This window comes from Hoplias malabaricus, chromosome 9 (assembly GCF_029633855.1).
Source record: "Hoplias malabaricus isolate fHopMal1 chromosome 9, fHopMal1.hap1, whole genome shotgun sequence".
In the NCBI taxonomy this organism is placed as follows: domain Eukaryota; kingdom Metazoa; phylum Chordata; class Actinopteri; order Characiformes; family Erythrinidae; genus Hoplias; species Hoplias malabaricus.
The window spans coordinates 14,501,253-15,077,968 of NC_089808.1; the positions used below are offsets into that span (position 1 = coordinate 14,501,253).

Here is a 576,716-nt window from a genome sequence, read left to right on the forward strand (position 1 = left end):
TTTCAAAAGTGCATTCCTAGATCAATGAGAGTCCAAGTGGTGCCAAGAAAAATGTGTTCCTCTGTCAACTTTGTGACTTTGAAGAGCCATGCACAGAGAGAGATTTTTTTTTACGTACACACATTCGGATGCGTCAAAAAGTCCAGTGCCAAACAGGAATTTTAATTTTGAGACCAGTGTCTATACTACTTTTAATGCTCATAAAAGCAGGCGCCATGATGGCAAAGACATGCACAGCAATTTTCAGCTTAAACCAGGAATCTTAACACGTACTGAAAAAGTGGCAGAAGTGGTTCAAATTGAAAATGAAAGAGACACAGAAGACACAGATGATTTAAAAGATGCTTGCAGTGCCAGGTTGTGCATAATTTGGCAGCCCTTCTACTTAGGATGCAGACAATAATTAACATATCTGAGAGGGCACCTCAAGATGTATTACAACAAATTTACCTTATAATGGAGCTATCAAAACTGTTGTTATTTTCTGCTGTTCAGACAGAACTCCTGAACCACTGTCCTGATGCTGACATGTCTGTAGGAAAAGAAATTGTGCATGCAGTCTCAGAGAGCAATATAATTGCAAAACACACCCAGAAAAGAGGTTCCGTCTCCACTTCTTAAGAGCCACTTACCATTTAAATGAATTTAAAAGCGTGGAACCTGTTGAGTTCATTACAGATGAGAAGCAGTTGGTTGTCTACATGTCTGTCCTTTAAATGCTCCAGGTTTTGTTAACTATGAACCCTATGTATATAGCTATTAAAGATAAACATACACAATAAATAATTATTTAAGCTTTTTAGTTTATATTTGTTGATCTAATGCATTATTATTTTATGTGAAACCTATAAAAACCTTGAAAAACTATAAATCAATAATAGGAATATGTTTTTGCTGATGACTCATATTTTTCCGCCCAGAGACAGCGTGAGATGACGTCATGTGAGTCAAAACGAAACTGAAAGTAAACACCGTCTTTCGTGTTCATTTGCAGCGTCTTCTTTTCTGATTATAGCGAATATGATTAGAATATTTCATGACGAACATGACACACAAATTTTCAAGGTGCACCTTGATTTTTAGGTGGTTTTTCACACTGGATTACTCCCAGAGGCTTCACAGCACCGCGATAAAAGCGCTATTTTTAGAAGCGGTAGGATCTACGCTTTCTAACCGTATACGGAGCTCACACACGCATTCAGACATTCAAGACTTACAAAGCTGATTATATAAGTTGTGTTTCTACCCCGCAAAATGCGGGGTTAGGGTTGTGGTTAAAGTCTCTCAGTTTTGACAGTAATGATTTGCAAGGGTACTGTAATTTTAGGGAAAATACCATACTTACGGAGGAAATTTTCAGTATTTCTTTGTGTCTCTACACTGATGATTTTGAGGTCGCAAACCCTCTGGGACCTCGAAAAAGAACTTGGGAACTTGGAAATATTCCCCTCAAATTGTGATCTTCACTTACCTCAATACAGTTAGCACTTCTTTGTAAGGTAAATACAGTCAAACAATGTGGGTACTCTCAAGTCCTTCATCCACTGCTTCAGGATCTCAGAAGCATGGTTTATATGTGGAAAAATTGGGATTGGGTGTAAAGGGAACTGTACTGTATATAGCAGCAGACAATTTAGCTGCTCATTCATTGGCAGGATTTCATGAAAATTTTGTATCTGATAAGATTTGCTTCTTTTGCATGGCACACAAAAGGAAATACAAGATAATGATGTTACACTGTAAAAAATGGGAAAACTGTAAACTCTAAAAAGGTTGATAACAGTTTCGGTAACAGTGAAATACTGTTAATACTTTTATCAGCCAAAATACAAATTTTTACATCTCTTTACTGTAAAAAATACATTATTTCACTGTTAAACACACTAACCATTAGGGGGCAGTACAATTGTGCAAGTACTGGGAGGAACTGAGACTTATTAAGGAGCTCCCAGCATGCCTTGCTTCTCTATATTTTCTGTGATTTTCAGAATTTCTTTGTTTTTTTCTGTCTTTGAGACATTTTTGATTTTGGGTTGCATTGGGGTGATTATTTTGTGTATGTGTATGTATGTGTGTCTGTATCTGTGCATGTTATGATGAGATATGTGTGTGTTGGTCAGGACAGTTCACCATCAGCCTATGTTCCAAGTGCTGGATTGTGGCACGCAGATACCATACATTTCTATGTTTTTTTGGCACTATATCCTTTTAAGGGGTGAATATAAGATGCGGTTTGGCTATATCTAAATATGGCTATATCTCAGTCTCCATTCTCTCATTTGTCACACAATTTACATGTTAATTTTATGGAAAAACAATGTTTCTTTGTTATTTTTATGTATTATGTATTTTTATATTTTTTTATGATGTATATCTGTTTTAACAGAAAAGACCCGCAAACAAAACAGTTCTTAAATGTAAATTTTATGATTGCCAGAAATGTGATTTTACAATTTTTTTTTTTTTACAGTGGAGGTCTGGTTACATTTGCTTAAGAAGAAAACAAGACCATTACAGGCAAGTTCAGGAATTTCAGCAGAATACTCACATGCCAAAACAATATAGTGTGAAAGGGAACTGTTCTCTGGGTGATAGCTTCCCCCTGACATTCTCCATGATTTACTTTAAGGTGTCATTTCATCTGCCAGGTCTTTTAAGAAAACAGCAGGTATGGTAACAATGTAGTGGAGTATGGACCGAAGATAGCTATGGACAGAATATAAATGAAGAAATGAAAAGTTTTAATTAAAACTTTTCCATTCTGAAGAGGACTCTTCATCTGGTCCCGAAGTCAGCATTCCACGAACCACAGGGAGCAAAGGCCTTGCAGCCCCCACACACACGCACCCACCTAAGAACACTTTCAAGTGACACATGGCCAGGAACTGTCGAGATAACCAATTTTTATAATGCTCTTAAGAGACAGGAACCTCAAACAAAAGGAAGGGTTATAATCCCGTTTATGACGAAGTGGCACCTCAATGTCTCTCGTTATCTCCCACGGGAATCAGCAGATGTTCAGAAGGGGTGACCTCGAGTTGAACCCCATTGACTCATCTAAACGACAACCTACACATGGACCAACAGCGACCCCAAATGGACACTGGCGAAACTACGCCTCGCTCGGGGTCGCCTAAAACAATAGCGGAAAATAGTCAAACTCTGATTATTTGTGTATAAACAAATGTATTAATGTCACTTTCTGTACCCTCAGATGAATGCCTACCTCCTAATGAAATGCTGTATATTGTTGATTGTTTCTATCATGAAAAGAAGTTCTACCTCTGAATAAGAGAAAACGGATTAATATTTTTTTTCCAGCGTATCATCATGAATTGGACGTAAAACAACGTACTAAAGATGAAACCTTATGTAACTGTTTGATATTAATAACCCAGTATACTCATTGTTGTATGTTACTAATACGAATAGGAAATTTCGATACGGGAAATGTCTATCTTATTACTTATTGTTTAAAAGATCTTTGATCCAGCCTTCCCTCTTTTCTGTCTCATAAAGTCAGTCACGTGAGCCTGAACTTGTGCCAATCAGGAAAGGACGCCTCCCATTAGGGCGTGATCGCGCTGACTTTGAAAAACAGCAGCTCGACTGCTCAGTAAGAACAGAAGTAAGCAGTTAGCAGAGAAGAAGAATCACGAGAGCTCGACAGAACAGAAGAAACAGTTCACAGAGAAGAAAAGACAACAATAACAGCGAGAAAATCCGAGAAATTTTGAAACAACAAAGAGACGCTTTCTTCTCCACGCCGACAACGAAACAAAGAAAAATCTCAGACTTCAGAAAAAGCTCACAAGAGACGTCTTGAATTAGCTGATCGTATGAAGTTTTAATAATGCGTCGAGTGTTTTGAATATCTCCTTTTCTTTTAATCTTGTTTATGTTTTATTACCTATCGAAGTGTGATCTCACGAGTGATCAAAGTAGGCGAAACTTATTCGTGGCCAGAATAAGATATCAACCTTTTGATTAGTCGATAGCAGATATATTAACGTTATAAGCTGATTTCTGAAGACATTACTCCTGGAAAACTGGACAACGAGACGAGCTAATACTCTGAAAAAGCCGCTCCACTCCGGTGGAAAACTAGCCACGCCTGTGAAAATCCAAAGAGGGGAAATCTCGATCGACGCGGCTCAGCCTTAAGCCGAGAGTTTTCAACTCAACCGGAAAGAGATCTCCTCCATAAGTGGGCCAGTCTCTCACCACGTGGAAACGACGAGAAACACCCCAGAATACGGAGATTAAACAGCAGGACGCGACGGCTCGGTGAAACGGCAAACGAGTAAGCTAGCGTATTTCACACTTTTCCAGGAGCTGATGTCTAAGTAAATCCCTTTATAATTTACCATTTATTAAACCTTAGTTAGCAACAATTTAATCACAAGCCAGCATCGCCTAGCCCACCTTAAGGTCAAAATCGGTTTTCCCTGCGGTGATACCGTGAGATTACAAGGCTACGCTATGTTAATTAAATATCTTCTCTTTATTAATAAAACTCTCATTATTTGAAATCACAGTGTTTGCAATTTGTTCATTATTTTCCTGAAAATCCTGACGTACTCATTTAGCATGATTATTATTCATTCTCAAACTAATTATTAATGTTTTAATTGCCTAAGCCAATTATAAATTTTAATTAATATCATTAAGTCAAATATCAGAGATTGGAGGAGTTTGAATAAGGTCAACGCTATAAAAACAAATTATAAATATATATATATATATATATATATATATATATATATATATATATATATATATATATATATATATATATATATATATATGTATGTTACACTACAACAAATATATGTAATTTATGTAAAATAAAACATGCAATCATTTTACCATGAACATATTATTTCTCCCAGAATATATGCATTTTAATTTATATCATCTGTTAATGTGGTACAAATCGAATTATGGCTCTCTGTGTGTTGTGTTGTTCCTAAAGATTTTGGCTGAGTTCACAAGGGGGCAAGTAAAGGTCTTGAATAAGACTTTTTGGAGGCCCTGGGCCGTCACAGCCCATGGTTCCATGGTTCCTTTTTTACATTTTTGGAAAGTTACTTTTATAAGAATGATCCAGTCACTTCTTTAATGGAACACTATGTAGTTTTGCCCGTATAATTACAGCTTCAATATCATTGTGATGATCCTCTGACCTTTCCTAGTGTTTCTTAAACATAAAGCAAATGTTTTTCTGAAAATATATATAAATATTTTAATTTAAAGGAACTCTAGATAGTATGTTTTTACCTTAAAATTGCAGCTTCAAAATCATTGTGATGCTCCACTGATTCCACCTAGTGTTCCTTTTAGGTTGGATAGTTTTCCTGTAGCCTTGTCATTATCAGCAAATTCCAAACATGAGAACCATGGAGCCATGGAGCTACACCATGGAGCTACACCATTTCTCAAATACTATTAAAGATAAATGGGTTATTTTTGTGCTGTGTTTTGCCTTTTTAATAGTCTTTGTAAAACCAGCAACTACTGCACCATTTAAGGTGGAACAGAAAATCCGAATAAGAAACTGGCGAATAAGTAGCCAACATCAACATTGTAAAGACAGACAAGCTGACCAAAACAAAACAAATACCCAATAATATTTTTTAACAGATGAATTCAGTTTTAATGGAATGGTAACATAAAAAATAAAGAACACCAAAACCAATGTAATTTAACTTATAATTTATCACTCTTTTTAATACTTCTCTTTGGTGTGATTTTTCTTCATTTATAGACCCGTTATATTATAGCAATGCAGACTCCTGTCCTTCCAAGTTTTTCTTGGAGATAATGTGAGTTTCAAAGTCTGTTTTGTAAGTATGACATCAAATTGTATAATTAAGATTTACTCAGTGAAGACATGAAAGCTTTGCAAGGATAGGTTTTTTTTCCTTATTTATTACCTTTTTCTGCAGGACTGAGGTAAAATCACAAATTTCACTCAGGTTCCTGTTGGGATATTGACTGTTATACCTGAAGACAGCCAGCAGCCAGGTCCAAATGCCCTACACCTTGAGCCATCCAGCTCTCATCATCATCTTCTATTCCGCTTATCCATTTCAGGGTCGCGGTGGCAACAGGGTGAGCAAAGAAACCCAGACGTCTCTGTCCCTCACAACATCCACCAATTCCTCCTGGGGGATCCCAAGGCGTTCCCAGGCCAGCTGGGAGATATAATCCCTCCAGCATGTCCTGGGTCTATCCCGGGGCCTCCTTCCAGTTGGACGTGCCTGGTATACCTCCAGTGGGAGGAGTCCAGGAGGCATCCTGATCAGATGCCCAAACCACCTCAAATGACTTCTCTCAACGCGAAGGAGCAGCGACTCTACTCCGAGCTCCTCCCTAGTCACTGAGCTCCTCACCCGATCACGGAGAGTACACCCAGCGACCCGTCGGAGAAAGCTCATTTCAGCCGCTTGTATCCGCGATCTTGTTCTTTCGGTCATTACCCAGAGCTCATGACCATAGGTGAGAGTGGGGACATAGACTGACCGGTAAATTGAGAGCTTTGCTTTATGGCTTAGCTCTCACTTCTCCACAACGGTGCGATACAATAACCGCATTACTGCAGACACTGCACCTCCAGCTTTGATATCTTACTGGAAGGCAACTTTCTTATGGAGAACATTGAAAACCGTCCAGCTTGCCTGATATTTGGACTAATATACAACCTTCATTTGGACTATCCCAAAAAACTGAAGAACACCTTTGACTTCATTCAGAAGATGATGCTGAAACTGGCAGTAGGTAACCTGTGCCCAAAAATGCAGTAGGTGTTTGCAGCAGGCATTTTCAGATACTGTTTTATGTTTCACTTTGAAATATATCTCAATGATAAGGGTTGAGGCCATCTAACATTTTTTACAACATTTTTTTTTTCATTTTAAAACTTCATATTTTGTTGTAATACATTATCAGACTTTTGAAAACAGAGCAACTCTTATTAGTCAGGGAAGTTGCTTAATTTTTTATTTTTCTATCTGTTTTCAGCTGTTTCTATATGTGACAAATGATGGTTGAACAAATATTTCCTTATTGAGGTTAGACTCTGGTGTAGTTGGATTGCACTTGCAAAATTTTCATGTTTTGTTCATAATGTGTCAAAGCACTTAAAATTATCGTGCAAAACTTTAGCTTGGTTAAGTACATTATACATTATTTAATTTTTGTTTATTACACACTGTGCCATTTGAGTCATACATAATCAAGAACAAAGATTACTGGAGGTTTTATTTTAAAAATATAATTTTTTATTTATTTATTGGGTATATTGTTTATGTATTTAAATGCATTTAGGTGCTCTTAATTGTATTTGGTTAAAATAAACCAACAGTACAAATGACTAGTAATTCATTGTTGTGCTTACTTTATTTTTCTAAGGCAATCAGTTTCCTAAATTCTACTAAATAAACAAGACTCTTTTGTGAAATTATGTTAACTTGGGTAATATTAGTTGGCAATACTTAAAAATGACAACTTACATGTATGTGTTACTTAAAATCAGAACAACTCGAATCAATTGAGTAAATACAGTTGTTTTAAGTACACTTAAATAATAGACATTAAGTAAACATAACTTGAAAATAATAGCTATATTTACTTAACTATTTCCAGGCAACTGGTTTCCTAAATTCCTTTAAGTATGATCAACTTATCAGGTTTTACAATGAATAAATAGACTTTCTAAACATTCATCCAAAGCTGGATTTTTCGTTTTGTTATTTTTTATTTTTTATTTTTTTTTGTCTTTTTTTACATTATGCTATATAGATTGGCTGATACATTTTCTCCACATTTGGGTTTTTTTTTTCATTTATTAAATAAAAAACATTTTATTTAACACTTAATTGCAAGTCATTAAGTACAAGTTCTTATTTACAATGGCAGACTAGCATGCAACTTCTTTCAATTAGTGTTAAAACAGTTGCAAGAATCAATGCAAATCTCCGTAAAGTGATTCTTAAAATTAGAAACTGAAATAAGCGATACCAGTTTTAATGTTTTTTGAAGTGTGTTCCAGCTATGAGCAGCTTCAGATTGAAATGAAGAGGAGCCGTAGGAAATGTATGTTTTTCACTGATTCACTGCTGCTTCAAGCTAAGCTAAATAAGCTAAATACTACTTTTCCAGAACTCATCAGAAGCTGAAATTTTGTTATTTGTTAGATCGTAATTTTTACAATATTTTTTTTATTTTGTCTCATTGCTTGTCCAGTTTTTTGGAGTAGATAGAGCATGTTAAACTCATAAGTGTTTGCCGCATAAATACACTGCTCAAAAAAATAACGGGAACAATTAAACAACACAATGTAACGCCGAGTCATTCACACTTCTGTGAAATCAACCCTCAGTCCATTCAGTTAAGAAGCAACACTGATTGTGAATCAATTTCACCTGCTGTTTTGCAAATGGAACAGACAACAGGTAGAAATGAGAGGCAATTAGCAAGACAACCCCTATAAAGGAGTATTTCTGCAAGTGCTGACCATGGACCATTTCTCTGTTTTCATCCTTTCTGGCTGATGTTTTGGTCACTTTTGCATTTTGTCAGTGCTCTCACCCATAGAGGTAGCATGAGGCAGTGTCTACATTTTGCCAGTACACCAGGAGAGGTAGAGGGGGCCATAGGAGGGAAACAACCCAGCAGCAGGACTGCTACCTCCTCCTTTGTGCAAGGAGGAACGGGAGTAGCAGTGCCAGAGCCCTGCAAAATGAAAGGGTAGTTAATAGTCCACTAAAGGGCTGCAAGGAGGATGGGGTGTTCTCAGGTTCTGAAAATATCAGCCTTTAATGTTGTTAATATAGTCAGGACAGTGGTGCAGCAGGTAGCGTCTCTGTCACACAGCTTCAAGTCCCGCTCTGGGTGACTGTGACTTTGGTGTGTTCTCCCTGTGTCCGCGTGGGTTTCCTCCGGGTGTTCCGGTTTCCTCCCACGGTCCAAAAACATACTTGGTAGGTGGATTGACAACTCAAAAAGTATCCATAGGTATGTGCATGTCTCACCATGTGAAGAACTACTTTCTTCTTAGAGAGCAGCACTGGCCCTTGTTCTGCCAAGCATCTGAGCTCAGAGGGAATTAGGACCCTAACCTATTTGTACTAGCTAGGATACACATTCTGTCTGATTCACTTTTGTGAATCATTCTGTGAAGCGTCTGCTAAATGCTGTAAATGAAGGAATGACACCCCGGCCAAGGTGTGTCCCTGCTTTGTGCTCAGAGATTTTGGGTAGGCACCAGACCCACTGAGACCCTGATTTGGATAAGCGGTTGTAGACAATGTATGAATCAATGAATATTATTTCTACAAATAATAATTAACAACTAAAAAAGTGACAAAATTGCTTACACTGTAGGTTTCTTTAGCTATATTTCGGAAAAGTAACTGCTAACATTTGCACTAGGATATCTCGGACAAAAATGATAGTATGAAACTTTTGATAATAAAACCAGGCTGTAGTAGACAGTAGAAGCATTTAAAGGCTGTTTACCTAAAATTTCAAACATGAAATTATATTTATCCACCTTTCACCACTACACTTATCAAATACTGTGGTGATTTAAGGTATTTCAATTTCTGTTTTACTTGGCTAAAGGTATTCTGTTCAGATTTCAGGTGGCTGCTGGGAGAGACATCTGTTACCAAGAGCTGTAAAATAGCATTCCATTCCAGTGTGCATCCAAACACATCACATGTACAAGTTGGACAGTGCTGTGTATGAATGATTTGATGAGACACTAATAAACTGTATAATACTACTGCTTTTACACACTGTCAATGTGTTCCAGGCAAAGTCGGGTTTGCTGAAGCTCTCATAACGTTCTGAGTAAGAAATCTGACTTGTGAGTGCACTCCAGATGAAATTTCTTATTTGGGACTCAAAAATCCTGGCATCCATGTTTAAATGGACAGCAGCAATACTCCAAAGCACAGCGCACTTAAATAGCCGTAAAAGCAGAATTGACCTCTTAGAAAATGTTTGACAAAACAAGCCACTTCAGTATCTAAATGATTGTGGTTCCACAGTAGCTTATGATAAATAACCTATATCATTTGTGTAATATGGCCATATTGTTTTTAATGATGGTATTACACCACCACATCCACTGGCTGTATTCATGAACTTGTTAGTTCTACAATTAAAGACTGTAGTCCTTCTTCAATAGTCAGGACACCCACAAGATCACCACAGAGCAGATTTTAGTGTTTGTTAGGTGGACTATAGCCAAGCTGACTCAATGACTCTGAGAGGTTAAAAAACTCCAGCAGCACTGCTGTGTCTGATCCACTTGTACCAGCACAACACACACTAACACAACACCACCGCTGCAGCGCTGGGGACGATCCATCACCAAAATCACACCTGTTTTGGTGGTCCTGTGGGGTCCTGACCTTTGAAGCACATGGTTAAAGGGGGCGAGCCACAACATATCAAAACATGGATTACAGTGTGCTCCGGTTGGGTCAGTGGAGATAATAAGATGGACAATGAGTTAAGAGACAAGTAGGTGATAGTAATGTTACGGCTGAACACCGGGACGTGTCCATTCTATGGTCCATTCGTGAGTCCGAACTAAGAGCCAATCGCAGCGTTGGAGGCGAGGTCTGCCCGAAGACGGGTGGGTTATAAACACACTGTAGCTCCGGCGCGCGGAGGCAACGGCAAGTGGGCGGCGCTTCACGCGCTCACCGTGTACGTGAAGGCGTGTTTTAAGAGTCGTGGAGTCCTCAGCGGACGCGCGCGACGTGGGTGAGGGCGAAACCCGTCCGTGGATGCGTTTCTCTCACTCTCTCACTGTTTTCAAGGAGGGGAGCGCGAGGGAGAGATGGGCGTAACGGCTCCCCGGAGAGAAACGATGCCTCTTACCGTCGGGCTAATGTTAACGGTAACGTTTGCTCGTCGTAGCTCGGAGACAGAGTGATGATGATGATGCTCGTGTCGCGGCGATGCGAACCGCACGACGACCAGCCGTCCAGATCCGCGATGATTCAGCAACACGACGCCAGGTTTTAACACCATTCGGGGACAGACGAGTCTTCTTCAAGGCGGATACCACAAATCATCATCGGGTGGGTGGTTGTGTGTTTAGGCGATTTTTTTATTTTTATCTCGTTTATGGGACCTGGTATTAGCCGCATTATTGCCATCAGCTTTTTTTTCGGTAGGAAACGCCGGTGTCCGTTTTGTGTTCTATAGTAGATCGTCGTCTGTGTTTATTATGAACCTGTGCACCTCCCTTTACTCTCTGTAAATCGCCGTGGGATGTCAAGAGCCCCAGTTTCTCAGTCGTACAGAACTGTCCTAACGGTTTACTCCTCTATCGTAGTGGTTTCTAGAAACATAAGCCTGAAGTTGGTTTCCAGGTCCTCAGCCTCCTGTTCGAATATTCCCGTTCCACCTTAAACAGTGCATCACTTCAAAGTAGCCGCTGCATCATTTAAGGTGGAACTGGAAAATTTGAATAAAAAGATAACTTAAACAAGTCTGTAAACACAACATCGAGGCTAGTGAGACTTGTGGTTGACGATATTGGAAAATATAATTGTGCTATATCACAATACTTAAAGATACTGTCACGATACACGATATAATTCACAATATTTTTTACTCAAACAGAATGAACAAAATCACTAGTATTGTCAGTTTAAAAACAGCTGTCAAAAAGCAAAACATTATGATTACTTTAATAATTATTTATCATCTGGTGCTGTATTAGATAAACAGGCCCTGTTTGCTTCTCTTTAATGAATACATGGTTTTGATGACTTTTATAAGTAGGCTACTGGCTATATCTCTAAAAAATGTTTGTTGAGTATTGGTTGTATTTTCTGAAATATGTGTTACAGTATATATCATAGTTTTGATGTCATAGTTGTTTGAATGTTGTCACATTTCCCATTCCTCTTATAAATTCTCCTATGTTGTTTTCCCCCCACAATCAACAGTGTCTGTCTCCTATTTGCTTTGCTGTACTGTGCTGTACTGAGAAGCTCTGTAGACGCAATGCCCTGCAATCTGTCGTTTCTGAAGCGCACAGCCTTCTGGCAATGCAATCCAAAGAGCACAGTCGTAATGCCATTACATAATGATGATCATAACCCTCGGTTCATATTTAGACCCCTATTTCAGTTGAAAATCCACTGATGATGAAAGATGCTTCATGAGGCCTGTTTGGGAATGCTCTCTGTGCATTAAATAAATGTAGCAACAACTACAAGATGGCCAGTATGAGATGTTGCATGTTGCTTTTGCTGTAAAGCTGTGAAATGTTGCACTGCACCTCCTAGCAAATGATAATTTCCCAACTATATGACCAATAATAAATCATAATTAATTATTAGCTGATACTTTATTGTACAAAATTCACAAGTGTTTTTATCAATATCAGATGCTGAGCACATGGTTAGAATGAAGTAAAAAAAAAAAAAAAAAAGAAAAGAATATCAGAGCAGGCAAACAAGACATTTTCATGGACACTGAAAATATGGATGTATGTATGTTAGCCTCGGTGACTCAGCACCGTCACTCGTTTAATGAGTTTGTGGGCCTCTCGCTCGCTGGCTGGCTGTGCTTTGGGGTTTGAGCGTGTGGGTTTGGATGGAGGTGGTAAAGCGACCTGTGACATAGAGGAAGAATTACTCATGTGGCCTGGTTGTAGGCTGTAGTGTTACAGATGCTGTAGACAAGCTCTGACACTCAGTCTTTTAAGACCTGCGTTGCTGATTTGATATTTCATCATAATCTTCTTTAGCAGATCACGAAAGGGATTTGAACCTACAGCCTTGTGGTTATGAGGCAATTTGCCTTTAATTTACCAGCTGCTTCTCACCAGATTTCCTTTAATACGATTTGTGGATGCAAAAGAACATTCTGGAAGGCGAGTGTGAACTCTTACCCTTTGTCCCAGTTTTTGCCCTAAGTCCTAATTCCTTCCTGAGAGTTTGCACTTTGATAGTGTTTGTCAGAATAAAAGGGCCTGAGGTTTCTAGTGTTCGAGGGGTCGGAGCATTAATTACAGAATGGGACACTCATGCCCTTCACGTGTTTACATCACTACAGCTTAAACGAGCAACACTGCAGCTTGCAGCCAAACTGGCCTTAACTTTACAGTTTGATATTAGATGCTAAACCATAAATATGCTTTAAGTGTTGGAGATAATGTACTATAATATCTTAAAATGCGACACGGTGGCGCAGCAGGTAGTATAGCTGTCAGACAGCTCCAGGGACCTAGAGGTTGTGGGTTAAAGTCCCACTCCGGGTGACTTTCTGTGAGGAGATTGGTGTGTTCTCCTTGTGTCCGTGTGGGTTTCCTCCCACAGTCAAAAACACACTCTGGTAGGTGGATTGGTGACTCAAAAGTGTCCAGAAGGTAGGTGTGTGTGTGTATGTGTGTGTGTGTGTGTGTGTGTGTGTGTGTGTGTGTGTGTGTGTGAAGTTCTGTCACCCTGTGAACCGTCACCCTGAATTAGATAAGCGGTTACAGACAATAAATGAATGATTGAATGAATATCTGAGCTTTTACCTTTCCCCTCTTTTACAAAACAGAAAAACATATTGTCTCTCCCAATAATCCTTACCCACACACTGAACACACCTGTTAATGCCTTTCTGATGAGTTCAGCACAGATGTTCTATATAATTTTCATGACAATATCCATGTTATTAAAGCCACCACACCACATGTTGCGTGGATCAGTACAATTTTAATTAATTGATTCATTGTCTGTAATCACGGTAACATTCGTTGTCTGGGTCTTGAGCCTTCCTGGAATCACTGGGTGGGAACACCCTGGAGGCGACACACACTCACACACACACATATGGACACTTTTGAGTCGCCAATCCACCTACCAACGTGTTTTTGGACGGTGGAAGGAAACTGGAGCACTCGCAGGAAACCCCCACAGACACAGGGAGAACACACTAAACTTTTCACAGACAGTCCTGGAGCGGTGTGACTACGTCACTACCTACTGCCCGATCAGTACATTTAATAAACAAACATGTGACCTTCATAGAGCACCATTTATCGATCAGATTTTGTCATAGAAATGTAAATATTTTTGCATAAATGACTGGTTGCCAGCAGTGTTCTGTTTCTTTATCAAATGTATATTACTCCTAGTTGATAAAATGTAATGGAGCTTGCGTTTCTCCATTTGCTGAGGTGTCTTGTTATTGGTTTCAGCAATGAACGTTACAGGCTTGCAATGCATCTTGGGTAATTCCCTTCCTGAATGTGTCGTCTGATGTAGACCTATGAGTGGGAGGTACATTAAGTGTGCATAGGGAGGGTGGAGGAAAATAAAAGAACTGCAACACCCTAAATCCTTCCACATTTAGGTGGGCACACACAAACAAGGGGCGTGTGCCAATTAACAGAAGCTTTTTGGTCAAATTTGCTACCTGTAGAGTAGAGTATTTGGGTATGTCTGATTACAAAAAGGACATGTTAACTCTGTAAAAGCCTGAGCGGTACATTAAATATGGTTATCTACAGCTTAATGTGAAGGTTCAATTATCACAGAACAGACACAAATTGAATGTACACTTATGTACCTAAATTTATGGTTTTGGTGTTGTTTTGTTTGTGTTGTTGCTGGATTTGACCAGAGTGAGGTCAGGCTATAAAATTAAAGTAATCATTATTCATATAGCACTAGGGCTGTGCCATAATCATACAATTTGCAATAATATAGTCATAATTTTTAATTGGATACAAAATATCTGATGTACAATAAACCATGGTGTTATGTTACAAATGAAAGAAGCCTTTAATATAATCACTATATATTAAATATGTTTAATTTAATATAATTAATATTAATATAACAATATATTTTGTTTCAATGGTCAATTCATGAATTTCATAAAAAAAATTTTCAGCATTTTGTCATATTTCCAAAAATATTGTAATCACCAAAATACCCTGAAATATACTCATTCATGTACAGTCCCTTTAATATCACACTAACACGCTGTAGTCAGGTGACTCTACCCCATCCAATCTGCCACAAGGAGAACCTAAACATGGAGGGTGACTGAGTGACTCTAGCAGCTCGTACAAAAGAAAAACAACAACAAAATAAAACTTAATTAATCCAAACTGAGGTAAAATGTTCAATTAATCGTGATATTGATTTGCACTCATATCGCCCAGCACTAGTAGGAATGATATCTGCCTGCAGCACTAATAATGTTCAAATAGTAAGCCTCAACAGTCAAGCTTCTAAAAAACCTTGTCTATGATAGGTGTAATAAATGTAATATCAATATAATATACATAACACTCAACCTGTTTAACATTTCTATTATGTGGAACTACTGGGGTACACACACCGTACAAAAAAAACATGTTGGTAGGTGGATTGGCTATGCAAAATTGCATAAAGCAAAAGTGTAAATGTGAGTGTATAATACCCTGTGATGGTGCCCTCTGAGGTGTGTTTCTACCTTGAGTTTAATGATTCTTAGTAGGAATTAGGAACAGGAATTAATGACCTTTCTTTAACTAGTGATAACCAGGTACAGGTCTATCTGTGATCAAATATTGGTTTGAAATATTGGTTAAACTGAATCATTCTCTTATACGCCAAGACCAATATGAGTCCAACATCACTGTTTGTCCCTAATTTTAATGCTTGTTAAAATGAATTTATGGGAAACATTAATGGCAATGTTGTATGCATGGTCACCAGAATATCATAGGTCGGTTAGATGGCCAGCACATAAAGCAGTGTGTGTGTGTGTGCTGTGTAATGTATATCCCTTATCTAAGTCTTCTTATGGCCATTGTTGTATTACAGAAATGTAACATTCCTCTATGTGTGAGAGTATTGGTGGGTGATTATGGCATTGGTGTAACACCATGTTACTTGAAGTCATTTTTTGCTTTGATTTGTTTTTTGTTTGTTTTCTGAGGTTTTCTAATGAGTTTATATGGACAGTTTGTAGAAACCTCTTATAATGAGTGATTTCTACTACTTTAAGCTGTACCATTTGCAGACAGCCATATTCAACTCTACACAGACAGCTTGTATGATTTCCAGAGAAAAGCATTCCCTATATAATAGGATGCTGTGGGGCAGATGTTAGCTAAAGGGATATAAAGCTGTGAGCCACGGGCAGTGGTGCAGTGGAACTATGTTCTGTGGCATGATGGGTCTGTATCCAATACCTTTCAAATGTCTTAGAGTGGCACTTATGGTGGAGAAATTACCATTCAGCATCAGTACATGACCTCACTGATGTTTGTATTTGAATGGGTTCAAATCATTATAACAATGCCAGTACTGAATCTAAAGTGTTACTGCAACAAAGGGCTTACTGCCTATTAATGCCCTTAATTTCAGAAAAAACAGTATGTTAGCAGGTATCTAGACACTTGTGGTTGTATAGTACACTTATGAAAATGTAGTTTTTAGTTGTTGTGTTTTCTGTAATAGATTTAAATCTGCCTCAATGTGAAGATTAAGGAAAAATGTTTCCTCCTATTGTGAGGTTATTTATTAATATTCAGCTGCATCAGATTGTCCACCCTAATGAGCTGTACCTATTCTTTCTTTGTCTCACTTTATCTGTGATGGTGGCACCAAATAAAGGATACCTTCCATCCAGACAGGAGCAGTGAGGTCAGACAGCAGTGTAAGGACAAATACTCAATCATCAGAGCACCCAGAATACTCTGCAAACCATCTTCAAATGGAGCAAAAGACATCATTACAGCATTTAAACAAACTACTGCTTTTTTACCAACACCTAGCACATCAGTATTGCTTGTACAATATATCATATATAATATGTCATCTTTGGAATACTGGCCTTTGCCAAAGAGTACAGAACACTGCAATATGCAAATTAGCCCCTTAACCAGTTTCCAACTAAACAGTTTTCCTGTGTGTTGTAAGCACCCTAGCCATCCAGACAAGCAATGTCTGTGTATTTCTCTTCCTTCTGTCCAACCCCACCCCCACCCTGAGGAAATTACAGGCTGAATTATGTAATGTTATCCACCTCCATTCCCTGGTCATTTTTTATCCTGTCCAGAAACACACCTCTGTGCTTTCTCCAGGCAGGTCAGATACAGATTGTTCACCAGTGCATCCTGCCAGGTTTAGTTTCCCAAATTAGGTATCAGAGAATCTCCCCAAATCAATAAAAACACTCTGATTTTCAAAACAAATGAACATAGATAACATTTTACAGACCTCGTCATATTGAACTAAACTGAACAGTCATTATACTGAAACCTAGTGAAGGAGGTATTAGAGATTCCGTATTAAACTAGTTTTAAACATGGCCACCCCATGTGGATGACCCACTGCACAGAGAACACTCTGGTTCATTCAGGGAATACAAAGCCACTTGAGGCTTCAGATTCTGTTAGATGTGTTTTATGAAAACAAAGTAAAAATAAAAAAGAAACACTTTCCCCACAGTTCCAGAGTCTTGGGGTCCTGGGTTCTGTCCCTGCCTCGGGTCACTATTGGTGCTTTTCCACTGCATGGTATCTACTTGGCTTTGCTTTTTTATGATTGCTTTACCACTAGGCAAATCATATGAGGAGTTTGGTGTGTTCTTGCTGTGTCTGTGTGGGTTACCTCCAGGGTGCTCCAGTTGGTAGGTGGATTGGGTGAAACTGTCCACAGGTGTGAGAGTGTGAGTGACTGGGTGAGTGTACAAAATTGTTCATAGGTGTGTATGAGTGAGTGACTGGGTGATTTCAGGTAGCCCCTAGACACACCAAAAAACCCTGATCAGAATAACGTGGATACAGAATTTAAATTAATACATAAATGAATGAATGAATAAATTCCATAAACACGGTTTGGTGCTTTTGCCTGTAGTTTACAATATGGAGCAACAAGGCAGAAGTGTTTTTCCCCCTTTGCTAAGGCTGAACAGACACGTTCCAGGCATTCAAACACTGTAAATACAGTGACATTTCCCAGACATGGACTGTATAAACACAGCTCCACAAGCACCACTATTAGGAACACTTCACAAACACCCTGAGCAAACGTCTTTCAGACTCTGTTATGTGCATAGCATTACCATTCCAAATAGTGGACTATTGTAAGTGTAATGTGAGGTGTAATTTAGATAAGGCAAACATGGCTGAAGATAATGATAAGGTTTGAGTCACAACACCTCCGTTAAGGGCCATCATGCTGCTGGGGCTGTGGTAGCTGTGTTCAAAGCATGAAATCTGCAGTACACAGACAAGCGTGAGCTCTGCTGGACTAATGGTCTGCTGAGGACAGCATACAGATTATGAAGAATTAAGTTTGGTTGAGATCAGACTGGAGTAGGCTTCATAAGTTATTCTTGAGATCATTTCCGTGTATGTGTATATTTAGCACCCCCTTCATCTGTTTCTTGATAAATGAGGCAGATTCTCTCTCTCTCTTGCTCGTTCTCGCTCCCACACATCCACACACACACACAATCACTCACCACACTGCAGAGGCAGCAGAGAGGATTGTGGGAGTGAGTTGAGATAGAAAGGAATGGGATGGGCTTTTTGGTGGAGAGCAGTTAACAGAGAAGAGATATAAATGGAGAACATGGAAGAGGAAGAAAAGATGAGAAAAAGGTGGGGAAATTGGTGTAGAGAAGACTAGATCAGTGGAGAGAGAGGAAGGAGAATGGAGGACAGATGGTGTCTAGGCTGAGGGGGTTGTTGTTGTTAAGAAAGGCAAAAGAAGCCAAAGCGTTATTGATAATGTGCCCAGTAATGTGCAGAGCCCTGGTTCAGTGCTGTTCCTCTCAGTTCCAACCGTCGTCCTGCTGCTGCTGGTCCTCCTAATGTCTTCCTCTGTTCTTCCCTCACTGCTCCTTCTGTGTTCCTCTCATCACCTCCTCACATTACTCACCTTTATTTATTCTCTACAGCCTTTAACATTCATCTCTCTCTCTTGCTCTTTCTCTCGCTCTCTCTCTGTCTCTCTCTCTCTCTCTGTTCAATTCAGTTCAGATTGGATTTAATTGTATGACATTTCAGTAACAATATTGCCAAACCACATAAACATTAAAAGTGAACATGTTTGTGTGTGTGTATGTGTTGAGGGAGGAGAAATAAATAATAATATTAATTATAATAAATAAATAAATAGCAGTCAATACTGATTAATCTTTCTGTTTTTCTGTTAGTAGTTGCTTGCTTTATTTTGCTCTCCATTTTTTATCTTCTTTGTCTCTTCCCTCCCTGTTTTCTTTTTCTTTTTCTAAAGTCTCTTTTTATGTATTATGTCTCTGTCTCTAATTTTCTCATACTGTCTCCTTTGTCTCATTGTCTTTCTCTCTCTCTCTCTCTCTCTCTCTCTCTCTCTCTCTCTCTCTCTCTCTCAAACATACACACTCTCTCTCCTCCCCCAGGTTGTGACAGTGGGTTGATTAGAAACTGCATGGCACAGAGCAGGCAATCCATCACCCTGCCAGACCCTGCGCAGGCGTACATACAACCTCCACACACGTACACACACACACACACACACACAGTATATTTCAGCTTGTGTCTTGATGTAGCCTTCAGCACTCTGCTGTGCAGAGTGTTTTCATTTCACCTTTACATGCCTTTCTCTCCATCCCTGCCTCTGTCCTCCATCCCTCCGTCACCTGCACCAACATGCTACTGCTATTTTTATCTCTCTCTCTCTCTCTCTCTCTGGCCCCTCCCCTCTCCTCTGTCCACTGATCCCTCCCCTCACAGCCACACACCCCGAGTACAGAACAGCACTGGGTTTATCCGTGCTGTTCATCATCTCGAAGCCTGGGAATTGTCCTTGGAGCAGGACACATGAAGCCATCATATTTTCAAGTGGATGCTTGTTATATGTTGCATATATTTGAATCGTCATATATTACTGTGAATTATTACTGTGAAGTATTTTAGATGTCATATAGGAGTAAAACCATACGGCTGCATATGAGCATGTAATGAAGGCTTATTTTAATGTCAGTTTGGATGATTAAAAATACAGTGCCTCATCAGGACATTATTTTTAAGTTCTGCTGTCCTCATCCAGGAGATCCAAGGATGTGTAAGAGCCCTGAGATGTAGGACATCATGACTTGCAAGTGGACGTTGACTAGGACTATGAAATTATAGTCACTGTAGAATATAATATAGTTGCCGTCAAAACAAAGCAAAATGGACACAGCTGAATCACTCTCAATTTTAACATTTTGAATGGTTTCTGTTGGTAAAAACACTTATTTTAACACAGTGTAAACAGAAACCAGTGTATTCCATATTCCATGTGATGTAGAGAAATGAAAATTGGGGGAAAATGGAGATGAGTTAGTATTGGACAAAATATAATATCCATTCAAACAGAGCACATTTTCACTGAGTCACAATTGCATCTCAATATCATGATGCCATGACGTACTGTTACGTGCCTAGTATATGTTTGATAAGTCAAGTACATTATGAAACATAGGGTTCCTGTTGCTCTTTAATGTATGGGATTATGGGACTGTGAAGATGATGTTCTCTGGTTAATTTGACAGTGTGTGTTGAGGCTTGGAAATGGCATTTATTTGAACCATTTATTTGAAATGAGAGTCTGCCCCGGCGGTGGAGAGTGTTGGACAGGTAGGTTGTTGCTATCTTAGGATTCGTCAAGTCTCCTGCTCCAGACAGATTGTCAATTGAGGGTTTAGCTGGTTATTAGCTTCAAAGCATTGCAGAAATCCAGTTTCAAGAAATTACATGTTACAGTTGGTCTGTGATACCACTGTTATCTTCTCTCATAATCCAGAAAGCAGGCAGCAAACATGCGCTGTCTCTCTTTAAAACCTACCATGCAATCCTATGCAAATGCAAATGTGTTGTCATGATTGGCTTAACTAATGTAACACTTTCTCTCTTGCTCTATCTCTTACATTCTCAGCTGTGAGCACGGTTCGTGGTTGTTGGACATGGTTTTAGAAGGGAGCTCCGAAGCCCTGTGTCCCCCGCCCTCCCTGGAGCTGCGTCCATCATGCAACAAGAACCAGCCGTCCCCTCCTCTAGGCTCGAGCTCTCAGCCTCATGATGCCCTCTTCCCTGGGGATAAAGAGCCCATCAAATATGGAGAATTGATCGTGCTGGGGTAAGAGCTGGCTTATAAAACAGCAGTGGTATTTGCTCTATTGTTATAAAGAATTACAAATGCTAGACTCGCTTAAAATGACCAGACATTGTTTTTATCAGCTAAAGTAACATAAATGTTTATGAAAGTGATTATTATTATGAAGCAGTTAGGAAGCCCTTTATGTTTCACAGAGGTGGCCATGTTAAATGGTCGTACAGAATCTCTGGTACATCTGGGCCACTATAAGTGAAGAATAAGCCATAAAGTGAAGAATAAATGGAGGAAATGTCTGGCTGCTCCTTTAGTTAAGCCAGTCAGTCCAAACGTTTAGATTTTATTTTACCTGGTAAGCGCTGCACTGCATTTATTTAAGCAGTAGAACCCAAGAGGGATTGTGTTGTTATGAGCTGAAGTAGAGTAGATCATCTGTGTCATGATGTTACTCATAGAAACACACAACCTCAAATATTCCATTAACAACAGCAAATACAACATAAAGAAAATGTAAGCAATTCAAACACTGAATGTTGTATTATACATACTTTCATAGCAACAGTTCTTGTTTGATTCGTGCTGTTCTGTCCATTTTTGTTTCGTTTTAAGAATCTGACCAAATGAGCTGCAAGTCAAATATTAGAATTTGTAAATATATTTAGTTTCTGTATTTGTATGTATTAAAATAGAAAAATAATATCTATAATCTGCAGTGTATAGTCAGCTTTTTCAAACCATTCAGAGGTTATTCTGATCAAATGCTCTGCCAATAACAGTTGTGTGTGTTCTGTAAATCCTAATTGCATTTTTCAAACTTAGTGTGACAAATCATTTCCTTACAGATGCAACAAAAACAAACACCCTTAAAAATAAAGATGATGCCATAGAACAGGAAAAACCCTATTTAAGGAGATCTACATTGTTGCAGGATTTAGCTTCAACCACATAATTCCACTCCTGAGCCAGCTAAATATATCCTTGATTTGCTGAATCAGGAATAATTTTAGAAAAGCGAGAAGTAGCATTTTAAAAATGAGTAACAATTCAACTAGCTTTAAAAAAGTACATCTCCAGGAAATTTTGATTACTGCCGTTTGCTACAAACGCTATAGACGGATCTTAAAGGACCACAATGGTTTTTATTTGATAAGGCAAGAATGCAGCCAATGAAGCCAAAGCCAAAGTTATATTATAGGACTACTGTCAGTTCAACTCTACCCAGAGTAGATTAGCATTCAGTCTGAAGCACTAGATTTCAAAGGCGTACTGTTCATTTAGTTAAAACCCCGTATCTCTGTAACACCACGCCCACACTGCCAAGGATTCTGGTGAAGGAACGAGTTGAGAAGGAGTTCAAGGGTAAAATTGCCCTCAAATAAATATGACTCCAGTGATGATCCTTTCTTTTGGATGAATGAACGCGACATCATTCAGGTCGCTTGGCTCCACTGGTGCCACACAGATACAGCTGGTGCTTTGACTTATCTTTAGATTTCAGCTGTGGATGTAAAACACCTCGTTTGACTGCCGACAAAGACGTCATTCAAATCCCCACAGCCGCCAAGCTGAGCATGGTAATGAACGGCTCTCAGAGAGAGACGAGACAGAGAGGCATTTTTACCACTGACAGATAGTAAAGGAAAGGGAGGAAGGGAGGGAAGGAGAAAGAGAGGGACCTTTTAACCCTTTTCCCATCAATATGAGGAGAGAGAGAGAGTAGAGGCAGAAAGAGACAGAGCTCATTTACTGAACGAGCTATTGACCTGTACATTGACAGTTTCTAAGACTGGCTCCGTCTTCAAAGAGAGCCTTTTAAAGCATCTCATCAGCCATTTTATTAACTCTACATGACTCTTACTCGTGTATTGACAAAAGCAGAATGATATCCTAGTGTTTAATTACTTTGTAGTGATTAGTTCATACAATGTATTGAACCTCTACCTTAAGGATTGTTTTCTAATCATGGTAATGCCAGCCTATGGTAAGCAGAAACATGTAAAGATGGTTAGCTAATCCTACACTATTCACCACCATGTAGATCTTATGAGCTAGCAGTGTATAGCTCACTGCTGCGGTCTTGTTGTACACAGGCATAATGGGTCGCTAGCTAGCGGGGATAAAGGACGCAGAAGGAGTCGGCTAGCACTTTACAAGAGACCCAAAGCCAATGGCGTCAAACCCGATGTCATCCATAATGTCTCAACACCTCTGGTGTCAAAGGTGAGCACTACGACCTAGAGAACATCAATAAAAAACCTAGTGTCTCACCAATGCTGCTGTTTGCCTGCTATAGTATTCTGCAATCCCTAATTTTCATGTGATGTCATGTTTTAATAGGATCGCCCCAGGAAAATTCTAGAACCAAATGTCATGTAAGATGACAGTCATTTGAGGAATGTCAAATGTGGATTAAACAGAGTCAGATGATATACATTGTATATGCCAAATGTTTGTGGACATCTGCTCATTCAATATTTCTTGTAAAATCAGGGGGATTTCAGTGCACTTTTTGGCTCAAGTCAGCAAAGCTGTACACTTTGCTCTTTCACAGTATTTCTGATGTGCAGGGTTCCTGTACTGTACTGAATGATGAGCTTGCCTCGCATTTCATAATCAGAGTGAGCACACACAACATGTCATGTCATTCAGGCTGATTACTTTCATGCAGAGTGAGCAGATGATTCAGCTTTTGCTGTACACGACCGACCATTCAAATATACAGTTAGAGCGGTCATCCAAGCATATGATTTCAGAAACATTAGTTTATGCCTTGCTTAAAGGGAGGGATTGTACAGATTATATAGGGATATCACCAAATTGGAGCTGTGGCAGGGAGTCTATCTAAAATTAAAATGTGGTGTTAGTGGTTGTGCAGTATTCTACTGTGCTAAACCATATACAACCAGCTTCATCCGTTTGACAGAATATACAATCTGATATTATTTTATTGCTTTTGTTCAGCCGTTATTTGTTCAAATGCACCATACAGCCACTGGAAATTCCAGTGGTGTCAACCAGTCCTTAACACTTTGTAGACATGGCTCCATAGGCTACAACTAGGTATTTATTTTCTTAGACTTTAATCTTTGTGACACTGCTGTACTGTGCCAGTAGGCATTTTTACAACCATTGTAGTACGTTTTTTTTTTTTTTGTTTGTTTGTTTTAATTTGGCTGAAGTGCCTCTTTAAAATTATGCAGAGATATAAGGTCTCTATAGGATAGCAATGTTATAGTGTTACAAACCAGAAACAAACACTTTTTCTTGAAACAATTTGGTAGTTTGAAATCCAGGATTCCAAACTGGCTCACACGAGACCTTCACTTTATTTTTTTATTATTATTATTTTATTTAGTAACAGCCAGCTTCAGAACTTGTAACCTGCTGTTCCCTGCAGCCCAGTGGATCTGCCCTCTTGACTCGCCTACTAAATGCTACGAGTGGAGAGCCATTACATAACATTGCAGTGCACATTGCATAAGATTAGGGATCTTGAAAAACACCTCCATCTTCCACGTGCTGGTGTAAGGGGAATAAAATAGCTAACAAAGAATGAAAGTCTGACTGAGTAATGTTTGTGTGTGTGCGTTTCTACACATGTGTTTCCAGGCCCTGAGCAACAAGAGCCAGCACAGCATCTCCTACACACTGTCAAGGAGTCATTCTGTTATAGTGGAGTACACACATGACCCAAACACAGACATGTTCCAGGTGAATGATATTTTCTTCAGAAAGCAGTACAGCTCATAAATATCTAACTTTAGAACAATTTAGGAATGTTTCATTTTTAAGAGTGCATATACTACACAACTGCGACCCTGAAATGGAGAAGCGGAAAAGAAAATTTATGTATGTCTGTATATACTACACATTCACTGAGGTGTAAAAGTCAAAGATACAGGCAAATAAAAACTGCCGTTTTCCCCTCAAAGAGATATCTACAATAATTTGTTTGTGAGGGGAAACAAGAGCTTAAAACAGAATTTCCAAAACGGGAGTTGATAACAGAACAATAACTATGAAAGGTATAAAGACCTGATATACCACAAACATTTTCTTGATCAGAGGACTTTTATCTTTGAGATAAATAATACTTTCCAACCTTTCACTGTGAGCAGACAACACTTTAGGTCTGAAAGGGTATGGATTCATCAAGAAGCTGTTATAAAGGGACAGAAAAAAAAAAAATAAATATATATATATATATATATATATATATATATATATATATATATATATATATATATATATATATATATATACTGACCACATTAGAGCCCAGAGCTCAACACCACTGAATGTGTTTGGGATGTCTCAGTTTTGAAAAGCAGAAAATCCAACCAATGTGTGGAAAATGTAAATTGTGGAGAGACTCAATACTGGAAAATATAAAATTATTTTTGAGGCTTCTTTGTTAGTTTCTGTTAAGTAAGTCTTCTGTTGTTTTTGCTGATGCAGAAAAATGAATAATTTATTCCCTGATGTCTGACTGGGAAATGAAACAAATGAAAGATGGTTACCGGCTTAATCACATTACTGTATAGGGTTTTACCTCTTTGTGTTTGACATCACAGATTGGCCGTTCCACAGAGAGCATGATTGACTTTGTGGTCACGGACACAGCAGGCAGTGGTGGTGGTGGTAGCAGCGGTGGAGGACAAGGACAGGGTCAGGGTGGTGCAGGAGGAGACGGGGGTCAGTCAGCTCAGAGCACAATTTCCCGCTATGCCTGCCGCATCATGTGTGAGCGCAGTGCCCCCTACACGGCCCGGATCTATGCTGCCGGCTTTGACTCCTCCAAAAACATCTTCCTTGGGGTGAGTCACTGCACTTATGCTGACGTAGCCTACATGGAGTAGAAATATGAAGCAATAATATCAGCTGTGTTTACCTTTGAATAATAGGGCTTGGTCTGCAGTTTGCCAGTTTGATCTGCTGTTTTTTTAAACAGTGATTCATTGGAATTGTTGACAATGGAGCAGTTGTGGAGTTTTGAACAGCTCCCAACCACTCAGCCAACAAAAGCAGTTTTTCGGAGAGTTTGGCTCTGCGCTTTGGATTCGAGTTTATTTCTGTTCACTGCTATCCATGGCTCTCTTTAGATTGATTAGATCTTGCAAAAAAATATTTGGCAAATTTAAAGAAATACTATCAAATTTACCTCCAATTTACAGCTTTAAAATAATTGTGATGCTTCACTGACCTGCAATAGGGAAAAGAGAGCTTCTGTTGCTGCTACTCTGGGCTCAGCACTGCAGAAACTGCACTATGTAAGGTAGGCAGGAAACAGCCCACTTTCTCATTCCTCTTAATTTTAGTAGAGTGCTGTAAAAGTGGGTCTCAATCCCTAACTGTAAGGTGAGCCCAAAAGCAAAGATACCAAATCCTATCTAGCGTTCTTTTAATTTCCGGGATAGTAATTTGACTAGGGGTACTCAAATTTTGTAAATGCCTCTGTAGTCCCTAGTAACAATAGATATATTTAAGAAACTATTTCATAAACAAATAACTCACTAAAAATATTAACATAAATGATAACACTACAGGGGCGGCATGGTGCCTCAGCAGGTAGTGTCACAGTCACACAGCTCCAGGGACCTGGAGGTTGTGGGTTCTAGTCCCACTCCGGGTGACTGTCCCACTCCGGGTGAGAGTTTGGTGTGTTCTCCCTGAATCCGTGTGGGTTTCCTCTGAGTGCTCTGGTTTCCTCCCACGGTCCAAAAACACACGTTAGTAGGTGGATTGGCGACTTAAAAGTGTCTGTAGGTGTGAGTGTGTGTCGCCCTTTGAAGGACTGGCGCCCCCTCCAGGGTGTATTCCTGCCTGGCGCCCAATGATTCTGGGTAGGCTCCAGACCCACCGCAACCCTGAACTCGATGACCAATTACAGACAACGAATGAATGATTCTGAGACAGAGAAAACATCAGTATGACGTGTATGAGTTTATATGCTTGACAACTTTGAGATCACGTGTTCAGAAATGAGTTTTTAGTGTTAGCTCACACATCTAGCCTACTTTCGTGCATTGGTGGCATTTGATAACATGCAGTATTTCACACAACTTAAGGAAGCCATATGTTAAGACTGCTATTTAGCTAGAAACTTACACAAGAAGACAAGAGGGAGTACTTTAAATAAATCTCAAGTGTGAAATTAATGGCATACAGTACAGAATATACAGGATGACAGTAAGAACCACACAGAGGGCATGAGTAGGGTGTGTATTTTGTAGTGAACAGTCATATGTGTACACAAAACACAAAGACAGCATTATTTAGTCTTAATCTATGCTTCTTCACTGAGGAATGGGGATGTGTTTATCTTCGTGTTGTTAACACCACTGTGAAGTACCTTATGCACTCGCTAAACTGGTTTGAGTTTCCTGGTGCAAGAAATATGAATAATTCTATAGCGACCAAACTGGTTTCCCTTCGTAGCTCTATGAAGCTAAACTACAGTGACATTTCTCACTGCAGACAGACTCTTCAGGCCAGGTCTGAGACTCAGCACAGGGAGCTGAAATGGTGCTTACTCCTAGAATAACAAACGTTGCTGGCAGAGGACATGGTTATGAGGGATAGAGAACATAGGCTGGTTGATGTAGTGTAGTAGTTAACACTTCTGCATACAAAGGCATAAAGATAAGTACCACACTAAACAAATAGGAGAAAGGCCCACACCTGTAACATAATTAAAACTCTAAGTTTCTGTGGATAAGGGGCCCTTAAAACTACTTTAAATGTAAATGTTACAGAAAGGAGCTTTTGGAGCTGAGACACAGAGGAGTAGTAGAAGTAGTGTAGCCCTCCTTTCGCAAAGACAGCATTTCAGGCCTGGAGCGCAGTCTGAGAGCAGCAGAGTTAAAGCACTGATCGATCAACACATTCATTTCTACCGGAGGTTATTTGAGTTGATTGTTGAGAAGGATCTGTTAAAAGTCAAGACAAAGCAACATTGTGTTTTCAATTTGTTTCAATACGATTTGTTTGTGATCAGTCTTAACACAACATGACAGAGCTCTGTTTTCCTAGGCTTCTTAGATCAGATATTGAGTCAATTACTCCAGATCAGACTATCAAAGCCAGGTGAATGTGCAGAAGGCCCGATGAAGGATGGTAAGAGTTTTGTAGCAATCAGTGAAGCATGTTATGACTTACCACAGCACGAGTCCTGACACACTCTAATGTCCTTGGCACGCGGCGGACTCCCTCTGCCCACTGCCATTCTGTGGAGGTGGGGTGAGAGTGAGAGAATCACAGAGAAGGAAAGAAAAGATAAGGATACTGTACATCACTAAGCATATAAATATTCAGAATAAAAGCATGTATGCTGTATTGCTCCAAGTGGTAGGTGGTAGGTGTTATAGAGCCAGTATCTTAAAATGGAATGACTGTAAAACCTGGCTGTGAATGTTAATCATTTAATTTGTGGTATTCATTGTGTAATGCAGTACTACAGTAATGTACAGTGAAATGACTACACATGTTCAGACCCCATCATTTCATAGTCTGGATTTAATTACTTTGTAATAAATGGCAACAAAGGGACCTTGAAATAATGTTAACATTAAGAAACATGAAACAGTTTTTAAAAACCATCATGTTTGAAACCTTGAGCTTGAAGTGTTTCTGTGTGGTGTATGGTGTAACTGCTGACGCTAATCTTGGATTCGTGTCCTAGGAGCGGGCAGCCAAATGGCGGACATCAGACGGCCTGATGGACGGGCTGACCACCAACGGGGTGTTAGTGATGCACCCTGCGGGCGAGTTTGTGTCCGAGCCGGCTCCGGGGGTGTGGAGGGAGATCTCGGTTTGTGGAAATGTCTTTGCCCTTCGAGAGACACGCTCGGCTCAACAGAGAGGCAAACTGGTGAGGTTTATTATTACATTTGTTTTACAGGCGTCAGCCATTGTACAGCCATCAGCCTTAGCACCTTCTCACATCAAAAAGAATAATAGTAATAAAAAAAGAAGAAATAAGTTCATGGTGTTCCTCTTGCTTTAGTGAGTGTGGAAGAATATAACAAGCAGCCAGTACCATTATTTCAGCCAAAAAAATCCAATGCACCAAGTTTCCAATGCTTCCTCTTTCTTCAAATGTAACACACTGGAGCTTGAAATCTGCTAATGAGTAATTTAGCTTTTAAAATTAAGATATTCATTTAAAGAAAAATCAAGCACTGCTTTTTTCAGCTTTGTTAAATTTTATAGACATCAGAGTCAGAAAACACATGCAACACAAATCTGACAGCGCACTTTTATTTACTTTCCAGTCGAAATGGTCGATAAACTCGTTTTCAGAAGCATAATGAGTCACGTCAGAGCAAACTGACGTGTAGCTTTTGTTCTTGTAGGGAACATTTCTTTCTGCCTTCCTTTTTCTCCAAATTTCAGTCTTAAAAATTGGTTTAATTTTCTGCCACTCATTATCCAACTAATCTGAATTACACATTGAAGGCTTCATATCTTGAAGAAATTAACAGTTGGATATCAATGACGCCTTTGGGAACACAACTGTAAAACAACAAGAGAAATACTCAGAAACCTGAAAGAAACGCTTTTCCACTTCTTTCTTTTCTCCCTTCCTCTCTCTTTCCATTCGTGTCCTAATAGCTTTTAATAAATCTGGTCCAGGTCAGTTAAGAAGCTCATAATCTTGCAGCGTTTTTCCCTTAGTTTGGTTTGTTTTCACACACTGAAATATCTGTGTTTAAGTGCCAGTATTGGGTGTCGGTGTCTGTACAACACTAGTTTGTATATTTACCTCACAAACTATTCTCCAGACAACTGTATCTAATGCTGGTTTTCCCACTCCCGCAGGTGGAGAACGAGTCCAACATGCTGCAGGATGGCTCTCTGATTGACCTGTGCGGGGCCACGCTGCTGTGGAGGACCCCGGCAGGCCTGCGCCGGACCCCCACTCTGAAGCAGCTAGAGTCTCTGAGGCAGGAGCTGAACGCGGCTCGTCCTCAGTGCCCAGTGGGCTTCAACACTCTGGCGTTCCCCAGCCTGGCCCAGCGTGCCACCGTGGACAAGAAGCAGCCTTGGGTCTACATGAACTGTGGCCACGTCCACGGCTACCACAACTGGGGTTTCCGCAAGGAGAAAGGGGCGGGATCTTCAGCAATCGCAGGCGGGGCCGGAGCGGGAGGCACAGCCCCTGCCAGCACGGGGGACAGAGAGTGCCCCATGTGCCGCAGGGTGGGCCCCTATGTGCCCTTGTGGCTGGGCTGTGAAGGTGGTCTTTACCTGGATGCTGGGCCACCAACCCACGCTTTCTGCCCTTGTGGTCACGTGTGCTCAGAAAAGACAGTTCAGGGGTGGAGCCAGATCCCACTGCCACACGGAACACACGCCTTCCACGCCGCCTGCCCTTTCTGCGGCACATGGCTGACTGGAGAACACGGCCACGTCAAACTGATCTTCCAGGGGCCAGTTGACTGAGAGAGAGTCCGCTGCACGCTCCAGAGAATGACTGTGCCACTGAGTGAGAGAGAGAGAGAGGGACTTCCAGACTGAGTTCTCCCTAAATGGAAGAGACTGGTTCCTAATCTCAGTATCAGAGAACCCACACTCTGCACATTTTGATTCACCCTCTACCCAAACAGATGTAACTTATTGAATTCATGGTATTAACATTCTTTTGCTACATTATCAAAGTCTAATTACATATTTATTTAAAGTGTGTAATTGTTCAACTTTACATTAAACTACATTCCATTGGACAGATTTGAAGGAACACTAGGTAAGAGTTAGTATTGTTGCTCCTAGGTTCCCCCTACAGTTGCAGAGTGAAATTCACTTTTACAGCACTGTCCTGAAATCAGGCAGGAAGGGAAGGGAGGAGGGTTGTTTTCTAGCCTACCACCAAAAGATACATAGTGCAGTTTCTGCAGTGCTGAGCCTGGAGTAGAAACAGCAGATAATCCGTTCTTACATCTTAGTGAACCTTCACAATGTTTTTGAAACTGTAATTTTATGGTAGCAATACTAGGTAATATTCCTTTAAGTCTGCAATTTTTTTCCACTTCCTACAAAACCAAAGGTGGTTACTGATCAAACATCTAACAGAACTCCAATTCTTTCTTTCAGTGAGCTACAGGTGAGAAATAATTCATATTGAATTACACCGTGCTTTTTCTATCATGGACTAGAACAGATTTCTAAGTTTACAAGCCCCCGTACGCTGGGTTTCTAAAAAGGGAAATCTAAAAAAAAAAGTGCTGAGTGTGGGTTCCTCAGGATGAAGATTGTGAACTACTGAGACAAAAAGGACAGAAATGTATTGCACTGCACCGTGAGAACCGTGCTAAAAAAACTGAAAAAAAAAAGGACAGAAAAACCGAATGTGCGCTGTGTGTTCAGGATTATGTAAATAAAGATGATGAAATAAAAAGATGAAATGAAGCTGTTTTATTTGAGTTCAGTGCAGACAAACCGTTTACAGTAGTAGTTTCCAACCCTGCTCCTGAAGTAGTGTGCCCTGCGTGTTTATGCGTTTTCCCTGATAGAACACTGTTAATGTATCTCCTTTGTTTTTCTACTGATTCTTTAATTCTGGTAGGGCTTGTAATTTTCACTGTTTTCTGGCAAAATTATGATTGGTTCAGCTGCTAAAATCAGAGATGAGGTTTTTCTTCCTAATTTGATGGCTGTGGACATAGCAAGAGTAATCTCTTCACGTGAACAGCTGTGTGGCAGGATGCAGATACACGCAAATCTGCTGTAAACAAACAGTGAAATTAATATTTTTCAGCGCACTGCACATTTTAGACCAATGTCTGGTGTTGGATATGAAGGTGACCTTGATGTATAATTTTTCTACATGTGTTCATCATGCATCAGCACAATGCTTCTGAACAGATTTATGGTAAACATGCTGCCAATTATTCCATATTGCATCTTCAGTATCTGTTTTAGTGCGTCTGATGACCTGGCAGACGGGGTAAGAGTAAAGCATCATCCGCCTCTGCCCCTCCCTTCAACAAATCGCTCTCTTTCTCTGGGGAGTCTGACTAAAGCAGTACGGATCTGCCTGCAGACTGCAGCTCCTCTCACTGGCTATAAATAACTCAAGGTCATCATAGCCTCAACGCCACTACATACACCCCTCTGTGTGTGTGTTTGTGAGGAAAAGAAGCACATACAGTAGGAAGGCCATCGACAGGTCAAAATGAAGTTGCAGCAAACTGCATGTACTTACATGAAATAAATCTGTAGGTCCAGCTCCTCCAACGTAACTGCTGCAAATGTGCATTAGACCATGGTGTCTCACCGGGATACATTTTTAAATACAGTAAGAATAATGAGTGGCATTATACGCGTGTCATGTCCATACAATACTGTGCAAATATCAGGTGCACGTTATATATTTTATACATTTTTCTGAGATTAAAAGATAAAATGAGATCCACAGGAATCAGGTCGGCCAACAAAATTCCTGTGGGTCTGAAAGGATGTGGAACTGTCAAGAAGTTGTTGCTTAGAAACTCAGACTGTCTGCCCAAGGGCCCAGACCACCATCACATCTCTTGACTTAATATGATTACTGACTACATGGAGTGTGGTGTGTAAAGTAGAAGCTCCCTCACTGATTTTGTGGTCACTGCTGGCCTGATTTTGAGTGCTGTATGATTCTTAACATAACAGTATAAATTTGACAGAGTAGTGTGTAGTAAAGTCATTGCCACTGAGAGCAGTGTAAACCTCCTAAAACTCCCAGCCCAGAGGCACTCTGCAGTTAGAAACTCAGCCTTAATAAAGCGAAAAATTGGCTACTGTCCAACTACACCAGCAATGTGGAGCTGGAGGGTAAACTACTAATAGAATGACTAGCATTTACACATTGTACAGATGTTGGTTTAAATTCCAGTGTTGCATGTTACTTCTGTAGCATTTATGGTGGAACCAAAAATTCAAAGAAACCTTGTATTAAACCCTGTCTTGTACTGATTTCACTGTATTTTAATCTAAAAACTCACAATCTCACCTGTAACAGTTATTTAAATTCAATTTTATAGTACAATTGAGCAACAGTTGCATCCTGGGTCCTGTAAAAGTTTATGTAGCCTCGAACACATTGCATGAAATGTACATTTAAACTTTAAAATAGATAATTCTTGTCTTACAAAATTAACCTGCAACATAATTGCCAAAGGGCCACTTTTATCTTGGGTTTTTTTCTCCCCCAACTGAAAAATGTTGACTTGGCATTATAGAAACCCAAATATAACATTCATTATCATAGCCATTCAAGTGGAGTTAACTTTTATAAAAAAAATAAATAAATAAATAAAAAAAAAAAGGTTGAGCACACAGGGCTTTAAATGATGGAATTTGATTATACGAACAAGTGAAGAAGAAAAAAATAAAAAATAAAAAAAAAAGAAGCTCCATACTTAAGACAGACATTGATCATTTTTATTATATATATATATTTATAATATGTACAGAAAGAAGAGGGGGGAGATTGGAATAAGAGGGGGGGAGGAAAAAAAAATAAATAAATAAAAAAAAACACAACATGATCAAACTGAGCTGAGCTATGAAAGTGAGCACCAGAGTGAGCAAGCAGAGGGAGAAGGGAAGAACTATCAGCCTGGTGCTCGCTATTAACCATTGCCCATGCCTTCATCCTGCCTTACCCAAAGCAACATAGAGATGTGCAAATGACAGAGATAGGGGGGAAAAAAACAAGTTAAAAAGTAAAAGAGAGAAAAGGGAGGGGAAAGGGAAGAAAAAAAAAAAGCACGCTGCAAGGTCATCACATTCAAAAGTAGCCCTCCCCACTTCTATTCATGTCCCACCCCTCTACAATATTGCCCCTAGCCCCAAATCCGTTAATCAGACACACAGTATCACAACATAATAGTTCAATTCAAAGATTAAAATCAGTAGAACAGCAAAAGCCTTTTGGAAAAATGAAAGCGTATTCGGAACAGTATGCACTCGGTTTTAGTGTGAGATGGTATGCAGGTATGAAGTGAGCCGTTTCTCTAACAACCATTTCCTTGATTGCAGACTGAACGTGAAATTGTGATCAAAACAGTTTGCTTTTGAGATGGAAGGAATGTTCCTGAAACACAGTAACCCCAACCTTTCCCATCGCACCCGACCTCCTACTGCTCCCTCCAACCCCACACCAACAAATCTCACTCTCACTAAATAGTAAGACGTTTATAAAAAAAATAATAATAAAAAAAAGAAAGAAAAAAGGGCAATATTCTGAGGTTAAGGACTTGCTGAAGTGATGTTAAAACTAGTTTTAAATGGCTCATTTATTAGTATTCTAACAATACGTTACAACAGACATTGGTGCAACTATGTAACTGAGACAGGTCAACACTTCTCAACAGTGAATTCTACAAACATCATCTATGTTCTAGACCCTAAATATTGAAACTGGTACAAGGAAAACACTGTCTTCAGTCCACCAGGGAGCAGCAGGACTTTGTCTGAGGTTACGCAACTGCTGGAGGGCTCTGAAGTTAAAACTGCTTCCAGCAAAAAGGTAGAATTGAGCTCCTCTAGAGTTTGAACCGCATGGAAATGGGGCAGAGGAGCTTTAATCTGATCTCCATGAGTTACATAAAACCCTCATACTGTCAAAGGCAACATTCAGACGATTTCAACTTGTCTGGAGTGCTCACAAGACCAAGTAAAAGTTCCCGGACGAAATGAAAGCTCCTGTGGATTTCTGAAACGTCTGCTTTGAATAAGAAGCCAGAGTGGGGAATTAACTGTCAGTGTTGCATTACTTTTCAGAGGATATGGGAAGTCATATCCGGTCTCTCAGCCTAGACCAGTCAGTCCCAACATCCCCCACAGCATTCTCTAACAAGCCACAAACTGATCCACCTCTTAACTACTACAACACATCCTCATGGGCACATATGTTAAATCCCTCTGCACATTTGTTTAAATCTTATTATGTTTACATACAAAGATAATTCTAAATTGCACTTTTTTTGTGATGCATAATGGACCTTTCTAAAAGAGAGCAAGTAAACAGAAGTTAGGCAAGGCAACTACACAGATTCTATGGAAGTCCAACTCAGCAGAATGATGCCACTGCACATGCTGGACCTTGACAACAAGAAAACCAAATGCTACAGTAATATTGACAAAACTAGACAGCATGGGGCTTACATTAAGTATAGTCTTGAGGCCACTAAAGCTTCAGTAACCAGAAGCTCTGAAAAGGTTCATTACATATCCAAGCCTGCAATCACCATCTTCCGGCAGCAATATTTCTTTATAGCCCAGTGACAAAGACCACCAGCTTTGACTTTCCACATACAAGAGAACTCAAACATGGCAAGTTAAAAATACAGAGGTTGTTTTTAATTTTCCACTTTGGACATGGTGACATTTGCCCTGCTGCTGAATGCACTGGACATATAAAGTGGAAGGGGCTTAATGAGGTAACGGAGGGAACAGTAGCTTTAAACAACCAAACTAAACCCATCCCTCACAAAGTCTTTATAATAATCAAACACATGCTGCTCCTTCCCACCAAACAGCTTAATTTGACAGCAGTAACCAGTAAGCCTTTGTACAAGCATTCATTATAAGAAAAAAATATATATATGTTGGAAAAAAAATCTTAAAATAAAATAATAATAATTATTATTATTATTAGAACAATAGTCAGCTGTATGAAATATAGAATATTGCCAATGTAACCCTGGAGTAGGACTCATCCATGCCTTTAACCTCTGTACAACCAAAACAACCATCCAAGAGTGCAAGCATTTGAGTAATGGATCTGAGAATGCAGACTGGGGAGAAGTGCTGAATTCATGACAAACGAATGTCTCATGTAACTTCCCTCCTTTACTACACCTCTCAGTTTGACAGCCTTCATATGGATAACTGTGCGTCATCCAAAAGCAATTCATTTTCTATTCTGCCTTGTCACAGGACAAGTGGCTTCCTAAGGACCAAGCAAATGCTGCATCCTGGCCAATGAGATTGTGGGGTTAGGGTTGTGGAAGGATATCAAGTGTGGAAAAACTAATGTAGAAAACAGAGCTAGGTTAGAAGAAAAGGGTGTGGAGAGAGAGGGTGGTGGGTGTCTAGGAGTATAGACCAAGGAGATGAGTGGGACGTCAAAAGGAAGCTACTTAACTTTTTTACATTAAGCCAAAATAAGTTAAAACTCAAGCTTTGCCTCCAAAAGCAGTGGTTACTTCCATAAGAACGTTAGAACGTCACCATCTTCTGCCTTATGCTCCTAGATGTGTGTGTGTGGGGGGGGGGGGGGGGGGGGGGGGGGGGCTGACAGGGCTCTTTTGTGTGTGCATGAGTGTGTTAGGAGTGAGACCCTTCAACAGCAGCCACCACCGGACTGTCGGACCGGAGTGCTTTCAATCTTCAGGTTAGGCTTGTCACCTCCAGCTGTGGCTCCAGGGCCCATGCGCTTCTTGATCTCAGCTGCCATGGTCATAAAGGCTTGCTCCACATTGGTGGCATTCTTTGCACTTGTCTCAAGGAAGGGTATGGCAAGAGAATCAGCAAATTCCTACAAGAACAAAAAATGTTGGCTGTTAAAGCATGTCAACCACTCAACATGTGAAGAAAGCAATACTGGAGCAATACAGGGAAAGATTTTATAAAAGATTTTAATTATTATTATTATTATTATTAATAATTATCACCCAACAGCGAGAGGATTCCAGAAAACAATGATTCTGTTGGATTTTTGTTTATTAATAAAAAATAAATAAATAAATAAAAGTCAGTATTCTGTGCTTTAGCGCACAATTAATCTTAGATCTGTCTGAGGCCTGGCCCTAACTGGACCAACACACGCCTGCAATAAATACACAGTCTCAAAATTTTAGTACTGCCCGCTCCTCATCTTGGCATCACCAATCACAGCACTGAAGCCAAATTTATGTGAAGGCACAAAGACATGGTTAAACACGGTCATGGTTAGCTTTAATTAAAATATATAAATAAAGCTGGCATTTAAAATTACAATGACCATGTCTATCCATGAAATAAGATGTCAGACTGACAAGCTACCAGAATTAAACTGCTACATTTAGGGATGCAATACCTGAATCCAGGATGCAACTGCTGCATGAATTAGAGTGGAACAGAAAATGAATATGAAGCTGTTGAACTTTTTAAATTTCCTCAATTTATTTTCTGATGTCTATACTTCTACTTCCCAGTCTTGGTTTTACTCAGGTATCTTAGCTTATAGATGTAGACTATTCTACTCTATTCTGATGAGGTGGCAAGAGTAATTTATCCCAAACCGTTATTTCCCTGATTTATCCCAGAACATTTGGAATGTTTCATTATTCAAGCCAACAATATGCAAAAAGCCAACCCTGCTCACATTAATGTACTAAATCATTCAAAACAGTATTAAATTAAAAATTAATTGAACCAAAATTAGACGCTGTTATAGAACCTCTATGAAACAAAAGTCAGCACACCAGCAATAATTTTCATAATGGCCTAATGTATGGCCCTGTTAAACTTGTCACAAAGAGGGAAAGAGATACAAACTTTGGTAAAAATTTCAATACAAGTCAAAACAAAAGATGCAGCAGTGATTAAAAGTATTGAAAGTGCCACCAGCACCAGTACACAAAACCTAAAAACAATTTACACAGGGCAGTGCAGCATAACATTCATCTTAAGCCCTCTCAGTGAGTGGCTAGAGATTGTGTGTGGCACTCAAAAGGTTTACAAAAAAGCATCAAAGTCATAATGTTCAGGATGTCTGCCTAGGATATGGTCAAGACTTCATTATTCCAATTAAACAAAACACCTTTTGAGAATCTTAAAGCTAAATGAATAGAAACACATCCTGTTCCAGGAAAAAGAGCTGAAAAGAATAATGTGGAAAAAGATCACCAAGAAGGAGCCTGCAGCAGTCATAATATAGATTAACATAAGAAACTGAATAATAAAAATCTCACTAATCAAGGTTGTACTGACTTCATTTGAAGTTCCTTTTAATATATAAACATAATTACAATTTAGCCAAACAGTGTCATGCTTACATTGACATTGTAATTACTTGTAATTTATAAATGTAATATGAGTAGTACTCTCTTTTTGTATATATTAAGCTCAAAGATTAAAATAGTTTAAAATATGTTTCAGCATATTTAGCACTCCAACTCCATACCTTAGCTGTTGTATAATCCACTACTTTCTTTGTTGTGAGATCACACTTGTTCCCAACCAAAAGCTTGTTGACATTCTCACTGGCATAACGGTCAATCTCCTGCAGCCACTGCTTCACATTATTGTAAGACTCCTGCAGAGAAAGTAAATGAGGAAAGAAAAAAAATGATGCACAAAGAAATACAGCACAGTTCCATCCAAACACTATTAGACCCCATAAATAACTAAATGACATGCAGAAAATAAATGTATATTCTGAACTGGTCCCCCCAAATGAGAACACACAGAGAAAAAAAGAAAGCGAGAGAGAGAACAGAGATTATACTGTCCAGAAACAGTGTTCTTTTAGCTCATGTGCTTAAATTAAATCCATCTGTGCATTAACCTTCAAATCCAGTGTACTGTTGTATAATGGCGGTATAAGACTGTGTTTTTTTTGTTTTTTTTTGGATACCCAGATCTGATGCTCATCACAAATCAAATGACAAACGAGTTTTGGGCTTTTGGTTTGATTAAATTAAACAAAATTTAAAAATACATTTCCAAATAATACAAATGCAAAGGAACTGTTAAAAATAAAATAAAAAAGCCAATGGAAAATTGTCTGGGTTTTAAAAGAATTGGGTAAAATAATGTCACAGTCATTGTAAGAACACATCATCTTTGCGCTGTCCTCAGTACCTTTTATCTCTATACCAACAGATGGCACAGCACACCTGTCTCACTGAATCTTTGTATTTATGCTGCACAACAGCAAGCAGCAAGTTTTAAAGTTCACAATCAAATATGGATAAATCTAAACATTGACAGCATATGAAAGAGATTTTTACGTAAAGGGTTCACAAAGTTACTGCTGTGAAGATGTGGGCAAACAGAGGGCCCAAATGTTGCAAAGTAATGAGAATTTTTTGGGCTGTTATTTGCCAATTAGTAAGATTAACATTTTCATATTAGAATATGGCAAATCCAGTCTGAACATTAGACAACTATAGCAGCAAAGCTTTTACTTATAAGCTGATAAATCACATTAAAACTATTTACCTGTCACATTTAAATGTCAGTATAAAAAAATTAGAACATTTCATATATAGAGCAAAACTGCATACTTCTTCTGAATTATACCTAACATGACTAAATGACTCCTGTGAGTTAATTTTACATATAAAAAAAGTTAGAATGAGTTAACAAAATTGTAGATGATGGCAATAATAGATTGAAGGAAGTCAGCAAAACACAAGGAATACAGTACAACATGTTGAGCATCTGGTGAGACTACTGTCATTTTCCAATATTCAAGAGAATGATTAAATTTAGAATTAACCTCTGTTGTATGCACCTCTTTACATTTCTATTAAACATGTGTGAATGTGTGTTCATCACCTGATCTGTGACGTCATACACTACAATGATGCCATGCGCTCCCCTGTAGTAACTGGAGGTAATTGTGCGAAACCTTTCTTGTCCCGCAGTATCCCACTGAGAGAGAAAGAGAGAGAAAGAAAGCAAGAAATGAATAAAAGCTATTCCTTAGATCTATGTTGGTGAGAACACAAGAGTATAAATACATTTTCTCTACCCTCCCATGACAGAATCACATAACTACACTAGACATGACTGTAGCGAGAATATTTTAACCACTAAATAAGCCTTCCTTTCATCCAACTGTAAAAAAAAGTCAACTCAACAAACACACTATTCATTCCCCCATCATCCTTAGCAGCACACCAAAAAACTACTATAAAAACAGAAGCAGTAACAGTAGTAACTTTGATGAAAGGAGTTATTCATGCTTCAGTCTAAGCTAGCATCTGAGGTATCTCCAAACCAAGCCTGCACAACTCAAACCCTAAAATAAACTAGAAATTCAACTACATATTTTCAAGCTGCTGCACCATGCTGAATACAACCGAATACGCAGGAGAAATACAATAAAAGAAAAAGTAATACACAACTCACAATTTGAAGCTTAATGGTCTTGCCATCCAGTTCAATGGTACGGATCTTGAAGTCCACCCCAATGGTGCTGATGTAGCTCTCTGTGTATGTGTCATCCTAGGGAAACCCATGCATTTAAAGTTGCAGTTTAAACACAATACACTGTACTAGAAAAATTTTTATTGCTTGAAAGCAATAAAATATTTAAAATGTAGATTCCTTAGCAGCCAAACTGAATTTCATATTCCAAATCTTATATAATAAATGTTACCTGGCTCATAACTACATACAATGACAAAGGGCATCAGCACATAACTGAAAACAACCTCACCACTTGAATAGTATTTCAACTAACATAATGATGATATACTTTTTTATTTCAGAACAGCAGATGGTTTAAGCAACTGTGCCAAAATGTTACAATTTTATTCATTTTATGACATTTTAACCCCTCTATAATTTGCCTCTTACACTAGGCCAAGTAGCTCCATATTTCTAAAATGTACAAATGTTTGTATAGCTCCATTGGCAGTACAACAATAAAAAAATTCTCTATATCCCCTGCCAATGCAGATATTTAAATAATCTGGTCAGGGATGCACTAGTGAAGGTATTCGGAACCAATAGCCAATATCATTGTTATCTTTTCCACTTAATTCATTTTAGGGTCACAGAATAGCCAATATTTGTTTCTCAATTAATGTTTATTGCTGCATATTTCTAATTATGTTTGTCTCATTAGAAATGTTTTATAAGTAGTGAAAATATTCCCTAGCTTCCACTGCATAAAAAAAAACTCTAGGCCTGCCATAATAACTGGAGTAATATTATGAAATGTTCAACAACATGCATTGCTTAGGTTTGCACCTATAGTTTGTGAGCATACTGGGTAATAAATCCTAAGAAAACCAACAGTGGAGTAAAGCGAAAGCGTCACATACAGGACTCAAAATATGCATCACATATTGTGATTGAATAATTCCACACTAGACTACCCTTGAAACTTTATTTAAAACACATATTTGTACTTCAAATATTAAAATTCAAATTTATTTGTATAGCGCCTTTTACAACTGACGTTGTCACAAAGCAGCTTCATAGTTTTAGAACAGAACATTTAAATCAAAGCCCAATGCGAGCAAGTCGAAGGCGACAGTGGCAAGGAAAAACTCCCTCGAGGCTGGAGGAAGAAACCTTGGGAGGAACCAAGACTCACAAAAGGGACCCATCCTCCTATGATCAAACTTAATTGATTACTCAAATAAGACAAATAGTTTCGTAAAATAAAATAATGTAAAAATATGTTTCGTAATAGACTGCCCTTGAGATCTTTATTTAAAAGCAATTACTCAATTTGTACTTAATAGGTTACTCAAATAAGACAAATAGTTTCTTAATAATAATTAGCAAGATTATTATTAGAAAAGCACCAGTCTTTCTACACAATAATAAAAACAATTGAAAATTATGAGGTGACACTTTGTTTAGCTACCTGTGTGGAAAACTCTGAATGTAATCACTAAATGCACCAGTGAAACATATCTGCTAAACATTAATTTAGAATTGTAAATGAGAACAGAAAGGAGATGACTTTAGTCACATGATAAGGCTCAACAAGTTAAATACTTACTGCAAATCTCAACAGAAGGCATGATTTCCCCACTCCAGAGTCGCCAATGAGGAGCAATTTGAACAGGTAATCACTGAAAAAGCAAATTCAAATTTAATATAACACAGGCTAAACAATAAATTAGAGTGTAAAATCAAAGCCAGCACTGTGAATTTAAGGAAGGATTTGATTAGAGTTTAGCACGTTTGCACACATGTATAAAATGATGGTTGGTGCAGCTACTATAAAAGGAGAATCTTCTGTGCAGAAATTGAAATCTATGTTAAAATCACTTCCCATCACCAGGTCTGTTTCTAAATTCAAAGATGGTGTAAAGTTATGGTGGACATGTAGACTGGATAAAGTGACAAACAAAAAAAAAACTGTGCCCCCTATCTAGTAAACAACAAGTGTTTATGGATGTACTGGAAATTTCGCAATCCAGGAGCTGTCCTGCTGTCTTTAATACTGAGGGCATGGTGCTTGCCAGCGACTAACATTAGACATGTTGCATCACACGTGTGTTGTGGAGCAATCAGAACTCTGCACATACAGCTTGACGTGTCTGTGTCAAAGGACTGCAGGCAATAAACCATTATTCTGGTACACAGAGGCGCAAACGTTGTCTCACACGTGAGGGAAGGTGGGCCAATGGCAGGAAGGTGTAACTAACATATAGCAATTTCATGAGTGTAAAAGTGGGGAAAATGTGTTGTAAAAACACCACCTTCACAATTTAAATAAGTAACTTGCCTACCTCACTTGAATTTGCGTTTTGTTACTTTAGATTTAGATTAGTGCTTTAGCAGCCTCTGAGTATTACAGTAAAGCTGGAAGAAAACAAGCTCAGCTAACCAGACTCAGGACTTTAGGGCCTAATGCACCTGCGCACAAAGACTACAACCCACAGACACATTTAATTGCTCTTAAGTCTGGAAGAATGTACCCGTAGTGAACGGGAGCGACATTATTATCCGTGACTAAACATTAACGTCGCCACTTTCGAAATGACTAACGTTAGCGCTCCGATAGCAAACGCCGTTATTAAGAACACAGTTTATTAAAACCGCCTAGAAACAGCGGTGCGCAACACACACTACTGATTTAGAGTCTGAGAGCAGCAGTTAAAGACAGTTAGTAAAAGTGACTGCGGCAAACCTTAGGTAACTACTCCACAGAGCAAATATTAGTTTAGCTAGCTCCGGCTAAGCCGAGCTTACAGCTAAAGCTAGAGCTGAGAGTCGATTCAAAAAGACCGGGGATTGAGAATCGACTCCAAAACTCTACACTCGTTTTGTCTTTATAGCATTATATGTTAAAGTCCTGTCTAATAATCACTGCAACAAGCGTTTAAAGACAGACATTCTTATATGTGGCTCCTTTAGTGCATTAATTTTGCGTCAGAATACAGTGACATATTGTATATATTTAATTATATATTTTAACGTTGTAAATATCGCTTAATGTTGCTCATACCTATACCACTGACATAAACATCAATTAAAGATGCTAAGAAAAATTAAGTACGCTGTAGTTTGCTATGTGTTCCCTTCCAAATTTCCCTGCCAATGTCAAATAATATTGATACTTTATTCATTTGTGCACAGACGTTTCGATACCTTCTGTCAAAATTCTTTTTTGTAGGAGTTCTGCTCTTATTAATGCACAATAATTCGATTTATAGATTTCATTCTAATGGAAATATGAAAATAATTATATATATATATTTATTTATTATTATTATTATTATTATTTTTACACATTGTTAACATGTCCATGTCGTGTTTTTGCTGAAAGACCCATAATGTTTGAAATAAGCTGTTAACCCCATGGCTGCGTGATTGGAAGCTGCTTTGTAACTGCCATGACTTAAATTCAGATAAACAAGGTTTCTTACGTCATAAACTTAGCCTGACAACTTGTAGGGTTTTGGCACAGAATTGTACAAAAATATGGCATATTTAATACTTTGTAATCAAATGTTGTAAAAACTTAACAATAAACAATCAAGAACGATATAAACGACAAGGAATGTACCATTTTTCTAACAAATTTAGGTATGACATTCCAGGGGTGGGTGGACGGTAATCAACACCTCAGTGAACAGAAAGTCAAAAACATGAAAATATCATCAAAAGTACAACCTCTTCTATAGTGTTAAGAGTACAGCAATGCGATTTTGAACGGAGTTCCATTTTCGCTTCTAAAGCAGTGCAGTGTAGCTGTGTATAGTGCAGAATCGACTCAATCAATACGAGTCATTGAGAATCGACTCCAAACTCGAACCCTAGCTAGCTTTCAGGAGGGTTTATCGCTTCTTATTCGCGTTTCATCCGGTTAACCCTAAACGGGGCAGCAGTTACAGTACAATAGAATCATTTAAGGTAGAATGTAGAAATGTGAATGAGAAGCGATAACTTCAGCTTTCCCGTTGCTAACGTTAACATTAGCTTAGCCAGCTGACAAATCTGAACCACTGGCGACGCCGAGGTCCGTTAAGGGTCGAAATGCGACGGGTTTTGAAGCGAAAAAATAGAGTCGCTACTCACTATTCCGGATTCATGATGAGTGTGTGAAGGCCTGGGTGTCTCTATAGTATATCTGTAGGCTGTATTTGGTGTCAGCTCTGTTCCTTCCTCTTGTTTCTCTGCTCTGTGTAAGAGAGACGGTGATGATGACTCGCAGGTCTGGAATCCAGAGGCACTAAGGAGTGGGGTTTTTTCTCTTAATACTTTTCTCTCCCGCCGCCGCCCTAAACACCAAGAGTAGTCTTCTGTTTTCTCGTAGCTTCGTTCACTTCACTGACATCCCTTTACCGAGTTCTGAAGGCGGATATTTTTGGCTTCTTTTCGCCTTTCTTCTTTTCTTCCTCTCTGCCCCTCTCTGCGCACTGGTACAAGATGGCTGCGCAGGTGCGGCAGTGACATCAGATGACGTGGCGCTTAGAGACCGAAGACTTTTTTTCTTTAAACGAAAGTTAAGCAACACATCACCAGTCTTCCTATAGAGTTTCTGGGTGTTACTGTCTCATGCTCAACATGAACATATCCACTAATGTACATATTGATTAATTATTGAAAGCAATTTTATTCAATTAGGCAATTCAGTGCTGACTATCTTTTCTCAGGTAACGTTAGGCTCCATGTAAAGTATTTATGATGTATATCGTCCTCTTGAGGCTTTGACGTTTAATTTAAGTTATTTTTAATGAGTGGTCATGAATAAATATTTTGAGGCCACAAGTTATCTAATTTTCTTAAGGTCACACAATAATATGGTAGCCATGATCTGCCGGTGGTTAGTGGTTAGGTGTAGGAACAATGGGTGATTAGATTTTTCGTGGCTGCAGGTAGGAAGAGAATGGATTTGTTAATTCATTTTCTGTAACCGCTTATACGTTTCAGGGTCGCAGTGGGTATCCGAGCCTACCCGGAATCATTGGGCACAAGGCGGGAACACACCCTGGAGGGGGCGCCAGTCCTTCACAGGGCGACACACACACACATACACACGCGCACACACACACTTTTTGGGAATCACCAATCCACCTACCAACGTCAGTTTTTGGACTGTGGGAGGAAGACGGAGCACCCAGAGGAAACCCACAAAGACACGGGGAGAACACACCAAACTTCTCACAGTCACCTGGAGCAGGACTTGGTCCCTCGAGCTGTGTGACTGTGAAACTACCTGCTGCGCCATCATTCCACCTGAATATGGATTTAGACTACCCTAATTTGTTTTTTTGTTATGTCATTATTTTCAGATATGCTTTGTGTTTTCTCAGGCTCTCTCTTTATACAGTACTTCATACTTCAGTATACATTAAAAAAGGAAAAACAGTGTGTGTGTGTGTGTGTGTTTGGGGGGGGGTCATAAAAGATCTCAGAACAACAAGGAGCATGTTTTGAAACAGGAACATACTCAACTGCATAAATTAACACATGATTAATATTTTTTAAACACCCAATTTATTGCTGGTGATTTCATCTCTTATTTGTGCAATTTGCAAATGGTCAAGATTATCACAAAATTCAGTACTAATCTTTCATTAGTTAGGGAAATTAAATAAAATGAATATCAAAAATACAAGCATTTCTAATAAACCTTGCATTAACAAACAAACACCAAACACAAATTCATACACACAGACACAGCCAGCATTCATGTTTTAGATTAATTGTTATAGAACATTTACAGAGTTATAGAACACCTCTGTGACAAAAGTAGTTCACTAAACACTTAGTAGTTCACTAAATCTTTTAACATAATCAATTTTTTTTTCACTTTTTAAAGCTGAATACATATTAGTATATAAGTCAGCATGTAGAGTACTGCATGTTATGTGCCTCCTTTTTTGCAGGTTATTTTCTGATTATGTTGCAGACCAGATATCCATTTTCGTCTTCTTTTTGTTGTGCCTCTTCCTTCTGTTTTGGGGCACAGTTCACAGGAGCAGGCAGGTAAACGTTCCCTACAGCACCCTCAGGTTCAGGGGCTGAAACAATTGTCTCATTTGAGTAGGCTGCCTCCAGGCCTTGGTTGATGTAGTGAGCTTCCATACTGGCCTCCAGCAGTGGGAGCTCAGACAGAAGAGCTTTGAGTCTCTGAGTCAGCTCTGTAAAACAGGGCCTCTGAGAGGGATTTCTGTGCCAGCAGCTCAGCATCACCTCATACCTACGAGAGAGATACATAGAAAGTACAAGCCAACAGAAAGCACCCCCAAGTTGTTAAACACAAGTGAGTGAATGAATGAATTAATGAGTGACTTAATAAGTAATTGAATGGAGTTTTACAAGCCAACTGATGTGCTCCGCATTAAATAACGTTTCTAGCATTTGAGACAACTAAAATCAATTAGCAGCTTGTGTTAAGTGGAAAGACAAAGGTAAATCCTGCTGTTATCAGCTACAATAACATAAGTAAAACAATGTTTCAACCAGTCAAAGAGAAAGAATGAAGATTACTCACAATTTGTTGTCACACTCGCCCTGTTTGAGACGATGGCCACCATCCAGCATTTCCAGTAGTTCATGGTTGGAAATGCCAGGATAGGGAGTTTTACCCCGGGACATAATTTCCCACATGGTCACTCCAAATGACCACTATAGCACAGACAGTTAACATTAATACGATTAATAGTATTTTTCTGCATCTCAGTTTTTGTTCATTAGCTTAATAAAAACAGATGTAGCACTGGTGTAGACAGACTAACCACATCACTCTTGCTGGTGTAGATGGACTCTGAAAGACTCTCAATGGCCATCCACTTTATTGGCATTCGTATAGCAACCCTTTGTCTGTAGTAGTCACTGCTGATGATTTGCTTGGACAGGCCAAAGTCAGCAACTCGTACACGTAGATCATCTCCCAACCTGTTTGTGTGTGTGTGTGTGTGTGTGTGTGTGTGTGTGTGTGTGTCATTAAACCGTGGGAGAAAAAGAAAACAAATCAGTATTAACGGGACAATTAGAAACTGTGCTAAGTCAGCTCCTAAAATGCAAATATAGTAGCAAATATTTGTGAAAATAATTGTTATGTTTTACTGTAATGTGTACATTCATTCATTATCTGTAACCCTTATCCAGTTCAGGGTCACGGTGGGTCCAGAGCCTACCTGGAATCATTGGGTGCAAGGCGGGAATACACCCTGGAGGGGGTGCCATTCCGTTACAGGGCAACACACACTCACACATTCACACCTACGGACACTTTTTGAGTCGCCAATCAACCTACCAACGTGTGTTTTTGGACTGTGGGAGGAAACCGGTGCACACGGAGGAAACCCACGCGGACACAGAGAGAACACACCAAACTCCTCACAGACAGTCACCCAGAGCAGGACTTGAACCCACAACCTCCAGGTCAACTGGACCCGATGTCAGCTTTAATTAGTATTAATGGTACATTATAAACCACATTTATATTTGTATACTGTATTAATAACTGTGCCTCCTCAATTTCATATTTTGTATGTCTATATCAACACTATATATAATAAAGAGTCTAGACAATAAATCATTTTGGACACCTGCTGATCAAACACTTCTAATGAAATTAGGTATATTAATGCACAGTTTGCCGCTTTGCTGCTTTAACAGCTTCTGCTCTTCTAGAAAAGCTTTAACCAAATATAAAAGATTCTAGTTTAAATCCCTCCACCACAGACTCACATGCAGTTGCGTGCTGCCAGGTCTCTGTGCAGGAAGCCCTTAGAGCTGAGATATTCCATGCCTGTGGCAATATCTATCATGAAGCGCAGCAGGCTCTGATGAGGCACAAACTGAAACAGAGCAGAAAGCTTTGTTAGCTTTTATTAAAGTCAAGTTCAAGCGGTCTTTACTATCATTTCTTAATATAACCTGTGCACACTAAAGTAAAATGTGGTTGTTCAGGCCCATGTAGCCCAAATACAGAACACCACATTACACAGAACAACATAAATTACAGTTACAATTTAACCTGTGGTGCTATAAAAGAGTAGATACCATTAGTTTTCCACATAGATCTGGTGAGTTGTTTGGTACATGGAAATATTGTGTTAATCACATAATTTCAATCAATGACTTATTAACACTACAACATGGGGTTTTAATGCTGTATGCATTTTTGGACTTTCATCTACAAAAGAAAAAGGTTCTATGACCAAAGACAAACTCTAACTAAGTTTTTTAAAGCTTTAGTGTAAAGTGAGTATGTGCGATTTATTTCTATCTTTCTGTTAATGAGTGATTTTTATTTATTTATTTTGAACTATTGATAGCAGTGCTAAATTCAATTCAATTAGATTCAATTCAATTAAATAATTGATATACCTGAGAAAAACACTTCAGTTTTTAGAATGAGATGGGGCAAGTGAGAGAGGAACAGAGACATGATATTTGTTAGTTAATAGACTTTTGCCTGACCGCTATCACGTTATAAAACCACACGAGGTTTTAGAGGGAAGCAGGCTAAACACAACACACTATAAGCCATATTTATTTTTGTTCCATATTACGCACCCCCTTTATTCTGCATGTGTGTGTGTGTGTGTGTGTGTGTGCTTGTGATGATAACCATAGGGATATCCCCGTAGCGGGTGGCTATAAGAAACCTCCGAAGATCTCCATGTTTGAGGAAGGGGAGAATAACAAGAGGAACTGGGACGGAGGAGCCATCTTCTCTCTCCAGAGCGACACCTGGTGGAAACAAAGCACCGACACACTCAGCATTACAGCACTGTATCAGCACACGCTTGCTGTTGCAAAGTACATTGGCTGCTATAACATTCCAGATTACTAAACATCAAATAGTACAAAATGAGATATCTATGATGCAAACGGTAACTTGTCATTAGTCTTTGTTTAGGACATTATAAACATTTTCTTTTATCTTATTTTATGTGACATTTTTTGGCATAATTTAAAAAATACAACATATTTACGCTTTGTTAAAAGTTCGGGGCCAACAGTTCTATAGAAACACATTGAAATGTCAAAACAAAATCATGTTACATGTTCTTCCATTTGATGTATTAAATAATGTTTTATCCTTGTCGGAAATTTTTATCAGAAATTATAGATACCAGAAGATTAAAGTAGAGGGAGTCAGTGACTTCACAGAATATAGAATTATTCACTGAATGTTTCCTCATTCCATTATATAAGTTAAGGTCGTGATTAAGAGAATATGTTAAATATCATAAAAGGGAAGTTAAGGAGGCCCTCTCAACACCTTCAGTATCTTTTTTCACTTTTCTTCTAGAGAGTAGAAACGTGAGAACAACTGGAAATATGGTGGAGACTTTATCTGAAATAAGGTGCTGCTCAGATATTTCTCCTAAGAGAGATCTCAGGAATCTCATAAGTGTCTCAGTTCTACTGCTGTAAATAACTATTCACAGATTCATCCAAAACAGAAATGTCTCATGCTTCCTTTTTTATATGTATAATGCTATTTCTTGTGTGAAATTTTCCTCTTGGAAATGTTTACTGAAGTAGTATTGTACCTAGAAGCTTCACCACATTAATATGGTCAAAGTGCTGCATGATCTCAGCTTCCTTCAGAAATGACTGCAGGTCATCATGGCTGTATATTCCAACTATAAAAGACATTGGCAAATAACATATACATTAAATAATGAAACACTGTAATGCATAATGGAGCCTGTTTAGACTAATAGATCAAATGGCTTGCACATAGGGGTTTTGCCTATGATACTACACTTATTTTGTAATAATATTAATTAATGTAATACGTCCTCTTTATGACCACCAGAGTGCAATTCTATACATTTTATATCAAATAATCATTATAAATAAATAAAACTATTTCTTCAACATTGTAATATTTTATCATATTTTATTCTTCCACCATTTCATGCAATCAGTAAATTACTCAACACTGGGTTTCACTGTGATTTTATCAAGAATAAAGCAATGTCCTGATGCAATCACTGTTTTAAAGGTTGTTTCCTCTTTGCATATTCACCTCTCATGGTCTTCACTGCCACTTTAATACTTTCTTCTTCTTGAGGAGAAAATATGCCCTCATAGACTGCCCCAAATTCTCCTGATCAAACAGACAGCACAATCACAATTTACACAAAGTTAAACCTGTCCAGGGCACAAATCACAGAAATCCCACTTAGTGTATGAGGGATATCTGAAGATCAATGTCATTTAATGACCTTTGCAGAAATCACCCTTCAATTTTAAGAACCCTAAATAATTTTTGACAATTATCTGGAGGAACATCTTCACAGATTTTTTATTTTAAAACGCATTAAAGGGTTAAATACTTTTTCAGTCTTCAGTACTCTATAGATGTTTGCTTACCTTTCCCCAGCTCTTTGCCTAGTGTCAGTTTGCTTCGATCCACCAGCACATCCCTGATCCCACACAGCAATCTCTCACTCACATTGTCCAATACCTGAACTGAACCTAGAGGGAGAGAGGGAGAGAGAGAGAGAGAGAGAGAGAGAGAGAGAGAGAGAGGAGTAATATTGCTATGTGGAGTTTGGTCTGACTGCATTTAAAACAATACTTCAAGTTCCATCCATCCATCCATCCATTATCTGTAACCGCTTATCCAATTTAGGGTCGCGGGGATACTTCAAGTTGTTCCTTGTAATTTGAATTAGCTTTGAAACACCTAAAACCAAAGGCCAATGGTTTAATTCTGTTTAATTAAATAAATGAACGTTTAAGTGGGGAAATTAATAATAAAAATGATGAATGATTTATCTCATTAATGTGTGGATCTGATGCTCCTAGCACCTCTCAGACTGTAAAATAGTACAACCCAGTCAGTTTTTATGGTCTAAGTTTGAACACATGGGATAAAATGACTTATTCTGATTTCATGTTACATCCTGCGTGGAGTGCAGAGACTTTAGAATAGAAAAAAGCTACACACCATCTACTGATATTGCAGCGTCTGGTTCCACAGGACGGCTGTATGATATGACAGTGGTCTGCAGAGGCAGTAGCTCCATATCGTGATCACCATCTCCACTAAACACAACAGCACAGGGTCTAACTCAGTAAACACATAGCAATTGCACATCAGGAAATATAGCTAATATGCCATGAGTTATGAGTGAGTGTTGAGCAGATCTTGAGTAATCTCAGAAAGGTTTAATTTCAAAGATTTATAACAAGCTTCTCTCTAATTGCAAATGTTCATATGTTGCCTTGAAAATCACTTGGGAAAAAGATGTGGGCTTTATATTGGTAAAATATGTGATGGCGTATATCTCAGATACCTCTGTAGGGATTCATTCATTCATTCATTATCTGTAACCATTATTCAGTTCAGGGTCGCGGTGGGTCCAGAGCCTACCTGGAATCATTGGGCGCAAGGCGGGAACACACCCCGGAGGGGGCGCCAGTCCCTCACAGGGCCACACAGACACACATTCACTCACACCTACGGACACTTTGGAGTCGCCAATCAACCTACCAACGTGTGTTTTTGGACTGTGGGGAGAACACACCAACTCCTCACAGACAGTCACCTGGAGCGGGAATCGAACCCACAACCTCCAGGCCCCTGGAGCTGTGTGACTGCGACACTACCTGCTGCGCCAGGGATGCAATAACGTTATTTTACATTTCTTAAAAGAATATGTTTTACTCCTGTATGACTACACAAATTTTATCAAGAGCTCCAAGATCTCTGTCTCAAATATACATTGGGAAAAAAAACATACACACACGTCTTCTGGCAATGTCATCCGTATATTGCATGAATTTGGAAATTTATACATTGATAGGAGCAATGTTTAAAAAAACACTTACGCTTACTTATTCACCTATTTACCTGAGTTTGCTATAACCGCAGCGTACAGCACATACAACCGCTGCTATGAGAACTGTCAGTAGCACGGCTCCACACAGCACTCCTACAACCATGGGAAGTATTGGTGTCCATTTCTGCTCACTCAGCTGTTGCTGTGCCGTTGGTTTAGCAGTGGAAGGGGTTATTATTACTGGGGTCTTCCCTGTGATGTAGACAAAATGAATTTTAAACATACCATAATGTCACATCATGATTTCACGCTCACCTGTTTTTTTTCCATTAGGCAAACATTTACAAACCCCAGTTCCAAAAATGTTGAGATGCTGAGTAAAATGTAAAAAAAACAAAATGCAATGATGTACAAGTCATTTAAACCCTATGGTTAACTGAGAATAGCACAGAGAAAACATTTCAAAAGTTGAAACTCATTACCTGTAACTGCTTATCCAGTTCAGGGTCGCGACAGGAACACACCCTGGAGGGGACGCCAGTCCTTAACAGGGCCACACACACACACATTCACTCACACCTATGCACAATTTTGAGTCGCCAATCCATCTACCAGCATGTGTTTTTGGACCGTGGGAGGAAACCAGAGCACCTGGAGGAAACCCACACAGACACAGGGGGAACACACCAAACTTTTCACAGACAGTCACTCGGAGTGGGACTCAAACCCACAACCTCCAGGTCCCTGGAGCTGTGTGACTGTGACACTACCTGCTGCACCACAGTGCAACCCAAATGTTGAAACTAAGAAATTATATTGTTTAACTGATGCCAGCATAAATAATTATTACAATACAATTATTACAAAATGTAACAAAAATCTAAATCCATATATATAGTAAACGTTTTTCACATAATTGCATTCTGTTTTATTTACATTTTGCACAGTGTCTCAACTTTTCTGGAAATGGGTTTGGTAAAAAGTAACTGGACAGAAATGTGTAAACTCTGATTCATCCAACATTTGTTCTGAAATGAAAAGTGGTTTTCTCTCACTTTTCAGCATTAACAGTCTCTACACTTCTCGGAAGGCTTTACCAGATGCTGGAACATAGTTCTAAGAATTTGATGACATTCAGCCATGAGAACATTAGTGAGATCGCGTCCTGATGCTGAATGATTTTTTTCTGGAACACAAACACCATCTCATCTCAAAGATACTAGACAGAGCTCCATCACTCCAGAGAATGTATCTCTGCTGCTCTACAGTTATAAAGAGTGGCTTTGTACCACACAGCTAAGGCTTAGCATTGGGTTTGGTAGCTTTAGATTCACGTGAGGCTGGCCCAATGTATATCATTTTATTAAAAAAAGATTATAAAGGCTGTGTATACAGCTAAATGATTTTGTCCACAATGGGTGCACCTTAAAGTAACAGAGTTCACAAAATATAAGGAGTGTCTACACATGTTTAAGCATAGTTTATATTGGGTCAAAGTTTACATGATTTAAATGATTGAATGTGTCGTGCTTATTTGGTATCCAATAATTATTCGGTTCTCTGTCTTTGTTTCAACAGAAATTAGATTTAATTACTCACACACAGTAATGGACTGTACAGACCCAGAATCCTCCAGTCCTGCAGATATTCTGTTGTGTGCTCTGACAGAAATCTGGTAGCTGAAATATGGATGCAGTCCTGTGAGGTTGGCCGTTGTCTCTATCAGTCCTGTGGAGTGTGGAAGGATAGATGTAGAATTCGCACATGGAATCCATGGATCCTGAGTAGGTCCTGTGGTCTGTCTGCATGCCACATCATACATTACTTCCTCTCTTCCTCCTAAGTCTGCGGGAGCTGCCCATTTCACCATCAGAGCTGTGTCGCTTAAATGATGGATGCTTAAGTTCAGTGGAGCTGATGGGGGTCCTGAAGGATGACAGAAGTAGATGGAAGATTCTGTTAGCAACATGCATATTGTAATACACTGAAAATTAGAATACAGCAATTGACTTTCTATCTAGGATATGACCATATACACATCACAGGACTATTTTCACTGCAGCTGAGTATAAAACATTCATAGAAAAATTGATAGAAATAGGAAGTATAATAAGATTCAAATTCATGACATTGTCCGTCAGTCTTATTTGATATCAGGTAGCCAAAATTTGGACTGGTACATGGTATTGATATCTGTGCTTCTTACATTCTGGGCAGAGGTACCTTATAACTTGTACCATGTAATGCATCTTTTTGTTATTATAAAATATATTTTAGAAGTGCAAATATGCAAAAGGTATCAGATTAAGAAATCAATATAAAAATCAATGTATTTGTACATTGGTACTGGTATATATTTTTAAAGATGATACTCTGTCCTAATTATCTTGTTCCTGTTCAAATTTATATTCAACCAATGCTCCATACAATTAAAACCTGAAGTCTTAGCCAATATTGGCTGGAATATTTGAGCCTTTAAACATAAAATAACTCTACATGGTTTTAAATTACATCCTACAACACCTGATATTATGTTTATAACAACAAAACAGACATGCTCTAAATACAACAGGGTCTCATTTCTCTTGATTACATTCTTAGACAAACTAAAATCTATGAATGAATTAATACATTATTATCATGTTGTATTAATAACAAACACACTGATAAACAGCTGAATGAGGTATTTAATTAATCCATAAGTTACATACGCACTTGTACAGCCTAAGTGCGGTGGGTCATCCTGTAAACGTTTATATCCCACTTCACAAACGCATTCCGACGCTGCCTCTGTGAGCGTTCTGCTGTTGGATGGACAAGGCCGGCATTCGCCACTGTCATTTATGGGTTTGTAGTTACCCAACTTACAAGCTGTGAAAGTAGATCATGAAAATGTAGATTACTTTCATGTTCAAAGGAATACCAATATTTTTTCATTAAAATACAGCAAGTATTGTCTACACACTGATACAAACAAGTCTTAGTCCTGCTCTACTTGCAAATTTGTTTTTCTGAAAGTGTCAGAAAACTTAGATAGCAGTGATATCTGCATATTAATATATGAGCATGTGCCATCACTAATTCCTTGCAATTAAAAGCACACTTGGCCAAAAAATTATATTCTTAATCTGACAAGTACTGTGATGATGAGGTGGGAGACTGTTTTGTCACAAAAACAGTTCTCACTCTCTCACTAGTCTTTTCATGCAGCCATGTGCAAATGTGGGCATTTTTGCCTTGTGCAAGAAGCTGCAGATTTGAAGTATAGATCATTTCCCTTCAGAGGAAACATGTGCAGGGCAGACCTCACTGAGGTCTAGTAGAAGATGGTCTAACAATTATTTGAGCCATGTATCTATGCCCAATTATTTCTCCATTATACACCAGTAAAATTATGGTTATGATTATCAAAATGGGTTGGTATTGAGCTATGTGTAATACTACTGCTCTCCATACAACAGGGTTTAGGGTTCAATTCTCAGCTCTGGCAGGGTCCTCATACTTTATCAGTCTGAGTTCTTAGACAAGCCTAACACTGCTCTGGATGAGAGCAACCACCAAGTGCTGTAAATAAGATATAAGAATGTGTGACAGAATAATCTGGGCTTGATAATTTGTATTATCTAGTCAGAAAATAACACAAAACAAATTACACATTTAATAAAGGTGTCATCAGCTGTGTTTTTGAGGGATGCCATAGCAGAATAACTTTTTCCTGTAAAGAACCTTTAAATGAATTATTATTTAAAGAGCCTTTCCCAAATGACAAGTGTGAGTGTAAAAGAAAAACAAGAGCAAAGAGAAACTAGGAAAGCCATTAGCCATATAGCCATTACCACAGAGGTTTTTCTGGCATTTCAAAAACAGGAAAGCCCAAAATACATACTCTTGTCAAAGGAAGGTCTGGAGAAGATATGGTGCTTCATATCTTTGTTTACATGTGGTTTTTATTATGTGATTGAGTTGTACAGAAAATATGGAGGGCAGAACTAATAAATGCAGAAATTAAAAAAGGGGCACAAAGTTTTGTTCATAATATATAACACCAGTGTTATAAACCATCAGTGTTTTTCTTGCTCATTTTATTTAATAAATACTAAATTTGTTTTTAGTATTCGTATTTAATATTTATTTAATACATTTTATTAAATAAATACTAAATGATCTACCATCAAAGAACAAACAAGACCAAGAACATTTTGTTGAGTTCAAGAATTGCAATTACTTATTTTTTCATTGTAATGAGTTAGAGTAAATCACATGAAGTTTAATGTGGCTGTGTGCAGGTATATGGAGTTTTATAAACACACTAACACCACAAAATGTCTCCCCACCACTTCTCTTTACAGGCAAATACACACGCTCACGTGAAATAAGACAAATTCAGCAGTCCTCCTCTCTCTGTGAGATATAATAACTGTGTAAATGTTGCCAAGCTCCGAGCATTCCTGCTGAGCTTGTGAACAGCAGAGTAACCTAATTAACACAGAGTCAAACACAAACCCAGAAGCACACAAACAGACTATGTTCCTGTTTTATTTCCTATTATTATATAAAACATTATAAATGACCCTATCCCACTCCACTGGGCGATAACGCTGTGTTTGAGACTCTGAGCTCTTTCTTTAGTTACTGAACCTCAACACACCCACAGACGAAGCTATGGTTCGCACTGAAGAACTTAACACTACTGTTCTTTGGTTCCAGTTGGGGATTAACATTTATTTGATTCGTGAACCAGTTTATGTTGGTGGAAATGCGTTGAATGTTTCCAAATTTAGTTCACGAACTGGAGCCATTCTGTTTCCTTGTTGGTGGAAAAGCGCTATGTGAAATATGGCTGAACTAATAACAGGCGGTTTAATGTGAAATAATGCTCCTACTCGCACATGCGTATTTCAACATTAGAAGTCAGTCAGTCAGTAAGCAAAAATGCCTCTTCTAGGCCGGCAGGATAGGTGGTCCAGCAAAAAAAAAATAATAATTTAAAAAATCACTTTAATATCAGGCTTTGATTTTCCTTTTAAAGTAAGTTTTGGAGGTCTGGACACAACATGTCCAAAAAAGAGGTCCATTTCAAGTGACATTTGCCAAATCAAAAATACACTATAATGTCAAAGGTTTGTAGACACCCATTCACTCAGGATTTTTCTGCAAATAGGATTATGAGTATTATTGGATGGTTTGTTTTGGATCACAAATGATGTGGGCTTTTAAAATCAGTGCAAACCCATGAGTGATGTCTGGTTGTTTCTGACAGGTCATCATTCTGACAACCTCAGCCAGTTAGAACAAGTTCCTCTAAAATGCTGTCTAGCAAATCGTCAGGGAGATGACTAATACCAAAACTGAAGAAATTTGGGGCTTTTTTTTTGTATTTCTGTAATGTTTTGTAAAGATTTTGTTGAAAATGTTCTTGATGTCATCTCAGTTATGAGGGTCATTTTTATTCAAATTACATTGAGAATGTTCCCAGACTAGCCTGTGATCTTGTTCAGAGTTTGGCATAAATGCATGTCCATGTGCCCAGAGATACCAAGCTATTCTGGCCCGGGTCCAGCACACATCATCATTTTAACTGGTTCATGTGACACTTGCATTAATGGCACTTTGGGAAACCAGACCCGCTTGACACCAGGGCCATATAAACAGCAATTTAGAGCCACATTTTTGTCAGAGGTAACTTTGTGGACCACATATGACTCACATACTTCTTGCCACTGGAAGCAGAGCTATATCTTTCTCAGAAGTGGACCAGTTCCATTATGTGTAATGTGGGCCAAATGGGCATTTTTTAATATGTGGGCCACTTCTGGTTAAGTATTTTGCAATACCAGCAGTGCTACATCTTTTCCAGAAGTGGCCCATAACTGCATGCTCTCTGGGGTATTCTTAATAAAATATGTGTAATCTAAATTACTACATATAATTATAGCAATGAGTTGTTGTAACCAGGGTATGACTGGATGCCTTTGACAATTTCTGATCAGGTAATCAACAACGAATGCATGTATAAAAGCAACCCAAAGGTAATCCAGATGACAAACAATGCTAATTTGCAAATGTTAAAAAAACTAATGAAATTGGAATAAACATATTTTATCCCTAAAATATAAAGTTTGGATTACTCAACATAAGTGTAGAATAAGACTTCTAGAGCATCTACTGTTTCAATCCTATACAGAACTCCTTATATTGTTGAAAACAAATCTGAAAGTGCTGTCTAACCTGTACATATGTCCCCTTCAGCCTGATGACCGGTGCTGCAGACACACAACCCTTGCGGCACTCCCCATGTCCCATTTGATCGACACTCCATTTTTGGAGTGGAAACCTCTTCTGCATTGTCCACACAGCGTCCCCTGCTCTGTCCTGATCCCGCTGATACCTCTCCAAAAATCATCTTGTCTCCATTAAAGCCTGGACACTTCATATAGAAGAGCTGTACAGAGGAAATGAACATGCACGATCCACTGTAGGAGAAGCCCACATAGAAGCCCTTTCGGGTGATCTTCCCCAAGTTCAATTCCTGTTTGTACAAATGTTTAGCCACATCTTGAAGACTAGATCCTGGGTGAAAGGCACTTGGAGCTACAACATTCTGCCTATGCTCTCCCAAGCCAGGATTATCCACAGGTTGTTCAGCATCCAGTAAGTGGACACTGACAGGTGTTTGGTCTTCTTGAGCAAACTGCAAGTTCAATAAGAGCTCATGGGCATCCTTTCTTGGAAACCATTTAGTCCATAACATTTTTGGCTGGCCTTGAAATTTAATATCACAACCTTGATAGACAGGGTGTCCTGAATCCTGTTGTAGTTTCATCGGTATTTCATTCCACTGGTAAAAAAAACAAAAACAAACAAAAAACATGTATGTGTACAACTAATTCTGTCAAACATGATGTATGACTGCACATACATACTTTATGGACACAGACACACACACACTATGTACTGATACAAACTACCAATAGTTTGGAATCATTTGCCTTATTACTTGAATATCATATTATCATTCTAATTAACTAATTGGTAAAGTGGTGGTAAATATTTTTTTCTTATTATTATTAATTATTATGTATATCCAAAATATCACATATAGTGCAGAATGGAATAAAATATTCTATATTTCCAGTAAACAATTTGACATATGAAATACTTTAGTAGAATTAAGATTCTACTTTCTCACTAATTACAGAATCTCATTATTCAGTACACATCAAACATTTAATCTGTTTTAACTGTTTTATACTAAGATGTTTGAGAGATGTAGAATAATTTTTTTTTACTTTTCTTTATTATTGAAATCTATTGTTTTCATTGATTACATTTTTTATCAAATATCACAGTTGAGAAATATAAATAAAAACACAAATGATATAAATAAAAAGTACTTACAGCTTGCTTTGGTGTGGAAATCCATTTTAGTCTTGTCTCTGAGACAGAGTTAAATATCTCCTCTGAAACGGAATAAAATATGTTACGCTTTGTTTTCATCACAACTTCAATTTGAACCGTCAGAATTACGACTTGTCTTTAGTTTATCAGCTTTATATAAATGATAAACAGATGAGCTTTTCTGGTTGATAAATATTCTACACTACGTGTTCACAGAAATTAGAAAATAGAAACTAAATGAACGTAACGAAACTCCAGATATATTTTCTCAGCTGTTGAATCGCATAAACAGAGGCTTCTTACCTTTAATCGGAGTCAGCTGCGCAGACGTTGCCAAAAATGTGACAGAAATTACATGCATTATTCCTAACCACATAAAAACCGCCATATCAGTGAACCTGGTGGATAACTGCCATAAAATCTTTGGCGACACCTTTTCAGAGTGGAGGCTAAAATAAGGGGAAAAGCTCACGTTTAAATTAAATATATAAAATCATGGTCAATTCAGTGCATCGTGTCTTCAGGGCTTAAACTCAGTTTTACTGTGTGATTTCACCACGAAGGGCTCTAATATTTTAAAGGAAATGGTTTCCTCCCACACACAAAGCCTGCGGTTCTATAGGGTATTTACTTCTCAGCACATTACTGGGGTTAAAATTTATGAAAAAAATTAATCAGCCTACAAATGACTCATCGTTTATATTGTTGAAAAATGTTGAAAAGCTGAGACTTAAATGTTGAAAAGTTAAATGACTAAGTTGATTGAATAATTTAAAAAGTAATTAAAGTTAGGTATCCGTGGAATAAAATACACTAAACGGTACGTTTCTTTTTTTACTAAATACGGATAATGTACAGGAAATGTCAAACAAGTTTTGGTACATATGACAGTTGAAGTTAAACTGTGGTAAATAATTTAGAGTAATTGATTTAAAGTTGACATTTGTTAAAGCTGAGCGGGAAAAAACGGTTTTCCCTTAAGATTGAATGCGAACTTAGAATTTTCAGATAGTTTGAACTCCACAACACACATTCTGTGCCTCTGTGCTTCACCCTAATATGAGATATAAACAGAGGCCTCATGATATATACATCATTTAAATGAACAAGACCTGGAATTGTATAAAGATATTTTGCTTTTTGTGCTCAGATAATTATCTCTGCAGAGGTATGAACTCCACTAAACAGTTTAATGTTTCCTTTTGTATCTGGCACCTGTTTGCAGCGGTGCATCCATGGATTGAACTTTTTTCTAGCACATCTCACAGATTTTTTTTATCATTTTGGAACGTTGGAGTCAAGGTGATCTGGGAATTTCAATGCCAATTCAACATCTTGAAATTTTGTCATGTTCGCCTAAATATTCTTTAGTTATTACTTAATGGTAGGGTGTGTAATTCTGCTTAAAGGGGCCACTGTCCTTAGGGATGAAGGGGTGTGCTTGGTCTGTAATAATGTTTAAATGAGAAACAAAATGAAGTGAATGCCAGGACCCAGAGTTTTTGTGCATCACACTGATCTACAATTCTGCTCTCGTTTTGTAGTGCATCCTGGCGCCATCTTTTCTTCAGGTCAGCAGAGTCATGCAAATGGCCGTCCATATGATCTAAAAGAAGTTCATCAGACTGGGACTCCTTCTTCCACTGCTCCATGGTCCAGTTTTAATTGTCATGTGTCCAGTGTCCACTGTATGGGCTTTCTCATTGGGCTGTGTTTATGCAGCTTCACAGGCAGCATTCTGTGTTCTGACACCTTCCTGCCATAGCCAGTATTACATTTTAGCAGTTTGTGCTGCAGTAGGTCTTTTGTGGGATCCGTTCAGATGGTCAAGCCTTCACTGCACACATGTATCACTGAGTCTTGGGCTGATGACCCTGTGTAGAAGTTCCAAAATTTAACTGAACGAATGCCCAAATATAGGAACATGCCACATTTAACCATTTACAGTGTTTTCATTATGCTATGTTCAGCAAATCATAGATGTGTCACAGATTGCAAAACATATTAAGTGCCCAAACGTTCACACAGATGACTTGATTTAATTCCAGTAATCAATTTGTAATGAAGTACATTCGCATCCTGGATATTGGCATTTGCATTTCGGTGAAAAAATAGTTGACCACACCAAAAGCCTTTTTTTTCCATTATTAGTTCACTTGCCTTTCACTTCTTGTTTTTCAACTTCCTAACTCTCTTAGTCACAAGACAAATACTTCCACTTTTTTCCAAACAATATTTAAAAAACTAATCCAGAGGATAAATGATTTGAAATTATATTCACACACAAACACTTTAGAAAGAGGATATCAAATACTGCAAACAGTTCCTTTTCAAAGCATCTTCTTTTGTTGTTGTTTCAAACAGGCAAATACAATTATTTTAAAGTTTGAAATATGTAGCATTTCAATTTTTCTAGAAAGTTTTATTTTCATAAATAGTTGTATTATTTTCTCTTTTAAAAATAACTTCATATAATTTCTTCCTATTGCTCATGTTGTGTGATCTGTTTAATGTTCTATTGTAGTGTAAATGTCTGCATATTCACTGCACCACTTTTTCACCCGGGTCCACTGATTTTGTTCTCTGCTGGAAACTATTAAGGAGTTTGTTTTATTCTCTTTCCTATGAGTAATTTTGTTGTTAAATATTGTCCCTCTATGATAACTAAAGTGTGATCCTCACAAGAGCTTTAATTCTAACTCCAATGTCAGCTACAGATTCTGGATGCCTCTATATGAAGTGCTGGCTGAAGGAAAGGATGCAACTTTACCGGCAGTTCTCCTTCTGTGCATAATGTTTAAGATATTACCATTTTGCACTTTGCTCACACCAGGAAGACTTCAGATGAGTGCATATGTTTTGCATGTTTAATGGTTTTAGTAAAGAAAAAAACATTTGTAGAAGCAAGCAACTATGAGTGTTTCCTGTGGTACACAACAATCTTTTCATTGATATACACAGGCAGCAAGGTAATCACAGGGGATTGGTTCGAGGACACCACAGTCTGCAGATATGCAAGAAACCTGACAAAGAAATACACATTAAACAGAATTTTCCATTTTAGTAGTCTGACTGTGGCAGATTTAAGATAATTTATTTCAGTATCTTAAAACATTTTACAGTATATTGTGTTAAAACCCATGGGGAAAAAAATCAGTCATGCTGCCAATGTGTCATTTGTTTGCTGAATCAGTACATTCTCCTACCATGGGGGTTAAAGACTGCTGGTTTCCTGGGTGATTTAGAATGCATTCAACAGTTTTTTTATTATTGTCCTCAGTTATAATATTTTAAACTTCTTCCTCTGAGGCACTTCAGCTTTCCAAAGCTCACAGCCAGTTAAATGTCTGAATAAAAAAAACATGAAATATGCTGAATGAGAAAGTTTCACATAAGAGGAAACAGCTTGTATTTTTACACATGAAATCAACTCAGAGTTCATGAAATGACAAAGTTTCATTTTGCTGATCCTCTTCTTTAAAAAAAAAAAAAACAAGATGTTGTGGTAACTCAAAATAACCCGTTTTAAACTGGATAAAACAAAAAACATATTTCACCCTCTGGCACTTTGTAACAATACCTATTGGATTTAAAAGTTGTGCAAATCAAATACCAAGTACTTGCTAGTTTGTCTTTGCTTTAAGTGTAAATGATCAGCAGTTGGACATGAACTTGAATTCACCATGCCCAATGGAGCAGTGGAACTGTGTTCTCTGGAGCGATGAAGTACAATCCCGAATTACTGAAGTGAGTTTTCAATAGCTTTGTGAAGTAAAACTAAACATCCAATATCTAGTTGATTTCATTAATGCTTTCATAGCTAAATTCCATCAAATTCTCACAGCAATATTACATTTAGTTTAAAGAAGTAGTAACTGCAGCAAACAGGAAAAGAGTCCCTATAAATACCTTTGATTTCAGATGGGCGACTGCAGTAGGCTTTGCATCAAAATCAGATAAAGACAACATTTTCACAGATAAGGCTTAGACAGACTGGAAATATATATTTTATTTTCCAATGCAGATTTTTGAATAGTGCAATTCTAACAGTGCAGTATGTCAGTGAACAAGACGTAAATTTCTTATTTAACAAGAGGCATAAAAGATGACAGTGCAGAGTCCCCTCTCAAAAAAAAAAAAAGAAAAGAAAATGATATTTAAAGAACAAACACACCTTTAAAGAAAATAATTAGAATCACCCACACATTCACACGACTGCCAGTAACGATGATGTCAAAATAATACTGTTAACTCTGGACGTCTCAGGAAATTCCCATTCCTGCTCATGATATGATTCACCAATATTCGTCCAGTTGTCATATCACGTCTGTTGTTATTTAAAGCTACTTTTTCTCTGAATTAGATATATTGTCACTAATCATGTGGGACATATTAAACCCATTTTTACATTCACTCATCCTAACAATCCATACATTTTAAAATAGCATTAAAATAAATACTTTACATACAGTATGTTTTCTACAGTGGAAACAAAGGCAGACCTGCTAAGACCAGTGGTAGAGTTCATAAGGCACATATCTGATGTATTTAGAGATATCAAATCAAATCAAATCAAATTTATTTATATAGCGCTTTTCACAACTGATGTTAATAAAAGCTGTTATGCCTCTCATTTGTTCAGTAACTTCTTACTTGAAGACCAATTAGTAAACAGATTCAAATTTAGAAATCCAAATTTTAGACACCATACTAGGCCATACAGTCCAAAAACACACGTTGCAGGTGGATTGGCGACTCGAAAGTGTCCGTAGGTGTGAGTGAATGTGTGTGTGTCTGTGTTGCCCTGTGAAGGACTGGCGTCCCCTTCAGGGTGTATTCCCGCCTTGCGCCCGATGATTCCAGGTAGGCTCTGGACCCCCCGCGACCCTAAATTGGATAAGCGGTTACAGATAATGGATGGATGGACTAGGCCATACACTTAAAAGCTTTTGTCCAAAAACAGAAAGTGTGATTTATAAAATTCAAAAAACAGCTAATTTATTTCATTCAAATTGTTCTCAATAAACACAATAAATCCAATAGATCATTGTTTTCTTTGTGTTTTTTGATAACTGTGTGCAGGAAGCCAGTGAACATGTATAAACACCACTGCAAGACCCTGCTTTATATGGCGGTGAGTGAAATGTAGCGATATATAAACTGCAAAATACAAAGTAGCATATTCCACATTAAAAAACTTGAAACTGAACTTTTACAAGTAACATTTTCACCCTCACTCACAAAAAAAATCTCTGCAAATACAAATGGTTAAAAACAGAGCTATTAAAAAAGTTTCATTCTGCCCTCCACCCTGAACAAAATAATCTGCCCTGAATGTTTCCAGTTTGGCAGTCTTTCTTTCTGAATCATTTCCCTCTGTAAGTTATAAGAGGGAAAGGCAATATCCAACTTTTTCCCCTTCATCATTTTCTTGACATGCAAAACATGACACATAGCTCAGAGCCAACTTTTAACATCACTCTCACCCATCTTACTTTTATCCACATTTCTTTTTCCATATGTTACTCCTTGTATCCCTCACTGTAATATACACTTCTCTTTCCGACTGCCATACTTTCTGCGCCTCAGCTCCAGACCTCTTTCCAACCTCTCGTCTTCTTCTAGTGCTCTACACAGGATTTAAAATAAGGTTAAAGATGATGATGATTAAGTATAAAAAAGTAAAATGTGAAACATCAGAATACTATCGATATTGTGACTGTATATTTCATAACACAGCTTCAAGCTACATATATTCAGCATATTTTTTCTTGTAGAAAATGCTTTGTGTAAACAGTAACAAAATATTTTGAATTACTGTTACTAGAAAAATAAATCCAGTTTGTTTCTGTGGGAGAAAATTCATAGGCAATTGTTTCAAATAATTTGTAGGAAGATAATTTAAATGTTGAATGAGACTGTGAAGGTTCTTAAAATTATCAACCAAACTATATAACATCAAACATTCAGAATGGGGATCAAATCTCATGGCAGAATATTCATAAGCAAACTACTATAAATAGACAATTTTAAGAGCTGATATCTATAAATGTATTTTTGCTTCTAATACTGTAATATTTCAGTGAATACACTGCAAGAAGTATTCATATGATAACAGTTTGGAAATTTCTGAATTGTACAGCACTTAACTGTAGATGACATGAAATAGTTTGCCTCCTACACAAGCACTGCGTAGTGTCTTATTTTAACTAATAAATAATGTCAAATGAAAATGACACATTACTCACCCTCTCTCTTTGGCATCCATGTCATGGACTAGTTCATCTCTCTGATTTACAAGTGACACCAACTCCTGAAGCAGCAAATGCTCTCTGGTTTTATGTGCCTGTGTTTTCTGCCACTCTACAGAACAAAGTAACCAAAAATACACTGATTTCTATGTATTCATAAGCATTCATTATTGTATATTTCCAGAGAAATTTCTAGGTTGCAGACTTTTTATTAACAGCTAATTCACACAAAGTTACCTTAATGCAAATGTGTATTTATGTAGGTATAATTTATCTGAAGCAGAAGAATAAATATGCTACAATTACTGTGACATGTATATGCCTACCACAACACAGAAACCTTTTATGTCTTTGCTTAACATGACATAGAATGTATGCTTGTGCTGTGTTGTCTTACCTTCTACAGCCATGAGGTCTCTAAGCTCTCTCTTTAACAGATCAAACCTCCTCTCCAAATCCTGCTCTTCTTGCCTGTTAGATACAAAACCAAATAAGAGTCAGACTTAAACCTGTGTTATGTTATACAGTTACACCATCATTCAGAAGTCTTGGATCACCTGTCATATTTGACAGGAGTTTTCCTTATACTATATACATCAAACTATACAATTTGTTTTGATGGTGAAATACAGAATGAATGATTATGCAATTTCTCACAGCAACTGAAGATGATCCTGTCTCCTGATTAGCGCATTCTTCTTATTAACCAGTGTGAACCACTCCTGAATTAATTTCTCCTCCTCCTCACGATCACTGCCTACAATAAATAGAACTTAATCACTGATAAACAACATTCAGATTTGCTGAACTCCAGCTGTTGGGTCAGGGTGATAAAAAAAAGATTAATATGAACATGATATTTGTCTAATATAAAAATAATAATAATAATAAAAAAAACAATTAGTAAATTCAATCTTTATTTAGTGTCTGTGAAGACCATACATCATTTGTCTGGCTAGTACCCATCTATATTGTAAACACCATTACTGCACAAAAGTAGAAAAAAAAATTAATGACATTTCCAGTGAACAACAAAGAAATATTTGAAAGAAAGCATTGAGTATAAAATCAAATCTAATTTTGTAAAATTCAAATATTTATATTTGTGCAGGTAATGCTGCTTTACTCTCTTGATTTTAAACCTTAAGTTTGTGTCCTCAAAACAACCAAAAAAAATACTCCCAAAGTTCTCACTGACATCATGTTTCACTTTAAGGAGACATTAAAGTTCACACAAGCAACTATCCACATACACTTATTGGGGACACTTCCTATCCATTGAATTCAAGAGTTTTTCAGTTTCATTGCCACAGGTGTATAAAATGAAGCACGTAGCCATGCAGTGTACATGTACTCAGTAAAATGCCACCATTGCAACAAATCAGTTTGACTGCGTCCCAATTATGTACAACACCCTAATACCCAAAATTATACTATGTTTTAATATTAAATGTGTGTGTTTGGCAGGCGAGTTTACAAAACATTAACATACTAAATTTAAAACATATTAAAGTTTCTTACTAATAGGACATGATGAACTGTTACTATGGCAACACATATAACAAGCTGCAACAGCAACGCTGTCTGCCATTTTTCAAAGGCTGAAACTCAAATAGCTTCCTCCTTACTGTGTAATGTGCAATGTAGGTCAGAAAAATAATGATTTCTGCACTAAAATAGTGCACTGAATGTCAGATAATTAAACAAATTATATTCAATCCCTCTGACTACCATTTAGTGCCCTATCATGGTGTAGTAGTATTAGTTTAATTAGTGTGATGTGCACTATATAAGGAGAATTTTTTTGAGACAAAACTTTCCAGAAGTGAGAAGCTCCTCGCTTTCCGCTTCCCATTAGATTGTAGGAGAATAGTGTCCATTATTACCGTACTCAAAAATCCACTGCTGCTAAATATGCACTGTGGATTTTTAGTATACTTTAGACACTTCTACTTCTACTAACTATCTTACATACACAAACACTAGTTAGAACTAGTATTAAGTGTGCAATTGGGACACAGCCTTTGTGACATTTCATTCATCTTAGATATTCATAGATATAATCAGCATTAGAAAGAAAACTCTTTTTTTATCTTTCCACTTATGTTTTCTCACTTGGATATGTATGCATTTGACTTACTGGACTCCATAAGTCTTCGTAGTTTTCTCTCCACAGTGCCAGCTCTGCTATCTATTTGCTTCTGCTCTGTTTCTAGAGCCTGCATCTCACTCAGGACATATTGACTGACATCCTTTACACATAACAAAGGATAAAATGTGCCAATAAATATTAGTCAAAGAGAGCCACTGTTTTATAATGTCTAGTGAAAGTGTTCATAATGGTAAAAAGCTAGTTTTAATAACAGTCACCTATTGTCCCTTTCATTGTTTTAGGTTACATATTTCATATCCTTGATAATGCTAGTGTAATTTCTCTGGGTGTGTGTAATGTTTATCTGTATAGTACCATAGAAAAATTAAATCAATGTCTTCACACTTTTGACAGGCCATGTTATTTTGTTAATTATTTTACTTTTAATGAGTATGTCTCTATGAAATATGTCACGTGTCATATTACAAAAAATATAGAGCAACTGACCTGTTTCTCTACAGCAGTTGCGTCTTTGCTTCCTTCACTACCTTCTACATTTTCAGCTAGAAACAACAAAGAAAAACAAAGACACACTATGATAAAACTAATGATAAAGTACAGCTTATAATAAATTTAACTTCATTACAGGAGTAAATTCCTAAAAAATACTTCTTAATAGTGGAAGGCTGCCTCACAACAGTGAGGAACACAGAAAAGACCCAAAGCTTAATCACAAGAACTTGTATACAAAAATGTACACAATGTCCAATTATGTAATGACATTAGTTTTATGTGTCTGTATCAGTGGTGTATATTATTTATGAGCCATTTATTAAATATAAAGTAGAAATTCTATAAAAAATAATATTGTTGCCATGCAATAACAAATATCCATTTTGTTTAAATTTAGATCTGATCTGTATCGATACCTTACAGTATCTTAGGGTACAAGATTAACCATGTAACCTAAATATGAGCTTACGGGATCCTGTTCGTTCTCTTGGTGCTCCACCCTCAGCTTGACTTGGTGCACTCTGTGTGAAAACAACAAATTTGTATACTGGAAAGCTTTCAAAAAGTGCCCAATGTATCATTAATCATGAACATGTTTAACATTTGGAAGAAAACACTTTTTTTGCACACACTGACAACTGTATTCCATAATACAGTTTTTTATTAATTCTGTTTTTTCCTAAACAATTCAATTGACTCAGCACAAAAAGAGAATCTCTCATTTCTGAATTCCTTAATCAGTTAGAGAGAGATCTTACTAGAGACAAACTTTCTTCAAATGTCCTTAACATTGATGAATATGAGAAGCTTGAACTAAGGGGAAAAATGATGTTTGAGGCTATTTTTGCTGTTGTAGTGTCTATTGTGTCTATGGAGAATACTGAGGACACATTAATGTCCACAATATCTTGCTTTAAAACAGAGGTCTTCATAACTGGATCTTTGATCTAGGTTCTAGGCTGGGATTTTACAACGGCTGGCCAGTATGACAGTATACCCGGCCTGGCTGGTGCGTTAGCAGTTACAGCTATAGTGACATAACAGCTGGCCATTTTAAAATCCCTGCATGGAACCTGGATCAATGCACTGGATTTGTTGATGTATGTTGATATTTTTAAGTTTTATCTGCCAATAGCAATAGGAGTTCAATATTATATTGGATCTGTGCATATTTAAATACCAGTGGGATCTTAAGTGTTCAGTTCTGTTGTTATTAATTGTAATTCAAATTTTTATCTTATATCCATCCATCCATTATCCACCGCTTATCCGGGTCGCGGGGGAATCAGTCGGAGCAAAGAAACCCAGACCTCCCTCTCCCCAGCCACCGCCTCCAGGGGTATACCGAGGTGTTCCCAGGCCAGTCGAGACATGTAGTCTCTCCTGCATGTTCTTGGTCTGCCCCGGGGCCTCCTCCCCGTTGGACATGCCCAGAACACTTCACCAGGAAGGCATCCAGGAGGCATCCGAACCAGATGCCCGAACCACCTCAACTGGCTCCTCTCGACTTGGAGCAGCAGCGGCTCCACTCCGAGTCTCTCCCGGATGTCCGAGCTCCTAACCCAGTCTGTAAGGGAGAGTCCAGACACCCTGCGGAGAAAACTCATTTCACCCGCTTGTACCCGCAATCTCGTTCTTTCGGTCACTACCCAAAGCATGTGACCATAGGTGAGGGTTGGGATGTAGATTGAACGGTAAATCGAGAGTTTTGCTTTTCTGCTCAGCTCTCTCTTCACCACAACGGACCGGTACAGAGCCCACATTACTGCTGACGCTGCACCAATTCGCCTGTCAATCTTCTGCTCCATCTTTCCCTCACTCGTGAACAAGACCCCGAGGTATTTACCGCATCAAATTTAAATCACTAATGATGGCCTTCAGAGTATTCACTGGTTCTGCTCCCATCTACCTCAATAGACTCTTAAAACCATACGTTAGCGCCCGCCCTCGCCGTTCCTCAAAGGAGCGCCAACTAACACGACCAACCCCCCGTACAGGTCAGTTGAGGCTATTCTCATCTCTGGTACCACGCTGGTGGAACGAGCTTCCAAGCACTATCAGAGCAACAGAAACCCTCTCTGCATTCAAGAAATCATTGAAAACCCAGCTCTTCCGAGAGTATCTTTTGCACTGAATGTCTTTCTTTAATGCACTTATTACTTCCTGGCATATTGCACTTAATGTAAGGTATTTTGTATAATTTGTGCTGTAGTTCGAATCTTAGATCCTCTTTTGTAAGTCGCTTTGGATAAAAGCGTCTGCCAAATGCATAAATGTAAATGTAAATGTAAATTTAAACTCCTCCACTTGAGGCAGGATCTCACTTCCAACCTGGAAAGAGCATTCCACCCTTTTCCGACTGAGTACCATGGACTCGGACTTGGAGGTGCTGATTCTCATCCCTACTGCTTCACACTCGGCTGCAAACTGGTCCAGCAAGAGGAGGTCCCGGCTCGATGAAGCCAACAAGACCACATCATCCGCAAAAAGCAGACATGGAATCTTGAGACCACCAAACCGGACACCTTCCGCCACTTGGCTACGCGAGAAATTCTGTCCATAAAAGTTATGAAGTCCAACTCCGACTGGAAAACAGTCGGACTTACTGCCAGCCATACGAACCAGACTCCTGCTCTGTTTATACAGGGACTGGATGGCTCGTAGCAAAGAGCCCAGTACCCCATACTCCCCAAGCACCCCCCACAGAATACCCCGAGGGACACGGTCGAATGCCTTCTCCACAATTCACCAGACCCGGATTACTACCTCTCCCACAGGTGGTGGGCCCATGGGAGAGTGGACACATGTTACTCCTTCGGGCTGAGCCCGGCTGGACCCCATGAGTGAAAGTCTGACCACCAGGCGCTCGCCAAGAAGCCCCTCCTCCAGGCCTGGCTCCAGGGTGAGGCCCCGGTAATGCTAATCCAGGCAAGGGAGGCTGTGTCCATCACCTAGGACCAATTTGCCTTGGGAGACCCTGCCAGGGGCTATTGCCCCCGACAACATAGCTCCTAGGCTCATGCAGGCACGCAAACTCCTCCACCACGATAAAGTGGTGATCCAGGGAGGGGCTTTTTTTTTTAATAAGAATTTTGTTCTTATAATTATTCTATTTTTCCCATTTATTATACTCCAGTTAATATACATCCCTAATATCTTTCATCATGTCCATCCTTCACAACATAAACAAAAAATCCTCCACTGAAGCAATCTCAGTGTCTTCATCTTGAGGTCACATATTAGGAATATCCAAAAATACAGGTACGCTTGTAAAAATACTCTACCTCTGCTGCTGTTTGCTTCTCTACGAGATCAGCTTCCTCAAAAGACTCTCCTCTCAGCTGGGATCGGCGCTTCTTCACCAGATCTGCATCCCTAACATGAGCGAATCCCTTGGTGGAGGAGGAGGTGTGAGCCCTTGGTGAAGCCACTGGCGCTTGGGCTCCTCCGGAACCTCCAGCTTGACTTACCCCTTGAGTCCGCTTAGCTCGAGGAGGTGGTACAATAGTCTTAACAGTCTCTGAATCCCCCTTTACACCCTTGTCTGTAACATTTCCATTGGGCTCTTGGGAAAGGTAGCTGCTCTGCAGCCTCTCAGCACAATAGCGAGCCGCAGCATCAGGGTCTGCGTCCTGTATCTTCTCCCCAACAACATAACTGGACTCACTGCTGTTCTGTCCAATCTGCACCACACTGAGCTCCTGGCCAGTGAAGTGTGTTCGTATTTGGCTGAGGTAAGTCATAACAATAAGACGGTCAGGCACAGCCAGCATCACCATGTCAGAGGGCTCCATCAGTCTGGAGATGCCAAGCTCAGCAAAACCATCAAATGCCTGTGAGGAATCAGTGAAGCAAAGTGATTCTTCAGGATTAATCAATAAAATAAGACAATTTTTTAAATATAGCTTTGTACTACTGAAAATTTGTAGAGAGCATGATGAAAGTGAAGCTGACTGAAATATCAGAAAATGATGTTTTGTTTAAAAATTTTGTCAAATTCTTGCTATATACAGGAGTTGGACAATGAAAATGAAACACCTGGTTTTAGACCACAGTAATTTATTAGTATGCTGTAGGGCCCCCTTTTGCAGCCACTACAGCGTCAGTTCGTCTTGGGAATGACATATACAAGTCCTGCACAGTGGTCAGAGGAATTTTAAGCCATTCTTCTTGCAGGATAGTGGCCAGGTCACTATGTGATGCTGGTGGAGGAAAACGTTTCCTAACTCACTCCTCCAAAACACCCCAAAGTGGCTCAATAATATTTAGATCTGGTGACTGTACAGGCCATGGGAGATGTTCAACCTCACTTTCATGTTCATCAAACCAATCTTTCACCAGTCTTGCTGTGTGTATTGGTGCATTGTCATCCTGATACACGGCACCGCCTTCAGGATACTATGTTTGAACCATTGGATGTACATGGTACTCCAGAATGGTTCCGGAGTCCTTGGCAGTGGCGCACCCATCTAGAACAAGTATTGGACCAAGGGAATGCCATGATATGGCAGCCCAAACCATCACTGATCCACCCCCATGCTTCACTCTGGGCATGCAACAGTCTCGGTGGTACGCTTCTTTGGGGCTTCTCCACACCGTAACTCTCCCAGATGTGGGGAAAACAATAAATGTGGACTCATCAGAGAACAATACATGTTTCACATTGTCCACAGCCCAAGATTTGCGCTCCTTGCACCATTGAAACCGACGTTTGGCATTGGCATGAGTGATCAAAGGTTTGGCTATAGCAGTACAGCCGTGTATATTGACCCTGTGGAACTCCTAATGGACAGTTCTGGTGGAGACAGGAGAGCTGAGGTGCACATTTAATTCTGACGTGATTTGGGCAGCCGTGGTTTTATGTTTTTTGGATATAATCCGGGTTAGCACCCGAACATCCCTTTCAGACAACTTCTTCTTGCGTCCACAGTTAATCCTGTTGGATGTGTTTCATCCTTCTTGGTGGTATGCTGACATTACCCTGGATACCATGGCTCTTGATACATCACAAAGACTTGCTGTCTTGGTCACAGATGCGCCAGCAAGACGTGCACCAACAATTTGTCCTCTTTTGAACTCTGGTATGTCACCCATAATGCTGTGCATCAATATTTTGAGCAAAACTGTGCTCTTACCCTCTGCTAATTAACCCTTCACACTCTGCTCTTACTGGTGCAATGTGCAATTAATGAAGACTGGCCACCAGGCTGGTCTAATTTAGCCATGAAACCTCCCACACTAAAATGACAGGTGTTTCAGTTTCATTGTCCAACCCCTGTATCTTGCAATTATATTACCTGCAAAACATTGGAACTATTTGTGTCAACATACTAAAATCTTTCCATATTTTTAGGGTTTATTACAAGTAGCTGTTTTTCAGAATCCTAAAATGTAATAGACTGAAATAACATCCCTGTCACCAATACATGAAAATAATGTAGTGATCATCCCTGAGCTTAATGATCTAATATAGTAATTATCACTGATTAGCTAAGTGTCATCGGCCTTCATTTAATTTGTTTTAACTTTGTGTGTAGGTATTTGCAAAAAGGACAGATTATCAACTGAATATGCAGTAATGATTTTGTTTCTTTTTTTCAGAAGCTGTGATGGAGAATGTATAATTAACGAAGGATTGAAATATGTAAGATGGCAAAAATCACCGTTTTGTTATTCCGTTTGATGTCATAAGGATCCAACATTTCATAATTCCTGGAAAAAAAGGAAAGACAATGTATATATTTGTTTGAGCAGTAAGATGATTTAACAATCAGTCCTTAGTATCTTAGTCCTTTAGTCTCACTAAATATGGTTATTTCTCAGCTACAAAAAGACCTACACATTATTAGGATGGAAATGATGTAAGATGGCACAGAAAGCAAGCCCATTTCGCCATGATGTGCTGAAGTTTGTGATCTTCACCCCTTTATAACCCTCTGTGACCTTTTTACACCACTCTAGAAGAGACTGGCTAGAATCCACTAGGGCTACTGTCTGTAATTATAGAAGACAAAATATAAACAGTCATTTTTCACACAAGATATTAATAAACGGCAAAGTTGTACTGAAGATATACCTCTGTTTCACTGGCTGATGCAGTATTATCTGGAGAGCTTCCAGTGGCACTTAGACTTTTCCTCACACGAGGCATCGGAACAGGTTGACTTGAATCCTCTGTAGCTTCTTGTCTAAAAATATAAACAGTAACCCAATATAGAAGCCTGTGTTATATGGAAAAATATGACACCAAATTATTTTCCAATGCTTGTTGTTGCATCAGCTTTGGGAATAGAAAATTTGCAAGTGAAAAAAAATTACAAACATATATTACACCTCTTCAAACAAAGGTCCAAAAAAAAAAAAAAAAACCAACCCCAGCAAAAAAATGTGCAGTAGACAAACATTTAGATCAACTTCTAATACTCTTCCCCCAAACCAGTGTCTACAAAACACTTGTACAACTCACCTTATTAAATCTAAAGCAATGGCAGTGTCATCTAAAGAAACAAAAGGACTCTTTTTGCCTCCAATTTCCTTCTCCTTTATTTCTATATCATGATTTTTCTGACTTGATCTGGAACTTTTGTCTTTCACATCATCAGTACTTTGAGATAAGGTGTAAGTCACTTCCAAAGTTTCATCTTGGGCAGCCTCTTCAGCTGTGTGCTCACTGGCCTCTTCAAACAGCTGTCTGCTGTCCTCCAGAGTAGTGGAGGGAAGCTCTGGGTGCACCATAACCTCTTTCTCAGTCTTTAATGCACTGCTAAAATATTCTTTATGGTTTTTATCCAGCCTCTGGATACTGCCTTCTGAGAACACTTGTGAATCATGTAATAAAGGCTGGTTTGCTGAGGGCAGAAAAGCTTTGCATTCAGTTGGTTCTATGAAAAAGGTAAACTGGGTGTCCACAGTAGGACTATCACCTGAGAAAGTAGCACTGAGGCGCTTCTTTGAACGAGGTATTGGAGCTGGAAGGCCTATCTCTTTTTCCCCTTTATCGACAAATATGGATTCTTGATCAGAAATAGGAATTTCCTCTGTGAAAGACCCACTAAGACGCTTCTTCACACGTGGAAGTGGTACAGGTAAACTCAAGGCGTGTAGACTTTCGTCAGGGACCACTTTATTAGCTGTATCTGTTTGACTGGGAGAGGTGGCTGGTATAGTTGAAATGTCAGCATTAAAACAACTAATGATTTGTTTCCTCATACGTGGTATTGGTACTAGAAGGTCTGTCGGCTGGACTTGGCTTGATCTCTCTTCAGCAGCTTTGATTTCACAGATAGTTTCCTCTGTCTGTCTTTTGTCTTTCTGCTCCATGACAGCAGAGGGGTCAGTATCTATTTTTGTGACACTCTCAGAGTCTAATTTATCTCTGTTGAAAGTGGGGGAATTCTTCTCCATTTCAGTTTCTTTTGCACTCTCACAGGTTTTATCAACGTTGCTCAATTTGGTTTGTATTGTCTTCTCATATTCTGGAGCAACATGTGTTTTAGCTGCTGAAAACTCATCAGTAAAGTCATCACATGTTTGTGAGGAAATTCCATTGGAAAGCAATGCAGGAATGTTTTCTTTTCTTTTTCTAGGTTGTGGCATCAGTTCCACAGGGGGCACAGACACATGTTCTGGCTCTTTCTTACTAGTAGATGCTTGAATCCCATCAATGGATATTTTTGCCTCAACTTCCATAAAAACCACAGAATAATTTTCAGGGAAAGAACCACTAAGGCGCTTCTTCACCCGAGGCATTGGAACTGGTAAGTCAACAGGACCAGGATTTTTAGCTTCAGAGTTCTCCTCTGTAATTCTTGAGCTTTTTTCTGATGGTGTATGCATGATATCTGTGCAGCCATCTCTGTCTACCAGCTTATCCACTATTACAGCTTCAGTAGTACCTGCCTCCTTATTCTGTATAACATCTGATACAACAGACACATTTTTCAAAGATTCTGTGTTTTGGCTTCTGTCTGATTTGATGAAAGTAGGAGAGACAAGTGATGGAATGGAGTGAGAAGTGCTGAGTTGTTCTGGTGGGTCACCAGTGACTACTGGTTGAGAAAATTCTGAAAAGCTGTCTTTCTTCCTACTGCGCTGTGGTCGTACTGGCTGATTAGATGTTAAACCAGCTCTCACTTCAGTACCAACTTCTGAAACACTTTGGAGGGATGACAGAGAGGTCTCCCCAAATGACTTGCTTCTTGCAGGTTGGAGGAACTCTGACACTTCTCGAGCATTGCGTTTCTCTGTCCTTAAGAATATGAAATACAGAATCACTATTTTTGACTATTTATAACTAAAACCGCAGACGTACATCAATTCTTGCAAGCCACACAGGTTATTAAAAAAAAAAAAAACTCAAATGAATGCATCATGCAAAGACAATTATGCAGTCAATTGTCTGTATATTAATCCACCTCCAAGTCAACAGATAGATTGAACTTTTATTTTCTCAAACAAAGATGTAAGGTTTCTTCAGTACTGAACATGCTGACAATTAATAAATCAACAAGCAACAATCCATGCTGCCACTCAAAAACCTTGGGTTGGATTTCAAAAACACTCACCACTCCTCTGTCAAAAATGATGCTGAAATTGTTGCACCAAACTCGTCCTTTAGTGGCTTATTTAAAAGCTCCTGTTTTCCATTCTTGCTGTGATCATAAAATAGTCCTTTGAGGCTTGCTTTGCTGTCTTGAGTTTTAATATCCATGACTCTGCTGTCCTGGTCTTCTTTAGTGATCTCATGTAGGTCAGCCTCTGTTAGCGGAGGCCACTTCTTCATCAGGCAATATTCTCCTTCTTCAGTGAACCAACTTTCAGCATCTTTAGAGCACAAGGATGATTCAGACCGACGCTCAAATAAGCGCATGTATGGCTCAGCACTTGCTGAAAAATGAGGCTGAGATGATGACGCAGGTAAATTCTTCTTCAACAGTGGCTCATCAGCTGATTCACAAAGAGGTTCCCTTGGCTTGACAGCAATGCTGTTTTCGGATTGCCACAAACAAGTGGGTTCATCACTTGCTTCAGAAGCAGATGGCTGCAACATGGCTGCTACTGTTTCATAACTAAGTAAAATAAATACAATTTATAGAGGTATAAACAAACAAATTAAAATTAAATAAACATACATATATAAAAATGTGCTTTTTCTCAATGTCATTCTAGAGTCTTGCTTACCCTTTATGAAATACACCAACTATGGTCTGAACAAGCCCTGAAGACCCTTCTTTGTCTGAAGAAGGATCTTCTGCCTCAAGTACCTCCCATCCAGAGGTTATATCAGTCTCTGAGAGATCTGTAGTGTCATGGACTTTGCTTAGAGATGACTGCTCAACAAATTCATATTCTTTCAGGGACTGTTCTTCTTGCTGTGAGCTTTCACTGAGGGTTGAATAACTTATTATATTTTAATACAGTACCTAACACACATACCAGTGGTTATGTCAAGGGCTTTTCTCTCTCCATAACACATGCTTACCATTCTCATCAAACCATGCACAAGTCTTTGTTTCAGATATAAAACAAAAACACATATTTTGAAAGTTATCAGTGGTGTGTAAGAAATAAGCCAAGACTTTTGTGTAAACTCCAAAACATGCCAACAACAAAGGCTTCCTAATATTAAATATTTCTGCATGACTACCAGTAGATCACTAGGGTAAGCTGTAATAGCAATTATTAAGGGCTGAGTAAGAGCAAATCATGAAAAACACTGGGTCCCAGAAATGGGAATGACCACTAGGTTTGAACACTATGCCCTTTTATTCCTCGCTCAAACACAAAGGCTACTGGCAGGTTAGTAGCTTGCTTGGAGTGAGTTCTAAACCAGGTCTCCATGTTTCATGTTTAAAAACAAAACCATTCATGCATATTTGAAATATCTATGTGCATGGATGAATTGATAAGTTGATGAACAGATGGTTGGATCTACTTTACTTGTAATCCACAAATAGAAATTTATTCATAAATGTAAAATTAAAGTAAATTCTGGTTGCCACAAAAACTCTCGAAAAATATGCTTGTTGCAACTGTATCACAGCCACACAGACCACAGGCACAAATAAACTCACCCTGCATATGGGGGTATTTCTTTTGTCTTTTCAGATTCTATGGATTTATCTTTAAAAACACAGAACAATACGTTACAATGGGCCATCTTAAATTATTTCTGTTTTCAGCACACCATACGCAAAAGGTATGCTTACCAGTTCCTTTGATATCCACTGACAGATCCCATTCTACCATCATATTAGTTTCTGAGTCAGTTTCTGGGTCTGTTTGCATCTGGGTTGGACTGGAAGTTGATGCTTTCAGATTGAGTTGAATTAAGTCATGATTAAACACAGATAGTGATGGGAATCCAGAACATTTCGGTTTGCTTGGGCAACAAGGAGCCAAAGCTGACATGTTTGCTTTGTCATGGGTTGTGGTGAAGGTAGTGAAAATAATCTCTGTGCCTAGAGGCTTTTCCCAAAAAGGTGCTAAATAAGGCATCCCTTCAACTGTTGGAGCAATTTGCCTTCTAGATGGCATTCCATGAATAACTGATAAACCTGGGCAAGAAGGTAAAAGGGCAGTCATCATGTGTTCCACCTTTTTGAACTCGTTGGCAGATGGAAATCCACAAATCCTAGCTCTTTTAGGGCAGGTTGGTAAAAGAAGCAACATTTTTTGGTATATTTCCCAGTCTTGTATTGTGCTGGTAGTTAAAATTGATAACTCTTTCTCTAGTTTAACCAAAAATGGATTCACTTGAACAAACCATGATGGTTCCATTGAGATCAAAGGATATACAGAAGGGAAACCAGCAGCAAGAGCAATCCTTGGGCATGAATGCAATATATTTTTTATATCTGGTTCTTTCCGTAAAAAGAATTGTTCCACTTTTACTTGAGGTATAGAAGGAAAACCAGGAATGTGAGCTACCTTTGGACATGTGGGTGCCAGAGCAAACATTCTCATCATAGTACAATTATCCATTTCTTGTTGTACCTGATCTGAGGAAAATGGTACAGGTTCTGATCTTATTTTTAATGGTTTTTCCCATGATTTATTTTCAGAAATCCAAACTCCTGGTTGCATTTTATCTCTTGAAGGAAATCCAGTGATTCTTGAACTCTTTGGAATACATGGTTCAAGATTCACCATGCTGGAAACAACTTCTAGCTTTGGTGCAGATGGGAATCCTAATATTGTTGCCTGTGTTGGACAGGTTGGAGCTAAGGCAAACATGTTTTTCAGTGAATCTTTGTTTTCACATATATTGTCTTTGATAAATACTATCTGGTGTCCTGTCTTACAAAACAACTGTTGTCTGTTAACTGACCAATCTGCAGTATTTACTTTAGATGGGAATCCTGCAATGCTTGATCTTTTAGGGCAAGATGGCATTATTTTATGCATTTTTGGCTCTGGTACAGATGGAAAACCAGGAATACAGGTTATTGTGGGGCAGCATGGCAACAAAGCAACCATTCTTTCAAGATTTGTTTTGTGCTCCTTAGCAATATTTGTAATAATAGAAGGGTTTTTGGTTTGCCTTTGGTTTACCTTTTGGTTCACAATCTTTTGGTTGGTTGGCCAATCAGTCGAAACTGGAATCAGTATGCTCTGACACCCAGCTATATGGGACAGCATTGGGCAGAAAGAACGAATGGTATGCATGCCTGGCTTGCTCTGATCATTTGATCTTTGTGTAGATGGAAAACCAGGGATCTGTGCTGCAAATGGGCAAGTTGGTAATAAAGCCATACTGTTTTTTAAATCATCTATACTCTTTTTAGGTTCAGTTATTTTAAATGCTTTTTCTATCAACAACTTCCTTAAATTCGGTGTCTGATTACTGATCCATTCCAAATTCTTGGATATATGCCTAGAGGGATAACCAGGAATTCTAGAGATTGTTGGGCAAGAGGGAAGAATATCTGACATATTTGGCACCATTTGAATTTGTAGTGATGACATCCCAAGGTCCTTAAAACTGCCAGGATCTGAACAAGTTGAATAAGGAATATCCAGAGTTGGCACAAACTGCTGCCCTTTTGGCATTGTCTTCAAGCTTAGTTGCTCTTTAGACACCCCAAAAGTTTCCACACTTGGATCACTCCATACCTGGACAACCCTGTCTTTTACATATGGTGCAGACGGAAAGCCAGGAATAATTGCTGCCTCAGGACAAGTCTGAAAAATAGTTACCATGTTTACTGAAATCTCAGTATATGGAATTGGTAAATTTGATATACAGAACAGTTTCTCTTTTGACTGCTTCGCCCACATAAATCTTTTTAAATTCAACCATTCTACATTAGACCTGTCCTCTTGAACTGGATTTCGTGAAGGTATACCTATTATTCTGGGTATCTCAGGGAAATATGTACTTATAGATGATGTGTCTAAAACGTTCATCCTTTTGGAGGATGGAAATCCTGGAATTCTTGTTTGACTTGGGCACGAGTAAGCTAGAGATGCCATATTTTGATTCATTTCTGTATTATACTCAGATCTTCCCATATACGGTGTAGGCATAATGGCTTCTATTGTTCTGGGTCTTGGTGGATGCCTCCATAACAAACTGGCATTTGTGGGCCATTCAATTACCAAATGAGTTCCAGAGGAAACTACAGATGGAAATCCAGGAATACTGGAAAATGCTGTACAGGCTGGGAAGTGATCCACCATGTTTGGTATCCACTCTCTCTGTGATCCTTTGAACTGATCCTCAGTGGAAGAGATGAGATTGTCTGTGACCTCCACTGTACCTGTTTCATATTTAGGTCTGTATATAAGCCAGTCTTGTCTTTGTTTCAGGTCTTCAAACGTACATTCATCAATACCAAAAGATTCTTTGGAAACATCTGGGCAACCCTCTGTATTTGGGATTTCATCATATGTACTTTCGATTCTAAAGGAAGTAAAAGATTGTGGTGAGGGGATGCGGCACCTGTAGCTTCACTTTAACTCATACATGTATGTTTAAATAATCTAAAAATAAATTCAAAAGTAAATAAAATATTATATACTATTTAAAGGTATCCATTTCAAAGAGAGGCAAATCAATGTAACAACATAACATTTTAATTATCAAATAAAAATAAAAAACACAGCGATAAGGTCAATGAAAATGTTTCTCTAATCATTTCTATATCAATTTATCAAGTTCTGGTTCTTTGGGTTAACACGTAGACATGATAAGTGAATCTTTGCACTTTGTCACTTCCATGAAGTACTATAATGCCAAGAAAAGGAGAGATAAAAATGCATTTGTTAGGGTAAGGTAAGTTAGCATAGCACTGGCTCAGGATACAAGCCCAAGCACAACTCACCTCTCCCCAGCAGTCAGTAACAGTGGCATGTCTGGAGGTTGGGTGTGCCACATTCGGCAATGTATTTTCCTAAACACAGGGTTTAGGAGAAATTATTTCAGGCACTGTCTACTGGCTGCAGGGAGAGAATTTTCAAGTTTCTGCATTACTATCCTGAACTTACCCATTCTCCAAGATTCCCCTTTCTCCTTCCTCACTTCTTTTCCAAAAGCCCAAATCCTCTTTGGTCTCTTCCAGCACATTAATCAACTGACTTGCATCATCTTGAGTCTTTTCATTCACTATCAGTCTATCAGTTGAAAACACTCTGTTTGTCTTTGATTGTCTAGGTGCAGTGGGGAAACCAGGCATTGCAGCTTTTCTTGGGCAAGATGGCATTAATAAAGCCATTGTCTTCATACTGCATTCATCATCTCTAAGTTCATATTGAGGTGGATGTGAAAGGCTGGAACAGACCTGCTGATTCCTCATTTCTTTGACGCAAAATGGTTCAGTATGCATTGGCCATTCATCTATAGAAGCAATGTTGAATACAGATGGCATTCCAAGGATATAAGAAATCTTTGGACAAAAAGGCAGAAGCCTTATCATATTGTGTGTGCTCTCTTTATTTTGTACTGGTGCAGATGGGAAGCCAGGGATTTGTGTTTTTTTGGGACATGTTGGCACTAAAGACATCATAGACCATGTAAAATGAACATCCATTATCTGAGGTGATATAATAAACATGCTTGGCTTTTTCTTCTTTGGCATTGACATTTGGCTTTTGTTGGTTATCCATTGTTTAATCATATCTTGCTTTGTCCTCTCAACCAATATGGATGGAATTCCTGTAATTCTGGAATTGTTTGGGCATGACGGTAGCATTTTTACCATGCTGGGATATTTCTGAAGTCTAAGCTTTGGGCTTCCATTATCATCAGACCTGTTCTTATCTTCTGAACATAGATTGGAAATCTCTGTTATGGGACATGTTTGATAAAGTTCAGTCATATTTGGGGCAGAGGGAAAACCAGGAACAGATGTTGCTCTTGGGCATGTATGTCTTAGTGAAACTATATTTTCTAATAATTTTATGTTATTGTATAACTTTCCTGCGTCATCGATAAGCTTTGTTGGATTATCCTTCCTTAGGATAATAAATAATGCCACCTTGCATAAGTGCCACTGTTGGATGTTTTGATCACAACTGAGCAACATTGTGGAAGGGAGCCCTGCAACACTAGAAATCCTCGGGCAAGATGGTAACATATTCAGTATACTTGAATATTCTTCTAGTTTATACCTTGAAACAGATGGAAATCCAGGGATTCTAGAAGCTGCTGAGCAAGATGGTCTCATAAGTATCATTGACTCAGACATTTCTTTCTCCTCTGTTATTGTTAGCTGATGTTTCACTTCACAGATCTTCAGTTTTCTTTCCCATAAAAGCATGTTAGTCTTGGGCCAGCCTTCATCCTCTAACATATTGACTTGAAGCCGTGAAGGCAAGCCAGGAACCTTTGAGGATTTAGGACAAGTTGGTAGGAGACTGGGCATATTCAGTACATCCTCTGTATAAAATGGCACAGATGGAAGGCCAGGTATACTAATAGATCTTGGACAAGTTGGCCTCAGTAAAATCATTTTTGTCAATATGCTGCTGTCATTGTACCTAATTTCCAGATCATGAATAAACATAACTCGTTTCTCTTTAAGTGGTGTAATACACACTGACCCTTCAAGCAATGGCCATTCCATAGTATGTTCTGATAAAATTAAAGATGGTAAGCCAGGTATAAGTGCAGATCTTGGACAAGATGGAAGAATGTTGATCATGCATGGTGCTGTATATATCTGGGAATGTTCAAACTTTGGCATCTGAGATGACGGGAAGTCTGTAACAGTGCAGCTAGTCAGAGGTATACGTGTATGCTCCATGAAGCTTCTTTCTGGATATTCCCTATCCTGAGGTTCCATATGAGTATTTTGTTGTTCCTTGGCCTTCTCCTGTGAGAGGCTATACACAATATTTGTCACAGACACAATTTCTTTCTCTTTATTTGATTGATGGCTATCCTTGAGGGGAAAACCGACCTCCTCATTTTTCTTATTTGGACTGGCCGCTGGCAAAATGTCTTGGTTTTCTGTTGTATCATGTGCAGGAGACCAAGGAGAATTGGGCACTCTTGGGCAATAGGGCAGAAAAGCAGACATGCTTTTGGCTCTGAGGGACAGGGAGACCAGAACTCAGGTCAAAGGGAGGAATGTCAGATGGAATGTAAGTAAAATGGGAAAATATGCACACTATACAGATCAAAGATATGCATGCTATGACTGAATGAGTGCATCTATGTTACACAGCTTTGCTACTCTATATAAACAGAAGAGCTTACTCAAGTCATGCCATGCCAAACTACACTTACCCCTGCTTATTTTCAGCATTTTCTGTGCTATTGGCCAGTTCTGTCTCAAGTAGCAAGGTCATTTCTTGCTCTTTCACATCTGTTTGTATATTATAAATCATTGTGGGCTCTTTTTGGAGCGTAGGGATCTCCTCGTTATCAGGGGAAAAAGGGATGATTTTATCTTGTTTTATCTGAAGTGTGACTGAATGTGGATCTGTTGACTCTCTTGATTTGCTGCACTTGACATCAGCACTGGACTTAGTGGCTATGACAGGTCCTTGCATACTTTGAGAGACAGTGATGGAAGGTGTCATCTCAGCAATACCCTTCTTTGGCTTAGGTAACTCAAAATATTTGACCCCTATGACACTGGAATCTTTGGGATTAGAGGACAGTAGAGAGGTCATGCTCTCAGGTCTGGGAAGGAAAAATATTAGGATGAGTGTTGATCAGACACAACAACAAAATTTCCCTTTTGCTACCAACAGAATTCTAATTATTTTAATTCAGTTCACCTATGTTCATTTGCTACAATATTTAAAATGGGCAAAATCAATATGAAATGCTTCCAAAAAGCATACAATACCTTACGTGTTCATGAAATATAGTACATATGTATAATACCCAAACACCAAAATAAATACAAGGTATTCTGTCTATTCATTTTGATCTCATTATCCAAAAGCAACACAAGCACTTGCATTAAATCAAACTAAAATATAAAGAACAATATCAGAACAATACCATATAGACAGTGGTTTTAATATAAATAATTAATAAATAACAAATAAAAAAATACATGGTATGTTATGCAATACTTGACACTTCCCACTGGGTTCTGGGTTCAGAAACATTCATTAATTTGAGGAAAAAATAAAGATGCTATATATATAACAAATTAAATTATTACACACCCTATTCAATTAAATTAGTTGCTTTAATAACATAATGACAGCTGCAATTTGTTTTATACAAATCTCATTTTAAATTTTGGGTGCTGGGCAGAATACAATGATAGAATGCAAAGAATAAGTGAATAATTAAAAACAGTACAAAGAAAACATTTCAAGCTGAAGCTGAGAAATGTTTTTTTGAAAAATATACCCATTTTAAACTTGATGCTAGGAACACGTTTGAGAAACAGCTGTGTAATGCTACAAAAAAATTAATTACGTTAACAGGCAACAGTTCAGCGCCCTCCGGGCTAAAGCTGACAGGGGCCATTTGGTCTGTTATAAGCACAGTGTGATGTTTAAAATGAAGTAATGCCTCTTTCTTCCTCCTATAGATGATATGATAAACATAAGCAAGATTCTAGTGGTTATTTATGCTTAAATCTGAATTACTTAGCACATCTAATGTTAAATTAAAATGGAAAAAGACTTGGAGTGCTCAGTTGAGGACAATGTTTGAGAGAAAATCTTTGAAGATATACTAACATTCTCCTTTAATAGTAGACATGAGCTAATTTGGTTTAATATCATTCATCGGATATATTTCAATCCTGACAGGCTATATCATATGAATAACGACTGCTCATTGAATTAGCTACTTCAGTTCTATGCTCTGTGTCTTTTAATGTGTAAGTGGCTGATGTTTGAATTACCACAGAAACTTATTTGTAATAGGAGTTGTTTAGTTTTGTAGCACTTTCAGTAATTCAGTTAGCCATTTCACCTTAAGTGATTAGAAACAGCAAAAAGAAGTCAATATTACCCACCACGGAGCAGGAATAGAGCAATCTTCATCTTGGTTAGTGCTATTCAAAATTTGGAGTTCTATTTGTTGTCTAAAAATACTCCAGATGCCTCTGCTACAAGCAGAAAGAGAGAGAGAGAGGAAGAGAGAAAGCCTAGCATACCGGACCAGAACAGTTTGACACTGGGGCTTCGTAAACACATTAGACCGGTTTCCAGTACACAAACAGACTGGAGAGGAATGGTAGGGAAATATCTTCTTAATTTTATAAAAAGACTTGATTACAATCATGAACTTCGCCTTTAAATGCCACATGAAATGTTGTCTTTGTATTATTTTTAACAAGCTATAGGGTTGAAATTATTTAAATATTATTGAATTCTGGTTTTAATGACATTTTGCAATGTGCCAACTTTCTGGAAATGCATTTTATACCTTTAATGCTATGGTTTTGTAGTCTGAGCACTATAATAATAATAATAATAATAAAACACTATTAACACTTTGTATGTTTTATGCATCTACTAATATTTATTTTTGTTTACATCATACACATACAAATGACTGAACAACAAATCCAAGATATCAATGACATGGGTGAAGTATGTTTGTTTATATCCATTAAAATATACAAAAATGTGCTGCAGCAACTGAAACCATTTTTATCTTTAGCCAGATAAAGCCCCAATATAACAATGACTGAGAATTTCCAATTGTCTCTGAAAGTACCATTAATGAGAAACCATCTGACCATCTCCAATTTCATATAATGTGCTTTTGAACACTATATTTGATTTGTAGGAATTCACCTAAAAAGCAGTTTATTAGAATTATTAATGACCAGTTACTCACCCTGGTGCTGGCTTCACAAAGTTCAGTCCGAACACAGGGCCTCCTCCTTCCTGTTTCCTGAAACCAAGGGGGACCGGCGGATGCTTGTCATTGGAGTGGTCTGATCTCTGATTGGCTATGCTGATGACTCCTGTTTTGCCGGGTGAGGATCTCAAGTCATTTGTTCTTTGAGCATTTGATGTTGTGGTGTCTACATTGTCCTCACCTACACATAATGGCAGAAAAGTCCTAGTTAGGCCAATATTTGAATTACAGTGCCTGCAAAAGTATTGGCTTTTTATTTTTACTTTTGTTACATTACAACTGGTATTTAAATACAGGTTTACATTTTTATATCTGAATTTTATGTGATGCAAGTTGTTGAAGTGAAACAAGAAAAAAAAAAAAAAAAATATATATATATATATATATATATATATATATATAATATATAAAAATAATTTGGAAATAAAAAACTGAAAACTGGCATGTGCATATGTATACACCCCCTTTGCTATGAAGCCCTTAAAATGTTTTTGTGTAACCAATTACCTTCAGAAGTCACATGTTTAGTGAAATGAAGTCCACCTGTGTGCAAACTAAGTGCACAACTTTTTTTTCTGAAAAGTCCCAAAGGCTGCAACACCATTAAGCACCACTAACCAAACAACACCATGAAGACCAAGGAAATCTCCAAGCAAAGTCAGGGACAAAGTTCTTGAGAAGTACAAGTCAGGGTTGGGTTACAAAAAAATGTCCAAATCTCTGATGATTCCCCAGAGCACCATAAAGCTCATTACCATCAAGTGGAAAAAAGTGCAAAGGGAGGGCCGCCTACCAAAACTTTCAGTCCGGGCAAGGAGGGCATTAATCAGAGAGGTAACTCAGAGACCAAAGTTACCCAGAAGGTGCTGCAGAGTCCCCAAGCAGAGAATGTCCATACAACCACAATAAGCCATGTACTCCATAGAGCTGGAAAAAAAAACCTTTACTTACAGACAAAAATAGCTCATTTTGAGTTTGACAAAATGCATGTGGGAGGCTCCCCAAAAGTATGGAGGAAGGTGCTCTGGTCAGATGAGACCAAAACTGAACTTTTTGGCCACCAAGGAAAACGCTATGTCTTGCACAAAACCAACACATCTCATCACCCCCAAGAATACCATTCACAACACAAGGAAACATGGTGGTGGCAGCATCATGAGGTGGGGATGTTTTTCAGCAGCAGGGACTGGGAAACTGGTCAGAGTCGAGAGGAAGATGCATGATGCTAAATACAGGGATATTCTTGAGCAATACCTATTCCGGTCTTCCAGTCAGTGAATGGAACAGAGGTTCACCTTCCAACAGGACAATGACCCAAAGCATACTGCTAAAGCAACACTTGTGGTTTAAGGAGAAATGTATAAATGTACAGGAATGGCTTAGGAATGGAGCAGTTTTGCCTTGAGGAATGGGCAAAACTCCCAGAGGCAAGATGTGGCAAGTTCATGGAGACATATCCAAAGTGACTTCCAGCTGTAACTGCTGCAACAGGCGGCTCTACAAAGCACTTATTTGAGGGGGTGAATAGTTATGCACACTAAAGTTTTCTTTTCTTTTATTTGTTTGCTTCACAATAAAAAAGAAAATCAAATGTTTAAAGTTAAATTTTTTAGTCATTCAGAAGAATACTTACCAGGATTCCCTGCACTGGTATATTCCTCCTCTGTCAATATGCTTAAATGTCGATGCAGTTCTGAAAAATACCAAAATATAAAAACAAATAATTTTGGAACCTTGAAATATCTGTAGAATGTAGAATAATTTGTCAAACATATATGAACGTCTACAGAAATATAGCCCAAAACATATCAGCGCTCGCTGAAGATTAAAGTTTAATAATTGCAATGCCAGTGCAACAAATGCAAATATAGGCCATGTTTCTGAGACCAAGCAATCAACAAATAGTAAAGCAATTACACTCTTATTCCGGCATTGGACACTGCATGGATAGCTTGAATAATCAGATCGTAAAAATAATATGCCAATATCTGTGTAAAACAGAAGCTGTCACTGCTGCAAATAAAGCAAACAATCTCCAAAATAAAATTAACTTTAATTTCAGAATAAATTTTGAGAACCTGATGGCCATGAAACTTTGGCCATAAAATATATATGTGATATATTACACTGATATACACTGCATCCACCAAATATCATGCCAAAATTACAATTATTTCATGCTGTATTTCTACGTTCTAAAGTTAAATCAAATATAAAGAAGAACTGAATTAACATTTTTAAATAGAGGGCAGCAGAGGATTTCCTTTTCAACAAAATTTACACACATGCTGTGATTACTGAATTAAAAAATATGCAATTGCAAAACCTTTTTTGCACACAAGATTTTACTTGATTTTACTCATACACCCTCCAGAGGGGGCCATTGCCAAAGCAATCAAACTAACAATGACAGGTAAACATCTCCAATAGCAAGAGTTGCAGCATGCACACTCATTCAAATGCTGAGATTGGAGTTCATTTGAAGCTTCAGGTCACCAGTGTGTACCTTTACGTGTTTCAGGAGGAGGTACAGGAGCGTGTCCACTAAGAGGGGGAGCGGTAGCAGTTTGGGGAACAAATTGGGAGACAGGGAGCACAAGAGGAGGAGGAAGTGAAGAAGGGGAGAGGGACAAAGGAGAGGTAGGGGGAGTCAAATTAAGCGGGGCTGTAGGTCTGCGTACGTTAGGTCTAACCACGATCGGGACAACCTGGTGCTTCCATTCCGACGTCTGGACCCCATGAAAAGGGTCTGAGACACATGATGCAAAAGATGTAAAATAGGAAAGGAGAAGGAGAGAGATGTTAACAGAGTAGAAAAAAGTTATGACCAAGGTGTTTAGCAAAATGTTTTAGAATCATGGACCGTTCTGAAAATGAAGGTTACGCAGAGGTCACAAAATCCATGCTATTAAATAGATACTCCAGTGTTATTCAATCTGTGCTCTATTTGCCATGTCTGCATTTCACCATTCATTGCCACGCAATGTGCTGATGAACAATCAACAATTAAATAGGTTTCACTATGTATCTAAAATTTGACTACATGTCTTAAATCTAATATTTTACAAATAATATTAAATGTAATAATTGAAATAAATATAAAAATACAAATAAATGAAATAATAATTGTGAACTGTGACTGAAAATGCTCTTTGTTTGCTTTGCATTTCTGTGCCATCTGTGCTAACAGATATGTTCAAACAGTTGGAGCAGCAGCAGAGCAACAGCTAAAACTATTTTGAGGTTTTTTCTAAAAAACCTGCAGAAGCAGAAAATGAAAGCCCCTTGCACACTAATGCTACTTGTTGCCACAAGAAAGTGGAAAGTACAGTTGAACTAAAGAAATATTAGAAGTGAACATCTAACTGTGTTAAAAAATACACAGTATAATTATGTATACTGTGTTTATATATTGTGAGCTTTTTTGGATCTGCTCATCATGTCTTACATTTCAGTTTCAGCAAGGAATTGCTATTTCAGTGGATCACTAATCAGAAATTAATCAACATTACACAGCTGATGTGGCAGATAGAGATTAGATTGAAAAATGTAGATGTGTCCTTTGAAATCTTAAAGCTCAAACTACCACAGCCCTCCAATAAATCAGATGCAGTTTTGCATGTTAAATCAAACAATATGCTAACTGTGAACTGTGTCATTTATTTAGCATTAATAATTTAGCATTTATTTAGCATTAACACCTTTGAAAAAGCTGCTCTCAGATTCCCCTATACCTGTTTGAGAGTCATCAGATGGAGTGACCGCAGGACCCACCACAGTAGCTGAGAAGGCAGCAGCAGAGCCAGAAATATGGGCAGAAGATGCAACAGCAGTAACAGGGGAGTGAGGAGTGGGTGGGATGCTAGATATCACAGCAGAAGTGAGGTAGGGAGAGGGCAGTAATGAAGCACCAATAGCAGGAGGAGGGATGGTAGCAGGGAAAGCATGGACAGGTGGCTGGTTTTCAGAAGGTGCCGGAGGACAAGGAGGAAAAGGAGCAGAAACAGAAGCCACATCAGATGGATGTGGCAGAGATGTCAGGGGTGTGGGAGGAACTATAGTAGAGGGCACTGCTTCCATTTGTGGGAAAGAGCCTTTGGATGTGGGAGAATTCACTTGGGGAAAAGAGCAATGAGGATGGGGAGTGTATAGAGAGGGTGGAGGGTTCATATGAGGAATAGATTTTTTGAGGGGAGGGTCTAAATCAGGGGCAGATGAAACGGTGGCTGGCCTGCGAAGTGTCTGGCTGCTTTGTACAGGCATATGATGGACAGGTTCTGATATATTGACAGGAACAGGACACAAGCTGGGCTTCACTTCAGGAGACTTCCATTCTCTCTGCCAAGATGCTAACATGGGGGTGGAACGTAATGAAGAAACAGTGATGGTATGGGTCGATGAGTCAGGTAGAAAGAAGAAGGGAGAAGGAGGTAGAACAGAAAAAGAATATCATAGTGATTTTAGGAGCATATAAATAATAGCATTGTCTTAATTATGCAAGTCATTATTTGTCCAAAAGCATTACAATTTTATTAGTTGCAATTATTAATATTTTCTATAGGGGTATCACAACCCAGTACCAAACTTATGTCCAAACACTATTATTTTACCAACATCAGCAAGCTGTTATTATTAGCAATTTAAATGGATATTAAGGGCGGCACGGTGGCGCAGCAGGTAGTGTCGCAGTCACACAGGTCCAGGGGCCTGGAGGTGGTGGGTTCGATTCCCGCTCCGGGTGACTGTCTGTGAGGAGTTGGTGTGCTCTCCCCGTGTCCGGGGAGCTCCGGTTTCCTCCCACAGTCCAAAAAACACACGTTGGTAGGTGGACTGGTGACTCAAAAGTGTGAATGTGTGTCTGTGAAGGACTGGTGCCCCATATATATATATATATGTATGTACAGTTGTGTAAAAAAAAAGTGTTTGCCCCCTTCATGATTTCCTATTTTGTCACTCTTTAAATATTTCAGATCAAACAAATTTAAATATTAGTCAGAAACAACACAAGTAAACACAAAATGCAGTTTTTAAATTAAGTGGCCCTGTGTGAAAGTGTTTGCCCCCCAAACCTAATAACTGGTTGGGTTACCCTTAGCAGCAACAACTGCAATCAAGCATTTGCGGTAACATGCAATGAGTCTTTCACAGCGCTGTGGATGAATTTTGGCCCACTCATCTTTGCAGAATTGTTGTAATTCAGCCACATTGCAGGGTTTTCGAGCATGACCTGCCTTTTTAAGGTCATTCCACAGCATCTCAATAGGATTCAGGTCAGGAATTTGACTAGGCCACTCCAAAGTCTTCACTTTGTTTTTCTTCAGCCATTCAGAGGTGGACTTGCTGGTGTGTTTTGGATCATTGTCCTTCTACAGAACCCAAGTTTGTTTCAGCTTGAGGTCACGAACATGGCCGGACATTCTCCTTTGGGATTTTTTGGTAGACAGTGGAATTCATGGTTCCATTTATCACAGCAAGTCTTCCAGGTCCTGAAGCAGCAAAACAGCCCCAGAACATCACACTACCCCCATATATTACTGTAAGTATGAAGTTCTTTTTCTGAAATCCGGTGTTACTTTTACACCAGATGTAATGGGACACACACCTTCCAAAAAGTTCCACTTTTGTCTCGTCAGTCCCCAGAGTATTTTCCTAAAAGTCTTGGGGATCATCAAGATGTTTTCTGCCAAAATTGAGACGAGCCTTAATGTTCTTTTGTTAGTTCTTAGTGTTTTCTGTCTTGGCGCTCTGCCATGCAGGCCATTTTTGCCCGGTCTCTTTTTATGGGGTCATGAACGCTGACCTTAACTGAGGCGAGTGAGGCCTGCAGTTCTTTGGATGTTGTTGTGGGGACTTTTGTGACCTCTTGGATGAGTCATCGCTGCCCTCTTGGGGTAAATTTGGTTGGCCAGACACTCCTGGGAAGCTTCATCACCATTCCACATTTTCGTCCATCCATCCATCCATTATCTACCGCTTATCCGGGTCTGGGTCGCGGGGGAAGCAGTCGGAGCAAAGAAACCCAGACCTCCCTCTCCCCGGCCACTGCCTCCAGCTCCTCTGGGGGTATACTGAAGCGTTCCCAGACCAGTCGAGACATGTAGTCTCTCCAGCGTGTTCTTGGTCTGCCCCGGGGCCTCCTCCCCGTTGGACATGCCCGGAACACCTCAACTGGCTCCTCTCGACGTGGAGGAGCAGCGCCTCCACTCCAAGTCTCTCCAGGATGTCCGAGCTCCTAACCCTGTCGCTAAGGGAGATTCCAGACACCCTCCACTTGAGGCAGGATCTCACTTCCAACCTGGAGAGAGCACGTTTTCGTATTTGTGGATAATGGCTCTCACTGTGGTTTGCTTTAGTCCCAAAAGAAATTGAACTCAGGTGTGATTAACCACAGTTATGTTTTACCTGGGGGGGCAAACCCTTTTTCACACAGGGCCATGAAGGTTTTTTTCTACCTTAATAATAATAATCCATCCATCCATCCATCCATTATCTGTAACCGCTTATCCAATTTAGGGTCGCGGGGGGTCCAGAGCCTACCTGGAATCATCGGGCGCAAGGCAGGAATACACCCTGGAGGGGACGCCAGTCCTTCACAGGGCAACACAGACACACACGGACACTTTCGAGTCGCCAATCCACCTGCAACGTGTGATTTTGGACTGTGGGAGGAAACCGGAGCACCCGGAGGAAACCCACGCGGACACGGGGAGAACACACCAACTCCTCACAGACAGTCACCTGGAGTGGGAATCGAACCCACAACCTCCAGGCCCCTGGAGCTGTGTGACTGCGACACTACCTGCTGCGCCACCGTGCCACCCCTAATAATAATAATAATAATAATAATAATAATAATAATAATAATAATAATAATAATAATAATAATAATAATAATAATAATAATAATAATAATAATAATAATAATAATAATAATAATAATCCTTCATTTAAAAACTGCATTTTGTGTTTACTTGTGTTGTCTTTGACTAATATTTAAATTTGTTTGATGATCTGAAACATTTAAGAGTGAAAAACATGCAAAGAAATTAAATAAATAAATCATGAAGGGGCAAACACATTTTCACACCACTGTATATATGTCCTCATTTTAAACATGTTAAGAATTTGTTCTTGATAATGTAGGCTATAAATAAAATTTCAGCATTTGCAGTTTTTACAGTGCACTCTTTCAAATTGCAATTTTGGTAGAAATCTATTCATTTTTGAGGTTTCATCTAAATTTAAAATTGTGTGAGATTTCTCAGATAAATTCTCTAACAAGGCACCAATTTTTAAGTTAAAATTACCTGTCCCAGTGGCAGAGGGCATACTGCTGGGCCTGGTGAGGGAAGAACCAGGCTCAGCCAACGATGCACGATACAACTTTAAGGAGCTTGGCACAGGGGGAGGTATAGAGCCAGTAGGACAGGAGTCAAGACTAGGAGAAGCAGAACTGGTGACAGAAGAAGAAGGACGTGAAGAAGGGAAACTGAGAGGTCTCCAAAGTCCTGGGGCAGAGAGGGTGGCTGAGAAGAAGGAAAACAGGAAAAAGGTAAACAAAAGGTGAGAAGAAGCAGTTAAGAAGCAGTAGGGAAACACAGGTTGACAGCAAAAGTGTAAATTAAGCTTGAGAAAAACTCAAATGTAAGTGGCAAGTGACAAAATATCTGAAACATTATGAATAAAGAACAAACTATAAATAATGATACTCAACACCCATTACCTGTCTGAGGTAGAGGAGTAGTGGAGGAGGAGGAGGGGAAGACGGAAGAGACAGAGAAAGAAGGAATGCTGGGAAGTGTGGAGGAGCGAATTTGTGGGTGTGAAACTACAGTGCCTTCGGCAGAACTGATCTCCATCATATTAGAGTCAGCCTGGCCTCCAGAGGGCCTCCGTGGAAGAGATACAGGCACTTAAAGAGAGCAGAAGTTAAAGCAGAGTAGAAAAAGACAATTATTAAAAGTGTTAAAAGTAATTATAGGGAAGGAGAAGCCTATTTTTGAGATTATGAATTTTATAACACTTATTTTAAAATTCTTTTTAATGATTTTCACTGTGGTTTATTACATAAAAGAGGATGCACAAAGGATGCACAAAGACATCAGAAGGAAACTGATACTAGTAGATAATCACTTTAAAAAGATACTATAGAAGAGATAATAGACTGGTCAATCTCTCAAACCAACAACTAATCAAGTATTTACAGTTCAACAGTGGCACAGGGCTACTGTGCTAAATCTGTACAACTTCTATAACCCTAAAAATATAAATGTTTAATTTCTCTAGTTTAATTTCAAATTTTGCATCAGTCAATATTCCACATCAGTAACTCCAAAATGAATCTATTTTAAGTATTTATTCATATTTATATATAAATAATAAGGTATTTATATTTCTACGAGCAAATTCACAGAGAGCTGCATGGGGTTACCATGGGTTTCAGGTAAATGCCTTTAAACAGATGAGCTATAAAATTTGGCTATTGAAAATCCCACCTGAATGAAATGGGCAGTTTAAGGGATTCTCTATTTACAAAAGAAAATGTCCCACAGTATATTTAGGCATGGTGTGTTTTAAACACGCACACAATACACTGAGGCCCCAACTTAGATCTTGATAAAATTTCTTGAGTCTGGTATCACAGTAAAAAGAGAAGCAGATGACTGTTTACAACAGGAATGTTTTCTAGGACGTTTTCCAGAAAACAAGTAAATCAAAATCCATGACACTAAGAAAGAATTCCAGTTTTGCATCATATGCTTCAAGTAAAAATCAGGCCACCTTCAGTATATCGTCGCTGTTCAACTAAAAGCGTGTATCTGCCAAAATAGTAATTTTACAGGAGAAGCAATGAACCTTCTGAATTTTCACTGAAAGTCAATGTAAAAAGATTTTATTCCAAGTATTTTTTTCTATTTGTCCATTTCTATTGGTCCATTCATACTGAAATTTTCACACTGTGTGAATGATAGCTGCTGTGTTCAAATGATATTGTAAACCTAAAATCAACAAAAATGGAGTTTTTAAGTGGACAGCAACATTATACAATGCAATTATTATTAATACACCTCATGGTTTTGGGTATTGTTTTCTAGGTATATATTTTTGATGTTTTATTTCAATCTTTTTTCAAACTGCTCTGACACTGCTTCTGCTCTTTGAGCATGCACGCGTATACCTGAGCCTGATGCTGGCTGGAAGATTTTGGGCAGGGCAGGAGGATGGGCGCGGATGAATGCTGGCACAGCAAAGACATAGGGGGATGGGCGTTTGTGCTGAGCAGAGCCAGCAGGGTGGGGTGGGTTGATGTGGTGAGGTGGAACCAGTGGAAGAAATGGATTCAGAGAGGTTGGAGGAGGAAGGTTAGGAGCAGGGACTGATGAACCCGTCCATTCCCTTTCAGAATTAACTAAAAGATGAAAATGAGGTAAGCAGTGAAACAGAGAGAAAAAAGGAATTTGGAGAAATGAAGGATTTGTTTGAGAGGAAAAAAAGGGAAATGAAATAAAGAAGAAACGGTTTTAAAAAACCAAAGGTGAGAGACCTCAGATAGTCATGTAAATTCATTCACTTATGTTTTGTGCTCATGGTAATATCAGAATGTTTTACATAATGAATATGTCATGTTTTAACGATTTACATATTATATTCATATAAAAGATGTCACAGAAAAGCAATACTCCAGAAAAGACATGCAGATGAAACTACTCACATCTCAACTGGATTACAAAGTAGCTGGTAATTCGATTTTAAAAACCACCCAGAACTATTAAACATAAAATTTCAAACTTAATCCACTGTGCAGTGATTGCCTTTTGCACCCTGCATGAATCTGATTACATTTAAGCATTCGAGTCCTGTATGAAAATTAAATTTTATATGCCATCAATATACTCCAAAATACTATATTCTGAATGATACTGCAGTTAATTTGTGTATGATACAAAGCATTAATTTAAACAACAAAACAAAGTTCTCAAATGTATGTTTCTCAAAGGTATGTTTCTCATTTCTTTACATACATTTGTCAGAGAAATAAATATATTGCCTCAAAAAATGAAAAATAGTGGATTGTTTTTTTAGTTATGTTATGCTTCTCTTTACAATGGTGAAAAGACTATAAAGATAATTATATATACATTGCCTCATCACCAGCATGTCGACTATAAAAGAGCAGCATAATTTGGGCATAAAAATATGGTTATTACAGATGGATAACACAGTTTCAAATAAATTTGAACCTGAATGTCATGATGGGAGACTGAAATGAGCAATGACATGAAGCAGATGAAGTTATGAGCATTATTTCAGAAAAGAAAGAGGAAAGTCCAGAAAGCTACCTGTTACAAATGGTTTTGTGTCTGCAGCAGGCCTCCATGCCTGATCATGATCTCTTCTAACAGAAGAAGGAGGAGCTGAGCATTAAAGTAAAAACATAAGACAGAAAGATCTCATTTGGGAAATCTTCCTGTGTAAGTATAGCTAAAACAGCTAAAAATGTATCAAATGCAGCATATTTTCTTTGACACATTCATCACAAATGATATCTTTTACAGAGGTTATTATTTGTTTTTGCTATTGAATAAATCTCTGATGAAAATCTTTGAAAGGAAGACCATAAATGATGATACTGGAAAAACTAAAGTATATAGAATATAGAGAATATTATGTAAGCACCAAGACAAAGGTTAAGGTCAAATGAAGCTTAAGCTCAGAAAATGCTTAAGAAAGTAACAGTTTACAGAAAGAACACCTCATCACATTTTTCTGTTTGCAGAAAATATTTCTGTGTCAGTGAATGCCTGTGTCTGCATATGTATGTGTGTGAGAACAATGTTCCAACCTGTTACTGCTATGCTGATGTTTGCTCCTGTGCTTGTCCTCCTGTCCTCCTCATCACTGTCATTAAAGTCTTCCAGGTTCCCAATGTCTGACTGCTTAAGGCTCATTAGACTGGCTAAGCTCTCCATGTCCTCGTCACTGCAGGAAGAAGTAATATATATTGGCTGCCCACCTAAAGCCTTATAATAAACAGAAATGAGCAGGCCAAGTGCTACCAAATATTTAACCCATAAAGTAGAAAATCTTCCCAGATGAGACAGTATATAAAAGAGCTACTCAGAAAACTCCATTCATTCTCTTTTTTACCGCTTTGATCACATGCTAGTACTACTGGCAGAACACATCAAAATCCATATATTTCTTTATTAACATGTCCCCATATGGTGGTTATATGGTGATTACTCACGTGGCTTTGCCCTCCTTGAGGAAAATGCATGTCAGTGTGAACTTCATTATGGCATCCACAACTTTCACAGACAGAGGCTTCAGACTGAGCGTCAGATCAAACTGTGCTGAAGTAGCACTGACATATTTTTTCATGTTTACATCCACCGAGGCTAGGACTTTCCGATGGCCCTTTGTCTCCTGTATGATTTTAGAAAATTACACCATAAAAAATATCTCCAATAATATAGACATTTACTACTATAATTAACTAAAGAAATATCCATGACTGATGCACAAATACTATGAAGTATTCTTGTGAAATATAGATTATATTTCATATGTACAATCAGACTTGCATTTTCTATGATGAATGTCCAGTCTTTGTCTTCATATTCATCAGCATTTGGATCCTATGGAAGAGTTTAAGGAACATAATTTTATTAGTTTTATGCACTCGGCAAAAACTGCAAATTATCATTTGTCTTGCAGTAGCTGTTCTGTCTTTCATAAAAAATATAAATATTGTGAATTTACAGTGTTAACCCTGTAGTACTACGCAAATATAGTAATGAAATGTACTAAAATAAATTATTGCAATTGTATAATACAGTATACACATTGTAAATAATCTGGGAGTTACTCTAGAAATAACTGCCAGTACATACTGACACATCATTTTTTCTAGTAGAGTGAAACTTTGTGGTGTAGGCTTAGTGCACCTTGAAAAGTGTGACAGTAATCTCCAAATTTTCAGGCACCTGCCACACCACCGTCCCTCTGTATGGGTTCTTGATACCTGGTTGCCAGCCATGAAGCTGAAAATACAAATTATATGTGAGCACCTAAAACACACCAGGGGACAATTTTAGATCACAGAGTACTTAGATTTTCAGGTTTCAGAGTTGCCTGAAAAATCCTGTAGCCTGAACACAAAGACAAGTGTCGTTGATGCAAAGCAACGATAAGCATATTCACTCATGAAATTAACTAAACAAGTTCAGTTCCTTTGTTCTACAGATCTATAAATCTATGCTAAATCCACTGGTATTTCCATGACCTATTTCTGTCATGACGGTTTAACATACTCAAATAAAGTGTGGGATCACAGGTTAACAGGGATGTACAAAATACATCAGTTAACAGCTCACAGCTGTAATGGGTAAAACTGAAACAGCAATGCACTACAATCCACATCCTCTCCTCACTCCTCACCTTAGTACAGATGCGTCTGTTCCGCCTCGACAAAACCACCCTGAGTTTATCTGGCTGCCTGCAGACAGAGAGAGTGTAAAAGTACACACGGTTAAACCCTCAGTTATTTTGTTATACAAAGTCCTAAGATAGAATTATATTTTATAAACTTTTGTATTTCTAGATCATGATATTTATTAACACATTTACAACAATATACTCTTGCTAGCTACTCATAATATTTCTGGCTAAAAGATATGATCGGCATTTTTTAAATAAAAGGCATTCGGTTGATATCATTTCTTGCTCTTTCACAATTATTGTAGAATGATTTACAGCTCATTTAGCAATAACAGACACTTTTAAAATCAGATGGAGCCATTTTTACAACTTCAAAGAAATTAAAATCTCCCTGGCAAATACCCCCAGCTCCTCCTTGGGGAAAATAAAATCAATTATTCAGTTATTTATATACCATTTGATAGTGGAACTGAACAAAAGAAAACAGAAGTACATCTCAGGCTTAATGTTTCATTCAAACCATTAAATCTATGGTGCTTAGGCATTTAGTATTCAAAATGAACAACATTTAAATACAAAACAATTTCATAGCTGTTTTTCATTAGACTAAAGTGTATCCTTGAGTAAATGTGTCATAGAAGGGGAAGTCAGTCCTCAGTTAAGTGATAGATGAGGAAGGATATCACATTTCAGTTAGTATGTTACTTTACTTATCTGTCCCACTTCCACCACAACATTCGTCTAGGAAAACCCCTTTGATTCTCACTGCTCATAAAGCAGTGAGACATATATACATACATATATATACACACATATATATATATATATATATATATATATATATATATATATATATATATATATATGTGTGTGTGTGTGTATGTGTGTGTGTGTGTGTGTTTGTGTGTGTGTGTGTGTGTGTGCACACGCATACACACATACTGATTCAGAACCAGGTGTCAGAACTTGTCTTACATCCTGAATAAATAGACAGAAAGAAAAACTGATCCTGGAACAGCAGCCTTATTTTTATAGATTTTCTACATGTTTTTAAATGAAGTTCTGTCATGCTGTACCTATGACTTGTGATAATCATAATCAGTTGATCCTGTATCAGTTCAATTATTAGGCTTTTAAAAATGACAAAATTACCAGTTACAGAAGTACAATTATATAGTCACGCAATACAGACTTGTCAAAACTAGAAATGATCTTATTTCATTTATCTCTGAACAATAACATGTGCGACTTGAGTGTTTATAAAAAAGCCGCTGGTTACTAGGAAGCAGCCTGGAGCAAAAAGAAGGGAATAGCAAATTTCAGTTAGGACTTGCTCTTCTTTATACGTCTGTGTTTTATAAGTCTCTCTGAGTGGAGGGTGTGGTTCTTCCTTACTCAAACAGAAGGTAAACGTACTGGCAACCTTTCACCACTCTCTTATCAAGCTGATCAGACTCATTGAGTCCAGACAAACACAAAAAATATATCAATATTTGTAATGTTTTTTCAAGTCATTTTTAGAGATACACCATACCACTTACACTTCCCAGATTACAATACCAATGTAAGATACCATACTTATGTAAGATTGTCACATGTTCAAATGTCACATGTCTTCCTCCAGGAATAAATGCATAGCCAACAACATTGCAGCTTCCACAAACAAAACAAATATATTACTTACAATGACAATGGGCTAAACTACTTCCATTCAGCTCATTCAGCTACAATAACAGTCCCACGTGTGTTTTGCTCAGTAATAGCTAACAGGTGTTATTTTATTATATACATCACATGCTCATTACTGTTATCACGATTCATATTTCATTGGTTGTTATTTTCCACAACAGACAACTGTGCAATACTTCAGAATAGATTTCAGAATAGATTTGCCACAGAATCATATTAGATAATGTCTTTTTCCCTGCACATGAGTACTTTCTGCTAATATTGGCACCGATATTGATCTGATATTTAATTTTGTAATAAATCCACAGTACATCCAAAATCTTTCTGAATTGTAATACACTACCTCCCTTCGCATTAATCAGTCACTAAGACTCTAAGAAAAATGCTGATGAGTCGATCTAGTAGGACACACACTGCATACAGAGAGTAATTTCCTTTGAGCACAGATGTAGAACGAACACACAGAAGCAGGAGGCCCCAGAGATGGGCTCGGACTAAAGCGAAACTGCAGGGTGAGATCAGCCCTTGCCTTCTGGTCTCACATTGCAGGTCACTGTGAACAGCAGCTGTATAAAAGCATGACGAGCCACAGTGACAGCTGACAGAATCATGAGGCAAACAAAAATAGCTTGAGAAAAAGGCAGACTGGTGGGCTTTAGAAACCTTATTAAGCTCTATAAAATGTTTGCAAAGCACATGACAAGGCTATGTCACTTAACAGGGATTTGTATCATTAGAAATGTATCTATATGAATTTATATTTATAGCTGTGTAGGGTGACATAACAAAATTCTTTTGCATTCTTGTGTGCTTATATTTGTTGCAGGAATTGAATGTGATTGTCTACCTGCTACTTAAAGAGATGTACATTATTAAACAATATTACGTATGCGTCACGTGTGTAAAATTGCTTGACATTAGTGATTAGGGCTAAAAACATCACTGAAGCACCTCACACTCTAAGCCTCAGTATGACTGCACCATTTTTACTGGTCACATTTAACACCACTAACCTGGTGATTCGTAAAAGCAGAAATTAACTATTTAAACCAATTCAATTTTAAATTGCCAAATGTCAATTTTAAATATTTAATCGGTTAATTTTTTTTAATATATATATTTAAATTCATGTTCAAATAATGTTACAAATATACACAAGCAAAAATATTCTATGGTTCGTAATTTTCTGATGACAGTGACAATATGCAAAGTATAACTTGTTTGGCCTAATCTTTATAGCTGAGTCACAGTGGGCTTTACAGTTATTCTAGGGATGGCTATGCATGAATGCATGTCATGAGATACCGTGTTGTACAGTCTCATCTCTCATTCCAGGCATGGTGTCTAGTTTGCATAAAGCTGAGAAACACTGTTCTTTAAACAGTCAATCCTGACTTTCAACATTCTACACATTCAACGGTTAGGCCTGTAGTATTCTTCCATGTGCCTGTATGAATTTGCTACAGCTGTCCCCTACACACTGACTAATAAGCAAATAAGCTGAAACATTGCATGGTCTGCAAAAAAAAAAATTCTGTTAATTGTTTAATTGTGTAGTTTATCATGTAAATAATGATTCTATTAAATCTGCAGATGTTTAAGCAATGTCCAACGGGTCTCCAAGTAAGTTACAGGATTGTGCTATCATGCAAAATATATAGTTTGCATGTAAGCACTGAGTACTTAAAATACATAAAGATGAAAAAATCCTGTTTTGATGCAATTTAAAATCTGAAAGTTATGAGATCTGCAAGCTCTTTAATCACAGTGAACTTTGTGCATGATACACACCTATGGAGGGGGGAGGTTAGATGATTTTCAGTAAATGCTCTAAGCATTGCCCTCATGACTACATTTGACAAAAATCTGACTGCAGCATCCTTTCATGTGTTTCACTGAGCTATTAGGAAGAGCTATGAGGAAGGGTAATCTGATGAGTATCCTTCCCAATGAATGGAAATTATCTGACAGGCCTTGACACTGTATAGTGTGAACATCTACAGTCACTGCTTAAAATGCATAATATTTTGAAATTTTTATTTATTTTATTATTTTTTATAAGTCGGTAAACACCAACAGGGTTTTATAATAAGTAGACAGTCCACGTTGGAAAAAATTAACACTCTTAGTCAGCAATTCATATAAGCACCTCATGTTTACTGAGCATTTGAGGAGGAGACAGCCTTAATTTGAGGCATCTAATTCAGGCAGAGTATCACATTCGTCATATCCAGGGACTGTAGCCCAGAGGGAAAGAATAACACTAAGGGATCACACTGCAATATGATTATAGAGTAACTGCAGAATGGCATTCATTAGTGAAATTGAATTTCAAGCTTCATCACGTCAGTAATCAGAGTGAAGGTTTATTTACACTGATCTGCACAACATACGTGGCTGTATGTGGGTGTAATAAAGGTGTTCCCTCTGTCATCCAATTGAAATCACGCCCATTTTGAACACAGAAAGGCTGCTTCACTCACTGCACTGTGTACTTGTCTCTCAAGCAAAAGCGGTCTTTGATTGGATAGACACACTGCATTGGCTGGATTGATCTGCATTTAGCTCTTCTAAACTTTTTTGCTGCACCAGACCCAATGGCTCCCATTGAAAATAAATGGGGTCCCTTGAGGTGCGATGCAACATCAGACCAGTGTAAATGCATTGTGAGCACTCACTAACACTGCAGGGAAATTAAGTGTTCAAGACTGAACATTAATTCAAATATTAAACGCAGTTTCTTTTCTAGGGAAATTACATTGTTGTGTCTAAGTTCCATGTATTTCAATAATTCAATGTGGTGCTTTTAAATTTGTTTGTAACAAATACTGTTCTTCTAGATGTAATGATATAACACAAATGTGGCCTTTCTTATACATTACCATAAATGACCAGTGGACAGCTAGCATGGCCGCCTAATGTGACAGATCTGGGAAGTTTGCGTTGTTCTCCAGCATTTTAAGCTGTTCAGTGTCACTGCATTATTGAGATGATGGGCTTGCCTCACTTCTTAGGAAGCATATGTTCACCTCAATGAGCATATACCATATAATGTTATATCTGGAGTAAAATGCTTTATTGTTTTATTTTGCCACACACTGTATCTACATTTACATGACTATGCTCTTGTCTTGATTGACAGCGTGATGAGCACCATTACATATACCACAGTGATGATTTGGAGTGTCTACTTTGATCATCAGTACTTGACCACATTAATGCTTTCTTTGGTGAATTCCATCTAAATCTTCACAGATCATCTTCACACCCTGATGAACACATGCTGATTTTGCATCAAATGTGACAAAATACCTATTCATTACCTTAATTTCAGAGAAATACTAGCTAAGCAAGTGTCCTCATACTTCTGGCCATATCTAGGTTTAAAAACTTAATGTCTAAACAAGATCTGGGGAAGTTAATCCACGCTTTTATCTCCAGTCAAACAAACATACAAAGAGAACCTAGGACATGACCCCAGGGTTAAGATCCTCACACTGGCTGCCAGTAAGTTACAGAATGGACATTTAAATATTGATACTTCTCTAAAAATCTGCACAGTCGATAAGGACATAAATACATCTACAGGAAGATAACTGGAAGATTACAAACTGAACAGGCCTCTTAGATCCCTCAGAACCCATCAACTACTGGTTCATCTATTTATATTGTCCAAAGCTTGAATCTCAGATATGTCCTAAATAAGGCCACCTTTAAGATCAAAAGACTTTCCTTTTTTTCCTCAGGCCTTTGACACTTCAGCACTTTTTAGTCTTTACTTACATTTCCTTTTAAAAGTTTGTTTTTACTTCCTTAAAAATTGCATTTTGTATGTCTTTGCATGTTATGATTATATTCCTTCGCCTTTCTTATTTTATGACATCTACATGTGTTTTATACACTTTGACATTGATTTATTTCTGATTTTATTTATTTATTGTATTTGTGTAAAATATCTTGAATAACCATAATGTACAAATTCATTCATTCATTATCTGTAACCATGTTTCCAGTTCAGGGTAGTGGTGGGTCCGGAGCCTATCCGAAATCACTGGGCGCAAGGCGGGAACACACCCTTGAGTGGGCACCAGCCCCTCTCAGGGACACGCACTCACTCACACCTATGGACACTTTTGAGTCTGCACTCCAACCAACCAGCATGTGTTTTTGGATGGTGGGAGGAAACCGGAGACCTGGAGGAAACCCACACAGACACTGGAAGAACACACCAAACTCTTCACAGACAGTCACCTGGAGCAGGGCTCAAACCCACAACCTCCAGGTCCCTGGAGCTGTGTGACAGCAACACTACCTGCTGTGCCACCCCAGTGTACAAATTGTACTACATTAATATAATTGCTTTCATTTGCTTTTGATTTTACTTGCTTTTGACCCTTGCTCATATTAGCACCATACATCATATATAAAGAAAGCCCATGCTGTACTGTGTCATTACTTATAAACACCAACTTGGCACATGCTTTATGTGAAGGTAAGGATCAATGACAACATGCAGAGGGAGATCATTTACAAAGCTGGAAACATCAGATAACTTACTCCACACTCTAGTGAGTGTTTAAACAAGTGTGTGCTGGTGGAAAAACAAGGAGACTGCTGGCACCTTCAACACAGTCATTTCTGTCTGGTCACTGAAATGTCTCCTTTTGACCGAGCTCCAATTAGGACAAGCGCGCGTGTGTGTGTGTGTGCGTGTGCGTGTGCTTGCTGGAAGGTCTTAGCCACTTAGCTAGAGTTTGTGTCCTACAAAAACCAGGAGTAAGAAAAAAAATATGATATGTTATATTTGGTGCATATTAAAACCTCGGTGTAGATAATGTCTACATAATCCTTTAATTTAAGAATTTTAATTATTAGAAAATGTAATTTATTTTTTTCCCATATAATTAATGAATAATAGGCTTAAGCCTTGGGATTTAACAAAACTAAACATGAGTTTCAGAAACACTGACTATTGATGACATAGAGATACAACAAAATTTAAAAAGTAGAAATAATATAGTTAAAATAATTTTGACAATTATGGTAGGGGTGGCACGGTAAAGCAGCAGGTAGTGTCACAGTCACACAGCTCCAAGGACCTGGAGGTTGTGGGTTCGAGTCCCACTCCAGGTGACTGTCTGTGAGGAGTTTGGTGTGTTCTCCCTGTGTCCGTGTGGGTTTCCTCCGGTTGCTCCGGTTTCCTCCCATGGTCCAAAAAACATGTTGGTAGGTGGATTGGTGACTCAAAAGTGTCCGTAGGTGTGAGTGAATGTGTGTGTCGCCCTGTGAAGGGCTGGCGCCCCCTCCAGGGTGAGATCCTGAGTTCCAATGATTTCGGGTAGGCTCCGGACCCACCGCGACCCTGAATTGGAAAAGCGGTTACTGATAATGAATGAATGAATGAATAGAAATATTTGTGTTGTAGACACTGTAACCCCTGACATCTAACATGACTGTAAACCTTTTAATAAGTGAATGTTTTGATTCATTGTTTACAATGCAGCTTTTGACAGCAAACAACATTGAAATATACTGTTCTTGGTCATTGAAATCTCAAATCTGTTCATCTAAATGACATATTTATAGTATAGTTACTAGAAAATAATTCCCTATATCCCTAAATGAATATGCTACGAGTCCACTCATCCCTGGCAAATTGAACACAAGACCCTGCTAGCTGACAGGACTGAATCTGTAGGTTTATGACGTATAAAACCCTTTCTTTTCTTTAGTCTGATTTTTGAAAACGATTTGGAGATACTGCAGTTTCAAAAAGGAAATGCTCAACCATGGAACTGACAGTTAATTTCACTCACGCTTTATCTACTAGCGTATTAACATCATGAACATGAATATATAACATGAACTTGATTTTCACTGGAGGGATTCTGTAATAAAGGACTATGAATTTGAGGTGATAAGTTTCAAAGGACGTGATATTTACCTCAATTCTCAAATTACAACTGAACTGACTTGCTTCAAATATCAGTTACACCTGAAAGAAATATATTACACAAATTATAACTAATTAGTGCCCAAAAGGAAAGTGAAAGACAAGGCTGATGCGATGTTTTACACATACGGCCGTTTTGTACACATGTTAAAGCCGTGTTTTCCGTGTAGAAAACGAGAATGGTGAGGAATCTGAGAGAAATGAGAGTCCAAAGCCCTGAATGGTGGGTTGTTCTGCTCATCAGCTCTGAACAGAAACTCCTCATGACAGTAATTATGGTAAACACAGCAACAACACGGAAGTGAGCTGATACGCACTTTGCAGATGACAACAGCATTTTCTCAGCAAAACATTATCCCACAACATAAAATATGGACTATAATACACCCTGGTGTGTAATAAATAAATGTCTTATTGACGACACTCATTTTCTGAAACTGTGTTCACGTGTTTAGACCGAGACTAAACCGCTCCCTCAATAAAACCTCATCCAGAACATTTCGTTTAGAGGTGATATTAGAAGCTACGTTAACTCGGGGTGGGGGTGGGTACTCACCACTTGTTGTTGCACTCCACGGTGAGCTCGGAGAAAGAGACCACGAACTGGAACTTGCACGCCCTCTTTCCCAAGCGTTGGAACCGCTTCCACACCGAGGTCATGACTACGCTTTGAGTTTCCTCGCGAAATGTTATTTAAACAGAAAAAAGACCCTCCATTCTGTGATTATTCTGCGTTAGGCGCGTCCCTCAGCCGTTGCTCTGTGACAGGGCTGCGCTCCTTCACATGGCGCGAGCGTGCAGGCGGGAGCGCGCACAGCTCCCCTCTCACTCACTCTGTTCAGCCTCTCTCTTTCTTTCACACACACACGCGCACACATCCAGCTTAAGGTACACATCAGGAACAACACAGAAGTCAAAGCCCTGAAATACGAGAGCACCGTGAATATTCCGGCCTTTCGTATCGCTATAAATAACCCAATGAGTAACTGCATGGCCTTCTCCAGAAACTCCCCAGAGCTGAATTAAACCCCACATTGTTGAATCACCCCCATAATAAATAACATTAAACCACAGACAGTGGTGCATTTACACAGCATTTATGTTTAACATCCAGTTAAGCCAGTTTTGAACAAATTTTATGTTTAACCATGTTTCAACAAACATTCAATAAATGATCAAATAGCAATCTATCTAAACTATTAATATAGCTTCTTTCAGTAAACAATTTGTTAATCCTTTCCCCTAAACTAAGCCAGTATTCTCACTCCTTGTATTCTTATTTATTTATTTATTTACTTACTTACTTATCACTTTATCAATAACATGTCACACATGAGGGCAGTGTTTAATAGAGAGATACTCACCTATAGATTCTTATTAAATTGCCACAATAAGATAATTTCAAGACTCAAGATTCTTTATTTGTCACATATAATTTGTAACAGGTACAAATATACAGTGAAATGAGAAGTGACTGTTCCTTAGACTATGCAAGTACTTAAGACAAAACTACAATTTACCATTAACTGATAAATGCTACCAAATATAAAGCTAGTATTAACAAAAAAGTATAGAATTACTATATACATGTAAAGAATAAACGCAAATAGTGCATGTTATCAATACATATATGTATACACATATATACATGCATACATACACATACTTATACACACACACACACACATTATATATATATATATATATATATATATATACACACACACACACACACACACACACACACATACACTTTGAATCGTGCAAAGAAAGAGCTCAAGTCTTCCACCAGTGAGGGGTCCTTGTCAGTTGGTGAAAGTTTGTTTATGAAAGTCCGTGATAGTCCCATTTCTGTTGTGTGATCTGACTAGATTTTTAATCTCCTCAAACAGATTTTAAATTCACAGAGACTTTTATTCTGGAAAATAAACTAATACAATTTAACCACAATAGTGAGGGATACATTTAGTAATCCTGATATAAAACAATTACACTGAAAATATTTAGCCTGATCTTGATTAACATAAAATAGAAATTTACTAATCTAATTTACAAAGAATTCCAATAGGAAATAATGAAGAAAAATTTAAAGTCCTCGCTAAAAACGCAGTGAAAATGCCAGTGGACCTCCGTGAGAATTTGTGTTATGTTAGCTTATAGCTAACAATGTACACTTCCCAAACTTGTCATTAATGCATATGAAGCTATTTAAATATTTATATTGTGATGTCGCAGTTTTTACAGTGAATCAGATTATTAAAGCTAACCCCAGAATACTTGAACTTGTAGATGTCAGAAGCTTACTCTGCCTGGTATTTTGTTGGACCTAGTTGAAATATTGACATTCACTGGGAATTTTACTGTGTGTTTAAAATCACTGTTTAAAAATAATTGTTTATTATGCCCCATGTAGCCTTATGTGGTCATGCTAAATTGGATAAGCGGTTACAGATAATGACAGATAATAATATTTATGTGGTTCAAGAGGTTAGCTACAGTATCCCTAACATTGCTTACAACCTTTATTTGTGCTTTTTTTCCAATTATTTTATCAAACAGATGTGTCCATACAAGCATCCAAACTGTATATAAAATGTCAAGTGGATATATGTTTGAATCTATCTTCTCCTTTAATCACTAATGAACCTAATTAAATTAAGATTTAAATACATTGACTACTATAATATTACAGTTAGATCTAAGGGGTATATCACATTCTGTAGGATGTCTCAGTTTATTGAGATCACTTAAATCCAAAGACAAGCCTGTCTGACAGGAACAGAGCTGTGAACATACCTGCTGCATGTTAGGCCAAGTTTGCCACTAACTGAGAAACCCTGCTTTGTACCTACATTTTCCATACAGTTTCTCCTAAATGTTGACATAAAACCGTGCACCATAACTTATTAACCTTTTAATTTCTAGTAAAAGCATCCAAGAATACAATTTAAAAGAATTATGGTATGTTACTTGAAAAGTACTATAATAATTATATGGGGAAAATCCACAAAAAAATCATACAAAAATCCACATATTCCTCTCAGCCTGTTTATTTATTTTGAGGAGCTAAATGAAGACAGGCCTCCAGGCATGCTTTAAATGGGTCAAATGATGACGTGTCTGCTCTGGGTCAGAAAACAATTCCCAGTGCCAAAAAGGAACAAAAAATGTTTTAGTCATAAATATGGACGGATTCAATCATTGTTTGACTTTTAATCATTGTGTAACTACTGTACATGGTCTAAATCCCCAAACCCAAGCCAAGCCAAGTGGTGGAGAGAGAGAGAGAGAGAAATGATGAAGGAGAAAGTTTGCTTTTTGTTGGAGGTCCTGTGATACAAGTGTGTAGTTCTTATAGGACCTCCTGTTTCTCCTAGAGGTAACACTTACTTAAGTAACAGAAGCAGGAAACACACTAACAGGAGAGACCACTGACCTGATCAGTGCTGATAGAGGGCCCAAACTGAAAATACCATTATTTTAACATTAGGTTTTTTTATGCATCCTAAATAAATAGCAATAAGGAGATTCTGAGGCTTGAATCAGTAGCACAAGCAGAAAAAGTAAGATTGTGAGCGAGTTAATGGGGATGTAATAATGCAATGTGTTATTTTGCATTAGAGTGGATGTAGGACTGATTGACTTACGCCCATCTGATATTTTCCTGACATATATTTCAATTGTGATTGAAATTCCAGGGCCTTTTTAATTTTATAAATTAGGCTCCTTGAGGAACATCGTACACACAGAAACATAACACACTTACAATGGTAAATATTTAATACAATTTTATTGCAAAAACTTGTATAGTTTTACATTTTATTGCAGCATTCAGGCACGGTGTCACAGCAGGTAGTGTCGCAGTCGCACAGCTCCAGGAACCTGGAGGTTGTGGGTTCGATTCCCGCTCCGGGTGACTGTCTGTGAGGAGTTGGTGTGTTCTCCCTGTGTCTGTGTGGGTTTCCTCCGGGTGCTCCGGTTTCCTCCCACAGTCCAAAAACACATGTTGGTAGGTGGATTGGCGACTCCAAAGTGTCCGTAGGTGCGAGTGTGTGAGTGAATGTGTGTTTGTGTTGCCCTGTGGAGGACTGGCACCTCCTCCAGGGTGTATTCCCGCCTTGCGCCCAATGATTCCAGGTAGGCTCTGGACCCACCGTGACCCTGACTTGGATAAACGGTTACAGATAATGAATTGCAGCATTCAAGGGTGGCATTTGGGCACAGCAGGTAATGTCGCAGTCGCGCAGCTCCAGGGACCTGGAGGTTCAAGTCCCGCTCCGGGTGACTGTCTGTGAGGAGTTTGGTGTGTTCTCCCCGTGTCCGCGTGGGTTTCCTCCGAGTGCTCTGGTTTACTCCCACTGTCCAAAAACACATGTTGGTAGGTGGATTGGCGACTCAAAAGTGTCCGTAGGTGTGAGTGTGTGTTGCCCTGAGAAGGAATTGCACCTCCTCCAGGGTGTGTTCCCACCTTACGCCTAATCATTCTGGGTAGGCTCCGGACCCACCGCGACCCTGAACTGGATAAGTAGTTACAGACAATGAATGAATGAATGAACGCAGCATACAAATAGTCAACATTGAATCATTGTATCCTGACTTGCATAAATCATTAGGACACTGGGAAAATGTATTCCAATATTTTTCTTATTCAAGGTAAATATTTACAAATTATTTAACTTGACACAGTCATAATAGAGATGTCAAAATATACAAAGTAAACATAATACTTTTAACATGCAGATGAAATCGGTCCAAGACTAAAATGATTTTCATAGGAATATCACAACTTCACCAGGTTTCTTTTATACAAATCATTAACTGAGCCAAGGAGAAGTCCTACCATAGCAATTATTTAAACGTGTTCAGTATCTTTAAAAGTTCTATTTAAATTGGGTTGTCTAGAAGTCCATGTCAGTCTATATCCAGAAGTGGAAAAGTACTCCTAGCAGTGGGCTGCTATTGCACCATCCTAAAAGATCACAGCTAGTGTTTAGGCTGATAAATATAGAAGGGCATTTCTGTGGCACCTGCTAACAGTCTGTCAAAATGACAGGAGGGTGTCGATGGTGCAAAAGTACAAAGTAACTTGGCAAGAAGGTCAGCTGAATCTACTGTATGACAGGCTATCAAAAAATATGTATGTTATGTATAAAATATAAAGGTAAGACGAATCCCTACTTAGGCAAAAGTGTGGCCTGTAATCGAGCCGGAAAACCCCTTTAGGCCACAAAGACGGTGGAGAGATGGTTCTTCCGGTCAAGGACTTTCCCTGGTGACACTTTCTCAAACAAAACATGATCATGAGGGCAGCAATATCCCAGCTATTACACATCTGGAACACAGCCCAACATCCCACAATATCGAGTTTAAAGCAGGAAGGCCAAGGACAGAAAGTGTTTAAGCTTTTAAGAGAGGAACTGAGAGAAATGCTTCACATTAATCATTTTATCAACCTCGAGGCCAGTAATGTCTCGTCCAACCTACTGTAGGGTTTACAAAAACCATTCCCTTTCTCACTACAGAAGTAGTGTCTGTTAGGAGTGTTACATATTAAATTATTGCTTTTCATAATGTAACAATGCCTTCATATTTAAAACAAACTACATTCAAAAGAGAATGAAAAACTTCTTTTGGGATGGTGCCTTCAAGTACGTATCTTCAATATATTCAGCTGTGTAACAGATCTTCCAGATCAGGGTCACGGTGGATCTGGGACACACACCCTCAGTCACTCACACACATATATGGACAGTTTTGCAGTCAGTCCACCTACCAGCATGTGAATTTGGAATGTGACATAAAAGAGGAGCGCACACAGTCAGAACACACCAAACTTCTCACAGACAGCACCCCAAAGTGAGGATCAAACCAAGAAACCCGAGGTACCAGAGTGACCAGGCAGTAGTATTACTTGCAATACCACTGTGTTGCCCAATTCCAGTCACCAATTCCAGTGACTGCTTCATTCTTCAAGAAATGTTCAAATAATGCAAAAGACAACTGGTGTGTTCAAGATGTTTATTAATTTTGTTTTTATTATACATTTACCTATATAAACAGACAAATATTAATGTTAAATACAGAAATTGCATTTTGCTTGTGTATTCATGTGATTTCATGTATTAGTGCTGTTACATTGCCTTTTGAGAGCACCACTAAACTGCTTTATATTAAATGTGAACTAAACTTAAAACACAGTCAAGAGGATACAGGTTTGCATAAATTCAATTTAAAAAACTACAAAAACTAAAGGTATTAATAAAGAGTTTATCTGACTTTTCAGCCGTTACAGCTCCTACACTTTTCTGAAGGCTTTAGTCCAGTTGTTGGGAGATTTCTTTGAGGACTAGTAGCATTCCATCATGGGAACATTCGTGAGGCCATGTGCAGGTGATGTATGACTATTTCTGGATCACTAATGCCACTCCAAAACATCTCAAAACTATTGTATAACATTACATCATTATGGACAACCCTGGGTTTTATACCCCTCTAGTCAATGCTTGGCATTGAACACGTATAGCTTAAGCTCATGTGCAGCTGCTCTAGAGTACCCCATTTCAATACATTTCCCTATAACAATTATACTCACTAATTATGAGGAGTGTCTACAAAATTGTGGCCGTGTTTTGTAGATTGTATATTGATATCATCAGGGAAAAAAAAGGCAAACCAGGTGCAAAAAGCCTTATATGACGTTCTGCACAATATGCACACAGAATGAAGCGAATTATCTGGCGCTCTCCATTCACTGGTTGAATACAATGTGCAGCAGGAGAATGGCCTAAATGGCACAGTGCCATAATTGAAGTGTATGAGCTCATGTGTGTGTTAGAGGCACATGAGTGTTTCTGTGTGCAGTGGGTGAGAAAAGGCAGAGCCACAAGTGCTGGGCACAGTCTGAGTCACTGTACCTCTTTTACATACACACACACACACACACGGCCCTACTGTGCATTGTGTCACTCAATGGCTAGACGACCAGACAAAACATGATTTGAAATAAAGCCCAGCTACAGTGTAAAGAAAACAATACAAGGATGTGAAACATATTCAGCATATTGTAGGGCTCCAAAAGGAATGGTTATAGTCTTAATATATATTGTTGTTTATTTAAATCTATGAGGTAAATCATATTCAGTTTTTTTTTTGTTTTTTTTTTCTTCTTCATTTTCTTCTGATTTGTATGAATAATTATTCACTCATTTTTCATTACATGTAGTCTGTTTGAGGACACCTTAACCTTTTCCCACTGCTAAAAGAAATGCTGTGAAAAGACTGCCCTCTAAAGGCTGAGAACCTCAAGTTTGAATTACACTATATCAGCCATAACATAATGATCAGCTCCTTGTATCTACACTTACGGTCCATTCTATCAGCTCCACTGACCACAGGAGCACTTTGTAGTTCTATAATTACATAATTTAGTACATTTGTTGATCTGTAAACTTTGCTCACTTTGACCCTGCATTTAAATTCAGGACTTCCACAGGACCTCCATAGGGCAAGTACCATCTTTGGTGGATCATACACAGCGCTGCAACGACACTGATACGGTGGTGGTGTTAGTGCTTGTTGTGCTGGTATGGATCAAGCACAACAAAAATAACTGCTGGAGTTGTTTAAGCTCATACTGTCACTACTCGGTGTCAGTGACAAGCAGGTGTGTCTAACAGAGTGGGCAGTGAGTGGTGAACTAAAAAAGTGCAGTGGAGCTAAGAGAATAAACATTAGGTGTAGAATCTATGAAGTTTCCATAATGTTACGGCTGATTGGGGCATGTCCAAATCTGTGTAGACACCCCTTTTCCAAAGAAATGGAAATATGGTGCATATTTCAAATAGGGGTTAACAGCATCATAGCTGAGAGGATGAGCACTTTTCTTCCATCTGCGCCGCACAAGACATTACTCTGTTCATTTTAAAGTTTTTTGTAAAATTATTTGTATAATTTCATGAAAACACAGCTGTCTTAGAGGAGGAATTTCCATCAACTTTTCAAAATCTGTCTATGTTTCTCGAAAGTGTTAAAGGTCTATTCATGATTGATTAGTATAATGTAAGGAATATTTGTCAGCTGCTCCCATGAGGGGTCGGCAGAGAAGATCAATAAATCCACACAGTCAGCATGGCTTAGGATTTACACCAGAACAAGTTGACCAGCACAACCCTCCTCACCTGGGCAGGGGTCACAGGAAGAACAAAGCAAACACCATGCAGACAGTGACCTGAAACGAGGACCAAACCCAAGACCCCCACAGCCCTGGAGCTGTGCATTACAGACATCACCATTGCACCACAGAGCTGACCACAATTTAAGGCAAAATTAACAGAAAATTAAAATTGCAATTATTTTACCTTTATCAACATCACACATAAAAACTGAGTTCGATATTGTGACCACCACCACGATAAATGCTGTATTTCACATCAAAGCACAAATGATAGACATCTTAAACACAAACAACTCAACTAAACTCCCTCAGCTTATCTGTTAACACACTACTGGAGTGGAAAGTGTGTTCTATGACTTTCTGAAGGACAAATGCTAACAAGGTTTTATTTTCATTTCTGACAGTAGTTTTAACACGGACTTTTTAAGTCGTTTTAAATCCATGAATATGCTATGAACAGAATATGGGGGCAGTATTACATAAAATAAATACCCAGGCCAAAAAGAATACTCATGCTCATCCACTCAAAATTGTATCAATATTTTTAGTAAAACACATGTGAATAATGAAACTTAACTAAACACTTAAAGGTATTAAAAGGTGCACTTGCATACAAATATTATTAGTCCATTTTAGACTGAAACATGCACAGTAAATTCACCAGTGTTAAATCAACACTATTAGTGTTAACACTGAGTGTGTTAAATTATTACACTAACAGTGTTAATTTAACACTAATAGTTTTGATTTAACACTGGTGAATTTACTGTGTGCATGCCTAACCAAGCAAGCCACATATTCTAGTCTTTTTAAAGAAAAATTGCTCCCATTCATTGTGTGTTTTTGTGGTCAGGAGGCTCTGAGACAGTGTCGGGGTGAGCTGTAAGGGAAGCAGTCTTCTCATAGTTAGCTGCTTTTGGTGTCAATGTCTCATTGGCAGCAGGAGAGGAGGTTGTACCAGTGATGGGGTGTGAGATGGTGGAGATATGGGGTATGTACTGGGGCTCTTCTGAGCTCACCTGAGCACCTGAATCTCCACTGAGCCCCAGCTGATCAAGGCCATCTCCCATCAGTTCACTGACCCGGGGCCCAGTGAAAAGACGCACGAAAGCCTGCACCTGTTGGAGCTGCCAGAAACTCTCCACCACCACCAGCAGGACTACAAGCCCCAGCACAAGGTAACCTGAGGAATACATTTGACATTTACTACAACATGTGCACAACTGACTATTGACCATCTTATGACTGACATGCCTTTCGACCAATCACAACCATCACTAAACCACTCGTGTTGAACTTTTAAAATGAATAAATGCTTCAGACGTTTGGTTCCTATTAGTACTGCTGTGAATTATGGACTAAATTTGACTCTGTAAAGCTCCCCAGAATGGCATGATGTTTACAAAACCCTCTTAATGACTTAGCTTACATCTAATTGATTGAATTATGAAAATTTACATTTTTCATTTAAAGCAACCCTAGGTAAGATGTGGGGAGGGTTTTTGTTGTTGTTTTTTTTTTTTTTGCTCCTGCACATCCCTTACAGTGGAAGAGTGTCATTAACTTGAACAACACTGTCCAAGGTGGAGTGGAGCTGGTTTCCAGTCCTCTTCCAGAAGTTATATAGTGCAGTTTCTGCAGTGCTAATTCAGGAGTAGCAACAACAGTGTCACTATTTTCCCTGATACAGGTCTGTGGAGCATAACAGTGATCAAATGAATCTGTAATTTTAAGGTAACAATACTACCTAGTGTTGCTTTAAGGTTAAAGTGTATAAAATAAGATAAAATCTAAAAAAAAAAAAATCATGTGTTTTAGTTTTATTTAACACAGTTCTTTGGTCTTGGCATGAATCCATATGAGCTATTTTATATTTTTGATACCTTGTAAATATGTGTAAGCAATGAATGAATGAATGAATAACTCAACAACAAAAAAGGGTTGGTCAGGTGATGGACTCTTTGGAACAAAATATTACTTTACCAGAAAAGGACCATACACTCGATTCACATAAGCTGAATTATAATGATAACCGCATAGAGAGGAAAAGTACTCACAGGAAGTGGCAAACTCCAGCCCCTGTCTCGCTGCTCGGCTGTGCGTCCTGCCAGGGAGATAGTCCCCCAGCCCGATGGTGCTGAGAGAAATAAAGCAGTAATACAGGGACTCCAGAAAACTCCAGTCATTCTCCAGCAGGCAGAGGGCAACAGCAGGGAGTAGAAAGAACAATGTTGCCGTACTCACTGCTATCATTCCACAGTGCAGCAGTGATGCAGTGTTATGTGACAGACCCCAGTTGTGCTGCAGGTGGCGAATGGGTGCATGGGTCACTCTGGGCAGTAAAGAATGTGTCAAGCAGGAGAGCAGCAGCAGAGTGAGGGGAATGCCCACCAAACAATACAGGATGCAAAACACACGTCCCTCATCCGACAGAGGAATGGTGGTGCCATAACCTGTAGACCCACAGCAGAGCAGTTAGAAAACCCAGCTCTTACTTACTGTCTAGATGGTAGGCAGTGACCAAACATTTTTTTTTTAATCCCGCAGCTTCACACTTGTGGATTAAATAACAACATCAAACAGCATATTTATAATACAGGCTTGTGGGTTCAAACCCCGTCTGGGTCCCTGTCTGTGAGGTGTTTGGTGTGTTCTCCATGTATCTGTGTGAGTTTCTTACCATTTTCTTCATTGGTAGTTGGATTGGCTGCTCAAAATTTTCCATAGGTGTGAGTGTGTCTAGGGTGTGTTCCCACCTTCTACCCATTGACACCAGGTAGGCTGCCTTAACACCCCCCACCCCACCCAGGTCCCCAGTGACCCAGAACTAGATAAACAGTTACAGACAATGAATTAATTAATTAATAGGTGTGAGTGTGTGAGTAATTGCATGAATGTATGATGCCCTGTGATGGAGTGGCACCCTGTCCAGGGTGTGTTTCTGCCTTGTGCCCAGGGAATTTTAGGTACACTCTGGAAACCATGACCCTGAACCTGACACAACACAAGCCAGCCTGCACAGGGGAATGAAGGATTAAAAACACAGCATTAGCATTAGTACATATAAGTATTAACAGGAAGGAAATGAAACAGGATGGGCTCAAATACCACACCCACACCAAGTACAAAACATATGACTTGACTTCCACTGAACACTCAGGCATTTAAGGAGATTAACATTTGATAAAAAAGGACAAAGCTCAAGTTTACACTTCTCACAACTGTGGCCTGCTAACGACGCCACTTCTCCCAACAAATATAAATCAGAAGAACTCCTGTCCTGTCATGTAATTTAAATAAATTAGTACTCATTATTGATTTAGGGTATAATTTTACTGGCAGCTCAGACTGCGCCATTTTGATTAGGATCATTGGGGGGGGGGGGGGGTGATCCAATTTTAATAAATTTTGCTCTTCCTTTACATCTTATGGCTAAAATTCGATCACCATTTTATATAAGTGTTTTCTTTTGTTTCTGTCTCCTTACCTTTGGGACACCCTGTATTACATACGGACTAATGCATAGTCAGTAAACTCTATACAGTTCAAACATGAAAGTTTTACATAATTTCAGGCAGCATTTAGCTGTTTAGTCTGAACCATTAGAGCAGAATTTGCTGTGTTTCAGCCTGGACATTTGGTTGAAGATAATTATTAATTCAATGACTTATTCACAGCTCAAATTCAGTATTACACTGAAAGTTAAGGTTATCCTGTCCAAATAAAATGAGGCCGTGAATAAAGTTGAAGGTGAACTGTGTGCTTAATTTTCCTCGTGTTAGGGTCTTGACCGACCCGTTTTTAGGTTTTAAATGCATACAAGTACAAGTCAACTTTATTTTTCATTGACTTTGTCAGGAATTTCTATTTAAACAAAATAATATTTTTTATATAAATTCTAAATTGATCTTGTTAAAATTATGGCTTTTCTGTATATGTTATTATTTTAAATCAGAAAACAAAAACAAGTGCCAAATCTAGAATCATAAGCACACTATACACCAACAGCCTACAACTAGCTCTTCCTAGAACCACTTGAGCTTCAGTTAGGGGTTTCTATCTTTACCTGTGTCACAAAACAAGGAAACACAGATGAGTCCAGACTTGTCCAGACATGTAAGGCCAAGTCAGTTTAGAGTTTGTGTTTTGTAGAATATCTCCAGTTTACAGTATGCCACAATGAAAAATTCAAACCAATCCTTTCATGGATAAGGAAGCCTAACAAGGTAGACAAGAGGTAAGAAACAAATTGGTTGATAATTGTTTTAGGGTGTTTTATGGGTCAAACCGACCAATTAACATAAGAGATAGTAACAGAAAGCTAACACAGCTAACACAGGAGGAAGATTAACCTGTCGTGGTGAGAAAAGTAGTGACGAAGAATAGTGAAGATGTGAAGTCGAAGTTGTATTCATCTCCATTGTCCCCAGAGACGCCTCTTTTTCCCGCAGAAAGAACGCTCCTCAGTAACTCGTCCAGACCACGCTCCTGCACACACGGGTGGGCTTTCAGAAAATTATCTCGCAGTCCACGGACCTGAAAAACCAGAGAGCTCTCCTCGGGCTGTTCCAACACCATAAACACAGCTCCACCGATCAGGAGGAAGAGCATATAAATGATAATCAGAAAAGTGAAAGCGTGGCTACGACAAAACGCCAGCATTGAATCTCCATTCTGAGCCATAATTCAGGCCCGAGAACAAACTACAACACAGAATTCACTGGCTCTGTGTAACTAAATCCTCAGAGGAACGTGGAGCATTCATGAGGGAGTTAAACTTTAATGAAGTGAACAGCCCTCACGGATTACCTCGCAAGTGTACCTCAAATGTGCTTTCAACTAGAACAGAAGCCAGACTCACATATTTATATAGCGGTAATTTGCAGGTCCAATTAAGTGATATCAATGAGGCCTAAAGTGAAAAACGAGATACTTTTTGCATTTGCAATTAGAAATTAAATAAGTAATCAATAATTTGTCATAAGTCCTTCATTTTTAAAGCTTCTGTATCATTGGCTTTCTATAACTGTATACGTTGATATAAGCTGCGTTGACCTTGAACAAGTCAAAATGCAGCTTCTTGTAATTATAAAGTTGTTCAGCTCAATGTCCTGACATATTTGTCAGGATATAGAAAAATATTTTTTCATAATTATACATTTATCTAATACACACAGGTAGCAGGATGGCACATATTCAACACTCAATATTTACTTGTACGCCAATGTTAAGTATGGGAAAGTATAGTACTCTCAACTGTACCAAGTGTTTACAGGAGGATTTTCCCATTTTGCCTTAACCTATTAAACCACCTTGATTTTCCCTCCTCTCTGGTTTTCTTTCTCTTGTATCCCCCTCATGAATCAAGAAGTCCTGTTCCTAATGCTCTCCATAAAGCTATGCTGATCTAGCCCCCACCCCCATGCATCCTGTTGGAAATCTTGGCCTTGTGTCACCTACATCATGTGTTCTTGCAAGGAACTGTTTTAGCCCAAAAGGATTTTGCACTAGATTTTACTCTGTCACAGAATCAGTGACCACCTCCTGCTTCCTCATACATCTCATATTTTACCTTCACAATACCTATAACTCATTCTCTCCCTCAGTTCTATTTGCTGCTGTTTTATATAATTGAGCATGTTTGTTTTGCTCTCCAGTGTAGACCAGAGTAGGATGGGTTACTCCTTATGAGTATTGGTTCCTCTGAAGGGTACTTCTTTATGTGCTGAGGGAGTTTTTCTTTGCCATTCTTATTTTGTGATGAGTTTCGGTCATGAAAATTGCTATATAAAATCAGACTGACTGATTTATCACAACTCTAACAAACAGAAATGCACATTATCGCAGAAAACACATCTTTCAGAAACCTTTTTAAATCCTCCTGCATCGTTATAATCCAAATAGAGCATTCCTAATGTTTGGTGCACAACAGGTAGTGTCCAATTTGACGTAGTTTTTATTTACAGTATTTTGCATTACATTAGTACAAAAATAATATCTTGAAAGAAAAGCTACAAAACAAAAAATAACATCCTTTACCTAACTGAAAAAACTGAACTACTGATTTAAACATCACCGTGCATCCAAGTGCTGCCGTTAGTTTAAATGGTCTTTGTTAAATCAAACGTTGGCCATGCATCTCAGTGGGCAGCCTAGCTCTTTTCACTCTAGTTCAATAAAGAGCTCAGACTGGGCAGAGTCTATAGTAGATGCAGCTGGATCAACAAATGACTTCTGTCTGTGGGTGTTCTAAAGAGGCAGGTACAGTGAGTAATGGGAACATGTCCAACGTCTCACTGGCTTGCTCACTCTCCCTATAACAGGAAGTTTGTGGGCATAGGCTCGAGGAGGGAGGGAAGAGAGGGATGGATTCGGGGTGAAGCTTGTCTGAAAGCGTCGTCCCTGGCAACGCCGGCCCATCTGCCGCCCACCAATTAGAAAGGAGAAGGCAGGGGGGCCAGCCTGGGGGGGTGGGAAGCGAGCTTTTGGGAAAATGTCTCGTGACTGGCTGGCCGAACGTCCTGGACGGGATGAAGAGGACCTGGAGCGAGGGACTGAGGAGGAGGAGGAAGAGCGAGCCAGAGACCTGCATAAACCAGAAAAACCATGAAAAAGAGTCAACATCATGTGTTAGCATTCAGGTTTGATGCCTTTAAATTTCAGATCATTCAATTATTTCTTTTTTCTAATTTGAACCAATTATTATTTTGCATAATATCATTAAAAACAAATGTAACATCCAAAAAATCTCAGCATCTCAGGATCTTGACCTGTACCTACCTCCCCGATGCTGTAGCCGCCAGACTTGGTGGTGCTGGCTCAGTGCGTGGGCTTCCATCCTGCCTGGGGCTGATGTTCATGTTGGCAGTGAGCTGGGGCATCTTTCGTGTGCTCTCCAGGTTGGCTGTGCCACTGCTTGGTTCTTTCCTAGAATCTGAAGACTGAATAGGGGCTGCAGATGGGGCACCACCTAATGCAGGACCAGTGCTAAATCGCACAGCCAGGCTGTCCCCAAAGAAGGAGTAGAGCTCACCGTACATGTCAGGGAGAGACACAGGGGTCCACTCCTCCCACTGGCATCCTGCCCCACCTGCCTGCAAGTGGCTGGCAATGCCCAATGGAGGTTCAGAGAGAGGTTCCGGAGGTGGGCTGAGGCCTGGTGAACTTTCTCTGAAGCCCATCACCCCTCCAGCAGAACCTTGAAGAGCAGTGGTACAACCTTCGGCAGATCCAGTCAGACTCACAGCCTTCATCTTTAGCAAGCGCTCCACTGCCACCTGGTGGAGAAGGATAGCGCTATATGATTACACAAACTGCAAAAGGGTATGTTGAGAAAATGTTATCATTCACTTTTAAAGGAACACTAAGGTTTGAATTTGTTTGCTCCCGGGACTCCTTCTAGTGTATTTAATTTAATTCAGTACAGCACTGTACTGAAATTGATGTGGGATTTCCTACCTTGCTTCAAATGTTACATAATGCAATTTCTCCAGTGCTGAGCCCAGATTAGCAATGACAGAGGCTCTGTTCTTTCTATTACAAGCTAGTAAAGCATTACATTAATTTTGAAGCTGTAATTTTAAGGTAAAAATATTACACAGTGTTCCTTTAAGGATGTTCAGATCAGAATAGGTGAGGGTTCACTTAACACTAGAGTGGCAATTATCAAGAGATATTGGCACTCCTGGAATTTATCTCACCAAATTATATTTTGAGTTTGGTATGACATTTATCTATATTTGGGTTTGCTTAATTATCTATTTTATTTTACATTTTTAGAATTATATTAAATTTGTTAATAGTAAGATTAGAAGTTATAAGTAGTGATAAGGTAAGGTTAATAGTACTGATAGCTGGTAAATTCTGACAAAAATATGTAACCAGTAGCTGGATCATTAACTACAATAAGATATCCCATAGCTGACTGAAATTCTAAGCTGTAAGTAACTGCTAATAATATCATTTTCACAAGTGGCAAGAATGTGTGACCTGTTAGCCACTAACCAACTAACCATTGGCAGCCACTATTGACTGGTAGCAGCTAAGGCACTTTTCCAATGACTATGTTACATTGAAAATATGAAATCAAATATATCAAACACTGTACAGGTCTATCTACTAATTGCTCAAACTGTTTGCCAACAGAATGAGCCCATCCTAACAAGTACACTAATTTAAACTTACTATGAATTCAATTTTGAAGTCAAAACTTTGAACTTACAAGAATGGCTCCATAGACTTTGTGTCCATCTGCTTTCACCTGTGCGTTGGACACAGAATAATCATCGAGCACAGCCTGTAGGTTTGCCCAGTAGGCTGGTAAGTGGGGATACAACACACGCTCAACAGCCTGTCACAAACACAAACACACTGACATCAGAAGAGCATTTAAGAGGAGAAATATACGCATGTCTCAATTTGAATGTGTAGATCACCTTCCACCCGAGAGCATGCAATCCAACCACAGCTCCGTAGTGAGAGCAGAGAGGCCGGACAGGGTCTGAGAGAACCTTCTGCAGAGACAGCAGGATTTGATGATACAGTCCACTCACCAGATCACCGTGAGTCCTATCCCAAGGAACATACAATATCTTTACTGATATAATCAACACCACATCATTTATAATGAAAACAAGATTCAAAGCAGTACAGAGTTGTTATAATTGTGTATGTTTTTAGGGATGCACTGATTTTTAAAAATTTTTGGGGCCGATACGATAACCGATTCCCAATCACTTGGAGTAGCCTATACCGATATTATTAACCGAGTTTTATATTCATGTAATTAAAGCAAAACCAATTATTTGTTATCATGGGTTGTCACAGGACAAGCCTTTTTGTCAGTATTTGTATATTTCTGTACATTTTAATTTTATGTTCTAAGTTTTTTAGTTGTTGTTCATTTATATTTTACAAAGATTTACTGCTGGTTCAACATGTATGGTTTCTAGAGGGGCGATAATTTGTGCAGCACCGGGTTTGATTTGGAGAGAGATTATGTATTAGCAAGTTAGTGTAATTGTATATATTTGTCTTTCAGTAATAAATTCAGATATTGAATGACTCTATATCTATTTTCATGTGTTTTATATATGAGGAGCTCCTGCGCTGTGGGGGTTGATAGTATCTTTCTGTCATTTAACCTGCTGTGTGTGTGTGTGTGTGTGTGTGTGTGTGTGTTGCTGATATTTCAATTTAGTTTTGACCACAGAGAAATATAATCCTAGAAACTGTTCTCTGTAAAAACTGTGAAAAACTTCCACACGTCCAGCATAGTTGTGTATTTACAGGCATCAGTGCATATGTGCAAACATAAAAAAGGCACCAAGTTATCGGTGTAACATCAGCTAAAATTCCAATATCGGACCGATAACATTAACTAAAAAAATCCACACATCAGCAATATATCGGCCTCTGATATATCGTGCACCACTAATTGTTTTTGCATTTAATTAATGGATTGTTGGATGAGATTTGCAAAGGTATTGCAAAGATATTAATGTAATTTTATGAATTAAGAGCTGCTATAAATACTTACAGAATGTCCTTTATAAATAGGCATTGAAATTATGTATTGACAGGTATATTCATGGTTGTGTCTAAAAGTTTACTAAGTCATTCCATTCATTCCAAAAGTGTGAGCTGTCCGGTTTGATTTGGCAGCAGTTTTTTGAACTATGCTATATATCTTTATATATTAATGTCATATGCACAGGCTCGGAAAGAAATCTGGGCTCCATTGGTCGGTTATCTGAGTAAAGTTTGTGGGTGCTTGGCTCACAGAACTGAATCATATAGCAGTGAAAGTCAGTTAATGAAAGGAAAGAGAGAGATACCCCTGAATATAGAATGATATGAATCTGTATGAAAGCAGAGGGCTTGCAAGAAAGACGCAGAAAGATTTCTCTTTGAATATTCGTTCAACTTGAATGTGCTTGCAATCAGATAAATGTGCTAGGGGAAATGGAATGTAGCACAACCCACGCTACAAAACATTATTTACATGTTTAGTGCAATTACATATTGCCACCAGTAAGGTTGCAAAAATCCCAAATTTGCCAAACTAGTGCAGCTTTCAAAATACAAACATTTATTTGTGCACACATCTGTATATGTCTGTTTATAAATGTAAAAATGAGTGATATACCAAAAGATGTGACTTAGAAGCAGAGCAGCATAGTCCCTCAGGGTCCAGTGGTCATTGAGTGGATTAATGGACGCAGCAAGTGGTTCCAAAATGCAGTACATTACACTGGAGACAAGACTCCGGACGTATGATCCCAGATAGAGATACGGGTTCTGAACTAGACTTTTCACCATATGCAGCAGCCTGTTCAGCTGGTCCAAGTCATGGCTTACTGATTTCACCTAAAGGGGGTTAAAATATAGTTGTAATCTTAAAACAAAATTAAGCATACCAATGGAGGGAATATAGTTTTCACAGGAGAATCTCCACTTACAATAATTTAACCAAAATTTATAACTGGACAGAAGTTGAAAACCTCACATTTTTATATGAAATTGACTTACCCCACTGATGACATAAACAAAATAAGGCAGAAGTGCAGCTATCTTGGAATTCGACTGAAGATCCAGCAAAGCAACCTGGTTTAATAGAAAAGTATAATAATAATTATATATATATATTTTTTTTTTTTTATGTTATTAGTCAGCTAACATGTCAAACCTTCATTAGATGTGGATCCTCTCCTAAAATGGCTCTGGTAATCTGTTGATAATACTTCAGTAGGTCATCCGACAGTGACTGTACCGCATTTGGAACTGGAGGGGGGGGGGGGAATGCTTATCACCTCATATAATATGCACATTTTTTTAATTTATTTTAAGGGGTTGATTGTAGGCATAGGAACTGACCCTTAGCAAACTGTGGCCCTTGCCCTGAGTCTCCTTAAGACAACATATTTTTTTTGTTTTACCTGTGCCCTGAGGCTCCAGATTTCCTTTTCCATCAAGGTATGACACATGAACTGTAAAAGAAACAGAAAAAACAGTAAAATAAACCTATATATAAAATTCTCCACCATGCCTGGAGAGAGAAAAACAATTGGAAGTGTCCTACCTCGCACCATAGTCTCTGCACAACCTTTGGGAATGTTTGTGGCAAGAGCTAACTCTACCAGGTTCACCTCTCGATCCTCCACAAAGAATAGCTCTCCTTCCTTAAGTGGGCGAAATGGTAAAGCATCTTGGGCACCATAGCCACAGATGGTCTAAGTAAGACACAGAAGAAGAAATGTAAAGCAGGCAGCAAAATATAAGCTTCATTGTTCCCAGGTTAAATGTAGCCAAAGCAGCATGGCTGAAGTTTTAGCTTTGACATTGTCCACAGTCTACTGTCTTTTGTTTGAGAATTATACAGTTTTAATTTATACTCTGTGTAATTCCTCATTTCACTGGGCATCTGTAGTAAGGAGTGACAAATCTGCCTATATTTAATCTAATCTTTAATATAAAACAAATTTCAGGATGTAAAAACATGCAATTTGACATATGGAACAAAGCCTGACTTTTAACTGATCCGTTATAATATTTTATAGTGGAAAATATACATTAGCATGTAAATTTTCAGCTCTTACAGGTCCACATTTATTTCAGTTGCTGTTTAATTTTAGCATGTTTTACGTTACCTTAATAAATTAATTTTAAAATTATCAAATGACAAAAGCTATTCATATCATATACATTACTTCAGTATTGCTCCAGCGAAGTGCCCTGTTGAAGTCCTCTACGGTCAGTTTTCTTCTCTTTGCATGCCTCATAAACTGTGAGCTATTCTGTGGAGGTTGCATAAGCAAAATGTTTGTTAAAGGGCCTGAATATTTTACTTACACTTAATAAGAGTCTGACAAAGTAGGTAAACTTTGTTAAAGGTCTGAAATAAACACAAATCTACACAGTGGAAATGCTCATTCTGCATCCATTGTGTCTGAAGTCAGTAAAACCAAACAGATATAGATATAGCCTATCACCTATTCAGTCCCTGCACACTGATGTTATATGAAGTGTTTCAGCTCTGATTCTAGTTTGGAAAATAGACATGAAATTAGGATTGTGATTGTTACTGGTAGATAAAACCTAACTAGCGTAATTAGTGGACCTTTGTGGATATGAGTGCTTTAAGCCACTTAAGACAATTGCAGAATCCCACAAAGACCTTTCAGATGTCAGTGTAAAGAAAACATTTAGAGGCTTGTAAAAACATTGAGTTTATTATTCAATTCCTTCGTACCATAATTTGTACTCTAATTAATCAAATGGAACAAAGGATTAATCTGGGACCACTTGAACTAGAGGGACAATGTTTTAGATATCTAGACATTATTTATCCTACCATATCATCTCAGGGGTTTTACAGAATGCTTTCAAAGAGGACTGAATTAAAAATAAACCGTTCACTTGAAATCTTCGTAAATGAAAGAAGTGGAATGATACCTGTGTGGCTTCTCTGAGGCGGTAGCACACATCTTCCGCGAGCATCGCTGCAACGTCGTCCCCGAGCTCGATCCCCGCGCTCTCGGCCATGAGTCTTATAGACTCCCGGGGAACCTCCGCGAACCGCCGCTCCTCTCTCGCCTCGGTCATCTCGGAAATACTGTCTACATACGAACGAACCCGTGGTTACGCTAACCGTTACTCAGAACGATCCATTCCACCTTAAACGATACAGCATTCGTGCAGTTTAAGCTGGACAAAAGTAGCATAAGAAGCCAACTCCAGCCTCATTCTCCACACGACTTGTGTAATTTTCATGTTCGAATGTTCCGTTCCACTTTAGTACAGCAGTTGTGGATGACCGGGACTATTTAAGGTGGAATAGAAAGTTAGCTAAAGGACGAGCTGAGGAATAAGGAGCTCTACGCGGTTATGCAAGAAAGACTTAGTTTTCATATTGTTAGTTTTTGTTCTACCTTAAAACTAGTTATAGTCAGGCTCTGTTAATGTATAATAAGAAAAAAAAAATAAAAAAACACACAGGGCTACTACAACTCCGTATCAAGTGGCTAATTATGCATCTTCACCACTGTTTTGACATCATACCAAGCTTCTAAGTGAGAAATAAAATAAACCGTTACCTTTGGCGTAAGTTCTTTGCACCGCAGGAAACGCGAGCTAGAAATATCGCACACTTATCCAACACATTTAGAAACGTCTGACAAGCTAACGTTAGCTCTTAATACGCTCCATATTATTCCAAAATAAAAGCCTGAGGTAGTGTGCGCATGCGTTAAAAGCTTGCGCTAGACATACTCCTTGTTCACGCCATAGTTTATGAAACGTTGGCTCTTTCACTTAACCCGAATGCTCTACATTCAGTACACCATGTGGACACAATGTATTGCGTGGACTTCTGGGCGTCCTTGTTTGACCTACGAAAGGTGTTTATTTGAAGCTCTGCCCAGGCAAAATCTTCAACGCCCCCAGTCCCAAACTCATCATACAACACACAAGGTTTCAGTTAGAGGTTTTATTAAAATAGGAGGCGAAAATGCATCCAGCTGCAAATAATTTAGTGGGAAAACTTAAGTTAAAATCCATAAATAAAAACACTCATAGCATGCACTGAATGCTCAATATGTACAACAGGTTAAAAGGTCAAGTTTACAAAACAGGTTAGTCTGCCAAGTTCTACAAAAGGGACAGACTGGACAAGATGCTAACCACTAAACACCCACCCAAAAAAAGAATTAAAAAATAGTTAAGGTCATTTAAAGCTAGTACAAAATATGACCGGGGGGGGGGTGTTATGCACAAACAGGCTGTTAAATATTGAGCAGTGCTCAGTCCAGAATATTCTATGGATTCAGGGTAGAAGCCTGTTCAAGCTGCTGGAGTCGGATGGCCAGCGGCAACAGCAGGTCATTGAGGTGCTGACTGCTGAAGGTGAAGGCATTATTGGCTATGGCATCTCCAGAGGGTGGTGTGACAGGACCAGCATCAGGGAACACTGGGGAGTCCAGCATAGACTGTGGTGAGGAAGATGCGGAGGAAGAGGATGGTGGGGATGAAGAACACATGTCTGAGGCTGGGGAAAGGGCTCTTCCAGGCATCTGTGGTGACCAGGGTGTCTGGTTCAAGTCAAGGACCTTGATAGCATTAGGCAACCCATGCTGGAAGCGACAGCGAGTTCCAAATAGACAGAAACCAAAAGAGCTAAAGGTACGACAGAGGGCACCACGAGGCTTCCATTCACTGGAGCGAGGCGGCGGCTGCCAGGTTTTCTCAGCACCATCGCTTGATTCGGAGCCACCTTCAATGTGTAGGAAATGGCAGCGGGCACCAAATGGGCAAACCCCAAAGGCACGGTACGTACGACAGGGCACGTTCCTGCGTCTGTGCCGAACAGGCCTCTGCTCCTTCAGGCTATGTACAAAGAGGCAGCGAGTACCATACATGCAGTAGCCAGCCGTGTGGAAGGTGCGGCACAACTCCGTCTTGTACTTGGGGTGGCGGGAAGGCACGTGGAGGTCATGCAGGCCATGGGCAAACTGGCAGCGCTCAGCATACTTGCAAGTCCCCATCTCAGCATACCGGCTGCACAGCTCAGTTTTGTAACGGGTGGAGCAGAGCCAGGGATTGAGTGGGGGAGATGGAGACTCCACCAGTGGAAGCAGAGCCTCAGCCAAGGACTGACACCCATTAGCCAAGCTCTCCCCTGGGAAAAAGGCTTCATCTCCACCATCAGAGGGAAATAGCAGCAAATCATCTTGGCTAATCTGAAGAAGAGAGTTCCATTAGACACCCAAGCATGAAGGCATGGCAGTCCCATGAAAAATAGCTTTTGCCTCTATTTTCCATATTAGATTTAATCTTTTTACTCATAGTAACCTGTAGCGCTAAGGAATATTATAGTTTATATACAGAACAAAAAGCACCCCCTTCCTGCTAAACCAAGGTATCCAAACTCATTTAAAGAAGGTCAATATTAATGATGCTTTTGTTTCCAAATAAGCTGGAAACAGTTGAAGTCATTTGCTTTATCAAGAGTTTCTAGCTCTTTAAACCTGATCTGGGCAACAAGATTTTAGTTAGCCAGACAACTTAAGCCCAAAACAGAGGATTATCCCAAAGGAATGTCATTCAGCTTGATGTCAGGCTTAAGTTATTTAATAGAACTAAGAAACTGTTCTTTGTGGAATGTCCCCCAGGTATACTACCTTAGTTATGGATAAAAAGCAACAGCAGCAATAGCCTTAAACAACACCTCTGACATAAAAATAATGTAGAACACTCATTTTTAACCTAGACATGTAATAGTGAACCAGAATACTGCAAGGGTTTAGAGTAAAGAACAAGTCTACCTCAAACATGATTGTAGTGTCCTGGTGAACGCAGCAGCGTCTCAATGTGACGGTCCCTCTTCGACCAGAAGCTGTAGTTGGTGACAGAAGAGGTTTTCAGTGGTCCTCAAGAAGAAGAGCCGCGCTGTAAGGACGAGGACTAAACCCACTAAACTCAGTGAATCACACGCACTAAACCCAGATCTGCTCCCTTGTTTTAAAGTTGCTCCAAATCACCCCATTTCCCGCGCCTCCTTTTAAAATTGGGATCAGCTGCGGAGCCCGGATTTCGAACGGACCAATCATAAACCACGGTGCCCCGCCTGTTAAACTATGCAAATGAGATGCACTGGTCTCTCTGGTCCTGACAGGATTCCGTGGCCGCATCCCAAATGGCTACGTAGTGCACATTATAGTTAATAAAATAACGGCCTCTACGCCACAACAGCGTAAAAACGTATACAAGGGAATACAATGTATGACTCATTCACTAGCTGACATTTTCACAGTTAAAAAAGTGAATGAGAAAGTCAATTAAACTGAACAGTTTAGAGCTATGGGTTGCACGTCTCGCTGGAACATAGATAAGTCAATTACCCCAGTTCTATGGCAGAGTGAGTTAACTATACAGGGCACACCGGGCCATTTGAGATTCAGCCAAAGTTTACTCAGTTTGTTTGCGACCGCGGCGCAATAAGCATCGTTTATAGTAGCCTAATGTTCCACTTCAAATGGCGGGCACTCAAAAACACACACTAGCACAGTTATCCTGTGATAATGACGGTGTCACACCCGTTTCGCTAATTTAATGACCATCTGTGAAGCCCGTCTGATTTAATTGTGTGAATCGGTGATAACACTTTCTGCGTTGTTTGAACAACGAGAGAAAACATGACACAGAGAAGTTTTTAAATATTGAGAAGAATATTGAGAATTATGAGAAGTTTTTAAATACACTGAGGTTCGAGAGATTGCAAATTTCCTGCTTAAAATTGCTTTAAAATGTATAAAGGGGCATGGAAGATTTTTTTTAAAGGCTACAGCTTAACTCTATTACTGTTTTAACACAGTAATAGAGTCTGGAAGGGAATATTTGTGGAATTATGCCAAATTAAAGTTATTTAACTTTGATAATATCCAAATATGGACTTTTATATAATCTGAAGTGGTTTAGGATACTCAAATGAATGGAATTATATATTCTCATTTTTAATATAAGCTGACAGTTCAACTGAAATAACCTGCAGAAGTAAATGAACAACAGAACAAAGTTTATGCAAGATTAAGATTTGTTCCACATGTCCGAAGTTGATAAAAAAAAAATAAATCCACACATGACAAAATTGGAAGGTGTATGACCACAAAGAATAATCTTTATTTTTTCCTTATCAAGATGCATTTAAGGATACAGAGACATTGGAATAAAAAACAGTTGAGAAAAAAAGTCACTGACATACAAAATTGAACCTACCTTAATGAACTGATCTACCCACCCTTCCCACTGACCCAACCCCAAATGGAGAACAATACAGACATGTAATTTCAGCCCTCAGCTAAAGGTAGCAGAAACACAAGCTACCACTTTTTATATAAAACCGGTGACAATTGTTGGGGGGGGGGTTGTTTATTTAAGTTTTAATGTGCTGTGCACAGTCATTTTAAGAAACCTTACAAAACCCCTAAACTGGGGGGGGGGGGGGGGGGGGGGGCATTTTTTTTTTTACAAGGGAATACAATGCAGGACTCATTCACTGGTTGACATATTTCACAGTGAAATAAGTGAATGAGAAAGTCCAATTGTTTACATGTCAAGAATAAAGCACAAATAAAACCAATAATGAGCATGATTCAAATCAGCCTGGCCCACAACCTATTGGAGATGTTACTTATTATTTATAAAAAAAAATTCCAGAGAACATCATTTTCCCCTTTCCCTTACTTCACAACTACTATTACATTATCTACAATCCCTACATTATTTTAGATGCAGCTCCATTTGGAAAAGTAGCTGCTGGGTTATCAGATACGCAATTAATGTTTTGAGTCTCTTGACATATATCAGAGATCAAATTTAAATGGCTTTATTTATTTTATACAAAAAAGGGCAAGCTGGAAGAAAATGAGGCAGCATCTTTCTGATTGTGAAAGTCCAAACTTTTACCATTTAATTAAAAACATACCACTTAGAAGCCAGTGTTCTCTGACGTGTGTTTGTCCTTCCATCCTACAAACACATTTTCACCTTGCTCTTATCTGAGAATGTAGTTAGGAGCCATCAACATTGTCATCCTAGCACTGAGAAAAGGTTTTAAACACAACCCAGTCCCTGAGCCAAAGAGAAAATCAATTGTTGTCACCGTCAATCTCCAAAACAATTTTTGTTCCATCAAATATTGCTAAATTATTACTGAAAAAAAAGAAAAAGACATTGTTGGGAGCTTAAAAAAAAAAAAAAAAAAAAAAAAAAAAAAAGTTCTAAACTTGAGTCCACTGATCCATGACATGTAGAGCTCTGGGGGACAACGCCGCAGTCCAGGGCTCTGTTGTCCATTGGAGCTATTGTAAAAAAATTAATCAAGTAAGATGTTCAGCTTGGATTAGACAGTTGAGTACCACTCAAAATGTTTTAAACAATGCACATTAACGTTTCCAGACAGGAAATTGACTACATTATGGACATCTTGATTTTTCTTTTTGAACAAAGGAAAAGAGAAAGATGCAAGGATTTATTTCACCCCCCCCCTTCGAAACCCAGCATTAAAGATTCCACCCCGAAACCTGTTAATATTTACACAAATAAAGATCAACCTGGAGGAAAAATAAAGTGTGCTTCATTACCATTGTTTCATGTTGAGAATCGTCTGAATTAAATTACAGTTAAAAATATTTGTATTTAAAAAAAGGGGAAGAGGGAAAAATAAACAATAACACTGGAATAAAACACTGAAGTCCACACCCAAAGCCTGCTGCCTGATGTGCGGGGCTTATGCTGGTCTGTGTCAATGTGTGTTTCTGACAGTAATCGCGCAATAAAGAGAGTGAGAAACAGCACCAGAGAACAGAAGAAATGGACAGAAACAGATGAACAAAGTGATAGATATATAGATAAAGCAAAACAGATGTATTCTGATGCATGTGTATTTGTGAAATATGGTTTGGTAGGTCATAACAGAGGAAAAAGGAGAAAAACGTCTAAACATGGTGAAATCTGACATGTGATGGTGGAGGGTTGTGGCCTAACAGCAAAGTACTTTAGTCCTCCAGCACAATTGGTTCGTTGGTACTGGAGGGCAGGATGGGTACAGGAAGCGGCCTTGGTGGCAGAGGAATTTTCACCCTGACAGGGATGTTTGGTTTCCTAGCTGCCCTTCTCATCTCTGCTTGAGACAGGTGTTTTCTCAAGGCTCTGAAGAAAGCAGACAAACACACATTAATCATAAAATAGAAAGGCAAACTTGACGCAGTGGTCAAACGTCGCATGCATAGTTACTATAACGCACCTGGTTTCTTTAGTAGCCACAAACACTACGGGATTGGGGGCATCTCCTTGGCTGACTCTCTGACGCTTTATTACTGACTGAGAAGTTGTCCTCATGCTGGACATAAACAGCCTCCCGTTAGTGGAAAAGGGGTGCCCTCCCACCTGTGGCCAATAGAAAATGAGTTTGGTAAAAGGATAAAAAGGGACACCTTTGGGTTTAACGCCTCTGAAAGCTACCACACTCAATTTCATCTGAAGGGCTGAATTACTTACATTTTGCAAATGTCACTAATACCCCTTTTACCATTGCTGTTCAGCAGCTAACAGTTTAACGTTCATTCCCTGTCTACACTGGTGTAACACTGTCCTAACTACATTTGCGCCAATAAAGCAGTTCCTAATTTGAGGGAGGGTGGGAGGGGAAGAGAAGAAAATAAACATACAAAAACAACTTACTGAGCTTCCACTATCACAGAGCCTCTTTCCAAGCAGAGCAGGGGCACTGCGGGGTTGGCTTGCCTGATTACGGTTGATTGGGGTGGGAGCACCACGAGGAGCTTTTAGTTTTAGAGGTGCCTGAACAGCTGAGGGACAAAAGAGACGTAACTCAATACACCCATACAAACCATAGAAATCAAGAAACCTTTCGAATTTTGCCCAGGAAAATTCTCACCAAGTTCTTTCACTATATTCACAAGAGATGGTCGTGGAATAGGTCGATTCTTCATAGCATTCTTAGATGCTTTAGGAAGTCTTATCATACCTGAATGAATAAAAAAAAAAAGAAAAAAGTTTATCATCTTATGGCATTAAATATTTGAAAATATTTGGAATTAGGAGTTCTGTACATATCCGTTTCTTAAAACAATTTTAGTGCTGCTTAGGACAGCATTTCCCCAATCCAGGTCCTGGGGGCACACTCTTCAGCATATTTTAGTGTTTTCACTGATCCACACTTGAACTAGTTTATAAGCTCATTAATAACTCATTTTAAATATCAGATTTAAAATGGGAGTCTTCATGGAAAACTGCAATTCAACGTGTGTACAGGACCAGAGGTGAGAAATACTGGTGTATGAAACATACTCTTACAAAAACTCTGATACTGACAACAGCATCTCTACAAATTGTTTTCTTTTTTATTCGTATTCCCTTACATGTTTCAGACAGACGTAATAGCAGTTCACTCACACTCTGCTTTGACAGCATTGGCATTGATGGAGGCGTAGGGCCTGCGGGCAGCGCGGCGGGACTGCAGGATGTCCTGGCAGACACGGCGGGCAATGCGGGTCAGCTTGGTTGTCTGCAGAATAAATGTCTGCCGGTTTTTAGCCAACAACTTGGCTCTCCCAGCGCTGCTGGTGAACGGGGACATGCCCTGCACTTCCTGACGTGTCATGTGTCCGCGTGGCGCTGCATCCTAAAAAAACGGGAACACAAAGATCAGTCAAGGAGGTGGACTGATCTTGAAATCTGCTGTCTAATACTAAAATGAGCATGAAAATGAAACGGCTTTGAGGTATACCGAGCCTGTTCTTGTAGCACCCTCTAATTGTGTGGGGGTCTTCAAGCCACCATACTTCTTCCAGTAAATCCAGCAGGAGGCGCAGAGTCGACACTGCATGTTCGGAGGCCCCCATGCATACCACTGAGGCGATTGGGCAGCTGGAGGTGCATAAAGGACATTTCAGTGTGAAAGGAATGACACTAATATCTCTTAGATTAAGTAGTGTTCAACCATGTCCAGTGATGATATAATGTCCTAGCGTCAGTAGGTAAGTCAGAGAAAGTTCTGAGTGAAATGCTGTAAATGTGGAGTAAGCATTACTGTAATATTATGGTACTCACTGTGGCAGCTCTCGCAGCACAGTCCTTTCTGGAAGCCTGCAGCTCCATTCATTCCAGGCTTGTTACCAGGGGCCATGATCTGGTTAGGGTTGGGTTTGGTGCTGATGTAAAAAAAAAAAATAAAAATAAATAAAAGATATAAATCATCATTTGTTAGTAAAATATTTAAGACTGAAAACATCAAACAACATCAAATTATAAAGCATAGTTCAAGAAAATGAGAACAAAAAACAGCTGAATGTTAAAGCAATTGATATTACTAGTGCTGTTCTGAATGTAATTTTTAGAGCTTTGAAGCTGTATCCAGAGTAACCAGAAAATATTAGAATATTTGAGTGATGGTAGGTGTTTATTTTTTATAGTTTTTTTTTTCTTTTGTGTGTTTGGTTTTGTTCAGAAAATTGAAGACTTACACCTGATTTATAATCCCAAACTCCATGCTGGACCGCAGCACAACTCCTTGCTAGCCTTGCTCACTAAACCCTGCATACACTCTGCCACTAAAGGCACAGCATATACATGAATTAATCAGAGCTTTGTGGAGGTGGTCTAATTTCATAATTTCAGGTACAAAGCTGACAAAATGAACTGGGACTTCTCTACGTTTTGTTGTGTTTGCTGTTTACTGTTTAAAGCTGTTTTAGGCTTTATTTCATACAAGTACTTTAATGTTGAAGAGTCTGAATATGGGTGAGGTGTGGTTTTCAAATGAGCATATTGCTTAAAAAAATAAATAAATAAATAAAAAGAGAGAAGAGAGCCTGAATATGGGTGGGGTGGAGTGTTGTCTTTTATCGATAACTTTCATTTAGGCAAAAAACAATTTGAATCTCAAAATTTAAAACAGAATATCTACCCAACAAACAAATTTCCAAATGTGTGTCACCAGCCCTAGAGATTACAAATGTAACGCTTCCTTGCCATTATTATAGCCAACTAATCTAGAACCCACTTACACAGTTGTTATTACAGTAAATACTCACTAGGTGGGGATGTAAACCTGTTTCAATTTACTGTCAGCCTCTGCTGCCTTTAGCCTTTTCTGAAAGCAAATAACAAAAGCATAACTCCTCAGCACACAGATAAATGAGAATTTGAATGTAAGCAATTAGGGCCCTATTTACACTTGGCCTTAAATGTGTGTCTATATGGACATTGTCTGTTTACATATTAAAAAGGGAAAGAGTAATTGTGCTTATGACAGAATTTCCTCAGATCTATTGTGCACACTGCTCTGCAATGCCAAAAGGTTTCAAAAACCACTACAGCATTATAAACAAAATGAAATACAATACGGCATTTATAAATGCCACCTACTCTGCCCCACATCACATTAGCATGCAAAAATTTAAAATGTACATGGCAAAATGAGATTTGATCACTGTATACTGGAAATAAATTACTATGATTAGAGGTTAACATCCAAGTTTAAACCGGGCCCAAATACAAAAAAACAAAATTAGACTGAAAAATTATCAAGTATGGTTACCTGCTGGATGTAACGGTCTGTGGTCTTCCACATATAGTAGAACTGAACCACACTGGCTAATGACTTCCAGGGCAACTGGACAACATAAAAAAAGCAATTAAAAATGCGAGGTGAGTGTTACATAGAACAAACATGGACCATTTTACAGTCCATAAAATAAGATACATGCGAAATGTGAGGAAGTAGTAAGAGTTCATGAACTCACAAAATCCTGCCGAATATCATTAAAGTCTTTCCCATATTTCTCCAGGGCTTCTTCAAACAACATGGCCTCTGAGGCACTCCACTCCTCCATCTCGTCCCGGCATAGAACAGGCCCACCCTGTGGCACCAACGTCGACATGGCCTTGGCCAAGTCATAGCCATTCTTCTGCAAGGTGTCCATTGCATGAAACTGGGGAAAGAAAGAAAGCACAATAGAAAAAAGGTTGCAATAGCACATTTTAAGTTTATCTTGTATTCTAAAAATAAATACTATTTTTATCAAATAAAACAAAAAAGCTACATTTAAGTTTGTTCATGTAGAGGATGTGTTATTTTCACCTGAATAAATCTAATACATTTCATTTTGAACAGAATACACTTCTAAAAAGAGTAAACAATGAACAACTAAAGGATGTAAATTCTAATAATAATTTTTTCTCCATTTCTTTTGTCCTGCCTTACCAATTTTACATTTTACATTTACAAATTTACATTTTACTTGCAGTGAGTAGGGGGAGAGACAGCAAGCAATTCCCTTAACATTCTTAACGGTAACAGGATCACAAATATATTTGGCAGAACAATGCATTTCAGCATTAAAAGGCAGTAAAGACAGGACAATGACATTATAACACACAGTTCATGAATAATTAAATACAAGAAACATCTTCACATAGTGCAATAAAGTATGATGCATAATTATATGACTAAGTGTGTCTATGCATTTGTCTCTTCCCACCAGTGTTATGTCTCTGGACGCGGCTGCTGCGCTCATGTGGAGGCTCGGCTGGCGAATGGAGCTGCTGCAGTCTAATGCACGGGCGAACGTCCCCACAGCCCTGTAACACAGTTATCATGAATGCTATAAATACACCTCATGCGTATCTCAGTATTGAGCAATGTATAATTCACTTCCAGTGAGCCAAACATTTCTTCAATCCTGGCAAAGATATTCATTAAAATTTAAAATGTAATGACAATTGTGTACTTATGTATGCAGAATAGATTTTGTGCCCTGATTAACAACTGGCTTCACAGCACACAATATATCAGAATAATATATTTGATAGGAACAATATCACATACAGAAAATCTTACTGAAGGCTTACTTCTGTGACAAATCAACCATATTTACTTGTCCTATAGATGGCAACACTAAACACAAAAACAACTGCATAATCCTAGCTATGTGAAAGAATACTCAATCCTACTTTAGCATTAAAATGTTACCATTATGTATTGGTATAAAGGATTAATTAAAAAAAATTGTGTTCACAAAGTTTCCACAAAATATTCAGTTTTCTTTTCAAATAAATAAAATTCATTTTTAAAAGCCATCTTATCAATGGAATCCCCTTAGCCAAATTACTGACTTATTCCAAAACACATTACCCAGGGACATTCTTCACCAAGCAGACACTAAACTGAAAGTTACAGCTTTTATTATGAGGTACACAAGCTATACAACACAGTGTTAAGTATTGATGTTAATACGTTTTCAGTGGAAAAATAGTTCTGCTCCCACTATCATTTCCATGCAAGTTATCCATGATAACTCAGATAACACATAACATTGCAGTGTTTCTTTGTAATGAAGCACTTCACTAAATCCATACACATCTCTACTCATTGCAACATAAAGATAAAGATGACATAAAAAACATAAAAAATGTTCTGTATGTCAATCAGTTGTGATTCTGGAACTTGTGGAGTTAGTATGAGCCATAAGTATGGTTCCCATAGCGACAGGAGCAAGTTGTGATCCAATGGTGAATCTGACTCACCGAGCCACCACCAGAAACTGATCTATTTGAGAGTCCTTCAGTTGGTTATCTGGATCCCACACCTTCGTTTCCAGTTTCTCCTGTACTCGATTGTCTGTTTCACCTACAGTAAGACAAGTACAAAATTGTGTTGGTCTATATGCAAACTTCAAGACAATTTAACTTTGAGAACCTACAAGATAAAATTCAATCTAATGCCTTCAAGCAGACAACTAAGAGAAGCAATTATATATCCAATTTTTTGTTCACACTACCTTCTGAGAGTTTATCAGGGACCTCAGCCTGGTATTTGGAGCCCACCCTGATCTCGCCTTGATCAGCAAGCAGGGTCTTCTGAACTGGGTCAAACACCAATGAGTAAAAGAAACAGTCCTGTAGAGAACAAACCCAAAAATACTCCATTACACTGACTGCAAGAAAAACTACTGCAATATTTCCCTTGTAGTAATAGGCCTATGATTGGAGTTTGTCCTCAGGCTTACAGGATTCACTCAACTCTAACAATTTCATGTTTTACTGAAACATAATCTAAAATGAGTTTGGTCTTACCTCCCGTTCTAGGTAGCTTGTTAAAACATCAGTCTCATTCAGAAGTGTGACATTACATTTTCCTCTGTGAACAAACAAACATTGAGCTATAAAACCTTGTCTTTTTGAAACAATAACTTCAGGTAACTGTCAGTGTAAGTTAATATAAGCTATGAGAGAATACTTATTAATAAAATTAATGTGTTTTACAGAATCTTCTGATGCACTCATGATTTTATTAGCATACTACATAATTTCTTTTTTAAAATATGGATTAATCAAAGAATGTATGTAATAAACTAGACGCTGCAGAGAGAAAAAAATCCCTTCTGTGTGCGTTTTTGTGTGAGAGAGAATGATTTACCGTATGTGTGTGGCAGGAAGAGACTCAAATTGCCGGGACAGGAACAGTTCTCTGTGTTTAAGCTGGTGTTTCTGTTGCTCAGTGATTGGTGGCTGCTTGGACTCCTCCTCAAAGTCTCCTGCAAGAACCCGCACATGCATCAGTTCTCATTGCTCTTAAAAAGAAATAGTTTTCTTTAAATAAAAAAAATATATATATATTAGATGCGAGACCCCCCCACCGTCAGGGCACCGTTCCATACCCTTGGAATGAGTTGGAGTAGCTCTTTGGCTACATTAGATATAAGAAGTCAGCCCAAATACGTTTATTAGTTTTCTTATACATTTCAGTAATTAATTATCCTGGCCCAGCATGGAATGAGTAGTATTACAATAGAAAAAATTGCTATTATTATTATTAGAACGTTTTCATTTAGTCACACATTTTGACTAATATAAATTACTTGACTGAACGAAATCTTTGTCATTTAGAGAAAACAAACAGTGAAGAACACATAGGAAAGAGGACTTGATCTGGTAAATATTTTTTCAAACTAATCTAGGGCAAACTTGTTTTACAGGTAAATGCACAAAAATCTTTACAGCATTGCTCTAACTTCTGGTGTCCATCTTCCCAGAAGAGAAGAGGCTATTGCTGCAGCAGAGAAGACAGACTTAGTAATTCCCTTAATACCCTTGATATAAAAAGAGCAGGTATCAACATAAATGCGAAAAATACTCTTATTTATTGAACCATAAGAAATATTTCACAATAAGCATTCAAAATTCCGCATTCCTCATCTCTTAAATGAGTGCTTGTAAGAGGGGAGACCTGATGGGACTATCAGATGATCAGGGTGGACTCCACCCCTGTGCTCAGCCAGAGGAAACCCCGTCAGCGAGTGGGCGGGGTCTTTGACCACACCCCTCTCCATTAACCCCTCCTGCCACTCCAGATCCCCCCCCACCTCGGCCAGCCTGTCCCTGCCAGATTTACTAGGAAACCCTGTACACAAACCTGAGGCACCCATCCCCCACTGAGTAACAACCCCGCCCCCAACACACACACACACACACAAGTCAGTCTCACAGGCTAGCAAACACACACTCCTTGACAAAGACACCAGCGAGTTGGTGTTAACTCTTTCTGTGCCAGGAGAGACCCAAGAAGGCTCTTTTGTTCAAAGACGGCAGAGCTAAAACTGTGGGCTAAGGGCCAACAGAGGACAAGCTCACAGAAGCCCAGACAGGGTGTTTGGGGGGGGGGGGGGGTGTAGTCTGGAGTATAAGGAGAATAAGAAAGTGAGACGAGGAAAGGTGTAACCTCAGTGGGTGGAACACAAGCCTAGGTCATCCTTCTGTAACAGCAGCATGTTAAATAACCATGCAAGAATAGCCCAACACCATAAAGAGCTGCACAGCAGGGTACACAAAGCTTGAGCAGTGCAGAAGTAGTGGAATCATAGAGCAGTGCTCTAAATCCCATAAATAAGCCAAACAGACTTTGCCCCGCTTTGAGATGGTGGTCTGCCTCGGTTGGGACATTGTTTCCATTCCCTCCCTTCAAACTTTAGTAAATAAACATTTGGGTCTAACACACTTCTCATTAAGAGTGAAACTAAATTGCTGGTGGGCCAACCCATGAGGCAATTGAAAGCACTGTTGAGGGACCAGCTTATGGAAAATGTGCTTGTTTTCAATTTGCCACCAAACAAAGTTTAACAGCTTCTAGCCACTCATTCCTTGATCTGAAAAAATATAGGATTACAATAGTCTTTCACATTATACAATGTTTCCTGATTTTTTTCTTTCTGTCTGGAAGTTGGAAAACTGCATCCATCAGTCGAAGGCACAATGATAAAGCTCTATGGTAGTGATACATTTAAAATGCTATAAAACAAAAAAATATATATATCCGTCTATCTGGTAAATCAACTACACTGTCTACACTGTAGCCCACAGTGGCCAAATAAGGCACCTGACAAAATTTGTTTGTTCGCACAAGGTATTCTGGTGGCCAGTTGATTGATGTCAATTGAGGGCAGAAGAATAGTTTTTATTATTTTGACTTCTTATTCTTCATTTGAAGTATTTGCAAGAAAGACACCCAGGATTACTCAATGTGCTACCCACAAAATCCAACACAATTATTTTACTCTGTAATTATAAATTTGCCCCCCAAAAAATAAATAAATAAATCACGCATTATTAAAATGTTTAGTGTGAATATAAAACCCTAACAGACTAGGAGGAGCATGTTGCAGTACTTACTGGCATTGCTGTCAGCCAGAGTATTCAGATTGCCTGATATATCTCTTCTTCTGAAGAGGCACACCACCTTGGCTTCTACATTTCCATTAGCCGTCTGCAAGGGGCAATTGACAGGAGAGAAAGATTTACAATAAAGAGCTTACTAAGCTATATATAAAAAATAAAAATAAAACAAAAAGCTGAATTTAACTGAAACAACAAAAAAAAAAAATCTAAATCATTTAGATCACTGCATTAAACCAGTCACAATTCCAAATTTGTACGCCAATAAAAATGCAAAAAATTTAACACTTAGGAAACTTTCTTAACTCTTATCCATTTAACAAAATGTCAAATTCACTCTACCTTGAACTGAGTTGTAAATAATCATTGTATATAAATGAGCAAATCCCAGTTATGGACACTCCATTCTAATGTCCACAATGAACTTTTCCAAGTGTTAGGGGACATTTGAAACATATATAAACGTGTAAATTACAATTCATTTAACATTTATCAAAATACCTTAAGTTTAGTTTACGCTAATTGAGCAAAACAGCAGGGATCTTTCACTGACAAAAACATGCATAACATGGGCTCTCTGGCACAAACTTCATCTGATTTCTTATGCTGTGCTCCACAGCAGTGTGAGCAGGTTACATAAATGCATTTAATCCCTGCTTTGAGAGACAGCCTAATGTCATTCTCTACATTATATAATAGCCTCTAATGGCAGGATCTAAACTCTTAAAGTCTGCCCCCCACTCATATCTATTAATCAAAATTACATATTTACCGGTTATTTCCAATAAAATGTTTAATATCTAGAAGTGGCCAAGATATAACTTTGGACAGTTGTATTGAACCTGCCTTTAAGTAAGAGAACTTAAAAAAAAAATGTCCACAAGTTTCACAAAAATATAGTATTTTTACACCCTTAGTAATCTTTAGAATAGAGATACAAGCTAAAAAATATATATATATCAGCATGCTCAATTTATGGTTTTCCCAAACCCACCTTGTTGAGTTCTTCTATTCTGCGGATCAGGTAGGGGTTGCTTGATGAGTTTTCAAAATACACATAATCTAAAGAAAGTGAAGGGCAAGAAAAAAAGCAATTAGTTACATGATTGATTTGTAGAGTATTTTGGCTAAAAGAAATCACACCGTACATTCTAAACAGGTTTTAAACACAATGTTCTTAAAAAAAACAAAATTTTTCTCTAAATGTAATAAAAAGCGTATTAATCCACTTAAACAACTGTTTATAAATAATAGATTTCTCTTGAATCTAAGTGTCTTCTATCATACAGCTACTACTGTAGAACAGTAAGACAGTATTCAATCCAATATAATTTCTATAAAATACATGCATGCACACTAAAGGTGAAAGAATTCACATATTTATAGTTAGAAAAATATTGAAACATGTTACAAGAAAATAAAATGATACACAGATTAGACTGAATCCAATTAATTTCACATGCATAAATTTGTCACCAGCTGCAATGGCAGCTTTATAACAAGAGAACAATAAAATCTCAATTAAATGCCAAATATCACAAACCAATAATTATTTTATAAACTTATTCATCTGAATAAGTTTGAGAGCCATAAATGCAACTTCTCCCAAGTAATTCAAATAGAATGCTGACATTTAGACATAAGAAAAAAATATGAACAATGTGGAACTCAGGGTGTCAGAGATACCATTTATATTTCATCAAGTGGTTTCAAATTCATTTTTGCAATACATACAAAAACATTATATCCTTAATATGAATGTGTTCAGAGAAAAAAAATGCTAGAGCATACCTTTAATGTAATAACTACTTAAATCCTATTTAACAAACACCACATCTTAAAATATAATCTTTTCTGACTTCTACTATAATTGATGAAATACCTCAGAGTTAAAATAATAATAATAATAATAATAATAAATTATCTAAAAACTCCCACGCAGTAAACTTCTGATAACATTCCAGGAGAAACAAGCACAGCACAAGAATTCCCATATATGATCAACATTGCCTTATTCTAATATATTAATATATGTAACACATCTTATTAAAATCAGTAATGAGAATATATGCTAAAGTAGGCCAAACAATGTGTAAGCAATCCACTTCTGTTTCATGTAGAATATGTAACAATTTTGATAACAACCATGGTCATCTAAAAGCTTTCTTCTCTTCATTCAGCCATGTTGTTAGCCTCTTCCCACAGGGACAAATTAAAATGGAGGTCTCTTCAGGTTCATACGCTTTATCACAGTGAATGGTGGAATGAAAAGATAGGGCCGTGGATCAATACATTCCCCTCAAAAAGAGAATGCACCTCTGTAAGTGATGCAGATACTGATTTTGAGAGGATTTAAAAACAGTCTGCAACATAATAGGATATAATTTGCTGTAGATTATGCAGTACAATTGTTTATATTAAACCATGCTTTGATGCCCAATATGATTATCAGATCAAAACTGTTCCACTTCATAAAATCAAAAAGTAGAAACTTGCAAAGTTCATAAATACAGTAAAAATGTAACACACTGAAATAAACTTGGTTATTTTTTTATCTTTTTTTCCTATAGAAATTTGCTTGTTAGAATTTGTTATTATCATTCCAAAGGCCAAGTATAGATGTCTATTACTCGACCAGCGTCTACTGGGAGATGACAAAATATCAGCCTGCTTGTTTGGTTTCCAATTAGTGATTTTCATGTAGACTTTTGTGCATTCTTGTTCTCTTCTACAGTCCATAGTCTATAGCTATGCTCAAAGCTACAGTATGTGATTTCAAATATAGCACCACATCTGAAGTCAGTAATATCTTTAAACTTTAACTGGTGGTCCTTAGGTCAGCATACAACTTAGCTGTAATTTCAGTGCTGAAGCTTCAATAAAGATAAAACTTAAACAGCACAGGACAGATGCAATACACTGTCACTACTGTGCATGAAATATGTACTTAAACAGACATAACTATCACCACCAAAACTAAAATGTAATAGTACAAGTTTCAATGTTTGCTTGAAACCTATACTACATGTAAAAGTCAAGCATCTAACTAAATTTTTTGAACTGTTTATATAAACTATACATGTAAAATTGACTTGCTGTCAGTTATGTATTCTGGCCTTAAAGCAAGAAAATGTGAAACATACTTCCTGTGAAAACAGGAACTATTTAATAATCATTCCAATCTCTCTCTGCTCTTGATGTATGCAAATAAATCTATATACATATAGAGATGTCACAATAATGAAATTTTACCTTGCGATTAATTGTCATACAAGTAATTGCAAATAAAAGTTTGTCTGTTTTTTAATGCCCCCAATATATTAATAGGCCTATATTAATGATAGCATAATAATGTATACACACTATTATGATAAAAGACACATCCATTTATTGAACAGCTTATTCATAAAGATATGTAAAGATATTTGTCTTTAAAGTAAATTTGTTTGTTTTAAAACAATAGTTGCTAAATCTCAAATCAAATGTACTATGGCTTAAACATCTGGCTTGGCATATTCTGGGCAAGGAATACTAAGAATACATTCACACAGCTGGTAAAGAGGCCCAAATCTGATGTCATATGTGACATGAATGTGTCATTCATGTGGCTGTGTGAACAGCGTAAAACGCACTGAATCTGACTTTTTCATATCAGATTTGGGCCATTTTCATATGTGGTATTGAAATCCGATCCATGTCCATTCTGTGGAAATTCGACTCTGTCTGAATGGCCAGGTCGGAAATCATGTGACTTTTTTACGTCACACTAGCTACTTTAAGGTGTTTAGGAGGTGGAAACGGCCAGGTCAAAGAATTTTCACAGGTTTTTCATTTCCTAATTTTTTTTTACAAAATGAAACTCCTGAAACCAGGTTCCTATCTCTTAATTTTAAGAAAATAAAACTTGTAGAAATTTGTATTAAGATTTTTTTTATAAAACAATAGAGAGCTTTGTTTTTAGGAGTTTTATATTAGGTTTGTTGTTCATGTCAGTATGAAGCTGTATAAATGTGGCTCATGGAAATAATAAACCCATTGTTGTCTATTTCTCTTTGGAGGTCTAGTGTTCATGAGAGACTCTGGAAATTTGTGCTTAGAGTGAATGAAAAATCTGTTCATGTTTTAATATTCTTTAGTCTCTAATTAATACCCTGTTTTTAATATAGAACTCATTTGGAATAAAGAAAAGGGAGGTTTTGTGAAATATCACTGCAGTAAAACACCAGTCCGGTCCCATTTCTTCATTTAAAAAAATTAAAGTGCTGTATGAAACAGTGAGGTCAGCACCTGAAGCATCATTCTTTGAGCATGCAGGTCAGTTAAGGAGCTTGTTCTGTTCAGACTTATGTCAGATACAAGTCATGTTATATAGACAGCGTGAACAGCAGGGGAAAAAATAAATAAATAAAAACCCACACAGATTTGGTCAACTTTTACCTGCTGTGAACGCAGCCTAAAATACTCACCCGAGAGCCTCTGGAAGAATCTGTTAATGCCATTGTCTCCCCAAGTTCACCGAACTGGGGTGGTGGATCTGTAGATGATTTCTCAGGTTTGTTGCATTGGCACCTTTTACTGCCACCGTTTTATTGCAAAGCTGACTGTTCTGATGAGTTGTGCTACCTTGTTGAAATGTGCCACAGTGTACTTGAATAATTACAGTTGCTTAAATAAATATGAATAAGCAGAAGATATGCATAGCCTAAATCTCCTTAATCATTTGTCTCACCTTATTTGTTTTAAAAAAAATACATGTAACTGATATTCTGTACATTAGGTTTAAAATAATATATAAAATGGCCACAGTCACAGCAAATCATTGCAGTTTAGAGCAAATAATCACGATCATGCGATTATGTAAGAATCGTGACAGGTCTATATACTTACGTATATTATTTATAGATAGAGCTGGACAATAATTCAATATCAATATATAATCGCAATATAAAATGTATCAGTAATAATATGATTTTTAAACACATTTTACATATTTCAGAAGGCATACATCATTTACAGCATCTGTCACTGACTGATGGTCATTACAGGGCACAGCCCAGTTCATTGCCCTCAATTTTAAAGTTAAAAATAAGCTTAATAATATTAATATTGACAAAGCCAAGAGGTTCATGCTCGAAGGTGATGTCATGTTTCTTGTTTGTTCTTGACAGTTTTTCTGTGGCTTTTGTGTGTCTGAACTATATTTATCGACTGAAATTTAGAAAGATATCGTAATATAAATATTGGCCATATTGTCCTGCCCCATTATAGATAGCTTTTTTAAAACCCTTAAATATGACTATGAACGCTACGGACAGATAAGCAGTTTAACAATAATTTTGAGCACTGTTTATTATTGCTGTACACAATTATAACAAAAAAAAAAAAAAAACCAAAAAAAAACATATCCATAGTAGGTGACACGAGTTGAAATTAATACTGATAAGGCAGACAATTTAAAGTCTTTAATTACGTAAATCCGGACCTAGCTGGCTCTAGTCGCATTTTAAATTATTTCACCTTGAATTTTTTACCTTGAAAACCACAAGTTAGTGAAGAGACATTTGTCTCAAACTTGATGACTTGGTTACTTTTGCTATTAATATGTAGATCATGCTTTATGACACTGCATTACTGACTTGACTGAAAATCACAAATCAAACAGTTTCTGCATGCTTGGATATACTTGATTCGATTTCATGACACTTGACTGTGTATGTAAAATATAGGACTGGCCCCAAATATTCGGATATTCTTTTGCTGGGTAGGCATTCTGTATTTAATTTTGAGATTTGGATATTAAGCTATAGATAAAGGCAACGCTTGTATAGTGTGCAAACCCAACTGACGTTGCAGAAAGTTGCAATATGCAAAAGCTGTTATTAAACTATACATGCAAAATTGTATATTGCTTTAATAATTTATTTATTCTTTGCTTCAATCCAACTTTAAATTTTTACTTATGTGGGGGACAAAATAGCAAGCACAGAATTTCTAGAAGAACATACAAATTTTTCTATGTGGTAAGGAAGAGAAAAGAATTGGTTGAAGGCGCAATTTAACTACTGACCGTTTCATGTAAATGCAAGAGCGAGAATGTTACAACAAATATAATCTCATCTGGGACTAGGTCTTGGGCATGAGCTGACAGAGCAGTCCTCAGCCCTGCGCCAAACTCTGGTCTATTACACTCATGGAGAGGGAACCAGAGAAGAACAGGTCAGACAAGTGTCAGACACCTTCTGCCAAAAGTGCAGGACAGCACACAAAAACTATGACTGGTGGGCTGTCTCTGGTGCTTCGGGATGGCCCAAAAGGGGCCCCAAATGGTTAGTGTCTTGTTGTTGAACTTGCTTAAATCCATGTTCATCACAACTGGCTTTGCTGTCTAGTTTGGAAAATGGCTTGGTTTCTCTTCCCTGTCCATCTACAGCAGCACTAGCCAACTCTTGGTGCCTGCCAACATTCATACAAAGGGTTGGATGGTTTCTGGACTGACTGACGAACAACTAACACAGGGGAGATAATTAGCTCTGTATCACCTAATTTTTCTTCTCTTCAAATATCTGTCTGGTTAAACGGTCAAAACTAAAGATAGCTTTTAACATACTTTTGATATTTTCAAACGTATCTACAGATCATATTGTATGATTCAGATATCACTTTGCATCCTATTCTTCATAACTAATAAGTTTAATCACAAAAGATGACCAAGGTATTAGTCTTCCAGCAGTCATCTGCATACAGTAAAAATTATAGTCTGAAATGAGGGATCGGAATTAGTGGTAAATCACAAAAGGCCAATCAATGAACTGCCAGTAGTTTAAGCCCCAAATAAATACTTGCGTTTCCCATTAACGTTATCAGGTTTTATGCATTAAATTTTTCCAAAGTCACCAAACCAAAAATGTAATTTTAAAAAATGGCTTTACTCTTCAGAACTAGTTGATAAAGTATCTTAAAATGGCAATACCTGCTAAGACACAATAAAAAAAAAGAAAGCTGTGTAAAAACAGTACAAAAATATCCTTGTTTCCACTACAGGAATACGCCAAAAACCAAAATAAAACCAACTTTATACATCACACTTTGGAACAAGCTATTCATGTCTAAACTACCTCAAAATGGCATAAAATAAATATATAAAACACAAAATTGAATAAATGTAAGTTATGTGAGTGTAAAAAAAACCCGGAAGAACCCATTAAAATGCAGATCAGCACAATGTCTCATTTCGTGGGCAGAAAAAAGTATGCACCTCTGATTTAACTTATTAGCAATTCATCTCTTATTTCTAAGTTAATAATTTAATTCTACATTTTACACAGTGCAGACTCTGAGATGGGTATTTAGAAAACCATTTAAAAAAAATTCACAATAACTAAATAAAAATAAAACTAAATATTAACTACTTCACCCAACCAGTCTGTATTTAACAATAAACACATAATTGATTGTACCACACACGAGGGCAGCAGTCCTGACTTCTAGCAGGCTGTCACCATCTGGAATTGTGAGCTTCATTCACAGCCAGAGGCAGCATGGTAGCATGCAGAAAGTCAAGTTCAATTACATTAAGGCACTGTACCCATTCCATATAAAACTAAACCTTTATAACTAATGCACAATTATCTTAAGTCAACGATAGAACAGAGAATCGTTACATGTGTTCATTATCAATATCAGCTTCAACAACAGTACCAAAAATATCTACTAGAACAAATATCTACTAAACAAATTACTCAGTACCTTTTTTCTATTCAAAATTAAATGTATTCAGAACTCTTTATCTACAGTAAAAATACCCAGGTTTACAAAAAAGACTTTCCCGGACTTTTGATAATACTTAGTTTTCTGACTTGCCCGATGAGGTGAAAATGCCAGTTATGAAAATATAGTACTGAATGAATTTTCTGATACACTGTAGTACCAGAGTAATAGAGCATTATAAAACTACTTTTGTCATTATTGCTAGAGAAATCTTGAGGTTTAGCCTGTACCAATATAATATTATACAAAAATCTAAGGCAGAATTTTTAGACAATACAAATACATATCAATACCTATACACTAACATTAAAGCCATCTTAGTTTCTGCATTCACTATCCATTTCATCAGTTGCAATTAACATAAGTGCACTTTATTTTTATTTTTATTTTTTTAGATATAATTTTATTACACTGAAATCCATCTGTTGCTGTGCGTACTTAGACCCAATTGAACCTGTTTAGCAGTCAGTACTGTTCTTACCATAGTACAAGATTTATTAAAAAAAACAAAATAAAAAAAAAACCCACCCAAGGTATGAACAGCTACTGATGGACTATAGTAATTAAGCAAATGTGTGGAAAATCTAGCTGATAAAATGGACACTTAGTATACAAACAAGGAAGCAACTTTAATGTTATCATCAGTCAGCATATGCCACCTATATTTTGCACCATAACTTAACTGATTTTTATGCAATACTTCTAAAATGTTGCATTCAGGCTCTGATCAGCGGGCTGAATTAGGTGAGGTTGGGTCAAGTCTGGTGGCAGAATTTGGTGCTCAGGGCTGTGTTAAACTAGGTTCTCACAGAAAGTTAGCAGGCCATATTCAGCTTCGGAACAAAATTTCATGGGTCAATAAATGCTTAAATGCCATTACATTTAATAAGATATATTTGTGCTAAAAAAAAAAGAAAATAAGGAGAACAGGAAGCGAGTAACCACTGACTGATTTCAAGACTGAGATAGTGTTACAGGCATGCATCAGTGGGAACATTGTCACTCGAGGGACCAGAATGTTAGTTTGTTTCAATACACATAAAAATGAGAAACACCATTCTCGCAATTCACTAAGGATCTATCAAAATACATTTTCCATTTTGATTTTCAATATATTAAGATGATAAGGCTGGACGCTCAAAAGGTACAGTTGTAAAGATCTTTGGTATGAGCAATCATTAATCCTCAGTATTCAGCAGTGAACTAAAATTGTTACACTGTTATAACTGACATTTGTTATGAAAGGTAAGAGATAATATATTCACTGGAGAGACCTACTGAGTGAATAAAAGGTGTTGTGCACTTAATGATGATCCACATTAACACAAGCTGGATGGAGTCTGGTTGGGTAGTAAGAGGCAAGGAGAGTCAATTAATGGGGAAAAAACCTACAGCATTTTTATCACATCAGACTGACCTATTTATAGTTGCTCTTACGGCTCAACATTCACATATAAAAACACAAAGGGCTGTGACCATTTAAGACAGAAACATATCAGGCTTTAAGCTTTACATGCAAGCATTGTTCAACACTGGTTGTCGTCAAATATTTAGCAAATTAAGATATAAATACGATCTATAAAAAAGTAGCCACAATCACATGTTGCAAGACACAAAGGTTTTGGGGGCAGGCAGCATCAATTTTACTAACAGTTAGCTTACTACTAGCTTGTAGCTAACATCAGTTACTAGCTAATTACAAGTATTGAAAGCTGCCAGATTATGTGGAGTTGAGTTTGGTAGCTGCTCTGAGCTCAGTCTGTCCTTAGGTTGCCCTAAATCCTGCTTGTCTTCTTTTTGGCAAAGTTTGGCTACAACTCCCAATGATAATAAAGCACTAAGCATTAAAACCTCGTGGGATACAGCCCCCAGATCACAGACTCACAGGTGAAAAACTGAAGGCACAGGAGCTGGAGATATTATTTTAGAACATACGATGCTGTACATTGCTTCATCTGGACCACACTTCCTTGCACAACTGTACAAATGCACTCAAAGCTGCTTTCTATGTGAGTCTGGGAGAGGTTGACGGAGTCTGAGTCAGGCTGAGTGTGAGGCTGGATAAGTCAGAGTGAGGCTGGGTTTGAGGCAGGAAGTGTCAGTGTGAGGCTCAGTATAAGTCTGGAAGGGTCAGAATAAGGCAGCTTGTGAGGCTGGAAGAGTCTGTGTGAGACCGGACGAGTCAGTTTGAGGCTTAATGTGATCCTGGAAGAGTCAGTGTGAGCCTGGAAGAGTCCGTGTGAGGCTCCGTGTGAGCATTGAAGAGTCAGTGTGAGGTTGGAAGAGTCCGTGTGAGGCTCAGTGTGATACTGGAAGAGTCGGTGTAAGGTTGGAAGAGTTTGTATGAGGCTGGACGTGTCAGAGTGAGGAGGAGTGGAGGTCGTTACCTCGCTCCTAAAGCCGGCCTTTGCAAAGAAGGCGGAAATAAAGAGAGAAAACGCCACCAGATGAGAGAATAGGCGCTAGCGTGCTAGTTAGCATGTATGCTAACTAGAAGACTAGCGTTAGTGTTAATCAGCGCTAGCCGCGCGGCTAAAGAAAGAGCATACTGACCGTTACAGCGCCGGGGTTTATCTTTAAATAACAACAACAAACACTCACCTCCGACTCGGTACATGTTGGCCGCCATTCTCCCTTCTCTCCCCCTCTCTGCGGATTAAACCGGAGCCGAGACTCCGCTCTGGGGCGAATAGAAGCGCGGCGGCGGCTCTCCCCTACGACTCGAAGCACGGAGCTGAACAAAAGCCCGAGAGCGGCGCCGGCACCGAGCGAACGGAGCCCGAGCGGCGGAAGAAAAAGTTCAAACTTTCCGTTGCGGCGACTCTCTGCAGGTCTAAGCGCGCTCTTTGTTCCCGTTCCCGGTAAACTGCGCGGTAACAAACCAGTCTCTCTCTTTCCGTGGCTCCCGGCTCCTTACACCTTCAGCCCCGCACACACGCACTCTCAGCCATCCGTTAGTCTCTCTCACACATACACACTCGCTAGCTCGCTCTCACTCCACTCTTCCTCTCATCCTCCGCGCTCCCCGCTTCATCCTCCTCTTCTTCACCTCCGCTCGGCTCTCACCCCTCCTCCCCGTTTCTCCTCAACGTCATCTTCGGAAGCTCTAGACGTCATTGTAGATCTCCCCGAGTCCCGCCGAACTCAAGCCTTTGACACATTTGTTACACTACATGATTTTGAACGCTATTTAGTATATGAGACATTTATAGACAGATTTGGTGTTCGAGCCAAAGATTATTTATTTAAGCACTATCACTCATTTACCATTAATAACACTTTACATTAAAAACAAACAAACAAAAATATGAATAGGTTAATTTGTAGTTTTTGGTTAAATAAAATTGCTGTATGTACTCTGAGACTGAGTTGTTTATGTGCTACAGCTAAGCCTGAGCATTTCTGCTTTGTAGCTGCTGCGTTAGGAAACAGTCCCAAAAAGAGAGATGCAGACATCCAGGGGTTCTTAAGTCACAAATCTAAGAAAATATTCCTTCCAGATTACAGGGCGGATCTATCCAGCTTCAGGTGAACAACCAGTGTGTATATACTATATATAAAACTATATAATAAATTTATCATATCAATAGTATCCATAGTGTCCAAATAGTTATAATCTATTGGTGTCTGAAGGCCATAAAAAGAGAAAAAAAAAAAAATTCTGTAGGAATACATTAATGTTCTTCTTGCTCCCCCTGTGGGTTAAATGGACATATTGAGGTCTGATTTAATTTCGCTTTAGTCCTGTAGGGGGCACGCATATCAAGGCAATTAAATTCTTCCCCTTTATTTGCTGGGGTTTGTCATAAACCATGTTATACTGATGGCACATATGCATTCATTCTTTCAAAATGTGTGCAGCGCTTGTTTAACTGCCACAATTCAAATATGTGTGTGTACAGTACAGTAGCTAAAATCCTATTTCATTAACGTCTAGTAGAGTATCAAGATTCTGACAAAGGATATGGGTTTAATAGTGTGATGACACACATACATTTAATAAAATCAGAACCACACAGTGCACAGTAATTTGACAAGCAATTCACATCTACAAACAAGCAAAAGGTCAGTAACGTAAACATTTATGGTATAAGTATGATAAATGAGAGACTTGCTTCTGTAGGACTTTCTCTGAAGATGATTTTCTCTAAAGGCACATACAGACCTTGTGCATTCCAGATTCATCATCAACAAAACAATGTAATGTTAATGACGAGAATTATGAAACAGTAAACTTCACATAAACATAAGTTCTTTGGTCCTGTATTTTAGAGAACTTGAGTAATATAAAACGTAAACCTGATATAGTGAATATCAATGCACCATTTATTGCCTTGACATTGAGGGGCCAAGAACACCGTAACATTGCATACTCTCAGCACAGTCTTGCTAATGCTGATTTATAACTAGGCTGTGCAATATTATATTCTGTTTTCTCTCTTTCTGTCTTCAACTTTTGCCATCTGGTCATTCCAGTTCTTTCATCCTCTTTTCATTCCAGCTGTTTCTCTCTCACTCGACCTCTTTCTCTGCTCATTCCAGCCCCTTTTCTCTCTGGGATCCAGGATCTGAGGAGTTAGTGGAAGTAGAAGAAGCAAAGGAGGGGTTTGGGTGTTCCTTGTCGTCCACTGCTCCGCTCCTCTTAACCCTCCACTGGAGGATGCATGTGTCCTTTCCACCTAGTGACAGCAAGTTGCTGTCCTTGTAGGTGAAGCGGACATTGGTCACATGACTTCCATGACCCTCATATCTGTGACTAGGTGCCTGAAAATTAGTGGGGAAAAAAACATAAGGAGAAATTTTTACCAATCAAAGATTTCCTGAGTGGTGTTATAATTATTAGGTGTATGGAAATGAATTATCTGGGATGTCATGTTTTAATGCTAGATGTATATGCACAACAGTAAAACAGGCTTGCTCACCACTAACGTGACATGTCTTTAACCATATTTAAAGGTAAATATATTCAAGGTCACATAAAATAAGAGATCATTTTAGTTTTCACTTCACTTTTTTCTTGCTGCTTGTTACACAATGTATAGCTCATTTATATTTGGGCATTAGACCTAATATTACAGAATTACTTACATTGTGCAATTACTGAATAATTATTTAGTAACAACTAGGAACATATATATTATAATATAATGTGTAAAATCCCATTTGTTACCAAATTATTACCTTCTGATTACAATTCTGTAAAGTATTTGTATTTACATCTTTGTGATGTTTCTATCAGTTTTTATATATAAACTGAAAAATGGCAGCACAAAATAGACACAAATGTAAACAGAAATCATTAAATAAATACAGTTTTTTGATTACATATATGTAGGTAACGTAAAGTATATAAAAATGACAAGAATTTAATGAAACACAAAATATTATTAAAGAAAAACCCTTTAATTTCTCCTTCCCATTCCCAGTTACCCACACCTATCATGAGAGAAAACACTCAGTGACTTTTAAGACTCTCCCTTATACAGAGTTTTCCTTGGCAATACACTGAATGGCCAAGTGTTTGTGAACACCTGCTCACTCATCAACTTACAAAGTTCATCTCAAATGATGGGTATTGAGAAATAACTGATCCCCCTTGGTTGCTTTAATAATCATTAGTGTTCTGAGAAGGATCCAAATTAGAGATTGGAACATTTCTGTGGCAGTTACATGGATGCACACTGGGAGCACCAACAATTCAAAAAATGTGGCTTCATGGCTCAACAGCCCAGTGCTCAGGGGCACTATATGCCTCTATCCCTGAATTAGTATTGAGTATGGAGATATTAAACCTGTGCTGCCTGAACTGACCTTTGGTTTAGGGCATGGATACTGGAACAAATGAACTTTACAGAAGTCATCAGCCACTGCAACCATCCTCTCACTGTGAGAGCGACACAGAGCATTGATGTCTGTCCCATCTGAGCCCTCCAACCACACACCTGCATTATACAAATCATCATAAACACTTTACACAGATTAACACAACAGATACACTAACAGGATTCAACTGTGCCTGCAGAAAACCCTGAGGCATGTGTTATAAACCAGAAAGTCACACTGAATACGAAGAACTGCATCATTTATAAAACTGAAAACTGCAGGACAACGACTTATTAATAAATAGCAGTTTAGTTGAAATAGGTTCTGTTTAATTTTTGTGTAAACATACTTTTGTGCAACATGCCTGCTCAAATTCCAATGCATTTACTCCATGATAAATTACAATTAACCATTAAATGAAAAAATGATATTGCTACATTTCCTTAAATTACTGACCACACACAAAATACAACAGAATGCAAGAAAATATTAAACCACAAAAGCTTCTAACATTATATCAGATGTGCATTATTATTGTATTTAGTGTATTTAGCCATGCCTCTAATATTGCCTGATCCACATTCCTGACCAAGCACGTCACAGCAGTTACGTGCAAGACCAGAATAAGCTAAATGTCATTTTTTCCCAGTTTTCTTTGTTGTTATTTCTTTCTTACCCATGACATGGAAGCCCAGCACACACGTATAGGAGGCCCATTCACGATCCTTGCTCTCGTAACGATTTCGCAACAATTTACAACCTCCAGCCACATCCCCTGCATTACAAAAGCACAGCAATATTGTATTAACCTGGCATGAGACCTGGTTCAGGACAGCTAATACCTAAACATGTGTATTTGCAAACATCTTCCCACACAATGGACACACTCTAGACATAAACACTTACAGTAAAGGATTTCATAATCCCCAGAATTGGACATAATGTACTTTCCATCTTTGGACCAATCTAGGTGAGTGATAAAACTGGAATGGCCCTGAAATGGAAAAGAACAGAGCATAACACAGTGGGCCTGTTAGGATGTAATAGCTTTAGATCTGTCTTTAAGAGGCACAGCATGGAACTGGCTTATAATTCATTCACCCACTCAGTCACTCAGGCACTCAATCACTCATAGACTTAAACTCTGTCACTCACTCACTCAGACTCAAACTCTCACTCACAGCAACTCAATGTCTCGCTCATAGACACTAAATCAATTGACAGATACTCACTCATTAACTATTTGTCCAAATGCTCCAACTGAAATGCTTTGTATTAAAGTCTCCATGAGCCCTTGCTTTTTCCCTCCCCAATAACTACTTTCCACCCAGCTATTATTTACAGTGTGTGAAAATGTCATTCTAGTGTCAATTATTGAATGGAATGATGAAAATATTTTTTTATATAAAACGTAATATTATAAATAGTACAATTATCTCATTACACTAACACACATTAAGAACATAACATTTTCAAGGTTCTATGCTGATACAACGGATGCATTTTTTTTACATAAACTCCTCTGGAATATTACACTCAGTGGCACACATCATAAATATATCATTACAGACCTAACTCAATACAGTTCTCCAGATTCTGGCACATCTGTTTTAGCATGCTTCGCTTACCGTGCACTTTCCAAAGCGCGTGTAGCGCCGGCCTCCCTCTGTCACGTTGTAAATGTAAATGAAGTTGTCATGGGAACCAACAGCCAAAAAGCTGCCATCTGTGGAGGAAAACCAATAAAGGAATGCAGTCAGAGAGGAAACCACACAAATAAACATTTCCACGTCACCTTTAAGACCCAGGTGTAGTAATGAAATGGTATCATCTTGTAGTTAAGATGTGTGTTTTAATGACTATGGTACCACAGAGAAAATGGCAGTGAGTTAGTAATAATAGCATGCTCCTGTAGTATGAGGCACTGAGCCTGCGCCTGAGCCATGCGTTTTGACCTGGTGAGTATCTGATGACAGACAACTGCTCATTGCCATCGACTAAGTCGGACATCACCTCTCGGGTTTGTAGGTCCAACACCAGCCACCTGCAACACAACCACAGAATGGGGGGAGAGAGAGGAGAGCGATGATGATGATAATGACGACAATATTGAATGATGTTTGCAGTTGCATGTACAGAGACCATTTCCAACTTATTTTTTTTATCCCTTAAAGCTAAACAGGAATGTAACTGCACCTTTCAGGATAATGTATTTTCATGTCCCAAAAAATAAATAAATAAATATATACACACACACACAGAGGGGTTGGACAATGAAACTGAAACACCTGTCATTTTAGTGTGGGAGGTTTCATGACTAAATTGGACTAGCCTGGTGGCCAATCTTCATTAATTGCACATTGCACCAGTAAGAGCAGAGTGGTTCAATTAGCAGAGGGTAAGAGCACAGTTTTGCTCAAAATATTGCAATGCACACAACATTACGCGTGACATACCAGAGTTTAAAAGAGGACAGATTGTTGGTGCACGTCTTGCTGGCGCATCTGTGACCAAGACAGTAAGTCTTTGTGTTGTATCAAGAGCCACAGTATCCAGGGTAATGTCAGCATACCACCAAGAAGGACGAAACACATCCAACAGGATTCACTGTGGACGCAAGAGGAAGCTGTCTGAAAGGGATGTTCGGGTGCTGACTCGGATTGTATCCAAAAAACATAAAACCACAGCTGCCCAAATCATGGCAGAATTAAATGTGCACCTCAACTCTCCTGTTTCCACCAGAACTGTCCGTCGGGGAGCTCCACAGGGTCAATATACACGGCTGGGCTGCTGTAGCCAAACCTTTGGTCACTCATGCCAATACCAAACGTCGGTTTCAATGGTGCAAGGAGTGCAAATCTTGGGCTGTGGACAACGTGAAACATGTATTGTTCTCTGATGAGTCCACCTTTAATGTTTTCCCCACATCTGGAAGATTTACGGTGTGGAGAAGCCCCAAAGAAGCGTACCACCCAGACTGTTGCATGCCCAGAGTGAAGCATGGGGGTGGATGAGTGATGGTTTGGGCTGCCATATCATGGCATTCCCTTGGCCCAATACTTGTGCTAGATGACTGCCAAGGACAACCGAACCATTCTGGAGGACCATGTGCATCCAATGGTTCAAACATTGTGTCCTGAAAGCGGCGCAGTGTATCAGGATGACAATGCACCAATACACACAGAAGACTGGTGAAAGATTGGTTTGATGAACATGAAAGTGAAGTTGAACATCTCCCATGGCCTGCACAGTCACCAGATCTAAATATTAATGAGCCACTTTGGGGTGTTTCTGGAGGAGCGAGTCAGGAAACGTTTTCCTCCACCAGCATCACGTAGTGACCTGGCCACTATCCTGCAAGAAGAATGGCTTAAAATCCCTCTGTGCAGGACTTGTATATGTCATTCCCAAGACGAACTGACGCTGTATTGGCCGCAAAAAGAGGCCCTACACCATACTAATACATTATTGTGGTCTAAAACCAAGTGCTTCAGTTTCATTGTCAAACTGATGTATATATATATATATATTTTACATGAGAATGAAACATTTAAATGGAAGTCAATGTAAAACATTTTATTCCAAGTTATTTTGGAGCATTTCTATTGGTCCATTCTCTCATGAACTTTTCACAAAATCTGTTCAAATAATGTAGTAAACAAAAAATAGCCAAAATGGATCTAAAAACAAGTGCATCTGTAATGTATTCATGATTACTCAGTTAATAAAATCTGATGTCTTCTTTCTTGTCCTTTTACCTGTTGAATTAAAATACATTTATAGCAAAACCCATTGGGCAGTCATTTCTGCACCTATTCACAGGCTTCAATATTAAGCTGGATTCAGCAGTTGTTTTTTTTTACTCAAATTACTGTCAAAATATTTCCCAGATGGCATTTCAGCTTGAGAGAAATCCAGACTCCCTCCTATATTTACAAGAAAATGTACCTAACCACATAACCTTTGTTTTGCATTCTCTACATATATAAATGTAACAGTGCCAGGCAAGAGCTGATTACCTTCCAGTGCTTAATCCAACAGAAACAACAGCTCCATTGGGACTGAAATCAGCACACACACCAGACTCCTGAAACAAAGCAGAGGTGAAAATTGATACACTTCCAAACAACCCGTCTTTGTTGTGAGCTGGCTTTGTGTGAGGTGCTGTGCGAGGGCTGCCTGACCTCCAGTGTTGTGCACCAGCCCAGACTATGCTCTTCAGCGTTCCACAAACACACCTGCCGATCATTCCCACAGGTCAGGAAGACGTTCTGGAAGGGATGTGTGGCCAGACCCCACATCTCATCTACATGACCCTGACAAACAAGATAATGTTGTTAGTTTGAATTTGCTAAAGATGGCAGTTACGGTGAATGTGTACATTCATTTTAGTTCAGGCAAAGTTTGCAGTTTTCAGGGCCACTCCGAAACATCCCAAAGGGATTGAATGATGCCCGATCACTGCAAAGAACCTAATTCCACTATGCTACAGTTTAATGCCAGGGGGCTTTATAGCCCTCTAGTCAATGGTTGGCGAAGTGTGTGGTGATGTAATGTCATGTACATCTGCTCCAGAGTGTCCCATTTCATTTCATGCTTTTCCACAGACATTATACAAACTATGTACACAATTTGTGTCCACAATGGTTGCACTGTAAAACAGCTGAATTTTATTAATTATAAGGGGAGTCTACACATTTGTTGCCTACTACATTCGCACTGCAGCTCTGTCTGACTGTTTCTGAGATAAAGGGTGCAACTGTCCCTTTAAGATCTTTTTACATTGGATTAAGGTCTGTAGCACAGTAGAATGTGCAGAATGTTGAAAGGCTGGATGGACTGACTGGAGGATACTCTTATTTATTCTTACAGACAACATGATGGCATTGTAACAAAAAGAAAATTCTATTAAATCATATTTTAAACGCTGGCAAAAATGTCATAATAAAATAAACCTTTTCAGAATACTGAAAATATTACTAATGAAATTCAAAAAGCCTTTAAAAGCTGCTGCATCACAAGGTCACATACCTGCACTATGGCTACAAATCCATCTGAAAATGTGCCTCGGAGAATGGCGTTTCGGGTCGTCCCGACCAGCAACTCTTCACCATCCACATCTGCAATGGTACGAACAGCTCCAAATTTCTCTGGAATCTACAGAGATAACAAGGACAGTTTTACATCTCCCCCTCTCTCTTCCTTGCTGTTGCTCCCACAACGTTCTCTCACTCCCTTATGTCTTTTCTCTCTCCTTTTTCCCCCCTTGTCTTGCTCTCTCACTCCCTCTTTCACACTCCATCTCCCACTCATTTCCTTTCTTTCAGTTCATCTCTCTCTCTTTCTCTCTCTCTCATAATAAACTAACAAAAAACACACCTCACACTCCCTCTCAGGGGCCAGGTCAGCACTCCAGCGAATGATTCTGCGGTCTTTTCCACCACCGCTGAGCAGAGCGCCACCCTGCAGGACACACAGAGTAAACACACTGCCCTCATGTGCGCGCGTCTGCTTCATGATCTGAAATGTCTCTGTGAGATGACAGAGTAGAGAAATGTAAAAACATTGGAGAGAGGGCAGATGAAAGAGAAGGGAGGACAATGGACAGAGAAAACAGGGTTAAACAATTACCATAGCCTTTTACAACTGATTTCATCAACATATGATTATATTAGTGGTAATCAATAGTTACAGCTCTAAATACCATCCAATCAGTCAGTCAAGCTTTATTTTCACTCAGAAGTACATTGAGGGAAACATTCATTTACAATGTAGCCGAGCATTACAATCTAACACAAAGGGACTGAAAAAAGAAAGAAAAAAAAACCCTGTCTTTTCCTGATGGTTCTCAGTTTCTTTCAGTACTAAGAGTGAGCAACAGCTGTTTCACGACTGAAACAACCATGAAAAGGCTTTTTTTTTCTTTTTTCTTTCCCGAGGCCCTTTAATTATACTAGTGTTTCACTGTCACATGGACCAACATCACGTCTCACATGAATTCATTTGATGCATGATCTAACGACACTTACAAGAGCAATCTTTGTTAAAAAAAAATCAAAGAATATATTTGAAAGAGTTATTTATTAATTTTATATTATTTTGAAACTGACAAAATGAAGAATCACAATCATTAGTAGTCCCAAAATGAATCAGTTTTTGCTCCACAGAGCAGGTCATGTTTTAAAGATTTCATACAGAATCTCTGGTACCTCCAGGCAGCTAGGGGTCAGTTATATGAAGAATAATAATCGCAAATGTTTGCAAATTGTTATATTTAAATGGCCTTGTTCAGATTTAAAGCAACCTATTAGTTGACAGGTACACAACAAACTGTTAATTCAGACTGAAATCCTCAGGAATGTTAGGGAATAAATGAAGAAACATTTGGGAAGCTTAAGTTATTTGGAAGGATAAGGCATTTTCTTCCTAGTCATTGAATGGTAATAAGGGGTATAGCAGCCCTCTTTATCACTTGCGTTTGAAAAGGGCTGGCTAAATTACTTTAGGCTGTATAGGCAGTCAGTGGGGCAGCACAACCATGATGACTACAATTTAGTTTTTACATATGGATGGTATTGAAAGGAATGTGAACAATACAATTTTAGTCAAGATATATTATTAATAACTATTATTTACCTTTTGCTCCTTTGCCTAATGTCTTGATGTCTGCTGCTGATTTGCCCCATGTTAGGATGTTTCCTTCAGAATCCCCCGTGAGCACATCCCCCGTTAAACTGAACACAAAACACATGATGAACTTTGGCTTCTTATATTTCTGCAAGAAAAAGAACAAAATCACAAATCAATACGACATCACAGAACTCTTGTCAAATATATTATTTATTCTGGTTTATTCATAAGGAAACACTTGCTTCTACATGTCATTTAACACCACTCACCCCAAAGATGCCTTGCTTCTTGGTCAGTGTCCCAGAACTTAGGGTCCAGAAGTAAACGTGAGATTTCCCACATGTAATGATGTTATTAGTGTCTGAAGGGTTGAACTCCACAGCGAACACTGCCTCATTAGTGCTCTAGAACACACAAACATGCCACATACATATCGTCAAATACTTGGTATCTCCAGTGTTTTTATTTTTAACTTGATCTGAATTTATCAGTGCCTCTTTACACTCCACTTTTCCATGAAACTGATTTTTAAAATGTTACTACTGAGTGAAATGGGGTGAAACATAATTTTAATGGGAGAAAATATTTGCAATTTATTACACTGTAATTATGAATAATTATTACAGATCTGACATGTAATATGACATCTGGCTGTACTGCCCACATTTCCTGCTGAACCGTCATTGTATAGTAACGCTTGCCTCAAAATCTTCCCTGACATTGCCCTCATATGACCTCACCCTGTGGTCCATCTTTTTCCAGTTTTTTTTTATTTCCAGCACATGTATCCTACACAACATACTATAGAGCTGAGTTCCCACCCATGGATTAAACACATACTTGGTCATGTCTCAGAGCCAATTTGTCCCTGAGAATCTCTTTTTATTCCAGCACTAGAACTCATCTGTTTGCAGAAAGCAAGCCCAACTGTAAGGGGTAAATCACCACTAGCAGCTTGTGTCTCTCAACACTCAACAGCTACATAATCATGCCAATGATTGAGACACATATTTTCAACTTTAAGTTGAATCAGCTTTCCACTTTGTTAGCAGTGTGTTGGTGCTGATGCCTTCAATAGTGTTCATTAAGCATGCATCTAGGGGGAAACTGCAGATTCATTTAGTGAGCAAACAGAGACGTCATTAAAAATGGCCTCTCTGCACCAAGAACTCCAACAGTAATAACCCCACTACTAGAATGAAAACAAAGGAGAAAAATGACCTCATACAAACACTCACACCATACAGAAGCCCCCACCAAACGAAAACTACACCAAACAAAAAGCAAGCTAAAATATTTACAATGTTCCCACAGCAACCGTGCTCAAACTGCGCATTTGGACGTTAAAATCTTTGGGATGTATGCTGACCTTTGGCCAGAAAGACGAGGCATTGCGGGTTTCCCTCTGTATGTATGCCAACAATATGGACAGAAACGGAACCAGAAGCTTCCCACATTTTCAATGTACTTTCACTGTATTACAGAATGAGGGCTGTTGAAGCATTTGAGGAAAAAATACTCCTTTAACTGCATCAGAGATTATGTAATATTGATGATTCTAACAGAATGGAGGAGAACACTGGTTTCTCTGAAGGGGAGTGCTGTATGACTCAAAATGACTGGAAGGCTCAAGTATTTAAGCAGTTTCCAAGGGTTTTTTAAAAATCAGTACTGAATTTGATAACTGCATTATAGACTAAAATTTACATTTCTGTAAATGTACTGATATTTGGCCAAAAATGCTGTTTTCATGTCTTCTAGTTGGTTTATATAATGTAAAAAAATGACTTCCAAAAACTTTTATCTTATAATCTTAACATTTGTCAGCTCTCAAAGATGCATATCTGTTTCATTTCTGAATGAACAATGTTTTTAAATAGTTCCTTTTTCTTACTAAAATTTTCAGGTGTTAGAGATGTTAGCAGTTAGCCTGGAGAAACACAACAACAGTAACTGATGAGGTTAAAATAAATAGTCATTTTAAGTTCGATACTGACAGCCCTGATATTTTTCTTGTTTCATACAGGGAGTGTGTGTGCACACACATATATATACACATACCTTTACTTCAACAACCTTGGTGTTTTTATTCCAGTCCCAGATAGACAGCATATGCTCATTGGAGTCATCAATCACACACAGAAATGCCCCTGCGTCCTGAAAAACATGTTCAGAGTTTATAATGGCAACAAACGATCACAATTCATTTAATTTAATTTCTATATTGGGTTACTGCTGTTTTACATTTGAACTTTTTATATTATGTATTTAAAATATATCAAGTAGAACAATCCTATTATATTGGCAGATAAATTTCAAGCTTTTTAAGAATTTTGGTATAAAATTATCTGCCAGTGTAGGGAGATAATTTACTTACAAAAGCAAAAAATCTCTAGAAATAACTTTAAACAATCTTATGATCTTCTTACAACCATTTACAAATGAGACATCTGTAAACTCCTAGACTTCATTTAAGATTTCTTTGGTTGTGAACAATGACTGGCAGGCAGTACATACTGCATATGAAAAGGCCACAGATCCGACACCACGCTCAAACGTGCCCATGCCAATCTGCTGCAGGGTCGCCAGTGTAGTAGAGTCCCAGATGTGGACAAATGGCTGTAAAGGCTGGTTTATAAAGATACAGACACCGATAAGACATATGTATTTGAAAGCTTTAATAACAAAAGGTAAGAAACTGTGAATTTTTATATAATTTGATTTTAATGACCTTCATTCAATCTCACCTTGCCATCCTTATCCACACCTGCTGTTTGGCCAGATGCTATGAGTACCTTGCCTGGATGGATAGCTAAACTGCAGACAGAAAACACATGCCACAGAAATAGAAATATACTTAAAAAATACAAGTTTACATTTAGAAAAGCCCGTTTTGGTTTGGATTTTATTTTTCACCCGAGGGTACTGTGTGGATTTATGTGCCAAAAACAATAATTCGACCATAATTCAATTATCCAAACTTACTTTATTGCTCAGAAAAAAACAGGCTGATATTATTACTGTACTATTAAGATGAATAAAAAATGCTCTCTGTCCTTATTGACTGCCCTACTTTGGCCCCTTATTTAAACAAGAGTTCAGATTGAAACAGTCTTGCAGTCAGGACAACCTTAGGCTGAATAGGAGGCTATTTGTAAATATACTGGTTTATGTGAGATTAAATATGAAAACATTTGAAAACATTCTGGCTTTGCAGCTATGCTTTCATCTAATGGCTTTAATACATTTCTAAAGTTATTAGTATGTTGTCAATCTATGTGTCTGCATACAGTTTATCATTTAAATAGGACTACTACACGATCTGTTCATTTCAGAACAAAATGCAGCTGTCAAAACGAAACCTTGTTATTAGCTGTCACTGTCAAACCAAAACCCTTTCTCTGAAACTGCAACTTTCAATTTAACAGAAAGAAAAATGTTTAATGTTCATTAATACCAATACTATTCTAATGTATATTATTCTAAATACAGTCAATTATGTACTTTCATAAGACAGCAAATAAAAATAAAATGTATTTGTAGCAACTTTAAAATATTACCACTCGTAGTTGTATGCAAAAGTGTGGCCACGCCTAAAGCACACCACAGTAACAGCTGTGGATAAACATTTGTAAAAAAAGTGCCACAATAGCTCACTTTCCCAAATCAACAAGACCTGTATTGTGGCCAGCAGTACTCAAATCATCAGATGTAACTGTTTGTATAATCTATATAAGTGGTGTGTCTGGTTTGAACTCACCATCTTACACAGTCGGTGTGTTTGCGATAATGGCGTTGTGTTTGTTTGGTGACGTGGTAAAGGACTACCACACAGGCTAAAAAATACACTGCTTCTCCTGAGGGCAGCATGTACAAGTTCCCCCTGCAGTCACGCCCTCTGTAACCATAGCTACAACCAGGGTCAAGGAATATATCTGGATTATCATGTAATGTTGCTGTTTCTGTAACACTTTCTGTAAAAGTCTCTTATGTTCAATGTCTGTGTCTGAGACATTCACAGAGGCATTATATTTTAATCAGACTAGAACAATACACTCTAATTAGTCCAACTAAATTAAACGGAAATTCAACATGAAAAAGGATGTAGTTTATTTCTTTCTGCAATTAAATGGTTAATTACCAACATCCATCCATCCATCCATTATCTGTAACCGCTTATCCAATTTAAGGTCGCGGGGGGTCCAGAGCCTACCTGGAATCATCGGGCGCAAGGCGGGAATACACCCCGGAGGGGACGCCAGTCCTTCACAGGGCAACACACACACACACATTCACTCACACACACGGACACTTTCGAGTCGCCAATCCACCTGCAACGTGTGTTTTTGGACTGTGGGAGGAAACCGGAGCACCCGGAGGAAACCCACGCGGACACGGGGAGAACACACCAACTCCTCACAGACAGTCACCCGGAGCTGGAATCGAACCCACAACCTCCAGGCCCCTGGAGTTGTGTGACTGCGACACTACCTGCTGCGCCACCGTGCCGCCCTAATCACCAAGATATTATTAGGTATAAAAGACTAAGTGTCTTTTTTTAGAACACCAAGATTTATCTAAACAGGACTTGAATCTGGGCTTACCATCATTTACTTGGTTCCTCAGCCTACTGTAGACACTACAGTCAAACTAATGCAAACCTAATTACAATATTTCTTACTTGCATATAGTATGTGTGATTCTAACAGAATCACTGGGAGTTGTGAAATTAAATTTACTGCAGTTACCTAACATTTAAATTAAACATTGACAAATTTATGAGGGATATGCACAAGGTAATAGTGAAGGACATATTATGTGTTTGATCTTTTTACCTTCCTTTTTACCCATTAAACACATAACATTCCAGTGAAACTTAGTGAATGCTGATACTTAGCACTCTTAGCACAAATATTTACACTTTACTCCTTTCTCTGAGCGTTTAGGACCTTGATTCCTGTTTGAACAAGTCAACTGAATAAAGACTGACAGTGGATACACCCAATCCAGTTCCAGTTTCTCTGAGGGAAGGTCCATCTTTAGGTCATCGTAGTTCTGAATGTTTGAAGGAATGTACATTGTGATAGGCCGCCCACGGATAAACATTTTGATTGACTGACCTATAAAGAAATAAAATGTATATGTGCATTATTTTTTCACTCATACTTGTAAGTAAACCATGCCTTCTTTTGAAATGTTATCATTTAAATTGTTTCCTTGTTTACATTTGTATTTTACATATTTTTCAACTAAATTGTCCACTGAAATTCTCATTCTGTAAACAACAGTGCAATAAAATATACCCTGTGTGCCTCTTCTGGATCCCTGTGTTCCTGCAGAAAAGAAGAAAGATAGAGATAAACAGCTTAAACTGGTTTACAGTAAATTGCAGTAAATCATACAGCCAAAGGCCCTACATCCTGGTCCTAAGCCAAGTAGCCCAGAGCATCTGTCAAAAAAACTGCCCCGGTCTCTATCTGCTTTAAGGAGTCAGATTTTGACTACTGTGATTTAGGGCCTGCTGAATATGTCAGAACAGAAAAAAACATCCATGGCAATGATGGCAATGGTATGACAATAAAATATGAGAAAAAGGGGAAAAAAATTCTTGCACTTGGCTGAGGAGGTCATAGGTTTCCATCAAAACAGTGATGTGATCTGTCTGGATGTATTGCATAATGAGTGTTTTACAATCAGGGGATTTTTATGTAGAAAAATCTATTCTGTGAATTCTTCCAAAAGAAGACTTTTTTCTTTTTGTATTCTGTTAATTACTTATTCATAACCCAACCAGAAATAAAAATGGATTTTGGTCCCTACATAAAAAGTAGTTCAGTCCAAGACTGGGCTTGCTGCCCGTCTTTAAAAAAAAAAAAAAAAAAAAAAACCCAGGCCAGTTTGAATGCTGGGCCAAAGACAAACAGTTGCAGAAGAAATCTGAACTTGACGTCTCATAAACCTTTTAGCGTCACTTCTGAGGAATTCCACACACTTCCAGGGCCATCCACTCTTAAGTCATTTTAGGCAAAGGCATATATTTCCTTTTCCCACCATTTCAGGACACAGATGACACAGATGATTTTACATGTGCAGAAATGATCGGGCACAGACAGCGCTGGGAAAACTCCTGCCTTAAATCTCTGGCTCTTGTGGCCAAAGAAGGAGCCATCCATCACTTCTGTCAAATAGCTAGGAGTAGTGTGGTAACACACAACTAACCACAGCTAGTGAATTTCCAGCAGGAGCCTGGAGTAACAAGCTCTCCTGTGTTTACTGCTGCAGTGAGCAGTTTGTGCGCACGCGTGTATGTGTGTAGTGGTCTGTTTTTTGTTTGTTTGTTTTTAAATATGTCTCACATCTGGCAAGAAAAGCCTTTTGAACAATATGGTACTAGAGATCTATTTAAACTATCATCTAGACAATAGATCATATGTCTTGAGTGGAGTGGGGAAGTGTTTGTTTGACCAAGAAAATTTATTTTAAAAACATGAAAATAGAGAAGTTTTAAAAAATGTACAACATGCTGCATTCTTTCTTTTTTACCAAAATATTTGTTAAAAAATCTATATTAATTTAAATAGATAAGCTATGAATACAAGTCTGTTCATGAGGGACTGTGCTTATGATCCATTCCTGGCAGGACCATCAAACATATCCAATGTCTCATTATGTCCTGAGGGCCACTCATTATGTATTATGTTTATTGTAATTTTGAATCTAAACACACTGACATTTCTAAAACCTAGTAATATCCTAATGTGCTTATTTTTAATTCTTGTCCAGGCCGGTGTCTATTCAGTTACTTATAATATCAAACTTCCAGGCTTTTAAAGCTTTTCTTGAATTGTAACATGCCAAGGAAAACTCCCTGGCAATTTCATTTGGGGCTGATATGTCAATCAGGCAAGAATTTCTACTGACTGAACAGTGATTGGGGTTGAAATGGATTGTCCCAGGTTTACAGCAATATTTCAGCAACTGAATATGCCCAGAGGTGGATGAGTATGGAATTGGTATTTTTCCTGGAGCCAAGATCCTGTGTGTGCACATGATATACGTTAAAAAGAATAAGAAGAATGTGAAGTAATTTCCAGATGAGCAGCTGTGTACTATTGAAGACCAGGAAACTAGCACTAGGTCAGGAGTCAAACGGGCAGTAAATCAGCATGTGTTGCACTATATAGTTGAGGCACGTGAGAGAAGGAAGAAGTTTGTTTTTATTACCTGTGTTTGAGAGAAGCTCTTTAGCCCGGCTATTAGAACAAACAAAATCATGAGACAGAGAGAGACACAGACACAGTGGTTAATAGTTCATAATACTAGCTGAGGACAACAATGAAACAAAACATACAAAATGAAAAACAATAATTCTGACTTTTAATCTAAACACATGTATACAATCTTTTCTTCCCCAGAAGCAATAATAGGTACTGGAAGATGCAAGTCTATTAGTAGGAGGTTTTTAATGAGGCGTTTCATTTACAATCATTTGTTTGAACAGTGCACTGTTATTTGTGCTCAACACACTTGGAAGAAAAAACTAATTGTTCAACTTTACACACTGCCTTACAGACACTTTGGATTCCAATGTGCCTAATGATTTGGGAGGAGGGCCTCCCAACACACTCTCAGAGAGCAAAGCTAATTATGTTTTCTTGTTCAGGCCTCAGATGGCTGAGGCACAATGGGGGATCTCATAACGTCCTGAAGAAAGGTTCAACATTAAGACTGTTTCCCATGACATGCCTACTCTCCCAAGACAGATCCAACTGCCATGAATAGGTAAATAAATATCAGCAAATTCTGTAAACATTACACTTGAAGCAAGTACACTTCAATGGACTTTTCTGAAGGGTGTGTTTTATCAGATATTTCAAGTGCATCCAAAGCACCTGACTTACATTTGAGAAGAAAAAATTAATTGCCAGCAATAGTAGACAGTTGTGAATTGACTCACCCCTCTAGGCTCGGGGACCGAGTGAGCAGATTGGTTGAGGATGCAGCTTTCTTAGGCATCCTCTGTTTGGCCTTGTCTTGAGTGTCCTTGCTCAGTTTCTCACTGTTTCTCCGCACCCTAAACCAAAGAGCCAACCATCAGTCTCTAAATGTTATATGACGCAAAGGGAAATTCTACACCTTTTCCTTCAGCATTTATGAACAATTAAATGGTTAAAATGGAAACAATGTCATGCAGTGTGGTTTGATGTGAAACCATCCTACAGAAGCTTACTGAGTCAGAATTGTTCACAGTGGAGGTGACAGGATCCAGGTGTCTGAAGGATTTAAAGCCACTAAAAACTCCTTTGCAGAAAATGGGTAAATAATTTCAAATACACTGCCTGATAACTTATATTAAAAGATATTGTTTTACACAATATTTGTTTCACACACAGACACACACACACACAAACTCAGTGTTTGTGTGAGCTTCTATTACTTCCACTACATTAGCCTTAAGCTCCAAGGCCAAAATATAGAAGCAAACTTCAAACACCAGACAGTCTGGGACAGCCAGAGTCTACTATTACTTTAACTTTAAAGGTGCTTTCAAATAAAAATGTATTATTATTACTATTATTATAACTAATTTATGTACTAATAGCAGGGAGCTTGGCACATCAAACAATCAAAATGAGCAGATCAACATAATATTAATCAGTACAACATCATCAACTCAAAGCAAGTATTAGTTAACTTGCTTACTAATTAGTTAGTATCCCCAACCCCAATAAGAGGAGTTTTACAGAATTATGTCTTCAGCTAAGGGGAATGGCAGCACAGAATGGCTGTATCTAAATGCTCAATATGCAGTGTGTGTGGGCGTGTGAGTGTTTGTGAGCTCAAGGGTTGTTTCCTCTGAAACACACCCCACTTCCTGTTCCTCTAAAAGCTCCATAAGTTCTCCAATAAAAGAAACACGGGACCGGAAATGACAGTGGTCACCATTGACGCTAGTAGCTATGGACATAGAAGTGAAACTCAGTTGATGGGGCATTGCTTCCTGTCAATTATAGTGTAGAGCATCACAAAGAAAAGACTTTACACAGATTTATGAAAGTGTATTGTCATTTGAATTCTGCCTGGCATGTTTTTTAAAAACATGAATCAGGTAAATGGATTTATGTACAAAGTATGCTGCATGACTGCATTTTCCTTGGCATTGCAATATGAATGTTTGCAATTCTTTATTAATTATAAAATTAATATAAAATAATTACCAAAGCAGCACAGGAATGACATAATGAGGTGAATTAGAAATGAGCAGAGCCAGCAACTAAACTGGTCCTCTATAAAGCAGTTAATATTAATAAGTATACATATGCTCACAGATGGATATTACTCTAGCATTAAACAACATACCTGTAATTATACACTAAACATGTTGATTACTCACACACCGAGTGCCTTTTGAAGCAGTCATGCTTACTGTTACAACAAACCTGCAGCACCATTAGGAGTCTTACACTTTTATATCTATATGGAAGGTTATTATTTTAACACATTTGGTTTGCGCTTAACCGGGAATGGTGATTTTTTGTCCGCTGTGGCATAAAGAGAGTTATCTCTGGAAATTATTTGTTTACACAGCAAAAAAACAGGTATGTACTTGTTATACACCCGTGCATGATGATGCAACAATATTAACTGTTTTGGTTGAATTCAGCTAAAGGGAATTCATATTGAAAATAGGTTAAATAAATCAATATCTTAAAAGATCAATAAATCAAGAGGTTTGGAATCTGAAGTTTGCTTTTTCAGTTTTGCACAGGAGCTAAAGTGGGAATATAGTTAATGTGAAATAGACATTTCTAACAGCTTAGCACTGTGCACACTGCCACTGTAAACTACATCCTAGACTCAAAGGGCACACATTTTTCACACAGACAAAACATTGCAAAATTGTGGTTAGTTAGGTAATCAATAAATTCAAGGTATTCATAAAATAAATCTTCATGCAGAAAGAGCAGATCATGAAAATCAAACTAAATCCATAATCAAAGAATCATTGATTAATTCAGATGTGCAGAGATTAATCATTTGGTTAGATTAAGTATGATTTTATTGGGTTAGTGTGATTTCAAATCAAATCTAAAACCCCCATTGCCCAGCAGTGATAAAGCTTTAGGTATATGTCTGCGCCAATTCCACACACAAGCATCCACCCTCTTCTCTGACTCTTAGGAAATAAAAACGCAGGAAAACATTTTTAGTAAACTAGGCTCAATGACAATGTAAGCAATTACTACCATCACTTTACTTGTATTTATGCTTGAGTGATGATTTCATCTGCTCCATATAGTTTTCATATCACATGTACTTTTGATTGTGAATGTTCCCTGAGGTCTTAAGGCCTAACCCTGCACTAATTTCACATATTTACACTACACTGATCTCAAACGGTCCCTTCATCACAAGTTCCATTGAGTCTAACTATTCACACCAACATCTCTCAACGCTGCACTGCAGCCAAGTTCTACGTCAGTCATCCTTGCATTCTTTATCTTAAACTGTTTTCAAATTCACACTTAACTTTGGCATCGTCCCTAAAATAACTCATTGCCAAGCACTTATCTGTGAAAATTCTTCTGTAATACACTGACCTGCTTTGAAGTTTCTCAGTACACTTACAGGAATCTTAAGAAATAAAATTATAAAGTGACTTTATTTTAGACTAGGCCTAAAGTGACTTTAAGTTTAGACTGTATTTGATAAATTTACACCCTGTACTTAGTGAAAGGCGATTTATATAGCCCTGTTTAAAGCTGACCCAGCATACCCAGCAACTTGCAATTAGGCTTTCAAATGTCTACATAAAGGCTAGATCAGGCTTTTAATATCTGATTAAACCTGGTTAAATCTCAGAGGATACAGACACAGACTAAATCAAATCAAATCAAATTTATTTATATAGCGCTTTTCACAACTGATGTTGTCACAAAGCAGCTTCACAGAATTCCAGTAAGACAAAGATTTGACATGAAATGTAAAAACAAATGTAAAACCCTCAAGTGAGCAAGCCAGGGGCGACAGTGGCAAGGAAAAACTCCCCCAGCTGAGGAAGAAACCTTGGGAGGAACCAAGGCTCACAAGGGGTGACCCATCCTCCTCTGGTCAATCTACTGGTGATGATAGTTAGTAGTCCATGAGACTAAGCCTTAGAACTGCAGATTCACTCACATGATGTAATGATTTATAACCTCAAACCTATGAAAGAGAATTCATTTTCTACCCTATGCTTATTAATAATAACTACTATTATTGTAACTATTACTATAAATTCTAGAAGTTTTCACATGACAACAGCAACAGCCTTCTTATTTAAAGAAATACTCTTACTCTTTTGTTGGTTGAAGAAATAATGTTGGATACAACACATTTCTCTGCTACTGAAATGAGAGTGATGAGAGCAAGAAAAAGAAGTCTAAACCCACAGACAGACCCTGAGAGTTTAAGGGGTAAAATTATATTATGTGAAAAAAGCAGTATCTTGTAAGTTGCATTATTCATTACTGAAGTAGCATAAGTAACAGGGTTATCGAATTAGAATGAAGCCCAAAAGCAGTTAGGCCATGCAGGGAAGAGCAATTTCAGTTGGAACGACGGTTTGAACGCACAGTGTCTTCTCGCCCTCCATGATGGGGGACAGAGGTCCTGTGTGAGGACAGGTGGAAGACTCTTTAGGGGGCGCTGGAGAGCTGGAGGTTGGTGTTTGTGGGGCTGAGCCCTGGCTTTCTTCACTGCTTTTGCTCTGCTGATGCTGGAGGGTTTTAATGTTGGTGGGCTGAATAGGCTCCTCCACCAAAGAGCGCCAGCTTCTGTCCTTCTCTCGCTCCTCTACACAGTTCTCTACCTCCTGTGTGTCCTGGTGTAGTTTGTTCAACGCATCCTCCATGAGGGAAACTCCCTCTGGAAGTGCGTCCTCCAAACAGAGGCTCTTGGAGGTGGCCAGTGGAGTCCTTGCAGGCTCAGGGGTCCAGGGATCAGTTTGGGTTGAACTTTCAATAGTGTTTGGTTTTAGACTGGGCACAGAGTGGGTCCTACTGCCCTCTCTGTTTTCTGTTGAGTTTGTTACATGGCTGAAGGCAAACAATCATAAAACCCATCAATTTAACATGAAATAGATAGATAGAGAGATAGAGATAGAGAGAGAGAAATACAGTTTAGCTACTACAATGTTAGCTAGCTAGCTAAATGTACCTATTGCTATTCTAATGGAATTCCTAAGTGCTCTTATATGTAAACAGGCAATGTATTCATGTCTTAGACTTATCAATAGGGGCAACAACTAAACCACTGTCTAATAATTGTTGGAGCTCTAAATTGCACTTCCATGTTTTCAAATAACTGTGCTGTAAACTGTGAGCTGTCTCAAAAATGCCCACAGACTTTAAACGGGCACAAGAGTTGAGCTCAAGTCCCAGACTGATCATAATAAATAAGCAAATGGGCAAAAAAGAGCAAGTCACCTAATCAAGAATTAGAGTTTGAGGGAAGTCCACTTCAACAAAAAAAAAAAACTTTCTAAAAATATCATGCATTGGTTGACATATGTTTATGAGATTTCCTTTTGAGGGCAAGATTGACAATTGAACTACAGCTAAAAATAACAGCTAATCAACTGAAATGCTGTCCTGTGTTTAACAAATGTAAACATTTCAATCAGTTAAAAGACTTAAAAGTCTTGAGGTGGCAGTGCGTATACAGAACATGGTAATATGTCTAATACATTTGACAGCAGGAAAAAATCAAGCATCTGTAGCCTAGAGAATAGGGTTACTTTTTTCTGGCTCACAGAAGCACTGCACAAATTTTACATTTAGAACTCCACATATATTTAAACATAAGCATTAGTTGTTATTATTTTTTGGATATTTTCATTTCGTTATTTCATTCGGAAATATCCAGTAAGATCGCATTGAAGTGGCTTTGAAAACATTTGCCTAAATGTATGTCTGCCTCCTCTGTCTCTTTCAATAATAGCAACATTGAATACTGCCCACAAAAGTACAGAGCTTTCTTCCAAACCAAGCAAGCCAGAAACACCACTAACTGAGAACTTTCGTGAAACTGAAGTCACATGGTACATGAGTTTTCTCTCACTCTCCTCCTCCTGCTGGAAGTTATTCAGTTGTCCCAGGCTCAGAGTGTGCCAAGGAATGTTGTGTCGTTTCTTTGTTGTACTAAATGTGTGGGCTGGCGCCTTGAAAATGTGCTTGATGTCTACTTGAGCAACTCGTATCTCCAGGGAAGTGTTGCAGAAAGAAACTTTTGTTAGGCTATGGCTGTTGATCAGTAGTTTTGACTTCAGATAAAATAATTTAAAGAAGCAATAAGTCTTTTTTTTTTTTTTTTAGCTCTATTAAGTAGTACACAATATGTAGGAAAGTGATTATATTTCTACTTTTACATTTGGTCTATAAAATCCAGCTCTTATGAGATGAAGAGCCACATTTCTTTGTATGCCCTGATTGAACTGTTGTGATCCAGAGAACTGTTCCCCCACATGGGGGCGACCATGATTTTAACAGGTTTAGTACAGAATCTTGAACACATACAGGCCACTAGCTGCTTCATAACATGTAGAAAAATTACTGAAGAGAGTGACTTACTGTACTTTTAATATATAAACTTAATGTTTGTTCATTTGAAGCCAGATTTAGGGGGCTCACAAAACTCTATAATTACATGGTAACTCCTCTTTCTGTGCAAATGAATGTTATAAAATTAGCTACAGGGGTCACAGGCTTATGTGTTGATACCTGCTAACTGGCTGGTGAAGACCATCCAGAGAGCTAGCCGAGAGTCTGCAGGGTTTGGAGTATCCATCAATGCAAAACGACTGATTCAACACTCGAGCTGCGCCTGGGTTCACTGGGGTCACACAAACAAACAGACCATGTTACTGACTTGTATAGCATTTATAATCAACAAAACAGTAAACTACTAACAAAATCAGTGATGGACAATATTAAATCACATTGATACCGTTTCTGTACTTAATTACTTTATAATTGTAATTAAATCATAATGCGCTTGATTGTTTCCTAAAGAGAACTGCCATGCAATCAAACAAAAATCGTATTAATTTAGTTTGTATTTTTATTGTATTCAAAGGTCCAGTCCCTTTATAGCTTTTTAGAGCTATTAACAAAAATTAAATCAAATCTAACATTTATGATCATTTGAAGATAAAATAACAATACGTAATACATAACATTTTTGAAAACAAAACAAATGTCACTCATTTCTTTAATGTTTAAGTTTTTAGTCAGATTAGCATGATCATATTATAGTTGTCAGCCCCTTGGGTGAAACAAAACTGAGTTTTTATGCTAGGCCCCACTTACCTGTAATGTATTTCGTGGTCCATACAGGAAATTTCTTTAAATATTTATGTACACCATTGTCAGAAATCAGTTGTGCTTAGATTAGGACAGGCCTCAGACCTCTCCTTATTGTTATTGTCTGGTCTATTTATGTATATTCTGCACTCGCACTATCACATATCTGCAATATTCCTATGTACCATGGGTTGCACAGTTTCTTTCAATGTATGCAAGTTATATTAACCAATGAGATTAAAGACCACATGACTTGTCACTAAAAAAAAACAACATTTCTTACCAGAAATTAGCTGTTGCTTAAGTAGTGGGATCTGCTGGTCATGGAGGCGCAGCTTGCGTAATGCATCAGCCAACGACGACTTTAGCAATGTGATCTCGTCTTCTTGCGCCTGTAGCCGCACCTCGAGGAGAGCTAGTCTGTCTGGAAACTCCACACTGCTTCCAGCAGACACATCATCTGCACATAGACGCATAACCAGTTAAAACCTGGCTTCCAAACCAGTGTTAGGAAGGTTATATCAGCACATGGTCAGAGAGATGCTCTTAGAGTGATTCACTGCTCTGTGATGAGGTCTGCAACCAAGCCCATAACATTTAACAACTACCATAAAACACAGCCAAAATAGTCACTGCAAATACCATCAAACCAGATACAGAACCAAGAGAAGCAACATAACACCTGAAGAGAGTCAGGACCTATTATAATCACAACAAATATGAAGACCTGAACTGCATTCATTTTACTCATTAACTATTCTACACAGGGGCAGTTTCCCCATACAGAGATTAAGCTTAGTCCTGAATATATCCTCCTTGTAATGGAGAAAAAATATCACAATTCAAAATGCTGTTTAGTCCAGTACTAGTCTTAATCCCTGTCTGGGAAACCACCCCATACTATTTGCTTTATGGTAAACTGGAAAATGGCCAATACAATTCCCAACAAATCTGTAATCAATCAGCATCTTACACAGCATTTAGCACATGGTCTTTGTTTTAAGAAAGCATATTTACACCAGACATTTACAGCACACACTGCATCTGCAAAGCCTCCAGCATTTTGGATGACACCACACACCCCTCACACAAACTCTCCTCTCTTCTGCTATTTGGAAAAAATGCAATCAGACTCAAATTTCAGGCTCGGAACAAACTTACACTCCATACTCAGTCTCAGTCTCTCTCACACACTCAATAATCAACTTACACCATCTTAATTTTTGTACTCAAGCAAAATTACTTACTACCACAGTTACTGCTGTGGTCATATTATGTTACATCTCCATTCACAACCTCACTTTATATAGAACTGTGTATTAGCCAGTGGTCTATGTTGTCTTTTGTCCACTTGTGTAAAGTGTATGTATTAATTTTATTGCATTCTATTGCTGCACATGTATTTTTACATTGTTACCTTGGTCCTTAAGAAATGTTGTTTCATTTCAGTATTTGTATATAGCTGAAATAATAACAAAATACACTTGAACTTGATCCTGATATATCCAAAACAATAACTTTACAAAAACAAGCTCATAAATTAACCTCTGTTACTGTGCTAGACTGTGCTTGGAAAAACTTGCTGTTCAGTATTTATATTGGGTCACTCATCCTGACGAATGATAATGTCAAGGACATGAAGATTTGTGAGGTTTGTTTACAATTGCAGTGAAATGTAAAGTAAACAGGAGCATTATGGGTGTTGTTTTTACTACACCTTTTAATCTTAATGTTTCTCACTTATCAAGATACCACACTTAAAATGAGTTGAAAACTATATTATAAATTAATTATATAATGTACATTATATATATATATATATATACATAATAATGTATATTATAATGAGTATAATAATAATAATACAGTTTTATATTATTAAACAAATCATTTTTTAATTGTAATATCAATTAACTTGCCTTATGACCTATACAATATTATTGTTATATGTTTGAACACAAACAAATGAAAACTCAAGGCAGATCTACTTTCATGCTGCTGAGAATCACTAATGTACAGTAATGCTTAAGCTATTAGACCTGGATGATATGGCCAAAATTTATATCACAATATATTTCTTAATGTCGGTCGATACGATATAATTATGATATCAATATGAATGATAAAAAAGCCACAGAAAAACTGTCATCAACAGAAAGCTACATGACATCATCATAAAACAACAATGTATTGGCTTTGTCAACATTAATATTTTTAAACTAACTTTAAAATTGAGTGCAATGAACTGATGGCAGATCCCTGTAATGACCATCAATCAGTTAGAGATGCTGTAAATAATGTAGATTGAAATACTGAAAATGTGTTTAAAAATCATACCATTGTTATTGAAATATTTTATATTGCTATATATATATATATATACTTCCATATCTTCTGTGTTACCTTTTTCGTTTTTTTGGCTACAGCGCAAATCCAACAAAGCAAACTTTCTTCTCTGATACATATAAGGAAGGATGACCTTATTCTTATTTAAGTTTTGTGTTTTTGTCAAGTGTAACCGAGTCAGTGAAGGATTAGATCAAGAGGAAGCCTGTCAATTTGCTGGATTTGCGTTCAAACAAAGCGCACAGACTATGGAAAGGTAAAATCAAAGGAGCAGTCAGGGTTGGGTCAAGCAGAGGAGCTTCACAAGTGAAACAAAGCTATGCTAGTTTGGTCGGTTTTTGCAAGTAACAACACCACACCTTAGTATTTGTAGTTATGAAGCAGATAGAGCTTTTCTTTGGATTGTGTTGCTGCATCTGTTCTCCCAGGAGTCTCAGAGACCTCCTGCTGTGTTATGTTTTAACTGTGTGTTATGTTTTTATTTCCTGGGTGATACGTATATTAGCACATGAATTTTTGTTTGTTTTGTTTTGTTTTGTCAAAATATGTTCCAGATATATGACAGCTTAATGGGATTAGAAAATGGCTAAGTTTGTATTAATACAGCTGTGATCTCCTGTTAATGACAACCAGATGTAGGGTCGTTTATTTTGATTGGACCACTGTTATTTCTTTTTCTTATAAAATGTAAACATGCACTGTTAACATTAGGCCCTATGATGGACTAGTGCCCTGTTCAGTGTGTGTTCCTGCCTTGCTCTCTGTGATTCTGGGTAGGCTCCAGACTCACCATGACCCCGATCAGGATTATGTGGTTATGGAAGATGAATAAATAAATGTTACCATTAGTTAGCGAGAAACTTGAATTCCAGAAAGTGAATGTACTATTACTAAATGTACTACTACTACTCAATGTACTAATGTACTTTTGAAAATTAAAACAGAAGTTTAAACTGAAACAATTAAGATTTTTTTAAAGGCCTCCCAATTAAAGGCCTCCTCAAACAGAAATCTTATATGCAGATGTTTATCATTGTCATCAGCAGAAGTAAAACTTCAGTGGAGTGAAAATAGACCTCCTTCTGCTCTGCGGTAGGTTTAGATATAGGTGAAGAAACACAGGAAAGTACAGAGGAAGCAGACTAAAACTTTTCCTCTAAAGTTTGTAATACCATGTTGCCTTTATATTCTGTTTTACATTAAGTAGCGACCACTAAGGGCCATAAATTTGGCAAAGCTCTTGCTTGCCCCTTTTGATGGCGAAAAACGTTTCAATAGATGAACAAGTAGGTCTCTGAATGTTTTAAAATCACTCAGGCTTCAAACTAGGGCTGATCAAAAATTCAATATAAATATATATATATATATATATATATATATATATATATATATAATTGGTATACCATGTAGATTTAGTGTAGTTTAGACATTTTAGGTTTAAACCAGCACACACCTGCTTCAAACTGCAATTTCTAATTCCTTGTTTGTTAATAGTAACATCAGCTATGCATGTTGCCTGTATACATATGTAAGTGATGAAAACATGCAGTAAAAATGAGACAGTTAGCTATAGTACTGATAATTTTTTCCTTTCCAGATTGTATTTGGTAATATACTAATTATTCTGGATATTCTATTAGCACATTGAAATTTCCAAGAAACACATTCATTCATACCTTAACACCTTCATTATTTTTTAGGATGTTTATATGATATTAAGAATTTATATTCACACATTAGCAAGGTCAAGCCCTGCTGAAAACTACAGAGATCCTCAGAAGTGCCCTTAAGCAACCATAGCATAACAATGCTGCAATTTATGGAAGAAAATGTAGGAGCTGTGAGTAAAGCATTTCCGTAAATGGCAGGTAAACAGTGTTTAGCCGCGACAAACTTAACACCTGAGATACTTCACTAATTGTATGGTAATACAGGACATGTTTATAAACAGAAGATTGTCTGAGCTTTTGGAGCTAAAGTGGGAAGTGCAAAGCACCAAAATATCCAGCCATAATCAACCACAGTATGGGGCTGTTTTCATTCCTTCAGACAAATCTGTTTACGAAATGAAAATGAGGCACACACACACACACACACACACACACACACACACACACACACACACACACAGAGAGAGAGACAGAGAGAGAGACAAAGAATTTGCTGAACTGGAATAATGGTTCGTCCCTCTGAATCTCAGTGCTGGCATTTAGCATTTGACACCAGTACACTCTGTGGACTTTGGAGCAGGACAGAAACATGGCTCCTTTCCTCTCACAAAAGGGTCTTTGAAACTGCATTTTCCCAGCCATCTGATCAAGCTAATAGTCCAGAACTCAGGGACCAAAGTGCTCTAAACCCATCAACTAGTTACCCTTCCATTTTATGGCTTTATTTATTGCCACAACATGTTGGATGTTGTTCAGAACTGAAGCTCTTGAAGAGGTTTTAGTAATTTCCATTTGGCATGGACAAATGAACATCATGTATTTGGACTTGTCATAATCTAGTTTAAGGCTATGTTGTCAAAAGTGTCTCTTCTTTATACTGTATCACAGCACACTGCAATGTAAAAATTAGTGTATACAAAAGAGATGTTTTTGGTGTATAAAATAAGCATCTTGAACAACGGGTGAATTTCTGGGTGTTTCTTTAAACTGAATGCATGAATCTGCATCAGCAAACTATTGTAAAATAAAGGTTAAAAGAACACACTGTTTTACCTAAAAATTACAGCCTCAAAAAGAGAGGCACCTCCAACATGTACAGTGCTACTCTCACTGTTCCTGGATCTTGTCCTCAGAAAAACGTGGCTATGCACATTCAGAAATGAGCCAGGGTTTGCGCCTGCTAGCTTTAGCTGGATTATCTCACTTTTTAGCATGGGACAAGTGCTATTCTGTTGGTCGCTGTGGTTATTAAAATGGCAAGAGTACCACCAAAGTTACACCTTATGTTTGTAAATAAGATGGTCCAGTGTATATTATGAGCAATATATGAGTTTAATCATGTAGTCAACATAACTTAATTCGATTACACACATTCGGCAGGCTTAACATTGAGGTAGTGTGTGTGCATAAGCCCCAATTGTGTTTATCAGTTGAATCCCAGACAGCCGTTCGTAAACAGTGAGAATATTCCTCGGCTCAGTGTGTGTGTGTGTGTGTGTTTGTGGGGGACATTCAAAGAACTACAAAAAAAATAAAATAAAAAATACACTGACAAAATATTTACTATATTTGCAATATGTAATATCGATAATATATTCACATGTGCTGACAGACTATGGGTAACTCTGTGTAATGAAAACCTTACATGGAAAAAAAATGCTGTCAAAAACATCCGAGGTGATATCCAACTCTATGCCGTACCTTAACTAAAGGAAAGATTATTTCATATTGTACACATAAACCTAAAAATGATATATATATATATATATATATATATATATATATATATATATATATATATATATATATATTTTAATATCAACAGATCTCGATTTTAAGCTACAACCAGTATTATAACTAGCCCGAATGAGGTATGACATAATACTGGTCACAGCATAAAATCAAGATAAAATTACATTAACAAAGAAACATTTTTAGTAACAAAGTTGATTGCAAAACCTAACTGCAGAAAGTTCATTTGTGAGGTTTTGCAATCAACTTTATTTGACACTTTATATTTATATATAAAGTATATTACTTTATAAAATATACTTTTAAGTATATTATATATATTTATATTACCAGGAACTAGGGCTATAACTGTCTTATTTGCACTGTTATGCTGACAACACACTATGTGAGCATCAAAATTACCTCCACTCTGCCACCCACTGCCCATGCATTTGTGAGCATCGACACTGGACATCCACTAACTTTCTAAAACTCCACACAGACAAACTGAGGTCTTTCTCATTGAAGCAATGTCTACAGTATCAATATTCTCAGGTATTACCCTTAACTTTGAAGGTAAGACTGTATAATCTTCTACACTGGTTTGCAATCTGTGTGTACTTTTAGACCTCTCCTATCAGTTGAGCCTTTTACTAGGGCTGTCATTAAAATATAATTTTTTCCACCTTCGTAATATCTCTCACATTCACACTATGATCTTGTTTAAAGATTCCACTTCACACATTCATCTTGTTACATTTTATCCACTTCAGCTCCCTTTTCATTAGCCTTCCTAACAAAACCATACTGGTCCTTCAGTACAATCAGAATTCTGATTGTTAGAGTTAGAATTTGCCGTTATTCTCAAAATCGGTTCATATCAGCAGCACTGGCTACCTTCAGTTTAATGTTCTCCTGCTCTACATGGTCTGGAACCAGTCTATCTTTCTGAAATTCTACCTCACTGCTATCCTGCAAATCTGGAAGATTGGTCTTCTGATAGTAGTCTTCTGTCTGTGCCTACATTCAGATTAGTCACTGCTGGTGGTAGATCATTCAGCATTCGGGCACCAAGGCTATGGAAACTTTCACCACAGTCTTCACTTCTGCTCACCATTTTATTCTTGTAAAACTCAGCTAAAAACCTACCACTTCTCTCAGTACATACTTTCTCATCCACTACCCTAAGCATTTATTTTTTAAATACAATCAATGTAAAGCATGATTCATACTTATTTAATACAAGTATTATTTATAAAATGTATTTAATAATAATGTGTAGGATGAAAATATTGACCATAAACTTTATAAATATCTACACAGAGTGGTTTGGTTCAGAAAAATAATGAGAAAAAAATATTTTGCAAAATTGTCAACTGAGCTGTAACAAAACCAGAAAGAATGAACCTGGCATCTATGCGATCAAATTGTTGCAGACATCATATCACAGAAGTATTTAACTCCCATTTACAAAGATTTCGACAAAACTGTGCACTGTCGGATTAGAAGACAACATATCAGATGATTCTGGCTCACTATATCTTTAGACTCTGGTGAATTTGCAGTCACAGGGTCTGGTAGATATTTATCGCATCTTTCCCCAAGAATAATCACTTTCCTTCAACTCTCTGGAGATAAAAAAAAAGTACTCTGCCTACAGCAGAAAAGGCATCCATGCTGCCAACATGATATCATGCCTCATGTAGATTGGTTGCATCATAACCAACAGACTGAAAGAGAACAAGCAAATGCATGCCCAAGAGAAATCAACAGCATTCAGCGGGCCACAAGGAGACCTTTCCCCTCCACTGAAACAGCAGAGAAATGCTGATGTTGTTTAAACCCGGTTCAGCAGGCAGTGAGCCTTGTAATAAGAGATTTCTGCTCAATCTGTGGAGAGCCTCTGCAAACCAAAAGCAGAGAAGCTTGGTGAATCACAGGAGAAGTGTACTGAAATACAATCTGCTCCAACTGGTTGGCATTTAAAGGGGAACAATCAAAAGCCAAGAACAGAGACCTGCTCTATTTTGGCCCATTAGATCCTTCTTCTTTCTTAGAAACAAAAGTGAAGTTGATTCAAACAAGTGTGGGCAATGGATCATAAGCCTTGTGGTCAAAATAAGAAAAGAAACCAAACTTAAATACACACACAAATACGGTTTATAAAACATGTTGGCCCATGAAAAAGGCATTTAAAATACTGGCGTTATCCAAGCTTTCAACAGGGAAATATATTTCTGTAATGAGATGTCCAGAGTCTGCAACTACCTAGCTCGTCAGTCTGTGCTGTGCAGTTTCTCATGACCCTCTCATTGCTCTGTTCCATTTTGAGACAACACATGGATATGATCTGATACATAATCTTTTACATTAATTTAGTGTTAATCCAGATCCCTCTTGTTACAGTTTCCAAATTTCCTGATGTGTATATATTGACATCTACACTGACCACTATATAATTGAAATATCCTGGATATCAAACTCAGCCCAGATTTCCAAAGTCGGATAATCCCATACTAACAAATCTAGAAGATTTGTGTCACAAATAATATGCTTTCAACCCCCCACTCGAACAAACATAGCCACTGAATACTGTAATTTCTCCACTGCCTCTGGTATGTCCAACACAGAGATGTCACAGATAAACAGATGGATGGAACAGAATTAGACAGCAACGCAACGTCATAAAGTCAATTTAAACTTCTGTGTCAGTGACTGACAATTTGTTGCTAAATAAAACAGGCATTCTGTGTGTGAACTGAACAATATTCTGCTCTCACTAGAGTAACTTGGAGCTAAACAAAAAGGCTATACACAGAGACAGTCTCCGAGTTCATAGACTGTAATATCAAATAGATCCAAATGTCTGAGTTTAATCTGGAGAGCTTCTAAAATGTCAGCATTCACCACTCCTGGCTTGATGCTAATGTAACAGGCAAATCAGTATTACCAGGCTATTGGCAAGTAGCCTTCTATTATCTTAGCCCTGCTTGCTAAACAAATTAAAGTAATGCTACATTTAAATACTGCACTTAAAAATGTAAACCAATGCTAGATCCATAAAGCGTCTGTGTTTGACACTGCTGTGAACTGACTTTGTGACTGTACCTGGTCTTTAAGTCTACCATCTAGGTTCTATATCCCTATCATGTAAAGCCTCTCAATATACTCTGCTATGTTGTAGTTATTGTTGAGATCTCCAATGTGACATAATAATTGCCCCCTTAATCCAACTCCTCCACCGAGACCTTAGGTCATTAACATAAAAAAATCAAAACCAAGAATTATTGGTTCTTCTTAACAAATATCACAGATAACTATTTTATATTGAAAAAAAAAAAAAAATAAAAACTGTATTGGTACTGGGATGGCACAGTGCTGCAGCAGGGACCTGGAGGCTGTGGGTTCAAGTCCTGCTCCATTTGACTGTCTGTGAGGAGTTTGGTGTGTTCTCCCTGTGTCCGCGATTTCCTCCCACAGTCCAAAACACACGTTGGTAGGTGGATTGGTGACTCAAAAGTGTCCGTAGGTGTGAGTGTGTGAGTAAATGTGTGTGTGTCTGTGTTGCCCTGTGAAGGACTGGCACCCCCTCCAGGGTGTATTCCTGCCTTGCGCCCAATGATTCCAGGTAGGCTCTGGACCCACCACGACCCTGAATTGGATAAGCGGTTACAGATAATGAATGAATGAATGAATGTATTGGTACTGGGGTGGCACAGTGGTGCAGCAGGTAGTCACACAGCTCCAGGGACCTGGAGGTTGTGGTTTCAAGTCCTGCTCCATTTGACTGTCTGTGAGGAGTTTGGTATGTTCTCCCTGTGTCCACGATTTCCTCCCACAGTCCAAAAACACGCGTTGGTAGGTGGGTTGGCAAAAGTGTCTGTGAGTGTGTGAGTGAACGTGTGAGTGTGTGTCACCCTGTAAGGGACTGGCACCACCTCTAGGGTGTGTTCCCGCCTTGCACCCAGTGATTCTGGGTAGGTGCTGGACCCACTGCGACCCTGAACTGGATATGCGGTTATAAACAATGAATGAAAGAATGTATTGGTACTTTGGGCTATCTCCATTTATCTATATATTTAATACAGGAATACAATAATCAGTCCAATAAATCAACACTGCAGATTAGTCCAGTAGGGTGAATCTGACTCTGAACGCTTGCTAATTCTGCCTAAAATGGTCTTTATAGTTAAGAATCACATGTTAAAAATCCTGGAATGCTTCTTCAAGTGGCGTTCTGAAGAGGAGCCAACCGCACATCAGGAACCAATTAGTAATTTGTCTTCATCTGGCTCCTCTACTCTTTCTGGACATGTTCTTACTACATGTGTATGATGAAAGAACAAGTCTTGTGCATGAAAGAACACGTAACAGCATTCCCTCTTTCTGTTTCTCTCAATATAACATTCCAGTCTGTTACCTGTGCTCTGTGCAAACACACATGAATGGGTGCCAAAGGATGAACTTTGATGAGTTATACACAACGTGTGTGAGTGTGTGTATGTGGGGGGGTGCATGTGCGTCTGTGTGTGTACATGTATCATACATTCGTAGAACAAAACCTTATTATGCAGGATTACCAGAGGAAAAGAGACAACCATAATTGTCTCTATAACATAGAATAGAAATGCAAAATAAAATCTGAATCATATATGTATCAGCAAATTGTTCCTCATAAAAGTTAATATATCAATGGAAGTCAACCGGTGGGAGGTTAATTTATCATCTCCAGAGGAAGAGGAGAATATTTGTAAAATTTCATTATAAAGCTGTTTAAAATTAAAGAACATAATATACGTTCTTAAAATTACAATTATATAATATATCAACTTTGAAAAATGCCTATTATGACAGGCATTGAGATACATGTTGTTAGAGAGTTATTACATAAAGATGATTACATCTTCATAACATATATGGGACATCTCACCACTTCCTGACATTCTATAAAACATACCTCTGTGTGTGTGTGTGTCTGTCTGTTTGTTTGTTTGAGTTTAGCCAATAAGCATAGCATTTTTATTTTTTTCTTGGCTTTTGATACACATGGGCCATTGAGAATTCATCTGGAGGCTTGTGTAAAGCTAGCAATGGAAAATCACAGTAAAAGTGTTTCCAACAACTAGATTTATTCCATTTACCTCTAGGGTAAACTGAATGTATTTCATTACGTTTATGCAGAGGATACTTCACTTCCTTTCATCAGTCAAACACAATTTTCACAGACTAATTTAAATATCCAGACAATCCACTTATGAAACTCTATACTACAAACCAACAACTACTTAATAATAACAATATAAAAATAAACATGTTATAGCACACATTGTTTTGACTGAAATTAAGGTGGATTTTATGGCACAAATGCTGCATTAGGAGATTTGATATTTTACATGACATGTAACAGGGGTGTCAAAATACACATAGTAATATTAATTATTTTCGATACGGGGGTTTCGATACGATACAAGTTGTGAATCGAATACATTAAGATTTTATTTTGAAAACTATTCTGAGCCGCGTTAATGAGTTGCAGCCACCTTTTTACGTTTTGATTAGAAAGGGAATGCGTTTTGTTCTGTATTTTTGAGGTGACAGTGTTACAGTGCTATGGTTTGAGACAGAAACACGCAGGTCTCTTTCAGCCGGAGCTAGGGGCAGATACTCCACGGCAAAAAGAACGCATTTCTCATTGGCCGTCACAATTATTTAGCCAATCAGCAGCCAATGGAGTCACAGTCCCTCCTACAAGGGGTTGTTTTGCTACAGCGCTGAGCAGCGGGACAGTACTGAAAAACTAGGAACTTAATCTCTGAATTTAGATAGAACATATGTTAGTACCATGTCCCCCTTTTTATGAAAATTTCTCGTACCAGTCATCATTTCCAAATATACTATTGTGTTTGTATTGGCCTAATTGACCTCTACATCAAAACATAAGGGAAATTATATATGTATGAATATAATTGTGTATTTCAATTCATAATTTCATGATACCTACTAGACTAATTACTAAACATGAGGGGTCTAACAGATTCAATAATCATTGTCATCTATGAAAAGCTAGCTTCAACATTTACTAGTGTCTGTACCATATGTGGTGTGGAGCCCACAAAGTAATGCTTGATTAGTCTATGATGAAATTCACAAGATATTATTTGGGGTTTTGGTGGGATTTCCAATGCTATGAATGGATGCATGACAGTTTGGAGTTGACTAAGGCAAAATATACTGGGGACACACAAGAGCGATGAAGCTTGTGGACTCACCTCCTCGTGTACTAGGCCAAGGTGAATTGAGTGAGCCTCACAGAAAAAGACTCTGAAATACAGTTTCTATACAATACCACAGCATATATAATACAATTGTGAAGTATTTGTGGGATAAGTTATACCAAATGTCTCTGAATAGAATGCAATTCCACAGGAATCATGCTCTGGTTGTGTGATTCACAAATGAAGGTAAATCAAGTCATGCTGATTACTTGATAAGGGGAGGATGTGAGACTCAATCACAATCCTCCTGAATGTCTCTTCATCAAGGCTTCTCCAAGCTGGTCACTTAAGGTCTATTCCAGCCCCAGTGGATTTGCACTGGACGTTCACATGAAATCCTGTTTATGCAGATTGCAGACAGTTTGGGAATGATATTTAGAGTTAGTCCCCTGGGTGGTCAGTTTTTACATTGCTCTAAACCCCAAAGACACAGAGGAAACTGCACAGAAGCTAATTCATAGGTTGTTCTAAGCTGCTGAGATGGTGGAACTATTGTTACATTTTCTTCGGCTAGAAGCTCTATTTTTCTAGAGCGATGACGTCTATATTGTTAATCAATGTTTATTTTATTTACAGTTTTTTAAATGTATTCCCTGCAGATCTTGGTCATTTCAACAAATCAGGACATGCTAACGATTCAGCCCACAATCTAACACAGGCTATATAATTTATATAATCACATCCCCAAATGTAATCAATCCACCAAAACCTTTAGAATTGCTTGCGTCTTTAGCTTTGCAGAGAAGCTACTACGCTAATATATATAACACTGAAATTAAATTTTAAAAATCCATGCAAGTAATGTTTTGATGGTGTATCTTGTCCTTTTCAAATCATCTGCACCTACTCATCTACCTAAATATGACACCTCTTACATAGTAAATCTGGCTTAAAGCACAGTGACAGTATATTTATATTTCAGCCATATTCTTCCACCCCTTCTGCACAGGTCTGAAGAAGGCAGCTGTGAGAACTGAAAGCATCAGTACAGTTGTAGATTGCTGTTTTCTGCGTCAGGACGCCCACCCTCTGCTGCTGTCTTTCCTGTCAGTGTGGCAGCATGACGGCTCTAGAGCCCTATGGCCCGACAGCAGCACATCCTGTCCGCCCCTGCACCTTCACACTCACACACGTACACACGCATACTCTCTTTCTCTGCAAAACCTCAATGAGGTGCACACCATTTCTCACATCTCACAAAGTGAAAGCAGTACATAAAGAAATAACACAAATACTCATGTTAGTTCCCAGGCTGATTATGGACTGGACAATTCAGTCTTCATATTTAACTTCTTTAATTCTATTCTTCTATTCAGGTGGTGCAATCAGAGCTCTGGTCAAACAAAGCAGATTTTCAATGAGCTGAGATTAATATATCCAAGCTGGCTGATGTTCATTTTTGTCAGCTTCCTTTTAGCTACTATTGTTATTAACAGTGATAAGCTATTTATTTATTTATTTACAAACCCATTTACAATGGAATGTGGCACAATTATGTCATCAACTGGAAGCTTCAAGAAAAAAAAAAAAAAAAAATGTAGAGCTTTTCCTGTATTAACACACACATTTCAAGCCAGTAAAAAGTTGGACTAAACTTGAACTAAAGCCAGCTTTAAACCAGACATTTCACATTCTCCTCAAGCTTCTTTTGCAGACCATCCTGTAAGTCTGGAACACAGATATGTATCTTAAATTCTGACATTTCAGTTTATAAGCTTGTGCTAACTACTAAACCAGAGAGGTGTAACAGCTTCAAAATCTACTCCAGTTTGAGAAAAAAAACAACAACTTGGTTTATTGTTAAGTTTAATCTTTATTTATGTTTAAGTTTTGGTTTTGGTTTATTAAGTTATTAGTGATCTTTACACATGTGGCATGGTGGCTACATTCATATCAGATTAAAGTCATGAGATATTATCGTTTAGTTTTTTTGTTTTTTGTTGTGAAATTTCCAGTGGTGTGCATGAATGCACGACAGTCTGGAGTTAACTAAAGCAAAACATAATGGGGATACACAATGTGTGAGCGATGAAGCTTGTGGACTCATATCGGATCAGCACAATGACCTGCAAAATTCAGAGCTCTCTCTGTATTAACACATTTCAAGCCAGTAAGGACTTATTAATAAACTGATGACAGCTGGATCAAGTGGGTTGAGAGCATGAAATCGCTAAAATGTGCAGACTAAAATGCATCCAGGACCAGAGTTGGTCCTGTATCTCCATTTTGTAGATTCTTTGTTTATTAGGCTACATCATTTAAACACACCAGCTGTCCTTCACACTGTGTGAAAACAGACAAATAGAAACACTCCAAATGAAGTTAAGGTTTTTTTCCTTCTCCAATAAAGTTGCTATTTTGGAGATACATTTTTGTTTCTTTGGACAGCAATGAAATACAATATATTTATCATAAACATGGTTCTACAAGTCTGCCCACACATTTACAATTTTAGGCACAACAGTTATTAAGTTCATGGCCAAAGTGGGCAGTGAAAAGATATAGTACTAACTATCCCTCAGTATCACAGTCGAAATTCAAGCATCATTACAATCCATTCATAGATTTAATCTATTTAATCCACACATTTTTCCACATTATTTGTGTACAAAGAGAAGGGCTGTGCATCAGTTGTTTATTAAGAGTTTAGAGATAGGAAACTGTGTCTGCACAATTAAAAAAATTCCTTAAATGAAAACAGCAGATAAGAGTGTTATCTTATATTAAATTCTGAAAAATCTGTTTATCTAAAATATTTTTTAAATATATGTTATATTTCAGGAACTAGTCACAGAAGAATATTTATAAGGTTCCTCATTTTTGCCTGTTTAATATGTAAATGATTAATCATATAAGCCTAAAAGGAAATATCAGTATAATAAAAAGTCAGTGGAAACAAATTTGCAAAATGAGTCATGTTTTGTTTGCTTTATACAAACTACAGCTTACAAATGATCTGATAAGACAAAGTAAACTTTGGTGGTAAACTCCCTCTTCAGATTCTTCCTGTTTAATGTTCTATCCTTCTTTAATCAACAAGTCAGTAGTTTAATTGGGCACCATTCACAACTAAAAGCGTCAAACCATCCAATTTGAACCAATATATCCAAAATGAGCCATTTCATAGCGCACCCAATTCAGAAACAAGTGTGGTGCAGTGCATACAGTTATTATAATCTCCAAAGAAGAGCTTGTCTAATGATAACACGCCAATTGCTAAACGGCTAGAGGGCTATACACCAATGCAATATAACATTAATACCAGCTTGTTTCTACACTCACTATCCATTCTTTCAGCTCCACTGACAATAGAGAAGCATTTTATAGTTCTACAATTACAGATTGTGGTCCATCTGCATCTCTGCATATTTGTTAGACCCCTTGCACCCTGTTCCTCGATGATGGTGGTGTACTTGTGTGTGTTTTTAAACCCCTCTATCCTGACCATTAATGAACAGGGTAAAAGGGGCCTGATAATAAATGCAGAGCAACAGACAGACTACAATCTGTAATTGCAGAACTACAAAGTTCTCCTCTAGGGTCAGTGGAGATGGAAGAACGGACAGTGAGTGTAGAAACAATGAGCTGGTCCTAACATTATGGCTGATCAGCAGTGGAACTGTGTTTTCTGGAGAGATGGCGCTCTATTCACTACCTCTGGGACAAGCTAGAATGCCATCTGTGATCCAGACATGAGCATCCAACAACAGTGCCTAACCTCACTAGTGCTCTTATGGCTGAATGCAATCAAATCCTCACAGCAACATCTCCATGCAAATACCTATCATTTCACAAGAAATGATAGGTATTTGCGGCTACAAACTTCTGGTGGCTACAAACTTCTGGATATTTTAACGTATTCGCTCTTCATTCACTTCAACAGTGTCCTCCTGTTGACTCACTTTCTCCGCAATAAGAACTTCAGCAAAGCTCTCTGGAGACAAACTGAGCATAAAACTGGATCATAGTGAGAATTAAGAGGCTTTATGACACCGCAGTGATGATTCTGACAATAGACTCTTTTGACACAGTCCAGACAATGGCAGCGTTAGACCATCAGCAAGTCGCAAGCACGAAAGCTGGGATGCATTAGCACTTCATTGAGAATGCACAGCGGACGTTCAGCTTGCCAGTGGATGCCTGAGGGCTTCCTCCATGTGATAATTACTGTTCCCCAAAGCCAGAGTGCTCCAGCAGTTTATAAGGTGGTAAACAAAACAAAAGCCAGTGTGGCAGCACCCCACAATGGTTTCAGTGTGCTGTACAGTAGTGCACAAACACCAATAAAGACTTACGTAACAGGAAATACAATCATCTGTGACTCTAAAAAGCACAGTGGGTGGTAGTGCTGGGAATTGCAGAGTAGATTCAATGATAAGCTTACACACCCAAAAAAAAAAAAATTATATATATATATATATATAAACAAATAAAAAATAAAAATTCACGCAGGAGGTTTCCAGGTAGGAGTTTTATATCTTATGGATAAAAGTGGTATGTCATTCGATTGTTGTAAAAGGCCTTTGGACATGTTTCATTACTACTGTTTCACTGTACTGTTTCATTATTAGCTAAATTTTTGCTACCGTGTGATACCGTGCGTTATATACAGTCTCTGGAGCAGACACACATAAGCATAAGGTTACATTATACTATTCCAAGCATTGCCACCAAGGTGGAAACATCCAAATCTGAAGCTACTTCTCTTGGGAGGCACCAATATGGAATTTATGGGCCAGTTTTAAACATTACCTATACATATCCAAATGCATGGATCCATTGCTGACAGAGGGGCTGAACTCTATTCACACACAATGAGGACCATGTCCTCCCAGGTGGAAACATCAAAGTCTGGGGCTCTTTATCTTAGATATGTGCCAAACTGGAACATGGAAATATATGAATAAGAAATTGTGTTCTTGCATAGATCTGCTGATTCTGATGCAAAAATACATTTATAAATAAATAAATATAGACAAGGTCAGACAAGATTAGTGTTACAGAAGAATGTAACATGTGGAAACCTGTGGACATATGCAAAGGCACCAATCAAGCAAAAGCGACCTGGAAAGAAAACAATAACATTGTAACAAAGTTATCATTTTAAAATGACTTTTTTCCCCTTTGCTCAACTAATTATATATATATATACACACACACGCACACTGTAGGCCCAAGAGCACATAACGCAATCAGTCATTCACTGCTTCTTTAAACCTGACACAGTGACCAGACAAAACATGAAAACATTCACCAGGCATGCTCACAAGGCAAACATCTGATAAACAAGCCACAATAATAACGACAGCTAGAGCCACAGTATTTCCTTTTCATGCTGAAATTGAGATTTCAGAACTGTCAATAACTACATGGTGATCAAGAGGTCATTAGAAACACAGACAGCCGATAAATAAAATCATATTTGATGATAAATTCAGCAGTAAGAATGTTGTAAATTATAAAACAACCTGGCTCTATTTAGCTTAATACACCAAACAAGCATCTCCAACTTGAAGACAAAGTGTTTAAGACTGCAAGGTGTTCAAGCCATCATCAGAAAAACAAGTTTGTAAGGGGAAAAAATACAATTTCACCAACAGTCTGAAAAAAAGAAATTTATAAATAATAATAAGGAAATTTGAATTACTTGAAACAAATAACTACCTAAATCTGAAAATGAAGTGTTAAAACGGGTAGCCACTTCTTGCTGTCATTACAAACATCAGGAAGAAAAGAGACTCAAATTCCAAGGCAGGGTAGGAAGTAAACAACAGTAGAAAAGCCTATATTAAAAAGTAGACTTTTGAGTCGAATAAGCCAAATAATCTTCTTTACGTTTGGACACAAACTGTCAAATCTGTCCAGAACGACATGGTGTTTAAACAGAAAGGATGAAAACAGTGTTCAACAGAGGCTGCACACAGTCACGTAAAAACTTAAATTCACAACCAAGCCTGCAGTAAACTGTATGGTTTAAGCGTTGTAAAAGGACAGTACTGAGATGATGTCTGAGCCCAGCAGCCGTCTACAGTTTGAATACAAACTGGTCACAACCGCATGGTCCTCAAGCTGTCATTAGAACACAAAGTCTGACATGAGGGGAAAAAACGGGTTCAAGTTTTCTCAGCTGTGATTTTACACCAACACAGAGCTCTGTTTCTCCCGGGGGCTGCAGAGGGGGCTGGCGTAGTAGAAACGAACAACTTTGAGGGAGGAAATAAAGCACAGAAACAAAAGTTACATGAACATTAACGTTAAAACTCACCAAGACTGTTCGTAGACCCATCCATTTTGGAGTGTTGTTCTCTTCACAAGTTTAGGAAGAAGTTCATACTGAGGGCTGAAGAGTCCATTCTGGTCTAGGCAGCTCTTCTGAGCCCTGGTAAGCAGCTCTATGGTCAGACAGAGGGGAAAACACAGAGCGGAGGAGCACACATGTGGACGAGAAGAAGAGTCCTCTCCAAACTCCTCTCCCCAACTACTCAACCCAGGAAATGATCTGCGCAGCTGCAGAGAGAAAGAAAGAGAAAGAGAGAGAGAGAGAGAGAGAGAGAGAGAGAGAGAGAGAGAGAGAGAGAGAGATGGTTATCACAATTACTTCTTGTTCCCTATATAGTGCACTGCGTATGTAAAAGACACTGGCTGAATAAAGGGTCAAAGAGCTTGTGACTGAGCAGAACCTAATAAAGGAAAAATATGTTAATCATCGCTGGTGATTAAACAGAATTTTAGACAAAATGCCACATTTGAGCACTTTTCTATTTACAGTCCAATTTACATTTTTTCCTTCATTTGGTTCTTTTGTTATCCTTTATAAATAAGATTAGTAAATCATTTTAATCCAGCAGAGTGTCAACATTTTTAGCATAATCATTTTATATCAGGCTTATACTCATTATTATATCTCTCATAGTTGTTGGTAATATTTGTATTAGTGTGTTTTCCAGAATAAACGTCTTTGTGAATTTAAAATCTGTTTGAGGAGATTATAAATGAGTTATTTCCTGTACTCAGGACTGTAATCTGAGTGGTCCGATGTTGGACCTACAGTGGTCTACAGTCAGTGGCGTGCCAGCCTTTTTATGCCAGTGGACCGATATATGCTCGCTGTCTGGGAACCTACATTTGCACTACTTAGGGAATACAGAGCCAATTGAGATGCACCCAGTGAGTGCGTGAAATTAAGAGGCTTTACCCCAAGAGCTCCGAGCAAAAGCACCCTTTTTTGCACTTATAAAAGTGTTGCTGTATAAAAGTGGCGCCAAAACGTTGCAGTCCAAAACATAAAACAAGATAACTTGACAACAATGAAACCTAAAGAAAAGCGGCGTCTTTGCGCCCTCTCGCGGAGAGTTACAATTTAAGTTACGCTTAAAATATGTTCACTGTTGTTCTACAATTACAAAAGCAATCCATCTGTTGCTCAACTCTTCAATGATCATGACCCCCACAGGAACACCAGAGCATGTTTTATTCGGGTGTCAAACAATTCTCAGCATTACAATAACACTGGACTGAGCAAAAATGAGCTGAGGGTGTAGAAACAAGGAGATAGCTTTCATGTTATGACTGAATTAGGTTAAAACAAATAAAACTTAGCATAATATGCTCTTATATAAAATACAGAATCTACTGTAAGTCTGCTTAAAGTGGTGCTGGTGGTAAGCTGTATTGGGCAGCACAAATGAGTCCTTTAGTCCTTAGTCACTTTAGTGCCTTGCGGAAGTATTCGGCCCCCTTGAACTTTTCAACCTTTTGCCACATTTCAGGCTTCAAACAAAGATATACAATTTAAATTTTTTGTGAAGAATCAATAACAAGTGGGACACAATCGTGAAGTGGAATGAAATTTATTGGATGTGTCAAACTTTAACAAATAAAAAAAACCTCAAAAGTGGGGTGTGCAATATTATTCGGCCCCCTTGCGTTAATACTTTGTAGCGCCACCTTTTGCTGCAATTACAGCTACAAGATGCTTGGGGTATGTCTATCAGTTTTGCACATCGAGAGACTGAAATTCTTGCCCATTCCTTGCAAAACAACTCGAGCTCAGTGAGGTTGGATGGAGAGCATTTGTGAACAGCAGTCTTCAGCTCTTTCCACAGATTCTTGATTGGATTCAGGTCTGGACTTTGACAACACCTGGATACATTTATATGTGAACCATTCCGTTGTAGATTTGGCTTTATATTTTGGATCATTGTCTTGTTGGAAGATATATCTCCGCCCCAGTCTCAGGTCTCTTGCAGACTCCAACAGGTTTTCTTCCAGAATGGTCCGGTATTTGGCCCCATCCACCTTCCCATCAATTTTGACCATCTTCCCTGTCCCTGCTGACGAAAAAAGCAGGCCCAAACCATGATGCTGCCACCACCATGTTTGACAGTGGGGATGGTGTGTTCAGGGTGATGAGCTATGTTGCTTTTACGCCAAACATATCGTTTTGCATTGTGGCCAAACAGTTCGATTTTGGTTTCATCTGACCAGAGCACCTTCTTCCACATGTTTGGTGTGTCTCCCAGGTGGCTTGTGGCAAACTTTAAATGAGACTTTTTATGGATATCTTTGAGAAATGGCTTTTTTCTTGCCGCTCTTCCATAAAGGCCAGATTTGTGCAGCGTACGACTGATTGTTGTCCTATGGACAGACTCTCCCACCTCAGCTGTAGATCTCTGCAGTTCATCCAGAGTGATCATTGGCCTCTTGGCTGCATCTGACAGCCAGGTTTTGGTAGATTTGCAGTGGTCTGATACTTCTTCCATTTCAGTATGATTGCTTGCACAGTGCTCCTTGGGATGTTTAAAGCTTGGGAAATCTTTTTGTATACAAATCCAGATTTAAACTTCTCCACAACAGTATCTCAGACCTGCCTGGTGTGTTCCTTGGTCTTCATGATACTCTCTGCACTTTGAACAGAACCCTGAGACTATCACAGAGCAGGTGCATTTATACGGAGACTTGATTACACACAGGTGGATTCTATTTATCATCATCAGTCATTTGGGACAACATTGGATCATTCAGAGATCCTCACTGATCTTATGGAGTGAGTTTGCTGCACTGAAAGTAAAGGGGCAGAATAATATTGCACGGCCCACTTTTCAGTTTTTTATTTGTTAAAAAGTTTTGACACATCCAATAAATTTCATTCCACTTCACGACTGTGTCCCATTTGTTGTTGATTCTTCACAAAAAAGTTTAATTTTGGATCTTTATGTTTGAAGCCTGAAATATGGCAAATGTTTGAAAAGTTCAAGGGGGCTGAATATTTCACAAGGCACTGTATCTGCAGTTTCAAGATGGATTCAAAAAAAGCATTTGATTGTAGAATGATTGACAATATCCCACCTGCACATTTAATCTGATGCATCTCTCTTTCTTTATGTTTATATTTTCTTATGACATTTGTATAGTATTTGTTTTCTTTTTTAACCATTTCACTGTGATTCTGTACCTGCAAAAATATTTTGATTAATATGTGATTCTTTCAATATACAACTGTTGATAATAATGGAAAAAAGAAACTCGTGGTACATGTGAAGAAGTAGGATCTTATAATGCTGCCAACCAAAACAGCAGGCAGCTAGGCATAGTACTTGGGGGTTTTGTGCTTTGCTCAAGGGCACTTCATTCATTCATTGTCTGTAACTGCAGGTCAGGGTCACGGTGGGTCCGGAGCCTACCCGGAATCATTGGGTGCAAGGCAGGAACACACCCTGGGGGGTCGTCAGTCATCCACCTACCAACGTGTGTTTTTGGACCGTAGAAGGAAACCATCGCAGCCGGATGAAACCCACAGGGAGAACACACAATTCAACAGTCACCTGAGTGGGACTTGAACCCACAACCTCCAGGTCCCTGGAGCTGTGTGACTGCGACACTACCTGCTGCACCACCATGGCCGCACCAAGGGTACTTCAGCTGTGGATAATTTTTTCCTGGCAATTTGGGAAATTATACCTGTGAACCCCAAGTGTCAAGCTTACCTGTCTAACCTAAATTGCACTGCTGTATCTTGCATGAAATAAGCAATGCAATGTGAAGGCTGAGCATTTCTGCTTTGAAACTAGTGTTCCAGACAGTCATAAACAGACAGATTCAAACAGCCAAGGCATAAAAATAAAGGACCAATACCCACAACTTACAGGGCAGGGTTTTCAATTTGCCAAGCGGTGAATGATAAATTAAATTTAGAATTATATTTAAGCCACTTTCAGCCACTTTTTTTCTTGGCCTGAATGCGTCATTCTATTAACAGGTAGAATTTTAGAAGCTCAAGCTGTGATTAGGGGGGATGGGGGGGGGGGCTGTTTCTTTCTTGTGACTTGTCCCCCACCACGGCGGAACTATAAACTGAGAGTAAAGGTTTCTGCTCGGGCTGGACGTAGGGAGACCGGTGTCTGTAAGAGGAGGGGTTGGATACTAAATTAGATTTTATTCCCTACATAGTGCACATCATAGATAGTAAAACTATGGCTTTTAAAACCACAAATTGTGCATTGTTTTACAGATAAAATCGGTGAAGTTGTCGAATGAAAATAAGTGTGTTTTTATTTAACATATAATGCATTATTTGGACATTTACGACCATCAATTTGCACTATATATGGTATAGTCAGCGAATTGGGCGCGACCTCAGAGGCTCTATGAGAAGGAGGAGGGAGTTATGGCAGCGTGTTTTTGTTGAAGGAGAATTGAAGTTGAAGCGTTAGACCACATTGGTTTATTATTAAAGATCCGCTATTTTCCAGTGAACCTCAGAGAAAAGACCTCAGGCTGCAGCAGGACATGCTTTAATCCGGAGTGACCATGGTAAAGAAAGAAACAGAGTCATAGCTTTACCGATTCTGTAACTCAGAATGAACTTAACCACAGTTTACCATCTAATTATGCAAGTGTATTGAATGTTTGTTATATTAAGTATGTGTTAATTAGTTATATACTGTTATACATCTATCAGCCATATCATTATAATTTCCCACCTTGTTTCTATACACATTTTTCATATACATACCTGTACGGGAAGCTCCTCTGACCATACTGGAGCGCTATGTAGATCTACAATTACAGTCTGCAATCCATTTGTTGCTCTGCATGTAATGTTTACCCCTTTTCATCCTGTTCTTCAATGATCAGGATAACCACAGAGCAGATATGATTTGGGTGGTGGATCATTTTTCAGTGACACTGACGAGGTGGAGATGTGTTAGTGTTTTGTCGTAGTATGAGTGGACCAGACACAGCAGTGATGCTTGAGTTTTAGACACTGTGTCCACTCACAGTCTTGTAGATATAAGTTCAGAGACAGTAAGTCATCTGTTGCTGCAGTTTTTGTTACTTGTCCTCTAGCCCTCCCTCAGTGGTCAATGGACACCCACCAATGATCCACCACCCAAATCACACCTTAATGTGGAGGTTGTGACCATTGAAGAGTGAAATTGGGCTTACAGTAAATGCAGAGCAACAGATGGCACATAATATATATTTGTAGAAATGCAAAATGCACCTGTATGGTTAGTGGATCTGAGAAATGGATGAGGAGTGCATAAATAAGCAGGCCATGTTTATTTTATTGCTGATTAGTGTATCTAGATAACGTATGACTACAACTGAATGTTACATGAGTTAACTAGTTATGTCTGTGTAATATAGCTGTATATTAGCTCTAAGTACTCTGTAATTTGTAAATGTAATTCCATTTCTGTATTCATGAACCTGTGTCATGATTTGTCCCAGAAAACGTGTATTATTTTGTTAATAGTTGTCTAATGCCATTATGCTGTTAATGGTATGTGTAGTTTGGATTACTTTTCTCCACAGAAAGGATGATATCTCACCATGAAGGTCATCAGTCTTCTTCTACGAACTCCGAACATTGGGTGGATTGTTCCTTTCTTCAAGACACCCATCAAAACCAGTTGTGTTTATGCAGCTTTCCTACAGTCACCGGTGCCTGCACTCTGCTGTGGTCAGGTGAGGATTGACCTAACTGTTCGTGCTGGGTGTTTAAATGTGTGATGTAAAACCTCCAGCACAGTGAAGGTTCTGATCCAGCTCGTAGAAAGAACTATGAAGCCAAATCCTAAATTAGTTATCTGGTTAAATTGAAAGATCCCAGCACTACAAAATGAAAAGAAGTCTAGTCTCTATTGTATTTTAACCTATCATTCCAAAATTGCCTTAGACTCCATAAACTTACATATCTCATAGACATCTGCATTAGCTAACATAATGAAGAGTGTTGGGAGGGAGGGCCAACTTACTCATCCAGACAGAGCAAGGCCAAATTTGTTCTCTTGGTCTACGGACCTTGGATGTCGGTTGCTTTGTATTTACAGCCAGATATTAGTGAAATCAGGTTTGTTTTTGTTTTTTTGTTCAGGTCATTTAATTTTGAAACTGTAGGCGCCTGTCTTTTTTGACACATCTTGTTTAACCAAATAACTTTAAACTGCCATATAGTGCATATAAAAATTTCTGTAATTTTGTGATTGGTTAAGGGCCCGCGGTGGATATATTGCGGTTCATCACTTTACAAGGACAAGCGAGACAGTGCAGAACTCAGGAAAATATTTGAGAATGAAATAGAGAAAAAGGACAAATCTTTGGTCACCCACGATAACCTGTTTGAGCAGATGGCTAAAGACGCAAAGACCAAAGCCAGCTTCAAAAGGGTGGTGGATGTCTTCAACAAGAAGGACATCAGGCGGCGGGGACATGTGGAGTTTATATACGCTGCTCTGAAGAAGATGCCAGAATTTGGTGTCGAACGGGACATTGTTGTCTACAACAAACTCTTGGATGTGTTTCCTAAGGAGGTTTTTGTTCCACGGAACTTTGTTCAGAGGATGTTCAATCACTATCCCAGGCAGCAGGAGTGTGGCGTACAGCTGCTGGAGCAGATGGAAAATTATGGTATGTGCCTTTCTCTGGTCACAATCTCCACAGGCCATAGCAATTACATCTCATTTAGCTCAACTGAAAATGTCTTTTTGTTTGATTAATGGAGTGCCATAATTCTGTTGAAACAAATTTGAATGAAGTAGAGTTGACCAGTTAGTTTACATAGTGGGCAGTTTTGTAAGTCGTACTGTGCCTCAATGTCTTGCAGTATACTTAAATAGAACTATATATATTAGAGAATGCAGTCTTTAAAGCTATACAGTGTTATTTTGTGTAAATAAATCTTTACAGGAAAAGATTCTTAATCTTTTTGGAACATATGAAATATAAAAGCCTTTGATGTGATGCCAATGATAAACGGTGAATTACTGATTTATATCAATAAACTCATGTCTTATAAATCATTTGTAAGATGCCACATTGTTGTTTGATATCTGCATGTTTGTGTGTTTGCAGGAATTATGCCTAATGTAGAAACAAAGGTCCTGCTGGTTCAGATCTTTGGAGAAAAAAGTCACCCCATGAGGAAGTACCAGCGTATGATGTACTGGTTTCCCAAATTCAAGAACGCAAACCCGTTTCCAGTGCCCTACGAGCTCCCGCAAGACCCCGTTGACCTTGCACGCTTCAGTCTGACCCGCATCGCTAATGACTTGGATGCTAAAATCACAGTCTATCAGGTAGCTACTCTCCATGTCCATGTCATTTAGTTTTTCAGTCAATTAGTAGGGTGTATGTCTAATAACCAAGCTAAACCTGGTTTTAAATTGTATAAGATGAGAGTTGTGAAGACTGCAGTGTTGCTCACCCTTTGCCATCCATGTAGATATCTTTGCTGTCCAGTGAAAAACATGGAACTTTGTGCAACTGCACAAAGATGGAAAACGTTTTTTAACTTTCCTAGGACATCAGTGTACAAAGATTTTATCCCAAGTCATTTTGGAGTTTTAGTCGTTATCTGTGCCAATTCCACCATTTGGCTAACCTCCTCCAGTCACAAAACCTACCAAGCTGAGAGGGTGAAAGCAAGCTCACACTTCCACCAGGACATCTGAAGCCAATATCCACTTTGTTTTTAAACTGTTAATACTACACCACCATGGTACAACTCGGCACAGTAACTGCCAGTGAGTGAATGGGAATAGATGGGACCATCGTGGCCATCCTACACACTCTCAGACATCTGACCCCTGATGGCTGTCATTGGGATTTGATCTTGTGATCACCTGGTGATAGAACCACCACTCAGACAGCTGCATTACACAAAGGAAACACTGTAAATGAGCTTTGAAATGACATATTACAGACACAGGGACCTTACCTTTGCACATTTATAAAACCATTGGTAGGCTTTTCAGAACTGTGACCTGTTAATTCTGTCTGTGTTTTCAGCTTCCAATAAGCGACATCACAGAGACAGGAGAGGAGCTCACACTACCACATATTGTTGGTATGTTTAAGCTTCATTCTTTTTCAGTTCCATGAATGTGCGCTCTGGTCTCTTTTAAAGCAGCTCTAGGTTAATAATAGGTGGTACATAAAATAACAAAATCTGTAGATACCTTATCTACACTTAAGTGTGAAACCTGGGCTTAATTCACTCTCATTTATTCTAGCTGTGGAAATCTGAAACTCAGGGAAGTGGGCTTGGTATGAGATGGTTTAGAAAGAATGAAATAAAGCTTTTATTTAAGAGTTCTCTCTCTTCCTCCATAACAGGAATCCAAAGCCCTGAACAGCGCTCTTTGCTTGCCAAGCATAACCCAAACAAACCTGTGTTTGTGGAGGGCCCCTTTCCTCTGTGGCTCCGGAAGACGTGTGTTCATTATTACCTGCTCAGAGCTGACCCTGTACCTCCTGAGGAGAAGGTACTACATGACGTTTTTCTTTATTTTAGGACTGGTATTACACTCCTTATAATCGCAGTGGGTCTGGAGCCTACCTGGAATCATTCGGAGCAAGGCAGGTACATACTCCGGAGGGGGCGCCAGTCCTTCACAGAGCTGATCAGTGATTTCTGCTACTTCCTATTAGTGTTCCTATTGTGGATGCAGCTGTTCAGCAGTGCACACACATCTTGTATAATCTACATAGAAAAGCATGATTTGCCATGATTTGCAAGATCTGCTAAACAAGTCCACGGTCACCATGCCCAAGTGTAGACAACAGAGGTATAACTCCCACCAGCACTGGGCTGTGGCGTAATAGAACTGAGACTTCTAGAGTGCAACATCTTAAAAATGTGAGGTGACTGTCTACCTTTGTCCACATCAAGTGGGTAGATTTTGTTTGACACGTGCCACAAATTAGATAATTTAATCTCTCATTTCTTACCTTAATTTCATATACATAAATAAAGTATTTTCTCATTAGGAATCTGCCCCATTTCAAAATATAACTTAAAATATATAATTTTATATAATGGGTGTTAATATTTAACATGTATTTAAATAGGCGCAGCAGGTAGTGTCACAGTCACACAGCTCCAGGGACCTGGAGATTGTGGGTTCAATTCCCGCTCCGGGTGACTGTCTGTGATGAGTTTGGTGTTCGCCCAGTGTCTGTGTGGGATTCCTCGGTGTGCTCTTGTTTCCTCCCACTGTCCAAAAACACGTTGGTAGGTGGATTGGTGAATCCAAAGTGTTCATAGGTTTGAGTGTGTGAGTGAATGTGTCCCCTGCGAAGGAATGCCACTCCCTCCAGGGTGTGTTCCTGCCTTGTGCCCAATAATTCCGGGTAGGCTCCAGACCCACCACAACCCTGAACTGGATAAGCGATTACAGATAATGAATTAATGAATGTATTTAAATTTATATTTAGAATAAAAAATGAGGATACTTCAAGTGCTACAAATGGTTCACTGTAAATTTAAATAGCATGGTGCGTAATTGTTTTCACTTATCCTATTGTTTTTTTAGATAGTGGAGGAACCTGATCCTGAACTGATTGGTCCAGAACAGAGCTGCTTCTACCCTCAGCATCTAGACCTTGACCTTAACAGAGACCTGGGTGATGATGACAGCTTTGATGTAGATGATGGTGAGCTCAACCTATAGTTTTAATGCATAGGTTTAATAAGGGACAGTAGTGTCCTAATGGTTAAAGAAGCTGGTGTTGGAGTGAAGGAAAAGAGCTGTGACCTACCTTTAAAAACAAAAACCCTTGGGCAAGGCACAATAACCCCAACTGCTCCCTGAGCACTGGGGATGGCCGACCTAATGACAGTGTGTATATATAAACTGGACCCAGCGATCCCGATAGGGAAACCTGTGGTCAATTGTGTAATTTCATGACTTTCTAATCGACTTCTTGGGCGGTGAACACCAGGAAAGTGTAATATCCGTAATATCTGTAGCAGCTGCACTGGGAAGAAGTAGGAGGAAAAAAAACACTGAGAAGGATCTTGCCCAGAATGTAAACGTTTTTGCATTGTTGCACTGGCACAGACTAAAATAGGTGCGAGTCTTCCGTGCTCAGTTTGGCTTTTTTTTAAATCACCAATATTTGCTAGAGAATATTTCTGTTATATTCATAAACTCTATATAATATGCATTTTGAAACTCTATATAATAACTATATTCTGTGTGATAATATAAGATATAGATTTAATAATAAATTATTATAATTCTCCACATATATTCTGGCTTATTCTCCCAATGGCATTTTCTTCATTAACTAAATGACAATATTATTTAAAATGATATATATACACACACACACAAAAAACCTGGTGTTCATCACTTGTTAAGAGATGATTACAGGTCATTCAAAGATTATGGAAAATAACGACTTACAATAATTCATAAAATGAACAGCAGCAGACATCTGCCACAATAAATTATGACTTACCTTAAGAACAGCTATTTTACACATGTGTGATATAAATACACATCATGATTAACAAAAGATTATACTTTTCTTTGACACAAGCCTGTCAAAGCATTTTGAGACACACTGGGCAAAGCCTGCTTCTGGATTATTCTGAGCTGCTTTATCATGTCACCTTTAGCATTTTTGTGGAAAAATGTTTATTTTTAAACTTTGAAGAGATTTTCACATTTTGCGTTTGGCCAATCGCAGATTAGAACAAGTTGTCTATTTTTTGCACCAGCCCAATCTGTTCAGAGTCCCCAATGTGCATCAGAACGTGAGGTGTAGGAGATGTTCTCAGTTTGAACTACTGTTGGTTAGAGATTTTAAAGTGCATTTTGAATATTGTGGTGCTTGTTTCTGTTTAAAAAAACCTTTCTGTTAGTTCATTAAGCTTTTGTTAATGTCTCTGGTTAAGCGTTCTCTTCTTTGAGTTAAAACACAGTAAGAGGAGTTTAACAATGTACATTACAACACTTGTAACAACAAACTTCTTGTAAAGAGAACTCCACTCTCCTTAAACCTTAATTTTCATCTGTAGATTCATAATTACATGGACTTTCATGAGCTGGACAACAACCCATAGGTGGCGAAATTAGACACTGCCATACTGACATTTTTGCGCTTTAATTTATGCCCTAAGGGCTTGGTGAACAAGAACAAGCTGAAATTATCCCAAAAACAACATTAAACCCCTAAAAGAAACAAAAGTAAACTTAGAACTATTCTGTTTTTCCATTCCTTCTGAGATTTTCACACAATATAATCCCACCAATGGCATTTTCAAATTGGGTTATAAAATAACAATTGAGACACGATTTTCTTATTATGCCAATCTGAATTACTGGCTGACACACACTATATGACACTAACTAATATCTGGTCTTTTTGGACCTTCTTTTGTCCAGTGGAGGAAGCTCCAGTCTATGCCATGTGTATGGCAGGTCAAAGTGACCAGGCTACCCTTGCCAGATGGATCAGCAGCCTGCAGGAGACCAACCCCATCTTGGGTCAGATTCCCACCATTTTCCGTCTGGAGTCTGGGAGCAGAGAGCTCCAGACAGCTGCAGAAATGCAGCATGGACCAGAGCAAAGTGCAGCACCAGGAGAAGAACCGGAGAACTTCACCATAGAAGAAGAATCACTGCGCTCTAAGAGGATGAAACGATGAGTGGACTGTAATTAGACACTTTTCCCATGGGAAGTGATATGGATATAGGGCACTGGGCAAATATCATTCATTTCATTAATATGCAAAATGTCCATGGATTTCATATTATTTATTTTATTCAGGAGATATTTCTGTCATGCATAAGGAAGGGAAAGTCAAAGAACATAAAAAATACAAATTCTGGAAGATGACACACTGTCTTCGTCAGATGAACAATACAACGCTATGGGTCTGTAGCTGATAGACCATTAATTAGTACAGGAAATAAGGCAAAATAAGATTTATTTGAAAATGAGGAAAAAAATGAATTTTAATAAAGGTAAAATATAAAAAATATTGTAAGAAAATACCTGGTGGTTAGGCATCTGTAACTGTTATATGTTTAACATGTATTTAAACATGGCATATTGACAAATATGTACAAATAAATTAACTACTGTCTTTGACTTTGACAGAATTGATTGTCTCTGGGTGTGAACAAAAACACACAAAAAAAAACAACTATAGCTAGTAAAACTAGTGAGCAATAAAAACAGACTTACACCTAAGCAGCAAGGTGTATTCAAATTGGGGACTAGTATCTATGTTAGAAGAAATCTTTAAAACAATCTTTACTCTTTTCCCACGCAGATGTTGTATGGGTAAATTAACACTAAATTCATTCATTCATTATCTGTAACCGCTTATCCAGTTCAGGGTCGCAGTGGGTCCAGAGCCTACCTGGAATCATTGGGCGCAAGGTGGGAATACACCCTGGAGGGGACACCAGTCCTTCCCAGGGCTAACACTAAATTAATGTGTGCAATTAGGTACTCTTTGGAAACAGTCCTGAAAACCTGAAATATCATTTATTGTCTGTAACCGCTTATCCAGTCCAGGGTCACTGTGGGTCTGGAGCCTACCTGGAATCAGGAACAAGAACAGTAAGGGAGGAACACACCCTGGAGGGGGCACCAGTCCATCACAGGGTGACACACACACATATGGACATTCGAGTCCCCAGTCCACCTACCTGAAATATCAGTGCAATAAAACAATATCTTTGTACATGGAATGTACCATCCGATTTAGTTTTAATTTTATTGAATGAAGTTATTTCAGAGTAAAATGAAATTGACATTATGTTACAAAAATTTTATTAGAAGAATATATAAAAAGGTAATAAGTAGAAAAATTCATATTACAAGAATATAAAATAAAATTTCAACTGTTTTACCAGCGGTCATTCTTCCAAAACAAATTCATTGAAAAATATTAGATGTAATGGTTCAACAGTGTAGATCATTTAGGTTTTGACTGATTCAGCCATATTTAACAGTACATAAAATGGCTGTTAAAAATTGTTACATGTTACATAAAATTGCTGTTACATAATTTATTCTCTATATTTAAGATTTTATATGCCACTCATATATTGTGGCAACACAAAAAGTTGTATAGCGAATAGGCTGTTGTACCTTGACTAATGTAAATCTTACTTTTTACATCCCTGAATCATACCACAGAAGCTTAAATTACTTTTCGTTCCATTCTCTCACTGATCTACAGTATCTCACATGATTGTAAATATGTTATTATATCCTTTCACTGGGACAACACTGAAGATATGATACTTTAAAACAATGTAGTCAGTCTACAGCTTGTATAACAATGCAAGTTAGCTGTGCCCTCAAAATAACTCGGCCATTAATGTCTAAAAAATGTGAGTACACCCCTAAGTGAAAATGGTAAAATTAGTCATTCTCTTTCCCTGGTATCTTGTGACTAGTTAGTGTGTCAGGTGTGAATGAGGAGCAGGTGTCTTAAATTTGCTGTTATCACTCTAACACTGGTCACTGCAAGTTCATCATGGCACCTCATGGCAAAGAAGTCTCTGAGGAGCTTTAAAAAAAATGTGTTGCTCTACATAAAGATAGCCTAGGCTATAAGAAGATTGGCAACATGTGTAACCTTTGCAGCATTGGGGGGTTAGCCTGTGTGTGCTCAAACCATACTCCGTGCATTGTATAAAATCGGTCAGCATGGCTGTCATCCCAGAAGGAAGCCTCTTCTAATGTTGATGCACAAGAAAGCCCGCACCGTGGTCTGATGAGACCAAAATAAACCTATTTGGTTCAGATGGTTACAATCACGTGTGTGGTGGCATCCTGGTGAGGAGTACAAAGACAAATTTGTCTTGCCTACAGTCAAGGATGGTGGTGGGAGTGTCATGGTTTGGGGCTGCATGAGTGCTGTGGAGAGCTACAGTTCATTGAGTTCATGAATGCCAACATCTATTGTGACATACTGAATCGGAGCATGATCCCCTCCCTTCAGAAACTGGGCCACGGCAGTATTTTAACATGATAACGACCCCAGACACACCTCAAAGATGGCCACTGCCTTGCTAAAGAAACAGGGTAAAGGTGCTGGACTGGCCAAGCATGTCTCCAGAGAGGCATTCTTCAACGGAAGGTGGAGGAGCGCAAGGTCTCCAACATCCACCAGCTAGGAGTGTACTCGCTTTTGTTGCTAGCAGTTTAGACATTAATGGCTTTGTGTTGAGTTATTTTGAGGGCACAGCAACTTTACACTGTTGTACAATCTATAGACTGACTACATTGTATCAAAGTGTCATATCTTCAGTGTTGTCCCATGAAAAGATATAAAATATTTACAAGAATGTGAGGGGTGTTCTCACTTTTGATAGATACTGTGCTTTTGCAAGCAAACCCTACGACCCATTTTTTCCAGAAAGTTTGCATTTTAATTTAAGTTTGAATGAATAAATTCAAATAAAAGATTTACAGTATACTTAACATGCAAAATCCATATGAAAAATTAAATCTATGTATAAATACGAGGCACAGTATTTTCCAAGAAAAACACGAAGTGTAATGAAACTGTACAATATAAATACAGCAAACCTGATCTTATCTATTATTTAAATTAGCAACTGTTAAGTGTTAACTGTAACATTTCAGGGGTAAATTCAAAATGAAATCATAACAGCTAAAAATAAACCATTTAAGAATTGTTAAAAATGGAGGAAGCCACTTGAGAGATTTACAGTCTTCTTAATATAACAACTCAGCTTAAAAAAAAAAAAAAAGAACAAACACCCTCAACAGGCCAATATGTGGACTCCTAAATTTAAAGTTAGTTTAAAATGTATAAACCTCAGCAAATTACATACATTACTCACATACACTGTCATTTTCTCCTCTCTCAAGAGAGTAAGATATAAAATATAGAAAAGGCATGGCAGATGTATTAGGTCTCTCCTTTAAAGTCAGCTTAAAGAGGAAAGCATGTTTAAGGCAGTTCAGACGTACAGCGTGCTCTCCCACAAGTCTATTAGGCGCCAATGTGCTTTTGTGTTTTATTTAACAAATCAGGTTCTTACCCCCATCTTTTCCTGTTCTTATCCTTCTGCTACACAAGGCAACATCCTCTGTTATCATAGTAAAGCAGAATTGTTGTCTGGGTGTGTTTCACAGGGTGAAGGTCACTCTGAAGGTGTTCATGAATGGGTTTGCTTCATGGTGTCTGCATCCAGAATCACTTCAACCTCAGCCGTGTGGGTCATGCTTTCCTCTGAAAAGAAGATAGCGAGTATATGACTTTTGCAAAAAAAACTTGACTGCAAAGCAGAAAACTGTATTGATGTATCAGTGACCCAAACAACCACCACCATCAGTGGTTGTTTATTCACAGCACTGCAGTGACACTGATGTGGTGGTGGTGTTAGTGTGTGTTGTGCTTTTAAGAGTGGATTAGACACAGCAGTGAAACTGGGGTTTTTAATTACTGTGTCCACTCTATTAGACACACGTACTGTCATGTTAGGATGCAGTCAAAATTTGGACACCCTTTAAATATTCTGTATTTAATTAACCCTTTAAAGCTTGACACAGGAAACAATAATACAATAAAACTGATTTTTTTGAAAATCATGTATTATGTGGCCCTTCTTAATCTAAATGATTTGTTTTAATCATATAATTTCTGAATGCATCATATTTTGGCATTCAAAAATATTTATTTTTCTGTAATTCGCCTTTCATTATGTTCACTGCATCAGTTAAAACAGTTCTTCAGACTTTTTTTTATTACAATTTTTCCTTCATTTTGATTGATTTCAATTAAATAATATATAGCAAATATATATTTCTCTGTTCTTCAGAACTTCTCAGGAAAACATAACATTGAGCTGTTAAGGAACACTGCTCCAGAGGTCCTTGACCCATGTGTAATGTTCTTCATTCCTACCATTTTACATTTCATATACTGGTGGTAATAAAACACCAAAACCAAAAAGGCTTTTTTTGTTGATTTGCACAACCGTATTTCCATATTTAGAGGAACTACAGTTGTTTCTGTTACTGTCTGAACCTTGGCTTGAGGTATGAGGTCAATCAACAGACCTCCCACACTCCTCTGTATCATCATCATCTTCCCCTGAGTCTGTCTCACAAATTCTATGTTGGCAACTGAGCCAACAAACTTTGCACACAAAATTATTATTAATTAGCATTTGACAGGTAGAATACACTACATCATACCTGGAAATACTTCAGTTTAGCAAAAAGTAGTTTTGGAATATTCCCCTCTGTTTTCATGAAAATAGCAACAAGAAATGTTCACAATCATGTCTAAACCTGTTTTTATGCATCTCTGGATAAGAAAGCAATTTTTAATTGCGGGTATGGAACAAAAATTAACCTTGTTTTAGTCATTAAACAAAATAAATTAACAAAAATCTGTATTTTAACTGAAGAAAAATTTAGGACACATTACCCCTAAAAGCTAGTGTTACCCTCTTTGGCTGAAATAACTTTAGTGAGGCACCTCTTGTAGCCATCTACAAGTTTTCCACATCGGTCTGAAGAATGTTTGCCCCACTCCTCAATGCAGAATTCTTTGAGCTGTGAAACTTGAGGGGTTTCTTGCATGCACAGCCCATTTCAAGTCACCCCACAGCAACTCAAGGGGATTAAGATCTAGACTTTGATTTAGTCATTCCAGAGCCTCCCTTTTCTTAGTTTTTAGTCAGTCCTTGTGGATTTACTAGTATGTATTGGGTTATTTTCATGTTGCAAATTCTATTCTATTTTACAGATGGTCCCACACGTTCCTTAAGCACCCCTGATACATGGTAGGATTCATTGTGGATTTTAGGACAATTAGCTAGCCAGGTCTTGCTGCAGCAAACATAGATATTTCCATCTCCATGTTTTACAGCTGGTATGAAGTTCTTTTCCTACAATGCTGTATTAAGTTTACTCCAAACATGCCTTCTGTTATGGTATCCAAATAATTTAATCATAGACTCACCTAGCCAAAGAACATTATTCCTGGCCTTTATCTATGTTCTCTTAGGCAAACTTTACTTGGGCGTCCAAGTTTCTCTTAGAGAGCATATTTTTCACTCTTTAGTCTTCAGATAACATTTAATTTTAAAACCCCAGAGCCGTGGGTTAATACTGTGGTTGTAAAAAAATGTCCTGCCTTTCCCTTTTGGCAATGTGTTGCCCCATTGCCCTAATGAACAGACTGCCCAGGCCTACAACAGACAGCCTGATTTACTTAAAAGACAGAAAAGAATCAGGACAAACGGGCCAAGAAAACAAGTATGCTACCCTGCAATACACACTATATATTTAAAACTTACCCAGACACCACCCACCATGACCCTAAACAGGATGAAGCATTTGGAGAAAATAAATTAATGTATATATGTGTTTACAAATACAGCTCCTTCAGGTAAACTCCAAAACATCTCTGGATTACTGTGCATGTGTGAAAGGGACTTAAGATACAAAGGTAGCAGACATATGTTGAAACAGCAGAGCTTTTGTTTGTACAGTATTTCTTTTTCCTTAAAATTTTGCTCCTAGAAAGAATTTCAACCAGTTTATCTACAGATTATCAAGGGCTTAATGAACCAGATCATGAATGCTTGGACGGAGAGTAGTTAAATGTTGGCAAGGCAGATGGTCAAAAGTAGCAGAATAAAGACACACTTCTTTAATATGTTCCTTTACCTTTAGGGGGACCATTATGCTGCCAAAGCTGGGTGGAGAAGAAGCGTTCTCTTACTGCTACTTGTTCGTCCCAAGCCTGTAGGATGCTTTGGCGTTCTGTCTCTCCCAAGGACAAAGTGCCTGGATGGGCTTCCTCTATATGAGCTTTTACTCCTTCAACACTGAGGCAGTACTGTTGCTCCCCACACACCATGCAGACCAACAGCTGGTTGACGGGTTCGTAATCCATAAGGTAAATGCTCCTCCACTTGGCCTCTGACAAGAGTTCATCTGAGCAATCATCAGCAGAAACAAAACACAATTCCGCTTCATCTGCAAAGAAATCCCATCATAAGATTAGGTGAGTTAAGTGACTATGCTTCTAGGATTAGACCTTTTGATCCATTTAACTGTACATTGAGTTTAAGGTCATATACATGTTTATGAAATCATATTTAAAAATATTTGATTGTTATGATGCCTTTTGAATATATATGATTCGTTAATTTCTAAAATGTCAAAATGAAAACGGAGATGAAAGACAGAGCTAACAAATTAAATGATTTAAAAATAAATAAATAAAAATAAAAAAATAAAAATAAAAAAACATCTTATGCTGTACCTTTATAAGACGTAGACTGGCACTGTTCGGGGATGTAGTCCAATCTCTCAGGTGGTGTACTGCAATGGCATTCAGAAACAAAACAAAACAAAAAAAAAGCTACAAACTTCTACAACTGAGTGTTGAAACATATGCCTGGATATTTCTTAGTATCCCATAAAGTATGCAAGTATCCCATAAAGAATGCTAGCAAAAATAAAGACAAAATATTGACAACTTATGAAAAAAAAAGACCTCATATTTAGTTGTTGAATGTTTTGTGAAACGTTCTGCTTTTTTGCATAGTACTGATAGTGAAGTCTCAGACTTTTGCACACGTCTGCATATCTTGCTCAGTGTATCTATGTAGACTAGGTGTATAGTCTCAGAAAGCTAAGTATTTTGTTGTGTGAGACTACTCCTGTTTCTTGGGTACCAACACCGTTACCTAAGCACTGCTTCTGTAAACACCAGAAGGCTGCAGGAATAAACAGGTAGTGGTAACTTTTAGGCTCCACATTCTCCCTGTCTGTTTCCACTTGCCAGACCATTTCGTGGCATTTGAAAGCAACTTTCCTGTAGACGTCTATTTTATTTTATACATACTGTAAGTGATCTGTCCTAAATTAGCTTCTAGACAGATCAGCGTTCATAGCCAGGTTCCCCTTGTTTACTTTAATCTTCTTACTGGTGTTTATACGTTATGAGTCAGTGAACTGTTTGATTAAAATTTTTTTTTTTAATGTTATATCCCACCAGGATTAAAAATTGGGAAGTGCCATTAGTAGGTCTTTCTTACCTTTCAACAATCGCTGTAATTGTGGAGCAGTTTAGTTCCGTGTGGATTAAATTGTCCTGATAACTCAGCTGTCTTTCACGTGCTGCTTTCTTTGCTCTTTGTTCTTGCTTCTTTATTCTCCATTGCAACCTCTTCCTCTTTAAAACCTCTTCTGGGTCTATTCCTTGTTTGGCAGCTGCCTTCAAGTGGCTTAGGTTATTTTTTAAATTGGTCATGTAGTGCCTTTTAATTTGCATTTGAGGACCAGGATGCTTTACATGACTCATTGGTGTGGATGTCACAGTTTCTGGTCTGGTGGATGAGGTGGGAGCACATGCTTGTAGCTGCCTTTTCTTCACCTGAGAAGTCTCTGAAAATTTAGCCTTCCTCCCGTTTGATGACTGTTGGCATGATTGTTGGTTTGATGCAGTTGGGCTCAGCACAAGCCGAGTGGGATGTAATGGCATAGCAGGTAGGACCATGTGATTGTCGAGGTTTGTTTGACACACTGGCTTTGCCACAGGCTGGCGGTGGACTTGAGAACTGTTACATTTGCTCTGCAGTGGCTAACAGATAAAAGAAAGACCTCAATAAAGAAAATTTCAACTGCTCAAGGTATCACACATTAAATGTATAGGAAATTTCTAAATTACATATAAGTCAGTCAGGTAAGGTTAATTACACGGGTGTCCAGTCTTGATCTTAAGACATATACCACTCAGTACCAGATCAGTACCACCAGCATCAGGCTTCAGTCAATTACAGATACCGATCATAACCAAATCTAACCCACCTACCATTTTACATTTAAAACCTACTATACTTGAATGGAGGACAAAAAAGGCAAAAGTATATATATTTATTAAATATATGTATTGTATACATATATTTGTGTCATGAAAAAGTATCTAAAATTGATGATTGCATTTCCACATTTCAACATTTATTTACTTTGTCTATATGTTAATTGGATGGCGGTTCTATCCTCACTCAGCAGGATTGGTCAGCGTAGCACACCAGTCAATGGCCCAGTGGCTCACACCTGAACATTAACACTGACAGAACGGGCCATCACAGCATAGACATGAGCACCGGGACGTACATGATTCCGGTTCCCGCTTCCCACTCCAGCACCACATTAAATCAAACAAAAGTGTAACAGCATAATGTATAAGATTGGGTTCAGTTAATTAAATGTAAAATTGTCCATTATCGTCTCACTTCACATACTCCGCCAAACCTTGGCAAATGTGCAACACGTTTTCAGTGTAGTACTAGAGTGGGAATCGGGAGCAGGACTCATGGATGTGCTGAGGTTTGGTCTGATAAATGTAAACATCTAAATGCATGGACAGATACATTACCTTATTTAATACACTATGCTGCTGAGATGGAACAGAAAGTTTTGCTTTTTGTCAAATTACAAAAATTACTTCTGTAATTCTGTCAGTTTTACTGTCCGGACACAAAAGCCACTGCCAAGCTGACCAATCCTGCCTAGGAGCGAGGTTAGGACCACCTATCCATTTAACATATAGATGCAGTGAAAATACAGGAATAAATAAATATAGAAATACAAAGCTGCAAATGCACAAATAAATCAAAGTGGAAATGCATAAACTTGTAGGGTGGATGACCATGACTTGGCACATCTATATGACTCAATTATGGAAATAACACTCATTACAGATAACATGCAAAAAACATGTAATACCTGTGACAGCAGTTTATTTGGCACAGCATATTTGCTTCTCTCCTTTTCTTCAGCCTTATTGGCCCTCTGTCTTCTTTTCGTTATTCTCCAGTACTCTCTCTTCTTCTGAAGCTTACTGTGCTCATTCAGCTGATGACCTACACAGGCTGAAGGAGGGCAACACTGCTGAGGTCCCGCTGTCTTGCCACCATATCCTTGGGTATTGCTCTGTACAGTTGTCTCACCTACAGTCAATGAATGATCGTGTGTTCTGTCCTTGGGGCCTAGACTGTAGCCTGAGTTTCCAGTAGTGATAATAGGAGGGAGCTGAATTGAAGAACCTTGGCATGAAAGCAAAGTATCTTCAGCAGAAAAAACAGGGGTCTGTGTTGGAGAATGGCACAGAGAGGGACTCAGTTTTACCTCTATGGAGGGATTAGTGTATACAGAGAATTTACAATCCACTGCTCCATGATCAGTAGCAAGGTCTGGTTCTATGTTTGCTTCTGTCTCCTGCGGAGGGCAATGATCTTCAGATTTAATGGGCATCAGTGCATCCTGATTCGTAGTAGAGGTGCAAGTGTCAGTCATGGAGCTGAGGGAGTCTTCCAGGAGCTTCTTCATAGAGGCCACCACTAAGAGAGTGGTGGCCTGACTGTCACAAACTGAAGCAGCTTCTTTTTCAACCTTGGCCTCAGGAGGAGGGGAAGGTACTGATTTGACATTTTTGAGATCCTCACTATGACTCTGTCCTGTAATGGAATATACAGATTCTATTTTTGGTTCTGTTTTAACAGTATCATGGGACATTTCCTCAGTCATGCCTTCGAGAACATCTGGATCTGCTTTATTGTTAGTTAGTTTGGATTTGATGGAAGGATCAACAGCTGAAAAGTTCTGATCAGAGGACCTTTCGTGAATATTCAGTGACGAGTTAGTGTGTTTCGGAGTCTCATGTACAGCAGACCTATTTCTGAGAGAAACTAAATTCTGTGATGGTGAGGTTGATGGAACTGCTGGGTAAGTTGAGTTTACAGCATTTAAATTGCGACTTGGTCCTGGTGGACATATCTCAGCTGAAGTCTTTAAGAGCGACACTGTGCCGTCCTCTTTGATAAAGCCACCGATAGGTCCTGAATCATTGGTGAGCATGACTTTGTTCATTTGTGGCACTCTCCGGAAGACTGCTTGAGTCTTTCTCATTTGCTCCAGGTTCCTCTGAAAGCGCACTGCACAACGCTTAAGTGTGTCCCACTCCTTCAAACGGGCTTTCACCTCCAAAGAGAGCCTTGCCCTCTGCAGCCGTTTTTTGATCCGCCAGTACTCCCTCCGTTTGGCATGTTGTTCCTCGGCCGTCTCCACCCTCTCATTCTGTTGTGTCAAGTGCTGTGGTAAGCGTTTCCTCTTTAGAGTATTTAACATCTTCTGCTGTTGGATTTTGTATTGGCTGGTTGTCTGGGTCACACCTGAAAACTGTAGAGAACCCCCTGAGGTTGCAAACAAATTATTTGGTTTTGAGGCCTGCAGATGATTTGTCCTATTGGCTGAAACTGAATACTGATTTTTGGCCATTGACCCTTGAGCTCCATATATATTTGTTGAATTATATTTCAGGGGGTTTTGCCTATGAGGTGGTGATAAAATGTCATTTCTCATTTTGACTGTAACAGGAACAGCTTTCCTATTACTCGGAACTATCTCAGCAGGCTGCACATATTTAGGCTTGGCTTCTCTCAATGCCATTGTGTTCACCAAAGGTAATGCACAGGAAAGCTTCCCTGTTTCCTGCTGTCCTTTTTCAAAACACTGAGTCCTTTCTTTGTCTTTCTTTAGCTTTTCAGCTTGTTTTGCTCTCTGCTCTCGTTTTTTAATACGCCAGATCTCCCTTTTTTTAGCAGCCTTTTCCTCTTCAGTCATGGGCACCACATCTGTGGTTCTGTGCTGAGCTGTGCTGCATTCTGACTTATAGGTGTAGGCTTTTCTATTGGCAGCTCTTTCCCCAAGAATGAGGATGTCTTTGTTGACTTTATGCTCTATAAAGGTAGAGGATCTGGGTTGAAGACAGTGATTTGTTTGAAGATTCTTTACTTTTTTGTACACTGGTGTAAACCTAGCTACATTCCTTTGCTGAGAAACGTCTAAGAGGGTGCTATTAATAGTTGACATTCTGTTTTGCATCCCTTGAGTTTCTGTGATGTTAGGGTGTACTTTTATGCATGCTGTAGACACAGGTAAACCCTTGGCACATGATGCCCCATTGTGTTTAGCCATGGAAGCACCTATGTTCAGTTCTTGAGAAGTCAAGCTTTTCGTGTCCTTTTTTTTGTTCCCCATACACTTCCTAGCATTTGAGCTGCTTTCTGGGCATGGGGGTACAATTCTGTTCAGTTTATTCTTCTCATGCCATGTTCCCTTTTGGTTTATTTGTGTCTGGAAATATATTTCTGGTGTCAAATGATATGAGTTTGTTTTGTTTTGTGTCACATCATTCTGGAATGATCCAGCGCCACCGAGCATGGTAGAACTGAGCAGAGAATGAGGTAAAGCCGGCACATGTTTATTTGTCTGAGACGATGCTGTAAATACAGGTTTACATATTCCTGTGTTTGGACTTGTAGACAGCTTCTTGTTCAGGGACTGCTTTGCTCTCTGCTCCCTTTTCCTAGTCCTCCAGTATTCCCTTTTACTAGCAAGGGTGACTTCATCAAATTCCGAGGCAGGCCGGTAGCGCTGCTTATTCTGGGTCTTTATCTTAGACATACCTGCTATTCGTTTACTCCAGTCTCACCACAGTAGCTTTCTGTTAAGCCACATTTTGTTTTATATGTGGCTGTTTTCCACTCCCTACTCCACTTAAAGATGCACATGCAACTATGAATGATGCGTAGTTTCTGATTATGAATCAGCAGCCAACTCTGTTACCTGTGGTTAAACAAAAAGGATAATTTTTTTTCCAGTTTCATTTTTGCAACAATCTACAATTACACTACACAATATACCTCTTCGAACACTAATTACTGACATTACTTCAGGAGATTTACTGGAAAAAAAATTCAATATCAATCACTGCACTCATTTTAGTGCATTTCTGTTTTTTTTTTGTTCCAACTTATCAACCCGCAAAGACCAACATTTTAGTTCTCATTTAGGAGACATCTCTTAATATTTTCTGATTTTTATAAATCTGTTAAATCTATGGAGTCGTACCTTTTTTATTATTACAAATTAGGCTCCTTCTACACATATGGAAAATGGAAAACAATTTTAGGGTAGTGTCTCTAAAATTATTTCGTTAGTAGTACAATTTTTATGTTTACAGTACATTCCATTCATCACATACTTCTAAAAAAAATTCTGAAAAGCAATGTTCAGTTTAGATCCAGGTGCACACATTTGGAAGGAAAGAAGGTATGAAAAAAAGCAAAGAATAAAAAAAGCAAGCCAAAAGGAAACAGAAAGCAAGAAACAGACCTGTGAGAGCAGCAGAGGTGTGATTTTTTGAAGCTAAATCTAGTTGATCTTAAAAGATGAACAGGACGAAGCCATGTCTGTTTCTGTCTCTTTACACCGTGTCCTTCGATCAACGTTATCGTTCGTTTCGAGTCCTTTATCTCGACTTTGACGATATTATATCGCCTTTGAAGGACAGGGCCTTTTAATAAACAAAAGAAAACGCACCATTAGAGCAGTGTTTGTAGTCCTTGCTTGAGACGCACTGCTCCTTCTTCCTCCTCAGAGCTGCGCATGCGCGCCGAAGCCGCAGTCATCTTCAGGCGAGCGTCTGAACAATAAACACAATAAACAGCGTTCAGTTTGTCTTCTCTTCCGCTCACTTCCAAAAGCTTCAAACTCTTCTTTAGCGCCTTTTCTCAAAAAAGTTGTTGCCAAGACACTTAACAGAACAGAGTTCCTTGGGCGTGTGTGTATGTAATGTATGCGTGCATGCTTTGCGTGTGTATGTGTGTGTACTGCGTAACGCATGGAGACATAGCACTCTTAAAGCAGCAGGACCCACTCGATGCTGACCGCTTAATAGCCTCTCTAAGCATCAAAACGTGACATATTCAGGGCCTGCAAGTAAAAATCCTCCCCTGAAGTTTCATCTGCCTGAGTCTGATTTCAGGGTCGTGGGCCCCCAAGGCTCACTTTTGGGCGAGGAGACCTCAGGTTAGCTCATCCGTTTAGATGTCACAGAAGAATCTCTGTAGCACAAACCACAAAATACTTAGCGCTGGCTCTGAAAGAAAGTTGTTAGAACACACAATGCATTACAGCATGCTGTGTAGAGGGTTGTGTCCCATGCTGACCCTTCTTCATTTTGCATATTATACACACACATGCTCCAAAAAATTTGAATATCATGGAAAACTTTATTATAATTCCATTCAAAAAGTTAAACGTTCATAGATTATAGATTCAGGGCCCAGAATTTAAACAATTTCAATTATTTATTTGTTTATTTTCATATAATTTGGGCTTCCAACTCATAAAACCCACGAAAAACAGGATTTCAAAAATTTAGAATACTGTGGAGATATCAGCCCAAACTACTTCTCAGTTTTTGAAGGAAAAAAAAAAGAAATTAGGATCACTTCAAAATCAATCAAAATATGGTACTTTCAAAATTATATGTCAATCTTCAATACTTGGTTGGGAATCCCTTTGCTTTCAATCACTGCCTCGATGTGACGTGGCATTGAGGCAATCAGCCTGTGGCACTGCCTGGGAGTTATGGAAGCCCAGATGTCCTTGATGCTTGCTGTCAGCTCTTCTTTGTTGTTGGGTCTGATGGCCCTCATTTTCCTCATGAGAATACCCCATAAATTCGCAATGGGGTTTAGGTCTGGCGAGTTGGCTGGCCAGTCAAGCACTGTGATGGCATGGGCATCATACCAGGCTTTGGTGCTTCTGGCAGCATGGGCAGGGGCCAAGTCCTGCTGAAAGATGAAATCTGCATCTCCATACAGATCCGCAGGAGAAGGAATCAAGTCCTATTCTGGTAGACTGTTGCAGTGACCTTGGATTTAAGAGAGCAGAGTTTACCAACACCTGCACCAGACATTGCACTACAAATCATGACTGACTGTGGATATTTTACACTGGACCTCAAGCAGTTTGAGTTCTGTTCCTCACCCGTCTTCCTCCAAATCCTTGGACCTTGATTCCCAAATGAAAGGCACAGTAGAGCCTACATTGGCTTGAGTTCAGAAATGGCTTGCCCCGAGGAAACCGACAGTTGTAGCTAATCTCCCGGATGCATCTGAATGTGGTGGTTTTTGAAGCTGTGACTCCTGCATCATTCCACTCTTTCTGGATCTCTGCCAGACTCTGGAATCTTCTCTTTTTGTTAATCCGCTGAAGCCCACGGTCATCTCTTTTGCTGGTGCATCTTCTCCTGCCTTCTCCTGTTCTCCTGTGAACAGCCAGCCTACTTAGCTATGAATTTCGGTGGCTTACTCATCCTATGGAGGGTATCAATGATGGTCTTCTGGCCGGTTGTTACGTCTGCAGTCTTCCCCATATTGAAATGAATTGAGACAATTGAACCAAACTGAAGCAATTTAATGACACCTGGGGGAAACCTGTGTAGGTGCTTTGAGTTTAGTAGATGATTAGTGTGTTTAAAACACAGTTTAAAACATTCATTTCCTGCAAAATTTGGTCTGATTTCTCCACAGTATTCTAATTTTTTGAAATCCTGTTTAATAACCTAGAAGCCCAAATTATGTGAAAATAAACAAATAAACACTTGAAACCATTTAAATTGTGGGCCCTGAATCTATAATCTATGAAACTTTATCTTTTTTAATTGAATTATAGAAATTAATAAACTTTTCCATGATATTCTAATTTTTTGGAATGGGTCTGTATATATATATACACACTCATACATATATACGTGTGTGTGTGTGTGTGTGTGTGTGTGTATTCAAATACCTCAACTGACATCAATTTGTAGCATTTATGTAGATGCTGATTAGGAGCAAACTCGTGCCAGGACTTTCACCACACAACAACAGGATGTAAGTGAATGCCAGATTGTTTTGAGGATGGGGATTAGGCCTGAAGTGAAAACAGTGACAAGTTTAGCAAGACATCATGTTTACACGCCTATTCTAGGAAGCACAGAGCCATCTGAGACACAGCCTGCGCATTGCTACCAGTGCTGTGTGATGGCGACAGCATTAAGTGCATGTGTACAGTATAAGACCCATGAAATCCAATCAGAAAAAATTTGATCTGTGTCACATTAAGGCAGAATATCAGATTTTACTAATAAAATGCCTTAAAAAGTATTTAACTGCCTTAAATTCAGATTGTATGGGTCTAAATGTTTTTAATTCACATAATTTTCATTTTCACATTCACAGAATTTCAGTAGTATGCAAGACCAAAGGAGAAACATTATTACTTCTGGTAGACACAGCATTGTTAATCTAGGCATTGCAAGCCAAGATTCATTCATTGTTATTTTAATAAATGAGAGATTTGTAATGTATTTTAAATGATAGCTTACTCTGTGTGTTACATTACTGGGACACTAATTTAAGATGCAATACTATTCTAATTAATTACCTTTTACAATGTCCATCCATTTTGTGTTTGAAGTAGGGTTTTAGATCACTCTTATCTTGCATTAAATATTTCTATCCACCTATCTGTGATCTATTTATCTGCAGTTGGATTTAATGCAGTGTAGTATGAAATATAAATAGGAAAATATTTAGGGATAGCATTTTTATGAATATTTTGAGTAGCTTTATGAAAGTATCAATGCACCAGCACAAGTGCATGCTATGCGTAATGGAACAGGTTTAAATAATGGCAGCTTTGATCGGAATGGAAATGTTTTTGTTTTTGTGTTTGTCCACTGGAGGTCACCTTGACTAATGCGCTTGTGTACTGGCCAGGTTTAAGAAGAGTGTCCTCTGGTAGCTAGGTAGGTGAACTACAAAAACACAGACCTTTAAATGCACCTTTAATTTACATTACTACACACGGAATAAATTTATAGAAAAATGCCATGTGTAAGTATGTGTTCTCTGTAAGGAATATGTCGTCACAAATATACAACACATGGTATTTGTCCAGGGATCCCTCAGTGTTTTCATATGACCCTAAAATAATATTTAATAACAGTATTAATAACTTATACTGCCACTGTTGTTGTGTACTAAACTGTATCCGTATTGCTACTCATCATCAACAAAGACTTTGGTGAACAAGGGCCTTTTTGTAATTTTGCCAAATTATAATAAGTGTTAGTTAACTCCTGTATATTGTTATAATTATTATCTACATGAAGAAAGGTACATGTTTTGTGTGTATGTGTGTGTTAGAGAAACGCTCAGCTAAATGTAAAGTGTGTATCAAACACATGATCTGAGTGTTGTGGATTGGCCCCATATTTATTATCTTCATAAGGAAGGGTAACCATGTGTGCGTGTGTGTGTGTGAGAGAGAGACACACACACACGCGCACACTGTGAGACACATGATCAGAGGGTTGAGGACTGGCCCCATACGGAGCCGCTACTGTCTCTTTAAATTTACCCAGGAGCCCCTTAAGGAGCCCCAGGGGCCCCAAGCTCGGCTCCCCACCCTCAAGACAAGCGGAGTCTCGAGCCCCCCTAACCGGAGACTGCGTGCACCTCTCCGGCAGCTCGCGGAGAGGATTCTCGGAGAAGAAAAAGCTCGAGCACCGCGGGGGAGACTCTCAAACTCGCGGCGACGCGTAAAAGTTGGCTGAAGTTGTTTAGGCCGCCACCGCGGTGAGGACAGGGAGAGAGGACTCAGACTCGGGAGACACTAACGTTACACACATACACTGACTATAATGTACTATGGGTGAAGACGGCTTCCTTGTGTTTTCTCTGCCGCGCTTCAGCGGGAGAGTGAGCACCTCGGTGGCCGGGCAGCAGCGGCTCTGAGGCGGCCATGGAGGAGGAGAGAGAGCCCGACACCGTGCTGGAGCCCCGGCGCTCTCAGACACTCTCATTAATAATAAGCGCCGCGGAAGGGGAGGCGACACCGGGAGAGCCCTCAGCAGGTAAAACATAGCCGTGCTCAATTAATATCACAGATACTGATACTACACATATATAGATAAATTCATGTGTGCCTACTGTATAAAGCTTGGGGGTCCGCGGGAGCTCCGTTTCCGCCGCTAATCCGGTGTGAGGAACAATAGCAGCGGGCAGCAACATTGGTTATGGCCCCTCGCTTCACGGGCTCCACTATAAACAAAGGCGAAGTGCCATGCTGCTGCTCCGCGGCCCGCAGCGCCCCCCAGCGGTTCTCCTCACACAGCGGGGCCCTGATACAAAAACAAAGCACACCGGGGCCCAACCCCACTCCTGGACTGCAGATGTTCACTTGATGTCTAAATGTCTTCAGACACCATATAATTATTGTTTCAGCTACTTTACAAAGTGGGTGAAGCCATTGTTATCACAGCTTCCACAGATATGAGATATGAACATAGCAAATTCACCAGTGTTAAATCAACACTTAATTTAACACTCTCAGTGTTAACACTTACAGTGTTGATTTAAAACTGGAGAATTTGCCATGAAGGGTGTATTCTCTGGAGCGATGGACATCTATACACAGACCTATCCCAAAATCTTGTCTAAAGCATTGTAAGTACAAACCGGATTCCAAAAAATATGGGAATCGAATATTTTATTCAGAATAGAACACAAATCACAGATCAAAAGTTTAAACTGAGAGAATGTATCATTTTAAAGGAAAAATATGTTGTTTCAAAATTTCATGGTGTTAACAAATCCCAAAAAGTTGGGACAAGGCCATTTTTTACCACTGTGTGGCATCCCCCCATCGTACAACACTCAACAGACGTCTGGCGACAGAGGAGACCAGTTTCTTAAGTTTAGAAATAGGAATGCTCTCCCATTCATGTCTAATACAGGCCTCTAACTGTTCAATCGTCTTGGGCCTTCTTTGTCGCACCTTCCTCTTTATGATGCGCCAAATGTTCTCTATAGGTGAAAGATCTGGACTGCAGGCTGGCCATTTCAGTACCCGGATCCTTTTCCTACGTAGCCATGATGTTGTGATTGCTGCAGAATGTGGTCTGGCATTATCTTGTTGAAAAATGCAGGGTCTTCCCTGAAAGAGTTGACGTCTAGATGGGAGCATATGTTGTTCTAGAACCTGAACATAGTTCTCTACATTAATGGTGCCTTTCCAGACATGCAAGCTGCCCATGCCACAAGCACTCATGCAACCCCATACCATCAGTGATGCAGGCTTCTGAACGGAGCGTTGATAACAACTTGGGTTATCCTTGTCCTCTCTGGTCCGGATGACATGGCGTCCCAGTGTTCCATAAAGAACTTCAAATCGTGACTCATCTGACCACAGAACAGTCTTCCATTTTGCCACACTCCATTTTAAAAGACCCCTGGCACAGTGCAAACGTCTGAGCTTGTGGAGCTTGCTTAGAAATGGCTTCCTCTTTGCACTGTAGAGTTTCAGCTGGCAACAGCGGATGGCACGGTGGATTGTGTTCACTGACAATGCTTTCTGGAAGTATTCCTGGGCCCATTCTGTTATTTCCTTGACAGTGGCATTCCTGTTTGAGGTGCAGCGACGTTTAAGGGCCCGGAGATCACGAGCATCCAGTAGAGTTTTACGGCCTTGACCCTTACGCACAGCAATTGTTCCAGATTCTCTGAACTTTTGATGATGTTATGCACGGTTGATGATGATAACTTAAAAGTCTTTGCTATTTTACGCTGGGTAACACCATTCTGGTATTGCTGCACAATCTTGCTGCTCAACAATGGTGGAATTGGTGATCCTCTTACCATCTTGGCTTTAGAGAGACACTAATACTCTGAGAAGCTCTTTTTATACCCAATCATGTTGTCACTTAATTGTTAGTGTTAATTGGTCTTCCAGCTGTTCGTTATATGTTCAATTTTCTTTTTCCAGCCACTTATTGCTACTTGTCTCAACTTTTTTGGGATTTGTTGACACTGTAAAATTTTGAATCAACATATTTTTCCTTTAAAATGTTACATTTACTCAGATTAAACTTTTGATCTGTCATCTATGTTCTATTATGAATAAAATATTGACATTTGCCATCTCATTGCATTCAGTTTTTATTCACAATTTGTTTAGTGTCCCAACTTTTTTGTAGATTATAATAGCAAAGGGGGCAAGCTATAAATAGCCTTAATTTTTATGCCCAATTTAGCCAATATTGTGCTGTTAGCTGGACAGTTTGATCCTAAAGCCCAAACTTAAAAGCTATGACTAACTGAGAAAGCTGTTTGGAGATTAAAAGTATTCTCCACTGCTATGGTCCCTCTTATATGATAATTATATTACTGTCATAGGTCATGGGTCTACAGCTATTGCAGTATCTATATGAGGGGCCTAAAATGATTCTAGGAGGCCTACTTCATATTGGGTCCCAGTATAATTATCCCCCTGGCCCCTCAGTATTTACATCAGCTGTAGAATACTGTAGAGCTCAGCAGTTAGATTTCAACAGTTTCTCTGTGAAACATTCGCCAGAAAAAAGAAAAAAAAAAGAAAAATCTGGACTTTAATCTCAACTGCAAAGCCATAGGAAAGATTTACAAAATTAAAAATTTTGTTAAAACAGATAGAAATGCTGGGACATTTTGAAAAAAGTAATATAATCAACAATATGTGATCTGTGTGTTCTCTTGAACCTATATTTAACTGTCAAAAGCACAAAGATTTACTATGTTTTCCTTGACCAACTTTGTGTTTTTTAAATAGAAATAAAAAATGAAATTGATGCCTGAAACGCATTAAAAAAAAAGTGATCTTTGCAAGCAAAAATAGGTTGTTGCTCATCACTATATGCCAAACGCCATGAGAGAATTGTCAAATAGTTCAAACTATGCAATTGTAGGTGAATAACTGACATAAATAAATATTGCCAACTGAATTTTGAATATTTTAATTAAATGTACCCTAATTTTATATATTTTAATTTTACAGCTTCTTTTATAATACTGAGTAAACCCCCGAATCTCTGGTGTTGTGGTTTTAATAATCTGCACCTGTTTTGGTGTAAAGTTAAAGTTTAACATTTAGGCTGTGCATTAGAAATGGTCAGAAGATACCAACAGCCAGATATGTCCAGTTAAATGCTGCTGTTTACTTCTCGTAAAATTCCCAGATGGTTGACCTCTGGCCTAGATTTGTATTATGAGATCAGAATTTTGTAAGATATGAAAATATGGATATGTAATTTAAATTAAAAATAATTTACCACATCACAAGATCAAAATTCTCAAGAAAGCATTAAATTACAGCAATAAATATGATTGATATAAATAGAGCCACATGGACTTGGGAGAACTTAAAAAATACATACATTTCTTCACTGCTTCAACTAATGCAACCTGAAAATGTATTATGCAAAAATAAAGCCGCACATAAATTCTGTGGAAAGGTTAACGAGTTCTGTGGGCCCAAGCTCATCTCATTTGATTTAAAAGACAGTATCATGGTTTGCTGGGGTCAGAGAAATCATTGATTCAGCTTGTTTTCATGAAATGAATGTTTTCTACGCTATTGTTGAAAGGGACCATTCGGATGATTATCAGTGATATTTGCAAAAGACAACATCTTTCATTTTATGGGGAGTGCATCCATGGCCAAAGCATTTGTGAGAATTTTTCATTGATGTGGAGGCAAGCACAGTTTTTAGAGAGACATTTGCTGCCATCAAGAACTCTTTTCCTGGGAAGTCCATAAGTCCTTAGGTCCATAGTCCTTGGGCATTAAGAAAATGCCAGGCCTCATTTTGTATGTGTTACAACAGCATGGTTTATAGACACAGAGACTTTGTTCCTATTTGGCCTGTCTTTAGTTATGAAGAAGTGGACTGTTGAGCAGCTGAAGTCTCAAAAGTCCACTTTTTGCCAGATTGGGCTAAAATTCTATTTCCAAAGCTTTAACAGATAACAGCCTCAGTTTTGAAATGACTAAACAGTAATTAAAATGATAAAATAATATTAATGTAAGACTGTGTTAAATGGTTTTGGCAGGCATCACATTCTAAATGTAAATTCTGCTTACAAAACGCTTTATTATTATTCAGTTATTCAGTTATTCAGTGAAAACGCTGGAACTATTTTCTTTGTTGGTTAAATTAATGTTCAAGACATTTAACAAATCAAAGATTCTTGTTTTTAGTGCATTTTACAAAAAATTCTGGAAATAGTATATATGTACAAATTATTCATAAAGTGCTCATCAGGTGTAAAACAGTTAAATAAGGGGATATACAATAGTAATAAAACATTGTATAGTGGCATTGCGGTGGAATTGCTTTCCTCCTCCTTTTCTCCTACAAAAGTTGATTTTTTGTATAAAAATGATGAATTATTCTGCTTTAGAATTGGGTGAGTTAGAGCAGAACATGCTATACTGCTAATGTAGGAGCTTTCTAGGACCAGGAACTATAGTCTATGGACTTACAGCGGGGGTCATCACTTCGAGTGTTGGAGGGTCAGAGTCCAGGAGAGTTAGGTGGTTTCCCTGCACACACTAAACCTAGTAATTGTCTGTTGTCGTTAAGCAGGGAAATCTAAACAGTGGTGGACTCCAATCCCGCAGGAACTGATGACCCATGGCCCACTGTTCCTCTGACGTAAATCCAGCTTCCCTGAAGAAGTATCGCAACCCAGGCCACAGACCCATATGGAAATCTTGTTTTATTCTGGTTGTAACCATAGCAAGTTCTAGTGGTGTTCTAGTATTGTGAATAATAAGAGAATGAATATGAGAGGATTCCTGGAGCTATGGGTTCTCAGTATTTGGCAGATAAGTTTCACCAGTGGAGACTGTTAGCTAATTCCTGCCAAGTTTACTTCTGTAATGAGATAGAAATGTCAGTGTGCAAAGCAAATAATGGATTGGTCCCTGTCAGTCACATACAGTCATATATAAAATGTTTTGCTGAAGTGAAAATGTATATTTCTAATTTCTCTACAGAATAAGATCTTCTGCACATTTTAATGAATGTTTACTGTTTATTGAATTGAGCATATTGGTAAGAATACATAACACTCTAAAAAGCTAATAAAACAACTGTGCTTTGATATTTGTAGAAGTTTGTTGTAAATATTCCCAAATATCCCTTCTAAAATATTTGTTGTATTTGTTGTTATCCTGATTTTGGTTATTAATTGCCCCTAAAAAACAACAAAAAAAATAAGGCTTGAGAGATTTACAGATGTTTTTTTGTTTCATTTCAGTTGAAGATGACATGACCAATGGACACATTGGCAATGATGGTCGGGTTGCTTCTGTGCGTTCTCCAGGTACGAGCTATTGGAGCATCTCCGAAAGCCCAAACTCCCCCTTCATTCTCTGCCCTGTCCCGGGTCCATCGGAACAGAAACCCTCCCCAGCTAAACCTGAGCGGGCTTCTCGTCCCGGCCTCAGCCGCATCCCTGGCCGAGACCACCGCCGCTACTACCACGAGTACTGGCGCAGCGAATATCTTATGGACTTTGATCCAAGAAGGCATGGTATGATCTGCATGGTGTGTGGCAGCTCACTGGCCACGCTGAAACTGAGCACCATTAAGAGACACATTAGACAGAAGCATCCCGACTCACTGCTCTGGAGCGCCTCGGATAAGGAGGTGATCCGTTCAGGCTGGGAAAGCCACCTGAACCTGGAGAACAGCCAGAAACCATTCTGCTCAGATCTAGCCATCACTACCGAGCCAGAGGAGACACTCGACTGCGCTAAGCGCTCTACAGGTGTGTAGGAGCGGTAGTGTATTAGTAGTTATCATAACTGGTGATCTTGGAGAAAGTTTCAGCAGATGAGCTTCTCTGACACAATACAGTTTTTTTTTATTGTTGTCACTCTGCTGTGTCTCATTCACCTAGATAAATTCAACAAGCACCAACATGCCTCCGACCATGTCAGGGTCACTGCAGAGATAAGAATGATCCACCACCTACATAATACCATTTAGTAATAACATTTTAGAGGTCCTGTTTGGGTCCTTACCTTTAAATTACAGGGTGAAAATGGTCTACAATGTGTAATTGTAGAAATAGAAAGTGAACCTGGTTAGTGATAAAATGGACAGTGAGTGTAGAACCAAGCAGGCCATACTGTTTTGACTAATTTGCTCATAAGACATGACAATTTTTAATCAAATAGTGTCTGTAGTTCAAATGTAGTTGCAGTTGGAACCATATGGTATTTTGCAATCCAGAAGCTTTGTAGGCTTTTGGATTGCCCACTTTGCATTAAAAGAATATGAATCAGAATCAGCTTTATTTGGCCAAGTATGTTCCACACACAAGGAATTTGGTTCAGGTTGATGGTGTCTCTCTAGTACAGATATACATTCATTCATTCATTATCTGTAACCGCTACATTACAGTTACATATAATATAAAGACACATTATACAAAAAAAAAAGTGTTGTGTACATTGTAATACAACAACAATAATGTGCAACATTTAGGCAATGATGTATGTATGTACAGCTTAATGTTATTGATATCACAATATGAAATGTTTCAATAACAATAATATGATTTTTAAACACATTTTCAATATAACTTATTTACAGCATCTGTCCCTGACTGACAGTCATTAGAGGACACTTTCGTCAGTTCAGCACTCAATTTAAAATTATTTTTAAAATATTAATATTGATAAAGCCAATATGTTTATGTTTGATGCTGACATCATGTTTCTGATTTGGTTTTTGAAGTTTTTCAGTGGATTTTATACGGTTCATACTGATATCGGAATTATATCATATAGACCAAAATTATGAAACATATTGTGATAGAAATTTTGTCTGTATCGTCCAGCCCTGCACTGGGTTTTAATTCACTGGGTCTCAAGTGTGGTACTGGAGTACACTCGGTTGATCCAGTGCCTCTGTTAACCATGCCTTACGGTGTTGAACTGTGTTAGAGTAGGGCAGAGGTACTTCATGACAGTGGTAGACAATATTTTTTATATTAAAGGCCAATTTTTACCTCATGTCATATTTCATAAGGAAATATTTTTGCTATACCTTCATTATTGACATTTTGTAGCATTATAGAGTTCTCATTAGCGAGGTATATATTCATTTCTTGTATTAAGTTTAAATAGTTGGAGAGTTTGCACATGACATTTGTTCTTTCGCTCTGTTTAGGACAGCATTCCCAGGCATTTTGATCAAATATTTTTCCTGTTTCAGTAATAAAATTTGCTTCTGTTTTGCTGAAAAATCCGTTGAATTTCAAAATATTGTTTGCTCTAAAAGCCACAGGTAACTATGGTGTTTGAAAAGTCTCTGTAAGTAGCCTAAAACACATCACAGTATTACATATCAGGGATCTTTTTAAGCAGTCAATGTGTGGTTTTAGTCCTTGTTCATTTCTGATATTTTTCCATGACCAAATTTGAAAGTGCCAGCATGTTCTCTACACAGTTCACTGTAGAGTTGTCATGTGTTCCTGATCTCTTCTTTCTCTCCTCACCCACAGGCAAGCCTGGCAGTGCTGTGACAAGTAAGCGCCAGCCTCAGCCTAGAGTCAACAAAATGACCTCTCCCTCAGCCTCATCGGTCCAGGAGCCTGAGGGTCCGTCGGCACAGATGCTGGAGCGCTATCTGAATGACTCTCTGCATGCCTGGTTCCGGCAGGAGTTCCTAATGGAGTACCAGGCGGAGGCTGGACGTCTGGTCTGCATGGTTTGCGGCTGCCCGCTGCCCTCGCTGCACCTGGACCACATCAAGAGCCACGTACTTGACCTGCACCCAGATTCGCTGGTGTACAGTGCAGAGGAAAAACACTGCATCCTGCAGACCTGGGCCCAAACTCATGGTGAGCAAGCAACGAAGAGCTATATTGAAGGAAGAACATAAAATGATGGACAGAGAAGTATTTATATGTCACAGTAAGCCAAAAAATACAGTTAGAATATAGGGTGGAAGTGAGTAGTGCTTAGATATGGAAAATATGGCAAGAATTAGTATAAAAAATAAGAAGGAACATATACAGTACAGGTAAAATTATTTTTAAAAGTACTTATCTGTGTAGTATACATTTCATTCAGTTGGAAAATGCAAATATTAGAAGGAAGACAAACATGCATTAATAGATCAATTGGACAGTTGTATAAGTACAATAATTAAATAATGGATGAAGAATTTTAACAAATGAAAGTGGTGTATCAAGAACTAAAACTGTGTTCTTAACATATCTAATCATATTAATAATTATGCAATGTTTCCAAATGTTTTATTATATTTATTCTATGTTAATAGTTCTGTATTATAATCTAATGATTTATATTGTAATATTTCTCCTTTCTAGTTGTATTGTGTTTATACAGGCAAAATAACTTTATTAAATTGAAAGGTAGTGTTAATCTATTTTATTGGCTGGTCTAAGACTTCACAGGACTACATGAAAAACTAAACTAAATTACCATACAGAACATGAAGGAGAGACATGTAAACTGAAATTAACCTGTATACATTATGCATGATTTTTAACACGTCTCCTTTTTATTTGTATTCTCCATGTATTCTATATCATAGAAACAGACTCTTCCAGAGACTATTTCAAATCGGAACCAGACACCAAAGATCTGACAATAGACAGCTCAGTCCAGTTCTTCCCCTCAGTCCCACTTCAGGAAAGCTCACTGCCGCATGTGGTGGGAGAAGGGGAAGCACCAGCAGCTCCTCAGAAGACAAAAGCCCTGCCCCACCAGTTCCCCAGCAGGAGGTTGAAGAACGGCTGCCCCTGGCGTCTACGTTTGGATTATTTAGTTGCACTTGGGCCGCAGAGCAGTCCGGGCTGTTATTGTATGGTGTGCTCTGAGCAGCTGCCTGTAGCGCGAGTCACCAGCTTCCGCAAACATATCCAGGAGCGCCACCCAGAGACAGTCAATCTCAGTCGGAAGGAGAGAGAAGATATAGCCAGCGCCTGGACAGGAGAAGGAGACACAGAACAGCCCGCCATGCAGACAGAACAAGGTAGCTACACAAACTTAAACACACCAGAGATGCCAAACCAGAGATTCAGCTCCTCACAGTAAATATCTATCCCAGAATTTAATTTCAACTGCCCTGACACATCTGAGGCTGATGTGAGGTTCTTAGAGAAGGCAAGCTGTTCGAATGAAAGCCAGGAGAAACATTTTTGATATACATAGTAAACAGTTGAAGGAAGAGGGAGGACACTATTTTACTCAAATGCATATAATAGTCAAGCCACATAAGATATGTCTGAAACGTCTAACATTTGCTTCTTTTTCTTCTTGTTGCACTGGTGTTATTAGCTAATGTAGCTAACAAATAATAGGACATGTGCAAAATGCCCAAACCATCACACACACGTCCTTCAGTCTCATAATTTTTAATAGTATATATATCTGATAAAATATCAAAACTACAAAAAAAATCTACCATAATTTGTTTTTGTTATATCACCTTCCGCTAATCAAAATTTCCTCTACCTTCATGGTCTTTTAGAAAAAGCCATCCATGTTGATGCCACTGCTAAACCCATGTCTGCAGCCACACGGTTGTCACTGAAATCCATGAAGCAGAGCAACATCAAGGCCGAAGACAGAGAGAGGAAGGTGACAGTGTCGGCTCCACACAGACACACACACTACCCCGGCAAGGACCAGCGACGCAACTACCAGGTGCGCTGGCGCATGGAGTATCTTATGGACTATGACTGCAGGAGACATGGACTCATCTGCATGGTCTGCGGGGCTACGCTAGCCACACTAAAGGTTAGCACAATCAAGAGACATATCCAGCAGGTACACCCTCGCTCGCTGGACTACAGCCCTGAGGAGAAGCAGCAGGCCCTGCAGAGCTACAACCAGACTGCCCTGCACTTCGTCCACTCCGACGACTGTTTCTCAGCCTCCGACCATGGCCACGGCGCACTCAGCATAGCTAAAGCTAAGGTTGAACAGACAGGCTGTTACAGCACTTAACCAAACTGTAGTAGGGTGTGGCATGTTTTCTTTCGCTCAGGAAGTTGATTAATGGAACAAGCCAAAAATTGTCTCCACAGCTTTTTATTATTTGGGGTGTAGGTTTAAAAAACTTACTTTGCACTTTTTTCACTCAAATGAGTTCTTTTTGAAAGAGGTGCAGGTAGTGGCCACATGTTAAAACATTAATTTCACCTTCAAAATGGAGAATTTTCAATGTGCTTCCTATAGAGGAGTAGCATCAATGGACTGATTTAAATCAAGTTTTTTTTTCTAAGCACCTTTTGTATGCATCCTCATTTGTACAGCGCAGTCTTTGGCCAGACTGTTATTGCTGCAGATTACAGGGGTTAATGAGCTAGAGGGATTGTTTTGCATGGGGTCAGAATTGCCATGGGTCGCACATTCTGCACTTAAGAAAACACTGGGTTTGGGTGCCAGGGAGACTGTTATGAAGCATGTACATTTAGCGTGGTACCCAATTTTCCTAATCATTTCTGGTCATAGTATTCATAACCATTTCCAGCTCATGATTTTAATCATCACACAGGTGACAGATGAGGTAATTCATGTTTAAATACTACCTTTCAAAGCTGCACTATGTAAATTCTGGGGAGTTAAACTTAAAGAAATGGGATTACTGAATCAGGAAGGGGAAATCTAAAATGTGCTTCAATGAGTGTCTGTGTTCATGTGTGTTTTTGGATTTTCTGGGTGATTTTTGGACCGTTCCATACATTTACCAATTAATGCCAACAGCTCAAGAAGATGATCTTATTTGTAAGCTGTGTTCCTGAGGAGCTTCCAGTGCAAAGTTAATATTATATTGATGAAGAAATAATGAGATTAGTAGGCATTCATCCTCAAAAGACATTTACTTCAACAGGTTCTCTTCAGAAAACTGGGCCAAAGCACAGCCCACATTACAAAATGTTCTTCTGCATGTTTCAGGCAATTACACTTCTCCACCAGAGAGGTTTCTAAACATAGTGCAGTTTTAATTAAGGTATTAGTTCTGCACAATACAAATGCAATACAGGAAGTGGGATTGTATTGCTTCATAATTCAATGGCCATATGCATTTCATATATTAAAAATATTTCACGAATGAGTAATTTGATATGGTCACATATTCCTGAATTTTGTTTGATTACATGAATAATTCTTTTAAAACAACAACAAAGCAACAAAAATAGCAGAAAAAAGCAAAACAACAGAAACATACATCCCGAGCTGTTGTCCTGATGCTCACAGCACTAGGCCTGGGTGATATCTAAAAATAATGAGGGGCTAGAGTCCATGACTCAGGGAGTGTGTTCTCTATATGGATTTGTCTTTCTCATAGTTCGCAGAAATTAGATTGAATTGGATTGGTTGCTGATTGAGTCCTCAACAATCAGAAAACATGGAGAATTTATTGCCTCAGGTGTGCAATGGTTAAGAGAGGGTTTAGCACTTTTCTGGTACTGACTGATTTCTTCACTATTACTGAGACTTAAATAAGTTTGAAATGCCTAAGCACACAGTCATGGCATCTGGCAATAAGCATGGTTGACTACACATTTGGTTGGCAGTATATATTATTCTGCATGTTTTTATTATATCAGAACTTTATCTAAAATCCATTGCTGTCAATAAATCCAGTGGCACTCAATTGTACTTGGATTTAAAATTACCATTGGTAATTCTAATAAGTATTATTTAGGTTACTACATTGCTGCAGACATAAGTCACACTCCAACACATGACTTCCTTGCTAAAGCAAATTTCTGTTTTATATAAACGTTACTTGGTTTTATATTGTGTACTAATGTGAGACATATATATTTAAAATTTGTTAGATGCAAAGCACCTTCTGCAACTGGCTTGTCACTCACCCAGATATAGGAACTGCCCCACAATGACACACCATGTTAAATATGGAAATAATGTCCAAATAATTTCGGTGGCCACTGTATTTTGTTCTAGCATTTCACACTTAGTGTAGTTGGCATAGTCCAGACCTTTTTTAAAACAAGTTGTCAGGTAGTGTTCAGGCAAGTCTCAAATTCCAAAGTGTTTGTATGATACACAGCCCTAATAGACATTATGAAAACACATGAACACTTGTTAATTAATTTGGACAAAGGCAAAAGAGTCTTTAACATTTTTATTAATTCCACTTTGACATCATTACTGGGACCACATTTTTTTCCTCTCTCCTTCCACATTTATTCTCCCCAAAGCTCCTAGATTAACTTAATTCAAAACTAACAAACTGAACACAGATATTATTTAACACTTCTACTCAACAATAATCCAAAGCAAAAAACATAAAAGAAAAGAAACCAGACATTTGCAATGTCCTCCCCAAGAGAGAAACTTAAACAGGTGATGCACAGAGCCAACATGCTTTTAAATTACAGAAGTTAAAATTCTGCAGGGTTTTTTATGGAAACACTAAAAGGAGAAGCCATCTACACAGAGGTTTGCATGTATATTTAAAAAAAAAAAAAAAAAAAAAAAGGAATTATTATTTCTTGAACTTAACATTGGAAAAACAGGAAGAATAAATGTTCAAACTAGCTGCTGGAGCATGTCCAACTTCTTCAAACACCACCACACTTACAACCCACGAGTAAACATAATGCATGTTAGTTCAGCAACACAAGGACACGGTGGTACAAAGAAAGGATATTTTCGGATGTTGGTGAGTGTGCCTGAATGTGCTTTAGCGTGCATGCATAAAAAGAAAACAAACATCCAAATAATATATCCAAAATTAAATCCTAAACTTCCAGGATCCAAGACTATAGCTCAGCTTTAAAATCCCTGGCAATTCGGTTTTGGCCATGTTTGGAGCACACCACATCACTCCATAAAACACTCTAAGTGAGGCAAGTTCGGATGAAATGAGTTCCATCGTGAACACAACAGATTGCATGCATTAGCTGGAATGCTCTATAAATATTAATGTAACATTCAGCAGTTGACAGACGAAGTAGCATTAGCAGTAGTTATTGTTTTATTCTGGTACTCTGTATATCAATAAATAAATCTTATACCGAAGCCTATGCACGCAAAAGCTTCTGGATACTTACAAGAGCAAGGACAGGAGGAATTCAGTGCCGAATATAGACCAGGTGGTAATGTAAGTGCATACATTTTGATTCCTCACATTTAAATCCCTTTCACTGTTTGCTTATAAACATAAATGTATGCACACGTTAACATGAACAAACTGCAGGTGATTACAATTAGGAAAGCACTCTCCAGCCTTTTGCTTTGAATCCTTAAAAGTATGAACAATACCTTCTAAAATACCAATTCATAACACTTATCACATGAAATCACCCCAAGTGTTAGTAGCATTTTTCCTAATGTTGATCAAGGACCAGGTTTGAATTCAGAGAAGTTTGCTTACAGTTTTAATACTGGTCCAAGATCAGCAAAGGAGAACTTTTTCCCACCAGCCTCAACTCCAACCACATATCTCATCACACTCTGTCTCTTCATACCAGCAACATCATCTTCCTCAATGTCTCCACCACTCACCTTTGAAGGTACCATACAGATAACTTAAGCTTAAGATTATTAACAGTTACTTAAGATGTCAATGCCAAACTGTGGTGTCAAAGAGCGGCTATCTCCTATGTGTGACTTAATAATCATAATATGAACAGTAATAATCAGAATAACACACATTTTACATGTGAACTCAGGAGACAGTCTCAGACAGATACAAGAGACAAATAAGAGGCATAAGAGGACTTTTTTTTCCCCAAATATAAAAAGCAAGGCTAACTACTTCACAGCAAAGAGCCTGTAGTAATCTTAATATATATACAGACAATTAAAAATTAAAATGGCAAGAAAAGTGAGGCAGAACTGTGAACTAGACCAAATCACAGCTGGTGCAGTGTCCCCAACCAAATAATCAATAAATCAGTGTGCATGTGTTGGACTAATAACAATCAGTGCACTGCAGTTTCATAATACAATAACCAGTGTTTGTAGGCATTTAGATTTAAACAGCAGGGGGGGGGGGGGCACACACAACTTTACTCTTATTAATAGCATGTGGACACACCAGGTCAACAGGGTCTAGTTCGCACACCCTGCACAAAGATGGGTGCCTTAAATGGGCATCCAGTCGCAGAATTACATCACTTCCTGTGTTTGAGTCACCAGCCTCTGAAGCCCAATGCATCTTGCTTAATGCTCATAGTTAAGCTGCAGAGTTAACGCCGAATATTAAGAAGCGGCTGAGATGTTAGAGACTAGCTGGTTCAGTGCAGATGTTTGGTGAGATGTATTTAGAAATGGGGGAAAGAGTGAGGTTAACTTGAAGAATAGGAGAAGAAAGGGAAACAGAAAATTCAAGGATGGGTGCAGACCAAGAGAGTGTGAGAAAGAGTCTCCGAAGGTGGTCATGAAGGAATCGGAGAGGTGGATCATTCTGTTTTACTGCGCTTCACGGCTCCAGGGAGCTTCTCTTGTAGCCTGATATAGGGTAAAACAAAAAAATTAAAAATAAAAATAAAAATAGAAGGACTTTATATAACTGCCCATTAGGTCGGGTGCTTTACAAGTTATGTTACATTTAGAATGTTCAGTTACAGGAAGATTGAAAAACCTAAACACAGTCTCAAGTACAATTATTGTACATTTGGCGAAATCTTTACTAAAATGAAACATTACTTTCTCAAAAACTTGAGCAGAAATACAGCAGGGTTCCCACTCCTTTCAGAAAATCATGTTCCAGGACACACTCCAGAACAAACTCTAAGATTTACATACACCACAGCTATCGCTTACAAAATGTTATCTCAAGAATGTGACATCTTAAAGTGAACAATATATCATTAAATGACCCCTATTGACACACACTCTCTCTCTCTCTTAAAAAAAAACAAAACCCATTTGATCATAAGTTCTACTTAAAAAGAACACTGGGTAAGAATTAGGGTTTTTGTTCCTTAGGCTCCCCCTAGTGTAAATAATTTTTACAGTACTGTACTGAAATCAATTGTTGCCCCCTCTAGGTCTTCCAGTGCTTAGCAGCAACAGAGGCTTTTTGCCCTATTACTTCAGCAATGCATCACAGTGATTTTAAAACTGTCATTTTAAGGTAAATTATTATGTAATATTCCTTTAAATATAAGAGTACTTTTTAACAGTTTAACATGTAGATGTTTCAATTAATAGTCTGATTGACCACTTCTATAGTAACTCAGCTTCTACTCACTAAATTACAGATCCATCAAAAATACTTTCAAAATGTGTCACAAAATATAAATCACTACGTGTGTACATTTAATAGATCTGTATTTGCACTCATCTGATCTGTACTTTTTATATACACCAAATATTTAAATAATGAGGAAGATATGACTTACTTGGCAACTGTTGTATTAATTTGGGTACGTGCAATGTCAATGTAGTGATCTATCTGGGTCTGTGGAGAGAAAACATATTTTAGTAGTCTTACAAAACCACTACTAAAACAGCTGATTTGTCACAAGTCTGAAGTCAGTTAAATTGTTGCAGGCCTATTTCAGTTCACTATGGGGACGCTGAAAAGTGGGTTATTATAGTTATGCTGTGGCCTCAAAACCATCTGCTGGATGGTTATTAAAGTGACAGCTATACAACATACAATGTATTCTGGTTCATTCCTGTACACATGAAGGATGCAATATGTTTACTAACCTAAAGTTGCTGTAGATGAGTGGTTCTCTGTCCTGGTGGGCCATTGCCCTGCAGGTTGTAGTTTTCCCCTCACCCTGTCCCACCCACTTTGCCTTTGGAAGGGGTTTTTAATTAGCTCATTTGCTGCATTGGGTGTGTTGGGAGCAGAGGAATCTATAAAATGTGCAAGGCATTGGCCCACCAGGACCAGGACTGACAGCCACTTATAGAAATTGCATGTGACATTTATAAACCAAACAAACTTCCTATCTAGTATTTAAAAAAAAGGTCACATTGATTTAAAACAGTCACTAACTCACCTTGTTCTTCTCATACAAAGGTGGTACACTGAACATAAGGATATCAGCTGCATAAGAGAAAAATAATATATCACTACTGAGCACTGCGGCAAAGATCTCACAGATATATTTGTGACCTGAAAAGGACAGTGCTAAACATCAGTGATTTTTGAAGAGTAGGTTTAGGCTGTCGGTGCTTACCAAGAATGAGGATAGTAATGCCATTGAAGACAGCACCCACATATGTGAGCAACCACATGACCACTGCCAGCTGAAATTAAATACATGACACACAAAAGTTAGTAATTACTTCCCCATGTGAAAGTCCACTTTCCTGTACAAAAAACAGGTGCACTGTTTATTCCATATTTATTTTATGTTTAATTCCCTAAATGCTTTCACATGCTGTTTTGTTCATCTTCTTACAAAACTGATATATGTCAGTGACCTACAATGGTCCTTCTAGCTGGGAGAAAAAACATTAAATATGTTACAAAATACCTTTACTGAGTAACAAAATTCCAGCTAGTTCAGAGTCTTTGAACCATGCCTTTGTGTGTGGAGGTCAGTATGTTCTGGGTCAGTCCTCCAACTCTAAAGTCTCTGAACTGTTTCCTCTGAATGCCTTTAGCTCCCACACTCATTCACACGAGAAAGGCTTAACAATGCATCTAACACGTGTGTGTGTGTATGTGTGTGTGAAAAACAAGGATGCAAAAATGAACAGGTTCTCAGCTGACTTTAATAACCAAGACCTTAATGCAGCCAATATCATTAGTTAATATCATTATTGTAAACACTTCACTATTTTGTGATTATTATGCATTATTTTACAGATGGTACAAAATGAAATGGTTTCCGAATCCAAATCAACAAATTTGTCTTTTACATTTATCTTGTTTAATAAAGAAGACAAACAAACTCAGTTTACAAGCTAAAAAAGTCACATCAGACATGATGTGTGGTCTAGGCCTCAGTACAATAATGGCAAAATTTTTAGATTGTTTATAAAATTATTTGAATTATTTTAAACACTGACAAAAATAGTGGTATTTCTGCTTGTGCTGAGAAGAAAACCTTACATTTTCTGCATGTTGACAATGGTGTTATATATTATATTACATGCTGAGTGAGTTGAAAGGAACGGAAACACTTACCACTAGAGGTCATATGCACAAGCCATATGGGTTGTAATTATCGTCCATCAGAATAATATCAACTTAATTACAATTAAATATTCCATTTTATTGGTGAATACTAGGTCAGCTGCAAATTTACCCTTCATTACAGATTACTAATGATAGAAGCAGCTGAACGCATGTGTGTGAGCCACTGACTGCAGGCAGCGAATGAAAGCAGAGATCCACTTTACTCAGTTTCACTTTCTCCAGGAAACACACATCCAAAATCCAAGAGGGGTCATAACTTTAAGCTAATGGATAATGGACCAACCTTGAGGGAATCCACCAAGTCCTCCACCAAGAAAAGACGGCACATCTGCTTGAGTGCGCAGTTGATGTAGGTCAGAAACGTGTCCACGTGCCGGCGGAATATCTCAGGAGGAACGCTGACATCCTTCTCCATCAGAGTCCTGCCACAAGCATGGGTCAACCCAATTAGCCCAGCAGTTATATCCCTACACACTAATGGAGGCAGACACACCCACCCATCTCATCATCCTTTAAAAGGGGCAGTACATCGTAAACATAAAGGGTTTACTATTCTCATCTGAAGAGCATTATATCAAATCAGGCAAAATGACCATATTCAGTGGTAAATACTGTATAATGCTGCCCACATGGGTATTAAAAGAGCTCTATAAATCTGCTTTGTTTTAAGTATAGTTCTATCTGAATAGTGCCCTACTTAAAATCCTTTCAACATTGGCTAATTCTGAACCAATATGTCAAATTTAAAAAGTGCTTTTCTGATTTGAAAAGCAAAGATTTTACTCAAGCTTCCCCACAGGATTGAACACAAAACTCAGACTGTGATGGTACCTATTTCAGGAAAGATTTTTTTAGGATTCAGTCTTTGTCTTACTTGAAGGGGTGTCCCTCGTTGGATTTCTGCACAGCCTGGATGACAGACTTGTAGATACGAAAGGTGATGGTTACACAGAGCAGGGCCAGGAGCAGGTAGGAGATTATGCTGATCACGCTGAAAGCTGCCAGAGACAACAGCAGCAGCAGTGAGGTGCCAAAAACCACACCTGACTTCTTTGGGTCCCGCCAGTGGACCAGCTCAGATACTGCAAAAGAGAATGTGTGATGTGTAGTGAGGAGGTGTACGGTGTATGTGAGAGGGAGAAAGTGAGATAAGAGATAATATAATTAGAATAAGAATCATTATATTGATTCACCTTTCATCCTCCATCCCGAGGAGGCACATACACTCACTGAAGGAAACATTTATGCATGATTATAGCAGTCTCCTCATTGAGCTGGCTCAATATTTCAGACTTTCCTTGTAATGCTGCAATCCAGAAGAGATTTTCTACCAGGAAAATAAGATGGCTGGAACCAGCTCTCAGTGATAAAATACTACCATAGTGCTTTCTGTTCTAGAAACCTCCTAGATAGCCATGTGAGGGGATGGGCACTACAGCATGAGAACTCGTGCAAGCATGCCAACTGTGATCAGGTTTGCTTCCTCCTCCCTGTCTCTTTATATACAGAATAATAAGTTAAAGGCACAGAGAGCAACGCTACACTTAAGTCCTGTAGAACCAATTCAAGAATTCACAGCAAGAACAGTAAAAACACACAAGCACCAATTACATAACGCCTTATGTTTACAGGATGATGTAATGCATTTAACTGTAACTTATGACCATGCAAACTGCATTTTAGTATAACTAATTCCCCATCTACATGCACCCAGAGGAAAAATGTAAGAAATACAAATGAAATATCTAAGTGAGTTGGGCTTTACATGTAGGCTTATGTACTACATTAAGTAATTTATTCTATTCTCTTTGAACCAGAATTACAGGTTCTGTAGTTTAAGTGCAGTTATTTTTTATTCACAATCTGTGCTACACTAAAGAAGTCTCTTTTTATTTAAAATTGTATTTTGGTATTCTGTGTTCTTTGTGGATTTCATTGGTACTCAGAAAGACATTGTATGACACAGTGTTTTAAATGACCATACAATTTAAATATTGTTGTATTGTCCACCAGTTAAACAATAAGAAACTAAACTGTGGATAAGTCCAAACAGCAAGTCTTGTCCGTGCCTGTTTACAAAAAAACAATATCCTTCACTAATAAGAGTACTTTTGTTAAAGGAGGGTGTTTCCCTGCAGTTAGAATAGTGCATAACAGGAAAACAGAGCATCCCTGTATTTACACAGATCAATATTTCAGAATAAACTTTCCACAGAGTGGGAAAAAATGTTTACAAAAACCACTCATGACATAACTGCAGCACAAATAGTGCAAAGCCAACAATTCAGAGACTCAGAAAACACACCATTGTTTTCAGATGCTTTGGGGCTAACGATTAGTGCAGGCATGGGGTTTCCTGCTCACTCACTGCAGGGGTCTGAGTCCCTCCCAGCATGCTTTGCCAGTGCCCAGAGGGAGGCAGCCTGGAATGAGTGCTCGTTCATTATCGCTCCCTCCCTCCCTCGCCTTAGCGGCCCCAGATACAGCAGCAGGTCCCAGCGGTAGCAGAGCCGCAGTGGCCTCTTTTTCAGTACTGGCGCTACTCTGCTCTTAAAGGCACAGGTACCATTTTCTGTTTGTGTAGAAGTGCATGCAAAGGAATGGCCATGTGCCTTTGCAATATTTAAAAGGCATTAACATCTCCAAGCTGCTGAAACAGCATGTGATTTAAAAAAAAAATGCTTGCTGTGTTACTGGATGCAGGTTAGGGTGTGAGCAAAGAAACAGCATAAACAGGTCATGCTCCCCCCAACACTTATTGGCAAACAAGGAAAGCCTTCTGAAAAATACACGCCTAATCCTTACAGTATAAAAACCTGACAATCAGCTTTATCTTTTCTGCTTTGACTGAAATCACAGTGACTGATATGATAATCCTACCCTACACACCAGTGGCGATTGCTCTAAGACTGCAAGGGAAGCTCAGCTTCCCCTAAAATGTCAAAAAATAAGTGATCAAATATATACTGTTGGGTGTACATGTCATTGAATAAATATGCACAAAGACGCGGCTTTCCTCTCAATCATTCTAGCAGCCTCACAGTGCTTTAAACAGTGTGGGTTTGTGTTTGGAGACTGACTTCTATCGCAGTTTCTGTCCAGCGGGTGCTGCTGAGCCCCTCCACCGTCATAAAGCACTCACAGGCGGACACACTTCACATGGGCCAAGGTTGTTTAAGCAGCCTAGCTCTGCTGGCCTTTGAGAGGACACTAGTCAAGTCCCTGGAAAAGACGCCTTGTTGGTACGACAGGGTCACAGATCATTTTCTTTAAAAGGAACGGAGGGTAGAATTTACGTATAAATAAACCGACATTTTATGATGTAGGCCGAAATTGAGCTTCCCCTCCTTGAAAGACCAGCATCCGCCACTGCTACACTCCCATTAAAACAAACACTCAACAGTAGACAGTTGTTCTTTGGCAATCAACTGTACTTGTGATTGAAAGATAGTGAGCGGTTACAAGGTTGAATATGCTTATGTGAACTACACTGTGAAAAATCAACCACTTGCATGGTATGGGCATCAAGTTTTATCAACCTTATTCTTACAATTAAAGCGCTGTTATAATTTTTATATAATTATAATTGTTTATGAGGTCAAGATTCAACTTGAATTTGTATATTTATGTTACCAAGTATTTATTCTATACATAAAAATCACACAAAAGCAATACCTAGTGGACCATTTCCCTATCAGGCAAAGGTAATATTTTAATAACCCTGGAAAAAATAAGTCCCAACTATGACAACATAGATAAAATTCAGGGGAAAAAAGACGACGACATCAACTCGGGTAACACATTTTCTTACAGTTCATACTTGGTACTTATCATTCGACATTGTTGAGTTTCATGCTATAAGTCAGCATCCTCCTGTATACCAACACCCAAGATCTTATCAGTATAACTGTTGCAAATAGACTAATGAAATCTGCTCCAAAATCAAAACATTTTCATTTTGTCTGTTTTTAAAATTATTTGGGACATTACATTCACTCCTGTGCAACATACTTTAACATAGTTAATGTCACTCCAAATCATTATCATCTTACATCCTCAAGCTCTGCTCAAAGATGGCAATAAAAACAGTCAAGGAAAAGTGTATATGCTTTCTTTAAAATATATTAATCAGGATTTCATTTCCAGTGCCCTCACCTTTAAAAGGCAGAGGGCAAAAGAAATCTGCACCAAGCTGCAGAAATCCAACACTTGAGAAAGACTTTACTGCCAACCCTCAAGGGTTGTACAAACTAATATCTAGTAGACATGTTTAAAAGACAAACCCCACTCAAATTATGTCTTCTAGGACATGGAAAGAAGTCAAAAATGTAAATGGTGGGCTTGTTGTGTTGGAGCACTCAACAGTGCTGATTTACCTCCTTCTGGCAAGACCTTCTGTCACTAGGCTAAGAATAAATTAAAGTGGAAAATTATTTAGTGAAAAATGTTCTTTCATTAACTTCTATGAATTTTAAATGTGTCTTTCTATGGTCCTATAAAACAGAAGTTCTATGGGCTAGACAGGTTTTTAATTTTTTAAAATACATGCAATGAAGAATTTTAGTGTTATGGGAAACCAAACTGGATATAGTGAGTCTAGTGCCTGGAATTTCTTTGCGTGCAAGATTAGCAGGCTGTTAGCCCAAAGGAAAGTTACCTGACAGGTGTGTTAGTATTGCAGCCAATACATGCTCTGCGAGGTGGTAGGCTTCTGCCACCCAAATGTCGATTGCGTCTACCTCTCTGGCTAATGAAGCTTCGGGTTGATACTCATTTGGAAGCTGTTGAGGAGTGGAAATTGGGGCAGCAGGAGACTCAACCTTAGACCGAGGTTCTGAGGCGTCCTTTGAAGAAACCGAGGTTACTTTGATTGAAACGTTTATTTCATCCTCCTCCTCCTCCTCCTCCTCTTGGCTGCTCCCAATCTCCTTGAGTGCAGAGATAGTAAGACGTTCCTGCTCCAAGTCCATAATCATAGTAGGGGAGGATGGGGCAACAGACATAAGATACTTGTCGATGTGTCCTATACCAAGATTCTCTGGCTGCTCAACCTGCTGTGATTTCAAGCATTCTCTCATGAACTCCACAAAGCTATCTGTTGCTGCTGTCTCAGAGCACTCTGGTTCTATGCTCTCAGGTTTGCTTGTGGTTTCTGGTAACATCTGTAGGTCAGGAACATCATGCTGGACTGGATCACCATGTCCAGAATTAGTCATCACTAATCCAGTCACATCGCTGGACACAAATTCATATATGACCTCGCTGATTTTGCCTGACTCATCATTATGGAAAGACGGGAAGGGAGCAGGAGTGTTCTCTTGAACAGAAGGCAGTTCCTCTGTGTTTTGAATGATGTAATTATTCTCCTCCATCAGAGAATAGTTTCCTGGTGCAGTTATTCTCTTCTGCTCTTCTAGATGTACACCTGTATCCTCAAGATCAGGACTTGGCTTTTCATCTTTAGGGGGCAGAGGTTCAACATAGGTATCTGTAGAAATACCAGCCAGTGAAGATTCACAACCTACATCATCATTCTCTAGTTTGTTTTCATCAACTGTCTCATATGTTTCATCTACAGCTTCTTCTCCAATTGACTGCTGGTCAAACAAGGTGTTATGCTTGTTATGTTCAAGAGAGACAGATTTTTGTAAGCCATGTGATTCCCCATCATTCTCACTAAAAACCCCCGAATTTAGCTGGTCTTTTAAAGCCAATTCCTGACTGGTATAATGGTCCAAGTATGTATCAATATCACTGCATTCAATTTCATTTGAGAGGCCCTCATAAGTAGGAAGCAGGTCTAGTGCGTTTTCTGCAGTTTGATCAAGTTTCACACTGTTAATGTAGGACTCTTTTTGATGATCCATATTCTGCAATATGGTCAAATCCTCAAAATTGGGATCCTTCAATTCAACACACGTTTGGTTGAACGTGTCTTCACTGTCCACATCCTTGATAATCTCACACTTTGGTGAATATTCTGAAACATTTGTTTGGATGGAAATTTCTTCTCCTTTCAGAGGAAAATCTTCAGATTTTGCATCTTCAGAATGTTCATCAGATGACTTTGGTAACTCTCTGACAGACTCTTGCATTACCTGATATTTGACACCATCTTCCTCCTCTTCCTCTAACTCCATTTCGTCATCGCTGATATTTTGCTCCTCTGTCTCAATGACATTAATGATGGGCACCTGAATGCTCTGTTTCCCTTGTTCATCTTTAAGTGACATTTCTACACAGGGTCCAAATTCCAGATCATCAGTAATTGCACACTGACCGGCACCACTCGCATCCTCAATAACCGTATCATCGGATTCACCCGAGCTGTCAATTTCATGGATCTCTGGAGGTGCAGAGCCACCACTGAGTAAGGTAGACTTCTGCTTTGCACTCAAGTCCACCTGTGGCACAGGAGCTGGAGAAGGCATAGAAGAAGATTCAAACCCATCAGGAGGGGCGGGTGATACAGGTATCTCAGAGTCCTGAGTTTCAGAGAGGCATGATGCGTCTTGTGCATCATTATCAGATTTCTCTTGTTTGTTCCACATATAGGCGGTGGGTAAAAATCTGAGATCAAATTCAGACTCATCTTCAACAATCTTTTGCTTGGACTGTTTACTGTCATACTTTTGTTTACCCACTTCTGCAGGAGTGTCCATAAATTCATCAGGAACCCCTACAAACGATTCAGAAACATCCAGTGCCTTGGCACAACTGGCCTTTACCTGTTTGGATGGGCTCTCCTGCATGATAACAGACTCTTTGATTTCATTAAAGTCAGATTCTTCAGTGCTAAAGTCAGGGGCTGGGGGCAAGTGAGCTCTCATCCAGTCCGCAGTATCCTCAAAGTCGCTTCCACATCTGGCATCACCAAGTACTTCAAAGGGTGATTCAGGAGAATCTTGTTCAGTAGATGCTGCCCTTTTCTTAAATGATGAACTGGATGAGACTCCATGTGTATCTGTAGGGGACTTTTCATAGTGCCGTTCTCGGAAATGAGGAAATCCTCCATCACTCCAATCAGAATCATTGTGTTTTGCAGCCAGAGCTTCCAAAGCTTTTATTCGCTCAGACACAGGAGATACCTTTATAGGGGAGTCATCCTGCTTTTGGGATCCACCTGACTCAAAAATCTCCCGTTTGTCTTGGAAACTACTATCTGTTTGTCCAGCAGGTGGTCCAGAGGATTCATTTCCATAGGTCACAGGAGGAAATGAGCTGGGCTGAGAGGAAAAGCAAAGTGAGGTGGCCACAATTTCTGAAGGCTTGTCAGAGCCCAATACTACCTTTTTGTCTGTGTCCATTAAGCAAGGAGAGCAAAGGGAAAAAAGGTAGGAAGGAAACAAAATCAAGGAACACTCTATATTGATATAAATATGCTAAAGTGAAGGGCCATACATGCAGCTTTGGTAAATGGGCATTATTGACCTCAAAAGGCATATCTGTTGAATTTAGCCACTAAAGTTTCCAGGAACAATATTTCAAAGTCAAAGACAGGCCCAACAAACTTTAGCAATACGCAATTACAATAGTACTTTAAATAGCATTCCAAGGATGTTTGGTAGCATCCATTCTGTCAGCTGAAGCAATCATGCATTGCATGGTTAATGGATGACATGCCAGTCAGACAATGTGTTAAGGGGAAACAGCCTCTTATAAAAAGTGAAAGTAAATTATGACCTTGATCTTACTCATGTTATTTACTTCCTTAGTGAATGAATTCCAATAATGCTGCATCTTTAACTGTATCATAAGTGAAAGTAAAATGATAACTTAGTTAAAAATTCTAGCCCACATTCCATGTTGTCTTCAGATAATGGACAAGCCTAATATTGATGTTCCTTCTTAAATGTGTGGAAAAGAAACCAAAAGACCTTCTAGAAGGAAAGTGAAATGCCCAAAATCATCACAAAGGAACATCAAGTACATATGACCTATAAACCAAAATAAAATAAAAAGAAAAGGCATGAGCCTTCTGCTGGAAAATAAATTCTCCAAGAAAACTGCTGTTTGGCATATACCAGAAAATCAGGATGTCAAAATAATCTTTTTAAAAAAGTAATCAGTCTACATTATTACATTTTTTAAAGCATGAAACTATGGTATTCACCTAACACAGGATAATGAAATATAGGACTAAGAAAACCTGCACAATGTTTAACACTATAAGTAATCACATAGTTCCAGACATCTGTTATCGAATCCTGTGCAATAACTGCAGTGGTCTCAATTAAAAATGTTTACTCTGTATTACTCGCTTCTTGATCTAGAAACAACTGCATTTTCTGATGGACTATTCCCCAAGCCATGTCACACAAGGATTTGTTATACCCTGAACCCAGTGAAGAATATTCTGCTCTGATAAAACCAGGTGAAACTGAGTTCAACTTAGCAGTACAAACAAATTCTCACCTCAGATTCCCATAAATAATGTCTTACATTTCTAACCACTTATACATGTTGCAATGAGAGAAATCATTCAACAAACACATTTCCAATATTTAAACAACACTGAGCCTAAATAGATGCAGCATTTCTGTAATAAACCAATTACAGGGGCATAGGACACTTTTTTCAAATACATGCTTAAGGATATACTGCTGCTTCTTGAGCAAATGAACCACTCATAGTTCTGACTTGAACTACTCTGCCAATGGAAAGGTAGACAGAAAAAAAAAGTGAAATTATTAAAAACAAAATGAGAAAACACTTGATAAATCCCTTACTCTTTGGTAAGAGACTACATGCAGATGTTTTAAGGCACAAGCAGAAGTGAAGAGCCAGCAGCCATAGCCATGGGGGTTATAACCCAGAGCAGGCATCCTCATGGTCGATCCCTCCCAAGTACCTCTCTACTTTCAGTACAAGTGAAGGCTGGGGGAGTCACCTCCAAACACAGCCAGTGGTGGAGGAAGAGGGACATGAAGGACATGATTCCTTGGGGATACCAACCTGAAACATTCTTGGGATTCTGCTGTTACACAACATGAACTTTAACTTCATCATCTTAAAATAAGGTAGCAATATTGGGATTGTCATGGACCAACAGTAACGTTGACCTAAATAACATTTGCAGCTGAGAGAGTAATTATCTTCCAACTAGCAACTTGTAACAAGTTGTGTCAGATGCAAAAGGCTGATGACCAGCTAAAATATTAAGTTATGGCAGAGTTACAGCTTATCTCAAGGAGCTAAATGTATGGCCAAGACACAGTGGAGGATTATAATCATGAGATTTTGCTGCAAGCAGGTGGGACCTTGTTGACCTGTAAGGATTCCAGCGATAATAGCTATTACAGAGTAGCCACAGAAACTGGGAGAGTCGTATTACAGGGCCTCTGATACAGGGGACAGAAAGGGAACGTCTGGGCTCTAGCATGAGACAATATGACATGCCGGGTTAAATTAAATATCCATGTTCATGTACAGTGTGGTATAATACTAATATACACTGTTAGATTCAGAAGAGAAGTAAATGAACAGGAACCAAGATATATTTTGGCTAAAGCAGGAATTTCTTCCAACTCTCATGAAAGGATAACTGGTTTCTTCTGTGACATTCAGGTATTCTGTTTCATTTTCTTGTTTTTAAAGAGGTGGAGCTTCAGTATATCCAAAACAATTCCCCTTTGAGTAACTAATTTCAGGTATAAGGAGGAGAGGGGCACTAGAGAGAGGGATTGAGAGGACCACAGCAGCAGCTGAGCAAGAGATGGCATACTATGTAGAAAAGATGGGACAGAAGGAAAAGATAGAGGAGAAAGAGTATAAAGGGTAGAAAAGCAGGCGAGCAGCATAAGAACTATACACTTGCCTTGAGGAGACTGAATGAGAGATACAGGCGAAGAGGAAAAAAAGGAATCTAAAAAAAATAATCAAAAAAAAAAAAAAAAAAAAAAAAGACAGAAGAATGAGAAATAAATAGTCTCAATATCCTTATACTCTACAAAGGGGGAATAATGCAAAATATCAAAGCAGCATCCACCAGGAAATCCTCTTACCTGTCTCTTGTGATGACATAGAAAGCATCAGTTAGTTTCTAGATATTTACTCATGGATCAATAACAATGATTATATCATTTCATTCAAGCTTAACTGCTGCAACTACAAGAAAGTAAACTTAACCTACGACACATTAGTTCAACAAACCTAAAAAGTATATCCTTCCTGTTTCCATTTAAGTGTCTCAAGAAAAAAAAATGCTCCACACATTATTATCCATTGTATATAAATTGTAAATGTACTCTTCAAATTTTTCTTCCCACTGTTTCCAAGTTCTGACCCCAAACAAGCCCCCTCATGATGCACAGTGGACAGGAGTTATTCCATTTATTTAGAGAATCTATTTTCAAACCAAATTTTAATAAACCTAAGCTTTAACAATGAGGCCGCATTGAATAGTTTTGCCACACACAGAAAACCAAAGAAGCACTAGACCACAAAATGTTCGATCTTCCTCAGCAACCCCAAACAGAACAATGCATACCAGGTGTAAATTGCTGTGGTTGAAACACTTAAAAGGAGCAGGTTGGTCAGGAAATGGAGGAGTCATTTGGAATGAGCTAGTTTTGCATCAACAGTGCATTCTTACTACAGAGTAGCTCTTGATCACTTCAGCCTTAACTAGGGAGTTTAAAGAGAGCAAACCAGCCACACAACATTCCTACCTACCTTCTTTGTGAGACACACCTTGGACCACCCTTTTCATCAACCAGTTCCACTTGCACACATCTAATGAACCATATGAAGCCTGTTATATAATCTCACTTATCTGACACACAAGACAATTATTATTCCTGAAGAACCCAAATACAACATCAACATAGTTACTCTGCAGAAGCTGTTCAATTTAAATTACAGCAGCAGCAACAAAAAAGATTGTGAGTCCTAAAAACTCCAAAGGGCCTTTAGATAGAAAAAACAGATTTACTCCAACACAGATCTACCACTGTACTTCAGAGATTAAAGTTCATTACAGTTAATTTTATCTAAAACAGGAGTGCCCTCTAAATGAAATTGTCTACTGTTGAATATGAAGCTATTAAAAACTAATAATAATAAATAAAAACAAAAATAAAAAATTAACCCCCCTTCCATTTCTAATAAACGTTTCTTCTTATACTAATGACATGATTTGATCTCATGCATATTACATTCCCATGACCTCACCCTAGTAAAGCATGTGGTTATAGATGATTCAGATAATGAATAAACACACCGTTATTCATTAAAATTAACAACATAGTGATTGAAATAAGGTTTTGCTTATAATTCCACATGGAAGGGTACGTTCTGTTACATTTCTTTGAATAAATACCTTAAATATAATAACAATGTTTTTTTGTTTGTTTTGGCCCATGAATGCCAATAATTTTATTTAGCCTAAGCCATTCTGATGCCAACAACAAACAATGATTGATTTACAGGTTAGCTAGTGATGAGTGAGCAAATTTACATGTGTAAGCCAATGTATTCCAGGTCCAAATATATTCCAGGTCCTCTCTTTCAGGACATGCCAGTCAGTGACCAAAACACTACAACAGCATGATAATAGCTAGTTGCAGTAATATTGCCCTGGTTGCACGTAGCTTTAGAAAAGCTTTCCTATTCAACTCACTTTTCTGATTTGTTTTTGCAGAGTAATCTGTGGAAGATGGTTCATTTGGTTCTATTGCACATTGTGCAAACAATTAGCCTCAACGCTTTGGGAACATTATATTGTATATCTTCAGCTGTCATCAGCGTTATTACATATTGAAATGTTCAATGATTCTGCAGCATGATCAATGAACAAACATATTAAAAGTCTAACTCCAAATGCATAACACTCTATGCAAGTTAGCAGTGTATATCCATATTTTAAATACTAAACCAAAAGACAGAACTCTTCCTAAGCCTTTCATCTTCAGATCATACAAAATGGTTACCCAATGAAATCCAGACTGTAGGGTACAAATACTTCCTGATGAAACAGTACACTAGTAAGTCATGGCATTTTGGTCAGAGGTTAAACGTAGCAAGAAAACTCATGTTACAGACATCACAAGGTAGTGACCCAGGATCAGCCTTAGCTGTGAACATGGAGAGACTACTGCGTCTGGCATCTGTGTTATGCCAGCAACTTCAATTCTACCCATGAAGACCAAATAACACAACCCAGATCTCTGTAGGGCGCTAGAGCTGCCTCTGTCAGATATACTGATGTTAGTGAGTACATCTACCCAGAACTACTATGAGACAGGGAGCAAAAATATGTACTAAAGGTACAAAGGATCTATAAGGAAATAGTAGTTTCAGAGACCGTGTGACTGTGAAATGTATTTATTGTACAGCATTTTTAGTCTAATCTCTGCAAAGACATCAACTGTCTGTCAACATGATGTAATGTAGATTAAAAAAATCTAGACTTTTAAAATAATAGAATGAATATTTCAGTGAAATAAATATGAATATTAGACAAGCGCTTAAAGAAATAATTCTATTAATAAATTCTATTCAAATTCAAGTCTGCATTTCCCCTGAAACTGATCATCTAGTTTAGTGTTAACTCAATGACACTGTAGTACAACCACAGCAGCATATTTTTATTTATTTATTTTTTATGTAGAAAGGATCAACTGTCATGAACATTTAGTCAGTGAATTGGTATTTCTGATTTATTCCTATTCTAACTAGAGAGAGATGGTTGTGATATGTTACAAATATCTTTCATTTACAGAAAACCCAGGAATTTAAGGTTTATTACAACAAATTTGCTTTTAAAAACCGATGGAATTCCCCTTTAAACCTCTTTACATTCCTTTGGAGTTCTTTAAAACGAGGCCACAAGTGCTCTCTATATAATGGTGAATTAACCAGTCTACAGTGGCACTGAACCAGAATCTTCTCGTAGTCGATGACGTGCTCCACTGTTTTCATATAATGCTAGAAACTGAAGAGTATAGGTAATAATATTATATATATTAGTTAACATAATTAGTTAATAAACAGGGGCGTGCTGTTCAGTTTGATGCGTTAACATGTCTGTTTACCATTTCTACAGCGTTAGGCCAAAATATAAAAACAGAGCCAGCGCCTTTAAGAGCAATTCAGTTATATTGATTTAGCACTGCACTGCAGATCAGAGTGGAGCCGCAACAGTTCGGCCATTTCCACACGCCCCCAGAGGGAAAATGCTACAGAAAATGTCTCTCCACTGTTCTCCGAGGCTTGGTCCTAAAATTAAAAGTTAGGTCACAAATATGAAGGAAGTCAACCTTCAGAAACGTTTAGTGGGTCGCGCTGGTCGAGCGGGCGCAGGCTAAATGGGCTATGCACCACTACGCAGCAGCACAGTCCAGCACGCTTGGCGAAAATAAAACCTTCATATATAGCAAACAGGGCAATCTGTGGTTTTGGAAGTAAACTCATATACACAAAATATATTACAGTCTTTGGGAATAAAAGGAGTCAGTTACACTTAAATAAACACAGCACACAAGAAACGTCGATAGTTGCAGTAAGTCACAGTCATCATGTTCTCGTCGCTTCAGTTTAGCCGTTGGGGGGAAAAAAAACAAACAAAAAAAAACCCAAGTTTTCTCCCAACGGTCTTGTCTCGTGCTCAAACTTGCATATGGGTGTAGCTCGCTTCGTGTAACTTATCTTACCAGAAAACTTTGAGTCTTTGGCCGTTGCAGAATGTCCATCCTTTAGTCCTTGCGACGACGATATCTGAGAAGACTGTGTCATTGGATCTGCCATTTTTCTCTCGTTAATTTACAAGACTGCGATTCAGGGTGCAGCTACAGCTCGGAAGTACTGTACGTCTTTAGTCTGAAATGTCCGGTTTCACCAGAATATTTCCCCTCGTCTGAACAGAGACACACCGACCCAGAGCAGTGCACAGGTGGAGGATCTTGAACGTGGTGTGGAGGATGGGAGGAGGTGGTGGAAGTGAAATAGGGCGGGTACATCTACATACAGAACCAGCTCGGTTTATTAGGGTGAGAGGTCACTGCTGTGCTTAAAGGGATAGTATTAGTACAGACAACTTCTGGATCACTGTATACAACGCCTTGTTCCTTTTTGAAAATAAACGAGGTTCGCTACAAAATTCTCAATATCTCATTCGAGTACATTCTTAATATTAACATGTAACATGCGTTTGACCGTAAATGTTTTTTTTTTCAGTTTTACATGCTTCTTCAGTAAGGCATTAGGTAAACTTAAAATCAAAGGCTTTTTATCTTTACTTGATGTTAAATACCAATCCTTCAAAAGCCTCCCCAGCTGTTTCCATAGAATTAATTTAAGAGCATTATACAAAGCTGTTTTAGATTTATAAATTGCAGAAGAATTTTTTTATTATTAATTAATGTATTGGATTTGTTTAATATTATCATTTCGTCACATAATATGTTACCTGACTCGTTTAATTTATTTCTTTGGTTTATCTGCTGAGGTGAGTGCCGAGATTTTTATTTATTTTTTTTATTTGTAATCATAGATTAATCAATGTAATCAATAGATTGGGGGAAATGCTCTAACTTTAAACTCCAATTTTGTCTTTATTCAGCTAAATGTAAATTTTTTTATTACAGTTCAGAGTTTAGACAACAAGTTTTCTATGAAAAAAGATCATTCTGACCACACCATACTTTGTGAATTATACTGCAGTAAGATTGTATGCATGTACAAAAACAAGGGATTTGTTATACGTCATACTCTGGTCTGATTATGTAATACTGTATTTTCTGCATGAACACTATTGAGCTGTTATTTATTATGTACGCAACAGCGCAGTCTGCTGGGAATCTGCAAAAACAACGTTTTATTGGACCTGTCGTATAAGACAACACTCACCATCTTAGGTCCTCCTACTTGTATACACTGTACATTTAATTAGCTACACTTACCATACAGGAGCATTATGTAGTCCTATAAATACACAATGTAGTCCATCTGTCTCTCTGCTTACTTTACCCGTTTTCACTCTGTTCTTCAGTAGTAAGTGTCAGGACCTCCAAAGACCAGGTATGATTTAAGAGGTGTATCAGAGCTGCTGTGACACTGGTCATAGCGTGGTACACTACACAATACACAATTATCATTGAACAATCAAAGACACAGCATATATATATATATATATATATATATATATATATATATATATATAATCTCAAGGAACTATATTAAATTAGTGCATACATTTTCTTAATTTGCGGCCAAAACTTCTTAATTTAACCCCTATTTACAATAAGGGTTGTAATCTTGCTTATTTATTTATGTAATTAATTAATTATTTATGTATTAATTGTTTTGTTTGTTTTTTCTTTAAAGTACATGCATTTGTATTTATTATGCATACACATTTCGTAATTTCTGCTCATGTATAGAAAAAAATTGTCGATTGTCGAAAAACAATGAATGAATACATTTACGTAAAAATGAAGGAAATATCTGCTGTATGAGTGAACAAGTTGTAAACTGAAGGAAACCTTTAAGAAACTGTGGCTAAAAATTACAAACGTGAATGAAGGATTTAAAGAAAAATATATTGTGGATTGTACAATTATCTCTGAGAGAAGTGCACCAGAAAAACATACAAACTCTTCTTGTCACCTTAAACATCATGTCATCATGGACAAACACAGCGCAGCCAATACGGTCCACAATGATGGAAACGCCCACGGTCACGGAATACTACATTTCCCAGAGTGCACTGTTCACACATTTGTACTTCCCAAGGCGGTTGAGTTCCGCTGATACGTAGAAGCTATGGATGTACTGATTTTTGTTGGTTGAAGGGGAGTGTGTGGTTAGAAGGATGTTTATAGACTTAATGTTTGTCTTTCGGTAGAGTCCCTACACTGCGCGGCAAAAGCGAGGAGCAAAACAAAAGCATGTGGACATAATTTCTCAACAAAGGTGCGTGTTACACTCAATCAAGAACGGAATATGTCACAAAACCAAAGAGTGATAAGGTGTTAAACCTCGTGATAGTTGACTAATACATCAGAAATGTGTTAGTTTATTTTGAATGGCTGCCGTTGCTAATGCATGTGCACTGAACATACGGTAACGTTAGCTAATGTGGTTAGCCCTAAGTCAGTGTACCAGTTTCTAGACTGATCTCTTTCGCAGATAGTCTAAAGTTAAGATTAACATTTTTTTCTAAGCAGATAAATGTACTTTCTGTGAAAGTGTTGTTAATTTTGCCGTTTGGCTGAAATTTGTACGAGCAAAAATAAAACGTCAGACTATTTTACTCGGCAGACAGGTAATTCAACGTCAAGGCCTAAAAGAGGCATTTTAAACATTTTACTGTATTACTTCTGGTATATTCCGTGGAGTCTGCCCTTTCCAGGTATTTGTACTTACTCTTCTGAATCTTCTTGCTCTTGTATTTGCTCTTCTGAATCTATTTTTAACATTTGTTTTCAATGAAATATAATAAATAGAATTTTATCTAACCTGATTTGTGACAGAAATAGAAATAGAGCACGAATATTGCAACTTGTGGTATCCTTACTGGTCTAAGTTGTTTATGCTGGTTAATGCTGTTTATTTTATAGATTATACTCAGCTTTCTAAATGTAAAGCACTTCATGGAATGGCTGTATTAATATTTTTGTTTGTGTGTTGAGGGGCCTGAAAATGTGTATGTGTAACAATAAATGTGTAACATTTAATTAAGAATTGCTATTTTATACCCTCCTTATTGTGTTATGTTATGTTATGATGGATGTTAGATATTGTGTTGGCTTACTGAGATGATGTGAATGTAACATAATATTGTATTTATATATAAAAGCTGTTTAATTATGAACTACTCTTATGTTCAATGTACATTTCTATGACTAGAAATTCCAAGAATATTCTTGCCTTTAATTTTCTAATAAAATACCTCCTCTGTCTCTTTTTCTGTCTGATTAAGATTTTACAAAGGAATCGATTCTTCCTGAATTTCAGCACCCACCTAAACATGGGGCTCCGGTCAGCTCAGAAGAAGTTCTTCCCATTGCGAGGCATTGATGGAGTTGTGCAACTCTTTGAGGCTGAGCTGGCGAACCCTGAGCCAGATCTGGCCCTGTTATCTCTGGTCCTGGGCTTTGTGGAGCACTTTCTGGCTGTAAACAGAGTGGTGCCCATCAATGTGCCTGGAGTACGCTTTGAGCCCCTGAAAGGAGACAGCCTCAACTCTTGCTTTCCCACTGTAGAGCTCAGATTAATATCTGCATTGCATGAACGGTTCACAGCACAGATCCGGGGCGCAGTGGACCTGTCGCTGTACCGCAAACCTGCTGGGGGTTCAAGCCGAGAACTGGTGAAGAAGGTATCAGATGTGATCTGGAACAGCCTGAGCCGATCATACTTTAAAGACAGAGCTCACATTCAGTCTCTCTTCAGTCTTATCACAGGTAGGGATGGTGGAGATCAGAGAGAATGCTCTATGCCAGTTTTGAATTTGCGATCAATTAATCACCATTAAGTTCATAAAAGATGGTTCCTTGCAGTTTTATGTTACAGCAATATAGATTTTCAACATACAAAAGATGTAGTTCACTAAGAGTAGTCACTCTTATGTTCTTTGACAAAGAGTTGTTGTTTTATATTTTATAATGCACTTTTTCTTTCACACCTGTGTCAATTCCTTGTCTCCTGTATAATTGTCTGTGTTGTAATTTACTCCAGTGTATCTTCACTTTGCTCAGGCACAAAGTTGGACAGCTCTGGTGTGGCATTTGCAGTTGTAGCTGCGTGTCAGGTTTTGGGGCTAAAAGACGTTCACTTGGCACTATCCGAGGACCACGCCTGGGTAATCTTTGGCAAAGGTGGTGAGGAGACTGCTGAGGTCACTTGGCATGGCAAGGGCAATGAGGACAGGAGGGGCCAGACTGTCACAGCTGGAGTCAGTGAGAGGGTGAGAGGGGTTTTCTTATTCTTGTGTGTGCTTGGAGGTATTTGTTTAGAAAGTTTAGAATTAAAATATTATATATTTGTTTTGTAATTAAGAGTTATGTAACATGGCTTGCTTGGAGTTTACAGCACGTAATTATATGTTTCATAGCAATCAAGCTAAAACCTTGCAGCGTAAATTTGACTAAGACAAGCCTGAGTTACATTTCTTTAAAAAGAGCTATTTATTGCTGCATGTTTTGTTTTAAAATAAAAGCAAATTAATTAGATCTTAACTATCTCCATTTTTCCAGAGCTGGTTGTATTTAAAAGGCTCCTACATGAAGTGTAACCGTAATATGGAGGTGGCATTTATGGTTTGTGCCATCAACCCATCTTTAGATTTGCACACGGACAGCAGTGAGCTGCTGCAGCTTCAGCAGGTGACCTGTTATTAAATCCTTGCTAAAGGACAACAAATGCTATTTATAAAGCCTAGCCTGAAAGTAGGGTTTATCTTTTTATATTTTTGACCTTCTTTTTCAGAGGCTGCTTTGGTTGCTGTATGAGAGAGGAGATTTGGAGAGGTGAGGAAAGGGTTTTTATGCAAATGAAACTCTTGTTTTGGCCAAAGGAATTAGTCCAAGCTGAATTTTCAAAGCATAGTAGTCCTGCTGATTTTGTGCCCTTCTACTGTTTGTTCTCAAGATATCCTATGTCAATGGGCACCCTTGCTGACCTTGAAGATCAAGAACCTATTTCTGGCAAGGGAGACCCCCTTTCAATTCATCTCAAGGTACCATTTCTAGTGATGCTATTACTCATGTTGCTAGTATGGAAAATTTGCCACCAACTGTTCGGAACAACTACGAGGGAAACACAGAGACAGTAGAATTTATAGTTTCTTGATCTCCTGCATTTATCTTCAACATCTGCATTGTGTTCAGTGATTTACTTTATAAATTCAGCATTTACTCTGGAAATCTGAAACTGTGATATTGTAAATGTAATAGAAATGTAATAGTATTTATGTAGCAGTTACTCTGAGATCAGTTGGCACAATTTGAGGATAAAACTTTTTTTCAGACACTTTAAATGCATCTTTGTTTCTTTGTGTATAAAGGCTGTGGAGTCTGCTAAAAAGTACTACAACAACGAGCACATTTATCCTTTTATGTACCTGGCTGGTTACCACTACAGACACAGGAATGTGAAGGAGGCTTTGGGGGCCTGGGCAGAGGCTGCTTCAGTCATGCAAGAGTAAGTCCAACTCTTTTTTTTTTTTTAGGGGGGGGGTATTCTTTGACATTCATATTTTTCAACAGAAGAGGGCAGTGTTGGCTCATTGTGATGCATATGGGCAGTATTGTATTATAGCAAATATGACAATTTATTATTAAATATTTCTCTATAAATGAGTATATATATATATAATTTCACACTCTGTGTAGCATTTCAACCTCAGTGCTTACATTTTAAAAATAATTTGTAATTTTATATATATATATATATATATATATATATATATATATATATATATATATATATATATATATATATATACACCCTAAACAAGAAATAAAAAGAGAAATAAATACAAATACAAATAAGTAGGTAAAAAAAGGGGGGAAAGGAAAAACAAAAAGACAGAAAAAGAGAGAGGAAAAAAATCAAAGGCCCCTAAGAGACAATAAAAAGAAGAAAGAGATTCTGGGAAATCGTATCACTGATATTATTACTATTAATAATAAGATAAATAAGTGAAAAAAAGGAGGGAATAAGCAGTTGGCATAGTTTGAAGTGAATTGAAATATGGAAAAAAAGGAATTCCATTTTGCGTAAAACGCAGCGGTGTTACCTTTCAAAGTTAGTCTGATTTTTTTCCAATTTAAGGAAATGCATCATGTCACTGAACCACATGGCAATCGAAGGGGACCTTGAAGACTTCTATACAAACAATATTCTGCGTCTTGCTACTAAAGATGTGAATGACAGTATATCTAATTTAATATTAGTGAGTGTTTATAGGGAAACCAAATATTGCAATGGAAGGACACATTTCTATCTTACTCCCCAAGATATTTGATATAGTTTCAAAGTAATTAACCCAAAATCTTTATAGAGCTGAACAATAAAAATACATGTGACTAAGGTCACAAGGTGAAAATCCACATTTATCACAAACATCACTGACAGTGTTCGAGTAGAATCTAGAAAGTTGAGATTTTGATCGATGTACTCGCAATATCTTAAATTGTATCAGCTGTAGCCTAGCACAGGGTACACATCATAGTGCTCTATTGATTACCATATCCCACCACTGTAGGGCTGCAACAACTAATCGATTAAATCGATTAAAATCGATTGTTAAAATAGTTGGCAACTAATTTAATAATCAATTAGTTGGGTCTAAGTTATACACATAGGTACAGTTGCTACACATGACGAACTCTGGAAGAAGGGTTTGAAAAATGGCGGAGGCGGTCACAGCAGAGGATAATGTTAGCACAAGCAGAGAGAAAAATGTACGACCCAAGTCATCAAAAGTATGGGAACACTTTATATTAACGCCTTCAAGGAACAGCGTTAGGTGCAAAATGTGCACAGCTGATCACTGCATGAGCACCTGAAAATGAAGCCTGTTGGAGCTATGTGTGAAAGAGATTAAGTATAGTTAGTTAATTCTACTTTTTCTCTCACTAAAATGTTACTAGAGCCTGCTAGAGTAGTTAAACAACATTTGTTTTTCTTAGTACATTAATATTACACTCGCGTTTAGCGAACAACCTTAGCATCCCCCCGAGTTTTCTCTTCCACCTTAAATGTGTCAGCTCGACCAGCAGTTCCAAAACAGGCCGTAGTTTTAGTCAAGCTAACGTTAGCGACGTTAGTTTTTCCTGTCACTCAATGTCACTAGAGCCTGCTAGAGTAGTTAAACAAGATGTCTCATTTTTAGTAAACTTATATCACTCTTGTATTTAGCGAGTTTTCCATTCCACTTTAAATGTGGCGGCAGTTACATTCAGAGTTTAAAAAAAAACAATCCAAACATTTTTTTAAATAATATATTTAAAGCCTTTTTCAAGGTCTTTTCTGACTGGCATTGTGTGTTAGTGTTTGAGTATCACAGCCAAGTGTATATTACATTATAAGTGTATATTACATTACTTATACTGTTAAATATTGATAAATATAAAATTAATGTAACGGTTGGGTTAATTCTTCATTTAAACACTAATTTTTAATAATGGTAGGTTGTGTGTTACTTATACAATTACAACATTAGTTCTCTAAAATCTTAAATATCTTAACCATATCTGATCATATGTGTTAGTTGAATTTCCCTTTTAATTCTCAGCACATGGCAGCATCACCCAATATCCATTTATGTAATTTCAATTTGCCTGCATTGTTGTCTGCATTTTAGATCAGTAGTTACACCTTTTTTAAGTTAATATGTTCATATCTACACTTTCTCTCTCACCTCAGATAAAAACAGCCCAGCACTGCTGACTATGTTTTGAAGATCAGCACACTACAGCAAGCAGCTATTTTCACTGATGGTATCCTGAATATACTAGTAACAGACAGGAAACCAAATTTGGCTTGTATTCCTTTTTATAATAATCGATTTATGGAAAAAAAAAAATAATCGATAGATTAATCGATTATCAAAATAATCATTAGTTGCAGCCCTACACCACTGGTCTGTGAAGGTTGTAGCCAATTTACATTCCCAATTTAGTCTGGATTTATCAAAGATTTGTGTGTCTAATTCCATTAGTTTACAATAAACCTTGGATATCAGAGATTTTTCAAAGGGATCCAAATGCAGAATATCGTCCCAAGGGGGTCCATCGGATAGACGAATATAATTAGGAAAAAGGGAGGAAATACAATGTCTAAGTTGAAAATATCTAAACAAATTGGAGGGAGGTGGATTAAAGTCTGAGGACAATTGGGAAAAGGAACAAAAAATTTGATCTTAAAGATCACGAAAGCACTTTATGCCCTTATCGTGCCAAGGTGCGAAAAACAAAGTCATTTAATGCCGGAGGAAATAAGTGATTGTGTAATATGGGAAATGACAGGGATGGTGACAGATATTTTATATTTTAAGTGAAAAATAAATGCTACTTCTTTTACAGTAGCCGTTCAGATAAGTAGGACTGTTAAATCCAGTAGAAAATGTCTTCACCATTAGTAAGGTCCAATCCACCCTGGGGTAAATAACCTGCACCTTCTACTAATGTACAGACAGGAGATCTTAAAATAGTTGTTCTTGTGTCCATATGTCCTGAAGGATATCTGTACCGGACACACCCATAACCGCCTGCTCCCTCCCAAACTCTTCCCTTTCCTTCTCTTCCTGTTTCCTGTTCCTTCTGGACACAATCAGCTAGAACTTACACTATCATGCTCTACAAATCTTATCCTGTTTTTATATGGGTTTTTTTTTTTCAACATATAACAATTTTTATTCACATGTCTATTGTTTTAACCACTTAGCTTACAGCAGGACATTATAACCGGGGAGACACCACATGAATAAAGGTTAACCTTGACTGACATATTTTTAAAAATATGAAGAAAAATAATGATGCAGGGAGAAAGGGCTGCTGAGCAAACTGGAGCTTTTATTTTCTCAGTGAAGCCACGTCCCCCACTGGAAAATGGAGAATTACACAGGGTGAAATTAAGCAGGAATAATACACAACTATATACTAAATTTTTCTAGTTATGAAACGTAAAAATGAAGAGGATGCCAAACAAAGTGATTCTTTATCCCAGACTCGTAACCTTATACTCCATGTTTGTAGAAAGTATTTTCAAAGTTCAAAATGAGTTTGTGCAGCAGGTAGTGTTGCAGTCACATAGCTCCAGGGACCTGGAGGTTGTGGGTTCGGTTCCCGCTCCGGGTGACTGTCTGTGAGGAGTTGGTGTGTTCTCCCCGTGTCCGCGTGGGTTTCCTCCGTGTGCTCCGGTTTCCTCCCACAGTCCAAAAACACACATTGGTAGGTGGATTGGTGACTCCAAAGTGTGTGTGTGTTGCCCTGTGAAGGACTGGCGCCCCCTCCAGGGTGTATTCCCCGCCTTGCGCCCAATGATTCCAGGTAGGCTCTGGACCCACCGCGACCCTGAATTGGAGGGTTACAGATAATGAATGAAAATGACTTTGTCATTTTTACAGTAAGGAACAGGTTTGCGTGTAAAATGAAATTCTTTCTTTGCTACTCACCAAGAATGCCAAATGGAAGAGGAAATACAATTAATAACTAAATAACCAGTAAAATGTAAAGTTCAATGAGACATATACATAAGTGAACGGTAAAGGAAACGTGTGCTATAATCACAAGCAGCAATGACTTCAAACAAACATTTATATGACAGTGGCACCAGCTGTGTGGTTTTCAATATCCATGTGAAGTCCTCACTGATGTGGACGCCCAGGTATTTAAAGCTGCTCACCCTCCCCACTTCAATCTTTCGAATGAACAGTGGTCTTTTCTTTTTCCTCATATCCACTATCAACTCTTTCGTCTTGTCCGTGTTGAGGGTTAGGTTGTTGTCCTCACACCATGCTACCAGCCTGATTACCTCCCTCCTGTAGGCCGCTTCATCTCCATCAGTGATGCGTCCTATCACTGCAGTGGTTTTCTGAACCAACACACCTGGTATACTAAAGTAATTAAATAGAATAGACCTTATTTGGGCACCCAGGACAGAGGTTAAAAACACTATCAATCTGTAATCAAGGACTTTTTAATGGAGATTCTGAGTTCATCCTCAGTGATTAATCAGCTATCTATGGCTAGAGGTCCATATGAAAACAACTGTCCTTGCTCGGTCTGAAAAGGTAGGATGTAGGTCTGTGGCATATCATATTGTTCATAATATTGATAAATCAGTTTCATGGTAGTAGTGATATTCCTGCATGTAACAGCAGAACAGGGAAACAAAACTAATGTTTCACCACCTCAAGCAGAAGCACCCAGTTGAGGATGAGTAAAATCAGAAATGCCATGAAAATATTTCAACAGATAATGAGCTCTAACCCAAGAAGATAAACTACACTGATTTGACACAGCAACTATTCTGTGTTTGTTTTGTTATTTAATGTCAAGCTTTAAGGTAACATTTTTGTATAATTGAGTGCATTTATTATTTATATGCACACATTCAATTTCTGCAATTTGGTTGAGTGGTAGATTTTATTCCAAGTCATTTTGGAGCATTCAACATGAAATCTTCACATAATGCAACAAAGGACAACTGCTGTGTTCAAAGGATGTAAAAACAAAATAATAATAAAAAAAATGATATGCATTTTGTGTTTAGACAGTGACAGTATGCTACAGTAAGATCTGTATTTTAGAGGTATTGACCCTACAAATTTGATAATAGAAATATGTAGATGTTTGGAGCTGCCAGTGAGTTCTGGCTTTTGTAAAGTGTTATTCAATGTTTTTAGAAAGCTGAACATTAACATTTTAGAATGTGACATAATTTATTGCAGTCCTTGCAGTATGTCATTTCAGTGAAGGTTTCAATAATTTAAAGGTTGCTGTTCTAGAACTTGACATTAAAAACCCTCTGTTTGCTCTTCATCTCCTGTTTGATCTCAGTTACAACTACTGCCGTGAGGATGAGGAGATTTATAAGGAGTTTTTTGACATTGCTAATGATGTCATTCCCACCCTGCTGAAAGAGACTGCTGTTGAGAGTGGAGAGGGCACTGAAGGGACAGAGAAGGTAATCCCTTAAAAATTAAAGACAGAAATGTACTTTATTGTCTCTTTTAAAATATTCATCTGTTTCCATTTGCCACCTTCCTGAAGGACCAACCGAGACAGGCAGCTGCTGCTGTCACTGCTCTACAGGACCCAGAATGTTTTGCATACTTACTGCGTTTCTATGATGGAATCTGTAAGTGGGAAGAGGGAAGTCCAACTCCTGTACTTCATGTAGGCTGGGCCACCTACCTCGTTCAGTCCCTCAGTCGATTTGAGGCACAGGTAAACCTACTGTAGACTTCAGAGCCTCTGAATGAGCTCTGAAGTATAGAGTCCACAAATAACTTCTATTGCAACTGTTTAAAAAGACATGTACGTGTTGAGTAAATATTGTTATCACTAATGGTGCTTTTTCATGGCATGGGTCATCGGTGTGGCACGGCTTAACTCTCTTTCAGCTGGCTGCTTTTCCACTAACACAGCTCCCCAATGAAGGGGAACTGGTGACATCTCAAGATCATGTCTCTTAAAGAAAAACTACAGCAACTCCAGCAGGAACGTTAGCTGCTGTTTGCTCATTGTGTCTTAGCGTGTGTTGTTTGTTAAACCTCTTAAAAACAGCATGGGTTAATGTTACGAGCTGCCATTGTGTGTTAGATAAAAACAAACATAACTAGTGCTGTAATTTAAGAGATTTTACAAGAAGCTAGATTGTGCTGGAGCTCTGCATTTTATGGTGATTGACAGGTCTCTCTGGCTTTACTGGCTTAGCTTTACATTACAGGTTTACGTTTTTATTATTTATTTTGTTTTAATCTCATACATATAGGCATATATTTGACCTGTAAATGTTTAACTAACTTTTTAATTGTCATTTTATAATATTATTTATTTTTAAAATTTTCAGTGATAAGAATATTACATATGTTTAATGCAGTAATGAGATGCTAGGCATATTATTGACATAAGCTACATGACATGGCTTACCTTGGGCATGGGTATTCTCGACATTCTCCGCATTCTCAGTGTGTCCAATCAGTATATTCACCAGTCTTCCACTTCGCAAGATATGACACATTCCTTTGAGGCGATATCTGTGTCTCTGTTGATCAGGAATGCTTGTGATTTGCACAGGCGTCTTTTTGTATTTGGATGACTCCTATAAATTAGGCGCACGTGACATCATTGCTGTACGTCGGGTTTACATTCAAGCCTCGCACTTGGGCAGTGCATTTATCCTGGCATGTAATGTGTTTTATAGATGCACTGTGCTTTTTCAGTGTTTCAATTCAAAATGTATTAGAACCAGTCACAAATGCACTATTGCCGGACATGGTGTTTCCAAACTTTGTGCTGTAAATGCAGTGCATTATATTACTGGCTTTTCTCTATCTTAGCCAGGGAAACTGGTCAAGCCATTCTCTTCGAAATGTATACACTTTCCCCCTTTTTAATTGGGCTCTCATCATCCGCAGCTACATTCACACTGTTTAACTGACAGGCCTAGGCTACTCCCCTCTCTCTGTCTGACTGCAGCACATGCATTTTCAAGCATACACACACGTACAGGAATATCTGGACCATGCCCAATCAGAGGGAGGGTTCCCCCCCGTCCTTCAGGCCTTCACTATCTCTCATTGATTTAGGACACAATATGAGCCTAATGTGTGTCTGTTGTTGAAGCTTAAAAAGTACCTGGTTTCAGGGACCACGTAACAGATTTATTTAGTGAAAGGGCAAAAGAGCTGATCCGAGTTGAGCTGAGCCGTGTAGTTTCCATGCGGTGGAAAAGAGCCATAACCTGTACAGTTTTATTTTTGGACTATTGCAGATTTGTGCAGTATGAAGGAAGCAGTAAAAAGACTGGAAAGGACTAGACACAAATAATTCTGCATTCAGGACAAATAGAAATAGACAAATAAACCAGAGATTGGTAACCTTAATTACTCATTTAAACATTTATCACTGTTGGCAGATCACCTTCAGCTGCAGATGCCTATTAATTATCCTTAAATGCTGTCCATGCTTAAATACATTCCATACATCATTTTCAAAACTCTTTAGTGGGTATAAATATGTAGTATTTGAAAATATTAATGCTGTTATCGAGTGTTTCTGTATAACATCTGTATAAGTAAATCTGCTGCTTTTTATCTTTTTGCCCAGGTAAGACAGAAAGTGACTATTATCACCAAAGAGGCAGAGCCGCAGGATGATGATGATCAGTCTAGTGATGACCCCCGTGAGGGACGCAGGAGAGGCCCAAGACGCGAGTCCAAACCTGAGGAACAAGCAGGGTCTTCTCCGCCTTCTGCTGCTGTACCTGCTGCTCCACCTGCTCAGCCAGCCCTGCCCAAAAAAGTGGGAGGAGAGGGAGGCCGTCGGCGATCTTCAGCAGGAGTCCGAGGGAAAGAGACTGAAGGAAAGAATGAACCAGCTTCCCCCAGTCCCACACCCTCCCCTACTCAGCCAGTGGCAACAGCTGGTGGGCCAGTGGTGACCTTCCACAGTGAGAAGATGAAGGGCATGAAGGAGCTGCTCTCTGCAGCCAAGATCAACTCCAGCGCCATCAAACTTCAGCTCACTGCCCAGTCCCAGGTTCAGATGAAGAGGCAGAAGCCCACGCCCTCTGGTGATTACACCATGTCCTTCATGAAGCGCCCCCGCAAGACTCTCTAGATCATTCTCTAACACTTTACTGTAGGTTTTCATTCATAAGGCTATATAAGTGACATACGCCTTTCATGAGAACTGACATAAAGCAAGCAACAGTTGTCATAAGGGCTGCTTTAATCAGTTTTTTTAACTGATGTTTGAAATAACCCTGTGTAGATGTTTATGTAAGTCATGGAAGGCTTCTTTAGGTGTCAGGTACCCTTACGAGCGATGACCTATAATAAAGTTTTACATCTTCTCTTTTTTAAACTGATCTCGTCCTGCTTAGTTTCATCTTGAAGGAACATCTTTTATTTGCCTGCGTTCATGCAGTAGGAAACACATTTTGAAACTGAAGGTGGAAATTGTAGGCAGTTCACTGAGTTGTCAATCAGGTATCAGCACTGATTATATAGATATGATTAATTGCTGTAAAGCAGGGTTCACAAGTAACAGTCCCAAAGGGCCACAGCACTATTCAAATCTGTAATTCAAAGCTTTCACATCTGTTAGTTAGTAGGTAATTCATGTGGTATCTTTGGAAAGGCACTTCACACTCTTGTGACCCTTCAGGACTGGAATTGGAAATGTCTGCTGTATGGTAAGAGATTTATTATGTTGCCTTACTTTTTATATGATTCATTTTATGATACTTATGTAACACAAATTTAAAGTTACAAACACGCCAAAGTTTGTTGTGTTTTACGTGCTGTAAACACTTCTTTTGAAAGAATGAAGTTTTTCCAATTGCTTGCTTTCATAAAGCTTAAAGTAGAATTTAGACTTCTCTACATGCCTTTTTTCACCCCAGTCATATTTGAACTCTTAGGAAGTTTGTATTGGCATGTATGGATAAGTAACACATGCTAGTCCCTTCTGTTCTTGCTTTCATTCCCTTCTATTTGTTGCCATATTAGTGCGAAGCTTCTTGGCTTCATAGGTGGCCTTTTGTATGTCATGGCAAGTGTTCTTTTTTGAGGGACAGTAAGCTTATAGAATACTTTTTACAACTCTGCTGACCACTGTTAAGCTGTCTTTGTTTTTATAATAAAGAGGTTCTGAAAATAATCTTGTTTTATGTAATATATTTCCAGTCTGTTAAAGTTATTCTATGTGTTACAGTGAGTGATGATATACACTGAGATTTATGTAATATGGTTGTGAATTGGACTAAAAGGATTGATTAATTCAACCAATTCAAGCCATTTTTCTTCATTAATTCAGATTTTGTTCACTGTATGCATTTGATTTCGGACCTAACTGGAAAGAAGAATTCTGCCACTGTCTATATGGACTATACACTATATGGATGAAACATTTTGGGGCATACCAATCATTTAATTATAATAATTTAATAATGTCTCCTTGTTACAGATGTGTTAGTTTAAGCACCTAGCTTTGCAGTCTGCCTTTACAAACAATTGTGAAAAAATGCATAGCCATTAGAGATCACTGAATTCGACTGTGAAACTGTAATAGAATGCTATTATTGCAACAAGTCAGTATATTGCCAAAAGTATTCACTCACCCATCCAAATAATTCAATTTGGGTGTTCCAATCACTTCCATGGCCACAGATGTATAAAACCAAGCACCTAGGCATGCAGACTGCTTCTCAGTACTAAATATTACACAGTCAATTGTCAGTGGTATTATAAGAAAGTGGTAGGCCACGTAAAATCACACATCTCTGTCTGGCAATCCAAAGGACAAGTCTGGGTTTGGTAGTTGCCAGAACTGTACTTGTCTGAATACATTGTGGCAAGTGTAAAGTTTGGTGGAGGGGGGATTATATTGTGGGGTTGTTTTTCAGGATTTGGGCTCTGTTCCAGTGAAAGGAACCTTTAATGCTTCAACATACCAAAAGATTTTGGACAATTTCATGCTACCAATTTTGGGAATGGCCACTTCCTGTTCCAACACTAACTGCACGCTAGTATCAAATCAAATCAAATTTATTTATATAACGCTTTTCACAACTGATGTTGTCACAAAGCGGCTTCACAGAATTCCAGTAAGACAAGATTTGACATGAAATGTAAAAACAAAATGTAAAACCCTCAAGTGAGCAAGCCAGGGGCGACATTGGCAAGGAAAAACTCCCCCAGCTGAGGAAGAAACCTTGGGAGGAACCAAGGCTCACAAGGGGTGACCCATCCTCCTCTGGTCAATCTACTGGTGATAATAGTTAGTAGTCCGTGAGAACTTCAGTGTAGAGGCAGCTTCAAGGTGGTTGCAGGAGCGTGGGCAGCTGATCTGAAGTGTAGAGGAGGATCTCGACAGTCATCCATCAGTGTCCAGACAGACAGGTGGGCAGTCGTTTACTCGGAAAGATGTAAAGGGATGGAATTAGTTTTGAACTGTTTTGTGTTTGTAAAGTAGAAAATATGAAAATTTCCAGAGTGTGGCTAATGACTCCGGCAGATCTGACTATGACAGCTTTAACTAAAAGGAGAGAACCAGAAGGACACACAGACACGGGAGCATCCTGAAACACTGGCATCCCTCCGCTCCACCGTCAACAAACCTGAGTGATCGCGAGAAGCGGCGGGACGACAGCACCTGCGTCTCAGTTTACTATAATTCCCTGTGTCCATGCACCCCCCGGATCTGCCGCCTTTATCTATGGGGGAGCATTAGCTATCAAATGATAAACTAAACAAATGAGTTTTTAGCCTACATTTGAAGATTGCGACTGTGTCTGAGTCCCGAACATTTTCTGGAAGATCATTCCAGAGTTTGGGGGCTTTATAAGAAAAGGCTCTTCCCCCAGCTGAGGCCTTCTGAATTCTGGGAACAATTAAAAATCCATTAGTCTGTGATCTGAGTGAACGTGGAGGCTCATAATAGGAAATTGTATCTTGAAGGTATTCAGGAGCAAGCCCATGTAGAGCTTTATACATTAATAACAAAATTTTGTAGTCAATGCGGAATTTAACAGGCAGCCAATGAAGAGATGATAGAACTGAGCTAATATGTTCAAATTTTCTAGTTTTAGTGAGGACCCTGGCTGCAGCATTTTGAACTAGTTGAAGTTTTCTTAAATTGCTGCTGGTGCATCCTGACAGTAGTGCGTTACAGTAGTCAAGCCTTGAAGTAATAAAGTGTTTCTGCATCCTGAAGGGTTAAGACATTTCTAATCTTAGCAATATTGCGCAGATGTAAAAAAGCTGTCCTAGTGATACTGCCTATGTGTTGATCAAATGATAAATCCGGGTCAATTATGACACCAAGATTTTTTGCTGCTGAACCAGGTTTAACTGGAAAGTCAGTGAGATTTAAAATTAAATTGATAATTTATTTCTTGCCACTTTTGGACCCAAAAGCAGGACCTCTGTTTTATTGCTGTTTAGAAGGAGGAAGTTACGCAACATCCAGCCTTTCACGTCTTTTACACAGTACTCTATTTTCTTTAATCTGTGTTTGTCGTCGGGCTTGGCTGAAATATACAATTGCGTGTCGTCTGCATAACAGTGAAAGTTAATGTCATGGTTTCTTATAACTGTGCCTAGCGGTAACATGTATAATGTAAACAACAATGGTCCTAAAATAGAGCCTTGTGGAATTCCAAATCTTACTTTAGAATAATTTGAATTTAGATTGTTTACTTTTACGAGTTGGTAACGTTCCGTTAAGTAAGATTTGAACCATAATAGGGCTGTCCCTGTTTCCAACCATGTTTTCTAACCTTTCTAGGAGAATATTGTGGTCTATTGTAACGAAGGCTGCGCTTAGGTCAAGAAGCACCAACAGGGATACATGGCCTTGATCAGAGGCAAGAAGAAGATCATTTGTTATCTTGACTAGAGCTGTCTCTGTACTATGATGTTGCCTGAATCCAGATTGGAATTTTTCATATATATGATTCTTATGTAGATATGAACTAAGTTGTTGGGCCACGGCTTTTTCTAAGATCTTGGACAGAAATGGCAAATTTGAAATAGGCCTGTAATTAGACAGTGTACTAGCATCAAGATTTGGTTTCTTGATCATAGGTTTAATAACTGCTAGTTTAAAAGCTTTGGGTACATGGCCCAGGCTAAGGGATGAGTTTACTATAGTTAAAAAAGGATCGATAATAGCTGGTAGTACTTCTTTGAGCAATTTTGTGGGAATTGCATCCAGTGTGCAGGTTGTACAGTTTGCGGAAGTGATAATCTTCTCTAGTTCTAATTGTGGGAGTGGGTAAAGGTTTCAAATCTTTCTTTTACAGTTACATTATATTTTATATCATTTACATCGGGTGGCAGCCAGGATGGATTTAATCCTGTGGCTTGAGTTTGTTGTCTAATATTCTCAATTTTATTATTAAAAAAGTCCATAAAATCTTTACTGGTGAGAGTTGCTGGAATTAGTTGTTCGGAACCTGCTTGATTTTTTGTAATTCTAGAAAACACACTAAACAGTGCTCTCGGATTATTTTTATTATTGGAGATCAGCGAGGCCAGATATGCTGAGCGAGCTTTAGTGAGGGCATTTCTATACTCTATAAGGCTGCCCTTCCAGGCACAGTGGAACACTTCAAGCTTGGTTGATCGCCATTTCCGCTCTAGTTTTCATAATGTTTGTTTTAAAGTACGGGTCTTATCATTATACCATGGTGCTTTTTCTGTCTTATACTTTTATGTTTAAGTGGTGCTACCTTTTCTAAAGTAGATCGACAAGTATTTTCTAGGTAATCAGTTAGTACATCTAGGTCCATTGGGTCTGATGGAGTTGGAACTGGGGTTGATAGTTCTGGGAGATTTTCTATAAATTGTAGGGCGGTAGATGGTTTTATTATACGCCTTGTAGAATAACGAGGGTTCTTACATATATTATGGCTAAGACGTAGCTCATATGAAATTAAGTAATGGTCGGAGATTGCTGAGGATTGCGGTAAGATATTAATTTTGACAATGTTAAGACCTAGTGTCAGAACTAAGTCTAAAGTGTGACTGCAGTAGTGTGTAGGCCCTGTTACATTTTGAATAATACCAATAGAGTCTAAGATTGAGGTAAATGCCTTTTTTAGTGGGTCACTTTCCTTCTCAAAATGGATATTGAAATCTCCTACAGTTATAACTTTATGATTGCACACCGCTAGGTTTGTAGCAAAATCGCTGAATTCTTTCAGAAATTCTAAGTAAGGCCCTGGTTGTCTGTAAATGTTGCATAATAAAAATGCGTCCTTTTTTGTGACCGGATTTGTAATAATAGTGGAGAGAACCTCAAAAAAGAGAAGGTGTCACATTGTTTAAGACTAATTTCTAGGGTATTTTGGTAAATTACACATACTCCACCTCCTTTGCCTGATATTCTTGGGCTATGTGCATAATTATAGCCTAGGTGGTGGCTTCGTTTAGTGCTGAATATTCATTTGGTCTAACCCACGTTTCCATGAGACAGAAAACATTGAATTTATGATCACTTATAATATCATTTACGATGAGTGCTTTTGAGTTTAGTGATCTTATGTTGAGTAACCCAAATTTTAGTTCTGAGGTGTTGCTGCTAGGTGTTGAGTATGATTCAATATTGATTGGGTTGCTGAAACAGGCTGATTTTGTTTTTCTACTTTTATATTTAGTTCGGGGGAAAGACAGTCTCAATACAGTTGAACCTGGGTGACGCCTCAAGACAGTTTGCAGATGGTCGGTTTAGCCTGTCTGTCTGCGGCCTGGTCCCGGATCTGGATTGTCAGCAGCTGTCTACACTACTCTGCTGACTAATTAAAAGACTATGTGCTATGCAAGAAAGTAAGGCAGCACCCTCCCGCGTGGGGTGGATACCATCCCTACCTATAAGACCAGGCTTGCCCTCGAAACCTAACCAATTGTCTATAAAGCCCACTTGATTTTTGGAACACCACTTGGACATCTAGCAGTTTAACGCCCAAAGTCTGCTGTAAGCTTCGTCGCCACGCCACATTGGTATGGGACCAGAGCAGATTACGGCATCGGACATAGTCTGGGCCAGTTTAATCACCTCTGTAATATTACCCTTAGTTACCTCAGACTGCCACAGACGAATATCATTGGCCCCTACATGAATGACTACCCTCGAATATCTCCTATTAGCTAACAGTCTAAGGTTGCCACTAATATCCAGCGCTCTGGCTCCCGATAAACAGCTAACTGTTACTGCCGGCGCCCCTAAAGGAGTAGCTAATTTCACGTGTCGAACAATAGAGTCTCCTATAACCAGAGGACTCTTAACAGGCTCCTCAGCGGGTGCTTCGCTGAGCGGGGCAAACCTGTTCGACACGCAAATCGGAGGAGCGTGGTGTCCCGGTGGGCTAGCTTTGGCCTCAGCGTTAGCATCAGCCTTAGCTTTCCGGCTATGACGCCGAGACGTCACCCATTCACCCCGCTGTGAGGGCTCTAACGCCGGAGTCGTGGGTGTGCTAACTCTCCCTAAGGCACCCGGAGTTGCTAACACTGAATCTCGCTGTTTATCCCTTGACAATAATAAGCTCCGGATGCGCACTTCTAGCTGGTACACTTTATCCACCAGAGAGCTAACTAGCTGACACTTAGTACAAACACAACCACTATCTTTGTCGCTAGAGGTGGAAAAGGGTTAACCCCCTGTGTCTGACTGTGTCTCATGCCACACTCTGAGCAGGCAAAACAGCCAGCAGTAGCCATGGAATTACAGGTACTTACCGCTTTTAGTTGATTTTAGTAACTTACACCAAGAACGTTACTCCAGGGTCCGGAGGCAGTTTTAGTGCCTCTTTAATAAATATTCCTGCGGAGACAATCTAAAAGATAGATCTATGGATGGTTAGTAGGTTATAAAAACAGATATAAATACAGAAATAACAGTAGAAACGAGTAAACAGGAAAACCCGAGCGATCAAGACAGCTTCTTCTAAACAGGTACAGGAACAGCTAAACGGGTTGCCAGATCACAAAGCAAGGTCCATAAAGACATTGATGAGCAAGTTCGGTGTGGAAAAACCTGACTGGCTTATACAAAGTCAAGACCTCAACGTGAAAGAACAACTTTGATCCCAAAGATTTACAGCAGAGATTGTGAGCCAGGTGTTCTTGTCCATCAGTGTAAACATAAACACACTCCTAAACTTTGTGCAAAGCCTTCCCAGATGAGTTAAAGCTGTAAAGGGTTGGCTGACATCATATTAAACCCTTTGATTTAAGAATGGGATATCATTCAATTTCATATGTGTGTGAAAGCAGATGAGTAAATTCTTTGGTAATATATTGTATCTTCTCTCCTAGATATTTAATGATCAACTCTGAGTGGTATTAATGAAAAGTGGAAGCATTTAGGTGGGGGTGGTAAGTTGTTGACCTCGACTGGTGACGTCATTAGGTGGTGGAATGAATACTTTAGGTAGTAGGAAAACTCTGGTGGTAGGGCCCCGGGGGTGGATAAGGTTCGCCCCAGGTTCCTCAAGGCTCTGGATGTTGTGGGGCTGTCCTGGCTGACACGTCTTTGCAACATTGTGTGGACACCGGGAGCAGTGCCTCTCGACTGGCAGACTGGGGTGGTGGTTCACCCTTTTAAGAAGGGGGATCGGACGGTGTGTTCCAACTCTAGGGGGATCACACTCCTCAGCCTCCCTGGTAAGGTCTATGCGGGGGTACTGGAGAAGTACTCCATCAGGGCTGCCTGTTGTCACCGGTTCTGTTCATAATTTTTATGGACAGAATTTCTTGGCATAGCCAAGTGGCGGAAGGTGTCTGGTTTGTTGGTCTTAGGATTACATGTCTGGACTTTTGCAGGTCAAATCAAATCAGATCAAATTTATTTGTATTGTGCCTTTTACAACTGACATTGTCACAAAGCAGCTTCACAGTTTCAGAACAGAACATTTAAATCAAAGCCCAATGCGAGCAAACTGAAGGCGACAGTGGCAAGGAAAAACTTGGCTGGAGGCTGGAGGAAGAAAACTTGGGAGGAACCAAGACTCACAAAGGGGACCCATCCTCCTCTGATCAAACTATAGATTGAATTTTAAATTATCACCAATGAAGTGCTGTATCAACAGATGATGTGGTCTTGTTGGCTTCATCGAGCCGGGACCTCCAGCTCTTGCTGGACCAGTTTGCAGCTGAGCGTGAAGCAGTAGGGATGAGAATCAGCACCTCCAAATATGTACCTATGTAATAGGTCGGAAAAGGGTGGAGTGCTCTCTCCAGGTTGGAAGTGAAGTCCTGTGTCAAGTGGAGGAGTTCAAATACCTTGGGGTCTTGTACATGAGTGAGGGAAAGATGGATCAGGAGATTGACAGGCGGATCAGTACAGCGTCAGCAGTAATGCGGACTCTGTACTGGTCCGTTGTGGAGACAGCTGAGCAGAACAGCAAAGCTCTCGATTTACTGTTCAATCTACGTCCCAACCCTCACCTATGGTCATGAGATTGCGGGTACAAGCGGCTGAAATGAGTTTTTTCTGCAGGGTGTCTGGACTCTCCCTTAGAGACAGGTTTAGGAGCTCCAGGACATCCAGGAGAGACTCGGAGTGGAGCCACTGCTCCTCCACATTGAGAGGAACCAGTTGAAGTGGTTTGGGCATCTGGTCCGGATGCCTCCTGGACGCCTTCCTGGTGAGGTGTTCCGGGCATGTCCAACTGGGAGGAGGCCCGGGGAAGACCAAGAACACGCTGGAGAGACTACATGTCTCGACTGGTCTGGAAACTCCTCAGTATACCCCCGGAGGAGCTGGAAGCAGTGGCTGGGCAGAGGGAGGTCTGGGTTTCTTTACCTGGACTCGGATAAGCGGTGGATAATGGATGGATAGATGGAAGCATTTAAGAACCACAGCAACTCAGGGTCACTGAGTGCTTAGGTACATATTGCATAAAAGTCTACAGCAGTATGTTAAATTGCAAGGTCATGGCTATACCTTAAGTCATGGCTATACCTTAAAATACGAGTTTTACGACGGGGTTTTAGGGCCATAGCGTTGAAAAAAAAAAAAAAAGATTCCGAGACAGAATTCCGAGAATTAAAACTCGGAATAATTCTGAGAAAAAATCTCGGAATAATTCTGAGAAAAAAACTTGGAATAATCCTGAGAAAAGATCTCGGAATAATTCTGGGAAAAGATCTCGGAATAATTTGCTGCGTATAATGGAGCAGACACAGTGTAACTGTGGAATGCAGTATGTTGCTTTTTTTTTCTCAGAATCATTCCGAGATTTTTTTCTCCGAATTATTCCGAGATTTCTTCTCAGAATTATTCAGAGTTTTCTTCTCGGAATTCTGTCTCGGAATCTTGTTTTTTTTTCAACGCTATGGCCCTAAAACCCCGTCGTAAAACTCCGTCGTATTTTAAGGTATAGCCATGACTTAATTAATGACTTATTGTTCCTCTTCTTTCTACATATACTACATATACTTTTTATTTAATGGAATTGCTTCTGAGTGGAAGCCATTAGTGAATCTGCGTAATAGACTTTCGTTCCATTGAAAATTAAGTGTAGAGCTACCGCTAAATTAAGGAATATGGGGATTTTTTTATAAAAATGTACATATTTACTTTTGATGAACATAGATCAGTTTTGAGCTTAAGCAATGATATGGGGCGTTTTAATTTAGTAAAATGTACTCGATTCCGTTGGAATGTGTGAATCATTTAAACCAGTTTATTGTAAAGAATCGGTTCAAAAGAGCCGGATCTTTATAGAGACGGATCTCGCTGTGTCCCTTCAGTGTATCAGCCAGCGCAGTTGAGTTTGCTATAAAGCTGATAGAGATTATTGAGAGGAAAATTCGCTTCATCTCAGTGAGAGATGGTTTTCTCGTTCGGGTTTTGTCTACTCTCACTTGGACTTTGTGTTTAACTCTTCAGCAGTGGATTAGTTGAACTGTTCGGATGAATTTGACTGAGTCGTCGCGGGGATGATTACTTACTGAGGAGCACAGCGCAGTGTCTCGGAGCTGATATGAACACTATCGGGGTGTCTTTCCTCGACCCGCTGGACCACTACGAAATTATTCAGAGGATTGGCTGCGGAACATACGGCGATGTTTTTAAGGTGAGGGGAGCCTATATCTAGGTTTGAGACGTGAACCTGTTCAAAGAGGGGATGGGGAATCTCAGGAGATATAAAACAAACTAAAGCAGACAGGCAGGACAAAACCACTTGTATTAATCCAGAAATTACAAAAGTGTTTTGTTTGTATTAAGCCACTGAGCTTTCAAAGCACCGAAAATCTTTATACATTTAAAACATTCCTTAAATTTTATAAATTGTTCTCTAAGGTTAATCATTTGTTCCAGAATAATGCCTAGTTCCATTTGACTTAAATGAACCTATAAATGGAGATAATACATAGTTAAAATGAGGCATTTATTTATTAAAATTAGATTTTGTGTTTGAAGTATTTTTTCTTCATTGTTGACATTGTTTGGGATCCGTTAATTAATACTTTACTTTGTCTTTATCCCCAAAATGTTGGAGTAGGCAGTCATTTTTATGTTTGAAGTATTTTTTCTATTCGGACATTGTTTGGGATCCGTTAATTAATACTTTACTTTGTCTTTATCCCCAAAATGTTGGAGTAGGCAGTCATTTTTATGGCTGGAAAAGGTCGTATTTGTAAATTCAAGAGAGATGATGTGTTCCATATACAAGCAGTCATTTAAGTCTGCTCTTAGATTATGTCATATTTCTTTTTTAGGACCTAAAATCCAGCCAAGTAAACACAGAGCTCCTCCTCTGAGGACTCAGACTTCACTCTGATCACATTCCACACTCACTGCCTTTCCTTCAGCTCCGTGTAAAACGCAGGCATATTATTCCAGAGTAGTAGTTTTGTGTTTCATACTTGCTCCCTCAACCTGGATGTGTGCTCTCCAACTCCACTGTCTAGATCAGGGCTTCACAAACAATATACTATGTTCTTTAGGCTGTATTATAAATCTGACCGGTAGGACAGTTTTAAACATGTATTACTATCATCATAAACTGACAATCATTGCTAATTTTTATTTAAAAGATACAATTTAACCAGGGATTTTTTTAAAGATGCTTTCTGTAATTTTGGGAAATTTGGTGAATTTCGTGCCTCTCTGGTTACAATATGTAATTGTATGAAATGGGAGGAAAAATATGTAATAATGCATGCCATTTTGCAGATCAGATTTAAGTTGGAAGAATTTTCAAAGAGAACGAGATTGGAGCCTCAACATGGGGAAATAGTTAGTCCTCTGTTTTTCTATCTCATGATTAGAAACGCAAAATCAAATAAGGAAAGGTAGAGTGAACTTTTCCAAACAAGCTTCTTTTTTGCATACTTGCGAGCTCCCCCTGCCCAGCCAGCTCACTTCAGTCATAACAATTCATACTCAGTAATATCAGAATCTGAATCTGATAAACGGACTTTGGTTTTGATTCCAGTGGCTCCCATTGCACATCAATTGACACAAACATTCCCCAGTAGTACAAAGATCCACAACACATCCGACCACACACACACACACACACCAGTAAACATACCTGTAAATGGTTGTGCAGAAAAGTATTTTAAATTAAATGCTGAGTGTAGCAGTTAGATGTTGTGGCAAATGCAGGTGAGTGATGTATTAGAAGAGGCACTAGTCTGAGATGTTAAGTACAAAGTTTGGAGTGTTGTGTGTAAAATAATATACACATAGAAAAATACAACATGCAATACAACAGTCCAGAAAATGGAGTGTTATGTATATAGCAGTGTTTAGCTGTTCAGCAGTGTGATGTCATGCAGGAAGAATATACCTCTCTATATATCTAAATTCAGCACTGTACAGATCAGCACTGTGTGCCATGCCTTAGCTACCTTTACTTGATATGAGATGTGATAACTCAAAGTTGAATGCAATCCAGTAGCTCTGACTTTTGAATGAATTGTTCAGGTTCAGCCTTAATTAAATTCATGGTGATAGCCCTGTGCCTAATCAGTTTATTTAGATAACAACAGAATGTATGAAAGCATCACTGTAAGGTCTGTTCATAGGGAAGTAGCTTGTAGCTTTGTTAAAATTTGTTTAATTGCATGTAGTTAAGAAAAGTTCTAATGGAGTTGTTTCCTATTTCCAAATAATAATTCAAATGAAAAGAATGAATCTACTAGTTACTCAGTGAGACCTTAGTCAGTCATTTAGTTACAGTTCAAAGTTTGATTTCCCAAAGACTTCATGTTATTACGACTATTATTAAATGGAAGAGTGAGCATTACATTAAGCATTAGTTTAGATGATTTATAAACTAGGAAGCTACAGGAATCTGAAGATTAGTAAGTGTGAAATTTAGGATTAGGTGAATAGTTTTTTGTTTGGTCCCACCCTGACCTCTGAGGGTTAGAATTTTGGATAAAATGCTAGATAAAAATTATCCAAAAAATGACTGGGGAAGTGTGTGATGCACTGCATTGCTCTGAAGCTCTGTCCAGGATATTTTCCTGCCTTATATCCAATGATTTGAGGGGGGCTCCAGTCTCACTGTGACCCTGATCAGGATGAAGTAGTTATTGATTAATGAAAGAATGAATGAATATGTGAATGAATAAAACAAGATTAGTGTCTGATAAACTTGGCTTTGAATGTTCTAAGAGCTTATGTGTTTACATGGGCTATATTTCTCCAAAGCTTCTATTCATTTATTTGAATATGAATTTCAGTGTCTCTGTCCAAGAATTCAGTCAGGAATTGATGTAAGGAATGCTCAACATTCTCCTGTTAGTCATGAGCTTCTGTGGCCTGGTGGCTGACATGCAGGTGTGACCTTCCAATTCTGTGTGTAATCTGTGCCCTGTAATGTCTTTTAGGTAGCTTCAGATGTCTGGGAAATATTTGACTACACTATGAGTATGACATTACACGTTTTTGGGGGTTTGATATGATTTAAAATATACTTTATCTCAAAGACATTTAGGTTTGGTTCAATAAACGGTGAAAACAAAACACTGTAAAACAGCTGGTAAAATAGTGCATCTGAGCTACAATTATGTTATTACAATCCTTTAATTATATTGTATTATATAACATGAAATATTTTAGGTTCCTGTTTATTTAAAACTGGCCCCAGCTTTCAGCCACAAGAACATTAGTGAAGTCAGGTAAATGATGGATGACTCATTATGAACCAAAAACACCACTCCAGCTCATCCCAAAAATGGATGAACTCCATCCAACTTTCTACTACAGAGAAAGTAGTAGAATTCTGTAAAATAAGTAGTAATTGTGTATTAAAATATGTTTTCTGTAGTTGATGTGTTCACTTTTACAAAACATGTAATTCAGCCATGACATGTAACTTTGGTCACTTTTAACAACTGGGTTTAAATAGTTTCACCCTCAGAATACATTTGTCTAGAAACCCTAGCTGTCACAGTTATGCAGCCCAACACAGCTGACTCTATCATAACGGAGTGGGCGAGCCAACCAGCCTTTGTTGCTTCTTACAATAGACAAAGCTCTCGTTTCTTGTTCACTTCTTGCTATCTCTGCTTAGAGGGGAAAAAATCTCTCATATTCTGACAATTCCTGTATCAAATTCTGCATTGTTTTATCAATTCTTCATTTAATCACAATATTTCATTTACTTCAAGTTACACATAAAAATAATTTATCTTGATGCGTGCACACATGCATTACATACTGACCAGACAAGTGCACATTAGCCTTTTCAAAAAAAATTTTAACTATAGAAAATTAAACAAATCATTAAACATAGTCAATTAAAACAAGTCATTAAAAATAGTCATAGTAAAAATAGTCATATAATAAAATGTACAAATGTACAGGGTCTGAAAAGCTTAGAAACAACTATTTACAGTTTATTACAGTGTATTGTTAAAATCTGTAAAATATGTTTGGAACAGGGAGTTTGGAATAGTAAGTTTATTGTAAAAATGTATTGAAACATATGAATGTTCATGCTATGTACAGTAATATGCATTGGTGTAATGAGTCTAAAGTAAGGGGGAGTTTCAGTTTCATTGGATTGCAGAGTGTCCACTGAGGTTGATGAGCCCCACAGCTCTGGAGAAGGTATAGTGTAGGTTTGTGGTGGTGCTGGCTTTGATGGCCCTGAACCTTGTACCAAAGGCAGAAGGAACACAAATACTCAGCTTTCTGAAGCAGTAGTTTGGAGAGGTCAAGTGAAACATTAGAGGGAAATTTGGCCAAAGACACACCTCTGGACACTTGATCAAAACTGGAGTCATTTCCTGAGCAGGCCATTGTCCTGAAAGCACAGCAACGTTATTTCAGGTTTCACTGTGACGCTGTTAAAAGCCACTTCACTGTCACTTCAGTCATAGCAGGAAGTACACTGGCTTGCCAGGAAAAACAACAGGAAGACAGCTCAGCTAAGTTCCAGCTTTTGTCCAGGAGTGGTTGATTTTCTGTGTTTATCTCTGGCAGAATAAAACATGGGAGCCATTTTTTTGCTTTTAGCTAATTTAAGCATTAATCTCTAAAAGCAAATGCTTCTTCACTGGGCAATTGGTATTATATTTCTTTAAAAATAATATTTATATGTTCATTTCAGAAAACTTGATAAAAAATTATTCCACTTTTTTACAGCTTAATGTTTTGGGTTTTATACGCTTATAGTTGACACTTGGCATTGGGCATGGTGGAATTGGTGCCATGAGCAGTCTAAGGTGCAATCTATCAGCGTGTTGCTGTCTTTTTAGTAACTGAATAATAAAATTTAGGATAAATGTAAGAGATAAAATGCAGATTCATTTTTACTTATTAATCATAAGACTAGTTTTTCAGTGACTACTTCAAATTTGTTTATACTATGATCTACATATAATGTTATCAGTTGTCAAGTAACTTAAAGGATTTATAAAACTTTATAAAAAAGCTTTATAAAATTCTGAGGATGTTTCCTCAACATTTGCTCACTCTACCGTCTTTTTGCGTGCCCAAAACTGGTCTAATGTGTTTACGAAGCCCCAGTGTTTGTAAATGGGTAATTAAACAATGGGGTCTCTGTCCCTGTTTCTTTATGCTAGTCTTTCTCTCTCTCTGCTCATGGAAGAGGAAAGGCATCTGGAGGTTTTAGACAAGGAAGAGTGCTCCAAATGTTGAAAAGCATGAACCAAGATGATGAATATGGGAGAGCACTAACTGCATGAAAGTAAAAACAGACTGAAAAAGGCACAAAACCATACAACTCGAGTTACAAATGAGTTACAAACAGTGAACAGTTACAAATGAGTTACAAACAGTAATAAAAACTTACAGATTGAGTGATTTATCATAAGACTGATGTTTCTAGAGCACAGGGTTAGCTGGAAGAACAGGCAGTGGAATATTGCTGATATTGCAACATTTGTCATTAATCGGGCTGCCGGCAAAGCTCAAGACCTAACCCATTTTACCCATTACCACAGTAAACACTGTTGTGTAATATATATCGCAAGCTCTCAAAACCTAATAATGTGCATGATGTGCTATCATTTTGAAATTAAGTAATAACCCATATCCTAATAATTTAAATTCTGTGTTTTGTTTTCTTCCAGGCACGAAATATCAAGACCTTGGAGATGGCAGCTATTAAGATCGTTAAACTGGATCCTGGTAGGCAAATAATAATGCATTCATGACCCCATTTTGAAAACAAATTTATTCACCTGTGACGCCAGTTGCATAGTTATTTCTACTGCGATATTGATGGTCTCCTTTGTGGCTTGGGCCTATTATGACAATAACGTGGATTTACAGTTTGATACATTATGCTGATTGCAGTATAACTGACATATCAACACTCTCAAAAATAAAATATATATTCACACAACAGAACAGGAGAAAACTAAAATTTTAATTGCTTATATAAGCCCATCTAAAGATATTAATTTCAGTTAATTCTAGAGAACATTTATCAGTAGAGTAATCATAAATGTTTCGCAAAATATAAATGATAAGAGCTTAATGAGAAATTGAATCTCTCTAGGTGTGTAAAATATTTAAATAAATTCTCTACAAAGTGTGCCTCTAAACATACTGTGTATGTCTCATGTGCTGAAAAAATTCAAAACGCTTCCTCTGTTTCTGTTCACAAGTCATGTTTATATATAGAGCTTATGTCAAACAACAGGATGTCGACCAATGTATGAAACAGCAACAATAAAAAGTACACATGCAATTGAATACCAGAGTGCAGCTCATAAAACTCAAAAAGCAGCACACAATGTTTATGAAAGTAATTATTTATTATTTTCATTTTTTATATATATATAAAGTACAACTTATATGATAGAAAGAGGCAAATTTTGTCGCCCAAGTAAGAAACAGCCTGGGCTCCAAAGAAGGTCCCACACACAGAGGCAGCCATGTTTAGCCATGTTTTAGAGCAAAGCATGATTCGTTTAAGCTCCTAAGTGTCAGTGTGATGGCTGCTTCATAATATGAAGAAGAACAGGAGAAAATGACTGATTGCTCCTTTAAACACATCAGTATTAGAGGAAACCCTTCCTGGATCAGGGCTTTGTCATGGTAGAAGGGCTTGTGTGGTCTAATGACTTCCAGAGCTATGTCGTCGAGAGATGTTAGCTCCCAGAAGGGTGTCCCATGGCGAACCCACCTGGAGTGAAGATCCAGACAAACACACTCCAAAAAGCATCCCTATGGATACTATAGATAGAATTAAGTGTACCCTGCCTGGGAGAGGGTTACCTGGACCTACCCCTGGCAGCCCATGTGACCCGGTTGGGCTCAGCCCAGAAAGGTAACGTGTGAAGGTCATGTGAGCCCGCCACCCGCAAGATTCAGAGTAGGGCTGCGGTGCAATGCTCATTGGTCCCCTGACATCATGGAGCTTGACAGCGGAAACTGTTTCTTGGCAGGTGGAATGTAACCTCATTGGGGGAAGGAGACGGAGCTGGTGCGGATGGTTGAGATATAAGAGCTAGATATAGTTGGGCTCACTTCTACACACAGTGTGGGCTCTGGAACCAAACTGTGATGTTATTGGACATCACTGTGCTAGTCAATGTTTGTCCATAAAAAGCACCATGTTCGAACACAAGGTGGCTCATAAGTGTACTTGGTACCAAAGGATGGTCCCTTTATGGTCATGTCTTCTGATCTGAGGCCTTATGTTTTGGATACTTGGGTAAAGAGAGTGGCTGAGCTGTCAACTTATCACCATCTGGTGGTGAGTTGGATCCGATGGCAGGGAAGGCTGTCGGACAAACCTGGTAGGCCCAAACGTATAGTGAGGGTGTGCTTGGAAAAGCTAGAGAACTTCTTCCATGTTCTGGAGTGATTCTGTGGGGGTCACTCTGGCGAGCCATAAGATTCTTGAGTTTGAGTTGTGTTTGCATCCTCTGCCGTAAGTCAAGCTTTTTCAATGCGGGCATTAGACTCTGTCAGGGTGCGACTTGTCTCCACTCCTGTTCCTGATACTCATGCACAGAGTGGCGAGGCATAGCCTGGGACAGGAAGGCTTCCATCGAGGGGCTCAGGAGGTGGCATCTCTGCTGTTTGTGGACGATGTTGTTCTTCTGGCTTCTTCGCACGGAAGCCTCCAGTGTTCACTTGACCAGTTTGCAGCTGAGTCTGAAGCAGCTGAGGCCATGGTTATCTCCCAGAAACAGATGACATGCTCTCTTCAGGTAGGTGGGGAGAACCTACCCCAAGTTAAGGAGTGCAAATATCTTGGGTTCTTTTTCACGAACAACAGGAAAAGGGATTGTGAAGTTGACTGTAAGTTAGGTGCAGCGTCTGTAAGAATGTGGTCACTGTATCGGACCATTGTGTTGAAGAGAGACCTGAGCCATAAGGCAAAGCTCTCAATTTACCTGTCAGTCTACATACCCACTCTCATCTATGGTCATGAGTTCTGGGAAATGCCTGATAGAACGAGATTGCAGATACATGCAGCCAAAATGAGCTTTCTCCAATGGATTTCTAGGCAAACTCTCTGTGATTGGGTGAAGAGCTCAGTGATTTGGGAAGAGCTCGGAGGAGAATTGCTACTCAATGAGAGGAGTCAATTGAGGTGGTTCAGGCATCTGATGAGGATGCCTTCTGGACACCTCCCGCTGGGGGTATATCAGGCACGTCCAACTGGAAGGAGGCCCCAGGTAGACCTAGGACATGCTGGAGGGATTATATCTCCCATCTGGCCTGGGAACGCCTGGGGATCCCCCAGGAGGAGCTGGTAGAAGACAGAGATGTCTGGGCTTCTTTGCTTGCCCTGGTGCCACCAGGACCCTGAAATGGATTAAGCGGAAAATATGATGATGATGATGAGGAGGATTAGAGGAAAGTTATTTGTTTACTGATGTGCTTGTGCGGTGTAGGAGAAGGGATATTCTGCCTTTGTCTATAAATGGGGTTGTGGAATTGTACAGTAACAACACACATTCTGTTTTTTCCTTTTTTTGCAGGTGATGACATCTCATCTATACAGCAGGAGATCACCACCATGAAGGAGTGCAAGCACAAAAATATTGTGGCCTATTATGGCAGCTTCCACAGGTACAGCTCTGCAGGCTTGCTGCTGTTTTTGGTGTTCGGGCTGATGTCCAGGCAGATGTCTGGGCAAACAAAGACACATTCCAGTAATGACATTATACAAACACACAGACACACACACACACACACACACATTACACACTATAATACAGGCCTGGAATATGTCTGAGGTGTATTTTGCCAGCAATGTTTACATCACAGCATAATATACATGCATAATTCATAAATAAAAAAAATGCATCTGTAGAAATGCCATGTCCTGCATTTTTGTTCTTGGGTACGTGTGTGTGTGTGTGAAAGAGAGTAATGGAACGTGTGATAGATGGTATCTTTTTGTTCTTCAGGAACACAAAGCTGTGGATCTGTATGGAGTACTGTGGAGGAGGGTCTTTGCAAGACATCTACCATGGTATATATGTAATGTAATGAACATCAGTCTGTGACTGATGCTGTAAATGTATATTGTATATTGAAATATTGAAAATGGGTTTAAAAATCATATTATTGTTATTGAAACATTTTATATTGTGATATGTATTGCTACTGATTTATTGTCCAACCCTAGTTTTAGTTATAAAAAATGGCAGCTGGCCTGACCTAATAGCTGTTATGGGTATGTTAGAAATCCTTCAAAAGTTGTAAACTCAAGTCCAAAAAGTAAAAATCCTTCCCAGAATCTTGTTTTAACTGCCCTGACACCTGACACCATGCTGGTTGGAGATGGTTTGAGAAGCCAGGCATTTGGAATGAAACCCTGGAGAGGGATTTTATTTTTACTTTTTACTTTTTCCACATTCCACTTTTTCCACTCCCCTTACATTGCTGAGGATGCTCTGAATAATAAAATATTTGGTACTTCATTTTATTTATTCATATATATTAGATGAGCTAAGAAACTACACTGTGCAGCCTACAATTAGTGGCTGTAATATACAAAGTGAACCTATGGCAGGTGCCTCACTAACAGTTCTCCTCCTCCACAGTGACTGGACCCCTAAAGGAGAAACAGATTGCTTACATCTGCAGGGAAACCCTACAGGTGAGGGCTTTCCTCAAATGTTCTGCTCAGCAGGCCACAGGTTATTTTGTAAAAGTGTTATGAGAATGTGCATCAGTAATACATTCAGTTCTCTTTAAAAGTATTAGTGTCCCTGGTTGAATGACATGATTTGTTCGAAATGAAAATACCTTTACATAGAATATTTCTGCATTATTACAGTTGCTGTTTATTTGTTGAATTTAACATTCAGGGAAAAAGAACACAAACTTTTACATGTGCAAATAGTTCCATAATGCATTTAAAAATATATATCTACACTATAATTATGTTTTTGTATTTATTTAGTATTTTATGCCTTTTTAAACAGAATTAGACACTAGGAGCTATCTGTAGATGTGTTGCCTGTAGAGGATTAAAATAATCAGTGATTGTAAAAAATGTGTAATTTTTGTATATGACTCTAAATCGCATTGCATTTTTGCTGATTTTAAACTATTACCAGCCTGTGGTACCTAACCACAGTGGTACCTAACACAGCAATTTTTTCTTTCTCATTCTTTTAGGGTTTAAATCATCTCCACGAGATTGGCAAAATTCACAGAGACATTAAGGTGTGTAATGATATTTTTAAAGAAAGGACTACTGAATTAAGGATCTGTGTAATGATATACTCAGCAATATGAAGCATGTGAGGTTTTCTGGTCCAATCCAAGGAATTTGACTAAAACATTATTAGCATTCCATTTAACTTGTTTGGGCAGCTGTTCCTCCCAAGGTTGTTGTAGATATGCTCTTGAGTTGTAGTTTCGTTTTCATATCTTTAGGATATAATTATGAATAATGTGTGAAAAGAAAGAATTTTACATATAATGTGAATTTTGTAAATGTGTGCTAATTCATTCACATTTTATAGCACCGTTTAGTGCCGTTTAGTTGTATTGGAGTCTTCAAATGCCAGAGCAAAATTACCTGCCAACAGAATAAAGTCATATCTCTAGAAATCAGTATGTTATTGATGCAAAACACTGCTTTTATGAAACATTTGTTTAAATATTTGTGCAAACCTTTGGAGAATTTTCAGCCAGCTAAACACAAGACATGGGAGAAATTAAAAGAGAGAGAGAGAGAGAGAGAGAGAGAGAGAGGGAGGGAGGAGGAAGAAACCAGGGCCATCTACATATCTTGTAATTAAATATGTTCACTTGTTTTATATTATCTAGACAGTCAGTTTTACAATGGTTATTTATAAACTATGTGGTTTGAAAATTATATGTACTTATATATTCACTGCAAAAACATTATGAAAGTCTGTGATAGAAATTTTTGCTTTTTTTATGCAGGGAGCCAACATCCTTCTCACTGAACGAGGAGATGTCAAACTGGGTCAGTGAGAACTTGTTGTACCCACTGAAACTAAACATGCACACAAACACACACAAGCGCAACTTTGTTTTCATGCACTGTGAGGCCATTATATGGACTTCCTTTCATTTTGTGGAAACCTATACTTACCTTACCCATAAGCTTTTCTAGCCTAACCCTAACACTTAGCATGATATTCCACATATTTTACAAGGAAAAAAGCACATAACAGTGTGTGTTTAACAAGCTTAAGGTCCCCACTGATGTATATACCTTGTAAGTGCACACATATATTCTTATTTGAGGTGACAACATTTGGGGTTATTTGTGCATGTCTGTGACATCTCTCTCTCTCTCTCTCTCTCTCTCTAGCTGATTTTGGGGTTGCTGCAGAGATCAGTGCCTCTGTAGCCAAAAGGAAGTCTTTTATTGGGACTCCCTACTGGTAAGTTGTCTTCACAGTTCCTAAAACCATTTTCAGTTGATCTCACCTCAGTTTGTTTCTGTGCCGTCAAAGTTCAAAAGCACTCTTGAAATCTGCCACCTGGTGCTAGATTGTTTGTTTTATAGCAGGTTCTGATAAAAATGAAACATTTGTCAAAAGTACTTGTACTGGGCTATATGCATTCTGACTAATAAAAATATTTTATTAAATATACTTATTAATGAACTAGTAAAACACTAAATGAATAAAAATAATGTAGGGCTGTATGCTTGTTTTTGGGAACTGGTGTTGCTCAAACATTAGCACACACTGGAGCACATCTAAGAATGAATTGTTCATTTATGAATCATACATGAGATTTTTGAAATTGTTGGTAGTTTTGTGTCGGTTTTATAACTGAGATGGCGTAACTATCAGCTATAACAACATATTGTATGTGAATGCTATGACCCAATGAGATCTCTGCCTTCTCAGTCATGTTCTTAACTATATTAGCTCTTATTTTGCATTAATTAACCTCTTTAGATTTCACATTAATTTTCCTCTCCTCACTTAGAATGAAAAAACACTGCAACAATCAGTAATTGGAGAGTTAGTTTACAGGATTATTCTGAAAGGTTTTTTCTGAAGTGTTGTCTGTCTATTTAAGGATGGCTCCTGAGGTTGCAGCTGTGGAGAAGAAGGGAGGCTATAACCACTTGTGTGACATCTGGGCTGTTGGAATCACTGCCATTGAGCTAGCAGAGCTTCAGCCACCCATGTTTGATCTCCATCCCATGAAGTAAGAGGACCAGAAAGCTCTTGTAAAATAATTGAAAATGTACTTTTATTACACAGTAGAAATTTGTTGCTACTTTCTGAAATTACTAGCTGTTCAACCCACAGCTTTTGCTGCAGTAAGAGCTTGTAATATTGTGGGAAGGATTTAGTCTAGATATTGGAACATTTCTGTGAGCATCTGATGGAATGTATCCACAGAAATACATTAGTCATGTAAGCTTTGAAGTAGAATGATACTTGCTGTATCCCAAAATCCAATCCATCTCATCTCAAATATAATGAATGGAGCTCAGCGACTCCAGAGAAAGACAGCTTAGTGCTGGTGGGGTTTTATACCCCTATGGCCCACACTTGGCATTGGGTATTGTGAATTTATGCCCTAACATATATAACATATTCATTCATTCATTCATTCATTCATTCATAGTCTGTAACGGCTAATCCAGTTCAGGGTTGCAGTGGGTCCGGAGCCTACCCAGAATCATTAGGTGCAAGGCAGGAACACACCCTGGAGGGGGCACCAGTTCTTCACAGGGTGACACACACACATGCACACACACACACACTTTCTAAAACATATAATTAATGTAAAATAACATAGTTTTCATTTAAAAAATTACAATCATTCATTTTCATTCATTCATTGTCTGTAACTGCTTGTCCAGTTCAGGGTTGCTGTGTGTCCAGAGCCTAACACTGGGTGCAAGGCAAAAATACACCCGGGGGGCCGCCGGCAGTCCTTTGCAGGGCAACACACATTCACACACACACTCACACCTATGGACACTTTTGAGTCGCCAATCCACCTACCAACATGTATTTTTGGACTTCGGGAGGAAACCCATGCAGAAACTAGGAGAACACACCTAACTCCTAATAACTAATTAAAAAAAATATTTCTGATTTACTCCTGCTTTTGTAAAAACCTGTTATAATTGTTGTGACACTGTTTGTCAGTGTTTGATATGAATGCACCATAGGTATTGTATTTATGTTTATAATTGTATTTATGCTTTTTCCTAGAGCTCTAATGTTGATGTCCAAGAGCAGTTTTCAGCCTCCAAAACTCAAAGACAAAACAAAATGGTAAGTTTATGGTTTATGTCATTTCTAATTCACAGATTTCCAATCCTAGGCCTGGAGTATCCCTGTGATACACACTGTAATATGTGTTCAGTTGCTCTCAAACCAGTTGTCAGGGATTTCCTGCATGGTTCACATTTTTGCTCCAACCAAACCCACAACACATACAATAAAAAATGTGGACCGTCTGGACCAATGATTTTAAGAATCGCTTTTCTAATACACACACTTCAACTGAGGCAACACTTAATCATATATTAGTTTTCAAAAATACAGCAGAAAAAACACTAAAGTTTATAGTAAGAGGATTACTCCAGAATCAGAAGTCTTTGGATCAGGAGTTTCTGTTTTTAAGACTCAAAAATCATACATATCAATTTCATGTGTACGCCTTACTCCCTCTTTTGTAGGTCCTCAGGTTTTCATAGCTTTGTGAAGATGTGTTTAACAAAGAGTCCACGAAAGAGACCCACAGCAGAAACTCTTCTACAGGTATTAAAAGAATAGTATCATGTATACTGTGAAATAAACATTTTTTATTCAAAAGGGAGCCACTTGGGATTCAACCAAATGAAAAGGGATACATACAGAAGATTGTTAATGTGTTACTTTCATAACACAGAAAATTACATAGAAGCACATTTCAACACAAATTCAAATATTCTGCACAAAATTATGGTTTGTTTACTCTCAAACCTTATGTTACATGTTGCAGTAGTAATAAATAAATAAGTGTATGATAAATGTGTGTTAATATAAGTTTTGTGGCTGAACGCCTACCTCTATTGTTTCTTTCTATTTCTCTGTAGCATCCTTTTGTGACACAGTTACTGACCAGAAACCTGGTTATTGAGCTGCTGGACATGGCCAACAACCCAGATCTTCACCAAGCTCTCACTATTGATGACATTGACCAGGATGTGAGTTTATTTATTTATTTATTTGTCACTATTTTTTTATTAAACTTTATTTAACTGTAGATGCTGGTGGCGCAGCAGGTAGTGTCGCAGTCATACAGCTCCAGGGGCCTGGAGTTTGTGGGTTCGATTCCTGCTCCGGGTGACTGTCTGTGAGGAGTTGGTGTGTTCTCCCTGTGTCCACGTGGGTTTCCTCCGGGTGCTCCGATTTCCAAAAACACATGTTGGTAGGTGGATTGGCGACTCAAAAGTGTCCATAGGTGTGAGTGAATGTGAGTGTGTGTCTGTGTTGCCCTGTGAAGGACTGGCGCCCCCTCCAGGGTGTATTCCCGCCTTGCGCCCAATGATTCCAGGTAGGCTCTGGACCCACAGCGACCCTGAACTGGATAAGCGGTTACAGATAATGAATGAATGAATGAATAACTTTAGATGGCCTCTATTTTTTATGGTGACTACTCTAAAAGACACTATTGTCAATCCAATTTGGGCTGTATTGGGAAAGAAATATTAAAACATGTGTGTTTGTGTGTGTGGTCAAAGGGGCGTGATGCCACTCCAGATAAGATTCGGTCAAAGGGAAAGTGTTTACCAGTGGAGAGGAGTCTGTCCGAGGAACAGTGTGAGTATAAAGAATGTTGTTTAATCCATTTGCAATTTAAATTAGTTGCACACATTCAAAAAAAAACAAAAAAAAAAAAAACATGCATAGACCCATACACATTATTTTCTCAATTCTTTTTATCTCTATGAAGAATGGAAACACTGTAATATCTTTGTCATGAATAAGACACAATTCCAGCTTGTCTCTACATGTTCCCTACCACAAACGGAGTGTTATACCAATGTCTTATGTCCATATACTCTGTTACATTCATTATAATTCTAGTGTGTTCTACAAACTTAAAAATATCAGCATGGTTTTGTGAAATGCAAAGATCATAAGAAACTTTGATCTCTAATTCAACTTGTACCAGCTTTACATAAAAGTAGTGTAAAGATATTTCATAATATTTGACGAGATGACGTTCTGAAACTAATACCAACATCACCTTCCAAAACAGTTCAAACAGCGATAATTTATATGTTGGAACATTGGGTGCCAGCTGTGGCCTAACAGTTAGAAAAATGGGCTTGTGATTGCCCACTGCTCTGGATGTGTGTTATGCATTCGTGTGAGTATTCACTGCCACAGATTAAATGCCGCAGGTTAAATGCCAAAGACACATTTTGTTGTATGTTGTACGGTGACCAATAAATGCACATATTCTGAAACATTCCTATCTTAAATAGGTGAGGAAACCAGGAATGGCTTAGACTGTTTGTGGTTGAGTCTCACCATTTTGCCAGAATGTGCATAATCAAATAATCCTGCAGTCTTAGAACAATTTTCTCTTGCAGACATTTATGTATTTCAGTGTCTACATTGTATAATATTATTAAATGATTCAAACCATGTGGAAAAATCTAGATATACAGATTTTTTAGTTGCTGCTCTACTATGCACAATAGGGAAAATTGGCAAAGTGTAAAGATGCAAATGTGAGCATCAGTATATTTTCTGAAATTAGCAGATTTCATAAAACACTTATCAAGCCTTTGTTAAACATGAAACTAGAATTTTAACCTCTTTAATATTAATTCAGTATGTGTGACTGGCTAAGCATCAGGCAGTGTTGGGTTGAGGTCAACACTGCACATACACACACACAAACACAATTTAATGTATGGATCTAGAGCACAGGAGGTAGTCTTCATGACAAAGCAACCATTGAGGACAGCAATAGTGATGTCAGCAGCATAGAACCCATAAAGCTGTCACTGTTCAACACACGTCTGTGACATGTGCTTCTCCACTGACCTCCCCACACTCTGACCACCCCCAGCAGGCTCCCAAACATACACAAATGCATAAACACACATACACGACCAAATGTGCAGAGGGACATATCACAAGTGACCACAGATCATTTTCAAAGCTGTGTAATGTCTGAAAGTGTGTGTGTGTGTGTGAGAGTGTGTGGTCTGGTAATTCATCACAAAGACTCTATTGTCATATGTAATTTAAGATTATAGTTATATATTAATATACTATTATTATTATGGTTATAAGATTAAGTTCCACAGTCAAGAAGGCAAAGCATACACACAAAGAGACCCAATGAAGAGACACAAGCACACCTTCAGAACAGTCCTAACAGAATGGCTTAAGACATATAAACGGATACAAACAAGTTAGAGATTATCACTTGGTAGCTTTCTGCTTGCTACACTGTTTTCGGTCACAGTGTGCAATATTTACAAAATTTGTGTTTTCTCACAAAAATGACCATTCAATTAAAGTGCATTCTTTTCAGAGATATTTCCAAGGACATTAATTATACTCTGCATGCTTTCATCTTTGAAGTGAATTGGATTCAACTGAATAGAATGACATTTTAGAATGACAGGATTTCAAGCTCCACCACTACATTAGTGGTGGTGCTGCCATGGCCTAATGGTTAGAGGACTAGTTTTACAGTGATCATAAAGCAAGCATTATACACAGCTGTTTATGTCCATCTTTCAACTGTGAAAAGACATTTCAAAACTCTGGTTCTGAAAGAATGTACAGCTGTCAAGAAACAATGACTTTGAAAAGGAAATTGAAAAAGCAAAGCAATTAGCAAATTATACAAATTTTGGTTTTATTTCATGTTTGTTGTTCAAATTTGTCATTTATGACACCGGCTCAATGGTAATTTTTTTTTACTTTATCAATAGGCAGAAATGTTGTGCATCACAGCTAAATGGTTAAATTCAAATGAATATGAACAGTTATGTTGCAGTATGACAAACTAACATATTCTGTGTTCTGTCAATGTTCTCTTTCTCAGTCGATCAGGTAAAGTTTGCTCCACTGCGGAGGAAAGTGACAGAGCCCTATCCAGATCAGGTGAGGTCCAAATGTTTATGTAGCAATAGTCAATATTATTGGGAATGTACAAATACTTCTTACATTTTACCCTTTGGTAATTAATTACAAACAATTAAAAAAATCTGACATAATAATAATAATAAAAAAAAACACCAAAAAATCTTGGAATCTCCTTTCCACTGCTTAGTGTATCATAATAATGACTTTGCTTTTCATATTAATGACATAGCATCTTATGATTGGGACTTCATATCGCATAATAATGACTAAACTTCTCCTAATTGACCTTTCTATATAATAATAACTAAGCATTCCATAATTATGATTTCTCTTTCTCAATAATAATAAATAGTTGTATTTAGTAATAATTATGAGAAACTATCTCATTTTGGCCAAACTTAGGTCTTAGTTTAACTTGCAGGAGTTTTGTTGAAGCGTTGTCCATTTTTTCTTCTCTTATTCATTTTGAATATTTATCGCACAAATAATAACAGTGCTTATTGAACATTAATGGCTATGATTGAGAAGATCTGACATAAATCGATCAATTCAACAACGGTTACAGACAAATAGATTATAAATACACATTGTGCGTTGGCTGAAACTTTGGATTGGTTGGATTCCTGTGATGATGGCTGTGATGTATTTCTCTCAGGCTTCCTGTGATGACTGGAGCCTTTCAGGGGATGAAGCTGAATCTCTGTAAGAATGTTTTGAAAATTATATATCAATGCACATAAAATAAGGATTTTTAAAACACTCCATTTAGACATTTATATTTTCCTGCAATGTGAACTCCTGGGTAATATATATAATGGTCTGGTATATAAATAACAGTCTGAGCACTGGTAAAGGATTAGCCTTTTCTTTTATATGCTATGCTATAGTTCCAAAAGCTTGTAACCACCTCATTTACTTAGTCAACTGAATTGACATAGATGTTCAATTGTGCACACATCCTTGTGTAGTCTGCATATAAAATCACTGACCAAGAATTCAGGTGCTTGAAGAAGAGCTGTCACCATTCTCAAATATCTTTTATCTTCTTAATAACAATAATTCTCAAGTGTAAGCAAGCATTAGACTTGACCCAGTGGAACTGCATTCTTGTAAGTGATGGAGCTCCATACAATATTTCTGGGAAGTGCTCTGAAATGCTCTATCTATATTTAGTTCTTACACATTGGCTCAAGGACTTATCTCAGAACTATTGTTGAACAGATCAGTTACATCCAAAGTCTAAGTCATCATAACCCACTTTGACAGTTAAATGTAACCAACCCAGAACACTTCAATGACTGAGATTCCAGAGTCCTATGTAAGTGTAAAATCATATATCATAATTTCCATATTGTTTGACTGGCGGCATTTACAGGAGTCTTCTGGAATGTGTGGAAGAAGAACTGCAGCAGAGGTGGGAATCAGCTCAATGATGCCATCTTCTGCATAAAAATCTAAAAATGTTTTTAAAAATGTTTACTAAATGTTTACTAAATGCACACTGAAATGTAACAAACTGAATGTAATTAGTTTAAATTTGTATATAATTTTTCAATGATAAAATAAGGGAAATTAACACTATTCACACTATTAGTATCAGTAATTTTTTTGGTAGAGCATAATTTATAACACTGGGCTTCGATTCACTGTTGAACAATCAATCCTCTCTCTACTTGAAGTCATTGTTCAAGTCTTTTACCTTTATATTGACATGCACCTGTAATACAATTAAACTGTTAAATTGCTCTGGATAATTATCCATGTCATAAATGTAACTGTATTAACGATATTAATACATAAAAGAAAACAACTGTGCTGATGTAGTACATTATTTTTGTAGAAATATACATATAATTAAGTCAATTTTGTGCATCACATTTCCAATGCAGTATCACTCCAAGGACTACAAATTGCTATAAAGTATTTCACTAAAGTAAATTCTGTTACATTAAATTAATGTGACTATTTTACTGTTTTTCACTGATTGATACATTACATTACACTGCATTATTTTTGCAGGAGCCTGAGAGTACAAAGTCTTTCATCTTTTAAGGTATAGTATGATATCCATAAAAAAGCAGTTTAGAAATATTTAGTGTGTTTTTAGTATTGTCTGTATTAATACCTATGTCATTTTGGTGACACATAGTGGGGAAAGAGGAAAAGTGGAATGTTTAGCGCTCCACCTCTCTCAGCAACTGCATCGCTTCCTACCATGAGTGCTTTCAGCTTTGCTCAGGAGGACAAAGACCAGACCTTGAAGCCCAGCACAATCCTGAAACCTGACCCTGCACCACGGCCAAGCTCAGGTATAATCATAAAACCCTATTTCCAAAAAGTTGGGATAATCTGCAAAATATAAATTTTAAATAAAAAAAAAATGTGCAAATCAATTAAACCCTATTTAATTTAAAATCCTGCAAATGTGACAAATGGCCATGTCTTACTGAAATAAACAAGGACTTTCCCAAAAAAGTTCTCTGGATGTTCTTCCAAAGCCTGCATATATTGTTCAGCATTAACAGTGCCTTCACAGATGTGCAAGTCACCCATGCTATGTGCATTAATGCACTTCAACAGACCACCATTCAACAGATGCTGGTTTTGAACTGTGCGCTTATAACAAGCCCTCTCCTCTTTAGCATGGGGGACACAGCATCCATAATTTCCACAAAGAATTTCACATTTTGATTTGCCAGACACATAACACTTTTCCACTTCAGCTCAGTTGATCTTAAATGAGCTCTTGCCCAGAGAAGCAGCAGTGTTTCAGGGGGCTGTTTATATATGGTTTCTTCTTTGCATTTGTGAGTTTTAACTTGCATTTGTTGATTGAGTGTGTTCACAGACACTGGTTCTGGGATGTGTTTTTAAGCCCTTGCAGTGATTTCCACTTTAGAAACATGTCTGTTTCAGACCACCAAGGGGCCTTGTCCCTTGCATATAAAGATTTCTCCGGATTCTCTGAAACTTTTAACAATATTATATGCTGTGCATGATCAAACCCCATAGTTCTTTATTATTTTAAGTAGAGAAAAATTATCCTTGATTTACCCTTGATTTATAGATGTGAATCCCTCTATATCTTTAATTCTACAAGACGGTACCTCTCTGAGATACTCTTTTTAAACTCAATCATGTCATGTCATGTCGTTTTTTTTTTGTTTTTTTTTTACACAAGTTCACCAGTCTTTTGTTCTTTGTCCAAATCTTGTTGCTGGACTCCGATTCAAATATTTTTCAAAAAACAATTCAAATCTGGTTTCAGCATTGGAAATATTGTCTTTGTTCTAATTTAATTAAATATAGGGTTTAAATAATTTGCACATCATTGCATTTACATTTTGCTTAGCATCCAACATTTCTGGAAATAGGTTTGTAGTAATACAGTTATGTATGAATAGTTATTAAAAGATAATGGAATGAAAATAAGCTAACCAATATGCTATAGTTAATAAGTCAGAGATCATTTAAATAGGTAAGTCTTTGTCATTGATTTGATGCACTGTTCTTATAAAGCGCTAAAGAGTTTTTGACTGTTATTGGCACAATCTTGTGGAGAATCTTGAATTTTCTGGCAGTTTTGTCTGTAATGTGCAAGCATGTATGTTTCAGTGGGATTATATGAAAATAGATTTTGAACTTACTGTTGTTTCTGCATGCTACATAACTGTATTTACAGTGTTTTGGAGGCCATATTGTCTGTTAATATCTTCAAGTGTTACATAGAGCCAGCAGACACTTCAGCACTGTATGTACTGTATGTACATTAGTAGTACTAAGACATGATTTAATGTGTACAGAACAACTCTTTTTCTTATTGGGAATGTTTCCTCAGTTCTGATACGGTGCTCAGCCAGTCAGGACATACGGCAATGGAGCAGTGACCCATGTGTTCCTGAGGTGGGGAACACAGAGGATGAACAGAAAACCCTCAACAGAGACACCAGCAAGGACACAGCTCTTTCTCCAGAGTGGAGCACCATGAGGAAGAAAGCAGAAGATTCGGTCAGACGCTCTGTTTTGTCTCTCAAATTTTGACACCTTTCCTTCCACATTTAACGTCTGAGCAGATTTAATAGTAGATGCAGTAGTAGCTTTATTTATTTGTATATATTCCATATCACATAAACCTGCAGCTCAGAAACCTCAGGAACAGTAAAAGTGAATAGAATTAACAGTAAAGAAATTAATATAATTAAACCAAGCACCTCTCTTTAATAAAAGTAAAAAACAGAAGCAAAAATAGCATTAATATAAAACAAAAAGGGATAAAATGGCAAAATTATACCCAAACATATATAAAGTAAATTAGTTTTTAAAAGAATCAAATAAAAATCTAAACTAAATATGTTTCTCAGTAAATAATTTTTCATTTACTAATATCACTAACTATCTGGTGAATATTAATAAACAATAATGAGTTGCCTACATTTGCATAATAAAAGAAAGCTACTGTACTACTGTATGATGAAATGCCCTTTGAGGAATTTAGCTGGATGAAGTAAGATAATTCTGTACACTTTAAAACTGAGTGTGTACTTTCATTTTATAGTGTTTAATTATGTTAATTATGAGTAGCTTAAACTACATTTACACTGAACTTTATATAACTATACAATTGTACGTAACTGTCGTTAGTTTGTTTAACAACAGATCTGCTTCAAACCAGCTTTAAAATATATATTCAGCCTGACCTAACCAATCTTGCTAATTTCTATATCCAAAACATTCATTGTAAATTTGGAATTGTATGGCACAATTTCATGGAAAGGATTCTACAGTTCAGTAATTGGTAACTGGTATGCCGCCCTGAGTGAAACAAAAGTGTTGACAAGAGTACAAGACAAGAACTATATCAAACCCAATAAAGTGCTGCTGTGATTTAAGATAATGGATCATGTGAGGACTTTCCTCTTTCTTCTTTATTACTAAAATAATTACTGTGTGTGTAAAAGTATTACTAAGTGTGACCAACTAGCAGATGTTCCACCTGACACCTTTTGTTGTGTTTTTAACCTTTAATCTGTAGAGAGCCGATTCTCATGGACTCCCTCCCACTCCCCATGTCCATGTAAGTGTTCCTTGTCTAATAGCATGAAATCTGCTGAATTCTTTCACTTTATTTAACACTGGTGAACTACTGGAAAGGCATTTAAATGTGTAAAATCAAAAATATCATTTTTAGAGAAAAAAAAAAAAAATTGTTAGGCACAATGATGAATTCAATCACTAGTGATGCCTTAGCCATCCATCACTGAGAGTTGAAGACAACACAATTGGTTTTGCTCTCTCTCTGGTGGCACTTTTCCACCAAAATAACTCTGGTTCTTGAACTGGTTCCGTTCCTCAATTTTTGGAATCTTGGTGTTCCGTTCTCCATTTCCATCAGTTTAGATGGGAACCAAGGATATGTTATCAGCAGGGGGCGTTGCAGTGTTGCTTGGTTCCAGCATCACTGTGGCTGAATTCACTGCCAGTCCTGTAGTCATGATAGGGTCAAATGTAAGTTCCTGTTTAATTTCCTATTATTTATTTATATAACATTTTGTTGACCCCATACAGTTCCACTGCACAATAACTATTTGAGACTCAATATTATTAAAGTTAAATGCTAGCTCAGTTAAATGCTAGCTTGCATGGGCATCTGCTATCTGGCAGTTAATGTTTTCCTCCAAGTGTGTAGAGCTGAAAATAAATGTTGGCTAGCCTAATGTGTGTGAGACGTTGGTGTAGCCTGAAACTAACCTTAGGTGGGCATTGACAAAAATGGATGGGCATAATTTTACAAAAGTGCCTTAAACACAGTCCAGCAGTGTAAGAAGTTCAGAAGACTCACCTTGCCTTGAACTCCAACTTGATGCATACAGTGTGCATGTGCACAGAACACTAAGGATAGTGTGTCGATGTGCATGGACGTGCATTTAGGGAATTGGCTGTGGCTGTCATGATGGGAATTTGTCCAATTTGGCTGTGGTTTTGCCCATGGTGTCAGAGGCAGCATATGCTGCCTTTTACTTGTCCAGCTTCTTGCCAACATGTGACTGGGGTGACTCATGTAGAATTAGCCATGAGTTAATTTGGGAGAAAACTAGGTAAAAACATTTTGTTAGATAAGGACAGTCATATATTTTAACTAAAAATTAGTTTACGCCCAATATATTTAAGAACATAAACTCTACTCTTTGTGTGTGCCAAACAAGTTTCCTTTGTCAGTTTGTATTGAAAGTGAAAGTCTTGTTTTACAGATGGGGGCTTGTTTTTCTAAAGTCTTCAACGGCTGCCCACTGAGAGTACACTGTGCGGTGACATGGGTTTTTCCAAAAACTAGAGGTGAGGAATCACTGACTTTTTTTATATACTGGGCAGTGTGTGTTGTTACTTCCTCACATTTCATCAGTAGCACATCAGTAGCACAGTAGCACAAATGTAGAGTGTAGAGTGTTTGCAAATATGTGGAAAATCTTTAAACATTATTCACACTGATATATCGTATTTACAAATATGCTCCTGTAAAGGGCATTCTATACAAATAAATAAATAAATAAATTAATTAATTAATTATGTCGGTTCGATTCCCGCTCCGGGTGACTGTCTGTGAGGAGTTGGTGTGTTCTCCCCGTGTCCGCGGGGGTTTCCTCCGGGTGCTCCAGTTTCCTCCCACAGTCCAAAAACACACGTTAATAGGTGGATTGGCGACTCAAAAAGTGTCCGTAGGTGTGAGTGAATGTGTGTGTGTGTCTGTGTTGTCCTGTGAAGGACTGGCGCCCCCTCCAGGGTGTAATCCCACCTTGTGCCCAATGATAGGCTCTGGACCCACCGCGACCCTGAATTGGATAAGCGGTTACAGATAATGAATGAATGAATGAATGAATGAATGAATGAATGAATAAATAAATTAATTAATTAATTAACACCTCCAAATTGTAATTGTCAACTCAAATGATCAATTGAAAAAATTATTTTCTCATGAAAAAAAAATCTTGCTCCAACAATCCTTTCTGCCATATTTTTGAGTGTATGTATTTGCACATAAACTCGTGTTGTGTTCTGCTGTAATATTTTAGATCAGTACTTAATTTTGGGCTCAGAGGAAGGGGTCTACACACTCAATCTGAATGAACTTCATGAGGACACATTGGAAAAGGTTTTTCTTCTTTTTGCACCTATATTGTGTTATGATTAATCAGGATAACATTAAAAAACATTATTTACATAAAAATTATTGTAATAGTATAAAACATTTTAAAAATATGTAATATAATACTATCAAATATTACACTAAATAATGGCATGATAATGTCTAAAAATAATAATACAAGTATTAAAATTATAACTTTGTCCTTTAATGTTAATATAAAGAAGAGATATAGGATGTAATCCCATGCTCTTAATGATCAAATTTTCTCTTTTTTTTCTTAGTTGCTTCCACAGAGATGTACCTGGCTATATGTTATGAACAATGTCCTCATGTCCGTCTCTGGTGTGTTCAGCTTTTTCACAGTAGTTCACTGACATTGAGAGAAATAAAGGCCATGCTTTGTATAATCTAAAAGATTTATTTCATGATTGTGACTGTTTCCATAGGGAAGTCATCTCAGCTTTATTCTCACAACCTGACAGCTTTGTTTGAGCAGCGAGGACATGTCCAAAAGAAGCAGGGTCATTTATCCCTCAGCTCTAATCGCTTCACAGAGAGGATCATCCACAGGTAAACCTACACACACTCTTTCACCATAGCATCAATTCTACTAATTCTCTCCCAGAAATGTCAGTTAACATGTAGACACTTTATTCAAAGTTATCTCTCAAAGTGTCTCATTAAATATGTCTCATTCATATTGAAATTTGTGCATAAAAATTTAAAGCATCATGGCTAGTTTACAATGTGGAAAATTATTATTTATAAAAATAGAGGTACAGTATTTTTTAACAATATGGCCAGTCACTGTGTTTTAGTGGATATGGTGTGTATCACTTCCCTTAATTAAACTGGAGAAAATTGCAGATTTTAAGCACACTGCTCAGGCAGCTGCACTTTACAATTATGTTAGATAAATATGTGTTTTGGGCCCACAGGTTCAAAAGTATCGGTTTCTTTTCTAAGTACAGGGACAGTGTCAACAAGATTGTAATTAATTGTATGAGACAGCTGTGGCAAAAGTTGATTTAGTTAGAAAATGTCAGAGTGTTCCTTTAAACTGCAGGCATATTATAATTGATTTTAAGAGTTATTATATATTCCACATCCACATTTCAGGAACCTGTTGTAAGGCAAAAAGCAACAATTTCCTTCAAGGATTCTTCATCCTTGCACTTAATAGAAAAATATTTTACATGATAATTGATAACTTTCATAATTATTGTTTGCTAAAAACATTTGCTAAAAATATTCAGATCTGCCATAAACAACAATTTTTAAATGTCATTTTTTACAGGAAGTTTGCTGTGTCACTCAAGATTCCAGAAACTAAAGGCTGTCAGAAGTGTTGCATTGGTAAGAGAAATTTATTGCTAATTTACTATTATTCTACTGACTGTAGATGGGGTGCTTCTGATTTTTCTACGTTTCAGGCCTCTGTAATTTATTGCAATTCCTTTGTCTGTTATACTTATGTTCTTTTATCATCAGCACGCAATCCATACACGGACAGCACCTTCCTGTGTGCAGCTGTTCCTTCCGGGCTTGTTATACTTCTATGGTACGAACCCCTGCAAAAATTTTTGCACCTTAAAGTGAGTACAAATGTACTTCCAATTTTTGATTTAAATAATCATTATATTTCATCTCTTATATATTCCATACATTACTTTATCCCCAGTAAAATATATCAGCGGATTGATCTAGAACTGGCAGCACGGTGGTGCAGCAGGTAGTGTCGCAGTCACACAGCTCCAGGGACCTGGAGGTTGTAGGTTTGATTCCCGCTGCGGGTGACTGTGAGGAGTTGGTGTGTTCTCCCTGTGTCCGTCTGGGTTTCATCCGGGTGGTCAGGTTTCCTCCCACAGTCCAAAAACACATGTTGGTAGGTGGATTGGCGATTCAAAAGTGTCCGTAGGTCTGAATGAATGTGTGAGTGTGTGTGTTGCCCTGTGAAGGACTGGCACCCCCTCCAAGGTGTATTCCCGCCTTGCGCCCAATGATTCCAGGTAGGCTCTGGACCCACCGCAACCCTGAACTGGATAAGCGTTTACAGATAATGAATGAATGATCTAGAACTGTCTCTTGTGATACTGTATTATAACTATTTCAAGAAAGCAGTCTTTTGTGATGGATGCACTGCGATGGTTTCTGAGGGAGAATATACTAGCAAACACAAAAAGGTGACTGAAGTGCAAAGTGTATTGTTTTTCTTACATACGCTCGCAGTGTGTAATTATTTAGGACAGCCAGAGGAATCGAATAATTTATAGCTTGTTAGTTTGCAAATAAAAAGGGTTTGCCTAGTAAATTGTTAAATCAAACTAGCGAATCCTCACAGATCCACTGAAGGAAAACATAATTTAGTTCATGGTTTATTTCATTTTTCTAGCACATAGCAGTGAGCCTGCCAGATCCTCTGGTCATCTTCGAGCTGCTGGTTTTGGTGACAGATGAACTTCCTCAACTCTGTGTAGGGGTGAAGGAATGGAAGCCAAGAAATGATGAATCTCAGACAGCGCAAAACCTGAAGTTTGACATCATCCAGCTGAATGGTGCACCGAATTCACAGCCAGGTAAATGTTCATTGAAAGCAATAAAGTCTGACACCTTCACTTGCCTTCACCTTTGTGTTTGTGTGTATGTGTAGGCAGTGAAGGTGTAAGAGCAGTGCAGGTAACACAGCTGGACAGAGATACAGTCCTGATTGCACTAGAAAGTGAGTAAACCTGCCCACTCATAATTCACCTAATTAGCTGGATTCAAATATTAACATTTTCCCATAAAATTTTCCCCACAAATTTATATATATAACTTCATTACAGTTCTTGCTAAAAGAAAATATTTACTGATGCTGTCTATCGTCATAGAATCAGTGAAGATTGTGAATCTGCAGGGTGTCCCTAGCAAGGAGCTAGCATCAGAACTGGACTTTGACTTTCCTATTGAGACTTTAGGTAAGGTAATTTCTTTTTAAATTATTTTATTGAAATTCAGAGGCTACACTCTGTAAATGCTGTAGTTGTAGAACACAGCATTTAATAATCAGGGGGAGCTCCCAAGTGGTTCATTGTGTGTCATATCAGGAGACACTTGGTGAGAAAATTTGGTAGAAAGCAAGTGAAGATTGCATCATGCTTAATGCTTTTGTTTCATCTTTACAGTTTGTTTACAGGACAGTGTTTTGGCTTTCTGGAAACATGGACTGAAAGGACGGAGCCTACATGACTGTGAGGTATTTAAATTTCTCAATACATTTTTAGACTATTTTAGATTAGAAACAGCACATTGAAAAAGCTCCTTACACACAGTTTGTCAGCCACGCACTTACATTCACCCACCGTTAACAATTGCTCCACAAACAGCCCTATTCAGTGCTTCGTGTCAGTGGAAGCATTTTGGTTTTGTGGAGGTGTTGTTCCAGCAGTGATGGTATGATACTGAAGCTGTACTTCTGTTTTACAGGTAACACAGGAAATCACGGATGAAACTAGAGTGTTTCAGGTTTTAGGCACAAACAGGTAATACAGCTGTGGTACTTGGTTTATGTTTATATCTGTCAGCTCTTTCTTTTGTATGAATTCACTATGTGACTGATGTAGATTATATGAACCATGCTTTTCAGAGACATTGTTCTACAGAGCACACCAACGGACAACCCTTCAGCCTCCAGCAATTTATACATCCTGACTGGACATGAGAGCAGCTACTGAGAAGAATATTATACAATATACACAAACTTTTTATGCCCAAATGTTTGTGGGAAACCCTCTCTATTGTAGAGTTTAAGTGATTCAGCCATTCTCATTGCTAATTGTTGTATAAAATCAAGCACATAAACGTGGAAGGCAGTTTACATACACTACAGACACTGTCAGTATAATGGGTTGAACAGAATGGATCAATGAACACAACACTGCACTGATAGAGCTGCCCCAGTCAACTTTAAGTACATTTACCAACCCGGATTCCAAAAAAGTTGGGACACTAAACAAATTGTGAATAAAAACTGAATGCAATGATGTGGAGATGGCAAATGTCAATATTTTATTTGTAATAGAACATAGATGACAGATCAAAAGTTTAATCTGAGTAAATGAGTAAAACATTTTAAAGGAAAAAAATGTTGATTCAAAATTTCACAGTGTCAACAAATCCCCAAAAAGTTGGGACAAGTAGCAATAAGTGGCTGGAAAAAGGAAATTGAGCATATAACACACAGCTGGAAGCCCAAATAACACTAATTAGGTCAGTTGACAAAATGATTGGGTATAAAAAGAGCTTCTCAGAGTGTCAGTGTCTCTCTGAAGCCAAGTTGGTAAGAGGATCACCAATTCCAACATTGTTGCGCAGAAAAATAGTGCAGCAATACCAGAATGGTGTTACCCAGCGTAAAATAGCAAAGACTTGCTAGCAAAGATCAGCCATGCATAACATCATCAAAAGATTCAGAGAATCTGGAACAATTGCTGTGCATAAGGGTCAAGGCCGTAAAACTACTGGATGCTCGTGATCTCCGGGCCCTTAAACGCCACTGCACCTCAAACAGGAATGCCACTGTCAAGGAAATAACAGAATGGGCTCAGGAATACTTCCAGAAAGCATTGTCAGTGAACACAATCCACCGTGCCATCCGCCGTTGCCAGCTGAAACTCTACAGTGCAAAGAGGAAGCCATTTCTAAGCAAGCTCCACAAGCTCAGATGTTTGCACTGGGCCAGGGATCTTTTAAAATGGAGTGTGGCAAAATGGAAGACTGTTCTGAGGTCAGATGAGTCACGATTTGAAGTTCTTTATGGAACACTGGGATGCCATGTCATCCGGACCAGAGAGGACAAGGATAACCCAAGTTGTTATCAACGCTCTGTTCAGAAGCCTGCATCACTGATGGTATGGGGTTGCACCAGTACTTGTGGCATGGGCAGCTTGCATGTCTGGAAAGGCACCATTAATGCAGAGAACTATGTTCAGGTTCTAGAACAACATATGCTCCCACCTAGACGTCATCTCTTTCAGGGAAGACCCTGCATTTTTCAACAAGATAATGCCAGACCACATTCTGCAGCAATCATAACATCATGGCTACGTAGGAGAAGGATCCAGGTACTGAAATGGCCAGCCTGCAGTCCAGATCTTTCACCTATAGAGAACATTTGGCGTATCATAAAGAGGAAGGTGCGACAAAGAAGGCCCAAGACGATTGAACCGTTAGAGGCCTGTATTAGACATGAATGGGAGAGCATTCCTATTTCTAAACTTGAGAAACTGGTCTCCTCTGTCCCCAGACGTCTGTTGAGTTTTGTAAGAAGAAGGGGGAATGCCACACAGTGGTAAAAATGGCCTTGTCCCAACTTTTTTGGGATATGTTGACGCAATGAAATTTTGAAACAACATATTTTTCCCATAAAATGATACATTCTCTCAGTTTAAACTTTTGATCTGTGATTTGTGTTCTATTCTGAATATAATATTAAATGTTGGCACCTCCACATCATTGCATTCAGTTTTTATTCACAATTTGTTTAGTGTTCCAACTTTTTTGGAATCCGGTTCGTATAATTATTTTGAAATGGAAGTATCTAGAAACAGCAAGAGCTCAACCATGAAGCAATAGAGCAACCAAACTCTTAGAGTGAGTCAGATAAGTGCTGAAATCTCTTTCTTCTGTCATCACTCACTACAAAGTGTTTCAATGCCTGAACACCTCTACTCAAGCCAGAGGTTACTATGCGCAATGTTGTCTCTGGAGTGATGTAAAGAATTCTACCACTGTATATCAATTGAATATAGGTTGAAAAGGATTTGCAAATCATTGTATTCTGTTTTTATTTATGTTTTACACAACATCCCAACTTCATTGGAATTGGGGTTGTATATAGGTGTGATGTTTAGGTGTCCAATACTTTTGGCAGCTGAGTGTATTAGCACCCCTCTTTCTGTCAGAAAAGTTGTAAAATTCTCTGAGAAGCAAATAACATGAATTTTATTTCACACTGCTCATAACTTCAGAGATGTCTTTTGTGAGAAACAGACATGAAAGGAAGAGTTAATTGTCTGGTTACATTAGAAGGGTACACAAAGGAAAAGTCTATTGCTTTGCGAGTCACCCAGTACAACACTTCAACTCTTCAATTATGTTTGCACCTCCAAACATAGTATTTGAGAGCTGGATGACCCATACTAACCTTTGTAAAATGTCTCTATTTTAGTAGCTAATTTGATGAGTTTGAAGGTCCTGCCTAATCATGTCTCCTCTTATCCAGAGCCTAAAGGACTTATAGATTCATTTGCTACAAAACATCTCACCATTGCCAAATAAAATGATTTTGTAATTTTTAGTGAATGTACTTTCAAGATGTGGAGGACAAACTCATTTTTATACTGCTGTTTGGGGTACTCAAGCTCATTCATATCTTTAACTCATAGCATGGTGATGGAAGTCTAGTAAGTGATTCTGCATATTCTTCGAGATGTAATCAAAGTCTTTTACAGTAGATCAATGTGAAATATTTCCTTGTAGAGAAATTTCCTAGTCAGCAATCCTCATGTCTCCATAGAAATCTGATATATACACAAACACCTGGAAAACGTTGGGAGCAGGGTGAGTGAAGGAACAGCACTCTCCCCCTCCTTCAGTCCAAAACAGATGGTGCTGGGATATAAATACACATTATATGTGTTTTTAACCATTTTTATTGTAGCTGAAAATACATACAATAGTACAATATACAATACAAAATACAATAATCTGTTTTTGCTTGAAGATGCATAAGTCATGGAGAAAACCACTCTGTGTGGCTGTCAAGTGCGGCAGCTATATAAGGTTGGTAAGTTTAATCTCCGATAATTGCTCAACCATCTGTGTCTATTCAAGTGTGAATGTGAGAGTCTAAATTAGTAGAGTTGACTTTGAAATTGGAGAAAAAGTCTTAAAGGTAGACTGGGTGAAAAAATTTTAGATAAAAAATTTAAGTTTATAATAGTAGAATAATAAGAGTCTTATTACAGAGATATACAGGGACCTGGAGGTTATGGGTTCGATTCTCGCTCCGGGTGACTGTCTGTGAGGAGTTTGGTGTGTTCTACCTGTGTCCACGTGGGTTTCCTCCTGTTTCCTCCCACAGTCCAAAAACACACATTGGTAGGTGGATTGGCGACTCGAAAGAGTTTGTGTGAGTGAATGTGTGTTTGTGTGTGTGTCGCACTGTGAAGGACTGTTGCCCCATCCAAGGTGTGTTCCTGCATTGCACGTAGTGATTCCGGTATAGTTATATATAGTTATATACTTACGCCTAGTGACTGCAATGAAGAACATCTCCTGAGTTCGACTAGAGTGGACTAGGTTGCATAGCAATTGATTAACAAAGAAACTAGCAGATTGCCTGCTGTTTCCATGTACCTCACCCACTGGTGCTGTAGGTGGGGGCAGTGGTGTTATTTGTTGCAATACACCAACTTTCACAGTGAAAAAATACCACATCTACAATGCACAATTCATTTTATACAGCTTATATTCCACACAGTGTGGACTAGGCTTACAACTCAACATTGTAAAGATGGAATACAAGGCATTAAAACAGGGGTGGGCAATCTTATCTGCAAAGGGCTGGTGTGGCTGCTGTTTTTTTCCAACCAACCATGAGGTCACATGATCAGTTGTTTTACTGAGAACAACTAATTAAACTAGTGAAATCAGGTGTGCTCTGGCCAGAATGGACTAAAATCCTGCAGCCACACCAGCCCTTTGAAGATAACATTGCCCACCCCTGCAATAAAAGCTCCTTATTGTCACAGAGAGTACCAAGCCTCATATTACAGAAACATTTATTTTACAAGGTAAAATAATTGTAACTTTTAGTGTAAATGAATGTAAGAAAAATTTACAAACCCCATTTGCAAAATTTGAGAGGTTCTGCATAATTTCCATATGCATGAGATAAGACCCAATACCAGTACTGACTGGCTGTAACCTCTGGGCCATTGGACAGCACTGGCGTACCAGGCGTAGTGGATTTCCAGTAGTGGAAATCACTGCCTTTGATCAGAAACACTTTACAAAGCCCACTGTGAACACAGTTTATCACTGCCTCAACAAAATGGAAGTTAAAACTCTATCCTGCAAAGAAGAAATCATAAATAAAAAGAATGCAGAAATGCTGACACCTTCTCTGGGCCTGACCTTATTTAAAAAGAGTTGAGGCAAAGTGGGAAGTGTCCTGTGGACTGACAAACTAAATTTGAAATTTGCTTTGGAAAGCATGGTTTCTGTTTCCTCCGGACCAAAATGACAAAAGGGACCATCCACCATTAATGCTGACAAAGAATAATGTAAAAGAAAAATTCAAATACCTTTGGCGATTCTTTCTGTAGATATATAAACAAACAAACAAATTACTTACTCAAAAATAAATTAAAAATTCCACTGAATACGATACATTTGCTGAGTCACTAGTCATGTGTGTTTGAAAGCTGAATGGAAAAAAAGGATTGAAAGTGATTGATAGTTCAGTATACTTACTAGCACACACTGATGCCCCAAGTTTGTTACAGTTAAAATCATTCCATTTCCCTAATATTACAAGCAAAAGACATGATTATAAAGCGGTAGTCAGGCCAAAAAGACACAAAACAGTAAACCGTACCGTAGAGGTTAGTAAGGTTTCAAACTGTGCTACATTTTACTATGTTTGTAAAAAGTCTTCAATATCAATGTACAAAACATCTGATACCCACAGCAGCATTTTTGTGATTTTGTCTGTCACTTCAGTTTACATTCATGTATGTAATGCTGAGTATATGTTTGAACTTGCCCAAAGGAAATGGTTTCAGTTCACAGTTGCTCATGGTAGTGTGACATGTCATTTGGAATTACCTCTATTCAGCTTTCGTTATGATTGATAGCTCATAACACTTTGTTTTCCCATCCGTATGCTTGTTTTAACTCTGATGTATCACTCACTTTCACAAGTAAAGTACATGGTCCTTAAATATATATATATAATATATTTGTGTGTGTGTGTGTGGGGGTGTTGCTTTTACTCAAGTAAAATAATTATTTCTTGGGTAAAATAATGACTGCAGTAAATATAAACATGTCATGTCATAGAACATCTTTAGTAGAAGCATAATAGCAGCAGCTGACAAAACTCCTATTGTACTTAAATATAAAATGCAGCTTAACGTATATACAGCATGGGAAGTGGAGTTCAGTGTCTGTACTTTTTTCTGGATCCTCCTTAACTAAAATAAAACTGGTCTAAAAATCTAAAATAGAAGGTATGCATGATCACAAAGTGTCATGAATTCTGCTTGTGACAAAACATGAATCGAAGTAAATATTCAAATAATTGAAATAAATACAAAGGGAATTATTATAATGCAAATATGACAGGCAAACAAGTGCCTGAGTAAAATTTAGATTATTTTACTTACTTCTGTACTTGAGTAGAAGTAAAAGTAGTACTGTGTAAAGGAGCACTTTCATAAAATCAAAGTCAAAGAAGATGCAGCCTTGCCACAAAAAGTGACATAATGTGCCAGACCTTCTGCAGATATACACATTTGGAATGTGAGACTGGCATCACAGTTTTAATGTGTACGACCAAAGTGGGTGGTGCAAGTGTGTGAAAGATTGAGATTGTTGGCACAGTCATACATCCACGCTTTAATTGTAAAGCACAGCACTAAACTGTTAAGGTATGAAACCTTCATAATATATGTGCAGGCAGTGTTCTATCTCGTAATTATCTGGCTGTCCAGGACTCCAATTAGTATAATCAAACTCTGACCCATCTGTCCACATCCACACTCCCTCCTGTGAAAGAAAAGTGTAAACAGAACATTGAATTAAGTCCCTAAATACATCATAGGTTTCTAAATGATTTTAATAGGTGAAATACAGAAGGAGATATTCTGAAATTAAATGTACTAATAGGGAGCTTGTCCTCCTTTTGCTGCTCTTCCCTTCCCATGTATGCTTTACACTACATGTTGGAACATTTGTTTAAGTATTTGACGGAATTCAGCCACAGGAACAGGAATGTTAGTGCCAGAAAATGTGTCTTTTGCATTTAACCCATCTGTGGCAGTGAACACACACACTCAAAGGCACTTCACCCATGGATGTTCCCACTAGTCTTCGGATGGAACCAGCAAACGTCCGGTACCAAGCCCAGTCCTCTAACCATTACCTCTGCCCTACACTCAGTTAGCAACAGTTACAGGTGACTGACAGCACAATGCTGAGAGGCTTATACTAAGCCTGTCATAATAGATATTTTTTGTGGTCCATATATTGTCCAAAATAATATATAGAAATAACTGGAACGATAATGATAATATTATACTGTTGAATTTTAATGGTAGTACACCCCCTTTAAAAGCAATGAATGTTGAACAAAAAGTAGTTATTTAGAATATACAGACTTTGGAATTGGAATAATAAATACATAAACAAAATGAATAATCCTAAATAAATAAAACAACTGTTTACAAACAAATCACCCTGACAACCCCAGAACAGAAGACAGGGAAACAGAACTGAGCAAGTAGATAAACTATTGGTGACATTCATTTTTATGTAAACAAACATGTAAGTAAACACAATGGGCAACATTGAGGTCTGTAAAAATTATTGAGGAAATGTCCAAATATTGTATGACAAGTCCATATATAATTAATGTGCCAGGCCTAGTTTATACCATTCTAGCCATTGCTTGGAATTTTTCATGATGACTTTAGGCTCATTTGCAGACTGTCTAGAGCATCTAATTGCATGATATTATGTAGAGATTATACACTGATATGCCAAAAGTTATGGGATAGCAGTGTGTAAATTGATTATGAATTGCCGTTACTTGGGAAGCCCACTCCTGTTTAAGTTTTGAGGTGTTATCTTGTGGATGAGGTTGAACACTGGCCAGTGTGCTCATGAAGAGGGAACGTGAATTATCGTAGTTTGAATGAGTAATGATGGTGTTGGCCAGGTGAATAGTACGTTCCATTTCCCAAGTTGCATGGACATTTAACATTCCTCAATCAAGTGTGTACCGGTGATACCCCATAGGAGGCATCGTGTCTGGTAGTGTCTGGCTAGCATTATCCATAGTGGATCTTCTGCTAACATATCGCATGAAAGCTGAAAAACACTGCCCTGACCATGTGTTCACATTGACTATTTTAGCCAGAAATTGTTGATCACAATTAGCAACTGTGGCCAGCCACTGCAGTGTCCATTGTGGATGGTAATGCATTTTGTGATGCAACCCTGCCATGAGCATGCTGGCCAGTGTTCGAAAGACCTCATCAGTGATACAGGTGTGAGGGCTCCCAAGCATCCCTTGAGGTAACACCACTTCATAATAACTTTACATACTGCTAACCCATGATGTTCAGCATGTCAGTGTATAGGTAGGAAAAGCTTTTTTGCTCATTTGGTGCACTGTAAAGTAAGTTGAATTCCGTTTACTGGGGTGCCATTTGGACATAAACAAAAGCAACTTTAAATAAATACTGAAGTAACCTGTGCAGCATCAGTGGCACCTAACCATGTATAAGTGTTTGACTGAGTTGCTTTATGCACTAAATCCTAAATGACAGTTTCCTCTTCACTGCTGTGTACAGATGCAAAATGTCCTCCCATGGCCACACAGTTTTGCTGAAAGAAATGACAAACATTTTTGATAGCATTGATGGTGTGTAAATTTAATCTACATATTTAATCATGTCTTATATTCTAATGAAACCCCAACATTTTACAAGAACCATAAAATCTGCACCTCAGCATCACTCCAGGTCTCTTGTGTAATGAAGATCGTGAAGTAGAGTGAATTAAACTGGAACCATTCATCTTGTAATTCTGCATTTTTAATTGTATCAGCACACATTTAATGGTTTTTAGTCTCTCAAATCCATCTGACATGTGAGACTGCCTTTCTGCTTTCTTTTTTATGTACACAGAAATAATTTTATGTCTTTCCCAATTAATGACACAAGAGCTAAGGTCCTGTTTTCAGGAAGATAAAAGTGAATTATCCATCCATCCATCCATTATCTGTAACCGCTTATCCAATTTAGGGTCGCGGGGGGTCCAGAGCCTACCTGGAATCATTGGGCGCAAGGCGGGAATACACCCTGGAGGGGACGTATATAATATATAATAATATATATATATTAAAAAATATATATTACAATTTAAATTTTTAATTTGTTAATTTATTATTCTTTAAATTATTTTTATTTGTTTATTTTAAGTTTTCTTCTTGTCTTGTGTTTAAATGACTGTGGCTACTATCTTCATAATAGGAGCCTTAAGCTAAAACGCTGACAGCACCTAGTATTCCCTAGTCAGCGATGACTGCTGGCTGTAGAAGACTATTTGTAATGACTGTTCTAAGAGTAACTCTTGTTTCAGAGCTGCTTGTAAACTAAAAATCCTCACACCTCAAAATCAAAGGATTGGCTTTCCAGTGCTTTTTGTTTATTTATTTATTTATTTATTGTTTATTCATTAATTTGTTTGTTTATTTTAAGTTTACTTCTTCTCTTGTGTTTAAATGACTGTGGCTACTATCTTCATAATAGCTAAAAAGCTTATAGCACCTAGTATTCCCTGGCAGTCTCCATTCCAAGTACTAACTAAGCCCACAAGACAACCCCTGTGTTTTTTTAGACAAAATTTTTTGACCAACTCAGATTTCCTCTAAACTCATGTTGTTGATTAAGGAGGCCCTGACTTACACAGGGGTGTGATTATTTTCAGCCTATCTCATCCCAAAGCTGAGGTAAGAGAACTGATGTAACTGGGATTTTCTCTCAATAGGTTTATTGGTGTTGAATATATTGCAATGGTGAGGCTTCTTTTGACATCCTTAAGTCTCACATTTTATATCTTCTTTAATTTATTAGAACGGAGGCCCCCTGGGCCAAATACAAACACAAAACACTCAGAGAGAGCGCGCAGCACGTACAAAATACTCAGAGAGTGCGCGCAGCACGCACAAAACACTCAGAGAGAGCGCGCAGCAGAACAAAACACTCAGAGAGAGCGCAGCTCGCACAAAACACTCAGAGAGAGAGCGCAGCACGAACAAAACACTCAGAGAGAGTGCGCAGCACGCACAAAACACTCAGAGAGAGCGCGCAGCTCGCACAAAACACTCAGAGAGAGCGCGCAGCACGCACAAAACACTCAGAGAGCGCGCAGCTCGCAAACTTCGAAATATATTGTTTGAAGTTTTTTATCTGAATTTATCAACCTTGAATAATAACAGTGAAAACGTGTTCTTGAAAATTCAAGATCAATTATAGTCAGATGCATAATTTCAGTGCAAAAAAAATCAGATTCATAATTTCAGTGCAAAAAAAAAATTCAGTGCCTCAAATGCAAAGGTGGTAATATTTCAAAGTCTGATGAGACAGATTTGCTTCCATAGCGGTTACCTACTCATAATTGTGTCGGCTATAACTCTAATGTTAAATATCCGCGCTCGTGCACGAAGCTCGAACCCTCTTTATGCGGTAGCGGAACTAACCACAAAAAAGTTTTATTTAACCAGACTAAACAGTGCAGTTGTGAAAATGCAATTTTTCTGTATTTAAATCATCCATTGTAGTGAGGTATATTTAATCAGAAGGCCTCATAAGTGCAGTATTAAGGAATGTTCACTGTGTTTTTTATGTTCAGCCATATGCTCTATGTCTGTGCTACACAGAGAGAAATGTTTAGGATAAGCTGTCAGTGAGGGCAGGAAACTATCAATTTTACACCCTCCCTTAAGAACATGCAAATGTAAACTATATGTTTGCCTTATTTGGAAAGGTGGGAGAAGCATATAGACGAGGGGTCCGAGCCAGGAGGGGAGAGATGATCTGAGCTAGAAATCGAACACTATCTCTCACGGGATCCTTAAGAACCCGTAAGACACTGTTTTGGTAAATAAAGATGTATTTACACTTTTAACCGTGTCTGCGGAGATTCTTTTCCATCACCTGTCTTCACAACACAGCAAAAGTTAACAACAAAGATGATGGACAAAGACGAGGATGGGATGCTGAGCTGTGACCTGCCTGCTTCTGACGGCCCCTGCATTCGAACTCCCGCTTAAAAGCCGGCAAATAGAAGGTGAGATTTTCACAAATTTGAGTGCTGGTTGGGTGTTTGGGCTGTCTGATGCAGAAAGAGTTGCACCGAGATAGACTCATTAGTGTATGCAGTGTTGTGTTGATGATGGTGTTGGATAAATTTTCTCCATTCTAAATTTTTAAATATAGTCATAGTAATAGAGAAATGAAGGAAATTAAAGGGAATAATGAAGAAAAGAGTAAAAAGGAAAAAGAAAAGGAAAGGAAATGTTGAAGTATAATTGTAGAATAGCTTAATTAGTAACGATAAGGTGAGCTGATGATGACATGCACGTTTGGGTAAACAGGGCCCTATTTTTGCTTGAAACTGTAAGACATGAATCACAGTCATTGCGTGAAAGTAAGCTTTGTGTATTTTGGCATTTGGTTAAAATTTATTTATGGTTAAAAAGAAAAAGGAATATAAGGAATTTAAGGTTTTAAGGATAACGAAAAGGAATAAAAGAGGAATATATGGAAAAAAGAGGAAAAGAGGCAATGAGAGAGTTAAATAAAGAGAGGATGCCACTGATTTGGAAAAAAGCCCTCGTGGAGGCGGGATAGCCCGGCCGCAAATCCTGAAAAATTCACTAGGTGATTTTTTGGGTCAGTTTGAAACTGGAGGTGTGATGCAGAGATTTAATTAGGGGCGCCCACTCGAAACACTGTTGATGAACACTGTATTGATGCTGCCTCTTTTTGAATTATTACACCTCATAAGGTAGCATAAATTAAAAATAAGGAAATAAGGAATAAATGAATAAGGGCGGCAATAAAAAAGCATGCTGTTATTGTGTGAGTGAGTCGACTTTGAGAATTGTTGAAAATGATGAGTGTGTGTAAGCGCTGTTTGGAGGATGTTGGATGATGTGTATGTGTGTGTGCTTAGTGAGTTAAGAAAAAAGGAGTGTCTTGCTGTGTATGTGTGTGTGTCAGCTGAATGTGTGTGCCTCACCCCCTCCCTTTTCCCATCTTATAACTTTGTCCCTTAGTGTGTAACTATGTGTGTGTGTCAGCTGAAAGAATTTTTTTTGGGAGAAAAGGAGAAAGTGGAGGAGAGATCAACCCCCTCCCTTCTGAGGTTGCTTTTGAGTGTGTGTGTGGGGAGAACTAGTCTCTCCCTTGCGCTGTAAAAGAGCCATAAATTTTCTGTGGGTGTGTTTAGAGAAAGGGGGGAAAGGACACCTCTGCCCAGAGAGTGTCAGAGAGAGAGAGTGTTTAAAGAAAGAGGGGAAATGTAATGAAGAATGAGAGATTTAGAAATTAATAGGGAAAGAAATTTGCAATGGTAAAAATTATGAGCTTCGTTCAAAGGACAGTTATTTAAAGAATATGAACCTCAATAAAATGAGGGGTTTGTATATTTATGACAATGAGCCTGAACGGAAGAAAAGGAGAAAAATTTGGAAATCTCCATATGATGGCTTTTATTGGGAGAAAAAAGGAATCATGGGTCTAGTTCCTCTCATTTTGTTGAATTTTTGAGATCTTATGCTTTGCAGGGGGGTCTCTATCTGCAAGTGTGTAAGGCCTAAAATTCACTCTTGAAAAAGAGCGAAATGGCAGGACTTTGATTTGTGACATACTGATAAAAGCCACGTTGATTTGATTTAAATAAGAAACTAATAGTTATTTGGGCAAATTAAAAATATAAATATGGATGTATAGTGCTGTGCAGGGGTTTGGAGCTCCTGAGAATGGGTGAGTTTTTCTATGGGTGTGGTGCTTGTTATGATCTAAAATAAAAGGGAATAGAGGATTAATTTAACATAGTGGGTGAGAGTGAATTGGTGGAGCAGTAATTTGTTTGTGTTGTCTTTGAATGCAATAGTTTGATGAAATTGAAATACATACATGGGGTTTGGATCTCTTTGAGGTGCTGTTGCTTTGTGTGAAGAAATAACTCTAATGTTAAATATCCGCGCTCGTGCACGAAGCTCGAACCCTCTTTATGCGGTAGCGGAACTAACCACAAAAAAGTTTTATTTAACCAGACTAAACAGTGCAGTTGTGAAAATGCAATTTTTCTGTATTTAAATCATCCATTGTAGTGAGGTATATTTAATCAGAAGGCCTCATAAGTGCAGTATTAAGGAATGTTCACTGTGTTTTTTATGTTCAGCCATATGCTCTATGTCTGTGCTACACAGAGAGAAATGTTTAGGATAAGCTGTCAGTGAGGGCAGGAAACTATCAATTTTACACCCTCCCTTAAGAACATGCAAATGTAAACTATATGTTTGCCTTATTTGGAAAGGTGGGAGAAGCATATAGACGAGGGGTCCGAGCCAGGAGGGGAGAGATGATCTGAGCTAGAAATCGAACACTATCTCTCACGGGATCCTTAAGAACCCGTAAGACACTGTTTTGGTAAATAAAGATGTATTTACACTTTTAACCGTGTCTGCGGAGATTCTTTTCCATCACCTGTCTTCACAACACAGCAAAAGTTAACAACAAAGATGATGGACAAAGACGAGGATGGGATGCTGAGCTGTGACCTGCCTGCTTCTGACGGCCCCTGCATTCGAACTCCCGCTTAAAAGCCGGCAAATAGAAGGTGAGATTTTCACAAATTTGAGTGCTGGTTGGGTGTTTGGGCTGTCTGATGCAGAAAGAGTTGCACCGAGATAGACTCATTAGTGTATGCAGTGTTGTGTTGATGATGGTGTTGGATAAATTTTCTCCATTCTAAATTTTTAAATATAATCATAGTAATAGAGAAATGAAGGAAATTAAAGGGAATAATGAAGAAAAGAGTAAAAAGGAAAAAGAAAAGGAAAGGAAATGTTGAAGTATAATTGTAGAATAGCTTAATTAGTAACGATAAGGTGAGCTGATGATGACATGCACGTTTGGGTAAACAGGGCCCTATTTTTGCTTGAAACTGTAAGACATGAATCACAGTCATTGCGTGAAAGTAAGCTTTGTGTATTTTGGCATTTGGTTAAAATTTATTTATGGTTAAAAAGAAAAAGGAATATAAGGAATTTAAGGTTTTAAGGATAACGAAAAGGAATAAAAGAGGAATATATGGAAAAAAGAGGAAAAGAGGCAATGAGAGAGTTAAATAAAGAGAGGATGCCACTGATTTGGAAAAAAGCCCTCGTGGAGGCGGGATAGCCCGGCCGCAAATCCTGAAAAATTCACTAGGTGATTTTTTGGGTCAGTTTGAAACTGGAGGTGTGATGCAGAGATTTAATTAGGGGCGCCCACTCGAAACACTGTTGATGAACACTGTATTGATGCTGCCTCTTTTTGAATTATTACACCTCATAAGGTAGCATAAATTAAAAATAAGGAAATAAGGAATAAATGAATAAGGGCGGCAATAAAAAAGCATGCTGTTATTGTGTGAGTGAGTCGACTTTGAGAATTGTTGAAAATGATGAGTGTGTGTAAGCGCTGTTTGGAGGATGTTGGATGATGTGTATGTGTGTGTGCTTAGTGAGTTAAGAAAAAAGGAGTGTCTTGCTGTGTATGTGTGTGTGTCAGCTGAATGTGTGTGCCTCACCCCCTCCCTTTTCCCATCTTATAACTTTGTCCCTTAGTGTGTAACTATGTGTGTGTGTCAGCTGAAAGAATTTTTTTTGGGAGAAAAGGAGAAAGTGGAGGAGAGATCAACCCCCTCCCTTCTGAGGTTGCTTTTGAGTGTGTGTGTGGGGAGAACTAGTCTCTCCCTTGCGCTGTAAAAGAGCCATAAATTTTCTGTGGGTGTGTTTAGAGAAAGGGGGGAAAGGACACCTCTGCCCAGAGAGTGTCAGAGAGAGAGAGTGTTTAAAGAAAGAGGGGAAATGTAATGAAGAATGAGAGATTTAGAAATTAATAGGGAAAGAAATTTGCAATGGTAAAAATTATGAGCTTCGTTCAAAGGACAGTTATTTAAAGAATATGAACCTCAATAAAATGAGGGGTTTGTATATTTATGACAATGAGCCTGAACGGAAGAAAAGGAGAAAAATTTGGAAATCTCCATATGATGGCTTTTATTGGGAGAAAAAAGGAATCATGGGTCTAGTTCCTCTCATTTTGTTGAATTTTTGAGATCTTATGCTTTGCAGGGGGGTCTCTATCTGCAAGTGTGTAAGGCCTAAAATTCACTCTTGAAAAAGAGCGAAATGGCAGGACTTTGATTTGTGACATACTGATAAAAGCCACGTTGATTTGATTTAAATAAGAAACTAATAGTTATTTGGGCAAATTAAAAATATAAATATGGATGTATAGTGCTGTGCAGGGGTTTGGAGCTCCTGAGAATGGGTGAGTTTTTCTATGGGTGTGGTGCTTGTTATGATCTAAAATAAAAGGGAATAGAGGATTAATTTAACATAGTGGGTGAGAGTGAATTGGTGGAGCAGTAATTTGTTTGTGTTGTCTTTGAATGCAATAGTTTGATGAAATTGAAATACATACATGGGGTTTGGATCTCTTTGAGGTGCTGTTGCTTTGTGTGAAGAAATATTTAGCTGCCAACTGATAAGTGAAAGTACTGCCAATTGTGTGAATATTGGAAAACTCTGAGTGTTTGACATTGGTGCTTTCTGGGGTTTAAACATACCACTGCGATGTTTATATGTGAAGATTACAACATAGTACATTAATCTTATCTTAATAAACACATCTTAGGAACCAAGATGCAGGGTTGAAAATTTACTATCATGTGGTCATAGAATAGTATGTGAAATGTTTATGTTAAACTGGTTAAGCTGGACCAGATGTTAAAGGAAGCTGCATTGAGGATGAACTTATTGCCATCAATCACTTTAGACCCTTTTTAGGGGGGTTGAGATTAAGGTCATTTAGGCTTCAAGCCAATGAAAAGATTTGATTGAGAAAGATTGATCTGGAGGTGTTTACAATATTGAATGAAGGGTAAAAATGTTATGAATGAACTAAATATTGGTAAATAAAATACAAATAAGCATATTGAAGGTTTAATTACTAAGAAGTAAGCTGAATGTATTAAATTTCTATTTGTCCTTTTATCCTGTGGGGTGTGTGTGTATGTGTGTGAGTTCTCTCATCTGTGAGGAGACGGTGAGACGAGGACCAGGAGGAAAAAAGGGAGGTCAAAGTTACCCAGAGCAGAGCGGACTGCACAAAGGCCAGTCATTTTATCCACAAACTTTTTTCACAAACACCTGCATTGATACATTTAGATTAAATCATTAATGGGTCTCATTATTAAAAAGTAATAATTGGAAATTTATTGATTTGTTTATCTATTTGCATTTAGTCCATTATTGGTGCTATAGTACATGACATAGACTTCTTCAAAGAAGGCTTGGCAACAGGTTGTTCATTTTTAAGATAATAATTTGATTATAAAGAATTAACAACGAGGTTTATGAAGAAAAATTATTATTTGTAAAGGGGTTTTTGATTTAAGTTTTGTTATAAGTGTAATGGGGTTGCAAATATTTAGTGGTAATCATATTTAGAAATGCTTGTTGAGCCTTATATAAGTTTGTATATTCTTTAATTACAAGATAGTTATTGAATGATTAACAAATCTAGGTTTATGGTGCACTTAGTTATATCACTTAGTAAAGGGGATTTAGTGGTGTGAATTGTATTCCATATTAAGGTTTGATTTCTCTGAAGTTGGCAAATTCAATTGGGGATTAATTTTTATTGATTGTGGTAATATAGTGGCATATAAACAGAGGAAAAAAGGGAGAGAAATAATTAATAAGTGTAAGTTGGGAACATATTTAGTCATAATTATGCCAAAAATGGGCACTAATGTTTCAAAAGGGGTTACTCCTGTTGATATAGTTAAGAAAAATAATCCTTTAATAAAAGGCATTGCAAGAATATCAGAAAAATTTTATAAGCGATGGCCTGACATAGACCAACCATGGCCGGTAGAGGGGACACTTAACCCAGATGTAATTAAAACAATGGAGGTACTTGTATCAACATATAAAGCAGGACAGAAGAAAGGGCATCACGGAGAAAAGCGAAAGGAAAAAAGAGAAATAGAGCTTGGCATTCTCCAGTTATTTGAACAAGAGAGTCAGAAACTGATGAAGGCAGCGAAGGATAAGAGGGAGAAAGGTGTAGAAGCAATTAACCAACTTACGAAGAAAATCGAAAAACAGATGGCAGAAGTTAATGTGTCTTTTTCACATGTGGACTCAGTTAAGACACCACCACCTTATGAGAAGGAAGTGAAAACTGAAAAAGCCTATCCTCAGCTTCCAGTGATTAGTCAAGGAGGAAATTATCACATAGAAGACAAAGATGAATGCATCATTGAAACAGGACAAGCAGAGACAACGATAAAACTGTATCCGAGTTCCAAAAGCAAGAAGAAAACTCGACGTCTGCAGACTAGAGGTGAACTGAGAATGAGAAGGAGGACCATTGGAGATGAGGATCTGAGTGACCAGGAGGAGGCCATGGGTGGATATGACCCAGCCATCAGACGAATGCTAGCTAAAGCAGAAAAAAGAAGAGATGTGAGTAGAAGGAAAGAGGACTCAAGAGATGGAAGTTCTGATGAAACAGAGAATGAAGAAAGTGATGATGGATGGAAGAGTAAGGGATCTTTCTCTGAAAGAGGATTCTTTCCTGCAACATCCAGCACAAAAGGAGAAGACAGACGAAGAGCTTTGAGAGAAGTAGAAAAAAGTATAGACCAATGTTTATTGAACTTAGATAATGCTTCTAGCTCACTGGAGACACAACTGAAAGAGTTGCAGACATATGAGGAGGATATGAAAAATGAAGACACTAAAAAATCCGAAAGACAATACACACTGCGTCCAAGGAAAGGGAAATCACTTGAAAAGATGTGTCCAGTGATAGTCCGTGGACGGAATTTGGAATACAAGCCTTGGCAAAATACAGATATGTATCATGGAAAAGTTGCCTACTTTGCAAGAAGGAGCACATCCTTGGATATCAAAATTGGAAGAGCTTCTGGTGGGAACGCAGCCTGCAATAGGTGACATAAAGAGACTTTTAGCAAATCCAGCCATGGAAGAAATTCTACAGAAAGCGGGCCTAGAACGATATGTAAGAACTGCTGTTAATGATCCAGAGTTGTTTGCTGCAATCAGAGGTCGAATGTGGAGAGCATTGAAAGATTCATTTCCAACCAATGTGCATCCTGACAATATCCTGATTGAGCCCTTGGGAGAAGATGAGAACCCGAGAGCCTATGTGTCAAGAGTCCATCAAGTATGGAGAAATGTCACAGGAAATGATCCAGATTTAAATCAGATGGAGCAGTCAATTTTGTGAGCCAAATTACAGAAGTGACTACCCTTACCAGTGAGAAGTAAACTGGCAGAAGTAGTGGGTCTCGGAAGCATGGCAAAGAGTGTCTATACAGATCATAAAGCCCATCAAGTGGAGCTATATAGAAAGAAGGAACATGATCAGAAAATACAGGATGAAGAGACCCTCAGAAAGCTGAACCAAATAAAAGAAAAAAGAAATGAAACAAGCTGTAGTCATACAAAGTTAGCCTCCTAATCAGCCAGGACCACATCTGGATCAGACTCAACCTCAAGTGAGCCAGTCAATATCAGATGCTCCAGTGACTCCCTGGCTACAGCCAGTGTTTGGTCAGGTGCAGACATGGATAGGAAGAAGTCAAGGAAATCTAGGAAGAGGAAGACCAGGAAGATTCAGTCTGAACTTTCAGCAGCCTCCTGAAGTGTGCTATAATTGTGGACAGTTTGGTCATTTTGCTCGTGAGTGCAACCGGCCAGGAGGAAACTTCAGGGGATACTTTAGAGGAGGATTCAGAGGAGGATACAGAGGACAACCAAGGTCAATCAAGTGACCTGTGAACCCTTATAGGAGCCTGGAACCAGGATTCTAGGGATGCCCGGAGAACTCGTGTGGGAGGTGTCAGCTGGTAGCAATAGGGCCGGAGAGAGATCCAACAACAGAGGTGAAAATAAATAATCGACCATTGACAATGATGGCAGATAGTGGAGCTGCTTTCACCTGTATTCGGCCTGAAGATGCTATACACCTCCCCAGGTCTGGTCAAATGATTCGGAAAATCGGGTTTGAGGGAGTAAAACAGCTGATTCCTCTCACAGAACCAATTGAGCTCTGCTATAAACATCTGAAGACTACAATACCCATACTGGTATCAGAACATACACCTATTGCACTTTTGGGAAGAGATGCTTTGTGCAGACTGAACTGTACAATAAAATGTACACCAGACGGCTGCCTGGTGGAAGTGCCAAGTGAAATGATTGATCAATTGATGATGAAAACAGAGACTGAAGCTTCTTCAGTATTTTGGATTGGAAATCTTAGCGAAGAATTCTTGGAACCAGCCAAGATGTGGGAGAAGTTTATTGTAGCAAACATGCCTGATGCAAAGACTCCAGAGTATCCATTTCATTGTACACTGAAATACTTTAAGGATGCTGAACAATCATCAACCAAAGCAAGTTCATGTTGCATAATTTTGGGACCACAAGGAGCTGCTATATATATATATATATATATATATATATATATATATATAGACAAAAATGATTACTTGCATAAAGAGTTTGAGATGGGAAAAAGTGTACCACATGTGACTTTACTGGTGTCTGAAGATTGTGAGCAGAAACAAATAGGTGAAATGATGGCAGAAGCAGAAGAAGTTGTCTTTAAACCGCTTAAAGAGAATCTTTCCATCTGGAGGAGTGAAGATCAGCGATTTATTAAGATTATGATTACTGCTCAAGGACAAGGACAGCCACAAGTCGTCAGGATGACACATTAATCACTTTACAATGAGAAGATGGATTCAAACTCTTTGAAAGAGGAAATGCTGCGATGTGTTCCAAAATGTTTATTGTCACAACATAGCACTGACATTGGATTTGTGAAGTCAGCTCAACCAGTGAAAGTTGAACTCCGACCGGGAACAAAACCTCCTAGAAGCCTCAGTATCCTTTGAATGAAGAAGCAATCAAAGGGATCGAACCACAAATTGAAGGTCTGGTGAAGGCAGATGTTCTGAAGATAACACAGAATCCGCAGAGTAATACACCTTTGTTGCCTGTGAAGAAGCTAGATAACTCTTATCGTTTAGTACATGATTTAAGAGCAGTAAATGAAGTAGTAGCAGACTTGCCAGCAGAAGTGCCAGATCTACATGTTTTGTTAGCCCAAATTCCTACGAATGCAAAGTATTTCACAGTATTAGATTTATGTGGTGCATTTTTTAGTGTTCCACTAAGTATAGAAAGTCAGGGTTTATTTGGATTTACTTACAAGGGACAATTCTATGAGTATAAGAGATTACCACAGGGATATAAACATAGTATTGAAAGATGATTTAGTTGGGATAGATCAGAAGTTAAAAAGTACTGTCATTCAATACATGGATGATATTCTTCTTTGTGCACCAGATGAGGAAACATGTCATAAGGATTCAATGACTTTGTTACAGACGCTGGCAGAGAAAGGGCCCAAAGTCTCTCAGAAAAAATTGCAATATTGTCAGGAAAGGGTAGTTTATTTAGGGCAGACCATAACACAGGGACACAGATGTATTTCTGATAAGCAGTTAGAAGCTATTCGCAAAGCTCCCAAACCCAGAACAGTTAGAGAAATTATGACATTTTTGGGTATTGCAGGGTATTCCTCAGCATGGGTAGAGGACTATGCTAGTTTAACAAGACCTTTGAGAGCTATGATTAAAGATACAGGGAATGCTCAGCTTTATTGTAATCTTTCCTGGACACAAGATGGCCTTTTAGCTTTTGAGACAATAAAACAGAGGTTACAAGAGGCTCCAGCATTAGCTCTGCCAGATTATTCTAAGAATTTTTTGGGGAACCAATCCCCAACCAATTGCTTATTATTCAACTGCTTTTTCAGAAGTGGAATTGGGGTTACCGAGTTGCTACAGAGCAATGGTGGGAGTGTACTTAATGTATGAGAGAGCATCATCTGTCACGATGGGCTATCCAGTGACAATTCTTACCCATCATAGTCTTAGAAATCTCCTAAATTTTGGTAAATATACTCTAACTATGCCTAGAATTAGAGATTATTATAGGCTCTTAGAACAAGAAGATGTCACCCTAGCAAGGTGTGTCACAGTAAATCCAGCTGAGAACTTGCCAACTCCAGAGGATGGTGAATCACATGACTGTGTACAAGACGTAGAGAGGTATTCGAGACTTAGATCTGATTTGCAAGCTATTGCGTTGCATGAGGCTGAAGTGGAGTATTGGACTGATGGGTCCTGTTATCGTGTAGGAGATAAATTGAGGGCTGGCTATGCAATAGTAAGAGCACAGGGGACTGAATTTGTTGTTGAAAAGGCTGAAGTAATTCCACAGCCTGCATCTGCACAACTTGCTGAACTTGTGGGGTTAACAGAAGCATGTTTGTTGGCTGAAGGTAAACGAGTGGACATATACATAGATTCGGCGTATGCCCATAATGTGTGTCATTTGTTTGGATCAGTATGGAAAAACAGGGGGTTTAAGAAAACTGAGGGGTCACCAATACAGCATCATGCTCAAATAATGAAACTGTTGCATGCTATGATGAAACCTAAAGAAATAGCAATAGCTTAATGTGCAGCTCATAAAATGGATGCATCAAGGGTCTCACAAGGGAATAGAGCAGCTGATGGAGCTGCCAAAGCCATTACAGGAGCTGACAAACTCGGGGAAGTGTTTTTGGTAACTCATGAAGTGGACTTCGAAGAGAAGGTGACACTTAATGATGTATTTTTAATGCAGGAAGCTGTTCCTGAAATAGATAAACAATTGTGGTTAGAGCGAGGTGCCAGCAGGGATTCTACTGGTCTCTGGAGAAACCATGAGGGGCTGATAGTAGCACCCCCGGACTTGTTAGGTCTGATGATTCAAGAGGCACATGGGTTAGCTCATGTGGCTAGGGGAGAAGTTAGGAGGAAGATTACAAAGGAGTATGGTTTTTGGGCACCATATTTGCTTGACCAGATTGATTACGTAATTGGCAGATGTACAATTTGTTTGAAAAATAATGTTTGCAGGGGGTTGATGGTTCCACCTGGTTACATTCCAACACCAAGGGGTCCTATGCGTGAGTTAGTTGTGGACTTTGTTGACATGATAAAACCAGTTGAAGGTAAGAGGTATATGCTGGTTGTTGTGGACAGGTTTTCACGATGGCCTGAGGCATGTCCAACCAAGCGTAAGGATGCTCAATCAGTTGCCAAGTTTTTGTGTAGAGAAGTCATAAGCAGGTGGGGACTTCCAGATCGAATATCCTCAGATAATGGGAAAGAGTTTGTGGATAAAACGGTGAAATTAATTTTGCAAAAATTGGGAATTAAACAGCGTTTGGGAGCTGTGTACCATCCGCAAAGTCAAGGGATTTGTGAAAAAATGAATTGTGTCTTGAAAAATCGTCAGCACACGGGGTTAAATTGGATAGCAGCACTTCCATTAGCATTAATGGTGTGTCGCTCAAGTGAGCTGCGTGATTTACACATGACTCCTCATGACTTGATGACAGGCAGACGAATGCCAACACCATGTTTGCGGACAAGTGGGAAAGGTCCAAGTTTAGCCCTTTTAGAAGATGATATAAGAGCATATGTTTCATACTTAGCTAATTTACATAAAAGAATATCCACATACGTTTCAGAAAAGCAAAGAAAAGAGGAGGAGCAGGAGAGGCTGGATGAGCAAAGGAAGAATACAGTGCAGCCTGGAGAGAAGGTGTTTGTAAAGGTATTTAGAAGAAAATGGTATAACGAATGCAGAGAAGGACCTTTTGAAGTTGTTCGCATTATTGGAACGGCAGTTCAAGTTAAGGGGTCTCCAACGTGGTATCATTTATCTCACTGTGTTAAAGCACCAAGTGAAGAGGAGCCTTTCTCAAAGGGAGGAGATGTTGCAGGTTCAGGAGAACCAAAAGAACATGGAGGAGAACAGGTTGAAAATAACATGCAAGACACAAACCAGAGTAGATCTCCTGAAGAGGAGATTGTCCCTGGTTTGGATGATGCTGATGACTCTGTGTATATTTCTGACGTTGCCAGACATGATACAGCAGATTGTAAATGAGACAAAAAGTTTGGAGAAATTGAATTTCAATATGTCCCAGAAACAGCAGGTCCTATTCCAGAAAGCAGTAATTCCATTTCAAAACAGTTCAGAGACTTGGATCAAGAGAAGAGTCCAAGACCAGTTCGGACCAGTTCCCTGGCAGTCTCCATTCCAAGTGCTAACTAAGCCCACAAGATCGGGATTTCTAAGAGTGCTGTGGCCATAAAGCAATGACTGTTGGCTGTAGAAGACTGTTCTAAGAGTAACTCTTGTTACAGAGCTGCTTGTAAACTAAAAAGCCTTACAACTCAAAATAAATGACTGGCTTTCCAGTGTTTTTTGTTTGTTTGTTTTTTTATTTGTTTGTTTATTTTTTACTCCTTTATTGTTTATTTGTTTATTTTTTTAAAGTTTTGATCTCCTCTTGTGTTTAAATGACTGTAGCTACAATCTTCACAATCGGAGCCTTAAGCTAAAAAGCTTACAGCGCCTAGTGTTCCCTGGCAGTCTCCATTCCAAGTACTAACTAAGCGCACAAGATCGGGATTCCTAAGAGTACTTTGGCCATAAGCAATGACTGTTGGCTGTAGAAGTCTATTTGTAATGACTGTTCTAAGAGTAACTCTTGTTACAGAGCTGCTTGTAAACTAAAAAGCCTCACAACTCAAAATAAATGACTGGCTTTCCAGTGTTTTTTGTTTGTTTGTTTTTTTATTTGTTTGTTTATTTTTTACTCATTTATTGTTTATTTGTTCATTTTTTTAAAGTTTTGATCTCCTCTTGTGTTTAAATGACTGTAGCTACAATCTTCACAATCGGAGCCTTAAACTAAAAAGCTTACAGCGCCTAGTGTTCCCTGGCAGTCTCCATTCAAAGTACTAACTAAGCGCACAAGATCGGGATTCCTAAAAGTGCTATGGCCATAAGCAATGACTGTTGGCTGTAGAAGACTATTTGTAATGACTGTTCTAAGAGTAACTCTTGTTACAGAGCTGCTTGTAAACTAAAAAGCCTCACAACTCAAAATAAATGACTGGCATTCCAGTGTTTTTTGTTTGTTTGTTTTTTTATTTGTTTGTTTATTTTTTACTCATTTATTGTTTATTTGTTTATTTTTTTAAAGTTTTTATCTCCTCTTGTGTTTAAATGACTGTAGCTACAATCTTCACAATCGGAGCCTTAAGCTAAAAAGCTTACAGCGCCTAGTGTTCCCTGGCAGTCTCCATTCCAAGTACTAACTAAGCGTACAAGATCGGGATTTCTAAGAGTACTTTGGCCATAAGCAATGACTGTTGGCTGTAGAAGTCTATTTGTAATGACTGTTCTAAGAGTAACTCTTGTTACAGAGCTGCTTGTAAACTAAAAAGCCTCACAACTCAAAATAAATGACTGGCTTTCCAGTGTTTTTTGTTTGTTTTTTTTTTTATTTGTTTGTTTATTTTTTACTCATTTATTGTTTATTTGTTCATTTTTTTAAAGTTTTGATCTCCTCTTGTGTTTAAATGACTGTAGCTACAATCTTCACAATCGGAGCCTTAAACTAAAAAGCTTACAGCGCCTAGTGTTCCCTGGCAGTCTCCATTCCAAGTACTAACTAAGCGCACAAGATCGGGATTCCTAAAAGTGCTATGGCCATAAGCAATGACTGTTGGCTGTAGAAGACTATTTGTAATGACTGTTCTAAGAGTAACTCTTGTTACAGAGCTGCTTGTAAACTAAAAAGCCTCACAACTCAAAATAAATGACTGGTTTTCCAGTGTTTTTTGTTTGTTTGTTTTTTTATTTGTTTGTTTATTTTTTACTCATTTATTGTTTACTTGTTTATTTTTTTTTAAAGTTTTTATCTCCTCTTGTGTTTAAATGACTGTAGCTACAATCTTCACAATCGGAGCCTTAAGCTAAAAAGCTTACAGCGCCTAGTGTTCCCTGGCAGTCTCCATTCCAAGTACTAACTAAGCGCACAAGATCGGGATTCCTAAGAGTACTTTGGCCATAAGCAATGACTGTTGGCTGTAGAAGTCTATTTGTAATGACTGTTCTAAGAGTAACTCTTGTTACAGAGCTGCTTGTAAACTAAAAAGCCTCACAACTCAAAATAAATGACTGGCTTTCCAGTGTTTTTTGTTTGTTTGTTTTTTTATTTGTTTGTTTATTTTTTACTCATTTATTGTTTACTTGTTTATTTTTTTTTAAAGTTTTTATCTCCTCTTGTGTTTAAATGACTGTAGCTACAATCTTCACAATCGGAGCCTTAAGCTAAAAAGCTTACAGCGCCTAGTGTTCCCTGGCAGTCTCCATTCCAAGTACTAACTAAGCGCACAAGATCGGGATTCCTAAGAGTACTTTGGCCATAAGCAATGACTGTTGGCTGTAGAAGTCTATTTGTAATGACTGTTCTAAGAGTAACTCTTGTTACAGAGCTGCTTGTAAACTAAAAAGCCTCACAACTCAAAATAAATGACTGGCTTTCCAGTGTTTTTTGTTTGTTTGTTTTTTTATTTGTTTGTTTATTTTTTACTCATTTATTGTTTATTTGTTTATTTTTTTTAAGTTTTGATCTCCTCTTGTGTTTAAATGACTGTAGCTACAATCTTCACAATCGGAGCCTTAAACTAAAAAGCTTACAGCGCCTAGTGTTCCCTGGCTGTCTCCATTCTAAGTACTAACTAAGCGCACAAGATCGGGATTCCTAAGAGTGCTATGGCCATAAGCAATGACTGTTGGCTGTAGAAGATTATTTGTAATGACTGTTCTAAGAGTAACTCTTGTTACAGAGCTGCTTGTAAACTAAAAAGCCTCACAACTCAAAATAAATGACTGGTTTTCCAGTGTTTTTTGTTTGTTTGTTTTTTTATTTGTTTGTTTATTTTTTACTCATTTATTGTTTACTTGTTTATTTTTTTTTAAAGTTTTTATCTCCTCTTGTGTTTAAATGACTGTAGCTACAATCTTCACAATCGGATGCTTAAGCTAAAAAGCTTACAGCGCCTAGTGTTCCCTGGCAGTCTCCATTCCAAGTACTAACTAAGCGCACAAGATCGGGATTCCTAAGAGTGCTATGGCCATAAGCAATGACTATTGGCTGTAGAAGACTATTTGTAATGACTGTTCTAAGAGTAACTCTTGTTACAGAGCTGCTTGTAAACTAAAAAGCCTCACAACTCAAAATAAATGACTGGTTTTCCAGTGTTTTTTGTTTGTTTGTTTTTTTATTTGTTTGTTTATTTTTTACTCATTTATTGTTTACTTGTTTATTTTTTTTTAAAGTTTTTATCTCCTCTTGTGTTTAAATGACTGTAGCTACAATCTTCACAATCGGAGCCTTAAGCTAAAAAGCTTACAGCGCCTAGTGTTCCCTGGCAGTCTCCATTCCAAGTACTAACTAAGCGCACAAGATCGGGATTCCTAAGAGTACTTTGGCCATAAGCAATGACTGTTGGCTGTAGAAGTCTATTTGTAATGACTGTTCTAAGAGTAACTCTTGTTACAGAGCTGCTTGTAAACTAAAAAGCCTCACAACTCAAAATAAATGACTGGCTTTCCAGTGTTTTTTGTTTGTTTGTTTTTTTATTTGTTTGTTTATTTTTTACTCATTTATTGTTTATTTGTTCATTTTTTTAAAGTTTTGATCTCCTCTTGTGTTTAAATGACTGTAGCTACAATCTTCACAATCGGAGCCTTAAGCTAAAAAGCTTACAGCGCCTAGTGTTCCCTGGCAGTCTCCATTCCAAGAACTAACTAAGCGCACAAGATCGGGATTCCTAAGAGTACTTTGGCCATAAGCAATGACTGTTGGCTGTAGAAGTCTATTTGTAATGACTGTTCTAAGAGTAACTCTTGTTACAGAGCTGCTTGTAAACTAAAAAGCCTCACAACTCAAAATAAATGACTGGCTTTCCAGTGTTTTTTGTTTGTTTGTTTTTTTATTTGTTTGTTTATTTTTTACTCATTTATTGTTTATTTGTTTATTTTTTTTAAGTTTTGATCTCCTCTTGTGTTTAAATGACTGTAGCTACAATCTTCACAATCGGAGCCTTAAACTAAAAAGCTTACAGCGCCTAGTGTTCCCTGGCTGTCTCCATTCCAAGTACTAACTAAGCGCACAAGATCGGGATTCCTAAGAGTGCTATGGCCATAAGCAATGACTGTTGGCTGTAGAAGATTATTTGTAATGACTGTTCTAAGAGTAACTCTTGTTACAGAGCTGCTTGTAAACTAAAAAGCCTCACAACTCAAAATAAATGACTGGTTTTCCAGTGTTTTTTGTTTGTTTGTTTTTTTATTTGTTTGTTTATTTTTTACTCATTTATTGTTTACTTGTTTATTTTTTTTTAAAGTTTTTATCTCCTCTTGTGTTTAAATGACTGTAGCTACAATCTTCACAATCGGATGCTTAAGCTAAAAAGCTTACAGCGCCTAGTGTTCCCTGGCAGTCTCCATTCCAAGTACTAACTAAGCGCACAAGATCGGGATTCCTAAGAGTGCTATGGCCATAAGCAATGACTATTGGCTGTAGAAGACTATTTGTAATGACTGTTCTAAGAGTAACTCTTGTTACAGAGCTGCTTGTAAACTAAAAAGCCTCACAACTCAAAATAAATGACTGGTTTTCCAGTGTTTTTTGTTTGTTTGTTTTTTTATTTGTTTGTTTATTTTTTACTCATTTATTGTTTACTTGTTTATTTTTTTTTTAAAGTTTTTATCTCCTCTTGTGTTTAAATGACTGTAGCTACAATCTTCACAATCGGAGCCTTAAGCTAAAAAGCTTACAGCGCCTAGTGTTCCCTGGCAGTCTCCATTCCAAGTACTAACTAAGCGCACAAGATCGGGATTCCTAAGAGTACTTTGGCCATAAGCAATGACTGTTGGCTGTAGAAGTCTATTTGTAATGACTGTTCTAAGAGTAACTCTTGTTACAGAGCTGCTTGTAAACTAAAAAGCCTCACAACTCAAAATAAATGACTGGCTTTCCAGTGTTTTTTGTTTGTTTGTTTTTTTATTTGTTTGTTTATTTTTTACTCATTTATTGTTTATTTGTTCATTTTTTTAAAGTTTTGATCTCCTCTTGTGTTTAAATGACTGTAGCTACAATCTTCACAATCGGAGCCTTAAGCTAAAAAGCTTACAGCGCCTAGTGTTCCCTGGCAGTCTCCATTCCAAGTACTAACTAAGCGCACAAGATCGGGATTCCTAAGAGTACTTTGGCCATAAGCAATGACTGTTGGCTGTAGAAGTCTATTTGTAATGACTGTTCTAAGAGTAACTCTTGTTACAGAGCTGCTTGTAAACTAAAAAGCCTCACAACTCAAAATAAATGACTGGCTTTCCAGTGTTTTTTGTTTGTTTGTTTTTTTATTTGTTTGTTTATTTTTTACTCATTTATTGTTTATTTGTTTATTTTTTTTTAAAGTTTTGATCTCCTCTTGTGTTTAAATGACTGTAGCTACAATCTTCACAATCGGAGCCTTAAACTAAAAAGCTTACAGCGCCTAGTGTTCCCTGGCAGTCTCCATTCCAAGTACTAACTAAGCGCACAAGATCGGGATTCCTAAGAGTGCTATGGCCATAAGCAATGACTGTTGGCTGTAGAAGATTATTTGTAATGACTGTTCTAAGAGTAACTCTTGTTACAGAGCTGCTTGTAAACTAAAAAGCCTCAGAACTCAAAATAAATGACTGGCTTTCCAGTGTTTTTTGTTTGTTTGTTTTTTTATTTGTTTGTTTATTTTTTACTCATTTATTGTTTACTTGTTTATGTTTTTTTTAAAGTTTTTATCTCCTCTTGTGTTTAAATGACTGTAGCTACAATCTTCACAATCGGAGCCTTAAACTAAAAAGCTTACAGCGCCTAGTGTTCCCTGGCAGTCTCCATTCCAAGTACTAACTAAGCGCACAAGATCGGGATTCCTAAGAGTGCTATGGCCATAAGCAATGACTGTTGGCTGTAGAAGACTATTTGTAATGACTGTTCTAAGAGTAACTCTTGTTACAGAGCTGCTTGTAAACTAAAAAGCCTCACAACTCAAAATAAATGACTGGCTTTCCAGTGTTTTTTGTTTGTTTGTTTTTTTATTTGTTTGTTTATTTTTTACTCATTTATTGTTTATTTGTTTATTTATTTTTAAAGTTTTGATCTCCTCTTGTGTTTAAATGACTGTAGCTTCAATCTTCACAATCGGAGCCTTAAACTAAAAAGCTTACAGCGCCTAGTGTTCCCTGGCAGTCTCCATTCCAAGTACTAACTAAGCGCACAAGATCGGGATTCCTAAGAGTGCTATGGCCATAAGCAATGACTGTTGGCTGTAGAAGACTATTTGTAATGACTGTTCTAAGAGTAACTCTTGTTACAGAGCTGCTTGTAAACTAAAAAGCCTCACAACTCAAAATAAATGACTGGCTTTCCAGTGTTTTTTGTTTGTTTGTTTTTTTATTTGCTTGTTTATTTTTTACTCATTTATTGTTTATTTGTTTATTTTTTTTTAAAAGTTTTGATCTCCTCTTGTGTTTAAATGACTGTAGCTACAATCTTCACAATCGGAGCCTTAAGCTAAAAAGCTTACAGCGCCTAGTGTTCCCTGGCAGTCTCCATTCCAAGTACTAACTAAGCGCACAAGATCGGGATTCCTAAGAGTGCTATGGCCATAAGCAATGACTGTTGGCTGTAGAAGACTATTTGTAATGACTGTTCTAAGAGTAACTCTTGTTACAGAGCAGCTTGTAAACTAAAAAGCCTCACAACTCAAAATAAATGACTGGCTTTCCAGTGTTTTTTGTTTGTTTGTTTTTTTATTTGTTTGTTTATTTTTTACTCATTTATTGTTTACTTGTTTATTTTTTTTTAAAGTTTTGATCTCCTCTTGTGTTTAAATGACTGTAGCTACAATCTTCACAATCGGAGCCTTAAACTAAAAAGCTTACAGCGCCTAGTGTTCCCTGGCAGTCTCCATTCCAAGTACTAACTAAGCGCACAAGATCGGGATTCCTAAGAGTGCTATGGCCATAAGCAATGACTGTTGGCTGTAGAAGACTATTTGTAATGACTGTTCTAAGAGTAACTCTTGTTACAGAGCTGCTGGTAAACTAAAAAGCCTCACAACTCAAAATAAATGACTGGCTTTCCAGTGTTTTTTGTTTGTTTGTTTTTTTATTTGTTTGTTTATTTTTTACTCATTTATTGTTTATTTGTTTATTTTTTTTTAAAGTTTTGATCTCCTCTTGTGTTTAAATGACTGTAGCTACAATCTTCACAATCGGAGCCTTAAACTAAAAAGCTTACAGCGCCTAGTGTTCCCTGGCAGTCTCCATTCCAAGTTCTAACTAAGCGCACAAGATCGGGATTCCTAAGAGTGCTTTGGCCATAAGCAATGACTGTTGGCTGTAGAAGACTATTTGTAATGACTGTTCTAAGAGTAACTCTTGTTACAGAGCTGCTTGTAAACTAAAAACCTCACAACTCAAAATAAATGACTGGCTTTCCAGTGTTTTTTGTTTGTTTGTTTTTTTATTTGTTTGTTTATTTTTTACTCATTTATTGTTTATTTGTTTATTTTTTTTAAAGTTTTGATCTCCTCTTGTGTTTAAATGACTGTAGCTACAATCTTCACAATCGGAGCCTTAAACTAAAAAGCTTACAGCGCCTAGTGTTCCCTGGCAGTCTCCATTCCAAGTACTAACTAAGCGCACAAGATCGGGATTCCTAAGAGTGCTATGGCCATAAGCAATGACTGTTGGCTGTAGAAGACTATTTGTAATGACTGTTCTAAGAGTAACTCTTGTTACAGAGCTGCTTGTAAACTAAAAAGCCTCACAACTCAAAATAAATGACTGGCTTTCCAGTGTTTTTTGTTTGTTTGTTTTTTTATTTGTTTGTTTATTTTTTACTCATTTATTGTTTATTTGTTTATTTTTTTAAAGTTTTGATCTCCTCTTGTGTTTAAATGACTGTAGCTACAATCTTCACAATCGGAGCCTTAAACTAAAAAGCTTACAGCGCCTAGTGTTCCCTGGCAGTCTCCATTCCAAGTACTAACTAAGCGCACAAGATCGGGATTCCTAAGAGTGCTTTGGCCATAAGCAATGACTGTTGGCTGTAGAAGACTATTTGTAATGACTGTTCTAAGAGTAACTCTTGTTACAGAGCTGCTTGTAAACTAAAAAGCCTCACAACTCAAAATAAATGACTGGCTTTCCAGTGTTTTTTGTTTGTTTGTTTTTTTATTTGTTTGTTTATTTTTTACTCATTTATTGTTTATTTGTTTATTTTTTTTAAAGTTTTGATCTCCTCTTGTGTTTAAATGACTGTAGCTACAATCTTCACAATCGGAGCCTTAAACTAAAAAGCTTACAGCGCCTAGTGTTCCCTGGCAGTCTCCATTCCAATTACTAACTAAGCGCACAAATCGGGATTCCTAAGAGTGCTATGGCCATAAGCAATGACTGTTGGCTGTAGAAGTCTATTTGTAATGACTGTTCTAAGAGTAACTCTTGTTACAGAGCTGCTTGTAAACTAAAAAGCCTCACAACTCAAAATAAATGACTGGCTTTCCAGTGTTTTTTGTTTGTTTGTTTTTTTATTTGTTTGTTTATTTTTTACTCATTTATTGTTTACTTGTTTATTTTTTTTTAAAGTTTTGATCTCCTCTTGTGTTTAAATGACTGTAGCTACAATCTTCACAATCGGAGCCTTAAACTAAAAAGCTTACAGCGCCTAGTGTTCCCTGGCAGTCTCCATTCCAAGTACTAACTAAGCGCACAAGATCGGGATTCCTAAGAGTGCTATGGCCATAAGCAATGACTGTTGGCTGTAGAAGACTATTTGTAATGACTGTTCTAAGAGTAACTCTTGTTACAGAGCTGCTGGTAAACTAAAAAGCCTCACAACTCAAAATAAATGACTGGCTTTCCAGTGTTTTTTGTTTGTTTGTTTTTTTATTTGTTTGTTTATTTTTTACTCATTTATTGTTTATTTGTTTATTTTTTTTTAAAGTTTTGATCTCCTCTTGTGTTTAAATGACTGTAGCTACAATCTTCACAATCGGAGCCTTAAACTAAAAAGCTTACAGCGCCTAGTGTTCCCTGGCAGTCTCCATTCCAAGTTCTAACTAAGCGCACAAGATCGGGATTCCTAAGAGTGCTTTGGCCATAAGCAATGACTGTTGGCTGTAGAAGACTATTTGTAATGACTGTTCTAAGAGTAACTCTTGTTACAGAGCTGCTTGTAAACTAAAAACCTCACAACTCAAAATAAATGACTGGCTTTCCAGTGTTTTTTGTTTGTTTGTTTTTTTATTTGTTTGTTTATTTTTTACTCATTTATTGTTTATTTGTTTATTTTTTTTAAAGTTTTGATCTCCTCTTGTGTTTAAATGACTGTAGCTACAATCTTCACAATCGGAGCCTTAAACTAAAAAGCTTACAGCGCCTAGTGTTCCCTGGCAGTCTCCATTCCAAGTACTAACTAAGCGCACAAGATCGGGATTCCTAAGAGTGCTATGGCCATAAGCAATGACTGTTGGCTGTAGAAGACTATTTGTAATGACTGTTCTAAGAGTAACTCTTGTTACAGAGCTGCTTGTAAACTAAAAAGCCTCACAACTCAAAATAAATGACTGGCTTTCCAGTGTTTTTTGTTTGTTTGTTTTTTTATTTGTTTGTTTATTTTTTACTCATTTATTGTTTATTTGTTTATTTTTTTAAAGTTTTGATCTCCTCTTGTGTTTAAATGACTGTAGCTACAATCTTCACAATCGGAGCCTTAAACTAAAAAGCTTACAGCGCCTAGTGTTCCCTGGCAGTCTCCATTCCAAGTACTAACTAAGCGCACAAGATCGGGATTCCTAAGAGTGCTTTGGCCATAAGCAATGACTGTTGGCTGTAGAAGACTATTTGTAATGACTGTTCTAAGAGTAACTCTTGTTACAGAGCTGCTTGTAAACTAAAAAGCCTCACAACTCAAAATAAATGACTGGCTTTCCAGTGTTTTTTGTTTGTTTGTTTTTTTATTTGTTTGTTTATTTTTTACTCATTTATTGTTTATTTGTTTATTTTTTTTAAAGTTTTGATCTCCTCTTGTGTTTAAATGACTGTAGCTACAATCTTCACAATCGGAGCCTTAAACTAAAAAGCTTACAGCGCCTAGTGTTCCCTGGCAGTCTCCATTCCAATTACTAACTAAGCGCACAAATCGGGATTCCTAAGAGTGCTATGGCCATAAGCAATGACTGTTGGCTGTAGAAGTCTATTTGTAATGACTGTTCTAAGAGTAACTCTTGTTACAGAGCTGCTTGTAAACTAAAAAGCCTCACAACTCAAAATAAATGACTGGCTTTCCAGTGTTTTTTGTTTGTTTGTTTTTTTATTTGTTTGTTTATTTTTTACTCATTTATTGTTTATTTGTTTATTTTTTTAAAGTTTTGATCTCCTCTTGTGTTTATATGACTGTAGCTACAATCTTCACAATCGGAGCCTTAAACTAAAAAGCTTACAGCGCCTAGTGTTCCCTGGCAGTCTCCATTCCAAGTACTAACTAAGCGCACAAGATCGGGATTCCTAAGAGTGCTTTGGCCATAAGCAATGACTGTTGGCTGTAGAAGATTATTTGTAATGACTGTTCTAAGAGTAACTCTTGTTACAGAGCTGCTGGTAAACTAAAAAGCCTCACAACTCAAAATAAATGACTGGCTTTCCAGTGTTTTTTGTTTGTTTGTTTTTTTATTTGTTTGTTTATTTTTTACTCATTTATTGTTTATTTGTTTATTTTTTTTTAAAGTTTTGATCTCCTCTTGTGTTTAAATGACTGTAGCTACAATCTTCACAATCGGAGCCTTAAACTAAAAAGCTTACAGCGCCTAGTGTTCCCTGGCAGTCTCCATTCCAAGTTCTAACTAAGCGCACAAGATCGGGATTCCTAAGAGTGCTATGGCCATAAGCAATGACTGTTGGCTGTAGAAGACTATTTGTAATGACTGTTCTAAGAGTAACTCTTGTTACAGAGCTGCTGGTAAACTAAAAAGCCTCACAACTCAAAATAAATGACTGGCTTTCCAGTGTTTTTTGTTTGTTTGTTTTTTTATTTGTTTGTTTATTTTTTACTCATTTATTGTTTATTTGTTTATTTTTTAAAAGTTTTGATCTCCTCTTGTGTTTAAATGACTGTAGCTACAATCTTCACAATCGGAGCCTTAAACTAAAAAGCTTACAGCGCCTAGTGTTCCCTGGCAGTCTCCATTCCAAGTACTAACTAAGCGCACAAGATCGGGATTCCTAAGAGTGCTATGGCCATAAGCAATGACTGTTGGCTGTAGAAGACAATTTGTAATGACTGTTCTAAGAGTAACTCTTGTTACAGAGCTGCTTGTAAACTAAAAAGCCTCACAACTCAAAATAAATGACTGGCTTTCCAGTGTTTTTTGTTTGTTTGTTTTTTTATTTGCTTGTTTATTTTTTACTCATTTATTGTTTATTTGTTTATTTTTTTTTAAAGTTTTGATCTCCTCTTGTGTTTAAATGACTGTAGCTACAATCTTCACAATCGGAGCCTTAAGCTAAAAAGCTTACAGCGCCTAGTGTTCCCTGGCAGTCTCCATTCCAAGTACTAACTAAGCGCACAAGATCGGGATTCCTAAGAGTGCTATGGCCATAAGCAATGACTGTTGGCTGTAGAAGACTATTTGTAATGACTGTTCTAAGAGTAACTCTTGTTACAGAGCAGCTTGTAAACTAAAAAGCCTCACAACTCAAAATAAATGACTGGCTTTCCAGTGTTTTTTGTTTGTTTGTTTTTTTATTTGTTTGTTTATTTTTTACTCATTTATTGTTTACTTGTTTATTTTTTTTTAAAGTTTTGATCTCCTCTTGTGTTTAAATGACTGTAGCTACAATCTTCACAATCGGAGCCTTAAACTAAAAAGCTTACAGCGCCTAGTGTTCCCTGGCAGTCTCCATTCCAAGTTCTAACTAAGCGCACAAGATCGGGATTCCTAAGAGTGCTATGGCCATAAGCAATGACTGTTGGCTGTAGAAGACTATTTGTAATGACTGTTCTAAGAGTAACTCTTGTTACAGAGCTGCTTGTAAACTAAAAAGCCTCACAACTCAAAATAAATGACTGGCTTTCCAGTGTTTTTTGTTTGTTTGTTTTTTTATTTGTTTGTTTATTTTTTACTCATTTATTGTTTATTTGTTTATTTTTTTAAAGTTTTGATCTCCTCTTGTGTTTATATGACTGTAGCTACAATCTTCACAATCGGAGCCTTAAACTAAAAAGCTTACAGCGCCTAGTGTTCCCTGGCAGTCTCCATTCCAAGTACTAACTAAGCGCACAAGATCGGGATTCCTAAGAGTGCTTTGGCCATAAGCAATGACTGTTGGCTGTAGAAGATTATTTGTAATGACTGTTCTAAGAGTAACTCTTGTTACAGAGCTGCTGGTAAACTAAAAAGCCTCACAACTCAAAATAAATGACTGGCTTTCCAGTGTTTTTTGTTTGTTTGTTTTTTTATTTGTTTGTTTATTTTTTACTCATTTATTGTTTATTTGTTTATTTTTTTAAAGTTTTGATCTCCTCTTGTGTTTATATGACTGTAGCTACAATCTTCACAATCGGAGCCTTAAACTAAAAAGCTTACAGCGCCTAGTGTTCCCTGGCAGTCTCCATTCCAAGTACTAACTAAGCGCACAAGATCGGGATTCCTAAGAGTGCTTTGGCCATAAGCAATGACTGTTGGCTGTAGAAGATTATTTGTAATGACTGTTCTAAGAGTAACTCTTGTTACAGAGCTGCTGGTAAACTAAAAAGCCTCACAACTCAAAATAAATGACTGGCTTTCCAGTGTTTTTTGTTTGTTTGTTTTTTTATTTGTTTGTTTATTTTTTACTCATTTATTGTTTATTTGTTTATTTTTTTTTAAAGTTTTGATCTCCTCTTGTGTTTAAATGACTGTAGCTACAATCTTCACAATCGGAGCCTTAAACTAAAAAGCTTACAGCGCCTAGTGTTCCCTGGCAGTCTCCATTCCAAGTTCTAACTAAGCGCACAAGATCGGGATTCCTAAGAGTGCTATGGCCATAAGCAATGACTGTTGGCTGTAGAAGACTATTTGTAATGACTGTTCTAAGAGTAACTCTTGTTACAGAGCTGCTGGTAAACTAAAAAGCCTCACAACTCAAAATAAATGACTGGCTTTCCAGTGTTTTTTGTTTGTTTGTTTTTTTATTTGTTTGTTTATTTTTTACTCATTTATTGTTTATTTGTTTATTTTTTAAAAGTTTTGATCTCCTCTTGTGTTTAAATGACTGTAGCTACAATCTTCACAATCGGAGCCTTAAACTAAAAAGCTTACAGCGCCTAGTGTTCCCTGGCAGTCTCCATTCCAAGTACTAACTAAGCGCACAAGATCGGGATTCCTAAGAGTGCTATGGCCATAAGCAATGACTGTTGGCTGTAGAAGACAATTTGTAATGACTGTTCTAAGAGTAACTCTTGTTACAGAGCTGCTTGTAAACTAAAAAGCCTCACAACTCAAAATAAATGACTGGCTTTCCAGTGTTTTTTGTTTGTTTGTTTTTTTATTTGCTTGTTTATTTTTTACTCATTTATTGTTTATTTGTTTATTTTTTTTTAAAGTTTTGATCTCCTCTTGTGTTTAAATGACTGTAGCTACAATCTTCACAATCGGAGCCTTAAGCTAAAAAGCTTACAGCGCCTAGTGTTCCCTGGCAGTCTCCATTCCAAGTACTAACTAAGCGCACAAGATCGGGATTCCTAAGAGTGCTATGGCCATAAGCAATGACTGTTGGCTGTAGAAGACTATTTGTAATGACTGTTCTAAGAGTAACTCTTGTTACAGAGCAGCTTGTAAACTAAAAAGCCTCACAACTCAAAATAAATGACTGGCTTTCCAGTGTTTTTTGTTTGTTTGTTTTTTTATTTGTTTGTTTATTTTTTACTCATTTATTGTTTACTTGTTTATTTTTTTTTAAAGTTTTGATCTCCTCTTGTGTTTAAATGACTGTAGCTACAATCTTCACAATCGGAGCCTTAAACTAAAAAGCTTACAGCGCCTAGTGTTCCCTGGCAGTCTCCATTCCAAGTTCTAACTAAGCGCACAAGATCGGGATTCCTAAGAGTGCTATGGCCATAAGCAATGACTGTTGGCTGTAGAAGACTATTTGTAATGACTGTTCTAAGAGTAACTCTTGTTACAGAGCTGCTTGTAAACTAAAAAGCCTCACAACTCAAAATAAATGACTGGCTTTCCAGTGTTTTTTGTTTGTTTGTTTTTTTATTTGTTTGTTTATTTTTTACTCATTTATTGTTTATTTGTTTATTTTTTTAAAGTTTTGATCTCCTCTTGTGTTTATATGACTGTAGCTACAATCTTCACAATCGGAGCCTTAAACTAAAAAGCTTACAGCGCCTAGTGTTCCCTGGCAGTCTCCATTCCAAGTACTAACTAAGCGCACAAGATCGGGATTCCTAAGAGTGCTTTGGCCATAAGCAATGACTGTTGGCTGTAGAAGATTATTTGTAATGACTGTTCTAAGAGTAACTCTTGTTACAGAGCTGCTGGTAAACTAAAAAGCCTCACAACTCAAAATAAATGACTGGCTTTCCAGTGTTTTTTGTTTGTTTGTTTTTTTATTTGTTTGTTTATTTTTTACTCATTTATTGTTTATTTGTTTATTATTTTTTAAAGTTTTGATCTCCTCTTGTGTTTAAATGACTGTAGCTACAATCTTCACAATCGGAGCCTTAAACTAAAAAGCTTACAGCGCCTAGTGTTCCCTGGCAGTCTCCATTCCAAGTTCTAACTAAGCGCACAAGATCGGGATTCCTAAGAGTGCTATGGCCATAAGCAATGACTGTTGGCTGTAGAAGACTATTTGTAATGACTGTTCTAAGAGTAACTCTTGTTACAGAGCTGCTTGTAAACTAAAAAGCCTCACAACTCAAAATAAATGACTGGCTTTCCAGTGTTTTTTGTTTGTTTGTTTTTTTATTTGTTTGTTTATTTTTTACTCATTTATTGTTTATTTGTTTATTTTTTTTAAAGTTTTGATCTCCTCTTGTGTTTAAATGACTGTAGCTACAATCTTCACAATCGGAGCCTTAAACTAAAAAGCTTACAGCGCCTAGTGTTCCCTGGCAGTCTCCATTCCAATTACTAACTAAGCGCACAAATCGGGATTCCTAAGAGTGCTATGGCCATAAGCAATGACTGTTGGCTGTAGAAGTCTATTTGTAATGACTGTTCTAAGAGTAACTCTTGTTACAGAGCTGCTTGTAAACTAAAAAGCCTCACAACTCAAAATAAATGACTGGCTTTCCAGTGTTTTTTGTTTGTTTGTTTTTTTATTTGTTTGTTTATTTTTTACTCATTTATTGTTTATTTGTTTATTTTTTTAAAGTTTTGATCTCCTCTTGTGTTTATATGACTGTAGCTACAATCTTCACAATCGGAGCCTTAAACTAAAAAGCTTACAGCGCCTAGTGTTCCCTGGCAGTCTCCATTCCAAGTACTAACTAAGCGCACAAGATCGGGATTCCTAAGAGTGCTTTGGCCATAAGCAATGACTGTTGGCTGTAGAAGATTATTTGTAATGACTGTTCTAAGAGTAACTCTTGTTACAGAGCTGCTGGTAAACTAAAAAGCCTCACAACTCAAAATAAATGACTGGCTTTCCAGTGTTTTTTGTTTGTTTGTTTTTTTATTTGTTTGTTTATTTTTTACTCATTTATTGTTTATTTGTTTATTTTTTAAAAGTTTTGATCTCCTCTTGTGTTTAAATGACTGTAGCTACAATCTTCACAATCGGAGCCTTAAACTAAAAAGCTTACAGCGCCTAGTGTTCCCTGGCAGTCTCCATTCCAAGTACTAACTAAGCGCACAAGATCGGGATTCCTAAGAGTGCTATGGCCATAAGCAATGACTGTTGGCTGTAGAAGACTATTTGTAATGACTGTTCTAAGAGTAACTCTTGTTACAGAGCTGCTTGTAAACTAAAAAGCCTCACAACTCAAAATAAATGACTGGCTTTCCAGTGTTTTTTGTTTGTTTGTTTTTTTATTTGTTTGTTTATTTTTTACTCATTTATTGTTTATTTGTTTATTTTTTTTAAAGTTTTGATCTCCTCTTGTGTTTAAATGACTGTAGCTACAATCTTCACAATCGGAGCCTTAAACTAAAAAGCTTACAGCGCCTAGTGTTCCCTGGCAGTCTCCATTCCAATTACTAACTAAGCGCACAAATCGGGATTCCTAAGAGTGCTATGGCCATAAGCAATGACTGTTGGCTGTAGAAGTCTATTTGTAATGACTGTTCTAAGAGTAACTCTTGTTACAGAGCTGCTGGTAAACTAAAAAGCCTCACAACTCAAAATAAATGACTGGCTTTCCAGTGTTTTTTGTTTGTTTGTTTTTTTATTTGTTTGTTTATTTTTTACTCATTTATTGTTTATTTGTTTATTTTTTTTAAAAGTTTTGATCTCCTCTTGTGTTTAAATGACTGTAGCTACAATCTTCACAATCGGAGCCTTAAACTAAAAAGCTTACAGCGCCTAGTGTTCCCTGGCAGTCTCCATTCCAAGTTCTAACTAAGCGCACAAGATCGGGATTCCTAAGAATGCTATGGCCATAAGCAATGACTGTTGGCTGTAGAAGACTATTTGTAATGACTGTTCTAAGAGTAACTCTTGTTACAGAGCTGCTGGTAAACTAAAAAGCCTCACAACTCAAAATAAATGACTGGCTTTCCAGTGTTTTTTGTTTGTTTGTTTTTTTATTTGTTTGTTTATTTTTTACTCATTTATTGTTTATTTGTTTATTTTTTAAAAGTTTTGATCTCCTCTTGTGTTTAAATGACTGTAGCTACAATCTTCACAATCGGAGCCTTAAACTAAAAAGCTTACAGCGCCTAGTGTTCCCTGGCAGTCTCCATTCCAAGTACTAACTAAGCGCACAAGATCGGGATTCCTAAGAGTGCTATGGCCATAAGCAATGACTGTTGGCTGTAGAAGACAATTTGTAATGACTGTTCTAAGAGTAACTCTTGTTACAGAGCTGCTTGTAAACTAAAAAGCCTCACAACTCAAAATAAATGACTGGCTTTCCAGTGTTTTTTGTTTGTTTGTTTTTTTATTTGTTTGTTTATTTTTTACTCATTTATTGTTTATTTGTTTATTTTTTTAAAGTTTTGATCTCCTCTTGTGTTTATATGACTGTAGCTACAATCTTCTCAATCGGAGCCTTAAACTAAAAAGCTTACAGCGCCTAGTGTTCCCTGGCAGTCTCCATTCCAAGTACTAACTAAGCGCACAAGATCGGGATTCCTAAGAGTGCTTTGGCCATAAGCAATGACTGTTGGCTGTAGAAGATTATTTGTAATGACTGTTCTAAGAGTAACTCTTGTTACAGAGCTGCTGGTAAACTAAAAAGCCTCACAACTCAAAATAAATGACTGGCTTTCCAGTGTTTTTTGTTTGTTTGTTTTTTTATTTGTTTGTTTATTTTTTACTCATTTATTGTTTATTTGTTTATTTTTTAAAAGTTTTGATCTCCTCTTGTGTTTAAATGACTGTAGCTACAATCTTCACAATCGGAGCCTTAAACTAAAAAGCTTACAGCGCCTAGTGTTCCCTGGCAGTCTCCATTCCAAGTACTAACTAAGCGCACAAGATCGGGATTCCTAAGAGTGCTATGGCCATAAGCAATGACTGTTGGCTGTAGAAGACTATTTGTAATGACTGTTCTAAGAGTAACTCTTGTTACAGAGCTGCTTGTAAACTAAAAAGCCTCACAACTCAAAATAAATGACTGGCTTTCCAGTGTTTTTTGTTTGTTTGTTTTTTTATTTGTTTGTTTATTTTTTACTCATTTATTGTTTATTTGTTTATTTTTTTTAAAGTTTTGATCTCCTCTTGTGTTTAAATGACTGTAGCTACAATCTTCACAATCGGAGCCTTAAACTAAAAAGCTTACAGCGCCTAGTGTTCCCTGGCAGTCTCCATTCCAATTACTAACTAAGCGCACAAATCGGGATTCCTAAGAGTGCTATGGCCATAAGCAATGACTGTTGGCTGTAGAAGTCTATTTGTAATGACTGTTCTAAGAGTAACTCTTGTTACAGAGCTGCTTGTAAACTAAAAAGCCTCACAACTCAAAATAAATGACTGGCTTTCCAGTGTTTTTTGTTTGTTTGTTTTTTTATTTGTTTGTTTATTTTTTACTCATTTATTGTTTATTTGTTTATTTTTTTAAAGTTTTGATCTCCTCTTGTGTTTATATGACTGTAGCTACAATCTTCACAATCGGAGCCTTAAACTAAAAAGCTTACAGCGCCTAGTGTTCCCTGGCAGTCTCCATTCCAAGTACTAACTAAGCGCACAAGATCGGGATTCCTAAGAGTGCTTTGGCCATAAGCAATGACTGTTGGCTGTAGAAGATTATTTGTAATGACTGTTCTAAGAGTAACTCTTGTTACAGAGCTGCTGGTAAACTAAAAAGCCTCACAACTCAAAATAAATGACTGGCTTTCCAGTGTTTTTTGTTTGTTTGTTTTTTTATTTGTTTGTTTATTTTTTACTCATTTATTGTTTATTTGTTTATTATTTTTTAAAGTTTTGATCTCCTCTTGTGTTTAAATGACTGTAGCTACAATCTTCACAATCGGAGCCTTAAACTAAAAAGCTTACAGCGCCTAGTGTTCCCTGGCAGTCTCCATTCCAAGTTCTAACTAAGCGCACAAGATCGGGATTCCTAAGAGTGCTATGGCCATAAGCAATGACTGTTGGCTGTAGAAGACTATTTGTAATGACTGTTCTAAGAGTAACTCTTGTTACAGAGCTGCTGGTAAACTAAAAAGCCTCACAACTCAAAATAAATGACTGGCTTTCCAGTGTTTTTTGTTTGTTTGTTTTTTTATTTGTTTGTTTATTTTTTACTCATTTATTGTTTATTTGTTTATTTTTTTAAAGTTTTGATCTCCTCTTGTGTTTAAATGACTGTAGCTACAATCTTCACAATCGGAGCCTTAAACTAAAAAGCTTACAGCGCCTAGTGTTCCCTGGCAGTCTCCATTCCAAGTACTAACTAAGCGCACAAGATCGGGATTCCTAAGAGTGCTATGGCCATAAGCAATGACTGTTGGCTTTAGAAGACTATTTGTAATGACTGTTCTAAGAGTAACTCTTGTTACAGAGCTGCTGGTAAACTAAAAAGCCTCACAACTCAAAATAAATGACTGGCTTTCCAGTGTTTTTTGTTTGTTTGTTTTTTTATTTGTTTGTTTATTTTTTACTCATTTATTGTTTATTTGTTTATTTTTTTTAAAGTTTTGATCTCCTCTTGTGTTTAAATGACTGTAGCTACAATCTTCACAATCGGAGCCTTAAACTAAAAAGCTTACAGCGCCTAGTGTTCCCTGGCAGTCTCCATTCCAAGTACTAACTAAGCGCACAAGATCGGGATTCCTAAGAGTGCTATGGCCATAAGCAATGACTGTTGGCTGTAGAAGACTATTTGTAATGAATGTTCTAAGAGTAACTCTTGTTACAGAGCTGCTTGTAAACTAAAAAGCCTCACAACTCAAAATAAATGACTGGCTTTCCAGTGTTTTTTGTTTGTTTGTTTTTTTATTTGTTTGTTTATTTTTTACTCATTTATTGTTTATTTGTTTATTTTTTTAAAGTTTTGATCTCCTCTTGTGTTTAAATGACTGTAGCTACAATCTTCACAATCGGAGCCTTAAACTAAAAAGCTTACAGCGCCTAGTGTTCCCTGACAGTCTCCATTCCAAGTACTAACTAAGCGCACAAGATCGGGATTCCTAAGAGTGCTTTGGCCATAAGCAATGACTGTTGGCTGTAGAAGACTATTTGTAATGACTGTTCTAAGAGTAACTCTTGTTACAGAGCTGCTTGTAAACTAAAACGCCTCACAACTCAAAATAAATGACTGGCTTTCCAGTGTTTTTTGTTTGTTTGTTTTTTTATTTGTTTGTTTATTTTTTACTCATTTATTGTTTATTTGTTTATTTTTTTTAAAGTTTTGATCTCCTCTTGTGTTTAAATGACTGTAGCTACAATCTTCACAATCGGAGCCTTAAACTAAAAAGCTTACAGCGCCTAGTGTTCCCTGGCAGTCTCCATTCCAATTACTAACTAAGCGCACAAATCGGGATTCCTAAGAGTGCTATGGCCATAAGCAATGACTGTTGGCTGTAGAAGTCTATTTGTAATGACTGTTCTAAGAGTAACTCTTGTTACAGAGCTGCTTGTAAACTAAAAAGCCTCACAACTCAAAATAAATGACTGGCTTTCCAGTGTTTTTTGTTTGTTTGTTTTTTTATTTGTTTGTTCATTTTTTACTCATTTATTGTTTATTTGTTTATTTTTTTAAAGTTTTGATCTCCTCTTGTGTTTATATGACTGTAGCTACAATCTTCACAATCGGAGCCTTAAACTAAAAAGCTTACAGCGCCTAGTGTTCCCTGGCAGTCTCCATTCCAAGTACTAACTAAGCGCACAAGATCGGGATTCCTAAGAGTGCTTTGGCCATAAGCAATGACTGTTGGCTGTAGAAGATTATTTGTAATGACTGTTCTAAGAGTAACTCTTGTTACAGAGCTGCTGGTAAACTAAAAAGCCTCACAACTCAAAATAAATGACTGGCTTTCCAGTGTTTTTTGTTTGTTTGTTTTTTTATTTGTTTGTTTATTTTTTACTCATTTATTGTTTATTTGTTTATTATTTTTTAAAGTTTTGATCTCCTCTTGTGTTTAAATGACTGTAGCTACAATCTTCACAATCGGAGCCTTAAACTAAAAAGCTTACAGCGCCTAGTGTTCCCTGGCAGTCTCCATTCCAAGTACTAACTAAGCGCACAAGATCGGGATTCCTAAGAGTGCTATGGCCATAAGCAATGACTGTTGGCTGTAGAAGACTATTTGTAATGACTGTTCTAAGAGTAACTCTTGTTACAGAGCTGCTTGTAAACTAAAAAGCCTCACAACTCAAAATAAATGACTGGCTTTCCAGTGTTTTTTGTTTGTTTGTTTTTTTATTTGTTTGTTTATTTTTTACTCATTTATTGTTTATTTGTTTATTTTTTAAAAGTTTTGATCTCCTCTTGTGTTTAAATGACTGTAGCTACAATCTTCACAATCGGAGCCTTAAACTAAAAAGCTTACAGCGCCTAGTGTTCCCTGGCAGTCTCCATTCCAAGTACTAACTAAGCGCACAAGATCGGGATTCCTAAGAGTGCTATGGCCATAAGCAATGACTGTTGGCTGTAGAAGACTATTTGTAATGACTGTTCTAAGAGTAACTCTTGTTACAGAGCTGCTTGTAAACTAAAAAGCCTCACAACTCAAAATAAATGACTGGCTTTCCAGTGTTTTTTGTTTGTTTGTTTTTTTATTTGTTTGTTTATTTTTTACTCATTTATTGTTTATTTGTTTATTTTTTTTAAAGTTTTGATCTCCTCTTGTGTTTAAATGACTGTAGCTACAATCTTCACAATCGGAGCCTTAAACTAAAAAGCTTACAGCGCCTAGTGTTCCCTGGCAGTCTCCATTCCAATTACTAACTAAGCGCACAAATCGGGATTCCTAAGAGTGCTATGGCCATAAGCAATGACTGTTGGCTGTAGAAGTCTATTTGTAATGACTGTTCTAAGAGTAACTCTTGTTACAGAGCTGCTTGTAAACTAAAAAGCCTCACAACTCAAAATAAATGACTGGCTTTCCAGTGTTTTTTGTTTGTTTGTTTTTTTATTTGTTTGTTTATTTTTTACTCATTTATTGTTTATTTGTTTATTTTTTTAAAGTTTTGATCTCCTCTTGTGTTTATATGACTGTAGCTACAATCTTCACAATCGGAGCCTTAAACTAAAAAGCTTACAGCGCCTAGTGTTCCCTGGCAGTCTCCATTCCAAGTACTAACTAAGCGCACAAGATCGGGATTCCTAAGAGTGCTTTGGCCATAAGCAATGACTGTTGGCTGTAGAAGATTATTTGTAATGACTGTTCTAAGAGTAACTCTTGTTACAGAGCTGCTGGTAAACTAAAAAGCCTCACAACTCAAAATAAATGACTGGCTTTCCAGTGTTTTTTGTTTGTTTGTTTTTTTATTTGTTTGTTTATTTTTTACTCATTTATTGTTTATTTGTTTATTTTTTAAAAGTTTTGATCTCCTCTTGTGTTTAAATGACTGTAGCTACAATCTTCACAATCGGAGCCTTAAACTAAAAAGCTTACAGCGCCTAGTGTTCCCTGGCAGTCTCCATTCCAAGTACTAACTAAGCGCACAAGATCGGGATTCCTAAGAGTGCTATGGCCATAAGCAATGACTGTTGGCTGTAGAAGACTATTTGTAATGACTGTTCTAAGAGTAACTCTTGTTACAGAGCTGCTGGTAAACTAAAAAGCCTCACAACTCAAAATAAATGACTGGCTTTCCAGTGTTTTTTGTTTGTTTGTTTTTTTATTTGTTTGTTTATTTTTTACTCATTTATTGTTTATTTGTTTATTTTTTTAAAGTTTTGATCTCCTCTTGTGTTTAAATGACTGTAGCTACAATCTTCACAATCGGAGCCTTAAACTAAAAAGCTTACAGCGCCTAGTGTTCCCTGGCAGTCTCCATTCCAAGTACTAACTAAGCGCACAAGATCGGGATTCCTAAGAGTGCTATGGCCATAAGCAATGACTGTTGGCTGTAGAAGACTATTTGTAATGACTGTTCTAAGAGTAACTCTTGTTACAGAGCTGCTTGTAAACTAAAAAGCCTCACAACTCAAAATAAATGACTGGCTTTCCAGTGTTTTTTGTTTGTTTGTTTTTTTATTTGTTTGTTTATTTTTTACTCATTTATTGTTTATTTGTTTATTTTTTTTAAAGTTTTGATCTCCTCTTGTGTTTAAATGACTGTAGCTACAATCTTCACAATCGGAGCCTTAAACTAAAAAGCTTACAGCGCCTAGTGTTCCCTGGCAGTCTCCATTCCAATTACTAACTAAGCGCACAAATCGGGATTCCTAAGAGTGCTATGGCCATAAGCAATGACTGTTGGCTGTAGAAGTCTATTTGTAATGACTGTTCTAAGAGTAACTCTTGTTACAGAGCTGCTTGTAAACTAAAAAGCCTCACAACTCAAAATAAATGACTGGCTTTCCAGTGTTTTTTGTTTGTTTGTTTTTTTATTTGTTTGTTTATTTTTTACTCATTTATTGTTTATTTGTTTATTTTTTTAAAGTTTTGATCTCCTCTTGTGTTTATATGACTGTAGCTACAATCTTCACAATCGGAGCCTTAAACTAAAAAGCTTACAGCGCCTAGTGTTCCCTGGCAGTCTCCATTCCAAGTTCTAACTAAGCGCACAAGATCGGGATTCCTAAGAGTGCTATGGCCATAAGCAATGACTGTTGGCTGTAGAAGACTATTTGTAATGACTGTTCTAAGAGTAACTCTTGTTACAGAGCTGCTGGTAAACTAAAAAGCCTCACAACTCAAAATAAATGACTGGCTTTCCAGTGTTTTTTGTTTGTTTGTTTTTTTATTTGTTTGTTTATTTTTTACTCATTTATTGTTTATTTGTTTATTTTTTAAAAGTTTTGATCTCCTCTTGTGTTTAAATGACTGTAGCTACAATCTTCACAATCGGAGCCTTAAACTAAAAAGCTTACAGCGCCTAGTGTTCCCTGGCAGTCTCCATTCCAAGTACTAACTAAGCGCACAAGATCGGGATTCCTAAGAGTGCTATGGCCATAAGCAATGACTGTTGGCTGTAGAAGACTATTTGTAATGACTGTTCTAAGAGTAACTCTTGTTACAGAGCTGCTTGTAAACTAAAAAGCCTCACAACTCAAAATAAATGACTGGCTTTCCAGTGTTTTTTGTTTGTTTGTTTTTTTATTTGTTTGTTTATTTTTTACTCATTTATTGTTTATTTGTTTATTTTTTAAAAGTTTTGATCTCCTCTTGTGTTTAAATGACTGTAGCTACAATCTTCACAATCGGAGCCTTAAACTAAAAAGCTTACAGCGCCTAGTGTTCCCTGGCAGTCTCCATTCCAAGTACTAACTAAGCGCACAAGATCGGGATTCCTAAGAGTGCTATGGCCATAAGCAATGACTGTTGGCTGTAGAAGACTATTTGTAATGACTGTTCTAAGAGTAACTCTTGTTACAGAGCTGCTTGTAAACTAAAAAGCCTCACAACTCAAAATAAATGACTGGCTTTCCAGTGTTTTTTGTTTGTTTGTTTTTTTATTTGTTTGTTTATTTTTTACTCATTTATTGTTTATTTGTTTATTTTTTTTAAAGTTTTGATCTCCTCTTGTGTTTAAATGACTGTAGCTACAATCTTCACAATCGGAGCCTTAAACTAAAAAGCTTACAGCGCCTAGTGTTCCCTGGCAGTCTCCATTCCAATTACTAACTAAGCGCACAAATCGGGATTCCTAAGAGTGCTATGGCCATAAGCAATGACTGTTGGCTGTAGAAGTCTATTTGTAATGACTGTTCTAAGAGTAACTCTTGTTACAGAGCTGCTTGTAAACTAAAAAGCCTCACAACTCAAAATAAATGACTGGCTTTCCAGTGTTTTTTGTTTGTTTGTTTTTTTATTTGTTTGTTTAATTTTTACTCATTTATTGTTTATTTGTTTATTTTTTTAAAGTTTTGATCTCCTCTTGTGTTTATATGACTGTAGCTACAATCTTCACAATCGGAGCCTTAAACTAAAAAGCTTACAGCGCCTAGTGTTCCCTGGCAGTCTCCATTCCAAGTACTAACTAAGCGCACAAGATCGGGATTCCTAAGAGTGCTTTGGCCATAAGCAATGACTGTTGGCTGTAGAAGATTATTTGTAATGACTGTTCTAAGAGTAACTCTTGTTACAGAGCTGCTGGTAAACTAAAAAGCCTCACAACTCAAAATAAATGACTGGCTTTCCAGTGTTTTTTGTTTGTTTGTTTTTTTATTTGTTTGTTTATTTTTTACTCATTTATTGTTTATTTGTTTATTTTTTAAAAGTTTTGATCTCCTCTTGTGTTTAAATGACTGTAGCTACAATCTTCACAATCGGAGCCTTAAACTAAAAAGCTTACAGCGCCTAGTGTTCCCTGGCAGTCTCCATTCCAAGTACTAACTAAGCGCACAAGATCGGGATTCCTAAGAGTGCTATGGCCATAAGCAATGACTGTTGGCTGTAGAAGACTATTTGTAATGACTGTTCTAAGAGTAACTCTTGTTACAGAGCTGCTGGTAAACTAAAAAGCCTCACAACTCAAAATAAATGACTGGCTTTCCAGTGTTTTTTGTTTGTTTGTTTTTTTATTTGTTTGTTTATTTTTTACTCATTTATTGTTTATTTGTTTATTTTTTTTAAAGTTTTGATCTCCTCTTGTGTTTAAATGACTGTAGCTACAATCTTCACAATCGGAGCCTTAAACTAAAAAGCTTACAGCGCCTAGTGTTCCCTGGCAGTCTCCATTCCAATTACTAACTAAGCGCACAAATCGGGATTCCTAAGAGTGCTATGGCCATAAGCAATGACTGTTGGCTGTAGAAGTCTATTTGTAATGACTGTTCTAAGAGTAACTCTTGTTACAGAGCTGCTTGTAAACTAAAAAGCCTCACAACTCAAAATAAATGACTGGCTTTCCAGTGTTTTTTGTTTGTTTGTTTTTTTATTTGTTTGTTTATTTTTTACTCATTTATTGTTTATTTGTTTATTTTTTTAAAGTTTTGATCTCCTCTTGTGTTTATATGACTGTAGCTACAATCTTCACAATCGGAGCCTTAAACTAAAAAGCTTACAGCGCCTAGTGTTCCCTGGCAGTCTCCATTCCAAGTACTAACTAAGCGCACAAGATCGGGATTCTTAAGAGTGCTTTGGCCATAAGCAATGACTGTTGGCTGTAGAAGATTATTTGTAATGACTGTTCTAAGAGTAACTCTTGTTACAGAGCTGCTGGTAAACTAAAAAGCCTCACAACTCAAAATAAATGACTGGCTTTCCAGTGTTTTTTGTTTGTTTGTTTTTTTATTTGTTTGTTTATTTTTTACTCATTTATTGTTTATTTGTTTATTTTTTAAAAGTTTTGATCTCCTCTTGTGTTTAAATGACTGTAGCTACAATCTTCACAATCGGAGCCTTAAACTAAAAAGCTTACAGCGCCTAGTGTTCCCTGGCAGTCTCCATTCCAAGTACTAACTAAGCGCACAAGATCGGGATTCCTAAGAGTGCTATGGCCATAAGCAATGACTGTTGGCTGTAGAAGACTATTTGTAATGACTGTTCTAAGAGTAACTCTTGTTACAGAGCTGCTTGTAAACTAAAAAGCCTCACAACTCAAAATAAATGACTGGCTTTCCAGTGTTTTTTGTTTGTTTGTTTTTTTATTTGTTTGTTTATTTTTTACTCATTTATTGTTTATTTGTTTATTTTTTTTAAAGTTTTGATCTCCTCTTGTGTTTAAATGACTGTAGCTACAATCTTCACAATCGGAGCCTTAAACTAAAAAGCTTACAGCGCCTAGTGTTCCCTGGCAGTCTCCATTCCAATTACTAACTAAGCGCACAAATCGGGATTCCTAAGAGTGCTATGGCCATAAGCAATGACTGTTGGCTGTAGAAGTCTATTTGTAATGACTGTTCTAAGAGTAACTCTTGTTACAGAGCTGCTTGTAAACTAAAAAGCCTCACAACTCAAAATAAATGACTGGCTTTCCAGTGTTTTTTGTTTGTTTGTTTTTTTATTTGTTTGTTTATTTTTTACTCATTTATTGTTTATTTGTTTATTTTTTTAAAGTTTTGATCTCCTCTTGTGTTTATATGACTGTAGCTACAATCTTCACAATCGGAGCCTTAAACTAAAAAGCTTACAGCGCCTAGTGTTCCCTGGCAGTCTCCATTCCAAGTACTAACTAAGCGCACAAGATCGGGATTCCTAAGAGTGCTTTGGCCATAAGCAATGACTGTTGGCTGTAGAAGATTATTTGTAATGACTGTTCTAAGAGTAACTCTTGTTACAGAGCTGCTGGTAAACTAAAAAGCCTCACAACTCAAAATAAATGACTGGCTTTCCAGTGTTTTTTGTTTGTTTGTTTTTTTATTTGTTTGTTTATTTTTTACTCATTTATTGTTTATTTGTTTATTATTTTTTAAAGTTTTGATCTCCTCTTGTGTTTAAATGACTGTAGCTACAATCTTCACAATCGGAGCCTTAAACTAAAAAGCTTACAGCGCCTAGTGTTCCCTGGCAGTCTCCATTCCAATTACTAACTAAGCGCACAAATCGGGATTCCTAAGAGTGCTATGGCCATAAGCAATGACTGTTGGCTGTAGAAGTCTATTTGTAATGACTGTTCTAAGAGTAACTCTTGTTACAGAGCTGCTTGTAAACTAAAAAGCCTCACAACTCAAAATAAATGACTGGCTTTCCAGTGTTTTTTGTTTGTTTGTTTTTTTATTTGTTTGTTTATTTTTTACTCATTTATTGTTTATTTGTTTATTTTTTTAAAGTTTTGATCTCCTCTTGTGTTTATATGACTGTAGCTACAATCTTCACAATCGGAGCCTTAAACTAAAAAGCTTACAGCGCCTAGTGTTCCCTGGCAGTCTCCATTCCAAGTTCTAACTAAGCGCACAAGATCGGGATTCCTAAGAGTGCTATGGCCATAAGCAATGACTGTTGGCTGTAGAAGACTATTTGTAATGACTGTTCTAAGAGTAACTCTTGTTACAGAGCTGCTGGTAAACTAAAAAGCCTCACAACTCAAAATAAATGACTGGCTTTCCAGTGTTTTTTGTTTGTTTGTTTTTTTATTTGTTTGTTTATTTTTTACTCATTTATTGTTTATTTGTTTATTTTTTAAAAGTTTTGATCTCCTCTTGTGTTTAAATGACTGTAGCTACAATCTTCACAATCGGAGCCTTAAACTAAAAAGCTTACAGCGCCTAGTGTTCCCTGGCAGTCTCCATTCCAAGTACTAACTAAGCGCACAAGATCGGGATTCCTAAGAGTGCTATGGCCATAAGCAATGACTGTTGGCTGTAGAAGACTATTTGTAATGACTGTTCTAAGAGTAACTCTTGTTACAGAGCTGCTTGTAAACTAAAAAGCCTCACAACTCAAAATAAATGACTGGCTTTCCAGTGTTTTTTGTTTGTTTGTTTTTTTATTTGTTTGTTTATTTTTTACTCATTTATTGCTTATTTGTTTTTGTTTTTTTAAAGTTTTGATCTCCTCTTGTGTTTAAATGACTGTAGCTACAATCTTCACAATCGGAGCCTTAAGCTAAAAAGCTTACAGCGCCTAGTGTTCCCTGGCAGTCTCCATTCCAAGTACTAACTAAGCGCACAAGATCGGGATTCCTAAGAGTGCTATGGCCATAAGCAATGACTGTTGGCTGTAGAAGACTATTTGTAATGACTGTTCTAAGAGCAACTCTTGCTGCTTGTGAACTAAAAAGCCTCACAACTCAAAATAAATGACTGGCTTTCCAGTGTTTTTTGTTTGTTTGTTTTATTATTTGTTTGTTTATTTTTTATTCATTTATTGTTTATTTGTTTATTTTCTTAAAGTTTTGATCTCCTCTTGTGTTTAAATGACTGTAGCTACATTTTCACAATCGGCTTACAGCGCCTAGTGTTCCCTGGCAGTCTCCATTCCAAGTATTAACTAAGCGCACAAGCTCGGGATTCCTAAGAGTGCTATGGCCATAAGCAATGACTGTTGGCTGTAGAAGACTATTTGTAATGACTGTTCTAAGAGTAACTCTTGCTGCTTATGAACTAAAAAGCCTCACAACTCAAAATAAATGACTGGCTTTCCAGTGTTTTTTGTTTGTTTGTTTTTTTATTTGTTTGTTTATTTTTTATTCATTTATTGTTTATTTGTTTATTTTTTAAAAGTTTTGATCTCCTCTTGTGTTTAAATGACTGTAGCTACAATCTTCACGATCGGAGCCTTAAACTCAATGGCTTACAGCGCCTAGTGTTCCCTGGCAGTCTCCATTCCAAATATTAACTAAGCGCACAAGCTCGGGATTCCTAAGAGTGCTATGGCCATAAGCAATGACTGTTGGCTGTAGAAGACTGTTTGTAATGACTGTTCTAAGAGCAACTCTTGCTGCTTGTGAACTAAAAAGCCTCACAACTCAAAATAAATGACTGGCTTTCCAGTGTTTTTTGTTTGTTTGTTTTTTTATTTGTTTGTTTATTTTTTATTCATTTATTGTTTATTTGTTTATTTTTTTTAAAGTTTTGATCTCCTCTTGTGTTTAAATGACTGTAGCTACAATCTTCACAATCGGAGCCTTAAGCTAAAAAGCTTACAGCGCCTAGTGTTCCCTGGCAGTCTCCATTCCAAGTATTAACTAAGCGCACAAGATCGGGATTCCTAAGAGTGCTATGGCCATAAGCAATGACTGTTGGCTGTAGAAGACAATTTATAATGACTGTTCTAAGAGTAACTCTTGTTACAGAGCTGCTTTTAAACTAAAAAGCCTCACAACTCAAAATAAATGACTGGCTTTCCAGTGTTTTTTGTTTGTTTGTTTTTTTATTTGTTTGTTTATTTTTTATTCATTTATTGTTTACTTGTTCATTTTTTTTTAAAGTCTTGATCTCCTCTTGTGTTTAAATGACTGTAGCTACAATCTTCACAATCGGAGCCTTAAGCTAAAAAGCTTACAGCGCCTAGTGTTCCCTGGCAGTCTCCATTCCAAATATTAACTAAGCGCACAAGCTCGGGATTCCTAAGAGTGCTATGGCCATAAGCAATGACTGTTGGCTGTAGAAAACTATTTGTAATGACTGTTCTAAGAGCAACTCTTGCTGCTTGTGAACTAAAAAGCCTCACAACTCAAAATAAATGACTGACTTTCCAGTGTTTTTTGTTTGTTTGTTTTATTATTTGTTTGTTTATTTTTTATTCATTTATTGTTTATTTGTTTATTTTCTTAAAGTTTTGATCTCCTCTTGTGTTTAAATGACTGTAGCTACAATCTTCACAATCGGAGCCTTAAGCTCAATGGCTTACAGCGCCTAGTGTTCCCTGGCAGTCTCCATTCCAAGTATTAACTAAGCGCACAAGCTCGGGATTCCTAAGAGTGCTATGGCCATAAGCAATGACTGTTGGCTGTAGAAGTCTATTTGTAATGACTGTTCTAAGAGTAACTCTTGTTACAGAGCTGCTTGTAAACTAAAAAGCCTCACAACTCAAAATAAATGACTGGCTTTCCAGTGTTTTTTGTTTGTTTGTTTTTTTATTTGTTTGTTTATTTTTTACTCATTTATTGTTTATTTGTTTATTTTTTTAAAGTTTTGATCTCCTCTTGTGTTTATATGACTGTAGCTACAATCTTCACAATCGGAGCCTTAAACTAAAAAGCTTACAGCGCCTAGTGTTCCCTGGCAGTCTCCATTCCAAGTACTAACTAAGCGCACAAGATCGGGATTCCTAAGAGTGCTTTGGCCATAAGCAATGACTGTTGGCTGTAGAAGATTATTTGTAATGACTGTTCTAAGAGTAACTCTTGTTACAGAGCTGCTGGTAAACTAAAAAGCCTCACAACTCAAAATAAATGACTGGCTTTCCAGTGTTTTTTGTTTGTTTGTTTTTTTATTTGTTTGTTTATTTTTTACTCATTTATTGTTTATTTGTTTATTTTTTTTAAAAGTTTTGATCTCCTCTTGTGTTTAAATGACTGTAGCTACAATCTTCACAATCGGAGCCTTAAACTAAAAAGCTTACAGCGCCTAGTGTTCCCTGGCAGTCTCCATTCCAAGTTCTAACTAAGCGCACAAGATCGGGATTCCTAAGAGTGCTATGGCCATAAGCAATGACTGTTGGCTGTAGAAGACTATTTGTAATGACTGTTCTAAGAGTAACTCTTGTTACAGAGCTGCTGGTAAACTAAAAAGCCTCACAACTCAAAATAAATGACTGGCTTTCCAGTGTTTTTTGTTTGTTTGTTTTTTTATTTGTTTGTTTATTTTTTACTCATTTATTGTTTATTTGTTTATTTTTTTAAAGTTTTGATCTCCTCTTGTGTTTATATGACTGTAGCTACAATCTTCACAATCGGAGCCTTAAACTAAAAAGCTTACAGCGCCTAGTGTTCCCTGGCAGTCTCCATTCCAAGTTCTAACTAAGCGCACAAGATCGGGATTCCTAAGAGTGCTATGGCCATAAGCAATGACTGTTGGCTGTAGAAGACTATTTGTAATGACTGTTCTAAGAGTAACTCTTGTTACAGAGCTGCTGGTAAACTAAAAAGCCTCACAACTCAAAATAAATGACTGGCTTTCCAGTGTTTTTTGTTTGTTTGTTTTTTTATTTGTTTGTTTATTTTTTACTCATTTATTGTTTATTTGTTTATTTTTTAAAAGTTTTGATCTCCTCTTGTGTTTAAATGACTGTAGCTACAATCTTCACAATCGGAGCCTTAAACTAAAAAGCTTACAGCGCCTAGTGTTCCCTGGCAGTCTCCATTCCAAGTACTAACTAAGCGCACAAGATCGGGATTCCTAAGAGTGCTATGGCCATAAGCAATGACTGTTGGCTGTAGAAGACTATTTGTAATGACTGTTCTAAGAGTAACTCTTGTTACAGAGCTGCTTGTAAACTAAAAAGCCTCACAACTCAAAATAAATGACTGGCTTTCCAGTGTTTTTTGTTTGTTTGTTTTTTTATTTGTTTGTTTATTTTTTACTCATTTATTGCTTATTTGTTTTTGTTTTTTTAAAGTTTTGATCTCCTCTTGTGTTTAAATGACTGTAGCTACAATCTTCACAATCGGAGCCTTAAGCTAAAAAGCTTACAGCGCCTAGTGTTCCCTGGCAGTCTCCATTCCAAGTACTAACTAAGCGCACAAGATCGGGATTCCTAAGAGTGCTATGGCCATAAGCAATGACTGTTGGCTGTAGAAGACTATTTGTAATGACTGTTCTAAGAGCAACTCTTGCTGCTTGTGAACTAAAAAGCCTCACAACTCAAAATAAATGACTGGCTTTCCAGTGTTTTTTGTTTGTTTGTTTTATTATTTTTTTGTTTATTTTTTATTCATTTATTGTTTATTTGTTTATTTTCTTAAAGTTTTGATCTCCTCTTGTGTTTAAATGACTGTAGCTACATTTTCACAATCGGCTTACAGCGCCTAGTGTTCCCTGGCAGTCTCCATTCCAAGTATTAACTAAGCGCACAAGCTCGGGATTCCTAAGAGTGCTATGGCCATAAGCAATGACTGTTGGCTGTAGAAGACTATTTGTAATGACTGTTCTAAGAGTAACTCTTGCTGCTTGTGAACTAAAAAGCCTCACAACTCAAAATAAATGACTGGCTTTCCAGTGTTTTTTGTTTGTTTGTTTTTTTATTTGTTTGTTTATTTTTTATTCATTTATTGTTTATTTGTTTATTTTTTAAAAGTTTTGATCTCCTCTTGTGTTTAAATGACTGTAGCTACAATCTTCACGATCGGAGCCTTAAACTCAATGGCTTACAGCGCCTAGTGTTCCCTGGCAGTCTCCATTCCAAATATTAACTAAGCGCACAAGCTCGGGATTCCTAAGAGTGCTATGGCCATAAGCAATGACTGTTGGCTGTAGAAGACTGTTTGTAATGACTGTTCTAAGAGCAACTCTTGCTGCTTGTGAACTAAAAAGCCTCACAACTCAAAATAAATGACTGGCTTTCCAGTGTTTTTTGTTTGTTTGTTTTTTTATTTGTTTGTTTATTTTTTATTCATTTATTGTTTATTTGTTTATTTTTTTTAAAGTTTTGATCTCCTCTTGTGTTTAAATGACTGTAGCTACAATCTTCACAATCGGAGCCTTAAGCTAAAAAGCTTACAGCGCCTAGTGTTCCCTGGCAGTCTCCATTCCAAGTATTAACTAAGCGCACAAGATCGGGATTCCTAAGAGTGCTATGGCCATAAGCAATGACTGTTGGCTGTAGAAGACAATTTATAATGACTGTTCTAAGAGCAACTCTTGCTGCTTGTGAACTAAAAAGCCTCACAACTCAAAATAAATGACTGGCTTTCCAGTGTTTTTTGTTTGTTTGTTTTATTATTTGTTTGTTTATTTTTTATTCATTTATTGTTTATTTGTTTATTTTCTTAAAGTTTTGATCTCCTCTTGTGTTTAAATGACTGTAGCTACAATCTTCACAATCGGAGCCTTAAGCTCAATGGCTTACAGCGCCTAGTGTTCCCTGGCAGTCTCCATTCCAAGTATTAACTAAGCGCACAAGCTCGGGATTCCTAAGAGTGCTATGGCCATAAGCAATGACTGTTGGCTGTAGAAGACAATTTGTAATGACTGTTCTAAGAGTAACTCTTGTTACAGAGCTGCTTGTAAACTAAACAGCCTCACAACTCAAAATAAATGACTGGCTTTCCAGTGTTTTTTGTTTGTTTGTTTTTTTATTTGTTTGTTTATTTTTTATTCATTTATTGTTTATTTGTTTATTTTTAAAAAGTTTTAATCTCCTCTTGTGTTTAAATGACTGTAGCTACAATCTTCACAATCGGAGCCTTAAGCTCAATGGCTTACAGCGCCTAGTGTTCCCTGGCAGTCTCCATTCCAAGTATTAACTAAGCGCACAAGCTCGGGATTCCTAAGAGTGCTATGGCCATAAGCAATGACTGTTGGCTGTAGAAGACTGTTTGTAATGACTGTTCTAAGAGCAACTCTTGCTGCTTGTGAACTAAAAAGCCTCACAACTCAAAATAAATGACTGGCTTTCCAGTGTTTTTTGTTTGTTTGTTTTTTTATTTGTTTGTTTATTTTTTATTCATTTATTGTTTATTTGTTTATTTTTTAAAAGTTTTGATCTCCTCTTGTGTTTAAATGACTGTAGCTACAATCTTCACGATCGGAGCCTTAAACTCAATGGCTTACAGCGCCTAGTGTTCCCTGGCAGTCTCCATTCCAAGTATTAACTAAGCGCACAAGCTCGGGATTCCTAAGAGTGCTATGGCCATAAGCAATGACTGTTGGCTGTAGAAGACAATTTGTAATGACTGTTCTAAGAGTAACTCTTGTTACAGAGCTGCTTTTAAACTAAAAAGCCTCACAACTCAAAATAAATGACTGGCTTTCCAGTGTTTTTTGTTTGTTTGTTTTTTTATTTGTTTGTTTATTTTTTATTCATTTATTGTTTACTTGTTTATTTTTTTTTTAAGTCTTGATCTCCTCTTGTGTTTAAATGACTTTAGCTACAATCTTCACAATCGGAGCCTTAAGCTAAAAAGCTTACAGCGCCTAGTGTTCCCTGGCAGTCTCCATTCCAAGTACTAACTAAGCGCACAAGATCGGGATTCCTAAGAGTGCTATGGCCATAAGCAATGACTGTTGGCTGTAGAAGACTATTTGTAATGACTGTTCTAAGAGCAACTCTTGCTGCTTGTGAACTAAAAAGCCTCACAACTCAAAATAAATGACTGGCTTTCCAGTGTTTTTTGTTTGTTTGTTTTATTATTTGTTTGTTTATTTTTTATTCATTTATTGTTTATTTGTTTATTTTCTTAAAGTTTTGATCTCCTCTTGTGTTTAAATGACTGTAGCTACATTTTCACAATCGGCTTACAGCGCCTAGTGTTCCCTGGCAGTCTCCATTCCAAGTATTAACTAAGCGCACAAGCTCGGGATTCCTAAGAGTGCTATGGCCATAAGCAATGACTGTTGGCTGTAGAAGACTATTTGTAATGACTGTTCTAAGAGTAACTCTTGCTGCTTGTGAACTAAAAAGCCTCACAACTCAAAATAAATGACTGGCTTTCCAGTGTTTTTTGTTTGTTTGTTTTTTTATTTGTTTGTTTATTTTTTATTCATTTATTGTTTATTTGTTTATTTTTTAAAAGTTTTGATCTCCTCTTGTGTTTAAATGACTGTAGCTACAATCTTCACGATCGGAGCCTTAAACTCAATGGCTTACAGCGCCTAGTGTTCCCTGGCAGTCTCCATTCCAAATATTAACTAAGCGCACAAGCTCGGGATTCCTAAGAGTGCTATGGCCATAAGCAATGACTGTTGGCTGTAGAAGACTGTTTGTAATGACTGTTCTAAGAGCAACTCTTGCTGCTTGTGAACTAAAAAGCCTCACAACTCAAAATAAATGACTGGCTTTCCAGTGTTTTTTGTTTGTTTGTTTTTTTATTTGTTTGTTTATTTTTTATTCATTTATTGTTTATTTGTTTATTTTTTTTTAAAGTTTTGATCTCCTCTTGTGTTTAAATGACTGTAGCTACAATCTTCACAATCGGAGCCTTAAGCTAAAAAGCTTACAGCGCCTAGTGTTCCCTGGCAGTCTCCATTCCAAGTATTAACTAAGCGCACAAGATCGGGATTCCTAAGAGTGCTATGGCCATAAGCAATGACTGTTGGCTGTAGAAGACAATTTATAATGACTGTTCTAAGAGTAACTCTTGTTACAGAGCTGCTTTTAAACTAAAAAGCCTCACAACTCAAAATAAATGACTGGCTTTCCAGTGTTTTTTGTTTGTTTGTTTTTTTATTTGTTTGTTTATTTTTTATTCATTTATTGTTTACTTGTTCATTTTTTTTTAAAGTCTTGATCTCCTCTTGTGTTTAAATGACTGTAGCTACAATCTTCACAATCGGAGCCTTAAGCTAAAAAGCTTACAGCGCCTAGTGTTCCCTGGCAGTCTCCATTCCAAATATTAACTAAGCGCACAAGCTCGGGATTCCTAAGAGTGCTATGGCCATAAGCAATGACTGTTGGCTGTAGAAAACTATTTGTAATGACTGTTCTAAGAGCAACTCTTGCTGCTTGTGAACTAAAAAGCCTCACAACTCAAAATAAATGACTGGCTTTCCAGTGTTTTTTGTTTGTTTGTTTTATTATTTGTTTGTTTATTTTTTATTCTTTTATTGTTTATTTGTTTATTTTCTTAAAGTTTTGATCTCCTCTTGTGTTTAAATGACTGTAGCTACAATCTTCACAATCGGAGCCTTAAGCTCAATGGCTTACAGCGCCTAGTGTTCCCTGGCAGTCTCCATTCCAAGTATTAACTAAGCGCACAAGCTCGGGATTCCTAAGAGTGCTATGGCCATAAGCAATGACTGTTGGCTGTAGAAGACAATTTGTAATGACTGTTCTAAGAGTAACTCTTGTTACAGAGCTGCTTGTAAACTAAACAGCCTCACAACTCAAAATAAATGACTGGCTTTCCAGTGTTTTTTGTTTGTTTGTTTTTTTATTTGTTTGTTTATTTTTTATTCATTTATTGTTTATTTGTTTATTTTTTAAAAGTTTTGATCTCCTCTTGTGTTTAAATGACTGTAGCTACAATCTTCACGATCGGAGCCTTAAACTCAATGGCTTACAGCGCCTAGTGTTCCCTGGCAGTCTCCATTCCAAATATTAACTAAGCGCACAAGCTCGGGATTCCTAAGAGTGCTATGGCCATAAGCAATGACTGTTGGCTGTAGAAGACTGTTTGTAATGACTGTTCTAAGAGCAACTCTTGCTGCTTGTGAACTAAAAAGCCTCACAACTCAAAATAAATGACTGGCTTTCCAGTGTTTTTTGTTTGTTTGTTTTTTTATTTGTTTGTTTATTTTTTATTCATTTATTGTTTATTTGTTTATTTTTTTTTAAAGTTTTGATCTCCTCTTGTGTTTAAATGACTGTAGCTACAATCTTCACAATCGGAGCCTTAAGCTAAAAAGCTTACAGCGCCTAGTGTTCCCTGGCAGTCTCCATTCCAAGTATTAACTAAGCGCACAAGATCGGGATTCCTAAGAGTGCTATGGCCATAAGCAATGACTGTTGGCTGTAGAAGACAATTTATAATGACTGTTCTAAGAGTAACTCTTGTTACAGAGCTGCTTTTAAACTAAAAAGCCTCACAACTCAAAATAAATGACTGGCTTTCCAGTGTTTTTTGTTTGTTTGTTTTTTTATTTGTTTGTTTATTTTTTATTCATTTATTGTTTACTTGTTCATTTTTTTTTAAAGTCTTGATCTCCTCTTGTGTTTAAATGACTGTAGCTACAATCTTCACAATCGGAGCCTTAAGCTAAAAAGCTTACAGCGCCTAGTGTTCCCTGGCAGTCTCCATTCCAAATATTAACTAAGCGCACAAGCTCGGGATTCCTAAGAGTGCTATGGCCATAAGCAATGACTGTTGGCTGTAGAAAACTATTTGTAATGACTGTTCTAAGAGCAACTCTTGCTGCTTGTGAACTAAAAAGCCTCACAACTCAAAATAAATGACTGGCTTTCCAGTGTTTTTTGTTTGTTTGTTTTATTATTTGTTTGTTTATTTTTTATTCTTTTATTGTTTATTTGTTTATTTTCTTAAAGTTTTGATCTCCTCTTGTGTTTAAATGACTGTAGCTACAATCTTCACAATCGGAGCCTTAAGCTCAATGGCTTACAGCGCCTAGTGTTCCCTGGCAGTCTCCATTCCAAGTATTAACTAAGCGCACAAGCTCGGGATTCCTAAGAGTGCTATGGCCATAAGCAATGACTGTTGGCTGTAGAAGACAATTTGTAATGACTGTTCTAAGAGTAACTCTTGTTACAGAGCTGCTTGTAAACTAAACAGCCTCACAACTCAAAATAAATGACTGGCTTTCCAGTGTTTTTTGTTTGTTTGTTTTTTTATTTGTTTGTTTATTTTTTATTCATTTATTGTTTATTTGTTTATTTTTTAAAAGTTTTGATCTCCTCTTGTGTTTAAATGACTGTAGCTACAATCTTCACGATCGGAGCCTTAAACTCAATGGCTTACAGCGCCTAGTGTTCCCTGGCAGTCTCCATTCCAAATATTAACTAAGCGCATAAGCTCGGGATTCCTAAGAGTGCTATGGCCATAAGCAATGACTGTTGGCTGTAGAAGACTGTTTGTAATGACTGTTCTAAGAGCAACTCTTGCTGCTTGTGAACTAAAAAGCCTCACAACTCAAAATAAATGACTGGCTTTCCAGTGTTTTTTGTTTGTTTTTTTTTTTATTTGTTTGTTTATTTTTTATTCATTTATTGTTTATTTGTTTATTTTTTTTAAAGTTTTGATCTCCTCTTGTGTTTAAATGACTGTAGCTACAATCTTCACGATCGGAGCCTTAAACTCAATGGCTTACAGCGCCTAGTGTTCCCTGGCAGTCTCCATTCCAAGTATTAACTAAGCGCACAAGCTCGGGATTCCTAAGAGTGCTATGGCCATAAGCAATGACTGTTGGCTGTAGAAGACAATTTGTAATGACTGTTCTAAGAGTAACTCTTGTTACAGAGCTGCTTTTAAACTAAAAAGCCTCACAACTCAAAATAAATGACTGGCTTTCCAGTGTTTTTTGTTTGTTTGTTTTTTTATTTGTTTGTTTATTTTTTATTCATTTATTGTTTACTTGTTTATTTTTTTTTTAAGTCTTGATCTCCTCTTGTGTTTAAATGACTGTAGCTACAATCTTCACAATCGGAGCCTTAAGCTAAAAAGCTTACAGCGCCTAGTGTTCCCTGGCAGTCTCCATTCCAAGTACTAACTAAGCGCACTAGATCGGGATTCCTAAGAGTGCTATGGCCATAAGCAATGACTGTTGGCTGTAGAAGACTATTTGTAATGACTGTTCTAAGAGCAACTCTTGCTGCTTGTGAACTAAAAAGCCTCACAACTCAAAATAAATGACTGGCTTTCCAGTGTTTTTTGTTTGTTTGTTTTTTTATTTGTTTGTTTATTTTTTATTCATTTATTGTTTATTTGTTTATTTTTTAAAAGTTTTGATCTCCTCTTGTGTTTAAATGACTGTAGCTACAATCTTCACGATCGGAGCCTTAAACTCAATGGCTTACAGCGCCTAGTGTTCCCTGGCAGTCTCCATTCCAAATATTAACTAAGCGCACAAGCTCGGGATTCCTAAGAGTGCTATGGCCATAAGCAATGACTGTTGGCTGTAGAAGACAATTTATAATGACTGTTCTAAGAGTAACTCTTGTTACAGAGCTGCTTTTAAACTAAAAAGCCTCACAACTCAAAATAAATGACTGGCTTTCCAGTGTTTTTTGTTTGTTTGTTTTTTTATTTGTTTGTTTATTTTTTATTCATTTATTGTTTATTTGTTTATTTTTTTTTAAAGTTTTGATCTCCTCTTGTGTTTAAATGACTGTAGCTACAATCTTCACAATCGGAGCCTTAAGCTAAAAAGCTTACAGCGCCTAGTGTTCCCTGGCAGTCTCCATTCCAAGTATTAACTAAGCGCACAAGATCGGGATTCCTAAGAGTGCTATGGCCATAAGCAATGACTGTTGGCTGTAGAAGACAATTTATAATGACTGTTCTAAGAGTAACTCTTGTTACAGAGCTGCTTTTAAACTAAAAAGCCTCACAACTCAAAATAAATGACTGGCTTTCCAGTGTTTTTTGTTTGTTTGTTTTTTTATTTGTTTGTTTATTTTTTATTCATTTATTGTTTACTTGTTCATTTTTTTTTAAAGTCTTGATCTCCTCTTGTGTTTAAATGACTGTAGCTACAATCTTCACAATCGGAGCCTTAAGCTAAAAAGCTTACAGCGCCTAGTGTTCCCTGGCAGTCTCCATTCCAAATATTAACTAAGCGCACAAGCTCGGGATTCCTAAGAGTGCTATGGCCATAAGCAATGACTGTTGGCTGTAGAAAACTATTTGTAATGACTGTTCTAAGAGCAACTCTTGCTGCTTGTGAACTAAAAAGCCTCACAACTCAAAATAAATGACTGGCTTTCCAGTGTTTTTTGTTTGTTTGTTTTATTATTTGTTTGTTTATTTTTTATTCATTTATTGTTTATTTGTTTATTTTCTTAAAGTTTTGATCTCCTCTTGTGTTTAAATGACTGTAGCTACAATCTTCACAATCGGAGCCTTAAGCTCAATGGCTTACAGCGCCTAGTGTTCCCTGGCAGTCTCCATTCCAAGTATTAACTAAGCGCACAAGCTCGGGATTCCTAAGAGTGCTATGGCCATAAGCAATGACTGTTGGCTGTAGAAGACAATTTGTAATGACTGTTCTAAGAGTAACTCTTGTTACAGAGCTGCTTGTAAACTAAACAGCCTCACAACTCAAAATAAATGACTGGCTTTCCAGTGTTTTTTGTTTGTTTGTTTTTTTATTTGTTTGTTTATTTTTTATTCATTTATTGTTTATTTGTTTATTTTTTAAAAGTTTTAATCTCCTCTTGTGTTTAAATGACTGTAGCTACAATCTTCACAATCGGAGCCTTAAGCTCAATGGCTTACAGCGCCTAGTGTTCCCTGGCAGTCTCCATTCCAAGTATTAACTAAGCGCACAAGCTCGGGATTCCTAAGAGTGCTATGGCCATAAGCAATGACTGTTGGCTGTAGAAGACTGTTTGTAATGACTGTTCTAAGAGCAACTCTTGCTGCTTGTGAACTAAAAAGCCTCACAACTCAAAATAAATGACTGGCTTTCCAGTGTTTTTTGTTTGTTTGTTTTTTTATTTGTTTGTTTATTTTTTATTCATTTATTGTTTATTTGTTTATTTTTTTTAAAGTTTTGATCTCCTCTTGTGTTTAAATGACTGTAGCTACAATCTTCACGATCGGAGCCTTAAACTCAATGGCTTACAGCGCCTAGTGTTCCCTGGCAGTCTCCATTCCAAGTATTAACTAAGCGCACAAGCTCGGGATTCCTAAGAGTGCTATGGCCATAAGCAATGACTGTTGGCTGTAGAAGACAATTTGTAATGACTGTTCTAAGAGTAACTCTTGTTACAGAGCTGCTTTTAAACTAAAAAGCCTCACAACTCAAAATAAATGACTGGCTTTCCAGTGTTTTTTGTTTGTTTGTTTTTTTATTTGTTTGTTTATTTTTTATTCATTTATCGTTTACTTGTTTATTTTTTTTTTAAGTCTTGATCTCCTCTTGTGTTTAAATGACTGTAGCTACAATCTTCACAATCGGAGCCTTAAGCTAAAAAGCTTACAGTGCCTAGTGTTCCCTGGCAGTCTCCATTCCAAGTACTAACTAAGCGCACAAGATCGGGATTCCTAAGAGTGCTATGGCCATAAGCAATGACTGTTGGCTGTAGAAGACTATTTGTAATGACTGTTCTAAGAGCAACTCTTGCTGCTTGTGAACTAAAAAGCCTCACAACTCAAAATAAATGACTGGCTTTCCAGTGTTTTTTGTTTGTTTGTTTTATTTTTTGTTTGTTTATTTTTTATTCATTTATTGTTTATTTTTTTATTTTCTTAAAGTTTTGATCTCCTCTTGTGTTTAAATGACTGTAGCTACATTTTCACAATCGGCTTACAGCGCCTAGTGTTCCCTGGCAGTCTCCATTCCAAGTATTAACTAAGCGCACAAGCTCGGGATTCCTAAGAGTGCTATGGCCATAAGCAATGACTGTTGGCTGTAGAAGACTATTTGTAATGACTGTTCTAAGAGTAACTCTTGCTGCTTGTGAACTAAAAAGCCTCACAACTCAAAATAAATGACTGGCTTTCCAGTGTTTTTTGTTTGTTTGTTTTTTTATTTGTTTGTTTATTTTTTATTCATTTATTGTTTATTTGTTTATTTTTTAAAAGTTTTGATCTCCTCTTGTGTTTAAATGACTGTAGCTACAATCTTCACGATCGGAGCCTTAAACTCAATGGCTTACAGCGCCTAGTGTTCCCTGGCAGTCTCCATTCCAAATATTAACTAAGCGCACAAGCTCGGGATTCCTAAGAGTGCTATGGCCATAAGCAATGACTGTTGGCTGTAGAAGACTGTTTGTAATGACTGTTCTAAGAGCAACTCTTGCTGCTTGTGAACTAAAAAGCCTCACAACTCAAAATAAATGACTGGCTTTCCAGTGTTTTTTGTTTGTTTGTTTTTTATTTGTTTGTTTATTTTTTATTCATTTATTGTTTATTTGTTTATTTTTTTTAAAGTTTTGATCTCCTCTTGTGTTTAAATGACTGTAGCTACAATCTTCACAATCGGAGCCTTAAGCTAAAAAGCTTACAGCGCCTAGTGTTCCCTGGCAGTCTCCATTCCAATTACTAACTAAGCGCACAAATCGGGATTCCTAAGAGTGCTATGGCCATAAGCAATGACTGTTGGCTGTAGAAGTCTATTTGTAATGACTGTTCTAAGAGTAACTCTTGTTACAGAGCTGCTTGTAAACTAAAAAGCCTCACAACTCAAAATAAATGACTGGCTTTCCAGTGTTTTTTGTTTGTTTGTTTTTTTATTTGTTTGTTTATTTTTTATTCATTTATTGTTTACTTGTTCATTTTTTTTTAAAGTCTTGATCTCCTCTTGTGTTTAAATGACTGTAGCTACAATCTTCACAATCGGAGCCTTAAGCTAAAAAGCTTACAGCGCCTAGTGTTCCCTGGCAGTCTCCATTCCAAATATTAACTAAGCGCACAAGCTCGGGATTCCTAAGAGTGCTATGGCCATAAGCAATGACTGTTGGCTGTAGAAAACTATTTGTAATGACTGTTCTAAGAGCAACTCTTGCTGCTTGTGAACTAAAAAGCCTCACAACTCAAAATAAATGACTGGCTTTCCAGTGTTTTTTGTTTGTTTGTTTTATTATTTGTTTGTTTATTTTTTATTCATTTATTGTTTATTTGTTTATTTTCTTAAAGTTTTGATCTCCTCTTGTGTTTAAATGACTGTAGCTACAATCTTCACAATCGGAGCCTTAAGCTCAATGGCTTACAGCGCCTAGTGTTCCCTGGCAGTCTCCATTCCAAGTATTAACTAAGCGCACAAGCTCGGGATTCCTAAGAGTGCTATGGCCATAAGCAATGACTGTTGGCTGTAGAAGACAATTTGTAATGACTGTTCTAAGAGTAACTCTTGTTACAGAGCTGCTTGTAAACTAAACAGCCTCACAACTCAAAATAAATGACTGGCTTTCCAGTGTTTTTTGTTTGTTTGTTTTTTTATTTGTTTGTTTATTTTTTATTCATTTATTGTTTATTTGTTTATTTTTTAAAAGTTTTGATCTCCTCTTGTGTTTAAATGACTGTAGCTACAATCTTCACAATCGGAGCCTTAAGCTCAATGGCTTACAGCGCCTAGTGTTCCCTGGCAGTCTCCATTCCAAGTATTAACTAAGCGCACAAGCTCGGGATTCCTAAGAGTGCTATGGCCATAAGCAATGACTGTTGGCTGTAGAAGACTGTTTGTAATGACTGTTCTAAGAGCAACTCTTGCTGCTTGTGAACTAAAAAGCCTCACAACTCAAAATAAATGACTGGCTTTCCAGTGTTTTTTGTTTGTTTGTTTTTTTATTTGTTTGTTTATTTTTTATTCATTTATTGTTTACTTGTTTATTTTTTTTTTTAAGTCTTGATCTCCTCTTGTGTTTAAATGACTGTAGCTACAATCTTCACAATCGGAGCCTTAAGCTAAAAAGCTTACAGCGCCTAGTGTTCCCTGGCAGTCTCCATTCCAAGTACTAACTAAGCGCACAAGATCGGGATTCCTAAGAGTGCTATGGCCATAAGCAATGACTGTTGGCTGTAGAAGAATATTTGTAATGACTGTTCTAAGAGCAACTCTTGCTGCTTGTGAACTAAAAAGCCTCACAACTCAAAATAAATGACTGGCTTTCCAGTGTTTTTTGTTTGTTTGTTTTATTATTTGTTTGTTTATTTTTTATTCATTTATTGTTTATTTGTTTATTTTCTTAAAGTTTTGATCTCCTCTTGTGTTTAAATGACTGTAGCTACATTTTCACAATCGGCTTACAGCGCCTAGTGTTCCCTGGCAGTCTCCATTCCAAGTACTAACTAAGCGCACAAGCTCGGGATTCCTAAGAGTGCTATGGCCATAAGCAATGACTGTTGGCTGTAGAAGACTATTTGTAATGACTGTTCTAAGAGTAACTCTTGTTACAGAGCTGCTTGTAAACTAAACAGCCTCACAACTCAAAATAAATGACTGGCTTTCCAGTGTTTTTTGTTTGTTTGTTTTTTTATTTGTTTGTTTATTTTTTATTCATTTATTGTTTATTTGTTTATTTTTTAAAAGTTTTGATCTCCTCTTGTGTTTAAATGACTGTAGCTACAATCTTCACGTTTGGAGCCTTAAACTCAATGGCTTACAGCGCCTAGTGTTCCCTGGCAGTCTCCATTCCAAATATTAACTAAGCGCACAAGCTCGGGATTCCTAAGAGTACTATGGCCATAAGCAATGACTGTTGGCTGTAGAAGACTGTTTGTAATGACTGTTCTAAGAGCAACTCTTGCTGCTTGTGAACTACAAAGCCTCACAACTCAAAATAAATGACTGGCTTTCCAGTGTTTTTTGTTTGTTTGTTTTTTTATTTGTTTGTTTATTTTTTATTCATTTATTGTTTATTTGTTTATTTTTTTTAAAGTTTTGATCTCCTCTTGTGTTTAAATGACTGTAGCTACAATCTTCACAATCGGAGCCTTAAGCTAAAAAGCTTACAGCGCCTAGTGTTCCCTGGCAGTCTCCATTCCAAGTATTAACTAAGCGCACAAGATCGGGATTCCTAAGAGTGCTATGGCCATAAGCAATGACTGTTGGCTGTAGAAGACAATTTGTAATGACTGTTCTAAGAGTAACTCTTGTTACAGAGCTGCTTTTAAACTAAAAAGCCTCACAACTCAAAATAAATGACTGGCTTTCCAGTGTTTTTTGTTTGTTTGTTTTTTTATTTGTTTGTTTATTTTTTATTCATTTATTGTTTACTTGTTTATTTTTTAAAAGTTTTGATCTCCTCTTGTGTTTAAATGACTGTAGCTACAATCTTCACAATCGGAGCCTTAAACTAAAAAGCTTACAGCGCCTAGTGTTCCCTGGCAGTCTCCATTCCAAATATTAACTAAGCGCACAAGCTCGGGATTCCTAAGAGTGCTATGGCCATAAGCAATGACTGTTGGCTGTAGAAAACTATTTGTAATGACTGTTCTAAGAGCAACTCTTGCTGCTTGTGAACTAAAAAGCCTCACAACTCAAAATAAATGACTGGCTTTCCAGTGTTTTTTGTTTGTTTGTTTTATTATTTGTTTGTTTATTTTTTATTCATTTATTGTTTATTTGTTTATTTTCTTAAAGTTTTGATCTCCTCTTGTGTTTAAATGACTGTAGCTACAATCTTCACAATCGGAGCCTTAAGCTCAATGGCTTACAGCGCCTAGTGTTCCCTGGCAGTCTCCATTCCAAGTATTAACTAAGCGCACAAGCTCGGGATTCCTAAGAGTGCTATGGCCATAAGCAATGACTGTTGGCTGTAGAAGACAATTTGTAATGACTGTTCTAAGAGTAACTCTTGTTACAGAGCTGCTTGTAAACTAAACAGCCTCACAACTCAAAATAAATGACTGGCTTTCCAGTGTTTTTTGTTTGTTTGTTTTTTTATTTGTTTGTTTATTTTTTATTCATTTATTGTTTATTTGTTTATTTTTTAAAAGTTTTGATCTCCTCTTGTGTTTAAATGACTGTAGCTACAATCTTCACGATCGGAGCCTTAAACTCAATGGCTTACAGCGCCTAGTGTTCCCTGGCAGTCTCCATTCCAAGTATTAACTAAGCGCACAAGCTCGGGATTCCTAAGAGTGCTATGGCCATAAGCAATGACTGTTGGCTGTAGAAGACAATTTGTAATGACTGTTCTAAGAGTAACTCTTGTTACAGAGCTGCTTTTAAACTAAAAAGCCTCACAACTCAAAATAAATGACTGGCTTTCCAGTGTTTTTTGTTTGTTTGTTTTTTTATTTGTTTGTTTATTTTTTATTCATTTATTGTTTACTTGTTTATTTTTTTTTTAAGTCTTGATCTCCTCTTGTGTTTAAATGACTGTAGCTACAATCTTCACAATCGGAGCATTAAGCTAAAAAGCTTACAGCGCCTAGTGTTCCCTGGCAGTCTCCATTCCAAGTACTAACTAAGCGCACAAGATCGGGATTCCTAAGAGTGCTATGGCCATAAGCAATGACTGTTGGCTGTAGAAGAATATTTGTAATGACTGTTCTAAGAGCAACTCTTGCTGCTTGTGAACTAAAAAGCCTCACAACTCAAAATAAATGACTGGCTTTCCAGTGTTTTTTGTTTGTTTGTTATTTTATTTGTTTGTTTATTTTTTATTCATTTATTGTTTATTTGTTTATTTTTTAAAAGTTTTGATCTCCTCTTGTGTTTAAATGACTGTAGCTACAATCTTCACGATCGGAGCCTTAAACTCAATGGCTTACAGCGCCTAGTGTTCCCTGGCAGTCTCCATTCCAAGTATTAACTAAGCGCACAAGCTCGGGATTCCTAAGAGTGCTATGGCCATAAGCAATGACTGTTGGCTGTAGAAGACAATTTGTAATGACTGTTCTAAGAGTAACTCTTGTTACAGAGCTGCTTTTAAACTAAAAAGCCTCACAACTCAAAATAAATGACTGGCTTTCCAGTGTTTTTTGTTTGTTTGTTTTTTTATTTGTTTGTTTATTTTTTATTCATTTATTGTTTACTTGTTTATTTTTTTTTTAAGTCTTGATCTCCTCTTGTGTTTAAATGACTGTAGCTACAATCTTCACAATCGGAGCCTTAAGCTAAAAAGCTTACAGCGCCTAGTGTTCCCTGGCAGTCTCCATTCCAAGTACTAACTAAGCGCACAAGATCGGGATTCCTAAGAGTGCTATGGCCATAAGCAATGACTGTTGGCTGTAGAAGAATATTTGTAATGACTGTTCTAAGAGCAACTCTTGCTGCTTGTGAACTAAAAAGCCTCACAACTCAAAATAAATGACTGGCTTTCCAGTGTTTTTTGTTTGTTTGTTTTATTATTTGTTTGTTTATTTTTTATTCATTTATTGTTTATTTGTTTATTTTCTTAAAGTTTTGATCTCCTCTTGTGTTTAAATGACTGTAGCTACATTTTCACAATCAGCTTACAGCGCCTAGTGTTCCCTGGCAGTCTCCATTCCAAGTATTAACTAAGCGCACAAGCTCGGGATTCCTAAGAGTGCTATGGCCATAAGCAATGACTGTTGGCTGTAGAAGACTATTTGTAATGACTGTTCTAAGAGTAACTCTTGTTACAGAGCTGCTTGTAAACTAAACAGCCTCACAACTCAAAATAAATGACTGGCTTTCCAGTGTTTTTTGTTTGTTTGTTTTTTTATTTGTTTGTTTATTTTTTATTCATTTATTGTTTATTTGTTTATTTTTTAAAAGTTTTGATCTCCTCTTGTGTTTAAATGACTGTAGCTACAATCTTCACGATCGGAGCCTTAAACTCAATGGCTTACAGCGCCTAGTGTTCCCTGGCAGTCTCCATTCCAAGTATTAACTAAGCGCACAAGCTCGGGATTCCTAAGAGTGCTATGGCCATAAGCAATGACTGTTGGCTGTAGAAGACTGTTTGTAATGACTGTTCTAAGAGCAACTCTTGCTGCTTGTGAACTAAAAAGCCTCACAACTCAAAATAAATGACTGGCTTTCCAGTGTTTTTTGTTTGTTTGTTTTTTTATTTGTTTGTTTATTTTTTATTCATTTATTGTTTATTTGTTTATTTTTTTTAAAGTTTTGATCTCCTCTTGTGTTTAAATGACTGTAGCTACAATCTTCACAATCGGAGCCTTAAGCTAAAAAGCTTACAGCGCCTAGTGTTCCCTGGCAGTCTCCATTCCAAGTATTAACTAAGCGCACAAGATCGGGATTCCTAAGAGTGCTATGGCCATAAGCAATGACTGTTGGCTGTAGAAGACTATTTGTAATGACTGTTCTAAGAGTAACTCTTGTTACAGAGCTGCTTGTAAACTAAACAGCCTCACAACTCAAAATAAATGACTGGCTTTCCAGTGTTTTTTGTTTGTTTGTTTTTTTATTTGTTTGTTTATTTTTTATTCATTTATTGTTTATTTGTTTATTTTTTAAAAGTTTTGATCTCCTCTTGTGTTTAAATGACTGTAGCTACAATCTTCACGATCGGAGCCTTAAACTCAATGGCTTACAGCGCCTAGTGTTCCCTGGCAGTCTCCATTCCAAATATTAACTAAGCGCACAAGCTCGGGATTCCTAAGAGTGCTATGGCCATAAGCAATGACTGTTGGCTGTAGAAGACTGTTTGTAATGACTGTTCTAAGAGCAACTCTTGCTGCTTGTGAACTAAAAAGCCTCACAACTCAAAATAAATGACTGGCTTTCCAGTGTTTTTTGTTTGTTTGTTTTTTTATTTGTTTGTTTATTTTTTATTCATTTATTGTTTATTTGTTTATTTTTTTTAAAGTTTTGATCTCCTCTTGTTTTTAAATGACTGTAGCTACAATATTCACAATCGGAGCCTTAAGCTAAAAAGCTTACAGCGCCTAGTGTTCCCTGGCAGTCTCCATTCCAAGTATTAACTAAGCGCACAAGCTCGGGATTCCTAAGAGTGCTATGGCCATAAGCAATGACTGTTGGCTGTAGAAGACAATTTATAATGACTGTTCTAAGAGTAACTCTTGTTACAGAGCTGCTTTTAAACTAAAAAGCCTCACAACTCAAAATAAATGACTGGCTTTCCAGTGTTTTTTGTTTGTTTGTTTTTTTATTTGTTTGTTTATTTTTTATTCATTTATTGTTTACTTGTTCATTTTTTTTAAAAGTCTTGATCTCCTCTTGTGTTTAAATGACTGTAGCTACAATCTTCACAATCGGAGCCTTAAGCTAAAAAGCTTACAGCGCCTAGTGTTCCCTGGCAGTCTCCATTCCAAATATTAACTAAGCGCACAAGCTCGGGATTCCTAAGAGTGCTATGGCCATAAGCAATGACTGTTGGCTGTAGAAAACTATTTGTAATGACTGTTCTAAGAGCAACTCTTGCTGCTTGTGAACTAAAAAGCCTCACAACTCAAAATAAATGACTGGCTTTCCAGTGTTTTTTGTTTGTTTGTTTTATTATTTGTTTGTTTATTTTTTATTCATTTATTGTTTATTTGTTTATTTTCTTAAAGTTTTGATCTCCTCTTGTGTTTAAATGACTGTAGCTACAATCTTCACAATCGGAGCCTTAAGCTCAATGGCTTACAGCGCCTAGTGTTCCCTGGCAGTCTCCATTCCAAGTATTAACTAAGCGCACAAGCTCGGGATTCCTAAGAGTGCTATGGCCATAAGCAATGACTGTTGGCTGTAGAAGACAATTTATAATGACTGTTCTAAGAGTAACTCTTGTTACAGAGCTGCTTGTAAACTAAAAAGCCTCACAACTCAAAATAAATGACTGGCTTTCCAGTGTTTTTTGTTTGTTTGTTTTTTAATTTGTTTGTTTATTTTTTATTCATTTATTGTTTACTTGTTTAATTTTTTTTTAAGTCTTGATCTCCTCTTGTGTTTAAATGACTGTAGCTACAATCTTCACAATCGGAGCCTTAAGCTAAAAAGCTTACAGCGCCTAGTGTTCCCTGGCAGTCTCCATTCCAAGTATTAACTAAGCGCACAAGATCGGGATTCCTAAGAGTGCTATGGCCATAAGCAATGACTGTTGGCTGTAGAAGACTATTTGTAACGACTGTTCTAAGAGTAACTCTTGTTACAGAGCTGCTTGTAAACTAAACAGCCTCACAACTCAAAATAAATGACTGGCTTTCCAGTGTTTTTTGTTTGTTTGTTTTTTTATTTGTTTGTTTATTTTTTATTCATTTATTGTTTATTTGTTTATTTTTTAAAAGTTTTGATCTCCTCTTGTGTTTAAATGACTGTAGCTACAATCTTCACGATCGGAGCCTTAAGCTAAAAAGCTTACAGCGCCTAGTGTTCCCTGGCAGTCTCCATTCCAAGTATTAACTAAGCGCACAAGATCGGGATTCCTAAGAGTGCTATGGCCATAAGCAATGACTGTTGGCTGTAGAAGACTATTTGTAATGACTGTTCTAAGAGTAACTCTTGTTACAGAGCTGCTTGTAAACTAAACAGCCTCACAACTCAAAATAAATGACTGGCTTTCCAGTGTTTTTTGTTTGTTTGTTTTTTTATTTGTTTGTTTATTTTTTATTCATTTATTGTTTATTTGTTTATTTTTTAAAAGTTTTGATCTCCTGTTGTGTTTAAATGACTGTAGCTACAATCTTCACGATCGGAGCCTTAAACTCAATGGCTTACAGCGCCTAGTGTTCCCTGGCAGTCTCCATTCCAAATATTAACTAAGCGCACAAGCTCGGGATTCCTAAGAGTGCTATGGCCATAAGCAATGACTGTTGGCTGTAGAAGACTGTTTGTAATGACTGTTCTAAGAGCAACTCTTGCTGCTTGTGAACTAAAAAGCCTCACAACTCAAAATAAATGACTGGCTTTCCAGTGTTTTTTGTTTGTTTGTTTTTTTATTTGTTTGTTTATTTTTTATTCATTTATTGTTTATTTGTTTATTTTTTTTAAAGTTTTGATCTCCTCTTGTTTTTAAATGACTGTAGCTACAATATTCACAATCGGAGCCTTAAGCTAAAAAGCTTACAGCGCCTAGTGTTCCCTGGCAGTCTCCATTCCAAGTATTAACTAAGCGCACAAGCTCGGGATTCCTAAGAGTGCTATGGCCATAAGCAATGACTGTTGGCTGTAGAAGACAATTTATAATGACTGTTCTAAGAGTAACTCTTGTTACAGAGCTGCTTTTAAACTAAAAAGCCTCACAACTCAAAATAAATGACTGGCTTTCCAGTGTTTTTTGTTTGTTTGTTTTTTTATTTGTTTGTTTATTTTTTATTCATTTATTGTTTACTTGTTCATTTTTTTTAAAAGTCTTGATCTCCTCTTGTGTTTAAATGACTGTAGCTACAATCTTCACAATCGGAGCCTTAAGCTAAAAAGCTTACAGCGCCTAGTGTTCCCTGGCAGTCTCCATTCCAAATATTAACTAAGCGCACAAGCTCGGGATTCCTAAGAGTGCTATGGCCATAAGCAATGACTGTTGGCTGTAGAAAACTATTTGTAATGACTGTTCTAAGAGCAACTCTTGCTGCTTGTGAACTAAAAAGCCTCACAACTCAAAATAAATGACTGGCTTTCCAGTGTTTTTTGTTTGTTTGTTTTATTATTTGTTTGTTTATTTTTTATTCATTTATTGTTTATTTGTTTATTTTCTTAAAGTTTTGATCTCCTCTTGTGTTTAAATGACTGTAGCTACAATCTTCACAATCGGAGCCTTAAGCTCAATGGCTTACAGCGCCTAGTGTTCCCTGGCAGTCTCCATTCCAAGTATTAACTAAGCGCACAAGCTCGGGATTCCTAAGAGTGCTATGGCCATAAGCAATGACTGTTGGCTGTAGAAGACAATTTATAATGACTGTTCTAAGAGTAACTCTTGTTACAGAGCTGCTTGTAAACTAAAAAGCCTCACAACTCAAAATAAATGACTGGCTTTCCAGTGTTTTTTGTTTGTTTGTTTTTTTATTTGTTTGTTTATTTTTTATTCATTTATTGTTTACTTGTTTAATTTTTTTTTAAGTCTTGATCTCCTCTTGTGTTTAAATGACTGTAGCTACAATCTTCACAATCGGAGCCTTAAGCTAAAAAGCTTACAGCGCCTAGTGTTTCCTGGCAGTCTCCATTCCAAGTATTAACTAAGCGCACAAGATCGGGATTCCTAAGAGTGCTATGGCCATAAGCAATGACTGTTGGCTGTAGAAGACTATTTGTAACGACTGTTCTAAGAGTAACTCTTGTTACAGAGCTGCTTGTAAACTAAACAGCCTCACAACTCAAAATAAATGACTGGCTTTCCAGTGTTTTTTGTTTGTTTGTTTTTTTATTTGTTTGTTTATTTTTTATTCATTTATTGTTTATTTGTTTATTTTTTAAAAGTTTTGATCTCCTCTTGTGTTTAAATGACTGTAGCTACAATCTTCACGATCGGAGCCTTAAACTCAATGGCTTACAGCGCCTAGTGTTCCCTGGCAGTCTCCATTCCAAATATTAACTAAGCGCACAAGCTCGGGATTCCTAAGAGTGCTATGGCCATAAGCAATGACTGTTGGCTGTAGAAGACTGTTTGTAATGACTGTTCTAAGAGCAACTCTTGCTGCTTGTGAACTAAAAAGCCTCACAACTCAAAATAAATGACTGGCTTTCCAGTGTTTTTTGTTTGTTTGTTTTTTTATTTGTTTGTTTATTTTTTATTCATTTATTGTTTATTTGTTTATTTTTTTTAAAGTTTTGATCTCCTCTTGTTTTTAAATGACTGTAGCTACAATATTCACAATCGGAGCCTTAAGCTAAAAAGCTTACAGCGCCTAGTGTTCCCTGGCAGTCTCCATTCCAAGTATTAACTAAGCGCACAAGCTCGGGATTCCTAAGAGTGCTATGGCCATAAGCAATGACTGTTGGCTGTAGAAGACAATTTATAATGACTGTTCTAAGAGTAACTCTTGTTACAGAGCTGCTTTTAAACTAAAAAGCCTCACAACTCAAAATAAATGACTGGCTTTCCAGTGTTTTTTGTTTGTTTGTTTTTTTATTTGTTTGTTTATTTTTTATTCATTTATTGTTTACTTGTTCATTTTTTTTAAAAGTCTTGATCTCCTCTTGTGTTTAAATGACTGTAGCTACAATCTTCACAATCGGAGCCTTAAGCTAAAAAGCTTACAGCGCCTAGTGTTCCCTGGCAGTCTCCATTCCAAATATTAACTAAGCGCACAAGCTCGGGATTCCTAAGAGTGCTATGGCCATAAGCAATGACTGTTGGCTGTAGAAAACTATTTGTAATGACTGTTCTAAGAGCAACTCTTGCTGCTTGTGAACTAAAAAGCCTCACAACTCAAAATAAATGACTGGCTTTCCAGTGTTTTTTGTTTGTTTGTTTTATTATTTGTTTGTTTATTTTTTATTCATTTATTGTTTATTTGTTTATTTTCTTAAAGTTTTGATCTCCTCTTGTGTTTAAATGACTGTAGCTACAATCTTCACAATCGGAGCCTTAAGCTCAATGGCTTACAGCGCCTAGTGTTCCCTGGCAGTCTCCATTCCAAGTATTAACTAAGCGCACAAGCTCGGGATTCCTAAGAGTGCTATGGCCATAAGCAATGACTGTTGGCTGTAGAAGACTATTTGTAACGACTGTTCTAAGAGTAACTCTTGTTACAGAGCTGCTTGTAAACTAAACAGCCTCACAACTCAAAATAAATGACTGGCTTTCCAGTGTTTTTTGTTTGTTTGTTTTTTTATTTGTTTGTTTATTTTTTATTCATTTATTGTTTATTTGTTTATTTTTTAAAAGTTTTGATCTCCTCTTGTGTTTAAATGACTGTAGCTACAATCTTCACGATCGGAGCCTTAAACTCAATGGCTTACAGCGCCTAGTGTTCCCTGGCAGTCTCCATTCCAAATATTAACTAAGCGCACAAGCTCGGGATTCCTAAGAGTGCTATGGCCATAAGCAATGACTGTTGGCTGTAGAAGACTGTTTGTAATGACTGTTCTAAGAGCAACTCTTGCTGCTTGTGAACTAAAAAGCCTCACAACTCAAAATAAATGACTGGCTTTCCAGTGTTTTTTGTTTGTTTGTTTTTTTATTTGTTTGTTTATTTTTTATTCATTTATTGTTTATTTGTTTATTTTTTTTAAAGTTTTGATCTCCTCTTGTGTTTAAATGACTGTAGCTACAATCTTCACAATCGGAGCCTTAAGCTAAAAAGCTTACAGCGCCTAGTGTTCCCTGGCAGTCTCCATTCCAAGTATTAACTAAGCGCACAAGCTCGGGATTCCTAAGAGTGCTATGGCCATAAGCAATGACTGTTGGCTGTAGAAGACAATTTATAATGACTGTTCTAAGAGTAACTCTTGTTACAGAGCTGCTTTTAAACTAAAAAGCCTCACAACTCAAAATAAATGACTGGCTTTCCAGTGTTTTTTGTTTGTTTGTTTTTTTATTTGTTTGTTTATTTTTTATTCATTTATTGTTTATTTGTTTATTTTCTTAAAGTTTTAATCTCCTCTTGTGTTTAAATGACTGTAGCTACAATCTTCACAATCGGAGCCTTAAGCTCAATGGCTTACAGCGCCTAGTGTTCCCTGGCAGTCTCCATTCCAAGTATTAACTAAGCGCACAAGCTCGGGATTCCTAAGAGTGCTATGGCCATAAGCAATGACTGTTGGCTGTAGAAGACAATTTATAATGACTGTTCTAAGAGTAACTCTTGTTACAGAGCTGCTTTTAAACTAAAAAGCCTCACAACTCAAAATAAATGACTGGCTTTCCAGTGTTTTTTGTTTGTTTGTTTTTTTATTTGTTTGTTTATTTTTTATTCATTTATTGTTTACTTGTTCATTTTTTTTAAAAGTCTTGATCTCCTCTTGTGTTTAAATGACTGTAGCTACAATCTTCACAATCGGAGCCTTAAGCTAAAAAGCTTACAGCGCCTAGTGTTCCCTGGCAGTCTCCATTCCAAATATTAACTAAGCGCACAAGCTCGGGATTCCTAAGAGTGCTATGGCCATAAGCAATGACTGTTGGCTGTAGAAAACTATTTGTAATGACTGTTCTAAGAGCAACTCTTGCTGCTTGTGAACTAAAAAGCCTCACAACTCAAAATAAATGACTGGCTTTCCAGTGTTTTTTGTTTGTTTGTTTTATTATTTGTTTGTTTATTTTTTATTCATTTATTGTTTATTTGTTTATTTTCTTAAAGTTTTGATCTCCTCTTGTGTTTAAATGACTGTAGCTACAATCTTCACAATCGGAGCCTTAAGCTCAGTGGCTTACAGCGCCTAGTGTTCCCTGGCAGTCTCCATTCCAAGTATTAACTAAGCGCACAAGCTCGGGATTCCTAAGAGTGCTATGGCCATAAGCAATGACTGTTGGCTGTAGAAGACTATTTGTAATGACTGTTCTAAGAGCAACTCTTGCTGCTTGTGAACTAAAAAGCCTCACAACTCAAAATAAATGACTGGCTTTCCAGTGTTTTTTGTTTGTTTGTTTTATTATTTGTTTGTTTATTTTTTATTCATTTATTGTTTATTTGTTTATTTTCTTAAAGTTTTGATCTCCTCTTGTGTTTAAATGACTGTAGCTACATTTTCACAATCGGAGCCTTAAGCTCAATGGCTTACAGCGCCTAGTGTTCCCTGGCAGTCTCCATTCCAAGTATTAACTAAGCGCACAAGCTCGGGATTCCTAAGAGTGCTATGGCCATAAGCAATGACTGTTGGCTGTAGAAGACAATTTGTAATGACTGTTCTAAGAGTAACTCTTGTTACAGAGCTGCTTGTAAACTAAACAGCCTCACAACTCAAAATAAATGACTGGCTTTCCAGTGTTTTTTGTTTGTTTGTTTTTTTATTTGTTTGTTTATTTTTTATTCATTTATTGTTTATTTGTTTATTTTTTAAAAGTTTTGATCTCCTCTTGTGTTTAAATGACTGTAGCTACAATCTTCACAATCGGAGCCTTAAGCTCAATGGCTTACAGCGCCTAGTGTTCCCTGGCAGTCTCCATTCCAAGTATTAACTAAGCGCACAAGCTCGGGATTCCTAAGAGTGCTATGGCCATAAGCAATGACTGTTGGCTGTAGAAGACTGTTTGTAATGACTGTTCTAAGAGCAACTCTTGCTGCTTGTGAACTAAAAAGCCTCACAACTCAAAATAAATGACTGGCTTTCCAGTGTTTTTTGTTTGTTTGTTTTTTTATTTGTTTGTTTATTTTTTATTCATTTATTGTTTACTTGTTTATTTTTTTTTAAGTCTTGATCTCCTCTTGTGTTTAAATGACTGTAGCTACAATCTTCACAATCGGAGCCTTAAGCTAAAAAGCTTACAGCGCCTAGTGTTCCCTGGCAGTCTCCATTCCAAATATTAACTAAGCGCACAAGCTCGGGATTCCTAAGAGTGCTATGGCCATAAGCAATGACTGTTGGCTGTAGAAGACTATTTGTAATGACTGTTCTAAGAGCAACTCTTGCTGCTTGTGAACTAAAAAGCCTCACAACTCAAAATAAATGACTGGCTTTCCAGTGTTTTTTGTTTGTTTGTTTTATTATTTGTTTCTTTATTTTTTATTCATTTATTGTTTATTTGTTTATTTTCTTAAAGTTTTGATCTCCTCTTGTGTTTAAATGACTGTAGCTACAATCTTCACGATCGGAGCCTTAAGCTCAATGGCTTACAGCGCCTAGTGTTCCCTGGCAGTCTCCATTCCAAGTATTAACTAAGCGCACAAGCTCGGGATTCCTAAGAGTGCTATGGCCATAAGCAATGACTGTTGGCTGTAGAAGACAATTTGTAATGACTGTTCTAAGAGTAACTCTTGTTACAGAGCTGCTTGTAAACTAAAAAGCCTCACAACTCAAAATAAATGACTGGCTTTCCAGTGTTTTTTGTTTGTTTGTTTGTTTTACTTGTTTGTTTATTTTTTATTCATTTATTGTTTATTTGTTTATTTTTTAAAAGTTTTGATCTCCTCTTGTGTTTAAATGACTGTAGCTACAATCTTCACGATCGGAGCCTTAAACTCAATGGCTTACAGCGCCTAGTGTTCCCTGGCAGTCTCCACTCCAAATATTAACTAAGCGCACAAGCTCGGGATTCCTAAGAGTGCTATGGCCATAAGCAATGACTGTTGGCTGTAGAAGACAATTTGTAATGACTGTTCTAAGAGTAACTCTTGTTACAGAGCTGCTTGTAAACTAAACAGCCTCACAACTCAAAATAAATGACTGGCTTTCCAGTGTTTTTTGTTTGTTTGTTTTTTTATTTGTTTGTTTATTTTTTATTCATTTATTGTTTATTTGTTTATTTTTTAAAAGTTTTGATCTCCTCTTGTGTTTAAATGACTGTAGCTACAATCTTCACGATCGGAGCCTTAAACTCAATGGCTTACAGCGCCTAGTGTTCCCTGGCAGTCTCCATTCCAAGTATTAACTAAGCGCACAAGCTCGGGATTCCTAAGAGTGCTATGGCCATAAGCAATGACTGTTGGCTGTAGAAGACTGTTTGTAATGACTGTTCTAAGAGCAACTCTTGCTGCTTGTGAACTAAAAAGCCTCACAACTCAAAATAAATGACTGGCTTTCCAGTGTTTTTTGTTTGTTTGTTTTTTTATTTGTTTGTTTATTTTTTATTCATTTATTGTTTATTTGTTTATTTTTTTTTAAAGTTTTGATCTCCTCTTGTGTTTAAATGACTGTAGCTACAATCTTCACAATCGGAGCCTTAAGCTCAATGGCTTACAGCGCCTAGTGTTCCCTGGCAGTCTCCATTCCAAGTATTAACTAAGCGCACAAGCTCGGGATTCCTAAGAGTGCTATGGCCATAAGCAATGACTGTTGGCTGTAGAAGACAATTTGTAATGACTGTTCTAAGAGTAACTCTTGTTACAGAGCTGCTTGTAAACTAAAAAGCCTCACAACTCAAAATAAATGACTGGCTTTCCAGTGTTTTTTGTTTGTTTGTTTGTTTTACTTGTTTGTTTATTTTTTATTCATTTATTGTTTATTTGTTTATTTTTTAAAAGTTTTGATCTCCTCTTGTGTTTAAATGACTGTAGCTACAATCTTCACGATCGGAGCCTTAAACTCAATGGCTTACAGCGCCTAGTGTTCCCTGGCAGTCTCCATTCCAAGTATTAACTAAGCGCACAAGCTCGGGATTCCTAAGAGTGCTATGGCCATAAGCAATGACTGTTGGCTGTAGAAGACTGTTTGTAATGACTGTTCTAAGAGCAACTCTTGCTGCTTGTGAACTAAAAAGCCTCACAACTCAAAATAAATGACTGGCTTTCCAGTGTTTTTTGTTTGTTTGTTTTTTTATTTGTTTGTTTATTTTTTATTCATTTATTGTTTACTTGTTTATTTTTTTTAAAGTTTTGATCTCCTCTTGTGTTTAAATGACTGTAGCTACAATCTTCACAATCGGAGCCTTAAGCTCAATGGCTTACAGCGCCTAGTGTTCCCTGGCAGTCTCCATTCCAAATATTAACTAAGCGCACAAGCTCGGGATTCCTAAGAGTGCTATGGCCATAAGCAATGACTGTTGGCTGTAGAAGACTATTTGTAATGACTGTTCTAAGAGCAACTCTTGCTGCTTGTGAACTAAAAAGCCTCACAACTCAAAATAAATGACTGGCTTTCCAGTGTTTTTTGTTTGTTTGTTTTATTATTTGTTTGTTTATTTTTTATTCATTTATTGTTTATTTGTTTATTTTCTTAAAGTTTTGATCTCCTCTTGTGTTTAAATGACTGTAGCTACATTTTCACAATCGGCTTACAGCGCCTAGTGTTCCCTGGCAGTCTCCATTCCAAGTATTAACTAAGCGCACAAGCTCGGGATTCCTAAGAGTGCTATGGCCATAAGCAATGACTGTTGGCTGTAGAAGACAATTTGTAATGACTGTTCTAAGAGTAACTCTTGTTACAGAGCTGCTTGTAAACTAAACAGCCTCACAACTCAAAATAAATGACTGGCTTTCCAGTGTTTTTTGTTTGTTTGTTTTTTTATTTGTTTGTTTATTTTTTATTCATTTATTGTTTATTTGTTTATTTTTTAAAAGTTTTGATCTCCTCTTGTGTTTAAATGACTGTAGCTACAATCTTCACAATCGGAGCCTTAAGCTCAATGGCTTACAGCGCCTAGTGTTCCCTGGCAGTCTCCATTCCAAGTATTAACTAAGCGCACAAGCTCGGGATTCCTAAGAGTGCTATGGCCATAAGCAATGACTGTTGGCTGTAGAAAACTATTTGTAATGACTGTTCTAAGAGCAACTCTTGCTGCTTGTGAACTAAAAAGCCTCACAACTCAAAATAAATGACTGGCTTTCCAGTGTTTTTTGTTTGTTTGTTTTATTATTTGTTTGTTTATTTTTTATTCATTTATTGTTTATTTGTTTATTTTCTTAAAGTTTTGATCTCCTCTTGTGTTTAAATGACTGTAGCTACAATCTTCACAATCGGAGCCTTAAGCTCAATGGCTTACAGCGCCTAGTGTTCCCTGGCAGTCTCCATTCCAAGTATTAACTAAGCGCACAAGCTCGGGATTCCTAAGAGTGCTATGGCCATAAGCAATGACTGTTGGCTGTAGAAGACTATTTGTAATGACTGTTCTAAGAGTAACTCTTGTTACAGAGCTGCTTTTAAACTAAAAAGCCTCACAACTCAAAATAAATGACTGGCTTTCCAGTGTTTTTTGTTTGTTTGTTTTTTTATTTGTTTGTTTATTTTTTATTCATTTATTGTTTACTTGTTTATTTTTTTTTAAGTCTTGATCTCCTCTTGTGTTTAAATGACTGTAGCTACAATCTTCACAATCGGAGCCTTAAGCTAAAAAGCTTACAGCGCCTAGTGTTCCCTGGCAGTCTCCATTCCAAATATTAACTAAGCGCACAAGCTCGGGATTCCTAAGAGTGCTATGGCCATAAGCAATGACTGTTGGCTGTAGAAGACTATTTGTAATGACTGTTCTAAGAGCAACTCTTGCTGCTTGTGAACTAAAAAGCCTCACAACTCAAAATAAATGACTGGCTTTCCAGTGTTTTTTGTTTGTTTGTTTTATTATTTGTTTCTTTATTTTTTATTCATTTATTGTTTATTTGTTTATTTTTTAAAAGTTTTGATCTCCTCTTGTGTTTAAATGACTGTAGCTACAATCTTCACAATCGGAGCCTTAAGCTCAATGGCTTACAGCGCCTAGTGTTCCCTGGCAGTCTCCATTCCAAGTATTAACTAAGCGCACAAGCTCAGGATTTCTAAGAGTGCTATGGCCATAAGCAATGACTGTTGGCTGTAGAAGACTGTTTGTAATGACTGTTCTAAGAGCAACTCTTGCTGCTTGTGAACTAAAAAGCCTCACAACTCAAAATAAATGACTGGCTTTCCAGTGTTTTTTGTTTGTTTGTTTTTTTATTTGTTTGTTTATTTTTTATTCATTTATTGTTTATTTGTTTATTTTTTAAAAGTTTTGATCTCCTCTTGTGTTTAAATGACTGTAGCTACAATCTTCACGATCGGAGCCTTAAACTCAATGGCTTACAGCGCCTAGTGTTCCCTGGCAGTCTCCATTCCAAGTATTAACTAAGCGCACAAGCTCGGGATTCCTAAGAGTGCTATGGCCATAAGCAATGACTGTTGGCTGTAGAAGACCATTTGTAATGACTGTTCTAAGAGTAACTCTTGTTACAGAGCTGCTTTTAAACTAAAAAGCCTCACAACTCAAAATAAATGACTGGCTTTCCAGTGTTTTTTGTTTGTTTGTTTTTTAATTTGTTTGTTTATTTTTTATTCATTTATTGTTTACTTGTTTATTTTTTTTTTAAGTCTTGATCTCCTCTTGTGTTTAAATGACTGTAGCTACAATCTTCACAATCGGAGCCTTAAGCTAAAAAGCTTACAGCGCCTAGTGTTCCCTGGCAGTCTCCATTCCAAATATTAACTAAGCGCACAAGCTCGGGATTCCTAAGAGTGCTATGGCCATAAGCAATGACTGTTGGCTGTAGAAGACTATTTGTAATGACTGTTCTAAGAGCAACTCTTGCTGCTTGTGAACTAAAAAGCCTCACAACTCAAAATAAATGACTGGCTTTCCAGTGTTTTTTGTTTGTTTGTTTTATTATTTGTTTCTTTATTTTTTATTCATTTATTGTTTATTTGTTTATTTTCTTAAAGTTTTGATCTCCTCTTGTGTTTAAATGACTGTAGCTACAATCTTCACGATCGGAGCCTTAAGCTCAATGGCTTACAGTGCCTAGTGTTCCCTGGCAGTCTCCATTCCAAGTATTAACTAAGCGCACAAGCTCGGGATTCCTAAGAGTGCTATGGCCATAAGCAATGACTGTTGGCTGTAGAAGACAATTTGTAATGACTGTTCTAAGAGCAACTCTTGCTGCTTGTGAACTAAAAAGCCTCACAACTCAAAATAAATGACTGGCTTTCCAGTGTTTTTTGTTTGTTTGTTTTATTATTTGTTTGTTTATTTTTTATTCATTTATTGTTTATTTGTTTATTTTCTTAAAGTTTTGATCTCCTCTTGTGTTTAAATGACTGTAGCTACAATCTTCACGATCGGAGCCTTAAACTCAATGGCTTACAGCGCCTAGTGTTCCCTGGCAGTCTCCATTCCAAGTATTAACTAAGCGCACAAGCTCGGGATTCCTAAGAGTGCTATGGCCATAAGCAATGACTGTTGGCTGTAGAAGACAATTTGTAATGACTGTTCTAAGAGTAACTCTTGTTACAGAGCTGCTTGTAAACTAAAAAGCCTCACAACTCAAAATAAATGACTGGCTTTCCAGTGTTTTTTGTTTGTTTGTTTTTTTTACTTGTTTGTTTATTTTTTATTCATTTATTGTTTATTTGTTTATTTTTTAAAAGTTTTGATCTCCTCTTGTGTTTAAATGACTGTAGCTACAATCTTCACGATCGGAGCCTTAAACTCAATGGCTTACAGCGCCTAGTGTTCCCTGGCAGTCTCCACTCCAGATATTAACTAAGCGCACAAGCTCGGGATTCCTAAGAGTGCTATGGCCATAAGCAATGACTGTTGGCTGTAGAAGACAATTTATAATGACTGTTCTAAGAGTAACTCTTGTTACAGAGCTGCTTTTAAACTAAACAGCCTCACAACTCAAAATAAATGACTGGCTTTCCAGTGTTTTTTGTTTGTTTGTTTTTTTATTTGTTTGTTTATTTTTTATTCATTTATTGTTTACTTGTTTATTTTTTTTTTAAGTCTTGATCTCCTCTTGTGTTTAAATGACTGTAGCTACAATCTTCACAATCGGAGCCTTAAGCTAAAAAGCTTACAGCGCCTAGTGTTCCCTGGCAGTCTCCATTCCAAATATTAACTAAGCGCACAAGCTCGGGATTCCTAAGAGTGCTATGGCCATAAGCAATGACTGCTGGCTGTAGAAGACTATTTGTAATGACTGTTCTAAGAGCAACTCTTGCTGCTTGTGAACTAAAAAGCCTCACAACTCAAAATAAATGACTGGCTTTCCAGTGTTTTTTGTTTGTTTGTTTTATTATTTGTTTGTTTATTTTTTATTCATTTATTGTTTATTTGTTTATTTTCTTAAAGTTTTGATCTCCTCTTGTGTTTAAATGACTGTAGCTACATTTTCACAATCGGCTTACAGCGCCTAGTGTTCCCTGGCAGTCTCCATTCCAAGTATTAACTAAGCGCACAAGCTCGGGATTCCTAAGAGTGCTATGACCATAAGCAATGACTGTTGGCTGTAGAAGACAATTTGTAATGACTGTTCTAAGAGTAACTCTTGTTACAGAGCTGCTTGTAAACTAAACAGCCTCACAACTCAAAATAAATGACTGGCTTTCCAGTGTTTTTTGTTTGTTTGTTTTTTTATTTGTTTGTTTATTTTTTTATTCATTTATTGTTTATTTGTTTATTTTTTAAAAGTTTTGATCTCCTCTTGTGTTTAAATGACTGTAGCTACAATCTTCACGATCGGAGCCTTAAACTCAATGGCTTACAGCGCCTAGTGTTCCCTGGCAGTCTCCATTCCAAGTATTAACTAAGCGCACAAGCTCGGGATTCCTAAGAGTGCTATGGCCATAAGCAATGACTGTTGGCTGTAGAAGACAATTTGTAATGACTGTTCTAAGAGTAACTCTTGTTACAGAGCTGCTTTTAAACTAAAAAGCCTCACAACTCAAAATAAATGACTGGCTTTCCAGTGTTTTTTGTTTGTTTGTTTTTTTATTTGTTTGTTTATTTTTTATTCATTTATTGTTTACTTGTTTATTTTTTTTTTAAGTCTTGATCTCCTCTTGTGTTTAAATGACTGTAGCTACAATCTTCACAATCGGAGCCTTAAGCTAAAAAGCTTACAGCGCCTAGTGTTCCCTGGCAGTCTCCATTCCAAATATTAACTAAGCGCACAAGCTCGGGATTCCTAAGAGTGCTATGGCCATAAGCAATGACTGTTGGCTGTAGAAGACTATTTGTAATGACTGTTCTAAGAGCAACTCTTGCTGCTTGTGAACTAAAAAGCCTCACAACTCAAAATAAATGACTGGCTTTACAGTGTTTTTTGTTTGTTTGTTTTTTTATTTGTTTGTTTATTTTTTATTCATTTATTGTTTACTTGTTTATTTTTTTTTAAGTCTTGATCTCCTCTTGTGTTTAAATGACTGTAGCTACAATCTTCACAATCGGAGCCTTAAGCTAAAAAGCTTACAGCGCCTAGTGTTCCCTGGCAGTCTCCATTCCAAATATTAACTAAGCGCACAAGCTCGGGATTCCTAAGAGTGCTATGGCCATAAGCATTGACTGTTGGCTGTAGAAGACTATTTGTAATGACTGTTCTAAGAGCAACTCTTGCTGCTTGTGAACTAAAAAGCCTCACAACTCAAAATAAATGACTGGCTTTCCAGTGTTTTTTGTTTGTTTGTTTTATTATTTGTTTCTTTATTTTTTATTCATTTATTGTTTATTTGTTTATTTTCTTAAAGTTTTGATCTCCTCTTGTGTTTAAATGACTGTAGCTACAATCTTCACGATCGGAGCCTTAAGCTCAATGGCTTACAGCGCCTAGTGTTCCCTGGCAGTCTCCATTCCAAGTATTAACTAAGCGCACAAGCTCGGGATTCCTAAGAGTGCTATGGCCATAAGCAATGACTGTTGGCTGTAGAAGACAATTTGTAATGACTGTTCTAAGAGCAACTCTTGCTGCTTGTGAACTAAAAAGCCTCACAACTCAAAATAAATGACTGGCTTTCCAGTGTTTTTTGTTTGTTTGTTTTATTATTTGTTTGTTTATTTTTTATTCATTTATTGTTTATTTGTTTATTTTCTTAAAGTTTTGATCTCCTCTTGTGCTTAAATGACTGTAGCTACAATCTTCACGATCGGAGCCTTAAACTCAATGGCTTACAGCGCCTAGTGTTCCCTGGCAGTCTCCATTCCAAGTATTAACTAAGCGCACAAGCTCGGGATTCCTAAGAGTGCTATGGCCATAAGCAATGACTGTTGGCTGTAGAAGACAATTTGTAATGACTGTTCTAAGAGTAACTCTTGTTACAGAGCTGCTTGTAAACTAAAAAGCCTCACAACTCAAAATAAATGACTGGCTTTCCAGTGTTTTTTGTTTGTTTGTTTTTTTTACTTGTTTGTTTATTTTTTATTCATTTATTGTTTATTTGTTTATTTTTTAAAAGTTTTGATCTCCTCTTGTGTTTAAATGACTGTAGCTACAATCTTCACGATCGGAGCCTTAAACTCAATGGCTTACAGCGCCTAGTGTTCCCTGGCAGTCTCCACTCCAAATATTAACTAAGCGCACAAGCTCGGGATTCCTAAGAGTGCTATGGCCATAAGCAATGACCGTTGGCTGTAGAAGACTATTTGTAATGACTGTTCTAAGAGTAACTCTTGTTACAGAGCTGCTTTTAAACTAAACAGCCTCACAACTCAAAATAAATGACTGGCTTTCCAGTGTTTTTTGTTTGTTTGTTTTTTTATTTGTTTGTTTATTTTTTATTCATTTATTGTTTACTTGTTTATTTTTTTTTTAAGTCTTGATCTCCTCTTGTGTTTAAATGACTGTAGCTACAATCTTCACAATCGGAGCCTTAAGCTAAAAAGCTTACAGCGCCTAGTGTTCCCTGGCAGTCTCCATTCCAAATATTAACTAAGCGCACAAGCTCGGGATTCCTAAGAGTGCTATGGCCATAAGCAATGACTGTTGGCTGTAGAAGACTATTTGTAATGACTGTTGGCTGTAGAAGACTATTTGTAATGACTGTTCTAAGAGCAACTCTTGCTGCTTGTGAACTAAAAAGCCTCACAACTCAAAATAAATGACTGGCTTTCCAGTGTTTTTTGTTTGTTTGTTTTATTATTTGTTTGTTTATTTTTTATTCATTTATTGTTTATTTGTTTATTTTCTTAAAGTTTTGATCTCCTCTTGTGTTTAAATGACTGTAGCTACAATCTTCACAATCGGAGCCTTAAGCTCAATGGCTTACAGCGCCTAGTGTTCCCTGGCAGTCTCCATTCCAAGTATTAACTAAGCGCACAAGCTCGTTATTCCTAAGAGTGCTATGGCCATAAGCAATGACTGTTGGCTGTAGAAGACTATTTGTAATGACTGTTCTAAGAGCAACTCTTGCTGCTTGTGAACTAAAAAGCCTCACAACTCAAAATAAATGACTGGCTTTCCAGTGTTTTTTGTTTGTTTGTTTTATTATTTGTTTGTTTATTTTTTATTCATTTATTGTTTATTTGTTTATTTTCTTAAAGTTTTGATCTCCTCTTGTGTTTAAATGACTGTAGCTACATTTTCACAATCGGCTTACAGCGCCTAGTGTTCCCTGGCAGTCTCCATTCCAAGTATTAACTAAGCGCACAAGCTCGGGATTCCTAAGAGTGCTATGGCCATAAGCAATGACTGTTGGCTGTAGAAGACAATTTGTAATGACTGTTCTAAGAGTAACTCTTGTTACAGAGCTGCTTTTAAACTAAAAAGCCTCACAACTCAAAATAAATGACTGCTTTTCCAGTGTTTTTTGTTTGTTTGTTTTTTTATTTGTTTGTTTATTTTTTATTCATTTATTGTTTACTTGTTTATTTTTTTTTAAAGTCTTGATCTCCTCTTGTGTTTAAATGACTGTAGCTACAATCTTCACAATCGGAGCCTTAAGCTAAAAAGCTTACAGCGCCTAGTGTTCCCTGGCAGTCTCCATTCCAAATATTAACTAAGCGCACAAGCTCGGGATTCCTAAGAGTGCTATGGCCATAAGCATTGACTGTTGGCTGTAGAAGACTATTTGTAATGACTGTTCTAAGAGCAACTCTTGCTGCTTGTGAACTAAAAAGCCTCACAACTCAAAATAAATGACTGGCTTTCCAGTGTTTTTTGTTTGTTTGTTTTATTATTTGTTTCTTTATTTTTTATTCATTTATTGTTTATTTGTTTATTTTCTTAAAGTTTTGATCTCCTCTTGTGTTTAAATGACTGTAGCTACAATCTTCACGATCGGAGCCTTAAGCTCAATGGCTTACAGCGCCTAGTGTTCCCTGGCAGTCTCCATTCCAAGTATTAACTAAGCGCACAAGCTCGGGATTCCTAAGAGTGCTATGGCCATAAGCAATGACTGTTGGCTGTAGAAGACAATTTGTAATGACTGTTCTAAGAGCAACTCTTGCTGCTTGTGAACTAAAAAGCCTCACAACTCAAAATAAATGACTGGCTTTCCAGTGTTTTTTGTTTGTTTGTTTTATTATTTGTTTGTTTATTTTTTATTCATTTATTGTTTATTTGTTTATTTTCTTAAAGTTTTGATCTCCTCTTGTGTTTAAATGACTGTAGCTACAATATTCACGATCGGAGCCTTAAACTCAATGGCTTACAGCGCCTAGTGTTCCCTGGCAGTCTCCATTCCAAGTATTAACTAAGCGCACAAGCTCGGGATTCCTAAGAGTGCTATGGCCATAAGCAATGACTGTTGGCTGTAGAAGACAATTTGTAATGACTGTTCTAAGAGTAACTCTTGTTACAGAGCTGCTTGTAAACTAAAAAGCCTCACAACTCAAAATAAATGACTGGCTTTCCAGTGTTTTTTGTTTGTTTGTTTTTTTTACTTGTTTGTTTATTTTTTATTCATTTATTGTTTATTTGTTTATTTTTTAAAAGTTTTGATCTCCTCTTGTGTTTAAATGACTGTAGCTACAATCTTCACGATCGGAGCCTTAAACTCAATGGCTTACAGCGCCTAGTGTTCCCTGGCAGTCTCCACTCCAAATATTAACTAAGCGCACAAGCTCGGGATTCCTAAGAGTGCTATGGCCATAAGCAATGACTGTTGGCTGTAGAAGACAATTTATAATGACTGTTCTAAGAGTAACTCTTGTTACAGAGCTGCTTTTAAACTAAACAGCCTCACAACTCAAAATAAATGACTGGCTTTCCAGTGTTTTTTGTTTGTTTGTTTTTTTATTTGTTTGTTTATTTTTTATTCATTTATTGTTTACTTGTTTATTTTTTTTTAAGTCTTGATCTCCTCTTGTGTTTAAATGACTGTAGCTACAATCTTCACAATCGGAGCCATAAGCTAAAAAGCTTACAGCGCCTAGTGTTCCCTGGCAGTCTCCATTCCAAATATTAACTAAGCGCACAAGCTCGGGATTCCTAAGAGTGCTATGGCCATAAGCAATGACTGTTGGCTGTAGAAGACTATTTGTAATGACTGTTCTAAGAGCAACTCTTGCTGCTTGTGAACTAAAAAGCCTCACAACTCAAAATAAATGACTGGCTTTCCAGTGTTTTTTGTTTGTTTGTTTTATTATTTGTTTGTTTATTTTTTATTCATTTATTGTTTATTTGTTTATTTTCTTAAAGTTTTGATCTCCTCTTGTGTTTAAATGACTGTAGCTACAATCTTCACAATCGGAGCCTTAAGCTCAATGGCTTACAGCGCCTAGTGTTCCCTGGCAGTCTCCATTCCAAGTATTAACTAAGCGCACAAGCTCGTTATTCCTAAGAGTGCTATGGCCATAAGCAATGACTGTTGGCTGTAGAAGACTATTTGTAATGACTGTTCTAAGAGCAACTCTTGCTGCTTGTGAACTAAAAAGCCTCACAACTCAAAATAAATGACTGGCTTTCCAGTGTTTTTTGTTTGTTTGTTTTATTATTTGTTTCTTTATTTTTTATTCATTTATTGTTTATTTGTTTATTTTCTTAAAGTTTTGATCTCCTCTTGTGTTTAAATGACTGTAGCTACATTTTCACAATCGGCTTACAGCGCCTAGTGTTCCCTGGCAGTCTCCATTCCAAGTATTAACTAAGCGCACAAGCTCGGGATTCCTAAGAGTGCTATGGCCATAAGCAATGACTGTTGGCTGTAGAAGACAATTTATAATGACTGTTCTAAGAGTAACTCTTGTTACAGAGCTGCTTTTAAACTAAACAGCCTCACAACTCAAAATAAATGACTGGCTTTCCAGTGTTTTTTGTTTGTTTGTTTTTTTATTTGTTTGTTTATTTTTTATTCATTTATTGTTTACTTGTTTATTTTTTTTTTAAGTCTTGATCTCCTCTTGTGTTTAAATGACTGTAGCTACAATCTTCACAATCGGAGCCTTAAGCTAAAAAGCTTACAGCGCCTAGTGTTCCCTGGCAGTCTCCATTCCAAATATTAACTAAGCGCACAAGCTCGGGATTCCTAAGAGTGCTATGGCCATAAGCAATGACTGTTGGCTGTAGAAGACAATTTGTAATGACTGTTCTAAGAGCAACTCTTGCTGCTTGTGAACTAAAAAGCCTCACAACTCAAAATAAATGACTGGCTTTCCAGTGTTTTTTGTTTGTTTGTTTTATTATTTGTTTGTTTATTTTTTATTCATTTATTGTTTATTTGTTTACTTTCTTAAAGTTTTGATCTCCTCTTGTGCTTAAATGACTGTAGCTACAATCTTCACAATCGGAGCCTTAAGCTCAATGGCTTACAGCGCCTAGTGTTCCCTGGCAGTCTCCATTCCAAGTATTAACTAAGCGCACAGGCTCGGGATTCCTAAGAGTGCTATGGCCATAAGCAATGACTGTTGGCTGTAGAAGACTGTTTGTAATGACTGTTCTAAGAGCAACTCTTGCTGCTTGTGAACTAAAAAGCCTCACAACTCAAAATAAATGACTGGCTTTCCAGTGTTTTTTGTTTGTTTGTTTTTTTATTTGTTTGTTTTTTTTAATTCATTTATTGTTTATTTGTTTATTTTTTAAAAGTTTTGATCTCCTCTTGTGTTTAAATGACTGTAGCTACAATCTTCACAATCGGAGCCTTAAGCTCAATGGCTTACAGCGCCTAGTGTTCCCTGGCAGTCTCCACTCCAAGTATTAACTAAGCGCACAAGCTCGGGATTCCTAAGAGTGCTATGGCCATAAGCAATGACTGTTGGCTGTAGAAGACTGTTTGTAATGACTGTTCTAAGAGCAACTCTTGCTGCTTGTGAACTAAAAAGCCTCACAACTCAAAATAAATGACTGGCTTTCCAGTGTTTTTTGTTTGTTTGTTTTATTATTTGTTTGTTTATTTTTTATTCATTTATTGTTTATTTGTTTATTTTCTTAAAGTTTTGATCTCCTCTTGTGTTTAAATGACTGTAGCTACATTTTCACAATCGGCTTACAGCGCCTAGTGTTCCCTGGCAGTCTCCATTCCAAGTATTAACTAAGCGCACAAGCTCGGGATTCCTAAGAGTGCTATGGCCATAAGCAATGACTGTTGGCTGTAGAAGACAATTTGTAATGACTGTTCTAAGAGTAACTTTTGTTACAGAGCTGCTTTTAAACTAAAAAGCCTCACAACTCAAAATAAATGACTGCTTTTCCAGTGTTTTTTGTTTGTTTGTTTTTTTATTTGTTTGTTTATTTTTTATTCATTTATTGTTTATTTGTTTATTTTCTTAAAGTTTTGATCTCCTCTTGTGCTTAAATGACTGTAGCTACAATCTTCACAATCGGAGCCTTAAGCTCAATGGCTTACAGTGCCTAGTGTTCCCTGGCAGTCTCCATTCCAAGTATTAACTAAGCGCACAAGCTCGGGATTCCTAAGAGTGCTATGGCCATAAGCAATGACTGTTGGCTGTAGAAGACTATTTGTAATGACTGTTCTAAGAGCAACTCTTGCTGCTTGTGAACTAAAAAGCCTCACAACTCAAAATAAATGACTGGCTTTCCAGTGTTTTTTGTTTGTTTGTTTTTTTATTTGTTTGTTTATTTTTTATTCATTTATTGTTTATTTGTTTATTTTTAAAAAGTTTTGATCTCCTCTTGTGTTTAAATGACTGTAGCTACAATCTTCACAATCGGAGCCTTAAGCTCAATGGCTTACAGCGCCTAGTGTTCCCTGGCAGTCTCCACTCCAAGTATTAACTAAGCGCACAAGCTCGGGATTCCTAAGAGTGCTATGGCCATAAGCAATGACTGATGGCTGTAGAAGACTGTTTGTAATGACTGTTCTAAGAGCAACTCTTGCTGCTTGTGAACTAAAAAGCCTCACAACTCAAAATAAATGACTGGCTTTCCAGTGTTTTTTGTTTGTTTGTTTTATTATTTGTTTGTTTATTTTTTATTCATTTATTGTTTATTTGTTTATTTTCTTAAAGTTTTGATCTCCTCTTGTGTTTAAATGACTGTAGCTACATTTTCACAATCGGCTTACAGCGCCTAGTGTTCCCTGGCAGTCTCCATTCCAAGTATTAACTAAGCGCACAAGCTCGGGATTCCTAAGAGTGCTATGGCCATAAGCAATGACTGTTGGCTGTAGAAGACAATTTGTAATGACTGTTCTAAGTGTAACTCTTGTTACAGAGCTGCTTGTAAACTAAACAGCCTCACAACTCAAAATAAATGACTGGCTTTCCAGTGTTTTTTGTTTGTTTGTTTTTTTATTTGTTTGTTTATTTTTTATTCATTTATTGTTTATTTGTTTATTTTTTAAAAGTTTTGATCTCCTCTTGTGTTTAAATGACTGTAGCTACAATCTTCACGATCGGAGCCTTAAACTCAATGGCTTACAGCGCCTAGTGTTCCCTGGCAGTCTCCATTCCAAGTATTAACTAAGCGCACAAGCTCGGGATTCCTAAGAGTGCTATGGCCATAAGCAATGACTGTTGGCTGTAGAAGACAATTTGTAATGACTGTTCTAAGAGTAACTCTTGTTACAGAGCTGCTTTTAAACTAAAAAGACTCACAACTCAAAATAAATGACTGGCTTTCCAGTGTTTTTTGTTTGTTTGTTTTTTTATTTGTTTGTTTATTTTTTATTCATTTATTGTTTACTTGTTTATTTTTTTTTAAGTCTTGATCTCCTCTTGTGCTTAAATGACTGTAGCTACAATCTTCACAATCGGAGCCTTAAGCTAAAAAGCTTACAGCGCCTAGTGTTCCCTGGCAGTCTCCATTCCAAATATTAACTAAGCGCACAAGCTCGGGATTCCTAAGAGTGCTATGGCCATAAGCAATGACTGTTGGCTGTAGAAGACTATTTGTAATGACTGTTCTAAGAGCAACTCTTGCTGCTTGTGAACTAAAAAGCCTCACAACTCAAAATAAATGACTGGCTTTCCAGTGTTTTTTGTTTGTTTGTTTTATTATTTGTTTGTTTATTTTTTATTCATTTATTGTTTATTTGTTTATTTTCTTAAAGTTTTGATCTCCTCTTGTGTTTAAATGACTGTAGCTACAATATTCACGATCGGAGCCTTAAACTCAATGGCTTACAGCGCCTAGTGTTCCCTGGCAGTCTCCATTCCAAGTATTAACTAAGCGCACAAGCTCGGGATTCCTAAGAGTGCTATGGCCATAAGCAATGACTGTTGGCTGTAGAAGACAATTTGTAATGACTGTTCTAAGAGTAACTCTTGTTACAGAGCTGCTTGTAAACTAAAAAGCCTCACAACTCAAAATAAATGACTGGCTTTCCAGTGTTTTTTGTTTGTTTGTTTTTTTTACTTGTTTGTTTATTTTTTATTCATTTATTGTTTATTTGTTTATTTTCTTAAAGTTTTGATCTCCTCTTGTGTTTAAATGACTGTAGCTACAATCTTCACGATCGGAGCCTTAAGCTCAATGGCTTACAGCGCCTAGTGTTCCCTGGCAGTCTCCATTCCAAGTATTAACTAAGCGCACAAGCTCGGGATTCCTAAGAGTGCTATGGCCATAAGCAATGACTGTTGGCTGTAGAAGACAATTTGTAATGACTGTTCTAAGAGCAACTCTTGCTGCTTGTGAACTAAAAAGCCTCACAACTCAAAATAAATGACTGGCTTTCCAGTGTTTTTTGTTTGTTTGTTTTATTATTTGTTTGTTTATTTTTTATTCATTTATTGTTTATTTGTTTATTTTCTTAAAGTTTTGATCTCCTCTTGTGTTTAAATGACTGTAGCTACAATATTCACGATCGGAGCCTTAAACTCAATGGCTTACAGCGCCTAGTGTTCCCTGGCAGTCTCCATTCCAAGTATTAACTAAGCGCACAAGCTCGGGATTCCTAAGAGTGCTATGGCCATAAGCAATGACTGTTGGCTGTAGAAGACAATTTGTAATGACTGTTCTAAGAGTAACTCTTGTTACAGAGCTGCTTGTAAACTAAAAAGCCTCACAACTCAAAATAAATGACTGGCTTTCCAGTGTTTTTTGTTTGTTTGTTTTTTTTACTTGTTTGTTTATTTTTTATTCATTTATTGTTTATTTGTTTATTTTTTAAAAGTTTTGATCTCCTCTTGTGTTTAAATGACTGTAGCTACAATCTTCACGATCGGAGCCTTAAACTCAATGGCTTACAGCGCCTAGTGTTCCCTGGCAGTCTCCACTCCAAATATTAACTAAGCGCACAAGCTCGGGATTCCTAAGAGTGCTATGGCCATAAGCAATGACTGTTGGCTGTAGAAGACAATTTATAATGACTGTTCTAAGAGTAACTCTTGTTACAGAGCTGCTTTTAAACTAAACAGCCTCACAACTCAAAATAAATGACTGGCTTTCCAGTGTTTTTTGTTTGTTTGTTTTTTTATTTGTTTGTTTATTTTTTATTCATTTATTGTTTACTTGTTTATTTTTTTTTAAGTCTTGATCTCCTCTTGTGTTTAAATGACTGTAGCTACAATCTTCACAATCGGAGCCTTAAGCTAAAAAGCTTACAGCGCCTAGTGTTCCCTGGCAGTCTCCATTCCAAATATTAACTAAGCGCACAAGCTCGGGATTCCTAAGAGTGCTATGGCCATAAGCAATGACTGTTGGCTGTAGAAAACTATTTGTAATGACTGTTCTAAGAGCAACTCTTGCTGCTTGTGAACTAAAAAGCCTCACAACTCAAAATAAATGACTGGCTTTCCAGTGTTTTTTGTTTGTTTGTTTTATTATTTGTTTGTTTATTTTTTATTCATTTATTGTTTATTTGTTTATTTTCTTAAAGTTTTGATCTCCTCTTGTGTTTAAATGACTGTAGCTACAATCTTCACAATCGGAGCCTTAAGCTCAATGGCTTACAGCGCCTAGTGTTCCCTGGCAGTCTCCATTCCAAGTATTAACTAAGCGCACAAGCTCGGGATTCCTAAGAGTGCTATGGCCATAAGCAATGACTGTTGGCTGTAGAAGACAATTTATAATGACTGTTCTAAGAGTAACTCTTGTTACAGAGCTGCTTTTAAACTAAACAGCCTCACAACTCAAAATAAATGACTGGCTTTCCAGTGTTTTTTGTTTGTTTGTTTTTTTATTTGTTTGTTTATTTTTTATTCATTTATTGTTTACTTGTTTATTTTTTTTTAAGTCTTGATCTCCTCTTGTGTTTAAATGACTGTAGCTACAATCTTCACAATCGGAGCCTTAAGCTAAAAAGCTTACAGCGCCTAGTGTTCCCTGGCAGTCTCCATTCCAAATATTAACTAAGCGCACAAGCTCGGGATTCCTAAGAGTGCTATGGCCATAAGCAATGACTGTTGGCTGTAGAAGACTATTTGTAATGACTGTTCTAAGAGCAACTCTTGCTGCTTGTGAACTAAAAAGCCTCACAACTCAAAATAAATGACTGGCTTTCCAGTGTTTTTTGTTTGTTTGTTTTATTATTTGTTTGTTTATTTTTTATTCATTTATTGTTTATTTGTTTATTTTCTTAAAGTTTTGATCTCCTCTTGTGTTTAAATGACTGTAGCTACAATCTTCACAATCGGAGCCTTAAGCTCAATGGCTTACAGCGCCTAGTGTTCCCTGGCAGTCTCCATTCCAAGTATTAACTAAGCGCACAAGCTCGTTATTCCTAAGAGTGCTATGGCCATAAGCAATGACTGTTGGCTGTAGAAGACTATTTGTAATGACTGTTCTAAGAGCAACTCTTGCTGCTTGTGAACTAAAAAGCCTCACAACTCAAAATAAATGACTGGCTTTCCAGTGTTTTTTGTTTGTTTGTTTTATTATTTGTTTGTTTATTTTTTATTCATTTATTGTTTATTTGTTTATTTTCTTAAAGTTTTGATCTCCTCTTGTGTTTAAATGACTGTAGCTACATTTTCACAATCGGCTTACAGCGCCTAGTGTTCCCTGGCAGTCTCCATTCCAAGTATTAACTAAGCGCACAAGCTCGGGATTCCTAAGAGTGCTATGGCCATAAGCAATGACTGTTGGCTGTAGAAGACAATTTGTAATTACTGTTCTAAGAGTAACTCTTGTTACAGAGCTGCTTTTAAACTAAAAAGCCTCACAACTCAAAATAAATGACTGCTTTTCCAGTGTTTTTTGTTTGTTTGTTTTTTTATTTGTTTGTTTATTTTTTATTCATTTATTGTTTACTTGTTTATTTTTTTTTTAAGTCTTGATCTCCTCTTGTGTTTAAATGACTGTAGCTACAATCTTCACAATCGGAGCCTTAAGCTAAAAAGCTTACAGCGCCTAGTGTTCCCTGGCAGTCTCCATTCCAAATATTAACTAAGCGCACAAGCTCGGGATTCCTAAGAGTGCTATGGCCATAAGCAATGACTGTTGGCTGTAGAAGACAATTTGTAATGACTGTTCTAAGAGCAACTCTTGCTGCTTGTGAACTAAAAAGCCTCACAACTCAAAATAAATGACTGGCTTTCCAGTGTTTTTTGTTTGTTTGTTTTATTATTTGTTTGTTTATTTTTTATTCATTTATTGTTTATTTGTTTACTTTCTTAAAGTTTTGATCTCCTCTTGTGCTTAAATGACTGTAGCTACAATCTTCACAATCGGAGCCTTAAGCTCAATGGCTTACAGCGCCTAGTGTTCCCTGGCAGTCTCCATTCCAAGTATTAACTAAGCGCACAGGCTCGGGATTCCTAAGAGTGCTATGGCCATAAGCAATGACTGTTGGCTGTAGAAGACTGTTTGTAATGACTGTTCTAAGAGCAACTCTTGCTGCTTGTGAACTAAAAAGCCTCACAACTCAAAATAAATGACTGGCTTTCCAGTGTTTTTTGTTTGTTTGTTTTTTTATTTGTTTGTTTTTTTTAATTCATTTATTGTTTATTTGTTTATTTTTTAAAAGTTTTGATCTCCTCTTGTGTTTAAATGACTGTAGCTACAATCTTCACAATCGGAGCCTTAAGCTCAATGGCTTACAGCGCCTAGTGTTCCCTGGCAGTCTCCACTCCAAGTATTAACTAAGCGCACAAGCTCGGGATTCCTAAGAGTGCTATGGCCATAAGCAATGACTGTTGGCTGTAGAAGACTGTTTGTAATGACTGTTCTAAGAGCAACTCTTGCTGCTTGTGAACTAAAAAGCCTCACAACTCAAAATAAATGACTGGCTTTCCAGTGTTTTTTGTTTGTTTGTTTTATTATTTGTTTGTTTATTTTTTATTCATTTATTGTTTATTTGTTTATTTTCTTAAAGTTTTGATCTCCTCTTGTGTTTAAATGACTGTAGCTACATTTTCACAATCGGCTTACAGCGCCTAGTGTTCCCTGGCAGTCTCCATTCCAAGTATTAACTAAGCGCACAAGCTCGGGATTCCTAAGAGTGCTATGGCCATAAGCAATGACTGTTGGCTGTAGAAGACAATTTGTAATGACTGTTCTAAGAGTAACTTTTGTTACAGAGCTGCTTTTAAACTAAAAAGCCTCACAACTCAAAATAAATGACTGCTTTTCCAGTGTTTTTTGTTTGTTTGTTTTTTTATTTGTTTGTTTATTTTTTATTCATTTATTGTTTATTTGTTTATTTTCTTAAAGTTTTGATCTCCTCTTGTGCTTAAATGACTGTAGCTACAATCTTCACAATCGGAGCCTTAAGCTCAATGGCTTACAGTGCCTAGTGTTCCCTGGCAGTCTCCATTCCAAGTATTAACTAAGCGCACAAGCTCGGGATTCCTAAGAGTGCTATGGCCATAAGCAATGACTGTTGGCTGTAGAAGACTATTTGTAATGACTGTTCTAAGAGCAACTCTTGCTGCTTGTGAACTAAAAAGCCTCACAACTCAAAATAAATGACTGGCTTTCCAGTGTTTTTTGTTTGTTTGTTTTTTTATTTGTTTGTTTATTTTTTATTCATTTATTGTTTATTTGTTTAATTTTAAAAAGTTTTGATCTCCTCTTGTGTTTAAATGACTGTAGCTACAATCTTCACAATCGGAGCCTTAAGCTCAATGGCTTACAGCGCCTAGTGTTCCCTGGCAGTCTCCATTCCAAGTATTAACTAAGCGCACAAGCTCGTTATTCCTAAGAGTGCTATGGCCATAAGCAATGACTGTTGGCTGTAGAAGACTATTTGTAATGACTGTTCTAAGAGCAACTCTTGCTGCTTGTGAACTAAAAAGCCTCACAACTCAAAATAAATGACTGGCTTTCCAGTGTTTTTTGTTTGTTTGTTTTATTATTTGTTTGTTTATTTTTTATTCATTTATTGTTTATTTGTTTATTTTCTTAAAGTTTTGATCTCCTCTTGTGTTTAAATGACTGTAGCTACATTTTCACAATCGGCTTACAGCGCCTAGTGTTCCCTGGCAGTCTCCATTCCAAGTATTAACTAAGCGCACAAGCTCGGGATTCCTAAGAGTGCTATGGCCATAAGCAATGACTGTTGGCTGTAGAAGACAATTTGTAATTACTGTTCTAAGAGTAACTCTTGTTACAGAGCTGCTTTTAAACTAAAAAGCCTCACAACTCAAAATAAATGACTGCTTTTCCAGTGTTTTTTGTTTGTTTGTTTTTTTATTTGTTTGTTTATTTTTTATTCATTTATTGTTTACTTGTTTATTTTTTTTTTAAGTCTTGATCTCCTCTTGTGTTTAAATGACTGTAGCTACAATCTTCACAATCGGAGCCTTAAGCTAAAAAGCTTACAGCGCCTAGTGTTCCCTGGCAGTCTCCATTCCAAATATTAACTAAGCGCACAAGCTCGGGATTCCTAAGAGTGCTATGGCCATAAGCAATGACTGTTGGCTGTAGAAGACAATTTGTAATGACTGTTCTAAGAGCAACTCTTGCTGCTTGTGAACTAAAAAGCCTCACAACTCAAAATAAATGACTGGCTTTCCAGTGTTTTTTGTTTGTTTGTTTTATTATTTGTTTGTTTATTTTTTATTCATTTATTGTTTATTTGTTTACTTTCTTAAAGTTTTGATCTCCTCTTGTGCTTAAATGACTGTAGCTACAATCTTCACAATCGGAGCCTTAAGCTCAATGGCTTACAGCGCCTAGTGTTCCCTGGCAGTCTCCATTCCAAGTATTAACTAAGCGCACAGGCTCGGGATTCCTAAGAGTGCTATGGCCATAAGCAATGACTGTTGGCTGTAGAAGACTGTTTGTAATGACTGTTCTAAGAGCAACTCTTGCTGCTTGTGAACTAAAAAGCCTCACAACTCAAAATAAATGACTGGCTTTCCAGTGTTTTTTGTTTGTTTGTTTTTTTATTTGTTTGTTTTTTTTAATTCATTTATTGTTTATTTGTTTATTTTTTAAAAGTTTTGATCTCCTCTTGTGTTTAAATGACTGTAGCTACAATCTTCACAATCGGAGCCTTAAGCTCAATGGCTTACAGCGCCTAGTGTTCCCTGGCAGTCTCCACTCCAAGTATTAACTAAGCGCACAAGCTCGGGATTCCTAAGAGTGCTATGGCCATAAGCAATGACTGTTGGCTGTAGAAGACTGTTTGTAATGACTGTTCTAAGAGCAACTCTTGCTGCTTGTGAACTAAAAAGCCTCACAACTCAAAATAAATGACTGGCTTTCCAGTGTTTTTTGTTTGTTTGTTTTATTATTTGTTTGTTTATTTTTTATTCATTTATTGTTTATTTGTTTATTTTCTTAAAGTTTTGATCTCCTCTTGTGTTTAAATGACTGTAGCTACATTTTCACAATCGGCTTACAGCGCCTAGTGTTCCCTGGCAGTCTCCATTCCAAGTATTAACTAAGCGCACAAGCTCGGGATTCCTAAGAGTGCTATGGCCATAAGCAATGACTGTTGGCTGTAGAAGACAATTTGTAATGACTGTTCTAAGAGTAACTTTTGTTACAGAGCTGCTTTTAAACTAAAAAGCCTCACAACTCAAAATAAATGACTGCTTTTCCAGTGTTTTTTGTTTGTTTGTTTTTTTATTTGTTTGTTTATTTTTTATTCATTTATTGTTTATTTGTTTATTTTCTTAAAGTTTTGATCTCCTCTTGTGCTTAAATGACTGTAGCTACAATCTTCACAATCGGAGCCTTAAGCTCAATGGCTTACAGTGCCTAGTGTTCCCTGGCAGTCTCCATTCCAAGTATTAACTAAGCGCACAAGCTCGGGATTCCTAAGAGTGCTATGGCCATAAGCAATGACTGTTGGCTGTAGAAGACTATTTGTAATGACTGTTCTAAGAGCAACTCTTGCTGCTTGTGAACTAAAAAGCCTCACAACTCAAAATAAATGACTGGCTTTCCAGTGTTTTTTGTTTGTTTGTTTTTTTATTTGTTTGTTTATTTTTTATTCATTTATTGTTTATTTGTTTATTTTTAAAAAGTTTTGATCTCCTCTTGTGTTTAAATGACTGTAGCTACAATCTTCACAATCGGAGCCTTAAGCTCAATGGCTTACAGCGCCTAGTGTTCCCTGGCAGTCTCCACTCCAAGTATTAACTAAGCGCACAAGCTCGGGATTCCTAAGAGTGCTATGGCCATAAGCAATGACTGATGGCTGTAGAAGACTGTTTGTAATGACTGTTCTAAGAGCAACTCTTGCTGCTTGTGAACTAAAAAGCCTCACAACTCAAAATAAATGACTGGCTTTCCAGTGTTTTTTGTTTGTTTGTTTTATTATTTGTTTGTTTATTTTTTATTCATTTATTGTTTATTTGTTTATTTTCTTAAAGTTTTGATCTCCTCTTGTGTTTAAATGACTGTAGCTACATTTTCACAATCGGCTTACAGCGCCTAGTGTTCCCTGGCAGTCTCCATTCCAAGTATTAACTAAGCGCACAAGCTCGGGATTCCTAAGAGTGCTATGGCCATAAGCAATGACTGTTGGCTGTAGAAGACAATTTGTAATGACTGTTCTAAGTGTAACTCTTGTTACAGAGCTGCTTGTAAACTAAACAGCCTCACAACTCAAAATAAATGACTGGCTTTCCAGTGTTTTTTGTTTGTTTGTTTTTTTATTTGTTTGTTTATTTTTTATTCATTTATTGTTTATTTGTTTATTTTTTAAAAGTTTTGATCTCCTCTTGTGTTTAAATGACTGTAGCTACAATCTTCACGATCGGAGCCTTAAACTCAATGGCTTACAGCGCCTAGTGTTCCCTGGCAGTCTCCATTCCAAGTATTAACTAAGCGCACAAGCTCGGGATTCCTAAGAGTGCTATGGCCATAAGCAATGACTGTTGGCTGTAGAAGACAATTTGTAATGACTGTTCTAAGAGTAACTCTTGTTACAGAGCTGCTTTTAAACTAAAAAGACTCACAACTCAAAATAAATGACTGGCTTTCCAGTGTTTTTTGTTTGTTTGTTTTTTTATTTGTTTGTTTATTTTTTATTCATTTATTGTTTACTTGTTTATTTTTTTTTAAGTCTTGATCTCCTCTTGTGCTTAAATGACTGTAGCTACAATCTTCACAATCGGAGCCTTAAGCTAAAAAGCTTACAGCGCCTAGTGTTCCCTGGCAGTCTCCATTCCAAATATTAACTAAGCGCACAAGCTCGGGATTCCTAAGAGTGCTATGGCCATAAGCAATGACTGTTGGCTGTAGAAGACTATTTGTAATGACTGTTCTAAGAGCAACTCTTGCTGCTTGTGAACTAAAAAGCCTCACAACTCAAAATAAATGACTGGCTTTCCAGTGTTTTTTGTTTGTTTGTTTTATTATTTGTTTGTTTATTTTTTATTCATTTATTGTTTATTTGTTTATTTTCTTAAAGTTTTGATCTCCTCTTGTGCTTAAATGACTGTAGCTACAATCTTCACAATCGGAGCCTTAAGCTCAATGGCTTACAGCGCCTAGTGTTCCCTGGCAGTCTCCATTCCAAGTATTAACTAAGCGCACAAGCTCGGGATTCCTAAGAGTGCTATGGCCATAAGCAATGACTGTTGGCTGTAGAAGACTGTTTGTAATGACTGTTCTAAGAGCAACTCTTGCTGCTTGTGAACTAAAAAGCCTCACAACTCAAAATAAATGACTGGCTTTCCAGTGTTTTTTGTTTGTTTGTTTTTTTATTTGTTTGTTTATTTTTTATTCATTTATTGTTTATTTGTTTATTTTTTAAAAGTTTTGATCTCCTCTTGTGTTTAAATGACTGTAGCTACAATCTCCACAATCGGAGCCTTAAGCTCAATGGCTTACAGCGCCTAGTGTTCCCTGGCAGTCTCCATTCCAAGTATTAACTAAGCGCACAAGCTCGGGATTCCTAAGAGTGCTATGGCCATAAGCAATGACTGTTGGCTGTAGAAGACTGTTTGTAATGACTGTTCTAAGAGCAACTCTTGCTGCTTGTGAACTAAAAAGCCTCACAACTCAAAATAAATGACTGGATTTCCAGTGTTTTTTGTTTGTTTGTTTTATTATTTGTTTGTTTATTTTTTATTCATTTATTGTTTATTTGTTTATTTTCTTAAAGTTTTGATCTCCTCTTGTGTTTAAATGACTGTAGCTACAATCTTCACGATCGGAGCCTTAAACTCAATGGCTTACAGCGCCTAGTGTTCCCTGGCAGTCTCCATTCCAAGTATTAACTAAGCGCACAAGCTCGGGATTCCTAAGAGTGCTATGGCCATAAGCAATGACTGTTGGCTGTAGAAGACAATTTATAATGACTGTTCTAAGAGTAACTCTTGTTACAGAGCTGCTTTTAAACTAAAAAGCCTCACAACTCAAAATAAATGACTGGCTTTCCAGTGTTTTTTGTTTGTTTGTTTTTTTATTTGTTTGTTTATTTTTTATTCATTTATTGTTTACTTGTTTATTTTTTTTTTAAGTCTTGATCTCCTCTTGTGTTTAAATGACTGTAGCTACAATCTTCACAATCGGAGCCTTAAGCTAAAAAGCTTACAGCGCCTAGTGTTCCCTGGCAGTCTCCATTCCAAATATTAACTAAGCGCACAAGCTCGGGATTCCTAAGAGTGCTATGGCCATAAGCAATGACTGTTGGCTGTAGAAGACTATTTGTAATGACTGTTCTAAGAGCAACTCTTGCTGCTTTTGAACTAAAAAGCCTCACAACTCAAAATAAATGACTGGCTTTCCAGTGTTTTTTGTTTGTTTGTTTTTTTATTTGTTTGTTTATTTTTTATTCATTTATTGTTTATTTGTTTATTTTTAAAAAGTTTTGATCTCCTCTTGTGTTTAAATGACTGTAGCTACAATCTTCACAATCGGAGCCTTAAGCTCAATGGCTTACAGCGCCTAGTGTTCCCTGGCAGTCTCCACTCCAAGTATTAACTAAGCGCACAAGCTCGGGATTCCTAAGAGTGCTATGGCCATAAGCAATGACTGATGGCTGTAGAAGACTGTTTGTAATGACTGTTCTAAGAGCAACTCTTGCTGCTTGTGAACTAAAAAGCCTCACAACTCAAAATAAATGACTGGCTTTCCAGTGTTTTTTGTTTGTTTGTTTTATTATTTGTTTGTTTATTTTTTATTCATTTATTGTTTATTTGTTTATTTTCTTAAAGTTTTGATCTCCTCTTGTGTTTAAATGACTGTAGCTACATTTTCACAATCGGCTTACAGCGCCTAGTGTTCCCTGGCAGTCTCCATTCCAAGTATTAACTAAGCGCACAAGCTCGGGATTCCTAAGAGTGCTATGGCCATAAGCAATGACTGTTGGCTGTAGAAGACAATTTGTAATGACTGTTCTAAGTGTAACTCTTGTTACAGAGCTGCTTGTAAACTAAACAGCCTCACAACTCAAAATAAATGACTGGCTTTCCAGTGTTTTTTGTTTGTTTGTTTTTTTATTTGTTTGTTTATTTTTTATTCATTTATTGTTTATTTGTTTATTTTTTAAAAGGTTTGATCTCCTCTTGTGTTTAAATGACTGTAGCTACAATCTTCACGATCGGAGCCTTAAACTCAATGGCTTACAGCGCCTAGTGTTCCCTGGCAGTCTCCATTCCAAGTATTAACTAAGCGCACAAGCTCGGGATTCCTAAGAGTGCTATGGCCATAAGCAATGACTGTTGGCTGTAGAAGACAATTTGTAATGACTGTTCTAAGAGTAACTCTTGTTACAGAGCTGCTTTTAAACTAAAAAGACTCACAACTCAAAATAAATGACTGGCTTTCCAGTGTTTTTTGTTTGTTTGTTTTTTTATTTGTTTGTTTATTTTTTATTCATTTATTGTTTACTTGTTTATTTTTTTTTAAGTCTTGATCTCCTCTTGTGCTTAAATGACTGTAGCTACAATCTTCACAATCGGAGCCTTAAGCTAAAAAGCTTACAGCGCCTAGTGTTCCCTGGCAGTCTCCATTCCAAATATTAACTAAGCGCACAAGCTCGGGATTCCTAAGAGTGCTATGGCCATAAGCAATGACTGTTGGCTGTAGAAGACTATTTGTAATGACTGTTCTAAGAGCAACTCTTGCTGCTTGTGAACTAAAAAGCCTCACAACTCAAAATAAATGACTGGCTTTCCAGTGTTTTTTGTTTGTTTGTTTTATTATTTGTTTGTTTATTTTTTATTCATTTATTGTTTATTTGTTTATTTTCTTAAAGTTTTGATCTCCTCTTGTGCTTAAATGACTGTAGCTACAATCTTCACAATCGGAGCCTTAAGCTCAATGGCTTACAGCGCCTAGTGTTCCCTGGCAGTCTCCATTCCAAGTATTAACTAAGCGCACAAGCTCGGGATTCCTAAGAGTGCTATGGCCATAAGCAATGACTGTTGGCTGTAGAAGACTGTTTGTAATGACTGTTCTAAGAGCAACTCTTGCTGCTTGTGAACTAAAAAGCCTCACAACTCAAAATAAATGACTGGCTTTCCAGTGTTTTTTGTTTGTTTGTTTTTTTATTTGTTTGTTTATTTTTTATTCATTTATTGCTTATTTGTTTATTTTTAAAAGTTTTGATCTCCTCTTGTGTTTAAATGACTGTAGCTACAATCTCCACAATCGGAGCCTTAAGCTCAATGGCTTACAGCGCCTAGTGTTCCCTGGCAGTCTCCATTCCAAGTATTAACTAAGCGCACAAGCTCGGGATTCCTAAGAGTGCTATGGCCATAAGCAATGACTGTTGGCTGTAGAAGACTGTTTGTAATGACTGTTCTAAGAGCAACTCTTGCTGCTTGTGAACTAAAAAGCCTCACAACTCAAAATAAATGACTGGCTTTCCAGTGTTTTTTGTTTGTTTGTTTTATTATTTGTTTGTTTATTTTTTATTCATTTATTGTTTATTTGTTTATTTTCTTAAAGTTTTGATCTCCTCTTGTGTTTAAATGACTGTAGCTACAATCTTCACGATCGGAGCCTTAAGCTCAATGGCTTACAGCGCCTAGTGTTCCCTGGCAGTCTCCATTCCAAGTATTAACTAAGCGCACAAGCTCGGGATTCCTAAGAGTGCTATGGCCATAAGCAATGACTGTTGGCTGTAGAAGACAATTTATAATGACTGTTCTAAGAGTAACTCTTGTTACAGAGCTGCTTTTAAACTAAAAAGCCTCACAACTCAAAATAAATGACTGGCTTTCCAGTGTTTTTTGTTTGTTTGTTTTTTATTTGTTTGTTTATTTTTTATTCATTTATTGTTTATTTGTTTATTTTTTAAAAGTTTTGATCTCCTCTTGTGTTTAAATGACTGTAGCTACATTTTCACAATCGGCTTACAGCGCCTAGTGTTCCCTGGCAGTCTCCATTCCAAGTATTAACTAAGCGCACAAGCTCGGGATTCCTAAGAGTGCTATGGCCATAAGCAATGACTGTTGGCTGTAGAAGACAATTTGTAATGACTGTTCTAAGTGTAACTCTTGTTACAGAGCTGCTTGTAAACTAAACAGCCTCACAACTCAAAATAAATGACTGGCTTTCCAGTGTTTTTTGTTTGTTTGTTTTTTATTTGTTTGTTTATTTTTTATTCATTTATTGTTTATTTGTTTATTTTTTAAAAGTTTTGATCTCCTCTTGTGTTTAAATGACTGTAGCTACAATCTTCACGATCGGAGCCTTAAACTCAATGGCTTACAGCGCCTAGTGTTCCCTGGCAGTCTCCATTCCAAGTATTAACTAAGCGCACAAGCTCGGGATTCCTAAGAGTGCTATGGCCATAAGCAATGACTGTTGGCTGTAGAAGACAATTTGTAATGACTGTTCTAAGAGTAACTCTTGTTACAGAGCTGCTCTTAAACTAAAAAGCCTCACAACTCAAAATAAATGACTGGCTTTCCAGTGTTTTTTGTTTGTTTGTTTTTTTATTTGTTTGTTTATTTTTTATTCATTTATTGTTTACTTGTTTATTTTTTTTTAAGTCTTGATCTCCTCTTGTGCTTAAATGACTGTAGCTACAATCTTCACAATCGGAGCCTTAAGCTAAAAAGCTTACAGCGCCTAGTGTTCCCTGGCAGTCTCCATTCCAAATATTAACTAAGCGCACAAGCTCGGGATTCCTAAGAGTGCTATGGCCATAAGCAATGACTGTTGGCTGTAGAAGACTATTTGTAATGACTGTTCTAAGAGCAACTCTTGCTGCTTGTGAACTAAAAAGCCTCACAACTCAAAATAAATGACTGGCTTTCCAGTGTTTTTTGTTTGTTTGTTTTATTATTTGTTTGTTTATTTTTTATTCATTTATTGTTTATTTGTTTATTTTCTTAAAGTTTTGATCTCCTCTTGTGCTTAAATGACTGTAGCTACAATCTTCACAATCGGAGCCTTAAGCTCAATGGCTTACAGCGCCTAGTGTTCCCTGGCAGTCTCCATTCCAAGTATTAACTAAGCGCACAAGCTCAGGATTCCTAAGAGTGCTATGGCCATAAGCAATGACTGTTGGCTGTAGAAGACTGTTTGTAATGACTGTTCTAAGAGCAACTCTTGCTGCTTGTGAACTAAAAAGCCTCACAACTCAAAATAAATGACTGGCTTTCCAGTGTTTTTTGTTTGTTTGTTTTTTTATTTGTTTGTTTATTTTTTATTCATTTAGTGTTTATTTGTTTATTTTTTAAAAGTTTTGATCTCCTCTTGTGTTTAAATGACTGTAGCTACAATCTCCACAATCGGAGCCTTAAGCTCAATGGCTTACAGCGCCTAGTGTTCTCTGGCAGTCTCCATTCCAAGTATTAACTAAGCGCACAAGCTCGGGATTCCTAAGAGTGCTATGGCCATAAGCAATGACTGTTGGCTGTAGAAGACTGTTTGTAATGACTGTTCTAAGAGCAACTCTTGCTGCTTGTGAACTAAAAAGCCTCACAACTCAAAATAAATAACTGGCTTTCCAGTGTTTTTTGTTTGTTTGTTTTATTATTTGTTTGTTTATTTTTTATTCATTTATTGTTTATTTGTTTATTTTCTTAAAGTTTTGATCTCCTCTTGTGTTTAAATGACTGTAGCTACAATCTTCACGATCGGAGCCTTAAACTCAATGGCTTACAGCGCCTAGTGTTCCCTGGCAGTCTCCATTCCAAGTATTAACTAAGCGCACAAGCTCGGGATTCCTAAGAGTGCTATGGCCATAAGCAATGACTGTTGGCTGTAGAAGACAATTTATAATGACTGTTCTAAGAGTAACTCTTGTTACAGAGCTGCTTTTAAACTAAAAAACCTCACAACTCAAAATAAATGACTGGCTTTCCAGTGTTTTTTGTTTGTTTGTTTTTTTATTTGTTTGTTTATTTTTTATTCATTTATTGTTTACTTGTTTATTTTTTTTTTTAAGTCTTGATCTCCTCTTGTGTTTAAATGACTGTAGCTACAATCTTCACAATCGGAGCCTTAAGCTAAAAAGCTTACAGCGCCTAGTGTTCCCTGGCAGTCTCCATTCCAAATATTAACTAAGCGCACAAGCTCGGGATTCCTAAGAGTGCTATGGCCATAAGCAATGACTGTTGGCTGTAGAAGACTGTTTGTAATGACTGTTCTAAGAGCAACTCTTGCTGCTTGTGAACTAAAAAGCCTCACAACTCAAAATAAATGACTGGCTTTCCAGTGTTTTTTGTTTGTTTGTTTTTTTATTTGTTTGTTTATTTTTTATTCATTTATTGTTTATTTGTTTATTTTTTAAAAGTTTTGATCTCCTCTTGTGTTTAAATGACTGTAGCTACAATCTCCACAATCGGAGCCTTAAGCTCAATGGCTTACAGCGCCTAGTGTTCTCTGGCAGTCTCCATTCCAAGTATTAACTAAGCGCACAAGCTCGGGATTCCTAAGAGTGCTATGGCCATAAGCAATGACTGTTGGCTGTAGAAGACTGTTTGTAATGACTGTTCTAAGAGCAACTCTTGCTGCTTGTGAACTAAAAAGCCTCACAACTCAAAATAAATAACTGGCTTTCCAGTGTTTTTTGTTTGTTTGTTTTATTATTTGTTTGTTTATTTTTTATTCATTTATTGTTTATTTGTTTATTTTCTTAAAGTTTTGATCTCCTCTTGTGTTTAAATGACTGTAGCTACAATCTTCACGATCGGAGCCTTAAACTCAATGGCTTACAGCGCCTAGTGTTCCCTGGCAGTCTCCATTCCAAGTATTAACTAAGCGCACAAGCTCGGGATTCCTAAGAGTGCTATGGCCATAAGCAATGACTGTTGGCTGTAGACGACAATTTATAATGACTGTTCTAAGAGTAACTCTTGTTACAGAGCTGCTTTTAAACTAAAAAACCTCACAACTCAAAATAAATGACTGGCTTTCCAGTGTTTTTTGTTTGTTTGTTTTTTTATTTGTTTGTTTATTTTTTATTCATTTATTGTTTACTTGTTTATTTTTTTTTTTAAGTCTTGATCTCCTCTTGTGTTTAAATGACTGTAGCTACAATCTTCACAATCGGAGCCTTAAGCTAAAAAGCTTACAGCGCCTAGTGTTCCCTGGCAGTCTCCATTCCAAATATTAACTAAGCGCACAAGCTCGGGATTCCTAAGAGTGCTATGGCCATAAGCAATGACTGTTGGCTGTAGAAGACTGTTTGTAATGACTGTTCTAAGAGCAACTCTTGCTGCTTGTGAACTAAAAAGCCTCACAACTCAAAATAAATGACTGGCTTTCCAGTGTTTTTTGTTTGTTTGTTTTATTATTTGTTTGTTTATTTTTTATTCATTTATTGTTTATTTGTTTACTTTCTTAAAGTTTTGATCTCCTCTTGTGCTTAAATGACTGTAGCTACAATCTTCACAATCGGAGCCTTAAGCTCAATGGCTTACAGCGCCTAGTGTTCCCTGGCAGTCTCCATTCCAAGTATTAACTAAGCGCACAAGCTCGGGATTCCTAAGAGTGCTATGGCCATAAGCAATGACTGTTGGCTGTAGAAGACTGTTTGTAATGACTGTTCTAAGAGCAACTCTTGCTGCTTGTGAACTAAAAAGCCTCACAACTCAAAATAAATGACTGGCTTTCCAGTGTTTTTTGTTTGTTTGTTTTTTTATTTGTTTGTTTTTTTTAATTCATTTATTGTTTATTTGTTTATTTTTTAAAAGTTTTGATCTCCTCTTGTGTTTAAATGACTGTAGCTACAATCTTCACAATCGGAGCCTTAAGCTCAATGGCTTACAGCGCCTAGTGTTCCCTGGCAGTCTCCATTCCAAGTATTAACTAAGCGCACAAGCTCGGGATTCCTAAGAGTGCTATGGCCATAAGCAATGACTGTTGGCTGTAGAAGACTGTTTGTAATGACTGTTCTAAGAGCAACTCTTGCTGCTTGTGAACTAAAAAGCCTCACAACTCAAAATAAATGACTGGCTTTCCAGTGTTTTTTGTTTGTTTGTTTTTTTATTTGTTTGTTTATTTTTTATTCATTTATTGTTTATTTGTTTATTTTTTAAAAGTTTTGATCTCCTCTTGTGTTTAAATGACTGTAGCTACAATCTCCACAATAGGAGCCTTAAGCTCAATGGCTTACAGCGCCTAGTGTTCCCTGGCAGTCTCCATTCCAAGTATTAACTAAGCGCACAAGCTCGGGATTCCTAAGAGTGCTATGGCCATAAGCAATGACTGTTGGCTGTAGAAGACTGTTTGTAATGACTGTTCTAAGAGCAACTCTTGCTGCTTGTGAACTAAAAAGCCTCACAACTCAAAATAAATGACTGGCTTTCCAGTGTTTTTTGTTTGTTTGTTTTATTATTTGTTTGTTTATTTTTTATTCATTTATTGTTTATTTGTTTATTTTCTTAAAGTTTTGATCTCCTCTTGTGTTTAAATGACTGTAGCTACAATCTTCACGATCGGAGCCTTAAACTCAATGGCTTACAGCGCCTAGTGTTCCCTGGCAGTCTCCATTCCAAGTATTAACTAAGCGCACAAGCTCGGGATTCCTAAGAGTGCTATGGCCATAAGCAATGACTGTTGGCTGTAGAAGACAATTTATAATGACTGTTCTAAGAGTAACTCTTGTTACAGAGCTGCTTTTAAACTAAAAAGCCTCACAACTCAAAATAAATGACTGGCTTTCCAGTGTTTTTTGTTTGTTTGTTTTTTTATTTGTTTGTTTATTTTTTATTCATTTATTGTTTACTTGTTTATTTTTTTTTTTAGTCTTGATCTCCTCTTGTGTTTAAATGACTGTAGCTACAATCTTCACAATCGGAGCCTTAAGCTAAAAAGCTTACAGCGCCTAGTGTTCCCTGGCAGTCTCCATTCCAAATATTAACTAAGCGCACAAGCTCGGGATTCCTAAGAGTGCTATGGCCATAAGCAATGACTGTTGGCTGTAGAAGACTGTTTGTAATGACTGTTCTAAGAGCAACTCTTGCTGCTTTTGAACTAAAAAGCCTCACAACTCAAAATAAATGACTGGCTTTCCAGTGTTTTTTGTTTGTTTGTTTTATTATTTGTTTGTTTATTTTTTATTCATTTATTGTTTATTTGTTTATTTTCTTAAAGTTTTGATCTCCTCTTGTGTTTAAATGACTGTAGCTACATTTTCACAATCGGCTTACAGCGCCTAGTGTTCCCTGGCAGTCTCCATTCCAAGTATTAACTAAGCGCACAAGCTCGGGATTCCTAAGAGTGCTATGGCCATAAGCAATGACTGTTGGCTGTAGAAGACAATTTGTAATGACTGTTCTAAGAGTAACTTTTGTTACAGAGCTGCTTGTAAACTAAACAGCCTCACAACTCAAAATAAATGACTGGCTTTCCAGTGTTTTTTGTTTGTTTGTTTTTTATTTGTTTGTTTATTTTTTATTCATTTATTGTTTATTTGTTTATTTTTTAAAAGTTTTGATCTCCTCTTGTGTTTAAATGACTGTAGCTACAATCTTCACGATCGGAGCCTTAAACTCAATGGCTTACAGCGCCTAGTGTTCCCTGGCAGTCTCCATTCCAAGTATTAACTAAGCGCACAAGCTCTGGATTCCTAAGAGTGCTATGGCCATAAGCAATGACTGTTGGCTGTAGAAGACAATTTGTAATGACTGTTCTAAGAGTAACTCTTGTTACAGAGCTGCTTTTAAACTAAAAAGCCTCACAACTCAAAATAAATGACTGGCTTTCCAGTGTTTTTTGTTTGTTTGTTTTTTTATTTGTTTGTTTATTTTTTATTCATTTATTGTTTACTTGTTTATTTTTTTTTAAGTCTTGATCTCCTCTTGTGCTTAAATGACTGTAGCTACAATCTTCACAATCGGAGCCTTAAGCTAAAAAGCTTACAGCGCCTAGTGTTCCCTGGCAGTCTCCATTCCAAATATTAACTAAGCGCACAAGCTCGGGATTCCTAAGAGTGCTATGGCCATAAGCAATGACTGTTGGCTGTAGAAGACTATTTGTAATGACTGTTCTAAGAGCAACTCTTGCTGCTTGTGAACTAAAAAGCCTCACAACTCAAAATAAATGACTGGCTTTCCAGTGTTTTTTGTTTGTTTGTTTTATTATTTGTTTGTTTATTTTTTATTCATTTATTGTTTATTTGTTTATTTTCTTAAAGTTTTGATCTCCTCTTGTGCTTAAATGACTGTAGCTACAATCTTCACAATCGGAGCCTTGAGCTCAATGGCTTACAGCGCCTAGTGTTCCCTGGCAGTCTCCATTCCAAGTATTAACTAAGCGCACAAGCTCGGGATTCCTAAGAGTGCTATGGCCATAAGCAATGACTGTTGGCTGTAGAAGACAATTTGTAATGACTGTTCTAAGAGCAACTCTTGCTGCTTGTGAACTAAAAAGCCTCACAACTCAAAATAAATGACTGGCTTTCCAGTGTTTTTTGTTTGTTTGTTTTATTATTTGTTTGTTTATTTTTTATTCATTTATTGTTTATTTGTTTACTTTCTTAAAGTTTTGATCTCCTCTTGTGCTTAAATGACTGTAGCTACAATCTTCACAATCGGAGCCTTAAGCTCAATGGCTTACAGCGCCTAGTGTTCCCTGGCAGTCTCCATTCCAAGTATTAACTAAGCGCACAAGCTCGGGATTCCTAAGAGTGCTATGGCCATAAGCAATGACTGTTGGCTGTAGAAGACTATTTGTAATGACTGTTCTAAGAGCAACTCTTGCTGCTTGTGAACTAAAAAGCCTCACAACTCAAAATAAATGACTGGCTTTCCAGTGTTTTTTGTTTGTTTGTTTTTTTATTTGTTTGTTTTTTTTAATTCATTTATTGTTTATTTGTTTATTTTTTAAAAGTTTTGATCTCCTCTTGTGTTTAAATGACTGTAGCTACAATCTCCACAATCGGAGCCTTAAGCTCAATGGCTTACAGCGCCTAGTGTTCCCTGGCAGTCTCCATTCCAAGTATTAACTAAGCGCACAAGCTCGGGATTCCTAAGAGTGCTATGGCCATAAGCAATGACTGTTGGCTGTAGAAGACTGTTTGTAATGACTGTTCTAAGAGCAACTCTTGCTGCTTGTGAACTAAAAAGCCTCACAACTCAAAATAAATGACTGGCTTTCCAGTGTTTTTTGTTTGTTTGTTTTATTATTTGTTTGTTTATTTTTTATTCATTTATTGTTTATTTGTTTATTTTCTTAAAGTTTTGATCTCCTCTTGTGTTTAAATGACTGTAGCTACAATCTTCACGATCGGAGCCTTAAACTCAATGGCTTACAGCGCCTAGTGTTCCCTGGCAGTCTCCATTCCAAGTATTAACTAAGCGCACAAGCTCGGGATTCCTAAGAGTGCTATGGCCATAAGCAATGACTGTTGGCTGTAGAAGACAATTTATAATGACTGTTCTAAGAGTAACTCTTGTTACAGAGCTGCTTTTAAACTAAAAAGCCTCACAACTCAAAATAAATGACTGGCTTTCCAGTGTTTTTTGTTTGTTTGTTTTTTTATTTGTTTGTTTATTTTTTATTCATTTATTGTTTACTTGTTTATTTTTTTTTTTAGTCTTGATCTCCTCTTGTGTTTAAATGACTGTAGCTACAATCTTCACAATCGGAGCCTTAAGCTAAAAAGCTTACAGCGCCTAGTGTTCCCTGGCAGTCTCCATTCCAAATATTAACTAAGCGCACAAGCTCGGGATTCCTAAGAGTGCTATGGCCATAAGCAATGACTGTTGGCTGTAGAAGACTATTTGTAATGACTGTTCTAAGAGCAACTCTTGCTGCTTTTGAACTAAAAAGCCTCACAACTCAAAATAAATGACTGGCTTTCCAGTGTTTTTTGTTTGTTTGTTTTATTATTTGTTTGTTTATTTTTTATTCATTTATTGTTTATTTGTTTATTTTCTTAAAGTTTTGATCTCCTCTTGTGTTTAAATGACTGTAGCTACATTTTCACAATCGGCTTACAGCGCCTAGTGTTCCCTGGCAGTCTCCATTCCAAGTATTAACTAAGCGCACAAGCTCGGGATTCCTAAGAGTGCTATGGCCATAAGCAATGACTGTTGGCTGTAGAAGACAATTTGTAATGACTGTTCTAAGTGTAACTCTTGTTACAGAGCTGCTTGTAATCTAAACAGCCTCACAACTCAAAATAAATGACTGGCTTTCCAGTGTTTTTTGTTTGTTTGTTTTTTATTTGTTTGTTTATTTTTTATTCATTTATTGTTTATTTGTTTATTTTTTAAAAGTTTTGATCTCCTCTTGTGTTTAAATGACTGTAGCTACAATCTTCACGATCGGAGCCTTAAACTCAATGGCTTACAGCGCCTAGTGTTCCCTGGCAGTCTCCATTCCAAGTATTAACTAAGCGCACAAGCTCGGGATTCCTAAGAGTGCTATGGCCATAAGCAATGACTGTTGGCTGTAGAAGACAATTTATAATGACTGTTCTAAGAGTAACACTTGCTGCTTGTGAACTAAAAAGCCTCACAACTCAAAATAAATGACTGGCTTTCCAGTGTTTTTTGTTTGTTTGTTTTATTATTTGTTTGTTTATTTTTTATTCATTTATTGTTTATTTGTTTATTTTCTTAAAGTTTTGATCTCCTCTTTTGTTTAAATGACTGTAGCTACATTTTCACAATCGGCTTACAGCGCCTAGTGTTCCCTGGCAGTCTCCATTCCAAGTATTAACTAAGCGCACAAGCTCGGGATTCCTAAGAGTGCTATGGCCATAAGCAATGACTGTTGGCTGTAGAAGACAATTTGTAATGACTGTTCTAAGAGTAACTCTTGTTACAGAGCTGCTTTTAAACTAAAAAGCCTCACAACTCAAAATAAATGACTGGCTTTCCAGTGTTTTTTGTTTGTTTGTTTTTTTATTTGTTTGTTTATTTTTTATTCATTTATTGTTTACTTGTTTATTTTTTTTTAAGTCTTGATCTCCTCTTGTGCTTAAATGACTGTAGCTACAATCTTCACAATCGGAGCCTTAAGCTAAAAAGCTTACAGCGCCTAGTGTTCCCTGGCAGTCTCCATTCCAAATATTAACTAAGCGCACAAGCTCGGGATTCCTAAGAGTGCTATGGCCATAAGCAATGACTGTTGGCTGTAGAAGACTATTTGTAATGACTGTTCTAAGAGCAACTCTTGCTGCTTGTGAACTAAAAAGCCTCACAACTCAAAATAAATGACTGGCTTTCCAGTGTTTTTTGTTTGTTTGTTTTATTATTTGTTTGTTTATTTTTTATTCATTTATTGTTTATTTGTTTATTTTCTTAAAGTTTTGATCTCCTCTTGTGCTTAAATGACTGTAGCTACAATCTTCACAATCGGAGCCTTGAGCTCAATGGCTTACAGCGCCTAGTGTTCCCTGGCAGTCTCCATTCCAAGTATTAACTAAGCGCACAAGCTCGGGATTCCTAAGAGTGCTATGGCCATAAGCAATGACTGTTGGCTGTAGAAGACAATTTGTAATGACTGTTCTAAGAGCAACTCTTGCTGCTTGTGAACTAAAAAGCCTCACAACTCAAAATAAATGACTGGCTTTCCAGTGTTTTTTGTTTGTTTGTTTTATTATTTGTTTGTTTATTTTTTATTCATTTATTGTTTATTTGTTTACTTTCTTAAAGTTTTGATCTCCTCTTGTGCTTAAATGACTGTAGCTACAATCTTCACAATCGGAGCCTTAAGCTCAATGGCTTACAGCGCCTAGTGTTCCCTGGCAGTCTCCATTCCAAGTATTAACTAAGCGCACAAGCTCGGGATTCCTAAGAGTGCTATGGCCATAAGCAATGACTGTTGGCTGTAGAAGACTATTTGTAATGACTGTTCTAAGAGCAACTCTTGCTGCTTGTGAACTAAAAAGCCTCACAACTCAAAATAAATGACTGGCTTTCCAGTGTTTTTTGTTTGTTTGTTTTTTTATTTGTTTGTTTTTTTTAATTCATTTATTGTTTATTTGTTTATTTTTTAAAAGTTTTGATCTCCTCTTGTGTTTAAATGACTGTAGCTACAATCTCCACAATCGGAGCCTTAAGCTCAATGGCTTACAGCGCCTAGTGTTCCCTGGCAGTCTCCATTCCAAGTATTAACTAAGCGCACAAGCTCGGGATTCCTAAGAGTGCTATGGCCATAAGCAATGACTGTTGGCTGTAGAAGACTGTTTGTAATGACTGTTCTAAGAGCAACTCTTGCTGCTTGTGAACTAAAAAGCCTCACAACTCAAAATAAATGACTGGCTTTCCAGTGTTTTTTGTTTGTTTGTTTTATTATTTGTTTGTTTATTTTTTATTCATTTATTGTTTATTTGTTTATTTTCTTAAAGTTTTGATCTCCTCTTGTGTTTAAATGACTGTAGCTACAATCTTCACGATCGGAGCCTTAAACTCAATGGCTTACAGCGCCTAGTGTTCCCTGGCAGTCTCCATTCCAAGTATTAACTAAGCGCACAAGCTCGGGATTCCTAAGAGTGCTATGGCCATAAGCAATGACTGTTGGCTGTAGAAGACAATTTATAATGACTGTTCTAAGAGTAACTCTTGTTACAGAGCTGCTTTTAAACTAAAAAGCCTCACAACTCAAAATAAATGACTGGCTTTCCAGTGTTTTTTGTTTGTTTGTTTTTTTATTTGTTTGTTTATTTTTTATTCATTTATTGTTTACTTGTTTATTTTTTTTTTTAGTCTTGATCTCCTCTTGTGTTTAAATGACTGTAGCTACAATCTTCACAATCGGAGCCTTAAGCTAAAAAGCTTACAGCGCCTAGTGTTCCCTGGCAGTCTCCATTCCAAATATTAACTAAGCGCACAAGCTCGGGATTCCTAAGAGTGCTATGGCCATAAGCAATGACTGTTGGCTGTAGAAGACTATTTGTAATGACTGTTCTAAGAGCAACTCTTGCTGCTTTTGAACTAAAAAGCCTCACAACTCAAAATAAATGACTGGCTTTCCAGTGTTTTTTGTTTGTTTGTTTTATTATTTGTTTGTTTATTTTTTATTCATTTATTGTTTATTTGTTTATTTTCTTAAAGTTTTGATCTCCTCTTGTGTTTAAATGACTGTAGCTACATTTTCACAATCGGCTTACAGCGCCTAGTGTTCCCTGGCAGTCTCCATTCCAAGTATTAACTAAGCGCACAAGCTCGGGATTCCTAAGAGTGCTATGGCCATAAGCAATGACTGTTGGCTGTAGAAGACAATTTGTAATGACTGTTCTAAGTGTAACTCTTGTTACAGAGCTGCTTGTAATCTAAACAGCCTCACAACTCAAAATAAATGACTGGCTTTCCAGTGTTTTTTGTTTGTTTGTTTTTTATTTGTTTGTTTATTTTTTATTCATTTATTGTTTATTTGTTTATTTTTTAAAAGTTTTGATCTCCTCTTGTGTTTAAATGACTGTAGCTACAATCTTCACGATCGGAGCCTTAAACTCAATGGCTTACAGCGCCTAGTGTTCCCTGGCAGTCTCCATTCCAAGTATTAACTAAGCGCACAAGCTCGGGATTCCTAAGAGTGCTATGGCCATAAGCAATGACTGTTGGCTGTAGAAGACAATTTATAATGACTGTTCTAAGAGTAACTCTTGCTGCTTGTGAACTAAAAAGCCTCACAACTCAAAATAAATGACTGGCTTTCCAGTGTTTTTTGTTTGTTTGTTTTATTATTTGTTTGTTTATTTTTTATTCATTTATTGTTTATTTGTTTATTTTCTTAAAGTTTTGATCTCCTCTTTTGTTTAAATGACTGTAGCTACATTTTCACAATCGGCTTACAGCGCCTAGTGTTCCCTGGCAGTCTCCATTCCAAGTATTAACTAAGCGCACAAGCTCGGGATTCCTAAGAGTGCTATGGCCATAAGCAATGACTGTTGGCTGTAGAAGACAATTTGTAATGACTGTTCTAAGAGTAACTCTTGTTACAGAGCTGCTTTTAAACTAAAAAGCCTCACAACTCAAAATAAATGACTGGCTTTCCAGTGTTTTTTGTTTGTTTGTTTTTTTATTTGTTTGTTTATTTTTTATTCATTTATTGTTTACTTGTTTATTTTTTTTTAAGTCTTGATCTCCTCTTGTGCTTAAATGACTGTAGCTACAATCTTCACAATCGGAGCCTTAAGCTAAAAAGCTTACAGCGCCTAGTGTTCCCTGGCAGTCTCCATTCCAAATATTAACTAAGCGCACAAGCTCGGGATTCCTAAGAGTGCTATGGCCATAAGCAATGACTGTTGGCTGTAGAAGACTATTTGTAATGACTGTTCTAAGAGCAACTCTTGCTGCTTGTGAACTAAAAAGCCTCACAACTCAAAATAAATGACTGGCTTTCCAGTGTTTTTTGTTTGTTTGTTTTATTATTTGTTTGTTTATTTTTTATTCATTTATTGTTTATTTGTTTATTTTCTTAAAGTTTTGATCTCCTCTTGTGCTTAAATGACTGTAGCTACAATCTTCACAATCGGAGCCTTGAGCTCAATGGCTTACAGCGCCTAGTGTTCCCTGGCAGTCTCCATTCCAAGTATTAACTAAGCGCACAAGCTCGGGATTCCTAAGAGTGCTATGGCCATAAGCAATGACTGTTGGCTGTAGAAGACAATTTGTAATGACTGTTCTAAGAGCAACTCTTGCTGCTTGTGAACTAAAAAGCCTCACAACTCAAAATAAATGACTGGCTTTCCAGTGTTTTTTGTTTGTTTGTTTTATTATTTGTTTGTTTATTTTTTATTCATTTATTGTTTATTTGTTTACTTTCTTAAAGTTTTGATCTCCTCTTGTGCTTAAATGACTGTAGCTACAATCTTCACAATCGGAGCCTTAAGCTCAATGGCTTACAGCGCCTAGTGTTCCCTGGCAGTCTCCATTCCAAGTATTAACTAAGCGCACAAGCTCGGGATTCCTAAGAGTGCTATGGCCATAAGCAATGACTGTTGGCTGTAGAAGACTATTTGTAATGACTGTTCTAAGAGCAACTCTTGCTGCTTGTGAACTAAAAAGCCTCACAACTCAAAATAAATGACTGGCTTTCCAGTGTTTTTTGTTTGTTTGTTTTTTTATTTGTTTGTTTTTTTAATTCATTTATTGTTTATTTGTTTATTTTTTAAAAGTTTTGATCTCCTTTTGTGTTTAAATGACTGTAGCTACAATCTTCACAATCGGAGCCTTAAGCTCAATGGCTTACAGCGCCTAGTGTTCCCTGGCAGTCTCCACTCCAAGTATTAACTAAGCGCACAAGCTCGGGATTCCTAAGAGTGCTATGGCCATAAGCAATGACTGTTGGCTGTAGAAGACTGTTTGTAATGACTGTTCTAAGAGCAACTCTTGCTGCTTGTGAACTAAAAAGCCTCACAACTCAAAATAAATGACTGGCTTTCCAGTGTTTTTTGTTTGTTTGTTTTATTATTTGTTTGTTTATTTTTTATTCATTTATTGTTTATTTGTTTATTTTCTTAAAGTTTTGATCTCCTCTTGTGTTTAAATGACTGTAGCTACATTTTCACAATCGGCTTACAGCGCCTAGTGTTCCCTGGCAGTCTCCATTCCAAGTATTAACTAAGCGCACAAGCTCGGGATTCCTAAGAGTGCTATGGCCATAAGCAATGACTGTTGGCTGTAGAAGACAATTTGTAATGACTGTTCTAAGAGTAACTCTTGTTACAGAGCTGCTTTTAAACTAAAAAGCCTCACAACTCAAAATAAATGACTGGCTTTCCAGTGTTTTTTGTTTGTTTGTTTTTTTATTTGTTTGTTTATTTTTTATTCATTTATTGTTTACTTGTTTATTTTTTTTTAAGTCTTGATCTCCTCTTGTGCTTAAATGACTGTAGCTACAATCTTCACAATCGGAGCCTTAAGCTAAAAAGCTTACAGCGCCTAGTGTTCCCTGGCAGTCTCCATTCCAAATATTAACTAAGCGCACAAGCTCGGGATTCCTAAGAGTGCTATGGCCATAAGCAATGACTGTTGGCTGTAGAAGACTATTTGTAATGACTGTTCTAAGAGCAACTCTTGCTGCTTGTGAACTAAAAAGCCTCACAACTCAAAATAAATGACTGGCTTTCCAGTGTTTTTTGTTTGTTTGTTTTATTATTTGTTTGTTTATTTTTTATTCATTTATTGTTTATTTGTTTATTTTCTTAAAGTTTTGATCTCCTCTTGTGCTTAAATGACTGTAGCTACAATCTTCACAATCGGAGCCTTGAGCTCAATGGCTTACAGCGCCTAGTGTTCCCTGGCAGTCTCCATTCCAAGTATTAACTAAGCGCACAAGCTCGGGATTCCTAAGAGTGCTATGGCCATAAGCAATGACTGTTGGCTGTAGAAGACAATTTGTAATGACTGTTCTAAGAGCAACTCTTGCTGCTTGTGAACTAAAAAGCCTCACAACTCAAAATAAATGACTGGCTTTCCAGTGTTTTTTGTTTGTTTGTTTTTTTATTTGTTTGTTTATTTTTTATTCATTTATTGTTTATTTGTTTATTTTTTAAAAGTTTTGATCTCCTCTTGTGTTTAAATGACTGTAGCTACAATCTTCACGATCGGAGCCTTAAGCTCAATGGCTTACAGCGCCTAGTGTTCCCTGGCAGTCTCCATTCCAAGTATTAACTAAGCGCACAAGCTCGGGATTCCTAAGAGTGCTATGGCCATAAGCAATGACTGTTGGCTGTAGAAGACAATTTATAATGACTGTTCTAAGAGTAACTCTTGTTACAGAGCTGCTTTTAAACTAAAAAGCCTCACAACTCAAAACAAATGACTGGCTTTCCAGTGTTTTTTGTTTGTTTGTTTTTTTATTTGTTTGTTTATTTTTTATTCATTTATTGTTTACTTGTTTATTTTTTTTTTAAGTCTTGATCTCCTCTTGTGTTTAAATGACTGTAGCTACAATCTTCACAATCGGAGCCTTAAGCTAAAAAGCTTACAGCGCCTAGTGTTCCCTGGCAGTCTCCATTCCAAATATTAACTAAGCGCACAAGCTCGGGATTCCTAAGAGTGCTATGGCCATAAGCAATGACTGTTGGCTGTAGAAGACTGTTTGTAATGACTGTTCTAAGAGCAACTCTTGCTGCTTGTGAACTAAAAAGCCTCACAACTCAAAATAAATGACTGGCTTTCCAGTGTTTTTTGTTTGTTTGTTCTATTATTTGTTTGTTTATTTTTTATTCATTTATTGTTTATTTGTTTACTTTCTTAAAGTTTTGATCTCCTCTTGTGTTTAAATGACTGTAGCTACAATCTTCACGATCGGAGCCTTAAACTCAATGGCTTACAGCGCCTAGTGTTCCCTGGCAGTCTCCATTCCAAGTATTAACTAAGCGCACAAGCTCGGGATTCCTAAGAGTGCTATGGCCATAAGCAATGACTGTTGGCTGTAGAAGACAATTTATAATGACTGTTCTAAGAGTAACTCTTGCTGCTTGTGAACTAAAAAGCCTCACAACTCAAAATAAATGACTGGCTTTCCAGTGTTTTTTGTTTGTTTGTTTTATTATTTGTTTGTTTATTTTTTATTCATTTATTGTTTATTTGTTTATTTTCTTAAAGTTTTGATCTCCTCTTTTGTTTAAATGACTGTAGCTACATTTTCACAATCGGCTTACAGCGCCTAGTGTTCCCTGGCAGTCTCCATTCCAAGTATTAACTAAGCGCACAAGCTCGGGATTCCTAAGAGTGCTATGGCCATAAGCAATGACTGTTGGCTGTAGAAGACAATTTGTAATGACTGTTCTAAGAGTAACTCTTGTTACAGAGCTGCTTTTAAACTAAAAAGCCTCACAACTCAAAATAAATGACTGGCTTTCCAGTGTTTTTTGTTTGTTTGTTTTTTTATTTGTTTGTTTATTTTTTATTCATTTATTGTTTACTTGTTTATTTTTTTTTAAGTCTTGATCTCCTCTTGTGCTTAAATGACTGTAGCTACAATCTTCACAATCGGAGCCTTAAGCTAAAAAGCTTACAGCGCCTAGTGTTCCCTGGCAGTCTCCATTCCAAATATTAACTAAGCGCACAAGCTCGGGATTCCTAAGAGTGCTATGGCCATAAGCAATGACTGTTGGCTGTAGAAGACTATTTGTAATGACTGTTCTAAGAGCAACTCTTGCTGCTTGTGAACTAAAAAGCCTCACAACTCAAAATAAATGACTGGCTTTCCAGTGTTTTTTGTTTGTTTGTTTTATTATTTGTTTGTTTATTTTTTATTCATTTATTGTTTATTTGTTTATTTTCTTAAAGTTTTGATCTCCTCTTGTGCTTAAATGACTGTAGCTACAATCTTCACAATCGGAGCCTTGAGCTCAATGGCTTACAGCGCCTAGTGTTCCCTGGCAGTCTCCATTCCAAGTATTAACTAAGCGCACAAGCTCGGGATTCCTAAGAGTGCTATGGCCATAAGCAATGACTGTTGGCTGTAGAAGACAATTTGTAATGACTGTTCTAAGAGCAACTCTTGCTGCTTGTGAACTAAAAAGCCTCACAACTCAAAATAAATGACTGGCTTTCCAGTGTTTTTTGTTTGTTTGTTTTATTATTTGTTTGTTTATTTTTTATTCATTTATTGTTTATTTGTTTACTTTCTTAAAGTTTTGATCTCCTCTTGTGCTTAAATGACTGTAGCTACAATCTTCACAATCGGAGCCTTAAGCTCAATGGCTTACAGCGCCTAGTGTTCCCTGGCAGTCTCCATTCCAAGTATTAACTAAGCGCACAAGCTCGGGATTCCTAAGAGTGCTATGGCCATAAGCAATGACTGTTGGCTGTAGAAGACTATTTGTAATGACTGTTCTAAGAGCAACTCTTGCTGCTTGTGAACTAAAAAGCCTCACAACTCAAAATAAATGACTGGCTTTCCAGTGTTTTTTGTTTGTTTGTTTTTTTATTTGTTTGTTTTTTTAATTCATTTATTGTTTATTTGTTTATTTTTTAAAAGTTTTGATCTCCTTTTGTGTTTAAATGACTGTAGCTACAATCTTCACAATCGGAGCCTTAAGCTCAATGGCTTACAGCGCCTAGTGTTCCCTGGCAGTCTCCACTCCAAGTATTAACTAAGCGCACAAGCTCGGGATTCCTAAGAGTGCTATGGCCATAAGCAATGACTGTTGGCTGTAGAAGACTGTTTGTAATGACTGTTCTAAGAGCAACTCTTGCTGCTTGTGAACTAAAAAGCCTCACAACTCAAAATAAATGACTGGCTTTCCAGTGTTTTTTGTTTGTTTGTTTTATTATTTGTTTGTTTATTTTTTATTCATTTATTGTTTATTTGTTTATTTTCTTAAAGTTTTGATCTCCTCTTGTGTTTAAATGACTGTAGCTACATTTTCACAATCGGCTTACAGCGCCTAGTGTTCCCTGGCAGTCTCCATTCCAAGTATTAACTAAGCGCACAAGCTCGGGATTCCTAAGAGTGCTATGGCCATAAGCAATGACTGTTGGCTGTAGAAGACAATTTGTAATGACTGTTCTAAGAGTAACTCTTGTTACAGAGCTGCTTTTAAACTAAAAAGCCTCACAACTCAAAATAAATGACTGGCTTTCCAGTGTTTTTTGTTTGTTTGTTTTTTTATTTGTTTGTTTATTTTTTATTCATTTATTGTTTACTTGTTTATTTTTTTTTAAGTCTTGATCTCCTCTTGTGCTTAAATGACTGTAGCTACAATCTTCACAATCGGAGCCTTAAGCTAAAAAGCTTACAGCGCCTAGTGTTCCCTGGCAGTCTCCATTCCAAATATTAACTAAGCGCACAAGCTCGGGATTCCTAAGAGTGCTATGGCCATAAGCAATGACTGTTGGCTGTAGAAGACTATTTGTAATGACTGTTCTAAGAGCAACTCTTGCTGCTTGTGAACTAAAAAGCCTCACAACTCAAAATAAATGACTGGCTTTCCAGTGTTTTTTGTTTGTTTGTTTTATTATTTGTTTGTTTATTTTTTATTCATTTATTGTTTATTTGTTTATTTTCTTAAAGTTTTGATCTCCTCTTGTGCTTAAATGACTGTAGCTACAATCTTCACAATCGGAGCCTTGAGCTCAATGGCTTACAGCGCCTAGTGTTCCCTGGCAGTCTCCATTCCAAGTATTAACTAAGCGCACAAGCTCGGGATTCCTAAGAGTGCTATGGCCATAAGCAATGACTGTTGGCTGTAGAAGACAATTTGTAATGACTGTTCTAAGAGCAACTCTTGCTGCTTGTGAACTAAAAAGCCTCACAACTCAAAATAAATGACTGGCTTTCCAGTGTTTTTTGTTTGTTTGTTTTTTTATTTGTTTGTTTATTTTTTATTCATTTATTGTTTATTTGTTTATTTTTTAAAAGTTTTGATCTCCTCTTGTGTTTAAATGACTGTAGCTACAATCTTCACGATCGGAGCCTTAAGCTCAATGGCTTACAGCGCCTAGTGTTCCCTGGCAGTCTCCATTCCAAGTATTAACTAAGCGCACAAGCTCGGGATTCCTAAGAGTGCTATGGCCATAAGCAATGACTGTTGGCTGTAGAAGACAATTTATAATGACTGTTCTAAGAGTAACTCTTGTTACAGAGCTGCTTTTAAACTAAAAAGCCTCACAACTCAAAACAAATGACTGGCTTTCCAGTGTTTTTTGTTTGTTTGTTTTTTTATTTGTTTGTTTATTTTTTATTCATTTATTGTTTACTTGTTTATTTTTTTTTTAAGTCTTGATCTCCTCTTGTGTTTAAATGACTGTAGCTACAATCTTCACAATCGGAGCCTTAAGCTAAAAAGCTTACAGCGCCTAGTGTTCCCTGGCAGTCTCCATTCCAAATATTAACTAAGCGCACAAGCTCGGGATTCCTAAGAGTGCTATGGCCATAAGCAATGACTGTTGGCTGTAGAAGACTGTTTGTAATGACTGTTCTAAGAGCAACTCTTGCTGCTTGTGAACTAAAAAGCCTCACAACTCAAAATAAATGACTGGCTTTCCAGTGTTTTTTGTTTGTTTGTTCTATTATTTGTTTGTTTATTTTTTATTCATTTATTGTTTATTTGTTTACTTTCTTAAAGTTTTGATCTCCTCTTGTGCTTAAATGACTGTAGCTACAATCTTCACAGTCGGAGCCTTAAGCTCAATGGCTTACAGCGCCTAGTGGTCCCTGGCAGTCTCCATTCCAAGTATTAACTAAGCGCACAAGCTCGGGATTCCTAAGAGTGCTATGGCCATAAGCAATGACTGTTGGCTGTAGAAGACTGTTTGTAATGACTGTTCTAAGAGCAACTCTTGCTGCTTGTGAACTAAAAAGCCTCACAACTCAAAATAAATGACTGGCTTTCCAGTGTTTTTTGTTTGTTTGTTTTTTTATTTGTTTGTTTTTTTTAAATTCATTTATTGTTTATTTGTTTATTTTTTAAAAGTTTTGATCTCCTCTTGTGTTTAAATGACTGTAGCTACAATCTTCACAATCGGAGCCTTAAGCTCAATGGCTTACAGCGCCTAGTGTTCCCTGGCAGTCTCCACTCCAAGTATTAACTAAGCGCACAAGCTCGGGATTCCTAAGAGTGCTATGGCCATAAGCAATGACTGTTGGCTGTAGAAGACTGTTTGTAATGACTGTTCTAAGAGCAACTCTTGCTGCTTGTGAACTACAAAGCCTCACAACTCAAAATAAATGACTGGCTTTCCAGTGTTTTTTGTTTGTTTGTTTTATTATTTGTTTGTTTATTTTTTATTCATTTATTGTTTATTTGTTTATTTTCTTAAAGTTTTGATCTCCTCTTGTGTTTAAATGACTGTAGCTACATTTTCACAATCGGCTTACAGCGCCTAGTGTTCCCTGGCAGTCTCCATTCCAAGTATTAACTAAGTGCACAAGCTCGGGATTCCTAAGAGTGCTATGGCCATAAGCAATGACTGTTGGCTGTAGAAGACAATTTGTAATGACTGTTCTAAGAGTAACTCTTGTTACAGAGCTGCTTTTAAACTAAAAAGCCTCACAACTCAAAATAAATGACTGCTTTTCCAGTGTTTTTTGTTTGTTTGTTTTTTTATTTGTTTGTTTATTTTTTATTCATTTATTGTTTACTTGTTTATTTTTTTTTTAAGTCTTGATCTCCTCTTGTGTTTAAATGACTGTAGCTACAATCTTCACAATCGGAGCCTTAAGCTAAAAAGCTTACAGCGCCTAGTGTTCCCTGGCAGTCTCCATTCCAAATATTAACTAAGCGCACAAGCTCGGGATTCCTAAGAGTGCTATGGCCATAAGCAATGACTGTTGGCTGTAGAAGACTATTTGTAATGACTGTTCTAAGAGCAACTCTTGCTGCTTGTGAACTAAAAAGCCTCACAACTCAAAATAAATGACTGGCTTTCCAGTGTTTTTTGTTTGTTTGTTTTATTATTTGTTTGTTTATTTTTTATTCATTTATTGTTTATTTGTTTATTTTCTTAAAGTTTTGATCTCCTCTTGTGCTTAAATGACTGTAGCTACAATCTTCACAATCGGAGCCTTAAGCTCGATGGCTTACAGTGCCTAGTGTTCCCTGGCAGTCTCCATTCCAAGTATTAACTAAGCGCACAAGCTCGGGATTCCTAAGAGTGCTATGGCCATAAGCAATGACTGTTGGCTGTAGAAGACTATTTGTAATGACTGTTCTAAGAGCAACTCTTGCTGCTTGTGAACTAAAAAGCCTCACAACTCAAAATAAATGACTGGCTTTCCAGTGTTTTTTGTTTGTTTGTTTTTTTATTTGTTTGTTTTTTTTTAATTCATTTATTGTTTATTTGTTTATTTTTTAAAAGTTTTGATCTCCTCTTGTGTTTAAATGACTGTAGCTACAATCTTCACAATCGGAGCCTTAAGCTCAATGGCTTACAGCGCCTAGTGTTCCCTGGCAGTCTCCACTCCAAGTATTAACTAAGCGCACAAGCTCGGGATTCCTAAGAGTGCTATGGCCATAAGCAATGACTGTTGGCTGTAGAAGACTGTTTGTAATGACTGTTCTAAGAGCAACTCTTGCTGCTTGTGAACTAAAAAGCCTCACAACTCAAAATAAATGACTGGCTTTCCAGTGTTTTTTGATTGTTTGTTTTATTATTTGTTTGTTTATTTTTTATTCATTTATTGTTTATTTGTTTATTTTCTTAAAGTTTTGATCTCCTCTTGTGTTTAAATGACTGTAGCTACATTTTCACAATCGGCTTACAGCGCCTAGTGTTCCCTGGCAGTCTCCATTCCAAGTATTAACTAAGCGCACAAGCTCGGGATTCCTAAGAGTGCTATGGCCATAAGCAATGACTGTTGGCTGTAGAAGACAATTTGTAATGACTGTTCTAAGAGTAACTCTTGTTACAGAGCTGCTTTTAAACTAAAAAGCCTCACAACTCAAAATAAATGACTGCTTTTCCAGTGTTTTTTGTTTGTTTGTTTTTTTATTTGTTTGTTTATTTTTTATTCATTTATTGTTTACTTGTTTATTTTTTTTTTAAGTCTTGATCTCCTCTTGTGTTTAAATGACTGTAGCTACAATCTTCACAATCGGAGCCTTAAGCTAAAAAGCTTACAGCGCCTAGTGTTCCCTGGCAGTCTCCATTCCAAATATTAACTAAGCGCACAAGCTCGGGATTCCTAAGAGTGCTATGGCCATAAGCAATGACTGTTGGCTGTAGAAGACTATTTGTAATGACTGTTCTAAGAGCAACTCTTGCTGCTTGTGAACTAAAAAGCCTCACAACTCAAAATAAATGACTGGCTTTCCAGTGTTTTTTGTTTGTTTGTTTTATTATTTGTTTGTTTATTTTTTATTCATTTATTGTTTATTTGTTTATTTTCTTAAAGTTTTGATCTCCTCTTGTGTTTAAATGACTGTAGCTACAATCTTCACAATCGGAGCCTTAAGCTCAATGGCTTACAGCGCCTAGTGTTCCCTGGCAGTCTCCATTCCAAGTATTAACTAAGCGCACAAGCTCGTTATTCCTAAGAGTGCTATGGCCATAAGCAATGACTGTTGGCTGTAGAAGACTATTTGTAATGACTGTTCTAAGAGCAACTCTTGCTGCTTGTGAACTAAAAAGCCTCACAACTCAAAATAAATGACTGGCTTTCCAGTGTTTTTTGTTTGTTTGTTTTATTATTTGTTTGTTTATTTTTTATTCATTTATTGTTTATTTGTTTATTTTCTTAAAGTTTTGATCTCCTCTTGTGTTTAAATGACTGTAGCTACATTTTCACAATCGGCTTACAGCGCCTAGTGTTCCCTGGCAGTCTCCATTCCAAGTATTAACTAAGCGCACAAGCTCGGGATTCCTAAGAGTGCTATGGCCATAAGCAATGACTGTTGGCTGTAGAAGACAATTTGTAATGACTGTTCTAAGAGTAACTCTTGTTACAGAGCTGCTTTTAAACTAAAAAGCCTCACAACTCAAAATAAATGACTGCTTTTCCAGTGTTTTTTGTTTGTTTGTTTTTTTTATTTGTTTGTTTATTTTTTATTCATTTATTGTTTACTTGTTTATTTTTTTTTAAAGTCTTGATCTCCTCTTGTGTTTAAATGACTGTAGCTACAATCTTCACAATCGGAGCCTTAAGCTAAAAAGCTTACAGCGCCTAGTGTTCCCTGGCAGTCTCCATTCCAAATATTAACTAAGCGCACAAGCTCGGGACTCCTAAGAGTGCTATGGCCATAAGCATTGACTGTTGGCTGTAGAAGACTATTTGTAATGACTGTTCTAAGAGCAACTCTTGCTGCTTGTGAACTAAAAAGCCTCACAACTCAAAATAAATGACTGGCTTTCCAGTGTTTTTTGTTTGTTTGTTCTATTATTTGTTTCTTTATTTTTTATTCATTTATTGTTTATTTGTTTATTTTCTTAAAGTTTTGATCTCCTCTTGTGTTTAAATGACTGTAGCTACAATCTTCACGATCGGAGCCTTAAGCTCAATGGCTTACAGCGCCTAGTGTTCCCTGGCAGTCTCCATTCCAAGTATTAACTAAGCGCACAAGCTCGGGATTCCTAAGAGTGCTATGGCCATAAGCAATGACTGTTGGCTGTAGAAGACAATTTGTAATGACTGTTCTAAGAGCAACTCTTGCTGCTTGTGAACTAAAAAGCCTCACAACTCAAAATAAATGACTGGCTTTCCAGTGTTTTTTGTTTGTTTGTTTTATTATTTGTTTGTTTATTTTTTATTCATTTATTGTTTATTTGTTTATTTTCTTAAAGTTTTGATCTCCTCTTGTGTTTAAATGACTGTAGCTACATTTTCACAATCGGCTTACAGCGCCTAGTGTTCCCTGGCAGTCTCCATTCCAAGTATTAACTAAGCGCACAAGCTCGGGATTCCTAAGAGTGCTATGGCCATAAGCAATGACTGTTGGCTGTAGAAGACTATTTGTAATGACTGTTCTAAGAGTAACTCTTGTTACAGAGCTGCTTTTAAACTAAAAAGCCTCACAACTCAAAATAAATGACTGCTTTTCCAGTGTTTTTTGTTTGTTTGTTTTTTTATTTGTTTGTTTATTTTTTATTCATTTATTGTTTACTTGTTTATTTTTTTTTTAAGTCTTGATCTCCTCTTGTGTTTAAATGACTGTAGCTACAATCTTCACGATCGGAGCCTTAAACTCAATGGCTTACAGCGCCTAGTGTTCCCTGGCAGTCTCCACTCCAAATATTAACTAAGCGCACAAGCTCGGGATTCCTAAGAGTGCTATGGCCATAAGCAATGACTGTTGGCTGTAGAAGACAATTTATAATGACTGTTCTAAGAGTAACTCTTGTTACAGAGCTGCTTTTAAACTAAACAGCCTCACAACTCAAAATAAATGACTGGCTTTCCAGTGTTTTTTGTTTGTTTGTTTTTTTATTTGTTTGTTTATTTTTTATTCATTTATTGTTTACTTGTTTATTTTTTTTTAAGTCTTGATCTCCTCTTGTGTTTAAATGACTGTAGCTACAATCTTCACAATCGGAGCCTTAAGCTAAAAAGCTTACAGCGCCTAGTGTTCCCTGGCAGTCTCCATTCCAAATATTAACTAAGCGCACAAGCTCGGGATTCCTAAGAGTGCTATGGCCATAAGCAATGACTGTTGGCTGTAGAAGACAATTTGTAATGACTGTTCTAAGAGCAACTCTTGCTGCTTGTGAACTAAAAAGCCTCACAACTCAAAATAAATGACTGGCTTTCCAGTGTTTTTTGTTTGTTTGTTTTATTATTTGTTTGTTTATTTTTTATTCATTTATTGTTTATTTGTTTACTTTCTTAAAGTTTTGATCTCCTCTTGTGCTTAAATGACTGTAGCTACAATCTTCACAATCGGAGCCTTAAGCTCAATGGCTTACAGCGCCTAGTGTTCCCTGGCAGTCTCCATTCCAAGTAATAACTAAGCGCACAGGCTCGGGATTCCTAAGAGTGCTATGGCCATAAGCAATGACTGTTGGCTGTAGAAGACTGTTTGTAATGACTGTTCTAAGAGCAACTCTTGCTGCTTGTGAACTAAAAAGCCTCACAACTCAAAATAAATGACTGGCTTTCCAGTGTTTTTTGTTTGTTTGTTTTTTTATTTGTTTGTTTTTTTAAATTCATTTATTGTTTATTTGTTTATTTTTTAAAAGTTTTGATCTCCTCTTGTGTTTAAATGACTGTAGCTACAATCTTCACAATCGGAGCCTTAAGCTCAATGGCTTACAGCGCCTAGTGTTCCCTGGCAGTCTCCACTCCAAGTATTAACTAAGCGCACAAGCTCGGGATTCCTAAGAGTGCTATGGCCATAAGCAATGACTGTTGGCTGTAGAAGACTGTTTGTAATGACTGTTCTAAGAGCAACTCTTGCTGCTTGTGAACTAAAAAGCCTCACAACTCAAAATAAATGACTGGCTTTCCAGTGTTTTTTGTTTGTTTGTTTTATTATTTGTTTGTTTATTTTTTATTCATTTATTGTTTATTTGTTTATTTTCTTAAAGTTTTGATCTCCTCTTGTGTTTAAATGACTGTAGCTACATTTTCACAATCGGCTTACAGCGCCTAGTGTTCCCTGGCAGTCTCCATTCCAAGTATTAACTAAGCGCACAAGCTCGGGATTCCTAAGAGTGCTATGGCCATAAGCAATGACTGTTGGCTGTAGAAGACAATTTGTAATGACTGTTCTAAGAGTAACTTTTGTTACAGAGCTGCTTTTAAACTAAAAAGCCTCACAACTCAAAATAAATGACTGCTTTTCCAGTGATTTTGTTTGTTTGTTTTTTTATTTGTTTGTTTATTTTTTATTCATTTATTGTTTATTTGATTATTTTCTTAAAGTTTTGATCTCCTCTTGTGCTTAAATGACTGTAGCTACAATCTTCACAATCGGAGCCTTAAGCTCAATGGCTTACAGTGCCTAGTGTTCCCTGGCAGTCTCCATTCCAAGTATTAACTAAGCGCACAAGCTCGGGATTCCTAAGAGTGCTATGGCCATAAGCAATGACTGTTGGCTGTAGAAGACTATTTGTAATGACTGTTCTAAGAGCAACTCTTGCTGCTTGTGAACTAAAAAGCCTCACAACTCAAAATAAATGACTGGCTTTCCAGTGTTTTTTGTTTGTTTGTTTTATTATTTGTTTGTTTATTTTTTATTCATTTATTGTTTATTTGTTTATTTTCTTAAAGTTTTGATCTCCTCTTGTGTTTAAATGACTGTAGCTACAATCTTCACAATCGGAGCCTTAAGCTCAATGGCTTACAGCGCCTAGTGTTCCCTGGCAGTCTCCATTCCAAGTATTAACTAAGCGCACAAGCTCGTTATTCCTAAGAGTGCTATGGCCATAAGCAATGACTGTTGGCTGTAGAAGACTATTTGTAATGACTGTTCTAAGAGCAACTCTTGCTGCTTGTGAACTAAAAAGCCTCACAACTCAAAATAAATGACTGGCTTTCCAGTGTTTTTTGTTTGTTTGTTTTATTATTTGTTTGTTTATTTTTTATTCATTTATTGTTTATTTGTTTATTTTCTTAAAGTTTTGATCTCCTCTTGTGTTTAAATGACTGTAGCTACATTTTCACAATCGGCTTACAGCGCCTAGTGTTCCCTGGCAGTCTCCATTCCAAGTATTAACTAAGCGCACAAGCTCGGGATTCCTAAGAGTGCTATGGCCATAAGCAATGACTGTTGGCTGTAGAAGACAATTTGTAATGACTGTTCTAAGTGTAACTCTTGTTACAGAGCTGCTTGTAAACTAAACAGCCTCACAACTCAAAATAAATGACTGGCTTTCCAGTGTTTTTTGTTTGTTTGTTTTTTTATTTGTTTGTTTATTTTTTATTCATTTATTGTTTATTTGTTTATTTTTTAAAAGTTTTGATCTCCTCTTGTGTTTAAATGACTGTAGCTACAATCTTCACGATCGGAGCCTTAAACTCAATGGCTTACAGCGCCTAGTGTTCCCTGGCAGTCTCCATTCCAAGTATTAACTAAGCGCACAAGCTCGGGATTCCTAAGAGTGCTATGGCCATAAGCAATGACTGTTGGCTGTAGAAGACAATTTGTAATGACTGTTCTAAGAGTAACTCTTGTTACAGAGCTGCTTTTAAACTAAAAAGACTCACAACTCAAAATAAATGACTGGCTTTCCAGTGTTTTTTGTTTGTTTGTTTTTTTATTTGTTTGTTTATTTTTTATTCATTTATTGTTTACTTGTTTATTTTTTTTTAAGTCTTGATCTCCTCTTGTGCTTAAATGACTGTAGCTACAATCTTCACAATCGGAGCCTTAAGCTAAAAAGCTTACAGCGCCTAGTGTTCCCTGGCAGTCTCCATTCCAAATATTAACTAAGCGCACAAGCTCGGGATTCCTAAGAGTGCTATGGCCATAAGCAATGACTGTTGGCTGTAGAAGACTATTTGTAATGACTGTTCTAAGAGCAACTCTTGCTGCTTGTGAACTAAAAAGCCTCACAACTCAAAATAAATGACTGGCTTTCCAGTGTTTTTTGTTTGTTTGTTTTATTATTTGTTTGTTTATTTTTTATTCATTTATTGTTTATTTGTTTATTTTCTTAAAGTTTTGATCTCCTCTTGTGCTTAAATGACTGTAGCTACAATCTTCACAATCGGAGCCTTAAGCTCAATGGCTTACAGCGCCTAGTGTTCCCTGGCAGTCTCCATTCCAAGTATTAACTAAGCGCACAAGCTCGGGATTCCTAAGAGTGCTATGGCCATAAGCAATGACTGTTGGCTGTAGAAGACTGTTTGTAATGACTGTTCTAAGAGCAACTCTTGCTGCTTGTGAACTAAAAAGCCTCACAACTCAAAATAAATGACTGGCTTTCCAGTGTTTTTTGTTTGTTTGTTTTTTTATTTGTTTGTTTATTTTTTATTCATTTATTGTTTATTTGTTTATTTTTTAAAAGTTTTGATCTCCTCTTGTGTTTAAATGACTGTAGCTACAATCTCCACAATCGGAGCCTTAAGCTCAATGGCTTACAGCGCCTAGTGTTCCCTGGCAGTCTCCATTCCAAGTATTAACTAAGCGCACAAGCTCGGGATTCCTAAGAGTGCTATGGCCATAAGCAATGACTGTTGGCTGTAGAAGACTGTTTGTAATGACTGTTCTAAGAGCAACTCTTGCTGCTTGTGAACTAAAAAGCCTCACAACTCAAAATAAATGACTGGATTTCCAGTGTTTTTTGTTTGTTTGTTTTATTATTTGTTTGTTTATTTTTTATTCATTTATTGTTTATTTGTTTATTTTCTTAAAGTTTTGATCTCCTCTTGTGTTTAAATGACTGTAGCTACAATCTTCACGATCGGAGCCTTAAACTCAATGGCTTACAGCGCCTAGTGTTCCCTGGCAGTCTCCATTCCAAGTATTAACTAAGCGCACAAGCTCGGGATTCCTAAGAGTGCTATGGCCATAAGCAATGACTGTTGGCTGTAGAAGACAATTTATAATGACTGTTCTAAGAGTAACTCTTGTTACAGAGCTGCTTTTAAACTAAAAAGCCTCACAACTCAAAATAAATGACTGGCTTTCCAGTGTTTTTTGTTTGTTTGTTTTTTTATTTGTTTGTTTATTTTTTATTCATTTATTGTTTACTTGTTTATTTTTTTTTTAAGTCTTGATCTCCTCTTGTGTTTAAATGACTGTAGCTACAATCTTCACAATCGGAGCCTTAAGCTAAAAAGCTTACAGCGCCTAGTGTTCCCTGGCAGTCTCCATTCCAAATATTAACTAAGCGCACAAGCTCGGGATTCCTAAGAGTGCTATGGCCATAAGCAATGACTGTTGGCTGTAGAAGACTATTTGTAATGACTGTTCTAAGAGCAACTCTTGCTGCTTTTGAACTAAAAAGCCTCACAACTCAAAATAAATGACTGGCTTTCCAGTGTTTTTTGTTTGTTTGTTTTTTTATTTGTTTGTTTATTTTTTATTCATTTATTGTTTATTTGTTTATTTTTAAAAAGTTTTGATCTCCTCTTGTGTTTAAATGACTGTAGCTACAATCTTCACAATCGGAGCCTTAAGCTCAATGGCTTACAGCGCCTAGTGTTCCCTGGCAGTCTCCACTCCAAGTATTAACTAAGCGCACAAGCTCGGGATTCCTAAGAGTGCTATGGCCATAAGCAATGACTGTTGGCTGTAGAAGACAATTTGTAATGACTGTTCTAAGTGTAACTCTTGTTACAGAGCTGCTTGTGAACTAAAAAGCCTCACAACTCAAAATAAATGACTGGCTTTCCAGTGTTTTTTGTTTGTTTGTTTTATTATTTGTTTGTTTATTTTTTATTCATTTATTGTTTATTTGTTTATTTTCTTAAAGTTTTGATCTCCTCTTGTGTTTAAATGACTGTAGCTACATTTTCACAATCGGCTTACAGCGCCTAGTGTTCCCTGGCAGTCTCCATTCCAAGTATTAACTAAGCGCACAAGCTCGGGATTCCTAAGAGTGCTATGGCCATAAGCAATGACTGTTGGCTGTAGAAGACTGTTTGTAATGACTGTTCTAAGAGCAACTCTTGCTGCTTGTGAACTAAAAAGCCTCACAACTCAAAATAAATGACTGGCTTTCCAGTGTTTTTTGTTTGTTTGTTTTATTATTTGTTTGTTTATTTTTTATTCATTTATTGTTTATTTGTTTATTTTCTTAAAGTTTTGATCTCCTCTTGTGTTTAAATGACTGTAGCTACAATCTTCACGATCGGAGCCTTAAACTCAATGGCTTACAGCGCCTAGTGTTCCCTGGCAGTCTCCATTCCAAGTATTAACTAAGCGCACAAGCTCGGGATTCCTAAGAGTGCTATGGCCATAAGCAATGACTGTTGGCTGTAGAAGACAATTTATAATGACTGTTCTAAGAGTAACTCTTGTTACAGAGCTGCTTTTAAACTAAAAAGCCTCACAACTCAAAATAAATGACTGGCTTTCCAGTGTTTTTTGTTTGTTTGTTTTTTTATTTGTTTGTTTATTTTTTATTCATTTATTGTTTACTTGTTTATTTTTTTTTTTAGTCTTGATCTCCTCTTGTGTTTAAATGACTGTAGCTACAATCTTCACAATCGGAGCCTTAAGCTAAAAAGCTTACAGCGCCTAGTGTTCCCTGGCAGTCTCCATTCCAAATATTAACTAAGCGCACAAGCTCGGGATTCCTAAGAGTGCTATGGCCATAAGCAATGACTGTTGGCTGTAGAAGACTATTTGTAATGACTGTTCTAAGAGCAACTCTTGCTGCTTTTGAACTAAAAAGCCTCACAACTCAAAATAAATGACTGGCTTTCCAGTGTTTTTTGTTTGTTTGTTTTATTATTTGTTTGTTTATTTTTTATTCATTTATTGTTTATTTGTTTATTTTCTTAAAGTTTTGATCTCCTCTTGTGTTTAAATGACTGTAGCTACATTTTCACAATCGGCTTACAGCGCCTAGTGTTCCCTGGCAGTCTCCATTCCAAGTATTAACTAAGCGCACAAGCTCGGGATTCCTAAGAGTGCTATGGCCATAAGCAATGACTGTTGGCTGTAGAAGACAATTTGTAATGACTGTTCTAAGTGTAACTCTTGTTACAGAGCTGCTTGTAAACTAAACAGCCTCACAACTCAAAATAAATGACTGGCTTTCCAGTGTTTTTTGTTTGTTTGTTTTTTATTTGTTTGTTTATTTTTTATTCATTTATTGTTTATTTGTTTATTTTTTAAAAGTTTTGATCTCCTCTTGTGTTTAAATGACTGTAGCTACAATCTTCACGATCGGAGCCTTAAACTCAATGGCTTACAGCGCCTAGTGTTCCCTGGCAGTCTCCATTCCAAGTATTAACTAAGCGCACAAGCTCGGGATTCCTAAGAGTGCTATGGCCATAAGCAATGACTGTTGGCTGTAGAAGACAATTTGTAATGACTGTTCTAAGAGTAACTCTTGTTACAGAGCTGCTTTTAAACTAAAAAGCCTCACAACTCAAAATAAATGACTGGCTTTCCAGTGTTTTTTGTTTGTTTGTTTTTTTATTTGTTTGTTTATTTTTTATTCATTTATTGTTTACTTGTTTATTTTTTTTTAAGTCTTGATCTCCTCTTGTGCTTAAATGACTGTAGCTACAATCTTCACAATCGGAGCCTTAAGCTAAAAAGCTTACAGCGCCTAGTGTTCCCTGGCAGTCTCCATTCCAAATATTAACTAAGCGCACAAGCTCGGGATTCCTAAGAGTGCTATGGCCATAAGCAATGACTGTTGGCTGTAGAAGACTATTTGTAATGACTGTTCTAAGAGCAACTCTTGCTGTTTGTGAACTAAAAAGCCTCACAACTCAAAATAAATGACTGGCTTTCCAGTGTTTTTTGTTTGTTTGTTTTATTATTTGTTTGTTTATTTTTTATTCATTTATTGTTTATTTGTTTATTTTCTTAAAGTTTTGATCTCCTCTTGTGCTTAAATGACTGTAGCTACAATCTTCACAATCGGAGCCTTAAGCTCAATGGCTTACAGCGCCTAGTGTTCCCTGGCAGTCTCCATTCCAAGTATTAACTAAGCGCACAAGCTCGGGATTCCTAAGAGTGCTATGGCCATAAGCAATGACTGTTGGCTGTAGAAGACTGTTTGTAATGACTGTTCTAAGAGCAACTCTTGCTGCTTGTGAACTAAAAAGCCTCACAACTCAAAATAAATGACTGGCTTTCCAGTGTTTTTTGTTTGTTTGTTTTTTTATTTGTTTGTTTATTTTTTATTCATTTATTGTTTATTTGTTTATTTTTTAAAAGTTTTGATCTCCTCTTGTGTTTAAATGACTGTAGCTACAATCTCCACAATCGGAGCCTTAAGCTCAATGGCTTACAGCGCCTAGTGTTCCCTGGCAGTCTCCATTCCAAGTATTAACTAAGCGCACAAGCTCGGGATTCCTAAGAGTGCTATGGCCATAAGCAATGACTGTTGGCTGTAGAAGACTGTTTGTAATGACTGTTCTAAGAGCAACTCTTGCTGCTTGTGAACTAAAAAGCCTCACAACTCAAAATAAATGACTGGCTTTCCAGTGTTTTTTGTTTGTTTGTTTTATTATTTGTTTGTTTATTTTTTATTCATTTATTGTTTATTTGTTTATTTTCTTAAAGTTTTGATCTCCTCTTGTGTTTAAATGACTGTAGCTACAATCTTCACGATCGGAGCCTTAAACTCAATGGCTTACAGCGCCTAGTGTTCCCTGGCAGTCTCCATTCCAAGTATTAACTAAGCGCACAAGCTCGGGATTCCTAAGAGTGCTATGGCCATAAGCAATGACTGTTGGCTGTAGAAGACAATTTATAATGACTGTTCTAAGAGTAACTCTTGTTACAGAGCTGCTTTTAAACTAAAAAGCCTCACAACTCAAAATAAATGACTGGCTTTCCAGTGTTTTTTGTTTGTTTGTTTTTTTATTTGTTTGTTTATTTTTTATTCATTAATTGTTTACTTGTTTATTTTTTTTTTTAGTCTTGATCTTCTCTTGTGTTTAAATGACTGTAGCTACAATCTTCACAATCGGAGCCTTAAGCTAAAAAGCTTACAGCGCCTAGTGTTCCCTGGCAGTCTCCATTCCAAATATTAACTAAGCGCACAAGCTCGGGATTCCTAAGAGTGCTATGGCCATAAGCAATGACTGTTGGCTGTAGAAGACTATTTGTAATGACTGTTCTAAGAGCAACTCTTGCTGCTTTTGAACTAAAAAGCCTCACAACTCAAAATAAATGACTGGCTTTCCAGTGTTTTTTGTTTGTTTGTTTTATTATTTGTTTGTTTATTTTTTATTCATTTATTGTTTATTTGTTTATTTTCTTAAAGTTTTGATCTCCTCTTGTGTTTAAATGACTGTAGCTACATTTTCACAATCGGCTTACAGCGCCTAGTGTTCCCTGGCAGTCTCCATTCCAAGTATTAACTAAGCGCACAAGCTCGGGATTCCTAAGAGTGCTATGGCCATAAGCAATGACTGTTGGCTGTAGAAGACAATTTGTAATGACTGTTCTAAGTGTAACTCTTGTTACAGAGCTGCTTGTAAACTAAACAGCCTCACAACTCAAAATAAATGACTGGCTTTCCAGTGTTTTTTGTTTGTTTGTTTTTTATTTGTTTGTTTATTTTTTATTCATTTATTGTTTATTTGTTTATTTTTTAAAAGTTTTGATCTCCTCTTGTGTTTAAATGACTGTAGCTACAATCTTCACGATCGGAGCCTTAAACTCAATGGCTTACAGCGCCTAGTGTTCCCTGGCAGTCTCCATTCCAAGTATTAACTAAGCGCACAAGCTCGGGATTCCTAAGAGTGCTATGGCCATAAGCAATGACTGTTGGCTGTAGAAGACAATTTGTAATGACTGTTCTAAGAGTAACTCTTGTTACAGAGCTGCTTTTAAACTAAAAAGCCTCACAACTCAAAATAAATGACTGGCTTTCCAGTGTTTTTTGTTTGTTTGTTTTTTTATTTGTTTGTTTATTTTTTATTCATTTATTGTTTACTTGTTTATTTTTTTTTAAGTCTTGATCTCCTCTTGTGCTTAAATGACTGTAGCTACAATCTTCACAATCGGAGCCTTAAGCTAAAAAGCTTACAGCGCCTAGTGTTCCCTGGCAGTCTCCATTCCAAATATTAACTAAGCGCACAAGCTCGGGATTCCTAAGAGTGCTATGGCCATAAGCAATGACTGTTGGCTGTAGAAGACTATTTGTAATGACTGTTCTAAGAGCAACTCTTGCTGCTTGTGAACTAAAAAGCCTCACAACTCAAAATAAATGACTGGCTTTCCAGTGTTTTTTGTTTGTTTGTTTTATTATTTGTTTGTTTATTTTTTATTCATTTATTGTTTATTTGTTTATTTTCTTAAAGTTTTGATCTCCTCTTGTGCTTAAATGACTGTAGCTACAATCTTCACAATCGGAGCCTTAAGCTCAATGGCTTACAGCGTCTAGTGTTCCCTGGCAGTCTCCATTCCAAGTATTAACTAAGCGCACAAGCTCAGGATTCCTAAGAGTGCTATGGCCATAAGCAATGACTGTTGGCTGTAGAAGACTGTTTGTAATGACTGTTCTAAGAGCAACTCTTGCTGCTTGTGAACTAAAAAGCCTCACAACTCAAAATAAATGACTGGCTTTCCAGTGTTTTTTGTTTGTTTGTTTTTTTATTTGTTTGTTTATTTTTTATTCATTTATTGTTTATTTGTTTATTTTTTAAAAGTTTTGATCTCCTCTTGTGTTTAAATGACTGTAGCTACAATCTCCACAATCGGAGCCTTAAGCTCAATGGCTTACAGCGCCTAGTGTTCTCTGGCAGTCTCCATTCCAAGTATTAACTAAGCGCACAAGCTCGGGATTCCTAAGAGTGCTATGGCCATAAGCAATGACTGTTGGCTGTAGAAGACTGTTTGTAATGACTGTTCTAAGAGCAACTCTTGCTGCTTGTGAACTAAAAAGCCTCACAACTCAAAATAAATGACTGGCTTTCCAGTGTTTTTTGTTTGTTTGTTTTATTATTTGTTTGTTTATTTTTTATTCATTTATTGTTTATTTGTTTATTTTCTTAAAGTTTTGATCTCCTCTTGTGTTTAAATGACTGTAGCTACAATCTTCACGATCGGAGCCTTAAACTCAATGGCTTACAGCGCCTAGTGTTCCCTGGCAGTCTCCATTCCAAGTATTAACTAAGCGCACAAGCTCGGGATTCCTAAGAGTGCTATGGCCATAAGCAATGACTGTTGGCTGTAGAAGACAATTTATAATGACTGTTCTAAGAGTAACTCTTGTTACAGAGCTGCTTTTAAACTAAAAAGCCTCACAACTCAAAATAAATGACTGGCTTTCCAGTGTTTTTTGTTTGTTTGTTTTTTTATTTGTTTGTTTATTTTTTATTCATTTATTGTTTACTTGTTTATTTTTTTTTTAAGTCTTGATCTCCTCTTGTGTTTAAATGACTGTAGCTACAATCTTCACAATCGGAGCCTTAAGCTAAAAAGCTTACAGCGCCTAGTGTTCCCTGGCAGTCTCCATTCCAAATATTAACTAAGCGCACAAGCTCGGGATTCCTAAGAGTGCTATGGCCATAAGCAATGACTGTTGGCTGTAGAAGACTGTTTGTAATGACTGTTCTAAGAGCAACTCTTGCTGCTTGTGAACTAAAAAGCCTCACAACTCAAAATAAATGACTGGCTTTCCAGTGTTTTTTGTTTGTTTGTTTTATTATTTGTTTGTTTATTTTTTATTCATTTATTGTTTATTTGTTTACTTTCTTAAAGTTTTGATCTCCTCTTGTGCTTAAATGACTGTAGCTACAATCTTCACAATCGGAGCCTTAAGCTCAATGGCTTACAGCGCCTAGTGTTCCCTGGCAGTCTCCATTCCAAGTATTAACTAAGCGCACAAGCTCGGGATTCCTAAGAGTGCTATGGCCATAAGCAATGACTGTTGGCTGTAGAAGACTGTTTGTAATGACTGTTCTAAGAGCAACTCTTGCTGCTTGTGAACTAAAAAGCCTCACAACTCAAAATAAATGACTGGCTTTCCAGTGTTTTTTGTTTGTTTGTTTGTTTATTTGTTTGTTTTTTTTAATTCATTTATTGTTTATTTGTTTATTTTTTAAAAGTTTTGATCTCCTCTTGTGTTTAAATGACTGTAGCTACAATCTTCACAATCGGAGCCTTAAGCTCAATGGCTTACAGCGTCTAGTGTTCCCTGGCAGTCTCCATTCCAAGTATTAACTAAGCGCACAAGCTCGGGATTCCTAAGAGTGCTATGGCCATAAGCAATGACTGTTGGCTGTAGAAGACTGTTTGTAATGACTGTTCTAAGAGCAACTCTTGCTGCTTGTGAACTAAAAAGCCTCACAACTCAAAATAAATGACTGGCTTTCCAGTGTTTTTTGTTTGTTTGTTTTTTTATTTGTTTGTTTATTTTTTATTCATTTATTGTTTATTTGTTTATTTTTTAAAAGTTTTGATCTCCTCTTGTGTTTAAATGACTGTAGCTACAATCTCCACAATCGGAGCCTTAAGCTCAATGGCTTACAGCGCCTAGTGTTCCCTGGCAGTCTCCATTCCAAGTATTAACTAAGCGCACAAGCTCGGGATTCCTAAGAGTGCTATGGCCATAAGCAATGACTGTTGGCTGTAGAAGACTGTTTGTAATGACTGTTCTAAGAGCAACTCTTGCTGCTTGTGAACTAAAAAGCCTCACAACTCAAAATAAATGACTGGCTTTCCAGTGTTTTTTGTTTGTTTGTTTTATTATTTGTTTGTTTATTTTTTATTCATTTATTGTTTATTTGTTTATTTTCTTAAAGTTTTGATCTCCTCTTGTGTTTAAATGACTGTAGCTACAATCTTCACGATCGGAGCCTTAAACTCAATGGCTTACAGCGCCTAGTGTTCCCTGGCAGTCTCCATTCCAAGTATTAACTAAGCGCACAAGCTCGGGATTCCTAAGAGTGCTATGGCCATAAGCAATGACTGTTGGCTGTAGAAGACTATTTGTAATGACTGTTCTAAGAGCAACTCTTGCTGCTTTTGAACTAAAAAGCCTCACAACTCAAAATAAATGACTGGCTTTCCAGTGTTTTTTGTTTGTTTGTTTTTTTATTTGTTTGTTTATTTTTTATTCATTTATTGTTTACTTGTTTATTTTTTTTTTAGTCTTGATCTCCTCTTGTGTTTAAATGACTGTAGCTACAATCTTCACAATCGGAGCCTTAAGCTAAAAAGCTTACAGCGCCTAGTGTTCCCTGGCAGTCTCCATTCCAAATATTAACTAAGCGCACAAGCTCGGGATTCCTAAGAGTGCTATGGCCATAAGCAATGACTGTTGGCTGTAGAAGACTATTTGTAATGACTGTTCTAAGAGCAACTCTTGCTGCTTTTGAACTAAAAAGCCTCACAACTCAAAATAAATGACTGGCTTTCCAGTGTTTTTTGTTTGTTTGTTTTATTATTTGTTTGTTTATTTTTTATTCATTTATTGTTTATTTGTTTATTTTCTTAAAGTTTTGATCTCCTCTTGTGTTTAAATGACTGTAGCTACATTTTCACAATCGGCTTACAGCGCCTAGTGTTCCCTGGCAGTCTCCATTCCAAGTATTAACTAAGCGCACAAGCTCGGGATTCCTAAGAGTGCTATGGCCATAAGCAATGACTGTTGGCTGTAGAAGACAATTTGTAATGACTGTTCTAAGTGTAACTCTTGTTACAGAGCTGCTTGTAAACTAAACAGCCTCACAACTCAAAATAAATGACTGGCTTTCCAGTGTTTTTTGTTTGTTTGTTTTTTATTTGTTTGTTTATTTTTTATTCATTTATTGTTTATTTGTTTATTTTTTAAAAGTTTTGATCTCCTCTTGTGTTTAAATGACTGTAGCTACAATCTTCACGATCGGAGCCTTAAACTCAATGGCTTACAGCGCCTAGTGTTCCCTGGCAGTCTCCATTCCAAGTATTAACTAAGCGCACAAGCTCGGGATTCCTAAGAGTGCTATGGCCATAAGCAATGACTGTTGGCTGTAGAAGACAATTTGTAATGACTGTTCTAAGAGTAACTCTTGTTACAGAGCTGCTTTTAAACTAAAAAGCCTCACAACTCAAAATAAATGACTGGCTTTCCAGTGTTTTTTGTTTGTTTGTTTTTTTATTTGTTTGTTTATTTTTTATTCATTTATTGTTTACTTGTTTATTTTTTTTTAAGTCTTGATCTCCTCTTGTGCTTAAATGACTGTAGCTACAATCTTCACAATCGGAGCCTTAAGCTAAAAAGCTTACAGCGCCTAGTGTTCCCTGGCAGTCTCCATTCCAAATATTAACTAAGCGCACAAGCTCGGGATTCCTAAGAGTGCTATGGCCATAAGCAATGACTGTTGGCTGTAGAAGACTATTTGTAATGACTGTTCTAAGAGCAACTCTTGCTGCTTGTGAACTAAAAAGCCTCACAACTCAAAATAAATGACTGGCTTTCCAGTGTTTTTTGTTTGTTTGTTTTATTATTTGTTTGTTTATTTTTTATTCATTTATTGTTTATTTGTTTATTTTCTTAAAGTTTTGATCTCCTCTTGTGCTTAAATGACTGTAGCTACAATCTTCACAATCGGAGCCTTAAGCTCAATGGCTTACAGCGCCTAGTGTTCCCTGGCAGTCTCCATTCCAAGTATTAACTAAGCGCACAAGCTCAGGATTCCTAAGAGTGCTATGGCCATAAGCAATGACTGTTGGCTGTAGAAGACAATTTGTAATGACTGTTCTAAGTGTAACTCTTGTTACAGAGCTGCTTGTAAACTAAACAGCCTCACAACTCAAAATAAATGACTGGCTTTCCAGTGTTTTTTGTTTGTTTGTTTTTTATTTGTTTGTTTATTTTTTATTCATTTATTGTTTATTTGTTTATTTTTTAAAAGTTTTGATCTCCTCTTGTGTTTAAATGACTGTAGCTACAATCTTCACGATCGGAGCCTTAAACTCAATGGCTTACAGCGCCTAGTGTTCCCTGGCAGTCTCCATTCCAAGTATTAACTAAGCGCACAAGCTCGGGATTCCTAAGAGTGCTATGGCCATAAGCAATGACTGTTGGCTGTAGAAGACAATTTGTAATGACTGTTCTAAGAGTAACTCTTGTTACAGAGCTGCTTTTAAACTAAAAAGCCTCACAACTCAAAATAAATGACTGGCTTTCCAGTGTTTTTTGTTTGTTTGTTTTTTTATTTGTTTGTTTATTTTTTATTCATTTATTGTTTACTTGTTTATTTTTTTTTAAGTCTTGATCTCCTCTTGTGCTTAAATGACTGTAGCTACAATCTTCACAATCGGAGCCTTAAGCTAAAAAGCTTACAGCGCCTAGTGTTCCCTGGCAGTCTCCATTCCAAATATTAACTAAGCGCACAAGCTCGGGATTCCTAAGAGTGCTATGGCCATAAGCAATGACTGTTGGCTGTAGAAGACTATTTGTAATGACTGTTCTAAGAGCAACTCTTGCTGCTTGTGAACTAAAAAGCCTCACAACTCAAAATAAATGACTGGCTTTCCAGTGTTTTTTGTTTGTTTGTTTTATTATTTGTTTGTTTATTTTTTATTCATTTATTGTTTATTTGTTTATTTTCTTAAAGTTTTGATCTCCTCTTGTGCTTAAATGACTGTAGCTACAATCTTCACAATCGGAGCCTTAAGCTCAATGGCTTACAGCGCCTAGTGTTCCCTGGCAGTCTCCATTCCAAGTATTAACTAAGCGCACAAGCTCAGGATTCCTAAGAGTGCTATGGCCATAAGCAATGACTGTTGGCTGTAGAAGACTGTTTGTAATGACTGTTCTAAGAGCAACTCTTGCTGCTTGTGAACTAAAAAGCCTCACAACTCAAAATAAATGACTGGCTTTCCAGTGTTTTTTGTTTGTTTGTTTTTTTATTTGTTTGTTTATTTTTTATTCATTTATTGTTTATTTGTTTATTTTTTAAAAGTTTTGATCTCCTCTTGTGTTTAAATGACTGTAGCTACAATCTCCACAATCGGAGCCTTAAGCTCAATGGCTTACAGCGCCTAGTGTTCCCTGGCAGTCTCCATTCCAAGTATTAACTAAGCGCACAAGCTCGGGATTCCTAAGAGTGCTATGGCCATAAGCAATGACTGTTGGCTGTAGAAGACTGTTTGTAATGACTGTTCTAAGAGCAACTCTTGCTGCTTGTGAACTAAAAAGCCTCACAACTCAAAATAAATGACTGGCTTTCCAGTGTTTTTTGTTTGTTTGTTTTATTATTTGTTTGTTTATTTTTTATTCATTTATTGTTTATTTGTTTATTTTCTTAAAGTTTTGATCTCCTCTTGTGTTTAAATGACTGTAGCTACAATCTTCACGATCGGAGCCTTAAACTCAATGGCTTACAGCGCCTAGTGTTCCCTGGCAGTCTCCATTCCAAGTATTAACTAAGCGCACAAGCTCGGGATTCCTAAGAGTGCTATGGCCATAAGCAATGACTGTTGGCTGTAGAAGACAATTTATAATGACTGTTCTAAGAGTAACTCTTGTTACAGAGCTGCTTTTAAACTAAAAAGCCTCACAACTCAAAATAAATGACTGGCTTTCCAGTGTTTTTTGTTTGTTTGTTTTTTTATTTGTTTGTTTATTTTTTATTCATTTATTGTTTACTTGTTTATTTTTTTTTTAAGTCTTGATCTCCTCTTGTGTTTAAATGACTGTAGCTACAATCTTCACAATCGGAGCCTTAAGCTAAAAAGCTTACAGCGCCTAGTGTTCCCTGGCAGTCTCCATTCCAAATATTAACTAAGCGCACAAGCTCGGGATTCCTAAGAGTGCTATGGCCATAAGCAATGACTGTTGGCTGTAGAAGACTGTTTGTAATGACTGTTCTAAGAGCAACTCTTGCTGCTTGTGAACTAAAAAGCCTCACAACTCAAAATAAATGACTGGCTTTCCAGTGTTTTTTGTTTGTTTGTTTTATTATTTGTTTGTTTATTTTTTATTCATTTATTGTTTATTTGTTTACTTTCTTAAAGTTTTGATCTCCTCTTGTGCTTAAATGACTGTAGCTACAATCTTCACAATCGGAGCCTTAAGCTCAATGGCTTACAGCGCCTAGTGTTCCCTGGCAGTCTCCATTCCAAGTATTAACTAAGCGCACAAGCTCAGGATTCCTAAGAGTGCTATGGCCATAAGCAATGACTGTTGGCTGTAGAAGACTGTTTGTAATGACTGTTCTAAGAGCAACTCTTGCTGCTTGTGAACTAAAAAGCCTCACAACTCAAAATAAATGACTGGCTTTCCAGTGTTTGTTGTTTGTTTGTTTTTTTATTTGTTTGTTTATTTTTTATTCATTTATTGTTTATTTGTTTATTTTTTAAAAGTTTTGATCTCCTCTTGTGTTTAAATGACTGTAGCTACAATCTCCACAATCGGAGCCTTAAGCTCAATGGCTTACAGCGCCTAGTGTTCCCTGGCAGTCTCCATTCCAAGTATTAACTAAGCGCACAAGCTCGGGATTCCTAAGAGTGCTATGGCCATAAGCAATGACTGTTGGCTGTAGAAGACTGTTTGTAATGACTGTTCTAAGAGCAACTCTTGCTGCTTGTGAACTAAAAAGCCTCACAACTCAAAATAAATGACTGGCTTTCCAGTGTTTTTTGTTTGTTTGTTTTATTATTTGTTTGTTTATTTTTTATTCATTTATTGTTTATTTGTTTATTTTCTTAAAGTTTTGATCTCCTCTTGTGTTTAAATGACTGTAGCTACAATCTTCACGATCGGAGCCTTAAACTCAATGGCTTACAGCGCCTAGTGTTCCCTGGCAGTCTCCATTCCAAGTATTAACTAAGCGCACAAGCTCGGGATTCCTAAGAGTGCTATGGCCATAAGCAATGACTGTTGGCTGTAGAAGACAATTTATAATGACTGTTCTAAGAGTAACTCTTGTTACAGAGCTGCTTTTAAACTAAAAAGCCTCACAACTCAAAATAAATGACTGGCTTTCCAGTGTTTTTTGTTTGTTTGTTTTTTTATTTGTTTGTTTATTTTTTATTCATTTATTGTTTACTTGTTTATTTTTTTTTTAAGTCTTGATCTCCTCTTGTGTTTAAATGACTGTAGCTACAATCTTCACAATCGGAGCCTTAAGCTAAAAAGCTTACAGCGCCTAGTGTTCCCTGGCAGTCTCCATTCCAAATATTAACTAAGCGCACAAGTTCGGGATTCCTAAGAGTGCTATGGCCATAAGCAATGACTGTTGGCTGTAGAAGACTGTTTGTAATGACTGTTCTAAGAGCAACTCTTGCTGCTTGTGAACTAAAAAGCCTCACAACTCAAAATAAATGACTGGCTTTCCAGTGTTTTTTGTTTGTTTGTTTTATTATTTGTTTGTTTATTTTTTATTCATTTATTGTTTATTTGTTTATTTTCTTAAAGTTTTGATCTCCTCTTGTGTTTAAATGACTGTAGCTACAATCTTCACGATCGGAGCCTTAAGCTCAATGGCTTACAGCGCCTAGTGTTCCCTGGCAGTCTCCATTCCAAGTATTAACTAAGCGCACAAGCTCGGGATTCCTAAGAGTGCTATGGCCATAAGCAATGACTGTTGGCTGTAGAAGACTGTTTGTAATGACTGTTCTAAGAGCAACTCTTGCTGCTTGTGAACTAAAAAGCCTCACAACTCAAAATAAATGACTGGCTTTCCAGTGTTTTTTGTTTGTTTGTTTGTTTATTTGTTTGTTTTTTTTAATTCATTTATTGTTTATTTGTTTATTTTTTAAAAGTTTTGATCTCCTCTTGTGTTTAAATGACTGTAGCTACAATCTTCACAATCGGAGCCTTAAGCTCAATGGCTTACAGCGCCTAGTGTTCCCTGGCAGTCTCCATTCCAAGTATTAACTAAGCGCACAAGCTCGGGATTCCTAAGAGTGCTATGGCCATAAGCAATGACAGTTGGCTGTAGAAGACTGTTTGTAATGACTGTTCTAAGAGCAACTCTTGCTGCTTGTGAACTAAAAAGCCTCACAACTCAAAATAAATGACTGGCTTTCCAGTGTTTTTTGTTTGTTTGTTTTTTTATTTGTTTGTTTATTTTTTATTCATTTATTGTTTATTTGTTTATTTTTTAAAAGTTTTGATCTCCTCTTGTGTTTAAATGACTGTAGCTACAATCTCCACAATCGGAGCCTTAAGCTCAATGGCTTACAGCGCCTAGTGTTCCCTGGCAGTCTCCATTCCAAGTATTAACTAAGCGCACAAGCTCGGGATTCCTAAGAGTGCTATGGCCATAAGCAATGACTGTTGGCTGTAGAAGACTGTTTGTAATGACTGTTCTAAGAGCAACTCTTGCTGCTTGTGAACTAAAAAGCCTCACAACTCAAAATAAATGACTGGCTTTCCAGTGTTTTTTGTTTGTTTGTTTTATTATTTGTTTGTTTATTTTTTATTCATTTATTGTTTATTTGTTTATTTTCTTAAAGTTTTGATCTCCTCTTGTGTTTAAATGACTGTAGCTACAATCTTCACGATCGGAGCCTTAAACTCAATGGCTTACAGCGCCTAGTGTTCCCTGGCAGTCTCCATTCCAAGTATTAACTAAGCGCACAAGCTCGGGATTCCTAAGAGTGCTATGGCCATAAGCAATGACTGTTGGCTGTAGAAGACAATTTATAATGACTGTTCTAAGAGTAACTCTTGTTACAGAGCTGCTTTTAAACTAAAAAGCCTCACAACTCAAAATAAATGACTGGCTTTCCAGTGTTTTTTGTTTGTTTGTTTTTTTATTTGTTTGTTTATTTTTTATTCATTTATTGTTTACTTGTTTATTTTTTTTTTAAGTCTTGATCTCCTCTTGTGTTTAAATGACTGTAGCTACAATCTTCACAATCGGAGCCTTAAGCTAAAAAGCTTACAGCGCCTAGTGTTCCCTGGCAGTCTCCATTCCAAATATTAACTAAGCGCACAAGCTCGGGATTCCTAAGAGTGCTATGGCCATAAGCAATGACTGTTGGCTGTAGAAGACTGTTTGTAATGACTGTTCTAAGAGCAACTCTTGCTGCTTGTGAACTAAAAAGCCTCACAACTCAAAATAAATGACTGGCTTTCCAGTGTTTATTGTTTGTTTGTTTTATTATTTGTTTGTTTATTTTTTATTCATTTATTGTTTATTTGTTTACTTTCTTAAAGTTTTGATCTCCTCTTGTGCTTAAATGACTGTAGCTACAATCTTCACAATCGGAGCCTTAAGCTCAATGGCTTACAGCGCCTAGTGTTCCCTGGCAGTCTCCATTCCAAGTATTAACTAAGCGCACAAGCTCGGGATTCCTAAGAGTGCTATGGCCATAAGCAATGACTGTTGGCTGTAGAAGACTGTTTGTAATGACTGTTCTAAGAGCAACTCTTGCTGCTTGTGAACTAAAAAGCCTCACAACTCAAAATAAATGACTGGCTTTCCAGTGTTTTTTGTTTGTTTGTTTGTTTATTTGTTTGTTTTTTTTAATTCATTTATTGTTTATTTGTTTATTTTTTAAAAGTTTTGATCTCCTCTTGTGTTTAAATGACTGTAGCTACAATCTTCACAATCGGAGCCTTAAGCTCAATGGCTTACAGCGTCTAGTGTTCCCTGGCAGTCTCCATTCCAAGTATTAACTAAGCGCACAAGCTCGGGATTCCTAAGAGTGCTATGGCCATAAGCAATGACTGTTGGCTGTAGAAGACTGTTTGTAATGACTGTTCTAAGAGCAACTCTTGCTGCTTGTGAACTAAAAAGCCTCACAACTCAAAATAAATGACTGGCTTTCCAGTGTTTTTTGTTTGTTTGTTTTTTTATTTGTTTGTTTATTTTTTATTCATTTATTGTTTATTTGTTTATTTTTTAAAAGTTTTGATCTCCTCTTGTGTTTAAATGACTGTAGCTACAATCTCCACAATCGGAGCCTTAAGCTCAATGGCTTACAGCGCCTAGTGTTCCCTGGCAGTCTCCATTCCAAGTATTAACTAAGCGCACAAGCTCGGGATTCCTAAGAGTGCTATGGCCATAAGCAATGACTGTTGGCTGTAGAAGACTGTTTGTAATGACTGTTCTAAGAGCAACTCTTGCTGCTTGTGAACTAAAAAGCCTCACAACTCAAAATAAATGACTGGCTTTCCAGTGTTTTTTGTTTGTTTGTTTTATTATTTGTTTGTTTATTTTTTATTCATTTATTGTTTATTTGTTTATTTTCTTAAAGTTTTGATCTCCTCTTGTGTTTAAATGACTGTAGCTACAATCTTCACGATCGGAGCCTTAAACTCAATGGCTTACAGCGCCTAGTGTTCCCTGGCAGTCTCCATTCCAAGTATTAACTAAGCGCACAAGCTCGGGATTCCTAAGAGTGCTATGGCCATAAGCAATGACTGTTGGCTGTAGAAGACTATTTGTAATGACTGTTCTAAGAGCAACTCTTGCTGCTTTTGAACTAAAAAGCCTCACAACTCAAAATAAATGACTGGCTTTCCAGTGTTTTTTGTTTGTTTGTTTTTTTATTTGTTTGTTTATTTTTATATTCATTTATTGTTTACTTGTTTATTTTTTTTTTAGTCTTGATCTCCTCTTGTGTTTAAATGACTGTAGCTACAATCTTCACAATCGGAGCCTTAAGCTAAAAAGCTTACAGCGCCTAGTGTTCCCTGGCAGTCTCCATTCCAAATATTAACTAAGCGCACAAGCTCGGGATTCCTAAGAGTGCTATGGCCATAAGCAATGACTGTTGGCTGTAGAAGACTATTTGTAATGACTGTTCTAAGAGCAACTCTTGCTGCTTTTGAACTAAAAAGCCTCACAACTCAAAATAAATGACTGGCTTTCCAGTGTTTTTTGTTTGTTTGTTTTATTATTTGTTTGTTTATTTTTTATTCATTTATTGTTTATTTGTTTATTTTCTTAAAGTTTTGATCTCCTCTTGTGTTTAAATGACTGTAGCTACATTTTCACAATCGGCTTACAGCGCCTAGTGTTCCCTGGCAGTCTCCATTCCAAGTATTAACTAAGCGCACAAGCTCGGGATTCCTAAGAGTGCTATGGCCATAAGCAATGACTGTTGGCTGTAGAAGACAATTTGTAATGACTGTTCTAAGTGTAACTCTTGTTACAGAGCTGCTTGTAAACTAAACAGCCTCACAACTCAAAATAAATGACTGGCTTTCCAGTGTTTTTTGTTTGTTTGTTTTTTATTTGTTTGTTTATTTTTTATTCATTTATTGTTTATTTGTTTATTTTTTAAAAGTTTTGATCTCCTCTTGTGTTTAAATGACTGTAGCTACAATCTTCACGATCGGAGCCTTAAACTCAATGGCTTACAGCGCCTAGTGTTCCCTGGCAGTCTCCATTCCAAGTATTAACTAAGCGCACAAGCTCGGGATTCCTAAGAGTGCTATGGCCATAAGCAATGACTGTTGGCTGTAGAAGACAATTTGTAATGACTGTTCTAAGAGTAACTCTTGTTACAGAGCTGCTTTTAAACTAAAAAGCCTCACAACTCAAAATAAATGACTGGCTTTCCAGTGTTTTTTGTTTGTTTGTTTTTTTATTTGTTTGTTTATTTTTTATTCATTTATTGTTTACTTGTTTATTTTTTTTTAAGTCTTGATCTCCTCTTGTGCTTAAATGACTGTAGCTACAATCTTCACAATCGGAGCCTTAAGCTAAAAAGCTTACAGCGCCTAGTGTTCCCTGGCAGTCTCCATTCCAAATATTAACTAAGCGCACAAGCTCGGGATTCCTAAGAGTGCTATGGCCATAAGCAATGACTGTTGGCTGTAGAAGACTATTTGTAATGACTGTTCTAAGAGCAACTCTTGCTGCTTGTGAACTAAAAAGCCTCACAACTCAAAATAAATGACTGGCTTTCCAGTGTTTTTTGTTTGTTTGTTTTATTATTTGTTTGTTTATTTTTTATTCATTTATTGTTTATTTGTTTATTTTCTTAAAGTTTTGATCTCCTCTTGTGCTTAAATGACTGTAGCTACAATCTTCACAATCGGAGCCTTAAGCTCAATGGCTTACAGCGCCTAGTGTTCCCTGGCAGTCTCCATTCCAAGTATTAACTAAGCGCACAAGCTCAGGATTCCTAAGAGTGCTATGGCCATAAGCAATGACTGTTGGCTGTAGAAGACAATTTGTAATGACTGTTCTAAGTGTAACTCTTGTTACAGAGCTGCTTGTAAACTAAACAGCCTCACAACTCAAAATAAATGACTGGCTTTCCAGTGTTTTTTGTTTGTTTGTTTTTTATTTGTTTGTTTATTTTTTATTCATTTATTGTTTATTTGTTTATTTTTTAAAAGTTTTGATCTCCTCTTGTGTTTAAATGACTGTAGCTACAATCTTCACGATCGGAGCCTTAAACTCAATGGCTTACAGCGCCTAGTGTTCCCTGGCAGTCTCCATTCCAAGTATTAACTAAGCGCACAAGCTCGGGATTCCTAAGAGTGCTATGGCCATAAGCAATGACTGTTGGCTGTAGAAGACAATTTGTAATGACTGTTCTAAGAGTAACTCTTGTTACAGAGCTGCTTTTAAACTAAAAAGCCTCACAACTCAAAATAAATGACTGGCTTTCCAGTGTTTTTTGTTTGTTTGTTTTTTTATTTGTTTGTTTATTTTTTATTCATTTATTGTTTACTTGTTTATTTTTTTTTAAGTCTTGATCTCCTCTTGTGCTTAAATGACTGTAGCTACAATCTTCACAATCGGAGCCTTAAGCTAAAAAGCTTACAGCGCCTAGTGTTCCCTGGCAGTCTCCATTCCAAATATTAACTAAGCGCACAAGCTCGGGATTCCTAAGAGTGCTATGGCCATAAGCAATGACTGTTGGCTGTAGAAGACTATTTGTAATGACTGTTCTAAGAGCAACTCTTGCTGCTTGTGAACTAAAAAGCCTCACAACTCAAAATAAATGACTGGCTTTCCAGTGTTTTTTGTTTGTTTGTTTTATTATTTGTTTGTTTATTTTTTATTCATTTATTGTTTATTTGTTTATTTTCTTAAAGTTTTGATCTCCTCTTGTGCTTAAATGACTGTAGCTACAATCTTCACAATCGGAGCCTTAAGCTCAATGGCTTACAGCGCCTAGTGTTCCCTGGCAGTCTCCATTCCAAGTATTAACTAAGCGCACAAGCTCAGGATTCCTAAGAGTGCTATGGCCATAAGCAATGACTGTTGGCTGTAGAAGACTGTTTGTAATGACTGTTCTAAGAGCAACTCTTGCTGCTTGTGAACTAAAAAGCCTCACAACTCAAAATAAATGACTGGCTTTCCAGTGTTTTTTGTTTGTTTGTTTTTTTATTTGTTTGTTTATTTTTTATTCATTTATTGTTTATTTGTTTATTTTTTAAAAGTTTTGATCTCCTCTTGTGTTTAAATGACTGTAGCTACAATCTCCACAATCGGAGCCTTAAGCTCAATGGCTTACAGCGCCTAGTGTTCCCTGGCAGTCTCCATTCCAAGTATTAACTAAGCGCACAAGCTCGGGATTCCTAAGAGTGCTATGGCCATAAGCAATGACTGTTGGCTGTAGAAGACTGTTTGTAATGACTGTTCTAAGAGCAACTCTTGCTGCTTGTGAACTAAAAAGCCTCACAACTCAAAATAAATGACTGGCTTTCCAGTGTTTTTTGTTTGTTTGTTTTATTATTTGTTTGTTTATTTTTTATTCATTTATTGTTTATTTGTTTATTTTCTTAAAGTTTTGATCTCCTCTTGTGTTTAAATGACTGTAGCTACAATCTTCACGATCGGAGCCTTAAACTCAATGGCTTACAGCGCCTAGTGTTCCCTGGCAGTCTCCATTCCAAGTATTAACTAAGCGCACAAGCTCGGGATTCCTAAGAGTGCTATGGCCATAAGCAATGACTGTTGGCTGTAGAAGACAATTTATAATGACTGTTCTAAGAGTAACTCTTGTTACAGAGCTGCTTTTAAACTAAAAAGCCTCACAACTCAAAATAAATGACTGGCTTTCCAGTGTTTTTTGTTTGTTTGTTTTTTTATTTGTTTGTTTATTTTTTATTCATTTATTGTTTACTTGTTTATTTTTTTTTTAAGTCTTGATCTCCTCTTGTGTTTAAATGACTGTAGCTACAATCTTCACAATCGGAGCCTTAAGCTAAAAAGCTTACAGCGCCTAGTGTTCCCTGGCAGTCTCCATTCCAAATATTAACTAAGCGCACAAGTTCGGGATTCCTAAGAGTGCTATGGCCATAAGCAATGACTGTTGGCTGTAGAAGACTGTTTGTAATGACTGTTCTAAGAGCAACTCTTGCTGCTTGTGAACTAAAAAGCCTCACAACTCAAAATAAATGACTGGCTTTCCAGTGTTTTTTGTTTGTTTGTTTTATTATTTGTTTGTTTATTTTTTATTCATTTATTGTTTATTTGTTTATTTTCTTAAAGTTTTGATCTCCTCTTGTGTTTAAATGACTGTAGCTACAATCTTCACGATCGGAGCCTTAAGCTCAATGGCTTACAGCGCCTAGTGTTCCCTGGCAGTCTCCATTCCAAGTATTAACTAAGCGCACAAGCTCGGGATTCCTAAGAGTGCTATGGCCATAAGCAATGACTGTTGGCTGTAGAAGACTGTTTGTAATGACTGTTCTAAGAGCAACTCTTGCTGCTTGTGAACTAAAAAGCCTCACAACTCAAAATAAATGACTGGCTTTCCAGTGTTTTTTGTTTGTTTGTTTGTTTATTTGTTTGTTTTTTTTAATTCATTTATTGTTTATTTGTTTATTTTTTAAAAGTTTTGATCTCCTCTTGTGTTTAAATGACTGTAGCTACAATCTTCACAATCGGAGCCTTAAGCTCAATGGCTTACAGCGCCTAGTGTTCCCTGGCAGTCTCCATTCCAAGTATTAACTAAGCGCACAAGCTCGGGATTCCTAAGAGTGCTATGGCCATAAGCAATGACAGTTGGCTGTAGAAGACTGTTTGTAATGACTGTTCTAAGAGCAACTCTTGCTGCTTGTGAACTAAAAAGCCTCACAACTCAAAATAAATGACTGGCTTTCCAGTGTTTTTTGTTTGTTTGTTTTTTTATTTGTTTGTTTATTTTTTATTCATTTATTGTTTATTTGTTTATTTTTTAAAAGTTTTGATCTCCTCTTGTGTTTAAATGACTGTAGCTACAATCTCCACAATCGGAGCCTTAAGCTCAATGGCTTACAGCGCCTAGTGTTCCCTGGCAGTCTCCATTCCAAGTATTAACTAAGCGCACAAGCTCGGGATTCCTAAGAGTGCTATGGCCATAAGCAATGACTGTTGGCTGTAGAAGACTGTTTGTAATGACTGTTCTAAGAGCAACTCTTGCTGCTTGTGAACTAAAAAGCCTCACAACTCAAAATAAATGACTGGCTTTCCAGTGTTTTTTGTTTGTTTGTTTTATTATTTGTTTGTTTATTTTTTATTCATTTATTGTTTATTTGTTTATTTTCTTAAAGTTTTGATCTCCTCTTGTGTTTAAATGACTGTAGCTACAATCTTCACGATCGGAGCCTTAAACTCAATGGCTTACAGCGCCTAGTGTTCCCTGGCAGTCTCCATTCCAAGTATTAACTAAGCGCACAAGCTCGGGATTCCTAAGAGTGCTATGGCCATAAGCAATGACTGTTGGCTGTAGAAGACAATTTATAATGACTGTTCTAAGAGTAACTCTTGTTACAGAGCTGCTTTTAAACTAAAAAGCCTCACAACTCAAAATAAATGACTGGCTTTCCAGTGTTTTTTGTTTGTTTGTTTTTTTTATTTGTTTGTTTATTTTTTATTCATTTATTGTTTACTTGTTTATTTTTTTTTTTAGTCTTGATCTCCTCTTGTGTTTAAATGACTGTAGCTACAATCTTCACAATCGGAGCCTTAAGCTAAAAAGCTTACAGCGCCTAGTGTTCCCTGGCAGTCTCCATTCCAAATATTAACTAAGCGCACAAGCTCGGGATTCCTAAGAGTGCTATGGCCATAAGCAATGACTGTTGGCTGTAGAAGACTATTTGTAATGACTGTTCTAAGAGCAACTCTTGCTGCTTTTGAACTAAAAAGCCTCACAACTCAAAATAAATGACTGGCTTTCCAGTGTTTTTTGTTTGTTTGTTTTATTATTTGTTTGTTTATTTTTTATTCATTTATTGTTTATTTGTTTATTTTCTTAAAGTTTTGATCTCCTCTTGTGTTTAAATGACTGTAGCTACATTTTCACAATCGGCTTACAGCGCCTAGTGTTCCCTGGCAGTCTCCATTCCAAGTATTAACTAAGCGCACAAGCTCGGGATTCCTAAGAGTGCTATGGCCATAAGCAATGACTGTTGGCTGTAGAAGACAATTTGTAATGACTGTTCTAAGTGTAACTCTTGTTACAGAGCTGCTTGTAATCTAAACAGCCTCACAACTCAAAATAAATGACTGGCTTTCCAGTGTTTTTTGTTTGTTTGTTTTTTATTTGTTTGTTTATTTTTTATTCATTTATTGTTTATTTGTTTATTTTTTAAAAGTTTTGATCTCCTCTTGTGTTTAAATGACTGTAGCTACAATCTTCACGATCGGAGCCTTAAACTCAATGGCTTACAGCGCCTAGTGTTCCCTGGCAGTCTCCATTCCAAGTATTAACTAAGCGCACAAGCTCGGGATTCCTAAGAGTGCTATGGCCATAAGCAATGACTGTTGGCTGTAGAAGACAATTTATAATGACTGTTCTAAGAGTAACTCTTGCTGCTTGTGAACTAAAAAGCCTCACAACTCAAAATAAATGACTGGCTTTCCAGTGTTTTTTGTTTGTTTGTTTTATTATTTGTTTGTTTATTTTTTATTCATTTATTGTTTATTTGTTTATTTTCTTAAAGTTTTGATCTCCTCTTTTGTTTAAATGACTGTAGCTACATTTTCACAATCGGCTTACAGCGCCTAGTGTTCCCTGGCAGTCTCCATTCCAAGTATTAACTAAGCGCACAAGCTCGGGATTCCTAAGAGTGCTATGGCCATAAGCAATGACTGTTGGCTGTAGAAGACAATTTGTAATGACTGTTCTAAGAGTAACTCTTGTTACAGAGCTGCTTTTAAACTAAAAAGCCTCACAACTCAAAATAAATGACTGGCTTTCCAGTGTTTTTTGTTTGTTTGTTTTTTTATTTGTTTGTTTATTTTTTATTCATTTATTGTTTACTTGTTTATTTTTTTTTAAGTCTTGATCTCCTCTTGTGCTTAAATGACTGTAGCTACAATCTTCACAATCGGAGCCTTAAGCTAAAAAGCTTACAGCACCTAGTGTTCCCTGGCAGTCTCCATTCCAAATATTAACTAAGCGCACAAGCTCGGGATTCCTAAGAGTGCTATGGCCATAAGCAATGACTGTTGGCTGTAGAAGACTATTTGTAATGACTGTTCTAAGAGCAACTCTTGCTGCTTGTGAACTAAAAAGCCTCACAACTCAAAATAAATGACTGGCTTTCCAGTGTTTTTTGTTTGTTTGTTTTATTATTTGTTTGTTTATTTTTTATTCATTTATTGTTTATTTGTTTATTTTCTTAAAGTTTTGATCTCCTCTTGTGCTTAAATGACTGTAGCTACAATCTTCACAATCGGAGCCTTGAGCTCAATGGCTTACAGCGCCTAGTGTTCCCTGGCAGTCTCCATTCCAAGTATTAACTAAGCGCACAAGCTCGGGATTCCTAAGAGTGCTATGGCCATAAGCAATGACTGTTGGCTGTAGAAGACAATTTGTAATGACTGTTCTAAGAGCAACTCTTGCTGCTTGTGAACTAAAAAGCCTCACAACTCAAAATAAATGACTGGCTTTCCAGTGTTTTTTGTTTGTTTGTTTTATTATTTGTTTGTTTATTTTTTATTCATTTATTGTTTATTTGTTTACTTTCTTAAAGTTTTGATCTCCTCTTGTGCTTAAATGACTGTAGCTACAATCTTCACAATCGGAGCCTTAAGCTCAATGGCTTACAGCGCCTAGTGTTCCCTGGCAGTCTCCATTCCAAGTATTAACTAAGCGCACAAGCTCGGGATTCCTAAGAGTGCTATGGCCATAAGCAATGACTGTTGGCTGTAGAAGACAATTTGTAATGACTGTTCTAAGAGTAACTCTTGTTACAGAGCTGCTTTTAAACTAAAAAGCCTCACAACTCAAAATAAATGACTGGCTTTCCAGTGTTTTTTGTTTGTTTGTTTTTTTATTTGTTTTTTTTTTTTATTCATTTATTGTTTACTTGTTTATTTTTTTTTAAGTCTTGATCTCCTCTTGTGCTTAAATGACTGTAGCTACAATCTTCACAATCGGAGCCTTAAGCTAAAAAGCTTACAGCGCCTAGTGTTCCCTGGCAGTCTCCATTCCAAATATTAACTAAGCGCACAAGCTCGGGATTCCTAAGAGTGCTATGGCCATAAGCAATGACTGTTGGCTGTAGAAGACTATTTGTAATGACTGTTCTAAGAGCAACTCTTGCTGCTTGTGAACTAAAAAGCCTCACAACTCAAAATAAATGACTGGCTTTCCAGTGTTTTTTGTTTGTTTGTTTTATTATTTGTTTGTTTATTTTTTATTCATTTATTGTTTATTTGTTTATTTTCTTAAAGTTTTGATCTCCTCTTGTGCTTAAATGACTGTAGCTACAATCTTCACAATCGGAGCCTTGAGCTCAATGGCTTACAGCGCCTAGTGTTCCCTGGCAGTCTCCATTCCAAGTATTAACTAAGCGCACAAGCTCAGGATTCCTAAGAGTGCTATGGCCATAAGCAATGACTGTTGGCTGTAGAAGACAATTTGTAATGACTGTTCTAAGAGCAACTCTTGCTGCTTGTGAACTAAAAAGCCTCACAACTCAAAATAAATGACTGGCTTTCCAGTGTTTTTTGTTTGTTTGTTTTTTTATTTGTTTGTTTATTTTTTATTCATTTATTGTTTATTTGTTTATTTTTTAAAAGTTTTGATCTCCTCTTGTGTTTAAATGACTGTAGCTACAATCTTCACGATCGGAGCCTTAAGCTCAATGGCTTACAGCGCCTAGTGTTCCCTGGCAGTCTCCATTCCAAGTATTAACTAAGCGCACAAGCTCGGGATTCCTAAGAGTGCTATGGCCATAAGCAATGACTGTTGGCTGTAGAAGACAATTTATAATGACTGTTCTAAGAGTAACTCTTGTTACAGAGCTGCTTTTAAACTAAAAAGCCTCACAACTCAAAATAAATGACTGGCTTTCCAGTGTTTTTTGTTTGTTTGTTTTTTTATTTGTTTGTTTATTTTTTATTCATTTATTGTTTACTTGTTTATTTTTTTTTTAAGTCTTGATCTCCTCTTGTGTTTAAATGACTGTAGCTACAATCTTCACAATCGGAGCCTTAAGCTAAAAAGCTTACAGCGCCTAGTGTTCCCTGGCAGTCTCCATTCCAAATATTAACTAAGCGCACAAGCTCGGGATTCCTAAGAGTGCTATGGCCATAAGCAATGACTGTTGGCTGTAGAAGACTGTTTGTAATGACTGTTCTAAGAGCAACTCTTGCTGCTTGTGAACTAAAAAGCCTCACAACTCAAAATAAATGACTGCTTTTCCAGTGTTTTTTGTTTGTTTGTTTTTTTATTTGTTTGTTTATTTTTTATTCATTTATTGTTTACTTGTTTATTTTTTTTTTAAGTCTTGATCTCCTCTTGTGTTTAAATGACTGTAGCTACAATCTTCACAATCGGAGCCTTAAGCTAAAAAGCTTACAGCGCCTAGTGTTCCCTGGCAGTCTCCATTCCAAATATTAACTAAGCGCACAAGCTCGGGATTCCTAAGAGTGCTATGGCCATAAGCAATGACTGTTGGCTGTAGAAGACTATTTGTAATGACTGTTCTAAGAGCAACTCTTGCTGCTTGTGAACTAAAAAGCCTCACAACTCAAAATAAATGACTGGCTTTCCAGTGTTTTTTGTTTGTTTGTTTTATTATTTGTTTGTTTATTTTTTATTCATTTATTGTTTATTTGTTTATTTTCTTAAAGTTTTGATCTCCTCTTGTGCTTAAATGACTGTAGCTACAATCTTCACAATCGGAGCCTTAAGCTCGATGGCTTACAGCGCCTAGTGTTCCCTGGCAGTCTCCACTCCAAGTATTAACTAAGCGCACAAGCTCGGGATTCCTAAGAGTGCTATGGCCATAAGCAATGACTGATGGCTGTAGAAGACTGTTTGTAATGACTGTTCTAAGAGCAACTCTTGCTGCTTGTGAACTAAAAAGCCTCACAACTCAAAATAAATGACTGGCTTTCCAGTGTTTTTTGTTTGTTTGTTTTATTATTTGTTTGTTTATTTTTTATTCATTTATTGTTTATTTGTTTATTTTCTTAAAGTTTTGATCTCCTCTTGTGTTTAAATGACTGTAGCTACAATCTTCACGATCGGAGCCTTAATCTCAATGGCTTACAGCGCCTAGTGTTCCCTGGCAGTCTCCATTCCAAGTATTAACTAAGCGCACAAGCTCGGGATTCCTAAGAGTGCTATGGCCATAAGCAATGACTGTTAGCTGTAGAAGACAATTTATAATGACTGTTCTAAGAGTAACTCTTGTTACAGAGCTGCTTTTAAACTAAAAAGCCTCACAACTCAAAATAAATGACTGGCTTTCCAGTGTTTTTTGTTTGTTTGTTTTTTTATTTGTTTGTTTATTTTTTATTCATTTATTGTTTATTTGTTTATTTTCTTAAAGTTTTGATCTCCTCTTGTGTTTAAATGACTGTAGCTACAATCTTCACAATCGGAGCCTTAAGCTCAATGGCTTACAGCGTCTAGTGTTCCCTGGCAGTCTCCATTCCAAGTATTAACTAAGCGCACAAGCTCGGGATTCCTAAGAGTGCTATGGCCATAAGCAATGACTGTTGGCTGTAGAAGACAATTTGTAATGACTGTTCTAAGAGTAACTCTTGTTACAGAGCTGCTTTTAAACTAAAAAGCCTCACAACTCAAAATAAATGACTGGCTTTCCAGTGTTTTTTGTTTGTTTGTTTTATTATTTGTTTGTTTATTTTTTATTCATTTATTGTTTATTTGTTTATTTTCTTAAAGTTTTGATCTCCTCTTGTGTTTAAATGACTGTAGCTACATTTTCACAATCGGCTTACAGCGCCTAGTGTTCCCTGGCAGTCTCCATTCCAAGTATTAACTAAGCGCACAAGCTCGGGATTCCTAAGAGTGCTATGGCCATAAGCAATGACTGTTGGCTGTAGAAGACAATTTGTAATGACTGTTCTAAGTGTAACTCTTGTTACAGAGCTGCTTGTAAACTAAACAGCCTCACAACTCAAAATAAATGACTGGCTTTCCAGTGTTTTTTGTTTGTTTGTTTTTTTTATTTGTTTGTTTATTTTTTATTCATTTATTGTTTATTTGTTTATTTTTTAAAAGTTTTGATCTCCTCTTGTGTTTAAATGACTGTAGCTACAATCTTCACGATCGGAGCCTTAAACTCAATGGCTTACAGCGCCTAGTGTTCCCTGGCAGTCTCCATTCCAAGTATTAACTAAGCGCACAAGCTCGGGATTCCTAAGAGTGCTATGGCCATAAGCAATGACTGTTGGCTGTAGAAGACAATTTGTAATGATTGTTCTAAGAGTAACTCTTGTTACAGAGCTGCTTTTAAACTAAAAAGCCTCACAACTCAAAATAAATGACTGGCTTTCCAGTGTTTTTGTTTGTTTGTTTTTTTATTTGTTTGTTTATGTTTTATTCATTTATTGTTTACTTGTTTATTTTTTTTTAAGTCTTGATCTCCTCTTGTGCTTAAATGACTGTAGCTACAATCTTCACAATCGGAGCCTTAAGCTAAAAAGCTTACAGCGCCTAGTGTTCCCTGGCAGTCTCCATTCCAAATATTAACTAAGCGCACAAGCTCGGGATTCCTAAGAGTGCTATGGCCATAAGCAATGACTGTTGGCTGTAGAAGACTATTTGTAATGACTGTTCTAAGAGCAACTCTTGCTGCTTGTGAACTAAAAAGCCTCACAACTCAAAATAAATGACTGGCTTTCCAGTGTTTTTTGTTTGTTTGTTTTATTATTTGTTTGTTTATTTTTTATTCATTTATTGTTTATTTGTTTATTTTCTTAAAGTTTTGATCTCCTCTTGTGCTTAAATGACTGTAGCTACAATCTTCACAATCGGAGCCTTAAGCTCAATGGCTTACAGCGCCTAGTGTTCCCTGGCAGTCTCCATTCCAAGTATTAACTAAGCGCACAAGCTCGGGATTCCTAAGAGTGCTATGGCCATAAGCAATGACTGTTGGCTGTAGAAGACTGTTTGTAATGACTGTTCTAAGAGCAACTCTTGCTGCTTGTGAACTAAAAAGCCTCACAACTCAAAATAAATGACTGGCTTTCCAGTGTTTTTTGTTTGTTTGTTTTTTTATTTGTTTGTTTATTTTTTATTCATTTATTGTTTATTTGTTTATTTTTTAAAAGTTTTGATCTCCTCTTGTGTTTAAATGACTGTAGCTACAATCTCCACAATCGGAGCCTTAAGCTCAATGGCTTACAGCGCCTAGTGTTCCCTGGCAGTCTCCATTCCAAGTATTAACTAAGCGCAAAAGCTCGGGATTCCTAAGAGTGATATGGCCATAAGCAATGACTGTTGGCTGTAGAAGACTGTTTGTAATGACTGTTCTAAAAGCAACTCTTGCTGCTTGTGAACTAAAAAGCCTCACAACTCAAAATAAATGACTGGCTTTCCAGTGTTTTTTGTTTGTTTGTTTTATTATTTGTTTGTTTATTTTTTATTCATTTATTGTTTATTTGTTTATTTTCTTAAAGTTTTGATCTCCTCTTGTGTTTAAATGACTGTAGCTACAATCTTCACGATCGGAGCCTTAAACTCAATGGCTTACAGCGCCTAGTGTTCCCTGGCAGTCTCCATTCCAAGTATTAACTAAGCGCACAAGCTCGGGATTCCTAAGAGTGCTATGGCCATAAGCAATGACTGTTGGCTGTAGAAGACAATTTATAATGACTGTTCTAAGAGTAACTCTTGTTACAGAGCTGCTTTTAAACTAAAAAGCCTCACAACTCAAAATAAATGACTGGCTTTCCAGTGTTTTTTGTTTGTTTGTTTTTTTATTTGTTTGTTTATTTTTTATTCATTTATTGTTTACTTGTTTATTTTTTTTTTTAAGTCTTGATCTCCTCTTGTGTTTAAATGACTGTAGCTACAATCTTCACAATCGGAGCCTTAAGCTAAAAAGCTTACAGCGCCTAGTGTTCCCTGGCAGTCTCCATTCCAAATATTAACTAAGCGCACAAGCTCGGGATTCCTAAGAGTGCTATGGCCATAAGCAATGACTGTTGGCTGTAGAAGACTGTTTGTAATGACTGTTCTAAGAGCAACTCTTGCTGCTTGTGAACTAAAAAGCCTCACAACTCAAAATAAATGACTGGCTTTCCAGTGTTTTTTGTTTGTTTGTTTTTTATTTGTTTGTTTATTTTTTATTCATTTATTGTTTATTTGTTTATTTTTTAAAAGTTTTGATCTCCTCTTGTGTTTAAATGACTGTAGCTACAATCTCCACAATCGGAGCCTTAAGCTCAATGGCTTACAGCGCCTAGTGTTCCCTGGCAGTCTCCATTCCAAGTATTAACTAAGCGCACAAGCTCGGGATTCCTAAGAGTGCTATGGCCATAAGCAATGACTGTTGGCTGTAGAAGACAATTTATAATGACTGTTCTAAGAGTAACTCTTGTTACAGAGCTGCTTTTAAACTAAAAAGCCTCACAACTCAAAATAAATGACTGGCTTTCCAGTGTTTTTTGTTTGTTTGTTTTTTTATTTGTTTGTTTATTTTTTATTCATTTATTGTTTACTTGTTTATTTTTTTTTTAAGTCTTGATCTCCTCTTGTGTTTAAATGACTGTAGCTACAATCTTCACAATCGGAGCCTTAAGCTAAAAAGCTTACAGCGCCTAGTGTTCCCTGGCAGTCTCCATTCCAAATATTAACTAAGCGCACAAGCTCGGGATTCCTAAGAGTGCTATGGCCATAAGCAATGACTGTTGGCTGTAGAAGACTATTTGTAATGACTGTTCTAAGAGCAACTCTTGCTGCTTGTGAACTAAAAAGCCTCACAACTCAAAATAAATGACTGGCTTTCCAGTGTTTTTTGTTTGTTTGTTTTATTATTTGTTTGTTTATTTTTTATTCATTTATTGTTTATTTGTTTATTTTCTTAAAGTTTTGATCTCCTCTTGTGTTTAAATGACTGTAGCTACATTTTCACAATCGGCTTACAGCGCCTAGTGTTCCCTGGCAGTCTCCATTCCAAGTATTAACTAAGCGCACAAGCTCGGGATTCCTAAGAGTGCTATGGCCATAAGCAATGACTGTTGGCTGTAGAAGACAATTTGTAATGACTGTTCTAAGAGTAACTCTTGTTACAGAGCTGCTTGTAAACTAAACAGCCTCACAACTCAAAATAAATGACTGGCTTTCCAGTGTTTTTTGTTTGTTTGTTTTTTTATTTGTTTGTTTATTTTTTATTCATTTATTGTTTATTTGTTTATTTTTTAAAAGTTTTGATCTCCTCTTGTGCTTAAATGACTGTAGCTACAATCTTCACAATCTGAGCCTTAAGCTCAATGGCTTACAGCGCCTAGTGTTCCCTGGCAGTCTCCATTCCAAGTATTAACTAAGCGCACAAGCTCGGGATTCCTAAGAGTGCTATGGCCATAAGCAATGACTGTTGGCTGTAGAAGACTATTTGTAATGACTGTTCTAAGAGCAACTCTTGCTGCTTGTGAACTAAAAAGCCTCACAACTCAAAATAAATGACTGGCTTTCCAGTGTTTTTTGTTTGTTTGTTTTATTATTTGTTTGTTTATTTTTTATTCATTTATTGTTTATTTGTTTATTTTCTTAAAGTTTTGATCTCCTCTTGTGTTTAAATGACTGTAGCTACATTTTCACAATCGGCTTACAGCGCCTAGTGTTCCCTGGCAGTCTCCATTCCAAGTATTAACTAAGCGCACAAGCTCGGGATTCCTAAGAGTGCTATGGCCATAAGCAATGACTGTTGGCTGTAGAAGACAATTTGTAATGACTGTTCTAAGAGCAACTCTTGCTGCTTGTGAACTAAAAAGCCTCACAACTCAAAATAAATGACTGGCTTTCCAGTGTTTTTTGTTTGTTTGTTTATTTTTTATTCATTTATTGTTTATTTGTTTATTTTTTAAAAGTTTTGATCTCCTCTTGTGTTTAAATGACTGTAGCTACAATCTTCACAATCGGAGCCTTAAGCTCAATGGCTTACAGCGCCTAGTGTTCCCTGGCAGTCTCCATTCCAAGTATTAACTAAGCGCACAAGCTCGGGATTCCTAAGAGTGCTATGGCCATAAGCAATGACAGTTGGCTGTAGAAGACTGTTTGTAATGACTGTTCTAAGAGCAACTCTTGCTGCTTGTGAACTAAAAAGCCTCACAACTCAAAATAAATGACTGGCTTTCCAGTGTTTTTTGTTTGTTTGTTTTTTTATTTGTTTGTTTATTTTTATTCATTTATTGTTTATTTGTTTATTTTTTAAAAGTTTTGATCTCCTCTTGTGCTTAAATGACTGTAGCTACAATCTTCACAATCGGAGCCTTAAGCTCAATGGCTTACAGCGCCTAGTGTTCCCTGGCAGTCTCCATTCCAAGTATTAACTAAGCGCACAAGCTCGGGATTCCTAAGAGTGCTATGGCCATAAGCAATGACTGTTGGCTGTAGAAGACTATTTGTAATGACTGTTCTAAGAGCAACTCTTGCTGCTTGTGAACTAAAAAGCCTCACAACTCAAAATAAATGACTGGCTTTCCAGTGTTTTTTGTTTGTTTGTTTTATTATTTGTTTGTTTATTTTTTATTCATTTATTGTTTATTTGTTTATTTTCTTAAAGTTTTGATCTCCTCTTGTGTTTAAATGACTGTAGCTACATTTTCACAATCGGCTTACAGCGCCTAGTGTTCCCTGGCAGTCTCCATTCCAAGTATTAACTAAGCGCACAAGCTCGGGATTCCTAAGTGTGCTATGGCCATAAGCAATGACTGTTGGCTGTAGCAGACTATTTGTAATGACTGTTCTAAGAGTAACTCTTGTTACAGAGCTGCTTGTAAACTAAAAAGCCTCACAACTCAAAATAAATGACTGGCTTTCCAGTGTTTTTTGTTTGTTTGTTTTTTATTTGTTTGTTTATTTTTTATTCATTTATTGTTTATTTGTTTATTTTTTTAAAGTTTTGATCTCCTCTTGTGTTTAAATGACTGTAGCTACAATCTTCACAATCGGAGCCTTAAGCTCAATGGCTTACAGCGCCTAGTGTTCCCTGGCAGTCTCCATTCCAAGTATTAACTAAGCGCACAAGCTCGGGATTCCTAAGAGTGCTATGGCCATAAGCAATGACTGTTGGCTGTAGAAGACTGTTTGTAATGACTGTTCTAAGAGCAACTCTTGCTGCTTGTGAACTAAAAAGCCTCACAACTCAAAATAAATGACTGGCTTTCCAGTGTTTTTTGTTTGTTTGTTTTTTTATTTGTTTGTTTATTTTTTATTCATTTATTGTTTATTTGTTTATTTTTTTAAAGTTTTGATCTCCTCTTGTGTTTAAATGACTGTAGCTACAATCTTCACAATCGGAGCCTTAAGCTAAAAAGCTTACAGCGCCTAGTGTTCCCTGGCTGTCTCCATTCCAAGTACTAACTAAGCGCACAAGATCGGGATTCCTAAGAGTGCTTTGGCCATAAGCAATGACTGTTGGCTGTAGAAGACTATTTGTAATGACTGTTCTAAGAGTAATTTTTTTTTACAGAGCTGCTTGTAAACTAAAAAGCCTCACAACTCAAAATAAATGACTGGCTTTCCAGTGTTTTTTGTTTGTTTGTTTTATTATTTGTTTGTTTATTTTTTATACATTTATTGTTTATTTGTTTATTTTTTTTAAAGTTTTGATCTCCTCTTGTGTTTAAATGACTGTAGCTACAATCTTCACGATCGGAGCCTTAAACTCAATGGCTTACAGCGCCTAGTGTTCCCTGGCAGTCTCCATTCCAAGTATTAACTAAGCGCACAAGCTCGGGATTCCTAAGAGTGCTATGGCCATAAGCAATGACTGTTGGCTGTAGAAGACAATTTATAATGACTGTTCTAAGAGTAACTCTTGTTACAGAGCTGCTTTTAAACTAAAAAGCCTCACAACTCAAAATAAATGACTGGCTTTCCAGTGTTTTTTGTTTGTTTGTTTTATTATTTGTTTGTTTATTTTTTATTCATTTATTGTTTATTTGTTTATTTTCTTAAAGTTTTGATCTCCTCTTGTGTTTAAATGACTGTAGCTACAATCTTCACAATCGGAGCCTTAAGCTCAATGGCTTACAGCGCCTAGTGTTCCCTGGCAGTCTCCATTCCAAGTATTAACTAAGCGCACAAGCTCGGGATTCCTAAGAGTGCTATGGCCATAAGCAATGACTGTTGGCTGTAGAAGACTATTTGTAATGACTGTTCTAAGAGCAACTCTTGCTGCTTGTGAACTAAAAAGCCTGACAACTCAAAATAAATGACTGGCTTTCCAGTGTTTTTTGTTTGTTTGTTTTATTATTTGTTTGTTTATTTTTTATTCATTTATTGTTTATTTGTTTATTTTCTTAAAGTTTTGATCTCCTCTTGTGTTTAAATGACTGTAGCTACATTTTCACAATCGGCTTACAGCGCCTAGTGTTCCCTGGCAGTCTCCATTCCAAGTATTAACTAAGCGCACAAGCTCGGGATTCCTAAGAGTGCTATGGCCATAAGCAATGACTGTTGGCTGTAGAAGACAATTTGTAATGACTGTTCTAAGAGTAACTCTTGTTACAGAGCTGCTTGTAAACTAAACAGCCTCACAACTCAAAATAAATGACTGGCTTTCCAGTGTTTTTTGTTTGTTTGTTTTTTTATTTGTTTGTTTATTTTTTATTCATTTATTGTTTATTTGTTTATTTTTTAAAAGTTTTGATCTCCTCTTGTGTTTAAATGACTGTAGCTACAATCTTCACAATCGGAGCCTTAAGCTCAATGGCTTACAGCGCCTAGTGTTCCCTGGCAGTCTCCATTCCAAGTATTAACTAAGCGCACAAGCTCGGGATTCCTAAGAGTGCTATGGCCATAAGCAATGACAGTTGGCTGTAGAAGACTGTTTGTAATGACTGTTCTAAGAGCAACTCTTGCTGCTTGTGAACTAAAAAGCCTCACAACTCAAAATAAATGACTGGCTTTCCAGTGTTTTTTGTTTGTTTGTTTTTTTATTTGTTTGTTTATTTTTATTCATTTATTGTTTATTTGTTTATTTTTTAAAAGTTTTGATCTCCTCTTGTGCTTAAATGACTGTAGCTACAATCTTCACAATCGGAGCCTTAAGCTCAATGGCTTACAGCGCCTAGTGTTCCCTGGCAGTCTCCATTCCAAGTATTAACTAAGCGCACAAGCTCGGGATTCCTAAGAGTGCTATGGCCATAAGCAATGACTGTTGGCTGTAGAAGACTATTTGTAATGACTGTTCTAAGAGCAACTCTTGCTGCTTGTGAACTAAAAAGCCTCACAACTCAAAATAAATGACTGGCTTTCCAGTGTTTTTTGTTTGTTTGTTTTATTATTTGTTTGTTTATTTTTTATTCATTTATTGTTTATTTGTTTATTTGTTTAAAGTTTTGATCTCCTCTTGTGTTTAAATGACTGTAGCTACAATCTTCACAATCGGAGCCTTAAGCTCAATGGCTTACAGCGCCTAGTGTTCCCTGGCAGTCTCCATTCCAAGTATTAACTAAGCGCACAAGCTCGGGATTCCTAAGAGTGCTATGGCCATAAGCAATGACTGTTGGCTGTAGAAGACTGTTTGTAATGACTGTTCTAAGAGCAACTCTTGCTGCTTGTGAACTAAAAAGCCTCACAACTCAAAATAAATGACTGGCTTTCCAGTGTTTTTTGTTTGTTTGTTTTTTTATTTGTTTGTTTATTTTTTATTCATTTATTGTTTATTTGTTTATTTTTTTAAAGTTTTGATCTCCTCTTGTGTTTAAATGACTGTAGCTACAATCTTCACAATCGGAGCCTTAAGCTAAAAAGCTTACAGCGCCTAGTGTTCCCTGGCTGTCTCCATTCCAAGTACTAACTAAGCGCACAAGATCGGGATTCCTAAGAGTGCTTTGGCCATAAGCAATGACTGTTGGCTGTAGAAGACTATTTGTAATGACTGTTCTAAGAGTAATTTTTTTTTACAGAGCTGCTTGTAAACTAAAAAGCCTCACAACTCAAAATAAATGACTGGCTTTCCAGTGTTTTTTGTTTGTTTGTTTTATTATTTGTTTGTTTATTTTTTATACATTTATTGTTTATTTGTTTATTTTTTTTAAAGTTTTGATCTCCTCTTGTGTTTAAATGACTGTAGCTACAATCTTCACGATCGGAGCCTTAAACTCAATGGCTTACAGCGCCTAGTGTTCCCTGGCAGTCTCCATTCCAAGTATTAACTAAGCGCACAAGCTCGGGATTCCTAAGAGTGCTATGGCCATAAGCAATGACTGTTGGCTGTAGAAGACAATTTATAATGACTGTTCTAAGAGTAACTCTTGTTACAGAGCTGCTTTTAAACTAAAAAGCCTCACAACTCAAAATAAATGACTGGCTTTCCAGTGTTTTTTGTTTGTTTGTTTTTTTATTTGTTTGTTTATTTTTTATTCATTTATTGTTTACTTGTTTATTTTTTTTTTAAGTCTTGATCTCCTCTTGTGTTTAAATGACTGTAGCTACAATCTTCACAATCGGAGCCTTAAGCTAAAAAGCTTACAGCGCCTAGTGTTCCCTGGCAGTCTCCATTCCAAATATTAACTAAGCGCACAAGCTCAGGATTCCTAAGAGTGCTATGGCCATAAGCAATGACTGTTGGCTGTAGAAGACTATTTGTAATGACTGTTCTAAGAGCAACTCTTGCTGCTTATGAACTAAAAAGCCTCACAACTCAAAATAAATGACTGGCTTTCCAGTGTTTTTTGTTTGTTTGTTTTATTATTTGTTTGTTTATTTTTTATTCATTTATTGTTTATTTGTTTATTTTCTTAAAGTTTTGATCTCCTCTTGTGTTTAAATGACTGTAGCTACAATCTTCACAATCGGAGCCTTAAGCTCAATGGCTTACAGCGCCTAGTGTTCCCTGGCAGTCTCCATTCCAAGTATTAACTAAGCGCACAAGCTCGGGATTCCTAAGAGTGCTATGGCCATAAGCAATGACTGTTGGCTGTAGAAGACTATTTGTAATGACTGTTCTAAGAGCAACTCTTGCTGCTTGTGAACTAAAAAGCCTGACAACTCAAAATAAATGACTGGCTTTCCAGTGTTTTTTGTTTGTTTGTTTTATTATTTGTTTGTTTATTTTTTATTAATTTATTGTTTATTTGTTTATTTTCTTAAAGTTTTGATCTCCTCTTGTGTTTAAATGACTGTAGCTACATTTTCACAATCGGCTTACAGCGCCTAGTGTTCCCTGGCAGTCTCCATTCCAAGTATTAACTAAGCGCACAAGCTCGGGATTCCTAAGAGTGCTATGGCCATAAGCAATGACTGTTGGCTGTAGAAGACAATTTATAATGACTGTTCTAAGAGTAACTCTTGTTACAGAGCTGCTTTTAAACTAAAAAGCCTCACAACTCAAAATAAATGACTGGCTTTCCAGTGTTTTTTGTTTGTTTGTTTTTTTATTTGTTTGTTTATTTTTTATTCATTTATTGTTTACTTGTTTATTTTTTTTTTAAGTCTTGATCTCCTCTTGTGTTTAAATGACTGTAGCTACAATCTTCACAATCGGAGCCTTAAGCTAAAAAGCTTACAGCGCCTAGTGTTCCCTGGCAGTCTCCATTCCAAATATTAACTAAGCGCACAAGCTCAGGATTCCTAAGAGTGCTATGGCCATAAGCAATGACTGTTGGCTGTAGAAGACTATTTGTAATGACTGTTCTAAGAGCAACTCTTGCTGCTTATGAACTAAAAAGCCTCACAACTCAAAATAAATGACTGGCTTTCCAGTGTTTTTTGTTTGTTTGTTTTATTATTTGTTTGTTTATTTTTTATTCATTTATTGTTTATTTGTTTATTTTCTTAAAGTTTTGATCTCCTCTTGTGTTTAAATGACTGTAGCTACAATCTTCACAATCGGAGCCTTAAGCTCAATGGCTTACAGCGCCTAGTGTTCCCTGGCAGTCTCCATTCCAAGTATTAACTAAGCGCACAAGCTCGGGATTCCTAAGAGTGCTATGGCCATAAGCAATGACTGTTGGCTGTAGAAGACTATTTGTAATGACTGTTCTAAGAGCAACTCTTGCTGCTTGTGAACTAAAAAGCCTGACAACTCAAAATAAATGACTGGCTTTCCAGTGTTTTTTGTTTGTTTGTTTTATTATTTGTTTGTTTATTTTTTATTAATTTATTGTTTATTTGTTTATTTTCTTAAAGTTTTGATCTCCTCTTGTGTTTAAATGACTGTAGCTACATTTTCACAATCGGCTTACAGCGCCTAGTGTTCCCTGGCAGTCTCCATTCCAAGTATTAACTAAGCGCACAAGCTCGGGATTCCTAAGAGTGCTATGGCCATAAGCAATGACTGTTGGCTGTAGAAGACAATTTGTAATGACTGTTCTAAGAGTAACTCTTGTTACAGAGCTGCTTGTAAACTAAACAGCCTCACAACTCAAAATAAATGACTGGCTTTCCAGTGTTTTTTGTTTGTTTGTTTTTTTATTTGTTTGTTTATTTTTTATTCATTTATTGTTTATTTGTTTATTTTTTAAAAGTTTTGATCTCCTCTTGTGTTTAAATGACTGTAGCTACAATCTTCACAATCGGAGCCTTAAGCTCAATGGCTTACAGCGCCTAGTGTTCCCTGGCAGTCTCCATTCCAAGTATTAACTAAGCGCACAAGCTCGGGATTCCTAAGAGTGCTATGGCCATAAGCAATGACAGTTGGCTGTAGAAGACTGTTTGTAATGACTGTTCTAAGAGCAACTCTTGCTGCTTGTGAACTAAAAAGCCTCACAACTCAAAATAAATGACTGGCTTTCCAGTGTTTTTTGTTTGTTTGTTTTTTTATTTGTTTGTTTATTTTTATTCATTTATTGTTTATTTGTTTATTTTTTAAAAGTTTTGATCTCCTCTTGTGCTTAAATGACTGTAGCTACAATCTTCACAATCGGAGCCTTAAGCTCAATGGCTTACAGCGCCTAGTGTTCCCTGGCAGTCTCCATTCCAAGTATTAACTAAGCGCACAAGCTCGGGATTCCTAAGAGTGCTATGGCCATAAGCAATGACTGTTGGCTGTAGAAGACTATTTGTAATGACTGTTCTAAGAGCAACTCTTGCTGCTTGTGAACTAAAAAGCCTCACAACTCAAAATAAATGACTGGCTTTCCAGTGTTTTTTGTTTGTTTGTTTTATTATTTGTTTGTTTATTTTTTATTCATTTATTGTTTATTTGTTTATTTTCTTAAAGTTTTGATCTCCTCTTGTGTTTAAATGACTGTAGCTACATTTTCACAATCGGCTTACAGCGCCTAGTGTTCCCTGGCAGTCTCCATTCCAAGTATTAACTAAGCGCACAAGCTCGGGATTCCTAAGAGTGCTATGGCCATAAGCAATGACTGTTGGCTGTAGCAGACTATTTGTAATGACTGTTCTAAGAGTAACTCTTGTTACAGAGCTGCTTGTAAACTAAAAAGCCTCACAACTCAAAATAAATGACTGGCTTTCCAGTGTTTTTTGTTTGTTTGTTTTTTATTTGTTTGTTTATTTTTTATTCATTTATTGTTTATTTGTTTATTTTTTTAAAGTTTTGATCTCCTCTTGTGTTTAAATGACTGTAGCTACAATCTTCACAATCGGAGCCTTAAGCTCAATGGCTTACAGCGCCTAGTGTTCCCTGGCAGTCTCCATTCCAAGTATTAACTAAGCGCACAAGCTCGGGATTCCTAAGAGTGCTATGGCCATAAGCAATGACTGTTGGCTGTAGAAGACTGTTTGTAATGACTGTTCTAAGAGCAACTCTTGCTGCTTGTGAACTAAAAAGCCTCACAACTCAAAATAAATGACTGGCTTTCCAGTGTTTTTTGTTTGTTTGTTTTTTTATTTGTTTGTTTATTTTTTATTCATTTATTGTTTATTTGTTTATTTTTTTAAAGTTTTGATCTCCTCTTGTGTTTAAATGACTGTAGCTACAATCTTCACAATCGGAGCCTTAAGCTAAAAAGCTTACAGCGCCTAGTGTTCCCTGGCTGTCTCCATTCCAAGTATTAACTAAGCGCACAAGATCGGGATTCCTAAGAGTGCTTTGGCCATAAGCAATGACTGTTGGCTGTAGAAGACTATTTGTAATGACTGTTCTAAGAGTAATTTTTTTTTACAGAGCTGCTTGTAAACTAAAAAGCCTCACAACTCAAAATAAATGACTGGCTTTCCAGTGTTTTTTGTTTGTTTGTTTTATTATTTGTTTGTTTATTTTTTATACATTTATTGTTTATTTGTTTATTTTTTTTAAAGTTTTGATCTCCTCTTGTGTTTAAATGACTGTAGCTACAATCTTCACGATCGGAGCCTTAAACTCAATGGCTTACAGCGCCTAGTGTTCCCTGGCAGTCTCCATTCCAAGTATTAACTAAGCGCACAAGCTCGGGATTCCTAAGAGTGCTATGGCCATAAGCAATGACTGTTGGCTGTAGAAGACAATTTATAATGACTGTTCTAAGAGTAACTCTTGTTACAGAGCTGCTTTTAAACTAAAAAGCCTCACAACTCAAAATAAATGACTGGCTTTCCAGTGTTTTTTGTTTGTTTGTTTTTTTATTTGTTTGTTTATTTTTTATTCATTTATTGTTTACTTGTTTTTTTTTTTTTAAGTCTTGATCTCCTCTTGTGTTTAAATGACTGTAGCTACAATCTTCACAATCGGAGCCTTAAGCTAAAAAGCTTACAGCGCCTAGTGTTCCCTGGCAGTCTCCATTCCAAATATTAACTAAGCGCACAAGCTCAGGATTCCTAAGAGTGCTATGGCCATAAGCAATGACTGTTGGCTGTAGAAGACTATTTGTAATGACTGTTCTAAGAGCAACTCTTGCTGCTTATGAACTAAAAAGCCTCACAACTCAAAATAAATGACTGGCTTTCCAGTGTTTTTTGTTTGTTTGTTTTATTATTTGTTTGTTTATTTTTTATTCATTTATTGTTTATTTGTTTATTTTCTTAAAGTTTTGATCTCCTCTTGTGTTTAAATGACTGTAGCTACAATCTTCACAATCGGAGCCTTAAGCTCAATGGCTTACAGCGCCTAGTGTTCCCTGGCAGTCTCCATTCCAAGTATTAACTAAGCGCACAAGCTCGGGATTCCTAAGAGTGCTATGGCCATAAGCAATGACTGTTGGCTGTAGAAGACTATTTGTAATGACTGTTCTAAGAGCAACTCTTGCTGCTTGTGAACTAAAAAGCCTGACAACTCAAAATAAATGACTGGCTTTCCAGTGTTTTTTGTTTGTTTGTTTTATTATTTGTTTGTTTATTTTTTATTAATTTATTGTTTATTTGTTTATTTTCTTAAAGTTTTGATCTCCTCTTGTGTTTAAATGACTGTAGCTACATTTTCACAATCGGCTTACAGCGCCTAGTGTTCCCTGGCAGTCTCCATTCCAAGTATTAACTAAGCGCACAAGCTCGGGATTCCTAAGAGTGCTATGGCCATAAGCAATGACTGTTGGCTGTAGAAGACAATTTGTAATGACTGTTCTAAGAGTAACTCTTGTTACAGAGCTGCTTGTAAACTAAACAGCCTCACAACTCAAAATAAATGACTGGCTTTCCAGTGTTTTTTGTTTGTTTGTTTTTTTATTTGTTTGTTTATTTTTTATTCATTTATTGTTTATTTGTTTATTTTTTAAAAGTTTTGATCTCCTCTTGTGTTTAAATGACTGTAGCTACAATCTTCACAATCGGAGCCTTAAGCTCAATGGCTTACAGCGCCTAGTGTTCCCTGGCAGTCTCCATTCCAAGTATTAACTAAGCGCACAAGCTCGGGATTCCTAAGAGTGCTATGGCCATAAGCAATGACAGTTGGCTGTAGAAGACTGTTTGTAATGACTGTTCTAAGAGCAACTCTTGCTGCTTGTGAACTAAAAAGCCTCACAACTCAAAATAAATGACTGGCTTTCCAGTGTTTTTTGTTTGTTTGTTTTTTTATTTGTTTGTTTATTTTTATTCATTTATTGTTTATTTGTTTATTTTTTAAAAGTTTTGATCTCCTCTTGTGCTTAAATGACTGTAGCTACAATCTTCACAATCGGAGCCTTAAGCTCAATGGCTTACAGCGCCTAGTGTTCCCTGGCAGTCTCCATTCCAAGTATTAACTAAGCGCACAAGCTCGGGATTCCTAAGAGTGCTATGGCCATAAGCAATGACTGTTGGCTGTAGAAGACTATTTGTAATGACTGTTCTAAGAGCAACTCTTGCTGCTTGTGAACTAAAAAGCCTCACAACTCAAAATAAATGACTGGCTTTCCAGTGTTTTTTGTTTGTTTGTTTTATTATTTGTTTGTTTATTTTTTATTCATTTATTGTTTATTTGTTTATTTTCTTAAAGTTTTGATCTCCTCTTGTGTTTAAATGACTGTAGCTACATTTTCACAATCGGCTTACAGCGCCTAGTGTTCCCTGGCAGTCTCCATTCCAAGTATTAGCTAAGCGCACAAGCTCGGGATTCCTAAGAGTGCTATGGCCATAAGCAATGACTGTTGGCTGTAGCAGACTATTTGTAATGACTGTTCTAAGAGTAACTCTTGTTACAGAGCTGCTTGTAAACTAAAAAGCCTCACAACTCAAAATAAATGACTGGCTTTCCAGTGTTTTTTGTTTGTTTGTTTTTTATTTGTTTGTTTATTTTTTATTCATTTATTGTTTATTTGTTTATTTTTTTAAAGTTTTGATCTCCTCTTGTGTTTAAATGACTGTAGCTACAATCTTCACAATCGGAGCCTTAAGCTCAATGGCTTACAGCGCCTAGTGTTCCCTGGCAGTCTCCATTCCAAGTATTAACTAAGCGCACAAGCTCGGGATTCCTAAGAGTGCTATGGCCATAAGCAATGACTGTTGGCTGTAGAAGACTGTTTGTAATGACTGTTCTAAGAGCAACTCTTGCTGCTTGTGAACTAAAAAGCCTCACAACTCAAAATAAATGACTGGCTTTCCAGTGTTTTTTGTTTGTTTGTTTTATTATTTGTTTGTTTATTTTTTATACATTTATTGTTTATTTGTTTATTTTTTTTAAAGTTTTGATCTCCTCTTGTGTTTAAATGACTGTAGCTACAATCTTCACGATCGGAGCCTTAAACTCAATGGCTTACAGCGCCTAGTGTTCCCTGGCAGTCTCCATTCCAAGTATTAACTAAGCGCACAAGCTCGGGATTCCTAAGAGTGCTATGGCCATAAGCAATGACTGTTGGCTGTAGAAGACAATTTATAATGACTGTTCTAAGAGTAACTCTTGTTACAGAGCTGCTTTTAAACTAAAAAGCCTCACAACTCAAAATAAATGACTGGCTTTCCAGTGTTTTTTGTTTGTTTGTTTTATTATTTGTTTGTTTATTTTTTATTCATTTATTGTTTATTTGTTTATTTTCTTAAAGTTTTGATCTCCTCTTGTGTTTAAATGACTGTAGCTACAATCTTCACAATCGGAGCCTTAAGCTCAATGGCTTACAGCGCCTAGTGTTCCCTGGCAGTCTCCATTCCAAGTATTAACTAAGCGCACAAGCTCGGGATTCCTAAGAGTGCTATGGCCATAAGCAATGACTGTTGGCTGTAGAAGACTATTTGTAATGACTGTTCTAAGAGCAACTCTTGCTGCTTGTGAACTAAAAAGCCTGACAACTCAAAATAAATGACTGGCTTTCCAGTGTTTTTTGTTTGTTTGTTTTATTATTTGTTTGTTTATTTTTTATTAATTTATTGTTTATTTGTTTATTTTCTTAAAGTTTTGATCTCCTCTTGTGTTTAAATGACTGTAGCTACATTTTCACAATCGGCTTACAGCGCCTAGTGTTCCCTGGCAGTCTCCATTCCAAGTATTAACTAAGCGCACAAGCTCGGGATTCCTAAGAGTGCTATGGCCATAAGCAATGACTGTTGGCTGTAGAAGACAATTTGTAATGACTGTTCTAAGAGTAACTCTTGTTACAGAGCTGCTTGTAAACTAAACAGCCTCACAACTCAAAATAAATGACTGGCTTTCCAGTGTTTTTTGTTTGTTTGTTTTTTTATTTGTTTGTTTATTTTTTATTCATTTATTGTTTATTTGTTTATTTTTTTAAAGTTTTGATCTCCTCTTGTGTTTAAATGACTGTAGCTACAATCTTCACAATCGGAGCCTTAAGCTCAATGGCTTACAGCGCCTAGTGTTCCCTGGCAGTCTCCATTCCAAGTATTAACTAAGCGCACAAGCTCGGGATTCCTAAGAGTGCTATGGCCATAAGCAATGACTGTTGGCTGTAGAAGACTGTTTGTAATGACTGTTCTAAGAGCAACTCTTGCTGCTTGTGAACTAAAAAGCCTCACAACTCAAAATAAATGACTGGCTTTCCAGTGTTTTTTGTTTGTTTTTTTATTTGTTTGTTTATTTTTTATTCATTTATTGTTTATTTGTTTATTTTTTTAAAGTTTTGATCTCCTCTTGTGTTTAAATGACTGTAGCTACAATCTTCACAATCGGAGCCTTAAGCTAAAAAGCTTACAGCGCCTAGTGTTCCCTGGCTGTCTCCATTCCAAGTACTAACTAAGCGCACAAGATCGGGATTCCTAAGAGTGCTTTGGCCAAAAGCAATGACTGTTGTCTGTAGAAGACTATTTGTAATGACTGTTCTAAGAGTAATTTTTTTTTACAGAGCTGCTTGTAAACTAAAAAGCCTCACAACTCAAAATAAATGACTGGCTTTCCAGTGTTTTTTGTTTGTTTGTTTTATTATTTGTTTGTTTATTTTTTATACATTTATTGTTTATTTGTTTATTTTTTTAAAAGTTTTGATCTCCTCTTGTGTTTAAATGACTGTAGCTACAATCTTCACGATCGGAGCCTTAAACTCAATGGCTTACAGCGCCTAGTGTTCCCTGGCAGTCTCCATTCCAAGTATTAACTAAGCGCACAAGCTCGGGATTCCTAAGAGTGCTATGGCCATAAGCAATGACTGTTGGCTGTAGAAGACAATTTATAATGACTGTTCTAAGAGTAACTCTTGTTACAGAGCTGCTTGTAAACTAAAAAGCCTCACAACTCAAAATAAATGACTGGCTTTCCAGTGTTTTTTGTTTGTTTGTTTTTTTATTTGTTTGTTTATTTTTTATTCATTTATTGTTTACTTGTTTAAATTTTTTTTAAGTCTTGATCTCCTCTTGTGTTTAAATGACTGTAGCTACAATCTTCACAATCGGAGCCTTAAGCTAAAAAGCTTACAGCGCCTAGTGTTCCCTGGCAGTCTCCATTCCAAATATTAACTAAGCGCACAAGCTCGGGATTCCTAAGAGTGCTATGGCCATAAGCAATGACTGTTGGCTGTAGAAGACTATTTGTAATGACTGTTCTAAGAGCAATTCTTGCTGCTTATGAACTAAAAAGCCTCACAACTCAAAATAAATGACTGGCTTTCCAGTGTTTTTTGTTTGTTTGTTTTATTATTTGTTTGTTTATTTTTTATTCATTTATTGTTTATTTGTTTATTTTCTTAAAGTTTTGATCTCCTCTTGTGTTTAAATGACTGTAGCTACAATCTTCACAATCGGAGCCTTAAGCTCAATGGCTTACAGCGCCTAGTGTTCCCTGGCAGTCTCCATTCCAAGTATTAACTAAGCGCACAAGCTCGGGATTCCTAAGAGTGCTATGGCCATAAGCAATGACTGTTGGCTGTAGAAGACTATTTGTAATGACTGTTCTAAGAGCAACTCTTGCTGCTTGTGAACTAAAAAGCCTGACAACTCAAAATAAATGACTGGCTTTCCAGTGTTTTTTGTTTGTTTGTTTTATTATTTGTTTGTTTATTTTTTATTCATTTATTGTTTATTTGTTTATTTTCTTAAAGTTTTGATCTCCTCTTGTGTTTAAATGACTGTAGCTACATTTTCACAATCGGCTTACAGCGCCTAGTGTTCCCTGGCAGTCTCCATTCCAAGTATTAACTAAGCGCACAAGCTCGGGATTCCTAAGAGTGCTATGGCCATAAGCAATGACTGTTGGCTGTAGAAGACAATTTGTAATGACTGTTCTAAGAGTAACTCTTGTTACAGAGCTGCTTGTAAACTAAACAGCCTCACAACTCAAAATAAATGACTGGCTTTCCAGTGTTTTTTGTTTGTTTGTTTTTTTATTTGTTTGTTTATTTTTTATTCATTTATTGTTTATTTGTTTATGTTTTTAAAGTTTTGATCTCCTCTTGTGTTTAAATGACTGTAGCTACAATCTTCACAATCGGAGCCTTAAGCTAAAAAACTTACAGCGCCTAGTGTTCCCTGGCAGTCTCCATTCCAAGTATTAACTAAGCGCACAAGCTCGGGATTCCTAAGAGTGCTATGGCCATAAGCAATGACTGTTGGCTGTAGAAGACAATTTGTAATGACTGTTCTAAGAGTAACTCTTGTTACAGAGCTGCTTTTAAACTAAAAAGCCTCACAACTCAATATAAATGACTGGCTTTCCAGTGTTTTTTGTTTGTTTGTTTTTTTATTTGTTTGTTTATTTTTTATTCATTTATTGTTTACTTGTTTATTTTTTTTTTAAGTTTTGATCTCCTCTTGTGTTTAAATGACTGTAGCTACAATCTTCACAATCGGAGCCTTAAGCTCAATGGCTTACAGCGCCTAGTGTTCCCTGGCAGTCTCCATTCCAAGTATTAACTAAGCGCACAAGCTCGGGATTCCTCAGAGTGCTATGGCCATAAGCAATGACTGTTGGCTGTAGAAGACTGTTTGTAATGACAGTTCTAAGAGCAACTCTTGCTGCTTGTGAACTAAAAAGCCTCACAACTCAAAATAAATGACTGGATTTCCAGTGTTTTTTGTTTGTTTGTTTTTTTATTTGTTTGTTTATTTTTTATTCATTTATTGTTTACTTGTTTATTTTTTTTAAAGTTTTGATCTCCTCTTGTGTTTAAATGACTGTAGCTACAATCTTCACAATCGGAGCCTTAAGCTCAATGGCTTACAGCGCCTAGTGTTCCCTGGCAGTCTCCACTCCAAGTATTAACTAAGCGCACAAGCTCGGGATTCCTAAGAGTGCTATGGCCATAAGCAATGACTGTTGGCTGTAGCAGACTATTTGTAATGACTGTTCTAAGAGTAACTCTTGTTACAGAGCTGCTTGTAAACTAAAAAGCCTCACAACTCAAAATAAATGACTGGCTTTCCAGTGTTTTTTGTTTGTTTGTTTTATTATTTGTTTGTTTATTTTTTATTCATTTATTGTTTATTTGTTTATTTTCTTAAAGTTTTGATCTCCTCTTGTGTTTAAATGACTGTAGCTACATTTTCACAATCGGCTTACAGCGCCTAGTGTTCCCTGGCAATCTCCATTCCAAGTATTAACTAAGCGCACAAGCTCGGGATTCCTAAGAGTGCTACGGCCATAAGCAATGACTGTTGGCTGTAGAAGACAATTTGTAATGACTGTTCTAAGAGTAACTCTTGTTACAGAGCTGCTTGTAAACTAAAAAGCCTCACAACTCAAAATAAATGACTGCCTTTCCAGTGTTTTTTGTTTGTTTGTTTTTTTATTTGATTGTTTATTTTTTATTCATTTATTGTTTATTTGTTTATTTTTTAAAAGTTTTGATCTCCTCTTGTGTTTAAATGACTGTAGCTACAATCTTCACAATCGGAGCCTTAAGCTCAATGGCTTACAGCGCCTAGTGTTCCCTGGCAGTCTCCATTCCAAGTATTAACTAAGCGCACAAGCTCGGGATTCCTAAGAGTGCTATGGCCATAAGCAATGACAGTTGGCTGTAGAAGACTGTTTGTAATGACTGTTCTAAGAGTAACTCTTGCTGCTTGTAAACTAAAAAGCCTCACAACTCAAAATAAATGACTGGCTTTCCAGTGTTTTTTGTTTGTTTGTTTTTTTATTTGTATGTTTATTTTTTATTCATTTATTGTTTATTTGTTTATTTTTTTAAAGTTTTGATTTCCTCTTGTGCTTAAATGACTGTAGCTACAATCTTCACAATCGGAGCCTTAAGCTCAATGGCTTACAGCGCCTAGTGTTCCCTGGCAGTCTCCATTCCAAGTATTAACTAAGCGCACAAGCTCGGGATTCCTAAGAGTGCTATGGCCATAAGCAATGACTGTTGGCTGTAGAAGACTATTTGTAATGACTGTTCTAAGAGCAACTCTTGCTGCTTGTGAACTAAAAAGCCTCACAACTCAAAATAAATGACTGGCTTTCCAGTGTTTTTTGTTTGTTTGTTTTATTATTTGTTTGTTTATTTTTTATTCATTTATTGTTTATTTGTTTATTTTCTTAAAGTTTTGATCTCCTCTTGTGTTTAAATGACTGTAGCTACATTTTCACAATCGGCTTACAGCGCCTAGTGTTCCCTGGCAGTCTCCATTCCAAGTATTAACTAAGCGCACAAGCTCGGGATTCCTAAGAGTGCTATGGCCATAAGCAATGACTGTTGGCTGTAGCAGACTATTTGTAATGACTGTTCTAAGAGTAACTCTTGTTACAGAGCTGCTTGTAAACTAAAAAGCCTCACAACTCAAAATAAATGACTGGCTTTCCAGTGTTTTTTGTTTGTTTGTTTTATTATTTGTTTGTTTATTTTTTATTCATTTATTGTTTATTTGTTTATTTTCTTAAAGTTTTGATCTCCTCTTGTGTTTAAATGACTGTAGCTACATTTTCACAATCGGCTTACAGCGCCTAGTGTTCCCTGGCAATCTCCATTCCAAGTATTAACTAAGCGCACAAGCTCGGGATTCCTAAGAGTGCTACGGCCATAAGCAATGACTGTTGGCTGTAGAAGACAATTTGTAATGACTGTTCTAAGAGTAACTCTTGTTACAGAGCTGCTTGTAAACTAAAAAGCCTCACAACTCAAAATAAATGACTGCCTTTCCAGTGTTTTTTGTTTGTTTGTTTTTTTATTTGATTGTTTATTTTTTATTCATTTATTGTTTATTTGTTTATTTTTTAAAAGTTTTGATCTCCTCTTGTGTTTAAATGACTGTAGCTACAATCTTCACAATCGGAGCCTTAAGCTCAATGGCTTACAGCGCCTAGTGTTCCCTGGCAGTCTCCATTCCAAGTATTAACTAAGCGCACAAGCTCGGGATTCCTAAGAGTGCTATGGCCATAAGCAATGACAGTTGGCTGTAGAAGACTGTTTGTAATGACTGTTCTAAGAGCAACTCTTGCTGCTTGTAAACTAAAAAGCCTCACAACTCAAAATAAATGACTGGCTTTCCAGTGTTTTTTGTTTGTTTGTTTTTTTATTTGTATGTTTATTTTTTATTCATTTATTGTTTATTTGTTTATTTTTTTAAAGTTTTGATTTCCTCTTGTGCTTAAATGACTGTAGCTACAATCTTCACAATCGGAGCCTTAAGCTCAATGGCTTACAGCGCCTAGTGTTCCCTGGCAGTCTCCATTCCAAGTATTAACTAAGCGCACAAGCTCGGGATTCCTAAGAGTGCTATGGCCATAAGCAATGACTGTTGGCTGTAGAAGACTATTTGTAATGACTGTTCTAAGAGCAACTCTTGCTGCTTGTGAACTAAAAAGCCTCACAACTCAAAATAAATGACTGGCTTTCCAGTGTTTTTTGTTTGTTTGTTTTATTATTTGTTTGTTTATTTTTTATTCATTTATTGTTTATTTGTTTATTTTCTTAAAGTTTTGATCTCCTCTTGTGTTTAAATGACTGTAGCTACATTTTCACAATCGGCTTACAGCGCCTAGTGTTCCCTGGCAGTCTCCATTCCAAGTATTAACTAAGCGCACAAGCTCGGGATTCCTAAGAGTGCTATGGCCATAAGCAATGACTGTTGGCTGTAGCAGACTATTTGTAATGACTGTTCTAAGAGTAACTCTTGTTACAGAGCTGCTTGTAAACTAAAAAGCCTCACAACTCAAAATAAATGACTGGCTTTCCAGTGTTTTTTGTTTGTTTGTTTTATTATTTGTTTGTTTATTTTTTATTCATTTATTGTTTATTTGTTTATTTTCTTAAAGTTTTGATCTCCTCTTGTGTTTAAATGACTGTAGCTACATTTTCACAATCGGCTTACAGCGCCTAGTGTTCCCTGGCAGTCTCCATTCCAAGTATTAACTAAGCGCACAAGCTCGGGATTCCTAAGAGTGCTATGGCCATAAGCAATGACTGTTGGCTGTAGAAGACAATTTGTAATGACTGTTCTAAGAGTAACTCTTGTTACAGAGCTGCTTTTAAACTAAAAAGCCTCACAACTCAAAATAAATGACTGCTTTTCCAGTGTTTTTTGTTTGTTTGTTTTTTTATTTGTTTGTTTATTTTTTATTCATTTATTGTTTACTTGTTTATTTTTTTTTTAAGTCTTGATCTCCTCTTGTGTTTAAATGACTGTAGCTACAATCTTCACAATCGGAGCCTTAAGCTAAAAAGCTTACAGCGCCTAGTGTTCCCTGGCTGTCTCCATTCCAAGTACTAACTAAGCGCACAAGATCGGGATTCCTAAGAGTGCTTTGGCCATAAGCAATGACTGTTGGCTGTAGAAGACAATTTGTAATGACTGTTCTAAGAGTAACTCTTGTTACAGAGCTGCTTTTAAACTAAAAAGCCTCACAACTCAAAATAAATGACTGCTTTTCCAGTGTTTTTTGTTTGTTTGTTTTTTTATTTGTTTGTTTATTTTTTATTCATTTATTGTTTATTTGTTTATTTTTTAAAAGTTTTGATCTCCTCTTGTGTTTAAATGACTGTAGCTACAATCTTCACAATCGGAGCCTTAAGCTCAATGGCTTACAGCGCCTAGTGTTCCCTGGCAGTCTCCATTCCAAGTATTAACTAAGCGCACAAGCTCGGGATTCCTAAGAGTGCTATGGCCATAAGCAATGACAGTTGGCTGTAGAAGACTGTTTGTAATGACTGTTCTAAGAGCAACTCTTGCTGCTTGTAAACTAAAAAGCCTCACAACTCAAAATAAATGACTGGCTTTCCAGTGTTTTTTGTTTGTTTGTTTTTTTATTTGTATGTTTATTTTTTATTCATTTATTGTTTATTTGTTTATTTTTTTAAAGTTTTGATTTCCTCTTGTGCTTAAATGACTGTAGCTACAATCTTCACAATCGGAGCCTTAAGCTCAATGGCTTACAGCGCCTAGTGTTCCCTGGCAGTCTCCATTCCAAGTATTAACTAAGCGCACAAGCTCGGGATTCCTAAGAGTGCTATGGCCATAAGCAATGACTGTTGGCTGTAGAAGACTATTTGTAATGACTGTTCTAAGAGCAACTCTTGCTGCTTGTGAACTAAAAAGCCTCACAACTCAAAATAAATGACTGGCTTTCCAGTGTTTTTTGTTTGTTTGTTTTATTATTTGTTTGTTTATTTTTTATTCATTTATTGTTTATTTGTTTATTTTCTTAAAGTTTTGATCTCCTCTTGTGTTTAAATGACTGTAGCTACATTTTCACAATCGGCTTACAGCGCCTAGTGTTCCCTGGCAGTCTCCATTCCAAGTATTAACTAAGCGCACAAGCTCGGGATTCCTAAGAGTGCTATGGCCATAAGCAATGACTGTTGGCTGTAGCAGACTATTTGTAATGACTGTTCTAAGAGTAACTCTTGTTACAGAGCTGCTTGTAAACTAAAAAGCCTCACAACTCAAAATAAATGACTGGCTTTCCAGTGTTTTTTGTTTGTTTGTTTTATTATTTGTTTGTTTATTTTTTATTCATTTATTGTTTATTTGTTTATTTTCTTAAAGTTTTGATCTCCTCTTGTGTTTAAATGACTGTAGCTACATTTTCACAATCGGCTTACAGCGCCTAGTGTTCCCTGGCAGTCTCCATTCCAAGTATTAACTAAGCGCACAAGCTCGGGATTCCTAAGAGTGCTATGGCCATAAGCAATGACTGTTGGCTGTAGAAGACAATTTGTAATGACTGTTCTAAGAGTAACTCTTGTTACAGAGCTGCTTTTAAACTAAAAAGCCTCACAACTCAAAATAAATGACTGCTTTTCCAGTGTTTTTTGTTTGTTTGTTTTTTTATTTGTTTGTTTATTTTTTATTCATTTATTGTTTACTTGTTTATTTTTTTTTTAAGTCTTGATCTCCTCTTGTGTTTAAATGACTGTAGCTACAATCTTCACAATCGGAGCCTTAAGCTAAAAAGCTTACAGCGCCTAGTGTTCCCTGGCTGTCTCCATTCCAAGTACTAACTAAGCGCACAAGATCGGGATTCCTAAGAGTGCTTTGGCCATAAGCAATGACTGTTGGCTGTAGAAGACTATTTGTAATGACTGTTCTAAGAGTAATTTTTTTTTTACAGAGCTGCTTGTAAACTAAAAAGCCTCACAACTCAAAATAAATGACTGGCTTTCCAGTGTTTTTTGTTTGTTTGTTTTATTATTTGTTTGTTTATTTTTTATACATTTATTGTTTATTTGTTTATTTTTTTTTAAAGTTTTGATCTCCTCTTGTGTTTAAATGACTGTAGCTACAATCTTCACAATCGGAGCCTTAAACTCAATGGCTTACAGCGCCTAGTGTTCCCTGGCAGTCTCCATTCCAAGTATTAACTAAGCGCACAAGCTCGGGATTCCTAAGAGTGCTATGGCCATAAGCAATGACTGTTGGCTGTAGAAGACAATTTGTAATGACTGTTCTAAGAGTAACTCTTGTTACAGAGCTGCTTGTAAACTAAACAGCCTCACAACTCAAAATAAATGACTGGCTTTCCAGTGTTTTTTGTTTGTTTGTTTTTTTATTTGTTTGTTTATTTTTTATTCATTTATTGTTCATTTGTTTATGTTTTTAAAGTTTTGATCTCCTCTTGTGTTTAAATGACTGTAGCTACAATCTTCACAATCGGAGCCTTAAGCTCAATGGCTTACAGCGCCTAGTGTTCCCTGGCAGTCTCCATTCCAAGTATTAACTAAGCGCACAAGCTCGGGATTCCTAAGAGTGCTATGGCCATAAGCAATGACTGTTGGCTGTAGAAGACAATTTGTAACGACTGTTCTAAGAGTAACTCTTGTTACAGAGCTGCTTTTAAACTAAAAAGCTTCACAACTCAATATAAATGACTGGCTTTCCAGTGTTTTTTGTTTGTTTGTTTTTTTATTTGTTTGTTTATTTTTTATTCATTTATTGTTTACTTGTTTATTTTTTTTTTAAGTTTTGATCTCCTCTTGTGTTTAAATGACTGTAGCTACAATCTTCACAATCGGAGCCTTAAGCTCAATGGCTTACAGCGCCTAGTGTTCCCTGGCAGTCTCCATTCCAAGTATTAACTAAGCGCACAAGCTCGGGATTCCTCAGAGTGCTATGGCCATAAGCAATGACTGTTGGCTGTAGAAGACTATTTGTAATGACTGTTCTAAGAGCAACTCTTGCTGCTTGTGAACTAAAAAGCCTCACAACTCAAAATAAATGACTGGCTTTCCAGTGTTTTTTGTTTGTTTGTTTTATTATTTGTTTGTTTATTTTTTATTCATTTATTGTTTATTTGTTTATTTTCTTAAAGTTTTGATCTCCTCTTGTGTTTAAATGACTGTAGCTACATTTTCACAATCGGCTTACAGCGCCTAGTGTTCCCTGGCAGTCTCCATTCCAAGTATTAACTAAGCGCACAAGCTCGGGATTCCTAAGAGTGCTATGGCCATAAGCAATGACTGTTGGCTGTAGAAGACAATTTGTAATGACTGTTCTAAGAGTAACTCTTGTTACAGAGCTGCTTGTAAACTAAACAGCCTCACAACTCAAAATAAATGACTGGCTTTCCAGTGTTTTTTGTTTGTTTGTTTTTTTATTTGTTTGTTTATTTTTTATTCATTTATTGTTTATTTGTTTATGTTTTTAAAGTTTTGATCTCCTCTTGTGTTTAAATGACTGTAGCTACAATCTTCACAATCGGAGCCTTAAGCTAAAAAACTTACAGCGCCTAGTGTTCCCTGGCAGTCTCCATTCCAAGTATTAACTAAGCGCACAAGCTCGGGATTCCTAAGAGTGCTATGGCCATAAGCAATGACTTTTGGCTGTAGAAGACTATTTGTAATGACTGTTCTAAGAGCAAATCTTGCTGCTTGTGAACTAAAAAGCCTCACAACTCAAAATAAATGACTGGCTTTCCAGTGTTTTTTGTTTGTTTGTTTTTTTATTTGTTTGTTTATTTTTTATTCATTTGTTGTTTATTTGTTTATTTTCTTAAAGTTTTGATCTCCTCTTGTGTTTAAATGACTGTAGCTACAATCTTCACAATCGGAGCCTTAAGCTCAATGGCTTACAGCGCCTAGTGTTCCCTGGCAGTCTCCATTCCAAGTATTAACTAAGCGCACAAGCTCGGGATTCCTAAGAGTGCTATGGCCATAAGCAATGACTGTTGGCTGTAGAAGACTATTTGTAATGACTGTTCTAAGAGCAACTCTTGCTGCTTGTGAACTAAAAAGCCTCACAACTCAAAATAAATGACTGGCTTTCCAGTGTTTTTTGTTTGTTTGTTTTATTATTTGTTTGTTTATTTTTTATTCATTTATTGTTTATTTGTTTATTTTCTTAAAGTTTTGATCTCCTCTTGTGTTTAAATGACTGTAGCTACATTTTCACAATCGGCTTACAGCGCCTAGTGTTCCCTGGCAGTCTCCATTCCAAGTATTAACTAAGCGCACAAGCTCGGGATTCCTAAGAGTGCTATGGCCATAAGCAATGACTGTTGGCTGTAGAAGACAATTTGTAATGACTGTTCTAAGAGTAACTCTTGTTACAGAGCTGCTTGTAAACTAAACAGCCTCACAACTCAAAATAAATGACTGGCTTTCCAGTGTTTTTTGTTTGTTTGTTTTTTTATTTGTTTGTTTATTTTTTATTCATTTATTGTTTATTTGTTTATGTTTTTAAAGTTTTGATCTCCTCTTGTGTTTAAATGACTGTAGCTACAATCTTCACAATCGGAGCCTTAAGCTAAAAAACTTACAGCGCCTAGTGTTCCCTGGCAGTCTCCATTCCAAGTATTAACTAAGCGCACAAGCTCGGGATTCCTAAGAGTGCTATGGCCATAAGCAATGACTTTTGGCTGTAGAAGACTATTTGTAATGACTGTTCTAAGAGCAAATCTTGCTGCTTGTGAACTAAAAAGCCTCACAACTCAAAATAAATGACTGGCTTTCCAGTGTTTTTTGTTTGTTTGTTTTTTTATTTGTTTGTTTATTTTTTATTCATTTGTTGTTTATTTGTTTATTTTCTTAAAGTTTTGATCTCCTCTTGTGTTTAAATGACTGTAGCTACAATCTTCACAATCGGAGCCTTAAGCTCAATGGCTTACAGCGCCTAGTGTTCCCTGGCAGTCTCCATTCCAAGTATTAACTAAGCGCACAAGCTCGGGATTCCTAAGAGTGCTATGGCCATAAGCAATGACTTTTGGCTGTAGAAGACTATTTGTAATGACTGTTCTAAGAGCAAATCTTGCTGCTTGTGAACTAAAAAGCCTCACAACTCAAAATAAATGACTGGCTTTCCAGTGTTTTTTGTTTGTTTGCTTTTTTATTTGTTTGTTTATTTTTTATTCATTTATTGTTTATTTGTTTATTTGTTTAAAGTTTTGATCTCCTCTTGTGTTTAAATGACTGTAGCTACAATCTTCACAATCGGAGCCTTAAGCTCAATGGCTTACAGCGCCTAGTGTTCCCTGGCAGTCTCCATTCCAAGTATTAACTAAGCGCACAAGCTCGGGATTCCTAAGAGTGCTATGGCCATAAGCAATGACTGTTGGCTGTAGAAGACTGTTTGTAATGACTGTTCTAAGAGCAACTCTTGCTGCTTGTGAACTAAAAAGCCTCACAACTCAAAATAAATGACTGGCTTTCCAGTGTTTTTTGTTTGTTTGTTTTTTATTTGTTTGTTTATTTTTTATTCATTTATTGTTTATTTGTTTATTTTTTTAAAGTTTTGATCTCCTCTTGTGTTTAAATTACTGTAGCTACAATCTTCACAATCGGAGCCTTAAACTCAATGGCTTACAGCGCCTAGTGTTCCCTGGCAGTCTCCATTCCAAGTATTAACTAAGCGCACAAGCTCGGGATTCCTAAGAGTGCTATGGCCATAAGCAATGACTGTTGGCTGTAGAAGACAATTTGTAATGACTGTTCTAAGAGTAACTCTTGTTACAGAGCTGCTTTTAAACTAAAAAGCCTCACAACTTAATATAAATGACTGGCTTTCCAGTGTTTTTTGTTTGTTTGTTTTTTTATTTGTTTGTTTATTTTTTATTCATTTATTTTTTATTTGTTTATTTTTTTTTTAAGTTTTGATCTCCTCTTGTGTTTAAATGACTGTAGCTACAATCTTCACAATCAGAGCCTTAAGCTCAATGGCTTACAGCGCCTAGTGTTCCCTGGCAGTCTCCATTCCAAGTATTAACTAAGCGCACAAGCTCGGGATTCCTAAGAGTGCTATGGCCATAAGCAATGACTGTTGGCTGTAGAAGACAGTTTGTAATGACTGTTCTAAGAGCAACTCTTGCTGCTTGTGAACTAAAAAGCCTCACAACTCAAAATAAATGACTGGCTTTCCAGTGTTTTTTGTTTGTTTGTTTTTTATTTGTTTGTTTATTTTTTATTCATTTATTGTTTATTTGTTTATTTTTTTAAAGTTTTGATCTCCTCTTGTGTTTAAATTACTGTAGCTACAATCTTCACAATCGGAGCCTTAAGCTAAAAAGCTTACAGCGCCTAGTGTTCCCTGGCAGTCTCCATTCCAAGTATTAACTAAGCGCACAAGTTGGGATTCCTAAGAGTGCTATGGCCATAAGCAATGACTGTTGGCTGTAGAAGACAATTTGTAATGACTGTTCTAAGAGTAACTCTTGTAACAGAGCTGCTTTTAAACTAAAAAGCCTCACAACTCAATATAAATGACTGGCTTTCCAGTGTTTTTTGTTTGTTTGCTTTTTTATTTGTTTGTTTATTTTTTATTCATTTATTGTTTATTTGTTTATTTTTTTTTTAAGTTTTGATCTCCTCTTGTGTTTAAATGACTGTAGCTACAATCTTCACAATCGGAGCCTTAAGCTCAATGGCTTACAGCGCCTAGTGTTCCCTGGCAGTCTCCATTCCAAGTATTAACTAAGCGCACAAGCTCGGGATTCCTAAGAGTGCTATGGCCATAAGCAATGACTGTTGGCTGTAGAAGACTGTTTGTAATGACTGTTCTAAGAGCAACTCTTGCTGCTTGTGAACTAAAAAGCCTCACAACTCAAAATAAATGACTGGCTTTCCAGTGTTTTTTGTTTGTTTGTTTTTTTATTTGTTTGTTTATTTTTTATTCATTTATTGTTTATTTGTTTATTTTCTTAAAGTTTTGATCTCCTCTTGTGTTTAAATGACTGTAGCTACAATCTTCACAATCGGAGCCTTAAGCTAAAAAGCTTACAGCGCCTAGTGTTCCCTGGCAGTCTCCATTCCAAGTATTAACTAAGCGCACAAGCTCGGGATTCCTAAGAGTGCTATGGCCATAAGCAATGACTGTTGGCTGTAGCAGACTATTTGTAATGACTGTTCTAAGAGTAACTCTTGTTACAGAGCTGCTTGTAAACTAAAAAGCCTCACAACTCAAAATAAATGACTGGCTTTCCAGTGTTTTTTGTTTGTTTGTTTTTTTATTTGTTTGTTTATATTTTACTCATTTATTTTTTATTTGTTTATTTTTTTAAAGTTTTGATCTCCTCTTGTGTTTAAATGACTGTAGCTACAATCTTCACAATCTGAGCCTTAAGCTAAAAAGCTTACAGCGCCTAGTGTTCCCTGGCAGTCTCCATTCCAAATATTAACTAAGCGCACAAGCTCGGGATTCCTAAGAGTGCTATGGCCATAAGCAATGACTGTTGGCTGTAGAAGACTAATTGTAATGACTGTTCTAAGAGCAACTCTTGCTGCTTGTGAACTAAAAAGCCTCACAACTCAAAATAAATGACTGGCTTTCCAGTGTTTTTTGTTTGTTTGTTTTATTATTTGTTTGTTTATTTTTTATTCATTTGTTGTTTATTTGTTTATTTTCTTAAAGTTTTGATCTCCTCTTGTGTTTAAATGACTGTAGCTACAATCTTCACAATCGGAGCCTTAAGCTCAATGGCTTACAGCGCCTAGTGTTCCCTGGCAGTCTCCATTCCAAGTATTAACTAAGCGCACAAGCTCGGGATTCCTAAGAGTGCTATGGCCATAAGTAATGACTGTTGGCTGTAGAAGACTGTTTGTAATGCCTGTTCTAAGAGTAACTCTTGTTACAGAGCTGCTTGTAAACTAAAAAGCCTCACAACTCAAAATAAATGACTGGCTTTCCAGTGTTTTTTGTTTGTTTGCTTTTTTATTTGTTTGTTTATTTTTTATTCATTTATTGTTTATTTGTTTATTTGTTTAAAGTTTTGATCTCCTCTTGTGTTTAAATGACTGTAGCTACAATCTTCACAATCGGAGCCTTAAGCTCAATGGCTTACAGCGCCTAGTGTTCCCTGGCAGTCTCCATTCCAAGTATTAACTAAGCGCACAAGCTCGGGATTCCTAAGAGTGCTATGGCCATAAGCAATGACTGTTGGCTGTAGAAGACTGTTTGTAATGACTGTTCTAAGAGCAACTCTTGCTGCTTGTGAACTAAAAAGCCTCACAACTCAAAATAAATGACTGGCTTTCCAGTGTTTTTTGTTTGTTTGTTTTTTATTTGTTTGTTTATTTTTTATTCATTTATTGTTTATTTGTTTATTTTTTTAAAGTTTTGATCTCCTCTTGTGTTTAAATTACTGTAGCTACAATCTTCACAATCGGAGCCTTAAACTCAATGGCTTACAGCGCCTAGTGTTCCCTGGCAGTCTCCATTCCAAGTATTAACTAAGCGCACAAGCTCGGGATTCCTAAGAGTGCTATGGCCATAAGCAATGACTGTTGGCTGTAGAAGACAATTTGTAATGACTGTTCTAAGAGTAACTCTTGTTACAGAGCTGCTTTTAAACTAAAAAGCCTCACAACTTAATATAAATGACTGGCTTTCCAGTGTTTTTTGTTTGTTTGTTTTTTTATTTGTTTGTTTATTTTTTATTCATTTATTTATTATTTGTTTATTTTTTTTTTAAGTTTTGATCTCCTCTTGTGTTTAAATGACTGTAGCTACAATCTTCACAATCAGAGCCTTAAGCTCAATGGCTTACAGCGCCTAGTGTTCCCTGGCAGTCTCCATTCCAAGTATTAACTAAGCGCACAAGCTCGGGATTCCTAAGAGTGCTATGGCCATAAGCAATGACTGTTGGCTGTAGAAGACAGTTTGTAATGACTGTTCTAAGAGCAACTCTTGCTGCTTGTGAACTAAAAAGCCTCACAACTCAAAATAAATGACTGGCTTTCCAGTGTTTTTTGTTTGTTTGTTTTTTATTTGTTTGTTTATTTTTTATTCATTTATTGTTTATTTGTTTATTTTTTTAAAGTTTTGATCTCCTCTTGTGTTTAAATTACTGTAGCTACAATCTTCACAATCGGAGCCTTAAGCTAAAAAGCTTACAGCGCCTAGTGTTCCCTGGCAGTCTCCATTCCAAGTATTAACTAAGCGCACAAGTTGGGATTCCTAAGAGTGCTATGGCCATAAGCAATGACTGTTGGCTGTAGAAGACAATTTGTAATGACTGTTCTAAGAGTAACTCTTGTAACAGAGCTGCTTTTAAACTAAAAAGCCTCACAACTCAATATAAATGACTGGCTTTCCAGTGTTTTTTGTTTGTTTGCTTTTTTATTTGTTTGTTTATTTTTTATTCATTTATTGTTTATTTGTTTATTTTTTTTTTAAGTTTTGATCTCCTCTTGTGTTTAAATGACTGTAGCTACAATCTTCACAATCGGAGCCTTAAGCTCAATGGCTTACAGCGCCTAGTGTTCCCTGGCAGTCTCCATTCCAAGTATTAACTAAGCGCACAAGCTCGGGATTCCTAAGAGTGCTATGGCCATAAGCAATGACTGTTGGCTGTAGAAGACTGTTTGTAATGACTGTTCTAAGAGCAACTCTTGCTGCTTGTGAACTAAAAAGCCTCACAACTCAAAATAAATGACTGGCTTTCCAGTGTTTTTTGTTTGTTTGTTTTTTTATTTGTTTGTTTATTTTTTATTCATTTATTGTTTATTTGTTTATTTTCTTAAAGTTTTGATCTCCTCTTGTGTTTAAATGACTGTAGCTACAATCTTCACAATCGGAGCCTTAAGCTAAAAAGCTTACAGCGCCTAGTGTTCCCTGGCAGTCTCCATTCCAAGTATTAACTAAGCGCATAAGCTCGGGATTCCTAAGAGTGCTATGGCCATAAGCAATGACTGATGGCTGTAGCAGACTATTTGTAATGACTGTTCTAAGAGTAACTCTTGTTACAGAGCTGCTTGTAAACTAAAAAGCCTCACAACTCAAAATAAATGACTGGCTTTCCAGTGTTTTTTGTTTGTTTGTTTTTTTATTTGTTTGTTTATATTTTACTCATTTATTTTTTATTTGTTTATTTTTTTAAAGTTTTGATCTCCTCTTGTGTTTAAATGACTGTAGCTACAATCTTCACAATCTGAGCCTTAAGCTAAAAAGCTTACAGCGCCTAGTGTTCCCTGGCAGTCTCCATTCCAAATATTAACTAAGCGCACAAGCTCGGGATTCCTAAGAGTGCTATGGCCATAAGCAATGACTGTTGGCTGTAGAAGACTAATTGTAATGACTGTTCTAAGAGCAACTCTTGCTGCTTGTGAACTAAAAAGCCTCACAACTCAAAATAAATGACTGGCTTTCCAGTGTTTTTTGTTTGTTTGTTTTATTATTTGTTTGTTTATTTTTTATTCATTTGTTGTTTATTTGTTTATTTTCTTAAAGTTTTGATCTCCTCTTGTGTTTAAATGACTGTAGCTACAATCTTCACAATCGGAGCCTTAAGCTCAATGGCTTACAGCGCCTAGTGTTCCCTGGCAGTCTCCATTCCAAGTATTAACTAAGCGCACAAGCTCGGGATTCCTAAGAGTGCTATGGCCATAAGTAATGACTGTTGGCTGTAGAAGACTGTTTGTAATGCCTGTTCTAAGAGTAACTCTTGTTACAGAGCTGCTTGTAAACTAAAAAGCCTCACAACTCAAAATAAATGACTGGCTTTCCAGTGTTTTTTGTTTGTTTGCTTTTTTATTTGTTTGTTTATTTTTTATTCATTTATTGTTTATTTGTTTATTTTTTTAAAGTTTTGATCTCCTCTTGTGTTTAAATGACTGTAGCTACAATCTTCACAATCGGAGCCTTAAGCTAAAAAGCTTACAGCGCCTAGTGTTCCTTGGCAGTCTCCATTCCAAGTATTAACTAAGCGCACAAGCTCGGGATTCCTAAGAGTGCTATGGCCATAAGCAATGACTGTTGGCTGTAGAAGACTGTTTGTAATGACTGTTCTAAGAGCAACTCTTGCTGCTTGTGAACTAAAAAGCCTCACAACTCAAAATAAATGACTGGCTTTCCAGTGTTTTTTGTTTGTTTGTTTTTTATTTGTTTGTTTATTTTTTATTCATTTATTGTTTATTTGTTTATTTTTTTAAAGTTTTGATCTCCTCTTGTGTTTAAATTACTGTAGCTACAATCTTCACAATCGGAGCCTTAAGCTAAAAAGCTTACAGCGCCTAGTGTTCCCTGGCAGTCTCCATTCCAAATATTAACTAAGCGCACAAGCTCGGGATTCCTAAGAGTGCTATGGCCATAAGCAATGACTGTTGGCTGTAGAAGACTGTTTGTAATGACTGTTCTAAGAGTAACTCTTGTTACAGAGCTGCTTTTAAACTAAAAAGCCTCACAACTCAATATAAATGACTGGCTTTCCAGTGTTTTTTGTTTGTTTGTTTTTTTATTTGTTTGTTTATTTTTTATTCATTTATTGTTTATTTGTTTATTTTTTTTTTAAGTTTTGATCTCCTCTTGTGTTTAAATGACTGTAGCTACAATCTTCACAATCGGAGCCTTAAGCTCAATGGCTTACAGCGCCTAGTGTTCCCTGGCAGTCTCCATTCCAAGTATTAACTAAGCGCACAAGCTCGGGATTCCTAAGAGTGCTATGGCCATAAGCAATGACTGTTGGCTGTAGAAGACAATTTGTAATGACTGTTCTAAGAGTAACTCTTGTAACAGAGCTGCTTTTAAACTAAAAAGCCTCACAACTCAATATAAATGACTGGCTTTCCAGTGTTTTTTGTTTGTTTGCTTTTTTATTTGTTTGTTTATTTTTTATTCATTTGTTGTTTATTTGTTTATTTTCTTAAAGTTTTGATCTCCTCTTGTGTTTAAATGACTGTAGCTACAATCTTCACAATCGGAGCCTTAAGCTCAATGGCTTACAGCGCCTAGTGTTCCCTGGCAGTCTCCATTCCAAGTATTAACTAAGCGCACAAGCTCGGGATTCCTAAGAGTGCTATGGCCATAAGCAATGACTGTTGGCTGTAGAAGACTGTTTGTAATGACTGTTCTAAGAGCAACTCTTGCTGCTTGTGAACTAAAAAGCCTCACAACTCAAAATAAATGACTGGCTTTCCAGTGTTTTTTGTTTGTTTGCTTTTTTATTTGTTTGTTTATTTTTTATTCATTTATTGTTCATTTGTTTATTTTCTTAAAGTTTTGATCTCCTCTTGTGTTTAAATGACTGTAGCTACAATCTTCACAATCGGAGCCTTAAGCTAAAAAGCTTACAGCGCCTAGTGTTCCCTGGCAGTCTCCATTCCAAGTATTAACTAAGCGCACAAGCTCGGGATTCCTAAGAGTGCTATGGCCATAAGCAATGACTGTTGGCTGTAGCAGACTATTTGTAATGACTGTTCTAAGAGTAACTCTTGTTACAGAGCTGCTTGTAAACTAAAAAGCCTCACAACTCAAAATAAATGACTGGCTTTCCAGTGTTTTTTTTTTTTTTTTTTTTTTTTTTTGTTTATTTTTTATTCATTTATTGTTTATTTGTTTATTTTTTAAAAGTTTTGAACTCCTCTTGTGTTTAAATGACTGTAGCTACAATCTTCACGATCGGAGCCTTAAACTCAATGGCTTACAGCGCCTAGTGTTCCCTGGCAGTCTCCATTCCAAGTATTAACTAAGCGCACAAGCTCGGGATTCCTCAGAGTGCTATGGCCATAAGCAATGACTGTTGGCTGTAGAAGACTGTTTGTAATGACTGTTCTAAGAGCAACTCTTGCTGCTTGTGAACTAAAAAGCCTCACAACTCAAAATAAATGACTGGCTTTCCAGTGTTTTTTGTTTGTTTGTTTTTTTATTTGATTGTTTATTTTTTATTCATTTATTGTTTATTTGTTTATTTTTTTAAAGTTTTGATCTCCTCTTGTGTTTAAATGACTGTAGCTACAATCTTCACAATCGGAGCCTTAAGCTAAAAAGCTTACAGCGCCTAGTGTTCCCTGGCAGTCTCCATTCCAAGTATTAACTAAGCGCACAAGCTCGGGATTCCTAAGAGTGCTATGGCCATAAGCAATAACTGTTGGCTGTAGCAGACTATTTGTAATGACTGTTCTAAGAGTAACTCTTGTTACAGAGCTGCTTGTAAACTAAAAAGCCTCACAACTCAAAATAAATGACTGGCTTTCCAGTGTTTTTTGTTTGTTTGTTTTTTTATTTGTTTGTTTATATTTTACTCATTTATTTTTTATTTGTTTATTTTTTTAAAGTTTTGATCTCCTCTTGTGTTTAAATGACTGTAGCTACATTCTTCACAATCGGAGCCTTAAGCTCAATGGCTTACAGCGCCTAGTGTTCCCTGGCAGTCTCCATTCCAAGTATTAACTAAGCGCACAAGCTCGGGATTCCTAAGAGTGCTATGGCCATAAGCAATGACTGTTGGCTGTAGAAGACTGTTTGTAATGACTGTTCTAAGAGCAACTCTTGCTGCTTGTGAACTAAAAAGCCTCACAACTCAAAATAAATGACTGGCTTTCCAGTGTTTTTTGTTTGTTTGTTTTTTATTTGTTTGTTTATTTTTTATTCATTTATTGTTTATTTGTTTATTTTTTTAAAGTTTTGATCTCCTCTTGTGTTTAAATTACTGTAGCTACAATCTTCACAATCGGAGCCTTAAGCTAAAAAGCTTACAGCGCCTAGTGTTCCCTGGCAGTCTCCATTCCAAGTATTAACTAAGCGCACAAGCTCGGGATTCCTAAGAGTGCTATGGCCATAAGCAATGACTGTTGGCTGTAGAAGACAATTTGTAATGACTGTTCTAAGAGTAACTCTTGTAACAGAGCTGCTTTTAAACTAAAAAGCCTCACAACTCAATATAAATGACTGGCTTTCCAGTGTTTTTTGTTTGTTTGCATTTTTATTTGTTTGTTTATTTTTTATTCATTTATTGTTTATTTGTTTATTTTTTTTTTAAGTTTTGATCTCCTCTTGTGTTTAAATGACTGTAGCTACAATCTTCACAATCGGAGCCTTAAGCTCAATGGCTTACAGCGCCTAGTGTTCCCTGGCAGTCTCCATTCCAAGTATTAACTAAGCGCACAAGCTCGGGATTCCTAAGAGTGCTATGGCCATAAGCAATGACTGTTGGCTGTAGAAGACTGTTTGTAATGACTGTTCTAAGAGCAACTCTTGCTGCTTGTGAACTAAAAAGCCTCACAACTCAAAATAAATGACTGGCTTTCCAGTGTTTTTTGTTTGTTTGTTTTTTTATTTGTTTGTTTATTTTTTATTCATTTATTGTTTATTTGTTTATTTTCTTAAAGTTTTGATCTCCTCTTGTGTTTAAATGACTGTAGCTACAATCTTCACAATCGGAGCCTTAAGCTAAAAAGCTTACAGCGCCTAGTGTTCCCTGGCAGTCTCCATTCCAAGTATTAACTAAGCGCACAAGCTCGGGATTCCTAAGAGTGCTATGGCCATAAGCAATGACTGTTGGCTGTAGCAGACTATTTGTAATGACTGTTCTAAGAGTAACTCTTGTTACAGGGCTGCTTGTAAACTAAAAAGCCTCACAACTCAAAATAAATGACTGGCTTTCCAGTGTTTTTTGTTTGTTTGTTTTTTTATTTGTTTGTTTATTTTTTATTCATTTATTGTTTATTTGTTTATTTTTTAAAAGTTTTGAACTCCTCTTGTGTTTAAATGACTGTAGCTACAATCTTCACGATCGGAGCCTTAAACTCAATGGCTTACAGCGACTAGTGTTCCCTGGCAGTCTCCATTCCAAGTATTAACTAAGCGCACAAGCTCGGGATTCCTCAGAGTGCTATGGCCATAAGCAATGACTGTTGGCTGTAGAAGACTGTTTGTAATGACTGTTCTAAGAGCAACTCTTGCTGCTTGTGAACTAAAAAGCCTCACAACTCAAAATAAATGACTGGCTTTCCAGTGTTTTTTGTTTGTTTGTTTTTTTATTTGATTGTTTATTTTTTATTCATTTATTGTTTATTTGTTTATTTTTTTAAAGTTTTGATCTCCTCTTGTGTTTAAATGACTGTAGCTACAATCTTCACAATCGGAGCCTTAAGCTAAAAAGCTTACAGCGCCTAGTGTTCCCTGGCAGTCTCCATTCCAAGTATTAACTAAGCGCACAAGCTCGGGATTCCTAAGAGTGCTATGGCCATAAGCAATGACTGTTGGCTGTAGCAGACTATTTGTAATGACTGTTCTAAGAGTAACTCTTGTTACAGAGCTGCTTGTAAACTAAAAAGCCTCACAACTCAAAATAAATGACTGGCTTTCCAGTGTTTTTTGTTTGTTTGTTTTTTTATTTGTTTGTTTATATTTTACTCATTTATTTTTTATTTGTTTATTTTTTTAAAGTTTTGATCTCCTCTTGTGTTTAAATGACTGTAGCTACAATCTTCACAATCTGAGCCTTAAGCTAAAAAGCTTACAGCGCCTAGTGTTCCCTGGCAGTCTCCATTCCAAATATTCACTAAGCGCACAAGCTCGGGATTCCTAAGAGTGCTATGGCCATAAGCAATGACTGTTGGCTGTAGAAGACTATTTGTAATGACTGTTCTAAGAGCAACTCTTGCTGCTTGTGAACTAAAAAGCCTCACAACTCAAAATAAATGACTGGCTTTCCAGTGTTTTTTGTTTGTTTGTTTTTTTATTTGTTTGTTTATTTTTTATTCATTTTTTGTTTATTTGTTTATTTTTTTAAAGTTTTGATCTCCTCTTGTGTTTAAATGACTGTAGCTACAATCTTCACAATCGGAGCCTTAAGCTAAAAAGCTTACAGCGCCTAGTGTTCCCTGGCAGTCTCCATTCCAAGTATTAACTAAGCGCACAAGCTCGGGATTCCTAAGAGTGCTATGGCCATAAGCAATGACTGTTGGCTGTAGCAGACTATTTGTAATGACTGTTCTAAGAGTAACTCTTGTTACAGAGCTGCTTGTAAACTAAAAAGCCTCACAACTCAAAATAAATGACTGGCTTTCCAGTGTTTTTTGTTTGTTTGTTTTTTTATTTGTTTGTTTATATTTTACTCATTTATTTTTTATTTGTTTATTTTTTTAAAGTTTTGATCTCCTCTTGTGTTTAAATGACTGTAGCTACAATCTTCACAATCTGAGCCTTAAGCTAAAAAGCTTACAGCGCCTAGTGTTCCCTGGCAGTCTCCATTCCAAATATTAACTAAGCGCACAAGCTCGGGATTCCTAAGAGTGCTATGGCCATAAGCAATGACTGTTGGCTGTAGAAGACTATTTGTAATGACTGTTCTAAGAGCAACTCTTGCTGCTTGTGAACTAAAAAGCCTCACAACTCAAAACAAATGACTGGCTTTCCAGTGTTTTTTGTTTGTTTGTTTTTTTATTTGTTTGTTTATTTTTTATTCATTTATTGTTTATTTGTTTATTTTTTTAAAGTTTTGATCTCCTCTTGTGTTTAAATTACTGTAGCTACAATCTTCACAATCGGAGCCTTAAGCTAAAAAGCTTACAGCGCCTAGTGTTCCCTGGCAGTCTCCATTCCAAGTATTAACTAAGCGCACAAGCTCGGGATTCCTAAGAGTGCTATGGCCATAAGCAATGACTGTTGGCTGTAGAACACAATTTGTAATGACTGTTCTAAGAGTAACTCTTGTAACAGAGCTGCTTTTAAACTAAAAAGCCTCACAACTCAATATAAATGACTGGCTTTCCAGTGTTTTTTGTTTGTTTGCATTTTTATTTGTTTGTTTATTTTTTATTCATTTATTGTTTATTTGTTTATTTTTTTTTTAAGTTTTGATCTCCTCTTGTGTTTAAATGACTGTAGCTACAATCTTCACAATCGGAGCCTTAAGCTCAATGGCTTACAGCGCCTAGTGTTCCCTGGCAGTCTCCATTCCAAGTATTAACTAAGCGCACAAGCTCGGGATTCCTAAGAGTGCTATGGCCATAAGCAATGACTGTTGGCTGTAGAAGACTGTTTGTAATGACTGTTCTAAGAGCAACTCTTGCTGCTTGTGAACTAAAAAGCCTCACAACTCAAAATAAATGACTGGCTTTCCAGTGTTTTTTGTTTGTTTGTTTTTTTATTTGTTTGTTTATTTTTTATTCATTTATTGTTTATTTGTTTATTTTCTTAAAGTTTTGATCTCCTCTTGTGTTTAAATGACTGTAGCTACAATCTTCACAATCGGAGCCTTAAGCTAAAAAGCTTACAGCGCCTAGTGTTCCCTGGCAGTCTCCATTCCAAGTATTAACTAAGCGCACAAGCTCGGGATTCCTAAGAGTGCTATGGCCATAAGCAATGACTGTTGGCTGTAGCAGACTATTTGTAATGACTGTTCTAAGAGTAACTCTTGTTACAGAGCTGCTTGTAAACTAAAAAGCCTCACAACTCAAAATAAATGACTGGCTTTCCAGTGTTTTTTGTTTGTTTGTTTTTTTATTTGTTTGTTTATATTTTACTCATTTATTTTTTATTTGTTTATTTTTTCAAAGTTTTGATCTCCTCTTGTGTTTAAATGACTGTAGCTACATTCTTCACAATCGGAGCCTTAAGCTCAATGGCTTACAGCGCCTAGTGTTCCCTGGCAGTCTCCATTCCAAGTATTAACTAAGCGCACAAGCTCGGGATTCCTAAGAGTGCTATGGCCATAAGCAATGACTGTTGGCTGTAGAAGACTGTTTGTAATGACTGTTCTAAGAGCAACTCTTGCTGCTTGTGAACTAAAAAGCCTCACAACTCAAAATAAATGACTGGCTTTCCAGTGTTTTTTGTTTGTTTGTTTTTTATTTGTTTGTTTATTTTTTATTCATTTATTGTTTATTTGTTTATTTTTTTAAAGTTTTGATCTCCTCTTGTGTTTAAATTACTGTAGCTACAATCTTCACAATCGGAGCCTTAAGCTAAAAAGCTTACAGCGCCTAGTGTTCCCTGGCAGTCTCCATTCCAAGTATTAACTAAGCGCACAAGCTCGGGATTCCTAAGAGTGCTATGGCCATAAGCAATGACTGTTGGCTGTAGAAGACAATTTGTAATGACTGTTCTAAGAGTAACTTTTGTAACAGAGCTGCTTTTAAACTAAAAAGCCTCACAACTCAATATAAATGACTGGCTTTCCAGTGTTTTTTGTTTGTTTGCATTTTTATTTGTTTGTTTATTTTTTATTCATTTATTGTTTATTTGTTTATTTTTTTTTTAAGTTTTGATCTCCTCTTGTGTTTAAATGACTGTAGCTACAATCTTCACAATCGGAGCCTTAAGCTCAATGGCTTACAGCGCCTAGTGTTCCCTGGCAGTCTCCATTCCAAGTATTAACTAAGCGCACAAGCTCGGGATTCCTAAGAGTGCTATGGCCATAAGCAATGACTGTTGGCTGTAGAAGACTGTTTGTAAAGACTGTTCTAAGAGCAACTCTTGCTGCTTGTGAACTAAAAAGCCTCACAACTCAAAATAAATGACTGGCTTTCCAGTGTTTTTTGTTTGTTTGTTTTTTTATTTGTTTGTTTATTTTTTATTCATTTATTGTTTATTTGTTTATTTTCTTAAAGTTTTGATCTCCTCTTGTGTTTAAATGACTGTAGCTACAATCTTCACAATCGGAGCCTTAAGCTAAAAAGCTTACAGCGCCTAGTGTTCCCTGGCAGTCTCCAATCCAAGTATTAACTAAGCGCACAAGCTCGGGATTCCTAAGAGTGCTATGGCCATAAGCAATGACTGTTGGCTGTAGCAGACTATTTGTAATGACTGTTCTAAGAGTAACTCTTGTTACAGAGCTGCTTGTAAACTAAAAAGCCTCACAACTCAAAATAAATGACTGGCTTTCCAGTGTTTTTTGTTTGTTTGTTTTTTTATTTGTTTGTTTATTTTTTATTCATTTATTGTTTATTTGTTTATTTTTTAAAAGTTTTGAACTCCTCTTGTGTTTAAATGACTGTAGCTACAATCTTCACGATCGGAGCCTTAAACTCAATGGCTTACAGCGACTAGTGTTCCCTGGCAGTCTCCATTCCAAGTATTAACTAAGCGCACAAGCTCGGGATTCCTCAGAGTGCTATGGCCATAAGCAATGACTGTTGGCTGTAGAAGACTGTTTGTAATGACTGTTCTAAGAGCAACTCTTGCTGCTTGTGAACTAAAAAGCCTCACAACTCAAAATAAATGACTGGCTTTCCAGTGTTTTTTGTTTGTTTGTTTTTTTATTTGATTGTTTATTTTTTATTCATTTATTGTTTATTTGTTTATTTTTTTAAAGTTTTGATCTCCTCTTGTGTTTAAATGACTGTAGCTACAATCTTCACAATCGGAGCCTTAAGCTAAAAAGCTTACAGCGCCTAGTGTTCCCTGGCAGTCTCCATTCCAAGTATTAACTAAGCGCACAAGCTCGGGATTCCTAAGAGTGCTATGGCCATAAGCAATGACTGTTGGCTGTAGCAGACTATTTGTAATGACTGTTCTAAGAGTAACTCTTGTTACAGAGCTGCTTGTAAACTAAAAAGCCTCACAACTCAAAATAAATGACTGGCTTTCCAGTGTTTTTTGTTTGTTTGTTTTTTTATTTGTTTGTTTATATTTTACTCATTTATTTTTTATTTGTTTATTTTTTTAAAGTTTTGATCTCCTCTTGTGTTTAAATGACTGTAGCTACAATCTTCACAATCTGAGCCTTAAGCTAAAAAGCTTACAGCGCCTAGTGTTCCCTGGCAGTCTCCATTCCAAATATTCACTAAGCGCACAAGCTCGGGATTCCTAAGAGTGCTATGGCCATAAGCAATGACTGTTGGCTGTAGAAGACTATTTGTAATGACTGTTCTAAGAGCAACTCTTGCTGCTTGTGAACTAAAAAGCCTCACAACTCAAAATAAATGACTGGCTTTCCAGTGTTTTTTGTTTGTTTGTTTTTTTATTTGTTTGTTTATTTTTTATTCATTTATTGTTTATTTGTTTAATTTTTTAAAGTTTTGATCTCCTCTTGTGTTTAAATGACTGTAGCTACAATCTTCACAATCGGAGCCTTAAGCTAAAAAGCTTACAGCGCCTAGTGTTCCCTGGCAGTCTCCATTCCAAGTATTAACTAAGCGCACAAGCTCGGGATTCCTAAGAGTGCTATGGCCATAAGCAATGACTGTTGGCTGTAGCAGACTATTTGTAATGACTGTTCTAAGAGTAACTCTTCTTACAGAGCTGCTTGTAAACTAAAAAGCCTCACAACTCAAAATAAATGACTGGCTTTCCAGTGTTTTTTGTTTGTTTGTTTTTTTATTTGTTTGTTTATATTTTACTCATTTATTTTTTATTTGTTTATTTTTTTAAAGTTTTGATCTCCTCTTGTGTTTAAATGACTGTAGCTACAATCTTCACAATCTGAGCCTTAAGCTAAAAAGCTTACAGCGCCTAGTGTTCCCTGGCAGTCTCCATTCCAAATATTAACTAAGCGCACAAGCTCGGGATTCCTAAGAGTGCTATGGCCATAAGCAATGACTGTTGGCTGTAGAAGACTATTTGTAATGACTGTTCTAAGAGCAACTCTTGCTGCTTGTGAACTAAAAAGCCTCACAACTCAAAACAAATGACTGGCTTTCCAGTGTTTTTTGTTTGTTTGTTTTTTTATTTGTTTGTTTATTTTTTATTCATTTGTTGTTTATTTGTTTATTTTCTTAAAGTTTTGATCTCCTCTTGTGTTTAAATGACTGTAGCTACAATCTTCACAATCTGAGCCTTAAGCTAAAAAGCTTACAGCGCCTAGTGTTCCCTGGCAGTCTCCATTCCAAGTATTAACTAAGCGCACAAGCTCGGGATTCCTAAGAGTGCTATGGCCATAAGTAATGACTGTTGGCTGTAGAAGACTGTTTGTAATGCCTGTTCTAAGAGTAACTCTTGTTACAGAGCTGCTTGTAAACTAAAAAGCCTCACAACTCAAAACAAATGACTGGCTTTCCAGTGTTTTTTGTTTGTTTGTTTTTTTATTTGTTTGTTTATTTTTTATTCATTTGTTGTTTATTTGTTTATTTTCTTAAAGTTTTGATCTCCTCTTGTGTTTAAATGACTGTAGCTACAATCTTCACAATCGGAGCCTTAAGCTCAATGGCTTACAGCGCCTAGTGTTCCCTGGCAGTCTCCATTCCAAGTATTAACTAAGCGCACAAGCTCGGGATTCCTAAGAGTGCTATGGCCATAAGTAATGACTGTTGGCTGTAGAAGACAATTTGTAATGACTGTTCTAAGAGTAACTCTTGTTACAGAGCTGCTTGTAAACTAAAAAGCCTCACAACTCAAAATAAATGACTGGCTTTCCAGTGTTTTTTGTTTGTTTGTTTTTTTGTTTGTTTGTTTTTTTATTTGTTTGTTTATTTTTATTCATTTATTGTTTATTTGTTTATTTTTTAAAAGTTTTGATCTCCTCTTGTGTTTAAATGACTGTAGCTACAATCTTCACGATCGGAGCCTTAAACTCAATGGCTTACAGCGCATAGTGTTCCCTGGCAGTCTCCATTCCAAGTATTAACTAAGCGCACAAGCTCGGGATTCCTAAGAGTGCTATGGCCATAAGCAATGACTGTTGGCTGTAGAAGACAATTTGTAATGACTGTTCTAAGAGTAACTCTTGTTACAGAGCTGCTTTTAAACTAAAAAGCCTCACAACTCAATATAAATGACTGGCTTTCCAGTGTTTTTTGTTTGTTTGTTTTTTTATTTGTTTGTTTATTTTTTATTCATTTATTGTTTATTTGTTTATTTTTTAAAAGTTTTGATCTCCTCTTGTGTTTAAATGACTGTAGCTACAATCTTCACGATCGGAGCCTTAAACTCAATGGCTTACAGCGCCTAGTGTTCCCTGGCAGTCTCCATTCCAAGTATTAACTAAGCGCACAAGCTTGGGATTCCTAAGAGTGCTATGGCCATAAGCAATGACTGTTGGCTGTAGAAGACAATTTGTAATGACTGTTCTAAGAGTAACTCTTGTTACAGAGCTGCTTTTAAACTAAAAAGCCTCACAACTCAATATAAATGACTGGCTTTCCAGTGTTTTTTGTTTGTTTGTTTTTTTATTTGTTTGTTTATTTTTTATTCATTTATTGTTTACTTGTTTATTTTTTTTTTAAGTTTTGATCTCCTCTTGTGTTTAAATGACTGTAGCTACAATCTTCACAATCGGAGCCTTAAGCTCAATGGCTTACAGTGCCTAGTGTTCCCTGGCAGTCTCCATTCCAAGTATTAACTAAGCGCACAAGCTCGGGATTCCTCAGAGTGCTATGGCCATAAGCAATGACTGTTGGCTGTAGAAGACTGTTTGTAATGACTGTTCTAAGAGCAACTCTTGCTGCTTGTGAACTAAAAAGCCTCACAACTCAAAATAAATGACTGGCTTTCCAGTGTTTTTTGTTTGTTTGTTTTTTTATTTGTTTGTTTATTTTTATTCATTTATTGTTTATTTGTTTATTTTTTTTAAGTTTTGATCTCCTCTTGTGTTTAAATGACTGTAGCTACAATCTTCACAATCGGAGCCTTAAGCTAAAAAGCTTACAGCGCCTAGTGTTCCCTGGCAGTCTCCATTCCAAGTATTAACTAAGCGCACAAGCTCGGGATTCCTAAGAGTGCTATGGCCATAAGCAATGACTGTTGGCTGTAGAAGACAATTTGTAATGACTGTTCTAAGAGTAACTCTTGTTACAGAGCTGCTTGTAAACTAAAAAGCCTCACAACTCAAAATAAATGACTGGCTTTCCAGTGTTTTTTGTTTGTTTGTTTTTTTATTTGTTTGTTTATTTTTTATTCATTTATTGTTTATTTGTTTATTTTTTAAAAGTTTTGATCTCCTCTTGTGTTTAAATGACTGTAGCTACAATCTTCACGATCGGAGCCTTAAACTCAATGGCTTACAGCGCCTAGTGTTCCCTGGCAGTCTCCATTCCAAATATTAACTAAGCGCACAAGCTCGGGATTCCTAAGAGTGCTATGGCCATAAGCAATGACTGTTGGATGTAAAAGACAATTTGTAATGACTGTTCTAAGAGTAACTCTTGTTACAGAGCTGCTTTTAAACTAAAAAGCCTCACAACTCAATATAAATGACTGGCTTTCCAGTGTTTTTTGTTTGTTTGTTTTTTTATTTGTTTGTTTATTTTTTATTCATTTATTGTTTACTTGTTTATTTTTTTTTTAAGTTTTGATCTCCTCTTGTGTTTAAATGACTGTAGCTACAATCTTCACAATCGGAGCCTTAAGCTCAATGGCTTACAGCGCCTAGTGTTCCCTGGCAGTCTCCATTCCAAGTATTAACTAAGCGCACAAGCTCGGGATTCCTCAGAGTGCTATGGCCATAAGCAATGACTGTTGGCTGTAGAAGACTATTTGTAATGACTGTTCTAAGAGCAACTCTTGCTGCTTGTGAACTAAAAAGCCTCACAACTCAAAATAAATGACTGGCTTTCCAGTGTTTTTTGTTTGTTTGTTTTTTTATTTGTTTGTTTATTTTTTATTCATTTATTGTTTATTTGTTTATTTTTTTTAAAGTTTTGATCTCCTCTTGTGTTTAAATGACTGTAGCTACAATCTTCACAATCGGAGCCTTAAGCTAAAAAGCTTACAGCGCCTAGTGTTCCCTGGCAGTCTCCATTCCAAGTATTAACTAAGCGCACAAGCTCGGGATTCCTAAGAGTGCTATGGCCATAAGCAATGACTGTTGGCTGTAGCAGACTATTTGTAATGACTGTTCTAAGAGTAACTCTTGTTACAGAGCTGCTTGTAAACTAAACAGCCTCACAACTCAAAATAAATGACTGGCTTTCCAGTGTTTTTTGTTTGTTTGTTTTTTTATTTGTTTGTTTATTTTTTATTCATTTATTGTTTATTTGTTTATTTTTTTAAAGTTTTGATCTCCTCTTGTGTTTAAATGACTGTAGCTACAATCTTCACGATCGGAGCCTTAAACTCAATGGCTTACAGCGCCTAGTGTTCCCTGGCAGTCTCCATTCCAAGTATTAACTAAGCGCACAAGCTCGGGATTCCTAAGAGTGCTATGGCCATAAGCAATGACTGTTGGATGTAAAAGACAATTTGTAATGACTGTTCTAAGAGTAACTCTTGTTACAGAGCTGCTTTTAAACTAAAAAGCCTCACAACTCAATATAAATGACTGGCTTTCCTGTTTTTTTCTTTGTTTGTTTTTTTATTTGTTTGTTTATTTTTTATTCATTTATTGTTTACTTGTTTATTTTTTTTTTAAGTTTTGATCTCCTCTTGTGCTTAAATGACTGTAGCTACAATCTTCACAATCGGAGCCTTAAGCTCAATGGCTTACAGCGCCTAGTGTTCCCTGGCAGTCTCCATTCCAAGTATTAACTAAGCGCACAAGCTCGGGATTCCTCAGAGTGCTATGGCCATAAGCAATGACTGTTGGCTGTAGAAGACTATTTGTAATGACTGTTCTAAGAGCAACTCTTGCTGCTTGTGAACTAAAAAGCCTCACAACTCAAAATAAATGACTGGCTTTCCAGTGTTTTTTGTTTGTTTGTTTTTTATTTGTTTGTTTATTTTTTATTCATTTATTGTTTATTTGTTTATTTTTTTAAAGTTTTGATCTCCTCTTGTGTTTAAATGACTGTAGCTACAATCTTCACAATCGGAGCCTTAAGCTAAAAAGCTTACAGCGCCTAGTGTTCCCTGGCAGTCTCCATTCCAAGTATTAACTAAGCGCACAAGCTCGGGATTCCTAAGAGTGCTATGGCCATAAGCAATGACTGTTGGCTGTAGCAGACTATTTGTAATGACTGTTCTAAGAGTAACTCTTTTTACAGAGCTGCTTGTAAACTAAAAAGCCTCACAACTCAAAATAAATGACTGGCTTTCCAGTGTTATTTGTTTGTTTGTTTTTTTATTTGTTTGTTTATTTTTTATTCATTTATTGTTTATTTGTTTATTTTTAAAAAGTTTTGATCTCCTCTTGTGTTTAAATGACTGTAGCTACAATCTTCACGATCGGAGCCTTAAACTCAATGGCTTTCAGCGCCTAGTGTTCCCTGGCAGTCTCCATTCCAAGTATTAACTAAGCGCACAAGCTCGGGATTCCTAAGAGTGCTATGGCCATAAGCAATGACTGTTGGCTGTAGAAGACTGTTTGTAATGACTGTTCTAAGAGCAACTCTTGCTGCTTGTGAACTAAAAAGCCTCACAACTCAAAATAAATGACTGGCTTTCCAGTGTTTTTTGTTTGTTTGTTTTTTTATTTGTTTGTTTATTTTTTATTCATTTATTGTTTATTTGTTTATTTTCTTAAAGTTTTGATCTCCTCTTGTGTTTAAATGACTGTAGCTACATTTTCACAATCGGAGCCTTAAGCTCAATGGCTTACAGCGCCTAGTGTTCCCTGGCAGTCTCCATTCCAAGTATTAACTAAGCGCACAAGCTCGGGATTCCTAAGAGTGCTATGGCCATAAGCAATGACTGTTGGCTGTAGAAGACAATTTGTAATGACTGTTCTAAGAGTAACTCTTGTTACAGAGCTGCTTGTAAACTAAAAAGCCTCACAACTCAAAATAAATGACTGGCTTTCCAGTGTTTTTTGTTTGTTTGTTTTTTAATTTGTTTGTTTATTTTTTATTCATTTATTGTTTATTTGTTTATTCTTTAAAAGTTTTGATCTCCTCTTGTGTTTAAATGACTGTAGCTACAATCTTCACGATCGGAGCCTTAAACTCAATGGCTTACAGCGCCTAGTGTTCCCTGGCAGTCTCCATTCCAAGTATTAACTAAGCGCACAAGCTCGGGATTCCTAAGAGTGCTATGGCCATAAGCAATGACTGTTGGCTGTAGAAGACAATTTGTAATGACTGTTCTAAGAGTAACTCTTGTTACAGAGCTGCTTGTAAACTAAAAAGCCTCACAACTCAAAATAAATGACTGGCTTTCCAGTGTTTTTTGTTTGTTTGTTTTTTAATTTGTTTGTTTGTTTTTTATTCATTTATTGTTTATTTGTTTATTTTTTTAAAGTTTTGATCTCCTCTTGTGTTTAAATGACTGTAGCTGCAATCTTCACAATCGGAGCCTTAAGCTAAAAAGCTTACAGCGCCTAGTGTTCCCTGGCTGTCTCAATTCCAAGTACTAACTAAGCGCACAAGCTCGGGATTCCTAAGAGTGCTATGGCCATAAGCAATGACTGTTGGCTGTAGAAGACAATTTGTAATGATTGTTCTAAGAGTAACTCTTGTTACAGAGCTGCTTGTAAACTAAAAAGCCTCACAACTCAAAATAAATGACTGGCTTTCCAGTGTTTTTTGTTTATTTGTTTTTTTATTTGTTTGTTTATTTTTTATTCATTTATTGTTTATTTGTTTATTTTTTTAAAGTTTTGATCTCCTCTTGTGTTTAAATGACTGTAGCTGCAATCTTCACAATCGGAGCCTTAAGCTAAAAAGCTTACAGCGCCTAGTGTTCCCTGGCTGTCTCCATTCCAAGTACTAACTAAGCGCACAAGCTCGGGATTCCTAAGAGTGCTATGGCCATAAGCAATGACTGTTGGCTGTAGAAGACAATTTGTAATGACTGTTCTAAGAGTAACTCTTGTTACAGAGCTGCTTGTAAACTAAAAGGCCTCACAACTCAAAATAAATGACTGGCTTTCCAGTGTTTTTTGTTTATTTGTTTTTTTATTTGTTTGTTTATTTTTTATTCATTTATTGTTTATTTGTTTATTTTTTTTAAGTTTTGATCTCCTCTTGTGTTTAAATGACTGTAGCTGCAATCTTCACAATCGGAGCCTTAAGCTAAAAAGCTTACAGCGCCTAGTGTTCCCTGGCTGTCTCCATTCCAAGTACTAACTAAGCGCACAAGCTCGGGATTCCTAAGAGTGCTATGGCCATAAGCAATGACTGTTGGCTGTAGAAGACAATTTGTAATGACTGTTCTAAGAGTAACTCTTGTTACAGACCTGCTTGTAAACTAAAAAGCCTCACAACTCAAAATAAATGACTGGCTTTCCAGTGTTTTTTGTTTGTTTGTTTTTTTATTTGTTTGTTTATTTTTTATTCATTTATTGTTTATTTGTTTATTTTCTTAAAGTTTTGATCTCCTCTTGTGTTTAAATGACTGTAGCTACATTTTCACAATCGGAGCCTTAAGCTCAATGGCTTACAGCGCCTAGTGTTCCCTGGCAGTCTCCATTCCAAGTATTAACTAAGCGCACAAGCTCGGGATTCCTAAGAGTGCTATGGACATAAGCAATGACTGTTGGCTGTAGAAGACAATTTGTAATGATTGTTCTAAGAGTAACTCTTGTTACAGAGCTGCTTGTAAACTAAAAAGCCTCACAACTCAAAATAAATGACTGGCTTTCCAGTGTTTTTTGTTTATTTGTTTTTTATTTGTTTGTTTATTTTTTATTCATTTATTGTTTATTTGTTTATTTTTTTAAAGTTTTGATCTCCTCTTGTGTTTAAATGACTGTAGCTGCAATCTTCACAATCGGAGCCTTAAGCTAAAAAGCTTACAGCGCCTAGTGTTCCCTGGCTGTCTCCATTCCAAGTACTAACTAAGCGCACAAGCTCGGGATTCCTAAGAGTGCTATGGCCATAAGCAATGACTGTTGGCTGTAGAAGACAATTTGTAATGACTGTTCTAAGAGTAACACTTGTTACAGAGCTGCTTGTAAACTAAAAAGCCTCACAACTCAAAATAAATGACTGGCTTTCCAGTGTTTTTTGTTTGTTTGTTTTTTTATTTGTTTGTTTATTTTTTATTCATTTATTGTTTATTTGTTTATTTTTTTTAAAGTTTTGATCTCCTCTTGTGTTTAAATGACTGTAGCTACATTTTCACAATCGGAGCCTTAAGCTCAATGGCTTACAGCGCCTAGTGTTCCCTGGCAGTCTCCATTCCAAGTATTAACTAAGCGCACAAGCTCGGGATTCCTAAGAGTGCTATGGCCATAAGCAATGACTGTTGGCTGTAGAAGACTGTTTGTAATGACTGTTCTAAGAGCAACTCTTGCTGCTTGTGAACTAAAAAGCCTCACAACTCAAAATAAATGACTGGCTTTCCAGTGTTTTTTGTTTGTTTGTTTTTTTATTTGTTTGTTTATTTTTTATTCATTTATTGTTTATTTGTTTATTTTCTTAAAGTTTTGATCTCCTCTTGTGTTTAAATGACTGTAGCTACATTTTCACAATCGGAGCCTTAAGCTCAATGGCTTACAGCGCCTAGTGTTCCCTGGCAGTCTCCATTCCAAGTATTAACTAAGCGCACAAGCTCCGGATTCCTAAGAGTGCTATGGCCATAAGCAATGACTGTTGGCTGTAGAAGACAATTTGTAATGATTGTTCTAAGAGTAACTCTTGTTACAGAGCTGCTTGTAAACTATAAAGCCTCACAACTCAAAATAAATGACTGGCTTTCCAGTGTTTTTTGTTTATTTGTTCTTTTATTTGTTTGTTTTTTTTAATTCATTTATTGTTTATTTGTTTATTTTTTTAAAGTTTTGATCTCCTCTTGTGTTTAAATGACTGTAGCTGCAATCTTCACAATCGGAGCCTTAAGCTAAAAAGCTTACAGCGCCTAGTGTTCCCTAGCTGTCTTAATTCCAAGTACTAACTAAGCGCACAAGCTCGGGATTCCTAAGAGTGCTATGGCCATAAGCAATGACTGTTGGCTGTAGAAGACAATTTGTAATGACTGTTCTAAGAGTAACTCTTGTTACAGAGCTGCTTGTAAACTAAAAGGCCTCACAACTCAAAATAAATGACTGGCTTTCCAGTGTTTTTTGTTTGTTTGTTTTTTTATTTGTTTGTTTATTTTTTATTCATTTATTGTTTATTTGTTTATTTTTTTAAAGTTTTGATCTCCTCTTGTGTTTAAATGACTGTAGCTACAATCTTCACAATCGGAGCCTTAAGCTAAAAAGCTTACAGCGCCTAGTGTTCCCTGGCAGTCTCCATTCCAAGTATTAACTAAGCGCACAAGCTCGGGATTCCTAAGAGTGCTATGGCCATAAGCAATGACTGTTGGCTGTAGCAGACTATTTGTAATGACTGTTCTAAGAGTAACTCTTGTTACAGACCTGCTTGTAAACTAAAAAGCCTCACAACTCAAAATAAATGACTGGCTTTCCAGTGTTTTTTGTTTGTTTGTTTTTTTATTTGTTTGTTTATTTCTTATTCATTTATTGTTTATTTGTTTATTTTTTTAAAGTTTTGATCTCCTCTTGTGTTTAAATGACTATAGCTACAATCTTCACAATCGGAGCCTTAAGCTCAATGGCTTACAGCGCCTAGTGTTCCCTGGCAGTCTCCATTCCAAGTATTAACTAAGCGCACAAGCTCGGGATTCCTAAGAGTGCTATGGCCATAAGCAATGACTGTTGGCTGTAGAAGACTGTTTGTAATGACTGTTCTAAGAGCAACTCTTGCTGCTTGTGAACTAAAAAGCCTCACAACTCAAAATAAATGACTGTCTTTCCAGTGTTTTTTGTTTGTTTGTTTTTTTATTTGTTTGTTTATTTTTTATTCATTTATTCATTTATTTGTTTATTTTTTTAAAGTTTTGATCTCCTCTTGTGTTTAAATGACTGTAGCTACAATCTTCACAATGGGAGCCTTAAGCTAAAAAGCTTACAGCGCCTAGTGTTCCCTGGCAGTCTCCATTCCAAGTATTAACTAAGCGCACAAGCTCGGGATTCCTAAGAGTGCTATGGCCATAAGCAATGACTGTTGGCTGTAGAAGACAATTTGTAATGACTGTTCTAAGAGTAACTCTTGTTACAGAGCTGCTTGTAAACTAAAAGGCCTCACAACTCAAAATAAATGACTGGCTTTCCAGTGTTTTTTGTTTGTTTGTTTTTTTATTTGTTTGTTTATTTTTTATTCATTTATTGTTTATTTGTTTATTTTTTTAAAGTTTTGATCTCCTCTTGTGTTTAAATGACTGTAGCTACATTTTCACAATCGGAGCCTTAAGCTCAATGGCTTACAGCGCCTAGTGTTCCCTGGCAGTCTCCATTCCAAGTATTAGCTAAGCGCACAAGCTCGGGATTCCTAAGAGTGCTATGGCCATAAGCAATGACTGTTGGCTGTAGAAGACTGTTTGTAATGACTGTTCTAAGAGCAACTCTTGCTGCTTGTGAACTAAAAAGCCTCACAACTCAAAATAAATGACTGGCTTTCCAGTGTTTTTTGTTTGTTTGTTTTTTTATTTGTTTGTTTATTTTTTATTCATTTATTGTTTATTTGTTTATTTTTTTAAAGTTTTGATCTCCTCTTGTGTTTAAATGACTGTAGCTACATTTTCACAATCGGAGCCTCAAGCTCAATGGCTTACAGCGCCTAGTGTTCCCTGGCAGTCTCCATTCCAAGTATTAACTAAGCGCACAAGCTCGGGATTCCTAAGAGTGCTATGGCCATAAGCAATGACTGTTGGCTGTAGAAGACAATTTGTAATGATTGTTCTAAGAGTAACTCTTGTTACAGAGCTGCTTGTAAACTAAAAAGCCTCACAACTCAAAATAAATGACTGGCTTTCCAGTGTTTTTTGTTTATTTGTTTTTTTATTTGTTTGTTTATTTTTTATTCATTTATTGTTTATTTGTTTATTTTTTTAAAGTTTTGATCTCCTCTTGTGTTTAAATGACTGTAGCTGCAATCTTCACAATCGGAGCCTTAAGCTAAAAAGCTTACAGCGCCTAGTGTTCCCTGGCAGTCTCCATTCCAAGTATTAACTAAGCGCACAAGCTCGGGATTCCTAAGAGTGCTATGGCCATAAGCAATGACTGTTGGCTGTAGAAGACAATTTGTAATGATTGTTCTAAGAGTAACTCTTGTTACAGAGCTGCTTGTAAACTAAAAAGCCTCACAACTCAAAATAAATGACTGGCTTTCCAGTGTTTTTTGTTTATTTGTTTTTTTATTTGTTTGTTTATTTTTTATTCATTTATTGTTTATTTGTTTATTTTTTTTAAGTTTTGATCTCCTCTTGTGTTTAAATGACTGTAGCTGCAATCTTCACAATCGGAGCCTTAAGCTAAAAAGCTTACAGCGCCTAGTGTTCCCTGGCTGTCTCCATTCCAAGTACTAACTAAGCGCACAAGCTCGGGATTCCTAAGAGTGCTATGGCCATAAGCAATGACTGTTGGCTGTAGAAGACAATTTGTAATGACTGTTCTAAGAGTAACTCTTGTTACAGAGCTGCTTGTAAACTAAAAGGCCTCACAACTCAAAATAAATGACTGGCTTTCCAGTGTTTTTTGTTTGTTTGTTTTTTTATTTGTTTGTTTATTTTTTATTCATTTATTGTTTATTTGTTTATTTTTTTAAAGTTTTGATCTCCTCTTGTGTTTAAATGACTGTAGCTACATTTTCACAATCGGAGCCTTAAGCTCAATGGCTTACAGCGCCTAGTGTTCCCTGGCAGTCTCCATTCCAAGTATTAGCTAAGCGCACAAGCTCGGGATTCCTAAGAGTGCTATGGCCATAAGCAATGACTGTTGGCTGTAGAAGACTGTTTGTAATGACTGTTCTAAGAGCAACTCTTGCTGCTTGTGAACTAAAAAGCCTCACAACTCAAAATAAATGACTGGCTTTCCAGTGTTTTTTGTTTGTTTGTTTTTTTATTTGTTTGTTTATTTTTTATTCATTTATTGTTTATTTGTTTATTTTTTTAAAGTTTTGATCTCCTCTTGTGTTTAAATGACTGTAGCTACATTTTCACAATCGGAGCCTCAAGCTCAATGGCTTACAGCGCCTAGTGTTCCCTGGCAGTCTCCATTCCAAGTATTAACTAAGCGCACAAGCTCGGGATTCCTAAGAGTGCTATGGCCATAAGCAATGACTGTTGGCTGTAGAAGACAATTTGTAATGATTGTTCTAAGAGTAACTCTTGTTACAGAGCTGCTTGTAAACTAAAAAGCCTCACAACTCAAAATAAATGACTGGCTTTCCAGTGTTTTTTGTTTATTTGTTTTTTTATTTGTTTGTTTATTTTTTATTCATTTATTGTTTATTTGTTTATTTTTTTAAAGTTTTGATCTCCTCTTGTGTTTAAATGACTGTAGCTGCAATCTTCACAATCGGAGCCTTAAGCTAAAAAGCTTACAGCGCCTAGTGTTCCCTGGCTGTCTCAATTCCAAGTACTAACTAAGCGCACAAGCTCGGGATTCCTAAGAGTGCTATGGCCATAAGCAATGACTGTTGGCTGTAGAAGACAATTTGTAATGATTGTTCTAAGAGTAACTCTTGTTACAGAGCTGCTTGTAAACTAAAAAGCCTCACAACTCAAAATAAATGACTGGCTTTCCAGTGTTTTTTGTTTATTTGTTTTTTTATTTGTTTGTTTATTTTTTATTCATTTATTGTTTATTTGTTTATTTTTTTTAAGTTTTGATCTCCTCTTGTGTTTAAATGACTGTAGCTGCAATCTTCACAATCGGAGCCTTAAGCTAAAAAGCTTACAGCGCCTAGTGTTCCCTGGCTGTCTCCATTCCAAGTACTAACTAAGCGCACAAGCTCGGGATTCCTAAGAGTGCTATGGCCATAAGCAATGACTGTTGGCTGTAGAAGACAATTTGTAATGACTGTTCTAAGAGTAACTCTTGTTACAGAGCTGCTTGTAAACTAAAAGGCCTCACAACTCAAAATAAATGACTGGCTTTCCAGTGTTTTTTGTTTGTTTGTTTTTTTATTTGTTTGTTTATTTTTTATTCATTTATTGTTTATTTGTTTATTTTTTTAAAGTTTTGATCTCCTCTTGTGTTTAAATGACTGTAGCTACATTTTCACAATCGGAGCCTTAAGCTCAATGGCTTACAGCGCCTAGTGTTCCCTGGCAGTCTCCATTCCAAGTATTAACTAAGCGCACAAGCTCGGGATTCCTAAGAGTGCTATGGCCATAAGCAATGACTGTTGGCTGTAGAAGACAATTTGTAATGACTGTTCTAAGAGTAACTCTTGTTACAGAGCTGCTTGTAAACTAAAAAGCCTCACAACTCAAAATAAATGACTGGCTTTCCAGTGTTTTTTGTTTATTTGTTTTTTTATTTGTTTGTTTATTTTTTATTCATTTATTGTTTATTTGTTTATTTTTTTAAAGTTTTGATCTCCTCTTGTGTTTAAATGACTGTAGCTGCAATCTTCACAATCGGAGCCTTAAGCTAAAAAGCTTACAGCGCCTAGTGTTCCCTGGCTGTCTCCATTCCAAGTACTAACTAAGCGCACAAGCTCGGGATTCCTAAGAGTGCTATGGCCATAAGCAATGACTGTTGGCTGTAGAAGACTGTTTGTAATGACTGTTCTAAGAGCAACTCTTGCTGCTTGTGAACTAAAAAGCCTCACAACTCAAAATAAATGACTGTCTTTCCAGTGTTTTTTGTTTGTTTGTTTTTTTATTTGTTTGTTTATTTTTTATTCATTTATTCATTTATTTGTTTATTTTTTTAAAGTTTTGATCTCCTCTTGTGTTTAAATGACTGTAGCTACAATCTTCACAATGGGAGCCTTAAGCTAAAAAGCTTACAGCGCCTAGTGTTCCCTGGCAGTCTCCATTCCAAGTATTAACTAAGCGCACAAGCTCGGGATTCCTAAGAGTGCTATGGCCATAAGCAATGACTGTTGGCTGTAGAAGACAATTTGTAATGACTGTTCTAAGAGTAACTCTTGTTACAGAGCTGCTTGTAAACTAAAAGGCCTCACAACTCAAAATAAATGACTGGCTTTCCAGTGTTTTTTGTTTGTTTGTTTTTTTATTTGTTTGTTTATTTTTTATTCATTTATTGTTTATTTGTTTATTTTTTTAAAGTTTTGATCTCCTCTTGTGTTTAAATGACTGTAGCTACATTTTCACAATCGGAGCCTTAAGCTCAATGGCTTACAGCGCCTAGTGTTCCCTGGCAGTCTCCATTCCAAGTATTAACTAAGCGCACAAGCTCGGGATTCCTAAGAGTGCTATGGCCATAAGCAATGACTGTTGGCTGTAGAAGACAATTTGTAATGACTGTTCTAAGAGTAACTCTTGTTACAGAGCTGCTTGTAAACTAAAAGGCCTCACAACTCAAAATAAATGACTGGCTTTCCAGTGTTTTTTGTTTGTTTGTTTTTTTATTTGTTTGTTTATTTTTTATTCATTTATTGTTTATTTGTTTATTTTTTTTAAGTTTTGATCTCCTCTTGTGTTTAAATGACTGTAGCTACATTTTCACAATCGGAGCCTTAAGCTCAATGGCTTACAGCGCCTAGTGTTCCCTGGCAGTCTCCATTCCAAGTATTAACTAAGCGCACAAGCTCGGGATTCCTAAGAGTGCTATGGCCATAAGCAATGACTGTTGGCTGTAGAAGACAATTTGTAATGACTGTTCTAAGAGTAACTCTTGTTACAGAGCTGCTTGTAAACTAAAAGGCCTCACAACTCAAAATAAATGACTGGCTTTCCAGTGTTTTTTGTTTGTTTGTTTTTTTATTTGTTTGTTTATTTTTTATTCATTTATTGTTTATTTGTTTATTTTTTTAAAGTTTTGATCTCCTCTTGTGTTTAAATGACTGTAGCTGCAATCTTCACAATCGGAGCCTTAAGCTAAAAAGCTTACAGCGCCTAGTGTTCCCTGGCTGTCTCCATTCCAAGTACTAACTAAGCGCACAAGCTCGGGATTCCTAAGAGTGCTATGGCCATAAGCAATGACTGTTGGCTGTAGAAGACAATTTGTAATGACTGTTCTAAGAGTAACTCTTGTTACAGAGCTGCTTGTAAACTAAAAGGCCTCACAACTCAAAATAAATGACTGGCTTTCCAGTGTTTTTTGTTTGTTTGTTTTTTATTTGTTTGTTTATTTTTTATTCATTTATTGTTTATTTGTTTATTTTTTTAAAGTTTTGATCTCCTCTTGTGTTTAAATGACTGTAGCTACATTTTCACAATCGGAGCCTTAAGCTCAATGGCTTACAGCGCCTAGTGTTCCCTGGCAGTCTCCATTCCAAGTATTAACTAAGCGCACAAGCTCGGGATTCCTAAGAGTGCTATGGCCATAAGCAATGACTGTTGGCTGTAGAAGACTGTTTGTAATGACTGTTCTAAGAGCAACTCTTGCTGCTTGTGAACTAAAAAGCCTCACAACTCAAAATAAATGACTGGCTTTCCAGTGTTTTTTGTTTGTTTGTTTTTTTATTTGTTTGTTTATTTTTTATTCATTTATTGTTTATTTGTTTATTTTCTTAAAGTTTTGATCTCCTCTTGTGTTTAAATGACTGTAGCTACATTTTCACAATCGGAGCCTTAAGCTCAATGGCTTACAGCGCCTAGTGTTCCCTGGCAGTCTCCATTCCAAGTATTAACTAAGCGCACAAGCTCGGGATTCCTAAGAGTGCTATGGCCATAAGCAATGACTGTTGGCTGTAGAAGACAATTTGTAATGATTGTTCTAAGAGTAACTCTTGTTACAGAGCTGCTTGTAAACTAAAAAGCCTCACAACTCAAAATAAATGACTGGCTTTCCAGTGTTTTTTGTTTATTTGTTTTTTTATTTGTTTGTTTATTTTTTATTCATTTATTGTTTATTTGTTTATTTTTTTAAAGTTTTGATCTCCTCTTGTGTTTAAATGACTGTAGCTGCAATCTTCACAATCGGAGCCTTAAGCTAAAAAGCTTACAGCGCCTAGTGTTCCCTGGCTGTCTCAATTCCAAGTACTAACTAAGCGCACAAGCTCGGGATTCCTAAGAGTGCTATGGCCATAAGCAATGACTGTTTGCTGTAGAAGACAATTTGTAATGACTGTTCTAAGAGTAACTCTTGTTACAGACCTGCTTGTAAACTAAAAAGCCTCACAACTCAAAATAAATGACTGGCTTTCCAGTGTTTTTTGTTTGTTTGTTTTTTTATTTGTTTGTTTATTTCTTATTCATTTATTGTTTATTTGTTTATTTTTTTAAAGTTTTGATCTCCTCTTGTGTTTAAATGACTATAGCTACAATCTTCACAATCGGAGCCTTAAGCTCAATGGCTTACAGCGCCTAGTGTTCCCTGGCAGTCTCCATTCCAAGTATTAACTAAGCGCACAAGCTCGGGATTCCTAAGAGTGCTATGGCCATAAGCAATGACTGTTGGCTGTAGAAGACTGTTTGTAATGACTGTTCTAAGAGCAACTCTTGCTGCTTGTGAACTAAAAAGAATCACAACTCAAAATAAATGACTGGCTTTCCAGTGTTTTTTGTTTGTTTGTTTTTTTATTTGTTTGTTTATTTTTTATTCATTTATTGTTTATTTGTTTATTTTCTTAAAGTTTTGATCTCCTCCTGTGTTTAAATGACTGTAGCTACATTTTCACAATCGGAGCCTTAAGCTCAATGGCTTACAGCGCCTAGTGTTCCCTGGCAGTCTCCATTCCAAGTATTAACTAAGCGCACAAGCTCGGGATTCCTAAGAGTGCTATGGCCATAAGCAATGACTGTTGGCTGTAGAAGACAATTTGTAATGATTGTTCTAAGAGTAACTCTTGTTACAGAGCTGCTTGTAAACTAAAAAGCCTCACAACTCAAAATAAATGACTGGCTTTCCAGTGTTTTTTGTTTATTTGTTTTTTTATTTGTTTGTTTATTTTTTATTCATTTATTGTTTATTTGTTTATTTTTTTAAAGTTTTGATCTCCTCTTGTGTTTAAATGACTGTAGCTGCAATCTTCACAATCGGAGCCTTAAGCTAAAAAGCTTACAGCGCCTAGTGTTCCCTGGCAGTCTCCATTCCAAGTACTAACTAAGCGCACAAGCTCGGGATTCCTAAGAGTGCTATGGCCATAAGCAATGACTGTTGGCTGTAGAAGACAATTTGTAATGATTGTTCTAAGAGTAACTCTTGTTACAGAGCTGCTTGTAAACTAAAAAGCCTCACAACTCAAAATAAATGACTGGCTTTCCAGTGTTTTTTGTTTGTTTGTTTTTTTATTTGTTTGTTTATTTTTTATTCATTTATTGTTTATTTGTTTATTTTTTTTAAGTTTTGATCTCCTCTTGTGTTTAAATGACTGTAGCTACATTTTCACAATCGGAGCCTTAAGCTCAATGGCTTACAGCGCCTAGTGTTCCCTGGCAGTCTCCATTCCAAGTATTAACTAAGCGCACAAGCTCGGGATTCCTAAGAGTGCTATGGCCATAAGCAATGACTGTTGGCTGTAGAAGACAATTTGTAATGACTGTTCTAAGAGTAACTCTTGTTACAGAGCTGCTTGTAAACTAAAAGGCCTCACAACTCAAAATAAATGACTGGCTTTCCAGTGTTTTTTGTTTGTTTGTTTTTTTATTTGTTTGTTTATTTTTTATTCATTTATTGTTTATTTGTTTATTTTTTTAAAGTTTTGATCTCCTCTTGTGTTTAAATGACTGTAGCTGCAATCTTCACAATCGGAGCCTTAAGCTAAAAAGCTTACAGCGCCTAGTGTTCCCTGGCTGTCTCCATTCCAAGTACTAACTAAGCGCACAAGCTCGGGATTCCTAAGAGTGCTATGGCCATAAGCAATGACTGTTGGCTGTAGAAGACAATTTGTAATGACTGTTCTAAGAGTAACTCTTGTTACAGAGCTGCTTGTAAACTAAAAGGCCTCACAACTCAAAATAAATGACTGGCTTTCCAGTGTTTTTTGTTTGTTTGTTTTTTTATTTGTTTGTTTATTTTTTATTCATTTATTGTTTATTTGTTTATTTTTTTAAAGTTTTGATCTCCTCTTGTGTTTAAATGACTGTAGCTACATTTTCACAATCGGAGCCTTAAGCTCAATGGCTTACAGCGCCTAGTGTTCCCTGGCAGTCTCCATTCCAAGTATTAACTAAGCGCACAAGCTCGGGATTCCTAAGAGTGCTATGGCCATAAGCAATGACTGTTGGCTGTAGAAGACTGTTTGTAATGACTGTTCTAAGAGCAACTCTTGTTACAGAGCTGCTTGTAAACTAAAAGGCCTCACAACTCAAAATAAATGACTGGCTTTCCAGTGTTTTTTGTTTGTTTGTTTTTTTATTTGTTTGTTTATTTTTTATTCATTTATTGTTTATTTGTTTATTTTTTTAAAGTTTTGATCTCCTCTTGTGTTTAAATGACTGTAGCTACATTTTCACAATCGGAGCCTTAAGCTCAATGGCTTACAGCGCCTAGTGTTCCCTGGCAGTCTCCATTCCAAGTATTAACTAAGCGCACAAGCTCGGGATTCCTAAGAGTGCTATGGCCATAAGCAATGACTGTTGGCTGTAGAAGACTGTTTGTAATGACTGTTCTAAGAGCAACTCTTGCTGCTTGTGAACTAAAAAGCCTCACAACTCAAAATAAATGACTGGCTTTCCAGTGTTTTTTGTTTGTTTGTTTTTTTATTTGTTTGTTTATTTTTTATTCATTTATTGTTTATTTGTTTATTTTCTTAAAGTTTTGATCTCCTCTTGTGTTTAAATGACTGTAGCTACATTTTCACAATCGGAGCCTTAAGCTCAATGGCTTACAGCGCCTAGTGTTCCCTGGCAGTCTCCATTCCAAGTATTAACTAAGCGCACAAGCTCGGGATTCCTAAGAGTGCTATGGTCATAAGCAATGACTGTTGGCTGTAGAAGACAATTTGTAATGATTGTTCTAAGAGTAACTCTTGTTACAGAGCTGCTTGTAAACTAAAAAGCCTCACAACTCAAAATAAATGACTGGCTTTCCAGTGTTTTTTGTTTATTTGTTTTTTTATTTGTTTGTTTATTTTTTATTCATTTATTGTTTATTTGTTTATTTTTTTAAAGTTTTGATCTCCTCTTGTGTTTAAATGACTGTAGCTGCAATCTTCACAATCGGAGCCTTAAGCTAAAAAGCTTACAGCGCCTAGTGTTCCCTGGCTGTCTCAATTCCAAGTACTAACTAAGCGCACAAGCTCGGGATTCCTAAGAGTGCTATGGCCATAAGCAATGACTGTTTGCTGTAGAAGACAATTTGTAATGACTGTTCTAAGAGTAACTCTTGTTACAGACCTGCTTGTAAACTAAAAAGCCTCACAACTCAAAATAAATGACTGGCTTTCCAGTGTTTTTTGTTTGTTTGTTTTTTTATTTGTTTGTTTATTTCTTATTCATTTATTGTTTATTTGTTTATTTTTTTAAAGTTTTGATCTCCTCTTGTGTTTAAATGACTATAGCTACAATCTTCACAATCGGAGCCTTAAGCTCAATGGCTTACAGCGCCTAGTGTTCCCTGGCAGTCTCCATTCCAAGTATTAACTAAGCGCACAAGCTCGGGATTCCTAAGAGTGCTATGGCCATAAGCAATGACTGTTGGCTGTAGAAGACTGTTTGTAATGACTGTTCTAAGAGCAACTCTTGCTGCTTGTGAACTAAAAAGCCTCACAACTCAAAATAAATGACTGGCTTTCCAGTGTTTTTTGTTTGTTTGTTTTTTTATTTGTTTGTTTATTTTTTATTCATTTATTGTTTATTTGTTTATTTTCTTAAAGTTTTGATCTCCTCCTGTGTTTAAATGACTGTAGCTACATTTTCACAATCGGAGCCTTAAGCTCAATGGCTTACAGCGCCTAGTGTTCCCTGGCAGTCTCCATTCCAAGTATTAACTAAGCGCACAAGCTCGGGATTCCTAAGAGTGCTATGGCCATAAGCAATGACTGTTGGCTGTAGAAGACAATTTGTAATGATTGTTCTAAGAGTAACTCTTGTTACAGAGCTGCTTGTAAACTAAAAAGCCTCACAACTCAAAATAAATGACTGGCTTTCCAGTGTTTTTTGTTTATTTGTTTTTTTATTTGTTTGTTTATTTTTTATTCATTTATTGTTTATTTGTTTATTTTTTTAAAGTTTTGATCTCCTCTTGTGTTTAAATGACTGTAGCTGCAATCTTCACAATCGGAGCCTTAAGCTAAAAAGCTTACAGCGCCTAGTGTTCCCTGGCAGTCTCCATTCCAAGTACTAACTAAGCGCACAAGCTCGGGATTCCTAAGAGTGCTATGGCCATAAGCAATGACTGTTGGCTGTAGAAGACAATTTGTAATGATTGTTCTAAGAGTAACTCTTGTTACAGAGCTGCTTGTAAACTAAAAAGCCTCACAACTCAAAATAAATGACTGGCTTTCCAGTGTTTTTTGTTTATTTGTTTTTTTATTTGTTTGTTTATTTTTTATTCATTTATTGTTTATTTGTTTATTTTTTTAAAGTTTTGATCTCCTCTTGTGTTTAAATGACTTTAGCTGCAATCTTCACAATCGGAGCCTTAAGCTAAAAAGCTTACAGCGCCTAGTGTTCCCTGGCTGTCTCAATTCCAAGTACTAACTAAGCGCACAAGCTCGGGATTCCTAAGAGTGCTATGGCCATAAGCAATGACTGTTGGCTGTAGAAGACAATTTGTAATGACTGTTCTAAGAGTAACTCTTGTTACAGAGCTGCTTTTAAACTAAAAAGCCTCACAACTCAAAATAAATGACTGGCTTTCCAGTGTTTTTTGTTTATTTGTTTTTTTATTTGTTTGTTTATTTTTTATTCATTTATTGTTTATTTGTTTATTTTTTTAAAGTTTTGATCTCCTCTTGTGTTTAAATGACTGTAGCTGCAATCTTCACAATCGGAGCCTTAAGCTAAAAAGCTTACAGCGCCTAGTGTTCCCTGGCTGTCTCCATTCCAAGTACTAACTAAGCGCACAAGCTCGGGATTCCTAAGAGTGCTATGGCCATAAGCAATGACTGTTGGCTGTAGAAGACAATTTGTAATGACTGATCTAAGAGTAACTCTTGTTACAGAGCTGCTTGTAAACTAAAAGGCCTCACAACTCAAAATAAATGACTGGCTTTCCAGTGTTTTTTGTTTGTTTGTTTTTTTATTTGTTTGTTTATTTTTTATTCATTTATTGTTTATTTGTTTATTTTTTAAAAGTTTTGATCTCCTCTTGTGTTTAAATGACTGTAGCTACATTTTCACAATCGGAGCCTTAAGCTCAATGGCTTACAGCGCCTAGTGTTCCCTGGCAGTCTCCATTCCAAGTATTAACTAAGCGCACAAGCTCGGGATTCCTAAGAGTGCTATGGCCATAAGCAATGACTGTTGGCTGTAGAAGACAATTTGTAATGACTGTTCTAAGAGTAACTCTTGTTACAGACCTGCTTGTAAACTAAAAAGCCTCACAACTCAAAATAAATGACTGGCTTTCCAGTGTTTTTTGTTTGTTTGTTTTTTTATTTGTTTGTTTATTTCTTATTCATTTATTGTTTATTTGTTTATTTTTTTAAAGTTTTGATCTCCTCTTGTGTTTAAATGACTATAGCTACAATCTTCACAATCGGAGCCTTAAGCTCAATGGCTTACAGCGCCTAGTGTTCCCTGGCAGTCTCCATTCCAAGTATTAACTAAGCGCACAAGCTCGGGATTCCTAAGAGTGCTATGGCCATAAGCAATGACTGTTGGCTGTAGAAGACAATTTGTAATGACTGTTCTAAGAGCAACTCTTACTGCTTGTGAAATAAAAAGCCTCACAACTCAAAATAAATGACTGGCTTTCCAGTGTTTTTTGTTTGTTTATTTTTTTATTTGTTTGTTTATTTTTTATTCATTTATTGTTTATTTGTTTATTTTCTTAAAGTTTTGATCTCCTCTTGTGTTTAAATGACTGTAGCTACATTTTCACAATCGGAGCCTTAAGCTCAATGGCTTACAGCGCCTAGTGTTCCCTGGCAGTCTCCATTCCAAGTATTAACTAAGCGCACAAGCTCGGGATTCCTAAGAGTGCTATGGCCATAAGCAATGACTGTTGGCTGTAGAAGACAATTTGTAATGATTGTTCTAAGAGTAACTCTTGTTACAGAGCTGCTTGTAAACTAAAAAGCCTCACAACTCAAAATAAATGACTGGCTTTCCAGTGTTTTTTGTTTGTTTGTTTTTTTATTTGTTTGTTTATTTTTTATTCATTTATTGTTTATTTGTTTATTTTTTTAAAGTTTTGATCTCCTCTTGTGTTTAAATGACTGTAGCTACAATCTTCACGATCGGAGCCTTAAACTCAATGGCTTACAGCGCCTAGTGTTCCCTGGCAGTCTCCATTCCAAGTATTAACTAAGCGCACAAGCTCGGGATTCCTAAGAGTGCTATGGCCATAAGCAATGACTGTTGGCTGTAGAAGACTGTTTGTAATGACTGTTCTAAGAGCAACTCTTGCTGCTTGTGAACTAAAAAGCCTCACAACTCAAAATAAATGACTGGCTTTCCAGTGTTTTTTGTTTGTTTGTTTTTTTATTTGTTTGTTTATTTTTTATTCATTTATTGTTTATTTGTTTATTTCTTAAAGTTTTGATCTCCTCTTGTGTTTAAATGACTGTAGCTGCAATCTTCACAATCGGAGCCTTAAGCTAAAAAGCTTACAGCGCCTAGTGTTCCCTGGCTGTCTCCATTCCAAGTACTAACTAAGCGCACAAGCTCGGGATTCCTAAGAGTGCTATGGCCATAAGCAATGACTGTTGGCTGTAGAAGACAATTTGTAATGACTGTTCTAAGAGTAACTCTTGTTACAGAGCTGCTTGTAAACTAAAAGGCCTCACAACTCAAAATAAATGACTGGCTTTCCAGTGTTTTTTGTTTGTTTGTTTTTTTATTTGTTTGTTTATTTTTTATTCATTTATTGTTTATTTGTTTATTCTTTAAAAGTTTTGATCTCCTCTTGTGTTTAAATGACTGTAGCTACAATCTTCACGATCGGAGCCTTAAACTCAATGGCTTACAGCGCCTAGTGTTCCCTGGCAGTCTCCATTCCAAGTATTAACTAAGCGCACAAGCTCGGGATTCCTAAGAGTGCTATGGCCATAAGCAATGACTGTTGGCTGTAGAAGACAATTTGTAATGACTGTTCTAAGAGTAACTCTTGTTACAGAGCTGCTTTTAAACTAAAAAGCCTCACAACTCAAAATAAATGACTGGCTTTCCAGTGTTTTTTGTTTATTTGTTTTTTTATTTGTTTGTTTATTTTTTATTCATTTATTGTTTATTTGTTTATTTTTTTAAAGTTTTGATCTCCTCTTGTGTTTAAATGACTGTAGCTGCAATCTTCACAATCGGAGCCTTAAGCTAAAAAGCTTACAGCGCCTAGTGTTCCCTGGCTGTCTCCATTCCAAGTACTAACTAAGCGCACAAGCTCGGGATTCCTAAGAGTGCTATGGCCATAAGCAATGACTGTTGGCTGTAGAAGACTATTTGTAATGACTGTTCTAAGAGCAACTCTTACTGCTTGTGAACTAAAAAGCCTCACAACTCAAAATAAATGACTGGCTTTCCAGTGTTTATTGTTTGTTTGTTTTTTTATTTGTTTGTTTATTTTTTATTCATTTATTGTTTATTTGTTTATTTTCTTAAAGTTTTGATCTCCTCTTGTGTTTAAATGACTGTAGCTACATTTTCACAATCGGAGCCTTAAGCTCAATGGCTTACAGTGCCTAGTGTTCCCTGGCAGTCTCCATTCCAAGTATTAACTAAGCGCACAAGCTCGGGATTCCTAAGAGTGCTATGGCCATAAGCAATGACTGTTGGCTGTAGAAGACAATTTGTAATGATTGTTCTAAGAGTAACTCTTGTTACAGAGCTGCTTGTAAACTAAAAAGCCTCACAACTCAAAATAAATGACTGGCTTTCCAGTGTTTTTTGTTTATTTGTTTTTTTATTTGTTTGTTTATTTTTTATTCATTTATTGTTTATTTGTTTATTTTTTTAAAGTTTTGATCTCCTCTTGTGTTTAAATGACTGTAGCTGCAATCTTCACAATCGGAGCCTTAAGCTAAAAAGCTTACAGCGCCTAGTGTTCCCTGGCTGTCTCAATTCCAAGTACTAACTAAGCGCACAAGCTCGGGATTCCTAAGAGTGCTATGGCCATAAGCAATGACTGTTGGCTGTAGAAGACAATTTGTAATGACTGTTCTAAGAGTAACTCTTGTTACAGAGCTGCTTTTAAACTAAAAAGCCTCACAACTCAAAATAAATGACTGGCTTTCCAGTGTTTTTTGTTTATTTGTTTTTTTATTTGTTTGTTTATTTTTTATTCATTTATTGTTTATTTGTTTATTTTTTTAAAGTTTTGATCTCCTCTTGTGTTTAAATGACTGTAGCTGCAATCTTCACAATCGGAGCCTTAAGCTAAAAAGCTTACAGCGCCTAGTGTTCCCTGGCTGTCTCCATTCCAAGTACTAACTAAGCGCACAAGCTCGGGATTCCTAAGAGTGCTATGGCCATAAGCAATGACTGTTGGCTGTAGAAGACAATTTGTAATGACTGATCTAAGAGTAACTCTTGTTACAGAGCTGCTTGTAAACTAAAAGGCCTCACAACTCAAAATAAATGACTGGCTTTCCAGTGTTTTTTGTTTGTTTGTTTTTTTATTTGTTTGTTTATTTTTTATTCATTTATTGTTTATTTGTTTATTTTTTAAAAGTTTTGATCTCCTCTTGTGTTTAAATGACTGTAGCTACATTTTCACAATCGGAGCCTTAAGCTCAATGGCTTACAGCGCCTAGTGTTCCCTGGCAGTCTCCATTCCAAGTATTAACTAAGCGCACAAGCTCGGGATTCCTAAGAGTGCTATGGCCATAAGCAATGACTGTTGGCTGTAGAAGACAATTTGTAATGACTGTTCTAAGAGCAACTCTTACTGCTTGTGAAATAAAAAGCCTCACAACTCAAAATAAATGACTGGCTTTCCAGTGTTTTTTGTTTGTTTATTTTTTTATTTGTTTGTTTATTTTTTATTCATTTATTGTTTATTTGTTTATTTTCTTAAAGTTTTGATCTCCTCTTGTGTTTAAATGACTGTAGCTACATTTTCACAATCGGAGCCTTAAGCTCAATGGCTTACAGCGCCTAGTGTTCCCTGGCAGTCTCCATTCCAAGTATTAACTAAGCGCACAAGCTCGGGATTCCTAAGAGTGCTATGGCCATAAGCAATGACTGTTGGCTGTAGAAGACAATTTGTAATGATTGTTCTAAGAGTAACTCTTGTTACAGAGCTGCTTGTAAACTAAAAAGCCTCACAACTCAAAATAAATGACTGGCTTTCCAGTGTTTTTTGTTTGTTTGTTTTTTTATTTGTTTGTTTATTTTTTATTCATTTATTGTTTATTTGTTTATTTTTTTAAAGTTTTGATCTCCTCTTGTGTTTAAATGACTGTAGCTACAATCTTCACGATCGGAGCCTTAAACTCAATGGCTTACAGCGCCTAGTGTTCCCTGGCAGTCTCCATTCCAAGTATTAACTAAGCGCACAAGCTCGGGATTCCTAAGAGTGCTATGGCCATAAGCAATGACTGTTGGCTGTAGAAGACTGTTTGTAATGACTGTTCTAAGAGCAACTCTTGCTGCTTGTGAACTAAAAAGCCTCACAACTCAAAATAAATGACTGGCTTTCCAGTGTTTTTTGTTTGTTTGTTTTTTTATTTGTTTGTTTATTTTTTATTCATTTATTGTTTATTTGTTTATTTTCTTAAAGTTTTGATCTCCTCTTGTGTTTAAATGACTGTAGCTGCAATCTTCACAATCGGAGCCTTAAGCTAAAAAGCTTACAGCGCCTAGTGTTCCCTGGCTGTCTCCATTCCAAGTACTAACTAAGCGCACAAGCTCGGGATTCCTAAGAGTGCTATGGCCATAAGCAATGACTGTTGGCTGTAGAAGACAATTTGTAATGACTGTTCTAAGAGTAACTCTTGTTACAGAGCTGCTTGTAAACTAAAAGGCCTCACAACTCAAAATAAATGACTGGCTTTCCAGTGTTTTTTGTTTGTTTGTTTTTTTATTTGTTTGTTTATTTTTTATTCATTTATTGTTTATTTGTTTATTCTTTAAAAGTTTTGATCTCCTCTTGTGTTTAAATGACTGTAGCTACAATCTTCACGATCGGAGCCTTAAACTCAATGGCTTACAGCGCCTAGTGTTCCCTGGCAGTCTCCATTCCAAGTATTAACTAAGCGCACAAGCTCGGGATTCCTAAGAGTGCTATGGCCATAAGCAATGACTGTTGGCTGTAGAAGACAATTTGTAATGACTGTTCTAAGAGTAACTCTTGTTACAGAGCTGCTTTTAAACTAAAAAGCCTCACAACTCAAAATAAATGACTGGCTTTCCAGTGTTTTTTGTTTATTTGTTTTTTTATTTGTTTGTTTATTTTTTATTCATTTATTGTTTATTTGTTTATTTTTTTAAAGTTTTGATCTCCTCTTGTGTTTAAATGACTGTAGCTGCAATCTTCACAATCGGAGCCTTAAGCTAAAAAGCTTACAGCGCCTAGTGTTCCCTGGCTGTCTCCATTCCAAGTACTAACTAAGCGCACAAGCTCGGGATTCCTAAGAGTGCTATGGCCATAAGCAATGACTGTTGGCTGTAGAAGACTATTTGTAATGACTGTTCTAAGAGCAACTCTTACTGCTTGTGAACTAAAAAGCCTCACAACTCAAAATAAATGACTGGCTTTCCAGTGTTTTTTGTTTGTTTGTTTTTTTATTTGTTTGTTTATTTTTTATTCATTTATTGTTTATTTGTTTATTTTCTTAAAGTTTTGATCTCCTCTTGTGTTTAAATGACTGTAGCTACATTTTCACAATCTGAGCCTTAAGCTCAATGGCTTACAGCGCCTAGTGTTCCCTGGCAGTCTCCATTCCAAGTATTAACTAAGCGCACAAGCTCGGGATTCCTAAGAGTGCTATGGCCATAAGCAATGACTGTTGGCTGTAGAAGACAATTTGTAATGATTGTTCTAAGAGTAACTCTTGTTACAGAGCTGCTTGTAAACTAAAAAGCCTCACAACTCAAAATAAATGACTGGCTTTCCAGTGTTTTTTGTTTGTTTGTTTTTTTATTTGTTTGTTTATTTTTTATTCATTTATTGTTTATTTGTTTATTTTTTTAAAGTTTTGATCTCCTCTTGTGTTTAAATGACTGTAGCTGCAATCTTCACAATCGGAGCCTTAAGCTAAAAAGCTTACAGCGCCTAGTGTTCCCTGGCTGTCTCCATTCCAAGTACTAACTAAGCGCACAAGCTCGGGATTCCTAAGAGTGCTATGGCCATAAGCAATGACTGTTGGCTGTAGAAGACTGTTTGTAATGACTGTTCTAAGAGCAACTCTTGCTGCTTGTGAACTAAAAAGCCTCACAACTCAAAATAAATGACTGGCTTTCCAGTGTTTTTTGTTTGTTTGTTTTTTTATTTGTTTGTTTATTTTTTATTCATTTATTGTTTATTTGTTTATTTTCTTAAAGTTTTGATCTCCTCTTGTGTTTAAATGACTGTAGCTACATTTTCACAATCGGAGCCTTAAGCTAAAAAGCTTACAGCGCCTAGTGTTCCCTGGCAGTCTCCATTCCAAATATTAACTAAGCGCACAAGCTCGGGATTCCTAAGAGTGCTATGGCCATAAGCAATGACTGTTGGCTGTAGAAGACTATTTGTAATGACTGTTCTAAGAGCAACTCTTACTGCTTGTGAACTAAAAAGCCTCACAACTCAAAATAAATGACTGGCTTTCCAGTGTTTTTTGTTTGTTTGTTTTTTTATTTGTTTGTTTATTTTTTATTCATTTATTGTTTATTTGTTTATTTTCTTAAAGTTTTGATCTCCTCTTGTGTTTAAATGACTGTAGCTACATTTTCACAATCGGAGCCTTAAGCTCAATGGCTTACAGTGCCTAGTGTTCCCTGGCAGTCTCCATTCCAAGTATTAACTAAGCGCACAAGCTCGGGATTCCTAAGAGTGCTATGGCCATAAGCAATGACTGTTGGCTGTAGAAGACAATTTGTAATGATTGTTCTAAGAGTAACTCTTGTTACAGAGCTGCTTGTAAACTAAAAAGCCTCACAACTCAAAATAAATGACTGGCTTTCCAGTGTTTTTTGTTTGTTTGTTTTTTTATTTGTTTGTTTATTTTTTATTTATTTATTGTTTATTTGTTTATTTTTTTAAAGTTTTGATCTCCTCTTGTGTTTAAATGACTGTAGCTACAATCTTCACAATCGGAGCCTTAAGCTAAAAAGCTTACAGCGCCTAGTGTTCCCTGGCAGTCTCCATTCCAAATATTAACTAAGCGCACAAGCTCGGGATTCCTAAGAGTGCTATGGCCATAAGCAATGACTGTTGGCTGTAGAAGACAATTTGTAATGACTGTTCTAAGAGCAACTCTTGCTGCTTGTGAACTAAAAAGCCTCACAACTCAAAATAAATGACTGGCTTTCCAGTGTTTTTTGTTTATTTGTTTTTTTATTTGTTTGTTTATTTTTTATTCATTTATTGTTTATTTGTTTATTTTTTTAAAGTTTTGATCTCCTCTTGTGTTTAAATGACTGTAGCTACATTTTCACAATCGGAGCCTTAAGCTAAAAAGCTTACAGCGCCTAGTGTTCCCTGGCTGTCTCCATTCCAAGTACTAACTAAGCGCACAAGCTCGGGATTCCTAAGAGTGCTATGGCCATAAGCAATGACTGTTGGCTGTAGAAGACAATTTGTAATGACTGTTCTAAGAGTAACTCTTGTTACAGAGCTGCTTGTAAACTAAAAAGCCTCACAACTCAAAATAAATGACTGGCTTTCCAGTGTTTTTTTGTTTATTTGTTTTTTTATTTGTTTGTTTATTTTTTATTCATTTATTGTTTATTTGTTTATTTTTTTAAAGTTTTGATCTCCTCTTGTGTTTAAATGACTGTAGCTGCAATCTTCACAATCGGAGCCTTAAGCTAAAAAGCTTACAGCGCCTAGTGTTCCCTGGCTGTCTCCATTCCAAGTACTAACTAAGCGCACAAGCTCGGGATTCCTAAGAGTGCTATGGCCATAAGCAATGACTGTTGGCTGTAGAAGACAATTTGTAATGATTGTTCTAAGAGTAACTCTTGTTACAGAGCTGCTTGTAAACTAAAAAGCCTCACAACTCAAAATAAATGACTGGCTTTCCAGTGTTTTTTGTTTATTTGTTTTTTTATTTGTTTGTTTATTTTTTATTCATTTATTGTTTATTTGTTTATTTTTTTTAAAGTTTTGATCTCCTCTTGTGTTTAAATGACTATAGCTACAATCTTCACAATCGGAGCCTTAAGCTCAATCGCTTACAGCGCCTAGTGTTCCCTGGCAGTCTCCATTACAAGTATTAACTAAGCGCACAAGCTCGGGATTCCTAAGAGTGCTATGGCCATAAGCAATGACTGTTGGCTGTAGAAGACAATTTGTAATGATTGTTCTAAGAGTAACTCTTGTTACAGAGCTGCTTGTAAACTAAAAAGCCTCACAACTCAAAATAAATGACTGGCTTTCCAGTGTTTTTTGTTTATTTGTTTTTTTATTTGTTTGTTTATTTTTTATTCATTTATTGTTTATTTGTTTATTTTTTTAAAGTTTTGATCTCCTCTTGTGTTTAAATGACTGTAGCTGCAATCTTCACAATCGGAGCCTTAAGCTAAAAAGCTTACAGCGCCTAGTGTTCCCTGGCTGTCTCCATTCCAAGTACTAACTAAGCGCACAAGCTCGGGATTCCTAAGAGTGCTATGGCCATAAGCAATGACTGTTGGCTGTAGAAGACAATTTGTAATGATTGTTCTAAGAGTAACTCTTGTTACAGAGCTGCTTAAAAACTAAAAAGCCTCACAACTCAAAATAAATGACTGGCTTTCCAGTGTTTTTTTGTTTATTTGTTTTTTTATTTGTTTGTTTATTTTTTATTCATTTATTGTTTATTTGTTTATTTTTTTTAAAGTTTTGATCTCCTCTTGTGTTTAAATGACTGTAGCTGCAATCTTCACAATCGGAGCCTTAAGCTAAAAAGCTTACAGCGCCTAGTGTTCCCTGGCTGTCTCCATTCCAAGTATTAACTAAGCGCACAAGCTCGGGATTCCTAAGAGTGCTATGGCCATAAGCAATGACTGTTGGCTGTAGAAGACTGTTTGTAATGACTGTTCTAAGAGCAACTCTTGCTGCTTGTGAACTAAAAAGCCTCACAACTCAAAATAAATGACTGGCTTTCCAATGTTTTTTGTTTGTTTGTTTTTTTATTTGTTTGTTTATATTTTACTCATTTATTTTTTATTTGTTTATTTTTTTAAAGTTTTGATCTCCTCTTGTGTTTAAATGACTGTAGCTACAATCTTCACAATCGGAGCCTTAAGCTAAAAAGCTTACAGCGCCTAGTGTTCCCTGGCAGTCTCCATTCCAAGTATTAACTAAGCGCACAAGCTCGGGATTCCTAAGAGTGCTATGGCCATAAGCAATGACTGTTGGCTGTAGAAGACTGTTTGTAATGACTGTTCTAAGAGCAACTCTTGCTGCTTGTGAACTAAAAAGCCTCACAACTCAAAATAAATGACTGGCTTTCCAGTGTTTTTTGTTTGTTTGTTTTTTTATTTGTTTGTTTATTTTTTATTCATTTATTGTTTATTTGTTTATTTTCTTAAAGTTTTGATCTCCTCTTGTGTTTAAATGACTGTAGCTACATTTTCACAATCGGAGCCTTAAGCTCAATGGCTTACAGCGCCTAGTGTTCCCTGGCTGTCTCCATTCCAAGTATTAACTAAGCGCACAAGCTCGGGATTCCTAAGAGTGCTATGGCCATAAGCAATGACTGTTGGCTGTAGAAGACAATTTGTAATGATTGTTCTAAGAGTAACTCTTGTTACAGAGCTGCTTGTAAACTAAAAAGCCTCACAACTCAAAATAAATGACTGGCTTTCCAGTGTTTTTTGTTTATTTGTTTTTTTTATTTGTTTGTTTATTTTTTATTCATTTATTGTTTATTTGTTTATTTTTTTAAAGTTTTGATCTCCTCTTGTGTTTAAATGACTGTAGCTACATTTTCACAATCGGAGCCTTAAGCTAAAAAGCTTACAGCGCCTAGTGTTCCCTGGCTGTCTCCATTCCAAGTACTAACTAAGCGCACAAGCTCGGGATTCCTAAGAGTGCTATGGCCATAAGCAATGACTGTTGGCTGTAGAAGACAATTTGTAATGACTGTTCTAAGAGTAACTCTTGTTACAGAGCTGCTTGTAAACTAAAAGGCCTCACAACTCAAAATAAATGACTGGCTTTCCAGTGTTTTTTGTTTGTTTGTTTTTTTATTTGTTTGTTTATTTTTCATTCATTTATTGTTTATTTATTTATTTTTTTAAAGTTTTGATCTCCTCTTGTGTTTAAATGACGGTAGCTACATTTTCACAATCGGAGCCTTAAGCTCAATGGCTTACAGCGCCTAGTGTTCCCTGGCAGTCTCCATTCCAAATATTAACTAAGCGCACAAGCTCGGGATTCCTAAGAGTGCTATGGCCATAAGCAATGACTGTTGGCTGTAGAAGACAATTTGTAATGACTGTTCTAAGAGTAACTCTTGTTACAGAGCTGCTTGTAAACTAAAAGGCCTCACAACTCAAAATAAATGACTGGCTTTCCAGTGTTTTTTGTTTGTTTGTTTTTTTATTTGTTTGTTTATTTTTTATTCATTTATTGTTTATTTGTTTATTTTCTTAAAGTTTTGATCTCCTCTTGTGTTTAAATGACTATAGCTACAATCTTCACAATCGGAGCCTTAAGCTAAAAAGCTTACAGCGCCTAGTGTTCCCTGGCTGTCTCCATTCCAAGTACTAACTAAGCGCACAAGCTCGGGATTCCTAAGAGTGCTATGGCCATAAGCAATGACTGTTGGCTGTAGAAGACAATTTGTAATGATTGTTCTAAGAGTAACTCTTGTTACAGAGCTGCTTGTAAACTAAAAAGCCTCACAACTCAAAATAAATGACTGGCTTTCCAGTGTTTTTTGTTTATTTGTTTTTTTATTTGTTTGTTTATTTCTTATTCATTTATTGTTTATTTGTTTATTTTTTTAAAGTTTTGATCTCCTCTTGTGTTTAAATGACTATAGCTACAATCTTCACAATCGGAGCCTTAAGCTCAATGGCTTACAGCGCCTAGTGTTCCCTGGCAGTCTCCATTCCAAGTATTAACTAAGCGCACAAGCTCGGGATTCCTAAGAGTGCTATGGCCATAAGCAATGACTGTTGGCTGTAGAAGACAATTTGTAATGATTGTTCTAAGAGTAACTCTTGTTACAGAGCTGCTTGTAAACTAAAAAGCCTCACAACTCAAAATAAATGACTGGCTTTCCAGTGTTTTTTGTTTGTTTGTTTTTTTATTTGTTTGTTTATATTTTACTCATTTATTTTTTATTTGTTTATTTTTTTAAAGTTTTGATCTCCTCTTGTGTTTAAATGACTGTAGCTACAATCTTCACAATCGGAGCCTTAAGCTAAAAAGCTTACAGCGCCTAGTGTTCCCTGGCAGTCTCCATTCCAAATATTAACTAAGCGCACAAGCTCGGGATTCCTAAGAGTGCTATGGCCATAAGCAATGACTGTTGGCTGTAGAAGACTATTTTTAATGACTGTTCTAAGAGCAACTCTTGCTGCTTGTGAACTAAAAAGCCTCACAACTCAAAATAAATGACTGGCTTTCCAGTGTTTTTTGTTTGTTTGTTTTTTTATTTGTTTGTTTATTTTTTATTCATTTATTGTTTATTTGTTTATTTTCTTAAAGTTTTGATCTCCTCTTGTGTTTAAATGACTGTAGCTACATTTTCACAATCGGAGCCTTAAGCTCAATGGCTTACAGCGCCTAGTGTTCCCTGGCAGTCTCCATTCCAAGTATTAACTAAGCGCACAAGCTCGGGATTCCTAAGAGTGCTATGGCCATAAGCAATGACTGTTGGCTGTAGAAGACAATTTGTAATGATTGTTCTAAGAGTAACTCTTGTTACAGAGCTGCTTGTAAACTAAAAAGCCTCACAACTCAAAATAAATGACTGGCTTTCCAGTGTTTTTTGTTTATTTGTTTTTTTATTTGTTTGTTTATTTTTTATTCATTTATTGTTTATTTGTTTATTTTTTTAAAGTTTTGATCTCCTCTTGTGTTTAAATGACTGTAGCTGCAATCTTCACAATCGGAGCCTTAAGCTAAAAAGCTTACAGCGCCTAGTGTTCCCTGGCTGTCTCCATTCCAAGTCCATTCTAAGCGCACAAGCTCGGGATTCCTAAGAGTGCTATGGCCATAAGCAATGACTGTTGGCTGTAGCAGACTATTTGTAATGACTGTTCTAATAGTAACTCTTGTTACAGAGCTGCTTGTAAACTAAAAAGCCTCACAACTCAAAATAAATGACTGGCTTTCCAGTGTTTTTTGTTTGTTTGTTTTTTTATTTGTTTGTTTATTTTTTATTCATTTATTGTTTATTTGTTTATTTTTTAAAAGTTTTGATCTCCTCTTGTGTTTAAATGACTGTAGCTACAATCTTCACGATCGGAGCCTTAAGCTCAATGGCTTACAGCGCCTAGTGTTCCCTGGCAGTCTCCATTCCAAGTATTAACTAAGCGCACAAGCTCGGGATTCCTAAGAGTGCTATGGCCATAAGCAATGACTGTTGGCTGTAGAAGACAATTTGTAATGATTGTTCTAAGATTAACTCTTGTTACAGAGCTGCTTGTAAACTAAAAAGCCTCACAACTCAAAATAAATGACTGGCTTTCCAGTGTTTTTTGTTTGTTTGTTTTTTTATTTGTTTGTTTATTTTTTATTCATTTATTGTTTATTTGTTTATTTTTTTTAAAGTTTTGATCTCCTCTTGTGTTTAAATGACTATAGCTACAATCTTCACAATCGGAGCCTTAAGCTCAATCGCTTACAGCGCCTAGTGTTCCCTGGCAGTCTCCATTACAAGTATTAACTAAGCGCACAAGCTCGGGATTCCTAAGAGTGCTATGGCCATAAGCAATGACTGTTGGCTGTAGAAGACAATTTGTAATGATTGTTCTAAGAGTAACTCTTGTTACAGAGCTGCTTGTAAACTAAAAAGCCTCACAACTCAAAATAAATGACTGGCTTTCCAGTGTTTTTTGTTTATTTGTTTTTTTATTTGTTTGTTTATTTTTTATTCATTTATTGTTTATTTGTTTATTTTTTTAAAGTTTTGATCTCCTCTTGTGTTTAAATGACTGTAGCTGCAATCTTCACAATCGGAGCCTTAAGCTAAAAAGCTTACAGCGCCTAGTGTTCCCTGGCTGTCTCCATTCCAAGTACTAACTAAGCGCACAAGCTCGGGATTCCTAAGAGTGCTATGGCCATAAGCAATGACTGTTGGCTGTAGAAGACAATTTGTAATGATTGTTCTAAGAGTAACTCTTGTTACAGAGCTGCTTAAAAACTAAAAAGCCTCACAACTCAAAATAAATGACTGGCTTTCCAGTGTTTTTTTGTTTATTTGTTTTTTTATTTGTTTGTTTATTTTTTATTCATTTATTGTTTATTTGTTTATTTTTTTTAAAGTTTTGATCTCCTCTTGTGTTTAAATGACTGTAGCTGCAATCTTCACAATCGGAGCCTTAAGCTAAAAAGCTTACAGCGCCTAGTGTTCCCTGGCTGTCTCCATTCCAAGTATTAACTAAGCGCACAAGCTCGGGATTCCTAAGAGTGCTATGGCCATAAGCAATGACTGTTGGCTGTAGAAGACTGTTTGTAATGACTGTTCTAAGAGCAACTCTTGCTGCTTGTGAACTAAAAAGCCTCACAACTCAAAATAAATGACTGGCTTTCCAATGTTTTTTGTTTGTTTGTTTTTTTATTTGTTTGTTTATATTTTACTCATTTATTTTTTATTTGTTTATTTTTTTAAAGTTTTGATCTCCTCTTGTGTTTAAATGACTGTAGCTACAATCTTCACAATCGGAGCCTTAAGCTAAAAAGCTTACAGCGCCTAGTGTTCCCTGGCAGTCTCCATTCCAAGTATTAACTAAGCGCACAAGCTCGGGATTCCTAAGAGTGCTATGGCCATAAGCAATGACTGTTGGCTGTAGAAGACTGTTTGTAATGACTGTTCTAAGAGCAACTCTTGCTGCTTGTGAACTAAAAAGCCTCACAACTCAAAATAAATGACTGGCTTTCCAGTGTTTTTTGTTTGTTTGTTTTTTTATTTGTTTGTTTATTTTTTATTCATTTATTGTTTATTTGTTTATTTTCTTAAAGTTTTGATCTCCTCTTGTGTTTAAATGACTGTAGCTACATTTTCACAATCGGAGCCTTAAGCTCAATGGCTTACAGCGCCTAGTGTTCCCTGGCTGTCTCCATTCCAAGTATTAACTAAGCGCACAAGCTCGGGATTCCTAAGAGTGCTATGGCCATAAGCAATGACTGTTGGCTGTAGAAGACAATTTGTAATGATTGTTCTAAGAGTAACTCTTGTTACAGAGCTGCTTGTAAACTAAAAAGCCTCACAACTCAAAATAAATGACTGGCTTTCCAGTGTTTTTTGTTTATTTGTTTTTTTTATTTGTTTGTTTATTTTTTATTCATTTATTGTTTATTTGTTTATTTTTTTAAAGTTTTGATCTCCTCTTGTGTTTAAATGACTGTAGCTACATTTTCACAATCGGAGCCTTAAGCTAAAAAGCTTACAGCGCCTAGTGTTCCCTGGCTGTCTCCATTCCAAGTACTAACTAAGCGCACAAGCTCGGGATTCCTAAGAGTGCTATGGCCATAAGCAATGACTGTTGGCTGTAGAAGACAATTTGTAATGACTGTTCTAAGAGTAACTCTTGTTACAGAGCTGCTTGTAAACTAAAAGGCCTCACAACTCAAAATAAATGACTGGCTTTCCAGTGTTTTTTGTTTGTTTGTTTTTTTATTTGTTTGTTTATTTTTCATTCATTTATTGTTTATTTATTTATTTTTTTAAAGTTTTGATCTCCTCTTGTGTTTAAATGACGGTAGCTACATTTTCACAATCGGAGCCTTAAGCTCAATGGCTTACAGCGCCTAGTGTTCCCTGGCAGTCTCCATTCCAAATATTAACTAAGCGCACAAGCTCGGGATTCCTAAGAGTGCTATGGCCATAAGCAATGACTGTTGGCTGTAGAAGACAATTTGTAATGACTGTTCTAAGAGTAACTCTTGTTACAGAGCTGCTTGTAAACTAAAAGGCCTCACAACTCAAAATAAATGACTGGCTTTCCAGTGTTTTTTGTTTGTTTGTTTTTTTATTTGTTTGTTTATTTTTTATTCATTTATTGTTTATTTGTTTATTTTCTTAAAGTTTTGATCTCCTCTTGTGTTTAAATGACTATAGCTACAATCTTCACAATCGGAGCCTTAAGCTAAAAAGCTTACAGCGCCTAGTGTTCCCTGGCTGTCTCCATTCCAAGTACTAACTAAGCGCACAAGCTCGGGATTCCTAAGAGTGCTATGGCCATAAGCAATGACTGTTGGCTGTAGAAGACAATTTGTAATGATTGTTCTAAGAGTAACTCTTGTTACAGAGCTGCTTGTAAACTAAAAAGCCTCACAACTCAAAATAAATGACTGGCTTTCCAGTGTTTTTTGTTTATTTGTTTTTTTATTTGTTTGTTTATTTCTTATTCATTTATTGTTTATTTGTTTATTTTTTTAAAGTTTTGATCTCCTCTTGTGTTTAAATGACTATAGCTACAATCTTCACAATCGGAGCCTTAAGCTCAATGGCTTACAGCGCCTAGTGTTCCCTGGCAGTCTCCATTCCAAGTATTAACTAAGCGCACAAGCTCGGGATTCCTAAGAGTGCTATGGCCATAAGCAATGACTGTTGGCTGTAGAAGACAATTTGTAATGATTGTTCTAAGAGTAACTCTTGTTACAGAGCTGCTTGTAAACTAAAAAGCCTCACAACTCAAAATAAATGACTGGCTTTCCAGTGTTTTTTGTTTGTTTGTTTTTTTATTTGTTTGTTTATATTTTACTCATTTATTTTTTATTTGTTTATTTTTTTAAAGTTTTGATCTCCTCTTGTGTTTAAATGACTGTAGCTACAATCTTCACAATCGGAGCCTTAAGCTAAAAAGCTTACAGCGCCTAGTGTTCCCTGGCAGTCTCCATTCCAAATATTAACTAAGCGCACAAGCTCGGGATTCCTAAGAGTGCTATGGCCATAAGCAATGACTGTTGGCTGTAGAAGACTATTTTTAATGACTGTTCTAAGAGCAACTCTTGCTGCTTGTGAACTAAAAAGCCTCACAACTCAAAATAAATGACTGGCTTTCCAGTGTTTTTTGTTTGTTTGTTTTTTTATTTGTTTGTTTATTTTTTATTCATTTATTGTTTATTTGTTTATTTTCTTAAAGTTTTGATCTCCTCTTGTGTTTAAATGACTGTAGCTACATTTTCACAATCGGAGCCTTAAGCTCAATGGCTTACAGCGCCTAGTGTTCCCTGGCAGTCTCCATTCCAAGTATTAACTAAGCGCACAAGCTCGGGATTCCTAAGAGTGCTATGGCCATAAGCAATGACTGTTGGCTGTAGAAGACAATTTGTAATGATTGTTCTAAGAGTAACTCTTGTTACAGAGCTGCTTGTAAACTAAAAAGCCTCACAACTCAAAATAAATGACTGGCTTTCCAGTGTTTTTTGTTTATTTGTTTTTTTATTTGTTTGTTTATTTTTTATTCATTTATTGTTTATTTGTTTATTTTTTTAAAGTTTTGATCTCCTCTTGTGTTTAAATGACTGTAGCTGCAATCTTCACAATCGGAGCCTTAAGCTAAAAAGCTTACAGCGCCTAGTGTTCCCTGGCTGTCTCCATTCCAAGTCCATTCTAAGCGCACAAGCTCGGGATTCCTAAGAGTGCTATGGCCATAAGCAATGACTGTTGGCTGTAGCAGACTATTTGTAATGACTGTTCTAATAGTAACTCTTGTTACAGAGCTGCTTGTAAACTAAAAAGCCTCACAACTCAAAATAAATGACTGGCTTTCCAGTGTTTTTTGTTTGTTTGTTTTTTTATTTGTTTGTTTATTTTTTATTCATTTATTGTTTATTTGTTTATTTTTTAAAAGTTTTGATCTCCTCTTGTGTTTAAATGACTGTAGCTACAATCTTCACGATCGGAGCCTTAAGCTCAATGGCTTACAGCGCCTAGTGTTCCCTGGCAGTCTCCATTCCAAGTATTAACTAAGCGCACAAGCTCGGGATTCCTAAGAGTGCTATGGCCATAAGCAATGACTGTTGGCTGTAGAAGACAATTTGTAATGATTGTTCTAAGATTAACTCTTGTTACAGAGCTGCTTGTAAACTAAAAAGCCTCACAACTCAAAATAAATGACTGGCTTTCCAGTGTTTTTTGTTTGTTTGTTTTTTTATTTGTTTGTTTATTTTTTATTCATTTATTGTTTATTTGTTTATTTTTTAAAAGTTTTGATCTCCTCTTGTGTTTAAATGACTGTAGCTACAATCTTCACGATCGGAGCCTTAAACTCAATGGCTTACAGCGCCTAGTGTTCCCTGGCAGTCTCCATTCCAAGTATTAACTAAGCGCACAAGCTCGGGATTCCTAAGAGTGCTATGGCCATAAGCAATGACTGTTGGCTGTAGAAGACAATTTGTAATGACTGTTCTAAGAGCAACTCTTGCTGCTTGTGAACTAAAAAGCCTCACAACTCAAAATAAATGACTGGCTTTCCAGTGTTTTTTGTTTGTTTGTTTTTTTATTTGTTTGTTTATTTTTTATTCATTTATTGTTTATTTGTTTATTTTCTTAAAGTTTTGATCTCCTCTTGTGTTTAAATGACTGTAGCTACATTTTCACAATCGGAGCCTTAAGCTCAATGGCTTACAGCGCCTAGTGTTCCCTGGCAGTCTCCATTCCAAGTATTAACTAAGCGCACAAGCTCGGGATTCCTAAGAGTGCTATGGCCATAAGCAATGACTGTTGGCTGTAGAAGACAATTTTTAATGATTGTTCTAAGAGTAACTCTTGTTACAGAGCTGCTTGTAAACTAAAAAGCCTCACAACTCAAAATAAATGACTGGCTTTCCAGTGTTTTTTGTTTATTTGTTTTTTTATTTGTTTGTTTATTTTTTATTCATTTATTGTTTATTTGTTTATTTTTTTTAAGTTTTGATCTCCTCTTGTGTTTAAATGACTGTAGCTACATTTTCACAATCGGAGCCTTAAGCTCAATGGCTTACAGCGCCTAGTGTTCCCTGGCAGTCTCCATTCCAAGTATTAACTAAGCGCACAAGCTCGGGATTCCTAAGAGTGCTATGGCCATAAGCAATGACTGTTGGCTGTAGAAGACTGTTTGTAATGACTGTTCTAAGAGCAACTCTTGCTGCTTGTGAACTAAAAAGCCTCACAACTCAAAATAAATGACTGGCTTTCCAGTGTTTTTTGTTTGTTTGTTTTTTTATTTGTTTGTTTATTTTTTATTCATTTATTGTTTATTTGTTTATTTTCTTAAAGTTTTGATCTCCTCTTGTGTTTAAATGACTGTAGCTACATTTTCACAATCGGAGCCTTAAGCTCAATGGCTTACAGCGCCTAGTGTTCCCTGGCAGTCTCCATTCCAAGTATTAACTAAGCGCACAAGCTCGGGATTCCTAAGAGTGCTATGGCCATAAGCAATGACTGTTGGCTGTAGAAGACTGTTTGTAATGACTGTTCTAAGAGCAACTCTTGCTGCTTGTGAACTAAAAAGCCTCACAACTGAAAATAAATGACTGGCTTTCCAGTGTTTTTTGTTTGTTTGTTTTTTTATTTGTTTGTTTATTTTTTATTCATTTATTGTTTATTTGTTTATTTTTTAAAAGTTTTGATCTCCTCTTGTGTTTAAATGACTGTAGCTACAATCTTCACGATCGGAGCCTTAAACTCAATGGCTTACAGCGCCTAGTGTTCCCTGGCAGTCTCCATTCCAAGTATTAACTAAGCGCACAAGCTCGGGATTCCTAAGAGTGCTATGGCCATAAGCAATGACTGTTGGCTGTAGAAGACAATTTGTAATGATTGTTCTAAGAGTAACTCTTGTTACAGAGCTGCTTGTAAACTAAAAAGCCTCACAACTCAAAATAAATGACTGGCTTTCCAGTGTTTTTTGTTTATTTGTTTTTTTATTTGTTTGTTTATTTTTTATTCATTTATTGTTTATTTGTTTATTTTTTTAAAGTTTTGATCTCCTCTTGTGTTTAAATGACTGTAGCTGCAATCTTCACAATCGGAGCCTTAAGCTAAAAAGCTTACAGCGCCTAGTGTTCCCTGGCTGTCTCCATTCCAAGTCCATTCTAAGCGCACAAGCTCGGGATTCCTAAGAGTGCTATGGCCATAAGCAATGACTGTTGGCTGTAGCAGACTATTTGTAATGACTGTTCTAAGAGTAACTCTTGTTACAGAGCTGCTTGTAAACTAAAAAGCCTCACAACTCAAAATAAATGACTGGCTTTCCAGTGTTTTTTGTTTGTTTGTTTTTTTATTTGTTTGTTTATATTTTACTCATTTATTTTTTATTTGTTTATTTTTTTAAAGTTTTGATCTCCTCTTGTGTTTAAATGACTGTAGCTACAATCTTCACAATTGGAGCCTTAAGCTAAAAAGCTTACAGCGCCTAGTGTTCCCTGGCAGTCTCCATTCCAAATATTAACTAAGCGCACAAGCTCGGGATTCCTAAGAGTGCTATGGCCATAAGCAATGACTGTTGGCTGTAGAAGACTATTTGTAATGACTGTTCTAAGAGCAACTCTTGCTGCTTGTGAACTAAAAAGCCTCACAACTCAAAATAAATGACTGGCTTTCCAGTGTTTTTTGTTTGTTTGTTTTTTTATTTGTTTGTTTATTTTTTATTCATTTATTGTTTATTTGTTTATTTTCTTAAAGTTTTGATCTCCTCTTGTGTTTAAATGACTGTAGCTACATTTTCACAATCGGAGCCTTAAGCTCAATGGCTTACAGCGCCTAGTGTTCCCTGGCAGTCTCCATTCCAAGTATTAACTAAGCGCACAAGCTCGGGATTCCTAAGAGTGCTATGGCCATAAGCAATGACTGTTGGCTGTAGAAGACAATTTGTAATGATTGTTCTAAGAGTAACTCTTGTTACAGAGCTGCTTGTAAACTAAAAAGCCTCACAACTCAAAATAAATGACTGGCTTTCCAGTGTTTTTTGTTTGTTTGTTTTTTATTTGTTTGTTTATTTTTTATTCATTTATTGTTTATTTGTTTATTTTCTTAAAATTTTGATCTCCTCTTGTGTTTAAATGACTGTAGCTACATTTTCACAATCGGAGCCTTAAGCTCAATGGCTTACAGCGCCTAGTGTTCCCTGGCAGTCTCCATTCCAAGTATTAACTAAGCGCACAAGCTCGGGATTCCTAAGAGTGCTATGGCCATAAGCAATGACTGTTGGCTGTAGAAGACAATTTTTAATGATTGTTCTAAGAGTAACTCTTGTTACAGAGCTGCTTGTAAACTAAAAAGCCTCACAACTCAAAATAAATGACTGGCTTTCCAGTGTTTTTTGTTTATTTGTTTTTTTATTTGTTTGTTTATTTTTTATTCATTTATTGTTTATTTGTTTATTTTTTTTAAGTTTTGATCTCCTCTTGTGTTTAAATGACTGTAGCTACATTTTCACGATCGGAGCCTTAAACTCAATGGCTTACAGCGCCTAGTGTTCCCTGGCAGTCTCCATTCCAAGTATTAACTAAGCGCACAAGCTCGGGATTCCTAAGAGTGCTATGGCCATAAGCAATGACTGTTGGCTGTAGAAGACTGTTTGTAATGACTGTTCTAAGAGCAACTCTTGCTGCTTGTGAACTAAAAAGCCTCACAACTCAAAATAAATGACTGGCTTTCCAGTGTTTTTTGTTTGTTTGTTTTTTTATTTGTTTGTTTATTTTTTATTCATTTATTGTTTATTTGTTTATTTTCTTAAAGTTTTGATCTCCTCTTGTGTTTAAATGACTGTAGCTACATTTTCACAATCGGAGCCTTAAGCTCAATGGCTTACAGCGCCTAGTGTTCCCTGGCAGTCTCCATTCCAAGTATTAACTAAGCGCACAAGCTCGGGATTCCTAAGAGTGCTATGGCCATAAGCAATGACTGTTGGCTGTAGAAGACAATTTGTAATGATTGTTCTAAGAGTAACTCTTGTTACAGAGCTGCTTGTAAACTAAAAAGCCTCACAACTCAAAATAAATGACTGGCTTTCCAGTGTTTTTTGTTTATTTGTTTTTTTATTTGTTTGTTTATTTTTTATTCATTTATTGTTTATTTGTTTATTTTTTTAAAGTTTTGATCTCCTCTTGTGTTTAAATGACTGTAGCTGCAATCTTCACAATCGGAGCCTTAAGCTAAAAAGCTTACAGCGCCTAGTGTTCCCTGGCTGTCTCCATTCCAAGTACTAACTAAGCGCACAAGCTCGGGATTCCTAAGAGTGCTATGGCCATAAGCAATGACTGTTGGCTGTAGAAGACAATTTGTAATGACTGTTCTAAGAGTAACTCTTGTTACAGAGCTGCTTGTAAACTAAAAGGCCTCACAACTCAAAATAAATGACTGGCTTTCCAGTGTTTTTTGTTTGTTTGTTTTTTTATTTGTTTGTTTATTTTTTATTCATTTATTGTTTATTTGTTTATTTTTTTAAAGTTTTGATCTCCTCTTGTGTTTAAATGACTGTAGCTACATTTTCACAATCGGAGCCTTAAGCTCAATGGCTTACAGCGCCTAGTGTTCCCTGGCAGTCTCCATTCCAAGTATTAACTAAGCGCACAAGCTCGGGATTCCTAAGAGTGCTATGGCCATAAGCAATGACTGTTGGCTGTAGAAGACTGTTTGTAATGACTGTTCTAAGAGCAACTCTTGCTGCTTGTGAACTAAAAAGCCTCACAACTCAAAATAAATGACTGGCTTTCCAGTGTTTTTTGTTTGTTTGTTTTTTTATTTGTTTGTTTATTTTTTATTCATTTATTGTTTATTTGTTTATTTTCTTAAAGTTTTGATCTCCTCTTGTGTTTAAATGACTGTAGCTACATTTTCACAATCGGAGCCTTAAGCTCAATGGCTTACAGCGCCTAGTGTTCCCTGGCAGTCTCCATTCCAAGTATTAACTAAGCGCACAAGCTCGGGATTCCTAAGAGTGCTATGGCCATAAGCAATGACTGTTGGCTGTAGAAGACTGTTTGTAATGACTGTTCTAAGAGCAACTCTTGCTGCTTGTAAACTAAAAAGCCTCACAACTCAAAATAAATGACTGGCTTTCCAGTGTTTTTTGTTTGTTTGTTTTTTTATTTGTTTGTTTATTTTTTATTCATTTATTGTTTATTTGTTTATTTTTTAAAAGTTTTGATCTCCTCTTGTGTTTAAATGACTGTAGCTACAATCTTCACGATCGGAGCCTTAAACTCAATGGCTTACAGCGCCTAGTGTTCCCTGGCAGTCTCCATTCCAAGTATTAACTAAGCGCACAAGCTCGGGATTCCTAAGAGTGCTATGGCCATAAGCAATGACTGTTGGCTGTAGAAGACTGTTTGTAATGACTGTTCTAAGAGCAACTCTTGCTGCTTGTGAACTAAAAAGCCTCACAACTCAAAATAAATGACTGGCTTTCCAGTGTTTTTTGTTTGTTTGTTTTTTTATTTGTTTGTTTATTTTTTATTCATTTATTGTTTATTTGTTTATTTTCTTAAAGTTTTGATCTCCTCTTGTGTTTAAATGACTGTAGCTGCAATCTTCACAATCGGAGCCTTAAGCTAAAAAGCTTACAGCGCCTAGTGTTCCCTGGCTGTCTCCATTCCAAGTCCATTCTAAGCGCACAAGCTCGGGATTCCTAAGAGTGCTATGGCCATAAGCAATGACTGTTGGCTGTAGCAGACTATTTGTAATGACTGTTCTAAGAGTAACTCTTGTTACAGAGCTGCTTGAAAACTAAAAAGCCTCACAACTCAAAATAAATGACTGGCTTTCCAGTGTTTTTTGTTTGTTTGTTTTTTTATTTGTTTGTTTATATTTTACTCATTTATTTTTTATTTGTTTATTTTTTTAAAGTTTTGATCTCCTCTTGTGTTTAAATGACTGTAGCTACAATCTTCACAATCGGAGCCTTAAGCTAAAAAGCTTACAGCGCCTAGTGTTCCCTGGCAGTCTCCATTCCAAATATTAACTAAGCGCACAAGCTCGGGATTCCTAAGAGTGCTATGGCCATAAGCAATGATTGTTGGCTGTAGAAGACTATTTGTAATGACTGTTCTAAGAGCAACTCTTGCTGCTTGTGAACTAAAAAGCCTCACAACTCAAAATAAATGACTGGCTTTCCAGTGTTTTTTGTTTGTTTGTTTTTTTATTTGTTTGTTTATTTTTTATTCATTTATTGTTTATTTGTTTATTTTCTTAAAGTTTTGATCTCCTCTTGTGTTTAAATGACTGTAGCTACATTTTCACAATCGGAGCCTTAAGCTCAATGGCTTACAGCGCCTAGTGTTCCCTGGCAGTCTCCATTCCAAGTATTAACTAAGCGCACAAGCTCGGGATTCCTAAGAGTGCTATGGCCATAAGCAATGACTGTTGGCTGTAGAAGACAATTTGTAATGATTGTTCTAAGAGTAACTCTTGTTACAGAGCTGCTTGTAAACTAAAAAGCCTCACAACTCAAAATAAATGACTGGCTTTCCAGTGTTTTTTGTTTGTTTGTTTTTTTATTTGTTTGTTTATTTTTTATTCATTTATTGTTTATTTGTTTATTTTTTAAAAGTTTTGATCTCCTCTTGTGTTTAAATGACTGTAGCTACAATCTTCACGATCGGAGCCTTAAACTCAATGGCTTACAGCGCCTAGTGTTCCCTGGCAGTCTCCATTCCAAGTATTAACTAAGCGCACAAGCTCGGGATTCCTAAGAGTGCTATGGCCATAAGCAATGACTGTTGGCTGTAGAAGACTGTTTGTAATGACTGTTCTAAGAGCAACTCTTGCTGCTTGTGAACTAAAAAGCCTCACAACTCAAAATAAATGACTGGCTTTCCAGTGTTTTTTGTTTGTTTGTTTTTTATTTGTTTGTTTATTTTTTATTCATTTATTGTTTATTTGTTTATTTTCTTAAAGTTTTGATCTCCTCTTGTGTTTAAATGACTGTAGCTACATTTTCACAATCGGAGCCTTAAGCTCAATGGCTTACAGCGCCTAGTGTTCCCTGGCAGTCTCCATTCCAAGTATTAACTAAGCGCACAAGCTCGGTATTCCTAAGAGTGCTATGGCCATAAGCAATGACTGTTGGCTGTAGAAGACAATTTGTAATGATTGTTCTAAGAGTAACTCTTGTTACAGAGCTGCTTGTAAACTAAAAAGCCTCACAACTCAAAATAAATGACTGGCTTTCCAGTGTTTTTTGTTTATTTGTTTTTTTATTTGTTTGTTTATTTTTTATTCATTTATTGTTTATTTGTTTATTTTTTTAAAGTTTTGATCTCCTCTTGTGTTTAAATGACTGTAGCTACATTTTCACAATCGGAGCCTTAAGCTCAATGGCTTACAGCGCCTAGTGTTCCCTGGCAGTCTCCATTCCAAGTATTAACTAAGCGCACAAGCTCGGGATTCCTAAGAGTGCTATGGCCATAAGCAATGACTGTTGGCTGTAGAAGACTGTTTGTAATGACTGTTCTAAGAGCAACTCTTGCTGCTTGTGAACTAAAAAGCCTCACAACTCAAAATAAATGACTGGCTTTCCAGTGTTTTTTGTTTGTTTGTTTTTTTATTTGTTTGTTTATTTTTTATTCATTTATTGTTTATTTGTTTATTTTCTTAAAGTTTTGATCTCCTCTTGTGTTTAAATGACTGTAGCTACATTTTCACAATCGGAGCCTTAAGCTCAATGGCTTACAGCGCCTAGTGTTCCCTGGCAGTCTCCATTCCAAGTATTAACTAAGCGCACAAGCTCGGGATTCCTAAGAGTGCTATGGCCATAAGCAATGACTGTTGGCTGTAGAAGACTGTTTGTAATGACTGTTCTAAGAGCAACTCTTGCTGCTTGTGAACTAAAAAGCCTCACAACTCAAAATAAATGACTGGCTTTCCAGTGTTTTTTGTTTGTTTGTTTTTTTATTTGTTTGTTTATTTTTTATTCATTTATTGTTTATTTGTTTATTTTTTAAAAGTTTTGATCTCCTCTTGTGTTTAAATGACTGTAGCTAAAATCTTCACGATCGGAGCCTTAAACTCAATGGCTTACAGCGCCTAGTGTTCCCTGGCAGTCTCCATTCCAAGTATTAACTAAGCGCACAAGCTCGGGATTCCTAAGAGTGCTATGGCCATAAGCAATGACTGTTGGCTGTAGAAGACAATTTGTAATGATTGTTCTAAGAGTAACTCTTGTTACAGAGCTGCTTGTAAACTAAAAAGCCTCACAACTCAAAATAAATGACTGGCTTTCCAGTGTTTTTTGTTTATTTGTTTTTTTATTTGTTTGTTTATTTTTTATTCATTTATTGTTTATTTGTTTATTTTTTTAAAGTTTTGATCTCCTCTTGTGTTTAAATGACTGTAGCTGCAATCTTCACAATCGGAGCCTTAAGCTAAAAAGCTTACAGCGCCTAGTGTTCCCTGGCTGTCTCCATTCCAAGTCCATTCTAAGCGCACAAGCTCGGGATTCCTAAGAGTGCTATGGCCATAAGCAATGACTGTTGGCTGTAGCAGACTATTTGTAATGACTGTTCTAAGAGTAACTCTTGTTACAGAGCTGCTTGTAAACTAAAAAGCCTCACAACTCAAAATAAATGACTGGCTTTCCAGTGTTTTTTGTTTGTTTGTTTTTTTATTTGTTTGTTTATATTTTACTCATTTATTTTTTATTTGTTTATTTTTTTAAAGTTTTGATCTCCTCTTGTGTTTAAATGACTGTAGCTACAATCTTCACGATCGGAGCCTTAAACTCAATGGCTTACAGCGCCTAGTGTTCCCTGGCAGTCTCCATTCCAAGTATTAACTAAGCGCACAAGCTCGGGATTCCTAAGAGTGCTATGGCCATAAGCAATGACTGTTGGCTGTAGAAGAATGTTTGTAATGACTGTTCTAAGAGCAACTCTTGCTGCTTGTGAACTAAAAAGCCTCACAACTCAAAATAAATGACTGGCTTTCCAGTGTTTTTTGTTTGTTTTTTTTTATTTGTTTGTTTATTTTTTATTCATTTATTGTTTATTTGTTTATTTTCTTAAAGTTTTGATCTCCTCTTGTGTTTAAATGACTGTAGCTACATTTTCACAATCGGAGCCTTAAGCTCAATGGCTTACAGCGCCTAGTGTTCCCTGGCAGTCTCCATTCCAAGTATTAACTAAGCGCACAAGCTCGGGATTCCTAAGAGTGCTATGGCCATAAGCAATGACTGTTGGCTGTAGAAGACAATTTGTAATGATTGTTCTAAGAGTAACTCTTGTTACAGAGCTGCTTGTAAACTAAAAAGCCTCACAACTCAAAATAAATGACTGGCTTTCCAGTGTTTTTTGTTTGTTTGTTTTTTTATTTGTTTGTTTATATTTTACTCATTTATTTTTTATTTGTTTATTTTTTTAAAGTTTTGATCTCCTCTTGTGTTTAAATGACTGTAGCTACAATCTTCACAATCGGAGCCTTAAGCTAAAAAGCTTACAGCGCCTAGTGTTCCCTGGCAGTCTCCATTCCAAATATTAACTAAGCGCACAAGCTCGGGATTCCTAAGAGTGCTATGGCCATAAGCAATGACTGTTGGCTGTAGAAGACTATTTGTAACTAGAGGTCTGCATTTCCAGGAGGAAACGCGAGATGTTGCGCCGCCTAAACCCCTGCCCCCCGATCCGCGTCTTTCCCACTTAAAGCGAGATCCTCGATACGGTAAACCCACGTGGGTCACTAGGCGACGCTTATGGTGAAGGAGTTTACTGCTAAGCTGTCGGTAGTGGGATGTTAAGAGAGCACTCTCCCACAGCAGTTTACATTGGACTCTGTGGAGCTCTGTAGGCCGTGAATGGAAAACGGGGTCAAAGGTCATGAAGCGGGTGGGCTATCGGCTCTTAATTTTACGTGGTGGGACCGTGGACCCTCGGGTCTGCCCGTTTGAATTCTGGTGTCTCTAGCTCGAAAACTGACCGTGTGACAGCAGTTTGAAAGTTTGACAAAAGTTTATGGACATTTTTCCATTCATTCCTATGGGAGTAAAGATGAAACTTCAAATGCTTACTGTGCGAAAACTATGCAACTTTTCCAAAAGCTGTATACAAGCCCGCATCCCACAGGGCAGCTCTACGAAACAAACTTTGAACGGAGTCGATATCTCGAAAACTGTGGGCGGAGTTAACCGGACAAGAATGAACGATCCTCAGAATGAAGGGCAGCAAACGTAACACTAGAGGTCTGCATTTCCAGGAGGAAACGCGAGATGTTGCGCCGCCTAAACCCCCGTCCCCCGATCCGCGTCTTTCCCGCTTAAAGCGAGGCCGTCGGTAGGTAAACCCTCGTGGGTCACTAGGCGACGCTTATGGTGAAGGAGTTTACTGCTAAGCTGTCGGTAGTGGGATGTTAAGAGAGCACTCTCCCACAGCAGTTTACATTGGACTCTATGGAGCTCTGTAGGCCATGAAAGGAAAACGGGGTCAAAGGTCATGAAGCGGGTGGGCTATCGGCCTATAATTTCACGTGGCGGGACCGTGGACTCTCGGGTCTGCCCGTTTGAATTCTGGTGTCTCTAGCTCGAAAACTGACCGTGTGACAGCAGTTTGAAAGTTTGACAAAAGTTTATGGACATTTTTCCATTCATTCCTATGGGAGTAAAGATGAAACTTCAAATACTTACTGTGCGAAAACTATGCAACTTTTCCAAAAGCTGTATACAAGCCCGCATCCCACAGGGCAGCTCTACGAAACAAACTTCGAACGGAGTCGATATCTCGAAAACTGTGGGCGGAGTTAACCGGACAAGAACGAACGATCCTCAGAATGAAGGGCAGCAAACGTAACACTAGAGGTCTGCATTTCCAGGAGGAAACGCGAGATGTTGCGCCGCCTAAAGCCCCGCCCCCCGATCCGCGTCTTTCCCGCTTAAAGCGAGGTCCTCGATACGGTAAACCCGCGTGGGTCACTAGGCGACGCTTATGGTGAAGGAGTTTACTGCTAAGCTGTTGGTAGTGGGATGTTAAGAGAGCACTCTCCCACAGCAGTTTACATTGGACTCTATGGAGCTCTGTAGGCCGTGAATGGAAAACGGGGTCAAAGGTCATGAAGCGGGCGGGGTATCAGCCCATAATTTCACGTGGTGGGACCGTGGACCCTCGGGTCTGCCCGTTTGAGTTCTGGTGTCTCTAGCTCGAAAACTGACCGTGTGACAGCACTTTGAAAGTTTGACAAAAGTTTATGGACATTTTTCCATTCATTCCTATGGGAGAAAACACGAAACTTCAAATGCTTACTGTGCAAAAACTATGTAACTTTTCCAAAACCTGTATACAAGCCCGCATCCCACAGGGAAGCTGTACGAAACAAACTTTGAACGGAGTCGATATCTCGAAAACTGTGGGCGGAGTTAACCGGACAAGAATGAACGATCCTCAGAATGAAGGGCAGCAAATGTAACACCAGGAGGAAACGCGAGATGTTGCGCCGCCGAAACCCCCGTCCCCCGATCCGCGTCTTTCCCGCTTAAAGCGAGGTCCTCGATACGGTAAACCCGCGTGGGTCACTAGGCGACGCTTATGGTGAAGGAGTTTACTGCTAAGCTGTCGGTAGTGGGATGTTAATAGAGCACTGTCCCACAGCAGTTTACATTGGACTCTATGGAGCTCTGTAGGCTGTGAATGGAAAACGGGGTCAAAGGTCATGAAGCGGGCGGGGTATCGGCCTATAATTTCACGTGGCGGGACCGTGGACTCTCGGGTCTGCCCGTTTGAATTCTGGTGTCTGTAGCTCGAAAACTGAGCGTGTGACAGCAGTTTGAAAGTTTGACAAAAGTTTATGGACATTTTTCCATTCATTCCTATGAGAGTAAAGATGAAACTTCAAATGCTTACTGTGCAAAAACTATGTAACTTTTCCAAAAGCTGTATACAAGCCCACATCCCACAGGGAAGCTCTACGAATAAAACTTTGAACGGAGTCGATATCTCGAAAACTGAGGGCGGAGTTAACCGGACAAGAATGAACGATCCTCAGAATGAAGGGCAGCAAACGTAACACTAGAGGTCTGCATTTCCAGGAGGAAACGCGAGATGTTGCGCCGCCTAAACCCCCGTCCCCCGATCCGCGTCTTTCCCGCTTAAAGCGAGGTCCTCGATACGGTAAACCCGCGTGGGTCACTAGGCGACGCTTATGGTGAAGGAGTTTACTGCTAAGCTGTCGGTAGTGGGATGTTAAGAGAGCACTCTCCCACAGCAGTTTACATTGGACTCTATGGAGCTCTGTAGGCCGTGAAAGGAAAACGGGGTCAAAGGTCATGAAGCGGGTGGGCTATCGGCCCATAAATTCACGTGGTGGGACCGTGGAGTCTCGGGTGTGCCCGTTTGAATTCTGGTGTCTCTAGCTCGAAAACTGACCGTGTGACAGCAGTTTTAAAGTTTGACAAAAGTTTATGGACATTTTTCCATTCATTCCTATGGGAGAAAAGATGAAACTTCAAATGCTTACTGTGCGAAAACTATGTAACTTTTCCAAAAGCTGTATACAAGCCCGCATCCCACAGGGCAGCTCTACGAGACAAACTTTGAACGGAGTCGATATCTCGAAAACTGTGGGCGGAGTTAACCGGACAAGAATGAACGATCCTCAGAATGAAGGGCAGCAAACGTAACACTAGAGGTCTGCATTTCCAGGAGGAAACGCGAGATGTTGCGCCGCCTAAACCCCTGCCCCCCGATCCGCGTCTTTCCCGCTTAAAGCGAGGTCCTCGATACGGTAAACCCGCGTGGGTCACTAGGCGACGCTTATGGTGAAGGAGTTTACTGCTAAGCTGTTGGTAGTGGGATGTTAATAGAGCACTCTCCCACAGCAGTTTACATTGGACTCTATGGAGCTCAGTAGGCCGTGAAAGGAAAACGGGGTCAAAGGTCATGAAGCGGGCGGGGTATCGGCCCATAATTTCACGTGGCGGGACCGTGGACTGTCGGGTGTGCCCGTTTGAATTCTGGTGTCTGTAGCTCGAAAACTGACCGTGTGACAGCAGTTTGAAAGTTTGACAAAAGTTTATGGACATTTTTCCATTCATTCCTATGGGAGTAAAGATGAAACTTCAAATGCTTCCTGTGCGAAAACTATGCAACTTTTCCAAAAGCTGTATACAAGCCCGCATCCCACAGGGAAGCTCTACGAATGAAACTTTGAACGGAGTCGATATCTCGAAAACTGTGGGCGGAGTTAACTGGACAAGAATGAACGATCCTCAGAATGAAGGGCAGCAAACGTAACACGAGATGTTGCGCCGCCTAAACCCCTGCCCCCCGATCCGCGTCTTTCCCGCTTAAAGCGAGGTCCTCGGTACGGTAAACCCGCGTGGGTCACTAGGCGACGCTTATGGTGAAGGAGTTTACTGCTAAGCTGTCGGTAGTGAGATGTTAAGAGAGCACTCTCCCACAGCAGTTTACATTGGACTCTATGGAGCTGTGTAGGCCGTGAATGGAAAACGGGGTCAAAGGTCATGAAGCGGGTGGGCTATCGGCCCATAGTTTCACGTGCTGGGACCGTGGACCCTCGGGTCTGCCCGTTTGAGTTCTGGTGTCTCTAGCTCGAAAACTGAGCGTTTGACAGCAGTTTGAATGTTTGACAAAAGTTTATGGACATTTTTCCATTCATTCCTATGGGAGAAAACACGAAACTTCAAATGCTTACTGTGCAAAAACTATGTAACTTTTCCAAAACCTGTATACAAGCCCGCATCCCACAGGGAAGCCCTACGAATGAAACTTTGAATGGAGTCGATATCTCGAAAACTGTGGGCGGAGTTAACCGGACAAGAATGAACGATCCTCAGAATGAAGGGCAGCAAACGTAACACTAGAGGTCTGCATTTCCAGGAGGAAACGCGAGATGTTGCGCCGCCTAAACCCCCGTCCCCCGATCCGCGTCTTTCCCGCTTAAAGCAGGGTCCTCGATACGGTAAACCCGCGTGGGTCACTAGGCGACGCTTATGGTGAAGGAGTTTACTGCTAAGCTGTCGGTAGTGGGATGTTAAGAGAGCACTCTCCCACAGCAGTTTACATTGGACTCTATGGAGCTCAGTAGGCCGTGAAAGGAAAACGGGGTCAAAGGTCATGAAGCGGGTGGGCTATCGGCCCATAGTTTCACGTGCTGGGACCGTGGACCCTCGGGTCTGCCCGTTTGAGTTCTGGTGTCTCTAGCTCGAAAACTGACCGTGTGACAGCAGTTTTAAAGTTTGACAAAAGTTTATGGACATTTTTCCATTCATTCCTATGGGAGTAAAGATGAAACTTCAAATGCTTCCTGTGCGAAAACTATGTAACTTTTCCAAAAGCTGTATACAAGCCCGCATCCCACAGGGAAGCTCTACGAAACAAACTTTGAACGAAGTCGATATCTCGAAAACTGTGGGCGGAGTTAACCGGACAAGAATGAACGATCCTCAGAATGAAGGGCAGCAAACGTAACACTAGAGGTCTGCATTTCCAGGAGGAAACGCGAGATGTTGCGCCGCCTAAACCCCCGCCCCCCGATCCGCGTCTTTCCCGCTTAAAGCGAGGTCCTCGACACGGTAAACCCGCGTGGGTCACTAGGCGACGCTTATGGTGAAGGAGTTTACTGCTAAGCTGTTGGTAGTGGGATGTTAAGAGAGCACTGTCCCACAGCAGTTTACATTGGACTATGTGGAGCTGTGTAGGCCGTGAATGGAAAACGGGGTCAAAGGTCATGAAGCGGGTGGGCTATCGGCCCATAATTTCACGTGGTGGGACCTTGGACTCTCGGGTCTGCCCGTTTGAGTTCTGGTGTCTCTAGCTCGAAAACTGAGCGTGTGACAGCAGTTTGAAAGTTTGACAAAAGTTTATGGACATTTTTCCATTCATTCCTATGGGAGTTAAGATGAAACTTCAAATGCTTACTGTGCGAAAACTATGTAACTTTTCCAAAAGCTGTATACAAGCCCGCATCCCACAGGGAAGCTCTACGAGACAAACTTTGAACGGAGTCTATATCTCGAAAACTGTGGGCGGAGTTAACCGGACAAGAATGAACGATCCTCAGAATGAAGGGCAGCAAACGTAACACTAGAGGTCTGCATTTCCAGGAGGAAACGCGAGATGTTGCGCCGCCTAAACCCCCGCCCCCCGATCCGCGTCTTTCCCGCTTAAAGCGAGGTCCTCGACACGGTAAACCCGCGTGGGTCACTAGGCGACGCTTATGGTGAAGGAGTTTACTGCTAAGCTGTTGGTAGTGGGATGTTAAGAGAGCACTGTCCCACAGCAGTTTACATTGGACTATGTGGAGCTGTGTAGGCCGTGAATGGAAAACGGGGTCAAAGGTCATGAAGCGGGTGGGCTATCGGCCCATAATTTCACGTGGTGGGACCTTGGACTCTCGGGTCTGCCCGTTTGAGTTCTGGTGTCTCTAGCTCGAAAACTGAGCGTGTGACAGCAGTTTGAAAGTTTGACAAAAGTTTATGGACATTTTTCCTATCATTCCTATGGGAGAAAAGATGAAACTTCAAATGCTTACTGTGCGAAAACTATGCAACTTTTCCAAAAGCTGTATACAAGCCCGCATCCCACAGGGTAGCTCTACGAATGAAACTTTGAACGGAGTCGATATCTCGAAAACTGTGGGCGGAGTTAACCGGACAAGAATGAACGATCCTCAGAATGAAGGGCAGCAAACGTAACACTAGAGGTCTGCATTTCCAGGAGGAAACGCGAGATGTTGCGCCGCCGAAACCCCTGCCCCCCGATCCGCGTCTTTCCCGCTTAAAGCGAGGTCCTCGATACGGTAAACCCGCGTGGGTCACTAGGCGACGCTTATGGTGAAGGAGTTTACTGCTAAGCCGTCGGTAGTGGGATGTTAAGAGAGCACTCTCCCACAGCAGTTTACATTGGACTCTATGGAGCTCTGTAGGCCGTGAATGGAAAACGGGGTCAAAGGTCATGAAGCGGGTGGGCTATCGGCGCATAATTTTACGTGGTGGGACCGTGGACCCTCGGGTCTGCCCGTTCGAGTTCTGGTGTCTCTAGCTCGAAAACTGACCGTGTGACAGCAGTTTTAAAGTTTGACAAAAGTTTATGGACATTTTTCCATTCATTCCTATGGGAGTTAAGATGAAACTTCAAATGCTTACTGTGCGAAAACTATGTAACTTTTCCAAAAGCTGTATACAAGCCCGCATCCCACAGGGAAGCTCTACGAGACAAACTTTGAACGGAGTCTATATCTCGAAAACTGTGGGCGGAGTTAACCGGACAAGAATGAACGATCCTCAGAATGAAGGGCAGCAAACGTAACACTAGAGGTCTGCATTTCCAGGAGGAAACGCGAGATGTTGCGCCGCCTAAACCCCCGCCCCCCGATCCGCGTCTTTCCCGCTTAAAGCGAGGTCCTCGACACGGTAAACCCGCGTGGGTCACTAGGCGACGCTTATGGTGAAGGAGTTTACTGCTAAGCTGTTGGTAGTGGGATGTTAAGAGAGCACTGTCCCACAGCAGTTTACATTGGACTATGTGGAGCTGTGTAGGCCGTGAATGGAAAACGGGGTCAAAGGTCATGAAGCGGGTGGGCTATCGGCCCATAATTTCACGTGGTGGGACCTTGGACTCTCGGGTCTGCCCGTTTGAGTTCTGGTGTCTCTAGCTCGAAAACTGAGCGTGTGACAGCAGTTTGAAAGTTTGACAAAAGTTTATGGACATTTTTCCATTCATTCCTATGGGAGAAAAGATGAAACTTCAAATGCTTACTGTGCGAAAACTATGCAACTTTTCCAAAAGCTGTATACAAGCCCGCATCCCACAGGGTAGCTCTACGAATGAAACTTTGAACGGAGTCGATATCTCGAAAACTGTGGGCGGAGTTAACCGGACAAGAATGAACGATCCTCAGAATGAAGGGCAGCAAACGTAACACTAGAGGTCTGCATTTCCAGGAGGAAACGCGAGATGTTGCGCCGCCTAAACCCCTGCCCCCCGATCCGCGTCTTTCCCGCTTAAAGCGAGGTCCTCGACACGGTAAACCCGCGTGGGTCACTAGGCGACGCTTATGGTGAAGGAGTTTACTGCTAAGCTGTTGGTAGTGGGATGTTAAGAGAGCACTCTCCCACAGCAGTTTACATTGGACTCTATGGAGCTCTGTAGGCCGTGAATGGAAAACGGGGTCAAAGGTCATGAAGCGGGTGGGCTATCGGCCCATAGTTTCACGTGGTGGGACCGTGGACCCTCGGGTCTGCCCGTTTGAGTTCTGGTGTCTGTAGCTCGAAAACTGACCGTGTGACAGCAGTTTGAAAGTTTGACAAAAGTTTATGGACATTTTTCCATTCATTCCTATGGGAGTAAAGATGAAACTTCAAAGGCTTCCTGTGCAAAAACTATGCAACTTTTCCAAAAGCTGTATACAAGCCCGCATCCCACAGGGCAGCTCTACGAAACAAACTTTGAACGGAGTCGATATCTCGAAAACTGTGGGCGGAGTTAACCAGACAAGAATGAACGATCCTCAGAATGAAGGGCAGCAAACGTAACACTAGAGTTCTGCATTTCCAGGAGGAAACGCGAGATGTTGCGCCGCCTAAACCCCCGCCCCCCGATCCGCGTCTTTCCCGCTTAAAGCGAGGTCCTCGATACGGTAAACCCGCGTGGGTCACTAGGCGACGCTTATGGTGAAGGAGTTTACTGCTAAGCTGTCGGTAGTGGGATGTTAAGAGAGCACTCTCCCACAGCAGTTTACATTGGACTCTATGGAGCTCAGTAGGCCGTGAATGGAAAACGGGGTCAAAGGTCATGAAGCGGGTGGGCTATCGGCCTATAATTTCAGGTGGTGGGACCGTGGACCCTCGGGTCTGACCGTTTGAATTCTGGTGTCTGTAGCTCGAAAAATGACCGTGTGACAGCAATTTGAAAGTTTGACAAAAGTTTATGGACATTTTTCCATTCATTCCTATGAGAGAAAAGATGAAACTTCAAATGCTTACTGTGCGAAAACTATGCAACTTTTCCAAAAGCTGTATACAAGCCCGCATCCCACAGGGAAGCTCTACGAATGAAACTTTGAACGGAGTCGATATCTCGAAAACTGTGGGCGGAGTTAACCGGACAAGAATGAACGATCCTCAGAATGAAGGGCAGCAAACGTAACACGAGATGTTGCGCCGCCTAAACCCCCGTCCCCCGATCCGCGTCTTTCCCGCTTAAAGCGAGGTCCTCGATACGGTAAACCCGCGTGGGTCACTAGGCGACGCTTATGGTGAAGGAGTTTACTGCTAAGCTGTTGGTAGTGGGATGTTAAGAGAGCACTCTCCCACAGCAGTTTACATTGGACTCTATGGAGCTCAGTAGGGCGTGAATAGAAAACGATAAATTTTGAATTCCACCTTTAAAAACAATTCCACCTTAAGAAACCCAGAATTGTATTGAAATGTCCACATCACAGGCCAAAAGCAAAAAAAGATGGCCAATACATTTTAAATACCACCTTAATAAAAATTCCACCTTAAGAAACCCACAGTTGTATTGACACGTCCACCTTTAAAAATGACCACTTTAAATAAAGCTTAAAATGTCGAAAAGACAGCCAGTATATTGTGAATGAGGTATTCTTTAAAAATTCCACCTTAAGAAACCCTGGATAATTAAGACGTCCCCCTTAAAAATGACCTTTAAAGTGTTACAGACTGCCTGTGTATTTCTGTGGCCCTCACAGCTCTTCCCCTCAGTCTCTGCCTCTGCCCCTCCCCCTCCCCCCTCTGTCTCTCTCACACGCCTGCTCACAGAATACAACTGACAGACTCATGATTCAATGAATTTCGACCGGGGAGCACCCTCCAAAAAATCACCCGTAGCTCGAAAACTTTTCCCAACCAAAATTGAACGAAGCATACCGTAGCGACAAGGAGAGTCTTGTGCTCGAGATGGTGTAAAATTTTTTGCACTTTGAGCAAGATTTGATGGTGTAATTACGAGTTAAAAACAGGCAAAGTTTTGAAAATCTGCGTGCCGACCCGCTCTTAAAATACATTGAGCTCTATGGGAGGAAAACCCTCCCAAGTGTCAAACAAAAATTCATAACTCAAGAACGGTATTCTCAAACGGTCTGAAACTTACAAGTTTGAGAAAGGGGAAATTTCTCTACCATTTAAAATTTAAATGAAGTCTGTAGGTGAAAGTATAAGGAAGTTATGGTGAAATGTTCGGCAGAAAATTGAAAAAGAAAAAAAATAATTTCAATGGGTTCCTATGGGAGCGTACCCACCCTCCGAACAAATGCTTATAGCTCGGAAAGTTTTCCTCACATCACTTAACCGTATATACCGTTGCGACAAGGAGAGTCTGGGGATCGATATGGTATAAAACATTTGCAGATTAAGTGAGAATTGAGCATGTTATGACGAGTTAAAAACAGGAGAAAATTTTAGAAACCGCACTCTGAGCTGCTCCAAAAATACATTGAACCCTATGGGAGCCGAAACCCTCCCTAGTGCCGAACAAAAATTCATAACTCAAAAACCGTATTTTCAATAATGTTCAAATTTAGAGGTCTCAGAAAGGACAAGTTTCTCTACCATTTAAAATTTAAATGAAGTTTCTAGGTGAAACTATGAGGAAGTTATGGCGATTTGTTCGGCTGAAAAGTGAAAAAACGGCTTTTTGCCACTGAAACTACAGTGGATGACATCACCCCCACTCTAAGAGCCTCCCATTGAAATGAATGGAGGGATTTTGAAGGAGGAAAAGAAAGGGAAGGATGAGTGCAAAAATTCCGAAAACGGAAGTGATGGGAGCCGGTACGCCCGGGTCCGACCGTCTGAAATCCCGTGTCCGTAGCTTGAAAAATGACCGAGTTAGAGCACTTTGAAAATTAATTCCATAGAAATGACTGGGGAAAAACAGAGCGAAAAACGAGTGTAGCGGACGAACGAGTGCGGGTATCGGAAAGCTGTATACAAGCCCACATCGTCGCTATAGGACGCACGATTTCCAGGTGGAACGGAGTCGATAGCTCGAAAGCTGCGGGACTAGTTAAGCGGACAAGGAAACGCGGAATAATAAAAATAATAATAAAAATAATAATAATATGACTTACGGATAACAATATATTGCGCCGCTGCTTAAAGCAGCAGGCGCAACATAACTAGAGGTCTGCATTTCCAGGAGGAAACGCGAGATGTTGCGCCGCCTAAACCCCCGCCCCCCGATCCGCGTCTTTCCCGCTTAAAGCGAGGTCCTCGATACGGTAAACCCGCGTGGGTCACTAGGCGACGCTTATGGTGAAGGAGTTTACTGCTAAGCTGTCGGTAGTGGGATGTTAAGAGAGCACTCTCCCACAGCAGTTTACATTGGACTCTATGGAGCTCTGTAGGCCGTGAATGGAAAACGGGGTCAAAGGTCATGAAGCGGGCGGGGTATCGGCCTATAATTTCACGTGGTGGGACCTTGGACTCTCGGGTCTGCCCGTTTGAATTCTGGTGTCTCTAGCTCGAAAACTGAGCGTGTGACAGCAGTTTGAAAGTTTGACAAAAGTTTATGGACATATTTCCATTCATTCCTACGGGACAAAAGATGAAACTTCAAATGCTTACTGTGCTAAAACTATGCAACTTTTCCAAAAGCTGTATACAAGCCCGCATCCCACAGGGAAGCTCTACGAATGAAACTTTGAACGGAGTCGATATCTCGAAAACTGTGGGCGGAGTTAACCGGACAAGAACGAACGATCCTCAGAATGAAGGGCAGCAAACGTAACACTAGAGGTCTGCATTTCCAGGAGGAAACGCGAGATGTTGCGCCGCCTAAACCCCCGCCCCCCGATCCGCGTCTTTCCCGCTTAAAGCGAGGTCCTCGATACGGTAAACCCGCGTGGGTCACTAGGCGACGCTTATGGTGAAGGAGTTTACTGCTAAGCTGTTGGTAGTGGGATGTTAAGAGAGCATTCTCCCACAGCAGTTTACATTGGACTCTATGGAGCTCTGTAGGCCGTGAATGGAAAACGATACATTTTGAATTCCACCTTTAAAAACAATTCCACCTTAAGAAACCCAGAATTGTATTGAAATGTCCACATCACAGGCCAAAAGAGTCTTAAAAGCAAAAAAAAGATGGCCAATACATTTTAAATACCACCTTAATAAAAATTCCACCTTAAGAAACCCACAGTTGTATTGACACGTCCACCTTTAAAAATGACCACTTTAAATAAAGCTTAAAATGTCGAAAAGACAGCCAGTATATTGTGAATTAGGTATTTTTTAAAATTCCACCTTAAGAAACCCTGGATAATTAAGACGTCCCCCTTAAAAATGACCTTTAAAGTGTTACAGGCTGGCTGTGTATTTCTGTGGCCCTCACAGCTCTTCCCCTCAGTCTCTGACTCTGCCCCTCCCCCTCCCCTCTCTGTTTCTCTCACACGCACGCTCACAGAATACAACTGACAGACTCATGATTCAATGAATTTCGACCGGTGGCGCACCTTCCAAAAAACCTCAAATATCTCAAAAACTTTTCCAGGTCCAAAAATGAACGAAGCATACCGTAGCGACAAGGAGAGTCTGGTGCTCGAGATGGTGTAAAAATTTTTGCACTTTGAGCGAGATTTGATGGTGTAATTACGAGTTAAAAACAGGCAAAGTTTTGAAAATCTGCGTGCCGACCCGCTCTTAAAATACATTGAGCTCTATGGGAGGAAAACCCTCCCAAGTGTCAAACAAAAATTCATAACTCAAGAACGGTATTCTCAAACGGTCTGAAACTTACAAGTGTGAGAAAGGGGAAATTTCTCTACCATTTAAAGTTTAAATGAAGTCTGTAGGTGAAAGTATAAGGAAGTTATGGTGAAATGTTCGGCAGAAAATTGAAAAAGAAAAAAAATAATTTCAATGGGTTCCTATGGGAGCGTACCCACCCTCCGAACAAATGCTTATAGCTCGGAAAGTTTTCCTCACATCACTTAACCGTATATACCGTTGCGACAAGGAGAGTCTGGGGATCGATATGGTATAAAAAATTTGCAGATTAATTGAGAATTGAGCATGTTATGACGAGTTAAAAACAGGAGAAAATTTTAGAAACCGCACTCTGAGCTGCTCCAAAAATACATTGAACCCTATGGGAGCCGAAACCCTCCCTAGTGCCGAACAAAAATTCATAACTCAAAAACCGTATTTTCAATAATGTTAAAGTTTAGAGGTCTTAGAAAGGACAAGTTTCTCTACCATTTAAAATTTAAATGAAGTTTCTAGGTGAAACTATAAGGAAGTTATGGCGATTTGTTCGGCTGAAAAGTGAAAAAACGGCTTTTTGCCACTGAAACTACAGTGGATGACATCACCCCCACTCTAAGAGCCTCCCATTGAAATGAATGGAGGGATTTTGAAGGAGGAAAAGAAAGGGAAGGATGAGTGCAAAAATTCCGAAAACGGAAGTGATGGGAGCCGGTACGCCCGGGTCCGACCGTCTGAAATCCCGTGTCCGTAGCTTGAAAAATGACCGAGTTAGAGCACTTTGAAAATTAATTCCATAGAAATGACTGGGGAAAAACGGAGCGATAAACGAGTGTAGCGGACGAACGAGTGCGGGTATCGGAAAGCTGTATACAAGCCCACATCGTCGCTATAGGACGCACGATCTCCAGGTGGAACGGAGTCGATAGCTCGAAAGCTGCGGGACTAGTTAGACGGACAAGGAAACGCGGAAAAATAAGAATAATAACCAGGAGGAAACGCGAGATGTTGCGCCGCCTAAATCCCTGCCCCCCGATCCGCGTCTTTCCCGCTTAAAGCGAGGTCCTCGATACGGTAAACCCGCGTGGGTCACTAGGCGACGCTTATGGTGAAGGAGTTTACTGCTAAGCTGTCGGTAGTGGGATGTTAAGAGAGCACTCTCCCACAGCAGTTTACATTGGACTCTATGGAGCTCTGTAGGCCGTGAATGGAAAACGGGGTCAAAGGTCATGAAGCGGGTGGGCTATCGGCCTATAATTTCACGTGGCGAGACCGTGGACTCTCGGGTCTGCCCGTTTGAGTTCTGGTGTCTCTAGCTCGAAAACTGACCGTGTGACAGCAGTTTGAAAGTTTGACAAAAGTTTATGGACATTTCTTCATTCATTCCTATGGGAGAAAACACGAAACTTCAAAGGCTTACTGTGCGAAAACTATGCAACTTTTCCAAAAGCTGTATACAAGCCCGCATCCCACAGGGAAGCTCTACGAAACAAACTTTGAACGGAGTCGATATCTCGAAAACTGTGGGCGGAGTTAACCGGACAAGAATGAACGATCCTCAGAATGAAGGGCAGCAAACGTAACACTAGAGGTCTGCATTTCCAGGAGGAAACGCGAGATGTTGCGCCGCCTAAACCCCCGTCCCCCGATCCACGTCTTTCCCGCTTAAAGCGAGGTCCTCGATACGGTAAACCCGCGTGGGTCACTAGGCGACGCTTATGGTGAAGGAGTTTACTGCTAAGCTGTTGGTAGGGGGATGTTAAGAGAGCACTCTCCCACAGCAGTTTACATTGGACTCTATGGAGCTCAGTAGGGCGTGAATAGAAAACGATACATTTTGAATTCCACCTTTAAAAACAATTCCACCTTAAGAAACCCAGAATTGTATTGAAATGTCCACATCACAGGCCAAAAGAATCTTAAAAGCAAAAAAGATGGCCAATACATTTTAAATACCACCTTAATAAAAATTCCACCTTAAGAAACCCACAGTTGTATTGACACGTCCACCTTTAAAAATGACCACTTTAAATAAAGCTTAAAATGTCGAAAAGACAGGCAGTATATTGTGAATGAGGTATTCTTAAAAAATTCCACCTTAAGAAACCCTGGATAATTAAGATGTCCCCCTTAAAAATGACCTTTAAAGTGTTACAGACTGCCTGTGTATTTCTGTGGCCCTCACACCTCTCCCCCTCAGTGTGTGCCTCTGCCCCTCCCCCTCCCCCCTCTGTCTCTCTCACACGCACGCTCACAGAATACAACTGACAGACTCAGGATTCAATGAATTTCGACCGGTTGCGCACCTTCCAAAAAACCTCAAATATCTCAAAAACTTTTCCAGGTCCAAAAATGAACGAAGCATACCGTAGCGACAAGGAGAGTCTGGTGCTCGAGATGGTGTAAAAATTTTTGCACTTTGAGCGAGATTTGATGGTGTAATTACGAGTTAAAAACAGGCAAAGTTTTGAAAATCTGCGTGCCGAGCCGCTCTTAAAATACATTGAGCTCTATGGGAGGAAAACCCTCCCAAGTGTCAAACAAAAATTCATAACTCAAGAACGGTATTCTCAAACGGTCTGAAACTTACAAGTGTGAGAAAGGGGAAATTTCTCTACCATTTAAAGTTTAAATGAAGTCTGTAGGTGAAAGTATAAGGAAGTTATGGTGAAATGTTCGGCAGAAAATTGAAAAAGAAAAAAAATAATTTCAATGGGTTCCTATGGGAGCGTACCCACCCTCCGAACAAATGCTTATAGCTCGGAAAGTTTTCCCCACATCACTTAACCGTATATACCGTTGCGACAAGGAGAGTCTGGGGATCGATATGGTATAAAAAATGTGCAGATTAAGTGAGAATTGAGCATGTTATGACGAGTTAAAAACAGGAGAAAATTTTAGAAACCGCACTCTGAGCTGCTCCAAAAATACATTGAACCCTATGGGAGCCGAAACCCTCCCTAGTGCCGAACAAAAATTCATAACTCAAAAACCGTATTTTCAATAATGTTCAAATTCAGAGGTCTTAGAAAGGACAAGTTTCTCTACCATTTAAAATTTAAATGAAGTTTCTAGGTGAAAGTATGAGGAAGTTATGGCAATTTGTTCGGCTGAAAAGTGAAAAACCCGTTTTCTGAGAAGGAATCTACAGTGTATGATGTCACCCACTCTAAGAGCCTCCCATTGAAATGAATGGAGGGATTTTGAAGGAGTGATAGAAAGGGAAGGATGAGTGCAAAAATTCCGAAAACGGAAGTGATGGGAGCCGGTACGCCCGGGTCCGACCGTCTGAAATCCCGTGTCCGTAGCTTGAAAAATGACCGAGTTAGAGCACTTTGAAAATTAATTCCATAGAAATGACTGGGGAAAAACGGAGCGATAAACGAGTGTAGCGGACGAACGAGTGCGGGTATCGGAAAGCTGTATACAAGCCCACATCGTCGCTATAGGACGCACGATTTCCAGGTGGAACGGAGTCGATAGCTCGAAAGCTGCGGGACTAGTTAGGCGGACAAGGAAACGCGGAATAATAAGAATAATAATAATAATAATATGACTTACGGATAACAATATATTGCGCCGCTGCTTAAAGCAGCAGGCGCAACATAACTAGAGGTCTGCATTTCCAGGAGGAAACGCGAGATGTTGCGCCGCCTAAACCCCCGTCCCCCGATCCGCGTCTTTCCCGCTTAAAGCGAGGTCCTCGATACGGTAAACCCGCGTGGGTCACTAGGCGACGCTTATGGTGAAGGAGTTTACTGCTAAGCTGTCGGTAGTGGGATGTTAAGAGAGCACTCTCCCACAGCAGTTTACATTGGACTCTATGGAGCTCTGTAGGCCGTGAATGGAAAACGATACATTTTGAATTCCACCTTTAAAAACAATTCCACCTTAAGAAACCCAGAATTGTATTGAAATGTCCACATCACAGGCCAAAAGAGTCTTAAAAGCAAAAAAAGATGGCCAATACATTTTAAATACCACCTTAATAAAAATTCCACCTTAAGAAACCCACAGTTGTATTGACACGTCCACCTTTAAAAATGACCACTTTAAATAAAGCTTAAAATGTCGAAAAGACAGGCAGTATATTGTGAATGAGGTATTCTTAAAAAATTCCACCTTAAGAAACCCTGGATAATTAAGATGTCCCCCTTAAAAATGACCTTTAAAGTGTTACAGACTGCCTGTGTATTTCTGTGGCCCTCACAGCTCTTCCCCTCAGTGTCTGCCTCTGCCCCTCCCCCTCCCCCCTCTGTCTCTCTCACACGCACGCTCACAGAATACAACTGACAGACTCATGATTCAATGAATTTCGACCGGTGGCGCACCTTCCAAAAAACCTCAAATATCTCAAAAACTTTTCAAGGTCCAAAAATGAACGAAGCATACCGTAGCGACAAGGAGAGTCTGGTGCTCGAGATGGTGTAAAAATTTTTGCACTTTGAGCGAGATTTGATGGTGTAGTTACGAGTTAAAAACAGGCAAAGTTTTGAAAATCTGCGTGCCGAGCCGCTCTTAAAATACATTGAGCTCTATGGGAGATAAACCCTCCCAAGTGTGGAACAAAAATTCATAACTCAAGAACGGTATTCTCAAACGGTCTGAAACTTACAAGTGTGAGAAAGGGGAAATTTCTCTACCATTTAAAGTTTAAATGAAGTCTGTAGGTGAAAGTATAAGGAAGTTATGGTGAAATGTTCGGCAGAAAATTGAAAAAGAAAAAAAATAATTTCAATGGGTTCCTATGGGAGCGTACCCACCCTCCGAACAAATGCTTATAGCTCGGAAAGTTTTCCTCACATCACTTAACCGTATATACCGTTGCGACAAGGAGAGTCTGGGGATCGATATGGTATAAAAAATTTGCAGATTAAGTGAGAATTGAGCATGTTATGACGAGTTAAAAACAGGAGAAAATTTTAGAAACCGCACTCTGAGCTGCTCCAAAAATACATTGAACCCTATGGGAGCCGAAACCCTCCCTAGTGCCGAACAAAAATTCATAACTCAAAAACCGTATTTTCAATAATGTTCAAATTTAGAGGTCTTAGAAAGGACAAGTTTCTCTACCATTTAAAATTTAAATGAAGTTTCTAGGTGAAAGTATGAGGAAGTTATGGCAATTTGTTCGGCTGAAAAGTGAAAAACCCGTTTTCTGAGAAGGAATCTACAGTGTATGATGTCACCCACTCTAAGAGCCTCCCATTGAAATGAATGGAGGGATTTTGAAGGAGTGATAGAAAGGGAAGGATGAGTGCAAAAATTCCGAAAACGGAAGTGATGGGAGCCGGTACGCCCGGGTCCGACCGTCTGAAATCCCGTGTCCGTAGCTTGAAAAATGACCGAGTTAGAGCACTTTGAAAATTAATTCCATAGAAATGACTGGGGAAAAACGGAGCGATAAACGAGTGTAGCGGACGAACGAGTGCGGGTATCGGAAAGCTGTATACAAGCCCACATCGTCGCTATAGGACGCACGATTTCCAGGTGGAACGGAGTCGATAGCTCGAAAGCTGCGGGACTAGTTAGGCGGACAAGGAAACGCGGAATAATAAGAATAATAATAATAATAATATGACTTACGGATAACAATATATTGCGCCGCTGCTTAAAGCAGCAGGCGCAACATAACTAGAGGTCTGCATTTCCAGGAGGAAACGCGAGATGTTGCGCCGCCTAAACCCCCGTCCCCCGATCCGCGTCTTTCCCGCTTAAAGCGAGGTCCTCGATACGGTAAACCCGCGTGGGTCACTAGGCGACGCTTATGGTGAAGGAGTTTACTGCTAAGCTGTCGGTAGTGGGATGTTAAGAGAGCACTCTCCCACAGCAGTTTACATTGGACTCTATGGAGCTCTGTAGGCCGTGAATGGAAAACGATACATTTTGAATTCCACCTTTAAAAACAATTCCACCTTAAGAAACCCAGAATTGTATTGAAATGTCCACATCACAGGCCAAAAGAGTCTTAAAAGCAAAAAAAGATGGCCAATACATTTTAAATACCACCTTAATAAAAATTCCACCTTAAGAAACCCACAGTTGTATTGACACGTCCACCTTTAAAAATGACCACTTTAAATAAAGCTTAAAATGTCGAAAAGACAGGCAGTATATTGTGAATGAGGTATTCTTAAAAAATTCCACCTTAAGAAACCCTGGATAATTAAGATGTCCCCCTTAAAAATGACCTTTAAAGTGTTACAGACTGCCTGTGTATTTCTGTGGCCCTCACAGCTCTTCCCCTCAGTGTCTGCCTCTGCCCCTCCCCCTCCCCCCTCTGTCTCTCTCACACGCACGCTCACAGAATACAACTGACAGACTCATGATTCAATGAATTTCGACCGGTGGCGCACCTTCCAAAAAACCTCAAATATCTCAAAAACTTTTCAAGGTCCAAAAATGAACGAAGCATACCGTAGCGACAAGGAGAGTCTGGTGCTCGAGATGGTGTAAAAATTTTTGCACTTTGAGCGAGATTTGATGGTGTAGTTACGAGTTAAAAACAGGCAAAGTTTTGAAAATCTGCGTGCCGAGCCGCTCTTAAAATACATTGAGCTCTATGGGAGATAAACCCTCCCAAGTGTGGAACAAAAATTCATAACTCAAGAACGGTATTCTCAAACGGTCTGAAACTTACAAGTGTGAGAAAGGGGAAATTTCTCTACCATTTAAAGTTTAAATGAAGTCTGTAGGTGAAAGTATAAGGAAGTTATGGTGAAATGTTCGGCAGAAAATTGAAAAAGAAAAAAAATAATTTCAATGGGTTCCTATGGGAGCGTACCCACCCTCCGAACAAATGCTTATAGCTCGGAAAGTTTTCCTCACATCACTTAACCGTATATACCGTTGCGACAAGGTGAGTCTGGGGATCGATATGGTATAAAAAATTTGCAGATTAAGTGAGAATTGAGCATGTTATGACGAGTTAAAAACAGGAGAAAATTTTAGAAACCGCACTCTGAGCTGCTCCAAAAATACATTGAACCCTATGGGAGCCGAAACCCTCCCTAGTGCCGAACAAAAATTCATAACTCAAAAACCGTATTTTCAATAATGTTCAAATTTAGAGGTCTTAGAAAGGACAAGTTTCTCTACCATTTAAAATTTAAATGAAGTTTCTAGGTGAAAGTATGAGGAAGTTATGGCAATTTGTTCGGCTGAAAAATGAAAAACCCGTTTTCTGAGAAGGAATCTACAGTGTATGATGTCACCCACTCTAAGAGCCTCCCATTGAAATGAATGGAGGGATTTTGAAGGAGTGATAGAAAGGGAAGGATGAGTGCAAAAATTCCGAAAACGGAAGTGATGGGAGCCGGTACGCCCGGGTCCGACCGTCTGAAATCCCGTGTCCGTAGCTTGAAAAATGACCGAGTTAGAGCACTTTGAAAATTAATTCCATAGAAATGACTGGGGAAAAACGGAGCGATAAACGAGTGTAGCGGACGAACGAGTGCGGGTATCGGAAAGCTGTATACAAGCCCACATCGTCGCTATAGGACGCACGATTTCCAGGTGGAACGGAGTCGATAGCTCGAAAGCTGCGG

At 37.5% G+C, this 576,716-nt stretch overlaps 16 protein-coding genes across 29 annotated transcripts; 5 read left to right on the plus strand and 11 right to left on the minus strand.

Moving 5' to 3' along the window:
- The first annotated feature begins 10,734 nt into the window (after positions 1–10,734).
- peli3 (pellino E3 ubiquitin protein ligase family member 3) lies at positions 10,735–31,540 on the plus strand. Its single transcript, XM_066681939.1, has 7 exons — positions 10,735–11,102; positions 20,934–21,134; positions 23,201–23,330; positions 24,720–24,821; positions 25,685–25,927; positions 28,792–28,980; positions 29,931–31,540. Exons 2-7 carry the CDS (start codon positions 20,962–20,964, stop codon positions 30,552–30,554), a joined length of 1,461 nt encoding a protein of 486 aa, XP_066538036.1. The 5' UTR covers positions 10,735–11,102; positions 20,934–20,961; the 3' UTR covers positions 30,555–31,540.
- Positions 31,541–33,508: 1,968 nt separating this feature from the next.
- rab1ba (zRAB1B, member RAS oncogene family a) lies at positions 33,509–44,739 on the minus strand. Its single transcript, XM_066680439.1, has 6 exons — positions 44,355–44,739; positions 41,827–41,899; positions 40,218–40,313; positions 39,642–39,737; positions 38,263–38,394; positions 33,509–36,633 (listed from the first exon to the last, which is right to left on the minus strand). The coding sequence occupies exons 1-6, from the start codon at positions 44,366–44,368 to the stop codon at positions 36,439–36,441; spliced, it is 606 nt and encodes a 201-aa protein (XP_066536536.1). The 5' UTR covers positions 44,369–44,739; the 3' UTR covers positions 33,509–36,438.
- A 1,036-nt stretch (positions 44,740–45,775) lies between these two features.
- On the minus strand, positions 45,776–59,987 carry si:ch73-40a2.1 (tyrosine-protein kinase receptor TYRO3). The gene is made up of 15 exons (XM_066680438.1): positions 59,741–59,987; positions 59,438–59,499; positions 58,268–58,877; positions 54,755–54,910; positions 53,639–53,965; positions 52,111–52,291; positions 51,205–51,302; positions 50,625–50,729; positions 50,278–50,358; positions 49,796–49,888; positions 48,865–48,986; positions 47,979–48,088; positions 47,021–47,180; positions 46,777–46,910; positions 45,776–46,482 (listed from the first exon to the last, which is right to left on the minus strand). The coding sequence occupies exons 1-15, from the start codon at positions 59,823–59,825 to the stop codon at positions 46,170–46,172; spliced, it is 2,637 nt and encodes an 878-aa protein (XP_066536535.1). The 5' UTR covers positions 59,826–59,987; the 3' UTR covers positions 45,776–46,169.
- A 2,673-nt stretch (positions 59,988–62,660) lies between these two features.
- On the minus strand, positions 62,661–107,465 carry ehbp1l1a (EH domain binding protein 1-like 1a). Of its 3 annotated transcripts, XM_066681694.1 has the most exons (21): positions 107,219–107,465; positions 99,021–99,078; positions 98,528–98,623; positions 98,165–98,218; positions 97,828–98,006; positions 97,423–97,559; positions 96,920–96,994; positions 88,213–88,272; positions 86,556–86,760; positions 74,370–74,481; positions 74,133–74,287; positions 73,957–74,005; positions 71,578–72,126; positions 68,763–68,814; positions 68,288–68,343; positions 67,829–67,940; positions 66,346–66,445; positions 66,086–66,159; positions 65,686–65,800; positions 64,933–65,066; positions 62,661–62,784 (listed from the first exon to the last, which is right to left on the minus strand). In XM_066681694.1, the coding sequence occupies exons 1-20, from the start codon at positions 107,320–107,322 to the stop codon at positions 64,976–64,978; spliced, it is 2,433 nt and encodes an 810-aa protein (XP_066537791.1). In that variant the 5' UTR covers positions 107,323–107,465; the 3' UTR covers positions 62,661–62,784; positions 64,933–64,975. The 3 variants fall into 3 exon arrangements, with proteins under 3 accessions (XP_066537791.1, XP_066537790.1, XP_066537792.1); XM_066681693.1 differs by lacking the exon at positions 62,661–62,784 and having other exon boundaries at positions 63,436–65,066; XM_066681695.1 differs by lacking the exons at positions 62,661–62,784; positions 96,920–96,994 and having other exon boundaries at positions 63,436–65,066.
- Positions 107,466–112,766: 5,301 nt separating this feature from the next.
- Positions 112,767–119,658, minus strand: kcnk7 (potassium channel, subfamily K, member 7). Its single transcript, XM_066681573.1, has 3 exons — positions 119,188–119,658; positions 116,893–117,288; positions 112,767–116,018 (listed from the first exon to the last, which is right to left on the minus strand). The coding sequence occupies exons 1-3, from the start codon at positions 119,516–119,518 to the stop codon at positions 115,666–115,668; spliced, it is 1,080 nt and encodes a 359-aa protein (XP_066537670.1). The 5' UTR covers positions 119,519–119,658; the 3' UTR covers positions 112,767–115,665.
- Positions 119,659–120,755: 1,097 nt separating this feature from the next.
- taf6l (TAF6-like RNA polymerase II, p300/CBP-associated factor (PCAF)-associated factor) lies at positions 120,756–128,071 on the minus strand. 2 transcript variants are annotated; one of them, XM_066681308.1, is made up of 12 exons: positions 127,930–128,071; positions 127,289–127,452; positions 126,544–126,630; positions 125,916–126,066; positions 125,773–125,823; positions 125,523–125,617; positions 125,366–125,440; positions 124,983–125,203; positions 123,271–123,403; positions 123,057–123,185; positions 121,616–122,112; positions 120,757–121,421 (listed from the first exon to the last, which is right to left on the minus strand). In XM_066681308.1, exons 2-12 carry the CDS (start codon positions 127,436–127,438, stop codon positions 121,085–121,087), a joined length of 1,926 nt encoding a protein of 641 aa, XP_066537405.1. In that variant the 5' UTR covers positions 127,439–127,452; positions 127,930–128,071; the 3' UTR covers positions 120,757–121,084. The 2 variants fall into 2 exon arrangements, with proteins under 2 accessions (XP_066537406.1, XP_066537405.1); XM_066681309.1 differs by lacking the exon at positions 127,930–128,071 and having other exon boundaries at positions 120,756–121,421; positions 127,289–127,451.
- Positions 128,072–128,316: 245 nt separating this feature from the next.
- cth1 (cysteine three histidine 1) lies at positions 128,317–130,343 on the minus strand. Its single transcript, XM_066682008.1, has 2 exons — positions 130,156–130,343; positions 128,317–129,570 (listed from the first exon to the last, which is right to left on the minus strand). The coding sequence occupies exons 1-2, from the start codon at positions 130,162–130,164 to the stop codon at positions 128,650–128,652; spliced, it is 930 nt and encodes a 309-aa protein (XP_066538105.1). The 5' UTR covers positions 130,165–130,343; the 3' UTR covers positions 128,317–128,649.
- Positions 130,344–131,477: 1,134 nt separating this feature from the next.
- On the minus strand, positions 131,478–152,923 carry mta2 (metastasis associated 1 family, member 2). Of its 2 annotated transcripts, XM_066681178.1 has the most exons (18): positions 152,453–152,923; positions 143,079–143,146; positions 142,082–142,175; positions 139,833–139,950; positions 139,490–139,553; positions 139,195–139,312; positions 138,941–139,043; positions 137,896–137,995; positions 137,158–137,346; positions 136,953–137,027; positions 136,447–136,505; positions 135,464–135,564; positions 135,141–135,280; positions 134,807–135,035; positions 134,289–134,378; positions 134,072–134,199; positions 133,635–133,777; positions 131,478–133,540 (listed from the first exon to the last, which is right to left on the minus strand). In XM_066681178.1, exons 1-18 carry the CDS (start codon positions 152,478–152,480, stop codon positions 133,387–133,389), a joined length of 2,001 nt encoding a protein of 666 aa, XP_066537275.1. In that variant the 5' UTR covers positions 152,481–152,923; the 3' UTR covers positions 131,478–133,386. The 2 variants fall into 2 exon arrangements, with proteins under 2 accessions (XP_066537275.1, XP_066537276.1); XM_066681179.1 differs by lacking the exon at positions 133,635–133,777.
- Positions 152,924–153,143: 220 nt separating this feature from the next.
- On the minus strand, positions 153,144–195,166 carry eml3 (EMAP like 3). 2 transcript variants are annotated; one of them, XM_066680469.1, is made up of 24 exons: positions 194,934–195,166; positions 176,930–177,106; positions 176,065–176,176; positions 173,920–174,381; positions 170,262–170,378; positions 169,529–169,557; positions 167,608–167,637; positions 167,304–167,424; positions 166,065–166,214; positions 165,052–165,121; positions 164,822–164,932; positions 164,366–164,461; positions 162,574–162,708; positions 162,311–162,449; positions 161,054–161,205; positions 160,706–160,831; positions 159,859–159,990; positions 159,694–159,761; positions 157,630–157,718; positions 157,303–157,400; positions 156,581–156,668; positions 156,351–156,449; positions 155,663–155,793; positions 153,144–154,615 (listed from the first exon to the last, which is right to left on the minus strand). In XM_066680469.1, exons 1-24 carry the CDS (start codon positions 194,956–194,958, stop codon positions 154,385–154,387), a joined length of 2,988 nt encoding a protein of 995 aa, XP_066536566.1. In that variant the 5' UTR covers positions 194,959–195,166; the 3' UTR covers positions 153,144–154,384. The 2 variants fall into 2 exon arrangements, with proteins under 2 accessions (XP_066536566.1, XP_066536567.1); XM_066680470.1 differs by lacking the exon at positions 173,920–174,381 and having other exon boundaries at positions 153,147–154,615.
- Positions 195,167–199,095: 3,929 nt separating this feature from the next.
- On the plus strand, positions 199,096–206,984 carry ecsit (ECSIT signaling integrator). 3 transcript variants are annotated; one of them, XM_066680722.1, is made up of 8 exons: positions 199,096–199,480; positions 200,489–200,641; positions 201,304–201,583; positions 202,028–202,251; positions 202,964–203,021; positions 203,291–203,439; positions 204,490–204,610; positions 206,350–206,984. In XM_066680722.1, the coding sequence occupies exons 2-8, from the start codon at positions 200,507–200,509 to the stop codon at positions 206,610–206,612; spliced, it is 1,230 nt and encodes a 409-aa protein (XP_066536819.1). In that variant the 5' UTR covers positions 199,096–199,480; positions 200,489–200,506; the 3' UTR covers positions 206,613–206,984. The 3 variants fall into 3 exon arrangements, with proteins under 3 accessions (XP_066536819.1, XP_066536818.1, XP_066536817.1); XM_066680721.1 differs by having other exon boundaries at positions 199,099–199,480; positions 200,467–200,641; positions 201,169–201,583; positions 206,350–206,980; XM_066680720.1 differs by having other exon boundaries at positions 199,100–199,480; positions 201,169–201,583; positions 206,350–206,977.
- A 189-nt stretch (positions 206,985–207,173) lies between these two features.
- On the minus strand, positions 207,174–223,941 carry si:dkey-28a3.2 (uncharacterized). 5 transcript variants are annotated; one of them, XR_010804180.1, is made up of 9 exons: positions 223,816–223,941; positions 221,627–221,752; positions 219,161–219,470; positions 215,711–218,611; positions 214,018–214,562; positions 213,240–213,298; positions 212,639–212,950; positions 209,998–210,188; positions 207,174–207,514 (listed from the first exon to the last, which is right to left on the minus strand). XR_010804180.1 is itself a non-coding variant. In XM_066680713.1 (8 exons), the coding sequence occupies exons 4-8, from the start codon at positions 218,447–218,449 to the stop codon at positions 210,115–210,117; spliced, it is 3,729 nt and encodes a 1,242-aa protein (XP_066536810.1). In that variant the 5' UTR covers positions 218,450–218,611; positions 219,368–219,470; positions 221,627–221,752; positions 223,816–223,941; the 3' UTR covers positions 208,099–210,114. The 5 variants fall into 5 exon arrangements, 4 of the variants coding, with proteins under 4 accessions (XP_066536810.1, XP_066536809.1, XP_066536812.1 ...); XM_066680713.1 differs by lacking the exon at positions 207,174–207,514 and having other exon boundaries at positions 208,099–210,188; positions 219,368–219,470; XM_066680712.1 differs by lacking the exon at positions 207,174–207,514 and having other exon boundaries at positions 208,099–210,188.
- On the plus strand, positions 223,280–235,279 carry zfta (zinc finger translocation associated). The gene is made up of 5 exons (XM_066680719.1): positions 223,280–223,739; positions 228,964–229,476; positions 231,220–231,558; positions 232,278–232,718; positions 233,217–235,279. Exons 1-5 carry the CDS (start codon positions 223,628–223,630, stop codon positions 233,693–233,695), a joined length of 1,884 nt encoding a protein of 627 aa, XP_066536816.1. The 5' UTR covers positions 223,280–223,627; the 3' UTR covers positions 233,696–235,279.
- A 708-nt stretch (positions 235,280–235,987) lies between these two features.
- On the minus strand, positions 235,988–254,851 carry rtn3 (reticulon 3). Of its 2 annotated transcripts, XM_066680717.1 has the most exons (9): positions 254,486–254,851; positions 250,651–250,698; positions 245,491–248,130; positions 241,708–241,915; positions 241,117–241,255; positions 239,866–239,935; positions 239,686–239,732; positions 239,074–239,132; positions 235,988–238,177 (listed from the first exon to the last, which is right to left on the minus strand). In XM_066680717.1, exons 1-9 carry the CDS (start codon positions 254,577–254,579, stop codon positions 238,129–238,131), a joined length of 3,354 nt encoding a protein of 1,117 aa, XP_066536814.1. In that variant the 5' UTR covers positions 254,580–254,851; the 3' UTR covers positions 235,988–238,128. The 2 variants fall into 2 exon arrangements, with proteins under 2 accessions (XP_066536814.1, XP_066536815.1); XM_066680718.1 differs by lacking the exons at positions 245,491–248,130; positions 250,651–250,698 and having other exon boundaries at positions 254,486–254,811.
- Positions 254,852–256,572: 1,721 nt separating this feature from the next.
- Positions 256,573–269,165, plus strand: men1 (multiple endocrine neoplasia I). 2 transcript variants are annotated; one of them, XM_066682075.1, is made up of 10 exons: positions 256,573–256,745; positions 257,755–258,238; positions 258,533–258,741; positions 259,031–259,159; positions 259,263–259,303; positions 259,425–259,512; positions 259,840–259,976; positions 265,343–265,469; positions 265,556–265,732; positions 267,617–269,165. In XM_066682075.1, exons 2-10 carry the CDS (start codon positions 257,803–257,805, stop codon positions 268,127–268,129), a joined length of 1,857 nt encoding a protein of 618 aa, XP_066538172.1. In that variant the 5' UTR covers positions 256,573–256,745; positions 257,755–257,802; the 3' UTR covers positions 268,130–269,165. The 2 variants fall into 2 exon arrangements, with proteins under 2 accessions (XP_066538172.1, XP_066538173.1); XM_066682076.1 differs by lacking the exon at positions 256,573–256,745 and adding an exon at positions 257,009–257,184.
- An 8,625-nt stretch (positions 269,166–277,790) lies between these two features.
- Positions 277,791–306,159, plus strand: map4k2 (mitogen-activated protein kinase kinase kinase kinase 2). The gene is made up of 31 exons (XM_066680723.1): positions 277,791–278,096; positions 283,579–283,636; positions 286,450–286,540; positions 286,882–286,946; positions 287,521–287,576; positions 288,101–288,148; positions 288,878–288,920; positions 289,272–289,344; positions 289,994–290,125; positions 291,148–291,210; positions 291,618–291,699; positions 292,017–292,127; positions 292,665–292,743; positions 294,998–295,056; positions 295,694–295,740; positions 297,058–297,091; positions 297,188–297,347; positions 298,877–299,046; positions 300,071–300,112; positions 301,287–301,371; positions 302,106–302,185; positions 302,461–302,521; positions 302,626–302,749; positions 303,477–303,535; positions 303,671–303,774; positions 304,572–304,755; positions 304,830–304,898; positions 305,050–305,136; positions 305,344–305,414; positions 305,645–305,700; positions 305,805–306,159. Exons 1-31 carry the CDS (start codon positions 278,004–278,006, stop codon positions 305,890–305,892), a joined length of 2,574 nt encoding a protein of 857 aa, XP_066536820.1. The 5' UTR covers positions 277,791–278,003; the 3' UTR covers positions 305,893–306,159.
- A 5,710-nt stretch (positions 306,160–311,869) lies between these two features.
- On the minus strand, positions 311,870–316,267 carry LOC136706633 (galactose-specific lectin nattectin-like). The gene is given in 4 exon segments (XM_066680230.1): positions 311,870–311,992; positions 313,700–313,834; positions 313,956–314,035; positions 316,168–316,267. Coding segments are annotated over 4 exon segments (438 nt in total).
- Between the last annotated feature and the right edge of the window lie 260,449 nt (positions 316,268–576,716).

Coding starts and splice junctions, on each gene's coding strand:
- mta2 (XM_066681178.1), bottom strand. CDS start 152,480: ATGGCGGCCAACATGTACCGAGTCGGAG. Junction 134,200..134,288: donor GAATATAGTGAAAGAACTTG/GTGAGAATTTTC, acceptor TTTGTCCCTCAG/CTGTTCAGGCACCTCTAAAA. Junction 133,541..133,634: donor GTGGCTACTAAAGAAACCAG/GTGCGTTATAGT, acceptor TGCTTTCTTCAG/AGCCTTGAGAAAACACCTGT.
- peli3 (XM_066681939.1), top strand. CDS start 20,962: ATGGTTTTAGAAGGGAGCTCCGAAGCCCTGTGTCCCCCGCCCTCCCTG. Junction 23,331..24,719: donor CAACACCTCTGGTGTCAAAG/GTGAGCACTACG, acceptor ATGTGTTTCCAG/GCCCTGAGCAACAAGAGCCA. Junction 25,928..28,791: donor CCAAAAACATCTTCCTTGGG/GTGAGTCACTGC, acceptor TTCGTGTCCTAG/GAGCGGGCAGCCAAATGGCG.
- men1 (XM_066682075.1), top strand. CDS start 257,803: ATGGGGCTCCGGTCAGCTCAGAAGAAGTTCTTCCCATTGCGAGGCATT. Junction 258,239..258,532: donor TCTCTTCAGTCTTATCACAG/GTAGGGATGGTG, acceptor CACTTTGCTCAG/GCACAAAGTTGGACAGCTCT. Junction 265,733..267,616: donor TCAGTCGATTTGAGGCACAG/GTAAACCTACTG, acceptor CTTTTTGCCCAG/GTAAGACAGAAAGTGACTAT.
- kcnk7 (XM_066681573.1), bottom strand. CDS start 119,518: ATGGCTCAGAATGGAGATTCAATGCTGGCGTTTTGTCGTAGCCACGCT. Junction 117,289..119,187: donor TACTTTTCTCACCACGACAG/GTTAATCTTCCT, acceptor GTGGGTCTACAG/GTTATGGCACCACCATTCCT. Junction 116,019..116,892: donor GCTGGAGTTTGCCACTTCCT/GTGAGTACTTTT, acceptor TGTATTCCTCAG/GTTACCTTGTGCTGGGGCTT.
- si:ch73-40a2.1 (XM_066680438.1), bottom strand. CDS start 59,825: ATGGCGGTTTTTATGTGGTTAGGAATAATGCATGTAATTTCTGTCACA. Junction 59,500..59,740: donor GCAGCTGACTCCGATTAAAG/GTAAGAAGCCTC, acceptor ATTCCGTTTCAG/AGGAGATATTTAACTCTGTC. Junction 50,359..50,624: donor AGGCAAAGAGCTGGGGAAAG/GTAAGCAAACAT, acceptor CTGTTTGATCAG/GAGAATTTGGGGCAGTCTAT.
- rtn3 (XM_066680717.1), bottom strand. CDS start 254,579: ATGGCAGATCCAATGACACAGTCTTCTCAGATATCGTCGTCGCAAGGA. Junction 248,131..250,650: donor TCTCATTCAGTCTCCTCAAG/GCAAGTGTATAG, acceptor TAATGGACACAG/ACAAAAAGGTAGTATTGGGC. Junction 239,733..239,865: donor CATTACTATCCTCATTCTTG/GTAAGCACCGAC, acceptor TCTCTTATGCAG/CTGATATCCTTATGTTCAGT.
- rab1ba (XM_066680439.1), bottom strand. Junction 38,395..39,641: donor TGTATGACGTCACAGATCAG/GTGATGAACACA, acceptor CTTTCTCTGCAG/GAGTCTTACAATAATGTGAA. Junction 36,634..38,262: donor TGGATTATACAACAGCTAAG/GTATGGAGTTGG, acceptor TTGTTCTTGTAG/GAATTTGCTGATTCTCTTGC.
- ehbp1l1a (XM_066681694.1), bottom strand. CDS start 107,322: ATGACCTCGGTGTGGAAGCGGTTCCAACGCTTGGGAAAGAGGGCGTGC. Junction 98,219..98,527: donor TTACTGTCACACTTTTCAAG/GTGCACTAAGCC, acceptor ACTCTTCCATAG/GATCCAAATGCTGATGAATA. Junction 65,067..65,685: donor ATGGATGCCAAAGAGAGAGG/GTGAGTAATGTG, acceptor AATCCTGTGTAG/AGCACTAGAAGAAGACGAGA.
- map4k2 (XM_066680723.1), top strand. CDS start 278,004: ATGAACACTATCGGGGTGTCTTTCCTCGACCCGCTGGACCACTACGAA. Junction 301,372..302,105: donor GGTTTTTCCAAAAACTAGAG/GTGAGGAATCAC, acceptor GTAATATTTTAG/ATCAGTACTTAATTTTGGGC. Junction 305,701..305,804: donor CAGGTTTTAGGCACAAACAG/GTAATACAGCTG, acceptor CATGCTTTTCAG/AGACATTGTTCTACAGAGCA.
- eml3 (XM_066680469.1), bottom strand. CDS start 194,958: ATGGATGGGTCTACGAACAGTCTTG. Junction 176,177..176,929: donor TAAGCAACAGCTAATTTCTG/GTAAGAAATGTT, acceptor GTGTGACCCCAG/TGAACCCAGGCGCAGCTCGA. Junction 155,794..156,350: donor GCTGGGCTTCCATGTCATGG/GTAAGAAAGAAA, acceptor TGTATAATGCAG/GTGTGTGGTTGGAGGGCTCA.
- taf6l (XM_066681309.1), bottom strand. CDS start 127,438: ATGACCGAGGCGAGAGAGGAGCGGCGGTTCGCGGAGGTTCCCCGGGAG. Junction 125,618..125,772: donor TCTGGAGCCTCAGGGCACAG/GTAAAACAAAAA, acceptor CCCCCCCTCCAG/TTCCAAATGCGGTACAGTCA. Junction 125,204..125,365: donor TTGTTTATGTCATCAGTGGG/GTAAGTCAATTT, acceptor AACCCCCTTTAG/GTGAAATCAGTAAGCCATGA.
- si:dkey-28a3.2 (XM_066680713.1), bottom strand. CDS start 218,449: ATGTCTAAGATAAAGACCCAGAATAAGCAGCGCTACCGGCCTGCCTCG. Junction 213,299..214,017: donor ATTACAGCGATTGTTGAAAG/GTAAGAAAGACC, acceptor ATGCCATTGCAG/TACACCACCTGAGAGATTGG. Junction 212,951..213,239: donor CCAGTCTACGTCTTATAAAG/GTACAGCATAAG, acceptor ATTTCTTTGCAG/ATGAAGCGGAATTGTGTTTT.
- zfta (XM_066680719.1), top strand. CDS start 223,628: ATGGAGGAGGAGAGAGAGCCCGACACCGTGCTGGAGCCCCGGCGCTCT. Junction 223,740..228,963: donor ACCGGGAGAGCCCTCAGCAG/GTAAAACATAGC, acceptor GTTTCATTTCAG/TTGAAGATGACATGACCAAT. Junction 232,719..233,216: donor CGCCATGCAGACAGAACAAG/GTAGCTACACAA, acceptor ATGGTCTTTTAG/AAAAAGCCATCCATGTTGAT.
- ecsit (XM_066680721.1), top strand. CDS start 200,507: ATGAAGGTCATCAGTCTTCTTCTACGAACTCCGAACATTGGGTGGATT. Junction 201,584..202,027: donor GGAGCAGATGGAAAATTATG/GTATGTGCCTTT, acceptor GTGTGTTTGCAG/GAATTATGCCTAATGTAGAA. Junction 203,440..204,489: donor CTGTACCTCCTGAGGAGAAG/GTACTACATGAC, acceptor TTGTTTTTTTAG/ATAGTGGAGGAACCTGATCC.